Source organism: Bufo gargarizans, chromosome 10 (genome assembly GCF_014858855.1).
Source record: "Bufo gargarizans isolate SCDJY-AF-19 chromosome 10, ASM1485885v1, whole genome shotgun sequence".
NCBI lineage: Eukaryota > Metazoa > Chordata > Amphibia > Anura > Bufonidae > Bufo > Bufo gargarizans.
In genome coordinates this window covers 28,235,564-28,812,279 of record NC_058089.1, presented here as the reverse complement: position 1 = coordinate 28,812,279, position 576,716 = coordinate 28,235,564, and the positions used below count along the sequence as shown (strand labels likewise).

The following is a 576,716-nucleotide window of genomic DNA, read 5'->3' as shown; positions in this document are numbered from 1 at the left end:
ATATAACATTTAATATGAAGAAGGTGAGCATTATGGGACGGGGAAGTGGCCGTGATGCTGATGTTGCATGCAGAGGCCGCGGCTCTGTGCGCGTTGAAACTGTGCCTGCTGCCAAAGCACAAGAAAAACAATCATCCAAGATACATAGCTTCATGTCCCAATTTGTAGGGCAGCGCAGGACACCACTCTTGAAGTCAGCCCAGTGCAAGCAGGTGGTTTGTTGGATTGCAGAAGATAGTGCTTCCAGTCGGTTAAGCACCACCCTGTCCACCAAGTCCAGTCTCAGTAGCCAGAAGTCTGGTCTACACAATCCTCACCCTGATCCTCCTTCCACCCACCATTTACAGTCTGGCCAAACAAGTGATTCCATACTCGGATATTCTGAGGAGAGAACATTTTTGGAAGATGGAGAAGGAGTACATAGCAGACCATGTCAGCGTCCTAAATGATCCCTCATTGACTTACAACTACTGGGTGTCCACGCACATTGCTTATTCATCACATATAATGCCATTGCATATATGGCCTTCAAATATAATTTTTTAGAGGGTCCGCTCACCAGCAGGCCCTCACATATAATTTTTTGCAGGGTCCACTCACCAGCAGGCCCTCACATACAATTTTTTACAAAGTCCGCTCACCAACAGGCCCTTACACATAATTTTTTACAGGGTCCGCTCACCAGCAAGCCCTCGCTAAAAAAATTTATGAGGGTCCGCTAACCAGTAGGCCTGCAACTCAAATCTTTTACAGGGTCAGCTCACCTGCAGGCCTTCAACTCAAATCTTTTACAGGGTCAGCTCACCTGCAGGCTCAAACCTAAAATCTTTTACAGGGCCAGCTCACCTGCAGGCCCGCAACTCAAACTTTTTACAGGCTCAACTCACCTGCAGGGCAGCAACTCAATGTGAATGAGGCCCTCCTTTTATGTGATATACAGGTTGTATTGGAATGCCTCTTCCTTGAAATGTTATGGCAGCACTTGCATTTTTTTTATACAAGTAAATATACAGGAAAGAATGTTTTCAATACATTTTTCCTATAAAATCGATTTTTTACTTTGGTTTTGTGCGTAAAACCTTAATTAGATTGTGGGCCTGGTGATCAGTTTAAGGCCTTTTAAGCAGCATCAGCAGCAGCATGGTGATAAAAATTAGTGGCAAGGTGACATACTGTGGAGATGGCAGCATGAGGAGGCCATATTGGTGCACAATGACTGAGTCTGAATCAAAGACTAAGGCCACAGATTGTTTAGAAAGATGCAGATGGAAACAAATCTGTGGAGCTATATGACGGTCACTTGCAGATTAATGCAGCCATCAAAATCAAGTTGGGTTTGTTGGTTCCACGTCAGCTGACCAGCAGGCCCGCAACTCAAATCTTTTAAAGGGTCAGCTTTTGGCAGTGTTGGCAGCTACATTAAAAGCGCTAAATCTCCTGTATAACGTGTGAATCCTAAATATCAGTGACATTCATTTAGTGTAATTTTTACTTAGGTGGTGGTGGCAGCAACATTACAAGCGCTTTTGGCCAGGGATGCCAAATTTCCCTGATGGCACACTGGGTAATAGTGATGTTGCGAACATAAAATTTTCAGTTCTCGAACGGCGAACGCGAATTTCCACAAATGTTCGCGAACGTGCAAACCGGGCGAACCGCAATAGACTTCAATAGGAAGGCGAATTTGAAAACCCACAGGTACTCCTTGTGGCCACAATAGTGATGGAAAAGTTGTTTCAAGGGGACCAACACCTGGACTGTGTCATGCCGGAGGGGGATCCATGGCAAAACTCCCATGGAAAATTACGTAGTTGACGCAGAGTGTGGTAAGTTGAAATCGCAATGCGATTTATAGAACTTGAATTAATCGCATTGCGATTTCAACTTTCTCAAATCCGACAGTACATTCTAGCATTGAGTTGTTCCCATAGTGATGGGCACGCTCCATGAGCACGGAAGTCAGCAGAAGTTCTGTTGAAATTGCAATGCGATTTATAGAACTTGAATTAATCACATTGCAATTTCAACTTAGAGCTTCTGCCGACTTCCGTGCTCATGGGGCGTCCCCATCACCATGGGAACGGCTCCATGCTAGAATGTACTGTCGGATTTGAGAAAGTTGTAATCGCAATGCTATTAATGCAGGTTATATTAATCGCATTGCGAATTCAACTTAGAGCTGCTGGGTTCCTAATGGTTGTATTGCTAGAATATAACGAAGATTGAGAATATAGCGCTATATTCATTATATTCGTCAATTCTAGCCATACAACCATTAGGAACTTAGCTTGAATTCACAATGCGATTAATATAACCTGCATTATTCGCATTGTGATTACAACTTAGATCTGAGTTCCTAATGGTTGTATTGCTAGAATTGACAATGAATATAGCACTATATTCTCAATCTTCGTTATATTCTATCAATATAACCATTAGGAATCCAGCTCTAAGTTGTAATCGCAATGCGATTAATATAATCTGTATTAATCGCATTGCGATTACAACTTTGTGACACTGCAGCTTCAGAATAAATTTAAGATGGATGCTTTTTGATAGGCGGTGGGAGGGTCTGGGAGGGAGGGTCTGCTGCTGATTGGCTGGAATGTGTCTGCTGACTGTGAGGTACAGGGTCAAAGTTTGCTCAATGATGACGTATAGGAGGTGGACCGAACATCGCATATGTTCGCCCGCCGCGGCAAACGCGAACATGCGATATATTCGCCGGGAACTGTTCGCCGGCGAATAGTTCGGGACATCTCGACTGGGTAAATGTTATGAAGGCCGGGAGTGAGTCGTACCCTTGGATGGCACAGGTGCTACTGAGGCCAAGGATTGCGTGCCCTACTTCAATCAGGGTTTCCACCGCCACCTATGTTAGTGGCTGCAACCCTTCCTTCTGCTCCTCTGCCTACTCTTCCACTTCCACCTCTGAATTATCATCTTGAAGCACCAGTCAGCCATCGGTCAGTAGCTGGAAGCAGTGTAGCACTGCAGTGGGGAATCGGCAACAGGCAGTGCTTAAAGTTATTTGCTTAGGTGACAAACAGCACACCACCGCAAAGCTGTGGCAGGGGATAAGGAACCAGAGTGAGCTATGGCTCTTGCCCCCAAAATTTTTTTAAATGGTCAGCTTGGCAGCAAGCCCTCATCCACAAAATTTTTAAGATGGTCAGCTCGGCAGCAGGCCTTTGACCACCCTATTGTTTAAATGGTCAGCTTGACAGCAGGCCCTCATCCACAGAATTTTTAAGATGGTCAGCTCACCAGCAGGCCCTTGCATATCATTTATTAGAGGGTCAGCTCACCAGAAGGCCAGCAACTCTAATCTGTTACAAAGTCAAGTATTACACTTTTTGTGATATAAGGTGACAAAAAATGGCTTTTTTGACACACTTTTTATTTTATTTTTTTGTCATGTGATATTTTTATACATCAGGTTTTTACGGATGCGGAGATACCTAATGTTTATTTTTTTTATTTATTTAAGTTTTACATAATAACAGCATTTTTGAAACAAAAAATTTCTTGTTTTAGTTTCTCCATATTTTGAGATCCATAATTGTTTTATTTTTGGGGTGATTGTCCTAGGTAGGGTATAATTTTTTTTCGGGATGAGATGATGGTTTGATTGGCATGATTTTGGGGTGCGTATGAATTTTTGATTGCTTGCTAATACGCTTTTTGTGATGTAAAGTTTTTTTTACAGTTTTTATTTAATTTTTATGATGGTGTTCATCTGAGGGGTAAGTTCATGTGATATTTTTATACAGCAGGTCCCTACGGACGTGGCAATACCTAATATGTGTACTTTTTTTTTTTTACGTTTTACACAATAATATCTTTTGTGAAACCAAAAAAAATCATGTTTTAGTGTCTCCATAGTCTAAGAGCCATAGTTATTTTTTGTATTTTTTGGGCAATTGTCTTAGGTAGGGTGTCATTTTTTGCGGGATTACTTGACGGTTAGATTGCTACTATTACGGTGGGCATACGCCTGTTTGACGTTGGAGTTGCTTTATTTGTAATGCAAGGTGTTTGTTTTTTTTAGCACAGTTTTTATTTTATTTTTTGCCATTGTTCACCTGAGGGATTAGTTCATGTGATATTTTTATAGAGCCGATCGTATCGGACGTGCAAAACCTAATATGTCTACTTTTCTTTTTTTCTCTATTTTTTACAATTTTCTTTACTTTATTTAGGAAATTTTTTTTTTTTTTTTAACTTGAAACTTTAATTTTTTTTATTTTTATTTTTTAAAGTTTTTTTTCTCTTTATTTTTTGTCCTACTCAGCGACTTCAACTTTTGGGGTCTCTTCCCCTTTGCAATGCATCACAATACTGCTGTATTGTGATGCATTGGCTGTAAGTGTATTACAGACTGTAATACACTTACAGCCTGTTCCTATGATATCCAGGGGGCTGGATCTCACAGGCTGTCACGAAAGGCAGCCACGAAGGTTTGCCTTCCCTGCCATGGGGTCCCCGTCACAGCAGCGATGGGTGCTTCCTCCCTCTAAAGACATTGCGCGTGCTGCAGTCAGCGCTGACCACAGCACATCAAGAGTTAATGTGCTGGCATCTGTGTTTTCACCATTGCCGGCACATACAACAGGGGTCCGGCTATCAGTGACTTCCGGACCCCTGCCGCTAATCAGGTGGTTGCAGCCCCTGCACCTGCTCGATCAGCCTGCCGTACATGTACGGCGCTGGTCCTTAAGTCACAGACACCAGCACCATACATGTACGGCGGAGGTGCTTATGGGGTTAAAGCTGACCTACAGCAGTGGATAAAAATAGATGGATTGTTATGGAAACCTGGCGTAAAACTGTGTGTATGTGGAGAAATAAGGGATATGTGACCAGGCTTCTATAGGTTAATGAATTTTTTGGGAATATCTCACGCAGGGATGTACTTTTGAACAGCTCACTCTCAGACAGCCTCCCTTCCCCCCCTGCAGCTTACAGAAGTAGATTTTTACCTTCAGTGGGAGAGGGCGTGACCTAACCAGATCGGGCACATGGCTCAGTGTGACCTGGGGGCGGGGTTTAAAAGTCTGTCTTTTGAGGGTGGCCTGAACGGCTACCCTACCTGCCCCCTGAACTTTGACCTCCCCAGCATTCTGTTTCCCTTAACAGTGTCGAACTGCATGGACAAATGTCTTTTTTCGGCCTTATGTGCTATGTTACTATGTAGTGTCACCCTGCCCCTTTAAAGCTGACCTGCAGCAGTGAAGAAAAATGGCTGGGTTGTTATGGAAACCAGGTGTAAAACTGTGTATATGTGGATACTAAGGACCTGCGAGCTTCTATTGGCTTATAAGGGACATGTGACCAAGTGTATGGGAGTTGGAATATGAAGAGAAAAACCTGCAGGCTTCTATTGGCTAATGTACGTCATTTGATGTGCCATATTTGCATTTTTTGGGAATATCTCAGGAAGGGTACATGCTAGAGAGTTGAGACCCGGTCTAAAACCTTCCCGGACACCTATTTTACCTGTGTGCCAAATTTTCTGATTGTAAATGCGACGGTGCGGATTCCTTTAGCGGACATACATACACATACATACACTCAGCCTTATATATTAGACTAGCTGAAGGACCCGACTTCGCATGAGTATATTTAATCTATTTAATTTAATGTTTGTGTGTGTCCTTAAAAGATATCAGCACTATCCACTATAACAGTGACATCTACAGCTCCCCGTCCCTTAACAGTAGGAGACCTAGGGGCGGGGTTTGTCTTTAGAGGGTGGACACATTGTTGCAGTGGGCACCTTACTGGCTCATTTGCATACCAAATAAGCTGGATTTTCAGAGGATAAAAATATCTATTGATGGAACAAAGGCACATCTTGAAATAAGGTACCAAGTGCTATTAGGCCATGGCTTTACTTCAATAGTGATTATCCTGGTGAAAGATTTCCTTTAACCTGTTACGGACCAGATGCCCTGGTACTTAAGGACACAGGGTGTAACTGTACGTGCTGTGTAATTATTGAGCAGGCACTTTGGTACAATGCCCAGGGGGGTCCTGTGACCAACCCCCCGTCTCAGCAATTGCAGCAAACTGCAGGTCAATTCAGACCTGCGTTTTGCTGCGTTTCTGAGTTATTCGGGTCTCTGGTGACCCGATAACCCGGAATCGGATGGTGATTGTGGTGTTATAATAAACCACCAATCACCGTCCTTGGATCCTGAGAGGTGTCGTTCACGCCACCTCTCAGAATCGCTTCTGATTGGCCAGCTGGGCAGGTGGGCGGGCGCAGAGGCAGTTTTGAATTGCCGGAGCTCCTCCCCCTGCTCATACACGTCCGTGAAGCGGGAGAGAGAGGAGCTCAGCTGTAGTGTAAGTTTGTTTGTGCTATTAGGCACAAATCAGTGTATTTGGGTGAGGTAGGGAGAGGAAGATTTTTCTGTGATATAATCACATTTGCAAGCCCGTGTGTGTCAGGCCCACACAGACTGTATTGTGGCCACTGGCTAGTGGCTAGGCCTCCACTCATACCGTTACAGGGTGTCACTCACTCAAATACCTTGCAGATAAAAAAAAAATTGTGATATAATCACATTTGAAAGCCTGTGTGTGTCAGGCACACACAGACTGTACTGTGGCCACTGGCTAGTGGCTAGGCCTCCACTCATACCATTACAGGGTGTCATTCACCCAAATACCTTGCAGATTAAAAAAATTATATTTAAAAATTTTCTGAGATATAATCACATTTGCATGCCCGTGTGTGTCAGGCCCACACAGACTATATTGTGGCCACTGGCTAGGCCTCCACTTCCGCTAAGAACCTTGATGCACCATCCTCCTCCAGCTCAGCTTTGGTCACCTGCTCTCAAGTTACCACTCTCCCGCCCGCCGCCACCACCACCACTGCCACCACAGCCGCTTCACTTGATCCCTCAGAGGAGTTATTTACACATTATTGCCAGAGGATGTAGATAACAAGGATATGTCTCAGTCAGGCAGCATTACACACATGGACGTACAGTGTGATGATGATGATGTTGTACCCGCTGCTGCTCCTTTTGCTGAGGTGTCAGATACAAGTGAAGTGGTTGATGATGACAATGTGTCCGTGGATGCCACGTGGGTGCCTGCTCGAAGAGAAGAAGAAGAGGGGGAAAGTTCAGAAGGGGAGACAGAGAGAAGGAGGAGACGAGTTGAAAGCAGGGGGAGGTCGTCGCAAGGATCTAGTGGCACAGTCAGACAGCATGTATCGGCACCCGGGGTCAGCCAGACAGCACGCCAATCAATGCTAAAGAAGCTCTGGACAAAATGTTCCAATGCTTTGAGAAAATAAAGCATTGGAACTAGTGAGAGGGGTAGGGTTACCTCCTTGACCCCTAAACAGGAGTCCAGGGGGTCACGTATACCATTTGTCACCAAGTTCCATCCATGGGTTAACAAGTGTCGTTTTATTTTCTCTAAGCATTGGAACATTTTGTCCAGAGCTTATCCCTCTATTGAGGAATTTAAAAGTCCTCCATTATTGTGTTACAAACGTAATAAAAACATTCGCGATATGGTAGTGAGGGCAGATGTGGGCAGTGCTCAAACTGAGAAGCGCCAGAAGACTCTATCTACTCCTAGAAAGGGCACATTCCCTTGCCTAGGGTGTATACACTGTTCAAGTGTAATCAAAGGGGAATATTTTACGCATCCCCATACAGGCAAGCGCTTTCCAGTTCGAGGCCTCTTCACATGTAATAGCAGTTTCATCATATATTTACTCAAGTGCCCTTGTGGATTGTTATATATAGGTGAAACATCCATGCGAATGAAGGATCGCTTCTCCAAGCACAAGTCCACTATCAGAAAAAACAATTTACTCTTACCGGTCCCTTACCATTTTGATCGCTGTAAGCACAATATTGCGCAATTGCGCTTTCAAATTATTGAGCAGGTACAACAACCTCGAAGAGGTGGTAATCGATTGAAAATGCTAAAGAAGCGTGAATCCTATTGGATTCATACACTTCAGACACTGGAACCCATGGGGTTAAACCGGGAGTATGATCTCCATAGCTTCCTGTAAATGTTAATTTTTTTTTAAGTGTATGTTAAGCTTATACTTTGTTTTCTTGTATTTTTACAGAAAACGTGAGGAACTCCCCAACCGCATCATCTGAATTGCAAGCTACTACGATTATTTAGAGAATTTCATAAGAATCTATAATTGCTACCATTTTCATTGATGCTGTTGCGATTGGGCCGCTTCTCACGTGTATCTGATTATTTAAATTGTTACTTTGTTTTTTCTTTTTTTTTTCCTTTTGTTCCCTCCCCTTCTTGCTGTTTTTTTCTTTCTTAGTCCATTTGTTTGTCTAAATCACCATGACTACATGATGTCATTTCCGCTGTGGCGGTCTATTTAAATCACGTATACTGTTTGATTTTGTTATATGCCATTGGTTTGAGAAAGGCTCGCAGCAGAGCCGAAACGCGCGTCACTGAACATTTGATGTGTGGCGAATAAAGAGAAAAACTTTTGAAGAAAAAGTGAGTGCCGGTCTTTTCCTTTGCTTGTACCTGGACTTCGGCCCTGGACTCGTGCACCACGCCTACAAACGGAGTGCCGGCTGACCCTTGTTGAAATACTCATAAAGGGTGTCACAGCACATTGCTCAGTGCACGCGCAGTGCCCCAACTTGGGAGTAAGAGGACTGACCAAGCTGCTTTTTTCATCTCCCGGTTCCTAAAATCAATTCAGTTTGGTGTATCAGAGTTTGGTCTGTCACCGTGAAGGCAGTCGAAGGTACCCCGCCTAAATTTTTTTTCACAAAAGGCGATCCCTGATATGGGACGTAACAGGGATTAAACTGATGAGAATAGTACTACAGAAAATACCACTCATATCGGGTGTGACAGTAAATTGCACGGCACAGATGCAGTGACCGTGGAGTGGATTAAAACAAAGGGGAGGGAGCCAGCATTTTTTTAACCATCTCCCCGTTCGAAAAATCAATTCAGTTCACCTTTCGGGGACCCGTGTTATACGTGGCTGGCTGGAGGAAGAAACCTTCAATGACATCAACGGGACATGGCTAGCTTGGTATCCAACCTTGTGCAAATGGGAATTTTGCTGTTGGGCAAATGGACTGTTTGCGGTTGTTTGTGGTGCATTAAAAGGGGAGTTTGGTCTGTCAATGTCTGTGAAGCGGGCGTAACCCTTACACTACCAGATCGTTACGACATCATACCTGATCGTATTCACACACTGGATGTTTTAAACCACGTTGTTCAAAAACATTTAGGATTGTTAGGTGATTTATGTTCTTTATGGATTAAAATCCAACTCTGCGTCAACTATGTAATTTTCCATGGGAGTTTTGCCATGGACCCCCCTCCGGCATGCCACAGTCCAGGTGTTAGTCCCCTTGAAACAACTTTTCCATCACTACTGTGGCTAGAAAGAGTCCCTGTGGGTTTTAAAATTCACCTGCCTATTGAAGTCAATGGCGGTTCGCCCGGATCGCCCGTTCGCGAACATTTGCAGAAGCTCCCGTTCGCCGTTTCCAAACGGAAGATTTTATGTTCGCGACATCTCTACCTGTGATTCCTGATTTTGTTGGCCAACCAGAAATCCAGATTTTCATAGTGGGCTTCACTGAATATGACTATTTTAGTATTTTTTTTCAGTGAAGCCTACTTTGTGAATCTGATGGTGGAGTAAACGAACTTGTACGCCCAACAGTTCATTGCTCAACACCCGGGCTCCTTTTTGGCTAGGGCCGGTGGCTGGACTTCGGTCACTGCAGCTGAGATGAGGACATTTTGGGGCCTCATGCTGCACATGGGCCTAGTAAAAAAAAACTGTGTTGGGCATTACTGGTGTGGGGACGTCCTCTACCAGACCCCACTTTACAGTACAGCCATGACATGTACCCGGTTTGAGGCCATCCGGAAATGCCTGCATTATGCAGATAATGCAGCATGTCCCCCCCAAGGTGATCCTGCCTATGACCGCTTGTACAAAATCAGGCCGGTCATCGATCACTTTGGGGCCAAATTTTTGGAGACCTATGTACCTGGAAGGGAGGTCGTGGTTGATGAGTCTCTCAATGCTTTCAAGGGCAGACTCATTTTCCACCAGTATGTTCCCTCTAAGCGGGAAAGGTATGGCGTGAAGCTGTATAAACTTTGTGAGAGTACCTCAGGGTACAGTTACAAGTTTTGTGTGTACTAGGGGTGAGATTCCCGTATTCAACCCCCAGAATGTCCCCCCACTCTGGGTGTTAGCGGGAAACTTGTGTGGGACCATATGCACCCACTGCTAGATAAAGGTTACCACCTGTACGTGGATAGCTTTTATACTAGTATCCCCTTGTGGGACCGTGCAGAAAAATCTACGCGGCCTCCCTACCCAACCCCTCCAGGTACCTATCTCCAGTGCCCTTACCAGTGGAAACCTGTTGCTGGTCAGATATAAGGACAAGAGGGATGTCCTTGAACTGTCCACAATTCACGGTAATCCCTGTCCCTGTGCGAGGTACTGCGGCAACAAGGGAAAGCCCGATTGTTTTGTCGACTACAATCGATATATAGGAAGAGTTGATCTCTCTGATCAAGTCCTCAACCCATATAACGCCATGCGCAAAACCCGGACATGGTGCAAAAAATGTGTTGTCTACTTGGTACAGGTTGCCTTGTACAACTCTTATGTGCTGTCCTGGAGCGCTGGCAACACAGGGAAATTCATCCAGTTCAAGGCCCTGATCTTTTCTGACCAGGAAAGAGCAGGCCGGAGTACCTCGGGAACTGGAGGCGCCTGGATCATCCCTGACCAACACTTTCCAGGTGTGGACTCCCCCTCCCCCTTCATACTGGAAAGAAGGTACGGTCCCAAAAAGAAGTGCAGAGTGTGTCACAGGAGGGGGATACGGAGAGACACCACCACTCAGTGAGACACGTGCCCCGATCATCCGGGCCTCTGCATTAACAGTTGCTTCAGGGAGTACCACAATTCCATGGAGTACTAAATTTATAATCCCCTTCCCCAATTTGAATTCCATTTAGCCACTGACAATCGAAAAAAAAAAAAATATGGTTCTCAGACTTGAGACACTAAAACAAATTTTTTTTCTAAAATATTATTTTGTAAAACAAACAAAAAAGACATATTAAGTATCGCCGCATCTATAAGAATCTGCTCTATAAAAATACCCCATGACCTAACCCCTCAGATGAACAGGGTCAAAAAAATAAAACAAAAACGGTGCCAAAACAGCAATTTCTTTGCAAATTTTCAATTTTAATCAGTTTTTTCCAGTAACAAAGCAAGGGTTAACAGCCAAACAAAACTTAATATTTATTACGCTGATTCTGCAGTTTACATAAACACCCCATACGTGGTTGTAAACTGCTGTATTGTCAGAACCTCCCAGGGAGCCAGTAGTGGGATGAGGAACCCACTGGCAGTAAGCAGCTGACAGCCCAGAATGCGGTACAAGTTTAGGGATAATTCAAGAGGGGTAGTCAATGTCCAATCCGGGTCGAGGCAGGCAGCGAAGGTTCAAGGCGGAAGACAGTCCAGGGGTCAGTAGCCGGGAAGGATACAAAGAAACAACAGGCAATAGAAGGATCTGCAGGGAGGCTAGGTGTTCACCATAAGGTGGAATAACTCAGCAATGAACCAGAGCTCAGGCCAGGTCTTTATAGCCAGGGAAGGTAGGAACCACCCTCCCCAGGAACCAATGGCAGGCGAGGAAGGTGGAAGGTGTGTACTGGGAATCTCCCTCAGCAAGGCTCACACCTGACAGCCGGATAATGCAGGAACTCTATGCACCCGGAAATGTGCGAGCAGCCTGTGTACTGCGCACACGCCGTGCACCCGCACCTCGGGCACCAGGTGTTCTACCGAGCTGAAGGGGAACCCGTGCCCTGCGCCGTGCCCGTGGTCCCAGAGTAGGGGTAACACCCCCTGCTTCCTGACAGAGCCCCCCACCAAGGAGCGGCCTCCGGACGCGACCCTGGGAAGGCCTCTCGGGGTGAGCCCGATGGAACGCCCGCACCTTGGCGGCCGCATGGACATTCCCCAAGGGCTCCCAGGAACGCTCCTCGGGACCGTACCCCTTCCAGTGGATGAGATACTCCAGGACCCCACGCCGGCGGCGGGAGTCCAGGATCTCCTGGACTTCATACTCATCATCGTTATTCACCTGGATGGGAGGTGGTGGAGCAGGTGCCCGGTCCGGGAATGGGTTGGCACGGTGTGGTTTCAACAAGGACACGTGGAATACCGGGTGGATTCCCAGGGAAGTAGGCAACTGGAGCTTGGCTGCAACGTTGTTGACCATATTCACGATCTCAAAGGGACCAATGTAACGGGGTCCCAGTTTTCGGGAGGGACAGGACAGCTTGAGGTGCTGTGTGGAAAGCCACACCTTGTCCCCGTCTTTGTACCTGGGGAATTCTGTGCGTCTACGGTCTGCCTGCATCTTGTGCCGCTGCTGAGCGGCCTGGAGTTGTTGCGTTAGGGTCCGCCTCAGTTCTCGTAGGAGCCGGAGCCGTTGAGCCACTTCAGGCACTGGGACATCAAGGGGGAGATCCGGGAGAGTTGCGGGATGATAGCCATAGTTGGCATAGAATGGTGAGAGCCCGGTGGAGGAATGAAGCTGATTGTTGAAGGAAAATTCCGCGAAGGGGAGATGGCTCACCCAGTCGTCTTGTAGATGGGATGTGTAACAGCGAAGGAACTGTTCGAGAGTTTGGTTGGTCCTTTCGGTCTGCCCATTGGACTGGGGGTGATAGGCAGAAGACAGGCTGCGAGTGATATGAAGGCTACGGCAAAACTGGGTCCAAAAGCGGGAGGTGAATTGTGAGCCCCGGTCTGAGACGATGGAATCAGGGAGCCCGTGCAACCGGAACACGTGTTGGAGGAACAACTCTGAGGTTTTTTGGGCCGTCGGGAGACCGGAGGTCGGAATGAAGTGGGACATCTTGGTACATCTGTCCACCACCACCATGATGGTGGTACAGGCTTGTGAAGGCGGTAAGTCCACAATGAAATCCATGGCTATGTTGTGCCATGGAAGGGTTGGCACTGGCAGAGGCTGTAATAACCCAACAGGTTTTGAGGTGGGACGTTTGTAGAGTGCACACACGGAACAAGACTCTATGAAGGAGCGTACGTCGGCTGCCAAAGAGGGCCACCAAAACTGACGTAGGATGCATTCCATGGTGTTGCGCCTACCTCGGTGGCCTGCTGTGGGGTGGTCATGGTGATGCTGTAGTACAGGCAGTCGCTGGGAGACTGGGACGTAGATCCACTGTTGGTGGTAACAAAGCCCCTGCTTCATTGGCAGATGAGCTGCCTCCTCTGGAGCTGGCATGCTGGCCCGTCGGATCCTCTCGATCAAGGAGTGTTGGGTGGCTAGAAAGTATGCGGCTGGCAGGATCGGTTCCGGAGGTGCAGGATCGGCCTCGGAGGAGCACATACGGGACAAGGCATCAGCCTTGCCGTTCTTGGATCCCGGTCGATAGGTAATCTGGAGGCGAAAACGGGAGAAAAAGAGAGCCCACCTGGCTTGTCGAGGACGCAGTCGCTTGGCACTGCGGAGATATTCGAGGTTGCGATGGTCGGTGTACACCACCACAGGGTTTTCGGCTCCTTCCAGCAAATGTCTCCATTCCTCCAGGGCGTCCTTGATAGCGAGCAGCTCCCTCTCACCCACATCATAGTTGCGTTCGGCCCCGGTGAGTTTGCGGGAATAAAAGGCAACGGGATGGAGAAGCTGCTTCTCCCCTTGGACCTGGGAGAGAACAGCCCCGATAGCCCCCTCGGAGGCATCGGTCTCCAGAAAAAACGGGCAAGAGGCGTCCGGTTGTACTAGTATAGGTGCCTGTGTGAACAGCCTCTTAAGGTGCTGGAATGCCTGTTGGACCTTCGGGGTCCATTCAAACAGGGTGTTGCTCCTGGTCAGAGCAGTGACTGGGAGCGCAGATCGCTGAAAAGTTCCGAATGAATCGGCGGTAAAAATTGGCAAAACCAATGAACTGCTGCACCATCCGCCGATTGCGGGGGACAGGCCAATTCTGGACAGCCTGGATCTTCCTGGGGTCCATCTCCACTCGACCTGGGGATAGGATGTAGCCCAGGAACTCAATGGACGAAACTTCGAAGGTGCTTTTTTCAAGCTTGCCATAGAGACTGTGGGTCCGCAGACGCTGGAGCACCGATTTGACATGCCGTTCGTGTTGTGGCAGTGATCTGGAGAAGACAAGGATATCGTCCAGATATACCACAACATGGGTATCCAACAGGTCACGGAAGACGTCATTGATGAAGCACTGAAATGTGGCAGGGGCGTTACAGAGCCCGAAGGGCATGACAAGGTACTCGTAGTGCCCAAACCGTGAGCGGAATGCTGTCTTCCACTCATCCCCCTCCCTGACACGAATCAGATTGTAGGCCCCACGAAGGTCGATCTTGGTGAAGAAACGGGCATCCTTGACTCTGTCCAGCAAGTCGGGAATGAGAGGGAGTGGGTACCGGTTTTTCTTGGTGATGTCGTTCAGGGCCCGGTAATCGACACAGGGCCGGAGACCCCCATCTTTTTTCCCCACAAAGAAGATGCCGGCCCCAACTGGAGAGGTCGAGGGACGGATGAACCCCTTCGCTAGGCTCTCCTCTATGTAGTCCTTCAGGGCCCTGGTCTCGGGTTCGGACAGATTGTACAAGCGCCCGTACGGCAGTGGGGCTCCAGGGAGCAGGTCAATGGGGCAATCATAAGGCCTGTGTGGCGGCAAGGCGTCTGCTCCTTTTTTTTCAAAAACGTCTGCATAGTCCCGATATTTGTCAGGTAGTCTGTGTTCAACGGTGCCCAGAACCGCAGGAGGGCTTGGAGCCGGAGACGCGTGAACAGGAGAACCGGAGGGGGGCGTGAAGGTGATGGAGCCAGAGGTCCAGTTAATCGTGGGGTTGTGTCTCCTAAGCCAGGGGATGCCTAAAATGACTGGAAACAAGGGGGAAGGCACGATGTCCCACACGATCTTCTCGGAATGGTAAAGGCCGATGCGGAGGAACAAGGGATGTGATTCCATGGCGATAGGTCCCGTCTTTAGGGTGCTGCCATCCACCAGATGCAGCTGGGATGGGTTCTTCTTAGGGCGCAACGGGATGCCTAGTTGGGAAGCCAGATCCTTGTCCATAAAACAGCTGCTTGCGCCCGAATCAATGATGGCAGAGAGATCAATATTGTTGTTGCCCAGCTGCAGGGAAACAGGGATGGTGAGATGAGACGAGTTGTTATACATAGGTAGGTTAATGCATACCGTGGGTGTCTCCGGCCTACCTTCGGGAGGTTTGATGGGACAGTCCTTCAGGAAATGGCCCGGTTTTGCGCAATATAAACACAGATGCAAGGTTCTTCTCCTGGTTCTCTCCACTGTGGACAGGGGACCCCGAACAGCCCCGATCTGCATCGGCTCCTCCTGGTTACCGTCTGCTGCCACAGGAACAGGAAGCCTTAAGGGTTCCGACCGGCGCTCCGTTAGAGGCGGGGTCTGTTGTCGCTCCTGTCGTCTTTCCCGGAAGCGGCGATCCAGGTGGGTTACTGAGTCCATCAGGCCCCCCAAGGAGCCCGGCACCCCAATGCGGGCGAGCTCATCCTTGAGCTGCTCGGACAAACCGATGCGGAATTGGTCAATCAAGGCCACCTCGTTCAAGCCCGTATCCGGGGCTACCTCACGGAATTCCATGATGTAATCCTCCACTGGACGTCTGCCCTGGCGGAGGGTGCGCAAGGTACCCCTGGCGGTTGAAGAACGCAGGGGGTCATCATAAAGTCTTTGCATAGCTGCGGCAAAGGACTTCCAAGATGCCAGCACTGGGTCATCGGCTAGTAGGAGTTGGTGCGCCCAGGTCTGGGGAGGCCCTGAGAGCAAGGAAATTGCCGTGCGTACCTTGACGAAGTCCGTGGCATATGTACGTGGCTTCAGGGAAAACAACAGCTCGCAGGAGATGATGAAGGAGCGGTACTTCCTCCGATCTCCTGAAAACCGCTCAGGGAGGCTGACTGACGGCTCGCTAGAGACCACTTCCAGGGTGCGCGCCGGCGTAGGGGGAGGCGAGGGTGGTAGCGCGGTGCGCTCTGCGATGCGCTGCTCCTGTGTGGCAACCCTCTGCAGCAGGTGCTCATGACTCGCTTGCATCTCCTGAAAGGCCTGCGTCATGAGGTTAAGTTGCTGGGTCATGGCCGTCATGGGATCCACTGCTTTTGCGGGTTCCATGGTGAAGGCTGAGTTATTATGTCAGAACCTCCCAGGGAGCCAGTAGTGGGATGAGGAACCCACTGGCAGTAAGCAGCTGACAGCCCAGAATGCGGTACAAGTTTAGGGATAATCCAAGAGGGGTAGTCAATGTCCAATCCGGGTCGAGGCAGGCAGCGAAGGTTCAAGGCGGAAGACAGTCCAGGGGTCAGTAGCCGGGAAGGATACAAAGAAACAACAGGCAATAGAAGGATCTGCAGGGAGGCTAGGTGTTCACCATAAGGTGGAATAACTCAGCAATGAACCAGAGCTCAGGCCAGGTCTTTATAGCCAGGGAAGGTAGGAACCACCCTCCCCAGGAACCAATGGCAGGCGAGGAAGGTGGAAGGTGTGTACTGGGAATCTCCCTCAGCAAGGCTCACACCTGACAGCCGGATAATGCAGGAACTCTATGCACCCGGAAATGTGCGAGCAGCCTGTGTACTGCGCACACGCCGTGCACCCGCACCTCGGGCACCAGGTGTTCTACCGAGCTGAAGGGGAACCCGTGCCCTGCGCCGTGCCCGTGGTCCCAGAGTAGGGGTAACACCCCCTGCTTCCTGACATGTATGCAGGGCACAGAAGGAAAGGAACGCTGTACAGTTTCTGGAAGGCAGATTTTAATGGCATTTTTGTTTGGCACCATGTCCCACTTGAAGAACTCCTGATGCACCCCTAGAGTAGAAACTCCATAAAAGTGACCCCATCTAAGAAACTACCCCCCTCAAGGTATTCAAAGTTTACCTCCTGTTGCTTCCACCTCCTACTCCGCTTCCTCATCCTCTACCGGCTCCTCATCCGGTCAGCGTAACACCTTCACCACCAACTTCAGCACAGCAGGGGACAGCAGGGGGTAAACGACAGCAGGCAGTTTTAAAACGTATCTGTTTGGGGGACAAACCCCACACCACGCAGGAGTTGTGGGTGGGCCTTCAATAACAGACCGATGAGTGGTTGGTGCCAGTGAGCCTCAAGCCCGGCCTGGTGGTGTGCGATAATGGGCAAAATCTTATAGCAGCTCTGGGACTAGCCGGTTTGACGCACAGCCCTTGCCTGGTGCATGTGCTGAATTTGGTGGTGCAGAGGTCCCTTAAAAATTACCCCGATATGTCAGAGCTGCTGCATAAAGTAAGGGCTGCTGCTCGCCTGTCAGCGCTGAAGTGTAACTTCGCGTTCACCGCCTCATATGTGACGTGCCCACAAGGTGGAACTCCACCTTGCACATGCTGGCCAGACTGTGCGCTCAACAGTAGGCGATAGTGGAGTTTCAGCTGCAGTACGCATGGGTGAGTCGCTCTGCGGAACAGCACCACTTCCCCACCAATGACTGGGCCTCCATGACAGACCTGTACCACTTGTTGCGCTATTTCGAGTACTCCACCAACATGGCCAGTGCCGATAACGCCGTTCTCAGCGTTACTATCCCACTTCTATGCCTCCTTGAGAAAACGCTGCTTGCAATGATGGAAGAGGATGTGGCACAGGAGGGGGAGGAGGAGGGATCATTTCATAGGGTTTCCGGCCAGTCATTCACAAGTGGCTCCGAGGGTGGGTTCCTGCACACACAAACACCAGGTACACAATTGTCCAGCCAGGGCACAGTTCTGGAGGATGACGAGGTGGAGGATATGAAGGAGGAGATGGAGGAGGAGGAACCATGTTCACAGCAGTGTGGCACCCAGACCAGCTCATGGCCATCACTGGTGTATGGCTGGGGGAATACAGAGGGCACAGACGATACACCTCCCACAGAGGACAGATTTTCGTTGCCTCTGGGCAGCCTGGCACACATGAGCGATTACATGCTGCAGTGTCTCCGCAACAACTGCAGAGTTGCCCACATTCTAACTTGTGCTGATGGATCCCCGTTGCAAGGACAACATACCGTCCTTAATTCCCTCACTGGAGCGTGATCGTAAGATGCGCAAGTAGAATCATACGCTGGCAAACGCGCTGCTGGTGGCATTGCCACCTGACAGTGGGGGCACAGTGGAAACACAAGGCGAAGGCAGAGGAGGAGGAAGAGGTCGCCAACGAAGCTGGGGCACCGCCAGCACCTCAGAAGGCAGGGTTAGCAATGCCGAAATATGGAAAAGCTTTGTCAGCACGCCACGACAACCAGCACCACCAGGTGATATGGAACGTCTTAGCAGGAGGCAGTATTTCACCAACATGGTGGAGCAGTATGTGTGCACAGGCCTACACACACTGAATGACGGGTCTGCCCCCTTCAACTTCTGGGTCCCCAAATTAGGCACATGGCCTGAGCTTGCCCTTTACACCTTGGAGGTGCTGGCCTGCCCTGCAGCCAGTGTATTATCTGAACGTGTGTTTAGCACGGCAGGGAGCGTTATCACAGACAGGCGCAGCCGCCTGTCCACAGCCAATGTGGACAAGCTCACGTTTATTAAAATTAACCAGGCATGGATCCCACAGGACTTGTCCGTACCTTGTGCAGAATAGACATGTATACCGGCCTTAACCAGCCATTGTTATACTACAGTGCAATTGCTCATTCTTGTATTTTGGATATTTCATACTCTTTTGTAGTGTACCCTAATAAAAAATAAAATTAAAATTAAAACCAAAAACCAGTGTTGGCTACCTGATCCTCCTCCACCGCTGCTTCCACCTACACCGCTATGTCCACTGCCTCCTCACACTTCTACTCCATATAGACCTCCACCTCATAAATCAAGTTTTTTTTAATGTCATTTCACTAATTTGTCTGTTGAATTTTAGGGTGAAATTCAGCAATGTTTGGGTGTGATATACCACTGCTATACCTAGTAGACAGGTTAAAAAAATCATTACATTTCTGTTACAATTTTGGGTGAAATTCACCAATTTTGGGGTGTGATATATTATTGCTATATCTAGTAGACAGGTTTAAAAAATTAATACATTTTTCTGTTATATTTCTGGGTGAAATTCATTAATTTCTGGGTGTTATATACCACTGCTCTACTAGTACACAAGTTAAAAAAATTCACTAATTTGTCTGTTACATTTTCGGGTGAAATTCACCAATTTTTGGGTGTGCTAAACCACTGCTATACCTTTTAGACAGCAGGGCTGGCGCCAACACCCAGCAAACCCGTGCAAGTGCCGGGGCCCCCTGCTCATGGGGGGGCCCACTGTGCCCGCTCACTCCTGCAGCTGTGTCCTACCTCTTTTGAATTCTAGGGCAGCTTACCCCAGCAATGCAGACAATTTGCGGCATGTGCACTGCTGGGTTAAGCGGCCCCAGAACAGGGTAGATGATCTATCCTATGCTAGAATGTAGTTGTTAGAAGGAGGTCTGTGACATCACTGGTCACATGCTCCTTCATGGTCACATGACAAACCCTGATGGCAGCAGCAGCTTGTCGAAGGAGGAGGGGCTGTGTGTGCCTGCAAGATGCAGAGTAGGATGTGCAGAACTTCGTGAGGGGAAGCATATGGAACTCATATATGAGTGGGCAGGTGGAGCACTCAGGGGCAGTGGGGTTCGTGGAGTGGAATCTGGTGTAATTAAGGGGGTTATCATACAGATCTGGGTGTATTCTGAGGGCCATGATGTGTGTGTCTGTATGTCCCTGTGTGTGTGTCTGTCCCTGTGTGTGTGCCCGTCCCTGTGTCTATGGCCTCATGCACACCGGCCGTAGGCATCACGGATGCGGACTGTAGGCACGTGCGATGCCAGAAGATGTTAATGGGTACGCAATAGGAGGTGACCTGCTCCCTATTTCTGTTGTTCTGGCTGAGTACCCATTAACATCTTCTGGCATCGCACGGCTGAGGGTTTTCCCCATCCTCAGCCGTGACAATCATGGGGACGTGCGACATGGTGGGGCAGGATGTTTGGACACACCTACACGAACTGACTGATGGGTCTGCCCCCTGCAACTTCTGGGTTTCCAAATTGGGCACATGGCTTAATCTTGACATTTACACCTTGGAGGTGCTGGCCTGCCCTGCAGCCAGTGTATTGTCTGAACGTGTGTTTAGCACAACTGGAAGGGTTTATCACAGGTTATATTTCCCAATGTTTTGGGGTGTACCCTAATAAAAAAAATATATATACATTTAAAAAAAAAAGCAGTGTAGGCTACCTCCTCCTTCACCGCCGCTTCCACCTACACCGCCACATCCACCACCTCCTCAACCTCCTACTCCATAGGGACCTTGTCCTCCTAGATCAAGATTATTATTACTTATTTTTTAACATATTTTATGCTATTTAAAGTCATTTCCCTATCCACATTTTGATGCCATTTGCAGCCCTTACATGACATTTTTACAGCCATTTTAGTGCTCAAAAGTTCGGGTCCCCATTGACTTCAATGGGGTTCGGGGTCAAGTTCAGGTCAAGTTCAGGGCCCGAACTCGAACTGTTTTGTGAAGTTCGGCCAAACCTGTCGAACCCAAACATTCAGGTGTCCGCTCCACTCTAGTCAGCATACCTTAGAATAGCAGCCTTGTGCACTATGAGACATTCAAAACCAGCTCTCACCTGAGTGAGAGCCAGTAAGCCTCAAAGTTGCTTCATAACTGTTGGATGGCTTGGGTTTACCTGCGCACCTAGATCATTATCATTTGGGTGACAAAAAGTTTTCTGATTGTATTAACATAATATTCAATAACATTTTTATACATATGCAAATTAGCTGAATCTGCTTGTTTTTTTAGCTGAAACACCATTTGCATGGAAAATTTGCAATAAAAATTTGCGATTGGAATATTCACGATCGACACTACTCATGAACAGCGCCATTTATTGGATTCATAGTCTTATGAAAAGACTTTTTTTTAATATACATTTTATTAGGTTTTATTTAATTTGCACATTTACATTCAAAGGTACATATTGGATCAAATTACAGGTCATATATATTTTTTTTTTTACAGATATGTGCAATGAAAGCAAGTATAAAACACATAAACAGTGCATTAATCATTTCACTAAACATTTCCCCCCCCCCAACCCCCCCCCCCTTCTATACAGGTGATTTGGTTTAACGTCTTCTTTTATTATAGATATTCCTGGAGGCGTACAGTGTCTCATTTCGGAGTTCATGTGGATTATTTGTCGTGTAGTCTCATGGTAGTACGTCTTTATGTAAGGATTGATGATGCTTTATATGTTATTGGTTTCATAGTCTTATGACAAGACTACGAATCCAATAGATGGCGCTGTTCATGACTCATGAACAGCGCCATCTATTAGATTCATAGTCTTATCATAAGACTATGAATCTAATAGATGGCGCTGTTCATGAGTAGTGTAGATCGCTAATATTTTTATTGCAAATTTTCCATGCAAATGGTTTTTCAGCTAAAAAACAGGCAGATTCTGCATGTCTTTCCTATATGACCATGTTTATGCAAATGAGTTTATATGGCAAAACTGTATAGAAAGGTTATTGAATATTATGTTAAGACAATCAGAAAACTTTTTGTCACCCTAATGATAATTATCTAGGTGCGCAGGTCCACCCAAACCATCCAACAGATATGAAGCAACTTTGAGGCTTACTGGCTCTCAGTTTTGTCTCATAGTGCACAAGGCTGCCATTGTAAGGTGTGCTGACTGTATCTGTCTAATGGATAGATTGTTGGCTTGCACATACCCAGCTTTTTGAATATAGCCTTTGTGTAGTTGTCTGTTTTATGTCATTGGTAAGAGGAGTCCAAGGTGCATCCAGATGTTCTCCCCATGCTATTTCCAAACCATTTTGGTAGTGTTTCTATCAATTTCTAACCTTTTTCTCTTCAGAGCAGGGGGTGCCTGGTCTAATGCTCGGGTTTTCCCATTGACTTCTATTGTGCTCAGTAGAGCATCCGAGCATCCTGATGTGCTTGTCCCAAGCACTTTGGTGCTCGATCAACACTAGTAACTATAGCAAACTTTTAATATGTCATAGTGACATATCAATGGTTTTGATCAGTGGGGTCCAAGGGCTAAGAACTCAATAATCGCTATAACAAGAAGTAGGAAACATTCAGCTGAGTTATATGTCTCCTGATTAAAGAAGATGGAAATGAAGATTACCTCATAGACCTATTTAGGCTATATTCTATCTTACAAAATCATGGAAAATAATATACTAAACCAATAGACGCAAACATAAAATATGGACTAAGCTCTCACACTAATAATAAAATCTGAGACTCTCAGCCAATATATTTTGATCAAAACACATCTGTGCCGCCTACATGAGCCAAAGTGGTCTCAGTCAGGCTAGTTCTACTCTAAACCTACCTATGCCATTGGGTATCTACAGTCGTGGCGAAAAGTTTTGAGAATTACATAAATATTGGAAATTGGAAAAGTTGCTGCTTAAGTTTTTATAATAGCAATTTGAATATACTCCAGAATGTTATGAAGAGTGATCAGATGACTTGCATAGTCCTTCTTTGCCATGAAAATTAACTTAATCCCCAAAAAAACTTTCCACTGCATTTCATTGCTGTCATTAAAGGACCTGCTTAGATCATTTCAGTAATCGTCTTGTTAACTCAGGTGAGAATGTTGACGAGCACAAGGCTGGAGATCATTATGTCAGGCTGATTGGGTTAAAATGGCAGACTTGACCTGTTAAAAGGAGGGTGATGCTTGAAATCATTGTTCTTCCATTGTTAACCATGGTGACCTGCAAAGAAACGTGTGCAGCCATCATTGCGTTGCATAAAAATGGCTTCACAGGCAAGGATATTGTGGCTACTAAGAATGCACCTCAATCAACAATTTACAGGATCATCAAGAACTTCAAGAAGAGAGGTTAATTTCTTGTTAAGAAGGCTTCAGGGCGTCCAAGAAAGTCCAGCAAGCGCCAGGATCATCTCCTAAAGAGGATTCAGCTGCGGGATCGGAGTGCCACCAGTGCAGAGCTTGCTCAGGAATGGCAGCAGGCAGGTGTGAGCGCATCTGCACGCACAGTGAGGCGAAGACTTTTGGAAGATGGCCTGGTGTCAAGAAGGGCATCAAAGAAGCCACTTCTCCCCAAAAAAAACATCAGGGACAGATCTATCTTCTGCAGAAAATATGGTGAATGGACTTCTGAGGAATGGGACAAAGTCATATTCTCAGATGATGCCTCTTTCTGATTGTTTGGGGCATCAGGAAAAAGGCTTGTCCGGAGAAGAAAAGGTGAGCGCTACCATCAGTCCTGTGTCATGCCAACAGTAAAGCATCCTGAGACCATTCATGTGTGGGGTTGCTTCTCATCCAGGAGTGGACTCACTCACAATTTTGCCCCAAAACACAGCCATGAATAAAGAATGGTACCAAAACACCCTCCAACAGCAACTTCTTCCAACAATCGAACAACAGTTTGGTGAAGAACAATGCATTTTCCAGCACGATGGAGCACCGTGTCATAAGACAAAAGTGATAACTAAGTGGCTCGGGGACCAAAACATTTATATTTTGGTTCCATGGCCTGGAAACTCCCCAGATCTTAATCCCATTGAGAACTTGTGGTCAATCCTCAAGAGGCGGGTGGACAAACAAAAACCCACTAATTCTAACAAACTCCAAGAAGTGATTATGAAAGAATGGGTTGCTATCGGTCAGGAATTGGCCAAGAAGTTGATTGAGAGCTTGCCCAGTCGGATTGCAGAGGTCCTGAAAAAGAACGGCCAACACTGCAAATACTCACTCTTTGCATAAATGTAATGTAATTGTCGATAAAAGCCTTTGAAACGTATGAAGTGCATGTAATTATATTTCACTACATCACAGAAACAACTGAAACAAAGATTTAAAAGCAGTTTAGCAGCAAACTTTGTGAAAACTAATATTTGTGTTATTCTCAAAACTTTTGGCCACAACTGTATGTTCAGGAGTTCAGACCTTGTTTTAGCAATCAGTGGGGCTTCGGCATGCAAAAGTTGTTGTGACATAACTAAAGTATAGTTATGTTTCGATGTGGAATAAGAGGCCACGTTACTTAAAATGAATGATTTTATAGATATACACTCACCTAAAGAATTATTAGGAACACCTGTTCTATTTCTCATTAATGTGATTATCTAGTCAACCAATCACATGGCAGTTGCTTCAATGCATGTAGGGTTGTGGTCCTGGTCAAGACAATCTCCTGAACTCCAAACTGAATGTCAGAATGGGAAAGAAAGGTGATTTAAGCAATTTTGAGCGTGGCATGGTGCCAGACGGGCTGGTCTGAGTATTTCACAATCTGCTCAGTTGCTGGGATTTTCACGCACAACCATTTCTAGGGTTTACAAAGAATGGTGTGAAAAGGGAAAAACATCCAGTATGCGGCAGTCCTGTGGGCGAAAATGCCTTGTTGATGCCAGAGGTCAGAGGAGAATGGGCCGACTGATTCAAGCTGATAAAAGAGCAACGTTGACTGAAATAACCACTCGTTACAACCGAGGTATGCAGCAAAGCATTTGTGAAGCCACAACATGTACAACCTTGAGGCGGATGGGCTACAACAGCACAAGACCCCACCGGGTAACACTCATCTCCACTATAAATAGGAAAAAGAGGCTACAATTTGCAAGAGCTCATCAAAATTGGACTGTTGAAGACTGGAAAAATGTTGCCTGGTCTGATGAGTCTCGATTTCTGTTGATACATTCAAATGGTAGAGTCTGATTTTGGGGTAAACAGAATGAGAACATGTATCCATCATGCCTTGTTACCACTGTGCAGGCTGGTGGTGGTGGTGTAATGGTGTGGGGGATGTTTTCTGGGCACACTTTAGGCCCCTTAGTGCCAATTGGCCATCGTTTAAATGCCACGGGCTACCTGAGAATTGTTTCTGACCATGTCCATCCCTTCATGACCACCATGTACCCATCCTCTGATGGCTACTTCCAGCAGGATAATGCACCATGTCACAAAGCTCGAATCATTTCAAATTGGTTTCTTGAACATGACAATGAGTTCACTGTACTAAAATGGGCCCCTCAGTCACCAGATCTCAACCCAATAGAGCATCTTTGGGATGTGGTGGAACGGGAGCTTCGTGCCCTGGATGTGCATCCCTCAAATCTCCATCAACTGCAAGATGCTATCCTATCAATATGGGCCAACATTTCTAAAGAATGCTATCAGCACCTTGTTGAATCAATGCCACGTAGAATTAAGGCAGTTCTGAAGGCAAAAGGGGGTCCAACACCGTATTAGTATGGTGTTCCTAATAATTCTTTAGGTGACTGTATATAAATAAACATGTAGTGTGTTTTTATCTAAAGATAAAAAAATTCTATCTTTTAGATTACTTGACAATGTTTTTAACAATGTTTTTTGCCCATTGACAATAAACATCCTGGGTGGTTGGGTTCATCTCTGAATGGATGTTCTGAAACGTCCTTTCATAAATAGCAGCTGCACGTGCAGCTGCCGAGCTGGGGACTCGCTGTCAGTAACAGCAGGGCATCACAGAGAGAAGGCAGGTACTGTTCCTGGAGTTCCCTGCCTTCTAGATAGCTGTATACACAGCACTCAACGAGCGCTGTTTATACAGATCAGGAAGCGCTATGCCACTTCCTGACCCAGCCTGATGATCAGATGATGACCGGGGCCGGGGGAGTGCAGGAGCTGTCGGGTCTTCTATAGCCCACGATCAGCCTCTCTGGGGGTGTATTCCCCCTGTAACTGGGGCTACTATGTCAGCCCCAGTTACAGGAGAAAAACAATAATGAAAAAAGAAAAATGAAGTTAGATGCCCCCCACGAGGTCTTGTATGACCTTATAGGGGACACAAAGTATAAAATAAAAAAATAAAGTGTTTTAAAAAAAATAAAAAAATAAAAAGGTTTAACATTAAAAAAATCCGTTATTTAATAAATGTAAAAAATAGAAAAAAGAAACATATTTGGTATCACCGCACGTGCAACAACCTGCTCTATAATACTTTCATATGATTTACCCCATCAGGTGAACCTCCCAAAAAACATAATGTTAATCAAAAATTTGCATGTACTCCTAAATGTTAGCAAAAAAAAACTTCTTATCCCACAAGAAATGAGCCCCCACACTAGACTATAGCCAGAAAAATTAATAAAAATATGGGTCTATGAAAATTGCAACAGAAAAACATGATTTTTTTTCAAAAAATGCTCTAATTGTGTAAAATAAAAAATATATATATAAAAAATAGGCATGTTTGGTATCGCCGCATCTGTAACAATTGGCTCTACAAAAATATCACATGATCTTCTCCATCAAATGAACGGTGTAATAAAAAATTATAATACAAATTATGCCAAAACAGCTATTTTTATTCACCTTACCTCACAAAAAAACATAACATCAATCAAGCAAAAAGTTGTATTTACTCCAAAATGGTAGCAATAAAAATGCCACCTCGTTCTGCAAAAAAACAAGCACTCACACAATACTATAGCCAGAAAAATGAAAAACATATGGCTCTAAGAATATGGCAACACAAAACAATGATTTTTTTCTAAAAATATTTTTATTGTGTAAAAAGCAAAAAAATATATAAAAAAATTGACATATCTGGTATCGTTGCATCCATAATTACCGGATCTATAAAAAAAATCACATGATCTACCCCATGCAGTGAACAGTGTAAAATATTAGAAAAATGACAGAATTTTTGTGACTTCCCCTCCCAAAAAATTTGTTAAAAAGCAACCAGAAAGCCAAATGTACCCCAAAATGGTGCCAATAAAAACTACAGCTCGTCCCGCACAAAATAAGCCCTCACGCAGCTCATTCAACAAAAAATAAAAAAAGTTATCTCTTCTAAAAACCATGACAGAAAATTCTATGTTTGACAATCCAGATGCCGCTCCTTCCCTTCTGAGCCCTGGCGTATTCCCAAATAACAGTTTACCACCACAACTGGGGTGTTACTGTATTCAGGAGAAGAGAAAGTGGTTAGAAAATTGTGGGGGGATATTCCCCTGTTGTTGTTTGTGAAAAATAAAGTTTGGGCCTAAGGCATTTTCTCGTAAAAATAAATAAATATATTTTTCATTTTCACACCCAACTATTAAAAATTCTATAAAACACCTGTTGACTGAATTGCTCACTACACCCCTTAAACATTCCTTGGGTGGTGTAGCTTTGCAAAATTTGGTCACTTTTTGGGGCTTTTACTGTGGGGATACCACAGGGTCTCTTCAAATGCAACATGGTGCCCAAAGACCATTCCAGCTAAATCTGCCCTCCAAAAACCATATGGAGCTACTTGCCTTCTGTGCCCTGCCGTGTGCCCAAACAGCGGTATATGACCACATATGGGGTGTCTGCAAACTAGAGAATCAAGGTAATAAATATTGAGGTTTGTTTTGTTGTTAACCCAGGAAAAAAATTATTAAAATGTAAAATCTGCAAAAAAAGTGACATTTTGTAAACTTTTTGATATTTTTTTTTAAATAAAAGAAAAACATATCGACTCAAATTTACCATTAACATGAAGTACAATGTGTCACGAGAAAACAATTTTTGAATGGTTTGAAAGCGTAAAAATGTTAAAAAGTTATTACCACATAAAGTGACACATGTCATATTTGCAAAATTAGGCCTGGACAGGAAGGGGGTAAATGGCCCAGTCTGGAAGTGGTTAAAGGGATATGATGAGATAGCAATAAAAAATAAAATAAAAATTCTTATGAGTTAAATAGCAGAGGCTTTCAAGTAAGTCACAGTGACCAAACAAAAGATGTTAATGGTGCACTTAATGTGCATTCTACTTGAAAATTGTTCTATAAAGCTGCAATTGTTAACTATTGTGTCTTAACAATAGAAATTGTTACCAGTATTTACAAACGGCAGAGACTGTGACGGCCTGTGAAGAACACTGACCTTCAAAACTGTGCCAGTGCCTAGTTACTCTCTATATTATCTTCACAACAGATAATGTCTTCACATTAAAGTCTTTCATTATATCAGTTTTGGTGAATGTGGAATGTGTAAAATTTGTCTTGCTCATGCACACTGATTGTCGATAGTTCTAATTTATTGCTCTATATTTTTGGTTAAAGTGATATTTCGATTATTTAAATTTATTCACAGGATAGGTGATAACTGTTAGATAACTATTAGATAATTAAGGAACCTAATGCAGGGACTCCCATGGATAATGAGAACAGGTGCTTTCTACACCTCAGGGCCTTTAGTAATGAATGGAGCAGCTGGTCAGGCATGTACACTGCTGTTCCATTTACAGCTATGGAAACTGTCAAAAATAGCCGAGTGTTCTGGATAAAAGATAACTTTAAATAACTAGAACACCCCTTTAAGATCACTGTTAACTAAAACAAAGTGAATACAGTTTGCTATTTACCGGAGAGGGGAATTTACCAGTGATGATCGAGCACCAAAGTATTCGGCCCAAACACATTGCTATATTCCACTTAAAGAAGGGCATCATACACACCCTTGAAAAATTATGATTGATGGCCTGCTTGCTGATCTGACCATCTAAAACAGGGCTGGCCAACCTGCGGCTCTCATGCTGTTGTAAAACTACAACTCCCACCATTCCCTGCTGTAGGCTGATAGCTGTAGGCAGACTGGGCATGCTGGGAGTTGTAGTTTTGCAACAGCTGGAGAGCCGCAGGTTGGCCAACCCTGATCTAAAACATTAGGGGCGAGGGCCTGCTGCCTCATTGTTGTCTCTAGGTAACCTCTTGGCAATTGCACGTCCCCATGATGGCGACGATCCATTTGGATGTCTGCCCTATCAACTTTCAATGTTCTTTTCTGCACCTACCATGGTGATCACGTGTAACGGGGAATCAGGGTTCGATGCCGGAGAGGGAGCTTGAGAACGGCATGACACATTCAAGAAAGGTCAATGGCTGAAATCTGATTGGCTGTTGTTGCCTTGCCCCTTTTTTTTACTGATTGTGAACCACCCAGAGAGGGTGGGTCAAGTTATTAAAGCTCAAGCATCCAAGGAAGGCAGCGCGACAATTACCCATTCCCGACTCGGAGAGGTAGTGACGATAAATAACAATACAGGACTCTTAAGATGCCCTGTTATTGGAATGAGTAATAAAAAATTACATGGAATGTCACTGCAGTATTTTGGATAAGGAAACCTTATATAGGAGAGGCCCTGCTGCCGCTTTGTTGACTCTAGATAACTTCTGCCTGAAGCGTCTCCATGACGTCCATGCACCTAACATGGTGACCACTGGTAACTGGGAAACATTGCTTGGAGAGGGAGCCTGATAAATGGCTATGGCTACTACTTCAAAGCAAGGCAGCATGAGTTGCAGGCTTGCAGGTGAGCTGACCCAGTAAAATATTTTAGGTGCGGGCCTTCAGGTGAGCTGACCCTGTAAAACATTATATGCGAGGGCCTGCAGTTGAGCTGGCCCTGTAAAACATTATATGCGAGTGCCTTCTGGTGAGCTGATGCTCTAAAATTTTATATGCGAGGGCATGCTGGTGAGCTGACGCTCTAAAACATTATATGCCAGTGCCTGCTGGTGAGTTGATGTTCTAAAACATTATATGCTAATGCCTGCTCGTGAGCTGATGCTCTAAAACATTATATGCTGGTGCCTGCAAGCAAGCAGATGCTGTAAAACATATGTGAGTGCCTGCAGGTGAGCTGACGCTCTAAAACATTATATGCGAGTGCATGCTGTTCCGCTGACCCTACAAAAAAGTTTGAGCTGGGCACCTGCAGTTCAGCTGACCCTTTAAAAAAAATTAGAGTAGAGGGAATATATACAATCTGGATGAGGAGGAGGAGAAAACAAGATTTAACCACATTACTCTTTTTTTGTGGTGGAAAAGGTGCATGGGAATACATTACAGTAGATTGAGTACATTATAAAATATAGATTAAAATTGCATTTATGTTCATCATTAGTGATGAGCGGGAGGTGCCATATTCGATTTCACGATATTTCGCGAATATTCGAATGAATATTCGTGTTATATTCGTCGAAATCGAATATTCGTAATTATTCCAATTATCGCGATTAATATGCGATTTATTTTTCGCGTATTGCGATTATTTATCTTGATAGTATAAGGCAACGTCCCTATGCTAATTGACTATGGCTAGGCTAATATGTGTATTTTACGAAATTTCGTGATATTGCTCTAACTTCGTCTCTTAGAATATTACGAATATTCTAAAAGAAGAAGTTAGAGCAATATTACGAAATTTCGTAAAATACACATATAGATTGTAATTTAGCTAATATAGTGCTATAATCCCTTTTTTTCCTCAAATTTTTTTTTGCCTCTTCTGAACTTAAGTTTTGTAAAATATGTACACTATTAAAAAATATTACTATAGCAGTATATTAGCTTAAATACAATCTATGTGTATTTTACGAAATTTCGTAATATTGCTCTAACTTCGTCTTTTAGAATATTCGTAATATTCTAAAAGACGAAGTTAGAGCAATATTAAGAACATTTGCAAAAGCCGAAATTGCGATGCGAGTAATATAACACAAAATAATCGCATGAAGATTTCAACTTAGCACTTCTATATTCCATATTAGGCTAGAATATGGAGTATAGCAGTGCTAAGTTGAAATCTTCTTGCGATTATTTCGTGTTATATTACTCGCATCTCAATTTCGACTTTTGAAAATGTTCTTAATTTTGCTCTAACTTCGTCTTTTAGAATATTACGAATATTCTAAAAGACGAAGTTAGAGCAATATTACGAAATTTCGTAAAATACACATAGATTGTATTTAAGCTAATATACTGCTATAGTAATATTTTTTAATAGTGTACATATTTTACAAAACTTAAGTTCAGAAGAGGCAAAAAAAATTTTGAGGAAAAAAAAGGGATTATAGCACTATATTAGCTAAATTACAATCTATATGTGTATTTTACGAAATTTCGTAATATTGCTCTAAATTCGTCTTTTAGAATATTCGTAATATTGCTCTAACTTCGTCTTTCAGAATATTACGAATATTCTAAAAGACGAAGTTAGAGCAATATTAAGAACATTTGCAAAAGTCGAAATTGCGATGCGAGTAATATAACACGAAATAATCGCATGAAGATATCAACTTAGCACTGCTATATTCCATATTCTAGCCTAATATGGAATATAGCAGTGCTAACTTAGCACAGCTATATTCCATATTAGGCTAGAATATGGAATATAGCAGTGCTAAATTGAAATCTTCATGCGATTATTTCGTGTTATATTACTCGCATCGTAATTTCGACTATTGCGAAATTTCGTAAAATACACATATAGATTAGATTGTAATTTAGCTAATATGGAATAAAGCAGTAAGTTGAAAACGCCACTGACTGGAGCAGCCAGGAAGCCAGGAATCCAAAGGACAGGTAAGAACAACTTTAGGGAAGTGGGAAAAAAAAATATAATAATTAAAAAAAAAAAGAATATTCGATTTCGCGAATATATAGAACGATATTCTAAATATTCGCAAAATCTCGAAATTGCGATATTCGAGAAAAAAAATCGCAATTCGAATATTCGCGCTCAACACTATTCATCATCAGCTCAGATCGCTTTTGGTGGAATTGAGAAGTCAGGGGCAATCCAGGCCCTGTTCATTTTTATCTGAGTCAACCTGTCTGCATTGCCAGTGGATAAGCGGATATGCTTATCTGTTATAATGCCACCAACAACACTAAATACACGCTCAGACAAAATGCTGGTGGCAGGGCAGGCCAGCACCTCCACCTCCAAGTCGTAGAGCGCAAGTTCGTGCCACGTGTCAAGCTTGAACATTCAGTAGTTGTAAAGCACTGAGGAATCATTTTAGAAAGCTGAAACAGTCTACTATGTATTCCTTCAGCATCTTTCAAAACGTTTCCCTCCTTGTACCACTAGGCCGCGCTTCAGGGTGAGGTTGCTGGCGGGGTGTCATGAAAGTGTCCCATGCCTTGGAGCATGTTGCGCTGCCTTTGTTGGAACTGCTGTGTGTTCCCCTTCTCTCCCTTCCTCGTTTAACTAAGAAAGTACGGATTCTGCCTCCAGCGTTGTCAGATGGAAAATTTGGGAGCAATCTCTCAACAAGTACCTTCTGGTATTGCACCATTTATTCGTCCTCTCCACCACAAGAATTAGTTGAGAACTTCTCTTTGTAGTGGGGGTCGAGAAGGTTGAACACCCATGTTATCTAAAATGCGTATAACGCGAGGGTCGTGGGAAAGGCAGTCTAACATGAAGTCAGCCATGTGTGCCAGAGTACCAACAGGCAAGACATTGATGTTGACATCAGGATGACTCTCCATCTCCTTATCCTACTCCTTCTCTTCTGTCCATCCACGCTGAACAGATGGAATTAAAGTTCCATGGATACTACTCTCTGTAGCAGAAGCAACTGTCTCCAGCTCCTCCTCCTCTTCATGGTCCAATTTGCGCTGATAAGACGAACTGCGGGTGGCCTGGCTATCACCCTGTGTAATGTTCTCCCCCATTTCCTCATCTGCCACATTGAGCGTTGTCCTTAATTGTGAGCAGCGATCGTTTGAGTAGACACAGCAGTGGGATGGTTACGCTGATAATAGCGTTATCGCCACTAACCATCTGTGTGGATTCATCAAAGTTTTTTAAAACCTCGCACAGGTCTGACATCAATGCCCACTCCTCGCTTGTGAATAGTGGCAGTTGACTTGAAAGGGGACGACCATGCTGCAGCTGGTATTCAATAACTGCCCTCTGCTGCTCACAAAGCCTGTCCAAAATGTGGAACGTAGAGTTCCAGTGCGTGCTCATGTCGCACAACAGTCGGTGAGCTGGAAGCCGCAAACACTGCTGCAGCGTTGACAGGCCAGCTAAAGCTGTGGACGACTTGCGGAAATGGACACACACGCAGTGCGCCTTCACTAGTAGCTCTGGCAAATTGGGGTAGGTTTTGATAAACCACTGAACCACAAAGTTTAAGACGTGGGCTGGGCATGGGATGTGTGTCAGGTTGCCGAGCTCCAATGCCGCCACCAAGTTACGGACATTGTCAGACACAACCATGCCTGGTTGTAGGTTGAGTGGCGAGAGCCACAGCTCGGTCTGGTCCCTTATACCCTGCCACAGCTCTTCAGCGGTATGCTGTTTGTCTCCTAAACAGAATAATTTCAGCACGGCCTGCTGACGCTTACCCACAGTAGTGCTACACTGCTTCCAGTTAGCGACTGATGGCTGACTGCTGCTGGAGGTGGAAGTGGAGGAGGAGGCGGTGGAGGAGGAGAAGTGGGGATGGAGCCATTAACATAGCTGCTGGCAGAGACGCTGATGGACGTAGGGCCTGCAATCCTGGGCGTGGGTAACACCTGTGCCATCCCACAACATTCAGCCAGTGTGCAGTCAGGGAAATGTAGCATCCCTGGCCACCAGCACTTGTCCATGTGTCCGTGGTTAAGTGGACCTTACCAGTAACTGTGTTGGTCAGGGCATAGGTGATGTTCTGGGACACATTCTGGTGTAAGGTGGGCAGGGCACACTGTAAAAAATTGTGGCGGCTGGGGCCTGCGTACCGAGAGACGGCCACCGACATCATGCTGCGGAAGGCCTCAGTGTCCCCAAGTCTAAATGGCAACATTTCAAGGGCCAGTAATTTCGAAAGTTGCAATGAAATTTAGTGCTATGGCCTGTGGGTGGGAGGCTGGGTATTTGTGCTTGTGTTCGAATGACTGTGTTATAGACATTTGGACGCTGCACTGGGACAGGGAAGTGGATGTTGTTGCTGATGGTTCATTCGAAGGTCCAGGTGCAGGGCGAGGGGTATCCGGGCCTGCGTCTTCGACAGGGGATTGGCCAGCAGTGCGTAAGACAAGGGAAAAGGAGGCAGTGGTGTGACCCGCAGACCCAGAATTGTGGACCCAGGCATTCAGCCCACTTATTAGGGTGTTTGGATGACATGTGGCGGATTATTCTGGTGGTGGTGAGGTTGCTAATGTTCACGCCCTGGCTCATTTTGGTACTACACAGGTAGCAAACTACCACTCTTTTGTCATACTGCAGAACATAGATTTACGCATAGGGGTGCTCTGTGTAACGGTTGAGGGCCTGTTTGGTGAGGGTGGACTTCTCACTTTTGCAACCCCACTGCCTCTTCCAGGCTAATGCAGTGCTGCAGATCCCTCCCCCCTTTGTACTGCTGTCCTCACTCGGCTTTTCACCTTCCCATGTTGAGTCAGTGAACTCATTGTCAACCACATCCTCTTCCACTTCCTCACTCTGCTCATCCTCCTGACTTGACCTAACCACAACCTCAGTGATTGGTAACTATGTCTCATCATCATCGACCTCGTGAATGAATGATTGACGTTCACCACCGTCATCTTCTTGAGACAATATCTCAGGTCTCTCTTCACGCGTGCTGGGCGCAAGGGCCAAATGTAATAGTGGCACTGGAAAGAGCTCCTGGGAATATCCGAGTGTGAGATCCATCGTTTTGCAAGCCTCTCAATGGTGGGAGGAAGGATGATCAGAGAAAGGATTTGGTTGACCAGACTCTTGACTACAGAGACTGGACTTGGTGGAAGAGAGGGTGGTGCTTAACTGACTGGAAGTATTATCTTCAGCAATCCAACCGATCAACTGTTTGCACTGGTCAGACTTGGACAGTGTTGTCCTGCGCCGCCCAGCTAAGTTGGACATGAAGCTGAGTACGGTGAATGTTTTTTTTTTTCTGGTGCACTGACAGCAGACACAGTTTCATTGCGCCCAGGGCCACGGCCTCTGCGTGCACCATCAGCATCATGCCCACTTCCCCGTCCCTTAGTGCTCGCCTTGTTCATATTTATGGTTTCGTCACTAGATGTGACGCAGATTGTTTTATAATCCGCTAAAGACACAGTTTTCTGATGAAGAACATTATATGTAACAGAAACCCACAGAATATGGACACAATATTAGGCCCAGATTATTGGAATTTGTCCTAAAGAAACAGTTTTTGGATGGAGTAATGTATATGTCACAGAAAACAACACACTATGGACAGTAGATTAGGCCCAGATTTGGGGAATTTGCAATACAAACTCAGTTTTCGGATGCAGGACAGTATACAGTGGGATGCAAAAGTTTGGGCAACCTTGTTAATCGTCATAATTTTCCTGTATAAATCGTTGGTTGTTACGATAAAAAATGTCAGTTAAATATATCATATAGGAGACACACACAGTGATATTTGAGAAGTGAAATGAAGTTTATTGGATTTACAGAAAGTGTGTGATAATTGTTTAAACAAAATTAGGCAGGTGCATAAATTTGGGCACCACAAAAAAGAAATGAAATCAATATTTAGTAGATCCTCCTTTTGCAGAAATTACAGCCTCTAAACGCTTCCTGTAGGTTCCAATGAGAGTCTGGATTCTGGTTGAAGGTATTTTGGACCATTCCTCTTTACAAAACATCTTTAGTTCATTCAGGTTTGATGGCTTCCGAGCTTGGACAGCTCTCTTTAAGTCACACCACAGATTTTCAATTATATTCAGGTCTGGGGACTGAGATGGCCATTCCAGAACGTTGTACTTGTTCCTCTGCATAAATGCCTTAGTGGATTTTTGAGCAGTGTTTAGGGTCGTTGTCTTTTTGAAAGATCCAGCCCCGGCGCAGCTTCAGCTTTGTCACTGATCCCTGGACATTGGTCTCCAGAATCTGCTGATACTGAGTGGAATTCATGCGTCCCTCAACTTTGACGAGATTCCCAGTCCCTGCACTGGCCACACAGCCCCACAGCATGATGGAACCACCACCATATTTTACTGTAGGTAGCAGGTGTTTTTCTTGGAATGCTGTGTTCTTTTTCCTCCATGCATAATGCCCCTTATTATGGCCAAATACATTTTAGTTTCATCAGTCCACAGCACCTTATTCCAAAATGAAGCTGGCTTGTCCAAATGTGCTCTAGTCCACCTCAAGCGGCACTTTTTGTGCTGTGGGCGGAGAAAAGGCTTTCTCTGCATCACTCTCGCATACAGCATCTCCTTGTGTAAAGTGCGCCCAATGGTTGAACCATGCAGTGACTCAATCTGCAGCAAGATGATGTTGTAGGTCTTTGGTGCTGGTCTGTGGGTTGACTCTAACTGTTCTCACCATTCGTCGCTTCTGTCTATCCGAGATTTTTCTTGGTCTGCCACTTCGAGCCTTAACTTGAACTGAGCCTGTGGTCTTCAATTTCCTCCATATGTTCCTAACTGTGGAAACAGACAGCTGAAATCTCTGAGACAGCTTTCTGTATCCTTCCCCTAAACCCTGATGGTGAACAATCTTTGTCTTCAGGTCATTTGAGAGTTGTTTTGAGACCCCCATGTTGCTACTCTTCAGAGAAAATTAAAAGAGGAGGGAAACTTACAATTCCCCCCCTTAAATACTGTTTCTCATAATTGGATTCCCCTGTGTATGTAGGTCAGGGGTCACTACAAAGCCAATTTGAGTTCCAATAATTATTTCTAAAGGTTTTGCAATCAATAAAATGACAACAGTGCCCAAATTTATGCACCTGCCTTAATTTTGTTTAAACAATTATAGCACACTTTCTGTAAATCCAATAAACTTCATTTCACTTCTCAAATATCACTGTGTGTGTCTCCTATATGATATATTTAACTGACATTTTTTATCGTAACAACCAACGATTTATACAGGAATATCATGACGATTAACAAGGTTGCCCAAACTTTCGCATCCCACTGTATGTCACAGAAACCCACAGAATATGGACACTAGATTTAGGCCCAGATTATTGGAATCTGCCCTAAAAAAAAATGTTTTCGGATGGAGTACTGCATATGTCACAGAAAGCCACACACTATGGACGATAAATTAGGGCCAGATTTCTGGAATTTGCAATACAAACTCAATTTTCTGATGCAGGACAGTATGTGTCAGAGAAACACACAGAATATGGACACTATATTAGGCCCAGATTAGTTAAATTTGCCCTAAAGAAACAGTTTTCGGATGGCGTACTGTATACCTCACAGATGTGTATTACACGTACACACTACAGAGACAGTAGATGAGGTCTGGCCCCTGATTATTTTCATTTACGCTGAAGAAACAGTTTTCGGATGGTGTACTGTATATGTCTCCAGAACACCACAGAATATGGACACTATTTTAGGCCCAGATTATTGGAATCTGCAGTACAGACACTGTTTTCTGATGAAGTTTATATTTATATTTCCCCTATATCTGGGCCTGACAACCACACAGGGTGTTGAAGCGCAGATCACACAATTCACAGATTACACCGTTGACAGCAAAAATATGGATAGATTATGGTTGAAAAAATGTTTTCTGTATTTAAAATGTTTCCCTATATATGGGCCTGACAACCACACAAGGTATTGAAGCGCAGATCACACAATTCACGGATTACACTGTTGAGAGCAAAAATGTGGATAGATTATGGGAGAAAAAATAGTGTTTTCACTAATATTCTTCCTATCTCTGCCCCTGACACACAGAAGGTATTGCTGCACAGATGTCACAAGTCACTGCAGACACCTTCTATATAGAAAAAGAATCGCTATTTTGCAAAGTATCAAAAAAAAATAAACATTTTGTACAACTTTGCACAATTAAATTGCTGCCACCATACACAATAGTCCTTAAAAGGATTTTTGGGTCTTTCAAACGTTTTAAAATTGAATAAATTGCGATCACAAACTCCCTACACTATCTGTCCCTTCCCAAGCGCAGCTCTCTCTGACTATATAGCACCCGATGACGCGTTCTGGCCAGCCAATCACTGTAAGGCCAGTAGCCAACAGGGCTACTGGGATTACAGTGATGGCAGTACTTACCTGCACGTTTATTAGCAGCCGCGAAACGTGCGGGGAGGAGACTCGAGCATGGCGCTCGAGCACATGTGGTAATCGGCCGAGTACTGCCATGTGCCAAGCATAGCGATGCTCGAGCTGAACAGATATTTGGCCGAGCATGCTAGCTTATCACTAGAATTTACTAAGTAAAATACTGGTAGGAAATAATTCTGCCACCAATTGTGCTGAAAAAAAGTATGTGTATTTTTAGGTGTTTACACACTATTAAAATCTACTTTTACAATTGTGAAGAGTGCTAAGTTGAGAAGTGCATACAATTTATTAACTAAGTGTGCCAATGTTTGAGTAGAGATGACCGAATTTCTCAAAAATTTGATTCGGTCGGTTCACCGAATTTTCAAAAAAAGGTTCAATTTGATCCTAATCGTTACGATTTTGTTACAAAACAGCTTTTTCCTGGCTGCAGAGAGCCTGTATAGTGGTGTAGAACACTGTGTCTTGCAGTAACATGCATAGGGAGTCTGCTGTGGTAGTTAAACAACACCGTGAGTCAGTATGACATGCAGATGACAGGTGTGGCTCTTAGAATCACTTCACACTTCACTCATTTGGTCAATTATAAAGCCAAAACTGACTAAATAACTCAAGTGTGAACACAGCCTTACAGGTCAATGTTAGAGCCAGGTATAAAGAACCATGCAGAGGCCCAAGATCCTACTATAGCATGAAAGAGCACACACACCGTCGTCAGCTGATTCCACATAAATGTATACAGAACCTGTTCTATTAAACGCTTATACAAGTAGAGTCCCCCTGACAGAGTGGAGAGGGTGTCAGTAGTAAGTTTGTGTTGACGTCACTGATTATTTTGCCCTTCCTCTGATGCATCAGAACAATAACACCCAAAAAACAGATCCTGTCTGTTGAGCATCTGCCTTCACTCAGTCAGCATTTGGTCAGTGATCCATCAGTATTGTTAAAGCAAAAAAAAAACAGTAGTGGATCCAAAACATAGATGACACGTGAATGGAATATTTGCATGTCTTCTGTGTTTTGTACCCACTCCTGCTTTTGGCTACCAAATCATAAGCCAATTCTGATGCAAAATAGGGACCATGTCATACAGGGCTTACAGCTGCTACATAGACAGGATCCATGGTGCGGCTCATTTTAACTTCCTTCTGACAGATCAGAACAAGGGTCAAATAAATTATGATGTAAACCAGGCCAAAAAGGCAAAATAGTGGCCCAGTCATGGAGTGGGGAGGGTGGGAACAGGATGAAAGGTCCACAGAGTGGCCCCAGTGACAGAGTGGTGAGGTAACAGCAGCATAAGGAGACCACAGAGTGGCCAAATGATATAGTGCTGAGGTGACAGCAGCATGAGGAGACTACAGAATGGCCCAGTGACATAGTGATGAGGTGGAAGTGGCATAAGGAGACCACAGAGTGGTCCAGTGACCTAATGATAAGGTGGCAGCAGCATGTGGAGACCACATAGTGGTCAGATGGCAGCAGCATGAGGAGACCACAAAGTGGTGAGGTGGCAGCAGCATGAGGAGACCACAGAGTGGCCCGGTGACATAGTGGTGAGGTGGCAGCATCATGTAAAGACCACAGAGTGGTGAAGTGGCAGCAGCATATGGAGATCACAGAGTGGTGAGGTGACAGCATCATGAGGAGACCGCAGAGTGGTGATGTGGCAGCAGCATGAGGAGACCACAGAGTGGCCCAGTGACATAGTGGTGAGGTGACAGCAGCATGAGATGACCACAAAGTGGCCCAGTGAAATAGTAGTGAGGTGGGGGGTAATACCAGTACCACCTAAAAATGTTGGGTGGCAGTAGGAGCACCTGGCATCAGGTGTGGCATCAGGCGGGTGGCAGCATCAGAATAGTAGCTGAAGCAGGTAGTCAGAAGAAACAGGTTTCTTGTCAAAGTGTAGGTGTGGCACCATGGATGATCTAGTCTGATTCATCAGGCACTGGTGTTTGAAAATCCTGGTTAGTACACACCTGATTTATCTTCACAAAGGTCAGTTTCTCCACATTTTGGGTGGACAGGCGAGTTCTCCTTGGGGTAACGATGTCTCTCGCCACATTAAACAACCATTTTGATGCCACAATGCTGGCCAGGCAGGAAAGCTTGTCCAGGGCAAACTCGGCCAGTTGCAGCCACAAATCGAGTTTGGCTGCCCAGTAGTCCAGGGGATCTTCGATGTGGGGTGGCAGGGTGCACTCCAAGTATGCCACAACCTGCTGGTTCATGTTCTGCTCTATGTGTAGCTGCTGCTGGTGAATAGTTTCTTCAGTAGGCAGGTGAAGAAAACTGCTCATCAGCTACTCCAGACTAAAGTTGCAGCTGATGGAGCTGGTACTGCTCATGCCCCCCCCAACCTCCCCAGCAGCCATGGCAGTGGAACATGAGCACAGAGGGCCCCCCTGGTCAGACCTGCTTGAGGATGGGTGATGGCACACATAGGCAGTGGCCAAGTGACTACAAAGGATGTATTGATAGTAGCTCAGTTGGTCCTACCTCTCAGCGGGTGTCAAAAAGACTCCCATTTTGGATGAGGGTCTAACATGATGGAGAGCCAGTAGTCATCACTCTGCTGAATAGTGACAATTCAGCTGTCACTACGCAAGCAACTGAGCATGCATCGGACCTTTTGCGCAAGTGACTCGGAGAGACACCCTGCCTCCATCTCCACTGCATACTGCCACGGTGTGTCTTGGTCATCTGCCTCCTCTTCCTCATCACCCTGTAGCTCCTTTGGCTGCTCCTGCTCCTCCTGCTTCTCCTCTCTTCTCACCTGTGTAGAAAAACCAGCCATTTATCTACGTATTTGTCACAACCAGACAGCTGAGAAGCTCTGACAGAAGCCTTTCAGAACCTCCTCCTTGAGTTTTCTTTGTTGTGCTGTTCAGTTCCTCATCTCGTTAGCCTCTCTCAGCTGTCATGTAGTTGGACTGATTGCTTCCCTTTAAATTCCTCCCCATGATGCATTACTGGGCGGCTTATATTTCTTCCTGGAGTGTGTGTGCATGCGGATCCCATTTCCCAGTCTGCTACTAAAGTTAAGTGCTGTACTTTCATCTGTTATTTTCTGTTTGCTGGATCCCAGGTGACCCTGACTCCCTCCGTGTCTGGTGTAGGGAGCCGGTGGTCGTGTCCCTTCACTATTGTAGGGTGTTCAGGAGTTATATAGTCGAGGTACGTGGATATGCAACCATCCACCTCTGGGATCTTTGCATAGGCTAAGCAGCCAGGGAAAGTGCTAGGTCTTGTGCAGGGGTCTTCCCTTGGTTCCTTAGCTTTGGATCCAGTGAGTCATATATGCATGTTGCTTTGTCTTGTTTCCTGTACACCGTCTGTGACAGTATTGCTTGTGCTCGAATGTCCTCCTCCTCCTCTAGTTCAGCCCCCACAGGGCTCATGTGTCAATGAGATATAATCACCACGTCTCCTGCCCCCTGGCCAGCCAGATTTAGCAGCATCTGTTCCAGGACATGAATCAGAGGAATGACAATGTTCATCCAGTAGTCCTGAGGACTGACAAATAAAGTGGCCTCCTCAAAGGGCAAGAGCAAAAGGCAGGTGTCACGCAGGAGCTGCCCCTGGCTATTATCGAAATTGCACTGGGGAGTACCTCTGTCCGTCTGTATCATCAAAAAATCATTTATGGCCTTTCTCTGTTCATATAATCGGTCCAACATATGGAGGGTGTAATTCCAAAGGGTGGAAACACCGCATTTCAGCCTATGTTGGGGGACGCCATTCTGCCGCTCCAGCTCAAACAGAGTGTGCTTTGCGGTGGACAAGTGGCTGAAGTGCATGCAAATAGGGATGAGCGAACTCGAACTGTATAGTTCGGGTTCGTACCGAATTTTGGGGTGTCCGTGACACGGACCCGAACCCGGACATTTTCGTAAAAGTCCGGGTTCGGGTTCGGTGTTCGTCGCTTTCTTGGCGCTTTTGTGACGCTTTCTTGGCGCTTTTTGAAAGGCTGCAAAACAGCCAATCAACAAGCGTCATACTACTTGCCCCAAGAGGCCATCACAGCCATGCCTACTATTGGCATGGCTGTGATTGGCCAGAGCACCATGTGACCCAGCCTCTATTTAAGCTGGAGTCACATAGCGCCGCCCGTCAATCTGCTCTGATTAGCGTAGGGAGAGGTTGCGGCTGCGACAGTAGGGCGAGATTAGGCAGATTAACTCCTCCAAAGGACTTGATTAACTGATCGATCTGCAGCTGTGGATCATTGAGCTGCTGATCCTCAATTGCTCACTGTTTTTAGGCTGCCCAGACCGTTTGTCAGTCACATTTTTCTGGGGTGATCGGCGGCCATTTTGTGTCTTGTGGTGCGCCAGCACAAGCTGCGACCAAGTGCATTTAACCCTCAATGGTGTGGTTGTTTTTTGGCTAAAGCCTACATCAGGGTGAAGCTGTCACACCAAGTGCATTTAACCAGCAATAGTCTGTTTATTTTTTGGCCATATACTACATCAGGGGCAAGCTGCGCCTGTCACCAAGTGCATTTAACCCTCAATGGTGTGGTTGTTTTTTGGCTAAAGCCTACATCAGGGTGAAGCTGTCACACCAAGTGCATTTAACCAGCAATAAAGATAAAAAGAGGATCCCCCTGCGCTCCTATTAGATTGCTACGTGTCAGTCTACCTGTATAAGGAGAACCTGCTGCTAGGTGTCTGAGAGGGAGCTACCGTTCTCCCTAGTTTAATATATAAGAAGAAATTATATCACCAGTAGGTGATAAAAGACACAAGCGCTGGTGCACAGTAACAATCAGCTAGTCCTTTGAGTTTGCACTATTATCTGGTATCCGTCTGAATCACCAGGTAATGTGCTGCTACGATGGTAAAGGTAATAGTGGTAAAGGTGATTAATCAATGGTTAATGCTGCTGTGGTCCCTCCCCTCTGTACCTTGCTCGTTCTTCGAGCGAAGAACGAGCAAGGTACAGAGGGGAGGGACCACAGCAGCATTAACCATTGATTAATCACCTTTACCACTATTACCTTTACCATCGTAGCAGCACATTACCTGGTGATTCAGACGGATACCAGATAATAGTGCAAACTCAAAGGACTAGCTGATTGTTACTGTGCACCAGCGCTTGTGTCTTTTATCACCTACTGGTGATATAATTTCTTCTTATATTTAACCAGCAATAGTCTGTTCATTTTTTGGCCATATACTACATCAGGGGCAAGCTGCGCCCGTCACCAAGTGCATTTAATAGAGTTGAGCGAACACCTGGATGTTCGGGTTCGAGAAGTTCGGCCGAACATCCCGGAAATGTTCGGGTTCGGGATCCGAACCCGATCCGAACTTCGTCCCGAACCCGAACCCCATTGAAGTCAATGGGGACCCGAACTTTTCGGCACTAAAACGGCTGTAAAACAGCCCAGGAAAGGGCTAGAGGGCTGCAAAAGGCAGCAACATGTAGGTAAATCCCCTGCAAACAAATGTGGATAGGTAAATTAATTAAAATAAAAATTAAATAAATAAAAATTAACCAAAATCAATTGGAGAGAGGTTCCATAGCAGAGAATCTGGCTTCCCGTCACCCACCACTGGAACAGTCCATTCTCAGATATTTAGGCCCCGGCACCCAGGCAGAGGAGAGAGGTCCCGTAACAGAGAATCTGTCTTCATGTCAGCAGAGAATTAGTCTGCATGTCATAGCAGAGAATGAGGCTTCACGTCAGCCACCACTGCAACAGTCCATTGGCATATATTTAGGCCTAGCACACAGGCAGAGGAGAGAGGTCCCGTAACAGAGAATCTGGCTTCATGTCAGCAGAGAATCAGTCTGCATGTCATAGCAGAGAATGAGGCTTCACGTCAGCCACCACTGCAACAGTCCATTGGCATATATTTAGGCCCAGCACACACACAGGCAGAGGAGAGAGGTCCCGTAACAGAGAATCTGTCTTCATGTCAGCAGAGAATTAGTCTGCATGTCATAGCAGAGAATGAGGCTTCACGTCACCCACCACTGCAACAGTCCATTGGCATATATTTAGGCCTAGCACACAGGCAGAGCAGAGAGGTCCCGTAACAGACAATCTGGCTTCATGACAGCAGAGAATCAGTCTGCATGTCATAGCAGAGAATGAGGCTTCACGTCACCCACCACTGCAACAGTCCATTGGCATATATTTAGGCCTAGCACACAGGCAGAGGAGAGAGGTCCCGTAACAGAGAATCTGTCTTCATGTCAGCAGAGAATCAGTCTGCATGTCATAGCAGAGAATGAGGCTTCACGTCAGCCACCACTGCAACAGTCCATTGGCATATATTTAGGCCCAGCACCCAGGCAGAGGAGGGAGGTCCCGTAACAGAGAATCTGTCTTCATGTCAGCAGAGAATTAGTCTGCATGTCATAGCAGAGAATGAGGCTTCACGTCAGCCACCACTGCAACAGTCCATTGGCATATATTTAGGCCCAGCACACACACAGGCAGAGGAGAGAGGTCCCGTAACAGAGAATCTGGCTTCATGTCAGCAGAGAATCAGTCTGCATGTCATAGCAGAGAATGAGGCTTCACGTCAGCCACCACTGCAACAGTCCATTGGCATATATTTAGGCCCAGCACACACACAGGCAGAGGAGAGAGGTCCCGTAACAGAGAATCTGGCTTCATGTCAGCAGAGAATCAGTCTGCATGTCATAGCAGAGAATGAGGCTTCACGTCAGCCACCACTGCAACAGTCCATTGGCATATATTTAGGCCCAGCACCCAGGCAGAGGAGGGAGGTCCCGTAACAGAGAATCTGTCTTCATGTCAGCAGAGAATTAGTCTGCATGTCATAGCAGAGAATGAGGCTTCACGTCAGCCACCACTGCAACAGTCCATTGGCATATATTTAGGCCCAGCACACACACAGGCAGAGGAGAGAGGTCCCGTAACAGAGAATCTGGCTTCATGTCAGCAGAGAATCAGTCTGCATGTCATAGCAGAGAATGAGGCTTCACGTCAGCCACCACTGCAACAGTCCATTGGCATATATTTAGGCCCAGCACACACACAGGCAGAGGAGAGAGGTCCCGTAACAGAGAATCTGGCTTCATGTCAGCAGAGAATCAGTCTGCATGTCATAGCAGAGAATGAGGCTTCACGTCAGCCACCACTGCAACAGTCCATTGGCATATATTTAGGCCCAGCACACACACAGGCAGAGGAGAGAGGTCCCGTAACAGAGAATCTGGCTTCATGTCAGCAGAGAATCAGTCTGCATGTCATAGCAGAGAATGAGGCTTCACGTCAGCCACCACTGCAACAGTCCATTGGCATATATTTAGGCCCAGCACACACACAGGCAGAGGAGAGAGGTCCCGTAACAGAGAATCTGTCTTCATGTCAGCAGAGAATTAGTCTGCATGTCATAGCAGAGAATGAGGCTTCACGTCACCCACCACTGCAACAGTCCATTGGCATATATTTAGGCCTAGCACACAGGCAGAGCAGAGAGGTCCCGTAACAGACAATCTGGCTTCATGACAGCAGAGAATCAGTCTGCATGTCATAGCAGAGAATGAGGCTTCACGTCACCCACCACTGCAACAGTCCATTGGCATATATTTAGGCCTAGCACACAGGCAGAGCAGAGAGGTCCCGTAACAGACAATCTGGCTTCATGTCAGCAGAGAATCAGTCTGCATGTCATAGCAGAGAATGAGGCTTCACGTCACCCACCACTGCAACAGTCCATTGGCATATATTTAGGCCTAGCACACAGGCAGAGCAGAGAGGTCCCGTAACAGACAATCTGGCTTCATGACAGCAGAGAATCAGTCTGCATGTCATAGCAGAGAATGAGGCTTCACGTCACCCACCACTGCAACAGTCCATTGGCATATATTTAGGCCTAGCACACAGGCAGAGCAGAGAGGTCCCGTAACAGACAATCTGGCTTCATGTCAGCAGAGAATCAGTCTGCATGTCATAGCAGAGAATGAGGCTTCACGTCACCCACCACTGCAACAGTCCATTGGCATATATTTAGGCCTAGCACACAGGCAGAGCAGAGAGGTCCCGTAACAGACAATCTGGCTTCATGACAGCAGAGAATCAGTCTGCATGTCATAGCAGAGAATGAGGCTTCACGTCACCCACCACTGCAACAGTCCATTGGCATATATTTAGGCCTAGCACACAGGCAGAGCAGAGAGGTCCCGTAACAGACAATCTGGCTTCATGTCAGCAGAGAATCAGTCTGCATGTCATAGCAGAGAATGAGGCTTCACGTCACCCACCACTGCAACAGTCCATTGGCATATATTTAGGCCTAGCACACAGGCAGAGCAGAGAGGTCCCGTAACAGACGATCTGGCTTCATGTCAGCAGAGAATCAGTCTGCATGTCATAGCAGAGAATCAGGCTTCACGTCAGCCACCACTGCAACAGTCCATTGTCATAAATTTAGGCCCAGCACCCAGGCAGAGGAGAGAGGTCCCGTAACAGACAATCTGGCTTCATGTCAGCAGAGAATTAGTCTGCATGTCATAGCAGAGAATCAGGCTTCATGTCAGCCACCACTGCAACAGTCCATTGGCATATATTTAGGCCTAGCACACAGGCAGAGGAGAGGTTCATTCAACTTTGGGTAGCATCGCAATATAATGGTAAAATGAAAATAAAAATAGGATTGAATGAGGAAGTGCCCTGGAGTCCAATAATATATGGTTATGGGGAGGTAGTTAATGTCTAATCTGGACAAGGGACGGACAGGTCCTGTGGGATCCATGCCTGGTTCATTTTTATGAACGTCAGCTTGTCCACATTGGCTGTAGACAGGCGGCTGCGTTTGTCTGTAATGACGCCCCCTGCCGTGCTGAATACACGTTCAGACAAAACGCTGGCTGCCGGGCAGGCCAGCACCTCCAAGGCATAAAAGGCTAGCTCTGGCCACGTGGACAATTTAGAGACCCAGAAGTTGAATGGGGCCGAACCATCAGTCAGTACGTGGAGGGGTGTGCACACGTACTGTTCCACCATGTTAGTGAAATGTTGCCTCCTGCTAACACGTTGCGTATCAGGTGGTGGTGCAGTTAGCTGTGGCGTGTTGACAAAAGTTTTCCACATCTCTGCCATGCTAACCCTGCCCTCAGAGGAGCTGGCCGTGACACAGCTGCCTTGGCGACCTCTTGCTCCTCCTCTGCCTTGGCCTTGGGCTTCCACTTGTTCCCCTGTGACATTTGGGAATGCTCTCAGTAGCGCGTCTACCAACGTGAGCTTGTACTCGCGCATCTTCCTATCACGCTCCAGTGCAGGAAGTAAGGTGGGCACATTGTCTTTGTAGCGTGGATCCAGCAGGGTGGCAACCCAGTAGTCCGCACAGGTTAAAATGTGGGCAACTCTGCTGTCGTTGCGCAGGCACTGCAGCATGTAGTCGCTCATGTGTGCCAGGCTGCCCAGGGGTAAGGACAAGCTGTCCTCTGTGGGAGGCGTATCGTCATCGTCCTGCCTTTCCCCCCAGCCACGCACCAGTGATGGACCCGAGCTGCGTTGGGTGCCACCCCGCTGTGACCATGCTTCATCCTCATCCTCCTCCACCTCCTCCTCATCCTCGTCCTCCTCGTCCTCCAGTAGTGGGCCCTGGCTGGCCACATTTGTACCTGGCCTCTGCTGTTGCAAAAAACCTCCCTCTGAGTCACTTCGAAGAGACTGGCCTGAAAGTGCTAAAAATGACCCCTCTTCCTCATCCTCCTCCTCCTCCTCCTGGGCCACCTCCTGTTCCATCATCGCCCTAAGTGTTTTCTCAAGGAGACATAGAAGTGGTATTGTAACGCTGATAACGGTGTCATCGCCACTGGCCATGTTGGTGGAGTACTCGAAACAGCGCAACAGGGCACACAGGTCTCGCATGGAGGCCCAGTCATTGGTGGTGAAGTGGTGCTGTTCTGTAGTGCGACTGACCCGTGCGTGCTGCAGCTGAAACTCCACTATGGCCTGCTGCTGCTCGCACAGTCTGTCCAGCATGTGCAAGGTGGAGTTCCACCTGGTGGGCACGTCGCATATGAGGCGGTGAGCGGGAAGGCCGAAGTTACGCTGTAGCGCAGACAGGCGAGCAGCGGCAGGATGTGAACGCCGGAAGCGCGAACAGACGGCCCGCACTTTATGCAGCAGCTCTGACATGTCGGGGTAGTTGTGAATGAACTTCTGCACCACCAAATTCAGCACATGCGCCAAGCAAGGGATGTGCGTCAAATTGGCTAGTCCCAGAGCTGCAACGAGATTTCGCCCATTATCACACACCACCAGGCCGGGCTTGAGGCTCACCGGCAGCAACCACTCGTCGGTCTGTTGTTCAATACCCCGCCACAACTCCTGTGCGGTGTGGGGCCTGTCCCCCAAACATATGAGTTTCAGAATGGCCTGCTGACGTTTACCCCGGGCTGTGCTGAAGTTGGTGGTGAAGGTGTGTGGCTGACTGGATGAGCAGGTGGAAGAAGAGGAGGAGGAAGCCGAGAAGGAGGAGGTGGCAACAGGAGGCAAAGAATGTTGCCCTGCGATCCTTGGCGGCGGCAGGACGTGCGCCAAACAGCTCTCCGCCTGGGGCCCAGCTGCCACTACATTTACCCAGTGTGCAGTTAGGGAGATATAGCGTCCCTGGCCGTGCTTACTGGTCCACGTATCTGTGGTTAGGTGGACCTTGCTACAGATGGCGTTGCGCAGTGCACACTTGATTTTATCGGATACTTGGTTGTGCAGGGAAGGCACGGCTCTCTTGGAGAAGTAGTGCCGGCTGGGAACAACATACTGTGGGACAGCAAGCGACATGAGCTGTTTGAAGCTGTCTGTGTCCACCAGCCTAAATGACAGCATTTCATAGGCCAGTAGTTTAGAAATGCTGGCATTCAGGGCCAGGGATCGAGGGTGGCTAGGTGGGAATTTACGCTTTCTATCAAATGTTTGTGAGATGGAGAGCTGAACGCTGGCGTGTGACATGGTTGAGACGCTTGGTGACGGAGGTGGTGGTGGTGGTGTTGGTGGTACATCCCCTGTTTGCTGGGCGGCAGGTGCCAACGTTCCTCCAGAGGCGGAGGAAGAGGCCGAGGCGGCAGCAGCAGAATAGGCCGAGGCGGCAGCAGCAGAAGAGGTAGCAGGGGGAGCCTGAGTGACTTCCTTGGTTTTAAGGTGTTTACTCCACTGCAGTTCATGCTTTGCATGCAGGTGCCTGGTCATGCAGGTTGTGCTCAGGTTCAGAACGTTAATGCCTCGCTTCAGGCTCTGATGGCACAGCGTGCAAACCACTCGGGTCTTGTCGTCAGCACATTGTTTGAAGAAGTGCCATGCCAGGGAACTCCTTGAAGCTGCCTTTGGGGTGCTCGGTCCCAGATGGCGGCGGTCAGTAGCAGGCGGAGTCTCTTGGCGGCGGGTGTTCTGCTTTTGCCCACTGCTCCCTCTTTTGCTACGCTGTTGGCTCGGTCTCACCACTGCCTCTTCCTCCGAACTGTGAAAGTCAGTGGCACGACCTTCATTCCATGTGGGGTCTAGGACCTCATCGTCCCCTGCATCGTCTTCCACCCAGTCTTGATCCCTGACCTCCTGTTCAGTCTGCACACTGCAGAAAGACGCAGCAGTTGGCACCTGTGTTTCGTCATCATCAGAGACATGCTGAGGTGGTATTCCCATGTCCTCATCATCAGGAAACATAAGTGGTTGTGCGTCAGTGCATTCTATGTCTTTCACCGCTGGGGAAGGGCTAGGTGGATGCCCTTGGGAAACCCTGCCAGCGGAGTCTTCAAACAGCATAAGAGACTGCTGCATAACTTGAGGCTGAGACAGTTTCCCTGGTATGCATGGGGGTGATGTGACAGACTGATGGGGTTGGTTTTCAGGCGCCATCTGTGCGCTTTCTGCAGAAGACTGGGTGGGAGATAATGTGAACGTGCTGGATCCACTGTCGGCCACCCAATTGACTAATGCCTGTACCTGCTCAGGCCTTACCATCCTTAGAACGGCATTGGGCCCCACCATATATCGCTGTAAATTCTGGCGGCTACTGGGACCTGAGGTAGTTGGTACACTAGGACGTGTGGATGTGGCAGAACGGCCACGTCCTCTCCCAGCACCAGAGGGTCCACTAACACCACCACGACCATGTCCACGTCCGCGTCCCTTACTAGATGTTTTTCTCATTGTTATGGTTCACCACAACAACAAATATATTATTTGGCCCAATGTATTGTATTCAAATTCAGCGGGATATAAATTTGAGGCCTAGTATTTAGGCGCTGGGTGACCGGTATGGATTTAGTGACAGAATTAGACTTGGAAATGCACAGAAGCGTGTGTGTGAAGTTATTCTGAATGACCCAATGTGCACCTTGAATATTATATACCCTTTTTGGGATAGATTTCAAATAGCTCTGATATAGCAGGAACCACTAAATTATGAAATTGCTAAATTGGGAATTGTACTTCAACCCAGAACAAAAAATGTGCTTTGACGGGCACTAAATAACTTTCCCAGCTACAACAGTACAGCGGTAACGAGAGATTTAGAGGGATTTAAATTTGAGGCCTAGTATTTAGGCGCTGGGTGACAGGTATGGGTTTAGTGACAGAATTAGACTTGGAAATACACAGTAGCGGGTGTGTGTGAAGTTATTCTGAATGACCCAATGTGCACCTTCAATATTATATACCCTTTTTGGGATAGATTTCAAATAGCTCTGATATAGCAGGAACCACTAAATTATGAAATTGCTAAATTGGGAATTGTACTTCAACCCAGAACAAAAAATGTGCTTTGACGGACACTAAATATCTTGCCCAGCAACAACAGTACAGCGGTGGGTAACGAGAGATTTAGAGGGATTTAAATTTGAGGCCTAGTATTTAGGCGCTGGGTCACCGGTATGGATTTAGTGACAGAATTAGACTTGGAAATGCACAGAAGCGTGTGTGTGAAGTTATTCTGAATGACCCTATGTGCACCTTCAATATTATATACCCTTTTAGGGATAGATTTCAAATAGCTCTGATATAGCAGAAACCACTAAATTATGAAATTGCTAAATTGGGAATTGTACTTCAACCCAGAACAAAAAATGTGCTTTGACGGACACTAAATATCTTGCCCAGCAACAACAGTACAGCGGTGGGTAACGAGAGATTTAGAGGGATTTAAATTTGAGGCCTAGTATTTAGGCGCTGGGTGACAGGTATGGGTTTAGTGACAGAATTAGACTTGGAAATACACAGTAGCGGGTGTGTGTGAAGTTATTCTGAATGACCCAATGTGCACCTTCAATATTATATACCCTTTTAGGGATAGATTTCAAATAGCTCTGATATAGCAGGAACCACTAAATTATGAAATTGCTAAATTGGGAATTGTACTTCAACCCAGAACAAAAAATGTGCTTTGACGGACACTAAATATCTTGCCCAGCAACAACAGTACAGCGGTGGGTAACGAGAGATTTAGAGGGATTTAAATTTGAGGCCTAGTATTTAGGCGCTGGGTCACCGGTATGGATTTAGTGACAGAATTAGACTTGGAAATGCACAGTAGCGGTGTGTGTGAAGTTATTCTGAATGACCCTATGTGCACCTTCAATATTATATACCCTTTTAGGGATAGATTTCAAATAGCTCTGATATAGCAGAAACCACTAAATTATGAAATTGCTAAATTGGGAATTGTACTTCAACCCAGAACAAAAAATGTGCTTTGACGGACACTAAATATCTTGCCCAGCAACAACAGTACAGCGGTGGGTAACGAGAGATTTAGAGGGATTTAAATTTGAGGCCTAGTATTTAGGCGCTGGGTCACCGGTATGGATTTAGTGACAGAATTAGACTTGGAAATGCACAGTAAGCGGTGTGTGTGAAGTTATTCTGAATGACCCTATGTGCACCTTCAATATTATATACCCTTTTAGGGATAGATTTCAAATAGCTCTGATATAGCAGAAACCACTAAATTATGAAATTGCTAAATTGGGAATTGTACTTCAACCCAGAACAAAAAATGTGCTTTGACGGACACTAAATATCTTGCCCAGCAACAACAGTACAGCGGTGGGTAACGAGAGATTTAGAGGGATTTAAATTTGAGGCCTAGTATTTAGGCGCTGGGTCACCGGTATGGATTTAGTGACAGAATTAGACTTGGAAATGCACAGAAGCGGTGTGTGTGAAGTTATTCTGAATGACCCTATGTGCACCTTCAATATTATATACCCTTTTAGGGATAGATTTCAAATAGCTCTGATATAGCAGAAACCACTAAATTATGAAATTGCTAAATTGGGAATTGTACTTCAACCCAGAACAAAAAATGTGCTTTGACGGACACTAAATATCTTGCCCAGCAACAACAGTACAGTGGTGGGTAACGAGAGATTTAGAGGGATTTAAATTTGAGGCCTAGTATTTAGGCGCTGGGTCACCGGTATGGATTTAGTGACAGAATTAGACTTGGAAATACACAGTAGCGGTGTGTGTGAAGTTATTCTGAATGACCCTATGTGCACCTTCAATATTATATACCCTTTTAGGGATAGATTTCAAATAGCTCTGATATAGCAGAAACCACTAAATTATGAAATTGCTAAATTGGGAATTGTACTTCAACCCAGAACAAAAATGTGCTTTGACGGACACTAAATATCTTGCCCAGCAACAACAGTACAGCGGTGGGTAACGAGAGATTTAGAGGGATATTAAATTTGAGGCCTAGTATTTAGGCGCTGGGTGACAGGTATGGGTTTAGTGACAGAATTAGACTTGGAAATACACAGTAGCGGGTGTGTGTGAAGTTATTCTGAATGACCCAATGTGCACCTTCAATATTATATACCCTTTTTGGGATAGATTTCAAATAGCTCTGATATAGCAGGAACCACTAAATTATGAAATTGCTAAATTGGGAATTGTATTTCAACCCAGAACAAGAAATGTGCTTGAACGGACACTAAATAACTCGCCCAGCTACAGCACTAGGGACAGATTTAGCTGGATATAAATTTGAGGCCTAGTATTTAGGCGCTGGGTGACCGGTATGGATTTAGTGACAGAATTAGACTGGGATATGGCCAAAAAATGAACAGACTATTGCTGGTTAAATGCACTTGGTGTGACAGCTTCACCCTGATGTAGGCTTTAGCCAAAAAACAACCACACCATTGAGGGTTAAATGCACTTGGTGACAGGCGCAGCTTGCCCCTGATTTTGTATATGGCCAAAAAATGAACAGACTATTGCTGGTTAAATGCACTTGGTGTGACAGCTTCACCCTGATGTAGGCTTTAGCCAAAAAACAACCACACCATTGAGGGTTAAATGCACTTGGTGACAGGCGCAGCTTGCCCCTGATTTTGTATATGGCCAAAAAATGAACAGACTATTGCTGGTTAAATGCACTTGGTGTGACAGCTTCACCCTGATGTAGGCTTTAGCCAAAAAACAACCACACCATTGAGGGTTAAATGCACTTGGTGACAGGCGCAGCTTGCCCCTGATTTTGTATATGGCCAAAAAATGAACAGACTATTGCTGGTTAAATGCACTTGGTGTGACAGCTTCACCCTGATGTAGGCTTTAGCCAAAAAACAACCACACCATTGAGGGTTAAATGCACTTGGTCGCAGCTTGTGCTGGCGCACCACAAGACACAAAATGGCCGCCGATCACCCCAGAAAAATGAGACTGACAAACGGTCTGTGCAGCCTAAAAACAGTGAGCAATTGAGGATCAGCAGCTCAATGATCCACAGCTGCAGATCGATCAGTTAATCAAGTCCTTTGGAGGAGTTAATCTGCCTAATCTCGCCCTACTGTCGCAGCCGCAACCTCTCCCTACGCTAATCAGAGCAGAGTGACGGGCGGCGCTATGTGACTCCAGCTTAAATAGAGGCTGGGTCACATGGTGCTCTGGCCAATCACAGCCATGCCAATAGTAGGCATGGCTGTGATGGCCTCTTGGGGCAAGTAGTATGACGCTTGTTGATTGGCTGCTTTGCAGCCTTTCAAAAAGCGCCAAGAAAGCGTCACAAAAGCGCGAAGAAAGCGACGAACACCGAACCCGAACCCGGACTTTTACGAAAATGTCCGGGTTCGGGTCCGTGTCACGGACACCCCAAAATTCGGTACGAACCCGAACTATACAGTTCGAGTTCGCTCATCCCTAGCATTTAACCCTCAGTAGTGTGGTTGGTCAAGCTATCACACCAAGTGCATTTAACCAGCTATAGTCTGTTCATTTTTTGGCCATATACTAAATCAGGGGCAAGCTGCGCCCGTCACCAAGTGCATTTAACCAGCAATAGTCTGTTCATTTTTTGGCCATATACTACATCAGGGGCAAGCTGCGCCCGTCACCAAGTGCATTTAACCCTCAGTAGTGTGGTTGGTCAAGCTGTCACACCAAGTGCATTTAACCAGCAATAGTGTGGTTATTTTTTGGCCATATCCCAGTCTAATTCTGTCACTAAATCTATACCGGTCACCCAGCGCCTAAATACTAGGCCTCAAATTTATATCCCGCTAAATCTCTCGTTACCGCTGTCCTGTTGTGGCTGGGAAAGTTATTTAGTGTCCGTCAAAGCACATTTTTTGTTCTGGGTTGAAATACAATTCCCAATTTAGCAATTTCATAATTTAGTGGTTTCTGCTATATCAGAGCTATTTGAAATCTATCCCTAAAAGGGTATATAATATTCAAGGTGCACATAGGGTCATTCAGAATAACTTCACACACACGCTACTGTGCATTTCCAAGTCTAATTCTGTCACTAAATCCATACCGGTCACCCAGCGCCTAAATACTAGGCCTCAAATTTATATCCCGCTAAATCTCTCGTTACCGCTGTCCTGTTGTGGCTGGGAAAGTTATTTAGTGTCCGTCAAAGCACATTTTTTGTTCTGGGTTGAAATACAATTCCCAATTTAGCAATTTCATAATTTAGTGGTTTCTGCTATATCAGAGCTATTTGAAATCTATCCCTAAAAGGGTATATAATATTCAAGGTGCACATAGGGTCATTCAGAATAACTTCACACACACCCGCTACTGTGTATTTCCAAGTCTAATTCTGTCACTAAATCCATACCGGTCACCCAGCGCCTAAATACTAGGCCTCAAATTTATATCCCGCTAAATCTCTCGTTACCGCTGTCCTGTTGTGGCTGGGAAAGTTATTTAGTGTCCGTCAAAGCACATTTTTTGTTCTGGGTTGAAATACAATTCCCAATTTAGCAATTTCATAATTTAGTGGTTTCTGCTATATCAGAGCTATTTGAAATCTATCCCTAAAAGGGTATATAATATTCAAGGTGCACATAGGGTCATTCAGAATAACTTCACACACACGCTACTGTGCATTTCCAAGTCTAATTCTGTCACTAAATCCATACCGGTCACCCAGCGCCTAAATACTAGGCCTCAAATTTATATCCCGCTAAATCTCTCGTTACCGCTGTCCTGTTGTGCTGGGCAAGTTATTTAGTGTCCGTCAAAGCACATTTTTTGTTCTGGGTTGAAATACAATTCCCAATTTAGCAATTTCATAATTTAGTGGTTTCTGCTATATCAGAGCTATTTGAAATCTATCCCTAAAAGGGTATATAATATTCAAGGTGCACATAGGGTCATTCAGAATAACTTCACACACACCGCTACTGTGTATTTCCAAGTCTAATTCTGTCACTAAATCCATACCTGTCACCCAGCGCCTAAATACTAGGCCTCAAATTTATATCCCGCTAAATCTCTCGTTACCGCTGTCCTGTTGTGCTGGGCAAGTTATTTAGTGTCCGTCAAAGCACATTTTTTGTTCTGGGTTGAAATACAATTCCCAATTTAGCAATTTCATAATTTAGTGGTTTCTGCTATATCAGAGCTATTTGAAATCTATCCCTAAAAGGGTATATAATATTCAAGGTGCACATAGGGTCATTCAGAATAACTTCACACACACCGCTACTGTGCATTTCCAAGTCTAATTCTGTCACTAAATCCATACCTGTCACCCAGCGCCTAAATACTAGGCCTCAAATTTATATCCCGCTAAATCTCTCGTTACCGCTGTCCTGTTGTGCTGGGCAAGTTATTTAGTGTCCGTCAAAGCACATTTTTTGTTCTGGGTTGAAATACAATTCCCAATTTAGCAATTTCATAATTTAGTGGTTTCTGCTATATCAGAGCTATTTGAAATCTATCCCTAAAAGGGTATATAATATTCAAGGTGCACATAGGGTCATTCAGAATAACTTCACACACACCCGCTACTGTGCATTTCCAAGTCTAATTCTGTCACTAAACCCATACCTGTCACCCAGCGCCTAAATACTAGGCCTCAAATTTATATCCCGCTAAATCTCTCGTTACCGCTGTCCTGTTGTGGCTGGGAAAGTTATTTAGTGTCCGTCAAAGCACATTTTTTGTTCTGGGTTGAAATACAATTCCCAATTTAGCAATTTCATAATTTAGTGGTTTCTGCTATATCAGAGCTATTTGAAATCTATCCCTAAAAGGGTATATAATATTCAAGGTGCACATAGGGTCATTCAGAATAACTTCACACACACGCTTCTGTGCATTTCCAAGTCTAATTCTGTCACTAAATCCATACCGGTCACCCAGCGCCTAAATACTAGGCCTCAAATTTATATCCCGCTGAATTTGAATACAATACATTGGGCCAAATAATATATTTGTTGTTGTGGTGAACCATAACAATGAGAAAAACATCTAGTAAGGGACGCGGACGTGGACATGGTCGTGGTGGTGTTAGTGGACCCTCTGGTGCTGGGAGAGGACGTGGCCGTTCTGCCACATCCACACGTCCTAGTGTACCAACTACCTCAGGTCCCAGTAGCCGCCAGAATTTACAGCGATATATGGTGGGGCCCAATGCCGTTCTAAGGATGGTAAGGCCTGAGCAGGTACAGGCATTAGTCAATTGGGTGGCCGACAGTGGATCCAGCACGTTCACATTATCTCCCACCCAGTCTTCTGCAGAAAGCGCACAGATGGCGCCTGAAAACCAACCCCATCAGTCTGTCACATCACCCCCATGCATACCAGGGAAACTGTCTCAGCCTCAAGTTATGCAGCAGTCTCTTATGCTGTTTGAAGACTCCGCTGGCAGGGTTTCCCAAGGGCATCCACCTAGCCCTTCCCCAGCGGTGAAAGACATAGAATGCACTGACGCACAACCACTTATGTTTCCTGATGATGAGGACATGGGAATACCACCTCAGCATGTCTCTGATGATGACGAAACACAGGTGCCAACTGCTGCGTCTTTCTGCAGTGTGCAGACTGAACAGGAGGTCAGGGATCAAGACTGGGTGGAAGACGATGCAGGGGACGATGAGGTCCTAGACCCCACATGGAATGAAGGTCGTGCCACTGACTTTCACAGTTCGGAGGAAGAGGCAGTGGTGAGACCGAGCCAACAGCGTAGCAAAAGAGGGAGCAGTGGGCAAAAGCAGAACACCCGCCGCCAAGAGACTCCGCCTGCTACTGACCGCCGCCATCTGGGACCGAGCACCCCAAAGGCAGCTTCAAGGAGTTCCCTGGCATGGCACTTCTTCAAACAATGTGCTGACGACAAGACCCGAGTGGTTTGCACGCTGTGCCATCAGAGCCTGAAGCGAGGCATTAACGTTCTGAACCTGAGCACAACCTGCATGACCAGGCACCTGCATGCAAAGCATGAACTGCAGTGGAGTAAACACCTTAAAACCAAGGAAGTCACTCAGGCTCCCCCTGCTACCTCTTCTGCTGCTGCCGCCTCGGCCTATTCTGCTGCTGCCGCCTCGGCCTCTTCCTCCGCCTCTGGAGGAACGTTGGCACCTGCCGCCCAGCAAACAGGGGATGTACCACCAACACCACCACCACCACCTCCGTCACCAAGCGTCTCAACCATGTCACACGCCAGCGTTCAGCTCTCCATCTCACAAACATTTGATAGAAAGCGTAAATTCCCACCTAGCCACCCTCGATCCCTGGCCCTGAATGCCAGCATTTCTAAACTACTGGCCTATGAAATGCTGTCATTTAGGCTGGTGGACACAGACAGCTTCAAACAGCTCATGTCGCTTGCTGTCCCACAGTATGTTGTTCCCAGCCGGCACTACTTCTCCAAGAGAGCCGTGCCTTCCCTGCACAACCAAGTATCCGATAAAATCAAGTGTGCACTGCGCAACGCCATCTGTAGCAAGGTCCACCTAACCACAGATACGTGGACCAGTAAGCACGGCCAGGGACGCTATATCTCCCTAACTGCACACTGGGTAAATGTAGTGGCAGCTGGGCCCCAGGCGGAGAGCTGTTTGGCGCACGTCCTTCCGCCGCCAAGGATCGCAGGGCAACATTCTTTGCCTCCTGTTGCCACCTCCTCCTTCTCGGCTTCCTCCTCCTCTTCTTCCACCTGCTCATCCAGTCAGCCACACACCTTCACCACCAACTTCAGCACAGCCCGGGGTAAACGTCAGCAGGCCATTCTGAAACTCATATGTTTGGGGGACAGGCCCCACACCGCACAGGAGTTGTGGCGGGGTATAGAACAACAGACCGACGAGTGGTTGCTGCCGGTGAGCCTCAAGCCCGGCCTGGTGGTGTGTGATAATGGGCGAAATCTCGTTGCAGCTCTGGGACTAGCCAATTTGACGCACATCCCTTGCTTGGCGCATGTGCTGAATTTGGTGGTGCAGAAGTTCATTCACAACTACCCCGACATGTCAGAGCTGCTGCATAAAGTGCGGGCCGTCTGTTCGCGCTTCCGGCGTTCACATCCTGCTGCTGCTCGCCTGTCTGCGCTACAGCGTAACTTCGGCCTTCCCGCTCACCGCCTCATATGCGACGTGCCCACCAGGTGGAACTCCACCTTGCACATGCTGGACAGACTGTGCGAGCAGCAGCAGGCCATAGTGGAGTTTCAGCTGCAGCACGCACGGGTCAGTCGCACTACAGAACAGCACCACTTCACCACCAATGACTGGGCCTCCATGCGAGACCTGTGTGCCCTGTTGCGCTGTTTCGAGTACTCCACCAACATGGCCAGTGGCGATGACACCGTTATCAGCGTTACAATACCACTTCTATGTCTCCTTGAGAAAACACTTAGGGCGATGATGGAAGAGGAGGTGGCCCAGGAGGAGGAGGAGGAGGAGGAGGAAGAGGGGTCATTTTTAGCACTTTCAGGCCAGTCTCTTCGAAGTGACTCAGAGGGAGGTTTTTGGCAACAGCAGAGGCCAGGTACAAATGTGGCCAGCCAGGGCCCACTACTGGAGGACGAGGAGGACGAGGATGAGGAGGAGGTGGAGGAGGATGAGGATGAAGCATGGTCACAGCGGGGTGGCACCCAACGCAGCTCGGGTCCATCACTGGTGCGTGGCTGGGGGGAAAGGCAGGACGATGACGATACGCCTCCCACAGAGGACAGCTTGTCCTTACCCCTGGGCAGCCTGGCACACATGAGCGACTACATGCTGCAGTGCCTGCGCAACGACAGCAGAGTTGCCCACATTTTAACCTGTGCGGACTACTGGGTTGCCACCCTGCTGGATCCACGCTACAAAGACAATGTGCCCACCTTACTTCCTGCACTGGAGCGTGATAGGAAGATGCGCGAGTACAAGCGCACGTTGGTAGACGCGCTACTGAGAGCATTCCCAAATGTCACAGGGGAACAAGTGGAAGCCCAAGGCCAAGGCAGAGGAGGAGCAAGAGGTCGCCAAGGCAGCTGTGTCACGGCCAGCTCCTCTGAGGGCAGGGTTAGCATGGCAGAGATGTGGAAAACTTTTGTCAACACGCCACAGCTAACTGCACCACCACCTGATACGCAACGTGTTAGCAGGAGGCAACATTTCACTAACATGGTGGAACAGTACGTGTGCACACCCCTCCACGTACTGACTGATGGTTCGGCCCCATTCAACTTCTGGGTCTCTAAATTGTCCACGTGGCCAGAGCTAGCCTTTTATGCCTTGGAGGTGCTGGCCTGCCCGGCAGCCAGCGTTTTGTCTGAACGTGTATTCAGCACGGCAGGGGGCGTCATTACAGACAAACGCAGCCGCCTGTCTACAGCCAATGTGGACAAGCTGACGTTCATAAAAATGAACCAGGCATGGATCCCACAGGACCTGTCCGTCCCTTGTCCAGATTAGACATTAACTACCTCCCCATAACCATATATTATTGGACTCCAGGGCACTTCCTCATTCAATCCTATTTTTATTTTCATTTTACCATTATATTGCGATGCTACCCAAAGTTGAATGAACCTCTCCTCTGCCTGTGTGCTAGGCCTAAATATATGCCAATGGACTGTTGCAGTGGTGGCTGACATGAAGCCTGATTCTCTGCTATGACATGCAGACTAATTCTCTGCTGACATGAAGCCAGATTGTCTGTTACGGGACCTCTCTCCTCTGCCTGGGTGCTGGGCCTAAATTTATGACAATGGACTGTTGCAGTGGTGGCTGACGTGAAGCCTGATTCTCTGCTATGACATGCAGACTGATTCTCTGCTGACATGAAGCCAGATTGTCTGTTACGGGACCTCTCTCCTCTGCCTGTGTGCTAGGCCTAAATATATGCCAATGGACTGTTGCAGTGGTGGCTGACGTGAAGCCTCATTCTCTGCTATGACATGCAGACTGATTCTCTGCTGACATGAAGTCAGATCCTCTGTTACGGGACCTCTCTCCTCTGCCTGGGTGCTGGGCCTAAACTATATGAAAATGGACTCTTACAGTGGTGGGTGACGTGAAGCCTCATTCTCTGCTATGACATGCAGACTAATTCTCTGCTGACATGAAGCCAGATTGTCTGTTACAGGACCTCTCTCCTCTGCCTGGGCCTAAATTTATGACAATGGACTGTTGCAGTGGTGGGTGACGTGAAGCCTCATTCTCTGCTATGACATGCAGACTGATTCTCTGCTGACATGAAGCCAGATTGTCTGTTACGGGACCTCTCTCCTCTGCCTGTGTGCTGGGCCTAAATATATGCCAATGGACTGTTGCAGTGGTGGCTGACGTGAAGCCTCATTCTCTGCTATGACATGCAGACTAATTCTCTGCTGACATGAAGCCAGATTGTCTGTTACGGGACCTCTCTCCTCTGCCTGGGTGCTGGGCCTAAATTATATGACAATGGACTGTTGCAGTGGTGGGTGACGTGAAGCCTGATTCTCTGCTATGACATGCAGACTGATTCTCTGCTGACATGAAGCCAGATTGTCTGTTACGGGACCTCTCTCCTCTGCCTGTGTGCTGGGCCTAAATATATGCCAATGGACTGTTGCAGTGGTGGGTGACGTGAAGCCTGATTCTCTGCTATGACATGCAGACTGATTCTCTGCTGACATGAAGCCAGATTGTCTGTTACGGGACCTCTCTCCTCTGCCTGTGTGCTAGGCCTAAATATATGCCAATGGACTGTTGCAGTGGTGGCTGACGTGAAGCCTCATTCTCTGCTATGACATGCAGACTGAATTCTCTGCTGACATGAAGCCAGATTGTCTGTTACGGGACCTCTCTCCTCTGCCTGTGTGCTGGGCCTAAATATATGCCAATGGACTGTTGCAGTGGTGGCTGACGTGAAGCCTCATTCTCTGCTATGACATGCAGACTAATTCTCTGCTGACATGAAGCCAGATTGTCTGTTACGGGACCTCTCTCCTCTGCCTGTGTGCTAGGCCTAAATATATGCCAATGGACTGTTGCAGTGGTGGCTGACGTGAAGCCTCATTCTCTGCTATGACATGCAGACTAATTCTCTGCTGACATGAAGCCAGATTGTCTGTTACGGGACCTCTCTCCTCTGCCTGTGTGCTGGGCCTAAATATATGCCAATGGACTGTTGCAGTGGTGGCTGACGTGAAGCCTCATTCTCTGCTATGACATGCAGACTAATTCTCTGCTGACATGAAGCCAGATTGTCTGTTACGGGACCTCTCTCCTCTGCCTGTGTGCTGGGCCTAAATATATGCCAATGGACTGTTGCAGTGGTGGCTGACGTGAAGCCTCATTCTCTGCTATGACATGCAGACTAATTCTCTGCTGACATGAAGCCAGATTGTCTGTTACGGGACCTCTCTCCTCTGCCTGTGTGCTGGGCCTAAATATATGCCAATGGACTGTTGCAGTGGTGGCTGACGTGAAGCCTCATTCTCTGCTATGACATGCAGACTAATTCTCTGCTGACATGAAGCCAGATTGTCTGTTACGGGACCTCTCTCCTCTGCCTGTGTGCTGGGCCTAAATATATGCCAATGGACTGTTGCAGTGGTGGCTGACGTGAAGCCTCATTCTCTGCTATGACATGCAGACTAATTCTCTGCTGACATGAAGCCAGATTGTCTGTTACGGGACCTCTCTCCTCTGCCTGTGTGCTGGGCCTAAATATATGCCAATGGACTGTTGCAGTGGTGGCTGACGTGAAGCCTCATTCTCTGCTATGACATGCAGACTAATTCTCTGCTGACATGAAGCCAGATTGTCTGTTACGGGACCTCTCTCCTCTGCCTGTGTGCTGGGCCTAAATATATGCCAATGGACTGTTGCAGTGGTGGCTGACGTGAAGCCTCATTCTCTGCTATGACATGCAGACTAATTCTCTGCTGACATGAAGCCAGATTGTCTGTTACGGGACCTCTCTCCTCTGCCTGTGTGCTGGGCCTAAATATATGCCAATGGACTGTTGCAGTGGTGGGTGACGTGAAGCCTCATTCTCTGCTATGACATGCAGACTGATTCTCTGCTGACATGAAGCCAGATTGTCTGTTACGGGACCTCTCTCCTCTGCCTGTGTGCTGGGCCTAAATATTATGACAATGGACTGTTGCAGTGGTGGGTGACGTGAAGCCTGATTCTCTGCTATGACATGCAGACTGATTCTCTGCTGACATGAAGCCAGATTGTCTGTTACGGGACCTCTCTCCTCTGCCTGGGTGCTGGGCCTAAATATATGACAATGGACTGTTGCAGTGGTGGCTGACGTGAAGCCTCATTCTCTGCTATGACATGCAGACTGATTCTCTGCTGACATGAAGCCAGATTGTCTGTTACGGGACCTCTCTCCTCTGCCTGTGTGCTGGGCCTAAATATATGCCAATGGACTGTTGCAGTGGTGGCTGACGTGAAGCCTCATTCTCTGCTATGACATGCAGACTAATTCTCTGCTGACATGAAGCCAGATTGTCTGTTACGGGACCTCTCTCCTCTGCCTGTGTGCTAGGGCCTAAATATATGCCAATGGACTGTTGCAGTGGTGGCTGACGTGAAGCCTCATTCTCTGCTATGACATGCAGACTGATTCTCTGCTGACATGAAGCCAGATTCTCTGTTACGGGACCTCTCTCCTCTGCCTGTGTGTGTGCTGGGCCTAAATATATGCCAATGGACTGTTGCAGTGGTGGCTGACGTGAAGCCTATTCTCTGCTATGACATGCAGACTGAATTCTCTGCTGACATGAAGCCAGATTCTCTGTTACGGGACCTCTCTCCTCTGCCTGGGTGCTGGGCCTAAATATATGCCAATGGACTGTTGCAGTGGTGGCTGACGTGAAGCCTCATTCTCTGCTATGACATGCAGACTAATTCTCTGCTGACATGAAGACAGATTCTCTGTTACGGGACCTCTCTCCTCTGCCTGGGTGCCGGGGCCTAAATATCTGAGAATGGACTGTTCCAGTGGTGGGTGACGGGAAGCCAGATTCTCTGCTATGGAACCTCTCTCCAATTGATTTTGGTTAATTTTTATTTATTTAATTTTTATTTTAATTCATTTCCCTATCCACATTTGTTTGCAGGTGATTTACCTACATGTTGCTGCCTTTTGCAGCCCTCTAGCCCTTTCCTGGGCTGTTTTACAGCCGTTTTAGTGCCGAAAAGTTCGGGTCCCCATTGACTTCAATGGGGTTCGGGTTCGGAACGAAGTTCGGATCGGGTTCGGATCCCGAACCCGAACATTTCCGGGAAGTTCGGCCGAACTTCTCGAACCCGAACATCCAGGTGTTCGCTCAACTCTACATGCAAAGTTTCTTGGCCATTTTCAGGATGCATTGCAGATGGGCTGAAGACTTTAGGAACCGCTTTACCACCAGATTGAACACATGAATCATTCAGGGCGCATGACTCAGCCCTTCCTGAGTCAGCACCAACACCATGTTCTTTTCATTGTCGGAACCATGGTTCTGATTTTGAGTTGTTAAGGAGAAAGCAAGGATATGATTTCTCGATCAAGGACACAAAGCAGTTCCTCCCCTGTGTGACTCCATTCGTCCAGGCAAACTAGTTGCAGAACAGCATGATACTACCATGCCCTGCATATGTGGTATGCTGGAGGAGCATTGTGAATTGTCCCTGCAATAGAGGCTGAGGACAAGGTGGAGGATGAGAAGGCAGAGGCAGACATTGCCGAGGACCAAAGGCATGAGAACGTGTAGAAGAAAACTGCATCACCTGGCCAAGTTGCTGGCGTGGCTGGGCAGGAACCACATTTACCCAGTGGGCTGTAAAGGACATATATTGTCCTTGACCATAGTTACAGCTCCACATGTCGGCACTGCCATGCACTTTGGCAGACACCAACAGGCTCATGGACTAGCCCACCTATTCTACATACAGTACAGACCAAAAGTTTGGACACACCTTCTCATTCAAAGAGTTTTCTTTATTTTCATGACTATGAAAATTGTAGATTCACACTGAAGGCATCAAAACTATGAATTAAAACATGTGGAATTATATACATAACAAAAAAGTTTGAAACAACTGAAAATATGTCATATTCTAGGTTCTTCAAAGTAGCCACCTTTTGCTTTGATTACTGCTTTGCACACTCTTGGCATTCTCTTGATGAGCTTCAAGAGGTAGTCACCTGAAATGGTCTTCCAACAGTCTTGAAGGAGTTCCCAGAGATGCTTAGAACTTGTTGGCCCTTTTGCCTTCACTCTGCGGTCCAGCTCACCCCAAACCATCTCGATTGGGTTCAGGTCCGGTGACTGTGGAGGCCAGGTCATCTGGCACAGCACCCCATCACTCTCCTTCATGGTCAAATAGCCCTTACACAGCCTGGAGGTGTGTTTGGGGTCATTGTCCTGTTGAAAAATAAATGATGGTCCAACTAAACGCAAACCAGATGGAATAGCATGCCGCTACAAGATGCTGTGGTAGCCATGCTGGTTCAGTATGCCTTCAATTTTGAATAAATCCCCAACAGTGTCACCAGCAAAGCCCCCCTACACCATCACACCTCCTCCTCCATGCTTCACGGTGGGAATCAGGCATGTAGAGTCCATACGTTCACCATCGCACAAAGACACGGTGGTTGGAACCAAAGATATCAAATTTGGACTCATCAGACCAAAGAACAGATTTCCACTGGTCTAATGTCCATTCCTTGTGTTCTTTAGCCCAAACAAGTCTCTTCTGCTTGTTGCCTGTCCTTAGCAGTGGTTTCCTAGATATTCTACCATGAAGGCCTGATTCACACAGTCTCCTCTTAACAGTTGTTCTAGAGATGTGTCTGCTGCTAGAACTGTCTCTGGCATTGACCTGGTCTCTAATCTTAGCTGCTGTTAGCCTGCGATTTCTGAGGCTGGTGACTCGGATGAACTTATCCTCCGCAGCAGAGGTGACTCTTGGACTTCCTTTCCTGGGGCGGTCCGCATGTGAGCCAGTTTCTTTGTAGCGCTTAATGGTCTGCACTTGGGGACACTTTTAAAGTTTTCCAAATTTTTCGGACTGACTGACCTTCATTTCTTAAAGTAATGATGGCCACTCGTTTTTCTTTACTTAGCTGCTTTTTTCTTGCCATATCACAAATTCTAACAGTCTATTCTGTAGGACTATCAGCTGTGTATCCACCTGACTTCTCCACAACGCAACTGATGGTCCCAACCCCATTTATAAGGCAAGAAATCCCACTTATTAAACCTGACAGGGCACACCTGTGAAGTGAAAACCATTTCAGGTGACTACCTCTTGAAGCTTATTAAGAGAATGCCAAGAGTGTGCAAAGCAGTAATCAAAGCAAAAGGTGGCTACTTTGAAGAACCTAGAATATGACATTTTCAGTTGTTTCGCACTTTTTTGTTATGTATATAATTCCACATGTGTTAATTCATAGTTTTGATGCCTTCAGTGTGAATCTACAATTTTCATAGTCATGAAAATAAAGAAAACTCTTTGAATGAGAAGGTGTGTCCAAACTTTTGGTCTGTACTATATGTGTGCAAGGCTGGTATTGCCTTTTTCACAAAGAAATGACTGCTTGAGACTCTCCACTTTGGCTCGGCAAAAGCCATCAGTTCTCTGAAAGGGAGGGACTTGGAAATGGAGGGACTGCAGTACCAGTAACTTGACCAGGAGCACGTTCTGCTTCTGCGCTGTTGGATGAGTGCACAAATACTGATTTTTCTTGGCAATCACTTTGGTGATTGATTGCTGACGAAATGACTGATGAGGAGTAGGAGGATGAGGAGCAGGACCATAAGGACCAGCAAATGATGGGAAGGACAGATAGCTCCCTTTGGCTGAGATGGCGGAGCCTTGACTGCATGAAATTGGGTGCGTGCCACTGGGTGATGCAGCGGTTTCTGCGGAAGGCTGGACCACCACATTGGAGCCACGGTTCTCCCAGGCCACTTTATGGTGATGCTGCATGTGTTGACACATGGCTGTGGTGCCAACATTGGCACCCTGGCCACGCTTCAACTTCTGCCCACAAATTCACCAAATGGCCATGTTCACCTCCTCCGGCAGCCTAACAATAAATTGCCACACCGCTGAGTATAGCATTTTCCTCCAACACTCTGCGCTAACTGCCTGCTACTGCTGCCTCCGTGAACCCCTGCACCACTACTTTCTGGGCACGTCACTGACATCCCCCTCAATGGTCTCAGGGCCAGGAGCCTGCTCCCATGCAACTGTGATCATCACTACTTGCCCGCCTACTGTAGGAAGCAGCAAATGTCTCCTCCAGATCTTGACTCGGCAGTAGATGCTGACTAGTACTGTAGCTCGTCTTTGCTGAAAAGTGGTGTCGAGCCTATGGCATATAATACATTTTCGCGCTTAGGGAACTGAAAATGACAGAGGCAGGTTCAGGACAGGTGGGGGCACAAGGCCTGCTTCCAGGAGATGCCAACTAAGCATCCTGTCAGAGGAACCCAGACTCTTGGCTGGGGGTGTCTGATGTCACTTGCAATGAAGTTGAAGACCGAATCAACTATTCAAGCACCGCTGGGTTGCTGGTCAAGACACGACCACTAGATGACACCGGGAGTTCAGACACTGCCCATTCCCTTTGAAGGGCCTGTCACTAGTGATGAGCGGGCACCAAAGTGTTTGTGTGTTCAGTCCAAACACATCGCGATATTCGTGCGCTCGGCCGAGCACCCGAGTATAATAGAAGTCAATGGGAGGCGACCAGGCACGCCCTGCTCGGATGAGGTGAGGGTGCCTCGTTCATAGGAAAAGGTCTGAAAGTGATGGAAACACCTCTGAAATCAATCAGGAACAGCAGGGGGACCATGTCTGGATGCATCTTGGACACCAATGTCGATGCTGGGAACCATGTTGCCCAAGTTGTACGCCACTTTTACAGACTGACAAAACGCCCAAAACCCCGCCTCCACAAAAAAATAAAATAAAACATTTTTAGAGGAAAAATTGTTAGGAAACATTCTTTCCTGTAGATTCAATTGTATATAAAGTGTAAATGCTGCCAAAAATTACATGGGAAAAGAGATACAGTGTCTATATTACTTAAAGGAGGGCCTCATTCACATGGTGCTACAATTGTTCAGGTAGTGGGACTCCTACACTCATACAGCATATGCACTAAGTAAAAGGCCTGCCAGAAATTACTAGGAACAGGCACTCCAATGCACCTTTTATTACACATAAAGGAGGGCATCATACACACCCTTTAACAATTATTAATAATAGCCTGCTGCTTACCCTCAAAAAACATTATGAGCAAGGGCCTGCTGGTTACCCTCTGAAACATTACGGGTGAGGGCCTGCTGCTCAGCTGAGCCTCTTAAACATTATGGTTGAAGGCCTGCTGGTGAGCTGAACCTGGAAAACATTGGAGGTGAGGGCCTGAAGGTGAGCGAACCCCATAGAACATTCTAGTGAGGGCCTACAGGTGAGCAGACCGTATAAAACATTGGAGGTGAGGGCCTACAGCTGACCAGACCGTATGAAACATTGGAGGTGAGGGCCTACAGGTGAGCGAACCCCATAAAACATTGTAGTGAGGGCCTTATGGTGATAAAACCCCATAAAACATTGTAGTGAGGGCCTACAGCTGATCAGACCTTATGAAACATTGGACATGAGGTTCCTGAAGGTGAGCGAACCCCATAATACATTGTAGTGAGGGCCTACAGTTGAGCAGACCGTATAAAAATTGGAGGTGAGGGCCTACAGCGGAGCAAACCCCATAAAACACTGAAATGAGGGCCTACAGGTGAGCAGACCATATGAAACATTGCAGTAAGGGACTGAGGTTAAGCGAACCCCATAAAACATTGTAGTGAGGGCCTACAGTTGAGCGAACCCTATTAAACATTGTAGTGAGGGCCTACAGGTGAGCAAACCCCATATAACATTGTAGTGAGGGCCTACAGGTGAGCAGACCGTATGAAACATTGGAGGTGAGGGCATACAGCTGAGCAGACCGTATGAAACATTGGAGGTGAGGGCCTACAAGTGAGCAAAACCCATAAAACATTGTAGTGATGGCCTTATGGTGAGCAAACCCCATAAAACATTGTAGTGAGGGCCTACAGCTGAGCAGACCATATAAAACATTGGAGATGAGGGCCTGAAGGTAAGCAAGCCCCATAAAACATTGTAGTGAGGGCCTACAGGTGAGCAGACCATATGAAACATTGGAGGTGAAGGCCTACAGGTGAGCGAACCTCATAAAACATTGCAGTGAGGGCCTACAGCTGAGCAGACCATATGAAACATTGGAAGTGAGAGACTGAAGGTGAGCAAACCCCATCAAACATTGTAGTGAGGGCCTACAGATGAGCAGACTGTATGAAACATTGGAGGTGAGGGCCTACAGGTGAGCAGACGGTTTGAAACATTGTAGTGAGGGCCTACAGCTGAGCAGACCGCATGAAACATTGGAGGTGAGGACCTGAAGGTTAGCAAACCCCATAAAACATTGTAGTAAGGGCATACAGCTGAGCAGACCATATGAAACATTTGAGGTGAGGGCCTGAAGGTGAGCAAACCCCATAAAATATTGTAGTGAGGGCCTACAGGTGAGCAAACCCCATAAAACATTGTAGTGAGGGCCTGAAGGTGAGAAAACCCCATAAAACATTGTAGTGAGGGCCTGAAGGTGAGCGAACCCCATAAAACATTGTAGTGAGGACCTGAAGGTGAGCAAACCCCATCAAACATTGTAGTAAGGGCATACAGCTGAGCAGATCGTATGAAACATTTGAGGTTAGGGCCTGAAGGTGAGCAAACCCCATAAAACATTGTAGTGAGGGCCTACAGGTGAGCAGACCGTATGAAACATTGGAGATGAGGGCCTACAGGTGAGCAGACCGAATGAAACATTGGAGTGAGGGCCTACAGGTGAGCAGACCATATTAAACATTGTACTGAGGGCATATATACTGTATGGAACAGGAGGAGGAGGAGTAAACAAGATTCCTCTGGAGTGGAGAAGTCGGGGGAATCCAGGCCTTGTTCATTTTTATCTAAGTCAATCTGTCAGCATTGCCAGTGGAAAAGCTGATGCGCTTATCTGTTATGATGCCGCCAGCAGCACTAAATACATGCTCAGGCAAAACGCAGGCCAGCACCTCCAAGGCGTAGAGCGCACATTCGTGCCATGTGTCGAGCTTGGACACCCAGTAGTTGTAAGGCACTGAGGGATTATTTAAGATGCTGACACGGTCTGCTATGTATTCCTTCACCATTTTCCAAAACGTTTCCCTCCTTGTACCACTCGGCTGCGCTTCAGGGTGAGGTTGCTGGCGGGGTCTCATGAAAGTGTCCCATGCCTTGGAGAGTGTTGAACTGCCTTTGTTGGAACTGCTGTTTGTTCCCATTGTCTCCCTTCCCCGTTTGCCTAAGGAAGTACGGACTCTGCCGCCAGTATCGTCAGATGGAAAATTCCGGAGCAATCTCTCAACAAGTACCTTCTGGTATTGTACCGTTTTACTTGTAGGCCCTCACCTCCTCTCCACTAAAGGAATGAGAGATGAGAAGTTTTCTTTGTAGCAGGGGTCAAGAAGGGTGAACACCCAGTAATCTGTGTTATCTAAAATGCGTATAACGCGAGGGTCGCGGGTAAAGCAGCCTAACATGAATTCAGCCATGTGTGCCAACCGGCAAGATGTTGACATCAGGAAGACTCTCCATCTCCTCTTCTTCCTCCTCCTCCTCCTCCTCTTCGGCCCATCCACGCTGAACAGATGAAATTAAAGTTCAATAGGTACTAGCCTCAGTAGCAGAGGCAACAGTCTCCATCTCCTCCTCCTCCTCTGTACGGTCCAGCTCGTGCTGAGAAGACAAACTGTGGGTGGTCTGGGTATCACCCTGTGAGATGTCTTCCCCCAGTTCCTCGTATGCCACATTCAGAGCGTCGTCCTTAATTGTGAGTAGCGATCGTTTGAGTAGACACAGCAGTGGTATGGTTACGCTGATAATAGCGTTATTGCCACTAACTATCTGTGTGGATTCATCAAAGTTTTTTAAAACCTCACACAGGTCTGACATCAATGCCCACTCCTCACTTGTGAATAGTGGCAGTTGACTTGAAAGGCGATGACCATGTTGCAGCTGGTATTCAATAACTGCCCTCTGCTCCTCACAAAGCCTGGCCAACATATAGAACGTAGAGTTCCAGCGCGTGCTCACGTCGCACAACAGTCGGTGAGCTGGCAACAGCGTTGACAGGCCAGCTGCTGCAGCGTTAACAGGCCAGCCGAAGCTGTGGACGACTTGCGGAAATGGGCACACACGCAGCGCGCCTTCACTAGTAGCTCTGGCAAATTGTTGTAAGTTTTGATAAACCGCTGAACCACAAAGTTTAAGACGTGGGCTAGGCATGGGATTTGTGTCAGATTGCCAAGCTCCAAAGCTGCCAACAAGTAATGCCATTGTCAGACACAACCATGCCTGGTTTGTGTCTGACAATGGTTTTGGCACCAAAAAATTACAGAAATTAAATCGGGCCCAGCATGCATGTGGAACCTACACTTGCTGAATTATATGATAGCCGTTATGGCACATAACAGATAGAATTTAGTGTTAGGAACCTGTCTAACTAGAGATCGCCTTGACGTGCGGCAGATGGGCTCAAATAATTTTGTACAAAATGATTTGCCAAGCATCTCTAATTTATTTGTATAGCATTTGCAACTGTGATGCAATTTTGTACTTTATTTGGTTTGCAGTAAGCTGTTGCATTGTATATCTTGTTTAACAGTCTTGTTCTCAGCCATAGCAATGTGCTCCTGCGCTTTGAGATGTGCCATCCCAGGGTACGACTCACTCGCGGCCTCCACCACCTTCACCCAGTGTGCGGTCAGGGAAATGTGGCATCCCTGGCCACCAGAACTTGTCCATGTGTCCGTGGTTAAGTGGACCTTCCCAGTAACTGCGTTGGTCAGGGCACGGGTGATGTTCTGGGACACACGCTGGTGTAAGGCAGGCACGGCACACTGTGAAAAATAGTGGCGGCTGGGGACTGTGAACCGAGGGACCGCAGCCGACATCAGGCTGCAGAAGGCCTCAGTGTCCACAAGCCTAAATGGCAACCTTTCAAGGGCCAGTAATTTTGAAAGTTGGCAATTAAGTGCTATAGCCTGTGGGTGGGTGGGCATTTGAGCTTGCACTGGGACAGGGAAGTGGATGTTGTTGCTGCTGGTTCATTCGAAGGTCCAGGTGCAGGCGAGAGGCATCCAGGCCTGTGTCTTGGACAGGGGATTGGACAGCACGTAACACAGGTGAAGAGGAGGCAGTGGTGTGACCTGCAGACCCAGATTGTGGACCCAGGCGTTCGGCCCACTTAGTAGGGTGCTTGGATGCCATGTGGCGGATCATGCTGGAGGTGGTTATTGTTGCTAGTGCTCATGCCTCGGCTCATTTTGGTACTGCACAGGTTGCAAACTACCACTCTTTTGTCCTCTGCACTTTCCTAAAAAAAGTGCCATACTACGGAACACCTAGCCCTTGCTAAGGTTGATTTACGCATGGGGGTGATCAGTGTAACGGTTGCGGGCCTGTTTGTTGTGGGCCGACTTCTCACTTTTGCAACCCCACTGCCTTTTCCAGCCTGTTGCGGTGCTGTGGATCCCTCCCCCTCTGTACTGCTGTCCTCGCTCGGCTTTTCACGTTCCCATGTTGGGTCAATGACCTCATCGTCGAACACCTCCTCTTCCAGTTCCTCACTCTGATCATCCTCCTGTCTTGACCTAACCACAACCTCAGTGATTGACAACTGTGTCTCATCGTCATCTACCTCGTGAACTAATGATTGACGTTCACCACCGTCATCTTCTTAAGACTGTGAAGGCTCAAAAGGTTGGGAATCAGGGCACAATATCTCAGGTCCCTCTTCAAGCATGCTGGCCGCAATGTCCAGATGTAATAGTGGAGCTGAAAAGAGCTCCTGGGAATATCCGAGTGTGGGATCACTCGTTTGGCAAGCCTCTCCATGGTGGGAGGAAGGATGATCTGAGCGAGGAGTTGGCTGACCAGACTCTTGGCTAAAGAGACTAGACTTGGTGGAAGAGAGGGTGGTGCTTAGCCGACTGGAAGCATTATCATCAGCAAACCAACCGACCAACTGTTTGCACTGGTCTGACTTGGACAGTATTGTTGTGCGCCGCCTAGTTAAGTTGGACAAGAAGCTGGGTACGGTTTTATTACTTTTTTTGGTGCACTGGCAGCAGGCACAGTTTCATTGCGCCCAGGGCCACGATCTCTGCCTGAACCATCAGCATAACGCCCACTTCCCCGTCCCTTAGTGCTTGCCTTCTTCATATTTCTGGATTTTTTACTGGTTGTGATGCTGTTCTTTTTACTGTCCACAAAATACAATTTTCAGATGCAGGGCAGTACAGTCGTGGCCAAAAGTTTTGAGAATGACACAAATATTAGTTTTCACAAAGTTTGCTGCTAAACTGCTTTTAGATCTTTGTTTCAGTTGTTTCTGTGATGTAGTGAAATATAATTATGCGCACTTTATACGTTTCAAAGGCTTTTATCAACATTTACGCAAAGAGTCAGTATTTGCAATGTTGGCCCTTCTTTTTAAGGACCTCTGCAATTCGACTGGGTATGCTCTCAATCAACTTCTCGGCCAATTCCTGACTGATAGCAACCCATTCTTTCATAATCACTTCTTGGAGTTTGTCAGAATTAGTGGGTTTTTGTTTGTCCACCCGCCTCTTGAGGATTGACCACAAGTTCTCAATGGGATTAAGATCTGGGGAGTTTCTAGGCCATGGACCCAAAATGTCAACGTTTTGGTCCCCAAATCACTAAGTTATCACTTTTGCCTTATGGCACGGTGCTCCATCGTGCTGGAAAATGCATTGTTCTTCATCAAACTGTTGTTGGATTGTTGGAAGAAGTTGCTGTTGGAGGGTGTTTTGGTACCATTCTTTATTCATGGCTGTGTTTTAGGGGAAAATTGTGAGTGAGCCCACTCCCTTGGATGAGAAGCAACCCCACACGTGAATGGTCTCAGGATGCTTTACTGTTGGCATGACACAGGACTGATGGTAACACTCACCTTTTCTTCTCCGGACAAGCCTTTTTACGGATGCCCCAAACAATCAGAAAGAGGCTTCATCGGAGAATTTGACTTTGTCCCAGTCCTCAGCAGTCCATTCACCATATTTTCTGCAGAAGATCAATATTTCCCTGAGAGAAGTGGCTTCTTTGCTGCCCTTCTTGACACCAGGCCATCTTCCAAAAGTCTTCGCCTCAGTGTGCGTGCAGATGCGCTCACACCTGCCTGCTGCCATTCCTGAGCAAGCTCTGCACTGGTGGCACTCCAATCCCGCAGCTGAATCCTCTTTAGGAGACAATCCTGGTGCTTGCTGGACTTTCTTGGACGCCCTGAAGCCTTCTTAACAAGAATTGAACCTCTTTCCTTGAAGTTCTTGATGATCCTATAAATTGTTGATTGAGGTGCAATCTTAGTAGCCACAATATCCTTGCCTGTGAAACCTTTTTTATGCAACGCAATGATGGCTGCTCGCGTTTCTTTGCAGGTCACCATGGTTAACAATGGAAGAACAATGATTTCAAGCATCACCCTCCTTTTAACAGGTCAAGTCTGCCATTTTAACCCACTCAGCCTGACATAATGATCTCCAGCCTTGTGCTCGTCAACATTCTCACCTGAGTTATCTCAGCAGGTCCTTTAATGACAGCAATGAAATGCAGTGGAAAGTTTTTTTGGGGATTAAGTTAATTTTCATGGCAAAGAAGGACTATGCAATTCATCTGAACACTCTTCATAATATTCTGGAGTATATGCTAATTGATATTATAAAAACTTAAGCAGCAACTTTTCCAATTTCCAATATTTATGTAATTCTCAAAACTTTTGGCCACGACTGTATATGACACATAACAACACAGATTTTGGACAGTATTTTAGCCACAGATTATTGTAATCTGCAGTACAAACACTGTTTTATGATGTTGTTTATATTTGTATTCAGGTCGGCTTAAGATAAGTACGCCTACCTACCTACTTTGCTTAAGCAGTAGGGGTGTGCCGAGACTGCTGTGGGGAGGGTAGGCTAAAGGGGCCAAAAACAACAAAGCATTGAACATTTCACACTGCAGATTTGGTATATACCGTGCATAACAAGCTGAGTTCTACCTGCCCAACTTCTTGATAACATGCATCGGGACGTTGTGCTTGGAGGCGGCGGAAGCTGCTCCAATGCAAAATGAATGTCCTGTGATGGAACTGGGGCTGATACCAAAATTCCTTAATAATATGCAGATAAATTTGAGAAAGTTCTGACAACTCAAAGGCACAGAACCCAGCCTAAGCAGAGGAACATCCCCTGGGGTTGCTTCTATAAAGCACATTCATTCCTGCAATGCCATAACTGGGCACTATTTATTACCAGTGGGGAAGTATTTAACCTCTGTGAACTGACCCGCTTGGGCCGTCTTTGTAGACGTTAAAGTAAGAATGTAACATGACCCATCCCATGACAGCTGATTCTTCTTTATATAGTTCTTGCACGTTGTGGCGCAGGTGAACTCGCCTGGTCTGAGAAAGCCGTAGAAGGCTAGGTACATGGCTGTCTTGATCAATAAACTAGTGTGCTTACCGAAGGAGTTTTTGCGTAGTCTATCTGAAAGCAATCTGAACATTGACCCTGTAAATAGGTGTTGTGTAGGGCGGGCCGCAGCAGACTCCTTCTGGATACCCTTCAGTAACATTCTAATTGGATGGGCTGAAAACAAGGATGGTTCATTAGGATGCTGTAGATACAAATGATGTTGAATCTCAGCCAGGTACAACTTAATGGTGCTAAATGCTTCTGGTGAGAGTGGCAAAATGTGTCAAAGGCTAGTAGGTAAGAAATGTTGCCTATTCCTGCCGAAGAATGGGTTCTCTTAAAATTACAGAATGAGGTCCATGCCTTCTTATATATCCTCAGGGTGTTAGAGGATAGGGCTTTAGTCATAAAAAAATGCAGGCAAATTACTGAGCTTGCTTCTCCAGTCTCCTCCCTGGTAGAAGAAGGTTTCATGCTGAGTATAGGCCTGAGGTAGCTGTCTCCTAAACAGAATAATTTTATCACCACATTTTCCAGTTCACATTAGAAGATAAGGTAAATTTTAAGCAAACACTGGCACATTTTTCTTCAGGACCCCTAGCTCAGCAAAATGCTCCTGAAACACCCTGTTATCACTTTCATGAGGGCTCCCACCATCAAAACATCTTAGCCCTGAGCTGACTTAACCTCTTAAGGACACATGACGTACCGGTACGTCATGATGTCCTGGTACTTAAGGATACATGACGTACCGGTACGTCATGTATGGTTCCGATCACTGCCGCCGGACGGTGATCGGAACCCGGTGCCTGCTCAAATCATTGAGCAGGCACCTAGGCTAAATGCGCCGGGGGGTCCTGTGACCCCTCCCATGTCGGCAATCGCAGAAAACCGCAGGTCAATTCTGCGTATTTTTTCCAATAACCCGGAACACCCCACCAATCACCATCCAGCGATCCTGAGTGGTGATGGTGACATCACCACTCAGGATCACCTCTGATTGGTCTGTGGGCGGGATGGCGGCATATTCAAAATATGCAGGCACTCCTCTCCTCCTCCTTTTGTGTTCCGGAGCCGGAGGAGAGAGGAGCTGCCTGCACGTGTCGTCCGTCGGGGCCAGCATCACCCCATCTGTGCCCCCCAGGACCCGATCTGTGCCCCAGCACCCCCCATCTGAACTTCAGGTACACTACGTGCAGAATTATTAGGCAAATGAGTATTTTGACCACATCATCCTCTTTATGCATGTTGTCTTACTCCAAGCTGTATAGGCTCGAAAGCCTACTACCAATTAAGCATATTAGGTGATGTGCATCTCTGTAATGAGAAGGGGTGTGGTCTAATGACATCAACACCCTATATCAGGTGTGCATAATTATTAGGCAACTTCCTTTCCTTTGGCAAAATGGGTCAAAAGAAGGACTTGACAGGCTCAGAAAAGTCAAAAATAGTGAGATATCTTGCAGAGGGATGCAGCACTCTTAAAATTGCAAAGCTTCTGAAGCGTGATCATCGAACAATCAAGCGTTTCATTCAAAATAGTCAACAGGGTCGCAAGAAGCGTGTGGAAAAACCAAGGCGCAAAATAACTGCCCATGAACTGAGAAAAGTCAAGCTTGCAGCTGCCGAGATGCCACTTGCCACCAGTTTGGCCATATTTCAGAGCTGCAACATCACTGGAGTGCCCAAAAGCACAAGGTGTGCAATACTCAGAGACATGGCCAAGGTAAGAAAGGCTGAAAGACGACCACCACTGAACAAGACACACAAGCTAAAAAGTCAATACTGGGCCAAGAAATATCTCAAGACTGATTTTTCTAAGGTTTTATGGACTGATGAAATGAGAGTGAGTCTTGATGGGCCAGATGGCTGGATTGGTAAAGGGCAGAGAGCTCCCATCCGACTCAGACGCCAGCAAGGTGGAGGTGGAGTACTGGTTTGGGCTGGTATCATCAAAGATGAGCTTGTGGGGCCTTTTTGGGTTGAGGATGGAGTCAAGCTCAACTCCCAATGCTACTGCCAGTTTCTAGAAGACACCTTCTTCAAGCAGTGGTACAGGAAGAAGTCTGCAAGGTAAGAAAAACATGATTTTCATGCAGGACAATGCTCCATCACACGCGTCCAAGTACTCCACAACATGGCTGGCAAGAAAGGGTATAAAAGAAGAAAATCTAATGACATGGCCTCCTTGTTCACCTGATCTGAACCCCATTGAGAACCTGTGGTCCATCATCAAATGTGAGATTTGCAAGGAGGGAAAACAGTACACCTCTCTGAACAGTGTCTGGGAGGCTGTGGTTGCTGCTGCACGCAATGTTGATGGTGAACAGATCAAAACACTGACAGAATCCATGGATGGCAGGCTTTTGAGTGTCCTTGCAAAGAAAGGTGGCTATATTGGTCACTGATTTGTTTTTGTTTTGTTTTTGAATGTCAGAAATGTATATTTGTGAATGTTGAGATGTTATATTGGTTTCACTGGTAAAAATAAATCATTGAAATGGGTATATATTAGTTTTTTGTTAAGTTGCCTAATAATTATGCACAGTAATAGTCACCTGCACACACAGATATCCCCCTAAAATAGCTAAAACTAAAAACAAACTAAAAACTACTTCCAAAAATATTCAGCTTTGATATTAATGAGTTTTTTGGGTTCATTGAGAACATGGTTGTTGTTCAATAATAAAATTAATCCTCAAAAATACAACTTGCCTAATAATTCTGCACTCCCTGTACATAGGGAAAGCATAGGGAAAGTTTGGGTCAGGCAGGAAAAAAAAAGGGAAAGTTAGTTTGTTCAACTTTGATTGCATCACCCTAAGTTAGGGTGTCTGAGGTCCACAGCACAGCTGTGTGACCCTAGACCCCCAGGGGTGCTGCCTCTTGCCCCCCCTGCCCCCTCACACTTTTTTGGGGTGCAGGATTATTATTTTTTTTTGGTGTACGCTGACTGTGGCCGGCACTCTTAGCGTCCGGCCACTGTTAGCGCATCGCACACCCCACCGCTGATCAACTTCGGACGGTTGATCAGCGGTTTAGATTTTTTTTTTTCACATTTTTGGTCCTTTTTTTTTTGTTTTGTTTTTCTGTTAGTTTTAGGGTGAGTTTGTGAACACCCGTGCCCCCACACACACGCCAACAAAATAATGATTTCCACAAACGCACATACACACGCAGACACACACTCCCCTATGGCCCGCCGGACGTTCTCGGCCGAGGAGGCATACACCCAGCTTGCCTCTGACTCCGAGAGTCCCAGTGAGGACGAGGATGACCCCACATTCCTGTTGTCACCCGCGTCCTCCTCATCATCCAGCGATGATGATGAGCCCCCAAGGCGGCGGAGACGCCGCCAGGCGGAGCGATTGGATCGCCATGTTAGGGACCCTGTGGCCCAGCCTGGTACGAACAGCTCTGGGGCTCGTACTGGTTTCCGGGCCACCAGTTAAATCCACCGGAGTACCCTGCCGGTGGGAACTAGTCTGGTGTAACCCAGAGCGATATGAGCCTGTGATTTCTGATTTGGTAGGCCAATCAGGAATTAAGATTTCCACAGTGGGCTACACTAAATATGACTTTTTTGGTCATTTTTTCAGTGACCCACTGGTAAATCTGATGGTGGAGCAGACGAATCTGTATGCCCAACAGTTTGTTGCTCAACACCCGGGCTCCTTTTTGGCCAGGCCCGGTGGCTGGACGCCGGTCAGTGCAGCCGAAATGAGGACATTTTGGGACCTCGTGCTGCATATGGGCCTGGTCAAGAAACCCAGTGTCAGGCTGTACTGGAGTGGGTACGTCCTATACCAGACCCCAATTTACAGTACGACCAAGACACGCTCCCGGTTTGAGGCCATCTGGAAATGTTTGCATTATTCCGATAATGCAGCATGTCCCCCCCGAGGTGATCCTGCCCATGAGAGGTGATCCTGCCCATGACCGTCTGTATAAGATACAGCCGGTCATCGATCACTTTGGCTAGACTGCCTTTTTCAACAAGTAGATGTACATTGTGAGTAGCAGATATATATACACACATCATTGATTGAGGATAGGTTACCTCCCTGTGATGTCGACGCCCACAAGAGGCGGTACATTCATGGCAACATAGTAACAAAGAATCAATCAATCAAGAAGACGGCACAGGTGTCAGAACACATTAATGATTATGGTAAATAATAGATGGTAGGAACCAGCACAGCAGAGAAAATCCTTCATTAGGTGGTGGATGTCTGAAAAATAATGATATATAAATTAATATTTAGTGGTAAACAGAAAATGCACAGGCAAACAGAACCAGAACTCAGATATGCATAATTTAATAATCTCTGTTGAGACCCCTTGGATGTAGGGTATCTAGGGTATGGATCCAGTAGGCCTCCCGACACAGAAATCGTTTTTTAATGTCACCTCCCCGCCTGGGTCTGGTGACCTGCTCTATAACCTGAAACTTCAATTGAGCAATTGTGTGGTTATATTTCTCAAAATGCGAGGGGATTGGTAAAAGTAAATTCTTGGTCCTGATAGTTGACTTATGCTTTCCAATGCGATCTCTAATGCTCTGCAATTTTTCCCCAATATATAGCAACCCACATGGACATTTTATCAAATATATAACATTGGCTGATTCACATGTGAAGAAGCCATCCACTGGGTATGTGCGTCCAGTATGTGGGTGATAGATATTGGGCCCTTTGATTATGTTAGAGCACTGGATGCAATGCAGACACGGAAAAGTGCCCTTCCGCTGTGTAGCCAGTACACTCTGTTTGAGGGTACCACGAGTACTCCGAATGTCCACATGTACTAACTTGTCCCTATAACTTGGGTTTCTTTTATTGCAAATAAGGGGCGGATTTTTTAATTCATTAATCTGGGGGTATGCTTTTTCTAACAAATGCCAGTGTTTCCTTACAATATTATCCAATTTTTTGTTGAAAGGATGGTATTTGTGGATCAGTGCCACTCTTGGGGGTTTATCTTGTTCTTTGTCAGAACTACAAGGAGTTTTTAGTTCACTTAGGGTCTTTGTTAGAATTGATAGCGGGTACCCTCTTTCTTCAAACCTCGTGGTCATTTCTTCAATTCTCAGTTCCTGTATTGAGGGATTAGAGACGATCCGTCTAACTCTCTGATACTGGGACTTCGGAATTGCTCTTTTCAAAGAAGGTGGGTGGGCACTGGTAAAGTGGAGGATGCTATTCCTGTCTGTCTCTTTACAAAATAAATCAATGGAAAGGTTACCATTTGAATCCTTAATTACCCATGTATCCAAGAAACTGACTGTATGATTATCGCACGTGACTGTGAACTGTAAACCAATGCACGCATGGTTCAGATGTAGGATGAAAGACGCGAGGGTCTCATGTGGCCTCGCCCATATGGAGAAAATGTCATCAATGAATCTTTTCCACAATAGGATGTGGTTATGGTACCATTCAGTGTTGTATACAAACTCATCCTCAAATTTCGACATATATACATTTGCATAGGGCGGGGCCACGTTCGACCCCATCGCGGTCCCCTGTTTCTGCAAATAATAAGAGTCTTCAAACATGAAATAGTTTTCATATAAGACAAGGTGAAGAAGCTGTATAAAAAATTTGCGTTCAATAATGGAATAATGACTTCTTTCCAAAAATGAGTTAACAGCCTGTATACCTCCCCTGTGTTCAATGGAGGTATACAGGCTGACCACATCAATTGTCACCAACAAGCTGTCTGGCGGAACCGGACCTAATTGGGCAATAGTGCTGAGAAAATGTTGTGTATCTGCCAAGAAAGATGGGGTGTCCCTTATCAGGGGTGTAAGTATCTTCTCAAGCACTATTGCCAATGGAAATAAGATGGATCCCACTGAGGCCACTATCGGGCGACCTGGGGGGTCAATTAAGGTTTTATGGACCTTGGGGAGCACATAAAAAAAAAGGTGTTATTGGTGTTTGATTGATCAAGAAGGTGTACATATTATTGTCAAAAACGCCTAATGTAGCAAAGTGATCAACAATCTTCAGTATTTTTTCTTTAATACGAAAAACCGGATCTGCGGTCAAGAGTTCATATGTGTTATGATTAGTGTTGAGCGCGAATATTCGAGAAGCAAAAAATATCGTAACTTCGCAATTTCGCAAATATTTCGAATATAGTGCTATATATTTGTAAAAACGAATATTCATTTTTTGTTTTTTTCACAAAATTACAGTACACATATACAGTCCAAAAGCTCAGATTTTACTCACATTGCCGAGAAAGTGATTGAGGCGCGAATCTTCGTAATGCGATTATATTAGCGCACAGGCGAATATCGGCACTTGTACCAGAACGGAGAGGCAAAGGGCTTTGCATTCATATATTAGTGAATTGAGGTGCGAATCTTCGGAAGGCGATTATATTAGCGCACAGGCGAATATTGGCACTTGTCCCAGAACAGAGAGGCAAAGGGCTTTGCATTCATATAGTATAGCACCATATTCGCGAATATTTAGAACTTCGAAAAATTTGATTTACGAATATTCGTATTTTTTATTTTAGTTTCCACCGTACAGATTACATTGATCTGTACTCTGTAAACTTCTGTCATCACCCCCCACTGTATCTCGATTGATTCCCAAAAGTCCAAAAGCTCAGATCTTACTCACATTGCTGAGAAAGTGACTGAGGCGCGAAGTTTCGTAATGCGATTATATTAGCGCACATGCGAATATCGGCTCTTCGTGAGGACACTAATCCCTCCCTTATTTTAGATTGTGGGCCAATGAGAAGGAGTCCAACAGGTTAGCAACATCCCTAGCAACCAATCAGAAAGTTGCCCACCCCATTACTATATAAGATTTTGTCACGGCAGCCATTTTGTGCAGTTTCATGTGGTGGTGATTGAGAGAGGAGCTTGGAACTGTGCAGTGCTTTTCTTTTTTAAAAGCAAATTCTAAATCGAATTTATTATTGAATCTGATAGTTTTAGATAGGGTAGTTTAGTGTAGCTGATAGGCTAAAGATTAGGGTACTGTCACGACCATGTTTATGGCCGTGACTCCTTGGGAGCCGCATACAGTTGCCCGCGGTTTGGGTTGTAGTGTCAACCGCACCTGGAGGCATAATGTTGTTAGCCTCAAGTGTGGTTGCCGCGGACAACAGGTATGTGTGCGGTTCCCTTGGAGTTGTGTGCGGGTTTGTATGCACTCTTGTATGTCTGTGTGCACTCTGTTTTATGTTTGGTGTGCACTGACATCTTCCCTCCACTGTGGCTGCCCGTGGCAACATTTGGTTGTATTGTGTACATGTGGTGGCAGTGTCCCGGCCTTCGGGCTGACTCCCGCGACATGGTTGCCACCCATGTCGTTGCCTGCGGCAACAGCCACAGTGTGTTCCTGAGTTTGACACTTCCCCTTTAAGTTGTGTTTTCCCTTCTGTGGTATTGGAAGGGTTAACTCCCTTTCTGTTTGTGTGGAACTGTTTGGTTCACCTGTCTTATCCATAGTCCTGTTTATGTTCCCCATCTTCATGCTGCTTGGCCAGTGAGACTCCTGCTCCTCCGTGCCTAGGAGGAGTGGGTTGTCTTACTCTGTTCTCTAGTTCAGGGCCGACTTGAGGGCTTGTAGGCACTATAAGGTTCCAGCGTATGAGCCCTCCTACCACCAAGGTCGGCTCATACAGACAGGAGACAGGGTCAGCGTTAGGGACGCAATAGGAGGTGACCTGCTCCCTAATTCTGTGGTCCTGGCCGAGTAGCGTCTGGACATCCTCCATCACCGCACGGCTGAGGATTTCCCCCATCCTCAGCCGTGACAGGTACAGTGTTAGGAGAAATATAATCATTTATTTAGGATAAGTAATAGATTAGTTAGCTCATAGTTTCTAGTGCAGGGTGTAGTGTAGAGCATAGTTAGGAGAAATATAATAATTTATTTAGGTTAGGTAATAGATTAGTTAGCTGATAGTTTCTAGTGCAGGGTGTAGTGTAGAGCATAGTTAGGAGAAATATAATAATTTATTTAGGTTAGTGAATAGTGTAGCTGATAGTTTCTAGTAAAGGGTGTAGGTTAGTTATAGTGTAGCCTTTAGTTGTTTTTTTTAGTTTTCTAGTTTAGTGTCTGTAATAAAAAAAAAAGTTTATTAGTTTTTGTTTATTACTGTTTAGTTTGTGTCGTGTCAGTGTCTACGTCCTTTGTTAGTTTAAAAAATATATATATTTTCGTTGATTTATTATATATAAATTTTGTTTTATTTATTGTACCACAGTCCCCATCCCAATAAACTTTTTCCCAAATTCACGTTATATAATTTAATTTTTGTATAAATTCAAAAAAAAATGAGGTCTTCACGATCAAGCAGCAGGGGTAGGAGAGTAGTTGGTCCCAGTGCTGGACAGCTGCCAGCACAGGGCCGCTCCTCTACCCACCGAGGTGCGGATACAGGTGTCAGGGGCGTCCGCCTTATTCGCGATTTTTTGGGCACTGGCAGCAGGCGAATTACCTCACAGGATGCCGAGGAAGTTGTGTCTCTCGTGGCACAAGCCAGTGCCACAGAGTCCTCTGCCCCGGCTCCGAGCAGCAGCTGCAGTTCGTCTCCTGTAGGACCAACCCCCAGCCCCCAAGAATCGTCCCTGCTCCTGTTTGACAGTGACAGTGAGAGGGACACCTTGGGGGAGGTAATGCAGGAGGCTGACTTGCACTTCAGTCCTGAGGGTCAGGACCTTATGGAAGGGATGGAGGAGGAGATGGAGGGGGTACCACCTGTATGTACCCCAGTGACATCCCTTCCAACAGGTGCGGGCGGTTTCAGCCAGCGAAACCCCACACCTAGTCAGACCCAGGTGTCAGCAAGGGGGCAGAGGAGCCAGGTCAGGGGCCCCACTTCTGCTGTTCCCCTCAGTCCACCACTGGTTGGCCCTGTGTCTGACATATCGGGGGACGAAGAGGAGGGTGACAGAGAATGGGTGCCACCTCCCTTGTCAGGCATCAGCAGCACTGATGAGGAGGAAGGAGGGCACCAGAGGCAAATGGTGCGACAGGTTGCCAGTGAGCCCAGCGTCAGGGGCTCCACTGGTAATGGCAGTAGGAGGAGGCAGCAGCAGCCAGATCCACCTGTCCGCATCGAGCCCGAGCAGGCGCAAGTCAGCACCGCCCCATCTGACAGGAGGGTGGTGACTAAGTCGCCTGTTTGGGCTTACTTCACCCTGGCACCAGATGATGCCACAATTGGCATTTGTAATCTGTGCCATGCCAGGGTGAGGAGAGGGAGGTCTGCCCTCACCCAGCACATACGAGTCAACCACTGGCGGGTTGACTCCTGCCACTGTTCTGCAGCCACCCCAACCACTTCGAACAAGGCGTTCCCACTCCCACTCCCACTCTGCTGGTACTGGTACCGGCAGCCAGACCTCTGCCTCCACCGCACCCTCCTCTATTTCCTCCACTGCCGTCCGGCGCCAGCCCACGGTTGCTGACCTTTTTGAACGCACCGCGCCCTATGCCCCTGGGGACCGATGCGTCTGTTCACTCAATGGGCTCCTGGCAAGGGTTATTGCCCAACATCTGCTGCCCTTCAATCTTGTGGACAGCAATACATTCCGGCAGATGTTGGAGCAGGCACAACCCAGATGGCGTGTCTCTTTGCCAGGACTGGCGTCCTTGCCCTGCACCGGCACATTGTGCAGAATGTATCCCTGTCACTGGATCATGCTGTCAGTGACAGGGTGCATCTCACAATAGATGCTTGGACCAGCAGGCATGGGCAGGGATGCTATATCAGTTTTACTGCCCATTGGGTATCCCTCCAAGGTGAGTTTGTGGTGTCGCCCCGGGGTGTCCAGGGGAGAACTGCTGCTCTCCCCCCACAAGCCACTGTCTCCACCGCTGCTGAGCCCCCCAGCAAGCGTCCCCGTAGCTACGCAAGTGTGGTGCGCGTCCGCTGCCAGGCCCTGCTCCAGTTTGTGAGCTTAGGGGAACGGAGACACACTGGACCTGACGTTCTGGCCGCACTACAGGCTCAGGTCCAGAAGTGGCTGACACCCCGAAGGCTCTAGGCAGGTATGGTTGTCTGTGACAATCGCAGCAACCTACTCGCCGCCCTCCATGCTGGCAGTCTAACACACGTGCCCTGCATGGCACATGTCCTCAACCTAGTTGTGCAGAAATTCCTCCGAACATACGAAGGGTTGAGTGACATTGTGCCAAGGGTATGGAGGATTTCCAGCCACTTTAGACGCTCCCCAACTGCTGCCGCATCCCTGTCCAAACTGCAGCAGGACAACAGCCTGCCACCTCACAGGCTGATTGTGGACAGTGTGACGCGGTGGAACTCCACCCTCCACATGCTGGAGAGGTTGTGGGAGCAGCGAAGGGTGGTGAGGGAATACCTGCTGGACCAAGGCACTCCAGGGCCAGCACACCCACTCCCATACATCACTAATGCGGAGTGGGGGCAGATACAGCAGGTCTGCCACGTGTTGGCCCCATTTGAGCAGGCGACCAAGATGGTCAGTGGGGAGCAGGTCGGCCTCAATGACGTGCTCCCCTTAGTGTTCCTGCTGGACAGGACACTAGATCGCCTGCTCGAGGCTGGGGAGAGTGCCTTGTTGGAGCAAGAGGAGGCAGCAATGCTCTAACAAGACCAGGCCCAAAACGAGTAGGAGGAGGAAGAATTTGTAGACGTCCAGCAGTCTGGTCAGGAGGGAGAGACGGTGTTGGGGGCACAGTTAGTCCGGGGGTGGGGCAGCTCCGACCGGGAGCAGCAGCAACAGCAGCAGGAGGACCAAGAAGTCATGGTCCTGGGCAGCCATGAACAGTCACAGCGGGCTGTCCTCTTCCCTATGGCTGCCCACATGCTACGATGCCTCCAGAGGGACCCCCGGATCAAGAGAATCAAGGAGAGGGAAGATTATTGGTTGGCCACCCTTTTAGACCCTCGCTGCAAGGGGAAACTGGAGCAGTTCATCCCAGCCAGCTGTAGACAGGCCCGGATGGATCAACTGCGGGCCTGTCTGATCAAGCGGCTGGAGCAGGCCAACCCTCGGCCTCACGCTCCAGTTATCCCCGCCCATCTCACCCAGCAGGTGGCTGGCACTAGCAGCACCAGCCGAGCAGGTGACCTTATGGGTGATATGCGGTCGTTCTACCAGTCTGCGCGACCCAGTAGCAGCAGCAGCAGTCACCACCAGCGGCTGGCCCGCATGGTGGCAGACTACATGGGGTCTGTTGGTGCTTCAGACAGCATAAGCACCGACGACCCCGTGGTGTACTGGGTCGCCAGGCTGGACACCTGCCGTGAGCTTGCTCAGTATGCGCTGGAGTTACTACCTTGCCCCCCTCCAGTGTACTGTCTGAGCGGACATTTAGCGCTGCAGGTAGGGTGGTCACGGACAAGCGGACCCGTCTGTCCACAGACTCAGTGGACAGACTTACAGTCATTAAAATGAACGAGTCCTGGATCGGCAGTGACTTCTTGGCCCCCGCTGTCGGTTCAGGCCGTTGAAGGGTCCCTTGTCCATCCCTCTCCTTGTCTCTCCCTTCTAAACTACGTTGTTTTTTAATTTTTAAAAAATATTTATTTATATATTTACTTATTTATATATTAGAAATTTAGAATTATTAAATTTGGCTAATTTGTATTTATTGTTGTGTATGAATTTTGAATTATTAAATTATTGATGAATTATTAAATCTTATTATTGATGTATATATTACTTTTTAATTCAAGCTTTTATTTTAATATTATTTATTTTAATGATTTGATATATTATTAGATTAATTTATTTACTTAATGTAATTTGACTTAAATTGATTTTTACCAATCCAAAAATTATTGATAAATTAAGTAGACACGCCGCATGCATCGATAGTTAACAATTTATTCTTTAAAGCATATTGAGTCAGTATCAGAACACTGCGGCTACACAGACAGCCTAAACGTGTGATGATTCCTACACGCCAGAGGGCACTAGTAGTGGTGGTATTTATCAGCAGCTATCTCGTCCTCCTTTTGTCTGTAAGGAGTAATGGGTAAGGCCGTTACATACATAATCTTCACCGCACACACGCTGTGCTCCAGGCCCACGACTGGACCTATCCATTCTGTGCCTGTATGAGCACAGAAGGCACTGATGAGACAGCTCTCCTGGGCCAGGGTCTTGAAGTGTCCCCTGCTCATGCGCCTGGATTAGTTCACCTTCTCATCATCGAAGACTCAGCTGCGTTCCCCTGGCTGCTGTGGGTGTCACAGGCGTTTGGGTTCAATGCACATCCTTGATGAACTATTGAAAGTCATAGTGCAGAATAAGACTTTAAATGCAAAGCTTGTCTACAACCCGGGGAGGGGGGGGGGGGGGTTCAAACAGCCAGTGGCAGACAAATAAAGTTAGGCCTGTTTACCACTGTCGTGTCTGTGCCCCATTTTCCATATTGCTGAACGCATTTGCGGAACAGCAATACACGGCTGCCGTTCAGTGGTCATTCCGCATCATGGATGCGGACACATTAACTCAATGTGTCTTCAAATTTGCAGATGCAGAACAGAACCCTACGGAAGCACTATGGTATTTTTCCCTGTGTTTTCGTCCAGGAATTCCATTCTGCTAAAATATAGATCATGTGCTATTTTTTTGCGTAACGGCCGGATCGCGTACCGATTTAAGTGAATTGGTCTGCGATCCGCTGGGGCTGCCCCACGTACTGAGCTCGTGTAGTGCGGACTGCATTTTGTGGGCCGCAGCACGACAAGGGGGCACACACGCCCGTGGGAAAGAGGCGTTTAAGGTGATGACAGGGAAAGTGGGTCACCTTCTCTGTCATTCTGCAGAGTGCATTTTTGATTGTCATTAGAAGGAACAATGTTTAATAGAGTAACATAAAACTGCCGTTAAACTTACAGCGCATTAAGATTGAATTAATTTATCTTTTTTTTTTTTTTCGATTTAAATATCAATTATTATTCCTTTCCGCTCAAGATAAACATACATGAATCATGTCCTATTAAATTTTCAAGTATGGAGGAGTAGAATGATGCCGATCTTCCCTGTAGAGATGGGGTAGATAGAGATATGACGGTGGTCTGTACTGCTATAATATATTTCTCTAACCCATCTCTAAACAGAAGCCATCAAAATTTCTCCCCCTTGAGACATCAGCATTAGGCCGAATGCACACGGCCGTTTTTCACGGCCGTGAGCAGTCCGTTGAACCACGGGCTGGATTCCTGCTGAGAGCAGGAGCGCACGGCGTCATTGGTTGCTATGACGCCGTGCGCTTCCTGCTGCCGCCGCAATACAATAATACACTGGTATGATCTACACCAGTGTATTACTGTACTGTGGCGGCAGCAGGAAGCGCATGGCGTCATAGCAACCAATGACGTCGTGCGCTCCTGCTCTCAGCAGGAATCCAGCCCGTGGTTCCACGGACTGCTCACGGCCGTGAAAAACTGCCGTGTGCATTCGGCCTTATAGAGGACAAAATTAATGTATGTTTTTCTTGAACTGAAAGGAATAATAAGTTACAAAGAAATTAAGCACAGCTGTATTTGTAATGCGGTGAAAGTTTCATTGTAGTTCTATTTTACTCCATTAAACATAGTGCCTTTGCAAGAGACTCCAAAATGCACTCTGCCGAATGACAGAGAAGGTGCTCCACTTTGCCTGTCATCCCTTTAACTGTGAAGTTTGCCACTGGCTCTTAGAACTCACCTCCCCCTCCCCGGGTTGTAGACAAGCCTTGCATTATTCAGCACCATGACTTGCAATAGCTCATCAAGGATGCGCATTGAACCCAAACGCCTGTAACACCCACAGCAGCCAGGGGAACGCAGCTGAGTCTTCGATGATGAGAAGGTGAACTAATCCAGGCGCATGAGCAGGGGACACTTCAAGACCCTGGCCCCGGAGAGCTGCCTCATCAGTGCCTCATACGGGCACAGGATGGATAGGTCCAGTCGTGGGCCTGTAGCACAGCGTGTGTGCGGTGAAGATCATGTATGGGTGTAGAGAGCGGCCTTACCCATTACTCCTCACAGACAAAAGGAGGACGAGATAGCCGCTGATAAACACCACCACTACTAGTGCCCTCTGGCGTGTAGGAATCATCACATGTTTAGGCTGTCTGTTTAGCCGCAGTGTTCTGATACTGACTCAATATGCTTTAAAGAATAAATTGTTGACTACCGATGCATGCGTAGTGTCTACTTAATTTAACAATAATTTATGGTGTGGAAGCCAAATCTTAATATAATCAAAATAATCATTCTAGAATGCCAAATTTTTTAATTATTATGCATGTCATCAAATTTCCTCAGCACACTAAATACCTGCTACTGTCAGAGTTGCATTTTTTTTCAGTTATGGGCTTACGATGGCCTGTTGGTTTCCCATTCAGGAGTACACATGGCTGCTGCCAACTTTGAACGTGCTGCTGTCTGACATGTCATATTTCATTTATGGGCTTACCATGGCCTGTTGGTTTCCCATTCAGGAGTACACATTGCTGCTGCCAACTTTAAACATGCTGCTGTCTGACATGTCATATTTCATTTATGGGCTTACCATGGCCTGTTTGTTTCCCATTCAGGAGTACACATTGCTGCTGCCAACTTTGAACGTGCTGCTGACTGACATGTCATATTTTATTTATGGGCTTACCAGGGCCTGTTGGTTTCCCATTCAGGAGTACACATTGCTGCTGCCAACTTTGAACGTGCTGCTGTCTGACATGTCATATTTTATTTATGGGCTTACCAGGGCCTGTTGGTTTCCCATTCAGCAGTACACATTGCTGCTGCCAACTTTGAACGTGCTGCTGTCTGACATGTCATATTTCATTTATGGGCTTACCATGGCCTGTTGGTTTCCCATTCAGGAGTACACATTGCTGCTGCCAACTTTGAACGTGCTGCTGTCTGACATGTCATATTTTATTTATGGGCTTACCATGGCCTGTTGGTTTCCCATTCAGGAGTACACATTGCTGCTGCCAACTTTGAACGTGCTGCTGACTGACATGTCATATTTTATTTATGGGCTTACCATGGCCTGTTGGTTTCCCATTCAGGAGTACACATTGCTGCTGCCAACTTTGAATGTGCTGCTGTCTGTCCTGATAAGTTATTCAGAGCTATGTTTAGGCCTTTTACTAGACATTTTCCATCTTCCATCCTGTTGATGCTGCTATTGAATTTGCTGATCATGCTGATTTTTGTTTAGTCCTTACACTACATCATTATATTTAAATGTTGATTATGCATTTCCTACTGAGTTGTGCCAAGTTATGTGTAGATCCTTATGCTCAACCATTTCAAACTTCCATCCTGTTGATGCTGAATCTGTCTGTCCTGAACATGTAGTTATAATTACTCTTTATTCTCGAATTTTAACATTAAATTATGATGCTGCCTGTCCTGCAGGGTTAGGCGAACTTGGTGTAGACCTTTTACTATGGTGTTTACATTTACCTGCTTTTGTCTTCCCTGTTCCTGCAGAGTTTAGTTTAGCTATGTGTGGCCTTTAGACAACAGATTTTTCTATTTTAATGATAGTTTCAGTAGTTATCCTTTATTGTTTGGGCCTTTGATTTGTATGCCTTCTACTGTTGCGTTACTATTTTACTGCTACTGTCTGGCCTAGTAAATTATTAAAATATAACTGTGGAATTTTTTTGTCCAGATCATGCAAAGGAGAACCAGAATGGACCACTTATTAGCCCTTGTAATATGACAAGTATTGAGTATTATTATTTTCATAAAATGGTGTTCATGTAAAATATTTGCAAATGTGCACTATTCATCGTATATTGTCAAGAATTCGATTTGAATATATTTTGAATAAAAACGTTTTTGTTTAATACATTCATGAAGTTTTACGCTTTATTCACCAAAATAATTTATTTTGTTTTATTTTATTTTAAAAATTTGAATTTTGCTTTAATTGGGTTGTTGGCGTCCATGTTGTGGTTCTTACTTTAGCAAGGTGGGGACCGCATGCGGGCTTCCATTTTCAAAAGTTTTTGTGCACTTAACATTGTACAAGACTGATTGATAAACCTAATAAAAGTTTTTTATTTTATTTATTATTTTAATACGGACTTAGGTTCTAACATCGTGTTGTCGGTTGTCCTGGAAAGGATGCCTGACTTCCGTGTTGACCTCTCTACATGGTTGGGTGTTACTGGCGTTATACTCATCCGTGTGGTAATCTGGTTTTGGTAATGGAGTGCTATTGCCACATGTATATATAAATATATACATTTATATGTAATCTTACTTCTTGACAATTATATAATGATTATTTTCACATGCTAGTGTAATATAATACCAGATTTTAATCTTTCAAAATTAACTGCTGACAGTATAATAATCTCTAAGCCATGTCACCATTTTGTGAGTGATTCTACTCATTGCATCACATGTTGATGTCTTTATTGAAGAAGCTATGCTCCGACATGTCCAGTTTAACAAACAAACACTATCAGATTCATGCTAGTTATTTCTTTGCTGACTGATCAATTGTTTCCTTTTTTTTTTCCCAGACACATTTGATGTTTAAAATTTTTGGGCTGAATTTTCCATATTTTTCTCTTTGTAGTACGTATTGGAGGCGTGGCGATCTCCAAGCAGTCAAGCACACCTGTCCAGTTAATCTGCCCCCCTGGAGGCTGGTTTTAAAGTCAGTATAAAACTGAGTCTGCTTATATAGCACCTACCAGGCCATTGGGCTCCAGGAGAAGTATATAGTGGGTTCAGCATGCATGTGAGTACTTGCATCCCTGGATCCGATGAAAGCTGTAATGGCACCGGACGGGGTTAAAAGCAGAGTGTGCTTGGCGTGCATGCTGTACCTGCGCTCCCTGGACTTTATGTGGCTGTCATGGCCCATAAAAGGTAGGAACTAGTGTTAGGGACCACTCATGAAGGCGACCTTGACGTGGTGAGTGGCTTATTACGCTTTGGCCAAAATGTACACCAATGCCTTATTCAACATCCAGCATAAAGGCAGGGCAGAGTGCTGGTTGCAGTGTGCGATTGCATTTTGTGTTTTTACATTTATATCTCTATTTCGCCATAGCAATCTGCACCTGCTAGGGGTAGTGCGGGCTGAATTTTCCATATTTTTCTCTTTGTAGTACGTATTGGAGGCGTGGCGATCTCCAAGCAGTCAAGCACACCTGTCCAGTTAATCTGCCCCCCTGGAGGCTGGTTTTAAAGTCAGTATAAAACTGAGTCTGCTTATATAGCACCTACCAGGCCATTGGGCTCCAGGAGAAGTATATAGTGGGTTCAGCATGCATGTGAGTACTTGCATCCCTGGATCCGATGAAAGCTGTAATGGCACCGGACGGGGTTAAAAGCAGAGTGTGCTTGGCGTGCATGCTGTACCTGCGCTCCCTGGACTTTATGTGGCTGTCATGGCCCATAAAAGGTAGGAACTAGTGTTAGGGACCACTCATGAAGGCGACCTTGACGTGGTGAGTGGCTTATTACGCTTTGGCCAAAATGTACACCAATGCCTTATTCAACATCCAGCATAAAGGCAGGGCAGAGTGCTGGTTGCAGTGTGCGATTGCATTTTGTGTTGTTACTGGCGTTATACTCATCTGTGTGGTAATCTGGTTTTGGTAATGGAGTGCTATTGCCACATGTATATATAAATATATACATTTATATGTAATCTTACTTCTTGACAATTAAATAATGATTATTTTCACATGCTAGTGTAATATAATACCAGATTTTAATCTTTCAAAATTAACTGCTGACAGTATAATAATCTCTAAGCCATGTCACCATTTTGTGAGTGATTCTACTCATTGCATCACATGTTGATGTCTTTATTGAAGAAGCTATGCTCCGACATGTCCAGTTTAACAAACAAACACTATCAGATTCATGCTAGTTATTTCTTTGCTGACTCATCAATTGTTTCCTTTTTTTTTCCCAGACACATTTGATGTTTAAAATTTTTAAAAATAATGGAACTAATATAACTTAAGACAATTTTACTATGCAATATTGTCTTATTGAGGTTGAAATTTGGATCACAGTATGGATAGTTGGATACTTTTGTTTTTAATATAAGATACTTTTTTTAAAGTATCAATTTATTTTTTGTTAAAATTTGGTTGATACTCTATATATATTTATTATACATTTTGAATGTAGATTTGTATTTTGTAATCTAAAGCTTTGTTCAATAATACATTTGAAAGGTAATAGTGTGTTCACACAAAGGTTAATTAATGTGCATTAAACAATAATTTTCTATTATAAATTACGGTCTTTTTTTTAGATAAATGATTTATTGTACAATGTTATATTGGCCTTTTCAATAAAATATAATAATAATGAACTGTTATAATTTTTTGGATCTAAATAGTTTATTTTAGTTGGACTACAGTGTATATGTAAGCGATGAACACACATGCTGTAGTTGGGGGTTCAATCTTTTTTTTTTATACTTTTATAATCGGTCTTCCACAGCCCCATCTGTTACAAAATTTTGTCTGCTGCAATATAATAACTTGACACTCTCTATTACTGCTTAGTTATGCCAAACTTTGTGTAGTAATTAGAATACTACTTTAACTTACCAACTGCATGCTGATCTTGGCCTGATACTTCAGAATTCTGTGTAGTCATTATACGCCACCGTTAGCAATGACTGCTTCTATTGTCCTGATCATTGAGAGTTATGTGTAGGCCGTATAATCCACTGTTAATATCTACCTACTGCGGATTCTGCTGCTGTCTGTTCTGATCACGGCGAGTTAGCATTCAGCCTTTTGAGAATACACATTACCCGCTGCTGCCTGTCCTGCTGAGTTAGGATGAGATATGTTTAGGTCTTATACTCGACCGTTAATATCTACCAGCTGCAAATGCTGTCTGTCATGATCATACAGAGTTATGTCAAGCTATTTGTTTGTCCTTTGCAGCTATGTGAAGTCCTTATACAACACCGTCAGCTGTCCTGATAAAGTTGATTTTTCAATTTACTAATCAACCTAAAATGTTAACTTTGCCTACTGCTGCTGTCCAGATGAAGCTGACTTGTATGCTTCAGAAAATAACGTTAGCTCTACCTGCTGCTGCTGTCCTGATCAAGTTGATTTGTTATGTATATACCTCATAATAAAACACTATAAATACCTGCTGCTGCTGTACATTTAAAGGTGACTTGTAGCCCTCAGAATACGTTAGCTCTACCTGCTGCTGCTGTCTTGATCAAGTTGATTTGTTATGTATATGCCTCATAATACAACACTACCTGCTGCTGCTGTCATGAAAAAACGTATTTATGTGTAGGCCTTATACTACACTGTTAAGATGTACCTACTGCTGTTGTCTGTCCGAACCCTGCTGACTTTGAACGTGGACTAAAGGCTCCTTTACTGATAAGTCTGCAGTTAAAATTAGACAAAAACAAGTATGGAATCAATATAACTGAAGAAAAAAAATGTAATCAAAAAATAAATAAAATAAGTTTAAGGCAAGTTTTGCAGTTGTTCCTGCAAGCCTGTGAGTTCCTTCAGGTCCTCTTCATATTGGTCATGGAATTCCTGAAGCATCTTCTGGGATTTTCGGATGTGGGCTCGGAATTCCATGACTGTTTTCTGATGCCTCTCTTTCATTTTAGCAATTTTAGTTGCAATTTTCTTGATTACTGTTATGCAAACACAAAAAATAAATATATCAATTAACAATAAGAGTCATTTGTTGAATTTTGTGTAGTATGTAGTTAAGTGCAGAGAATTTGAGTGTGATTTTTAAAGTATACCATAACAAATGTAGTTATATATTAGATTATTTAGTGAAATTTTAGTAGTTTTAAATTAAATTTGTTGTGTTATATAATATTAGTTTATGTAGATTAAAGAGTTCTCATGCATGGCTGTTTGATATTACTGTGGTTTTTGTTGTCCCATTATCATTGTTACTTTTATAATCTCCATCACCTGCTATATAATTGTAGGGTGCAGTGTTTCATGACTTTCAAAATTGCTCCGTACTATTTTTGTGCCAAATACAAAATATTTGCCCTGGGGACAAAATGGCTCACTAACCGTGGTCTAATAGCTGATCTAGTAGTCCAGAGCAGCTAGCCAATTATATAAAATAAGGCCTATTCAAGTTTTTGGCAAACACCTGCTGTCTAGATCTCTCCTATTGGACGTATTACAAAGACATAAGCATTGCTGCTACGTAGCTGAAGGGGGGGGGGGGGTAAGTAGGTGTCATGTGGAGGTGACGAATGCTAAAAAAAACTGTACGACAGCACCTGTCTCCTTAGAGGTGAAGCAGGGGACACCAGTGTTTTGTTCCTCTGCAAGCGCTGATATTGGCTGTTACAACTCTACAGCCAATGAAATAAATTCACATATGTGGTGGTGTTCAGGTGAATTATAGGCGAAAAGTGGAACTAAATGTGGGGTGCATTTAGTCCTGTAACCACTTGTTTAATAAAAAACTGTGCGTAAATTCCTTTTTTTTTTTTTATTCAATTTGAACTGTTTTTTTAGAAGACAATTGTTGGCTCATTATGTAATATTGCGGATTTATCTAATTGCTTAGTAAATTCATTGAGGGGTGTAGTTTGCCTAATTGAGTCACTTTGTTTTGTTTTAAACTCTAGGGTCACATAAGGGTGTCTTCTCTTAACATGCAACATAGCTCCCAATTACCATTAATTTAAATCCTCTAGCCTAAAGCCATAGGCAGTCTGAAGCCTGCTGTGCGACCAAAGTTAAGGTGCACAACCGTTTGTAAATATACATATTCTGTGTAATACGTTTAAGATTTTTTTATGATTTAAACACTACAATTTTTTCAAATTAATTTGTAATTAGGGATGAGCGAACCCGAACTGTATAGTTCGGGTTCGTACCGAATTTTGGGGTGTCCGTGACACGGACCCGAACATTTTCGTAAAAGTCTGGGTTCGGTGTTCGGCGCTTTCTTGGTGCTTTTTGAAAGGCTGCAAAGCAGCCAATCAACAAGCGTCATACTACTTGCCCCAAGAGGCCGTCACAGCCATGCCTACTATTGGCATGGCTGTGATTGGCCAGAGCACCATGTGACCCAGCCTCTATTTAAGCTGGAGTCACGTAGCGCCGCACGTCACTCTGCTCTGATCAGCATAGGGAGAGGTTGCAGCCGCGATGTTAGGGCGAGATTAGGCAGTGATTAACTCCTCCAAAAGACTTCATTCAGAGATCGATCTGCAGCTGTGGATGATTGAACTGCTGCTATTGAATTGTTCACTGTTTTTAGGCTGCCCAGAGCGTTTTTCAGTCACTTTTTTCTGGGGTGATCGGCGGCCATTTTGTGTCTTGTGGTGCGCCAGCACAAGCTGCCACCAAGTGCATTTAACCCTCAATGGTGTGGTTGTTTTTTGGCTAAATCCTACATCAGGGTGAAGCTGTCACACCAAGTGCATTTAACCATCAATAGTCTGGTTATTTTTTGGCCATATACTACATCAGGGGCAAGCTGAGCCTGTCACCAAGTGCATTTAACCCTCAATGGTGTGGTTGTTTTTTTGGCTAAATCCTACATCAGGGTCAAGCTGTGTCACCAAGTGCATTTAACCATCAATAGTCTGGTTATTTTTTGGCCATATACTACATCAGGGGCAAGCTGTCACCAAGTGCATTTAACCCTCAATGCTGTGGTTGTTTTTTGGCTAAATCCTACATCAGGGTCAAGCTGTCACACCAAGTGCATTTACCCATCAATAGTCTGGTTATTTTTTGGCCATATACTACATCAGGGGCAAGCTGAGCCTGTCACCAAGTGCATTTAACCCTCAATAGTGTGGTTGTTTTTTGGCTAAATCCTACATCAGGGTCAAGCTGTCATACCAAGTGCATTTAACAATCAATAGTCTGGTTATTTTTTGGCCATATACTACATGAGGGGCAAGCTGAGCCTGTCACCAAGTGCATTTAACCCTCAATAGTGTGGTTGGTCAAGCTGTCACACCAAGTGCATTTAACCATCAATAGTGTGGTTATTTTTTGGCCATATCCCAGTCTAATTCTGTCAGTAAACGCATACCTGTCACCCAGCGTCTAAATACTAGGCCTAAAATTTATATCCAGCTAAATCTGTCGTTACTGCTGTGGCTGGTCAAGTTATTTAGTGTCCGTCAAAGCACAGTTTTTGTTCTGGGTTGAAATACAATTCCCAATTTAGCAATTTCTTAATTTAGTGGTTTCTGCTGTATCAGAGCTATTTTAAATCTATCCTAAAAGGGTATATCAGATTCAAGGTGCACATAGGGTCATTCTGAATAACTTCACACACACGCTACTGTGCATTTCTAAGTCTAATTCTGTCAGTAAACCTATACCTGTCACCCAGCGCCTAAATACTAGGCCTCAACTTTATATCCAGCTAAATCTGTCGTTACTGCTGTGGCTGGTCAAGTTTTTTAGTGTCCGTCAAAGCACAGTTTTTGTTCTGGGTTGAAATACAATTCCCAATTTAGCAATTTCTTAATTTAGTGGTTTCTGCTGCATCAGAGCTATTTTAAATCTATCCCTAAAAGGGTATATCAGATTCAAGGTGCACATAGGGTCAATCTGAATAATTTCACACACACGCTACTGTGCATTTCCAAGTCTAATTCTGTCAGTAAACCTATACCTGTCACCCAGCGCCTAACTAATAGGCCTCAAATTTATAGTCAGCTAAATCTGTGGTTACTGCCGTGCCTGTATTAGTGTAATACGGTACCTAAATAGATAGCCAGATAGTGTTAGTTGTCTCTAAAAAAAGGCCTGAATTTGAATTCAATACATTGGGTCAAATAATATTTTTTTTGTTGTGGTGAACGATAACAATGGGGAAAACATCTAGTAAAGGACGCGGACATGTTCGTGGTGGTGTTAGTGGACCCTCTGGTGCTGGGAGAGGACGTGGCCGTTCTGCCACAGCCACACGTCCTAGTGTACCAACTACCTCAGGTCCCAGTAGCCGCCATAATTTACAGCGATATTTGATGGGGCCAAATGCCGTTCTAAGGATGGTAAGGCCTGAGCAGGTACAGGCATTAGTCAATTGGGTGGCCGACAGTGGATCCAGCAAGTTCACATTTTCTCCCACCAAGTCTTCTGCAGAAAGCGCACAGATGGCGCCTGAAAACCAAGCCAATCAGTCGGTCACATCACCCCAATGCATACCAGGGAAACTGTCTGAGCCTGAAGTTATGCAGCAGTCTATTATGCTGTTTGAAGACTCCGCTGGCAGGGTTTCCCAAGGGAATCCACCCAGCCCTTCCCCAGCGGTGGAAGACATAGAATGCACTGACGCACAACCACTTATGTTTCCTGATGATGAGGACATGGGAATACCACCTCAGCATGTCTCTGATGACGAAATACAGGTGCCAACTGCTGCGTCTTTCTGCAGTGTGCAGACTGAACAGGAGGTCAGGGATCAAGACTGGGTGGAAGACGATGCAGGGGACGATGAGGTCCTAGACCTCACATGGAATGAAGGTCGTGCCACTGACTTTCACAGTTCGGAGGATGAGGCAGTGGTGAAACTGAGCCAACAGCGTAGCAAAAGAGGGAGCAGTGGGCAAAAGCAGAACACCCGCCGCCAAGAGACTGCCTGCTACTGACCGCCGCCATCTGGGACCGAGCACCCCAAAGGCAGCTTCAAGGAGTTCCCTGGCATGGCACTTCTTCAAACAATGTGCTGACGACAAGACCCGAGTGGTTTGCACGCTGTGCCATTAGAGCCTGAAGCGAGGCATTAACGTTCTGACCCTTAGCACAACCTGCATGACCAGGCACCTGCATGCAAAGCATGAACTGCAGTGGAGTAAACACCTTAAAAACAAGGAAGTCACTCAGGCTCCCCCTGCTACCTCTTTTGCTGCTGCCGCCTCGGCCTCTTCTGCTGCTGCCGCCTCGGCATCTTCCTCGGTCTCTGGAGGAACGCTGGCACCTGCCGCCCAGCAAACAGGGGATGTACCACCAACACCACAACCTCTGTCACCAAGCATCTCAACCATGTCACACAGCAGTGTTCAGCTCTCCATCTCACAAACATTTGAGAGAAAGCGTAAATTCCCACCTAGCCACCCTCGATCCCTGGCCCTGAATGCCAGCATTTCTAAACTACTGGCCTATGAAATGCTGTCATTTAGGCTGGTGGACACAGACAGCTTCAAACAGCTCATGTCGCTTGCTGTCCCACAGTATGTTTTTCCTAGCCGGCACTACTTCTCCAAGAGAGCCGTGCCTTCCCTGCACAACCAAGTATCCGATAAAATCAAGTGTGCACTGCGCAACGCCATCTGTGGCAAGGTTTTCCTAACCACAGATACGTGGACCAGTAAGCACGGCCAGGGACGCTATATCTCCCTAACTGCACACTGGGTAAATGTAGTGGCAGCTGGGCCCCAGGCGGAGAGCTGTTTGGCGCACGTCCTTCCGCCGCCAAGGATCGCAGGGCAACATTCTTTGCCTCCTGTTGCCACCTCCTCCTACTCGGCTTCCTCCTCCTCTTCCACCTGCTCATCCAGTCAGCCACACACCTTCACCACCAACTTCAGCACAGCCCGGGGTAAACGTCAGCAGGCCATTCTGAAACTCATGTTTGGGGGACAGGCCCTACACCGCACAGGAGTTGTGGCGGGGTATAGAACAACAGACCGACGAGTGGTTGTTGCCGGTGAGCCTCAAGCCCGGCCTGGTGGTGTGCGATAATAGGCGAAATCTCGTTGCAGCTCTGTGAATAGCCGGTTTGACGCACATCCCTTGCCTGGCGCATATGCTGAATTTGGTGGTGCAGAAGTTCATTCACAACTACCCCGACATGTCAGAGCTGCTGCATAAAGTGAGGGCCGTCTGTTCGCGCTTCCGGCGTTCACATCCTGCCGCTGCTCGCCTGTCTGCGCTACAGCGTAACTTCGGCCTTCCCGCTCACCGCCTCATATGCGACGTGCCCACCAGGTGGAACTCCACCTTGCACATGCTGGACAGACTGTGCGAGCAGCAGCAGGCCATAGTGGAGTTTCAGCTGCAGCACGCACGGGTCAGTCACACTACGGAACAGCACCACTTCACCACCAATGACTGGGCCTCCATGCGAGACCTGTGTGACCTGTTGCGCTGTTTCGAGTACTCCACCAACATGGCCAGTGGCGATGACGCCGTTATCAGCGTTACAATACCACTTCTATGTCTCCTTGAGAAAACACTTAGGGCGATGATGGAAGAGAAGGTGGCCCAGGAGGAGGAGGAAGAGGGGTAATTTTTAGCACTTTCAGGCTAGTCTCTTCGAAGTGACTCAGAGGGAGGTTTTTTGCAACAGCAGAGGCCAGGTACAAATGTGGCCAGCCAGGGCCCACTACTGGAGGACGAGGAGGACAAGGATGAGGAGGAGGTGGAGGAGGATGAAGCATAGTCACAGCGGGGTGGCACCCAATGCAGCTCGGGCCCATCACTGGTGCGTGGCTGGGGGGAAAGGCAGGATGATGACGATACGCCTCCCACAGAGGACAGCTTGTCCTTACCTCTGGGCAGCCTGGCACACATGAGCGACTACATGCTGCAGTGCCTGCGCAACGACAGCAGAGTTGCCCACATTTTAACGTGTGCGGACTACTGGGTTGCCACCCCGCTGGATCCACGCTACAAAGACAATGTGCCCACCTTACTTCCTTCAATGGAGCGTGATAGGAAGATGCGCGAGTACAAGCACACGTTGGTAGACGCGCTACTGAGCATTCCCAAATGTCACAGGGGAACAAGTGGAAGCCCAAGGGCAAGGCAGAGGAGGAGCAAGAGGTCGCCAAGGCAGCTGTGTCACGGCCAGCTCCTCTGAGGGCAGGGTTAGCATGGCAGAGATGTGGAAAAGTTTTGTCAACACGCCACAGCTAACTGCACCACCACCTGATACGCAACGTGTTAGCAGGAGGCAACATTTCACTAACATGGTGGAACAGTACGTGTGCACACCCCTCCACGTACTGACTGATGGTTCGGCCCCATTAATCTTCTGGGTCTCCAAATTGTCCACGTGGCCAGAGCTAGCCTTTTATGCCTTGGAGGTGCTGGCCTGCCCAGCGGCCAGCGTTTTGTCTGAACGTGTATTCAGCACGGCAGGGGGCGTCATTACAGACAAACGCAGCCGCCTGTCTACAGCCAATGTGGACAAGCTGACGTTCATATAAATGAACCAGGCATGGATCCCACAGGACCTGTCCATCCCTTGTGCAGATTAGACATTAACTACCTCCCCTTAACCATATATTATTGGACTCCAGGGCACTTCCTCATTCAATCCTCTTTTTATTTTCATTTTACCATTATATTGCGGGGCAACCCAAAGTTGAATGAACATCTCCTCTGCCTGGGTGCCTGGGCCTAAATATATGCCAATGGACTGTTGCAGTGGTGGCTGACGTGAAGCCTGATTCTCTTCTATGACATGCAGACTGATTCTCTGCTGACATGAAGCCAGATTCTCTGTTACTGGACCTCTCTCCTCTGGCTGGGTGCCTGGGCCTAAATATATGACAATGGACTGTTACAGTGGTGGCTGACGTGAAGCCTGATTCTCTGCTATGACATGCAGACTGATTCTCTGCTGACATGAAGCCAGATTCTCTGTTACGGGACCTCTCTCCTCTGGCTGGGTGCCTGGGCCTAAATATATGACAATGGACTGTTACAGTGGTGGCTGACGTGAAGCCTGATTCTCTGCTATGACATGCAGACTGATTCTCTGCTGACATAAAGCCAGATTCTCTGTTACGGGACCTCTCTCCTCTGCCTGGGTGCCTGGGCCTAAATATATGCCAATGTACTGTTGCAGTGGTGGCTGATGTGAAGCCTGATTCTTTGCTATGGGACCTCTCTCCAATTGATATTGGTTAATTTTTATTTATTTTATATTTATTTTTATCATTTCCCTGTCCACATTTGTTTGCAGGGGATTTACCTACATGTTGCTGCCTTTTGCAGCCTTCTAGCTCTTTCCTGGGCTGTTTTACAGCCTTTTTAGTGCCGAAAAGTTCGGGTCCCCATTGACTTCAATGGGGTTCGGGATGAAGTTCGGATCGGGTTCGGATCCCGAACCCGAACATTTCCGGGAAGTTCGGCCGAACTTCTCGAACCCGAACATCCAGGTGTCCGCTCAACTCTATTTGTAATTTATAATTTGTTCAAATTATTTTGATTTTTTTTAACATTTTAATAGATTACCATTGGACAATTAAATCGTTAACAGACTTTATAGAATAAATTTTAAATAAATAGAGGGTGTGTGGTTTCTGAAATGTGGTTATTTATTTGTCGCTGACACTATGTAGGCCACAAAAAGTGACTGCATAACCAAACTGTTATTAAATTATATTTCAGTTAATAAATGATCTAAACATGATATATGCATATGGCGATTGTAAACTTATAAAATTATTTAATCTCTATTAATCTATATTGTAGCATCAAGTGAAATTTTTATTTTGATTATATAATTTTATTTCTAATATTTTTTTAGATTAGTTAAATTTTGAATAAAGATGCCATTAAAATTTGGACTAAATTTTACCAGTGTCATGAAGTACAATGTGTAACAATAAGAGAGAACTATGCCCGTGAAAAGTAAACTCGTTTTAAAGTTATTAGCACAAAAATAGATACCTTTTAATATTTATGATTTTTCTTTAATTTGCGTTAAAGTAAAAATGGGCATGGGGTACTGAGGGTTAAGGTTTCTAAATATGTGATGTATACAAAATTACAATGATGTGTGCACATATTTACCCTCCTGGTGCGGGGTGGTAACTAACGCCTCATCCTCTTCATCAGGAGCTGGGGTGGGGATATCCTCCTCAGCAGGAGCTGGGCCAGATGTTTTCGGCCCTTCAGAGGGTCCGGGCTCGTCAGCTGCCACCTCCACAACATTCCCCACATCAGGTGGGTTGGTGGCACCTTTAAGACTGTGGGAGGGGCCCGCCTGCTCATCCTCCTCCTCTGTGGAGACCTCCACCACATCTAAATCTGCCGTGGTGATACGGCGGCGGACCGTTGACACTAATTACACAACGTTTGGATTTAGGCTCTATTTAAACGTCCGTAATGTGTTTTTCATATCCACCCACATAAAAAAAAAAAAAGGAGACCGGCAATGTGCGTGACGCATTTTGAAGACCACACGTCAACGGCAATAATATAATATGACTATTCTTGGCCTCAATTGAGGACAATAATACAAGGATTAATAATAAATATCATCCAAAACACAGCAAAAAGTATTTGTTAGAAGGTGGAAATATTATATTTAATGTTCACGTTATAAGATCGGATTATATTGCGATTGTATGTGTGTGGGGTCTGAGCAATCGGATATTGGCCAGCTGAGCTGAGATGTACCTGTCTAGTGAAGTGACGGTACGGTATGGGGTGTACATCTGGTTCGCCTCCCCGTGGTGCACCCTGGGTAATGCTAAATGAACCAGCAAATAATGGCAGGAAGACATTTTTCATTTTTCTCCAGACCAATAAGACATAAACTCTAATAAATAGACTATGTGTTTGTGTGTCGTATACAGTGTGTCATATACAGTGTGTCGCAGGAAAATGTATATGCAATGTGCATGTGCTTGGTATTTTTTTGCTGTCCATACATACATACTTGCTACAGAAAAAGTGCTGTGATGGCAAAACAATACTTATTACAACAATGATGAATATCTAATCAGACATTATAAAAGATGAAGTTATATTTAGTGCAAAAATATATTTGTTCATTTTTTTATTTAAGAACTGAAATGTGGACCCAGAAGTGCGGGTCCACTTTTCTGGAGACGGGCGCATGATGTGATGAATGGGTCCTCAAGTCAGTTTAGAAAAATAAATTATGAAATTGAGCACGTGTGAATGGGCCCTTAGAGAAACAACTCAGAACTAATAAGAAATGCTAAGTAAGGCTATTTTCACAATAGCAGCAGAGAGCTCTGGAACCTCGGATCCGTCCTGCTGCTAGTTTATGTGTGGCTCAGGAATACCGCTCAAAACCCATTGACTGTAGTGGGAACAGGTCGTCATACCAAGGCTGCAACGATAAACCATGCCGAGAGGTGCACAGAATAAAACTACAACATGTCGGCATGGTTTGCAGATGTTCATGCCCAGGAATAACGCCACGATCCCTTGAAAGTCAATGGTGATGGAGCTGTAGTATGAGGCCACACGTAAACTAGCGGCAGGACGGATCCGACAAGCTGTTCACATGGCGGAACAGCCTGGCGACGTCCATGCTGCTATTGTGAAACTAACCTAAGTGGGGGATGTATGTAATGTAATGATGAACGGGGACTTTTATTGTAAGGCTACTTTCACACTAGCGTTTAAATCCGGCGTTCAAGTCCGACACCGGAACTGCCCGCCGGATCCGGAAAAACGGATTATATTTGATCAGGATTTTGATCACAATGAAAAAATGCATTGGGAAAAACGGATCCGCCATTTATGGACTTTTTTTTCACATTTTTCGGGTTTAACATGCAAAAGCCGGATCCGGTTTGACTGAACACACGGTGCCGGATCCGGCATTAATGCAAGTCAATGGGAAAAAGGCCTGATCCGGCGTTCAGTCAAAGTGTTCAGGATTTTTGGCCAGAGGTAAAAATACAACATGCTACGGTTTTCTGAAAAGCCTGATCAGAATGTATGGGGATAAAAAAATGATCAGTTCTTTTCCGGATTTGAGCCCCTCGGATGAAAAAAAAAAAAACGCTAGTGTGAAAGTACCCTAAGGCTTCTTTCACACAAGCAAGTTTTCCGCACGGGTGCAATGCGTGACGTGAACGAATAGCACCCACACTAAATCCTGACCGATTCATTTCAATGGGTCTGTGTACATGAGCGTTGTTTTTCACGTATCAGTTCTGCGTTGCATGAAAATCGCAGCATGTTCTATATTCTGCGTTTTTCAAGCAGCCCTGGCCCCATAGAAGTGAATAGGGCTGCGTGAAAAACGCATTGCATCCACGTGTAAAAAAACTGAACGCAATCGCAGATAAAACGGAGTCAACTTTCTTGAAAAATAGTGCAAGTTTCACTGAACACACCCTGGATGTATCTGGACCTAATCCGTCCGTGTGAAAGGGGCCTAAGGGCTGTTTCACACGAGCGGATGCCGTGCGTGACATCCGCTCTGTGAATGACAGCCAAGACCCGATGCGGACAGCAGAAGCACGGAGCAGTAACATGACTGATAATGCTCCGGGCCTCTTTGTGACCTCTTTACTACGAAATCATAGTGAGATAAAGTTGTCACTGTGATTTCGTAGTAAAGAGATCACAGAGAGGCCCGGAGCATTATCAGTCATGTTACTGCTCCGTGCTTCTGCTGTCCGCATCGGGTCTTGGCTGTCATTCACAGAGCGGATGTCACGCACGGCATCCACTCGTGTGAAACAGCCCTAATACAGATTGATGATTGCTGTTTATCTAGATATACACACACACACACACATTTATTTATTATTAGGTGTGTGTGCAAAGTACAAAATCAGCCGGTTACATCATACATCACTACCGCGCTGTGTGGATATATATATATATATATATATATATATATATATATATATACTCACAGCGAGGGAGAGATTTATGAGGTAAATGGATGATTTGCTATGTTTCACAACAGGTATTAATCATTCCGAGCTGAACAGCATATAATCGTATAAACAATAAATGTTTTGAAAAGGAACATACATGCATATATATATATATATATATAATATGAAAATCTACCGGCAGCACCACTAGTGAAACAAAAAGCGGGTGCAGAGTCCGAGTACGGTAACTGGAGCTTACCCACTAATAGACAATGGAAAAAAACGGACAGCACTCCAGACGGTGATACCTCCACTGATTTAAAAACTAGACTCAACAACCACAGATTCACCATCAGAAAGGGTCGCACTGATCTACCTGTGCCGAGACATTTTTCCCAAAAAAAACATAACGAAAAGGATCTGAGATGCTGGATCATTGACCAGATACCAATGCCTCGTAGGGGGGGTGATCGTGTATCGCTGCTCAAAAAGAGAGAATTATATTGGATTCGTACTTTAAATAGTTTACAACCTAATGGCCTGAATATTGACTATAGGTATGGAGGTGGGATATGAGGTGGGAGGGGTGCCTTCTGAAGTGCTACCTTTGATGTGCTCAAATATTACCTCCTGTGAAGGACATGTTCATTGACAAAAATATCTTATAAAAAATTGTAAATTTTCAAAAAAACAGTAACAAAAATATAACAGAAAAGTGTAAAACAAGGTCATTATCAATTTTGAGTGTCACATATAACACTAATATTATGTATCATTTCAGACACATTGGAATTTCGGGGGAAGACAAGAAAGAATAAGGATGAACCGAGAAGGTGGATGAGGATCCCACTAAGTAATCGTTTGTTTTTGCAAACTTGTGTACAAGAATTATTTGTTTTTTCTTGTATAGCTTTTCTCTCTTATGGAGTGGTGTCACTGTCCCGTTGGCATATACAAGGGAATAATGGGGATTATATAGATATAGTGCTGATTACCTAACGCATAAATCTTTTGGTCTGATCCATTATTAGAGGAGAACCCTCTAGGTCATGAGATGCAGCGATGAATTGACCGAAGGTGCTGATGACACTAACGTGCTGACAGCATCGAGGCCATACATAGAGGATGGTCGCCTATCTTGGAAAAGTGGAGACCTTCATCTTAGCTGCGACTAGGTGGTTAATATCCACTGTGACCTAACATGGATTTCAGCCAAAAGATAGCCGTAAATGCGGCAGTTTAAAAATACATATGTTGGCCACATTCCCCTTAATAACATGGTGATCATAGGCATCAAATGTGGAATTGCGCATGCGCTTCCTTATCCCAACGGTAGCGCTTATGGAGAGTGAGAAACACTGGTGACGTGCCTGTGACATCATGTAGGAGCGACATCTCTAACAAACGTGGTGCCGCTCTGACGTAGTATATGCGACTGGAACATGCGCACTGACACCAGAGAGACGCGCTGAACGGCGCGATAGTATATGTGGGACGCATCTCTTTCTCCGGTAATCCTCACTAATATACCCCCTTTGCACATGTGCACCATTAATGTTTTTGAATAATCATGGTTTAATTATGAGCAGCTGATAATGCTTATGGATTTCAGACTGTAATATAAGACAGTCTGTTAGATCATAAACTTTATGCACTGTTAGCACTTGGCACTTTAATAATGATCACTAGGATGACTACTTTGTATCTGTATTTATATGTTTTTATACTGGTATCCATTAAGTATTAATCACATTGTTATATAATTGATGTAATTGGCTCATAGATATATGTATGCTTAGCACTTTTTGTCATTGCTTGAGAAAGGCTCATGTAGAGCCGAAACGTTGCTTTTTTGCTGCCACCACATGGGTGATTAAAGACACTTGCTTTACTGAAGAAACCGTCTGGAGTGCTGTCCGTTTTTTTCCATTGTATATATATATATATATATATATATATATATATATATATATACACACATACATATACACAAACAAATATATAAATATATATATATATATATATATTTTTTTTTTGCAACTCCAAGTGATTAAGGAAACCATCACCAAGGGAGGGAATTAGGAAGGGTGCTGTCGTGGGGTCTGGAAAATCCGATTACCGGTAAGTGTAATCATCATTTTTCCCCTCCCCCACGACAGCACCATAGAGAGAATTACAGAGGAAATAACCCTTCCTAGGGAGGGACCACCGCTTGCAAAACCTTACTACCAAAGGAAAGATCAGAGGAAGAGTGCAGATCCAAATGGTAGTGACGGAAAAAAGTAGAGGGAGAAGACCACGTGGCCGCCTCACAAATTTGCTCAATAGAAGCCCCCAACCTTTCCGCCCAGGAAGTGGAAACTGTGCGAGTAGAGTGAGCCCTCACCGAGACTGGAGGAGACAGGCCTTCCTCCAGGTAAGATTGTATAATACCCAGTCTAAGCCATCTAGACAGGGTACTTTTGGTAGCCTTCTTCCCTTTATTCGATCCTGAAAAGAGAACGAATAAAGCAGAAGTCTTTCTCCATTCTTCCGTAATTTTAAGATACTGAATTAAGCATCTCCGTACATCTAGGGTATGGAATGTCACTTCGCCAGCATTCTTGGGATGGTCACAAAAGGAAGGAAGAATAATCTCCTGGGACCTATGGAATTTAGATGACACTTTGGGTAAAAAGGCCGGATCAGGAAGAATAATTACTCTATCCTCCAGAATTGTAGTAAAAGGGGGGTTGATGGAAATGGCCTGCAACTCGCTTATGCTTCTAGCAGTAGTGAGGGCTACTAACAAAATGAGCTTGAAAGTAAGAAGCTTTATGCAAACAGAATCAATAGGCTCAAAGGGTGCTTTGGTTAATGAATTAAGTACGATGTTAAGATCCCACGGGGGAACTCTGGGGGATAAAACTGGCGTCATCCTATCTACCGCTTTAAAAAATCTGATAATCCATGGATTGGAGGCAAAGTTCTGCTCAAAAAGAGCTGACAGGGCAGAGACCTGTACCTTAAGAGTACTCTTAGCCAGACCTAATGAGAGACCCTTCTGTAAAAATTCCAGCACATGGGAGATAGGGACAGACAGAGGTAAATTGCCAAATTCAATAAACTTTTTCCACGTTCTAGCATAGATGGAGACAGTAACAGGCTTTCTGCTCTTGAGCAAGGTCGTGATGAGTTCCCGGGAGAAACCTTTTTTGATCAATAAGCGCCGCTCAAATTCCATGCAGTCAGATGGAGACCACTGACTGCCTGGTGAAAAACTGGACCCTGGGACAACAGATCCGGCAGGTCCGGCAGCATCCAGGGGTCTGAGATTAACATCGTTCGGAGCAGAGTGAACCATGCCCTCTTGGGCCAAAAGGGGGCAATGAGGATAACCCTTGCCCTGTCCTTCCTGATCTTCTTTAGAACTGCTGGGATCAGTTGGAAGGGGGGAAAGGCATATGCTAGGGGAAAGTCCCACTTCAGAAGAAAGGCATCCACCCCATAGGGGGATTCTCTTGGATTTAAGGAGCAAAAGACTTCCACTTTCTTGTTCTGGCTTGTGCTGAAGAGATCTATGACTGGCATGCCCCATGACTCGCTGATCTTGGAAAATACTGAGGTGTTGAGGGACCATTCTCCTTGCTTTAAAGGATGTCTTCTGAGAAAATCTGCATAAACATTCTCCTTCCCCTTTATGTGGAGGGCCGATACATGGCTGACCTGTTTCTCTAGCATAGTTAATAATTTTTCTGCTTCCCACCGTAAGGACACCGACCTTGTCCCCCCTTGGTGATTCACATAAGCCACCGTCGTCTGATTGTCCGAGAGAATCCTCACATGGCCTGTGCCCAGTAGTGGCAGAGAAGCTTTCACGACTAACCTTACCGCTGCCAACTCCTTCCGGTTGGAGGAGAATGATTTCTGGACTGGAGACCATAGATCCTGAAAATTGTATTGTTGAATGTGGGCACCCCACCCCCAAGGGCTCGCATCTGTGGTCAGAACAACAGGATCTGGGTAGGACCATGGAATTCCCTGAACTAGATTGTCCCTGTCCAGCCACCAAGATAGATTCCTCCTGGTTGCATCTGAAATTTTTATCCTGACATTCAACACCCCCTTGTGCTTTTTGAAGGCTGACAGGATTTCCGACTGTAGATGACGGGAATGAAGTTGGGCCCACTCCACTGCCGGGATACAAGAAGTAAGGGAACCTAGGACCGACATGGCCTTTCGAAGAGTCAGGGATGTGGAAGAGAGGGATTCGACTTGATTCCAGATTTTTGTAAGTTTTTCTTCTGGGAGGTACACTTTCTGAGTCTCTGAGTTCAAAACTAGGCCAAGGAACCGTTGAATCTTGACCGGTTTTAATTTGGATTTTTTGAAATTTACTATCCAACCTAGCTCCTGAAAGGTCTGAATAACAGTCTGAACGTTCCTTTCGCAATCTTGCCGAGAACTCGCAATGATCAGGAAGTCGTCCAGATATGGACCTATCAAAATGTTTTTGATCCTTATGAAAGATACCATCTCTGCTACCACTTTCGTAAATATCCTTGGGGCCATAGACAGGCCAAAGGGTAATGCCTGGAACTGATATTGTCGAATCTGACCCTCTATCGGAATCGCCACTCTCAGGAATTTCTGAAACCTCTGGTGCATTGGAATATGGAAGTAAGCGTCTTTTAAATCCAACACAGCCATGAAACAATGAGGAAAAAGAAGTTGGATCGTATTCCTCATTGTTTCCATCTTGAATTTTTTGAAAACCAGAAATTTGTTCAAATCCCTGAGATTGATGATAGTCCTGTGTGTACCATCTGGTTTTGGAACTAGAAACAGGTGGGAGAAAAACCCTTTGGATAGCTCCTTTGGAGGAACGGGAATTAAGACATTCTTCTTGATAAGGTCTAAAACTTCTTTTATTATAGGAAAACAGCCTCTTACACAAATGCTTTTTGTTATGTGTAAACCTTTGCGGAGGCAAAGAATGGAACTCTAGTTTTAGACCTGAGCAAATGATATCCAAGACCCAAGGCCCTGCAATCCTTCCCCAAGCTTCCTGGAAGAATTTTAGCCTTCCTCCCACCTCTAATCTGGCGTCATTGCTGGGGTTGTTTCTTATTAGCAGAGGGAGAGTTTCCAAATAGGAATCCTTTCCCCCCAAAATTTCTGGATCTGAATCTTTGATCCTTGTCCCTGTTTGGCCTTCTACCTGCATTATTTCTATAGGGACGAAAGGACTGCCTACTCCGGGAACCAAAGATAGCAGCAGGATTAGGGACCGGAAACCTTTTCTTCCTATCAGCTGCTTTTTCTAAAAGGTCGTCCAACTCTGGACCAAACAAAAATTCTCCCTGGCAGGGTATATTACATAGTCTCTGTTTGGAGGCTATATCACCCCCGCTCCAACTTTTTAACCAAAGAGCTCTGCGTGCAGAATTGGTGAGGGAGGCTGACTGTGCGCTGAGCTTAATAGAATCCACAGACGCATCTGTTAGAAAGTCAGCCGCTTTTTGCAAGGTTGGTAAGGAAGATAAAATCTGATCCCTAGGGGCTCTTTCTTTTAACTGTACTTCTAGCTGCTGTAACCAGAGGCCTAAAGTCCTGGCCGTGACTGTTGCCGCAACGGCAGGACAAAAGGATAAGGTAGAGGCCTCCCAGGCACCTTTAAGGAAGGTCTCCGCTTTTTTGTCTAAGGGCTCCTTCAGCATACCAGTGTCTTCAAAGGGAAGAGCGGATTTTTTAGACACTTTAGAGATGGCAACATCGATTTTTGGAGCTTTCCCCCAAGAGGAAGAGGCCGCTTCTTCAAATGGATATTTCCGTTTAAAGGCCCTAGAGGCAAATACCTTTTTTCCAGGCTTCCTCCATTCTCTCTGAATTAATGACATAATACTGCTATGTACGGGAAAACAACGACCCTTTCTTTCCTGCAACCCCGCAAACAAAGAGTCTGCTACAGATTTATCCTCTTTAACGTCCTCAATGTTCATAGTAGATCTTATAACTTTTAGTAGTTTGTCAGTATCTTCTGAAGGAAAAAAGGTGTTAGACATAGACTCATCCTCCGATGAGGAACCAGACGCGGACGACCCCGGTGGTGTGTCATTATCGTCTGATGAGGGGCCAAGAGATAAGCAAGATCCTGCGCCTTTATCCTTAACGGATGATTTAACCCTTTTTTCTGATTTAAGGGAGTTTTTAACCTCCGTCTTAATGAGTGATCTAATATTCTCCAGTAAGGAAGGTGATTCGTCTGAAATGGTCTTGTCAATGCATGCCTGGCATAATTTCTTTTCATAAGAAGAAGATAGAGAAGCTCTGCAGAGTGCACATTCCTTGTTTTTTCTTTTTGCCAGCATTTTCTTTGGTTTAGGCTGGAAAAGAGAGAGCACAAGGCGACATTTTTAAAGGGGTTTGTAAATTTAATTGAGCCACTTACCCCTTGAAGATCAAAGAGCTACCAGGATGGGAGTCACTTCACCCTCAGCAGCTTCTTGTCTTCTTTCTTCCTCCATTATATAATGGATGGAGGAGGTAGGGAGTCTATACACACTAAGGGAACAAAAAAGGGGGTATAATTAATCAAAGCCTAATTATAGAGCCTCCTGTACTACTCCCAGGAGGCTCCTACATGTCTCTAAATAAGCACAGACCGTCCTGTATAGCTCAAGGACCGGTCTGGCTTGCCTCCCTTAAATAGAGAACCCGGCTATCCGTTCTTCACACTATCCGGTCTCCGACCGGACGTGCTATGTGTTCCACGCCTCGATCTGGGGGAAAACGGAAGCCGCGTCCGTCCGAGCGAACCGGAAGTCACGTGTGCGTTCCACGCTGGAGGGAACCGGAAGTCGTCATACCCTCCGCACACGTGACCGGAAGCGCAACGCCGCTCCAGCCTGATTCCAAGTGGTAGAGCCCTGCGTTCAGGGATACCACCTCCGGCCGCCACATGTACTCCTCCATGGGGCAGAGCTCTCCCTGAGAGTTACCCACATGGCTGCCGCAAGATACGGAGGGCCCCTGGAGCACCTCCGTATCCTAGGGTCCTGTCAGCCTGCCCAGCAGCACGATGGACCCCGGCAGCTACCGCCAGCCCTCTAGGAACTCCTAGGAAGCCAAGACCGACGGTAAGCCTGAAATAAAACTGTAGGTCTCCCACTCCAGGAACAGGAAACCACTGAATGGGAGGAGAGGCTCTACCCTTTTATTTCTGTAGGTTTCCTGTCCCTGGGGGTGGATCCCTCTCTCTATGGTGCTGTCGTGGGGGAGGGGTAAATATTATATTTAATTTTCACGTTATAAGATCAAATTGTTTTCATGTCGTATGTGTGTGGGGTCTGATTTTTACGGATCCACGGATACATGGATCAGATCAGCAAAACACATACGGACGTCTGAATGGAGCCTTACAGGGGGGTGATCAATGACAGAGGGGTGATCACCCATATAGACTCCCTGATCACCCCCGTCATTGATCACCCCCCTGTAAGGCTCCATTCAGACGTCCGTATGATTTTTACGGATCCACGGATACATGGATCGGATCCGCAAAACACATACGGACGTCTGAATGGAGCCTTACAAGGGGGTGATCAATGACAGGGGGGTGATCACCTCATATACACTCCCTGATCACCCCCTTGTCATTGATCACCCCCCTGTCATTGATCACCCCCCTGTCATTGATCACCCCCCTGTAAGGCTCCATTCAGACGTCTGTATCATTTTTACGGATCCACGGATACATGGATCGGATCCGCAAAACACATACGGACGTCTGAATGGAGCCTTACAGGGGGGTGATCAATGACAGGGGGGTAATCAATGACAGGGGGGTGATCAGGGAGTGTATATGAGGTGATCACCCCCCTGTCATTGATCACCCCCTTGTAAGGCTCCATTCAGACGTCCGTATGTGTTTTGCGGATCCGATCCATGTATCCGTGGATCCATAAAAATCATACGGACGTCTGAATGGAGCCTTACAGGGGGGTGATCAATGACAGGGGGGTGATCAGGGAGTCTATATGGGTGATCACCCCCCTGTCATTGATCACCCCCCTGTCATTGATCACCCCCCCCCCCCCCCTGTAAGGCTCCATTCAGAAAAATTTTTGGCCTGCACGTCTGTTGTTCTGTCAGGCCTATTGGTTAATACTAAGTCCAGTATGGCCGTCCCTCTAGTCGGGTCCTGAACCAGTTGGGAGAGGTAATTGTCTTTGGTTATTGCCAAGAACCTGTTTCCTTTATGAGATATACAAGTTTCAGTTTCCCAGTCTATATCTGGGTAGTTGAAGTCCCCCATAATAACCACCTCATTATGATTTGCCGCCTCGTCTATCTCGTTTAGTAGTAAATTTTCTGTGGACTCTGGTATATTAGGTGGTTTATAGTAAACTCCTATTAGTAATTTATTATTGTTTTTAGCGCCATGTATCTCTACCCACAGTGACTCCACATGTTCATGTCCCTCATTTATATCTTACCGGAGTGTGGGCTTTAGACAGGACTTTACATAAAGGCAGACCCCTCCCCCTCTCCGGTTTTGACGATCCTTTCTAAACAGGCTGTAACCCTGTACATTAACTGCCCAGTCATAGCTATCATCCAGCCATGTCTCAGTTATTCCCACTATGTCATAGTCCTCCTCACACATCACTAATTCCAGTTCACCAGTTTTATTAGTCAGGCTTCTGGCATTAGTATACATACATTTGAGAGGTTTATGTATATTTTTTACTCTACACCTTTCCTTCTGAACTGGTCTAGTCCCTCCTTCCATTCCTCCCCCAGTCTCACTAACTTGGCCCCGGTCTCTATCTGCACTATCTTCCCATTCTATAACATAATTACCCTCCCCCCCAGTCCCTAGTTTAAACACTCCTCCAACCTTCTAGCCATCTTCTTCCCCAACACAGCTGCCCCTTCCCCATTGAGGTGCAGCCCGTCCCTACGATAGAGCCTGTAGCCGATAGAGAAGTCGGCCCAGTTCTCCAGGAACCCAAACCCCTCCTTCCTTCACCAGTTCTTAAGCCACTTGTTAATTTCCCTAATCTCCCGCTGCCTCTTGTGTGGCCCGTGGTATGGGTAGTATTTCGGAAAATACTACCTTTGAGGTCCTTGCCCTCAGCTTTTGACCTAAATCCCTGAAATCATTTTTAAGGACTCTCCACCTACCCCTAACTTTGTCATTGGTTCCGATATGGACCATGACCTCTGGATCTTCTCCAGCCCCTCCCAGTAATCTGTCAACCCGATCCACGATGTGTCGAACTCTAGCGCCAGGAAGACAGCACACTGTTCGGCAATCACGGTCTTTGTGACAGATTTCCCTATCTGTTCCCCTAATAATTGAGTCTCCCACTACCAGCACCTGTCTGGCCTGCCCTGCTCTCCTGGTCCCCTGCTTACCGGAGCTGGCATTCCCCTGACTGGCAGAGGAAGTGTCTGGCTGCAGCAGTGCCATCCCTGGACTGACATCCCCCTCATCTGCCAAACGTGCAAACTTGTTGGGGTGTGTCAGATCAGGGCTAGCCTCCCTGGCACTCTTCCCTCTACCCCGCTTTCTAACTGTTACCCAGCTAGCTACCTCACTTTCCTCAGCCTCCTCTCTGTCACCCTCCCCCTCATCTACCCCAAAGAGTGCTTGCTCGGTGAGAAGCAAACTCTTTTGCAAATTGTCAATGCCTCTCAGTGTTGCAACTTGCCCATTTAGAGACTCGATTAGCGATTCCAAACGGGTAATTTGCTCACATCTTGAACAAAGATATACGCCCTTAAACTCCTGTTCCAGGACTGCATACATCATGCAAGATGTGCACTGGACTGCGTTGTCAATTGTGCAACACATACTAAATGGGGATTACACCAGCAAAGTAAAAAATACAATATAATGTAGTACTAAGAAACTGGCTAATTACAGTCCCCCACTGAAGTCCCTGAATCTAAAGTCACTTAATCTTAAGTCACACACTTAATCAACCACACTTATCAACCACGCGTCACGGTCAAACTCACGTTATATATCTCCTTATATAAATAAATATAGATTCAGCTCACTACACCAGCCTGGTTTGTCTCCCCTCTGGATTTAAAGAGTCTGTGCTGCTCACACTGCTGAGTTTTTATAGTCTCCTAATTAGACAACCACACCCAAATTAGATAGCCACACCCTAATTACTCACCTGTGCAACCCCTGGAGAAGGAAAAAAAAAAAGTGTTATCACAGCATACAACACAGTCAAATACAGCCACTCAATGTCCACAAATAAATTAGCTCTCAGATACTCCCTCACTTAATCTTAAGTCACACACTTACGCAACCACACACTTAATCAACCACGCGTCGTTAGCAGGAGTTCATCCTCTTCGTCGTGGAATTTGCTGCCCACCATTTTCTCTTGTCAGGAAGATTGACTCTTAAAATGGAGCTGACGTACTCGCGATAAACCACACCTATGATGCACGCGCACGTGCGCGCGCACAATCGCATCACATTTATTAACTTAGGTGGTGTTATGTAGCGAATAAACGAATAAGCGAATAAGCGAATATATCGAATAGGCAAATTATCTAACAGCCAGCGATTAGGCGAATATTTGAAAAATGCTATTAACCCTGACGTACTCGCGATAAACCACGCGTTTAATGGGCGTGCACGTGCGCGCGCACAATCGCATCACACTATTATCTTAGGTGGTGTTATGTAACGAATAAACGAATAAGCGAATATAGCGAATAGGCGAATTATCTAACAGCTAGCGATTAGGGAAATATTTGAAAAATGCTATTAACCCTGCCGCAGTAGTTAAAATATACCATCGGAACTGAGTTTTCACGAACGTATGGAAAACTCAGATCCGATAGTATATTCTAACCACACAGTGAAGTGACGCTTGTCGGGTTGGAGTATGTTAAATGTATTGCATAATATGTATCATGCGATTCGAAAATTTTAATTATCGCATATGTGAAATAATAGCGAATTCGAATATTCGCAAATATTTTACGAATATTCTTTCGAATATTTGCGAAATATCGTGAATTTGAATATGGACATGCCACTCAACACTAGTTATGATCTGAAAGTTGTCGATTCACCTCTGCTACATATTTTGTCCTGTCCATAAGGACAATGGCGCCCCCTTTGTCTGCTGGCTTTAAAACAAAACTCTTATCTTCCATTAATGATTTAATTGCAGTCCTTTCTTGTGGTGTCACATTGTGTGCAAACCGCAGTTCGCCCTTTTTAATCTCGTCTATATGCTTCTTAATGTCCCTGTAGACTAGTTCTATATAAGTTTCAACCGGGTAAAAGAATTTAGGGGGCATAAATCTACTGGGGTTCTTCAGACCTAGATCTCTCAGGCGTAAGCCGCTAGGTCTCTCTCCATCATCTGGACCAGCAGTTCTGTTGCCATAATCCGAAAAATTAAAATTAGCTTTTAATCGCAATTTGCGAAAAAAAATATTTAAATCAATGTCATATTGAAAAGTGTCAAAATGAGTAGAAGGACTGAATGAAAGTCCCTTCTGGAGGGCCCACATTTGTATGGGACTCAGAATCTGTGAGGAGAGGTTAATCAGGAGCGACTGGTTCTTACCTGCGAGCGGGTTTGAATGTTTTGACTCGGTCCCGGCCTTGCTGCGGTAGCTGTGATGTTTGCGCCCTGCGCGCCTCCTCCTCCTCGTGGACGCCGGCTGCCTCTCCGAAAAAAAGAAGAAGAACGGGTATCTTGTAGTCCCATGGACTCGCTTCCGGAGCTGGAGGAAAAGGATCCGGGTCTTGTGGGCCTTCTGTAACCTGGCTTCTGATGCCATGCGGTATCTTGCCATTTGTAAACCCGATTTAAGTGGTAATCCTCGCTGTCACGCAAGAACTTGGACCTTTTATTTTCCTCTGTTTCTTTCCGGTATGTAGAAATATAATTATCCACGGACTCCTTTAATTTCCCGAATTCTTCTGAAGTTAGGGAGTCTCTCAGCTGTTGTTCGGTAACTGCGATCTGTGTCTGTAGTTCGGTTACCGCCGTATGTATGCATCTGATTGTTAGCAGGATAAGGTCATACAAACATTTAATAATAATTTTCTCAAAATCACTAGTGTACTCAGGATCATTGGGGAAAAAGGTAGGGCGTAAATGAACCATTAAGCCTCTAGGAATCCTTTTGACCTTAAAATTCTCTGCCAAGGTGGTCGCATGTAATTCATACGTGGTGAGTCTCCTACGTTCGCATTCCCAATGCCGCTTCTGGAATTCCCTTGTAGGGATGTTGAGGAATTCAGAGGTGGATGTCACTTGGGAGAGTATCCTCTCAGCATCGACATCTGCAAAACTCAGTGTTGAGGTATCAGAAGTCATCTGTAGATAGCGGTGCACGTTCCTGTAGACAAGTGTGAATATGAGTCGGCCAGCACTCGCTAAGATGCACGCCGCACGGGATAGGACCGGTTCCACGTGTAGTTGAATGGAAAATCCCAGCAGACGTGACTTGATTGCTCATATAATTTTATTGTCAAATAACAATATGTCCCATATTCTAGGATGCGTTTCGGCTAGACTGCCTTTTTCAACAATAAAAGAAACCCAAGTTATAGGGACAAGCTAGTACGTGCGGACATTGGGAGTACTTGTGGTACCCTCAAACAGAGTGTACTGGCTACACAGCGGAAGGGCACTTTTCCGTGTCTGCATTGCTTCCAGTGCTCTAACATAATCAAAGGACCCAATATCTATCACCCACATACTGGACGCACATACCCAGTGAATGGCTTCTTCACGTGTGAATCAGCCAATGTTATATATTTGATAAAATGTCCATGTGGGTTGCTATATACCCCCAGATTAATGAATTAAAAAATCCACCCCTTATTTGCAATAAAAGAAACCCAAGTTGTAGGGACAAGCTAGTACATGTGGACATTCGGAGTACTCATGGTACCCTCAAACAGAGTGTACTGGCTACACAGCGGAAGGGCACTTTTCCGTGTCTGCATTGCTTCCAGTGCTCTAACATAATCAAAGGGCCCAATATCTATCACCCACATACTGGACGCACATACCCAGTGGATGGCTTCTTCACATGTGAATCAGCCAATGTTATATATTTGATAAAATGTCCATGTGGGTTGCTATATATTGGGGAAACATTGCAGAGCATTAGAGATCGCATTGGAAAGCATAAGTCAACTATCAGGACCAAGAATTTACTTTTACCAATCCCTTCCCATTTTGAGAAATATAACCACACAATTGCTCAATTGAAGTTTCAGGTTATAGAGCAGGTCACCAGACCCAGGCGGGGAGGTGACATTAAAAAACGATTTCTGTGTCGGGAGGCCTACTGGATCCATACCCTAGATACCCTACATCCAAGGGGTCTCAACAGAGATTATTAAATTATGCATATCTGAGTTCTGGTTCTGTTTGCCTGTGCATTTTCTGTTTATCACTAAAAATTAATTTATATATCATTATTTTTTAGACATCCACCACCTAATGAAGGATTTTCTCTGCTGTGCTGGTTCCTACCATCTATTATTTACCATAATCATTAATATGTGTTCTGACACCTGTGCCATCTTCCTGATTGATTGATTCTTTGTTACTATGTTACCATGAATGTGCCGCTTCTTGTGGGCGTCGACGTCACAGGGAGGTATCCTCTCCTCAATCATTGATGTGTGTATATATATCTGCTACTCACAATGTACATCTACTTGTTGAAAAAGGCAGTCTAGCCGAAACGCGTCCTAGAATATGGGACATATTGTTATTTGACAATAAAATTATATGAGCATCCAAGTCACGTCTGCTGGGATTTTCCATTCAACTACACGTGGAACCGGTCCTATCTCGTGCAGGGTGCATCTTAGCAAGTGCTGGCCGACTCATCTTCACATCGATCACTTTGGGGCCAAATTAATGGAGGCCTATGTACCTGGAAGGGAGGTCACGGTTGATGAGTCTTTCATTGCGTTCAAGGGGAGACTAATTTTCCGCCAGTATGTGCCCTCCAAGCAGGCGAGGTATGGCGTGAAGCTATACAAAATTTGTGAGAGGGGCGAGATTCCCGGATTCAACGCCCAGAATGTCCCCCCACTCTGGGTGTTACCGGGAAACTTGTGTGGGACCTTATGTACCCACTGCTGGATAAGGGTTACCACCTGTACGTGGATAACTTTTATACCAGTATCCCCTTGTTCCAATACCTTGCCGCCAGATCCACGTCCGCTTGTGGGACCGTGTGGAAAAATCAACGCGGCCTCCCTGCCCTACCCCTCCAGATACCTATCCCCAGGGGTGAGACCCATGCCCTTACCACTGGAAACTGGTCAGGTATAAGGACAAGAGGGATGTCCTTATGCTGTCCACAATTCATGGTAACGGCATTACCCCTGTCCCTGTGCGAGGTACCGCGGCAACGTTCCTCAAGCCCGATTGTATCGTCGACTACAATCGGTATATGGGAGGAGTTGATCTCTCTGATCAAGTCCTCAAGCCATATAACGCCATGCGCAAAACCTGGGCATGGTACAAAAAAGTTGCGGTCTACTTGGTACAGGTTGCCATATAGAACTCTTTTGTACTATCCCGAAGCGCTGGCAGCACAGGGACATTCCTCCAGTTCTATGAGGCAGTCCTCAAGGCCCTGATCTTTTCGGACCAGGAAAGAGCAGGCCAGAGTACCTCGGGAACTGTAGGCGCCCGGATCGTCCCTGGCCAACACTTTCCAGGTGTGGTCCCCCATACTGGAAAGAAGGGACGAACACAAAAAAGGTGCAGAGTGTGTCACAGGTGGGGGATACGGAAGGACACCACAACTCAATGTGACACGTGCCCCGATCATCCGGGCCTCTGCATTATTGGTTGCTTCAGGGAGTACCACACTTCCATGGAGTACTAAATTTATATCCCAATTTAGCACTGACATCTGATAAAAAAAACTGGTTCTCAGACTTGAGACACCCAAAAAAACTAAAATAATGTATTAAAGTAGACATATTAGGTATTGCCGCATCGGTAATAATCTCCTCTATAAAAATATTCCATGACCTAACACCCCAGATTAACACAGTAAAAAAAAAACGGTGCCAAAAACGCTATTTTTAGCACTTTTCCATTTCAATCCGTTTTTTTACGGTAACAAAACAAGGGTTAACAACCAAGCAAAAGTTTATATTTATTACCCTGATACTGCAGTTTACAGAAATGCCACATTTGTGGTCGTAAACTGCTGTATCAGTAAAAGGGAGGCCGCAAAAGGAAAGGACCGACATGGTTTCTGGAAGGCCGATTTTGATGGCCTTTTTTATTGACACCATGTCCCTTTTGAAGCCCCCCTGATGCCCCCCTAGAGTAAAAACTCCCTAAAAGTGACCCCCATCTAAGAAACTACACCCCTCAAGGTATTCAAAACTGATTATACAATCTTTATTAACCCTATAGGTGTTCCTCAACAGTTAATGACAAATGGAGATGAAATTTCAGAATTTCAATTTTTGGTAACCTTGCCTTACAAAAATGCAATATAGAGCAACCAAAAATCATATGTACCCTAAAAATAGTCCTCTAAAAAATGCCACCTTATCCCGTAGTTTCCAAAATGGGGTCACTTTTAGGGAGTTTTTACTCCAGGGGTGCATCAGGGGGGATGAAACAGGACACAGTGTAAATAAACCGGTCCATAAAAATCAGCCCTCCAAATACCAAGCGGCGCACCTTTCACTCTACGCCCCGCTGTGTGGCCGTACAGTAGTTTACGGCCACATATTGGGTGTTTCTGTAAACGGCAGAGTCAGGGCAATAAAGATACAGTCTTGTTTGGATGTTAACCCTTGCTTTGTTAGTGGAAAAAATGGGTTAAAATGGAAAATAAGGCAAAAAAATGAAATTTAAAAATTACATCCCCATTTGCCAATAACTCTTGTGCAACACCTAAAGGGTTAACGACGTATGTAAAATCAGTTTTGAATACCTTCAGGGGTGTACTTTCTTAGATGGGGTCACTTTTAGGGAGTTTCTACTCCAGGGGTGCATCAGGGGGGTTTAAACAGGACACTGTGTAAATAAACCGGTCCATAAAAATCAGCCCTCCAAAAACCAAATGGCGCACCTTTCACTCTACGCCCCGCTGTGTGGCCGTACAGTAGTTTATGGCCACATATTGGGTGTTTCTGTAAACGGCAGAGTCAGGGCAATAAAGATACAGTCTTGTTTGGCTGTTAACCCTTGCTTTGTTAGTGGAAAAAATGGGTTAAAATGGAAAATTAGACAAAAAGATGAAATTCTCTAATTTCATCCCCATTTGCCAATAACTCTTGTGCAACACCTAAAGGGTTAACAACGTATGTAAAATCAGTGTAGTTTCTTAGATGGGGTCATTTTTGGGTGGTCTCTATTATGTAAGCCTCGCAAAGTGACTTCAGACCTGAACTGGTCCCTAAAAATTGTTTTTTTGTAAATTTCAGAAAAATTTCAAGATTTGCTTCGAAACTTCTAAGCCTTGTAACATCCCCGAAAAATAAAATATCATTCCCAAAATAATTCAAACTTGAAGTAGACATATGGGGAATGTAAAGTCATCACAATTTTTGGGGGTATTACTATGTATTACAGAAGTAGAGAAACTGAAACTTTGAAATTTGCAAATGTTTCAAAATTTTCGGTAAATTAGGTATTATTTTGTGCAAAAATTTTTAATTTTTGACTTCATTTTACCAGTGTCATGAAGTACAATATGTGACGAAAAAACTATCTCAGAACGGCCTGGATATGTCAAAGCGTTTTAAAGTTATCAGCACTTAAAGTGACACTGGTCAGATTTTTAAAAAATGGCCTGGTCCTTAAGGTGAAATAAGGCTGTGTCCCTATTGGGTTAAACAGCATAAGTCCTTGAACAAGGTCAAAACATTAAGGGCAGTGGACTTGGGTAATTATCAGTGTGGGGGTGGACCAGGTGTCTTTGCTGCCAAATTATTGTTTATAACATCACCAATTTCAGCTCTGTCACCCAAAACACATCTTTTGACATTACATTTTATCTTATTTGCAAAACAGGGTACATCATTTTATCTCATTCAGTGCAAATGTGGTATGTAATATGTAGTCTACACAACCCAGGAACTTCATAACCGAGTGAACCAGCATCTGCACAATATTAGAGGCTATGTAATGCAGAACATGGGATTGTGTCTCGGTCATCCCCATTGATCATGTACTGTACCTTCTGACACGTACAATCGATTTTAAGTCCTCCAGCGAAGAGAAATATACTGGATGTATAAGTTGGGATCCATTAGTAAAAATATAGTTGTTTTTTTTTGCTTTTTTTTTACTTTTATAGTTATTCTTTATCATTATAGACATTATGGGGGATCATTTAATATCCAGAAATACCTCTATATTAGGCATATTTCTGGCACAGATTGTGGCGCAAAGGTTATTTGCACCGCAATCTGCGTCTTTTGCCTTTTCACGCCAGGTCTAAAAGAGCGGGCATGGCGTGGGCAGGAAAGAGGACTGGCCAGCAGGCAGCCTCATTCATCATTTTCTGGACTGGGCTCTTCATAACTTTGGCAGATCTACTGCCATATATAAGGGTTATTAAAACTGGCATCTAAAACCCCAGTCTTAATAAATGACCTTAGCATTCATTCTTTTTCATTAACATGACTTCCCTGACCCCTTGTGGCCGCTTTCTAGAATAACTTTTTTTTTTTTGAGTATCATATAAAAAAAAAAGCGAATTAGTCAGCTACTTATGTACAGTGATCCCCCAAGATACAATGGCCTCAGGATACAATATTTTCAACATACAATGGTCTTTTCTGACCCATTGTACCGTAAGTTGAAACTAGACTCAACATACAATGCCTGAAACTCAGATCCAACCAATCAAGGCCACTTCTCTGGTAAAATGGCTGTATTAGTTGCTAGTTATCAGCCATTCCTGACTAATATATGGACATGTTTTATCTGTCTTAGTTATCTGCTTATTTTTCTTAAATCTTCATTTTCTCTTATCCTGGATGACATTTTGGGGCTTTGAAAATGATTACTCAACTTACAATGATTTCAACATACAATGGTTGTCCTGGAACCAATTAATATTGTAACTTGAGAGACCACTGTATTTTTATAATGTATTCCTAAATATTATTGTTATACTGTTCCAGTGTATTGATATTTTAGTACCATTATTTATATACCTACTGTAGATAATTATTTATTTCATGCATTTAATCAATTATTTATTTGTTTGTCTCCCTTTAGCATATCCCCTACCTGCTGCTTTCACCACCATATCGTACGTTCAAATTTTTACTTGAATGTAACAATGTTGTTTTGGTCTGACAAAGGAGCCAGTTCAGCCCTGAAACAAATTACCGGTAATAACTTTAAATAAATAAAATACTTTTAATCATACTAGTACATCTGTACTTACCTCAATTGCGTATATAATCCCCTCTCACTTCCTAGGACCCTGAATTTTTATGATTTTTGTACCCTCCCCCTTCCTCCATGATAGTAAGAAGGTGGCATTAGTGTCATGACGCAGGCCCTGGCAGCAGTCATACAGAATGTGATGGTAAACAGACAGTCAGCAATAGTGGCAAGAAAGGGCACCACCAGCAAGGCGAGATCTATTCATCGGAATCAGCTGGAGGAGTGTGAAAATCCATGCTTGGTTAATATTGACAAAAGTGATGTTTTGAACAACTTGGTCCGTTTGGATGTCACAGCGCCCTTCCCCCCGCGGCACTGAAAACCCTCTCCGAGATGAGACTGGAGGTTGGGCAAGAAAGAAGATAGATAGCGTGATGTGCCAGTTCGAGCCACTGTTCCAGTCTGCCAGCCCAAAAAACATGGGGTGAGGGAACAGGTTAGGCTAAAGAGACTGGCAATAGTTTAGGTAGGCCTGAACCTGGGTGTTGAGGCAAGAGCTGTTGGCTTGCTGACTGGACTCTGCCTGATGCAGTATATGGAAAAACTGCTCCATCATGTTGAGGAGACTGAAATGGTTGGTGCTGCGGCTTCTGTTTCTTATGGTGGCAGAAAGGGGTGACACTGTAGAGGATGGAGAGGGGTCATCTTTTCAGAAACTCTGGCGGCACATGCCTGCTTGCTGTAAGCTACATGGTGTTTTCTGGTAATAATGTAATTTGTCCACCCTTTCTGCAAGAGCAAGCCTTTCCCCAATTTTATGGCAAAAAACAAGGGGATCCGCTCACTTCTGTTTCCCTCAGGACAGGTGCTCCAATCCAAAAATGAGTCACCCCTCAAAATGGTAAGTAAATATGTAAAAAGGAAGGATTGGTCACTCTTATATGGAAATATAGGGTATTTGTTTTATTAATATTACTAATATAAGTTAAAATGCAAAAACAATAATATAAAATACATAAGATAGAACAATCTCCTATATCTATTCTCTATTTGTAATGTATATAACAAAGACGATAATAATTTCAATGCTGGACAGAAAACAGTGTCACAGTGTCTCCACCTGGATTTGATAGTCTGTTGTGTGGAAGACAAATTGATACAAATATTCGCCCAGTGATTTGGATACAGTTTCAGTTGAATAAATGAATCAGCTGTATAATGGTAGAGAATGAGTCTCTAATATTTGTGTCAAAGTCCATATATATGAACGTAATCCCACTCGTTGTTTCTGCTCCTTTTCTTGATGTTATAGTATATGGCACTAATAGTCCATGCAAAATGCTTTGAAACACAGTGAGTATAGACGAATTGGCCGCTATAGGCCGATGTTGCACCGTATGCGTCTGCTGACTGATGTACTATATTTATAAGAATTATCGCTGTATGTACAATTTCAGTCTTCACAGACAATGTATTTGATCGGTGTTAACTGGATGTTATACCCACTGGGATAGTGGGCTTACCTTAGTTGAAGCCGTCGGATAGAGGTAAGGGCTTGAATGCGAGACCCTGCTTAGCTGGATCAGCCGGCGTCCCGGCTGTAGGGCTGCTCGCGTCCCACGTGTTCTCCGCGGGAAATTTGAACCGGATATGCAAAGTCCTTCTCTCTCAGCGCTGGTAAATGACGTATTGCGATACGTCATTTACCAGCGCTGAGAGAGAAGGACTTTGCATATCCGGTTCAAATTTCCCGCGGAGAACACGTGGGACGCGAGCAGCCCTACAGCCGGGACGCCGGCTGATCCAGCTAAGCAGGGTCTCGCATTCAAGCCCTTACCTCTATCCGACGGCTTCAACTAAGGTAAGCCCACTATCCCAGTGGGTATAACATCCAGTTAACACCGATCAAATACATTGTCTGTGAAGACTGAAATTGTACATACAGCGATAATTCTTATAAATATAGTACATCAGTCAGCAGACGCATACGGTGCAACATCGGCCTATAGCGGCCAATTCGTCTATACTCACTGTGTTTCAAAGCATTTTGCATGGACTATTAGTGCCATATACTATAACATCAAGAAAAGGAGCAGAAACAAAGAGTGGGATTACGTTCATATATATGGACTTTGACACAAATATTAGAGACTCATTCTCTACCATTATACAGCTGATTCATTTATTCAACTGAAACTGTATCCAAATCACTGGGCGAATATTTGTATCAATTTGTCTTCCACACAACAGACTATCAAATCCAGGTGGAGACACTGTGACACTGTTTTCTGTCCAGCATTGAAATTATTATCGTCTTTGTTATATACATTACAAATAGAGAATAGATATAGGAGATTGTTCTATCTTATGTATTTTATATTATTGTTTTTGCATTTTAACTTATATTAGTAATATTAATAAAACAAATACCCTATATTTCCATATAAGAGTGACCAATCCTTCCTTTTTACATATTTACTTTCCCCAATTTTCCCTGATAGCGAGAATAGCTATCCAGCTTGGTATCAATGATACGAGGTCGCCATTCTGGCAAGTGTGCTCCTGGAGCCAGTTCTTTCCACCTCCGCCTCCCACTGAGACGATTGGGTGTCGTGGCAGGGTTTCACCATCATTATCATTATCCTCTTTCTCCTTCAACTCCTCTTCCTCCTTGTAAAGTGGCATGAGCATCAGCATCTCCTAAAAAATACATATGAGGTGGATGAGGGACAACTCCAGCATGAACGGTATGAGCTGCTACTGCCCAACCTGGAAACAACAATTGCTCCCTGTTAAGGCAGTCTGGTGGATGACCAAATTGTTCACGGTTTTTGACTACTCATACAGATGCTCAAGCATGTAGAATGCTGGATTCTGGTGAGTTGGAAAGTTGCAGATTAAACGTTATAGCTGCATACCATTCTGATACTGCAAGTCCAGGAGAACATACCTCACCATGAGAGAATGACTAAAAAAAAGGGACAGTCTCCTGAACATTGCCAGCACCTTGCAAGCCAGTGCATTATTTTAAAAGGCCAAGGAGGGAGCATGTGTTATTTCACCAAGGTTGAGGGCATCCAGGATGTTGTACCTATTGTCTCTGACTACCTTGCCCGTTAGAGTTGGCAAGGTGACACCCAGCAGGATGTTTGCCACTTGATGTACATGAGCAAATTATTGCCACAGTGTGGCAACGCTTGACTTGATAAGTGATAGGAAGGATAGGTAGTGTAAGTGACGCTGTGCCCTGCTGTTGTTGGGGATGGGAACGTGTCCATGGAAGAGGACGTGAAGGAGGTAGATAAGTTCCTGCTGTGGGAGCCAACCCCATGATATGGTGGGAGGGAGCCAAAAGGACCTGGCCATGTTGCTGGTATGCTGCGATTCCACTGTCGCAAAAAACATTGACCCAGTGGGCCGTGAAAGACATGTACTGTACTTGCCTGTAACAGCTGCACCAGGTGTCAAATGTGGAGTGCAGTTTGATTCACAGTGAGAATCGCAGGGAGAGGCCTGCATTCTTTGCTATGTGAAAGTACAAGACTCTACTACAATGGTACTTCAGCAACTGCACCGCCAGCCAACGCGGCCAGGAGGGGTTCAGCTTGTAGACAAGCTAAAATCTGGTGGAGAAAAGTTTTTCATGGCTAAATGTTTAGTTATAGATATCTCACGATGAAGCCAAGGACAAGGATAAGTCTTAGCAGGAGAAAAAGAAGTGATGATGATGGCAAGGATTCTGTATTGCTTGGGGATGCAGGTTAGCTGCAACAAAGAGGGCCAGAAGAAAAATGACAGACTTTTTCTGATTGGAAATACTGGCCAGTTGCATTTTACCACAGGATCTGGTGATGCTGACTCATGTGCTACAATAGACCTATGGCACCTATAATTGTGTTTGAGTGGCTACTGCTTATTTTAATTCTGCAGATCTTGCACAATGCTGTGATTTTGTGTGCCCGCCATGTGGAGAAAAAGCACCATACGGGATTACAGCAGCCAAGCTTGGATTACCTCTGGCACATATTGGGCCTAACCCACCCACAGCATCAGCGGCATCAACAGATCCCAAAGCAGATGTGTCCCTGGCCGTTCTTTGGGCGGTACGTTGCCTGTGCTCTTTATTGCTGCCGCCACCGCCCTTCTCCACTGAAGTTGCCTACTCCACAGCACTCAGATCCAGCTCCAAGGTCCTGTCCTCATCCTCTCTGCCACTTTGAGCAGACTTTTAGATATCATGATTAGTGTTGAGCGCGAATATTCGAATATCGAATTTTTTTCTCGAATATCGCAACTTTGAGATTTCGCAAATATTTCGAATATAGTTCTATATATTTGCGAAATCGAATATTCGTATATTTTTTGTTTTGTTTTGTTTTTCCCATCTGAAAATATATGATTCCTCTTTGCTTCTTGCTTGTGGGTCAATGAGTCATTGGCCCACAAGCAACTGAATTGAAGCTGGAAGGAATCACGTTTTCAGATGGATCAAATATGACGAATATTCGAAATAAAGAATATATTGCTGTATGTTCGTTTTTAGAATATTCGTCCTATTTTATTCTAAACCAATAATCATACATCAATAATTCATTTAGCGTTACCCAGGGTGCACCAAGGAGATGCAAATCAGCTGTACACCCAATACCGTACCGTCCCTTCACTAGACAAGTACAACGCAGCTTAGCCGGCCAATATCCAATTGCTCCCTCAGACCCCACACACATAGAATCGCATTACAATCCGATCTTATAACATTAACATTCAATCTAATATTTCCCCTTTAAAGACATAACTACTTTTTGCAGGTTTGTTGAGGACATATGTTTTAAAATTTTGAATGTAAAAAATTGGAATTATATGCTTGCATCTTTATATTGCAGCGTTTGTTGGTGAGGGGATGCGCCCTAACCAAGAAGAGAGTGGAGAAGCACGCCATTCTAAGGTCTCTACGTGCGGAGTTATTTATGAAGTTTTCTTTGTGGCACAAATATGTGGAACTGCAAAAGAAGTGGTGTGACATAAAGAGGTTTAGGCCCAAACTTGTAAAGGAGATGAGCGAAAGATTATGTCCAGGTACATATGTACATGACTTTTGTATCTCTCTTTACAACACTATGTAATGTACAGTACAGACCAAAAGTTTAGACACACCTTCTCATTCAAAGAGTCTTCTTTATTTTCATGACTATGAAAATTTTGATTCACACTGAAGGCATCAAAACTATGAATTAACACATGTTGAATTATATACATAACAAAAAAGTGTGAAACAACAAAAAAATGTCATATTCTAGGTTCTTCAAAGTAGCCACCTTTTGATTTGATTACTGCTTTGCACACTCTTGGCATTCTCTTGATGAACTTCAAGAGGCAGTCACCTGAAATGGTATTCACTTCACAGGTGTGCCCCGTCAGGTTTAATAAGTGGGATTTCTTGCCTTATAAATGGGGTTGGGACCATCAGTTGCGTTGTGGAGAAGTCAGGTGGATACACAGCTGATAGTCCTACTGAATAGACTGTTAGAATTTGTATTATGGCAAGAAAAAAGCAGCTAAGTAAAGAAAAACGAGTGGCCATCATTACTTTAAGAAATTAAGGTCAGTCAGTCCGAAAAATTGGAAAAACGTTGAAAGTGTCTCCAAGTGCAGTCACAAAAACAATCAAGCGCTACAAAGAAACTGGCTCACATACGGACCACCCCAGGAAAGGAAGACCAAGAGTCACCTCTGCTGCGGAGGATAAGTTCATCCGAGTCACCAGCCTCAGAAATCGCAGGTTAACAGCAGCTCAGATTAGAGACCAGGTCAATGCCACACAGAGTTCTAGCAGCAGACATATCTCTAGAACAACTGTTAAGAGGAGACTGTGTGAATCAGGCCTTTATGGTAGAATATCTGCTAGGAAACCACTGCTAAGGACAGGCAACAAGCAGAGGAAAAGAACACAAGGAATGGACATTAGACCAGTGGAAATATGTGCTTTGGTCTGATGAGTCCAAATTTGAGATCTTTGGTTCCAACCACCGTGTCTTTGTGCGACGCAGAAAAGGTGAACGGATGGACTCTACATGCCTGGTTCCCACTGTGAAGCATGGAGTAGGAGGTGTGATGGTGTGGTTGTGCTTTGCTGGTGACACTGTTGTGGATTTATTCAAAATTGAGAGCATACTGAACCAGCATGGCTACCACAGCATCTTGCAGCGGCATGCTATGCCATCAGGTTTGCGTTTTTGTTGGACCATCATTTATTTTTCAACAATACAATGACCCCAAACACACCTCCAGGCTGTGTAAGGGCTATTTGACCATGAAGGAGAGTGATGGGCTGCTGCGCCAGATGACCTGGCCTCCACAGTCACCGGACCTGAATCCAATCGAGATGGTTTGGGGTGAGCTGGACCGCAGAGTGAAGGCAAAAGGGCCAACATGTGCTAAGCATCTCTGGGAACTCCTTCAAGACTGTTGGAAGACCATTTCAGGTGACTACCTCTTGAAGCTTATCAAGAGAATGCCAAGAGTGTGCAAAGCAGTAATCAAAGCAAAAGGTGGTTACTTTGAAGAACCTACAATATGACATAATTTGTATATATATATATATATATATATATATATATATACACTGACCAAAAATATAAATGCAACACTTTCAGTTTTGCTCCCATTTTGCATGAGCTGAACTCAAAGATCCAAAACATTTTCTACATACACAAAAGACCCATTACTCTCAAATATTGTTCACAAATATGTCTAAATCTGTGTTATTGAGCACTTCTCCTTTGCCAAGATAATCCATCCCACCTCACAGGTGTGGCATATCAAGGTACTGATTAGACAGAATGAATATTGTACAGGTGTGCCTTAGACTGCCCACAATAAAAGACACTCTGAAATGTGCACAGATTTGCCTTACTGGGGGAGCAGTCAGAAAACCAGTCAGTATCTGGTTGGGCTACAATTTGCCTCACGAAGTGCAACACATCTCTGTCGCATAGAGTTGATCAGGTTGTTGATTGTGGCCTGTGGAATGTTGGTCCACTCCAGGGGCGTTCTTTAATAGCTGTGTGAAATGGCAGAACTGGAACACACTGTCGTATACGCTGATCCAGAGCATCCCAAACATGCTCAATGGGTGACATGTCCGGTGAGTATGCTGGCCATGCAAGAACTGGGATGTTTTCAGCTTCCAGGAAATGTTTATCGATCCTTGCAATATGGGGCGATGCATTATCATGCTGCAACATGAGGTGATGGTCGTGGATGAATGGCACAGCAATGGGCCTCAGGATCTCATCACGGTATATCTGTGCCATCAATAAAATGCACCTGTGTTCGTTGTCCATAACATGCGCCTGCCCATTCCATAACCCCACCGCCACCATGGGCCACTTGATCCAAATGTTGACGTCAGCAAACCGCTGACCCACAGGACACCACACGCGCTGTCTGCCATCTGCCCTGAACAGTGAAAACCGGACTCATCCATGAACAGAACGCCTGTCACGGACGGTGTACAGGAAACAAGACAAAGCAACATGCATATATGACTCACTGGATCCAAAGCTAAGGAACCAAAAGGGAGACCCGTGCACAAGACCTAGCCCTTTCCCTGGCTGCTCAGCCTATGCAAAGATCCCAAAGGTGTATGGTTGCATATCCACGTACCTCGACTATATAACCCCTGAACACCCTACAATAGTGAGGGGACACGACCACCGGCTCCCTACACCAGACACGGAGGGAGTCAGGGTCACCTGGGATCCAGAAAACAGAAAATAACAGATAAATGTACAGCACTCAACTTTGTAGCAGACTGGGAAACAGGATCAGCATGCACACACACTCCAGGAAGAAGTATAAGCCGCCCAGTAAAGCATTATGGAGAGGAATTTAAAGGGAAGCAATCAGTCTAACTACATGACAGCTGAGAGAGGCTGACGAGATGAGGAACTGAATACAACAACAAAGAAAACTCAAGGAGGAGGTTCTGAAAGGCCTCTGTCAGAGCTTCTCAGCTGTCTGGTTGTGACAGTACCCCTCCCTCTACGAGTGGACTCCGGACACTTAGAACCCACCTTCTCAGGATGGGACCTATGGAAAGCCCTGATGAGACGAGAGGCCTTAATGTCCGTCACTGGGACCCACATCCTCTCCTCAGGACCATAACCCTCCCAATGAACAAGGTACTGAAGAGAACCGCAGACAAGACGAGAATCCACAATCCTAGAGACCTGAAATTCAAGATTCCCATCAACCATAATTGGAGGAGGAGGCAAAGGCGAGGGTACAATGGGTTGAACATAAGGTTTCAATAAGGACTTATGAAAAACATTATGGATCTTCCAAGTCTGAGGAAGATCAAGACGGTAAGCAACAGGATTGATGACAGACAGGATTTTGTAAGGCCCAATAAAACTAGGACCCAACTTACAGGAGGGAACCTTCAATTTGATATTCTTGGTAGACAACCACACCAGATCACCAACATTCAGGTCCGGACCAAGCACACGTCTCTTATCTGCCACACGCTTATATCTCTCACTTATGCTCTTTAGATTATCCTGAATCTTTTGCCAAATAGATGACAAAGACGAGGAGAATCTGTCCTCATCAGGTAAACCAGAAGACCCCTCTCCCGAGAAAGTCCCAAACTGCGGATGAAACCCATATGCACCAAAAAATGGTGACTTATCAGAGGACTCCTGACGACGGTTATTTAAAGCAAACTCAGCAAGGGACAAAAAAGAACACCAATCCTCTTGATTCTCCGCCACAAAACAGCGCAGATATGTCTCCAGATTCTGATTGACGCGCTCTGTCTGGCCATTCGACTGCGGGTGGAAAGCAGAAGAGAATGACAACCGAACCCCCAAGCGAGAACAGAAAGCCTTCCAGAATCTGAAAACAAACTGCGTGCCCCTATCAGAGACTATGTCTGAAGGAATACCGTGCAATTTGACAATGTGATCAATAAATGCCTGCGCCAGCGTCTTAGTATTGGGCAAACCAGGAAAAGGGATGAAATGCACCATTTTGCTTAAACGGTCCACCACCACCAGAATCACAGTCTTCCCCGAGGAACGAGGCAGGTCCGTTATGAAGTCCATGGACAGATGTGTCCAAGGACGGGAAGGAATGGGTAAGGGAAGGAGAGGACCTGATGGCCGTGAATGAGGGACTTTGGCTCGAGCGCAAGTCTCGCAGGCTGCCACAAAACCCTCAACCGACTTACGAAGCGCAGGCCACCAGAATCTCCGAGCGATGAGATCCAGTGTGGCTCTTGCCCCCGGGTGCCCAGCAAGGACCGTATCGTGGTGTTCCTTAAAAATCTTGTGTCTTAAAGCGAGAGGCACAAACAACCTCCCAGGAGGACAAAGATCAGGAGCCTCTGACTGGGCTGCCTGCACCTCTGCCTCCAATTCAGGATAAAGAGCAGAGACCACCACACCTTCAGCCAAAATGGGACCCGGGTCTTCAAAATTCCCGCCTCCCGGAAAACAACGTGACAGGGCATCTGCCTTCACATTCTTAACTCCAGGGCGGAACGTGACAACAAAATTAAACCTAGAAAAGAACAAAGACCATCTAGCCTGTCTCGGGTTCAGACGCTTGGCTGACTCCAAGTAGGCCAGATTTTTATGGTCAGTAAATACGGTAATAGGGTGTCTGGCTCCCTCTAGCCAATGGCGCCATTCCTCAAAAGCCAACTTGATGGCCAACAATTCCCTATCTCCCACATCGTAATTTCTCTCTGCGGAGGAGAGTTTTTTCGAGAAAAAGGCACACGGTCGCCATTTGGCAGGAGAGGAACCCTGAGACAAGACCGCCCTCACACCCACCTCAGAAGCATCAACCTCAACTATGAAGGGTAAAGAAATATCAGGTTGCACCAAGATGGGAGCGGAAGCAAAACTCTCCTTGATATAAGAAAAAGCCTTACGCGCCTCTACTGACCAAGAAAAAAAATCTACCCCCTTTCTGGTCATATCAGTGAGTGGTTTAACAATAGAGGAATAATTCAAAATAAACTTCCTGTAATAATTGGCAAAGACGCCATCAGCGCCTTCTGATTCTCAGGAAGCTCCCACTCAAGCACAGTGCGGACCTTCTCGGGGTCCATGCGAAAACCAGAAGCGGAGAGAAGAAACCCCAGAAATTGAATTTCTGGAACCGCAAACACACATTTTTCCAGTTTCGCATATAATTTATTCTCCCGCAGGATGAGCAAGACCTGACGTAAATGTTCCTTATGAGTTTTGAAATCAGGAGAAAAAATCAAAATGTCATCCAAATACACTAATGCAAATTTTCCCATTAAATGATAAAAAATGCTGTTCACGAAATGCTGAAAAACGGCTGGGGCATTCATCAAACCAAAAGGCATAACCAAATTCTTAAAATGGCCCTCAGGGGTATTGAAGGCCGTCTTCCATTCGTCTCCTTCTCTGACCCTGACCAGGTTGTATGCCCCTCTTAGATCTAATTTGGAAAAGACTTTTGCCCCAACAACCTGGTTAAACAGGTCCGGGATCAGAGGAAGCGGATAAGGGTCACGAATTGTGATACTGTTCAGCTCCCTGAAATCCAGACAAGGTCTTAAAGAACCATCTTTTTTCTTAACAAAGAAAAAAACAGCGGCAACAGGTGACTTCGAGGGTCGTATGTGTCCTTTTCTCAAACTTTCAGAGATATAAGCACGCATAGCGATCCGCTCAGGTTGGGAAAGATTGTATAAACGAGATTTAGGCAGCTTGGCGCCTGGGATGAGATTAATAGGGCAATCGTACTCCCTGTGCGGGGGCAAATCCTGAACTCCACTCTCAGAGAAGACATCCGAAAATTCACAGAGAAAAGATGGTACAGTCTCAGTAGCAACCTCAGAAACAGATGTCGTGAGGCAATTCTCTCTGCAAAAGTCACTCCAACCATTTATTTGCCTCGCTTGCCAATCAATGGTGGGGTTATGTTCAGTGAGCCAGGGTAGCCCCAACACTAGAGGAGTAGGCAAACCGCTAAAGACGAAAAATGACACATCCTCAACATGAGCATCACTCACAATTAAACGGATATTGTGAACTATGCCCTTTAATGATTTCTGAGAAAGTGGAGCGGAATCAATAGCAAAAACAGGAATATCCTTTCCCAAAGTGTGCACCTGGAAACCATGAGTTATTGCAAATTGATTATCAATGAGATTGACAGCTGCTCCACTAACCACAAAAATCTCACAGAAAATGCTCTTGCTCTCTAGCGCCACCCTAGCAGGCAGGACAAAACGGGAACTACAAGCAAACGGAAAACCTTCAATTTCCGCCTCAACCCTGCCAATAGTAACAGATGGAACATTTTTAAAAGATTTTTTCCTGTTTGTTTCTTTATTACTCCCAGAAAACTGCCTGAATCTCCTAGAGGGACAAACATTTGCCAAATGATTTATACCTCCACAACAAAAACAAACCCTCCCATGCGAGCTGAATCTTCTATTGTCAGAAGCAATCAACCCCAGCTGCATGGGCTCCTGCTCAGAAGGGGCTAACAGCGACCGAGACCCCTGCGCACAGAATGAGACCGCTGCACTGTCCTGGGACTGAGTGTGACAGGAAGGAGATATCTCTCCTCTCTTTCTAAGACGCCTGTCAATACGAACGGCCTGAGACATAGCAGAGTCCAAGGAAATAGGCCTCTCATGAAAGGCAAATGCATCTTTCAATCCCTCTGAAAGACCATGGCAAAATTGACTTCGGAGTGCAGCATCATTCCAACCAGTATCAGCTGCCCATCTCCGAAATTCTGAGCAGTATATCTCTGCGGATTGTTTACCCTGGCATAATAGACGTAGTCTAGACTCAGCCAGAGCAATACGTTCCGGATCATCATATATCTGACCCAGGGCTAAAAAGAATTCATCCACTGAACGGAGAGGCCGTGCCCCCTCCGGCAGCGAAAAGGCCCAAGACTGAGCGTTACCCCTGAGCAGCGATATAATGATCCCCACCCTCCGTTCCTCATCACCAGAGGAATGGGGAAGAAGGCGAAAATGGAGTTTGCAAGCCTCTCTAAAACGCACAAAATTCTCACTACCCCCGGAGAACGTATCCGGGATCGAGATCTTAGGCTCAGAACAAACTCCATGAACGCAAGTTGAACCGGTCACTTGAAGCTGAGAAAAAGTCTTACGGAGATCAGCTACCTCCAATGAAAGACCCTGGAAGCGTTCCGCCAAAAGTAAAACCGGATCCATGCTTTAGACGGTTTTGGCGGCTTATAATGTCACGGACGGTGTACAGGAAACAAGACAAAGCAACATGCATATATGACTCACTGGATCCAAAGCTAAGGAACCAAAAGGGAGACCCCTGCACAAGACCTAGCACTTTCCCTGGCTGCTCAGCCTATGCAAAGATCCCAAAGGTGTATGGTTGCATATCCACGTACCTCGACTATATAACCCCTGGACACCCTACAATAGTGAGGGGACACGACCACCGGCTCCCTACACCAGACACGGAGGGAGTCGGGGTCACCTGGGATCTAGCAAACAGAAAATAACAGATAAATGTACAGCACTTAACTTTGTAGCAGACTGGGAAACAGGATCAGCATGCACACACAATCCAGGAAGAAGTATAAGCCGCCCAGTAAAGCATTATGGGGAGGAATTTAAAGGAAAGCAATCAGTCCAACTACATGACAGCTGAGAGAGGCTAACGAGATGAGGAACTGAATACCACAACAAAGAAAACTCAAGGAGGAGGTTCTGAAAGGCCTCTGTCAGAGCTTCTCAGCTGTCTGGTTGTGACAACGCCTTTCCAACGTACCAAACGCCATTGAACGTGAGCATTTGCACACTCAAGTCTTTACGATGATGAACTGCAGTGAGGTCCAGACCCCGATGAGGACAACGAGCATACAGATGAGCTTCCCTGAGACGGGTTTTTGACAGTTTGTGCAGAAATTCTTTGGTTATGCAAACCGGTTGTTGCTGCAGCTGTATAGGTGGCTGGTCTCAGATGATCATGGAGGTGAACATGCTGGATGTGGAGGTCCTGGGCTGGTGTGGTTACACGTGATCTGTGGTTGTGAGGCTGGTTGGATGTACTAGCAAATTCTCTGAAATGCCTTATGGTAGAGAAATGAAAATTTATTGCATGGGCAACAGCTCTGGTAGACATTCCTGCAGTCAGCATGCCAATTGCACGCTCCCTCAAATGTTGCAACATCTGTGGCATTGTGCTGTGTGATCAAACTGCACATTTCAGAGTGGTCTTTTATTGTGGGCAGTCTAAGGCACACCTGTGCAATATTCATGCTGTCTAATCAGCACCTTGATATGCCACACTTATGAGGTGGGATGGATTATCTCGGCAAAGGAGAAGTGCTCACTAACACTGATTTAGACAGATTTGTGAACAATATTTGAGAGTAATGGGTCTTTTGTGTATGTTTTGGATCTTTGAGTTCAGCTCATGCAAAATGGGAGCAAAACTGAAAGTGTTGCATTTATATTTTTGGTCAGTATATATATATCAGTCACGGAAAGTGATGTAAACAGATGAGTGAGCTCCACATTGACCAGCGCCCAACATGGCACTCAGCCGAAGCCCATTAGATACAGAGAGGGGATTGAAGCAAAAAACATTTTACCCTAATGATGTCTTCAATGGAGCTAAGCTCTTTGTTCCATGGTTAAGGGTTTTCTAGTTTCCTGGCAGCTCCTAGATCCAATTAAAGGTCAATACGCTTTAATTCATACTGCAGGAATGCAACCTGCTATCAGATGTCTGCAACAACATCATTCACTATATTACAGGGAATTAAAGGGGAAGGACCAATTAGAACCTTGCTACACATAGACTTGTATTGCGTTTCAGTTTTCAGTTTCTCCAGACATAAACAGGTCTTAAAACATAAACAACAAAGCTAAACCATATGGTCAAAGGACAGTGAGTAAATTTTCAGTGGTCAATTTGGGGTGGTCCCAATGCTACGCTGGGTCCCCTGGACACTGTCTAGGTGTCAGAATATGTTGCTGCTCTCCGGAAGGGATGATAATGCGTTGTGCACCCCAATGGGCATTAAGTCCAGCGAGTCAAGGTCTGCAGTAAACTAGTGTGCTTCTTTACTGGAGTAATTCAGGAGCAAAACAATACAGGTGAGGCATAGGGTTGGCTTCTCCTCCATGGTAGAAGAAGATTTTGATGCTGAGGAAAGAGCTGAGCTAGTTGTCCCTCTCTCTCTCAGAAGGCTGGTACCCTGGTCAAAGGCTGTAGGCCTGTAGATCAGCAGTCCGGGTGACTCCTTGGTCACATGGTTGGTGACCCATGGTCTGTGGCTCAGCATCCCCATCTCAGCATCTTCTTCTGGTCACTCATGCAGACTGGTGGAGTGTTCCCCACCATGCACTGGTGTGGCCGGCAGGTGGACCCACGAAGTGGCAGTCTCCACAAATCTCCACTATGAACTCATAAATGGGAGAGACTTTCCAGGTTTCCCTGCCCTATGGCTGGCTGTGAGAGTTAAGAATACCCCTGAGACATAAATAAGCCTAGGAGATTGGCCTTGTTCAGGGGGACAGCCAGAACCCTGGGAACCTGAGGCTGAAGGGCCAGAAGTAGGGATGAATGCCACTTTCATGGAAGAGGGGGAGACAATCTCACGTAGGGTACTGGTGGGAGACGTGGAGGAGTTGTCACCGGGTCCTGGGTTTGCAGACCTCATCGTCTTTGGGAGAATTTCGGTACAGCCCAATGCCGAAACCCAACCCTATCCTGGGCCTGGAAGAATGTGGTAATACTTGATGGTGTACCCCAACAACCTGGGGCCGGGTTGATGTTTCCCCATTTTGTGGCCCACCAGAATATGCTATTTCGGGTAAACCAGCTGTGGGATGAACCTGTTGAACAGTTGGTGGTGCCCCGGGGCCTATTGAAAACTTGTGCTAGAGTTAGCCCACCAACATGTTCTCACGGGTCATCTGGGACTGCAGAAGACACAGGATCAGATACTACAACGGTTTTACTTGCCCAGTGTCTTTAGAGAGGTGGATGACTTTTGTAAGTCTTGCCCGACCAACGAAACCACTAGCCGCCAGCACCTGTTCCGCAGTCCCTCAGTGCCCCTCCCGATTATCGAGGAACCATTTGAGAGAATCGCTATAAATCTCATAGACCCAGTACCAAAGTCCGCTAGGGAAAACCAACACATCTTGGTCATCCTGGACCACACCACTCGGTACCCGGAGGCGGTGCCACTGCGACATACATTGGCCAAACTCATAGCAAAAGAGTTGAAGATGTTTTCCTGAGTGGGAATACCCAAAGAGGTTCTGACTTACCAGGGGACTCCTTTTATGTCCAAGGTCATGCGGAAGCTCTGTAAGTTGATGAATATCAAACTGATATGGGCATATGTCTATAACCGGCAAACTGACGGCCTAGTAGAAAGGTTTAATTAAACGTTAAAAACGATGTTAAAACAAGTAGTAGTTAAGGATGGAAAGGACTGGGACCTCCTTCTGTCCCATCTTATGTTCGCAGTGCGAGAAGTGCCAAGATTGCTGACAGCCTCTCCTCTAAACAGACTCAGGAGGCCAGGAAGTTCATCAGCAGGAACACAGATGTGTTCTCAGACCTCCCTGGACACACTTCTATAATCCAGCATGACATTGTCACTGAGCCTCAGGCCAAAATCCGGTTGAAACCATACCAGGTATACGGCATACATATTAGGACATCGTCAGACATCATCCACAACTCCATCCTCCGTCAGGCAAAACTCCATCAGCCCTCAGACATCAGACAAAACTCCGTCCTCCGTCAGGCAAAACTCCATCAGACATCAGACAAAACTCCGTCTTCCGTCAGACAAAACTCCATCAGACCTCAGACATCAGACAAAACTCCGTCCTCCATCAGGCAAAACTCCATCAGACCTCAGACATCAGACACAACTCCGTCCTCCGTCACCCAAAACTCCATCAGACCTCAGACATCAGACAAAACTCCGTCCTCCGTCAGACAAAACTCCATCAGCCCTCAGACATCAGACAAAACTCCGTCCTCCGTCAGACAAAACTCCATCAGACCTCAGACATCAGACAAAACTCCGTCCTCCGTCAGACAAAACTCCATCAGACCTCAGACATCAGACAAAACTCCGTCCTCCATCAGGCAAAACTCCATCAGACATCAGACATCAGACAAAACTCCGTCCTCCGTCAGACAAAACTCCATCAGACCTCAGACATCAGACAAAACTCCGTCCTCCGTCAGGCAAAACTCCATCAGACCTCAGACTTCAGCTAAAACTCTGTCCTCCCTCAGACATCAGACAAAACTCCGTCCTCCCTAACTCAAAATACGCCCTACTACACACACTCTTCACCTGACGGAGCTGCTAGCTGCTGGAGAGGCAAAGGACCTGTGATGACATCATGACCATGTGACGAGTCACATGTGTGGGAGGGGTCAGATGTGCACAGAAGCTGGTAGAGTGTACAGAACAGTAGCCATCAAATAGAGCTCTGTACTAGAGATGTGTGTGTAACCTGCATGTAGCAGAGCTGTGTACTGTGTTACAGAGATGTGTGTGTAACCTGCATGTAGCAGAGCTGTGTACTGTGTTATAGAGATGTATGTGTAACCTGCATGTAGCAGAGCTGTGTACTGTGTTACAGAGATGTATGTGTAACCTGAATGTAGCAGAGCTGTGTACTGTGTTATAGAGATGTATGTGTAACCTGCATGTAGCAGAGCTGTGTACTGTGTAACAGAGATGTATGTGTAACCTGAATGTAGCAGAGCTGTGTACTGTGTTACAGAGATGTATGTGTAACCTGCAGGTAGCAGATCTGTGTACTGTGTTACAGAGATGTATGTGTAACCTGCATGTAGCAGAGCTGTGTACTGTGTTACAGAGATGTATGTGTAACCTGCATGTAGCAGAGCTGTGTACTGTGTTACAGAGATGTACGTGTAACCTGCAGGTAGCAGAGCTGTGTACTGTGTAGCAGATCTGTATGTGTAACCTGCATGTAGCAGAGCTGTGTACTGTGTAGCAGAGCTGTATGTGTAACCTGCATGTAGCAGAGCTGTGAACTGTGTAGCAGAGCTGTATGTGTAACCTGCATGTAGCAGTGCTGTGTACTGTGTATCTGAGCTGTATGTGTAACCTGCATGTAGCAGAGCTGTGTACTGTGTTACAGAGATGTATCTGCAACCTGCAGGTAGCAGAGCTGTGTACTGTGTAGCAGATCTGTATGTGTAACCTGCATGTAGCAGAGCTGTGTACTGTGTTACAGGGATGTATGTGCAACCTGCAGGTAGCAGTGTTGTGTACTGTGTAGCAGAGATGTGTACTGTGTTACAGAGATGTGTGTGTAGCCTGCATGTAGCAGAGCTGTGTACTGTGTATATAGAGCAGTGTGTGTAACAGCATGTAGCAGAGCTGTGTACTGTGTTACAGAGATGTGTGTGTAACCTGCATGTAGAAGTGCTGTGTACTGTGTAGCAGAGCTGTATGTGTAACCTGCATGTAGCAGAGCTGTGTACTGTGTTACAGAGATGTATGTGTAACCTGCACGTAGCAGAGCTGTGTACTGTGTTAAAGAGCTGTATGTGTAACCTGCATGTAGCAGGCTGCGTACTGTGTTACAGAGCTGTATGTGTAACCTGCATGTAGCAGAGCTGTGTACTGTGTATATAGAGCAGTGTGTGTAACAGCATGTAGCAGAGCTGTGTACTGTGTTACAGAGATGTGTGTGTAACCTGCATGTAGAAGTGCTGTGTACTGTGTAGCAGAGCTGTATGTGTAACCTGCATGTAGCAGAGCTGTGTACTGTGTTACAGGGATGTATGTGCAACCTGCAGGTAGCAGAGCTGTGTACTGTGTATATAGAGCAGTTTGTCTAACCGCATGTAGCAGAGCTGTGTACTGTGTTACAGAGATGTGTGTGTAACCTGGGAACTATAAAAAAGTGTAAAAAAAAAACATAAATATTCAGATCACCCCCCTTTTCCCAAAATTAAAATAAAAGACACATCATGGGTTTCGCAATGTGTAAAAACGCCCATTGTATAAAAATATATTCCCCATACGGCAGAGTCCAAATGTCCGATTCGCCGTTTTTGGTCACTTCATTTGCTACAAAAATGTAAATAAAAAGTGATCAAAAAGTCTTAAACACCCCAGAATGGTATCAGTAAAAAGTTTAGATTGCCCCGCAAAAAATGAGCCCCCATCCAGCTCTGTACACATAATTACAAAAAAGTTATGGGGCTCAAAATATGGCGACAAAAAAAATCGGATATTTTTATTTTTTTAACACTATTAAAACGCAAGAAAAACTATACATATAAGGTATTGCCGGATTCGATCTGACCTGTAGAATAAAAGTAACCAGTCAGTTTTATCGCACATCGAATGTCGTAAATAGAAATCACGTAAAACTGTGGTGGAATTGCTTTTTTTTTTCAACAGGAAGAATGGGCAGTTTTACCATCTGAGAAAATAAAGACCCTCATCCATAACTACCACAAAAGACTTCAAGCTGTCATTGATGCTAAAGGGGGCAATACATGGTATTAATAACTGGGGTGTGTAAACTTCTGACCAGGGTCATTTGGGGAGTTTGTGTTGTGATTATGATTTATAAAGAGTAAACACCGTTGTTTGACATAAATGGCTTCAGCCGACCACTAACCACGAGCGAGAGAGAAGTGTCTGTGGTATCAATCATATTCTCTGAACAATGGTTAAAGGGGTATTCTCATCTTAATGATCACTCTTAAATCTGTTAATGATTTGACAGTGATAATTTTTCTAAATACATTTTATTACCCAATTCCCATCCTTTTTTAGAAAATAAGTCCCCTCTTACCTGATCGTTGTCTTTGGTCTCCCCTGGTTACGGCCACCTCTCCTGTCGAATCCAGCCGGGCCACGCTTGCGCAGAAGACGGAAAATTCTCTCCCGGCTGGGCCGCGCAATGTCCTGAACGCGCATGCCGCTGCGCATGCGCCATGATGACTTCTTCCTGGCCAGTATAGTACAGAGCCGCGAATGCGCACGCCGACTCTGTACTATACAGGCCAGGAATAAGTCACCATGGCACATGCGCGGCGCTGTGCGCGTTCAGGACATTGCGCGGCCCGGCCGGGAGAGAATCTTCAGTCTTCTGCGCAAGCGCGGCCCGGCCGGGAGAAGAATACAGGAAGTGAACGTCACGCTCAAGGAAAGTAAGTATGAAAAAGGGAAGATGAGAATACCCCTTTAAGAAATCATAAATTCTGCAAGTGTATGTAAACTTATCAGCACAACTGTAAGTAGCTGTGTGATATAAATCTGTGGAATATGGGAAGCACAAGAGGATGTGCACCTTAAATCCCATCTTTGTAAGGCCTCTTGCACATGGTCGCTGTGTGCCTGTAGTTGTATTGTGGACCACATACGGCGGTTCCGCAATACACAGGGCACCAGCCGTGTGCATCCCGCATCCGTGATGTCGACCCATTCACTTGAACGGAACAGAAACACGGATCGGATCCCCACAGAAGCACTACAGAGTGCTTCCGTGGTGTTTCTGGCCGTGCCTCCGCACAGCAAAAAAGTAGAACATATTCACGGACCTATTCAAGTTGAATGGGTCTGGATCTGTCCCGGCTGCTGCACGCACGTTGCCCGTGCATTGGGGACTGCAAATTGCTGTCCCCAATGCACGGAATGGACCAACAACGTTCATGTGCAAGAGGCCTAACACTTGTGATCTGTGTGAAGCGGCATATATGCATTCATGTTGCATGTATTTATTAATTAGGGCGACCAATTCTGAGTAACTTGGAGTGACAGGAGATTTACAGAATCTGATTTTTTTTTTTTTGTCGTCATATTTTGAGCTCTATAACTTTTTTGTAATTATGTGTACGGCGCTGGGTGGGGGCTCATTTTTTGCGGGGCAATCTGAACTTTTCACTGATACCATTCTGGGGTGTTTAAGACTTTTTGATCGCTTTTTATTTACATTTTTGTAGCAAATGAAGCGACCAAAAACGGCGAATCGGACATTTGGACTCTTTTTTTTCTTCTGTTTTGCCGTTTGCCGTATGGGGAATATATTTTTATACAATGGGTGTTTTTACACATTGCGACACCCATGATGTGTATTTTTTTATTTTATTTTATTTTCATTTTGGGAAAAGGGGGGTGATCTGAATTTTTTTGTTTTATTTTACACTTTTTTATAGTTCCCAGGTTACACACACATCTCTGTTACACAGTAAAAAGCTCTGCTACATGCGGTTACACACACATCTCTGTAACACAGTACACAGCACTGCTACATGCAGGTTGCACATACATCCCTGTAACACAGTACACAGCCTGCTACATGCAGGTTACACATACAGCTCCGCTACACAGGACACAGCTCTGATACATGCAGATTACACATACAGCTCTGCTACACAGTACACAGCTCTGCTACATTCAGGTTACAAATACAGCTCTGCTACACAGTACACAGCACTGCTACATGCAGGTTACACATACAGCTCTGCTACACAGTACACAGCTCTGCTACATGCAGGTTACACATACAGCTCTGCTACACAGTACACAGCTCTGCTACCTGCAGGTTACACATACATCTCTGTAACACAGTACACAGCTCTGCTACATGCAGGTTACACATACAGCTCTGCTTCACAGTACACAGCTCTGCTACATGCAGGTTACACATACAGATCTGCTACACAGTACACAGCTCTGCTACCTGCAGGTTACACATACATCTCTGTAACACAGTACACAGCTCTGCTACATGCAGGTTACACATACAGCTCTGCTACACAGTACACAGCACTGCTACATGCAGGTTACACATACAGCTCTGCTACACAGTACACAGCACTGCTACATGCAGGTTACACATACAGCACTGCTACACAGTACACAGCTCTGCTACATGCAGGTTACACATACAGCTCTGCTACACAGTACACAGCTCTGCTACATGCAGGTTACACATACAGATCTGCTACACAGTACACAGCTCTGCTACCTGCAGGTTACACATACAGATCTGCTACACAGTACACAGCTCTGCTACCTGCAGGTTACACATACATCTCTGTAACACAGTACACAGATCTGCTACCTGCAGGTTACACATACATCTCTGTAACACAGTACACAGCTCTGCTACATTCAGGTTACACATACATCTCTGTAACACAGTACACAGCTCTGCTACATGCAGGTTACACATACATCTCTATAACACAGTACACAGCTCTGCTACATTCAGGTTACACATACATCTCTGTAACACAGTACACAGCTCTGCTACATGCAGGTTACACATACATCTCTATAACACAGTACACAGCTCTGCTACATGCAGGTTACACACACATCTCTGTAACACAGTACACAGCTCTGCTACATGCAGGTTACACACACATCTCTAGTACAGAGCTCTATTTGATGGCTACTGTTCTGTACACTCTACCAGCTTCTGTGCACATCTGACCCCTCCCACACATGTGACTCGTCACATGGTCATGATGTCATCACAGGTCCTTTGCCTCTCCAGCAGCTAGCAGCTCCGTCAGGTGAAGAGTGTGTGTAGTAGGGCGTATTTTGAGTTAGGGAGGACGGAGTTTTGTCTGATGTCTGAGGGAGGACAGAGTTTTAGCTGAAGTCTGAGGTCTGATGGAGTTTTGCCTGACGGAGGACGGAGTTTTGTCTGATGTCTGAGGTCTGATGGAGTTTTGTCTGACGGAGGACGGAGTTTTGTCTGATGTCTGAGGTCTGATGGAGTTTTGTCTGACGGAGGACGGAGTTTTGTCTGATGTCTGATGGAGTTTTGCCTGACGGAGGACGGAGTTTTGTCTGATGTCTGAGGGCTGATGGAGTTTTGCCTGACGGAGGATGGAGTTGTGGATGATGTCTGACGATGTCCTAATATGTATGCCGTAGCACGGAATGGACCAACAACGTTCATGTGCAAGAGGCCTAACACTTGTGATCTGTGTGAAGCGGCATATATGCATTCATGTTGCATGTATTTATTAATTAGGGCTACCAATTCTGAGTAACTCGAAGTGACAGGAGATTTACAGAATCAGATTTTTTTTCTTGTCGTCATATTTTGAGCTCTATAACTTTTTTGTAATTATGTGTACGGAGCTGGGTGGGGGCTCATTTTTTGCGGGGCAATCTGAACTTTTCACTGATACCATTCTGGGGTGTTTAAGACTTTTTGATTACTTTTTATTTACATTTTTGGAGCAAATGAAGCGACCAAAAACGGCGAATCGGACATTTGGACTCTTTTTTTTCTTCTGTTTTGACGTTTGCCGTATGGGGAATATATTTTTATACAATGGGTGTTTTTACACATTGCGACACCCATGATGTGTATTTTTTTAGTTCTTTTATTTTCATTTTGGGAAAAGGGGGGGTGATCTGAATTTTTATGTTTTATTTTACACTTTTTTATAGTTCCCAGGTTACACACACATCTCTGTTACACAGTAAAAAGCTCTGCTACATGCGGTTACACACACATCTCTGTAACACAGTACACAGCACTGCTACATGCAGGTTGCACATACATCCCTGTAACACAGTACACAGCCTGCTACATGCAGGTTACACATACAGCTCCGCTACACAGCACACAGCTCTGATACATGCAGATTACACATACAGCTCTGCTACACAGTACACAGCACTGCTACATTCAGGTTACAAATACAGCTCTGCTACACAGTACACAGCACTGCTACATGCAGGTTACACATACAGCTCTGCTACACAGTACACAGCTCTGCTACATGCAGGTTACACATACAGCTCTGCTACACAGTACACAGGTCTGCTACATGCAGGTTACACATACAGCACTGCTACACAGTACACAGCTGTGCTACATGCAGGTTACACATACAGCTCTGCTACACAGTACACAGCTCTGCTACATGCAGGTTACACATACAGATCTGCTACACAGTACACAGCTCTGCTACCTGCAGGTTACACATACATCTCTGTAACACAGTACACAGCTCTGCTACATGCAGGTTACACATACAGCTCTGCTACACAGTACACAGCTCTGCTACATGCAGGTTACACATACAGATCTGCTACACAGTACACAGCTCTGCTACCTGCAGGTTACACATACAGATCTGCTACACAGTACACAGCTCTGCTACCTGCAGGTTACACATACATCTCTGTAACACAGTACACAGCTCTGCTACATGCAGGTTACACATACAGATCTACTACACAGTACACAGCTCTGCTACCTGCAGGTTACACATACAGGTCTTCTACACAGTACACAGCTCTGCTACCTGCAGGTTACACATACAGATTTGCTACCTGCAGGTTACACATACATCTCTGTAACACAGTACACAGCTCTGCTACATGCAGGTTACACATACAGATCTGCTACCTGCAGGTTACACATACATCTCTGTAACACAGTACACAGCTCTGCTACCTGCAGGTTACACATACAGATATGCTACCTGCAGGTTACACATACATCTCTGTAACACAGTACACAGCTCTGCTACATGCAGGTTACACATACATCTCTGTAACACAGTACACAGCTCTGCTACCTGCAGGTTACACATACATCTCTGTAACACAGTACACAGCTCTGCTACCTGCAGGTTACACATACAGATCTGCTACCTGCAGGTTACACATACATCTCTCTAACACAGTACACAGCTCTGCTACATGCAGGTTACACACACATCTCTAGTACAGAGCTCTATTTGATGGCTACTGTTCTGTACACTCTACCAGCTGCTGTGCACATCTGACCCCTCCCACACACGTGACTCGTCACATGGTCATGACGTCATCACAGGTCCTTTGCCTCTCCAGCAGCTAGCAGCTCCGTCAGGTGAAGAGTGTGTGTAGTAGAGCGTATTTTGAGTTAGGGAGGACGGAGTTTTGGCTGATGCCTGATGGAGGACGGAGTTTTGGCTGATGTCTGAGGTCTGATGGAGTTTTACCTGACGGAGGACGGAGTTTTGTCTGATGTCTGAGGTCTGATGGAGTTTTGCCTGACGGAGGACGGAGTTTTGTCTGATGTCTGATGTCTGAGGTCTGATGGAGTTTTGCCTGACGGAGGACGGAGTTTTGTCTGATGTCTGAGGTCTGATGGAGTTTTGCCTGACGGAGGACGGAGTTTTGTCTGATGTCTGAGGTCTGATGGAGTTTTGCCTGATGGAGGACGGAGTTTTGTCTGATGTCTGAGGTCTGATGGAGGACGGAGTTTTGTCTGATGTCTGAGGGCTGATGGAGTTTTGGGTGACGGAGGACAGAGTTTTGTCTGAGGTCTGATGGAGTTTTGGGTGACGGAGGACGGAGTTTTGTCTGATGTCTGAGGGCTGATGGAGTTTTGCCTGACGGAGGATGGAGTTGTGGATGATGTCTGACGATGTCCTAATATGTATGCCGTAAGCCCGGTATTTTTCTGTTTTGGACCTCACCAAAGGGTACTGCGGGGTACCTTTAACGGAGGCTGCCAAAGAGAAAACAGCCTTTATCACATCGGAGGGGCTGTACCAGTATAAGGTGTTACCCTTCGGTCTGCATGGCACCCCCGCCACTTTCCAAAGGCTAATGGACATTGTGCTGCAACCACATCGTCGGTACGCTTTAGCTAATATGTATAAATATATCAGGGGTCAGTACAGAGATCTATCTTATCATCTATTTATCCCCAGGACTGTGACTGAGACGAGGGGACATCCTCTGCGTCTGGAGAAAAGAAGGTTTGTACACAAACATAGAAAAGGATTCTTTACGGTAAAAGCAGTGAGACTATGGAACTCTCTGCCTGAGGAGGTGGTGATGGTGAGTACAATAAAGGAATTCAAGAGGGGCCTGGATGTATTTCTGGAGCATAATAATATTACAGGCTATAGCTACTAGAGAGGGGTCGTTGATCCAGGGAGTTATTCTGATTGCCTGATTGGAGTCGGGAAGGAATTTTTATTCCCCTAAAGTGGGGAAAATTGGCTTCTATCACACAGGTCTTTTTTTTTTTTTGCCTTCCTCTGGATCAACTTGCAGGATAACAGTCCGAACTGGATGGACAAATGTCTTTTTTCGGCCTTATATATACTATGTTACTATGTTACTATGTGTGAATAAACACCGCTGGTTGATTCAAGGACTGTGTACTTTGCCTCTATACTGCATCCACTAGTCCTAACTACCAGAGCAAATCCCCACACTACATAGGATGTCTCTATAGTAGTTCAGTTCATCCTCCCTCTCAGCGGGTGTAAAAAAGGCCCCCATTTTGGACCGGTAGCAAGGGTCCAACAAGGTGGAGAGCCAGAAGTCATCCCTTTGCCGAATGGCAAAAATTCGGCTGTGACTGCGCAAGCAAGTGAGCATGCATCGGGCCATTTGTGCAGGTGACTCGGAGGGACTCTCTGCCTCCACTTCCTCATCGCCCTGTAGCTCCTCTGGCTGCTCCTGCTCCTCTCTCTGTCACCTGTGTATAAAAAAATACAAATTTTTCTACACATTGGAGCACAAGCAATGTCCTCCTCCTCCTCCTCTAGTTCAGCCCCTACAGGGCTCATGTGGCCTTGAGATCTAGGCGCCACGTCTCCAGTCCCCTGACCAGTGAGATTTACCAGCATCTGTTCCAGGATATGAAGCAGTGAAATTCACATTGTTCATCCTGTTGTCTCTTGGCAATCGCTTCGGTGATCATTTGCTGACTAATTGACTTACGAGGAGTAGGAGGGCGAGGAGCAGGAGCATTAGGACCAGTAGATGATGGGAAGGACAGATAGCTCCCTTCGGCTGAGGTAGTGGAGACTTGACTGCCTGAAATCAGGTGCGTGCTACTGGGTGATACAGCAGTTGCTGTGGCAGGCTGGACCACCACATCGGAGCCACGGTTCTCCCAGGCCACTTTATGTTGACCCTGCATATGTTGACACAAAGCCGTGGTTCCAACATTGGCAACCTGGACAAGCTTTACCTTATGTCCACAGATTCTACATATGGCCATGTTCACCTCCTCCGACAGCTTAAGAAAAAACAGCCACACTGCAGAGTAGGTGATTTTACCCACAACACTATGCACTGACTGAATGCTACCACCTCTGCCTCTGTGAACCTGTGCACCGCTACTTCCCAGGCAGGTAGGCTGCTGCGAAGTGGGTGGTCTACCTCGGTCACGTTTGGCTACCGACCTCCCGCTCCTGCCACCCTGCTGACTCCCGGCCATGCTAGCGACTTTTCCCGATGCTGATGAGGCCCCTTTGTCACCAGGCTCCCAAGTGCGATCAGCTGCATAATCACTATTGAGTACTGTCTGCTGTCATCCTCAACCGTCTCTGGGTCAGAAGCCTAATCACTCACAACACCAGCTCCCACGCCACTCTCCTTATCACTACTTGACAGCCTAGTGTAGGATGCGGCGGATGTCTCCTCCACATCTTGGCTTTCCAGTAGCTGCTGACTGTTTTCTAGTAGCTCGCCCTCACTGTATAGTGGAGCTGATCCCACAGCATACAATAATTCTTTGGCTGAGGGAACAGAAAAGGACAGAGGCAGGTTGAGGACAGGTGAGGACACAGGTCCTGCTCCCGGGCCATGCCAACTAATGGTTGTATCTGACGAACCCACTAACTCTTGGCTGGGGGTGTCTGATGTCACTTGGGACGAAGTCAAAGATCGAGTCAACCATTCAAGAACCGCTGGGTTGCCGGTCAAGACACAACCGCTAGCTGACACTGGGAGATCAGGCCTCTCGTAGTGACCCCTGCTGCCATGGCCCCTTACTCTGCTGTGACCTCTGCCTGCACCAGAAACATTTAGGCCTTTGCCTCGCCCCTGTGCAGGGCCTGGCGCTTCTCTGTCAGACATACTGTTTGATCAAATAAATAAAAAGGAAATTAAAACACCCAAAAAAAGGCTGTAATTTTCTCAATTCACCACACAACGGCTAATAAGCCATTTTTTCACACTAATACACACACAAAAGGGCTTTAGAACATATAACTGCACCGCTGAACGGCAAATATATTTTTATTTTGCCACTAATACACGCCACAAAAGGATTTAGGGTACTTTCACACTAGCATTATTATTTTTCAGCCTTGAGCTCCGTCCTAGGGGCTCAATACCGGAAAAGAACTGATCAGTTTTATCCTAATGCATTCTGAATGGAAAGCAATCCGTTCAGGATGCATCAGGATGTCTTCAGTTCAGTCTTTTTGCCTTTTTACGATGGAGATAGTATTGCAGCATGCTGCGGTTTTATCTCCGTCCAAAATTCCGGAACATATTAATCCACTTAATCAGTATTTTGTGGAAGCAGGTATATCAAACACGTTAATCAGTATTTGGTGGAAAAAGATATATCAAACCCCTTAGGCCTATTGCACACGGACGTTTTTTATTTTCCGTTTACTGGCCATTTTTTGCGTTCCGTATACGGTCCGTATACGGAACCATTCAATTCAATGGTTCCGCAAAAAAAACGGAATGTACTCCGTATGCATTCCGTTTCCGTATTTCAGTTTTTCCGTTCCGTTTTAACATAGAACATGTCCTATTATTGCCCGCAAATCACAGTCCGTGGCTCCATTCAAGTCAATGGATCCGCAAAAAAAACGGAACACATACGGAAATGCATCCGTATGTCTTCCGTTCCGTTTTTTCCTGAACCATCTATTGAAAATGTTATGCCCAGCCCAATTTTATCTATGTAATTACTGTATACTGTATATGCCATACGGAAAAACGGAACGGAAAAACGGAACAAAAACGGAAACACAACGGAAACAAAAAACGGAACAACGGATCCATGAAAAACGGACCGCAAAACACTGAAAAAGCCATACGGTCGCGTGCAATAGTGTCATGGTCTTACCTTCTTGCTGTTCTCCTTCGTTTGACATGTGCTGGCGGCCATCTTGGTTTCTGGGTTTCTTGTAGCCTCCCACCCTGCGGCTTCTCCTTCCCACTGGGAGGAGCTGGATGCCTAGCTCATATATATAGGAGGTCTGTGGCTTCAGTTCCTTGCTTGGTCCTCCTGTGTGCACATGCTTCTAAGACTGCTGCTGCTTCTGGTTCCTGATCCTGGCCTCGTCTGACTACCCCGCTGGTTCCTGATCCTGGCTTCGGCTGACTACCCTTCTGGTTCCTGATCCTGGCTTCGCAAGACCCTGCTCCGGTTTAGCCATCCGTTTGGACTTTTGCTTACAGCTTGATTTGCAATAAAGCCTTCTTATTTCCACGTATCTCTTGTTGTACGTCTGGTTCATGGTTCCTTGACAAATAGGCCTTAATCTGTATTTTCTGGAAGCAGGTACATCAAACCCCTCAATTTGTATTTTGTGGAAGCAGGTATATAAAACCTCTTAATCAATATTTGGTGGAAGCAGGTATATTGCACCTCTCAATCTATATTTTGTTCAAGCAGGTATGTCAAACCCCTTTATCAGTATTTTGTAGAAGCAGGTATATTTCACCCCTCATTCAGTATTTTGTGGAAACAAGTATATCAATCCCCTTAATCAGTATTTTGTAGAGGCAGGTGTATCATAGGCCTCAATCAATATTCGGTTGAAGCAGGTATATCAATCCCCGTAATCAGTGTTTTGTGGAAGCAGGTTTTTCAAACCGCTTAATCAGTATTTTGTGGAAGCAGGTATATTGCACCCCTCAATCAGTATTTTGTGGAAGCAGGTTTATAAAAAACCCTTAATCAGTATTTGGTGGAACCAGGTATATTGCACCCCTAAATCAGTTTTTTGTGGAAGTTGGTATATAGAACCCCTTAATATTTTGTGGAAGCAGGTATATCACACCCCTAAATCAGTATTTGATGGAAGCAGGTATATTAAACCCCTTAATCAGTATTTGGTGGAAGCAGGCATATCAAACCCCATAATCAGTATTTTGTGGAAGCAGGTATATCAAACCCCTAAATCGGTTTTTGTGGAAGCTGGTATATAGAACCCCTTAATATTTTGTGGAAGCAGGTACAGTACAGACCAAAAGTTTGGACACATCTTCTCATTCTAAGAGTTTTCTTTATTTTCAGGACTATGAAAATTCTAGATTCACACTGAAGGCATCAAAACTATGAATAACACATGTGGAATTATATACATAACAAAAAAGTGTGAAACACCTTAAAATATGTCATATTCTAGGTTCTTCAAAGTAGCCACCTTTTGCTTTGATTACTGCTTTGCACACTGTTGATGAGCTTCAAGAGGTAGTCACCTGAAATGGTCTTCCAACAGTCTTGAAGGAGTTCCCAGAGATGCTTAGAACTTGTTGGCCCTTTTGCCTTCACTCTGCGGTCCAGCTCACCCCAAACCATCTCGATTGGGTTCAGGTCAGGTGACTGTGGATGCCAGGTCATCTGGAACAGCACCCCATCACTCTCCTTCATTGTCAAATAGCCCTTACACAGCCTGGAGGTGTGTTTTGGGGTCATTGTCCTGTTGAAAAATAAATGATGGTCCAACTAAACGCAAACCGGATGGAATAGCATGCCGCTGCAAGATGCTGTGGTAGACATGCTGGTTCAGTATGCCTTCAATTTTGAATAAATCCCCAACAGTGTCACCAGCAAAGCACCCCCACACCATCACACCTCCTTCTCCATGCTTCACGGTGGGAACCAGGCACGTAGAGTCCATCCGTTCAGCTTTTCTGCGTCGCACAAAGACACGGTGGTTGGAACCAAAGATCTCAAATTTGGACTCATCAGACCAAAGCATAGATTTCCACTGGTCTAATGTCCATTCCTTGTGTTCTTTAGCCCAAACAAGTCTCTTCTGCTTGTTGCCTGTCCTGAGCAGTGGTTTCCTAGCAGATATTCTACCTTGAAGGCCTGATTCACACAGTCTCCTCTTAACAGTTGTTCTAGAGATGTGTCTGCTGCTAGAACTCTGTGTGGCATTGACCTGGTCTCTAATCTGTGCTGCTGTTAATCTGCGATTTCTGAGGCTGGTGACTCAGATGAACTTATCCTCCGCAGCAGAGGTGACTCTTGGTCTTCCTTTCCTGGGGCGGTCCGCATGTGAGCCAGTTTCTTTGTAGCGCTTGATGGTTTTTGTGACTCTACTTGGGGACACTTTCAAAGTTTTCCCAATTTTTCGGACTGACTGACCTTCATTTCTTAAAGTAATGATGGCCACTCGTTTTTATTTGCCTAGATGCTTTTTTCTTGCCATAATACAAATTTTAACAGTCTATTCAGTAGGACTATCAGCTGTGTATCCACCTGACTTCTCCACAACGCAACTGATGGTCCCAACCCCATTTATAAGGCAAGAAATCCCACTTATTAAACCTGACAGGGCACACCTGTGAAGTGAAAACCATTTCAGGTGATTACCTCTTGAAGCTCAACAAGAGAATGCCAAGAGTGTGCAAAGCAGTAATCAAAGCAAAAGGTGGCTACTTTGAAGAACCTAGAAAATTACATATTTTCAGTTGTTTCACACTTTTTTGATAAGTATATAATTCCATTTGTGTTAATTCATAGTTTTGATGCCTTCAGTGTGAATCTACAATTTTCATAGTCATGAAAATAAAGAAAACTCTTTGAATGAGAAGGTGTGTCCAAACTTTTGGTCTGTACTGTATATCATACCCCTAAATCAGTATTTGATGGAAGCAGGTATATTAAACCCCTTAATCAGTATTTGGTGGAAGCAGGCATATAAAACCCTTTAATCAGTATTTTGTGGAAGCAGGTATATCAAACACCTTAATCAGTATTTTGTGCAAGCAGGTATATCGCACCCCTCAATCAGTATTTTGTGGAAGCAGGTTTATAAAAAAGAAACTTAATCAGTATTTGGTGGAACCAGGCATATTGCACCCCTAAATCAGTATTTTGTGAAAGCTGGTATATAGAACCCCTAATATTTTGTGGAAGCAGGTATATCACACCCCTAAATCAGTATTTAGTGGAATCAGATATATCAAACGCCTTAATCAGTATTTGGTGGAAGCAGGAATATCAAACCCCTTAATCAGTATTTTGTGGAAGCAGGTATATCACACCACTCAATCTGTGTTTTGTAGAAGCAGGTATATAAAAAACCCTTAATCATTTTTTGGGGGAAGCAGGTATATCGCACCTCTCAATCTGTATTTTGTGGAAGCAGGTATATAGAACCCCTTAATCAGTATTTTGTGGAAGCAGGTGTATTGCAGGCCTCCATCAATATTTGGTGGAAGCAGGTATATCGCACCCCTCAATCAATATTTTGTGGAAGCAGGTATATTAATTCCCTTAATCAGTATTTTGTGTTGGCAGGTATTTAAAAAAACACTTAATCTGTATTTTGTGGAAGCAGGTATATCGCACCCCTCAATCTATATTTTGTTGAAGCGGTTATATCAAACCCCTTAATCAGTAGTTTTTTGAAAACGGGTATATCAATCCCCTTAATCAGTATTTTGTGGAAGCAGGTGTATTGCAGGCCTCAATCAATATTTGGTTGAAGCAGGTACATCAATCCCCTTAATCAGTATTTGGTGGAGGCAGGTTTTTAAAACCCCTTAATCATTATTTTATGTAAGCAGGTATATCGCACCCATAAATCAGCATTTGGTGGAAGCAGGTATGTTAAACCCCTTAATCAGTATTTGGTGGAAGCAGGCATATCAAACCCCTTAATCAGTATTTTGTGGAAGCAGGTATATCAAACCCCTTAATCAGTATTTTGTGGAATCAGGTATATTGCACCCCTCAATCAGTATTTTGTGGAAGCAGGTTTATAAAAAAAACGTAATCAGTATTTGGTGGAAGCAGGTATATTGCACCCCTAAATCAATATTTTGTGAAAGCTGGTATATAGAACCCCTTAATATTTTGTGGAAGCAGGTATGTCACACCCCTAAATCAGTATTTAGTGGAAGCAGGAATATCAAACCCCTTATTCAGTATTTTGTGGAAGCAGATATATTGCACCACTCAATCTGTGTTTTGTAGAAGCAGGTATATAAAAAACCCTTAATCATTTTTTTGTGGAAGCAGGTATATCGCACCCCTCAATCTGTATTTTGTGGAAGCAGGTATATAGAACCCCTTAATCAGTATTTTGTGGAAGCAGGTGTATTGCAGGCCTCCATCAATATTTGGTGGAAGCAGGCATATCGCACCCCTCAATCAATATTTTGTGGAAGCAGGTATATCAATTCCCTTAATCAGTATTTTTGTGTTAGCAGGTATTTAAAAAACCCTTAATCAGTATTTTGTGGAAGCAGGTATATCGCACCCCTCAATCTATATTTAGTTGAAGCGGGTATATCAAACTCCTTAATCAGTATTTTGTAAAAGCAGGTATATTTCACCCCTCAATCAGTATTTTGTGGAAACAGGCATATCAATCCCCTTAATCAGTATTTTGTAGAGGCAGGTGTATCATAGGCCTCAATCAATATTTGGTTGAAGCAGGTATATCAATCCCCGTAATCAGTGTTTTGTGGAAGCAGGTTTTTCAAACCCCTTAATCAGTATTTTGTGGAAGCAGGTATATTGCACCCCTCAATCAGCATTTTGTGGAAGCAGGTTTATAAAAAACCCTTAATCAGTTTTTGGTGGAACCAGGTATATTGCACCCCTAAATCAGTTTTTTGTGGAAGTTGGTATATAGAACCCCTTAATATTTTGTGGAAGCAGGTATATCATACCCCTAAATCAGTATTTGATGGAAGCAGGTATATTAAACCCCTTAATCAGTATTTGGTGGAAGCAGGCATATCAAACCCCTTAATCAGTATTTTATGGAAGCAGGTATATCAAACCCCTTAATCAGTATTTTGTGGAAGCAGGTATATCGCACCCCTCAATTAGTATTTTGTGGAAGCAGGTTTATAAAAAAAAAAACGTAATCAGTATTTGGTGGAACCAGGCATATTGCACCCCTAAATCAGTATTTTGTGAAAGTTGGTATATAGAACCCCTTAATATTTTGTGGAAGCAGGTATATCACACCCCTAAATCAGTATTTGGTGGAAGCAGGTATATCAAACCCCTTAATCAGTATTTGGTGGAAGCAGGAATATCAAACCCCTTAATCAGTATTTTGTGGAAGCAGGAATATCAAACCCCTTAATCAGTATTTTGTGGAAGCAGGTATATCGCACCCCTCAATCTGTATTTTGTGGAAGCAGGTATATAGAACCCCTTAATCAGTATTTTGTGGAAGCAGGTGTATTGCAGGCCTCCATCAATATTTGATGGAAGGAGGTATATCGCACCCCTCAATCAATATTTTGTGGAAGCAGGTATATCAATTCCCTTAATCAGTATTTTGTGTTAGAAGGTATTTAAAAAACCCTTAATCGGTATTTTGTGGAAGCAGGTATATCGCACCCCTCAATCTATATTTTGTTGAAGCGGGTATATCAAACCCCTTAATCAGTATTTTATGGAAACGGGTATATCAATCCCCTTAATCAGTATTTTGTGGAAACAGGTGTATCGCAGGCCTCAATCAATATTTGGTTGAAGCAGGTACAACTATCCCCTTAATCAGTATTTGGTGGAAGCAGGTTTTTCAAACCCCATAATCATTATTTTGTGGAAGCAGGCATATCGCACCCTTCAATCAGTATTTTGTGAAAGCAGGTTTATAAGAAAAAACTTAATCAGTATTTGGTGGAACCAGGTGTATTGCACCCCTAAATCGTTTATTTTGTAGAAGCAAGTATATTGAACACCTTAAAAATTTTGGGAAGCAGGTATATTGCAACCCTAAATCTGTATTTGGTCAAAGCAGGTATATCAAACCCCTTAATCAGTATTTGGTGGAAGCAGGAATATCAAACCACTTAATCAGTATTTTGTGGAAGCAGGCATATCAAACCCCTTAATCAGTATTTGGTAGAAGCAGGTATATCAAACCCCTAATCAGTATTTTTTGGAAGTAGGTATATTGCACCCCTCAATCAGTATTATGTGGAAGCAGGTATATAAAACCCCTTAATCAATATTTGGTAGAAGAAGGTATATCGCACCCCTCAATCTATATTTTGTTGAAGCAGGTTTATAAAAAAAAACTTAATCAGTATTTTGTGGAAGCAGGTGTATCACACCCCTAAATCAGTATTTGGTGGAAGCAGGTATATCAAACCCCTTAATCAGTATTTGGTGGAAGCATGAATATCAAATCCCTTTATCAGTATGTTGTGGAAGCAGGTATATCGCACCACTCAATCTGTTTATTGTGGAAGCAGGTATATAGAACCCCTTAATCAGTATTTTGTGGAAGCAGGTGTTTCACAGGCCTCCATCAATATTTGGTGGAAGCAGGTATATCGCACTCCTCAATCAGTATTTTGTGGAAGCAGGTGTATCGCAGGCCTCAATCAATATTTGGTTGAAGAAGTTATATCAATCCACTTAATCAGTATTTCGTGGAAGCAGGTTTTTCAAACCCCTTAATCATTATTTTGTGGAAGCAGGTATATCGCACCCCTCAATCAGTATTTTGTGAAGATTTATAAAAAAAAAAATTAATCAGTATTTGGTGGAACCAGGTATATTGCAACCCTAAATCAGTATTTTGTGGAAGCAGTTGTATAGAACCCCTTAATATTTTGTGGAAGCAGATATCACACCCCTAAATCAGTATTTGGTGGAAGCAGGTATATCAAACCCCTTAATAAGTATTTGGTTGAAACAGGAATTTCAAACCCCTTAATCAGTATTTTGTGGAAGCAGGTATATCACACCACTCAATCTGTGTTTTGTAGAAGCAGGTATATAAAAAAAAACCTTAATCATTTTTTGTGGAAGCAGGTATATTGCACCCCTTAATCTGTATTTTGTGGAAGCAGGTATATAGAACCCCTTAATCAGTATTTTGTGGAAGCAGGTGTATTGCAGGCCTCCATCAATATTTGATGGAAGCAGGTATATCGCACCCCTCAATCAATATTTTGTGGAAGCAGGTATATCAATTCCCTTAATCAGTATTTTGTGTTAGAAGGTATTTAAAAAACCCTTAATCTGTATTTTGTGGAAGCAGGTATATCGCACCCCTCAATCTATATTTTGTTGAAGCGGGTATATCAAACCCCTTAATCAGTATTTTATGGAAACGGGTATATCAATCCCCTTAATCAGTATTTTGTGGAAACAGGTGTATCGCAGGCCTCAATCAATATTTGGTTGAAGCAGGTACAACAATCCCCTTAATCAGTATTTGGTGGAAGCAGGTTTTTCAAACCCCTTAATCATTATTTTGTGGAAGCAGGCATATCGCACCCCTCAATCAGTATTTTGTGGAAGCAGGTTTATAAGAAAAAACTTAATCAGTATTTGGTGGAACCAGGTGTATTGCACCCCTAAATCGTTTATTTTGTAGAAGCAAGTATATTGAACACCTTAAAAATTTTGGGAAGCAGGTATATTGCAACCCTAAATCTGTATTTGGTCAAAGCAGGTATATCAAACCCCTTAATCAGTATTTGGTGGAAGCAGGAATATCAAACCACTTAATCAGTATTTTGTGGAAGCAGGCATATCAAACCCCTTAATCAGTATTTGGTAGAAGCAGGTATATCAAACCCCTTAATCAGTATTTTGTGGAAGTAGGTATATTGCACCCCTCAATCAGTATTATGTGGAAGCAGGTATATAAAACCCCTTAATCAATATTTGGTAGAAGAAGGTATATCGCACCCCTCAATCTATATTTTGTTGAAGCAGGTTTATAAAAAAAAAACTTAATCAGTATTTGGTGGAAGCAGGTATATCAAACCCCTTAATCAGTATTTGGTGGAAGCATGAATATCAAATCCCTTTATCAGTATTTTGTGGAAGCAGGTATATCGCACCACTCAATCTGTTTATTGTGGAAGCAGGTATATAGAACCCCTTAATCAGTATTTTGTGGAAGCAGGTGTTTCACAGGCCTCCATCAATATTTGGTGGAAGCAGGTATATCGCACCCCTCAATCAGTATTTTGTGGAAGCAGGTGTATCGCAGGCCTCAATCAATATTTGGTTGAAGAAGTTATATCAATCCACTTAATCAGTATTTCGTGGAAGCAGGTTTTTCAAACCCCTTAATCATTATTTTGTGGAAGCAGGTATATCGCACCCCTCAATCAGTATTTTGTGAAGATTTATAAAAAAAAAACTTAATCAGTATTTGGTGGAACCAGGTATATTGCAACCCTAAATCAGTATTTTGTGGAAGCAGTTGTATAGAACCCCTTAATATTTTGTGGAAGCAGATATCACACCCCTAAATCAGTATTTGGTGGAAGCAGGTATATCAAACCCCTTAATAAGTATTTGGTTGAAACAGGAATTTCAAACCCCTTAATCAGTATTTTGTGGAAGCAGGTATATCACACCACTCAATCTGTGTTTTGTAAAAGCAGGTATATAAAAAAAACCCTTAATCATTTTTTGTGGAAGCAGGTATATTGCACCCCTTAATCTGTATTTTGTGGAAGCAGGTATATAGAACCCCTTAATCAGTATTTTGTGGAAGCAGGTGTATTGCAGGCCTCCATCGATATTTGGTGGAAGCAGGTATATCGCACCCCTCATTCAGTATTTTATGGAAGCAGGTATATCAATTCCCTTAATCAGTATTTTGTGTTAGCAGGTATTTAAAAATCCCTTAATAGGTATTTTGTGGAAGCAGGTATATCGCACCTCTCAATCTATATTTGGTGGAAGCAGGTATATCGCACCCCTCAATCAGTATTTTGTGAAAACGGTTATATCGCAGGCCTCTATCAATATTTGGTGGAAGCAGGTATATCGCACCCCTCAATCAGTATTTTATGGAAGCAAGTATATTTTACCCCTCAATGAGTTTTTTGGGAGGCAACAGGTATCTCACACATGTTGCAAATAGTTGTTCCAATAGCGCTTGTCCCTCTATATACCTGCGGTATCGCAGCAGAACCGTATACAACTGCTGCACAATACAAATGCACTATATACTTTTTGGGGGCAACAGGTGTATTACACCAGTTGCAATTAGTTACTCCAATAGTGTTTGTCCCTCTATATAGCTGCGGTATTGCAGCAGAACCTCACACAACTGCTGCACAATACAAATGCACTATAATATACTTTCTACAAAGCAACCTCTTCCTACACTGGCAAAACACAGAATGTAAAATAGCTGCCAGATTGGGTTCTGTTATAGTGTGGGGGTGTGTCCATGTGCTGAAATGTCTTGATTGTCTCTCCTGTCCCACCTGATGAGTGTGTCATGGGTCAAAGTTGGGCGCAATGCAAAAGAATATGGCGCCGGCGGACATCACCATATGTTTGCATGTTCGGTAAATCGCAAAAGTGCAAATTTCGTCGTAAAACGACCGCCAGGCGAACAACAAGGCCATCTCTTATTTCCAGTCAGTGAAGCAAGGTGTAATAGGGTTGTTCCTAGTACCCATGCTGCAACCTCCCCTACTGAACCGTGTTCAACATAAATGCTGTGGAATGATTTCTCCCTATCTTTTCCCTACACCTTGAATAATCGTTCCCTGTACTTGTAAATAATTTTTGTAGCACAATGAAGTCTTTCCTAGCACTGTCCCTAGTGTCTGCTGACATCTCTCCATGCCCTAAGTACACTGGAAAATGGCAGAATTCAAGATGGCTAATGCTATTTATAGGGCTGTGAAATCACAGGACTGGCTGGCTGCTGATTGGATGCAGGCATGGCATTATGGGTGATCCTGTCTTCCCAGAGTTCAATTTCCTCACATGTGCAGCAGCCATTTTAGGAAAAAATTTGATTTGTTACCACGAATCATGAGGAAATTCGGATTCGGTGCGAATCAAATTTTTCCTGAAATTCGGATTGAATTCCACTTTGTCAACTTTGATTCACTTATCTCTAGTCATATTTCTTTCCTGGGCTTCTTACTTTCATTTTGCAACTCGTGAAGAAACCATTTTACAAAAAAAATACAATTCGTTACTACGAAGCGCATGAAAATTCGCCTTTGCAGCAAATAGAATTTTTCCTATACTTCAGATAAAATTTAGCTTTGGATGCTTCGATTTGCTCAACACTAATGATAATGTTGCACCTTTCCAAAGCAAGGTAGAATTGCATCCTACTACTACTACTACTATTACTTCTTATTCTGGCTGGATAGCTGGTTCTGCTACTACTCACATTCTGGCTCTGGAAGGACAAGGCCCGTCCCTTGGTTTTTCGTTTGCAACCTTTCTATATTCCAGACGTTTGGCCGAATGTACACACAAATTATGGAACTGGTTGCAAGTCTGTTTTTTGGAACTTAACGACAGAATGTCCTTCCCTTTCTACAAACATACTGAAGTCCCTTTCTACAAACATACTGAAGTCACTGCTATTGACAATTTTATCTGGAAATAATGCAGTATCGGCGCTAGAAACAGATTTGGGCCTAATGTCTTATGTGCATTCAAATATGTAGATTCAGAAAAAAAGCTCTCTCTCCTATAAAACAATATGTCAAACTACTATGAGATTATATCCCCCCACACCAACACATAAACTGTCGGGAGATACCCTGTAAATGATTTGGGGCTACACTATGAAATACGTTTACATAGAGCTTTAAAACAGTACTCTCTGGATTGTAAAACATGCATTGCACACATGTATTGCAATTATTCCCCCCACACACTTGATCTGTGCAGGGAAATCGGTTTGCTCATTCTTAATCTTCAATTTATGGTTCTCATTTCCTCCTCAGGCAATTTTGTCCCTTCATATATTTTATTTTAGGATAGTACATATACAGTAGGTGCACACAGCTATTAGGCAAGCACAATATAGGAGGTTTATTAGATACGCCAGAATTCAGTTTCAAAATTGTATGCAAAAACTGGGGTACATGCCTTCCATCACATTTACTTTGCATTTTAGACACATAAGGCCACATATGTCTATGACTTGGAGGAACAGAAGAGCGAATTACAAGAAAGGGGAGAATGTCATATGCAACAGCATTTGGGAAATTTCACCCAAAACTGCTGTAAAATAAGCCAGCTATTAGGCAATCTAAAGTTACAAAAAAAAAATTCTAACATGTCTAACAACTTTATCATCTAGCATGAGACTTTGTGATAAATGTGGTGCATCTTTAGACTGCCTTGTCTAAAGGCCACTTTACACTGACGGATGAGGCTGACAATTGTCGGGAAGGAAGCGTTCCATACTGACAATCGCTTGCTCGTCAGTGGAGGAGACTGCTACATTTACATGCAGCCATCTTCTCCACATTATGGTTGCTGGCAGCAGAAGGTGTTTAGATGCCACAATCTGCTGCCGGCAAACAATGATTTTGATGTCTGCACAAACTATCCTACTACCCGATGAATGAGGGTTTCGCTCATTCATCAGATAATTAGCAGCACCTTTACACCAGTAGATCATTGCTAATGAACGTTCATACAAACAATAATCTAATGATAATCTGTCTGAATATCGGGCAGTATAAAGGGACATTTTTCAGCCTTATAAACGGAGTCGGGAAGGAATTTTTTTCTTCTAAATTGAGGAAAATTGGCCTCTACCACAGTTGTTTTTTTTTTTGCCTTTCTCTGGATCAACTTGCAGGATAACAGGCTGAACTGGATGGTCAGATGTCTTTTTCAGCCTTATAAACTATTCTACTATGTTACTATAAACTAGTACACGCTACTGAAATATTAAACAGGATTAGTACATCTGTCCCAATGGGATAATTACATTTCCTATAAATTACCGGACAGTTTAACGTTTAGCAGCAGTCAGTTTTATTGAGTATTGTAAAATCAACAAAAGTTCAAATCAGATGAGCATCAATTTTATAATAATTTGCATGCAAGTTAGATATTGATTTATCACAGTAATGAACAAAATGAATGTTTTTAAAATACATATATCTAGCAGTCTGTATCATAGGTTCTCCTGGGCCTTGGTGGTTGAGTTTTTTTTTTTTTTTTTTTTTCATATAGAGTAATATGTGATTTTACATGGGGGAGATACTGTATTATTTAGAAATCACAATTCACAAATAAATTACCATACATATCAGTATGTACCAACACTGGTACATGCTTAGGGTTCTATCCAACGACATATTTTGATATCTTTTGGCTTCCCACCACAACATCTGCACCTCCTATAGTTTTGGGTTTGATATATTATACAGATATCATACTAATGTCAAATAATTTTTATTTTTGCTTCTTCTTTACTCCTTGCTGATAAATATAAGGAGGTAAACAAGGTAGCTCACATATGTCCAACCAACTTTTCTGTAAAATGTAATCCTTTGGCCTCAATAATTTGATATGATGTATTGTTAATTATATGTATTCTTCAATAAATGACATATGTTTATATATTGAGTATTTTCTATTTTATGGGATTATTGGCTTTCTTTTATAAGTTTAAAATGTAATCGTTTACCAGAGTATTTAATTTATTGTATCTAAATTATTTCATTAATTCAAACTCATAGTTCTTTCATTTGCAAATTGCAACATTTATTTTTATTTTTTTAAACCCTGAACACTATTTCTTTATCAGATATATCCTCAAGATATTATTATGCATACTGCAATTGTCCTGTTAGGACTTAAAATTAAATTGTGAGAGATAGAACTTAAACCATGAGTTAGCGATGAGACATAATTATTGTACATCATAACCTCACTTTTTGTCACATAGTTATGAATTAATATGTTTGGCAGGGCAGGGCAGGTTAGGAATATGTAATAGGACTTGGTAGAATGTACACATTTTTCTATATTTGCTAATTAATCTATAGAAATGATAAGATATGAAATTAGTAAATGATGTTAATGGATAAGAATTAAAATATAAATTTATGAAGATGAGCAGAACTGTATGAGAATGCTAGAAATATAGTACGCATAAGGCTTCATTTGGAAGAACATACAAAAGTAGTTGCTAGTGTACAGAGTTAAACACATGCAAGAGTGCTGCAGCCACACTTTTCAATGTGGTCATATGTATAAGAAATATCGGTTCCATTGTTACATTTTGCATTCACTGTTTTTTTGCTTGAGCTGAGACTTGTGCAGCACTTGCATTCAGGTGTCATTGTTATCATCCTATTGGGGGGAAAAAAGCATGTTAGTTAAATAGAATTTCAACACGTTTCATACTTTCTCCTTGCCTTCTTTTTAAAAGCACAGGGTTTCAAATGAATTGGTACTCAAGGTATGGATTGTACAGTCATTTTTTATTTGGTAAACCTGAAACCTAAAATTTCTGGTAGTTTGGGTTGGAGCAGGAGTTGCTGGAAGTAGTGTAGGGAAGTGTACCTATAATTAAAGTTTTTTTTTAAGGCATCTTTACACTATTTTTGTTACTGTTTATTTGCTTTTTGCATTAACCCCTTCAAGACCCTGGACAAGTCTATGCGGTTAAATAAAAAATAAACCCCCAAGAAGAGAGCCAATTTTAGAAATCAGAACTCACACAAAATTTACCAAGGGATGTAGTGAGCATTGTGACCCCATAGGTGTTTTGCAAAAAATAATTCACAGAAGATGGTGCAGAGTGAAAATTGACATTTTTACATGGATATGCAAATTCAGTGCCCAATATGTTGTCACCAATGTATGCCAGTGTAAAAAGTAATCTGACTTATTATTATGTTGTGCTTCCTGGTTTTAAAAACACCCTACATGTGACCCTAATATTTTGCCTGGACATACAGTGGGCTAGGGAGTAAAAGAGCACCAAGCTCATTTTAAGGCCTATTGCAGTGATTTAAGCATTTTGTGCTGCCAACTGTAAATGTTCTGGGGTGAAATAATACATGAAAAACTACACCCCTCAAGGTACTGTATTTAATAAGGGGTGAAGTGAGCATTTTGACACACAGACTGTGCAAAATTAAAATTGCCCTTTTTGCAGGCATTTCAGTGCCCAATATGTTTTGCCCAGTTCATGCCACCTAATACACACCATGCCCTTTAAATTGGTAAGTGGGTTCTACTGAGTACTGAAATGGCAAAAATCTGGACATAAACTGCTTTTCAGGTATGCTGAAGGGTTCAAAAGGGAAATTTCACCATTTGGCTTCTGTAGCGCAGATTTTGATGGATTGGTTTTTCGGGCACCGCGCTTCCTTCCAAACAGTTTCTGGGCTAACAGTACAGACGTTTTCTTAGAATTAAATGTTTATTTTTATCTCGCTGGAGGTGTGTCAGCACTTACTTTTTGCAGGATCAGTTGCCATTAATATTGGTTTTATTTTGAGGAACATACAACTTTTTGATCACTTTATATTTGCTTAGAAGCGGGATAAAGAAAAGACAGCAATTCTGTCAATGTTTTTTTAGGTTTTGGCATTGCACCGTACACCTTGCAGGAAAAATGACATGTTACCTTTATTCTGCTGGTCACTATGATTACAGTGATACCAATTTAATATAGTTGTTGTTTTTTTTTTGTTTTGTTTTTTTACCACTTTTGCACAAAGCATTTTGAAAGAAATCATGTTTTTGAATTGCCATTTTCTGAAAACCATATTTTTAATTTTTTATGTTGATGGACTTATGTGGGAGCAAATTTTTTGTGGGATGAGGTGACTTTTTATTTGTACCACTTTGGTATACATAAAACTTTTTGATCACTTGTTATTATGCTTTTAGTGACTAGGTGACCAAAATAATGTCACCTTTATTTAATTTTTGCAGAATATTTCATGGCGATACCTTTTGTATATGTTTTTTATTTTTGTTTGGTTTTCTACAATATTTATTTTGCTGGAGATTGTTTTGTGTGGGCTCCTTTTTTGCGTTGATGAGTTGTTTTCATTGATATTATTTTGTGGTACATAGCACTTTTTAATCACTTGATATTACACTTTTTGTGAGATAAGGTGAATTAAAAATGGTTGTTTTCACATTGTTATTATTAATTTATTTTTTGTGTGATGAAGGGAAAGGGCACTTTTTTATTTTTATTTTTATAATGCACCCTTTTTTACAGTTTTTTTTATTTATTATTATTGTACTGCATTGAACGATCAGTATTACACTGGCAGTTTGCCTATGAGACCTAACCTGGGGGCTTCCCAGTATTACACTGCCATGGGAACCATTCGCCCACTGTCATTGCAGCCAAAGGGGATGATGAAGAGAGATTGAGCCCTAACCTCTGCAAACCCCTTAGATGTCACGGTCAGCATTGACCATGGGATATAAAGGGTTAATCTGCCATCATCGGAGCTTTTAGCAATACCGGTGGATACAGCAGGGTCCCAGCCGTCAGTAACAGCCAGGCCCCTATACTGATTTATTGACCTCCGCTCCTACACTTGGTGTAGGTTGGGAACTCACTTTCCATTGCAGTATAATAGTATAATGGAGGTCTGGAAAAGTTTAAGGGGTTGTCCAGCTTTGCAGACTTCTTGAAAGACACATGCTCAGCTGCGGCCAATGCAGCTGTGATATTTTCCCAAATGGTATGTGACACAGCAATAACATGCGTTGGCTGCATTGATGTACTGACCCAGTCCATGCATATATATACAGGATGACAACTGGAAGATCTCTAAAGGGAGCCAGAGACTAAGGGAGCCATAAGAGAGCTGCTCTGCAGGCTCGGACTGGCCCACAGGAGAACAGGTGAATCCTCTGGTGGGTCCATGAGCAAGGTCGGCCCCTAGCCCCCTACCCCCCTGCTCAAGTGGCACATAGCACAATAGACTGACATATATATAGGCTGGCTAAGATGCTATACAGTACATTGCCTATGTATATATAAAACAATGGGCAATGTGGGCAGGTAATATATGCATGTAGCTTTACAGTGGGCCCCCATGTTATTTTGAAATACTTACGATGTAGGATATGAGCAGGATCCAGTACAGTATGGAATAGTTATATTGAGTTGACAATCCCCACTAAGAAGAGACACGGGCCCAACTTGAAGTGTGCAATTCTTTGGAGCTAAAAGGAAAAGAAAAAGGAAAAGAAAATACATTAGTTCTTCTACATTGGAGTAGCCAGTTAAAATCTTTAAAGAGGCTGTACAGAAAGTATTTTTTAAAACCCACCACCAGGCAATATGTGAGAGAAAACCAATACTTAACTGCTCCACTTTGTTTTAGCACTCTGACACCTGAGCTGCCTTCACTAAATTTCAGGTCCACATAATAATCCCTATATCTGGTGGTGGATCCATTGAAGTTACGAAAAGGTGCATCCAGCGCCAGTGTAAATGTAAGACGGCTTCATAGCTGGCTATACATTTAAACCACTTTCTACTCCTAAAACAGGTGTAGAAAATGATGAATGAGCCGGACGGTCCCCTTCCACGCCCACTCCCACTTTTTTAGACCTGGCGTGAGTGCGGAAAAGTCACAAACTGGCCCAGACATGCGCCTATTAGGCGTATTTCAGGATAATAAATGACGCCCATAAAAATATTTTTTCATTCAGGATTTTAACCTGAATAGTAATCAGAAGTGTTGGATGCTTTCAGATATAGCTTTTTGGGCATTTTCCAGTTTTTTTTCTTTATTTTGCACCTGCACTTTTTGCCATATTTTTGCAGTAAAAAATCCAATTCCAGATGATGCTTAGGCTTTAAGAAATGTGACATGCAGGGCACACAAGTGCTGTATTTTTTTTGGCTGCAGGAGTTTTTGTTCATTAGGTGGCATTTATTTTCTTTCTGCTTTTCAAAAAGGCAGCATGTAATTAATATATAATAAATGTGTGTAAGGCGTCAGGACCCTTTGGGTAGGTTCACACAAAGGTTTTTGCTGGAATTTTCGTCACTTTTGCATTTTTTGGACGTGCTTTTTTGGCTGATTTTTGTGGTAAAAAGGCTAGCTCCAGTTAGCTGAAGGTCCATTGGGAATATGAAATGCGCGCAACACAAGCTCCTTGTGTTTTTGTTAATTAGGTGGCATTTTTGTGTTTCTGACTTCTTTTCAAACAAGCCTCATACTATTTTGACATTGCTTTCTCTCTAGGGGGAAACACTATTTTCACATTCTACTAGACAAATTAAATGCTTAGAAAAACGGTTGTCCTAAAAGCATACATGCAGTTATTCTGCTGCTTTTTTAGTGTAAAAACAGACAGTCATGTGTGTAGGGACCCTAGTTTGTTACAAATACAACAGTGCCAACCCTTCAGAATATTCTATATTTTTGCATACATTTTTACACAATCTTTTAAAGGTACATAAAAGATAAACAAATCATACATAGAAGTAAAAAATATAAGGACAGGGCATTTATTTATTAAGTAAAATGATCAAATATCCCAGGTCTGCGAGTGGAAAAAGTAAAGTAGGTTAACCTTTAGTATTAGCAAATTTGAAGGAGTCAGGCATTTTCAATCAGTGGGATGACAATCACATGTGAGTATGAAACCTATTTTACATAAAGAACAGTGATCTATCAAGATCCTGGATTCTACCAATCCACAGTCAGACAGAGCACTGGTGTACATTTGAAGATTATTTTTTTTATGTTGATCTATTGCATACAGCAGGCATGCTCAACCTGTGGCCCTCCAGCTGTTGTAAAATTACAACTCCCAGCATGCCCGAACAGCTTATAGCTATGAGCCTACAGCAGGGCATGGTGGGAGTTGTAGTTTTACAACAGCTGGAGGGCTGCAGGTTGAGCATCCCTGGTATACAATGTAGAGGGAAGCTGGAAATCAAATTCTGAATGTGGTGGAATAGGAGAAAAAACTAAATTCTGCTACAGTTTTATAGGCTTTGTTTTTATGGCATTCCCCAATGTGGTAAAGCTGAACTGTTGCCTTCATTCTCTGGGTAAGTACAATTACAGAAAAACCACATTTGTATAGTTTTTCTTGTTTTTGATACTTAAAAAAAAAATGGAATTTTAGTTTATTTTCATCACCATATACTGATCCCCATTACATTTATTTTTATTTTTGTGTATGAAGCTGTGTAATAGCTCTTTTTTTTTTTTTTTTTTTAGTAATTAGCAGTTTTCACTGCCACCATTTAGGGGTGTGTATGACTTTATATAACATTTTATTCTAATTTTTGGGTGGTGATGAGTAAAAAAAATAGCAAATTGGCCATTGTAATTATTTTTGCAGGTACGCCATTCGCTGTACAGAATAATTACATTTATATTTTAATCTATACATTTTGGGATGTGGCAATTCCTATGATCTTTATTTTTTTAAATAGTTTATTTTCATTATGAGGAAAGGGTGTGTTCCACAGGAACTGCAACTGAAATACCATGGATTTCTTCAGACTGACACAGGATATTAGAAACAATCAATGGCGTCTAATCTCACACATGCGGCAGCAGGGTCCAGCAGCCTGTTCCGGTGGAGGAATAGCTTTCCAGATCCATGCTAACGCTAGCCCATCGTGCCGCTGGAAGTCAGCTTCGGCCCCATTCACTATAATGGGGACATGCCTGAGTTCTGGCCACAGCTCGGCAAATATGCCGAGAGCCAGACAGACAAAATCTACAGCACACTGCGTTTTTTGTCCGGCTGCCTCTCAGCTTGTTTCACGTGCTGCGGCCGTACCTCCTGTCCGCCCCCATTATAGTGAATGGGGCAAGAGGGGACTTCCATGGTGGGCTACTGTTAGCACAGATCTGGCAGGCTGTTCCCCTGCTGGAACAGCCTGCCCGGCCCTGCTGGCGCAAGGGTGAAAGTATTCTAAGAGGTTAAATGACTGAAATCTGCATTATTTCCGATAGCAGACATTACCCTCAGTGTCTGCAGAGTGAAATAGCAGAAACCTGGGGGCTATGATGCTCACTATGCTCCGGAGCGGGCACCATCTTTAACACCTTCCCAACATCCGTCATACAAGTACGGAGAATGTCGTGTCTTTAAAGATGGCACCCAGCGGTGTGAGCGCTATAGCTAGCGGGTACGTGCTGTTTTATATAGCAGACACCAAAAAAAAAGGCTTTAAATTTTTTTTTTTACAAAATGTAATCCCCCTTTTTCTCCAAAATAAAAATACCTAAACAATAGAAAAATCTACATCTTGGGAATTGCTGCATGTGAAAACACCCATACTATTAAAATATAAAAAACGTATCCCATACAGTGATTAATGTAACTGATAAAACATAGCCAATTTGCTGTTCTTTCATCACTTTACCTCCCCAAAAAATAGATTAAAAAGTCATCAAAAAGTTATACACACACAATAGAGTTGAAGCTGTTTTGTAAGGAGGAATATACTTAAATTCCTCAAAGCCGATGTGAAGGACTAATTAACAATTGCCAGAAATTTTTTGTTGAAAATCACACCAGATACTGAAAGCAAAGGTTCCCAGTGCTTTTGCCACTCACTGATATGTGATATTGGGTCATTTTCCTCAATAAATCAATGAACAAGTCTCTTTTTTTTTTTACTCTTTATCTAATTTTGTAGGAAAAGATTAAGCAGAATTTTGCTTATTCTGGCTAATGGTCCAATAAGCAATCTTACTGATTGACAGCCTTCCTTGTACAACAGTGCATATTAACATAGCCTCTAATTAGTGAGGTAGTCCACCCACACCAACTCATAAGATTGGATTCCCTTTACACAGTAAAACTATCTTACCCTTGCATTTTGAACAACAGCCATCTGGGCTCACTTCAATAATGCCCTGTTGAGAAGAAAGACAAATGAATATCATACATTAATGAAATAATCAAATAGAAAGACAAATCTGAATTAAAGACTTGGAACTGAGAAAAAGGCCTAAATATGAGATACGGTACTTGGCCTTTTCTACAACTACTGTCAAAGACAACTTCCTAAATCCTATAACGCTGATATACGGTAATACCATTATATCTTACATTTTATTTATTCTACCATCTGCAGGAATTACGATGGATTCATGTTGTTAATTAGTGCCTAGCCACAGAGGTGAACAGAAGGACAAGTCATGGACAAGTGACTAGAGTTGAGCGGACACCTGGATGTTCGGGTTCGACGGGTTCGGCTGAACTTCACAAAAAAGTTTGAGTTCAGGACCCGAACTGGACCCCGAACCCCATTGAAGTCAAAAGGGACCCAAACTTTTGAGCCCTAAAATGGCTGTGAAAATGTCATGGAAAGGGCTAGAGGGCTACAAATGGCATCACAAAGTGGTTAAGAGCATGGCAAGTGCTCTGCAAACAAATGTGGATAGGGAAATTACTTAAAATAACCTAAAATACGTAAAAATAAATTATAATTTTGATCTAAGAGGACAAGATCCATATGGAGTAAGAGGTTGAGGAGGCAGTGGATGTGGCGGTGTAGGTGGAAGCGGCGGTGGAGGAGGAAGCCTACACTGCTTTTTGGTTTTTAATTTATTTATATTTTTTTTAATTAGGGTACACCCCATAACATTGGGAAATATAACCTGTGAAAATCCCCTCCAGTCGTGCTAAAAACACATTCAGACAATACACTAGCTGCAGGGCAGGCCAGCACCTCCAAGGGGTAAAGGGCAAGCTCAGGCCATGTGCCCAATTTACAGACCCGGAAGGTGCAGGGGGCTGATACCAGGCAGTCAGTTTGTGTAGGCGTGTGCACACATACTGATCCACCATGTCGCACATCCCCATGATGTTCACGATCCAACTTGATCTGTTCTATCAACTTTCAATGCTCTTTTCTGCGCCTACCATGGTGATTATGGGTGACGGGAAATCAGGGTTCCAGGCCGGAGAGGGAGCCTGAGAAAGGGATACCACATCCAAGGGAGGTCAATGGATGAAATTAAATTAATTAATTGAGCGGAAATGTGGGAAAAAGTATTGAAGCATAAGCTTCCAAGTTAAGGAGGGGGCACGCGGCAATTGCGCACTCCCGACTCGGGGAGGTAGTGACGATTAATAACAATACAGGACTCTTAAGATGCCCTGTTATTGGAATGATTAATAAAAAAATATAGGGAATGTCACTGGGGTATTTAGGATTTGGAAACTTTAGCCAGGAGAGGCCCTGCTGCCGCTTTGTTGACTCTAGATAACTTCTGCCTGAATTAAACAGACAAATTAGTGAATTATTTTTACCTGTCTACTAGGTATAGCAGTGGTACATCACACCCAAAAATTGTTGAATTTAACCCAAAAATTTTACAGACAAATTAGTGAAATTACATAAAATAAAATGCGTAATAAAAAACAAAACAAAAAACAAAAAAACTTGATTTATGAGGTGGAGGTCCATATGGAGTAGGAGTTTGAGGAGGCGGTGGAAGTAGCGGTGTAGGTGGATGCAGCGGTGTAGGAGGACGAGGTAGCCAACACTGGTTTTCATTTATTTTTTTTTTTAATTAGGGTACACTCCAAAAGAGTGTGAAATATCCAATATACAAGAATGAAAATTGTGCTGTAGTATAACAATGGCTGGTTAAGGTCGGTATACATGTCTATTCTGCACAAGGTACGGACAAGTCCTGTGGGATCCATGCCTGGTTCATTTTAATGAACGTGAGCTTGTCCACATTGGCTGTGGACAGACGGCTGTGCTTGTTTGTGATAACGCCCCCTGCCGTGCTAAACACACATTCAGATAATACACTGGTTGCAGGGCAGGCCAGCACCTCCAAGGCGTAAAGGGTAAGCTCAGGCCATGTGCCCAATTTGGAGACCCAGAAGTTGAAGGGGGCAGACCCGTCATTCAGTTTGTGTAGGCGTGTGCACACATACTGCTCCACCATGTTGGTGAAATGCTGCCTCCTGCTAAGACGTTCCATATCAGCTGGTGGTGCTGGTTGTTGTGGCGTGCTGACAAAGCTTTTCCACATTTCGGCCATGCTAACCCTGCCTTCTGAGGTGCTGGAGGTGCCCCAGCTGCTTTGGCAACCTCTTCCTCCTCCTCTGCTTTCGCCTTGTGCTTCCACTGTGTTCCCGCTGTCAGGTGGGGATTCCACCAGCAGCACGTCTACCATCATGCACATGTACTCGCGCATCTTACGATCACGCTCCAGTGAGTGAATTAAGGACGGTACGTTGTCCTTGTAACGGGGATCCAGCAGCGTGGCCACCCAGTAATCAGCACAAGTTAGAATGTGGGCAACTCTGCAGTTGTTGCGGAGACACTGCAGCATGTAATCGCTCACGTGTGCCAGGCTGCCCAGAGGCAACGAAAAGCTGTCCTCTGTGGGAGGTGTATTGTCTGTGTCCTCTGTATTCCCCCAGCCACGCACCAGTGATGGCCATGAGCTGGTCTGGGTGCCACCCTGCTGTGAACATGGTTCCTCCTCCTCCTCCATCTCCTCCTCCTCCACCTCGTCATGCTCCAGAACTGTGCCCTGGCTGGACAATTGTGTACCTGGCGTTTGTGGGTGCAGGATTCCACTCTCTGAGCCACTTGTGAATGACTGGCCGGAAATACTATGAAATTATCACTTTTCCTCCTCCTTCTCCTGTGCTACATCCTCTTCCATCATCATCAGTAGCGTTTTTAAGGAGGCATAGAGATTGGATAGTAACGCTAAGAACGGCGTTATCGGCACTGGCCATGTTGGTGGAGTACTCGAAACAGCGCAACAAGGAACACAGGTCTCGCATGGAGGCCCAGTCATTGGTGGTGAAGTGGTGCTGTTCCGCAGAGCAACTCACCCATGAGTGCTGCAGCTGAAACTTCACTATCACCTGCTCGCACAGTCTAGCCAGTATGTGCAAGGTGGAGTCCCACCTTGTGGGCACATCGTACATGAGGCGGTGAGCGGAAAGGCCGAAGTTCCGGAGCAGTGCTGACAGGCGAGCAGCAGCAGGGTGAGAATGCCAAAAGCACGCACAGATGGCCCGCACGCACTTTATGCAGCAGCTCTGACATATCAGGGTAATTTTTAAGGACTCTCTGCACCACCAAATTCAGCACATGCGCCAGGCAAGGGATGTGCGTCAAAACGGCTAGTCCCAGAGCTGCTACGAGATTTCGCCCATTATCGCACACCACCAGGCGGGGCTTGAGGCTCATTGGCACCAACCACTCATCGGTCTGTTGTTCAAGCTCCTTCCAGAGCTCCTACGCGGTGTGGGGTTTGTCCCCCAAACAGATACGTTTTAAAACTGCCTGCTGTCGTTTACCCCTGGCTGTGCTGAAGTTTCTGTTGAAGGTGCTACGCTGACCGGATGAGGAGGCGGTAGCGGATGAGGAAGCACAGTAGGAGGAGGAAGCAACAGGAGGCAAACTAAAGTGCCCTGCAATCCTCGGTGGTAGAAGGACATGCGCCAAACTGCTGTCTGCCTCAGGCCCAGCCGCCACTGCATTTACCAAGTGTGCTGTTATGGAGCTATAACGTCCCTGACCGTGCTTACTGGTCCACGTAGCCGTAGTGAGGTGCACCTTGCCACAGATGGCGTTGCGCAGTGCACACCTGATTTTGTCCCCCACTTGGTTGTGCAGGGAAGGGATGGCACACCTGGAAAAGTAGTGGCGGCTGGGTGGGTAGGGGGGTAATTCTTCTTCCGCTCCAGTGTTTGGGATATGGATGCTTCCTTGGGACATTGTGGAGATGCTTGGTAACCCAGATGGTGGTGTTGCCGGCAGATCCTCTGTTTGCGGGGTGGCAGGTGGCACTGTCACTCCAGATGTGGATGAAGAGGCCGAGAATGCAGCAAAAGAGGAAGCAGGAGGAGCAAGAGACCTTTCTTTTGAGGCGTCTACTCCACTGCAGCTCGTGCTTTGCACTTAGATGCCTGGTCATGCAGGTTGTGCTCAGGTTGAGAACATTTATGCCTCACTTCAGGCTCTGATTGCACAGCGTGCAAACCACTCGTGTATTGTCATCAGCACAATGTCTGAAGAACTGCTACGCCAGGGAACTCCTTGGAGCTAGCTTTGGTGTGCTCGGTCCCTTGCTGCAGTGGGCAGTAGCAGGCGTACTGTCTAAGGGATGGCCGATCCACTTTTGCACCCTGCTCCCTCTTCTGCTGTGCTGGTGGCTCTGTGCGACCACCGCCTCTTCCTCTGAACTACTCAGGTCATTCGCATGACCTTGATTCCATGTGGGGTCGAGGTCCTCATCGTCCTCCACATCATCTTCCACCCAGTCTTCACCCCTGCCCTCCTTGTCGGCCAGCACCACAGGAAAGGGAAAACACCAACTAAAAGGAACCGTGTCCAAACACAACAAACACACTGTGGTTGTTACCGCTGGCAATGACATGGGTGGCAACCGTGTCCTGAGAGTCAGCCCAAAGGCCGGGACACTGCCACCACATGTACACAATCAACCAAACATTGCCACGGACAGCCACAGTGAAGGAACGGATGTCAGTGCACACCACACACAACACAGAGTGCACACAGACAAACTACAAGTGCTTACAAAGACGCACACAACTCCAAGAGAACCGCACACATAGCTGTTGTCCGCGGCAACTTGAGGCTAACAACATGACGCCTCAAGCTGCGGCTGAAACAACAACCTAAAAACCGTGGGCAACAGTATGCGGCTCCCAAGGAGTCACAGCCATAACCGTGGCCGTGACAACTATGTAAAGGGTGTATCTCACAATAACAGATGCAGCAAAGGCTGCAATATTAAGTATTTTGCCCAAAAAGGATATGACATCAGTATATAATGCTTGAATTTTACACGTGCAGATGTAGCAAGGGCTGTAAAACTGTGTATTTTGCCCAAAAAGGGTGTTTTTTAAAACCCAGAAAATTTTAGCTCTATTTATAGCTTAAATTGCACACTGACTAATGCTGCAAAGGCACCAGATGTAGGATAGTGCCAAAAAAAGGGTGTTTTTTAAAACCAGATTATTATTGCAGTATTTCAAGCTTGGATTTGAATGTCACAAAAGCACATATGCAGTGCTGGTGCACTGAGCTTGTATAAAATGGCTGCCGCCACCTACCTAACTGGCGGATAAAAGTTATTTTTCTCTGCCACTGGGATCAGGGATCAGCGCTACGTGACTCCAGCTTATATAGAGGCTGGGTCACATGCTGCACTGGCCAATCACAGCCATGCCTTTAGTAGGCATGGCTGTGATGGCTTCTAAGGGCACAGAGTTAAACGCTTGTTGATCGGCTGCTCTGCAGCCTTTCAAAAATCGCCAAGAAATGGGGGTGGAGCTAGCTGCGTCAGGAGATGGCTGCTTGATTGGAGTGCTCCTGATCCCAGCACACACCATAGCTTGATTCCGTTTTCCCACAACTCTCGAATATATGGGGAAACCAACAAAAGATAAAGCCAAAGAGTCCCAGGGGACTCCCAGACACAGCAGGGGACAATCGGGCATGGATAAATATCTAAAAAAGAAGATGTCCTCTTTGGGGTGCAGATTCAAGATGGCGCCGGATACCGTCACTGCGCAGAGCTACACAGAAGACTCAAGATGAAGATGAAGGCTCCTGCGCCATGTCAGAAGCGCATAGTAAGCAAGACTCGATGCCTATCACCAGGGCTTTCCTCAAAGAGACGCTGGCCCTTGCTTTCGAGCCAGTTACGAAAGAACTGTCCGCAATAAAAGCAGATATTAAGCTAAGAGGACACCATGTTGCGGCTCTAGAAGAGACACAAGCGGCGATTACCAAGCAAAGCGGTGCCCTGCAAACTAACATCGAGGAAATGCAAGAGCAGTTAAACACAGCTTTTCTACACCTCGAGGATCAAGAAAACAGGAGCCGGATGAAAAAGCCTCAACCAGAGGCCCCACCACGTGACATTATTTGCGGACTGCTCAGCTATATTGATACAGCTACCATACTGAATGCCGCCAGAGATAAAGGAGAAAAACTCCTTGACAACAACAAAATCCAGATTTTTCAAGATCTGGCGGCAAGTACGCTGGCCAAACACAGAGCACTGAAACCGCTAACAGACCTACTTAGAGCGAAAAAATACCCTCTGCACTGGCTCTACCCATTCGGACTGTATACATCTATTAATGGCAAGCAAGTCATAATTTGGCATCCAACCAATCTTACCAAGGTGTGGAACATCTTGAAAATGGAGCCTGTTATGCTCGATTATGCTGTAGCATGGGATATTGCTAGAGTCCATGTCTCACTGTCTCCAAGTGGCTCTCCTAATTGCACTTAACTAATTTTCATAAGCTGTTATTAGAATTGATTTGGGAGTTGGAGCGTGTTGTCGGCGCTGTGTGATGAGCAAACATCAGCGTTTATCTTGCAATATACATCTTAGTGTCCAGACATGAGTGGTTCATGCATGCTTCATAACGCTATTGCATCTGGGTACATAAGGGTTTGCTTTTCGCATTGTGCTGTTTTATGGTTCATACCCTTTCCCCCGTGACACCCCTGAGCGTTTATGCTTATAACTTACATAATCATCTTTAAGAGAACATATGAGGAGGTGCTGGGTGGGGAGATTGAGGTAATTTAAGTCTACAGATGAGAAAACTTCCAGCTCTCCTCAGGGCCGGCGCTACCATAAGGCAGACCAAGCGGCTGCCTTAGGGCGCGCCCTGCGCAGGGCGGAAGAATGAATGGATTCTTTTTTTTTTTTTTCACTTACTTGAACCCGCCCTGCGTGTGCTGGCTGGTGGCCGCAGCGCTCGTCGGACTCTTAGTCAGGGCAACAGAGCAACAGATCATTGGATTATGAATACCACCAGACCTGCCTACGGCCCGCCCCCAGCCGGCTGTGCCGGTGTTCCGGAATTTACTGCTACCCGGAAAATTTTGCTACCCACGTCACTTCCGGTAGTGACGTGGAAGGTGTGTCACCTACCTCGGCTCCTCATTGGCTCTGCCGGGGGTTGGTGGCGCAGGCGCAGAGGATTCCCAAGTAGCGTGAACGCGCCGAAGGTAGCAGAAAATTCCGGGCCACTGCGCATGCGCGAAAAAGACGGCCGAACGTAGCAGAAAATTCCGGCTTCGCGCGTGCGCAGTGGGCCGGAATTTTCTGCTACCTTCGGCTCCTACTGCGCCTGCGCCGAGCCGTCTTGTTTAGCAAGCAGAAGGTAGCAGAAGATTCCGGTCTACTGCGCATGCACGAAGCCGGAATTTTCAGCTACCTTCGACACCTACTGCGCCTGCGCCCAGGACCAATAACATTTGAACTACTTTAGGCGTGCATGCGCCGTGGCCTGTCATTTTAACCTCAGTACAGAAAGCGAGCCGTCGTAGTCAGGGCAACAGTAGTGTAGTAGTACACAACAGAATAAAGTTTCAAAGATAGGTGAGATAGGGCATAGGCAGATTCATTAGGCTCAGCCCGCCGCTCAGGCTGCCTCAAGTCACCTGGCTGCACAGGGGGAGTGACTGACTTGTGGTGTCACTGGTGTGTGAGAGCGGCGGCGGGTAGTGCAGTGGCAGCCCCAGGTACCATAGGCGAGGCTCGAGCTGACTGATTGTGTTTGATTCAGACACAGGCAGCCGAGCCCGCCAGTAAGATTAGATCAGAATCTGATTTGATTCAGTCATTCAGATCAGAGTTAGACCGTAGACGCACACGCACTTTGGCAGCCAGCAACAGCAGGAGACGTGGTCAGGACTGGTCAGGACTTGTTAGGGTAGGTCCCAATAGAATTTTGAATGCTATTTTATAATAATTAATTTAATATGATCATTTGATTTAATAGTAATTTAATATGATGAGATGAGCGCCCATGAGCGCAAAGCGCTAGGCTACCTAGCGCACACACTGACTAGCGCCAGAGCAGAGGCGCTCAGGCTTAGCACGGCATCAATGACGTGTTTAAAAAAATTAATTACAAGACAACAATCATTAATATTGATGCCATGCTAAGCCTGAGCGCCTCTGCTCTGGCGCTAGTTTGTGTGACGGTGACATGATGGAGCCTGGAGGGAGGGCCGGCGGGACAATGTAAATGTCTGTACTGTGAGTATATCACTGAATGTGACATGGGAATGGGGCCAGGCCGCCAGGAAGAATCGGCCGGGGGGGGAATGATGTGCCATGAGGCCTGGGGGGGTAAAATGTGACACAATAGGGGGTAATGATGTAAACATGGATGTGGCCAGGGCCGTCGGGGGGTAATGATGTGATCATGGATGGGGCCAGGGCCGTCGGGGGGGGGGGGGGGGGCGGCAAAATGTAGCTTCGCTTGTGTTGGCAAAAATCCTTGCACCGGCCCTGGCTCTCCTCGACCAGCACAGCCATATTTAAACTGCGCTGTGTGACTGCACATAGGCTTTGTGTAACACACAGTTTCTCCTCCCTCCCTCCCTCCCCTCCTTCTCTCTACTCACCCTTATACTCTTCTCACTCATTTACATTACCTCTTAACTATATCTAACCCCCCCTCCCTTAAACTACCCACTTTTCACCCTTGATCAAATCATTGGTTAAGGTATACCATTGATAGCGAAACGATCCTATTAAGTGGTAATGTCAGTTTATATTGCCATTAGTTTCACTCTTTGGTTGTTTATACTGTATATTAGTTTTATAATTGGGTCTTATACAAGGTTCTACCAGGTGGTACGAGTAAAAATCGCACAACATCAACTTTTCTTATGACACAATGGGCTCTCTAAAAGTAGTCTCATTTAATGTCAAGGGGCTCAACATCCCCCAAAAGAGGAGCCAAGTTTTCCATATACTTAAAAAATAAAAAGCAGATCTTCTGTTTCTACAAGAGACTCATTTTAAACATAACCATGTTCCTGCATTATTCACCAGACGTTATAAAAAAAATTGTACCACAGCACGCATTCCTCGGCTTCCAGAGGGGTTTCTATAGGAATAGGAACCAATGTTCCCTTCAAAGCACAAGCTCATTATTGCAAGAGTATTGTTACCCTCACACCAGAACTTGTTCTGCTATGGAGGTCCCAGAAGGATTTTAAACCCAATGCTAATAACCTAGTTACACATGTGATAACTGCAGCAAAATATATCATTCCCACCAAATGGCGGGATACAGAGCCACCAACCAACAAAGAGTGGTTAGATAAAGTCCATCAAATCTGCCTTATGGAAGAAATGGTGGGATGGGATAGAGGGAGTAGGGATGCTTTTCTTACAATCTGGCAACCCTGGTTGTACTTTCTTAGAACCGCAACTTGGACTTAGGGTTGTATTCGAAAATATGTAAGGGACAGAATTATCTCTGCCCTCTTTCCATGCTTATTACATCTTAACACTTCTTACCTTGCTTAGTCATATGCCTCTTGGCATTGTTCAGACTTACTTAAGCATTTAACAACAATTACGGCCTTATCGCTCATGCACTTCACTGAGAAGTACTCTTGTACCAACACAATATGACTACCGTTTCCTGGTCAATGACAACTTTTAAATTGTCTCATCAGGGAAGAGGTTCCAAGAATCTAGTACAGACCCTTGTTCTTTACCATTCTGTTTCTACATGTTTTGTTTTTTACATGTTTCTACGGTACATGATGCTTATCTTGATCTCATGTCATAACCCAATTACAAAAATAGTATACATTCTGAGACATCCGCTATTTACCTATTGCTGATTGATACTTTGTCTACAAGTACAGTGTTATAATTTGCAACTTACTAACTTTTGCTTACGGAAACCCTGTCTATTACTTAAATGTGGAAAGATTAATCTTTGTATGCACAGTTGACAGACGTTCTGTAAAACTCTATGTGTGATGCTGTACATGTATCTATTCAATGACGAGTTCATGTGCTCATTATTTCATGTACCATTGTACTCTTATTTTTGAAAATTCTCCTAAAATAAAGAGGAAATGTTCGGGTTCAGGGTCCAAAAATCCTAAAGTTCGGTACAAACCCAAACTTTGCAGTTCGGGTTTGCTCAACCCTACAAGTGACTGGAAGTAGTCCAAAGGATCTCACATGGAAGGATGGAGACATGCACAGTGTCAAGGTACTGTCTGTGACAGAGGTTAGAAGATCGGATAGACTGACTGCACGTGAGGTTAACTGACAGTCTCTTGATGCTCAGTGTTGTGGTTTGGTAATGACCACCCCTCTTGTCAGGTGCAGCCCATGGTCATTACTGCATTCCCTACTTAGTTTGGTCTCACACTTCATACCATGCGGTTGATATTCACTGTTTGGATTTTGAAGAGTTGGTGTGTGGACCTTACCTGTGTTCCTGCTCATCCATTTTTTCTATAAGATAAGTTGTACTGCTTTTTGTATTTGGTTTTTCCCATGTTCTTGTTGTTACTAGGCCTCAGGGAGACGCTGGTTTGTTCACCTGGGAAGGAACCAGTAGTATCATTCCCTGCAACTACCTAGGGCATTTCAGGGCTCCTAGGGTCTAGGTTACGGCGTATGTATTTTCCCACCTTGAGGGTCTATACATACTGACAGGAGTCAGGGCCAGGTTTAGGGGCTTCCTAGGAGGTGACCCTTTTCCTCTCCCTAGCCTTGAGGCCACAGACTGCCTGCTGCATACATGGACTATTGTTATGCAACCGTCAAGGTGTTATCTACGGCACTTCCAAAGAATAGAATAGAGCAGCGGTGTTCATTTTCGACCAGCTACTCCATCTATTTCAGGTGGGCTCTACAAGAGATGGTGATTGGTGGTGGTCCCTGTGGATAAGGGATAATGTGTTCTGACAGGCATACCCCTTTAATGTGAACCTTGTGAAATGCAAACAAATTTCAGAAGATATGTTACAGAGATGCTTAAAGGTAGAAAAGGCTACTAAAGCATTGCTAAAGATCTGGAAGCACATCAGAAATGCAGCTCTGGAGGGGAATAAACTATAATACATGTTGAATCGGTATACAGAAAGTAAAGATCAATGTTTCATTATGTTGTCATATTTAGCCAACAGTACCTGATACCGCTAGGGATTTAATATTCAACTTGCTTAAATGCATTTCTAATGTTTCCTTCCTTCAGGTCACATAACTTACTGTTTCACAGTCTTCTGAATTCACAGATTCACACGTTTTATTATTTAAAACAGACAGGAACGTTCCATTGGATTTCAAGCAATCATAAGATACACATTTGTCTGTCGATGATTGCCACGATTCCCCTGGCTTATAAAGAATAGAAGAAAGCAAGTATAAATGACTGATAAACCTTATATACATGAATAAAAGGAAATATATGCTTCAAATAAAGTGGTCCCACAGTTTATATTGGCCTCAGAATATATTGCTGTATCCTCAACATACAGTGGTCTTTCCTTGTCCATTGCAACGTGAAATCACATTCCACGTAGGAGGATCCAGACAATCAGCCTAGGTTTTTCACTGGAAGAACGTCTGCATTGACTTTTGACATGCACGGATTGACTGTGTATGTCACCTCTTACAGTACAGCACAGTACTATGTATCTTGTACTACTCTTTACCAGGTGATGATAGCTTCATTATATTGGTACACTACGTATAGTGTACAGGACCTTAAGGAATCTCTAGTCCTTTCTGCTGGAAGCTGTATCTCTGCACAGCAATCTTCACAATTATCTGTAAATCACAGCTATAGCCATGGTTTTGTACTCAAGTTTTCCAAGAATTTTTTTCTTTTAAATATCTTAAATAATCTTGCCTACATTTTTTTCCCACCTATGAGTAGTCAGTGAATGTCAGTCATCAATAGGTCAGTATTTTTTATACCTTCAAAACTGTACTTGTTCCATTTGACATCACAATGCTGCATGCTGACGGGATACAGTCACCGCAGCACTCGTTACTGGGAGCTTTATACACCTCGCCCTGTATTTGAGGTAAATAGAGTTCAAGGTTAATACTTAAGAGCTGCTATGAGTGACTTAAATACTTAAATATATCATTAACTTTAGCATTTTAATCCAGTTTTATGTAAAAAAAAAAAAAAGAAAAAAAAAGCTTAATCACTGCACAATGCCAAGTTAGGCTGAGTTGACATCACTGTTTAGCTTTCCATTCTGCTAACCGGTCGGAAGAAGAGATAAAGAAAAACAAAATCAGGATCCTGTAAAAAAAAAAAAAAAGAATCCTGTGGCATCAGTTGTCATCCGTTTGAGCCATTTCCGCCTGAGATCTGGTTTTTATACGTGACAAAAAAAGTGCAGCATGCAGTATTTTTTTCCCCATCTAAGGCTACTTTCACACTAGTGTTCAGAGCGGATCCGTCTAAGACGGATCCGCTCATATAATGCAGACGGTGGCTCCGTTCAGAACGGATCCGTCTGCATTATATTGTATAAAATTTTCTAAGTGTGAAAGTAGCCTGAGCGGATCCGTCCAGACTTTTACATTGAAAGTCAATGGTGGACGGATCCGTTTGAAGATTGAGCCATAGTGTGTCATCTTCAAACGGATCCGTCCCTATTGACTTACATTGTAAGTCTGGACGGATCCGCACGGCCAGGCGGACACCCGACTGATGCATTCTGAGCGGATCCGCGTCCACTCAGATTGCATTAGTGCTGGACGGAAGCGTTCGGGTCCGCTTGTGAGCCCCTTCAAACGGAGCTCACAAGCGGACAGCCGAACGCTAGTGTGAAAGTAGCCTAAAAATCGGATCTAAGGCGGAAATGGCTCGAACGGATGACAACTGATGCAACAAGATCCGCTTTTTTTTTTTTTTTTTTACAGAATCTAAGAAAGAAATCTATTAAGCGGGCTTGTAAGCTGCTCCACCCATGGTGGGTGCTGGCTATGTAATACAGCGGACTCTCACGGACAATAACCTGACGTGATCATTTAAAACCTCAGATACCATGCTCAGCAGTGACATGGGCATCTGAAAGATTAGTCAGCAGAAGAGGGCTCACTCTAATTTCCAAATGTAACTCCGGCTGTAAACTTGCGTGGATGCATTTACTTGCTATGGCAGCATGGGGTCATGTGAAGGACCCCAAGATTGTCATAGCAAAATGCCTGTTAAACCCTGTCTGAGGCAGTACTTAGTAATTGGAGGGGTTTTTCTATCTGGCCACCTACTTGAACCCCCAAGGGGAAAATCATGTTCCGATTGGTTGTGATGGCAGCATGTGACCTTATCAAGGCTCACAGGCCTATCATTGCTAGCTTCCTACATACAGAGAGTCCCATAGACTGCAATAGTAAATCACTTCAGTCTAAGGTGTAACAGCGCTGTTCCCACAGTCCCGGGCCCGTGTGATCTGCTGCCATGCTTCCCATTCACAGCTGCAGTCCTGGGTTCTGTCTGTGTAGGTACTGTTGTTCTGGGATCCGCTCCACAGTTTCTTCTCAGCCCTGGCCACATCATGCTTGCTGCTGGTTTCCTGCAGCACTTCCTTAAGGGCAGGCATGCATTACTCCCTATGTTTTGTGGGTTAGGTCATGTGACCTCACTGACCAATCCTAGCCCTCCTGCACATATATAAATGGCTCAGCCCCCTTCCCAGATGCCTCAGTGTCTAGGTCCTTGTGTCTTGCTAAGGTTCCTGATATCCGCTTGTGTTACTGACTCATACTTGCATTCCTGGTCTCTGCTACCTGTTTGATCCCTGCCTGTTGCTGACCCAGATTGCCTGACCTGTACCGCCTGTCTGACTTCGCCTCTGCCTCATCCTTCAGTCCTGCACGGTTGCTCCTGGCTACGACTCAGCCTGCTAACAATGCCTGCACCTCTGCTACCTTTCTCAGGTACCTCCTGGTCCGCCTGGACCAGCTACCTCGTGTGCTTATCTTCCTCAAGAGGTAACGACCTGGTGTTCCCCTCGGGAAAGTCTATCCCCACCATCAGAAGTACTGTGAAGATCGAGGGGTTAACTTAGACAACGCCCTTAGTAGGACATGTGGCACAGTGGGTTCACACCCACTGGTTTGTGACATATGGTATAAGTGATCAAATGATCGCATGTTCAATTCACCTAATGGGAGTATTTTCCTTTTTGCATCTTTGAATTGTCCTCCCATTCCAATAGGCATAACATTTTACATTTTTCATTCACATAGCCATATGAGGACGTTTTTTGAATTGTCCTCCTATTCCAATAGGCATAACTAAATTCTACAGAACCACTGAGACGGCACTTCTACAATTGATTACCGCGGATCCCTGACCCTACCTCCTGGAAGTTATATCGCAGCCTGTAAGCGCATCACACGTGGGACGCCACGTTAAATCGCAGCACAGCCAGCACAGACCTACCGAACTGTAAGTAACACTAGTGCCGAACGAGCGTATACACAGGCAGAGCGATCTGTTGCATTGTCAACTCACAGTAAAAGAAACCGGAGTGATCGAACTATAAATCCTCACTCTGACTCTATTGAAATCAATCTGTGAACTTTGGTATTTAAAACCTGATTATACCAAGTGTACTGGACACTTTATTAATAGTAAGGAACAAAAACTTGACCATCAGGACACCTTTCCTTTAGGATCATATATGTGATTTTAAATTTTAGCGTTATCCATTTTAGAGTAATTATAAGTCTATATAGCATACCATTTATGTTTAATAATATTTTCTGTATTTTCTGTATTTTTTATTTGGTATAAATAAATTAAATTACTGTCTACATTACTCTCCTGTGTGACCTTAACTGTAGGTGTGCCCTACTACATTTTCTATCCAACATTTCCTCTGAAGATTGGGTGTAATCTTCTTGCAGGTGCACCCACTCAATTTTTTGCCTAGGAGGTGAGCCTTCTCTAAGTATTTTTTCTTATACACAAAAGAACATATGTTTTTTTTTTTTTTTTTTTTTCTGTTGTACAGGCCTAAGCCATTATTCAATATGGTAAAACGGGATCCCATTGTTATTTTTACAATGGAAGTCAATAGCAGATAAAGGTGTATGGATACTCAGTTGTTAACTTTTGCTTAGTGTACTATTAGATTAGTCTATAGTCAAAATGCAAGTGTTCAGTCAGTATAGGGTTCTACCCTTTTTTTCTTTTATTTCTACATAAAAGCAACTTGTAGCTGATCCATATTAAACAAAAAACAGTATGGGGCACATTCATTAAGACTGGCACTTTATGTCCCAGTAGAAAAGTCATATATATATATTGTTTCGTCCAGGGTAGCTTGATTTTAAATATGGTAACTAGAAATATGTGCATCATGCAAGCAAATTTAGGACTAGTGCATATTATGGAGTTTCCTTTATTTATATTTTTATGACAACCCCTTTCAAAATGTCCTATTAGGGAATGTGCACATTGCAAAGGGAAAGTCTGCCACTCTGACCGCCCTCTATGAGCCATTAACAGGCACCAGCTCTCACTTGGGACTGATGTATTCAAGTGCAATATTGCATACAGTGTATGACCTTTTACTTGAATGTCCCCGTGTTATATATTTCCCCTAGAGAGGTCACTATAGGGAAAATGAGTGGTACATACTGTATGACTTCATAGGCAAAATCAACTTTTTGCCAGTGTTATCGGGAGCCTGACCCAAGGCATTCTACTGATTAGTACAGATGCTCTTATAGGGATTATTTGTTAGCAAAAAAGTAACATTTTCATTTTACAATAAGGTATTAAAAGCAACATTATTAAATGTAACATTTAATTGAAGATTCATTAAACATACCACCAGGCAATCCTGAGCACTCTCGTATTTACATGCCTTCTTTTCCGCTTCAGTAAAAAGCTGATTATTTACACTTATACAAGTATAGACTATACACACATTATCGGGGTCAATCAAAGATTGTCCAGGCTGTGGGAAAAAATTATAAAAAAGTCATTAATAAACCTATCTATATTATGCTCTGCCTATGCATTTCTATTATGTACAGTATTATTATTATTATTAGTTATTATTAAAGTGCCATTCATTCCATAGCGCTGTACATGTGATAAGGGGTGCACATACATAATACAGACAATTGCACTAAATCATAGACAAGATGAGTTACAAACTGGTACAGAAGGAGAGAGGGCCCTGCCCGTGAGGGCTTACAATCTACATGGTATGGGAGAAGGACACAGTAGGTGCGGGTTAAGTTGGTCATGGCGGTATAGAGGCAGCAGGGTCACTGGTTGTAGGCTTGTCTGAAGAGGTGGGATGTCAGGTTTCTTTTGAAGGATTCCACTGTAGGTGAGAGTCTGATATGTTGGGGTAGCGAGTTCCAGAGTGTGGGGGATGCACAGGAGAAATCTTGGAGTCGATTGTGGGAAGAGGCAATAAGAGGAGAGAAGGAGGTCTTGTGAGGATCGGAGAGTGCGTGTGGGGATGTATCGGGAAAGTAGCTCAGAGATGTAGGGAGGGGACAGGTTATGGACGGCCTTGTATGTATTTGTTAGTACTTTGAAGTGAATTTGTTGTATGTACAGTGCTGCCCATAATTATTTATACCCCTGGCAAATTTTGACTTAGTTACTTTTTTGATGGGAAATAACATAGGTGTCTCCCAAAAGATAATAAGATGATGTACAAGAGGCATTATTTTTCGAAATGCAAAAAAAAAATCAAGATGTTCCGCACTGTGGAAAATCTCAGAGGACGTGGTCGGAAGCCAAAAGTGACACCTGTACTGGCCAGGAGGATAGTTAGAGAGGTGAAAAAGAATCCAAGGATCACCACCAAGGCCATCCTGGTGAATCTGGGCTCTGCTGGTGGCAATGTCTCAAGGCAGACAATCCAAAGGACACTGCACACTGCAGACCAAGGAGGACGCCACTTCTCCAGATAAGACACACAAAAGCTTGCTTGGCCTTTGCAAAAGCTCATCTGGACAAAGAAGAAGACTTCCGGTCTTCTGTGTTATGGTCAGATGAAACAAAAATTGAATTATTTGGTCACAATGATGTTTCCTTCATTTGGCGTAAAAAAGGAGAAGCCTTCAACCCAAAGAACACCATCCACACTGTCAAACATGGTGGTGGGAACCTAATGCTTTGGTGGTGTTTTTCATCCAATGGACCAGGGAACCTAATCACAGTAAATGGCACCATGAAAAAAGAGCAATACATGAGGATTCTCAAAGACAACATCAGGCAGTCTGCAGAGAAACTTGGCCTTGGGTACCAGTGGACATTTCAGCATGACAATGACCCAAAACACACAGCAAAAGTGGTGAAGAAATGGTTAGCAGACAACAACATTAACGTTTTGGAGTGGCCCAGCCATTGAGTCCATACTTGAATCCAATTGAGAATCTGTGGAGGGAGCTAAATATCAGGGTGATGGCAAGAAGACCCTCCAACCTGAAAGATTTGGAGCTCATTGCTAAAGATGAATGGGCAAAAATACCTATGGAGACATACAAAAAGCTGGTCTGCAATTATAGGAAGCGTTTGATTGCGTTGATAGCCAATAAAGGCTTTTCTATTGATTATTGGGAAGGGTATGAATAATTTTGCACTGGACACTTTTTGCTCAAATGTAAATAAAAGCTGAGAAATGTTTTTTCTCCACAATAATGCCTCTTGTACATTGTCTTATTATCTTTTGGGAAACACCTATGTCATTTCCCGTCAAAAAATTACTTGCTGGTTGAATAAAAGTAACTTTAAGTCAAAATTTGCCCGTGGTATGAATAATTATGGGCAGCACTGTATATATATATATATATATATATATATATATATATATATATTTATTTAGAAATACATAAAAATCCAGCATATAATAATCAAACCCAGAAGCACATTCAACGTAAATTCACTGTGTTCATCATATATTCCAATACATTTTTCAAACACTGGATGCCATATTTGTTGCGAGTACAGTAGTGAATTCCCACTGCATTACTATCTCCATATTTTAAAAAAATTTAAAAATCGGAATCCAAAGTGGGCTTTCGTACTGGCTGGCACCGATACCAAAGCCCAGTTCGGATTCCTATTTTAAAATGCTTTTAAATGCAGATACAAATGCAGTAGGAATTCAACAAAGTCTTGTGCGACTTCGGCCGACACAAACTTGCCTGCACAGAGCAATACATTTTAAGGGTTTATGGAAACAGCATTAAAAACAAAGTTTTTGGTGTTCCTTTTACATACTTCACCACCCTCACTGAGTGAATAATTATATTCATTCCAAGGCTCTGAGACTAATAATGACCCCACAGACATACTTTCTGAATTTGACCCAAATTCACAGAGTTTAACTATATAATTTACCTGTAATTGGATAATAGGTTTTCCGCACTCTAGATATAACCTGGTTTATTCATATCTTCTACCCCTTCCCATTACCCTCTCAAAGTTCTCCTTGTTACCCTCCCCCCCATTGTCCTCTTGCCAACTGACGTTATCGGTTAACTAGTTAATTTACTGGAATACATTTACCACCTAGATTGACTTTAAATCATTTACATTAAACAACACTTTATCTCCTTTAGCGCAGGCAGATTTCATCCGTTAATATTCATAGTGTAAGAACTCTAACTCTTAGAGGCTCCATGTTTGAGTCTTTGGTTTCCACTAATATCGCATCCACAGATGGTGGCGCTCATCTATGACTCTGTCATAATTTTGTACAATGTATGTTACAACCTTGATTCTGGACTGCTTTGTTTTAAACTTGGTTGCACATGCCTGCATGAATCTGTCCCAGTGTATTGTAACATCTATGGAGCATTGTCCATACAGTTGGTCTTGTAGTCCATGTTTTATAATACACCCTTTTTATGTTTTAAAATACAATAAACAGATTTTAAAAAGATAAAACAGTTTTTGAACGAATCGACTTCAGATCTATGGCCAGAAGCTCAATTTGCTCAAGCCTAGTGTCTCTCTGAAATAAATTGTAAGAAAATCCTGTCTTTTTAGGCTACATGCCCTCCAGCCTCCCAGCATACCAGCTGTGCTTCCTACAGGGCCCCCCTCTGTCTGAGTTCATCATACATACGGACAAGAGGTACATATCTGTATACACAGCACCATCAAGTATGCTAAGGAGCTAAGTACCATCTCATCCTTCTAAGCCCAATTTTTTATATATAAAAAAAATTTTGCTTACTTTATTCCCTACGTTGACTACACTGTCATCACCTCCTGATGAGCTGCTGTATGCAGCCAAAACGCGTTGGGGTTGTGTCTTTTTATTATTTACATTAGACTTATTCTTTTTGTTTAGTTTCACTGGATTAATATTTCCCGATCCAGCTTTGCTAAGTAGGGCATCACTAGGGCCACATCTAGGCTTAGGTACGGGGGCAGGGTGTCTCCACCATTAGGGGACATCCCTGTGCTTCAGGACATAGTTCCGTAGGGTCGTCTAGGGAGAGAATTTTTCCCACAGACTTACCCACAACCATCCCCGTTCCTATAGTGATTTATTATTGTACCACTTATCTATAATAGGAGGTTCATTGTTTGCCTTTTTATATCAGAGCATCTGAGTATATTGATCACTCTTGCTCATACCCACTTATTAATAAAGGTATCAAGTTTCTTAATTAAGCACGTCAATTCTCAATTTTCTACATGCACTCAACCTTATCCTTTTTGCGCTGACGAAACCACAGATCCACAAAATACAAATATCACCCGTGTGCAATCAACAGTCCCATTATAGAAATTGCTATGTCCTTCTTTCAGACAGACATAGCCCACCATAGAGATGTGCAATTCCATGTGTAAGAAAAGAAAAAAAAGAGATAGAGAGAAAGCAAACCTGTGAAAAACTCACATGGTTCAGCTTTCCTTCCAAAAAGTATACATAGTAGCACTTCAAACGTCAGATAAATATAGTCTATTTAATCATCCATAGTTTAATAAGCAAAGATTTAGCACAACATCTTCTCAATGCCCTATGGTTGAGATAACAATGGACAGACTTGATTCCCATAGTAGTTCCCTTCATCCAACTAAACTACTTCACACTGAAATCCTTGTTGTTCCACCTTTAGAATTTTGATGTACTTCTAACACCCACCATAAATATATTTGAAATGTAAAGCTTATCTTTGAAACATACCTGTAAAGTTGTAGTTTTATTCAAAGATGTCAAAAACACACATGATATTTGGACACATTTTCCACAGCATACTTTTTTGTCAGTAATTTCATAAGTTTCACCCTAGATACAGAAAATGAGATTCACAGTTTAAATTGATTTGTTCTTTTGTTGTAACCTAGAAATGCCCCTAAAACAAGGTGATATGGAAAGTCAGTTCTGGATTCCCTTAAAGGACCACAAGGTTGACATGGATGGGCCCTGAGGGGATCATCTATATAACTAAAATACCAGTGGATTTCGAGCAACAGAAGACAGTAACATGTAAATATCTCAACAGTTAGTGACATTTTTACACATATTATGCATAAAAGTACAAAAAATAAAAAATAAAAAAAATAACACACCTAGATAGAAATGTCAAATTGCTGCAAAACTCAGCATGCAGTTATGTCTCAAGCAGATACTGTATGTAAATCATTACACGGTTGGTCTAATTAGGCTGAGTTCACACTTCAGTTACTTGATCAGTTATTTCCATCAGTTATTGTGAGCCAAAATCAGGTGTGGGTAAAAAATACAGAACAGGTGGAAATCTTTCCATTATTTGGAGAAAGGGCATGTCCCCTGAGTTGCCAGCCTGAAGAACATCTAGCAAAGCAATAAGAGCAATGAATGGGGAAAGCTGTGGCTCTATGGCTAGAGCTTAGCAAGAAAAAGATTGTCCTGTACTTTATGATTTTTTTTTACATTCATTGTAGGGTAGACCCTTAAACATTTCTCTAAGCATTATGACTATGTAGCATTTAAATTTTGATCACAGAGAAGATTCCATTATAGGAACACACACTTTCTTCCAGCTAGTATTTTCCATATCTGCATTATGGCACTGTTTCTCTTGAAAAATCTCAGTTATATGGAGATCTACATTAAGGTCAGTAGAAGTGTGAGGTCTGCCTCTTGTGGCTAAAATGTAAAAGCATACCTAACCTTTCAGCAAATGTTGTATTAATCGATAGTATAGTATATTTTACATGAGGAGTCCGACTATTTCTGGTCATTATGTCACATGTATCACATGCATATTATAGCAAATTTCTTATATGTATGCCAGATCTTCAATTTGCAGTTCTCCAAGAGTTGCTGCATGGACAGTGTCTCCCATCCTCTGCACACAGAATGTAGAGCAGATTCTGCTTCTTATTTTTCTGTCATTCGCTCAGAAGCACACACAGGATTATGGAGGACATTGCCGATAGCTACTGACCTGTATACATGTTAATAAAATACTTTGGTTGAGACAGAAGTGTCTCTTTGATTCTCCTGTCTCTCTGAGCTCCTGCTTACTCCTCCTCCTCTCCATATACTGATTTGTACTCTGATACTGTTACAGCAGTGGGTAAGATATGACTTTGTCTACCAACAGATTTGACTTTGGGCTACTCCTAAAGTCATTATCCTGGCAGCCCCTGTTATCTACCCTATTCAGGGATCTGGATTTTGCTGCAGGTGAACCACCAGACCGCTACTTTCTGGAGTAATCTGTATTATTGACACCTGACCCACTAAGGTCAGAGACGCCGGTTCACAGCACTGATGGAACAGGCAAAACGATAGTCAGAGACAGGCTAAGGTCAGAGCAGGCAGAGTACAAGCAATCTGATAAACAGTCCAAGATCAAGGCAGGTGTCAGAAATGATAAGTCAGTACAGAAGTCAGGCACAGATCAGATCAGGTAGCAGAGGGTCAATATCCAGAAAATTAGCAGAAATCGGTATACAGGAAGACAAATGAATACAGCACACCTTAGAAGGGAACTAGCAAGATAGACAACCTATTGCTAAACCACCTTCCCATAGGGGAAGGTGTCTTGAGTACACAAAAATGGCTAGCCATTGGCTGGTATGAATTAGGCTGCACGCTCTGGCCCTCTAGGAACCAGGAGGAAAAGGGCATGCCTGTCCTACTGAGAGAGTGGAGAGGCCATGCCGACATGAAGAAGGCTGTGGCCTGCAAGGAAGAGCAGGCCGGTGTTTCTGGTGGGCACATCCTCCAAAATGAAGCAGAGGAAGGTGTAGTATCAGAAGAAGGGTGATAGCAGGATAGCAGGACAGTGGTAGGGACGAGCAACCAATATAACAGTTACTTCTTTGAGATGCTTATTATGGAGATGTATTCAAGAGAAGTTTTAAAGAGAAAAATGTATAGCAAGCAGGGGGAGAAAGAAAAACAACAGAACAACAAGACATTTTTCACAAGATATATTACTGAATCTCTTATGGTAGCTTGTACCATTGATATGTGCAAAAAGTTAGTAACCATTTAAATGAATCCAGCTAATTTATGAAAAACAAAACTATAATATTAATATTCACTGTAACTTACCGGACCACAGTCAGAATCGCAAATCTTTGTTGAAGAAAGTGCCATAAGTTGATTATTTATATTAACACACTGATATGTTGTACACGGTCCATCCATGAATACTTCACTTTCCTTTTAAACAAAAGAAAAAAAGAGATTCATTTTAATTGTTGGATGCAATCAGATTAAAACAGTTTTAGTGCTCAATGTTCATTATGCTGAAAAAAAGTTTCAAGACCATTGTTAATTCCAACTTCAGTGCTGATTGATTTCTTAAATTGAAAGAAACAATGATCAAAACTTTGCCTTCCCAAGTTCTACTAAAGATGTATTATCATTTTAGACATGTATAGCATATATGTCTAATACTGTAGCTGCAGCAGACACATCTGGGACCCACCTCCATCTGTAGAACGGGGTTCAATGACTCTATCACACTTGGTGAGGTAGCTGTTTCCATGCAATATTATATAAACAGAAAAACTGGCAAAGGATGGGACGCTATGATTTACCACTCTTTAATAAATAAAATTTATAAAACATACACAGTATCTTAAAAACAAAGTGAATGGGTCTATTGCAACGTGTTTCGCGAAATGAACCTTCGACTTACTCAGACTTTGTTTTTGAGATATGCTTTATATATTTTATTTATTAAAGTGTGGTAAATATTAACACCCCATCCTTTGCCAGTTTTTATGTTTATCTAATATCGCACATATTTTTCGAGAAACGGCATTGGACACCAGTGGCTTAAGGGAGCTGTTCTGAAACCACAATCCATTGTGGCATTGTTTTATAGCATTGTGCCTGGTTCAGCACTCAATCTGGTGAGTTGCAATCCCCGGTATCAGGGGGAAACTCTACATCACAGTTCACACACAGGGGGCACTCCTTACAGGAGTGAAAGGATAGAGGTGGAGAGTGGAGTGCAAATACATGGCCACATTTCCAGTCATTCTCCTTTGCCAGGTGGGACAATGGACCACCATTTTGAAGATTGGTGTGGGTTCCTGTGGTGTACACACTTTTAGACCAAACCAATCTAACTAAAGTAATAAAACACTAACAGTTGTAGCATTCATGTCCATTAAAATCTCAATTTTTTTCTCATCGCTCCATAGATATTTTTTTCAGAAGCATTGTGAAACATACAACTGGACTTGGGCAAAATGGTTTACACTAGCCAATTTTTCATGATAAGGAAAGACTTTTCAGTAACTAGTCTTTGTGTGCCTTTACTGGGCAAAGCGCCTGTGAAAACCACACTTCCAATCTCAGCTTCTTAATCTTTTGCCTACTGTATTGACTTTTGAAAACGTCATTAACAGAGAGGTTTGCTTACGTTTTCCCTCTGCGGTGTGGATGTTTACTCAGTGTGGGCAATAAGATATATGATCAGTACAACTGTTTTGTGTGTTATTAGTGTAGTTACATTGAGTTTAACGTCCAGAGAGTTCACTTACTTTTTTTGTGCAACTGTACTGTACATGAAATCAGGTGAAGGTTTGGTGGCCAGAGCTGTGTTTTTCTAATAAAAAACGCCAACATCCGGGTAGACTTGCAAAATAATGAACTTCTACCTTCCTGCAGTACCCATTAATGGGAGCTAACTTTTGCTAAGTTCATTGTATAAACATAATGCAATAAGTCTGAGTTTGCATCTTTGTCAGGCTTCATTAGCCATCCAAAATATTGGACAAAATAGCCTTGAATGCAGAACTTTTTTGTCTGATAAAACTCCAGACTCCCAAAAAGATACCTGGCAGACCCCATCATAGATAATTGGGTCTGTCTGGCACCACTCTGCTAGATCCAGCATTTATGCTATTTTCATTGCTCTGATCCTATAATGAAGCAGAACAAATTAATTAAATAGTGCTAATGTTAAAGTAGCCTAAGCTTACAAGTTTGAGACGAAGTCACATGCAATGTCAGTTTCCACATGGATCACAGGTAGTTACAGACAACTTGGAACATTTGTAAGATCTCTGATCATGTTATTATAATTCTTGAGACTGTCTCTCAACTTTCTGCTTAATAGGCAAAATATAAGGACACTCAACCCTAGGTAATGCTAAGATATTAATATAATTTTCAAAAATTACCATGGGATTCAATAAATGCTACATATTTATCCTTCCATCTCTACAAAGAATAACGCATACAAGTTTTATTTTTTTTAATCCTTGAAGAGCACAGTTAATTTTGGCTCTAAATAAGCTGCCCCATTTTCAAAATATGATATGTGTCACGTACTTTAGGCGGTGATTAATTTACTGTACTCATTTAACCACTTAAGGACCACAGGTTTATACCCCCCTAGTGACCAGGCCCTTTTTTACAAATCGGCACTCCACAACTTTAACGGTTTATTTATAACTACCCCACAAGTGACCCCATTTTGGAAAGAAGACACCCTAAGGTATTTCGTGATGGGCATAGTGAGTTCATGGAAGGTTTTATTTTTTGTCACAAGTTAGTGGAATATGAGACTGTAAGAAAAAAAAAAAAATCATTTTCCGCTAACTTGTGACAAAAAATAAAAAATTCTAGGAACTCTCCATGCCCCTCACGGAATACCTTGGGGTGTCTTCTTTCCAAAATGGGGTCACTTGTGGGGTAGTTATACTGCCCTGGCAATTTAGGGGCCCTAATGTGTGCAAAGTTGTTTGAAATCAAAATGTGTAAAAAATGACCTGTGAAATCCTAAAGGTGCTCTTTGGAATGTGGGCCCCTTTGCCCACCTAGGCTGCAAAAAAGTGTCACACATCTGGTATCGCCGTACTCAGGAGAAGTTGGGCAATGTGTTTTGGGGAGTCATTTTACATATACCCATGCTGGGTGAGAGAAATATCTCGGCAAAAGACAACTTTTCCCATTTTTTTTAAACAAAGTTGGCATTTGACCAAGATATTTATCTCACCCAGCACGGGTATATGTAAAATGACACCCCAAAACACATTCCCCAACTTCTCACGAGTACGGCGATACCAGATGTGTGACACTTTTTTGCAGCCTAAATGCGCAAAGGGGCCCAAATTCCTTTTAGAAGGGCATTTTTAGACATTTGGATCCCAGACTTCTTCTCACGCTTTCGGGCCCCTAAAATGCCAGGGCACTATAAATACCCCACATGTGACCCCATTTTGGAAAGAAGACACCCCAAGGTATTCAATGAGGGGCATGGCGAGTTCATAGAATTATTTTTTTTTGGGCACAAGTTAGCGGAAATTGATTTTTTTAGTTTTTTCTCACAAAGTCTCCCTTTCCGTTAACTTGAAACAAAAATTTCAATCTTTCATGGACTCAATATGCCCCTCAGCGAATACCTTGGGTTGTCTTCTTTCCGAAATAGGGTCACATGTGGGGTATTTATACTGCCCTGGCATTTTAGGGGCCCTAAAGCATGAGAAGAAGTCTGGAATATAAATGTCTAAAAAAATTACGGAATATGAGACTTTGTAAGAAAAAACAAAAAACAAGAAAAAAATTCCCGCTAACTTGGGCCAAAAAAATGTCTGAATGGAGCCTTACAGGGGGGTGATCAATGACAGGGGGGTTATCAGGGAGTTTTTATGGGGTGATCACCCCCCTGTCATTGATTACCCCCCCTGAAAGGCTCCATTCAGATGTCCATATGTTTTTTACGGATCCACGGATACATGGATCGGATCCGCAAAACACATACGGCCCTCTGAATAGAGCCTTACAAGGGGGTGATCAATGACAGGGGGGTGATCAGGGAGTCTATATGGGGTGATCACCCCCCTGTCATTGATCACCCCCCTTTAAGGCTCCATTCAGACGTCCGTATGTGTTTTGCAGACCCGAATTGTGGATCCGCAAAACACATACGGCCCTCTGAATAGAGCCAGCCTTACAAGGGGGTGATCAATGACAGGGGGGTGATCAGGGAGTCTATATGGGGTGATCACCCCCCTGTCATTGATCACCCCCCTTTAAGGCTCCATTCAGACGTCCGTATGTGTTTTGCAGACCCGAATTGTGGATCCGCAAAACACATACGGCCCTCTGAATAGAGCCAGCCTTACAAGGGGGTGATCAATGACAGGGGGGTGATCAGGGAGTCTATATGTGGTGATCAGGGGTTAATAAGGGGTTAATAAGTGACGGGGGATGTAGTGTAGTGTAGTGGTGTTTGGTGCTACTTTACAGAGCTGCCTGTGTCCTCTGGTGGTCGATCCAAGCAAAAGGGACCACCAGAGGACCAGGTAGCAGGTATATTAGACGCTGTTATCAAAACAGCGTCTAATATACCTGTTAGGGGTTAAAAAAAAAAAATGCATCTACAGCCTGCCAGCGAACGGTCGCCGCTGGCAGGCTGGAGATCCACTCGCTTACCTTCCGATCCTGTAAACGCGCGCCTGTGAGGTACAGAGGTGGGACCCTCCCACTATAAGCCACTTAGATGCCGCAGTCACTATTTAATGTGGCTTTTAAGAGTTTAAACAGGCAGAAAAAGTCCTTGCTCCAATCTTGGCTATTGCGACAGAGTGTCAGCAGTATGCTACGGCCATGCTGTACATTTATGCCATGGTGTGGGAAGGGGTAAGACAAGTGTTTTAAAATAGAATTTAACAGTCAGTCATAGTCTAATAAAAGTATTTGGATTATTTAAACTCTGGATTGTTTTACTAGCTTTTTCAGTATTTTGGTACTAATTGACATATTTATGTATTTTTTTTCTGTTACTATTTATTTCTTAGATCAATAAAAATAAAGGTTAAAAAAGGCATGGCCAAGAACCCTTAACATTGCAAAACAAAATCAACTTTCTCACAAGATGTAATAATTCTCCTAATTTGTATACCGGTAATTTGTGCAATTTATGAAGCAGAAAAATGTCTCTTCTGTTTAGAGGAAATTTTTATATTTTCACTACATAAAATAAATAAATAATAGATGTCCACCTACATTAAGAAGCTTAGTAACCCCGGCCTGTGTTGTAAGAACACAATATTTTTGGACACATTGTCCGCAGCACTGGTTGGTAGGTGGCACATACTCCTCACCCTAAATAGAAAAGTCATAATTAATAATGAAAAAAATAATTCAACATAAACATTTTACTGAACAGGTCCATTACTCACATATTTACAGTCACTTGAGCTGTTATATTGGCAGGTCTCTTTTTCTGTAACTGTAAAAAGTTGTCCACCTGACTTCACACATTTATAGGTTGTACAGTTGTCTCCCGGGGATGAAAAAGATTCTCCTTCCTATAAAGCAGAATGAGCAGTCTGTTAAGAAAAAATTTATTCTGTTGACTTTTCTGTTCTCTAATATAGGCCAATGGCAGAAGGGCACGATTCAGTCAAATAAAAATAAAAAAGCTGCATGCCCCTACTCTTCTGCCTTGTTCTGCCCACATATTTGGCAAGCTTCAAGCTACTTGTCCATACTAAAAATATCTAGTATGGCAAGTTATTGCTGGCAGTTCATAAACATGGTCTGGTTGGGGACTGTTGGAGCTTTGTTTCTAACTTGGTGGTGGTGGAGGGTTGAAGAGGTGAGTACAGTTTTTTTTCCAAATTTTCAGGTGACTACCTCTTAAAGCTCATCAAGAGAATGCCAAGAGTGTGCAAAGCAGTAATCAAAGCAAAGGGTGGCTACTTTGAAGAACCTAGAATATGACATATTTTCAGTTGTTTCACACTTTTTTTGTTATGTATATAATTCCACATGTGTCAATTCATAGTTTTGATGCCTTCAGTGTGAATCTACAATTTTCATAGTCATGAAAATAAAGAAAACTCTTTGAATGAGAAGGTGCGTCCAAACTTTTGGTCTGTACTGTATATATATATATATATATATATATATATATATATATATATATTAGATGTGGGCACCCAGTGGTTTTGCTTCATGAAAATTAAAGTTTTTTTTACCAAGTTCGACCTAATATAATGGTGGATGCAACTGTATGTCAGGAAATAATATATTAGAATATTCTTACATTTTTCAGACCTTTGAATCAGTCCCTGGGATCTTAGAAAACAAGACAACAATGCTGAACACCCCAAAGTCAAATGCCTCACCTACATATTCTCAGTGAATCCTAAGATTGGACAATTTTTAAGACCAAAAAAAAAAGTGCTTACATTCTATATAGCAGATCATTGAACAGCAGACTATAAACAGCTCTATGCGCAGAGGTGACTGTGAGTGATTCCAATCCTTAAAGGGGTTGTACTATGAAAAATAATTACAGTTTTCAAACCAGCACCTGGATCTGAATACTTCTGTAATTGCATGTCAATACAAATTTAGTATAGCCACTGAGCTATTCATTGAACTCTCTGTATAGCACCACCTACTGTTTGCACTTTTTCTAATTTCTCTGTCCACCTCACTGAGGTAGACGCACATGCTCAGTTCTATCCTTCAACTGCTATTAGCTGCAGAAACCAGGACATGCCCTCTGAGAAAGGACATGTCCCCTGAGCCAACATCTTGAGATAAATCTGGCAGAGCAATTTGAGAAATGAATGGGGAGATCTCTGGACCCATATGAGGTATCTGGCCAGTCATAGCTTTGTTAGAAAGAGGATTTCATGTTCTATATGATGTGTGATTTTCATTTATAATATTGAAGGATAACTCCTTTAATATAATAAGATACTCAAGCACCTAAAATATAATGTCAATATTTGTTCATAAGTTGTCAACCTACATTCAGAGGCTTAAAGTCTCCGCTCGGAGTGATAAAAACACATGATTTTTTGACACACTGTCCACAGCACTGGTTGGTAGGTGGCACATACTCTTCATCCTGAATAGAAAAGTTATAATTAATAAAGAAATCAATCAACATAAGCATTTTTTGACTTAACAGGTCCATTGACCATTAAAATATATAAAATATATACGCACTGCACTATTGCAGTTATTTCTGTTAAAAGCTTATAGGGACGTATTTCAGTAAAAAAAGAAAAATATATACACACTGCCATGTTGCAGTTTTTTCTGTTAAAAGCGTATAGGGGCGTATTTCTGTACAGCAAGAAATATATATATATACGCACTTCACTGTTTAATTTTTTTTCTGGTCAAAGAGTATAATGGCCAATTTCAGTGCAACAAGAAATATATATTCTAAGTTTACTGCTGCAGGTATTTCTGGTGAAAGCGTATAGGGGCGTATTTCAATACTGCAAAAAATAGATATTCTCACTTCACTGTTGCAGTTATAGCTGGTACAGCCTTTACTGGTGTATTACAGCAGAAAAAGAAATATATATTCTCCATTCGCTGGTGCACTTACATGTAGAAAAAACCTTTTTTGACGTATATCATTAGAAAAAGAAATATACATTTGCCATTCGTTCCTGCACTTATATCTTGAAAAACCTTTAGTGAGGTATATCAGTAGAAAAATTAATATACATTCACCATTCGCTGCTGCACTTATATCTTGAAAAACCTTTTTTGACGTATATCAGTAGAAAAATAAAAATATATTCAGCGTTCACTGTTGCAGTTATATGTGGTAAAGCCTTTAGTGGTGTATTTCAGTTGAAAAATAGATATATTCCGCAATCAGAGCTGCAGTTATATGTGGAAAAGTCCTTTTTGCAGTATGGAGTGAATTACGTTGTGGTGAAATTTTGTATTTACGTTTCACACACTGCGCGCTTATGTGACGACATCCATAAGAGCGGCGCACCAATATAGGTGAATACACTATGCACTAACCCTGCACAAAAATGCGAACTAATTCACACCTGCCCGCATCTATCCGTGGTATTGCTTACTGGACACTACGGGGACTTCTATGCAGCACAGAAACCGCAGGAGGACCGCGTATCGCTCTTCCAGCACGGACCTACTTTCTCCTCTATGTCCTGTTCACTTCGGATCACTGCATCTCAGGCGCCGCTGTTTTTTTTTTAAACTGAAAGCCTATAACCCTTTGTTGAAAAGCCTTTAGTGGCGTATATACGTGGAAAAATAAAAATATACTCTGCGTTCACTGTTCCAGTTATATGTGGTAAAGCCTTTAGTGGCGTATATCAGTAGAAAAAGAAGATATTCGGTGTTCAGCGCGGCAGTTATAAGCGGTAAAATCTTTTTGAATTATTTCAGTGGAAAAAAAATCTTGCATTCAGCTTTAAGCGCTGCACTTATATGTGGTAAAATCTTTTTTGAATTATTTTGGTGGAAATACAAATTTCCACCTCCTCCATTAACTTCCTCATCTCTTCATTAGCATCAGACAAACTAGCTTTACACCCTTACCAGCTTTATATACAAGTGGTGCAGGCACCACCTAGGGGTGAATAAAGGTAAATGACACTGTCAGCCAGTTAAAGAGAATTACAGCATGATACCACAATACATTTGATATGACATTTAGCAAAAGTTTAAAGTGCCCACATGTAGCACATAGTGGGACATTGCATCAAAAAGAATGAGGCGTGGATCAGCCAGGATTTCCACACACCAATGCCTGATGCATCAGACTAGATAGATCATCCATGGTGCCACACCAACAATTTGACAAAAGAGATTCTGGCTACCTGCCTCAGCTACTATTCTGATGCTGTTACCCGCCTGATGCCACACATCTGAAGCCAAGTGCTCCTTCTTTCACCCACCATCTTTAGCGGGTACTGATATTGCCACCCACCTCCACAGTATGTCACCTTGTCACTCTGTGTCCTGATGCTGCCGCCACCTCCAGACCCTGTCATTGGGACACTCTGTGGTCTACTCACGCTGCTTTCACCTCACTACTATGTCATAGGTTCACTCTGTGGACTTCTCATGCTGTTCCCACCCTCCCAACTTCATGACTGGTCCACTATTTTGGCTTTCGGCTTGGCTGACATCATTTATTTGACACTTCTTCGGATATGTCAGAAAGAAGGAAAAACGAGACGCACAACGTATCCTGTCTGTGTAGCAGCTTTAAGGCCTGTATGTACAATGTATGTATCAATATTGGTTTATGATTTGATAGCCAAAAGCAGGAGTGGGTGAAAAACACAGAAGACATGCAAATATTCCATTCACATGTCATCTCTGTTTTAGATCCACATATTTTTTTTTTTCGCCTTTAGCAATACCGATGGACTATTGCGCAAATGCTGACCCAGTGAAGGCGTATGCTCCACAGACAGGATCCGTTTTTTCTGGGTAATTGTTCGGACGGATCAGAGAATGGGGAAAATGAATCAGTGACGTCAACACAAACTTACTGCGGTCACCCTCTCCACCCTGTCGGGGGCTCTACTTGTATAAGCGTTTAATAGAACAGGTTCTGTAGACATCTATGTGGAATCAGCTGACGAGGGTGTAAAAGGAGTGCAATTCTTCTTGACGCTAACATCTACCTGTAAGGCTGAGTTGATACTTGAGTTACGGTATTTGGTCAGTCTTGGCGCCGTAACTGCCCAAAAAAGTGAAGCATGCTGTGATTCTAAGTGCGACGCAGTGATATTTCACTACCAAAGCAGACTCCCTATGTGTCTTACTACAAGGCACAGTGTTCTACAGGGTGGGCCATTTATATGGATACACCTTAATAAAATGGGAATGGTTGGTGATATTAACTTCCTGTTTGTGTAACATTAGTATATGTGAGGGGGGAAACTTTTCAAGATGGGTGGTGACCATGGCGGCCATTTTGAAGTTGGCCATTTTGAATCAAACTTCTGTTTTTTCAATAGGAAGAGGGTCATGTAAAACATCAAACTTATTGGTAATTTCACAAGAAAAACAATGGTGTGCTTGGTTTTAACGTAACTTTATTCTTTCATGAGTTATTTACAAGTTTCTGACCACTTATAAAATGTGTTCAATGTGTTGCCTATTGTGTTGGATTGTCAATGCAACCCTCTTCTCCCACTCTTCACACACTGATAGCAACACCGCAGGAGAAATGCTAGCTCAGGCTTCCAGTATCCGTAGTTTCAGGTGCTGCACATCTCGTATCTTCACAGAAGATGCTGTGAAGATATGAGATATGCAGCACCTGAAAATACGGATACTGGAAGCCTGTGCTAGCATTTCTCCTGCGGTGTTGCTATCAGTGTGTGAAGAGTGGGAGAAGAGGGTTGTATTGACAATCCAACACAATAGGCAACACATTGAACACATTTTATAAGTGGTCAGAAACTTGTAAATAACTCATGAAAGAATAAATTTACGTTAAAACCAAGCACACCATTGTTTTTCTTGTGAAATTCCCAAAAAGTTTGATGTGTCACATGACCCTCTTCCTATTGAAAAAACTAAAGTTGGATTCAAAATGGCCAACTTCAAAATGGCCGCCATGGTCACCACCCATCTTGAAAAGTTTCCCCCCTCACATATACTAATGTGCCACAAACAGGAAGTTAATATCACCAACCATTCCCATTTTATTAAGGTGTATCCATATACATGGCCCACCCTGTACGCTACTATAGAGGCTCTCAGCAGCCAGGAAATAGTCGTTTTTTAATGTAATTTGCATCAAATTTATTTGGATCAAACCAAATCTTTCACGAAAAAAATTTGGCGCACCGGCAAATCGAATTTCTGAAAAAAATCACTTATCTCTAGTACTGCTCACAAAAAATAATAAGACTGCCAGATTTGCATATATATATTTTTTTTTTTTTTTTCAATTCCGCTTAATTTGGAAATGTTTTCCATTTTACACTGTAAAACTTATCTGGGCTATGTTAATGAAAAAATAAAAACTAATATAGCGCTGGGAAAGCACGGAGTAAAAACAGAAAAAAGGGGTTCATTACTTACATATTTACAGTCCTTTGAGCTGCTATATTGGCAGGTCTCTTTTTCTGTAACAGTAACAAGTTGTCCGCTTGACTTCACACATTTATAGGTTGTACATTTGTCATCAGGGGAAGAAAGAGATTTTCCTTCCTGTAAAGCAGAATAAACAGACTTTAACTGTTCTTCATTCTCAATATAACCTAACTACAAAAAGGGTACAAGCCATATTTTTGCTATTTTACAGTATGTACTGTCTATATTTTTTTTCTAGTATTTGGACTTTATTCAATCTACTTTAACCAATTCATGATCAGGATAATTTTAGTCTATAAGATCAAAGTTTAGAATTGTTGTGCACAGTTTATAGGCTATAACATTATTTGTTTGGAAGGTGACATGGTTTTTGCAGCTTTTTTTTTTTTTGGGGGGGGGGGGGGATAAGGTTGATTTCCTTGCATACAGTTTCTTATGCTCATAATTTATGTTTTTTCAGAGTTTTTACGTTTATAGTTTGAAAAACTATACTTTTTAACATTAAAAGGTCCTCTGTCAGTAGATTTGTACCTATGACACTGGCTGACCTGTACATGTGCACTTAGCAGCTAAAGGCCTCTGTGTTAGTCCCATGTTCATATGTGCCCTCATTGAGAAAAATGATGTTTTAATATATACAAATGAGCCTCAAGAAACAATAGGGGCGTTTCCATTACACCTAGATGCTCAGCTCTCTCTGCAACTGCCGCACCCTCTCCACTTTGACTTGGTCATGCAGTGAAAACATCATAACGCCTGCTTGACCGTGTCAATCAAAGTCCAGAGGGTGCGGAAGTTGCAGACAGAGCAAAACCTCTAGGTGTAATGGCAATGTCCCCATTGCTCCTACAGGCTCATTTGCATACATTAAAACTTCAGTTTTCTCAGCAACACAGGCACATATGAACATGGGACCAACACAGATGCCTTCAGCTGCCAAGTGCACATAAAACAGGTCAGCCAGTTGCATAGGTACACATCTGCTGACAGATGCCCTTTCCTATAATTAATAAAAATTAAAATCAGACATCATACAGCACATGACAATCTTTTTCTAACAAAGCTAGAACTAGCCCTGTACCTCACATGGATCCAGAGAGCTCCTTATTCATTGTTCCAAATGCTATGCTAATTTTACATCAAGCGGACAGCTCAGGGCCATGTCCTTTCTGCTGCAGCTAAGAGGGCATGTCTTTTCTGCTGCAGTTCTCTCCCTATCACAGCTCAGGAGGAATTTGAAGAATAGAAATGAGCATGTGTGTCCACCTCAGCGACATGGACAGAGAAACAAGAAGAAAAATCAGCAGGTGGCGCTATAGAGATACATTTTGGGTAACAACTTAATGGCTATGCTAAAGTTTTAATTACAGGCATTTACAAACGTAGTCAGATCCAGGTGCTCGTTTGGTTATAGAATGTTTTCCGTGGGACAACCCGTTAAACCTAAAATAGTTTTTTTTAATAGAATTTTGTATTATCTACCTGTCACCGCCAGACATCTGAGAAGCTCTGACAGACGTTCTTCAGAACCTCCTGCTTGAGGTTCTTTTGTTTTGCTTTTGTTTTGTCATCTCGTTTCCCTCTCTCAGCTGTCATCTAGTTGCACTGATTGCATCCCTTTAAATCCCCTCCCATACTGCATCACTTTGCGGTTTATACAACTTCCTGGAGTGTGTACATGCTGGATGCTACAACTGATGCTTCTACAGATAAGTCTGTTCATTGATTTGTGTTTTCCTGTTTGCTTGATCCTAGGTGACCCTGACTCCCTCCGTATTAAGTGTAGGGAGCCGGTGGTCGTGTCCCCTTACTATTATAGGGAGTTAAGGTGTCATACAGTCGAGGCACGAGGGCATGCAATTTTCTATCATAGAGGTCTTTGCATGGGCTGAGAAGACAGGGAGAGTTTCAGGGCTTAAATAGGGGTCACCCTTTTGTTCCTTAGTTTCGGATCGAGCCAGTCGGATCCTTATTTGTAACTTCTTGTTTTCTGTTACAACATCCGTGACACTACCATAGATTTTGATATATTATGTGTCCAATTTTGTGAAGCATTAAGATAAAGATTGTTGTGGGGATAGTTATTATAGGGGGTGGGTTATTTTTGTGAATATTTTTTATACTCACTATATTTAAAAATTAATTATATATATTTTATACTTTATGACATGTCACTCAAAGGTCAGAAAAGACCATTGGGGAGGTTTATTATTGTTTTTACGCTATATAGTTCCACTGTAACTGGCGGAATATGTGCATTTGCAGTCACAGTTTTAAGTGACTCCCATATCCAGGACTTTACAGTGCTGCTCATCTTCTTACAGAGCTTTCATCAATACACACGACTATCGTCCAGCATATAAAGCTTTTGGAGGGCAATATCTTTAATGCAATCTAATACATTACTTAGCTCATATATCAGTATGAACATTTTCTATCCTATTGCTCTCTGTGCTTCCTCCTTGCCCTACAATATCTCCTCCCAGAGTACTTCTGATCACTGATAATCTCGATGGGCGACTGGTCCACACAATTTACTCTGCACGTATTTCTAAATATTATGTGAATCTTGTTTGTTAAATACTGTCTTGTTCAGTAGTACAACCAATAACCATATTCTCATTGTATCATCTCTCTTCCTTAGATTGTGGAATCCTATTACTTTATGTTTACATTTTACCATTGTACTTAACTGTAATTGTATGTCACTATATCCTGTAATATTTTGTACAGCACTTCAGAATATGCAAGCGCTTAGAAATGAAAATAATATTACAGAATGGATGGGTTCTTCCTTTCCTCTTGGATCAACATATCTCGAGATGTGTGGATCAATATTACTGGCTTTTTTCAAAATTCATAATTGAGCACCAAAACTATGACCTCAACATACGTTCAGAAGTATAGCAGTTCCATTGGTTGTAGTAACGACACAGGATTTTTGGACACACTGTCCGCAGCACTGGTTGGTAGGTGGCACATACTCCTCACCCTAAATAGAAAAGTCATAATTAATATTGAAATCCTTCAACATAAGCATTTTCACTGCACAAGTCCATTAACTCTCTCTGGACATCCTCCGTACATGTACAGCATAAGTCCAGTCTTTAAAAATGGCACTTTTGTAAGCGTAGCAGGTTCCATAGCTACTGGGTTTCTGCTGTTCCATACAGCCAGACACATGGGGTTAATGTCTGCTATCAGTGATAACTTCAATCACAGACATTTAACCCCTCAGATGATATAGTCAAAGGGGACCACAGCATCAGAGAATTAGAAAACCTATGAGTGATGCGTTCCTGAGACTTGAACAGCTCCCCCATGCTGCAATCGGGAGAGCTTTTGGTTATATCTGTAAGGCCTAGCTTCTGTAAATATATAATTTCTTTGAAATCATACTGATGCAGAGATTGAAGGTCAGGGGTCAGTTTTGCAGCACAGGTTTGTTTTAAATCCATTAAAAAAAACAACAATAAAAATTGTGAGGTTTATGTTTTTCAATTCAACCCCATTTGAATTTTGTTTTCAATTTTACACTACGTAGTATGTAATATTAATTGGTGCAATTAGAAAGTACAATTTGTTCAGCAAAAAATAAGCCTTCATATGTGGGCTATGTAAAATAAAAAAAATAAAAATAAAAGCTATGGCTTTGGGGAGGCAGGGAGTAAAAAATTTCATAGAAAAAGCAGATAATTGGTGTCACGGATTAGCTGATGTGAACCCACTGTGCCACTGACTGGCTATACTCTGGAGGGTGTGTCTGAGCAACTACCTGGTCTTCACTAGAGTGGTGAGGATAGGCTTGAGCCATTAGGGTAGTTGCCAGGGGCTACTCCAGAGCGTAAACCAAGTCAGTGGCAGCTGGTCCAGGCAGCCCAGAGGATACCTGGGTAGGTACCGCAAGTACAACCGTAGTCAGACGGAAGAGGCGTTACCAGGAGCGACGATGCAGAACTGAAGGATAAGGTATAGATGAAGTCAGACAGGCAGAGGATCAGGGCAGGCGACACAGGAGCAGGTCAGGCAATCTGGGTCGGCAACAGGAGAGACGATTTAAACAGGCAGGAATCAGATGATAAGCGAAGTCCAGAACTAAAGTACAAGTCAGGAGCACCAGTGGTTGTCAGGATCTCTAGCAAAAGACAAGGAACTTAACACTGAGACATCTGGGAGAAGGGCTGAACCACTTAAATTCCTGCAGGAGAGCTAGGGTTGGTCAGCGAGGTCACCTGACCTAACCCAGTCCACCCAGGGAGTGATGCGTGCTGCCCTTTGAGCAGGGTAACATGACACCATCCGAACTCAGGCTGTGTCCAGGGCTAAATAGACACTGTAAAGCGGAATCCTCAGAAGCAATATCACTTATACAAACAGTGTCCCGGACTGCAGCGGTAATCGGGGGAACAGCGGTGCACCGCAGCCTCTGTTACAATCAGAAAGTGCTGAAGGGGCTCAATACTTACATATTTACAGTCCTTTGAACTGCTATATTGGCAGGTCTCTTTTTCTGTAACTGTAACCAGTTGTCCGCTTGACTTCACACATTTATAAGTTGTACATTTGTCATCAGGGGAATCAAAGGACTCTCCTTCCTGTAAAGCAGAATGAGCAGACTTTTACTGTTCTTCATTGTCAATATAACCTAACTACAAAGGGTACAAGCCAGTAGCAAGAAACTAAAAAGCAGCATGCCCCTACTAAACAAGCTTCGGTACATGTCCATACTTTTATGTGTGGCACAAAATCACTGGGAGCTTCTAAAAACTACGACTCGAGGGGCAAATTTGGAGCTTCTGTGTCAGATTTGTGTTGGTTGTCGTGTTGGGTTGATGAGCTGAATACCTTTTTTTTTTTTTTGAACAGCTACTTTAACCGATTTGGTCTTCAGGACCAAATTTTAGAAATGTTTTACACTCTTTAGTTTAATGGCTATAACTTTGTTTCCTGGGCTAGCGACATGATTTTTGCAGCTCTTTTTTGGTGAATAAGACAACTTACCTTGCATACAGTTTTTATATCTGTAATTTATAGAGGGGGGGTCAGAATTTTTAAGCCTATAGTTTAAATTTTTTTTATTTTTTTATTACTTTAACTATTTGTTTTTCTACTAATAGAATAACATTAACCTAAAAATGATTTTGTAAGTTGCATTGGTCATTGTCTACCATAGATTTTGATATTTTATACTTATGTCTAATATCTGCTAAACAGTACCATAATAAATAGTACTCAAATAGTTATTTTGGAGGGGGGGGGGGTATTTTTGTTTATATATTTTTTATCATTGTTATACTAGAAAATTAATTATATAATTTTATACTTTATTTTATGTCCATGAAAGGAAAGAAAATAATATTTAAATATCAGGTCCTGTGTCAGATTCTAAAAACGGAACCTTTCACATTAAACATGGGGCCAAATTTATCATTACTCTGACAGCTGACACCACTTTCACATATGGCTAAAGTCAGTTTTAGCCAAGTCAGATTTATGATCGGCCCTTTAAGACGGCAATAAATGTAGTTTGGCGGTAGCAGTTTATCCGTCAGTAAGCAGCTTTACAAAAGTCGCACATCTTTATGAAAAAGTCGCATGTTCTATTAAAAAGTCTCATAAGATAAGCAAGGTCCTCACTGGAGTGAAATTGCGCATTTTTTTGGCGACTTTTTTGCGACTTTTTAAATAGTCACAATAGTAAATCTGTCTAGAGATTAATTTACATAAGAAAACATGCCCACTTTCAGAAAACTGGCGAGCATAGTGCAGAACAAAAAAAAAATGTTGCGCAGTTTTAGTGTTTGCACAAAAATTTGCTACTTTCACTGCATTATTCTGACTTGAGCTAATGATAAATCTGGCCCATGGTGTTTAAGCTACAGGCATCATATTGCAGAGCAGAAGTAGTTGACCAGATAGATATATACTTTTACAGAAAAGATTCAGCATAACTTATATTTAAGTCCCTATGTTCTCTATAGAAAATACTTGTATAATAGAAGATACACAGCACTGTGCACAGGTGACTGTGATTCCCAGCCCTTAAAGAGGTTGGCACACCCAAAAAATATTCTACAGTTTTCAAACCAGCAACTTGATCAAAATACTTCTGTATTGCATGTAAGAAAAACATTTGTATAGCTTTTGAGCTATTTAATGAACTATCAGTTTTGCACCACCTTCTGTTTGCTCTTTTTCTAATTCCTCTGTCCACCTCACTGAGGTGGATGCACATGCTCAGCTGACACCAGATTCAGCAAACAGGACATGCCCCCTGAGAAAGGACACCACCTCCCTTAGCTGACAGCTTAGAATAAATCTAGCAGAGCAATTGGAGCAATAAATGGGCAGATTTGTGGATCCATAGGAGGTGCAGGGCTGTTTCTAGTTTTGTTGAAAGAGGTTGTTATGTACTATTTGATGTCTGATTTTCATTATTTACATTAATTATGGGATAACCACTTTACTATAATATGATAATTATGCACCTAAACTATGATGTCAACATATGTTCAGAAGTTTCCTAACTAGTGTTGATCGAGCACCAAAGTGCTCGGGTGCTCTGGCCGAACACATCGGGATACTCGAGTGTTCTACCGAGCACCCGCGTATAATGGAAGTCAATGGAAGAACCCGAGCACTAAACCAGGCACCCCCTGCAGGGGAAGGGAGGGTGCCTGGTTCATAGGAAAAGGTCAGAAATTGATGGAAACGCCACCGAAATGATTCGGGAACAGCATGGAGAGGATGTCTCGATGCATCTTGGACTCCCAGGTCGCTGCTGGGAACCATGTTGTCTGAGTAAAATATTTCAGAAACCCTTTAGACCCAGGAGATCCAAAAATTTATATAATTCAAATAGTCTAGTTTCCTAGACTAATAGGCTCCCGTTTCTGGTCAATTTAAGACATAACATTTATTTAATTTATTAAGAATAATATAAAACGGGAGAAAAAAGAAAGCTTTAAAATTCCAGGTGTAGTAGGACTCTATAGGCAGAGATAGGGGTTACTTCACCCATATATTCTGCTCCCATAGCATACATCCATCTATCTTCTACTTGGTATTTTGGTGACACACTTTTTTCGCCTTGATGGAGTTTGATGTAAGGAGGACACCTATTCAATCATTTTTTGTCATTGATATTCAATTTATATCTGGTTTTCACATGACTCTCCACCACTGTAGTCAAGGTTTAGAGGAGTCTGCAGTTACTCCTCGCCGTGACGCTAGTCCTACCTAACCTAATCTAAAATCTTAAGGTTAGAGCTCCCCCAACATGTTTCACCACTATACGTGGCTTCTTCAGGGGAATGGAGCTACTATCAACTATGTTGTCTGGAGCTACTAACTACTATGTTGTCTGAGTAGTACGCCACAATTTTAGAGGAAAAATTGTTAAGAAACATTCTTTCCTGTATATTACTTGTATATAAAGTGCAAGTGCTGCCAAAATTTACAAGGAAGAGGTACTCCGTTACAACTTGTATATTACATAATGGTACAATAGTTCAGGTAGTGGGACTCCTACAAAAACAATTGGAGCAAGGGCCTGCTGATCTGACCATCTAAAACATTAAGGGCGAGGGCCTGCTGGCGCATTGGTGACTCTAGAAAACCTCTGGGTGATTGCACATCCCCGTGACAGCGACGATCCATACGGATGTCTGCCCTATCAACTTTCGATGTTCTTTTCTGCTCCTACCATGGTGATCACGGGTAACGGGGAATCAGGGTTCGATGCCTGAGAGGGAGCCTGAGAAAGGCATACCACATCCAAGGGAGGTCAATGGCTGAAATCTGATTGGCTGTTGTTGCCTTGCCCCTTTTTGTTCCTAATTGTGAACCACCCAGAGAGGGTGGGTCAAGTTATTAAAGCACAAGCGCCCAAGGAAGGCAGCAGTCGTGCGGCAATTACCCACTCTCAACTTGGGGAGGTAGTGATGATAAATACCAATACAGAACTCTTAGGAGTCCCTGTTATTGGAATGAGTAAACTTTCCGTTAACGAGGATCTATTGGAGGGCAAGTCAGGTGCCAGCAGCCAACTTGCTCCCGGCCTCTACAACGTTCACCCAGTGTGCCATCATGGTGAGGATTGTGTTGACCAGACTCTTGGCTATTGAGACTGGACTTGTAGGTGAGGGCCTGCTGCTGTGATGGCAACGATCCATTTGCATGTCTGCCCTATCAACTTTGGAGCATTTTTTTCAACAAGGACCTTCTGGTATAGCACCGTTTTGCTTGTCCTCTCCACCAAAGGAATGAGAGATGAGAAGTTCTCTTTGTAGCAGGGGTCAAGAAGGGTGAACAACCAGTAATCTGTGTTGTCTAAAATGCGTATAACGCGCGGGTCGTGAGAAAGGCAGCCTACCATGAAGTCAGCCATGTGTGCCAGAGTACCAACAGGCAAAACTTCGCTGTTGTCATCAGAAGGTGAGCTGACCCTGTAAAAGATTGTAGGTTAGGGCCTGCAGGTGAACTGACCCTGTAAAACTTTATATGCGAGGGCCTTCTGGTGAGCTGACCCTGTAAAAAATTACATGCGAGGGCCTGTAGTTGAGCTGACCCTGTAAAACATTATATGCAAGGGCCTGTAGGTGACCTCACCCTGTAAAACATTATATGCGACAAATAAGCATGTTGATATGATGGAAGAGGAGGAGGAGGAGGAGGAGGAGAAAAGGATGATTTAACCATATACCCTTTTTTGTGGTGGAAGGGGTGCATGGAAATACAGTGTTTTGAGTACATTAAACAAAACATTTAAAGTCCCTTTGTTCATCTGCTTTTCTCTGGTGGAGTCGAAGTCTGGGCAAATCCAGGCCTTGTTCACTTTTATAAGAGTCAACCTGTTAGCATTTTCAATTGACAGGTGGATACGCTTAGCTCTTATAATGCCACCAGCAGCACTAAATACCCGCTCAGACAAAACGCTGGCGGCAGGGCAGGCCAGCACCTCCAAGGCATAGAGAGCCAGTTCGTGCCACGTGTCTAGCTTGGACAGCCAGTAGTTGTAAGGCACTGAGGGATCAGTGAGGACACTGACACGATCTGCTATGTACTCCTTCACTATCTTCCAAAACATTTCCCTCCTTGTGACGGCAGGCCGCGCATCAGGGAAAGGGGGCTGGAGGGGTGTCATTAAAGTGCCCAGGCCTTGGAGAGTGTTGCCCTGCTTCTGTTGGAACTGCTGTTTGTTCCCCTTGTCTCCCCCCCTCAGTTTACCAAGGAAGTACGGACTCTGCCGCCAGCGTTGCCAGATGGAAATTTTTAGAGCAATTTTTTCAACAAGGACCTTCTGGTATTGCACCATTTTGCTCGTCCTCTCCACCTGAGAATTGAGAGATGAGAAGATCTCTTTGGAGCGGAGGTCGAGAAGGGTGAACACCCAGTAATCCGTGTTGTCTAAAATGTGTATAATGGACAGGTTGCGGGAAAGGTAGTCTAACATGAAGTCAGCCATGTGTGCCAGAGCACCAACAAGCAAACACTTTGCTGTCATCAGGAGGATAACTCAATCTCCTCATCCTCTTCCTCCTCTTCTGCCCACCCACGCTGAACAGATGGAATTAAATTTCCATGGGTACTACCCTCTGTAGAGGAGGAAACTGTCTCCTTCTCCTCTTCATCGTCCAATTTGCGCCGAGAAGACGGACTGAGGGTGGTCTGGCTATCACCCTGTGTAATGTCTTCCTCCCCCAATTCCACCTCTTCCACATGCAAAGTGTTGTCCTTAATTGTGAGCAGCGAGTGTTTGAGTAGACACAGAAGTGGGATGGTTACGCTGATAATAGCATTATCGCCACTCACCGTCTGTGTTGATTCCTTGAAGTTTGATAAAACCTCACAGAGGTCAGACATCAATGCCCTTTCCTTGCTTCTGATTAGCAGAAACTGACTGGAAAGGCGACGATCATGTTGCAGCTGCTATTCTACTACTGTCCTCTGCTGCTCACAAAGCCTGGCCAACATGTAGAACGTGGATTTCCAGCGGTGGCTCATGTTGCACAACAGCCAGTGAACTGGCAATTTGAAGTGCTGCTGCAGCATTGATAGACCGGCTGAAGCTGTCGGTGACTTGCGGAAATGTGCACACACGCGGCGCACCTTCACTAGTAGCTCAGGCAAATTGAGGTAGGTTTTGAGAAACCGCTGAACCACAAGGTTGAACACCGGGGTTAGGCATGGGATGTGACTGAGCTTGCCGACCTCCAAAGCCGCCAACAAGTTACGCCCATTATCAGACACAACCATGCCTGGTTGTAGGTCGAGTTGAAAGAGCCCCAGCTCAGTCTGGTCTCTTATCCCCTGCCACAGCTCTGCGACGGTGTGCTGTTTGTCCTCTAAGCATATCAGCTTTAGCACAGCCTGTTGACGCTTCCCTACAGCAGTCCTACACTGCTGCAAGCTACCGGCTGATGGCTGACTGGTGCTGCACGCGGATAATTTGGAGGTGGAAGTGGAGGAAGAGGTGAAGGAGGAGAAGTGGGGGTTGGAGCAACTAACGTAGGTGCTGGCGGAAACCCTGATGTAATTAGGGCCCGCAATCCTCGGCGTCGGTAGCACCTGTGCCATCCCAGGGTACGACTTGCTCCCAGCCTCCACAATGTTCACCCAGTGTGCCATCAGGGAAATGTAGCATCCCTAGCCAAATGCACTTGTCCATGTGTCGGTGGTTAAGTGGACCTTTCCAGTAACTGCGTTGGTCAGAGCACTTGTGACGTTTAGGGACACATGTTGGTGTAAGGTGGGCACGGCACACATTGAAAAATAGTGGCGTCTGGGGACAGAGTACCGCGGGATGGCCGCTGACATTAGGCTGCAGAAGGCCTCAGTGTCCACAAGTCCAAATGGCAACATTTCCAGGGCCAGTAATTTTGAAAGGTGCTCATTTAGTGCTATGACCTGTGGGGGGTGCCTGGGTATTTGCGCTTGCGTTCAAATGCCTGGGGTAATGACATTTGGATGCTGCGCTGGGACAGGGAAGTGGATGTGGTCACTGATGGTGGTTGCGAAGGTCCAGGTGCAGGACGGGAGGCATCCTCGTCTGTGCCTTCAACAGTCGATTGGCCAGCACATACCATAGGGGAAGAGGAGGCAGTGGTGTGACCCGCAGACACAGATTGTGGACCCAGGCATTTGGCCCACTTTTTAAGGTGCTTGGATGCCATGTGCCATCATGCTGGTGGTGGTGAGGTTGCTAGTGTTCACGCCCCGGATCATTTTGGTGTGGCACAGGTTGCAAACTGCTATTCTTTTGTCATCTGCACTTTCCTCAAAAAAGTGCCACACTGCGGAACACCTACCCCTTGGCAAGGGAGATTTCCGCAAGTAGGGGGCTCCTTGGAACAGTTGCGGGCCTATTTGGTGTGGTCCACCTTCTCCCTTTTGCCACCCCACTGCCTCTTCCAGTCTGTTGCGGTGCTGTAGATCCTTCCCCCTCTGCTGTCCTTGCTCGGCTTTCAACCTTCCCAGGTCGGGTCAGTGACATCATCATCCACCACCTCCTCTTCCACTTCCTCACTCTAATCATCCTCTTGATTTGTTGACCTAACCACAACTTCAGTGATTGACAACTGTGTCTCATCCTCTTAATCAACCTCTTGAGACAGTAATTGCGTTTGACTCATTGGCAACTGTGTCTCATCATCATCCACCTTATTAAACACTAATTGCCATTCCCCACCATCATTTTCTTGTGACTGTGGATGCTCGAGAGGTTGGGAATCAGGGCACAATATCTCATGTCCCTCTTCAAGCGTGCTTGGCGAGAGGGCCAAATCAAGTAATGCCGATTAAAAGAGCTCCTCGGAATTTCAGAGTGTGGGATCACTTGTTTGGCCAGACTCTCCATGGTAGGAGGAAGGAGGATCAGGGAGAAGATTCTGTTGACCAGACTCTTGGCTACTGAGACTGGACTTGGTGGAAGACAGGGTGCTGCTTAACTGACTGCAAGCATTATCTGCTGCAATCCAACCAACCACCTGGTCGAACTGGTCTGACTTCAAGTGTTTTGTCCTGCGACACCCTGCAAACTGGGACATGAAGCTAGGTATCGTGGATGATTGTTTTTCTTGTGCTCTGGCAGCAGGCACAGTTTGAACACGCCCAGGGACACGGCCTCTGCGTGAACTATCAGCATCACGGCCACATCCTTGTCCCTTACTGCTTGCCTTCTTCATAGCAAGCACAGTATATGGAAAAAGTATGGAAAAGTATGGAAAAAGGAAATAAGATTTCACTTTTATTTTTCCTATCTCTGGCCCTAACACACAGAAGGTATTGTACAGATGTCACAAGTCACTGCAAACACCCTCTATAGAAAAAGTATTGAAAATGATGGAAAAAATATACTAGTTTTCACTTATATTTGTCCTCTTTCTGGCCCTGACACACAGAAGGTATTGGACAGATGTCACAAGTCACTGCAGACACCCTCTATAGAAAAAGTATTTAAAATGATGGGAAAAAAATGATGGCTATATTATATTGCTGCCAGCCTGCCATATAGTCTTTAAAAGGACTTTTGGGTCTTTGAAACGTATTTCAACTAAATAGATTGCGATCACACTCCCTACACTATCTGTCCCTTCCTAAGCGCAGCTCTCCCTGACTACAAATGAGCCGAACATGCGTCATCAGGTGCTATATAGCACCCGATGATGTGTTCTGGCCAGCCAATCACTGTAATGGCAGTAGCCAGCATGGCTACTGGCATTACAGTGAGAGCAGTACTTACCTGCACGCTTATTGGCTGCATAGCAGCCGCAAACGTACGGGGAGGAGACTCGAGCAAGGCGCTCGAGCACATGCGGTACTCGGCCGAGTACCGCCATGTGACGAGCATAGCGATGCTCGAGACGAAGAGCAGTTTGGCCGAGCATGCTCACTCAATACTATTCCTAACCTATGTGTTATCAGTAAATTCTTAGATTGTATAATTTATCCAAATCAAAACTGGTGGCTATGCTCTAAATCGTTTTATAAAAGAGCATAGAAATAATGGTATGTGCAGAGGTGACTGAGTGATTTCTAGTCCTTAATATAATATGATTCGATAATTGAGCAGCAAAACTATGACGTCAACATACGTTCAGAAGTATAGCAGTTCCATTTGTTGTAGTAACGACACAGGATTTTTTGACACACTGTCCACAGCACTGGTTGGTAGGTGGCACATACTCCTCATCCTAAATATAAAAGTCATAATTAATAATGAAATCATTCAACATAAACATTTTCACTGAACAGTTCCACTGAACTCTTTTCAGATCTCTGCCATACATGTACGGCAAAAATACGTTCTTTAAAAATGGCGGCGTAGCGGAGGTCATAGCCTTTGGGTTTCTGCTGTTTCATACAGCAGACACCCAGGGCTAAAGTGTATGATTGGCGATAATGCAATCGCAGAAATTCAACCCCTCAGATGCTGTGATCAAATGTAACAATGGCATCTGAAAACAAAAAAAAAACAAGAGCAATGCATCCCAGGGTTTGAACATCTTCCACTTGTGGTGATCGGGCGAGCTGTTGGTTGAATCTGAAAGGCCTTGTCTCTTTGAAGAAACAATGGTTTTCAGAGCTATAGTTCCTTTGGAGCCCTGCAGGTGGTTGGGTTTCACATGAACATAGCGATCTTGAAATGAATTACAATAGCAGTTCAATCCAATGCATTGTAAAAGCAATCTAATGATTCCTTATAGTCAAAAAAGCAAAGAAGAAGCAAAAAAACAAACAAATGTTATATATATATATATATATATATATATAAAAGAATGACACCGCAGCACATCCGTATAGTGAAAAAAGTGGGACCCTTTATTCACCTATGCGACGTTTCGGTCCGCTTGCTGGGACCATTATCAAGCAATACAACATTGTGAAGACTGTGGGTATTTATGCAGTCATGACTAATTATCTTGCATAAGTGACAATTATTGAAACATTCAAAAAACAAAATATACAGTACATATCATCAAATAAAAAATGTGACCAGTCTGGAGGGTAACAAAAAGTGAAACCGTAATCGGTATATACAAAACCCCCAGATATACATATTCATTGTTATTACAATCAAAATACATAAGTGACAATAAACTGTGAATCATCATCACCTGTATGTGTAAAAAGTTAACAGGACCGGGCGTGGAATCAGGCGTGCTCAATCCTGGGAGGATACAATGTAGCGAGTTGCGTCGCATGGATCCGGCGTCCCGGAACTGCAGATGCGCATGACCGTGACGTCACTATGGGTGATTCACGTGACCACTCAGCGGAACGTCACATGGTAGACAATGTAACACTTCGCTGTCATAGAAATAAGTGTACATACAAGCGTACCTTACAGGAGAATCATACAGTAGTTCGAGGATAAGACACCCGGGTTATATGGGCGGATGACGTGCAATTATACAAAGCACCGTCACTCGACATCTGCGTACAGAAAAAAGGGGGAGGGGACGGCATCAGTCGTCACCCTCCCACTATGTTCGTCACAGTTTAACCCCTTGTCGGGTGGAAATCCTCCACAGTAATTATATAAATACGCTTGTGACAGTAATAAATGTGTAATGTAATCCGCAGTAATCCAGGGATAGGCCGTACATGACCAGAATGAGCATCTCGCCTCCCTTTGAGCAAAGCCCTTCCAACAGCAGGTCCTGAAAGTGAAACAGTAAAAGAAATATATTATCCAAATATATTCATTAAAAACAACAATTTTTTCAACACATACATCGGCAGGAAACAGAATTGGAGGGAATCATATGAAAAGCCAAGGCCTATATTCTACGTTCAAACCCATCGGTCGAATGGTTTGTAACTTAAAAATCCATTTGGACTCACGTTTTTTAAGCATCCTTATGCGGTCACCTCCAGTCCGCGGTAACGGAACATGATCAAGGATCATAAACTTAAGATCTCCTTCGACATGATCCATATCCGCAAAGTGGTGTGAGACAGGCAGGTCCATACGTTTTTTCCGTATAGAGAACCGATGTTGGTTAAACCGGGATTTAAAGTCACATGCCGCATAAGGATGCTTAAATGCCGAATGGATTTTTAAGTTACAAACCGTTCGACCGATGGGTTTGAACGTAGAATATAGGCCTTGGCTTTTCATATGATTCCCTCCAATTCTGTTTCCTGCCAATGTATGTTTTGAAAAAATTGTTGTTTTTAATGAATATATTTGGATAATATATTTCTTTTACTGTTTCACTTTCAGGACCTGCTGTTGGAAGGGCTTTGCTCAAAGGGAGGCGAGATGCTCATTCTGGTCATGTACGGCCTATCCCTGGATTACTGCGGATTACATTACACATTTATTACTGTCACAAGCGTATTTATATAATTACTGTGGAGGATTTCCACCTGACAAGGGGTTAAACTGTGACGAACATAGTGGGAGGGTGACGACTGATGCCGTCCCCTCCCCCTCTTTTCTGTACGCAGATGTCGAGTGACGGTGCTTTGTATAATTGCACGTCATCCGCCCATATAACCCGGGTGTCTTATCATCAAACTACTGTATGATTCTCCTGTAAGGTACGCTTGTATGTACACTTATTTCTATGACAGCGAAGTGTTACATTGTCTACCATGTGACGTTCCGCTGAGTGGTCACGTGAATCACCCATAGTGACGTCACGGTCATGCGCATCTGCAGTTCCGGGACGCCGGATCCATGCGACGCAACTCGCTACATTGTATCCTCCCAGGATTGAGCACGCCTGATTCCACGCCCGGTCCTGTTAACTTTTTACACATACAGGTGATGATGATTCACAGTTTATTGTCACTTATGTATTTTGATTGTAATAACAATGAATATGTATATCTGGGGGTTTTGTATATACCGATTACGGTTTCACTTTTTGTTACCCTCCAGACTGGTCACATTTTTTATTTGATGATATGTACTGTATATTTTGTTTTTTGAATGTTTCAATAATTGTCACTTATGCAAGATAATTAGTCATGACTGCATAAATACCCACAGTCTTCACAATGTTGTATTGCTTGATAATGGTCCCAGCAAGCGGACCGAAACGTCGCATAGGTGAATAAAGGGTCCCACTTTTTTCACTATACGGATGTGCTGCGGTGTCATTCTTTTTTCTATATGATACACCTTGGCAAGGTGACTCCACCGCTGGCACCCACACAATTTACTATCAGGAGTGCTGCCTTGAATTTCGGATTCTATATATATATATATATATATATATATTCAGTACAGACCAAAAGTTTGGACACACCTTCTCATTCAAAGAGTTTTCTTTATTTTCATGACTATGAAAATTGTAGATTCACACTGAAGGCATCAAAACTATGAATTAACACATGTGGAATTATATATATATATATATAACAAAAAAGTGTGAAACAATAGAAAATATGTCATATTCTAGGTTCTTCAAAGTAGCCACCTTTTGCTTTGTTTACTGCTTTGCACACTCTTGGCATTCTCTTGATGAGCTTCAAGAGGTAGTCACCTGAAATGGTCTTCCAACAGTCTTGAAGGAGTTCCCAGAGATGCTTAGCACTTGTTGTCCCTTTTGCCTTCACTCTGCAGTCCAGCTCACCCCAAACCATCTCGATTGGATTCAGGTCTGGTGACTGTGGAGGCCAGGTCATCTGGCGCAGCACCCAATCACTCTCCTTCATGGTCAAATAGCCCTTACACAGCCTGGAGGTGTGTTTGGGGTCATTGGTTTCCTAGCAGATATTCTACCATGAAGGCCTGATTCACACAGTCTCCTCTTAACAGCTGTTCTAGAGATGTGTCTGCTGCTAGAACTCTGTGTGGCATTGACCTGGGCTCTAATCTGAGCTGCTGTTAACCTGCGATTTCTGAGGCTGGTGACTCGGATGAACTTATCCTCCACAGCAGAGGTGACTCTTTGTCTTCCTTTCCTGGGGCGGTCCGCATGTGAGCCAGTTTCTTTGTAGCGCTTGATGGTTTTTGTGACTGCACTTGGGGACACTTTCAAAGTTTTCCCAATTTTTCGGACTGACTGACCTTCATTTCTTAAAGTAATGATGGCCACTCGTTTTTCTTTACTTAGCTGCTTTTTTCTTGCCATAATACAAATTATAACAGTCTATTCAGTAGGACTATCAGCTGTGTATCCACCTGACTTCTCCACAACGCAACTGATGGTCTAAACCCCATTTACAAGGCAAGAAATCCCACTTATTAAACATGTGAAGTGAAAACCATTTCAGGTGACTACCTCTTGAAGCTCATCAAGAGAATGCCAAGAGTGTGCAAAGCAGTAATCAAAGCAAAAGGTGGCTACATTGAAGAACCTAGAATATGACATATTTTCAGTTGTTTCACACTTTTTTGTTATGTATATAATTCCACATGTGTTAATTCATAGTTTTGATGCCTTCAGTGTGAATCTACAATTTTCATAGTCATGAAAATAAAGAAAACTCTTTGAATGAGAAGGTGTGTCCAAACTTTTGGTCTGTACTGTATATATACACACACACACACATACAGTACAGACCAAAAGTTTGGACACACCTTCTCATTCAAAGAGTTTTCTTTATTTCCATGACTATGAAAATTGTAGATTCACACTGAAGGCATCAAAACTATGAATTAACACATGTGGAATTATATACATAACAAAAAAGTATGAAACAACTGAAAATATGTCATATTCTAGGTTCTTCAAAGTAGCCACCTTTTGCTTTGATTACTGCTTTGCACACTCTTGGCATTCTCTTGATGAGCTTCAAGAGGTAGTCACCTGAAATGGTCTTCACTTCACAGGTGTGCCCTGTCAGGTTTAATAAGTGGGATTTCTTGCCTTATAAATGGGGTTGGGACCATCAGTTGCGTTGTGGAGAAGTCAGGTGGATGCACAGCTGATAGTCCTACTGAATAGACTGTTAGAATTTGTATTATGGCAGGAAAAAAACAGCTAAGGCTACTTTCACACCTGCATTCAGGTGTCCGCTCGTGAGCTCTGTTTGAAGGGGCTCACAAGCGGCCCTGAACGGCCCTAATGCATTCTCAGTGGAGGCGGATCCACTGAGAATGCATCCGTCTGCCAGCGCTCAGCCTCCGCTCTGCTCAGTGAGCGGACACCTGAACGCTGCAAGCAGTGTTCGGGTGTCCGCCTGGCCGTGCGGAGGCGAGCGGATCCGTCCAGACTTATAATGGAAGTCAATGGTGACGGATCCGCTTGAAGATGACACCATATGGCTCAATCTTCAAATGGATCCGTCCCCCATTGACTTTCAATGTAAAGTCTGAACAGATCCGCTCAGGCTACTTTCACACTTAGAAATTTTTCTAAGTTATAATGCAGACGGATCCGTTCTGAGCGGATGCAAACGTCTGCATTATAGGAGCGGATCCATCTGATGAAACATCAGACGGACCCGCTCCGAACGTTAGTGTGAAAGTAGCCTAAGTAAAGAAAAACTAATGGCCATCATTACTTTAAGAAATGAAGTTCAGTCAGTCCGAAAAAAAATGGGAAAACTTTGAAAGTGTCCCCAAGTGCAGTCACAAAAACCATCAAGCGCTACAAAGAAACTGGCTCACATGCGGACCGCCCCAGGAAAGGAAGACCAAGAGTCACCTCTGCTGCGGAGGATGAGCTCATCCGAGTCACCAGGCTCAGAAATCGCAGGTTAACAGCAGCTCAGATTAGAGACCAAGTCAATGCCACACAGAGTTCTAGCAGCAGACACATCTCTAGAACAACTGTTAGGAGAAGACTGTGTGAATCAGGCCTTTATGGTAGATTATCTGCTGGGAAACCACTGCTAAGGACAGGCAACAAGCAGAAGAGACTTGTTTGGGCTAAAGAACACAAGGAATGGACATTAGCCCAGTGGAAATCTGTGCTTTGGTCTGATGAGTCCAAATTTGAGATCTTTGGTTCCAACCACCGTGTCTTTGTGCGACGCAGAAAAGGTGAACGGATGGACTCTACATGCCTGGTTCCCACCATGAAGCATGGAGGAGGAGGTGTGATGGTGTGGGGGTGCTTTGCTGGTGACACTGTTGGGGATTTATTCAAAATTGAAGGCATACTGAACCAGCATGGCTACCACAGCATCTTGCAGCGGCATGCTATTCCATCCAGTTTGCGTTTAGTTGGACCATCTTTTATTTTTCAACAGGACAATGATCCCAAACACACCTCCAGGCTGTGTAAGGGCTATTTGACCATGGAGAGTGATTGGGTGCTGCGCCAGATGACCTGGCCTCCACAGTCACCGGACCTGAACCCAATCAAGATGGTTTGGGGTGAGCTGGACCGCAGAGTGAAGGCAAAAGGGCCAACAAGTGCTAAGCATCTCTGGGAACTCCTTCAAGACTGTTGGTAGACCATTTCAGGTGACTACCTCTTGAAGCTCATCAAGAGAATGCCAAGAGTGTGCAAAGCAGTAATCAAAGCAAAAAGTCGCTACTTTCAAGCACCTAGAATATGACATATTTTCAGTTGTTTCACACTTTTTTGTTATGTATATAATTCCACATGTGTTCATTCATAGTTTTGATGCCTTCAGTGTGAATCTACAATTTTCATAGTCATGAAAATAAAGAAAACTCTTTGAATGAGAAGGTGTGTCCAAACTTTTGGTCTGTACTGTATATATTCAAATCACCACCCTTTTCCCATAATTAAAATAAAAATAAACAATAATTACAAACATCATAGGCATCGCCACATCCCAATATGCCCCCGGAGTATTAAAATATAAAAACATTCATCTTATATGGTGAACTTATTAATGGGGAAAAAAAATGGCCAATATTTTTTTTCTGTTTTAAAACACAAGAAAAATTATATAAATATATATATATATATATATATATATATATATATATATATATTTTATATATTTTTTTTATTACATATTATAGCTATGGTATGGAAAAATAAAAAAGTTTTGACTGCAGGTAGTAAAAAACAAAAATGCAAAAATTTAAAATGTTAAGGTGCTGAAGAGGTTATTACTTACATATTTACAGTCCTTTGAGCTGCTATATTGGCAGGTCTCTTTTTCTATAACTGTAACAAGTTGTCCACTTAACTTCACACATTTATAAGTTGTACATTTGTCATCAGGGGAAGAAAAAGATTTTCCTTCCTGCAAAGCAGAATAAGCAGACTTTAACTGTTCTTCATTCTCAATATAACCTAACTACAAAAAGGATACAAGCCCGTGGTAAGAAACTGCATGCCCCTACTGTGCTCCCCTACTCTACCATGTACTAATCTTGGCAAATTTCAAGCTATGGAACATGTCCATACTACAAATATCCAGTATGGCACATTATCACTAGGAGCTTGTAAACTAAGACAGCAGAGTTGGAGATTCTGCGTAGGATTTGTGACTGAACCATTATGTTGACTCTTCATGCTATTGCCACCCCCACCACTCTTTTTCAGGGCCACCTTTATGACTGTTCATGTGGTTGCCACCCTCATCACTCTGTTCTAAGGCCACAAGTGTCCCTGTTTGGTCTTCGTTAAATCACTGTTTATTTTACCTTTTTTCTGATCCATCAAAAGAATCCAAAAATTTAAATCACAACGGATCCTGCTTTTGGAGCATCCACAAGGCCTCAATCACACGGTCAGTATTTTGTATCAGGATTTCATTATGATTTGGAAGCCAAAATCAGGAGTGGGTCCAAAACACAGAAGACATGCAAATTTTCTCACATGCCATCTCTGATTTGGACCAACCCTGTTTTTTTACTTAAAAATACTGATCAATTACTGACCAAGGACTGACTGTGAGGAGGCGGTTTCTCAAAAGACAGGTTCATTTTATTGTGGGTTGTTCTTCAGACGGATCAGAAGAAGGGAAAAATAATCAGGAGCCAATCAGGAGCCAGGTAAGGTATCATGAAAAGATCTGCACCTGTTCTGTGTTTTTGACCCATAACTGACCAAATAAGTGAAGTGCGAACTGAGCCTAATGGTGACGTACAGTAATTCTACAGCTAACAGAAGTGATTCAAAAGCATGGCTTAAAAGCAGCTTTTTTTCCTCCACTATTGGTACTGCCTCTATGTCCCTCTTTTGTTCCACTAAAGACTCATTGGGACACAGCTCTTGTTTTCCTTTACTAAATAATGCTGTATGCTTTTCTTTTGGTTTAGCTAGGGGTTAGCTAGTACTGTTGGTGGCCTGCACAACGATGTGTGCATCCATATACTGTATGAGATCTCCCTGTCATACTGACCCACAATAACTGTTTCACTACCAGAAAGGATTAGCCATGTACAGTATTTTACTGCAATGCACAGTGATGTACATGGAGATACACTCTCTCTGCAGGCCGGGATAGAGCTCATTTAATGTGCTTTGTTACGAATTAATTCAGTATTAAGAAAATTTCTTGATACAATTTGGCAAAGAGTCTGAATCAAATTTTTAAAAATTTCGCTAGTGGCAAGACATCCCACTGCATGTTTAACATCATGTGACTGGGGGTTAGAAAAGGTAGTTGGAGGCTGAACCACTAAGGCTTACTTCATTTAGCTTTCCGTTCTTCTGATCTGTCATAAAAAGAGAGAGAAAATAAAAAAGAAGGATCCTGTAAAAAAAATGGATCCTGTTGCATCAGTATTGTCTGTATTATGTATGTATACCCCTTTTCATATGTACAGCACCATGGAATGAATGGCGCTTTATTAATAAAAAATAATAATCAGTTCTGATCTGTTTGAGCCATTTCCATCTGAGATTGTTTAGGCGGAAAAAAGTTAAAAAAAACAGATCTCACATGAAAATGGCTCAAACGGATAACAACTGGTGCAACAGGATCTGTTTTTTTTATTTTTTTAAACAGGATCCTGTAAAAAAAAAATGGATAAGGGCTCATGCACACAAATGTATTTTATTTAATTTTTTTCCGTTCCGTTTTTTTTACAGGTCCCTATGCGGAACCATTCATTTTAATGGGTCTGCAAAAAAAAAAATGAAATTACTCTGTGTGCTTTCCTTTTTTGTATGGTCCGCATGTCTTTTCCGCCAAAAAAATAGAACATGTCCTATTCTTGTCCATTTTGTGGACAAGGACTGGCATTGTTACAAAGGATCCATAAAAAAACGTATGCAATACGGATGTCATACTTTTTTTTGGGCGGTACCGTGTTTTGTGGACTGCAAAAAACATATGGTCGTGTGCATGAACCCTAACTGCTGCAATAGGATCCGATTTTTTTTTATTTTATAGGATCCTGTTTTTTTTTTTCTCTTCTTCTGACGGATCAGAAGAACGGAAAGTTAAACAGTGATGTGAACTCAGCCTAACACTTTATTATTGGTAAGTGAATTATATTGCTCAAGCTTGTAAACTATGATGTCATTATATGCTTATAAGTTATCAACATACATTCAGAAGCATAAGGTCTCCGCTTGGTGTCATGAAAACACAAGATTTTTGGACACACTGTCCGCAACACTGGTTCGTAGGTGGCAAATACTCCTCACCCTAAATAGAGAAGTCATAATTAATAATGAAATCATTCAACAGGAGAATTTTCACTAAACAAATGCATTGATTACTTACATATTTACAGTCCTTTGAGCTTCTATATTGGCAGGTCTCTTTTTCTGTAACTGTAACAAGTTGTCCGCTTGACTTCACACATTTATAAGTTAAACATTTGTCATCAGGGGAAGAAATAGATTCTCCTTCCTGTAAAGCAGAATGAGCAGACTTTAACTGTTCTTCATTCTCAATATAACCTAACTACAAAAAGGATACAAGCCCGTGGTAAGAAACTAAAAAGTTGCATGCCCCTACTGTGCTCCCCTACTCTACCATGTACTAATCTTGGCAAATTTCAAGCTATGGAACATGTCCATACTTCAAATATCCAGTATGGCACATTATCACTAGGAGCTTGTAAACTAAGACAGCAGAGTTGGAGATTCTGCGTAGGATTTGTGACTGAACCATTATGTTGACTCTTCATGCTGTTGCCACCCCCACCACTCTGTTTCAGGGCCACCTTTATGACTGTTCATGTGGTTGCCACCCTCACCACTCTGTTCTAAGTGTCCCTGTTTGGACTTCGTTAAATCACTGTTTATTTTACCTTTTTTCTGATCCATCAGAAGAATCCCAAAATTGTAATCACAATGGATCCTGCTTTTGGAGCATCCACAAGGCCTCAATCACACGGTCAGTATTTTGTATCAGGATTTCATCATGATTTGGAAGCCAAAAGCAGGAGTGGGTCCAAAACACAGAAGACATGCACATTTTCTCACATGCCATCTCTGTTTTGGACCAACCCTGTTTTTTTTTTACTTAAAAATATTGATCAATTACTGACCAAGGACTGACTGTGAGGAGGCGGATGCTCAAAAGACAGGTTTTTTTTATTGTGGGTTGTTCTTCTGATGGATCAGAAGGGAAATATAATCAGGAGCCAATCCTACTCTCAGGTAAGGTATCATGAAAAGATCTGCACCTGTTCTGTGTTTTTGACCCATAACTGAACAAATAAGTGAAGTGTTAACTGAGCTTAATGGTGACGCACAGTCATTCTACAGCTAACAGAAGTGATTCAAAAGCATGGCTTAAAAGGACCTTTTTTTCCTCCACTATTGGTACTGGCTCTATGTCCCTCTTTTGTTCCACTAAAGAGTCATTGGGACACAGCTCTTGCAGGGGCGCAAAGTGTTTGTGTTTTCCTTTACTAAATAATGCTGTATGATGCTTTCTTTTGGTTTAGCTAGGGGTTAACTCGTACTATTGGTGGCCTGCACAACGATGTGTGCATCCATATACTGTATGAGATCTCCCTGTCATATTGACAAACAGTAACTGTTTCCCTACCAGAAAGGATTAGCCATGTACAGTATTTTACTGCAATCTACAGTGATGTATATGGAGATACACTCTCCCTGCAGGCCGGGATATAGCTCCTTTAATGCGCTTTGTTACAAATTAATTCAGAACTAAGAAAATTTCTTGATGAAATTTGGCGAAGCGTCTGAATCAAATTTGAAAATTTTTTGCTAGTGGCAAGACATCCCACTGCATGTTTAACATCATGTAACTGGGCGTTAGAAAAGGTAGTTGGAGGCTGAACCACTAAGGCTGAGTTCATTTAGCTTTCCGTTCTTCTGAAAATAAAAATGAAGGATCCTGTAAAAAAACGGATCCTGTTGCATCAGTATTGTCTGTATTATGTATGTATACCTCTTTTCATACGTACAGCGCCATGGAATGAATGGCGCTTTAATAATAATAATAATAATAATAATAATAATCAGTTGTGATCTGTTTGAGCCATTTTCATCTGAGATTGTTTAGGCGGAAAAAAAAAGTGAAAAAAAACAGATCTCACATGAAAATGGCTCAAACGGATAACAACTGGTGCAACAGGATCCGTTTTTTCTTTTTAACAGGTTCCTGTAAAAAAAAAATGGATAAGGGCTCATGCACACAAATGTATATATTTTTTTCCTTTTCCGTTCCTTTTTTTTACAGGTCCCTATGCGGAACCATTCATTTCAACGGGTCCGCAAAAAAAAATATGAAATGACTCTGTGTGCTTTCCGTTTTCGTATGGTCTGCATGTCCGTTCCGCAAAAAAAAATAGAACATGTCCTATTCTTGTCCATTTTGTGGACAAGGACCGGCATTGTTATAAAGGATCCATAAAAAAAAGTATGCAATACGGATGTCATACTTTTTTTTTGCGGAACCGTGTTTTGTGGACTGCAAAAAAACATATGGTCGTGTGCATGAGCCCTAACTGCTGCAATACGATCCGATTTTTTTTTTTTATTGGATCCTGTTTTCATTTTTTTTCTCTTCTTCTGATGGATCAGAAGAAGGGAAAGTTAAACGGTGATGTGAACTTAGCCTAACACTTTATTATTGGTAAGTGAATTATATTACAGTATAATTATATAAATATCACTGCATAACACCTTTAATATAAATAGAACATGCTCAAGCTCCTAAACTATGATGTCATTATATGCTTATAAGTTATCAACATACATTCAGAAGCATAAGGTCTCCGCTTGGTGTCATAAAAACACAAGATTTTTGGACACACTGTCCGCAACACTGGTTCGTAGGTGGCAAATACTCCTCACCCTAAATAGAGAAGTCATAATTAATAATAAAATCATTCTACAGGAGCATTTTCACTAAACAAATGCATTGATTACTTACATATTTACAGTCCTTTGAGCTGCTATATTGGCAGGTCTCTTTTTCTGTAACAGTAACAAGTTGTCCGCTTGAATTCACACATTTATAAGTTGTACATTTGTCATCAGGGGAAGAAAGAGATTTTCCTTCCTGTAAAGCAGAATGAGCAGACTTTAACTGTTCTTCATTCTCAATAAAACCTAACTACCAGAAGGGTAAAGCTGCATGCCCCCTACTGTGCAGTGTGCTCCCCTGCTCCGCCAAGTACTAATCTAGGCAAACTTCAAGCTATGGTACATGTCCAGTTATCACTGGGAGCTTGTAAACTAAGACTGGGCAGAGTTGAAGATCCTGCGTAAGATTTGTGGTTGTTGTGGTGTGGGTTGATGAGCTAAATACTTTTGTATTGTTTTGCTATTTTACAGTATGTACTGCTTCTATTTTTTTAAGTAGTTGAACATCTGCTGTACTTTAACCAATTCAGGTCATTTCAGTCTACAAGTCCACAGTTTAGAATTTTTTTGCTCAGTTCAGTTAACAGTTATAGTGTTATTTGCTGGGTTAGTGATGTGATTTTTGCAACTTTTTTTCATTTATTTTTTGGGAGGGGGGATAAGGCAAGATTCCTTGCATACAGATTTTAGACCGGTAGTTTCAATTTTTTTCAAAATTTTTAAGCTTATAGTTTGAAAAAATTGTCCTTTTTTTCTTATATATCAGTATGAATACTTTCTGCCCTACAGCTCTCTGTGCTTGTTCCTTGTCTTACAATATCTAACTTCTGATGCTAGATAACCTCACTGACAACTGGTCCACACAATTTAATCTGTGCTTATTAATAAATATTATATGAATCTTGTCACTATTGTCATGTTCAATAGTATAACCGATAATTGTATTCTAATTGTATCACCTCTATTCCTTGTAGATTGTGCAACCCTCTCGGTTTATGTTTATATTTTAACATTGTACTTGGCTGCAATTGTATGCTACTATATCCTGTAATATATTGTACAGCACTGCAGAATTTGCAAGCACTTAAAATAATTATTATTACAGAACGGATGTGTTTTTATTTTCTACTTGGCTCAACATCTTGAGATATGTGACTTGAGTTTACTGGCTTTTTTAAAAATCTGATTATTTTTCGGTATTATGTAATGAGATGTCTTTGGTTATGTGTCTACATGTGGGCACGCAGTGGTTATGTTACCCTCTATGAAGGGTTTTGCTAAAATCTTAAAATATTTTGTTGAGTTAACTATGACGTTGACATACGCTCAGAAGTATAGCAGTTCCATTTGCTGTAATGACAACACAGGATTTTTGGACACACTGCCCGCAGCACTGGTTGGTAGGTGGCACATACTCCTCACCCTATATAAAAAAAAAAAAAAAAAATCATAATGAAACCACTCAACATGAGAATTTTCACTGAACAAGTCTATTAATTACTTACATATTTGCAGTCACTTGAGCTGTAATGTTCGCAAATCTGCTTAATTGTAACTGTAACAAGTTGTTCATCTGACATCTCGCACTTATAATATGTGCAATCGTCATTGGGGTCAAAAACAGATTGTCCTTCCTGAAAACCAGAATGAGTAAATTGTTAAAATGACCTATTGTTTAATTCATGTTTAACATATTTTTATATAACTTTTGGTGATGTCATTTTTAATTTTCCATGTCAATATCTATATTAAAAAACAAACAAACATAAAAATCCATCAGTTTTCCCACTGGTCTCTAGGAAAAATAATAGGTGCCACTCCTTGGTCTGCACAGATCACTTTACTTCAGTTATCTGCTTATCTGTCATTCCAATCCTGCCTGTAATGATATCACCTCTGTGTATAGATGAGGAAGGATCCACCATTCACAATAAGTGATTGTCAGAGCTTATCTATTCTTTCTTTGTGCAATGACTTCTGCACAGGTCACAGGGCATGCCTAGAAAACTCTCCCATAGAAGTCAATGAATTATTCACCATAAGAGTTTTTTCATAATATTGACCGTCCATGTGTAGACTTACCGTGTACTGTAAATTGTTAATAATGCACACTCCTTTGGAAAAAAATAAAAAATAAATAAGTTATATTTACAGTCCAAAAATCTAATATCCATCCATGCAAGATATATGCAATGCAGGTCTTAAAATCTAAACCAAGTGATCTGGGCCTTATAACAGAGAGACTGATTTACAGTCTGATTGCTGAGTCACAACAATAGAAAAGTGTAGTATAAGTAAACTAATAACACACAAACAACTGCACTAGTCATGTTTTTTTTTTGTAGATTAGGCAAACATCCACAGTGCACAAAGAAAGGGTAAGGGTAGGTTCACATCTCCGCTAAGGTACTCAGGTAGTCTGTCCTGACAGAGGAACAGACTACCAGAGTTACTGCATTTAGCATCGCCGAACACCGTCACGTACCGTCGGATACCAATTTACCACCAGAAGGTATTTAGGCCAGAAAGCCACTAAATCTTATTATAGCAAATTGGGATCCAGGGATGCAGTGGTTTCTGGCTATCCTAGATATGGAAACTCTGGTAGTCTGTTCCTCTGCCAGAACAGATCACCGGATTACCTTAGCAGGAATGTGAACCTACCCTAACGCTGGGTTCACACCTGAGCGTTCTGAAAGGAGCACTCTGTATGAGCGATTGTACCGGCGCTTGCAATCGCGCATACAGAGACAAGCGAACGCCCATTGTCGCGCGTTCCCGAAAGTCTATGTACGGGAACGCGCGACAAGACACCCCAAAGAAGCTCATGTACTTCTTGGGGCGTCGGGCGTTTTACAGCGCAATCGTACGCGCTGTAAAACGCCCAGGTGAGAACCATTCCCATAGGGAAGCATTGGTTTCTCCTTGTTGGGCATTTTACAGCGCGTGTGAACCCAGCCTAAGTGAACCTCTGTTTTAATGACTTCAAGAGTAAATAGTATGTCACTTAAAGAGAACCTCAAAAATAGTAAAACTGCAGCACTTCTCCATTCAAAGTATTATGATTATTTATTCAGTCCTGAGTCTTTTTCAAGTCGAAACTTTGCCTTGTGTTGATGCCTTCTGAATAAATAATCACAATGCTTTTAATTGGAGGAGTGCTGCAGTTTTACTATTTTTGAGCATTATTGTCTGGGACCACAGGCCTGGATCCGACACTGCTTGCACCCATCTTTCCCTGGAGGATTACCACCTGGACAACACCTCTCGAGGCATACGTAGTGCTGCTCTCCCCTGGACTTCTTTTAAAGAGAACCTACCACCACAAAATGCAGTGTATTCTGTAGGCAGAACTTTACAGAGCAGAAGGATTTGAGCAGATTGATATATAGTTTTGTGGGAAAACTGGTTAGATGTTGTCTTTTTTTTATTCCTGCACCTACTGGATCAAGTGACCAGGCTGAGAGCTGGCTTTCATCCCAGCTGTTGCAGGATGGTGTCAGCTCTAAGTATGTTATCACGCTTGGCAGCAGCAGAACTTATCTACTCTGAATGTTGATAAGGAGTAAACTTTTTTTAAGGGCATACAGAACTCTGCATATAACCATTTTTATTTAGTTAGGCAGCATGGGCGACTCTAGCTTTGTTACCAAGCAGCCAGCATCAGCAGCGAACGATGTTTATGCCTTGCCATACCATGCTGATCTGATACTTGTCAAGTGTATGAGTTGTTAGTACTAATGCTGTACACTGCCCCAGACAGGCCTTCTGATGTCTGTTGATGAGATGTATTGACAATTCCTGCCATATTGCTATGTTTTTGCACACAACTGCAGTGGGATTATTTTGGTGTAATAAAGAACCAACTTCTATGGCTAACCAGCCTGGGTTGTCTAAGAAAGGTAAGCTCAGAGTAAAGGAAAGTCTCTGGAAAAGGTAGTTGTCCGTTATGCATGAGTTATCATTCACTGATTAAAGGAATAAACAATTTACACATTTAGAATCAGATTGATTCATGCAACAATATTTGTCTGACCGAATCCCAACATATTGGCTGGGCAGCGGCCAGATCTCCGCCAGACCCCCGTTAGAGTCAATAGGGCCGGTTGTAATTCTGGTAACACCTGGTAATGCTGGATCCATATACCTCCAGCAGGCTTTTCTCTAACCTGCTGGAACGATTCCGACAATATGAAACTAGACTTAGATTGTAACTTTCATTAGATTATACCAGTAAACACATAAACCCAACGTATGCAAAGCAGTTACACACACCATCAAAAACGATGCCAAGACATATGTCAAATTGATGCTTTTCTTTTGGCATACTGTACATCTGCCGGGCAGAACTTTAACACCATGCTTTTCAATGTATTTATACCAAACTGGTAGAAATACAGTACATTCTCTCACACAGCTATTTGTCTCCTGCTTCCCACAAAGTACATGATAAAACTGTCTGCGAGCAACCACCACTATAGTGGGTTGCCGGAAAATGTTGTAAATTTCAGTTGGGAACAGAGGAAGAAGTGCAGTGCTGGGTCCGGCTCCTGACCCCAGGCCCCATAGCAGTCACATGTTCTGCTTCCATAACAATGACTCTACTGCAAATAAACTTGAAGATGTAGAGGTAGGGTCTTGTAAAATGGTTATAAATTTAATCACATACCTGCACTTGGACGGCTGGCCACAGAGGTGGTTATTGTGAAGTCAGGCTCTGGAACTACAATTAAATAATAATTTAGGTTCTCACGGGTTATAAAATGTGTTTTACAATAGAGTGTTATCATAGCACAGAAGTATCTATTTTTAATTGCCTTGCCCAGCTATGGGATGCACCTTTGTTTTGATGATGCTAGAGCTTTCTGGGTGTGGGTGTGCAGTAGCTATCGCTCATTCTCATTCTAAATAATTGGCTGCTCTTCGGAGCATGTAAATTAAGCATTAAAGTTTCTAAATAATTTGTACAGACAAGAAAAGACCTTTGAACAATATCCAATCTTTTTTTTTTTTTTTTTTTGTGATAAGCTCAGTGAAAGCATCAGATATCACTTTTTGTTCCAACTGGGAAAGTGGCATTTTTGTGCTCTGTAGGAAATGTTCTTTGGCCATTTTGGTCTCCCATGCAGAGACCAAATAGGAAAAGCCATAAGATTGCCATTAAAAATAGTTTCATTCTAGCATTTGAGAGGTCCAGCAGGTTGTTCTGGCAGGGAATAACCTGCCAAAGCTCTCTTTATCAGCAATTTCTGGAAGCTGCTGGAATGCTTGCCGACTCCATTAACTATAATGAGGACCTAACCCTGCAAATATGCTGAGAATCGGCCGGATTAAAGCCTAAGGGCAAGGCCACATCCACAGAGCTCCGGCAGGCTATACCCTGCTGGAACAGCCTGTTGGAGCTCTCAGATGCTAGTGTGAAACTAGCCTTACTAATTTTGGCCAGTTCATGGGGATGAAGTGGTCTTTGTAGTTGTATCATTTTGTCCCATTGTAATGAATAGGATAAGCAGCTCTAATTAAACTGCACGGATGATACAGGAGCAGGCATGCAGATAAACTTTAAAGGGATTCTGCAAAAATGGGGGAGTGTGTCCAGGATCTGCAATGAGAAGATTACTTACCTGCTTCACGGTGCTGGCTCCATGCTTCTTTTTCTCCCGGCCTGTGATGCTCTGTTGGGCTCCATCGAGTTTGACATCGCGCAGCAAATCACAGGCTGCGGTGGTGTCAAGCTCTCCTTGCGTCATGACAAATGATGACATGATCTCAAGGGGAGCCTGACACCACCACGGCCTGTGTTTCGCTGCGGAGATGTCAAATCGGATGTTGACATCACTAGAACCCAGTGGAGCATTGCAGGCCTGGACAAGAAAGCTGGAGCAGTGAAGCAGATAAGTAATCCTCCCTTGGACAACCCCTTTAAAGAGAACACAGTGCTCGCACGAGAGCTGTAACACCTCCAAACAGCTGATAGGCACAGTGTTAGTTGTCAGAACCCCACCGATACTTATAGGATAGGTCAGGAATATTACACCACTGCATAACCCATTTAACTTCAATGTCCTAATATGCATAGAAAACAAGCAATTGTTAGCAGATACTTTTTTATTAGAATATTAAGAGGCAGCTAGTATAAGGTGTTTTCACATATTTAACATGGTAGTAACTTACCACAAGTAACTCTCACACAGCAGCCAGTCAGCGAGAAAATAGGCTTATAACCGCTTGAGCACGAGCTTAGTAGTGGACCGCATAAACTTACATTGCACACTAGGAAGAAAAAAATGTATTCAATGTATTACCTTGAAAATCTTTGCCCCATAAAGTCAGGGACCGTTGCCAAGTTGTGGACCACCATTTAGGGCAGATTGTGTAAGTATGTAGGTGCAGTGGGGAGGGCAGAGTACAGGGCTGCACTGTTCCCAACCTTTCATAACAGATTTAATGAGGTGACCTCATCCGCCATTGATGCTTGTTACCAGGGGTGCACCTAGTCTTTCTGCTGCCTGAGGCAAAAACTGAGACGGGCCCCCCATGCTAATTTCTTAACCTAACCCCTTTGCCACAACGAAAGCGTTCATTGCCCATGGCCCTTCTGCTGCCGCCCTCTTGCCCCTACCTGGTGCTGCCTGAGGCGATCGCCTCACCTGGCCTCATTGGTGGTGCACCCCTGCTTGTTACAGTGGTCAGCAGATTACTAAGGTTAACAGGAGCTGATCAAAACTATTAACCTCCTCTACACAAAACTTCCAAAGTTAGTGACCATGACCTCTCCACTGCATTTAAACACCAGGGAAGGTTTACTAATTAGATTTATTTTTATTTTTTTCAATTTTCTGTTTTTTTAATCCTGAGGTACCTCTTATAGTTTGGTATTTCCTAATGTCCGATGGTCTGAAAAATGCAGCATTGGGAAATGGGAAAAGGAGGATGATTTTACTATGTATTTTTACATTTTTAACTTGAAACACATGTTTGATCTGTTATGCATCACTTAGCCACTGTTTCAGTTGTCGCCAAATGTATCACCTGGCATGCAAATTTGTTAAATCAGCCCACCCACAACCCAGACACCATTCATGGAATGCATTAAAATGAAAAACTGGCATGATAAGTTTGGTAAATATGTTAAACAATTATGTATTGTGGAGGGTTAGCTCTACTCTGGGGGTCATTCACACATGTATCTTTGCCAGACACCAAGTTTCATGTCCAAACTTCGCTTTATTTGGCACCTCAGCAAAACAAACATAAATGATACAAAATAAACACCTGCCCGGCTGGGCTCTTACTAAACATAGCATAACCTGACTCACCTAAAGCACCATTCACACACGGTCATAACATGTGGCTTTCCCAGCCCAATGTCTATCAGCCTCCTGGCTGTACAGAGCACTGTTCACACACGGTCTAAAGTCCAGTGCCTTTATGGGGGAGCGTGGCCCAGTAGTCCTCCCAACTCCGGCCTTGTGACCACTTGCGCCCAAGCGTCACGGCATCCCCCAACAGTCCGGCTAGCATCTAGCCCCATGGCCCCTCAGCCAGTCCAGCTGAGACCACTCTTCCAGAGCCTCCAGCAGGACTGTGTTTCACAAAAACTCTGTCTCCTTCCCCAGACTGGGAGCCACACCCAAGTCCAGAAACAGGATTAAATACCATCCCTGGACATGGGCATATTCCAAAATCCTGAACTGGAGCATGGGGAACAGGCACCAACCCAACACATTGCCTGTTCCCAGTAAAAGCCTGCCTCGTAATAGCTGGAGCCAGCTAAGCTAACTGTCTTGGTGTCCACCAACTAACTTGGTGGCCACCTATATCTAGGGCCTTTACTCCACCCAGGCCGGGACCCTTGGTGACACACTCCTGGTGCGAACACCCCTTTTTCATGCTTCCCCGGGACTTTACTGCACCCATCACTATTCACATTGCCAACAGTATATAAATTATTTATATTAACTAATAATAATAATATTATAATAATAAATTATGTATAATAAATTATCCACTAAATGTGTAAAACCACTCTGAGGGGGTAATGTATGAAGTGCGCTGCAGCAGAGGTTGGAGTGTTTTAGCTGTTTGTTGTGCATTTTTTAGTTGGATTGATTTTGTTAATTGGGTTTCAGTTTTAGGTCTCTTGCACAAGACTGTATTTGTTTTGTGGTCCACAAATCGCGGATCTGCAACATACAGATGTGTTCTGTGTGAATCTGATACTTTTCAAAGGCCAAATTGTAGAAGTACTTATTCTTGTCAGCAAAATGGACAAGAATAGGACATGTTTAATAATTTGTGTCAAAGCCACACAGATGCGGAAAGCACCCAGATGACATGATCCAAGATGGGATTTTGTGCGATTGTTGTGTCACAGCATGTCGCAGTGCAACACCATAGTCTAGGATTATAAAATATGTTGTGTGACATTGGTGCAACATGAATGTCGCAAGAAACAAGTTGCAGTGCAGTTGTAACCTATATGTCACATGTCAACCGTGTAGCCCTGGATTTAAGGTGCACTGACAGTTCCATTCATTTGAATGGGGCAGCAAATACATGGATTTCTGCAAGCCTCATTCAGTTGAATGGAACAAATTTTCTATAGCATAAATTTTTGCAACAAAATCCGCATCACACGAGTGCACCTTTACGCGCAAAACTGTGTGGCCATCAATAATCAATTTGCAATTTGCTGTTTGTTCTTATTCTTATTTCTTTGTCCTGCTCACTGAGATTTCTACACATGCTCAGTTTCATCCTTCAACTGCCTCCTGAACTGTGATAAGGAGAGAGCTCCAGCAGAATGGACAAGCCCCTTTCTCTGCAGCAGAAAAGACACTTCTCTTGCGCTGCTAGCTTAGTATAAATCTATCAGAGCAATGAATGGGGAGATCTCTGGATCCATGTGAGGTACAGGGCTGGTTCTAGCTTTGTTAGAAAGAAGGTGTCATGTATTATATGATTAGAGATGTCGCGAACATAAAATTTTCTGTTCGCGAATGCAAATTTCTGCAAATGTTCGCGAACGGGCAAACCACCATTGACTTCAATAGGCAGGCGAATTTTAAAACCCACAGGGACTCTTTCTAGCCACAGTAGTGATGGAAAAGTTGTTTCAAGGGGACTAACACCTGGACTGTGGCATGCCGGAGGGGGATCCATGGCAAAACTCCCATGGAAAATTACATAGTTGACGCAGAGTTGGATTTTAATCCATAAAGGGCATAAATCACCTAACAATCCTAAATGTTTTTGAACAACGTGGTTTAAAACATCCAGTGTGTGTATACGATCAGGTATGATGTTGTATCAATCAGGCAGTGTAAGGGTTACGCCCGCTTCACAGATATTGACAGACCAAACTCCCCTTTTAATGCACCGCAAACAACTGCAAGCAGTTCATTTGCCCAACCGCAAACTTCCCATTTGCACAAGGTTGGATACCAAGCTAGCCATGTCCCGTTGATGTCATTGAAGGTTTCTTCATCCACCCAGCCACGTACAACACCAAGAGTCCCCGAAAGGTGAATTGAATAGATTTTTCGAACGGGGAGATGGTTAAAAAAACGCTGGTTTGCTCCCCTTTGTTTGAATCCACGGTCATTGCGTCTGCGCCGTGCAATTTACTGTCACACCCGATATGAGTGCCATTTTCTGTAATACTATTCTCATCAGTTTAATCCCTGTTACGTCCCATATCAGGGAATGTCTTTTGTGAAAAAAAATGTAGGCCGGGTACCTTCGACTGCCTTCACAGTGACAGACCAAACTCTGATACACCAAACTGAATTGATTTTAGGAACCGGGAGATGGAAAAAGCATCTTGGTCGGTCCTCTTACTCCCAAGTTGGGGCAATGTGCTGTGACACCCACTATATGAGTGGTGTCTTAACTAGTATTATTCCTATCAGTTTAATCCCTGTTACGTCCCCTATCCGGGGACGTGTGTCGAATTGATTAATCATTGTCGAATAAACGACATCCTGAAGTAATTTTGTTCTGAGCTCTGTACTTGCTTTGTATTGGAATTGATGGGGATTTTTTTTAATTGTCTGCATTATTTCTAATAAACTATTAAGAGACTTTATTATGATTTTTTTATTTTATGTATTAAAACCCATACAACAAAAAAAAAAAAAAAGTTTTTTCTATGAAAAATTATCCAGCCGATCACTTTTAGTCTGATCATAATGAAGCAAGGGCCTTATCTGGGGATGGCAACATTGCCAACACACTCATAGAGGTGATGATGCTTCATTGTGATACGCAAGCCCCTTCACCACAACAAGGTACCGACCACGAAGGGGAATTGACACATGTATGTGCCTTTTTTTAGTTTTGTTTTTGAAGCCACAGTGCAGCACTAGAGGCCAGAAAAATTAGGCATGTACACATGCCTGAAAAATTAGGCATTGTTGCAGCCGCTGCTGTAGCAGCGGCCGGAAAAATTTATGTTTTCCAGGCAGAAAGGCGACTAAAACATTGCGGCTTGAACCCTAGTTGGTGGCGGAGAATTCACAAAAGTCATCCGGTATGCAGACATTAAATACAGCAGCGTGGGGACCATTTTGAGGCCAAGGCATGTCATCAAGCCTTTTGTTAGTCAAACGTATCCCCCACTGTCAGTCCCTTCGGGATCCATGCCTCATTCATCTTAATGAAGGTGAGGTAATCAACACTTTTTTGACCGAGGTGACTTTTTTTTGTCAGTGGCAATGCCTCCTGCTGCACTGACGGTCCTTTCTGACAGGATACTTGAAGCGGGGCAGGCCAGAAGTTCTATCGCAAACTGGGAAAGTTCAGGCCACAGGTCAAGCCTCCACACCCAGTAGTCAAGGGGTTCATCGCTCCTCAGAGTGTCGATATCTGCAGTTAAGGCGAGGTAGTCTGCTACCTGTCGGTCGAGTCATTCTCTTAGGCTACTTTCACACTTGCGGCAGTGTGATCCGGCGGGCAGTTCCGTCGTCGGAACTGGCCGCCGGATCCGCCGATCTGCTGCTGCCTGAAAGCATTTGTGAGACGGATCCGGATGTGGATCCGTCTCACAAATGCATTGCAAGGACGGATCCGTCTCTCCGCTTGTCATGCGGACCGACAGATCCGTCTTGTACATTTTCCGCATTTTTACCGATCTGCGCATGCGCATGCCGGAACGACGGATCCGGCATTCCGGTATTCTGAATGCCGGATCCGGCGCTAATACATTCCTATGGGAAAAAATGCCGGATCCGGCGTTCAGGCATGTCTTCAGTTTTTTCCGCCGGAGAAAAAAAACCGTAGCATGCTACGGTTTTCTCTTTTGCCTGATCAGTCAAAACGACTGAACTGAAGACATCCTGATGCAAACTGAACGGATTACTCTCCATTCAGAATGCATGGGGATATGCCTGATCATTTCTTTTCCGGTATAGAGCCCCTAGGACGGAACTCTATGCCGGAAAAGAAAAACGCTAGTGTGAAAGTACCCTAAGGCTGGATCCCGAAGGTCTGTGGCGATGTGTAGGACTGAAAAAGCTCTGCATGTCCTCCATCAACAACACATCTGTAAAGTGTCCTGTCCTTGCCGCCGTGATCGTGGTAGGAGGAGGATTACTTTCACCTCTTCCCCTGTTAGATTCCCATTGTGCTGTGACATCCCCCTTATAAGCTGTGTAAAGCATATTTTTTAGTTTGGTTTTAAACTGCTGCATCCTTTCTGACTTTCGGTAATTTGGTAGCATTTCCGCCACTTTCTGCTTATACCGGGGGGTCTAGTAGCGTGGCCACCCAGTACAGGTCGTTCTCCTTCATGCTTTTTATACGAGGGTCCCTCAACGGACATGACAGCATGAAAGACCCCATTTGCACAAGGTTGGATGCCGAGCTACTCATTTCCCGTTCCTCGTCCTCACTGATGTCATTGACAGTCTGTTCTTCCCCTCAGCCACGTACAACACCACGGGTCCCAGATAGGTGACAACAACGAGCACCCTGGGATGCCTGCTGTGGTTGGTCTTCCTCCTCTTCAAAGCCACATTCCTCCTCTGACTCCTCTTCCTCATACTCCTCTTCCAGCGTTGCCGCAGGTCCGGCAAGCGATGATGACAAGGCTGTTTCTGGTGGTGATGGTGACCACAACTCTTCCCTTCCTCTTCACGCTCATCTACAGCCTGACCCAGCACTCCTCGCAGGGCACGCTCCAGAGAGAAAACAAATGGGATGAGGTCGCTGATGGTCACCTCCTCAAAAGGACGCATGAGTCTACAGGCATTGCGCATGAGCGTCCAGTAACGTGGCAAAAAAATTCCAAGCTCCACAGAGGCTGTCCTAGCACCGCGGTCATACAAATACTCGTTGACGGCTTTTTCTTGTTGGAGCAGGCGAACATTAGGAGTGTTGAATTCCAACGTGTCGGGCTGTCGCAAATCAAGCGCCTCACTGGCATGTTGTTTCGGCGCTGAATGTCTGAAAAGTGCGCCATGGCCGTGTAGGAACGCCTGAAATGGCCACACACCTTCCTGGCCTGCTTGAGGACGTCCTGTAAGCCTGGCTACTTAGACACAAAGCGTTGTACGATGAGATTCAACACATGTGCCATGCACGGCACATGTGACAACTTGCCCAAATTCAATGCCGCCAACAAAGTGCTTACATTGTCACACACCACTTTGCCGATCTCCAGTTGGTGAGGGGTCAGCCACTGATCCACCTGTGCATTCAGGGCGGACAGGAGTGCTGGTCCGGTGTGGCTCTCTGCTTTCAGGCAAGTCAACCCCAAGACAGTGTGACACTGTCAGTATCCGGGATGTGGAATAGCCCCTGGGGAGCTGGGGGGATTCAGTTGATGTGCAGCCAGACGCTGCAGCAGAAGAGGACTCAGCCGAGGAGGTTATGGAAGAGGATGGAGTAGGAGGAGTAGAAGAGGTGGCAGTAGGCCTGCCTGCAAGTCGTGGCGGTGTCACCAACTCTGCTGCAGAGCCACGCATTCCATAATTGGCAGCTGTCAGCAGGTTGACCCAATGCGCAGTGTAGGTGATATACCTGCCCTGACCGTGCTTTGCAGACCAGGTATCAGTGGTCAGATGGACCCTTGCCCCAACACTGTATGCCAGAGATGCCATGACTTCCTTTTCAATCACTGAGTAGAGGTTTGGGATTGCCTTATTTGAAAAAAAAAAAATTGTCCGGGTACCTTCCACTGTGGTGTCCCAATAGCGACAAATTTTCTGAAGGCCTCAGACTCCATCAGCTGGTATGGTAAAAGCTGGCGGGCTAAGAGTTCCGTCTTACGCTCAAACATTTCCTTTACAGACACCTGACTGTGGGCAGATGAGATGGAACTGCTGAAGGTGAGAGGCGGAGTGGCGGGTGGTTGAGAGAGGACAGCAGTGGTTGACGTGGCTGAAGATGCTGGACCAGGAGGAGGATGGTGGCTTTGAGCTTGTGTGCTGCTTCTACTCGTCATCATGTGTTGATCCCATAGGCGTTTGTGATGTGAGATCATGTGCCTTCGCAAAGAAGTTGTACCTAGTTGGTTGTTGGATTTCCCACGGCTCAGTTTCTTTTGACACAGGTTGCAAATGACATCGCTGTTGTCAGAGGCAGACACACAAAAAAAATGCCACACTGCTGAACTTTGCAATGACGGCATTCTGGTGGTGGCAACAGCATGCATTGATTGGCGTGCTGTCTCGCTGACCTCGGCTGCCGATACATGCTGTCTGACTGTGCCACTAGTTCCTTGCGACGACCTCCCCTGCTTCCAACTCGTCTCCTCCCTCTCTGTCTCACCTTCTGAACTTTCCCCCTCTTCTTCTCTTCGAGCAGGCACCCACGGACACATCGTCATCATCAACCACTTCACTTGTATCTGACACCTCAGCAACGGAAGCAGCAGCAGGTACAACATCATCATCACACTGTACTTTCATGTGTGTAATGCTGCCTGACTGAGACATATCCCTATTATCTACATCCTCTGGCAATAATGGTTGCGCATTACTAATTTCATCCAACTGATGTGTAAATAACTCCTCTGAGGGGTCAAGTGAAGCGGCTTTGGTGGCTGTGGTGGTAGTGGTGGCGGCGAGCGGGAGAGTGGTAACTTGAGAGCAGGTGACCAAAGCTGAGCTGGAGGAGGATGGTGCGTCAAGGTTCTTAGCGGAAGCTGTTGAAGATTGGGTGTCCTGTGTAAGCCAGTCAACTATTTTCTCCGAATTTTTGGGGTTCAGGGTACGTGGCCTCTGAACACTCTGCATTATTCCAGGGCCAGTAGAAATCACAGCACCACGACCACAACGGCCCCTTCAGGGTGGCCTCTCTCTGCCTGTCATTTTTTTTTAGATAAAGGGTACTATGCGTGCAAGGTACTTTGCCACCCTATATATGTGGTGGGCAGTGGGCACAGTACAGTCTGTGTGGGCCTGACACACACGGGCTTGCAACTGTGATATCACAGAAAAATTGTAAATATATATTTTTTTATCTGCAAGGTATTTGAGTGAATGACACCCTGTAACGTTATGAGTGGAGGCCTAGCCAGTGACCACAGTACAGTCTGTGTGGGCCTGACACACACACGGGCTTACAAATGTGATTATATCACAGAAAAATTTTAAATATAATTTTTTTTATCTGCAAGGTATTTGAGTGAATGACACCCTGTAATGGTATGAGTGGAGGCCTAGCCACTAGCCAGTGGCCACAGTACAGTCTGTGTGGGCCTGACACACACGGGCTTGCAAATGTGATTATATCACAGAAAAATTTTAAATATATATTTTTTTTATCTGCGAGGTATTTTCTGTCACACCCTGTATGAATGGTGTGCATGTGCTGTCTGTGACTGAGCCTGCAGCCTCTGACACATGGGCAGCCAGGCAATTGCAATATATTATATATAAAAAAAAAAAAAGCACACTGATGTACCAGCTCTGAAAAGGGCATTTTGGGGTGCTGTCAGGACGCTGTCCTTACAGCAGATGAGTCTGTGGACACAGAACAATGCCCTACCTAACGCTTTCCCTATTGAATCAGCAGCTGCAGCACTGTCCCTCCTCTCACTGAGAATGCAGCTTCCGAATGAATCTAAAATGGATGCTGTCCAGGAGGTGGGAGGGAGGGTCTGCTGCTGATTGGCTGGAATGTGTCTGCTGACTGTGAGGTACAAGGTCAAAGTTTTCTCAATGATGATGTATAGGGGGCGGACCGAACATCACATATGTTCGCCCGCCGCGGCGAACAAGCTATGTTCGCCGGGAACTGTTCGCCGGCGAATAGTTCGGGACATCACTATATATGATATATGATTTTTCATTTTTTATATTATTCATGGGATAACCCCTTTAATCTGTGACTCTGCTACAGAGCCATGAGTGCCATGAGACACACTGCAAAATTGCATATACTGTTATATTTGTCAGTGGAGTAGAGATGGGACATGTAACCTGCTGTGACTGAAAAACAACCATCGCAAAAATCCAATGCTGTTGGATTTTTGGTTGCAGGTCCTAATTTGCGTGTAACTTTGCCACCATTGCAGATACTGCAAGTTGCAAACGATGTTACCTGTCTGCAATTGCACAGACTTTTTACAACCAAAACACAGCCCTAAAATAGTCCCAGAAAGCAAGTTACAGACAAGTTGCACAAATGTTTTTGGTTCCTCAACATTTCTGAGACTTGTAGTCACATAACTCGTCACCCCTGCCTTGGATGGGTTGTTGTAAAGCAAGTTTTTTAAATTAGTTCTTCCCCTTTAACTTCATGAAGTTACCGTATTTAGTGATGTCTATACCTGGCCACATTTCTGCAGTATGAGGTAACTGTACATGCGTACTAATCTTTAGGTGGGGCTAGGAGAGCAGAAAACACTTAGCTATGGAACAAAGACATCATCAGAGTAAGATGTCTTACTATCATCACCTCTCTTTGTATCATATGAGCGTCGGCCTAGTGCCATGTTGGGCTCTGGTCGATGGAGCCTACCCATTTGTCTGTACTACTCTCTGTGACTGTTACTTTACTTTATCTTTGTATAACTTTTTGTACATATATCTTTTATCATAGTTTAGTAAACTCTTTATGCACCCAAGTCTATTTTTTCCTTAACTTCCGATCTCACAATAAGGGCTCATGGACACGAACGTATTTTCTTTCTGTGTCCGTTTTTTTTGTTTTTTTTTTGCGGGAACGTATTCAGAACCATTCATTTCAATGGGTCCGCAAAAAAATTGTTACTCTGTGTGCATTACATTTGCGTATGTCCGTATTTTCATTCTGCAAAAAAAATAGAACATGTCCTATTATTGTCTGCATTACGGACAAGGATAGTACTGTTCTTTTAGGGGCCAGCTGTTCCGTTCCACAAAATACATACGGTCATGTGCATGAAATCTAATACAGTTGTACAGAATTAAAGAGAGAGGCCTGCATCACACCGATATGTGTGATGCTGTATGTATGGTATTGCAGCTCAGCAACATTGCTTTCTATCGCCCATGGACATGTGTGGTTGTCTTTTTAGAAGAAAGCAGACATATTTTTAAAATCCTGCACAATATCTTGTTAACAATAGGAGAAGGCCAGCATTTCATTTTGATTGATATACGTACCGCACTGGTTTATGATACAGCAAGGATTATCTGGATTTTCAACCCTCTTGAGCTGATATCCTGGTTGATTGCATGTTAGTGGTATGACATCAGGACAAGGGACCATCTGACAGTTAGTTTCACCGTCTAGGCAAGTGCAATTCTGGCAACCCTGAATCCATGCGCTACCAGGCTAAAAGATAAAAAAAAATACTGATGTCTTTTTGTCTTTTGTGATAGAGGGGCATCTGGGGCCCCTTAGGTGTCAGGACAAAGATGTGATTGCTACCTCTTCATCCCATCTAGTTGTTCCCCTGTGATAAGGTCAGCACAGTTTGTAATACAAAGAACACTCTGGATGGGTAAGAATATAATCTATAATCTAATAAATTACACATTTAAAGGGGTTTTCTAAGAACTTTACACTGATGACCTATCTTTTGGAAAGGCCAACAGTATCTGATCGGTGGAGGTCCCGGATACCAAACCCCCACTTATTAGATACTAATGACCTATCGAGAGGATAGGTCATCCGTAGAGATGAGCGAATTTAAGTTAACGAAGCGGAATTCGATCCGAATTTCTGGAAAAAACTCGATTCGCACCGAATCCGAATTTCCTCATGCTTTATGGTAACAAATCACATTTTTTCCTAAAATTGCTGCTGCACGTGTGCGGACATGGAGCAAGGAACTCTGGTAAGGGGGGATCACCCATAATGCCATGCATGCATCCAATCAGCAGCCAGCCCTGTGATGTCACAGCCCTATAAATAGCCTCAGTCATCTCTGATTCTGCCATTTCCCAGTGTACTTAGTGCAAGGAGAGATGTCAGAAGGCGCTAGGAACAGTGCTACAAAAAACTTGATTGTGCTAAAAAAAGATTGTGCAGGTAAAGATTATTCAAGGTGTAGGGAAAGGATAGGGAGGAATCATTTCACAGCCTTTATTTTGAACAGGGTTCAGTAGGGGAGGTTACAGCCTGGGTAATAGGAACAATCCTATTACACCTTTCTGCACTGACTGGGGATTTAAATTACAATTATACAGCTCTGTAATTCCAGCAAACCGTTATTGTTATTAGGGTGCAAGTGGTGTTCGATATAGCCATTAACAGGGTTTATTACAAGGAAATATTTCTATGTCTTATTTGCCCTTGTGCGGTGCAGTTGAATGTTCTAAAGCATTTTTTTGCTTATATTAGTGGGAAAAAGTGCTTATTAGCCGTTGTGTGGTGAAGTGTGAAAATTACAGCCATTTTTGTTGTGTATTAGTGGCAAAAGAAAAATATATTTGCCGTTCAGCGGTGAAATGATATGTTCTAAAGTCTTTTGTGGCGTGTATAAGTGGAAAACAAAATGGGATTATATGGCGTTCAGCGGTGCAGTTGAATGTTCCAAAGCATTTTTTGGCTTGTATTCGTGGGGAAAAAGGGCTTATTAGCCGTTGTGCAGTGAAGTGCGAAAATTACAGCCATTTTTGTTGTGTATTAGTGGCCAAAGTAAAATATATTTGCCGTTCAGCGGTGCAGTTATATGTTCTAAATCCCTTTTTTGTCATGCATTAGTGTCAAAAGAAAAATATATTTGTCCTTCAGCAGTGCAGTTACAGTCTGGTCCAAATTAAAGATGACAGTCTGCAGTTAAAGCACATCTTGTTTGTTTAATTTCAAATCCATTGTGATGGTATATAGAGCCAAAAATGTTAGAATTGTGTCATTGTCCCAATATTTATGGACCTGACCGTATATGTTCTAAAGCTCTTTCTGTCATGTATTAGTGGCAAAAGAAAAATATATTTGCCATTTAGCGGTGAAGTTATATGTTCTAAAGCCTTTTTTGGCGTGTATAAGTGGAAAGAAATAAGAGACTATATGCCGTTCAGAGGTGCAGTTATATGTTCTAAAGCCCTTTTTGTTGTGTATTAGTGCAAAAGAAAAATATATTTGTCGTTCAGCTGTGCAGTTATATGTTATAAAGCCTTTTGTGGAGTATATAAGTGGTAAAAAGAAATATATATTTGCCGTTCAGCGGTGCAGTTATATGTTCTAAAGCCTTCTGTGACGTGTATAAGTGGAAAAAAATAAGGGCCTTTTTGCCATTCAGCGGTGCAGTTATATGTTCTAAAGCCCCTTTGTCGTGTAATAGTGGCAAAATAAAAATATATTTGTCATTCAGGGGTGCAGTTAAATGTTCTATAGCCCTTTTTGTCGTGTATTAGTGGCAAAAGAAATGTATTTGCCGTTCAGCGGTGCAGTTATATGTTCTAAAGGCCTTTTTGGTGTGTATTAGTGGCAAAAGTAAAATATATTCAGCGGTGCAGTTAAATGTTCTAAAGCCCTTTTTGTCGTGTATTAGTGGTTAAAGTAAAATGCACTGAGCAAAAATATAAACGCAATACTTTCGGTTTTGCTCCCATTTTGAACTCAAAGATCTGAAACATTTTCTACATACACAAAAGTCCCATTACTCTCAAATATTGTTCACAAATCTTTCTAAATCTGTGTTAGTGAGCACTTCTCTTAATCCATCCCACCTCACAGGTGTAGCATATCAAGGTGCTGATTAGACAGCATGAATATTGAACAGGTGTGTCTTAGACTGTCCACAATAAAAGATCACTCTGAAATGTGCAGTTTGATCACACAGTACAATGCCACAGATGTTGCAACATTTGAGGGAGCGTGCAATTGGCATGCTGACTGCAGGAATGTCTACCAGACCTGTTGCCCATGCAATAAATGTTCATTTCTCTACCAATAAGGCATTTCAGAGAATTTGGCAGTACATCCAACCAGCCTCACAACCACAGATCACGTGTAACCACACCAGCCCAGGACCTCCACATCCAGCATGTTCACCTCCATGATCATCTGAGACCAGCCACCTGTACAGCTGCAGCAACAATCGGTTTGCATAACCAAATAATTTCTGCACAAACAGTCAGAAACCGTCTCAGGGAAGCTCATCTACATGCTCCTCATCCTCATTAGGGTCTGGACCTGATTGCAGTTCGTCATCATGACTGACTTGAGTGGGCAAATGCTCACATTCAATGGCGTCTGACAAGTTGGAGAGGTGTTCTGTTCACGGATGAGTCCCGGTTGTCACTGTTCAAGGCAGATGGCAGACAGCGTGTGTGGCGTTGTGTGGGTGAGCGGTTTGCTGATGTCAATGTTGTGGATCGAGTGGCCCATGGTGGCAATGGGGTTATGGTATGGGCAGGCGTATGTTATGGACAACAAACACAGGTGCATTTTATTGATGGCATTTTGAATGCACAGAGATACCGTGACAAGATGTTGAGGCCCATTGTTGTGCCATTCATCCACAACCATCACCTCATGTTGCAGCATGATGATGCACAGCCCCTTATTGCAAGGATCTATACACAATTCCTGGAAGCTGAAAACATCCCAGTTCTTACATGGCCAGCATACTCACCGGACATGTCACCCATTGAGCATGTTTGGGATGCTCTGGATTGGCTTATATAACAGCATGTTCCAGTTCCTGACAATATTTTGCAACTTCGCACAGGTACTGAAGAAGAGTGAAACAACATTCCACAGGCCACAATCAACAACCTGATCAGTTCTATGTGACGGAGATGTGTTGCATTGCATAAGAAAAATGGTGGCCACACCAGATACTGACTAGTTTTCTGACCCCCCCCCCCCCCCAGTAAGACAAAACTGTGCACATTTCAGAGTGGCTTTTTATTGTGGGCATACCTGTCTTCATACTGTCTAATCATGCTGTCTTCATGCTGTCAAATCAGCACCTTGATATGCCACACCTGTGAGGTGGGATGGATTATCGTGGCAAAGGAGAAGTGCTCACTAACACAGATTTAGACAGATTTGTGAACAATATTTGAGAGTAATGAGTTCAGCTCATGCAAAATGGGAGCAAAACCGAAAGTGTTGTGTTTATATTTTTGCTCAGTGTATACGGATGTAGCAGGGTTAACGAACATGCTTTATGAGACATGTTATCTAAACTAAATGCAACTAAATGCGTTAAGCAATTTCTTTTCAATGGCTTTTGTTTCAAGATAACGCGATGAGTTAAGAAATTTGAGTTAAGAGTGTGTGTGTTACCCCTGCTACATCTGTATTTGCCGTTCAGTGGTGTAGTTATATGTTTAGTGACATCAACACAAACTTACTGCTGACACCCTTTCCACTCTAAAAGTAAATTGGTTGGGTTGCACTCGTGCTTCAGTGGAGTGGATGTAATCCAGCTTTACAATAGTAAGAGAGATACCACCGCACACTCAGGGTTACTATGCAAATAAAATGCTTTTATTGTGACATATCCTTCAATGAGTACATAGGTAATTGTGGAAGAATGTCTATTTTGTGACTCCAAATCTTGACGTTTCAGTCATTTCAGACCTTGAAGTCACAAGACAAGGGTAAATGGTGGTTTCAGGAGGACCCCCATGGTACAGCGGGGGGAGGGTGTCAGGGGGCTTTACTTGTATAAGCTTTTAATAGAACAGTTTCTGTAGACATCTTTGTGGAATCAGCTGACAATCGTGTAAAAGGAGTGCGCTTCTCCTTGGCGCTAACATCGACCTGTAGGGCTGAGTTCATACTTGAGTTATTTGGTCAGTTTTGGCCCATTGACTGCCCAATGCCCAAATAAGTGAAGTGTGCAGTGATTCTGAGAGCGACGCCTGTCATCTGCATGTCATACTGACTCACAGTATTATTTCACTACCACAGCAGACTCCCTATGCATGTTACTACAAGGCACAGTGTTCTCCACCACTATAAAGGCTCTCTGCAGCTAGGAAATAGACATATTTTAACGTGATTCACCGCAAATAAATTCGGATCGAACCAAATTCGGCGAAACAACCACATTTTTGAAAAATTCGCTCATCTCTAGTCATCAGTATATAAGTCTCAAAAAACCCTTTGAAAGGGGCTGTCCGCTTAGTACTATTGATGAACTATCCTCAGGATAGGTCATCAATATCAGATCTAACTCCTAGCACCCCCACTTATCAGCTGTTTGAAGAGAAAGCAGCACTTGTAGCAGCACTGCCTTCTCTCCTCTGTTCACCCGATTGCCACAGCAATTGCGGTGTTGAGTAGGTGTAATTAGACATATGGCATCCCCATTCACTTCTATGGGATGGCTCCTTCCTGTTCAGGTGAATACTACGGAGCCGGCCCATAGGAGTGAATCGGAACACCATACTTGTAAGGCTCCTTTCACACCTGCGTTCAGGTGTCCGCTCGTGAGCTCCGTTTGAAGGGGCTCACGAGCGGCCCTGAACGCAGCCGTCTGGCCCTAATGCATTCTCAGTGGAGGCGGATCCACTGAGAATGCATCCGCTCCAGTGAGCGTTCGGGTGTCCGCCTGGCCGTGCGGAGGCGAGCGGATCCGTTCCGACTTACAATGTAAGTCAATGGGGATGGATCCGCTTGAAGATGACACCATATGGCTCAATCTTCAAGCGGATCCGTCCCCCATTGACTTTCAATGTAAAGTCGGAACGGATCCGCTCAGGCTACTTTCAGACTTAGAAAATTTTTCTAAGTTCTAATGCAGACGGATCCGTTCTGAACGGAGCCACCGTCTGCATTAATATGAGCGGATCCGATCGAACGCAGGTGTGAAAGTAGCCTAATTACACCTGCTCACCACTGCAATTACTGCGGCAGATAAACAGGTGAGAAAGGGCAGCGATCATATGAGCGTTGCCTTCTCTTTAAACAGCTGATCGGCGAGATTGCTGGTAGTCAGACTCCCACTGATTTGATATTGATGATCTATCCTGAAGATAGGTCATCAATAGTAAAAAGCTGACAACCCCTTTAAGTCCTTGCAAATATTTTCTCTTTTTCCTCAGTTCTTACAACATAGCAAATCCTGGAGGAAGCAAAAGTAAAGGAATAAAATAATTCTGTGAACATATTGATGTTTATTACATACATGATCATCATCCCATAGCTGCAAATGGTTATAGGTAGAAAGGAATAGTAGCTGAGTTTGGCACTAAACCCGATGATCCTATACCCAATGAGTTGACCTTATACAAGGGGCATAAGCACTTCAAGTGAACCTGTCACACTCTTTGATCCCCATAAGTTAATTGTATTGTCACTTACTTACAATGTACTGTTCAGTTAAAGGTAACCATTTTTAAAGGATGTCTTCGTACCTGTAAAATTTTCCTGCTCGTTATGTAAATAAGGAAAGATAAGTCCGATAGGCACTGCCAACGTAAAGGTGAGGAGTCCGACTTCTTCAAGCTCATTATGCTAATCTCCTCCCCTCTCTGTTGAATGACAGCTCTATCGTACTTTCAATTCACGCCAAAATCCCGCACCTGAGCATTCTGATTTAATCTTGCGCCTCAATAAAATATGACCTCAATATTATATTGATCATGTATGCGCTGTTATTCGAAGCAAAAGTAGTGCATTAAAGACCCAATAGTGTGATTTGGAATGCAGTGGATAGAAAATGTGGCGAGATGACATGGGAAAGCTCATTATAATGAACAGCAGGGAAAGAGTTTCGCTGTGTAATAGAGGTAAAGCACAGCAAATAAAAATAAATAAAAAATAGGGTGTCCGAAAGATAATGCGAATGGGAATTATATAGAATGTCCAGTTTATGTGGTCACATGTGGGTGACAGGTTCACTTTAAGTTGGGAGCATAAATGCAAAGCCATTCTTTTTAACTAAGGGAACAAAAATGCATTGGTACCTCTTATCCTGACACAATGGGGGAGAAAGGCCCCAACAAGAAAGGGCAACTCATTTTGATTTGGCGATATGTCCCCACTTCTCTATGAACTTCATTGTCTATAATCATGAATACATTCTAAAACTATTCTAAATGAATGTATAAAACACAAAATGTACCCGATAATTGGTTCCATCAGCCGCCAAACAGACTACAGGGGAAAAAAAATAATATCGTTATATAAATGCACGGTTTTCATTTTAGCAGTATATGCATTAACAAATCTATCAACCCATTCAGTAAAAAATAAAATAATATGGGGAACATTTTCTAAAGTGTTTGTGCCTGTTTTTAGTCTAAAAAATGCAAATTTTTTAAAGTTCTGTTTACCGCTGAAATTGCTTCGGTTTTGCACCTCACTCAACTATTATTTTATTTTTTCAGAAGTTTTCTGAAGTTGTCACAAAAACAGTCTAATTTCTACTCCACTCCAGGGATGGTGTATTGTTCTTTGTCAGTTTTCAGTCCTGAAATGCTACTTTTTTTGCATTAAAAGTCACAGTTTCGTGAACACATGTGACTTTTCTCCTCAAAGATGCGACTTTTTTCATGTGCAAATTAATTAGACCAGTGTAAGGCTACTGTCACACCTGCTTTAGGTGCGGATCCGTCTGGTATCTGCACAGACGGATCCGCACCTATAATGCAAACGCTTGTATCCGTTCAGAACGGATCCGTTTGCATTATTCTGTCAAAAAAAAAGTCAAAACGGATCCGTCCTGACTTACATTGAAAGTCAATGGGGGACGGATCCGTTTTCAATTGCACCATATTGTGTCAGTGAAAACAGATCCGCCCCTATAGATTTACATTGTAAGTCAGGACGGATCCGTATCGCCAGGCGGAAACCAAGCATCATTTTAGTGTCCGCATCCAGAGAGGAATGGAGGCGGAACGGAGCCAAACTGATGCATTCTGAACGGATCCTTATCCATTCAGAATGCATTGGGCCTGAACTGATCCGTTTTGATCGTTTGTGAGATCGTTATGGATTCAGAATGCATTGGGGCACATTTATTAACAGGCAAGGTTAATAAATGTGCCCCAATGGGAGAGATTAATTAAGGTAAATGTGCCAAAATTCTGTATATATTGCACATGCTTTGCATCACTTTTATTATATGTTTGGCATACCTTTTGCACCTTGCTCATCAAGGGGTATGGAATAGCAGGAAAGGAGTATGGCTTCAGGGTCACAAACGTGCACCAAATTTGCATCAACATTTTGGTGCAAAACTGTTGGTACACATTAAAGCCAACCAATAGGTGGTGTAAAGGTAGACAAAAATGTATAAGTATCTGGGGCAAAATGCCTAATCTTGTCTGATATTTAGACAGTGTAAACTTAGAGGGTAATATAACAGGAGTGCTGCGCCAGAAAAGTGGAGTGATTGTGCCCGTTTTGTCAGCAGAGTAGACATTTGTGCCACATGTACAACATATTTGTGCCATATTTACTGTGGTTTGTGCCATGCCATGCCTGCCTAGAGGTGGGACCCGCACCTATCTGACATTGGTGGCATATCCTAGCGATATGCCACCAATTTCTAAGATGAGACAACTCCTTTAAGACTGAAAAATCCATAGGCATTTTCTGCAACAAATTTAACAAAAAGTGTGCTACATTTTGTAAATTTGACACAAAAAAAACAGCCCATGAAAGACACTCTGACCGAAACATTATTGTTAGTCACCACCACATCCCCCCATCTAACTAGAAATCTGCCAGTTGTTAGAAGCGTAAGGGTTCGGCTACATGGCGATCTTGGTGGCGCGACAGCGGTCACACCCAAAGATCGTAGTGTAGCAGGACTAGCATGAAAATGAATGGGGTCACAGAACGACTCACATGTTTGCCACGGCCCCAGCAGTCTTGGGTTCTTCGCGATTCTGCAGTCGCGGTGCCACTGCAACCCCGTTCATTTCTATGCAAGCACCACTACACATCCATTGCACAACCAAGATAACCATTTAGAAAAACCTTACTATAGCGGAAAAAAAAGAGCCACAACTGCAATAACAAGCAAACAGCAAAAACTGTTTAGAGATTATTGTTTTGTGTGATTGAACATCTTTTGAATGAACATGACTCTCCAAATTGTCGCTTGTCACTTGCAAATGATAAAGTACCTTACCGCCTAATAGAACCCTTGGGGGGGTAATGTGTTAACAAGAAACTTTATGCTCTCTTTTTTGGAGAGTCACATTTTAGCTTTCTTGCAACAATTTTGCCAAATGGCGCACACTGGGGGCCACTTAACATTGTTGTTTGGTTTGCACCTTTTTTTTGTCTAATTTTTAGTAGCGTTTACTCTTTGTTTTGCACCTCTTTATTTGTCCCTTTTTACTGGTTTGATAGTTTTTTTTTGCTTTTGACTGATATTGGGGATGTGGTTTAGTTGGCGTGTATTTAGGCTGATTCATGCAAGTGCACCTTTTTTCCACCGGAATTATCTGCAAATTTGGTCCGTGCAGCTAAGTTTGGCCGTGCAACAATTGTATTTACATAGAAACATCAGCAGGTTGACGTCTTTTCATAAACATGAATATATGGCTGCGACTTTTTATATCTGAGGGCTGTTTCACACGAGCGGATGCCGTGCGTGACATCCGCTGCGTGAATGACAGCCAAGACCCGATGCGGACAGCAGAAGCACAGAGCATTAACATGATTGATAATGCTCCGTGCCTCTCTGTGACCTCTTTACTACGAAATCACAGTGAGATAAAGTTGTCACTGTGATTTCGTAGTAAAGAGGTCACAGAGAGGCCCGGAGCATTATGAATTATGTTAATGCTCCGTGCTTCTGCTGTCTGCATCGGGTCTTGGCTGTCATTCACGCAGCGGATGTCACGCATGGCATCCGCTCGTGTGAAACAGCCCTAATATGGGACTTTTTATCGAATATTGGAATTTTTTTCTAATATGCAACTTTTTTTGCTGCACTTTAGCACCTCATTTCTGAGCTGACCAACGGAAAGTCTAATTGCACACGATCCATGTGTGCCCTGATAAATACAAAGACGCATCGCCTCATTCATTACCTGCTGTGTGACTCTTTTTAAATACTATGCAAAATAGTGACAGGCTAATCCACTACTATGGTCTAATGCTAGACAGATGAGCATGATAAATGATCCCCACTATTTAATTCTGAAGTCTAACCTTCTTTATAATAGTGATTTCCAACAGTTTGTACTCCATTAGGGGATTGGAGTACTCTTCCGACTTTGAGGTAAGTTGTGACTTTTTTTTGCAAAAAGTTGCCATGAGAAATACAGATAAAACTGATGCTATACCAACAAAACATCTGGTCACCAACTTAATAAATGCAATTTGCCAGGCATGGAGCAAAACCCCTAATACTGGCACAAATACATCACTCAGGCAGTCAGATACACCAAATTTATTACTGCAGTGATATTGGATAACAAATATGGTGTAGCTTTAGACCATTTAGCTTAAAGAAGACCTTGCATGGATCCAAATATTGTAAACTATCAGGATATGTAGCGCGGCGCCCAGGGATCTCACTGCACTTACTATTATTCCTGGGCGCCGCTCCGTTCCCCCGCTGTGGCCCCAGGTATAGTCTCCTGCTCTGTATGCTAATTGCTAGCATCGGAGCAATGGGGAGTCCTCCTCATCATATGCATAAGCACGAGAGTCCTTTCAATGCATTTGGGTTATTGCAGCATAGTGTCAGAATGCAAGAGATTATGAAAATAAAAATTACATAACCAGACTCAGCACCACTTACACTATACACAGCTTACTATAGCTTGGGGGTGTTTTTGGAACTGACAGATTCCCTTTAAGGTTATGATTTTTAGGTCAGTTTTATGTGATAATTTCCAAGTGATGTAAATCTACCATTCCAATAGGAAAGGTTTACTGTTGCTGGCAGAATTTTGGCACAAAAGAGTTTAAACAAATTTATTATTGACTTGTGCCAAAAAGAACAGATGTTTGCACCTTGCTGGAAAGTAAAAACGTTTCTTTAGTGCAAAACACTACAGTGTAAAGTATACCACCGACCAGTATATAAAGTATTTACAAAATTGGAAGAGTTATGATATAAATAAATTCATATGTACTTACATGGACAGATATAAGTAAAGCAACAGCGCTTTGAATCATATAATCGTTTTAACGGTATATTGCAAATGGGGCGTATCTCATTTATACAGTCTAGGCTACTGATATTGAACATTGAACCTTCTGGACAACTCACAGCTTCACATGGACTTGGAGTCTATAAAAAAAAAAAAAAAAAAAGCGGTCAATAAATAAAACCTAGCTTTTTAGGGCAGTTTTTCACATGGTTAAAAAAAAAAAACATTAACAAGCTTTTTGATGGAGTTTTTTCAGCCAAAGCCAGAAATGGATCCAGCAAGTTGAGATGTAAAACCCCTTCCTTTTTATGTTTCCTGTGCCTTTAGACTCCACCTCTGGGTTTAGCTCAAAAAGCTGCATGAAAAACTTTTTTTTTTTTTAAAGCCATAAGTGAAATTACCCCTAGGGTAAGTTCATAAGGCAAAAAATTCATGGGAAGCCATCAATGGTATTTTTCATGTGGGTTATGCAGCAGAAAATGAATGTTTGAACGCCCATTATAACACACTCTTGGCTGTGGCTAAAAGAAAGTGCATCAAAAACTGTCACAAAAAGCTGTGTGTGGTACCACCCTTTGGCCTCATTTGCATTTGCATGTCTGTTTCACATCCGTGAAAAAATCCGTTCCTGTAACATGTGAAAATGTCTGTGATACATCCTTGTTTGGTCCGTGTGGAGGGATGAGCAACCCGGACCACCAAGTTCAGGACATCGAAGTTCAGTGTACCTATATCGAACCCAAACCCGGATTTTGACGCCAAAGTCTGTGTCTGGTTCATTGTTAATACCGCAGGCAATCAACAAGCAATCAAGCTGTGGGTGCTTGGAAGCCTTCACAGTCATGGCTAGTACTGGCATGGCTGTGATTGGCCAGTGCACCATGTGACCATGCATGCATAAATTCTGTATCACATGGTGCAGAAGAAATCCAAAATAAAACTGCAGCACTCTCCCGAGAGTGATATCAAAGAAGCGCTAGTGTGCATGTATCATCAGCGCAATACATTAATGCAGCAGTGCTGAATTCTCCCACATAGTGGGGCAGATATAACAATATATAACACTGCAGTAAACCCTCTTTAGAATTTTCATAGGCTCCCAGACGGATAGATAGGATTAACCATTATCAAAAGGAAGACACCATTCAGGATATTGTGCAATACAGTAATTAAGATCCTTTTTAGATTAAGAGGGATCAAAGTCATAGTATAACGACAATTTTCTGCTGAGACCCAGATCTATAGGCAGCGTTCACACATGACTAAGATGGGGGGCATATCTCGCACTTTGGTGGAGAAATGTCCCCAGCTGTCTAATTCAGACAATCTATTTGCACACCCAAAAAAGGGGGGCGTGACCCTGAGTTTTTGAGGGGAACACTGCCATTAATTAGGTGTACACACTCATTCAGTGGAAACATCATCCCACTCCCTTGGGGAAACGCTTACCATATCTTGAACGTTCATACTGGAGTGAAATCCAGGATTAGGTGATAAATCAATCGACCACCCCTCCTCAAGACAGTCCAACCAGTATAGCCCTTTAAAGAGCAGTCTCAGCAACAATTCATTTTCAGAACTAACCACCCACCTCAAGCTAAACTAGTGGTTGGGCCTTACAGAAAGATAAGGTGGATAGAGGGTTGAGGGATGTTTTTCTCTATTTACTGGAGATACTGTAGTACTCACATGCAACTATTTCTTTTTTGAAGATATTTATCATGTGCAGCAATGGGGGACCGCAATGGGGTCCAATGTGTCCCCGACATATGCAAACATATATATGACTCACTTTTAAGAAATGTCGGTGTACACATCCAGTCATTTTGCATTTGTGAAGGGCTGGATGAGGTACATTGACGATATTTTCTTCATTTGGACAGACACAGTAGAAACAATGATGGATTTTCACCGATACATGAATTCAGTACATCAGGAACTCCAATTTACCTTGGAACACTTATAAACAGAGCTACAATGTCTTGACACAACAGTGTACACAGAAAAGGGGACCCTGCGGACGGACCTATATGTAAAACCAACTGACAGAAACAATATGCTTAGTTAGTGCCCATCCTAAAACAAAAATGGACACTGCCATAAAGCCAATTTTTTTAAGTAAAACACATAGTGACTGATGAGACTAAGCTAGAAGGTAAACTTGATGAAATGTTCCACCAACCAGACTACCGCAAGAGTTTGGTGGGACGACATAGACAAATAGTACAGGGATTAAACCGCAGGGAACGCCTACATACCTACATAAAAATTAAGAAGAAACAAGTGTAAATAGGAGGATAGTATTTGTGTCCACTTAATGTACATTCAGTAAACGAATAATGAACATATAGAAAACTAACTGGCATATACTGACTGACTCATTCCCGGACATTTAGGAGTTTCAATTACCTCCTCTTATGTCTTATAGAAGAGCTAAAAATTTGGGCGACAGACTTGTGCAGGCGGACACTAAACAGAAAAATGATCAATTTATCTAAAGGAAGTGTTGTTACTCTTGCCTGGGATATTGTAATTGTAATGGCATGCTTAAAGGACATAGTTTCTCGCATCCACGTATCGGTAAGAAGTACCTCATTAGAGAATTTTTTACATGTAAGTCGGACTATGTGATTTATCTCCTACAGTGTCCCTGTGGCCGCCTGTATGTGGGTGACACCACACAAGAATTTAAAAATCATCTTAACCAGCATAGGTACCAGATACGCAAATTTCTCTCAGGAGACACACAAACTGAACTGCAAAAAACAGAACTACCAGTACCAGAACATTTTTTTTTTAATTTTGGTCACAATATATCCCAATTGAGATTCAGAATCATTGATGGGTTCTCCCCCCAAAGTAGGGGAGGATATAGTGAACATGCTTTAAATAGATTGTAGCTAAAATGAATTTTTGAACTTGAACTATTAGAACCAAAAGGTCTGAATAGAGAGTTCAAAATAGGGTCACTCTATTGAACCATTCTGGGCCGAAAACCACTTTTTCACTGTATGAATACTACTGAGTAACGATATTGTTACGGTTTTATTAAGTTTGATACCCAACCTGTTGGTTGTGATTTTCTGATATGTTTTTATCTCTCTTTTTAGGTAACACTTTGGGTGCAACTTTAGGTGCAACTGGTGGACATAACTGGGAATCACTTCACCAAGGGACTATAGAGTCTACCAAGTAAGATGGTAGGTCCGAAAGATGGGAGGTATTTTTTATTGTTGTCTTATAGGGATACACCAGCATAGGTAACTCATGGAACTTTTTCCACTGGTTTAGCTTGAGGCGGGTGGTTAGTTCTGAAACTGCATTGTTGCTGAGACCTCTATTTAAAGGGCTATACTGGTTGGACTGTCTTGAGGAGGGGTGGTCAGTCGATTGATTTATCACCTGATCCTGGATTTCCATCCAGCATGAACGTTCAAGATATGGTAAGTGTTTCTCCACGGGAGTGGGATGATGTTTCCACTGAATGAGTGGGGGTACACCTTATTAGTGGCAGTGTTCTCCTCATAAACTCAGGGTTACGCCCTCTTTTTTGGGTATGCACATAGATTGTCTGAATTAGACAGCTGGGGACATTTCTCCACCAAAGTGCGAGATATGCCCCCATCTCAGTCATGTGTGAACGCTGCCTAAAGATCTGGGTCTCAGCAGCAAACTGTCTTTATACTATGACTTTGATCCCCCTCAATCTAAAACAGATCTTAATTACTGTATTGCACAATATCCTGAATGGTGTCCTTCTTTTTGATAATGGTTAATCCTATCTATCTATCTATCTTGGAGCCTATGAAAATTCTAAAGCGGGTTTACTGCAGCCACTATTTGGGAGAATTTAGCACTGATGCGTTAATGTATTGCGCTGATGGTACATGAGCACTAGCGCTTCTTGATATCACACTCGGGAGACAAGAAGGGCCGAGTGAACTGTTGTGCAGGCGCAGTGGCGCGCCGGTCACGCCGAGTCTGCAGTATTCCAATACATGTGCACTTTGTTCTATTGAGCACACTGTCTGCCATTTAGTGAAGTGATTGCTTGAGAGGATATGTCCTCAGGAGCATCATGTCTGTAAGTTTATATTATGTACATTTATAATAATGTCCAGAGGAGCATCATATAAGTTTAGATTATGTATATCAATTATCACTGATGAATTGGGATATGGAATAACACTGAGGATTAATATCATGTGCACTGTGTATTACCTGATTTATAGGTTAAAGGGTAATGATTGATCATGGATTTGCATAGTGATCATGCAACCAATTTGCATGATGATCATGTGACTAGTTTGCATAGTGGTCATGTGGCCAATTTGCATAATGATGATGTGATCATTGGTCGTGATCGCATTGACTATGTGACCATTTGCATGGTGATCATTTGGTCAATTTGCATAATGTTTATGTGACCATTTAGGATGGTATATGTATTTGTGTATACACACACATTTGTTTGCTTGAGAAAGACCGAGAGGTCGAAGTGTCGCAATTTTTGGTGAATAAACCAGCATGAATTGAAGACCAGTTTTATTTTTGTTTTATTCTCGAAGATTTGGGGATGCTAGAGACAGGTATCCAACACTGCGAGCACCACCACCATAGAGACATTTTGCCATAGATTCATAAGTGCTGCAACTTTTTTTCTTTTTTGAGCAAGGATCACATGGTGCGCCGCTATTCTTCTCTGACTTGTGTAGGGACAGGATGTTTCTGCAGGCAGGGAGAGTGTTAGGCCTTTGTTTATTTTTTTAAAATAAATCTGAGGGTGACCTTTACGCATTATTGAGTGGTGCAATAAAGCTCCTTTGCACCATTGAGACAGAAATACCATTCTAAGGGTGACGTGTTTGGCATATTTTTTTTGGTGCAATCCAACTCCTTTGCACCAGTAACAGAAATATATAATAGTGCTAAATGTGTGGGTGAGACATACCTATTGCTCTAGTGAAATAACCTTTACTTGCAAATGTCAAAGGGATATATAAAAGTTATTCAGACAGTTAATAAAGTCAGTGTGAACTAACTATATTTAGGGTTGAAAATACACTGTACTTGTCACCGTCAAACGGAATATATAATAGTTATTAAGCTGGTTAATTTGGTTGGTGTTACTACCTATATTTTTTCTTGGTTTAAAATACACTGTACTTGCCACTATATTTAGGGTTGAAAATACACTGTACTTGCCACCGTCAAAGGGAATAAATAATAGTTATTCAGCAGGTTAATAAAGTCAGTGTGAACTAACTATATTTAGGGTTGAAAATACACTGTACTTGTCACCGTCAAACGGAATATATAATAGTTATTAAGCTGGTTAATTTGGTTGGTGTTACTACCTATATTTTTTCTTGGTTTAAAATACACTGTACTTGCCACCGTCAAAGGGAATATATAACAGTTATTCAGCTAGTTAATTGGCTCGGTGTGTCATACCTTTTCTTTTAAAATACATTGTACCTGCCCACATCTAACGGAATGTATAAGTTATTAAGCCGGTAAATTGGGTTGGTGTGACCTAGATATATTTTTGGGGTTCAAAATACACTGTACTTGCCACAGTCAAGGGCAATATATAATAGTTATTCAGTCGGTTAATAGAATTGGTGTGCCCTACCTTTTATTTTGTTGTAAAATATACTGTACTTGCCAACGTCAAAGGGAATATATAATAGTTATTCAGCCGGTTAAGGCTGGGTTCACACGGGCGTGACGGATTGGTTCAGGATGCGTTCAGGGTGCGTTCAGTGAAACTCGCACTATTTTGCAAGCAAGTTCAGTCAGTTTTGTCTGCGATTGCGTTTAGTTGTTAATTTTTTTCCGTGCGGGTGCAATGCGTTTTGATGCGTTTTTCACGCGCGTGATAAAAAACTGAAGGTTTACAAACAACATCTCTTAGCAACCATCAGTGAAAAACGCATCACACCCGCACTTGCTTGCGTTTTTAACGCAGCCCCATTCACTTCTATGGGGCCTGTCCCGCGTTACAAACGCAGAATATAGAACATGCTGCAATTTTAAAGCATTGCAGAAGTGATGCGTGAAAAAAAATGCTCATGTGCCGGATTTAGTGCGGGTGCAATACGTTCACCTACCCCATTGCATCCACGCGGAAATCTCGCTCGTGTGAACTCAGCCTAATTGAGTCGGTGTGACCTACCTATATTTGAGGTTGAAAATGCACTGTACTTACCACCATCAAAAGAAACATATAACAGTTATTCAGCAGGTTAATTGGGTCGGTGTTACCTACCTATATTATTTTGGTTAAAAATACACTGTACTTGCTGTGGCAAACCTAGCCACTTCTGGACTATAATGTAAGAAGGTTGTCCGTACGTTGAATGCAATATTTGGGAATGTAGTATTTTATATTGCTACTACTGCCCCTTTATGACTGGGTAGCAGATTGCATTCAGGCTGTCTTACAGATTATGTATGTTATTATGTGTTCGGTTACATTGTATATGTGTATGCCAGGGTTCAAGTTAGTCCATTACGTTTGGTAATTGTATTTTGTGGATTACGTCTCAGACAATGCTTATTGTGTTGGTTAATTACGTCTCAGACAATGCTCATTTGGTTTTGTTTATTGTGCTACAGACAGAGGGAAGGGGATTTTGTGTACAATGGCATGGGGAACTGTATAAATATACAAGCTTGTGAATAAAGCGTGTTGTTGACTCCTAGACTGTGTTTCGTCCGGTTATTGGGAGGATTGGGAATATTGCCGTACTGTTCAGCGCTGACTGTGGATTTACCTGTTATACCAGCGGAGAGCGTGGATTCTAATATTGCACTCCGCCACAATCGGTGGCAAGCGACGGGATCCAACCTTACAGCCGGAAAGCGGTGTTCGTGTAAATTGAAACTACCGAACATGGAAAGTGAAGGACAATTCGTATGGAACAAAGGAACGAACAACGAGGTGAATGGAGATTGATTATGCTGCTTTGAAACGGCAGACATTGAAAGAGCTATTGGAAGCCAGGGGTAAAGTAGCCAGCAACAAACCCAAGGATGTACTAATTGTCGAGCTGATGGAGGGAGACAGAGCCCGCAGCGCTACACCCCCAGCAGCCATAGAGGAGACACTCTACCAGAGGGAAATGAGAACCAGGCTGGAATTTCTGCCACAGCCTATATCCGAGGCCATGATGCAAATGGTAATGGCAAATGTGCAGGAGTACGTGATGGCACACAGCCCACAGCATGCACCGTCCCGAGCGGAATCCACGACTGGGTCACTCTACAGCCAGGTAAAACCCCAAATTCCCTATTATGCCTTTAAAGTATTTTGCGAGGAGAAGGATGAGATTGATGGGTTTTTACAGGATTTTGAAAGGCTGTGTGATTTACATGACTTGGAACGGGCAGTATGGGTCCCCTTGCTGGCAGGCAAGCTAGCAGGGCGGGCAGCAGAAGCATATCGCGCTGTACCCAGCGAGGACAGCAGAGATTATGAAAAAGTGAAGCGAGCGATATTCGAGAGGTATGCCATTACCCCAGAAGCATACCGGCGAAAATTTTGAAACCTGCGAAAACCAGAGAAAGATTCTCATGCTGAGTGGGCACACAAGCTGGACCAAGCATCACAAGGGTGGATACAAGCCAGCCAAGCCACTACTATGGAAGAATTGCGACAGTTAATGCTGTTGGAGCAATTCTTCAACGGTTTGTCTCCAGAGACACAAGAATGGGTGCAGGACAGGAAGCCTCTCACCCTAACAGAAGCGGCACGCTTAGCCGATCAGCATTTTGATGCGAGAAGGCATCAGGTAACCCTCCCCAAGAGTTACCCGCGACCCACGGGGTCACCCAGCATTCCACCCCCCCACGCTCCCACTGCATATCCTCTTCGCCCGTCCCCAGGGAACCTACCACCACCCTCCAGGTATAATGGACGTGCCAATATCCAGTGCCACACCTGCAAACAGTGGGGGCATATGGCCCGTGAGTGCACCCAAAATCAAGGCAGACCCGCCTGGAACCAAGCTCGACCAAATCCGGCACCAAGGGCTGCTGCCCACCATTATCAGCGGGAGCCAGCTGCCCAAGAGATGTGGAGTGTGAAAGCCGAGGAACCTCTAGGGGTATTACACGAGGTGATGTCCGTTCGAGCCACCGACAACAGGCAGCACCATCGCCAGCTGTTGACACTGGAAGGGAAGGAAGTACAAGGGCTCCGAGATTCCGGAGCCACGCTCACCTTGATCGCACCCCATCTGGTTCCAGGTTCCGCTCACACTGGCGGATCAGTGGCCGTAAGGGTGGCAGGGGGAGCAGTGTACTGACTACCCACTGCTAAAGTGCATTTGGATTGGGGTGCGGGAGAGGGGGTTGTGGAAGTGGGCCTCATGCAAAATCTACCAGCAGATGTTGTACTGGGGAATGACTTGGGCCAGATGACCTTTGCTTTTGTACCCCAGGCTCCACACCAGGAAGCTCATCCAGTGACCAACACGGCAGCAGGCTCGCATCACGGCTCCACTAGCACACTCTGAGGCTCAGGTAAAAGACCATGACCCCCACACGACACGTATGTCCTGGGATACCCCAACTACATTTGAGGCAGAGGTAAAGTCAGACCCCACGCTACAGATATATAGGGACAGAGTACACACTGACCAGGCTGGGTTAGAGGGGGAGTGGTACACGTGGGAGAAGGGGCTACTGTACCGTATTGCTGAAAGAGGAGTGGGAGGGTCAGTCACAGTGACCACCAAACAGTTAGTGGTTCCCCAGAAATATCGGCAAGAGCTACTTAGGATTGCGCACGATATTCCCTTGTCTGGGCATCTAGGGATGACCCGTACCCGATATAGGTTAACCCATGCATTTTTCTGGCCAGGGATTTCTAAAGATGTGAGGCAGTACTGCACATCCTGTGATATGTGCCAGCGAGTAGGCAATTGAGGTGACCGCCCCAAAGCTAAATTATGTCCCCTCCCTATTATTGCAGAACCTTTCAGTAGGGTGGCCATCGACATAGTAGGGCCCCTACCCAAACCCAGCCCCTCTGGGAAAAGGTTTATCTTAACAGTAGTGGACTATGCCACACGATACCCTGAGGCCGTAGCCCTCACTAATATCCATGCTGAAACGGTGGCTGAGGCTTTAATGAAGATATTTTCCCGGGTAGGGTTTCCCCAAGAAATAATATCCGATAGGGGCACCCAATTCACTGCCGAGGTCACCCAACAACTGTGGAAGATATGTGGCATTAAGCCAATAATAAATTGTGCCTACCACCCCCAGTCCAATGGGCTATGCGAAAGATTTAATGGTACGCTGAAACAAATGCTCCGTACGTTTTGAGAAGCGCACAAAGACTGGGAACGGTTTTTACCCCACCTGCTCTTCGCATACAGGGAGGTACCCCAAGAATCGACAGGGTTTTCTCCTTTTGAATTACTGTTTGGAAGGAGGGTACGAGGGCCGTTAGACCTAATTAGGGAGCATTGGGAGGGTGAGAGTAGCCCAGATGGAACCCCTATCGTATCTTACGTACTGGAGTTCCGGGACCGTCTGGAGGCGCTGACTCAGACTGTGCGCACCAACCTCCGGGCGGCCTCAGCAGCGCCAGCCCCGATGGTACGATAGGGGAGCCAGAGACCGCAGCTTTCAAGTGGGGCAGAAGGTTTTGATTTTAAAACCCGTCCGCACAGACAAGCTGCAGGCCATCTGGCAAGGCCCATACCAGGTGGTGGAACAGAGATGTGACACCACCTATGTGATTGGCCCCTGCTCAGGGGTAGGGAAGAGACGCATGCTCCATATAAACTTGCTCAAACCCTACCATGAGAGGATAGAGGACGTGGCGGCGATATGCGCCTCAGCATCTGAGGATCAGGAGAATCTGCCCCTACCTGACCTATTAGAACAGGAAGAACAGACAGAGCCCTCCAAGGGGGTTCGGCTGGGGGAGCGGCTAAGCCCTCAGGAGCGTGCCCAGGTACAAGAGCTGATTGTAGCTAAAGGGGCTACCTTCTCCAATTTGCCTGGGTACACTCCGCTGGCCACCCACCGAGTCGAAACCCCGGGACAGCTACCTATGCGGCAGACTCCATATCGCGTCCCTGAAGCAGTCAGAACACATATGAAAACTGAAATTGACGAGATGTTGCAGCTGGGGGTTATCGAACCTTCCGATAGCCCCTGGGCATCGCCGGTAGTGCTGGTACCCAAGAAGGACGGCACGACACGTTTCTGTGTCGACTACCGGAGGCTAAATGACAAAACGGTGTCTGATGCCTATCCGATGCCTCGGATAGACGAGCTGCTGGATAAGATGGCACGGGGCCAGTATCTCACTACCATAGATCTATGTAAGGGATACTGGCAGATTCCACTAGCCGAGGATGCCATCCCCAAGTCGGCATTTGTCACCTCGTTTAGCCTGTATCAATTTCGGGTCATGCCATTCGGGATGAAAAACGCTCCGGCAACTTTTCAGCGGATGGTCGATTGGTTACTGGACGGATTCCAGGAATACGCCTGTGCCTACTTGGATGACATCGCTATATTCAGCCAGACCTGGGCAGAGCACCTACAACACATAGGGGCCATCCTAGATCGTATTGGAGAGGCAGGATTAACGCTGAAACCCAGCAAGTGTCATATAGGGATGGCCGAAGTGCAGTACTTGGGCCACCGGGTGGGGAGCGGGCAACAGAAACCGGAACCAGCTAAAGTGGAAGCTGTAGCTAAATGGCCCACTCCTAGGACAAAAACCCAAGTGCTAGCGTTTCTGGGTACCGCAGGGTACTAAAGAAAATTCGTGCCCAATTATAGCGCCCTGGCCAAACCCCTGACTGACCTGACACGTAAGAATCTTCCTCGACAGGTTGTCTGGGCCCCAGAGTGTGATCAGGCATTCCAACAACTGAAGACTGCTCTAACTAATGCTCCCGTACTTGCTGCTCCTGATCCAACTAAAAGATTTCTTGTTCACACAGACGCTTCAATGTTTGGATTGGGAGCAGTGCTGAGCCAAGTTGGAGCCGATGGCGGAGAACACACCGTAGCTTACTTGAGCCGAAAGTTATTGCCACGAGAAGTAAGCTACGCCGCCATTGAGAAGGAGTGCCTGGCCGTGGTGTGGGCCCTCAAAAAGTTACAGCCGTACTTATATGGACAACCTTTTTCCTTACTCACAGATCACAACCCGTTGGTGTGGCTAAACCGTGTGGCTGGAGACAATGCCAGGCTGCTGCGCTGGAGTCTGGCGCTGCAGCCGTATGACTTTACCATCCACTACCGCCCAGAGAAACAAAACGGTAACGCCGACGGGTTATCCAGACAAACTGAACTTGAAAAGTGATCTGTGAGTACTCTCCCGGACATCCCCAAGCCGATCCGTTGGGATCAGACTGAGTATGCCGGCTTGGTTCTGGGGGAGTATTGTGGCAAACCTAGCCACTTCTGGACTATAATGTAAGAAAGGTTGTCCGTACGTCTGAATGCAATATTTGGGCATGTGGTATTTTATATTGCTACTACTGCCCCTTTAAGACTGGGTAGCAGATTGCATTCAGGCTGTCTTAAAGATTATGTATGTTATTATGTGTTCGGTTAAATTGTATATGTGTATGCCAGGGTTCAAGTTAGTCCATTACATTTGGTAATTGTATTTTGTGGATTACGTCTCAGACAATGCTTATTGTGTTGGTTAATTACGTCTCAGACAATGCTCATTTGGTTTTGTTTATTGTGCTACAGACAGAGGGAAGGGGATTTTGTGTACAATGGCATGGGGAACTGTATAAATATACAAGCTTGTGAATAAAGCGTGTTGTTGACTCCCAGACTGTGTTTCGTCCGGTTATTGGGAGGATTGGGAATATTGCCGTACTGTTCAGCGCTGACTGTGGATTTACCTGTTATACCAGCGGAGAGCGTGGATTCTAATATTGCACTCCGCTACACTTGCTATAGTCAAGAGGAATATATAATAGGTATTCCGCCAGTTAATTGGGTCAGTGTGACCTACCTATGTCTTTTTTGTTTAAAATACACTGTACTTGCCACCATCAAAGGGAATATATAACCGCTATTTAACCGGCTAATTGGGTCGGTGTGACCTACCTATATTTTTTTGTTTAAAATACACAGTTTTTGCCACCGTCAAAGGGAATATATAATAGTTATTCAGCCGATTAATAGAGTCAGTGCGTCCTATCTTTTATTTTGTTTTAAAATACACTGTACCTGCCAACTTCAAAAGGAATATATAATAGTTATTCAGCCGGTCAATTGAGTCGGTGTTACCTACCTATATTTTTTTTTAATTAAAAATACACTGTGCTTGACAACGTCAAAAGAAATATATAATAGTTATTCAGCTGATTTATTAGGTTGGTGTGACCTACATATATTTTTATGGTTTAAAATACACTGTACTTGCTACCGTCAAAGGGAATATATAATAGTTATTAAGCCGGTTAAGGCTCCATTCACACGTCCTAAAATGGGTCCGCATCCATTCCACAATTTTGCGGAACAGGTGCGGACCCATTCATTCTCTATGGGGACAGAAAAGATGCGGACAGCTTCGGCCCCGAACTTCCGGTAAAGCAATTCTATTGGGGTGGTGGATGGGTGTATTGCGGACGTGTGAATGGACCCTTATAGAGTCGGTGTGTCTAACCTTTTTTTTATATTTTTAAATTACACTGTACTTGCCAACGTGAAATAGTTATTCAGCCAGTTTATTGGGTCGTTGTGGACTACTTATATTTTTTTAGAAAAAAAACTTTACTTGCCATCGTCAAAAGGAATATATAATAGTTATTTAGCAGGTTAATTGGGTCGGTGTGACCTACCTATATTTGTTTGGTTTAAAATACACTGTACTTGCCATCGTCAATGGGAATATATAATAGATATTCAGCCAGTAAATTGGGTTGGTGTGACCTACCTATATTTTTTTTGTTTAAAATACACTGTACTTGCCACTGTCAAAAGGAATATATAATAGTTATTCAGCTGGTTAATAGAGTCAGTGTGTCCTACCTATTCTTTTATTTTAAAATACACTGTACTTGACACCATCAAAGGGAATATATAATAGTTATTCAGCTGGTTAATTGGGTCAGTGTGATCTACCTATATATTTTTTCAGTTCAAAATACACTGTACTTTCCAACATCAAAGGGAATATATAATATTTATTCAGCCAGTTAATAAAGTTGGTGTGACCTACCTATATTTTTTGGTTTAAAATACACTGTACTTTCCATCGTCAAGGGGAATATATTTTTGCTGTTCATCTGGTTAATTGGGTTGATGTGACCTACCTATACTACTTGCCACAATCAAATATATAATAGTTATTCAGCCGTTTAATAGAGTCGGTATGTCCTACCTTTTCTTTGGCTTTAAATGCACTGTACCTGCCAACGTCAAACTGAATATTTAATAGTTATTCAGCCGGTTAATGGAGTCAGTGTGTCCCATTATTTTTTTTTACGTTCAAAATTGACTGTACTTTCCAACGTCAAGGGGAATATATAATAGTTATTCAGCCAGTTAATTAGGTTGGTGTGATCTACCTATATTTATTGGTTTAAAATACACTGTACTTACCACCATAAAGGGGAATATATTTTTGTTGTTCATCCGGTTAAGGCTACTTTCACACTTGCGTTCAGAGCTGTGGTGTCTGCACAGACGGATCCACTCCTATAATGCAGACGATGGGATCCGTTCAGAACGGATCAGTCTGCATTATATTTCAGACAAGTTTCTAAGTGTGAAAGTTAGTCAGACGGATCCGTTCAGACGTTACATTGAAAGTCAAGGGGGGATGGATCCGTTTGAAATTGAGCCATATTGTGTCAACTTCAAACGGATCCGTCCCCGTTGACTTACATTGTAAGTCTGGACGGATACGTTTGGCTCCGCTGCAAGCAGCGTTTGGGTGTCCGCCTGCTGAGCGGAGCGGAGGCCAGACGGTGCCAGACTGACGCATTCTGAGCGGATCCGCATCCACTCAGAATGCATTGGGGCTGTACGGATCCGTTCGGGGACGCTTGTGAGAGCCTTCAAACGGAACTCACAAGCGGAGCCCCGAACGCTAATGTGAAAGTAGCCTAATTAGGTTGGTGAGACCTACCTATATTTTTTTGTTCTAAAATATACTGTACTTGCCACCATCAAATATATAATAGTTATTCAGACGGTTAATAGAGTCAATGTGTTCTACCTTTACTTTTGTTTTAAATACACTGTACCTGCCAACATTAAACGGACTATATAATAGTTATTCAGCAGGTTAATTGGGTTGGTGTGACCTACCTATATTTTTTTCATTAAAAATACACTGTACTTGCCACCATCAAAGGGAATATATAACAGTTATTCAGCCAGCTAATTGGGTCGGTTTGACCTACCTATATTTGGGGTTGAAAATACACTGTACTTGGTACCGTCAAAGGAAATATGTAATAGTTATTCATCCTGTTAATTGGGTCGGTGTGACCTACCTATATTTTTTTCAGTAAAAATACACTGTATTCGCCACCGTCAAAGGGAATATATAATAGTTTTTCAGCTGGTTAATTGGGTCCGTGTGACTTACCTATATGTTTTTGGTTCAAAATACACTGTACTTGCCACCGTCAAGGGGAATATATAATAGTTATTTAGCCAGTTAATTTGGTCGGTGTGACCTACCTATAATTTTTGGGTTTAAAATATACTTTACTTGCCACTGTCAAAGGGAATATATAATAGTTGTTCAGCCGGTTAATAGAGTCAGAGCGTCCTACCTTTTCTTTTGTTTTAAAATACACTGTACATGCCAATGTCAAAGGGAATATATAATAGTTATTCTGCTGGTTAATTGGGTCGGTGCGTCCTGCCAATTTTTTTTTTCCCCCAAACACTTCTTTTGAATCCATGACACAGATACACAATTATTCATCTGTCAGGCAATTTTGTGGGTGACTGTAACAAAATGAGGAGCGCATCAATTAGGGGATGTGGCCATGGTAGTGGTGTAGCTGGTTTTGGTGGTGGTAGTGGATACCCTGCTGCAGAGAGAGGACGTTATTGATCCGTGCCAGCTATGCACCCAAATGAAACACCTTCCTCTGGTGCATGTAGGCAACAAGACATTATGCAACATTTTGTAGTCCCAAATACCGCTCTAAGAATGGTGAGGCCAGAACAAGTACAGGTGGTGGAAGATTGGATGGCTGACAGTGCCTCCAGTTCCTTCACAATGTCTTCTACCCGGTCCATTGCTAAAAGCTCAAAATTGGCACCGGCGGCCTACGGGCATCCATCTTTCACCTCAACCCCTAGCACATCAGACAAGCAGTCTGAGCCCCAAGTCATGCAGCAGTCACTTATGCTTTTTGATAACTCTGCTGGTGGGACCTGGACCATCCACCTAGCCCTGCCCCAGAAGTGAAAGAAATTGAGTGCACTGATGCCCAACCACTTATGTTTGAGGATGAGGATGAACCACCGCAGCACATCTCTGATGACAAAATACAGGTGTCAACTGCTGGGGCTTTCTGAAGTGTGCAGACCGGTCAGGAGGGCAGGGGTGAGGAGTGGGTGGAAGATGATGATAAGGTCCTACACCTTACCTGGCATCCAGGTCATGCCAGTGACGCATGGAGTTCGGAGGAAGAGGAGAGGGTCACGCAGCGCCAGCTTCACATTAAAGGGGGAGCAGGGTGCAAAAGCAGAGTGGTCGGCCCCTATCCAGTACGCCTGCTACTGCCCAACGTGCCAAGAGACATAACGCACAAAAGCAAAGGAGAGGGAGCAGGAGAAGACTCTGGCGTGGCAGTTCTTTAGGCATTGTGCTGACGACAGAACACGGGTGGTGTGTAAGCTGTGCAGTCAGAACCTGAAGCGAGGCATAAATGTTTTCAACCTGAGCACCGCCTACATGATCCAACTTCTAACTGCAAAGCACAAGCTGCAGTGGGGTAAACACCTAAAAAAACATAAAAACTCAGATGCTCCTCCTGCTCCCTCTTCTGCTGCAGTCTTGGCCTCTATCTCCCCCTCTGGAGACACAGGGGCACCTGCCACCCACAAACAGCCACACCAACACCACCATCACCCAGCATGTCCACACTGTCCCATGGAAGCATTCAGCTGTCCATCCCACAAATCCTGGAGAGAAAGTACCCCCCTACCCACACATGAGCCCTAGCCCTGAATGCCAGCATTTCAAAACTGCTGGCCTTTGACATGCTGTTATTCCGTCAGGTGGATTTTTACAAATGTAATGACGACAGCTGTCCCACGATAAGTGGTTCCCAGTCATCACTACTTTTCCAGCTGGGCCATCCCTGCCCGAACAAGTGACAATTAGTGGCAAGGTCCACATAACCACCAACATGTGGACCAGTAAGTACAAGCAGGGACATTATATCTCCCTAACTGCCTACTGGTTAAATGTAGTGGTGGCAGAGCCTGAGGTGGACAGCAGTTTGGCGCATGTCCAACCACCACCGAGAATTGCTGGATGTTTCTCGTGCCACCTGTTGCCTCCTCCTACTCCGCTTCCTCACCATGTCAGCGGAATACCTGCACGACCAACTTCAGCACAGCCCGGGGAAATCGACAGCAGGCTGTTCTGAAACTCATATGTTTGGGGGAAAGACCCCACATTGCGCAGGAGCTTTGGGCAGGCATGAAAGAACAGATCGATGAGGGGTTGGTACCGCTGAGCCTCAAGCCAGGCCTGGCGATGTGCGACAATGGGTGAAACCTCGTAGCAGCTCTGGGAATAGCCAGTTTGACGCACATCTCTTGCCTGGGGCATGTGCTGAACTTGCTGGTGCAGAGGTTCCTCAATAATTACCCAGATATGTCAGAGCTGCTGCAGAAAGTGAGGACCGTCGGTGCATGCTTTTGGCATTCTCACCCTGCTGCTGCTCGTCTGTTTGCTATGCATAGTAACTTTGGCCCTCCCGCTCACCGCCTCATATGAGACGTACCCACAAGATGGAACTACTTCTTGAACATGCTGGAGAGACTGTGCAAGCAGCAGGCGATAGTGGAGCTGCAGCAGCACGGCTGAGTCGCTCTGCGGAACAGCAACATTTCACCACTAATTAGTGGGCCTACATGCAGGTCTTGTTTGCCGTGTTGCGCTGCTTCGAATACTCCACCAACATAGCCAGCGGTGATGCATGAGGATGTGACACAGGAGGAAGAGGAGGAGGAACAGGGATCATTCCAACTGTTATCAGGACAGTCGTTCACAGGTGGCTCCGAGGGCGGTATCTGCACCAACAGTGGCCGTGTCATACAACTGTCCAGCCATGAAACAGTTTTAAAAGATGAGGAAGATAATGATGAGGAGGAGGAGGATCACAGCAGGGTGGAACCCAAATCTGCTCATGGCCATCAATGGAGCGTGGATGGGGGGATACAGAGGACACAGATGATACACCTGCCACCGAGAACAGCTTGTAGTTGCCTCTGGGAAGCCTGGCACACATGAGCGACTCCATGCTGCAGTGCCTGCGCAACGACAGCCGAGTTTCCCACATTCTAACCGGTGCTGATTATTGGGTGGCCACTCTGATGGTTCCCCAATACAAGGACAATGTGCTGTCCTTACTTCCGTCACTGGAGCATGAACGGAAGATGCACGAGTACAAGCAAATGCTGGTAGAGGAGCTACTGATGGTGTTTCCACCTGACAGCGGGGGCTCAGTGGAAGCACGAGGCGGAGATGGCGGAGAAGGAGGAAGTCGCCAACGCAGCAGGCACACCACCAGCACCTCAGAAGGGAGGGTTAGCATGGCCGAAATGTGGAAAAGCTTTTTCTGCACGCCACAATATCAAGCACCACCATCTGATACTGACCGTCTTAGCAGGAGGCAGCGCTTTAGCAACATGGTGGAACAGTACGTGTCCACACATCTGCACGTAGTCTGCCCAGTTTAACTTCTGGGTCTCTAAATTGGGCACATGACTTGAGCTTGCGCTTTACTCCTTGGAGGTGCTGGTCTGCCTTGCGGCAAGTGTCTTGTCCGAATGTGTGTTTAGTATGGCGGGGAGGGGGGGGGGGGTGATCACAGACAGGCACATCCGCCTGTCCACAGCCAACGTGGACAAGCTCACATTCATTAAAATGAACCAGGCATGGATCCCACAGGACTTGACTGTACCTTGGCCAGAGTAGAGAGGTATACCAGGCGCACCTAGCCATTGTTGTACTCCGGAGCAGTTTGTGAGTTCTCTTTGCTATTTCCCATTGATTTGGGGGCCTCTGTGTCATGATTTTTTATTTTTATTTAGGAACACCCCCTTTATTCGTTTTAGCTGTTGTAGGAGAGAAAATTATTCTGTGGAGCGTGTCTGTGAAAGTCATGAATTTTGTTTTAAAAATGAGGAACACCCCCCTTTATCCGTCTAACTGCTGTAGTAGAGTAAATTCCTCTGTGGAGTGTGTCTGTGGCAATGGCAATTTTTTATTTATTTGGAACACCCCTTTGGCATCCATCTTACTGTAGTAGGAGAAAGATTATTTTAATATATAGTCCTCAGATAGGGGACATGTGAGATCTATAACGGAGACAACTTTTTTTTACCCAGTTTTAACCCAAGACATACAAGTACCAAACTGTCACCCTGTGGCCCTTAGCAACCTAATACAGAATTGACAGACACATGGGAAAAAAACTAACAGAAAGAGTGTTGGCTTAATTGCCCACCTCCGCTGCCTCTTCCTCCTACACTGCCATTTACACAGCCTCCTCAACTTCTTACTCTCTTTGGACCTCCGCCTCTTAGTTTATGATTGTAATGTTTTAATTTGTATGTATTTTATGTCATTTTACGTCACTTCCCTATCCACTTTTGTTTGCAGGGCAATTGTACTGCTTTTACGTACACTTTGGAGCCTTTTGCAGCCCTCGTGCCCTTTTTATTACTTTTTTAGAGCCATTTTAGTGCCCCAAAGTTCAGGTCCCCATTGACTTCAATGGGGTTTGTTGTTCGGGGTCAAGTTTGGAACCCGAATCAAACTTTGAAACGAAGTTCGGCCGAACCCTCAAACCCAGACATCTAGCGGTCCGCTCATCCCTATCCATGTGTCCATTTTCTACCCTCTGTGTGTCATCCATGTTCCATGGATGCTGCTCAGCTGAAAATTTATTTTCAGAGCGTCTCCTATCAGTTGTTAGTGAAAAATTAATGCAACACGGATACCATCCGTGTTGTGACCATGTTATTCATGGACCCATAGACTTTAATGGGTGTTTTTAGTCTGCATCATGGACCAAAGTAGTGCATGTCTATGTGATTTTGTCACTAACCCATGGTCAGTAAAAAAGTACTGATGCAAGAACTAGCATATTAAAATCAATGGGTCCGAGGCCTTAGGCTGCTTTCAATCAGTGTTTAGTCAGTAATTGATCAGTAATTCCCATCAGTGATTGTGATCCCAAGCCATGAGCACATGCTTGATGGGTTTGACCTACACCTGGTTTTGGCTCACAATGACTGATGAAAATCATTGACAAAAACTAACCAAAACATCAGCAGTTTCATCAATTTTTTTTTTCCATGGACTATTGGTAGGAGATGCTCTGGAAATGAATTTTCAGCTGAACAGTGTCTGTGGAATAAAAATGACACATTGAGGGCCAATAACAGACACACGGACCAAACACGGACTCACCTTTGCTTTAAAGAAAAGCCCGCAATGGTCACTGAAATAACTTGACAAGTGATTTATGAACTGAAATAAATGGTCACTGAAATAAACGGACAAAAGTAAAAATAAATAAAAATTTTACGGAAGATCAACTAATGAAAATCAGACGTTGGTTTTGAATTGTGGTTCAACAGAATAATTTATAAAACAAACTAATGAAACTGGCCTGGACAAAAATGATGGTACCCGTAACTTAATATTTTGTTGCACAACTTTTTGAGGCAATCACTGCAATCAAGCGATTTCTGTAACTCTCATAAAACTCCTGCACCTGTCCACAGGTATTTAGACCCACTCCTTGTGAGCAAACTGTTCCAGCTGTCACAGGTTTGAAGGGGGCCTTCTCTAGACTGCATATTTCAGCTCCTTCCACAGATGTTCAATAGGATTTAGATCAGGACTCATAGAAGGCCACTTCAGAATAGTCCAATGCTTTGCACCTAGCCCTTCTTGGATGTTTTGAGCTGTGTGTTTTGCGTCATTATTCTGTTGGAGGACCCATGACCTGTGACTGAGACCAAGCTTCTGACACTGGGCAGCACATTTCACACCATAATGTCTTGATAGTAGTCTTTATATTTTGTTGTGCCCTGCACAGATTCAACACAACCTATGCCATATGCAGCAAAACAGCCCCAAAACATAACTGAGCTTCCTCCATGTTTCAAGTACAATGTTCTTTTCTGATATGCTTCATTTTTGCATCTGTGAACATAGACCTGATGTGACTTGTCAAAAAGCTAAATTTTTGTCTCATCTGTCCAAGGGACAGTCTCTCAAATGCTTTGTGGCTTGTCGATATGCATTTTGGCAAGTTTCAGTCTTGCTTTTTTATGATTTGCTTTCAACAGTCTTCGGTCATCTTCCATTAAAGGGGTTGTCCACTACACTGAGTGCAGTGTAATGAACAGGAAGCAGCACTCGCATGGAGTGCCACCTCCTCTTCAAACAGCTAACTGGCTGGGTTGCCAGGAGTCGAACCCCTGCCGCTCAGATATTGATGACCTATCCTAATGATTTAAGTCTGCTTTGGCTAAGACATTGACAGATGTTGTGATCTGACACTAATGTACCTTGACCTTGGAGTTCACATCTAATCTTTGGAAGTTGTTCTGGGATTTTTGGTTACTATTTGTATTATTCATCTCTTCAATTTGTCATCAATTTTCCTCTAGCAGGCACATCCAATTATATGTGCAACTGTAGTAACAGGAACAGCATGCTGTTTGAAGATGGTCTTATGGCCTATACATTTAAAATGCTTTTCTATACTTTTCTTTCTAATCTCCTAAGATAACTCTCTCCTTAGCATTCTTTTTTTTAATGATCAGAATTAGGGATGAGCAAATAGACTTCGGATGAAACATCTGAAGTTGATTTGCATAAAACTTTGTTTCAATACTGTATGGAGCGAACCATGCAATGAACACAAAAAACACACCCTAATTGAAAAACACACCACTGCGAAAAGCGCAAGTGTATCCAGTGTTTGTAAAATCCCCATATCCTTTCAACTAACATCTGAAATTGATGGTTTTTTTCATAAAAACACATAAAAGGCATGTACTAAAACCAAATGAAACAGTAAAACACCATAAAAACTGTGTGAGAATCCATACTTTCCCTACAACCTTCCTTACCAGATATAAATTTGACATAAGGCAAATAAAACAAGGTCATATTTTACAATAAAATGCAACTAACCCATAAAACTACAGTAGCTCTGCTCTGGCACCCAACATTACCCTGCAGCAATAAAATGCAGACCTTCTTACCCTCCACAAAGTCCTATTTTTCCCAACAGTACATACAGAATGGGATTGTCCAGCGGACAACCTCTTTACAAAGGATGAACGACAAAAGGAAAATAATTACATTATCAATTTATTTGTGCTGGCTGCTCAAAAATTAAACCAGATAAACTATTAGCATGTCCTACCAATAAAAATGTTTTACCATTAGTTGCTGATAAGCTACTTCATAGATAACAACCAATATACACTTCCTATTGTCACTTTTACTAAAATGACCATGGACATACTAGTGAATAGTGTTGAGCGTGAATATTCGAATCGCTAATTTTAATCGCGAATATCGCCACTTTGAGAATTCGCAAATATTTAGAATAAAGTGATATATATTCGTATTCGCTAAGTGTTGAATATTCTAATCGCGAATTTATCGCAACTTTATCGTGAATTTATCACAAATATATTACAATGCCGATTTTCACAATCCAGTAAACAATGACTGGAGATCACGAATTTTCAAATTTGTGAATTTATGGAGAATATTCGGCCAAAAATTCGTGAAATATTGCCAATTCAAATATTGCCTATGCCGCTCATCGCTACTAGTGAAGGAAAACCAGATGCAAATGAAAATAAAGGGCTACACATTAATGCCTAAAATACAATTGTTACAAAAAATATGGGATGACATTGAGGGCACACAACCGTAATTTATACAAGTAATATTAACTTTATTACATGACAAAGACCAGACTTAAAAAAAACATACCAAACCTAAAAACCATCTGCCATTCCATTTTAAGGATCCCTGCTCAATAGCTATCCACCACTGTGCATTGACACATTGCATTGAAGTGTGAAGTGTGAAGTACAATCCCTCACAGATAAACAACTTCATGCAATGATTAACTTACCTATATATCAAAATAAATATGTATAAGCAGAATTTTCTAACACGTATAACTTCAGTGCACAGTGCCATAGAAGTCAATGCTTAGTAACAGCAACTATAGTAAAGCAATTGAAAACAAATAAAAAAGAGCAAAAGAAAACTACTAAATGTGGTATAAAATTTTAAACTAATCAGTATCAGGACTGCAAATGTGCAAAGGAGGCTTCAAAATGCAAATACATCTAAAATAAATTCATTTAGGTTCAAATAAAAAAGGATGGAAGACCGTATATGATCATATGGAGAAGAGGCATGTCAACAAAGATGGCAGCCACAGCAAAAAAGAAAATGACAATATCTGTGTGTGTGTGTGTGTGTATATATATATATATATATATATATATATATATATATACGGTATATATATAAATCCTCTTTAACTGGAATGCTGCCTAGAAAACTATGAAAGTACAGGAGGTCTACCTGAAGCCTCCTACCATATGCGTTTTGCGGTCTGCAAATTGCAGATGCACAAAATACTTATGGGGTCCATGTGCATCCCACAGTTTTTGCAGGACCCACTCAAACAGTCCATTCTTGTCCTCAAAATGGACAAGAATAGGACAGGTTCTATAATTTGTGGCCCAACTGCACGGATATGGACGGCACACAGATGACATCTGTGTGCTGTCCATTTTCTGTGCTTTTTTGGGCATACCCATAGAAGTGATTGGTAATACATTATGTGCATGAAGCCTAACAGTGTGGAACACATCTAGCTATCGCAACAGAAAAACTCAGACTTTTCATCTTATTTGTCACAACTATGATATGAAGAAAAACACCAATAGACAGTTACTTACAGTTTCAGGGTACGTTAAAGCAGTGGGTTCGTTTACAGATGGAGAAACTGCGGCAGAGGGTTAACATACAGAATTTATTATAATTTGTACTTAAGGCTCTTTACAAAGTAATATTTTTCATAACTTTAAAAATGAAAGCATTCAAAAACACCATGTCGACAAAATCACTAATGTGATCAGTTTTCACTTCCTACTGGAAGAGCCTGCCGGATCTCCCGAATGCTAGAGTGAAACTAGCCTTACATGTAGCAATGTGCAGCAAAACTGTCCTAACATTTTGCTACAAAATGTTGGCGCAAAGTAAGACAACCAAAAGTTGCTGTAAAGAAAGATGAAAGTGTCTAGCCAGGCGCCAAATTTGTCATCCAGTAAGAGCCACTGTTATTTTGCCACATCTTACGACTCTTTGTGGACTCTTCAATTTAAACAGAAGTAATCCTGCCCCTTTGTAGTTCAAGTCAAACATTGCTCCTGCAGCAGGAGAAATGTAGTGTTAGGTCTTAAGCCTCATTCACACATCAGTAATTTGGTCAGCGATTTCCATCAGCGATTGTGAGCCAAAACCAGGATTGGAGCCTCCACAGCCACAAGGTATAATGGAAAGATCTGCAACTGATCTGTGTTTAGAGCTACACCTAGTTTTGGCTCACAATCACTGACCAAAACACTGACGCATGAATGAGGCATTATTCACACATCAATGAATCATGGATGTTTGCTGTCCGTGTTCTCCAGAGAAAGATCATGTATTCATTGATTGTAGTGTGTTTATTCATACCTCCTTGTTTCGTCACTGACTGTGGGTCAGGGGAAAAATTATGGAGACATCTACTACTTTGGTCTGTATTGTGGATCAAACAAGCTCAGAGAAGTTTTTGAAAACCTCAGATGTTCTGGAAAAAAACATTTTCATCCCAGATGTGCACGTGGAATATGGATTACAACCAGAGGGCAAAAACAGAAGGACCAACTATGGAACTTTCATGGGCATTTTCACATCTTGTCATGGATGTCATCACGAACATGGAGCTATGAATATGTTCTAACATAGTATCCACTAGAACTAATGTTCAGTGAGGCAGTATGGAGCCTCTTCATTTGTTATACAAAGCCTTATCATTTTTCTTTTAAAAAATTAAAAAGCAGAGCCGAAGCTAGACTTTCCTTTACCCAGGCAAAGGTTCAGTTCACTCCTCTCACCCACTATCTACAGTAAATACACTGGCCCAGGCAAAGTGGCTTGTTGACACCTTTCCTTACAGCCAACACCTGGACCACATGTCACAGTTGCCCCACCACTTCAGATATACCCCTGGAAAAAGTAACATTTCATTGTAGAAATGTTGCTTTTCTGATTTAGTAAGAGCCAGATAATAGCTTTGTGTGGTAGTTTGAAGAAATCACTTACCACAAAGAGATGCGATTGGCAGATCATGGTGTGATTTTAATGGTATCGTGATGCAACAAAAAATCTACGTTCTAGATTTTGTACTACATTGCAATTGCTAACTTGCCATACACTTACAATAAATTTTGGCTGAATATTTGTTTGGCCAACAGCTGTTCCTCTGGGCTCCGTCATGTGAATGCCCCTTTGTCTATGTATATGTGCTCGCTGACTTCTAGTTAACATCTGTGCATGAACAATGAATTAATCATACACATTAGATAACTGTTGGCCTACATCTAATCCTTCCAACTCTCTGCTTGGCAAGCGCCTGTTCGTCAGTGAAGGAGACCACTACATTTACATGCAGTGATCTCCTCCACAGTACAGAGCAGAGCGATCGCTAATGCCTTCGCTCGTCCCGATTCAGAATCGTTTGCCAGCGGCAGGAGCTGTTTAGACACTACGATCTGCTGCCAGCAAACGATGATTTAGGTGACCGAATTAAAAATCCAATTACCGGATGAACGAGCGTTTCGCTCATTTATGGGGAAATCAACGGCACCTTTACACAAGCAAATTTTGGCAAATGAGTGTCCCTACAAACACTTGTTGGCGATGTTCTGCTCGATACTGAGTCACTAGATCATAGTGTGATTTCAACATTATTATTATAATACAACAAATAAATCAGCATGCTATTTAGGTTTTGTATCCCATAAATTTACAATAGCTGTTGGCTGAACGTTTATTAATTGCGAAAAGACAGCAGCACCTCAGACAGCAGCTTAATTCCCATAGGTACAGAGAAAAGCACAGGCTGAGACCCAGCATGCCCAATTCTCCTTTCTAACAACATCTAGAATGTGTTTGGGCACCTTTAGATGACAATAAGGACCCCCTGTTGCATTAATGATTTTACCCAAAACCTCTGGTGACTCTATGTTTCTAGCTAGCCTTAAAGGTGTTTTCTTCAGTGCATCAACATCCTTTAAAATAATCATTTAGCTGTGATTTTGTAATGTATTTATTTTACCTTTTTGCTTATATGCTCTGTTCTGGGCTGTGGTCACATGTCCATGTCAATGCTGCTCTTTCTTATTTCCTGTAATATTATGTCCATGGTACAGCCACATGGTCGGGTTTCCTGATGCAGTTATGGAAGCCAAAATCAGCAATAAATCAGAAAAAGAGAGAAAATGTAGGACAGGTACGACGTCTCCTCTTTTTAAAAGCCACTCCTGCCTTTGGCTTCCAAAATTATATCACAGAATCTGACTGTGTGGCCATACCCTAAGGTGTGCATTGACATTACAGAAAAGTCGGATTGGCTGACTGAACTATAGTTTGCTAATATCTCGGTCTTCAATTAGTATGTAGTGGAAAATCAGATAGGCATGATAGGCCCGGGGCTGTCTACCCAACTTGGGCCCCTCCTTCCATTTTAGTTTAGTTATTTTTCTGTATGAAGACGCTGCAGTGCTTCCCGAGTGCCACAGTTTCTTCCTACTCCATATGACATCACAATCATCGTTCACATGGCCTAGAGCCAGCTTGGTCCCATCCGAATGATTGGGGCTGAGTTGCAATACCAAGCACAGTGCTATCAAATGGACAGCGCTGTGCTTGGCAAGGAGCAAAGAGGTTGAGGCGCTCACTGGAACATCGCAGTCTCCTCAAACAGCTGATTGGCGGGGGTGCCAGGAGTGGGACCCCCATCAATCTCATATTGATGACCTATCCTGAGGATAAACCATCCATATGTAAATCCCAGAGAACCCTTTTACCTTATGTCACCTGTAGTGTTACATAGGACTGCAGGTACCATCTACGACATTATCTGCACACAGAAAGCTGTTACTGTTATACGGGGTGTTACACATTATTTGTACTCAGAGTCTCTATGTAACACCACAGATAGCACAGTGATAGCTCTCTGAGTAAATATAATGCAATAGATGTTAACTGCAGTCCTATGTAACACTTTACATAACACAGTGAATTAGTGTGTTATGTGGGGTGTTACATAGGACTGCAGGGAACATCTACTACATTATCTGTACCCAGAAAGTTATCACTGTGTTATGTGGGGTGTTACAAAGGACTGCAGGGAATATCTACCACATTATCTTTACTACGAGATTCTGAGTACAAATAATGTAGTAGATGTCACCCCCAGTCCTATATAACACCCCAGATAACAGTGATAACTTTCTGTGTGCAGATAATGTAGTAGATGGTACCTGCAGTCCCATGTAACACTACATGTTACCTGCATGTTGCGCTGCTGAAAGCTGGATCGCCCTCGTTGTTCTTGCCACGGGGCTCTCCAACCTTTTCCGGCTAGGACAAAGCAGCACACAGTGCTCCACTCAAAAAAAAAATACCCAGGAGCCATTGACTCCTAAACTGAAAAATTTAGCAGCCAAATTTAATTTTTTGTCGCCAAATTTAAAATACACATAATTATAATAAAAAAGACTGAGGTGAAGATGAGACGCAGGTCACAATAGTGAGCCAGCACTACATATAGGAGAATACAGCACCACATACCTCTTACATCCAGTGACATCTCCTGTAATGTAGACATTTTCTTTCCTCTTCTCCTCCACTTGACCCAGACCGCTATGACTAATTCTTTCAGCCGTCTCTCGTCTCTACAGAGTTTGTTATACAGACACGTTAGATTTCTAAATTTTTCCATCAACCTCCCCATTCTGGTGTCCTGACAATGTCATCTTGCTGCCACTCCCAATACTGTCCCCCTTGTGCTCCCCAATGCCTTAGTACTATACTGCTGAAAAAATTGTGACCCCCAGTAAACATAATTGGGGTAATTTATCAAACTGGTGTAAACTAGAACTGTTTTAGTTGTCCATAGCAACCAATCAGATTCCACCTTTAAAATGTCCCTATAGTGTCTACAGCAATTGTAATGTCCCCTAGAGTGCCCACAGTAATAATAATAACACCCTATATTGTGCTCCAGCTAATAATGCCTATATAGTGTCCCTGTAATAAAAATGCCCCTATAGTGCCTCCCCAATAGCAAAGTCCCCCACATTGCACCCACACTGCCCAAAATTTAGTAATTTTCCCCCACTGTCCCTTTAGTAATACAGTATGTCCTCCTGTGCCCCACAGTAATGTCCCACAAAGTTGGCACACACACATAAAAAACCTAAAAGCTAATACTTACCTGTGTCCAGGTTCTCACACGCAGATGGTACAGGCTGGGATGGTGAGGTAGACCTGCACTCGTAACTGTGCCGCGTCCCGGCACAGGTGCGCAGTGACGTCATCACGCCCCCTGGGCCGGTATTTTGCTACTGCATAGGTCTCAGGCCTACTAGGCCTGAAGCCAATGGCGGTGATGGGCAGCAGAGCATGGAACTATGTGCTCCCGTGCCCCGCCACAGTATGTGACTATTTGGGTAAGTGTTGGGCCCCCCAGTGATGCCAGACCAGGGGCTGCCAACCCAAACACCCCTATTATAATCCTATGGGAAATACACAAGGAGCGCACACAAAGCAAAACCTCCATGAACATGGAGTGGGGGGTGGCACCACTCACCTTATTTAGTTGTGCTTTTAGAACAACATCCCAAAGTGCCAGAAGTACTAAAAGTGGGAAGCTGCTGCCTCATTGTCCAGCCAAAGATGATATACTGTACAGAGTACGAAGTCAAGAAGGAGACCTAGTTTTCCCTAGTCTCTTTATGACATTATACAGTGACTGATTTTTTACGTCAAAGGTAAATATAGTCACAGAATTGTTAAACTTTTCTTCAGAATCTATCACCAAGGATATATGGATTGTGTCGCAAGGTGGCCCAGTGTTTGAAGGGGTTGTCCCGATTCAGACAAATATGGCTGCTTTTCTCTGAAAACAACAGCATACCTGTCCACAGGTTGTGTGTGGTATTTCAAAGGAGCTGAGCAGCAAAACCAGATACAAACCATGGACAGGTGTGGTTCTATTTCTGGAAGAAAGTAGCGATGTTTTTTATAATCCCAGACAGCCTTTCCAAACACCTAAGGATTTGCCAAACAATTCACATAACCGATGAAATAGTTACTGAATCGGTGGCTACAGTATATTCACTTATGTATATCCAATTAACATAAAAAATTAGTCAATGGCTGCAGGAGCATTGCCTCACCTACTACCGTATACAGTGTCTTCAAGAGACCAGGGGAAACTATCTAAAAAGAACCAACATACAGGGCTTACATGCTGGCATTTCAGTCATCTCCATTTCTTCTTTTCATGTCTGGCATTCTTTCACTCTATTGTATCTTACGTCTTAAAAGGGAAAAAAAATATAAAGTTAATTCTCTTCTTAAAAAGGTCCTCCAGAAATTAAGAAAATAAAAATACTTAAATATTTTGTTATTATAAATATATTCCCAAATACCTTTCATTAGTATAATGTCTCATTTTGTCTAGGGAGCAATCATTAGGAGAAATAAAATGGCAGCCATCCTATTAGTACACACAAAACCTGTCCTAATCACACAATTAAAAAGTCTCTGATACATTGCCTGTCACTTTTGCGCTGCAGAGCCTAAAGTGAAGTGGGTAAAATTCACACAGTCAGTCTTAGCGTTTATAGGTCCGCGCTGCTTTAAATCCTCAGAAAGTGTTCCTTTTTAGGTTAGGGCCATATGCACCTTCAGACATAGAAAAATATCAATAGCTACACCAATTGCCCTCCTTCTCAGTGAGCCACTCTGTGAATCATCAAAGAGGTCACACAGATAGTAAAGTACCATCGACAAGGGTTAAATGGTAAAAGATTTATTATACTCACAGACGTGATCAAGTTTAAAACATATCATAAAAAACTGGATAACCCTTGTGTTCCTGCCCGACCCGGGTTTCCCTCATGCTTCGTCAGGGGCGAACACTCCACCCACTTTCGGGTTATCTTATAAATCCACATAAATCCCTCCTCCCCACCTTAGTCACACAAATTATCATATAGTTCATTATAATAAAACCTATATATACCCTATAAAATCTTGATATAGATAACTTTCCATTCCTCTGAGTTCATAATCCATATTTATTTTCACCAGTAATATACTAAAAATGTATTCCTATCCACCATACACAGGATATCATGCCCCAGCTGTTACTACTTGTAACGGCATACAAGGGAATGCTCCAAACTCCGAACGGAACCTCACGAATAGCTGCTAGCAGACGAATAGGAAACGCACCCAAGCGGCTTACACTCTTAGCAATCAGTCTCTAACAGCATACAGTGAATCCCCCCAAGAACGAGACGAGGCTCTGTGTTGAGGGTCAAGCAGTCGACAGTCAGAGCTGTGTGTTTATTGTTTTTATATAACATTGTTACACACTAGTACCACCCACAGGGTTTTGTAAAAACAACCAGTAACCCTGTACAATACGGTAAAACACTACCACAAAAAATCCTCCCATCCGCCTGTGATACAATTACCTTACACAATGGGTTGATATAATTATCACAGGCAGGAGAATACACAATGTTTTCTGTCCTGGAGACAACCGAGGAGTAATTCAATTATCTCTCAGGACAAAGGGAAATCGCCAATACACACGTGGAGACAATAGGACAGACATCACTACTCAAATATACAATGCCACAACCATTACAGTAAACATAGACATTTAACATATCCCCAGATGGCTTGCATTTGAGCGCTCAATATATCCGAACAGCGCTCAGATGCCACAAAATCAGTCAAATCGCCATGGGGTTTAAGTTTAGCATGGGCTGATGAGAACAACTACGCACCAAATGGTTGTGTATATTTGGGGCTTTCTTATATGTTATGTCCGATTGGTCAGGGATCACCTTTCTCAAAACTAGATTGTTTTTTAGAACAGCCCACTAGTTTTTTTTATAGCATTTTTCATACATCCAGCATTTGCATTGTACTGCATAAAGAAGGTAAAACGAAAATCCTTTTCTTTCTTAACAACTTTTGTCCCCTCCTTATTATCACTCCCTTTTACATCCCTACTACATCTAATAAGTTCCTCTCTCAAATAGCGCTTTTCTATAAAACAATTTTGAAAAAGTTGACTTTGTTCTTTATAGACCTCAATATCCATGCAGTTTCGATATACCCTTTTAAATAGCCCCTTTGGTATATTTTTCAAACAAGGGCCACTGGTAGTTTCTATATAGGCATTCACATCAGTTTTCATTAAATAGGTTTTTGTTTCAAAGATGTTAGCCTTAATATATATCGTGAGATCTAAAAAATTTATAGAGGTCGCACTGATACTGCTGGTAAATTTTTAAATTCCAATCATTCTCATTTAACTTATTTATAAGATCTTCCAGACCCTGTTTCTCTCCCTTTGAAATTAGCAGGCAGTCGTGTATATACAGTCTCCATACGATTAATTCACCATTTTGTGTTCTTTTAGATAGAATTGGTTTAATATTCTCCCAAAGGGCCATAAAAAGTTTAGCAAAACTTTGGGCGACTTTTACCCCTATCGCCGTCCCAGTTTGCTGCAGATAGGTATTATTAAACCAAAAGTAGTTATGACTGAGGCAAAAATCCACGCTATCTAAAATACATTTCCCTTGCTGGCTAGACATTGGGGGGTCATTATCTAGTTCTTCTTTAATTTCTCTGTCCCAATTCTTTTGGAATAATCGTATACAAGGACGTCACATCTACCGTGGTAAGCCATGTATTTTCCTGGCTCATACCTAAATCCTTGATTAATTTAATGACACTCCCAGTGTCCTTCAAGTACAAGGATAAAAAAGTCTACGTATTCTGTAAGTCTACTTGTGAGTGAATTAATTCCAGAGACTATAGGTTTCCCAGGGGGGTTTGTCAAGCTTTTCTGAATCTTGGGCAGATGGTATATAACTGATGTGACTGGGTATTTCACTGTCAGGTAATCAAATTCCTTTTTATTAATAATCCCATTATTGTAACCCTCTTGCAGCAATTTATCTATTTTACTTTTGTATTCAAATGTGGGATTTTTTTTTTCTTCAAGACTAAATAAGTTTCATTATCTGACAGTAATCTCTGCAATTCTTTCTCATATTTATCAACTTCCATCACAACAATCCCCCCCCCCTCTCTTCTTATCTGCCGGCTTGATAACAATATTGGGATTCGATTCAAGGCTCTTTAAAGGGATTCTGTCACCTCTTTTTACCCTATAGAGATGCGGACATGCACGACTAGATTGTGGCTAGCATGTCTGCAATATACCTGTCCCATAGCTCTGTGTGGTTTTAATGAGTGTAAAAAAAGATTTTATATATATGTAAATCAGCCTGGTAAGGAGCCCAATGGGCTGCACTAACCATTCTGGAGCCCAGCCACTGTGAATAAGCCCAGCACCGCCTGTATCCAGGGATCTCCTGCTTGCTCAGAAAGTCAGATCGCCGTAATCTCGCGACGAGAAGTGTCGGTGTTCCGTGATATTTCCCCTACCCGTGAGATTTCCCTACCCTCGTCACTTCCTGTTGTGAAGCAGCCGCATCGGACATGACATTCCAGTTTTGGAAGGAGGTGTGCTGTGCCGTGCAGGCGCACAATGACGGGGTAGGTAAATTTCACACCAGAGTTGGGGAGAAGAGGCCACCTAATGCGCTTGCGCCTTACTTCTCAGCTGGACACCGGCCGACACTGTGCATGCGCCGGGATCCTCACCAGCGGTTTGAGGGTAGGGAAAAATTACGGGCCAGTGAGCACTGTAAGAGATCAACCAAGAACCAGCGCAGATGAGACTAGCTCCAGCAAAGGCTGGAGATGAGACTAGCTCCAACTAGCTCCAGCAAAAGCAAAACGGTCAGAGAGTAGTTAGCCGTGCTTTCGCACTGGCCCGTAATTTTTCCCTACCCTCTAGGTAGGGTCCAGCTGAGACCTGTCGGCCTGTGTCCAGCTGAGAGGTAAGGCACAAGCAAATTAGGTTGCCCCTTTTCCCCAACTCTGGTGTGAATCTTCCCAATCCCGTCATTGTGCGCCTGCACGGCGTGGCACACCTCCTTCCAAAGCTGGAACGTCATGTTCGGTGCAGCCGCATCACAACAGGAAGTGACGAGGGTAGGGAAATCTCACGGGTAGGGGAAATATCACGGAACACCAGCATAGTGTTCCTTCCCTGTGCTGGCATCATCAACAGTGAAGGAACTGTGATGCGCGAGGTCGCACATCACAAGATTACGGCGATCTGACTTTGTGAGCAAGGAAGAGATTTGTGGATACAGGAGGTGCTGGGCTCTTCATAGGGGGCGTGGCTGGGCTAAAGAACGGTTAGTGCAGCCCCTTGGGCTCCTAACCAGGCTGATTTACATATATATATAAAATCATTTTTTCATTTTTTACTCTCAATAAAACCACACAGAGCTATGGTACAGGTATATTGCGGACATGCTAGCGGCGATCTAGCCGTGCATGTCCGCATCTCTATAGGGTAAAAAGAGGTGACAGAATCCCTTTAAAGCTATTTTTTCCTCAGATGTTAAATTGTGATGTTTGGGTTTGGTATCCATCTTGTCTAATTCCTTTAATAACCCCCCATTTTAAATGCCTCAATACAATCATTTTAGTTGTTTTTAGGAAAGAATGTGGATTTTTCTCGTAACTGGGTATAAATCATTCCATTCTCCATCCCCTCATTTTTAAGAAGGGGTGCCTGATTATTTATGCAATACTTGGCAATATTTAACTTTCTTATATATTTATGCACGTCTAAAAAAGCCTCAAATTTATTAGGTCTATTAGTTGGAGCAAAGTTCAGTCCCTTCCCCAACACACTTTTTTCTTGTTCAGAAAGGGTATGGGAGCTGAGGTTGAAAATCCCCCTCAGTTCTCCCTGCTCTTTTTGGGCTTTGGGCTATTAGAAATTAGGACTATGACACAAATAAGTATGTGAAGACTATGACACAAATAAGGTATATAGATGGAAAAACAACATTAACCCCTTAAGGACTCAGCCCTATTTCACCTTAAGGACTTGGCCATTTTTTGCAAATCTGACCAGTGTCACTTTAAGTGCTGATAACTTTAAAACAATTTGACTTATCCAGGCCATTCTGAGATTGTTTTTTCATCACATATTGTACTTCATGACACTGGTAAAATGAAGTCAAAAAAATAAATTTTTTTGCATAATAAAATACCTAATTTACCCAAAATTTTGAAAAATTAGCAAATTTCAAAGTTTCAGTTTCTCTACTTCTGTAATACATAGTAATACCCCCCAAAATTGTGATGACTTAACATTCCCCATATGTCTAATTCATGTTTAAATTATTTTGGGAATGATATTTTATTTTTGGGGATGTTACAAGGCTTAGAAGTTTAGAAGCAAATCTTGAAATTTTTCAGAAATTTACAAAAACCCAATTTTTAGGGGCCACTACAGGTCTGAAGTCACTTTGCGAGGCTTACATAATAGAAACCTCCCAAAAATGACCCATTGTATAAACTACACCCCTCAAGGTATTACAAACTTCATTAACCCTTTAGGTGTTGCACAAGAGTTATTGGCAAATGGGGGTGAAATTTGAGAATTAAATTTTTTTGCCTAATTTTCCATTTTAACCCATTTTTTCCACTAACAAAGCAAGGGTTAACAGCCAAACAAGACTGTATCTTTATTGCCCTGACTCTCCCGTTTACAGAAACACCCCATATGTGGCCGTAAACTACTGTACAGCCACAAAGCGGGGCGTAGAGTCAATGGTGCGCCGTATGGTTTTTGGAAGCCAGATTTTGCTGGACTGTTTTTTTGACACCATGTCCCATTTGAAGCCCCCGTATGCACCACTCCAAAAAAGTGACCCCATTTTAGAAAGTACGGAATAGGGTGGCAGTATTGTTGGTACTATTTTAGGGTACATATGATTTTTGGTTGCTCTATATTACACTTTTTGTGCGGCAAGGATACAAGAAATAGCTTTTTTGGCACTTTTTTTTTTGTTATTTACAACATTCATCTGACAGGTTAGATCATGTGGTAATTCTTTAGAGAAAGTTGTCACGGACGCAGCGATACCTAATATGTATACAATTTTTTTTATTTATGTAAGTTTTATACAATAACTTCATTTTTAAAACCCCAAAAATGTTTTAGTGTCTCCATAGTCTAAGAGCCATAGTTTTTTTCAGTTTTTGGGCGATTATCTTAAGTAGGGTCTCATTTTTTGCAGGATGAGATGACGGTTTGATTGGCACTATTTTGGGGTGAATATGACTTTTTGATCGCTTGCTATTACACTTTTTGTGACGTAAGATGACAAAAAATTGCTTTTTTTACACCGTTTTTTTTTTACGGTGGTAACCTGAGGGATTAGGTCATGTGATATTTTTATAGAGCAGGTCGATACAGACACGGCGATACCTAATATGTATACTTTATTTTTATTTATGTAAGTTTTACACAATTATTTCATTTTTGAAACAAAAAAAATAATGTTTTAGAGTTTCCATAGTCTAAGAGCCATATTTTTTTTAGTTTTTGGGCTATTATCTTGAGTAGGATCTAATTTTTTGCGGAATGAGATGACGGTTTGATTGGTACTATTTTGGCGTACATGCAACTTTTTTGATCACTTTTATTACCTTTTTTGGGAAGTAAGGTGGGCAAAATTTCAATTTTCTCATAGTTTTTATTATTTTATTTTTATGGCGTTCACCGTGCGGGGAAAGTAACATGACCGTTTTATAGATCAGGCCATTACGGACGCGGCGATATCTAATATGTGTAGTGTATTTTTTTGTTTTAATTTTTATTCAGTGATAAATGTATTTTTTTTTATCTTCACTTTTTCCACTTTTTTTTTACATTTTTTTGACCCAGACCCACTTGGTTCTTGAAGATCCAGTGGGTCTGATGTCTGTATAATACAGTACAGTACAATATATATTGTACTGTACTGTATTTTACTTACACTTTGTCTGAACAGATCTATGCCTTTAGCATAGATCTGTTCAGCACCATGGACAGCAGGACGCCTGAGAAGGCGTCCTGTTGCCATAGCAACCTTCCCCGTCTGCCACAACTTCGCAGATGGGGAAGGGTAAGCACAGGGCTGCGGGGGGCTGTCGGGGGGCTCTCTCCCTGTCCATCGGGGGGCTGCAAAGGCACAGCAGCCCCCCGATGGGATAGGGAGCCCATTGACCCTGACAGTTAACCTCCGTACAGACCGCGGTATGGAAAGGGTTAAACGGCTGACATCTGCACAGATGTCAGCCGTTTATACCAGGGTGTCAGCAATGTGCTGACACCCTGGTATACCCACTAGAAGCCAACGAATTTTCAAGGGGAGGCGGGCGGTGCGGCAGGCGGGATCACATCCCCCGCAACACCCCCACCGCCTGCGACACCCCCCCCCCCCACACCACCCGCCGGCAGAAAATTGTGCAGGGGTGCAGGGGGGAGTGAAAAATCTTTATTTTAGGCACTCAAAAGTTTCTGATCAGAAACTGCAAAAAGCGCAGCAAACCGCAGGTCTGAATTGACCTGCGGTTTGCTGCGATCGCCGACACGGAGGGTCACATGACCCCCCCTGGCGTTTTGACAGGATGCCGGCTGAATGATTTCAGCCGGCATCCTGTTCAGATTAACCCCTGGGGCGCCGGAATGCCTATTTAAAGTTAGGACGTACCGGTACGCCCTGAGTCCTTAAGGACTCGGGAAATAGGGCTTACCGGTACGCCCTGCGTCCTTAAGGGGTTAAGGAAGTGTCACATAGTGTCTCCCTCCATTTTAAAAAAGTGCACCAGAAAAATCCAAAAGGTTTGATATTCACCGGTGTTGAAACCGCACTGGGGGGTGGGGACCCTATTGCTAAAATAAACCGCTGTGAAGTTGAATGGATATATAAACTGGAGACACTGCAATCACAGCGGTTAAATGTAGAATTTGATCTCAAGCCATGCTTGATGTGACGGAATTGTTCCTTATTTTAACTATAGTAGCACCAGAGAAATAGTAATGTAGATGGGAACGTGTACTAACTATATATAAGGACGGTTATAATATAGTATATGATAATTTGTCTGACTAAGGTGGGGAGGAGAGATTTATGTGGATTTAGAAGACAACCCGAAAGTGGGTGGAGGGTTCGCCCCTGACGAAGTGTGAGCAAAACCCGGGTTGGGCAGGAACACAAGGGTTATCCAGTGTTTTATGATATGTATTAAACTTGATCACGTCTGTGAGTATAATAAATCTTTTACCATTTGACCCTTGTTGATGGTACTTCACTCTCTGTGCGACCTCTTTGATGATTCACATAGTGGCTCACTCAGAAGGAGGGCGACTGGTGTGGATATCGATGTTTTCCTATGTCTGAAGGTGCATATGGCACTAACCTAAAAAGAAGCACTTTCTGAGGATTTAAAGCAGCGTGGTACAATAGACACACAGCAGGACAAGTTACTGCAGACAAGTTACTGTCTCATCCTCCTCTCTGCTCTGATAACACAGCTGATAAGATCCTTAGCTGAATATTTGTAGGAATAAAGTTTATGAGGGAACATGAATTACGGACAGGGCAGTCTGGGGTAATGTGAGGCTGTGTTAATGAAGACTGCATACAAGTGCTGCACCCCCACTTCCTCTCTGTACTTCATGTCTCCTCATGTCCAACAAAGATTCAGCTGAAGATCTTATCAGCTGTATTCAGGATCATAATCTGTGACAAGTAGGAGAGGAGGATGAGGCAGCTATTTAGCTCAGTGTTCTGAAATAACTTGTCCTGCTTTGTGATTAGGACAGACTTTGTGTGTACTAATCAGATGGCAGTCATTTCATTTCTCCTAATAATTGTTCGCTAGACAAAACGAGCCATTATAACTAATAAAGGTATTGGAATTATATTTATAATAAAGCAATATTTAAATATTTTCGGTAATTTCATTTTCTTAATTCCCGGAGAACCCCTTTAAACATGGATTTATCATAATGGAACCACAAATCTCTAGGCCATGATGTTTTTCCAACATTCTGCAAATTGGTCCGCTCCAAATGTAATGTATGCATCTTAAATTCCAAGTTCTATACAAATATTAAAACTATATTCATTCCATTAAATCATAGCATGTTGGACGAATTAGAATTCTCAATTTGATCAAGATGTTTGCGTTCTCCCTGTTAACGCTCAATGGCAGACACCTGGGGGATATTGGACCCTTTTTTTTCACCGGAGATAAGAAGACTATGGTAACAGATATCTTATCAGTTGCCATTGCTTGATCGAGTATGCATGTCAATGGAGAATGTTGGAAAGAAAAGATTCCAACCAATTAAACATTAAGCCAACAGCTATTGTAAGAGATAGGCACATTTAGTCAAAAGCTAACACAAGTTGTCATTTAAAATTAAAGTTACAACAATACTGCTAAATTATTATCATTGCATTGTTCATAGCAACAAGACAGGGTCATCAAGTCATCCTCAAAATACAGGACTCTTCCACAATAAAGATTCCACAAAAAAATAAATTTTCTTCCTCCTTTTAAAACTTACCTAATGTGGAAGTTGATGAAAAAGTAGAACTTACAGAACTAGCACTTAAAGAAAATGGTGGAGAAGTTGATGTTTTAGTAGTTTCAGTGGTAGTAAAAGGACTAGAAGTTTTTGAACTTGTAATTTCTGTAGTTGGTAAAGATGATGTGGCACTGCTACTGGTTGTTGATGCAGTAGATGATTTTGTGCTTAAAGTAGTGGTAGAAGATTGAGTGGTAGTGGTTGCTGATCTGGTACTACTTGCTGTAAATGAAGAAGTACTGGATGGTGTTGTTGTTGCAGAAGCTGATGTGCTTTTAGTTGGTGTAACAGTTGTAGAGGTTTTAGTTGAAGTAGGGTATGTAGTTTTACTTGTAGTAGTCACAGTGCTTGTTGGTGGTTTAACACTTGTGGGGGTTGTGGCACTAGTACTGGTTGTTAATGTAGTAGATGGTTTTGTGCTTACAGAAGTGGTAGAAGATTGAGTGGTAGTGGATGCTGATGTGGTGCTGGTTGCTGTAACTTTAGAAGTACTGGACGGTGTTGTAGTTGCAGAAGCTGATGTGCTTTTAGTTGGTGTAACAGTTGTAGAGGTTTTAGTTGAAGTAGGGTATGTAGTTATACTTGTAGTGGTCACAGTGCTTGTTGGTGGTCTAACACTTGTGGGAGTTGTGGCACGACTACTGGTTGTTGATGTAGTAGATGGTTTTGTGCTTACAGAAGTGGTAGAAGATTGAGTGGTAGTGGATGCAGATGTGGCACTGCTTGCTGTAACTTTAGAAGTACTGGATGGTGTTGTAGTTGCTGAAGCTGATGTGCTTTTAGTTGGTGTAACAGTTGTAGAGATTATAGCTGAAGTAGGGTATGTAGATGTACTTGTAGTCACAGTGCTTGCTGGTGTTCTAAGACTTGTGGAGGTTGTGGCACTACTACTGGTTGTTGATGTAGTAGATGGTTTTGTGCTTACAGAAGTGGTAGATGATTGAGTGGTAGTGGATGCTGATGTGGTACTGCTTGCTGTAACTTTAGAAGTACTGGATGGTGTTGTAGTTGCAGAAGCTGATGTGCTTTTAGTTGGTGTAACAGTTGTAGAGGTTTTAGTTGAAGTAGGGTATGTAGTTTTACTTGTAGTAGTCACAGTGCTTGTTGGTGTTCTAGCACTTGTGGAGGTTGTGGCACTACTACTGATTGTTGATGTAGTAGATGGTTTTGTGCTTACAGAAGTGGTAGAAGATTGAGTGGTAGTGGATGCTGATGTGGTACTACTTGCTGTAACTTTAGAAGTACTGGATGGTGTTGTAGTTGCAGAAGCTGATGTGCTTTTAGTTGGTGTAACAGTTGTAGAGGTTTTAGTTGAAGTAGGGTATGTAGTTTTACTTGTAGTAGTCACAGTGCTTGTTGGTGTTCTAGCACTTGTGGAGGTTGTGGCACTACTACTGATTGTTGATGTAGTAGATGGTTTTGTGCTTACAGAAGTGGTAGAAGATTGAGTGGTAGTGGATGCAGATGTGGTACTGCTTGCTGTAACTTTAGAAGTACTGGATGGTGTTGTAGTTGCAGAAGCTGATGTGCTTTTAGTAGGTGTAACAGTTGTAGAGGTTTTAGTTGAAGTAGGGTATGTAGTTGTACTTGTAGTCACAGTGCTTGCTGGTGTTCTAAGACTTGTGGAGGTTGTGGCACTACTACTGGTTGTTGATGTAGTAGATGGTTTTGTGCTTACAGAAGTGGTAGAAGATTGCGTGGTAGTGGATGCTGATGTGGTACTGCTTGCTGTAACTTTAGAAGTACTGGATGGTGTTGTAGTTGCAGAAGCTGATGTGCTTTTAGTTGGTGTAACAGTTGTAGAGGTTTTAGTTGAAGTAGGGTATGTAGTTTTACTTGTAGTAGTCACAGTGCTTGTTGGTGTTCTAGCACTTGTGGAGGTTGTGGCACTACTACTGATTGTTGATGTAGTAGATGGTTTTGTGCTTACAGAAGTGGTAGAAGATTGAGTGGTAGTGGATGCTGATGTGGTACTGCTTGCTGTAACTTTAGAAGTACTGGTTGGTGTTGTAGTTGTAGAAATCAATGTGCTTTTAGTCTGTGTAACAGTTGTAGAGATTATAGCTGAAGTAGGGTATGTAGTTGTACTTCTCGTCACAGTGCTTGTTGGTGTTCTAACACTTGTGGAGGTTGTGGCACTACTACTGGTTGTTGATGTAGTAGATGGTTTTGTGCTTACAGAAGTGGTAGAAGATTGAGTGGTAGTGGATGCAGATGTGGCACTGCTTGCTGTAACTTTAGAAGTACTGGATGGTGTTGTAGTTGCAGAAGCTGATGTGCTTTTAGTTGGTGTAACAGTTGTAGAGGTTTTAGTTGAAGTAGGGTATGTAGTTGTACTTGTAGTCACAGTGCTTGCTGGTGTTCTAACACTTGTGGAGGTTGTGGCACTACTACTGGTTGTTGATGTAGTAGATGGTTTTGTGCTTACAGAAGTGGTAGAAGATTGCGTGGTAGTGGATGCTGATGTGGTACTGCTTGCTGTAACTTTAGAAGTACTGGATGGTGTTGTAGTTGCTGAAGCTGATGTGCTTTTAGTTGGTGTAACAGTTGTAGAGGTTTTAGATGAAGTAGGGTATGTAGTTGTACTTATAGTGGTCACAGTACTTGTTGGTGTTCTAACACTTGTGAAGGTTGCGGCACTAGTACTAGTTGTTGATGTAGTAGATGGTTTTGTGCTTACAGAAGTGGTAGAAGATTGAGTTGTAGTGGATGCTGATGTGGTAATACTTGCTGTAACTTTAGAAGTACTGAATGGTGTTGTAGTTGCAGAAGCTGATGTGCTTTTAGTTGGTGTAACAGTTGTAGAGGTTTTAGTTGAAGTAGGGTATGAAGTTGTACTTGTAGTAGTCACAGTGCTTGCTGGTGTTCTAACACTTGTGGAGGTTGTGGCACTACTACTGGTTGTTGATGTAGTAGATGGTTTTGTGCTTACAGAAGTGGTAGAAGATTGCGTGGTAGTGGATGCTGATGTGGTACTGCTTGCTGTAACTTTAGAAGTACTGGATGGTGTTGTAGTTGCAGAAGCTGATGTGCTTTTAGTTGGTGTAACAGTTGTAGAGGTTTTAGTTGAAGTAGGGTATGAAGTTGTACTTGTAGTAGTCACAGTGCTTGCTGGTGTTCTAACACTTGTGAAGGTTGCGGCACTAGTACTGGTTGTTGATGTAGTAGATGGTTTTGTGCTTACAGAAGTGGTAGAAGATTGAGTTGTAGTAGATGCTGATGTGGTACTGCTTGCTGTAACTTTAGAAGTACTGGATGGTGTTGTAGTTGCAGAAGCTGACGTGCTAGTAGTTGGTGTAACAGTTGGAGAGGTTTTAGTTGAAGTAGGGTATGTAGTTGTACTTGTAGTAGTCACAGTGCTTGCTGGTGTTCTAACACTTGTGGAGGTTGTGGCACTACTACTGGTTGTTGATGTAGTAGATGGTTTTGTGCTTACAGAAGTGGTAGAATATTGTGTGGTAGTGGATGCTGATGTGGTACTGCTTGCTGTAACTTTAGAAGTACTGGATGGTGTTGTAGTTGCAGAAGCTGATGTGCTTTTAGTGGGTGTAACAGTTGTAGAGGTTTTAGTTGAAGTAGGGTATGTAGTTGTACTTGTAGTAGTCACAGTGCTTGCTGGTGTTCTAACACTTGTGGAGGTTGTGGCACTACTACTGGTTGTTGATGTAGTAGATGGTTTTGTGCTTACAGAAGTGGTAGAAGATTGCGTGGTAGTGGATGCTGATGTGGTACTGCTTGCTGTAACTTTAGAAGTACTGGATGGTGTTGTAGTTGCAGAAGCTGACGTGCTAGTAGTTGGTGTAACAGTTGTAGAGGTTTTAGTTGAAGTAGGGTATGTAGTTGTACTTGTAGTAGTCACAGTGCTTGCTGTTGTTCTAACACTTGTGGGAGTTGTGGCACTACTACTGGTTGTTAATGTAGTAGATGGTTTTGTGCTTACAGAAGTGGTAGAAGATTGCGTGGTAGTGGATACTGATGTGGTACTGCTTGCTGTAACTTTAGAAGTACTGGATGGTGTTGTAGTTGCAGAAGCTGATGTGCTTTTAGTGGGTGTAACAGTTGTAGAGGTTTTAGTTGAAGTAGGGTATGTAGTTGTACTTGTAGTAGTCACAGTGCTTGCTGGTGTTCTAACACTTGTGGAGGTTGTGGCACTACTACTGGTTGTTGATGTAGTAGATGGTTTTGTGCTTACAGAAGTGGTAGAAGATTGCGTGGTAGTGGATGCTGATGTGGTACTGCTTGCTGTAACTTTAGAAGTACTGGATGGTGTTGTAGTTGCAGAAGCTGACGTGCTAGTAGTTGGTGTAACAGTTGTAGAGGTTTTAGTTGAAGTAGGGTATGTAGTTGTACTTGTAGTAGTCACAGTGCTTGCTGGTGTTCTAACACTTGTGGAGGTTGTGGCACTACTACTGGTTGTTGATGTAGTAGATGGTTTTGTGCTTACAGAAGTGGTAGAATATTGTGTGGTAGTGGATGCTGATGTGGTACTGCTTGCTGTAACTTTAGAAGTACTGGATGGTGTTGTAGTTGCTGAAGCTGATGTGCTTTTAGTTGGTGTAACAGTTGTAGAGGTTTTAGATGAAGTAGGGTATGTAGTTGTACTTGTAGTAGTCACAGTGCTTGCTGGTGTTCTAACACTTGTGGAGGTTGTGGCACTACTACTGGTTGTTGATGTAGTAGATGGTTTTGTGCTTACAGAAGTGGTAGAAGATTGCGTGGTAGTGGATGCTGATGTGGTACTGCTTGCTGTAACTTTAGAAGTACTGGATGGTGTTGTAGTTGCAGAAGCTGATGTGCTTTTAGTGGGTGTAACAGTTGTAGAGGTTTTAGTTGAAGTAGGGTATGAAGTTGTACTTGTAGTAGTCACAGTGCTTGTTGGTGTTCTAGCACTTGTGGAGGTTGTGGCACTACTGCTGGTTGTTGTCGTAGTAGATGGTTTTGTGCTTACAGAAGTGGTAGAAGATTGCGTGGTAGTGGATGCTGATGTGGTACTGCTTGCTGTAACTTTAGAAGTACTGGATGGTGTTGTAGTTGCAGAAGCTGACGTGCTAGTAGTTGGTGTAACAGTTGTAGAGGTTTTAGTTGAAGTAGGGTATGTAGTTGTACTTGTAGTAGTCACAGTGCTTGCTGTTGTTCTAACACTTGTGGGAGTTGTGGCACTACTACTGGTTGTTAATGTAGTAGATGGTTTTGTGCTTACTGAAGTGGTAGAAGATTGCGTGGTAGTGGATACTGATGTGGTACTGCTTGCTGTAACTTTAGAAGTACTGGATGGTGTTGTAGTTGCTGAAGCTGATGTGCTTTTAGTTGGTGTAACAGTTGTAGAGGTTTTAGTTGAAGTAGGGTATGTAGTTGTACTTGCAGTAGTCACAGTGCTTGTTGGTGTTCTAACACTTGTGGAGGTTGTGGCACTACTGCTGGTTGTTGTCGTAGTAGATGGTTTTGTGCTTACAGAAGTGGTAGAAGATTGAGTGGTAGTGGATGCTGATGTGGTACTACTTGCTGTAACTTTAGAAGTACTGGATGGTGTTGTAGTTGCAGAAGCTGATGTGCTTTTAGTTGGTGTAACAGTTGTAGAGGTTTTAGTTGAAGTAGGGTATGTAGTTGTACTTGTAGTCACAGTGCTTGCTGGTGTTCTAACACTTGTGGAGGTTGTTGCACTACTACTGGTTGTTGATGTAGTAGATGGTTTTGTGCTTACAGAAGTGGTAGAAGATTGCGTGGTAGTGGATGCTGATGTGGTACTGCTTGCTGTAACTTTAGAAGTACTGGATGGTGTTGTAGTTGCAGAAGCTGATGTGCTTTTAGTTGGTGTAACAATTGTAGAGGTTTTACTTACAGTAGGGAATGTAGTTGTTCTTGTAGTGGACACAGTGCTTGTTGGTGTTGTTGTTTCAGTACTAGCTGTAGATGAAATAGATGTCTTTGTGGTTGATGCAGTACTACTTGTAACAAGTTTAGTAGTAGTTGTTGCTGGTGTTGTTGTTGCAGTGGATGTGCTTTTACTGGTGGAGGCAGTTAATGTACTACTAGTTGTACTTTGGAAAGTGGTGGTTGGTGTTATACTGATGGATGTTGAAGCTGTTGTGGCTGGTGTAGTGGTAACTGTTGTCAAACTAGATAAAGGTGTTGTAGCACTTGATGAAACAGTAGTGATTCTTTTTGTGGTGCTGGTTAATTGTGTTGTACATGGCAATGGCTCTGATTTTATTCTGCAAAATGTATCACATATAACTTTAGTTCCACACGCGTTTATGTTGTCATAGGTTATATATATTATTGTATCTGTAAAAAGAAAATAGAGATATGATTAGGTTAATCACGGTATGAAATATAATTAAAAAAAAAGACACATATTAAAAAATAAAATGCATATTTGAAATGTCTGTTCCTCTTCTACACGTCATTTTGTATAATGCAAAAACAATGAATCTTCTGGATGTTGTTATTTGAGCTGTTCCCCTCCAGATTAAGCTGGAAAGAATTCAACTTGACTGAACACAACTGCAGATACAGTGGTTCAAAAGATTAAAGGGAATGCGTCATCAGAAAATGAACTATTGTTTAAATCACATATTTATTCTAATATATATGCGTTGTCTTCACTAGCGGTACTTCCGCAAATTTATCTCTACATTGCGCTTGGTCTCCCTTCATCACCAGCGGCATTAGTCTGAAGAAGGCCACATGGCCGAAACGTAACATTTAGAGCCGCAATAACCATAAAATAAAAAGAAATCAAGATTATCCAAATTACGCTGGAGTCTTTTTCTTCATTCCTATATATATATATATATATATATATATATATATTATTATTTTTTTTCATGACACTATGTATATTTTAAAAAACTTACTGTATAGTGTTGAGCGAACCTGAACTGCAAAGTTCTGGTCCGTACCGAACTTTGCGAGTTCGGGGACCCGCACCCGAACCGAACTTTGCAGCAAAAGTTCGGGTTCGAGTTCGGGCATTTAGTAAAGCTTAGAAAGAAAAATAAAAAGTCTCTGATACGTTGCCTGGACTCTTCGTGCTGCAGATCCTAATATAGTGATGTGGGTCAAGTTCACTTAAAGTCCAATCTGTACGAAATAGGAATTGTGCTGCAATATTTCTTAAGTCCTCTTTCACACCATGCAGTTATACATCATCAGATCCAAGCATGGGACATAATGCAAGTACACATGAATATTCCTCCCCTCATCCAAAACCTATGAAACCTAAGGGGTCTCAGAATAGTGAAACACTTTTACATATATGTTAGATTTGTGACATGCTGATTACAAGTCTAACTTTGTGAGTATAATAAACCTTTTTACGGGACATATACAGGTGAAACTCGAAAAATTAGAATTAGGGATGAGCGAACTCGAACTGTATAGTTCGGGTTCGTACCGAATTTTGGGGTGTCCGTGACACGGACCCGAACCCGGACATTTTCGTAAAAGTCCGGGTTCGGGTTCGGTGTTCGTCGCTTTCTTGGCGCTTTTGTGACGCTTTCTTGGCGCTTTTTGAAAGGCTGCAAAGCAGCCAATCAACAAGCGTCATACTACTTGCCCCAAGAGGCCATCACAGCCATGCCTACTATTGGCATGGCTGTGATTGGCCAGAGCACCATGTGACCCAGCCTCTATTTAAGCTGGAGTCACATAGCGCCGCCCGTCACTCTGCTCTGATTAGCGTAGGGAGAGGTTGCGGCTGCGACAGTAGGGCGAGATTAGGCAGATTAACTCCTCCAAAGGACTTGATTAACTGATCGATCTGCAGCTGTGGATCATTGAGCTGCTGATCCTCAATTGCTCACTGTTTTTAGGCTGCACAGACCGTTTGTCAGTCTCATTTTTCTGGGGTGATCGGCGGCCATTTTGTGTCTTGTGGTGCGCCAGCACAAGCTGCGACCAAGTGCATTTAACCCTCAATGGTGTGGTTGTTTTTTGGCTAAAGCCTACATCAGGGTGAAGCTGTCACACCAAGTGCATTTAACCAGCAATAGTCTGTTCATTTTTTGGCCATATACAAAATCAGGGGCAAGCTGCGCCTGTCACCAAGTGCATTTAACCCTCAATGGTGTGGTTGTTTTTTGGCTAAAGCCTACATCAGGGTGAAGCTGTGACACCAAGTGCATTTAACCAGCAATAGTCTGTTCATTTTTTGGCCATATACAAAATCAGGGGCAAGCTGCGCCTGTCACCAAGTGCATTTAACCCTCAATGGTGTGGTTGTTTTTTGGCTAAAGCCTACATCAGGGTGAAGCTGTCACACCAAGTGCATTTAACCAGCAATAGTCTGTTCATTTTTTGGCCATATACAAAATCAGGGGCAAGCTGCGCCTGTCACCAAGTGCATTTAACCCTCAATGGTGTGGTTGTTTTTTGGCTAAAGCCTACATCAGGGTGAAGCTGTCACACCAAGTGCATTTAACCAGCAATAGTCTGTTTATTTTTTGGCCATATCCCAGTCTAATTCTGTCACTAAATCCATACCGGTCACCCAGCGCCTAAATACTAGGCCTCAAATTTATATCCAGCTAAATCTGTCCCTAGTGCTGTAGCTGGGCGAGTTATTTAGTGTCCGTTCAAGCACATTTCTTGTTCTGGGTTGAAATACAATTCCCAATTTAGCAATTTCATAATTTAGTGGTTCCTGCTATATCAGAGCTATTTGAAATCTATCCCAAAAAGGGTATATAATATTGAAGGTGCACATTGGGTCATTCAGAATAACTTCACACACACCCGCTACTGTGTATTTCCAAGTCTAATTCTGTCACTAAACCCATACCTGTCACCCAGCGCCTAAATACTAGGCCTCAAATTTAAATCCCTCTAAATCTCTCGTTACCGCTGTACTGTTGTTGCTGGGCAAGATATTTAGTGTCCGTCAAAGCACATTTTTTGTTCTGGGTTGAAGTACAATTCCCAATTTAGCAATTTCATAATTTAGTGGTTTCTGCTATATCAGAGCTATTTGAAATCTATCCCTAAAAGGGTATATAATATTGAAGGTGCACATAGGGTCATTCAGAATAACTTCACACACACGCTTCTGTGCATTTCCAAGTCTAATTCTGTCACTAAATCCATACCGGTGACCCAGCGCCTAAATACTAGGCCTCAAATTTAAATCCCTCTAAATCTCTCGTTACCCACCGCTGTACTGTTGTTGCTGGGCAAGATATTTAGTGTCCGTCAAAGCACATTTTTTGTTCTGGGTTGAAGTACAATTCCCAATTTAGCAATTTCATAATTTAGTGGTTTCTGCTATATCAGAGCTATTTGAAATCTATCCCTAAAAGGGTATATAATATTGAAGGTGCACATAGGGTCATTCAGAATAACTTCACACACACGCTTCTGTGCATTTCCAAGTCTAATTCTGTCACTAAATCCATACCGGTGACCCAGCGCCTAAATACTAGGCCTCAAATTTAAATCCCTCTAAATCTCTCGTTACCCACCGCTGTACTGTTGTTGCTGGGCAAGATATTTAGTGTCCGTCAAAGCACATTTTTTGTTCTGGGTTGAAGTACAATTCCCAATTTAGCAATTTCATAATTTAGTGGTTTCTGCTATATCAGAGCTATTTGAAATCTATCCCTAAAAGGGTATATAATATTGAAGGTGCACATAGGGTCATTCAGAATAACTTCACACACACGCTTCTGTGCATTTCCAAGTCTAATTCTGTCACTAAATCCATACCGGTGACCCAGCGCCTAAATACTAGGCCTCAAATTTAAATCCCTCTAAATCTCTCGTTACCCACCGCTGTACTGTTGTTGCTGGGCAAGATATTTAGTGTCCGTCAAAGCACATTTTTTGTTCTGGGTTGAAGTACAATTCCCAATTTAGCAATTTCATAATTTAGTGGTTTCTGCTATATCAGAGCTATTTGAAATCTATCCCTAAAAGGGTATATAATATTGAAGGTGCACATAGGGTCATTCAGAATAACTTCACACACACGCTTCTGTGCATTTCCAAGTCTAATTCTGTCACTAAATCCATACCGGTCACCCAGCGCCTAAATACTAGGCCTCAAACGCAGCCGCCTGTCTACAGCCAATGTGGACAAGCTGACGTTCATAAAAATGAACCAGGCATGGATCCCACAGGATCTGTCCGTCCCTTGTCCAGATTAGACATTAACTACCTCCCCTTAACCATATATTATTGGACTCCAGGGCACTTCCTCATTCAATCCTATTTTTATTTTCATTTTACCATTATATTGCGAGGCTACCCAAAGTTGAATGAACCTCTCCTCTGTCTGGGTGCCGGGGCCTAAATATATGCCAATGGACTGTTCCAATGTTGGGTGACGTGAAGCCTGATTCTCTGCTATGACATGCAGACTGATTCTCTGCTGACATGAAGCCAGATCCTCTGTTACGGGACCTCTCTCCTCTGCCTGTGTGCTGGGCCTAAATTTATGAAAATGGACTCTTACAGTGGTGGGTGACGTGAAGCCTGATTCTCTGCTATGATATGAAGACTGATTCTCTGCTGACATGAAGCCAGATTGTCTGTTACGGGACCTCTCTCCTCTGCCTGGGTGCTGGGCCTAAATATATGCCAATGGACTGTTGCAGTGGTGGCTGACGTGAAGCCTCATTCTCTGCTATGACATGCAGACTGATTCTCTGCTGACATGAAGCCAGATTGTCTGTTACGGGACCTCTCTCCTCTGCCTGGGTGCTGGGTAGTGTTGAGCGCGAATATTCGAAAAGCAAATTTTTTTCGCGAATATCGCAACTTCGCGATTTCGCGAATATTTCGAATATAGTGCTATATATTCGTAAAAACGAATATTCGTTTTTTGTTTTTTTCCCCCCCCCCACAAAATTACAGTACACATATAATTGATTGTTTCCCAAAGGTCCAACAGCTCAGATCTTACTCACATTGCCTAGAAAGTGATTGAGGCGCGAATCTTCGTAAGGCGATGTTATTAGCGCACATGCGAATATCGGCACGTCCCAGAACAGAGGCAAAGGGCTTTGCATTCATACATTAGTGAATTGAGTTGCGAATCTTCGTAAGGCGATTTTATTAGCGCACATGCGAATATCGGCACGTCCCAGAACAGAGGCAAAGGGCTTTGCATTCATACATTAGTGAATTGAGTTGCGAATCTTCGTAAGGCGATTTTATTAGCGCACATGCGAATATCTACACTTGTCCCAGAACAGAGGCAAAGGGCTTTGCATTCATACATTAGTGATTGAATTGAGCTGCGAATCTTCGTAAGGCGATTTTATTAACGCAAATGCAAATATCTACACTTGTCCCCAGAACAGAGAGGCAAAGGCCTGTGCATTCATATAGTATAGCACCATATTCGCGAATACGTAGAACTTCGTAAAATTCGATTTACGAATATTCGTATTTTTTATTTTACTTTCCACCTTACAGATTACATTGATCTGTACTCTGTCAACTACTGTCATCACCCCCCACTGTATCTCGATTGATTCCCAAAAGTCTCACATTCCCTAGAAAGTGATTGAGGTGCGAATCTTCGTAAGGCGATTTTATTAGCGCACATGCGAATATCTACACTTGTCCCAGAACAGAGGCAAAGGGCATTGCATTCATACATTAGTGATTGAATTGAGTTGCGAATCTTCGTAAGGCGATTTCATTAGCGCACATGTGAATTTTGCATAGCATATGTATTATGCGATGCGAAAATTCGAATTATCGCATATGCGAAATAATAACGAATTTGAATAATCGCGAATATTTTACGAATATTCTTTCGAATATTCACAAAATTTCGCGAATTCGAATATGGGACATGCCGCTCAACACTAGTGCTGGGCCTAAATTTATGACAATGGACTGTTGCAGTGGTGGCTGACGTGAAGCCTCATTCTCTGCTATGACATGCAGACTGATTCTCTGCTGACATGAAGCCAGATTCTCTGTTACGGGACCTCTCTCCTCTGCCTGTGTGTGTGCTGGGCCTAAATATATGCCAATGGACTGTTGCAGTGGTGGCTGACGTGAAGCCTCATTCTCTGCTATGACATGCAGACTGATTCTCTGCTGACATGAAGCCAGATTCTCTGTTACGGGACCTCTCTCCTCTGCCTGTGTGTGTGCTGGGCCTAAATATATGCCAATGGACTGTTGCAGTGGTGGCTGACGTGAAGCCTCATTCTCTGCTATGACATGCAGACTAATTCTCTGCTGACATGAAGACAGATTCTCTGTTACGGGACCTCCCTCCTCTGCCTGGGTGCTGGGCCTAAATATATGCCAATGGACTGTTGCAGTGGTGGGTGACGTGAAGCCTGATTCTCTGCTATGACATGCAGACTAATTCTCTGCTGACATGAAGACAGATTCTCTGTTACGGGACCTCTCTCCTCTGCCTGTGTGTGTGCTGGGCCTAAATATATGCCAATGGACTGTTGCAGTGGTGGCTGACGTGAAGCCTCATTCTCTGCTATGACATGCAGACTAATTCTCTGCTGACATGAAGCCAGATTGTCTGTTACGGGACCTCTCTCCTCTGCCTGTGTGTGTGCTGGGCCTAAATATATGCCAATGGACTGTTGCAGTGGTGGCTGACGTGAAGCCTCATTCTCTGCTATGACATGCAGACTAATTCTCTGCTGACATGAAGCCAGATTGTCTGTTACGGGACCTCTCTCCTCTGCCTGTGTGTGTGCTGGGCCTAAATATATGCCAATGGACTGTTGCAGTGGTGGCTGACGTGAAGCCTCATTCTCTGCTATGACATGCAGACTAATTCTCTGCTGACATGAAGCCAGATTGTCTGTTACGGGACCTCTCTCCTCTGCCTGTGTGTGTGCTGGGCCTAAATATATGCCAATGGACTGTTGCAGTGGTGGCTGACGTGAAGCCTCATTCTCTGCTATGACATGCAGACTGATTCTCTGCTGACATGAAGCCAGATTCTCTGTTACGGGACCTCTCTCCTCTGCCTGTGTGTGTGCTGGGCCTAAATATATGCCAATGGACTGTTGCAGTGGTGGCTGACGTGAAGCCTCATTCTCTGCTATGACATGCAGACTGATTCTCTGCTGACATGAAGCCAGATTGTCTGTTACGGGACCTCTCTCCTCTGCCTGTGTGTGTGCTGGGCCTAAATATATGCCAATGGACTGTTGCAGTGGTGGCTGACGTGAAGCCTCATTCTCTGCTATGACATGCAGACTAATTCTCTGCTGACATGAAGCCAGATTGTCTGTTACGGGACCTCTCTCCTCTGCCTGTGTGTGTGCTGGGCCTAAATATATGCCAATGGACTGTTGCAGTGGTGGCTGACGTGAAGCCTCATTCTCTGCTATGACATGCAGACTAATTCTCTGCTGACATGAAGCCAGATTGTCTGTTACGGGACCTCTCTCCTCTGCCTGTGTGTGTGCTGGGCCTAAATATATGCCAATGGACTGTTGCAGTGGTGGCTGACGTGAAGCCTCATTCTCTGCTATGACATGCAGACTGATTCTCTGCTGACATGAAGCCAGATTCTCTGTTACGGGACCTCTCTCCTCTGCCTGTGTGTGTGCTGGGCCTAAATATATGCCAATGGACTGTTGCAGTGGTGGCTGACGTGAAGCCTCATTCTCTGCTATGACATGCAGACTGATTCTCTGCTGACATGAAGCCAGATTCTCTGTTACGGGACCTCTCTCCTCTGCCTGTGTGTGTGCTGGGCCTAAATATATGCCAATGGACTGTTGCAGTGGTGGCTGACGTGAAGCCTCATTCTCTGCTATGACATGCAGACTAATTCTCTGCTGACATGAAGACAGATTCTCTGTTACGGGACCTCTCTCCTCTGCCTGGGTGCCGGGGCCTAAATATCTGAGAATGGACTGTTCCAGTGGTGGGTGACGGGAAGCCAGATTCTCTGCTATGGAACCTCTCTCCAATTGATTTTGGTTAATTTTTATTTATTTAATTTTTATTTTAATTCATTTCCCTATCCACATTTGTTTGCAGGGGATTTACCTACATGTTGCTGCCTTTTGCAGCCCTCTAGCTCTTTCCTGGGCTGTTTTACAGCCTTTTTAGTGCCGAAAAGTTCGGGTCCCCATTGACTTCAATGGGGTTCGGGTTCGGGACGAAGTTCGGATCGGGTTCGGATCCCGAACCCGAACATTTCCGGGATGTTCGGCCGAACTTCTCGAACCCGAACATCCAGGTGTTCGCTCAACTCTAATTAGAATGTTGTGCAAAGTTCATTTATCTCAGTAATGCAAGTTGAAACTAACATGTGAGATAGACTCATTACAAGCAAAGCGAGATATTTCAAGCCTTTATTTGTTATCATTTGGATGATTATGGCTTACAGCTTATGAAACTCCAAAGTCTCAATTTTGAGGTACGCTTTGCTCAGGGGGTATGGATTAATTAGCTGACTAGAGTGTGACACTTTGAGCCTAGAATATTGAACCTTTTCAGAAAATTCTATTTTTAAGCTGCATTAATGCAATTCCTTTTAATTTGCATTACTGAAATAAATGGACTTTTGCACAATATTCAAATTTTTCGAGTTTCACCTGTATGTGAAAGTGCTTTACTATTCTGTGACCCCTTGACTTTTATAGGTTTGGGATGAGGGGAGGATTATTCATGTGTGCTTGCATTCTGTCCCATGCTTGGATCTGATGATGTATAACCCGCATGGTGTGAAAGAGGACTTCAGGAATATTTGCAGCGCAATCCCATTTAATAAAGCTTTTGAAAGGCGACAGAGCATTCTGCATTATTTTGTAGGCCCGAGTACCGGTATACGAATAGTGAGGCCAGAACAAGTAGAGGCGGTAGTAGATTAGGTGGCAGTCTGAGCCCCAAGTCATGCAGCACTCTCTTATGCTTTTTGATGACTCTGCTGGCAGGGTTTCCGTGGGCCATCCACCTAGCCCTGCCCCAGAAGTGGAAGAGATTGAGTGCACTGATGCCCAACCACTTATGTTTTAGGATGTGGACATGGAAGAACCACCGCAGCACGTCTATGATGATGACGAAACACAGGTGCCAACTGCTGCGGCAGTGTGCAGACTGGCAAGGAGTGCAGGGGTGAAGAGTGGGTGGAAGATGATGTGGAGGATGATGAGGTCCTAGACCGCACATAGAATCAAGGTCATGCACGTGATGTGTGCAGTTGAGAGAAAGAGATGGTGGTCACACAGCGCCAGCCGCACAGCAAAAGAGGGAGCAGGGTGCAAAAGCAGAGTGGCCATCCCCTAGCCAGTACGCCTGCTACTTCCCACGGCACTAAGCAACTCAGCATTTTTGTGTACCTTAGGGAGATAGTATATTATTGGAGTTCTTGGATGAGCATGCTTGAGGTATTGAAATTCTTTCTTATTTAAGACCCCTTGTGCAAAGCCCCTATCAAGAAGGACCTTAAGTTCCCTTTTGTATTTGACGACCGGATCTGTTCTTAATCTCTTATATGTATTGTCATCACTGAGAATTCTAAGCATTTCCGTATTGTAGTCCACTTTATCTAAAATTACGACCCCCCCCCCTTATCAGCTGGTTTCACCACCACTAGTTCGTTTTTTTTCCAAGCCCCTTAAAGCCTCCTTCTCTTTCTTACTCAAATTATCCATTACTCTGTCTTCATATTTGATTTCATCTTATCCTTTTAAAACGCTCCGTTTGAAAGCCTCTGTACATTCATTGTCCTTATTTACAGGATAGAAAGTGGATTTGTTCCTCAAGTCTGTGTAGATCCCACTATTGTCTGTTTGTGTGGTCTGTATGGGTTTTTTCATCAGATATTTACAAATATTCAATTTCCTAATGAAACGATGTACATCTAAATAGGTCTCAAATCTATTCCCTTTATATGTGGGAGCAAACTTCAGACCCTTATTCAGGACCATCGTCTCTTCCTTAGTAAGGATATGGGAACTGAGATTGTAAATACCTACTGGTTCACCCGACCTTTTTTCGCGGATGGACTGGTTGTGTCTCTTACCTCCACTTCTCCCCCTATATCCCTTTTTTTCTTTCTCGGTGTTTCTACTTTTCTTTGTGGCATTGGGCTGGTCCTGCCTTTTGTCATCTGGTGGGGAAAATTTTCACTATGGATCATGTTTCTCCTCTCGTCATTAATGATATACTGTAAACCAACCTCATTTCTTTCTCCTATGGTGATTGTATTGTCAACACTTTCCCGTCTGTGCTTATTATATTCATTGCCTCGCATATCGTTTCTATATTGGTTTTAAACTACTTGTGCACCACCTCCTAACCTACCGGCGTGGCTCTGGTCTCTGTTATAATAATTTTGTCCATATGTCTGCTGTCCATGTGAAGGACGGTACTGCTGACTATATGTTCCTTGTGGTCTATTGTTATAGTGAGGGCGATACTGGTGTCTAGGTCTGTATGGGGGTCTATAATCCTGGGGTTCTCTATAGTAATGATCATTTTGATGATATTGCTGGGACTCTCTATAGTAATGATCACTATGTTGATACTGTTGGTCCGATCTATAGCCATTATAAAATGGTCTCGAACCCCACTTAGAATTGTAATTGCTGTTGTGTTCTCGCCTATGACCCCCCCCCCCCCCATACCTCCCCTGTTCGATTCTCCCTGATTTGGGAAAGGTATTTGTGACACTGATCGATTCGTGTGCTGTATCTATTATTACCTCTTTCTTTTCTCTCCATTTATAAACCAAATTCTTTTGATAATCTTCTACAACCTTCAAATATTTTTTCTTTTTTTTTTCTTTTTTACTTCTTGTTCTACTTTGAACACCTCTTTCTGGCATTTCTGAGATAATTGCTGATATTCCGGAATTTCCTTGAATGGGGTTGGTTGTGTTTTGATATCTTCTATCTTATTGTAGAGGGAAGTAAGTTTCCTTTTTCTTCTCTCTATTATGAATCTTATAGCGTTTAATCCACATGAATTCATAAACTCCTCCCATTCATTAAGTTCCTCCTCATTATCTGAATTAAATGGGAGTTGCCACCTAAGGCCCTCAGGAATTTTTTCCTCAACCAGAAATTTTTCAAGGGATATAACATCCCAGATGGCTCTAATTTCTTTCACTATCAAAGATTCCAGACTCATAAACACTATCTCAATATCATTGCTGGAATGTGTTTCTAATTGGTCACTAAACACTTAATTTACATTCAAATGCATATTAGCTCTAAAATCAAATATATCCATATCCGTGAGTGTGCACCAATGAACCTATACGTAAAGATAGAAAAAAACGGGGGGCTAGATGCACAGTCACAAATAAGCAGCGGAACCCTTATCCAGGAGTAGGTTCAGTCTCCTTAAAACAGTCAAATCCACAAGTAGTTGCAGGGACCGCGCTGATACCAGCAGTAATAGACACAATGCTGACTTCAATACACGCTCCAGCAGGCAGCTGTTATAAATCCACTCCTATGGACGTCTCCTGCAGCGTCTTGATACCAACCGAAAACTTCAATGTACGGCACCAATTCCTTCACAAGACAAAGAGACACATAGCGCAATACCCAAGTGGTAAAAGTAAGTATCCAATTTATTGTACTTACAAAGTCCATGTGATAAAAGACATTTTATAAAATCACACCCGACCCGGGTTTCGCCTTAGGCTTCGTCAGGGGTTGAGGAATTGAATTGCCTCAGACTCAGTGTTAAATATCCTTCCTAAATTGCTCTAGGGCCACACCCAACTTCCAATTTTTCTGGAGGGCGGGTGACATGCATTAAATACAAACAGCAATAAAAACATCCATAATACAAAAATCAATCATACACAATATCAGATAAAAAACAAATTGCAAACATTATCCACATGCGCTTCGCATGGGCAATACAAAAAAGTTAAAATATGACAGAGTTTAGACAAAATGTGCAGCCTGTGATTATAACCTGCAAGCTGCCTTAATATCCCATTCTATGTTAAGGCCGTGTGGTAGGAGGGGGCCCATCTCATATATCCACTCTGCTTCTCTTTTGTTTATCTGTTTACCAGGGTCTCCCCCTCTCCAGTGTCTCCGCACCAGTTCAACGGCACAGAATCTTAAACCGCTCAGATTTTTCTAGTGCACTTTTTTGTAATGCGCTGAAATACTGTGGGTCTCCAGACCCTTCTTAATGTTTCGGACATGGTCAGCAATTTTTTAATTTTTTTTAATTTTCTTAGAGTACGACCTATATATTGTGTCTTGCAGGGGCATTCTAACAAGTAGATTTCCCTCCGCTGTTTCACATGACAAATTCCCTTTTATTTTGCACTCCTTATGTTTTGATGTTGACGTCACCATACTCGTATTAATGTTTTTCTTGTCTTCCTTGGCCCTATTTTTACATCCTATGCAAAAGCCGCACCATGTGAACACATCTCGATGGATGCAGGATCCCTTTTCTTTATTAGGGCATCCATGTACGATCTTATTCCTAACAGTTGGAGCCCTTCTGAATATGAGGAGGGGTTTGTGTGGAATCAGATCCCCTATTACACCATCGTTCTTAAGGACGTTCCGATTTTTGTTATTAATATCCCTAAATGGGGGCAGAAGACAGAGTAAGTGGTGGAAAAAGCAAACCTATCCGATCACTGTAATCTTTCTTTTTAAAATGATCACAGTTTTTTTCATCTTTACTTGTTACACTGACATCTCTTACTTCCTCCCTTTGTTTAAACAGCAGATCCTTTGCATATCCTTTCTCCCTAAACCTTTCGAGGATTATGTCACTTTGTGATTCAAAATCATCAGCCTCAGAGCAGTTGCGTTTAATGCGCTGTAATCGCCCTTTAGGCACATTTTGGATCCATTGTCTATAATGGCAACTGCTCCTGTCAATGTAACCATTGCAATCTGTAGGTTTAAAATAGATTTTTGTTTTTATCCTCCCTTGTTCGACCGCAATTTCCAGATCCAAGAAATGGACCATCCTCTTGCTAATATTCTCAGTGAATACAATATTCTAGGGGTTATCATTGATCTATACAATAAACTCTTTAAGCGCGGTCTCTGTGCCATGCCAAATACAGATACAGTCGTCGATATACCTTTTCCATAATTGCAGACAGCCGGCTTCATTCTCCACACGCACCAGTGGGTCAATATAAAAATGTTCCCAGTTTGCATAAAAATATTCGCTAAACTAGGTGCGAATTTCGCACCCATTGCAACACTTGATACTTGCAAATAAAAATTATCCTCATACCAAAAATAATTATGGGTGAGGCAGTATTTAATGCAATCCACAATAAATGTTTTATGCTCCTCACTCATCTTTTCATCCTGGTCCATATAAAAACGTACACCCTTTAGTCCGTATTAGGGATATTATTAACAAAAATCGGAACGTCCTTAAGAACGATGGTGTAATAGGGGATCTGATTCCACACAAACCCCCCCTCATATTCAGAAGGGCTCCAACTGTTAGGAATAAGATCGTACATGGATGCCCTAATAAAGAAAAGGGATCCTTCATCCATCGGGATGTGTTCACATGGTGCGGCTTTTGCATAGGATGTAAAAATAGGGCCAAGGAAGACAATAAAAACATTAATACGAGTATGGTGACGTCAACATCAAAACATAAGGAGTGCAAAAAAAAGGGAATTTGTCATGTGAAACAGCGGAGGGAAATCTACTTGTTAGAATGCCCCTGCAAGACACAATATATAGGTCGTACTCTAAGAAAATTAAAAACCTGCATTGCTGAACATGTCCGAAACATTAAGAAGGGTCTGGAGACCCACAGTGTTTCGGCGCATTACAAAAAAGTGCACCAGAAAAATCTGAGCGGTTTAAGATTCTGTGCCGCTGAACTGGTGCGGAGACACTGGAGAGGGGGAGACCCTGGTAAACAGATAAACAAAAGAGAAGCAGAGTGGATGTACGAGATGGGCCCCCTCCTACCACACGGCCTTAACATAGAATGGGATATTAAGGCAGCTTGCATGTCATAATCGCAGGCTGCACAGTTTGTGTAAACTCTGTCATATTTTAACTTTTTTGTATTGCCCATGCGAAGCGCATGTGGATAATGTTTGCAATTTGTTTTTTATCTGATATTGTGCATGATTGATTTTTGTATTATGGATGTTTTTAGTGTTGTTTGTATTTAATGCATGTCACCCGCCCTCCGGACAAATTGGAAGTTGGGTGTGGCCCTAGAGCAATTTAGGAAGGATATTTAACACTGAGTCTGAGGCAATTCAGTTCCTCAACCCCTGATGAAGCCTAAGGCGAAACCCGGGTTGGGTGTGATTTTATGAAATGTCTTTTATCACATGGACTCTGTAAGTACAATAAATTAGATACTTACTTTTACCACTTGGGTATTGCGCTATGTGTCTCTTTGTCTTGTGAAGGAATTGGTGCCGTACATTGAAGTTTTCGGTTGGTATCAAGACGCTGCAGGAGACGTCCATAGGAGTGGATTTATAACAGCTGCCTGCTGGAGCGTGTGTTGAAGTCAGCATTGTGTCTATTACTGCTGGAATCAGCGCGGTTCCTGCAACTACTTGTGGATTTGACTGTTTTAAAGGGAACCTGTCACCGGGATTTTGGGTATAGAGCAGAGGACATGGGTTGCTAGTTGGCCACTAGAACATCCGCAATACCCAGTCCCCATAGCTCTGTGTGCTTTTATTGTTTAAAAAAAACGATTTGATACATATGCAAATTAAAATAAAAGAGTCATATCTTGCTTGTGTGACTAGAGAAGAGTCATATTTTCAAGCTCTGACTCATCTCAGGTTAATTTGCATATGTATCAAATTGTTTTATACACAATAAAAGCACACAGAGCTATGGGGACTGGGTATTGCGGATGTGCTAGCGGCCATCTAGAAACCCATGTCCTTAGCTCTATACCCAAAATCCCGGTGACAAGTTCCCTTTAAGGAGACTGAACCTACTCCTGGATAAGGGTTCCGCTGCTTATTTGTGACTGCATCTAGCCCCCCGTTTTTTTCTATCTTTACGTATAGGTTCATTGGTGCACACTCACGGATATAGATATATTTGATTTTAGAGCTAATATGCATTTGAATGTAAATGAAGTGTTTAGTGACCAATTAGAAACACATTCCAGCAATGATATTGAGATAGTGTTTATGAGTCTGGAATCTTTGATAGTGAAAGAAATTAGAGCCATCTGGGATGTTATATCCCTTGAAAAATTTCTGGTTGAGGAAAAAATTCCTGAGGGCCTTAGATGGCAACTCCCATTTAATTCAGATAATGAGGAGGAACTTAATGAATGGGAGGAGTTTATGAATTCATGTGGATTAAACGCTATAAGATTCATAATAGAGAGAAGAAAAAGGAAACTTACTTCCCTCTGCAATAAGATAGAAGATATTAAAACACAACTAACCCCATTCAAGGAAATTCCGGAATATCAGGAATTATCTCAGAAATGCCAGAAAGAGGTGTTGAAAGTAGAACAAGAAGTAAAAAAGAAAAAACTTAAAAAACACTTGAAGGTTGTAGAAGATTATCAAAAGAATTTGGTTTATAAATGGAGAGAAAAAAAGAGGTAATAATAGATACAGCACACGAATTGATCAGTGTCACAAATACCTTTCCCAAATCAGGGAGAATCGAACAGGGGAGGTATGGGGGGGGCGGGGTCTCATAGGAGAGAACACAACGGCAATTACAATTCTAAGTGGGGTTCGAGACCATTTTATAATGGCTATAGATCGGACCAACAGTATCAACATAGTGATCATTACTATAGAGAGTCCCAGCAATATCATCAAAATGATCATTACTATAGAGAACCCCAGGATTATAGACCCCCCATACAGACCTAGACACCAGTATCGCCCTCACTATAACAATAGACCACAAGGAACATATAGTCAGCAGTACCGTCCTTCACATGGACAGCAGACATATGGACAAAATTATTATAACAGAGACCAGAGCCACGCCGGTAGGTTAGGAGGTGGTGCACAAGTAGATCGAAACCAATATAGAAATGATATGCGAGGCAATGAATATAGTAAGCACAGACGGGAAAGTGTTGACAATACAATCACCATAGGAGAAAGAAATGAGGTTGGTTTACAGGATAGCAATAATGACGAGAGGAGAAACATGATCCATAGTGAAAATTTTCCCCACCAGATGACAAAAGGCAGGACCAGCCCAATGCCACAAAGAAAAGTAGAAACACCGAGAAAGAAAAAAAGGGATATAGGGGGAGAAGGGGAGGTAAGAGACACAACCAGTCCATCCGCGAAAAAAGGTCGGGTGAACCAGTAGGTATTTACAATCTCAGTTCCCATATCCTTACTAAGGAAGAGACGATGGTCCTGAATAAGGGTCTGAAGTTTGCTCCCACATATAAAGGGAATAGATTTGAGACCTATTTAGATGTACATCGTTTCATTAGGAAATTGAATATTTGTAAATATCTCATGAAAAACCACATACAGACCACACAAACAGACAATAGTGGGATCTACACAGACTTGAGGAACAAATCCACTTTCTATCCAGTAAATAAGGACAATGAATGTATAGAGGCTTTCAAACGGAGCGTTTTAAAAGGATTAGATTAAATCAAATATGAAGACAGAGTAATGGATAATTTGAGTAAGAAAGAGAAGGAGGCTTTAAGGGGCTTGGAAAAAAACAAACTAGTGGTGGTGAAACCAGCTGATAAGGGGGGGGGGTCGTAATTTTAGATAAAGTGGACTACAATACGGAAATGCTTAGAATTCTCAGTGATGACAATACATATAAGAGATTAAGAACAGATCCGGTCGTCAAATACAAAAGTGAACTTAAGGTCCTTCTTGATAGGGGCTTTGCACAAGGGGTCTTAAATAAGAAAGAATTGCAATACCTCAACCATGCTCACCGAGAACTCCAATAATATACTATCTCCCTAAGGTACACAAAAATTCTGAAAAGCCGCCAGGGAGGCCCATAATCTCAGGGCTGGACTCCTTAACTAGTAGGGTCTCAGAATATATTGACATATTCCTACAGAAATATGTGCCTACGAGCCCTTCCTACCTTAGAGATACGGGACAGATCGTGGAAATCCTTAGGGGGTTTAGTGCACTTCCAGACAATACGTATATGGTGACACTTGATGTTACTTCCTTATACACCATAATACCCAATGAAATAGGACTAAAGGGTGTACGTTTTTATATGGACCAGGATGAAAAGATGAGTGAGGAGCATAAAACATTTATTGTGGATTGCATTAAATACTGCCTCACCCATAATTATTTTTGGTATGAGGACAATTTTTATTTGCAAGTATCGGGTGTTGCAATGGGTGCAAAATTCGCACCTAGTTTTGCGAATATTTTTATGTCATACTGGGAACATTTTTATATTGACCCACTGGTGCGTGTGGAGATTGAAGCTGGCTGTCTGCAATTATGGAAAAGGTATATCGACGACTGTATCTGTATTTGGCATGGCACAGAGACCGCGCTTAAAGAGTTTATTGTATATATCAATGATAACCCCTAGAATATTGTATTCACTGAGAATATTAGCAAGAGGATGGATCCATTTCTTGGATCTGGAAATTGCGGTCGAACAAGGGAGGATAAAAACTAAAATCTATTTTAAACCTACAGATCGCAATGGTTACATTGACAGGAGCAGTTGCCATTATAGACCATGGATCCAAAATGTGCCTAAAGGGCAATTACAGCGCATTAAACGCAACTGCACTGAGGCTGATGATTTTGAATCACAAAGTGACATAATCCTCGAAAGGTTTAGGGAGAAAGGATATGCAAAGGATCTGCTGTTTAAACAAAGGGAGGAAGTAAGAGATGTCAGTGTAACAAGTAAAGATGAAAAAAACAGTGATCATTTTAAAAAGAAAGATTACAGTGATCGGTATAGGTTTGCTTTTTCCACCACTTACTCTGTCCACTGCCCCGCATTAGGGATATTAATAACAAAAATTGGAACGTCCTTAAGAACGATAGTGTAATAGGGGATCTGATTCCACACAAACTCCCCCTCATATTCAGAAGGGCTCCAACCGTTAGGAATAAGATCGTACATGGATGTCCTAATAAAGAAAAGGGATCCTGCATCCATCGGGATGTGTTCACATGGTGCGGCTTTTGTATAGGATGTAAAAATAGGGCCAAGAAAGATAAGAGAAACATCAATACAAGTATGGTGAGGTCAACATCAAAACATAAGGAGTGCAAAATAAAAGGGAATCTGTCATATGAAACAGCGGGGGTAATCTACCTGTTAGAGTGCCCCTGCAAGACACAATATATAGGTCGTACTCTAAGAAAATTAAAAACCCGCATTGCTGAACATGTCTGAAACATCAAGAAGTGTCTGGAGATCCACAGTGTTTTGGCACATTTCAAAAAAGTGCACCAGAAAAATCTGAGCGGTTTAAGATTCTGTGCCGTTGAACTGGTGCGGAGACACTGGAGAGGGGGAGACCCTGGTAAACAGATAAACAAAAGAGAAGCAGAGTGGATATATGAGATGGGCCCCCTCCTACCACACGGCCTTAACATAGAATGGGATATTAAGGCAGCTTGCATGTCATAATCGCAGGCTGCACAGTTTGTGTAAACTATTTTAACTTTTTTGTATTGCCCATGCAAAGCGCATGTGGATAATGTTTGCAATTTTTTTTTATCTGATATTGTGTATGATTGATTTTTGTATTATGGATGTTTTTAGTGTTGTTTGTATTTAATGCATGTCACCCGCCATTCGGACAAATTGGAAGTTGGGTGTGGCCCTAGAGCAATTTTGGAAGGATATTTAACACTGAGTCTGAGGGAATTCAGTTCCTCAACCCCTGACAAAGCCTAAGGCGAAACCCGGGGTCGGGTGTGATTTTATTAAATGTCTTTTATCACATGGACTTTATAAGTACAATAAATTGGATATTTACTTTTACCACTTGGGTATTGCGCTATGTGTCTCTTTGTCTTGTGAAGGAATTGGTGCCGTACATTGAAGTTTTCGGTTGGTATCAAGACGCTGCAGGAGACGTCCATAGGAGTGGATTTATAACAGCTGCCTGCTGGAGCGTGTGTTGAAGTCAGCATTGTGTCTATTACTGCTGGTATCAGCGCGGTCCCTGCAACTACTTGTGGATTTGTCCCATGGAAGCGTTCAGCTGTCCATCCCCCAAAGACTGGCGAGAAAGAGGAAGTACCCCTCTACCCACCAGCGATTCCTGGACTTGAATGCCAGCATTTCAAAATCCCTGGCCTTTGAAATGCTGTCATTTCGTCTGGTGGAGACGGAGACTTTTAAAAACCTTATGGTGGTGTCTGTCCCACAGTACATGGTTCCCAGCCGCCACTACTTTTCCAGGCGAGTCATCCCTTCCCTGCACAACCAAGTGGCGGATATAATCAGGTGTGCACTGCGCAACAGCATCTGTGGCAATGTCCACAAAACCATGGACAAGTAAGCACGCGCAGGAACGTTATATCTCCCTAACTGCACCCTGGGTAAATGCAGTGGCGTAAGGGCCTGAGGCAGATAGCAGTTTGGCGCATGTGCTTCCACCACCGAGGATTGCAGGACGTTTCTCTTTGCCTCTTGTTGCCTCCTACTCTGCTTCCTCCTCTACCGCCTCCTCATCCGGTCAGCGTAACACCTGCACCACCAATTTAAGCACAGCCAAAGGGAAACGACAGTAGGATGTTTTAAAACTCATCTGTTTGGGGGGAAAAACCCACACCTCGCAGGAGCTGTGGACCGGCATGGAACAACAGACTGATGAGTGGTTGGTGCCACTGAGCCTCAAGCCCGGCCAGGTGGTGTGTGATAATGGGCGCGATCTTATAGCAGCTCTGGGCCAAGCCGGCTTCATGAACCTCCCTTGCCTGGCGCGATATGTCAGATCTGCTGCAGAAAATGGGGGGCTGTCTGTGTGCGCTTTTGGTGTTCTCACCCTGCTGCTGCTCGTCTGTCTGCGCTGCAGCGTAACTTCGGCCTTCCCGCACACCGCCTCATATACGACGTACCCACAAGATGAAACTCCACCTTGCACATGCTGGAGAGACTGTGTGAGCAGCAGCCGGCGATAGTGGAGTTTCAGCTGCAGCACGTACTGGTGAGTCGCTCTGTGGAACAGTACCAATTCACAACCAATGAGTGGGCCTCCATGCGGGATGTGTGTGCCGTGTTGCACTGTTTCGAGTACTCCACCAACATGGCCAGTGCCGACGATGCCGTCCTCAGCGTTACTATTCCACTTCTATGTCTCCTTGAAAAAAATGCTTTGGGCGATGATAGAAAAGGATATGGCACAGGAAGAAGAGGAGGAGGAAGAGGGATCATTTCCACCATTATCAGGCCAGTTATTCACAAGTGGCTCGGAGGCTGGGTTCCTGCACAAACAGAGGCCAGGTACACAACTGTCCAGCCAGGACACAGTTCTGGAGGATGAGGAGGAGGAGGATGATGATGATGACTATTGGGACTATTTAAAAAGTTGCAAAAAAGTTGCAAAAAAGTTGCAAAAAAGTAGCAATTTCACTCCAGAGAGGACCATGCTTATCTTATGAGACTTTTTAATAGAACATGCGACTTTTTCATAAAAACGTGTGACTTTTTCGTAAAGATATGCGATTTTTGTAAAGCTGCTTACTGACGGATAAACTGCTACCGTCAAACCACATTTATTACAGTCTTAAAGGGCCGATCATAAATCTGACTTGGCTAAAACTGACTTTAGCCATATGTGAAAGTGGAGTCAGCTGTCAGAGTCGTGATAAATCTGGCCCTATGTGTGCACACGCCTACATGTACTGACTGATGGGTCTGCCCCATTTAACCAGGCATGAATCCCACAGGACTTGTCCGTACCTTGTGCTGAATATACAAGTATACTGGTCACACCCAGCCATTGTTATACTCCAGCGCACTTTCACTTTTCGTTCTCTTTTCCATTTCCTAATATTTTGGGGCCTTCCCAAATTTATTTAAAAAAAAATAAAAAAATAAAGGAAAAACAAAAACATTTTCACACGAGAGAGTTTTCCACGTAGGGGCAATACGTGACATGAACACATAGCACCCGCACTGAATCCTGACCCATTCATTTCAATGGATCTGTGTATATGAGCGTTTTTTTTTTTCACGCATCAGTTATGCATTGCATAAAGAATGGAGCATGTTCTATATTCAGCATTTTTTATGTAGCCCTGGCCCCATAGAATTGAATGGGGCCTCAGTGAAAAACGTATTGCATTTTTCACTGATGGTTGCTAGGAGATGTTGTTTGTAAACCTTCAGTTTTTCTTCCTGCGCGTGAAAAACGCATCAAAACACATTGCACTCGCGTAGAAAAAACTTAACGCAATCGCAGACAAAACTTGCGACAGACTGAACCATCAATAGGGCTGATGGGGAAGCCTGAGGGTTAGCCTCTTTCCTATGGACTATGGACCGAGAACCATGAAGACCCTTCTCAGACCTCTTGGGGTTACAAGGAACTATTAACCCTGATTTATGTGTGCAGTTATAGGCCACATCTTTCCTATTGACCATTAAAGTTGCAGGGTGTGAATCCCGCAACACAAAAAGGGTTAACTCTGCACTGAGACTCCCAATGAATGTGTTAGTTTATTTGTACCTTTATTCTATTGTGTTAGTGATGGGATTAAGATAGCTGACTCTAGGAGTTGCTGACTCCGGTGTAAAGGAGTTGATCACCCTATGATACACTCAGGAGATAATCCCATCACATGTGTCTCCTCTCTCCCTATTATTTCATTAAGACACTGGGGAGGGGATTTCTGTTTGCATGCTGTTTATGTTTGATTGAGTTATGTTGTTAGACTTCTTGAACTGTATATATACTGAGTTGGACTTCAGTAACAAGAGTTCTTGATTTCTTTCACCCTCAACATACAGGGAGTGCAGAATTATTAGGCAAATTAGTATTTTGACCACATCATCCTCTTTATGCATGTTGTCTTACTCCAAGCTGTATAGGCTCGAAAGCCTACTACCAATTAAGCATATTAGGTGATGTGCATCTCTGTAATGAGAAGGGGTGTGGTCTAATGACATCAACACCCTATATCAGGTGTGCATAATTAGTAGGCAACTTCCTTTCCTTTGGCAAAATGGGTCAAAAGAAGGACTTGACAGGCTCAGAAAAGTCAAAAATAGTGAGATATCTTGCAGAGGGATGCAGCACTCTTAAAATTGCAAAGCTTCTGAAGCGTGATCATCAAACAATCAAGCGTTTTATTCAAAATAGTCAACAGGGTCGCAAGAAGCGTGTAGAAAAACCAAGGCGCAAAATAACTGCCCATGAACTGAGAAAAGTCAAGCGTGCAGCTGCCAAGATGCCACTTGCCACCAGTTTGGCCATATTTCATCACTGGAGTGCCCAAAAGCACAAGGTGTGCAATACTCAGAGACATGGCCAAGGTAAGAAAGGCTGAAAGACGACCACCACTGAACAAGACACACAAGCTGAAACGTCAAGACTGGGCTAAGAAATATCTCAAGACTGATTTTTCTAAGGTTTTATGGACTGATGAAATGAGAGTGAGTCTTGATGGGCCAGATGGATGGGCCCGTGGCTGGATTGGTAAAGGGCAGAGAGCTCCAGTCCGACTCAGACGCCAGCAAGGTGGAGGTGGAGTACTGGTTTGGGCTGGTATCATCAAAGATGAGCTTGTGGGGCCTTTTCGGGTTGAGGATGGAGTCAAGCTCAACTCCCAGTCCTACTGCCAGTTTCTGGAAGACACCTTCTTCAAGCAGTGGTACAGGAAGAAGTCTGCATCCTTCAAGAAAAACATGATTTTCATGCAGGACAATGCTCCATCACACGCGTCCAAGTACTCCACAGCGTGGCTGGCAAGAAAGGGTATAAAAGAAGAAAATCTAATGACATGGCCTCCTTGTTCACCTGATCTGAACCCCATTGAGAACCTGTGGTCCATCATCAAATGTGAGATTTACAAGGAGGGAAAACAGTACACCTCTCTGAACAGTGTCTGGGAGGCTGTGGTTGCTGCTGCACGCAATGTTGATGGTGAACAGATCAAAACACTGACAGAATCCATGGATGGCAGGCTTTTGAGTGTCCTTGCAAAGAAAGGTGGCTATATTGGTCACTGATTTGTTTTTGTTTTGTTTTTGAATGTCAGAAATGTATATTTGTGAATGTTGAGATGTTATATTGGTTTCACTGGTAAAAATAAAAAAATTGAAATGGGTATATATTTGCTTTTTGTTAAGTTGCCTAATAATTATGCACAGTAATAGTCACCTGCACACACAGATATCCCCCTAAAATAGCTAAAACTAAAAACAAACTAAAAACTACTTCCAAAAATATTCAGCTTTGATATTAATGAGTTTTTTGGGTTCATTGAGAACATGGTTGTTGTTCAATAATAAAATTAATCCTCATGTAGAGTCTCATCTCATGTGTGGGGGGAACAGCTATATTTACTCTGGGGATTGCTATTGGTATTATACTCCCCTGGGATTACAACACGGTTCTACCCACTGGAAGCTGGATCCTGGTCTTGGGCCCAGGGCGGATGCAGGACAGCTAGACCCTAGCAAAGATCTAACGCTGGAAGTGGGGACTACAGTGCTGATGGTGTCCGGTGGAGTGCTTGGAAGTACTCAGTGAGCACTAGGAAGAATTAATTGGCGGAGGCACCCAGTTGGGGTGCCAAGCAGTTTGTCACAAAACTGATTGAACTTGCTTGCAAAATGATGCGAGTTTCACTGAACGCACCCTGAACGTATCAGGATCTAATCTGTCATGCTCGTGAGAAAGAGGCCTAAGGACATAAATTACTGGAATCATGTCCTGTGGTCTGATGAGACTAAGATAAACTTATTTGGTTCAGGTGGTGTCAAGTGTGAGTGCCGGCAACCAGGTGAGGAGTACAAAGACAAGTATATCTTGCTTACAGTCAAGCATGGTGGTGAGAGTGTCATGGTTTGGGTTTGCATAAGTGCTGACGGCTGTGGGAAGTTACAGTTCATTGAGGGAACCATAAATGCCAACATGTACTGTGACATACTGAAGCAGAGAATGATCCCCTAGCTTCAGAAACCAAGCTGCTGGGCATTATTGCAACATAATGACCCCAAACACACCTTCAAGACAACCACTGCCTTGATAAAGAAAATAAGGGGAAAGGTGCTGGACTGGCCAAACATGTTTTGGAGATGAGCGAATCAAAGCTGACAAAGTGGAATTCGATCCAAATTTCAGGGAAAAGTCGATTCGCAACAAATGTAAATTTCCTCGCGCTTCATGGTAACGAATCTCAATTTTCTTAAGATGGCGGCTACACGTGTGAGGACTGAGGACATGGGGCAAGGAACTCTGTGAAGGCGGGATCACCAAGATTGACATGCCTGCATGCAGCCAATCAGCAGCCAGCCAGCCCTGTGATGTCACAGCCCTATAAATACGGCAGCCATTTTAGATTATGCCATTTTACAGCTTTCAGAGTGCAGGGGCAGACGTGTGAAGGCACTAGGTACAGCAAGTGGAAAAAAAGAAAAGAAAAAATGATTTATAAGTGCAGGAAAAGGATATGAATCATTTCACAGCATCTTAGCGCAGGCAGAGATGTCAGAAAGCGCTAGAAACATTAATAGGAAAGTGATTTACAAGTGCAGGGAACAATTATTTGGGGATCCAAATAGTCATTAGACAGCTCTTTCATTGCAGCTTTTTGTTATTGGGCTGCAAGTGTTATGTTGAAAAGATTTTAGTGGCTTATATCTTAGTATTCAGTGAAAGCGTATAGGGATGCTTTTCAGTACAACAAGAAAAATATATACGCACTGCACTGTCGCAGTTATTTCTGGTGAAAGCTTATAGGGGTGTATTTCAGTAAAAAATAATATATATATATATATATATACGCAGTACAACAAGAAATTTAAATACAAACTGTACTGTTGCAGTTATTTCTGGTGAAAGCGTAGAGGGGCGTATTTCAGTAAAAAAAGAAATATATATTTACGCTCTGCACTGTTGCAGTTATTTCTGGTGAAAGCGTATAGGGGTGTATTTTAGTAAAAAAAGGAAAATATATACGCACTGCACTGTTGCAGTTATTTCTGGTGAAAGTGTATAGTGCAGTATTTCAGTAAAATAAAGAAAATATATATGCACTGCACTGTTGCAGTTATTTCTGATGAAAGCATTTAAGGGCGTATTTCAGTAAAAAAAAAATATATATTTACGCACTGCACTGTTGCAGTTTTTTTCTGGTGAAGGCGTATAGGGGTCGTATTTCAGTAAAAAAAGAATTATATATATACGCACTGCACTGTTGCAGTTATTTCATGTGAAAGCATATAGGGGTGTATTTCAGTAAAAAAAGAAAATGTATATGCACTGCACTGTTGCAGTTATTTCTGGTAAAAGCATATAGGGCCGTATTTCAGTAAAAAAGGAAAATATATACGCACTGTGCTGTTGCAGTAATTTCCGGTGAAAGCGTATAGGGGCATATTTTAGTAAAAAATAAAATATATACAGTACAGACCAAAAGTTTGGACACACCTTCTCATTCAAAGAGTTTTCTTTATTTTCATGACTATGAAAATTGTAGATTCACACTGAAGGCATCAAAACTATGAATTAACACATGTGGAATTATAATACTTATCAAAAATGTATGAAACAACTGAAAATATGTCATATTCTAGGTTCTTCAAAGTAGCCAGCTATTGCTTTGTTTACTGCTTTGCACACTCTTGGCATTCTCTTGATGAGCTTCAAGAGGTAGTCACCTAAAATGGTCTTCCAATAGTCTTGAAGGAGTTCCCAGAGATGCTGAGCACTTGTTGGCCCTTTTGCCTTCACTCTGCGGTCCAGCTCACCCCAAACCATCTCGATTGGGTTCAAGTCTGGTGACTGAGGAGGCCATGTCATCTGGCGCAGCACCCCATAATTCTCCTTAATGGTCAAATGGCCCTTACACAGCCTGGAGAAGTGTTTGGGGTCATTGTCCTGTTGAAAAAATAAATGATGGTCCAACTAAACGCAAACCGGATAGAATAGCATGCCGCTGCAAGATGCTGTGGTAGCCATGCTGGTTCAATATGCCTTCAATTTTGAATAAATCCCCAACAGTGTCACCAGCAAAGCACCCCCACACCATCACACCTACTCCTCCATGCTTCACGGTGGGAACCAGGCATGTAGAGTCCATCCGTTCACCTTTTCTGCGTCGCACAAAGACACGGTGGTTGGAACCAAAGATCTAAAATTTGGACTCATCAGACCAAAGCACAGATTTCCACTGGTCTAATGTCCATTCCTTGTGTTCTTTAGCCCAAACAAGTCTCTTCTGCTTGTTGCCTGTCCTTAGCAGTGGTTTCCTAGCAGATATTCTACCATGAAGGCCTGATTCACACAGTCTCCTCTTAACAGTTGTTCTAGAGATGTGTCTGCTGCTAGAACTCTGTGTGGCATTGACCTGGTCTCTAATCTGAGATGCTGTTAACCTGCGATTTCTGAGGCTGGTGACTCGGAAGAACTTATCCTACGCAGCAGAGGTGACTCTTGGTCTTCCTTTCCTGGGCCGGTCCGCATGTGAGCCAGTTTCTTTGTAGTGCTAGATGGTTTTTGTGACTGCACTTGGGGACATTTTCAAAGTTTTCTAAATTTTTCGGACTGACTGACCTTCATTTTCTAAAGTAATGATGGCCACTCATTTTTCTTTACTTAGCTGCTTTTTTTTTATTGCCATAATACAAATTCTAACAGTCTATTCAGTAGGACTATCAGCTGTGTATCCACCTGACTTCTCCACAACGCAACTGATGGTCCCAACCCCATTTATAAGGCAAGAAATCCCACTTATTAAACCTGACAGGGCCCACCTGTGAAGTGAAAACGATTTCAGGTGACTACCTCTTGAAGCTCATCAAAAGAATGCCAAGAGTGTGCAAAGCAGTAATCAAAGCAAAAGGTAGATACTTTGAAGAACCTAGAATATGACATATTTTCAGTTGTTTCACACTTTTTTGTTATGTATATAATTCCACATGTGTTAATTCATAGTTTTGATGCCTTCAGTGTGAATCTACAATTTTCATAGTCATGAAAATAAAGAAAACTCTTTGAATAAGAAGGTGTGTCCAAACTTTTGGTCTGTACTGTACGCACTGTTGCAGTTATTTCTGGTGTAAGCGTATAGGAGCGTATTTCACAAATAAATAAATATATATACGCACTGCACTGTTGCAGTTATTTCTGGTAAAAGTGTATAGGGGTGTATTTCAGTAAAAAAAAGAAAAATATATACGCACTGCACTGTTGCAGTTATTTTTGGTGAAAGCATATAGGGGTGTATTTCAGTAAAAAAAGGAAAATATATACGCACTACACTGTTGCAGTTATTTCCGGTGAAAACATATAAGGGCGTATTTCAGTAAAATTATATATATATATACGCACTGCACTGTTGCAGTTGTTTTCCTGTGAAAGCTTATAGGGGTGTATTCAAGTAAAAAATATAAAAATATATGTGCACTGCACTGTTACAGGTATTCCTGGTGAAAGTATATAGGGCCTTATTTCAGTAAAAAAATTAAAATATATGCACTGCACTGTTGCATTTTTTTTTCTGGTGAAAGCGTATAGAGGTGTATTTCAGTAAAACAAAAAGGAAAAAATATACGCACTGCACTGTTGCAGTTATTTCTGGTGAAAGCGCATAGGGGTGTATTTCAGTAAAAAAATATATATATACGAACTGCACTGTTGCAGCTATTTTTGGTGAAAGTGCATAGGGGTGTATTTCAGTTAAAAAAGGAAAATATATACGCACTGCACTGTTGCAGTTATTTTTTGTGAAAGTGTATAGGGTAGTATTTCAGTAAAATAAAGAAAAATATATACGCACTGCATTGTTGCAGTTGTTTCCGGTGAAAGCGTGTAGGGGCGCATTTCAGTAAAAAATATTCCCACTGCACTGTTGCAGTTATTTCTGGTGAAAGTGTATAGGGGCGTATTTCAGTACAACAAGAAAATTAAATACAAACTGCACTGTTGCAGTTATTTCTGGTGAAATCGTATAGGGGCGTATTTTAGTACAGCAAGAAAAATATATATGCACCGCACTGCTGCAGTAATTTCTGGTGAAAGCGTATAGGGGCGTATTTCAGTAAAAAAAGGAAAAATATTTATGCACTGCACTGTTGCAGTTATTTCCGGTGAAAGCGTATAGGGGTGTATTTCAGTAAAAAAAAGGAAAATATATACGCACTGCACTGTCACAGTTATTTCTTCTGAAAGTGTATAGGGCAGTATTTCATTAAAATAAAGAAAAATATATACACACTGCACTATTGCAGTTATTTACGGTGAAAGCATTTAAGGGCGTATTTCAGTAAAAAAAGAAAAATATTTACGCACTGCACTGTTGCAGTTATTTCTGGTGAAAGAGTATAGGGGTGTATTTAAGTAAAAAAAGAAATATATATATGCACTGCACTGTTGCAGTTATTTCTGGTGAAAGTGTATAGGGGTCATATTTTCAGTAAAAAAAAAAAGGAAAAATATACACACTGCACTGTTGCAGTTATTTCTGGGAAAAGCGTATAGGGGCGTATTTCAGTAAAAAAAAGGAAAATATATACGCACCGTGCTGTTGCAGTTATTTCTGGTGAAAGCATTTAGGAGCGCATTTCAGTAAAAAAAGTAAAATATATACGCGCTGCATTGTTGCAGTTATTTCCGGTAAAAGCGTATAGGGCGCATTTCAGTAAAAATAAAGGAAAATATATACGCACTGCACTGTTGCAGTTATTTCTGGTGAAAGCATATAAGGGCATATTTCAGTAAAAAAAATAAAAAATATACGCACTGCACTGTTGCAGTTATTTTTGGTGAAAGTGTATAGGGGCATATTTCGGTAAAAAAAATATATATATATGCGCACTGCACTGTTGTAGTTATTTCAGGTGAAAGCATTTAGGGCTGTATTTCAGTAAAAAAATATATATATATGCACTGCACTGTTGCAATTATTTCTGTTAAAAGTGTATAGGGGCGTATTTCAGTAAAAAAAGGAAAATATATATGCACTGTACTGTTGCAGTTATTTCTTGTAAAAGTGTATAGGGCAGTATTTCTGTAAAATAAAGAAAAATATATACGCACTGCACTGTTGCAGTTGTTTCCGGTGAAAGCGTATAGGGGCGCATGTCATTAAAAAAAGGAAAAAATATTCGCACTGCACTGTTGCAGTTATTTCTGGTGAAAGGGTATAGGGGCGTATTTCAGTACAACGAGAAAATTAAATACAAACTGCAATATATTCTGCGCTTTTAGTGGTGATTTAATTTCCATTTAACTTGTGTGGTTCAGCTACAAGTATGTCAGGCAGAGAAGTGCCAGGCCATGCATAGAGGAGTGGCAGAGGCCTGAATGTTTCGGGCGCAAGCAGAGGACGTAGCAGAGTAAGGGGGCATGGCAGCAGGAGTTGCTTCGAGAGACCGGAGCTTCCGGTATCATCTAGCGGTCATGTCTTGACCAGCAACCCAGCGGTTCTTGATTGGTTAACTTGGTCATCCACGTCATCCCAAGTGATATCAGACACTCCCAGCTAACAGTCGGTGTGTTCGTCAGACACAACCCATAGTTGGCATGGCCTGGGAGCAGGCCATGTGCCCTCACCTGTCCTCAACCTGCCTCTGTCCTTTGCTGTTCCCTCAGCCACAGAAGTATTGTATGCTGTGGGGTCAGCTCCAATATACAGCAAGGACAAGCTGCTAGGGGACAATCAGCAGCTACTGCCCAGCCAAGATCTGGAGAAGAACTAGGCGGGCAAGTAGTGATGAGAAGAGTGACGCAGGAGCTTGTGTTGCGAGCAGTCAGGCTCCTGACCCAGAGACCGTTGAGGTGGACATCAGTGACGTGCAGATACTACTTGATGATGATAAAGCCGATCGCACTTGGGAGCCACACATCTGATGACAAGTGCTTCTTATTTTACCCACCTTCGTCAGCGGGTACTGGTATTGCCACGAGGGTGGCCATCATGATGGAGCCGCGCTGCTTTGATAGTTCTCAGATTATTACATCTACCATTTCTGCCTTTACGCACTATATATACCCCTGTTTTATTGTTATTAATCACCTCCTGACAAAGCCGTGGGTGGCAAAACACGTGTTGAGGTGTCTGTGCCGGGGGCAGCTTTCCAACTGCAGTAGACTATATCTCTGGGTAGGTTCTGGCAGTTATCTCTTGTGGCTATTCCTACTGTGGTTACTTTTACTGCTTGATTGACCATTATTGAAGCATGTATGTTGTTCTATATACTTTATATTATTTATGATCACTTATTATGTCAATAGTGCATGCTTTAGTTTAAATGGCTCAAGATGGGGTGCCTTATGATTGTAACCTTGGTATCAACCTTTATGAGGTGGATGATATTACCTTATAGAGTGTAACCTACACCACACTATTTTTAACATACTCTATATGCTATTGGGTGATGTGCCCCCTGTAGATCTTCTGTATTTGATTTCCATCTTGTTGTTTTCTCTCTGGTGATTAATTTATTCCTATATTTGAATTAATAAAGTTTTGGATTTATATATTTTTATATAATATGGCCGTATGGATTTCTTTAGTGTGATGTCTAATATCCATGGGCAAAAAGTTTATTTTTTTGAGGTTGTTGTAGGTTTTCATAACCCACTGCCCTACTCTGTTACCGGGTCACTTTGTGGTCTCCTGATGCAGCTGCTGCTGCCATCTCCAAACTATGTCACCTTGCCACTCTGTGGTCTCCTGGTGCTGCTGCCACCTTCAAACTATGTCACCTTGACACTATGTGGTCTCCTCATGCTGCTGCCATATCCACACTAGGTCACCTTACCACTCTGTGGTATCCTGCTGCTGCTGCCATCTCCACATTATGTCACCTTGCCACTCTGAGGTCTCCTCATGCTGCTGCCAACTCCATACTATGTCACCTTGCCACTCTGTGGTAACCTCCTGCTACTGCTATCTACACGCTATGGCACCTTGCCACTCTGTGGTCTCATCATGCTACTGCCATCTCCACATTATGGCACCTTGCAACTCTGTGGTATCCTGATGCTGCTGCCATCTCCACACTATGTCACCTTGCCACTCTGTGGCCTCCTCATGCTGCTGCTACTGCCATCTCCACATTTTGCACTTTGCAACTCTGTGGTATCCTGATGCTGCTGCCATCTCCACACTATGTCACCTTGCCACTCTGTGGCCTCCTGATGCTGCCGCCACCTCCAAACTAAGTCACCTTGCTACTCTGTGGTCTCCTCATGCTGCTGCCATCTCCACACTATGTCACCTTGTCACTTTGTGGTATCCTCCTGATGCTGCTACTGCCATCTTCACATTATGTCAACTTGCCACTCAGTGGTATCCTCCTGATGCTGCTACTGCCATCTACACATTATGTCATCTTGCTACTATGAGATCACCTGATGCTGCTTTCATCTCCACACTATTTCACCTTGACACTTTGTGGTCTCCTCATGCTGCTGCCATATCCACACAATGTCACCTTGCCACTCTGTGGTATCCTGATGCTGCTGCTACTGCCATCTCCACATTATGTCATTTTGCCACTCCGTTGCCTCCTGATACTGCTGCTGCTACTTCCATCTCCACACTATGTCACCTTGCCACTCTGTGGCCTCCTGATACTGCTGCCACCTCCAAACTATGTCACCTTGCCACTCTGTGGTCTCCTCATGCTGCTGCCATATCCACACTGTGTCACATTGCCATGCTGTAGTAGCCTCCTGATGCTGCTCCTGCTGCTACTGCCATCTCCACATTATGTCACCTTGCCACTCTGTGGTCTCCTGATGCTGCTGCTGCTACTGCCATCTCCACACTATGTCACCTTGCCACTCTGTGGTCTCTGGATGCTACCGCCACCTCCAAACTATGTCACCTTGCCACTCTGTGGTCTCTGGATGCTACCACCACCTCCAAAATATGTCACCTTGCCTCTGTGGTCTCCTCGTGCTGCTGCTATCTCCACACTATGTCATTTTGCCACTCTGTGGTATCCTCCTGATGCTTTTACTGTTGCCACCTCCAGACTCGGTCATTGTGCCACTCTGTGGCCCTCTGATGCTGCCGCCACCTTCAGACTCTATCATTGTGCTATTCTGTGGCCTCCTCATGCTACTCCCACCTCACCACTATGTCATAGGGCCACTCTGTGGGCTTCTCATGTTGTTTCCACCCTCCCCACTTTATGACTAGCCTACTATTTTGCCTGGCTGACATAATGATTTATTTGACCTTTCTTCTGATCTGTCAGAAGGAAGGAAAAATGAGACACACAATGAATCCTGTCTGTATAGCAGCTGTAAGGCCTGTATGGTCCCATCAGAATTGGTTTATGATTTTGTAGCCAAAGGTAGGAGTGGGTACAAAACACAGAAGACATGCAAATATTCCATTGACGTGTTATCTCTGTTTTACATCCACTCCTGTTTTTCTTTTTGGCATTACCTATACTGATGGATTATTGAGAAAATGCTGACCGAGTGAAGGCGTATGCTCCACAGACAGGATCTGTTTTTTGTGGGTTATTGTTCTGACGGATCAGAGGAAAGGAAAATTAATCAGTGAGGTCAACACAAACTTACTTCAGAGACCCTTCCGCTTTGTCCGGGGGCTCTACTTGTATAAACGTTTAATAGAATAGTTTCTGTAGACATCTATGTGGAAAGGAGTGCGCTTCTTCTTGACGCTAACATCGACCTGTAAGGCTGAAGTCATACTTGAGTTATTTGGTCTGTGTTGGACCCGTGACTGCCCAAATAAGTGAAGTGTGCAGTGATTCTAAGAGCAACACCTGTCATCTACATGTTATACTGACTTACAGTACTTTACTACCAAAGCAGACTCCCTATGTGTGTTACTGAAAGGCATAGTGTTCTACACCCCTTTAAAGGCTTTATGCAGCCCGGAAATAGCCATTTTTTAACAAGATTCACTGCAAATAAATTTGGATCAAAGCTAATTTTTCAGAAAAATGTGACGAACTTGCCGAATCGAATTTTTGAAAAATTTGCTCATCATTACCTACTGTATTGATCATCTGATGGGCATTCTCAAACGAAAGGTGGAGGAGCGCAAGGTCTGTAACATCCACCAGCTCCGTGATGTCATCATAGAGAAGTGGAAAAGGATTCCAGTGGCAACTTGTAAAAGCTCTAGTGAACGCCATGCCCAAGAGTGTTAAGGCAGTGCATGAAAATAATCAGGACCACACAAAATATTGACACTTTGAGCCCAATTTGGCCAATTTCACTAAGGGGGGTGTACTCACTTTTGTTGCCAGTGGTAAAGACATTAATGGCTGTATGTTGAGTAATTTGAGGGTACACCAAATTTACACTGTTATACCAGCTGTACACCTACTATTTTACATTGTATAAAAGTGTCATATCTTCAGAGTTGTCCCATGAAAAGATATAATAAAATATTTACAAAAATGTGAGGGGTGTACTCACTTTTGTGAGATACTGTATATATATAAAAAGCAAAAATCTGGCAGCACTACGTCCAACTTAATCAAAATAGGAGTCAGCATACACCTGTCATCATTTAAAGTGCCTCTGATGAACCCCAAATAAAGTTCATCTGCTCTAGTTGGTCTTTCCTGAAATTTTCTTAGTCGCATCCCACAGCAAAAGCCATGGTCCACAGAGAGCTTTTAAAGCATCAGAGGGATCTCATTGTTAAAAGGTATCAGTCAGGAGAAGGGTACAAAAGAATTTCCAAGGCATAAGATATATCATGGAACACAGTGAAGACAGTCCTCAAGTGGAGAAAATATGGCACAACAGTAACATAAACAAGAACTGGACGTCCCTCCAAAATTGCTGACAAAATGAGAAGAAATCTTATCTGGGAGGCTACCAAGAGGCCTACAGCAACATTAAAGGAGCTGTAGGAATATCTGGCAAGTACTGACTGTGTGGTAAATGTGACAACAATCTCCCGTATTCTTCATATATCTGGGCCATGGGGTAGAGTGGCAAGGCGAAAACCTTTTCTTACGAAGAAAAACATCCAAGTCAGGCTACATTTTGCAAAAACACATCTGAAGTCTCCCAAAAGCATGTGGGAAAAGGTGTTATGGTCTGATGAAACCAAGCTTGAACTTTTTGGCCATATTTCCAAAAGATATGTTTGGCGCAAAAACAACACTGCACATAACCAAAAGAACACCATACCAACAGTGAAGCAGGGTGGTGGCAGCATCATGCTTTGGAGCTGTTTTTCTTCAGCTGGAACTGGGGCCTTAGTTAAGCTAGAGGGAATTATGAACAGTTCAAAATACGAGTCAATATTGGCACAAAACCTTCAGACTTCTGCTAGAAAGCTGAACATGAAGAGGAACTTTATCTTTCAGCATGACAACGACCCAAAACATACATCCAAATAAACAAAGTAATGGCTTCACCAGAAGAAGATTAAAGTTTTGGAATGGCCCAGACAGAGCCCAAACCTTAATCCGATTGAAAATCTATGAGGTAATCTGAAGAGAGCTGTGCATAGGAGATGCCCTAGCAATCTGACAGATTTGGAGTGTTTTTGCAATGAAGAATGGGCAAATCTTGCCAAGTCAAAATGTGCCATGCTGATAGACTCACACCCAAAAAGACTGAGTGCTGTAATAAAATCAAAAAATGCTTCAACAAAGTATTAGTTTAAGGGTGTGCACACTTATGCAACCATATTATTTTATTTTTATATATTTTCTTCCCTTTACCTAAAAGATTTGTTTGTTTGTTTTTCAATTGAGTTGTACAGTTTATAGGTCACATTAAAGGTAGAAAAAGTTCTGAAATGATTTATCTTTGTCTCATTTTTTTACATTGCAGAATCCTGACATTTTAACAGGGGTGTGTAGACTTTTTATATCCACTGTATGTGAACAGATCAAATATATATATATATATATATATATATATATATGTATATATATATATATATATATATATATATACAGTAAAGACAAAAAGTTTGGACACACCTTCTCATTCAAAAAGTTTTCTTTATTTTCATGACTATGAAAATTGTAGATTCACACTGAAGGCATCAAAACTATGAATTAACACATGTTGAATTATATACATTAAAAAAGTGTGAAACAACTGAAAATATGTCATATTCTAGGTTCTTCAAAGTAGCCACCTTTTGCTTTGATTACTGCTTTGCACACTCTTGGCATTCTCTTGATGAGCTTCAAGAGGTAGTCACCTGAAATCGTTTTCACTTCACAGGTGTGCCCTGTCAGGTTTAATAAGTGGGATTTCTTGCCTTATAAATGGGGTTGGGACCAACAGTTGCGTTGTGGAGAAGTCAGGTGGATACACAGCTGATAGTCCAACTGAATAAACTGTTAGAATTTGTATTACGGCAAGAAAAAAGCAAAAAAGTAAAGAAAAACGAGTGGCCATCATTACTTTGAGAAATGAAGGTCAGTCCAAAAAATTGGGAAAACTTTGAAAGTGTCCCCAAGTGCAGTCACAAAAACCATCAAACGCTACAAAGAAACTGGCTCACATGCGGACTGCCCCAGGAAAGGATGACCAAGAGTCACCTCTGCTGCGGAGGATAAGTTCACCCGAGTCACCAGCCTCAGAAATCGCAGGTTAACAGCAGCTCAGATTAGAGACCAGGTCAATGCCACACAGAGTTCTAGCAGCAGACACATCTCTAGAACAACTGTTAAGAGGAGACTGTGTGAATCAAGCCTTCATGGTAGAATATCTGCTAGGAAACCACTGCTAAGGACAGGCAACAAGCAGAAGAGACTTGTTTGGGCTAAAGAACACAAGGAATGAACATTAGACCAGTGGAAATCTGTGCTTTGGTCTGATGAGTCCTAATTTGAGATCTTTGGTTCCAACCACTGTGTCTTTGTGAGAGCACAGAAATGGTGAACGGATGGACTCTACATGCCTGGTTCCCACCGTGAAGCATGGAGGAGGAGGTGTGATGGTGTGGGGGTGCTTTGCTGGTGACACTGTTGGGGATTTATTCAAAATTGAAGGCATACTGAACCAGCATGGCTACCACAGCATCTTGCAGCGGCATGCTATTCCATCTGGTTTTATTTTTCAACAGGACAATGACCCCAAACACACCTCCAGGCTGTGTAAGGGCTATTTGACCATGAAGGAGAGTGATGGGGTGCTACGCCAGATGACCTGGCCTCCACAGTCACCGGACCTGAACCCAATCGAGATGGTTTGGGGTGAGCTGGACCGCAGAGTGAAGCCAAAAGGGCCAACAAGTGCTAAGCATCTCTGGGAACTCCTTCAAGACTGTTGGAAGACCATTTCAGGTGACTACCTCTTGAAGCTCATCAAGAGAATGCCAAGAGTGTGCAAAGCAGTAATCAAAGCAAAAGGTGGCTACTTTGAAGAACCTAGAATATGACATATTTTCTGTTGTTTCACACTTTTTTGTTATGTATATAATTCCACATGTGTTAATTCATCAATTTGATGCCTTCAGTGTGAATCTACAATTTTCATAGTCATGAAAATAAAGAAAACTCTTTGAATGAGGTGTGTCCAAACTTTTGGTCTGTACTGTACATAATTAAACATAGAAAACAAAAAAAAAATGCTTAAAGTGCCAAAGTGCATAATGTCATAGTACATCAAAATGTATTCATACAATTGTGCACATAATTATCGTATCTCTATACATAATACAGTGAGTACACCAAATCACATAATACTGTGAGTAATATGCATTACAAAACATGATTACACCTGTATACTTCACATGCAAATGATTATTCAATGAATAGATCAAAAGATTAGACTCACCAGGGGACAAACAACATGTGTGCGCCGATGTCGGCGTTCACCTAGCACCAATGCGCATGTCAATGAAAAACAGAGGAGGCGGAGGAGAGCCAAAAGTGTATTGAGAATGTCTGATATGTACTCTGCCACTCTGGACTGTGCGGCAGCTATCTTGGAAAAGGGAAAACAAGAGGGCAAAATTCTCTATAGCAGGGATGCCCAACCTGTGGCCCTCCAGCTGTTGCAGCCTACAGTAGGGCATGGTGGGAGTTGTAGTTTTACAACAGCTGGAGGGCCGCAGGTTGAGCATTCCTGCTCTATAGTATTCAGCATGTCTGACATGCACACTGCCACTCTGGAATAGGCAGCAGCCATCTTAAAAAAGGGAATTCAGAAGGGCAAAGTGTCCTATAGTCAGTAACAACTGACAAGCTTTAGCAATGGTGCTACTATTGAAAAAGTAAAAACATGCTTGTAGAGCAATTACAGAGTGCTGGCATATATTAAATTAGACTACATATAGGAAAAAAAACAAGTATAAAGAAAATAATACTGGATACTTAGGGTCTTAAGTCAACCAGAAACAGAGTGGTCTCCTCATTAAAATGGTAACGGTGTTTAAATAATGTGGCATTACTAGGAAGTGAAGAAAGGGGTCATCACTCCAAAACTGGAGAGACTTAGATTAAACACATTGAAACCCATGGGACTCTAAGTAGATTTTAAATTGAACACAATAATACGCTGATCTCCTTCAATGTAAACGTACTGTGCATGGCTTGCCCCCCACTGCTGTTGCTCTCTCAATCAGCACTAATGTGATAGCAAGTTTTTGAAGTATATCTATTATAATTTTAAGTTAAGTTTATTGTCTTTTTCTTTCATATATTCATGATTAATAATAATTATTTCTTTTCTTTTTTTTCCATCTTTTTTAGACAACATTTGACTCGCCGGGGGACGGACATAATTTTTATTTTTATATTTAATGTTTTTTATTTTTTTGAGGTGACAGAGCAAATGTCCATTTCTTGTCTGTAATGCATGAGGCGGGATATATATATACATGTATTTTGTCTATGAGTGATGTTACATTGTGGTGAGAGCTAGATATAAGTGTCAACTGGGGGTAGAGATGAGTGAATTTCATATTTTGAAATTTGTTCACACTTAGTTTGGTGGTAAAAGCAGAATTGCGTCATGGATTCTGTTACCACGGGCCATAACGCAATTCTATGCCTTTAGAGGCATTCCTTTATTCATTCCATCATAATAGAAGTCTATGGGCTTCAAAACGGACTCGTCCCATTTCCGTAATGCAGGGAAGTCCTGCTGCCCATTCCAAAGTGGCAGTGCACACATGTTGTATGTCCCCTGGTGAGCCTAATCGTTTGATCTATTCATTGAATAGTGATTTGCATATGGAGTATACAGGTATAATCAGGTTTTGTAATGCATATTACTTATGGTATTATGTGATTTGGTGTACTCACTGTATTATGTATAGGGATATGATAATTATGTGCACAATTGCATGAACACATTATGATGTGCTATGGCACTGTGCACTTTTTTTGGCACTTTAAGCACTTTCATTTAGTTCTTTATATTTAAGTATGTATATTGATTAATTGCGCTTGCACTATATATTTTATATGTTCACATGTATAACTGCTTGAGAAAGGCTCCAGTGTTAAGCCAAAAATAAAAGCATTATCATTAATTTTTTATTGATTTTGGAGTGCTGACTTTTTGCTAATATATATATATATATTTATTTATTTCCATTGGTATGGACAATATTTTTATCGCAATCCCCAAAAGGATTAACGGTGTTCTGCCAGATGCCATAATTTACAGTATATTTCTGCCAGGGATAAATGGAGATAAATTGATAAACTAACAATTTTTCCAAAAGCCAACCAGAATGTTTCCTTTTCAAACCAATTCAAGAGGTCTAGTTTAGACTACAATTTCCATGGTACGTTCAAGTGAAGTGAAAACCTAGAACAGCTACATCACTTTTTTATGGTATTCATTTTACTCAGTCAGAGCAGGAGTGAGTTTTGGAATATACTTTTGCCTCCAACAAAATCGGCACCATTTTGCTTTGAAACTTCTCTTCTTCCATTCCATGAGGCCTGCCTGAGAAGTACAACTGTTGAGATTCACAGAAAAGTTTCTGAAAGTCTATGCTACTGAATTTTCCTTGAAACACTGCCCTAAAGACTCCTTATCAGTTGTATCTCTGCAAGAAGAATAAAAACCTTCTAAGATTCTAATTAGGCCCCTTGCACACAAAAGTATGCCTTCCGAGACATATGGTCCATGAGCGGGCCATATGTCCCTGAGCAGCATTGATCTAATAGTCCCGCAGGCGGCCCGATGTCCACAGCATCATGTAATCTATGATGCTGCGTGCTCCCGTGGGCACGACCAATGCCGCTTCGGGACATATGGCCCAATCACGGACTGTATATCTCGGAGGGTATATGGTTGTGTGCAAGAGGCCTTATAGAACCACCCCATTAATTGGAAGATTGTAGGTAGACACAGTTCAGATTGACAAATCTTACCTGGATCATATGTCCTGTTCTTGAATATGCAAAAACATTTTGTTGTCATTGATGTAAATTCAGTTGTGACTTTCTTAGAAGTAATAGTTACTGTTGATGTTTTAGTTGCTCTGGTTGATGTTGTTCCACAAGGAACATAGTATTTAGTTGTTGTACCATTGATGCCACATACAAGGACAATGCAAATTCCTTTGCCAATATCTTTAACATAGATTGTTTCATTGTAGGCATAAATGTATCCATGGTATTCACAGTAGCAGGCTGTAGAGGGATAAGATAACAGTGTGACAACATGTAGACTGCAGGGAAGACGCCTGTAGATCAATCCAGATTTTCCCTAATACCTTGTAACATAAAACCATAATGTAGCAAACTGATGACTGCATGATAAATAAAAGACACAAGACAATATTATCAGATTTTAAGTGGAAGGCCCCAACTTCATTAATACTTGACTATTAACAAACAGCAACTACTTGCCCAGCTAGCAAGGGCAGCCTTACTGTATATCATTGACATACTTGGACATCCTTGGTTGAACCACCTGCTGGGCACTAACATACCCTCCAGCTGCGTACATTTCCAAGACACAAAATCATCCCAACAAATGCATGCACATACAACATAAAACTCCAGTCTGAACTGATACAAAAAAAAAAAATCCTAACCAAAGCCCTCCCCACACACACACACACACATTAAAGCCCTGCAAGAAAAGAGGCAGGAGAAAGGGTGGCTGGAGAATGCAGCTGGTCCAAAACACAAAATGTAGGGATACCATTCTATCTCTTTTCCTGCTGTTAGATTCCTGACAAAAAACACTTAGGGCTCAAGCACACGACTGTATGTATTTTGCAGTCCGCAAAACAAAGATCTGCAAAAAATACGGATGAAGTCCGTGTGATATCCATGTTGCAATAGTTTTTTTTTATGGATCCATTGTCCGCAAAACGGACAAGAATAGAACATGTTCTATTTATCTATTTTTTGCGCAATGGACTTGCGGAAACAAAATGCACACAGTAATTTTCATTTTTTTGGAAGGGACAAGGACAAAAGATATGTTTGTGTGCATGAGCCCTTAATAATAGGTAGGAGCTTACATCACCATTCCCTCTATCCCCACTGCACCTTCCCTGCAGCCCTTGGAACTTTTATTATTAATATGAATAGTTATAGAGCTTTCCAACATAAAACTGGTCAAATCCACTTGTGGTCAGTTATAGGAAACTTTCCTGTTTGCATACAGATACTAAAACGTCTTCTTTCAGTCCAACCGATACAAGTACATGGCTCGTTAAAAGAGAGAGAGCTCATCTCTTTGCAGCTTTGTGCGACATCATGTGCATTCACTTCCAGCCTGGTCCTTTGGTCTCTGCTGTGCCCTGTAGTTGCAACACTCATCTAATAGGCAGAAAGAAGGCATCTCTTCTGCCTGCTCAGTAGTGAAGTGGCACACTTTCAGCAAATGTGCAGATGCTTTTGTGGCCAACAGGTCTACTTCCCTACAATGTCTACGAGTGAAGTGCATGCACCAGAAGTTTGCTGCCTTGCTGTTGAGGATGCAAAGGGTCGTAGGGCCTCTCTTTTTCCCTACCCATGCTAATTAGATGGGCATTCATACTAAAGGACACTGCAGAGACTGGAAGACCAGGCTGGATGCGCCTGGACATGACATCAAAGGAGATTGCAGAGACAAGATCTGACAGGGTCATGTGATTGCATTTTGGACAGGGTTATAGTGTCGTTTGAAACAGCATTAGACTCAGATAATATTAAAGGGGGTTTACCAGTTTCCATCAACTCTTTTCATTTAGAGTCCATTCAGACGCTGTGTGCACTCCCTTTGCAGATGCAGACTCATTGACCTGAATAGGTCCGCAATCTGCAAGATACATAAACAGATAGGACTTGTCCTATCTTTTGCGGAAAGGAGGCAGGGATCGGAGGCCCATGGAAGCACTTCTATGGGTTTTTGGGTCTGTGCCTCCACACTGCAAAAGATAGGACATGTTCTATCTTTTTTCTGAATATTGCGTAACACAGACCCATTCGAGTCAATGGGTCCACATCGGCAAATGGAGTGCACATGGCTGGTGCCTGTGCATTGCAAAGTAAAATTTGGCACGGAGTACTTTTGTTCTTCTGAAAGAACCTTAAATGAAAGGAGTTGATGGAAACTGGAAAACCCCTTTAATGTTATCTGATTTTTGATGCTGTTTCAAATACTTTGGTTTGAAACGGATACAGCATGTGACTGCATTCTGGATCAGGCGATAGAATGGATTCGGGTAATTATTTCAATGCATTACAAAGTGAAAGATGGGCAAACATTGGATTAAATGATCGGGGGTTGATGGAAAATGGAAAACTCGCTTAAAGGATATCTGTCGACAGATTTGTTCCTATGAAACTGGTTGACCTGTTACATGTGCACTTGGCAGGTGAAGGTATCTGTGTTGGTCCCATGTTCATATGTGTCTGCATTGCTGAGAAAAAAAGTTTTAATATATGAAAATGAGCCTCTAGGAGCAATGGGGGCGTTACCATTACACCTAGAGGCTCTGTCCTCCTGGTAACTGCGGCTCCCTCCATACTTTGAGTGACAGGTCTAGACAGTGAAAACACCATCACTTCTGGCCCTGACTTCTCCTAAAGTCTCCTAAACCCTTACAACATCATTTTTCTCAGCAATGCGGACACATAAGAACATGGGACCAACACAGATGTCTTCAGCTGCCAAGCGCACATGTAACAGGTCAGCCAGTGTCATAGGTACAAATCTGCTGACAGAGGACCATTAAGGTCATATTTTCCATTTATAATAAACCTATGAGTCCTAGGGTCCTGCACCCTGCACTGTCCTGTGTAGCTCTGTCGCTGAATGTTGGGGTGCAGGACTCCCACTCATCAGCTACTGATAGACTATTCTGAGGATAGGCCATCGGTTATAAACTACTGGACAACCCCTTTAAGGAGGACCCGTCAGATCTCCTGACATGTCTGTTTTAATAACGTCTTGCATCCCTCATGCAACAGCTACTCTGTGTTGTTGCAATCTTCCAATATTTCTACTAGAATTTTATGAATAAATTGCCAACAGTCTGGAATAAAGTTCCAACTGGGTGTTACCATTTGTGGTTAGGTGCCTCCATAGCCTGCCATTAGCGGTACTGATTGGATAGTGTCAAACGTGCACAGACACGTTTCCTACTGCAGACTTCATTTAATTCTCAAACTTCTAGTACAAATAATTGAGGAATTTTACAACATAGATGTATATTAAAAATGCTCCACAATTGTTACTGCATGGTGTTGTTACAATGGTTACTAATCATGGTAGATTTTAAAATGAATATATATATATATATATATATATATATATATACAGTACAGACCAAAAGTTTGGACACACCTTCTAATTCAAAGAGTTTTCTTTGTTTTCATGACTATGAAAATTGTAGATTCAGACTGAAGGCATCAAAACTATGAATTAACACATGTGGAATTATATACATAACAAAAAAGTGTGAAACAACTGAAAATATGTCATATTCTAGGTTCTTCAAAGTAGCCACCTTTTGCTTTGATTACTGCTTTGCACACTCTTGGCATTCTCTTGATGAGCTTCAAGAGGTAGTCACCTGAAATGGTTTTCCCTTCACAGGTGTGCCCTGTCAGGTTTAATAAGTGGGATTTCTTGCCTTATAAATGGGGTTGGGACCATCAGTTGCGTTGAGGAGAAGTCAAGTGGATACACAGCTGATAGTCCTACTGAATAGACTGTTAGAATTTGTATCATGGCAAGAAAAAAGCAGCTAAGTAAAGAAAAACGAGTAGCCATCATTACTTTAAGAAATGAAGGTCAGTCAGTCAGCTGAAAAATTGGGAAAACTTTGAAAGTAAGGGCTATTTGACCATGAAGGAGAGTGATGGGGTGCTGCGCCAGATGACCTGGCCTCCACAGTCACCGGACCTGAACCCAATCGAGATGGTTTGGGGTGAGCTGGACCACAGAATGAAGGCAAAAGGGCCAACAAGTGCTAAACATCTCTGGGAACTCCTTCAAGACTGTTGGAAGACCATTTCAGGTGACTACCTCTTGAAGCTCATCAAGAGAATGCCAAGAGTGTGCAAAGCAGTAATCAAAGCAAAAGGTGGCAACTTTGAAGAACCTAGAATATGATATATTTTCAGTTGTTTCACACTTTTTTGTTATGTATATAATTCTACATGTGTTAATTCATAGTTTTGATGCCTTCAGTGTGAATCTTCAATTTTCATAGTCATGAAAATAAAGAAAACTCTTTGAATGAGAAGGTGTGTCCAAACTTTTGGTCTGTACTGTATATATATATATATATATATATATATATATAAATATATATATATATATATATATATATATACACACACTGGATGGATGGACAAATGTCTTTTTTCGGCCTTATATACTATGTTACTATGTTATACACATGACTGTCTTACCGTACTTATCGTATTTGCATTGGATGCCATTGGTTGTGCAGTTGCTGAAAAAAAAAATATTTATGAGGATCATATTACCAGAAAAATTATACAAAAGTCATACAAATGTGTATAAAATGCCAAACTGAAATACTGGGGGCAGATTTACTATTCCTTGGACACACACCAAACTTATCACAGTGGCTCAGGCTGATTGATAATTTGGTACATGGCTAGTCCCCTTTTTTTTTTAACTCTCTTGTGTTTAGATATGAAAAAAAATAAAAAGGTTTTTGCTGTCCTATTCTGATCCCTATAACTTTTTTGTAGTTATGTGTGCGGAGCTGTATAAGGGGTCATTTTTGGGAGGAGCTGTACTTTTCACTGATACTGGGGTGTGTACAGCTTTTTGACAACTTTTTATTTCATTTCTTGTGCGAGTAGAAGCAGCTAAAAGATGGCAAATCGGCCATTTTGACCCTTGTTTTGTTTTGCCTCTTCCCGTATGGCATTAATATTATTTTCATTCCGTGAGTGTACTTTTTTTTTTTTGTGGACTGAATAAGGAACCATTCATTTGAATGGGTCCGTAAAAAAAATGGAAGTTACTCTGTGTGCATTCCCTTTCCGTATGTCTGTATTTCCATTCCGCAAAAAATAGAACATGTCCTATTATTGTCCCCATTACGGACAAAAATAGTACTGTTCTATTAGGGGCTAGTTGTAATATACCGCAAAATACGGAATGCACACAGACATCATCTGTATTATTTGCGGATCTGTTTTTTGCGGACTGCAAAAATCACATTGTCATGTGCATGAGGTCTTAGTGTCTCTAGAAACAAACCATTCTCCACAACTAATATACCCTCTAGCCTGACTAGTTAGATGTATGATTGAGCCTTTGAGCTTATTTTAATAAGCAAACACAATAAAGATTATTTTATTTTTTGCGTTCCATTCAGGCATGATATTTAGTTTCCTACTTAGGGACGTGTACTTTAGGTATCCCGTCAATTGGGGTAGTTTTAAAATTTACTAAATCATTCCATGTTGTTCTAACATGACCACCTCTTCGAAGGGCTGCTTTGCTCATTATCATTAATGCCAGTGTGCACATGCCAGAATGAAGTGCGTTCCTGTGAAGGTGGTGCATATGTAACCAAGGCTTTCCATCAGCCTAGCCTAAATTGATGGAAGGCGGAAGCTTTATCTGGATGTGTGTAAACTTGATTATGTGCAATTTGTGTCACGCCAATTGTAGGTGCACTGACTAGTAAATGTTGGCCACTGTGTATGAGATATAAGAATCCAGCCAGCTCATCTTGTTTGCAAAACGTCCTTCCCATATGTGTGCACCGCAAGGCCCAGAAAACAATAGGTAGATTCACGGAAAAACCAGCACCACTCGAGGTCCAGTGTTTTTGGCATGATTAAGTGATCCATGTTTCGTACAAAAGGTCCCATAAAAACAGCTATGACGTTTTGATCAATCCTTGATCTTAGTCTTGGCATATGTTTTTTGTTGGCTCTTTTGTACGAGACATGGATCATTGAATAAAACTGAAAACATTGGCCCTTGAGTGGTGCAGGCTTTCCTGTGCATCTATGGTACTTTATATTTTATGATAACTCACCAGGTTTCACAGTTATTACAGGATATGATTTTGTCCCCTAGCTTATAGTATTTTCCCATCTGATCATAGCAGCCGCACTGATTTACACACTGCATACCAAGTTCTTCAAAGAAGGGCTTATCATCAGGGCACTTAGGATAACAGCCTAAAGAAAGGTACACATAAGACATGTGGAAGCAAATAAAATATCTTCAAGAATTGTTAATGATAATAATAATGATGGCAAATTATTATAAAACTGGACCTATTATAAAGAGGCTCTGATACTTTTTTTACTGACATGTCTATTTAAGGGAGTAATATCATTGCTCATAATATAATAGTTCAGAAGAATCTTTTTCTAGGGTTCTACATTACACCATTCCTTTGTTATTACTACTAGACATCTATTATTAAAATTACATTGGGCTTTTACCCGTAACAGAGGGTACGGCCCACTGGGTTGGCTGGCTGTATGCGGTACAAATACACCCAAAGGATGAACAGTTTACCATAAAATCGTTCAGTCAAGGGCTGCCACAGGTGGCTGTGGCTTGGCCACATGTGGCTAGATGTACTGTGGGGTCATACATTAATACACTGCCCTAACCTGTAAAACTCAATAGCCAATTTATTAATGCATTTCTAGTAGGAATACCACTGTTGAATCAGTGCTGATAGTGTCAGGGATATGCCATTGGGGCAAGGTTAATGGTAACATTCAGTTGTCAATTATTATCAGGTATCCGCTGCTCTAATGACAATGCCATTGTTCAATGGTAAAGGTTGGATACCACCTTTGCAGCTGGGGACACTTTATGAGAATTGACATAAAGATGTTCAGGTCTCTCGAACGCCTCTTTTATTAGGTTGAAAAGAGACTGAATTCTGGGATCGCTATGATACAAGGAATAAAATGTACGGTAAATTTAGGTTTTACATCAACCAGGACATATCCAGATACTTCAAAGGAGTCTTGGTCAAAGGAAGCATCCATCAAGGAGGAGATAGCGAAATACCTGGCTAAAGTGAGCTTACGAATGAAAGAACAATGAACAAGAAATAATTGAAAGCCATTGGGCCTCACTGTTTAACAGAAAGATAGACCCTTTAATAAAGAACTAATCTCATCCTCACCTAGAACATGGTTTGAGTGATTTACATTTTTTATTGTTTTGTTTTTCTTTGGTAGAGTCGTCGGCGCAGACTTGCCTGCTTCTACCTCCCAGCATCATCTAGTTTTATTTTTCTTTTTAGAGTTTTTTTTTAGGAACCATAGGTCCATTACTGGAAAAAACTGGGTTATCTTCTGGCATCTTGGATTGTGAGGGTGTCTGTCAATATGGTAGTAGCCTGCAGTAATGGAAGGCCCGGAGGATTAGTGAGTTGCGAGAGAAGCCCTAAAAAAAGACCCTGTAGAATATTAGGAGGATGAAGAAGGATCTTTTACCATGGCTTGCTTCTCCAAAGACGCCATAGTGGGAGTGGAGCTTGGTGGCCAAGCTAAAAAAGGCTCCACTTGAGCGAAACTGGTACCAGAATGAGAAGCTTTAGGAACATGAGTTTCATAATAGGTGGAAATTTAAGACAAAGGAAGAAGTTCTGTGGAGACATGAACAGCCAAGATTTGATTTTCAATGGATGTAATATCAACCAAAATGGTCTCCAGATGTTGAAAAACCAATGGAAATTCTGATGACTTGGAAGCATCTATAGGGATGGAGCCTAATGGGGCTCATTGGCACCATTCTCTGATACAGGTTACTCTGGTTGGGAACCTCTACTATTGACGGGCTAGCCACCAAAAAACAGAGGGGGATGGAGTCACCTTAGTAGAATTCTTACCCACAAATGGTTTATAGGATTTAGGATGTTAACCAGATTAGCTTCTTTTGTTTACACCATTACCTTTGGGAACTTGGGAAGGGAGTTTCAAATTCTTTATCTGGGGTGGGAGTGAGGAGGAGGCTGCTAGATTCAACAGACATTTTAACAGCAGGGTCTATACTTCAGACATTTTTAGAATTTTTAGACCTAGCAATTTCTAAAGATCCAACTGTCATGGTAAGCATCCAGCAACACACAATCACCTTGATAAAAAACCAACTAGGTACTGTAGTCAGCATTGACTGCAACATCTGATAAGAGTTAACGTCAATCTTGGTAATTGCAGTAGGTTGTGAGATGTATGATACAGCTGACACTCTAGTATACACTTGTATAGCATGGTTTGTCATTATAGATATTATTATGAAAAGTCTGAATCTAAAGCCACTGGTGATATACTTACCTTCCATTTTAGTTGGTTCAGATGAACAATTTCCAGATGGATTTCTACAGGTCTTCATGCAGTTGGCTCCACATGCTTTATAATGCCACTCACAACTACCTTCATTGTTATAATAGTCACAGAACACAGCTGCACGAAAAGACAACAAGCACATACCACATGAATAACTATAAGATATTACTAAAAAGTTAATGATTGTCTAGCGGTCAGAATTCTTCTAAGAAGGATAAAGTTCTTTATCGGTGATACTTACGACAACGGTTTGGAGTTCTCCAGTCAATACAAATACAATGGGCAAGGCATGCCTGGGCATACACTGCAATAGCTGTACAATAGCAATCACAATCCCCTCCTTCATCACAAGCACAGGAATCTTTCACACATGCATGATAATAGCTAGTAGGATCGACCTGTAACAATAGTAGCATACAATCACTGTAATGTCATATGTAAAGGTATGTACCTTCACATAGTAAATTGTGAAAAATGAATGGGTATATCTGTAAAGAATAAATCAAGGCAACTGGACGTACTGTAGATTTCTTGAAAACTTTTCACTCGTTCTTCCAACGAGCTTTCTCAATTCTGAGTGACTGTACAAGAGTTCTCTGGGAATAAATATGTAAATGAATCAACATCTGGTAATTATACCCAGCATGGGGTCAGAGGTCATTATACCCAGCATGGGGTCAAAGCTGTTCGATGCCATTATCCTAATTGGAGTCAGTAGGTGATAATGACCTCCCAGAAAAAGGTGTCAAGACAGCATTTTAAATAAACATCACATCCCTGTCTGCTTTAAACCCAGCAACTGAGGCAACACTGAGGCAACAACTGGTTCACCCAAAAGACCCAACGCTTAAACACAAGATGGACAACATTGTGTACGCAGTCCAGCGCAATGAGGAATGCTCAGAACTGTATATCGGCGGAACAAAACAACAACTACATCAGCATATGGCATAGAAGACCCAAAACCTCTGGTCAAGATTCAGCCATTTACTTACATTTAAAACAAACAGGTCACACCTTTGAAGACAGTCAAGTACATGTTTTGGATAAGGAAGCCGATTGGTAAAAACGATGTGTGAAGGAGGCCATCTACATAAAAATGAGGAAGCCAAGCTTGAATAGAGCCTGGGGGGGTTAGACATCTATTGTCTGCCACATACAATGCTGTCTTGACACCTTTTTCTGGGAGGTCATTATCACTAGTGTTGAGCGCGAATATTCGAATATCAAATTTTTTTCGCGAATATCGGCACTTCGCTAATTCGCGAATATTTCAAATATAGTGATATAAATTCGATATTTTGAATATATTTTTTTTTTATTGTTATTTTTTTTTCTTTCCCACTTCCCTAAAGTTGTTCTTACCTGTCCTTTGGATTCCTGGCTTCCTGGCTGCTCCAGTCAGTGCCCGTTGCCGCTTCTGCCGACTTCCGTGCTCATGGAGCGTCCCCATCACCATGGGAACGTCTCCATATACTAGAATGTACTGTCGGATTTGAGAATTACGTTGAAATCGCAATTCGATTATTTCAAGTTATAATAATCGAATTTCGATTTTAACTTAAAGGCTACTCTCCTATTGAAATAGCAATGCGAGTAATTCAAGTTAAAATAATCGAATTTCGATTTTAACTTAGCACTGCTATATTCCATATTCGTTAATTCTAGCCTAATATGGAATATAGCAGTGCTAAGTTAAAATCGAAATTCGATTATTATAACTTGAATTAATCGAATTGCGATTTCAACTTGGACCTGGTTTACTATGGTTGGCTTGGTAGAATTAGCGAATATGACGTATGATGTATTCGTCATATTCCACAAAACGAATATAAGAAATGTATTCGTCATATTCCACAAAACGAAGATAACGAAGTATTCTGCATCTTCGTTTTAGCTACCTATTCATCAACTTCGCTAATTCTAGCAATCATATAGGAAAGTTTACTATAGAGACAGCTAAGTTTAATTCGCTATGCGATTATATTACTTAGCTTTTTTTTAATAAATAGAATAATTATAATTATTATCAGGTATTATAATTATTCTATTTTTATTTTTTTTAAAAGCAGTCATATAATTGCATAGCGAATTAAACTTAGCTGTCTCTATAGTAAACTTTCCTATATGATTGCTAGAATTAGCGAAGTTGACGAATAGGTAGCTAAAACGAAGATGCTGAATACTTCGTTATCTTCGTTTTGTGGAATATGACGAATATATTCATCATATTCGCTAATTCTACCAAGCCAACCATAGTAAACCAGGTCCAAGTTGAAATCGCAATGCGATTAATATAACTCGAAGTAATCGCATGGCGATTTCAACATCCGTCTCCCATTGACTTTCAGTCCCCTATTAATATACCATCAGATCGGAGTTTTCTCCAATCCAATGGTATATTTTAACTTGAAGCGTCCCCATCACCATAGGAACGCCTCTATGTTAGAATATCCCATCGGATTTGAGTTACATTGTGAAACTCAGATCCGCCAGTATATTCTAACACAGAGGCGTTCCTATGGTGATGGGGACGCTTCAAGTTAGAATATACTGAGAACTGTGTACATGACTGCCCCCCCCCTGTATTTAACTCATTGGTGGCCAGTGCGGCCCCCTCCCTCGCTCCCCAGTATTAAATGTGACCAGTGCGGCCGACCTCCCTCTATATTTATTGGTGGCCAGTGGGGAACCCCCTCCCTCCCCAGTATTAAATGTGACCAGTGCAGCCCCCCTCCCTCCCCAGTATTAAATGTGACCAGTGCAGCCCCCCTCCCTCTATATTTATTGGTGGCCATTGCGGATTCCCAGTATTAAATTAGACCAGTGCGGCCTCCCCTCTTCCCCCCCCTAATTAAAATCATCCCCCCCATCATTGGTGGCAGCGGAGAGTTCCGATTGGAGTCCCAGTTTAATCGCTGGGGCTCCGATCGGTTACCATGGCAGCCAAGACGCTATTGCAGTCTTGGCTGCCATGGTTACGTAGCAATAAATAGAAGCATTATACTTACCTGCGAGCTGCGATGTCTGTGACCGGCCGGGAGCTCCTCCTACTGGTAAGTGACAGGTCTGTGCTATAGGCAATGCGCCGCACAGACCTGTCACTTACCAGTAGGGGAGCTCCCGGCCGGTCACAGACATCGCAGCTCGCAGGTAAGTATAATGCTTTTATTTATTGGTACGTAACCATGGCAGCCAAGACTGCAATAGCGTCTTGGCTGCCATGGTAACCGATCAGAGCCCCAGCGTTTAAACTGGGACTCCGATCGGAACTCTCCACTGCCACCAATGATGGGGGGGATGATTTTAATTGGGGGGAGGGGGGAAGAGGGGAGGCCGCACTGGTCTAATTTAATACTGGGAATCCGCACTGGCCACCAATGAATATAGAGGGAGGGGGGCTGCACTGGTCACATTTAATACTGGGGAGGGAGGGGGGCCGAACTGTCCACCAATGAATATAGAGGAAGGGGGGCTGCACTGGTCACATTCAATACTGGGGAGGGAGGGAGGGGGGCCGCACTGGCCACCAATGAATATAGAGGGAGGGGGGCTGCACTGGTCACATTTAATACTGGGCAGGGAGGGAGGGGGGCTGCACTGGCCACCAATGAATATAAAGGGAGGGGGGCAGCACTGGCCACCAATGAGTTAAATACAGGAGGGGAGGGGGGGGTCTGCAGTTCTCAGTATAGTCTAACTTGAAGCATCCCCATCACCATGGGAATGCCTCTGTGTTAGAATATACTGTCGGATCTGAGTTTCACGATGTAACTCAAATCCGATGGTATATTCTAACATAGAAGCGTTCCCATGGTGATGGGGACGCTTCAAGTTAAAATATACCATTGGATTAGAGAAAACTCCGATCTGATGGTATATTAATAGGGGACTGAAAGTCAATGGGAGACGGATGTTGAAATCGCCATGCGATTACTTCGAGTTATATTAATCGCATTGCGATTTCAACCTGGACCTGGTTTACTATGGTTGGCTTGGTAGAATTAGCGAATATGACGAATATATTTGTTATATTCCACAAAACGAAGATAACAAAGTATTCTCCATCTTCGTTTTAGCTACCTATTCGTCAACTTCGCTAATTCTAGCAATCATATAGGAAAGTTTACTATAGAGACAGCTAAGTTTAAGTCGCTATGCGATTATATGACTGCTTTAAAAAAAAAATATAGAGAATAATTATAATACCTGAGAATTATTATAATTATTCTATTTATAAAAAAAAGCAAAGTAATATAATCGCATAGCGAATTAAACTTAGCTGTCTCTATAGTAAACTTTCTTATATGATTGCTAGAATTAGCGAAGTTGATGAATAGGTAGCTAAAATGAAGATGGAGAATACTTTGTTATATTCGTTTTGTGGAATATGACAAATACATTCGTCATATTCGCTAATTCTACCAAGCCAACCATAGTAAACCAGGTCCAAGTTGAAATCGCAATTCGATTAATTCAAGTTATAATAATTGAATTTCGATTTCAGCTTAGCACTGCTATATTCCATATTAGGCTAGAATTAACGAATATGGAATATAGCAGTGCTAAGTTCAAATCGAAATTTGATTATTATAACTTGAATTAATCGCATTGCTATTTCAATAGGAGAGTAGCCTTTAAGTTAAAATCGTAATACGCGATTATTTAAATCGCATATTAATCGCGATAACAAGAATAATGACGAATATTCGATTTCAACAAATATAAAACAAATATTCTATCGAATATTCGCGAATTTCGTCGAAATCGAATATGGCACCTGTCGCTCATGACTAATTATCACCTACTGACTCCAATTAGGATAATGGGATCCAACACATGACCTCTGACCCCATGCTGGGTATAATTACCAGATTTTGATTCAGTTACATATTTATTCCCAGAGAATTCTTGTACAGTCACTCAGAATTGAGAAAGCTCGTTGGAAGAACGAGTGAAACGTTTTCAAGAAATCTACAGTACGTCCAGTTGCCTTGATTTATTCTTTACAGATATACCATAACCTGGATAAATGAGAACCTTCACAGACAAAAATGAATGGGGTACTGTAAATGAGTAGGAGTCGCATTACCTGCCAATTTTGAGACTGTAAACTGTATGTTTTATAATGTGCTTAGAAGAATGCTGTGGTTGAAAGTTGCAGTAATAAACTTATCAAGATAGGTCATCAATACTTGATCGGTGGGGGTCCAACACCTGTTACCACCGTAGATCAGCTGTTGGAAGAGGCCGGTGTGTGCAGCGGCCTCCTCACAGCATACCAAGAACAGTGTTGTACATTTTAAAGTGGCGTGCTTGGTACTAGTTACACCCCATGCCTATTCACTTGATGAACGTGACATCACTGGCCTAGGAAAAGACTGCAGTGCTCACTAATCACAGATAATCAGCAACGAAAGACAGAAATATTGCATGTTTGTCATGAGATATAGTAAATGAAATAAGTAAATTACACTGTCAAGAAAACCCTACCTGACATCATCAGTTGAATTATATTTACATCAAATTTGACTCTGTGGTCCTGATAACTAAGAGAACTGAAAAAAAAAAAGAGTACAGAGCTACCTACAAGGGTGAGGGAACAGGGCCTCACTACACACTACGTTGTTTTACAATAGACAGTTAAGTTGTGATCCTGCCTATGATATGCCATCATGGCTGAGCAGCCTGACAGGAATGCTCAGCAATGTGTAGTATTCATTGTATTTATCTGTCCCCCTTTTGATTTAAGTCCCCCTTAAATCTCAGACCAAGCTCAGTTCAAACAGTTTAAGTTCACATACCACTTTAGCATATGTAGTGACATGACAAGCTTGATGGTTACACAGTGAGCCCCTGAGGAGCCAGAGCAGAGGATGGGAGTGATAGTGGCCCTGATGATGATGTGTCAGTGTACTCCCTCTGGCCATCACTCCATGAGGTTAGTTCAGTGAATGAGGGGCACCCTTTATTCCTTCAGTGCACTCCATGTAGCTAGGGATCGTCCCTGATGGTAGTTTAGTGTGCCCTTAATATTAAATGTCTGTGTGCAAGGCGGGCATTGAAATGGTGAAATGGCCAGCATGTGGTGTTAGGAGAGGCATAGGAGAGTCAGTAACCAGGTCAGATTAACCAAATGAAAGTCTCTATTGTGTACAAAATCGAAGTTGTAGTACATCCAGCAATTATCTGCATACAGTGCAAATTCTCCCCAGATGTCCAAGCATGAGCTAAGTAAGTAGTAGTAGTAGCAATGGGCCTCTGATTACTCTTTCTCTTGCTAAAATCTCTGGGACTGGGATCTCTGACTAAGAACCGCAATCTGGCAACCATGGCTGTGGTACCCATTAATCTTAGGTGTATAGGGTATCCTAACAGATTACCCCTATACAGAAGTAGGGTCTGAAATGATTTATGCTGGCTTACCTTGCTGACTCTCACACTGTAGCGATGCTAATCCCCCTTCAAATCTTCCTCTCTTTCATCCCCTGAAGCTCATTGAAGAACTGAAGGCTCCTGAAATTGAAGCTGGAGTCTGAGGGAGAGGAGCACATGGAGACTGCTTCCAACTTCCTTCCTCTCTATAGCTAAAAAACTGTGGAACTAGAAGGTAGAGCCAGCCCACACCCTAAGCTCCAGAGCTCCAAGGTTTATTGAGAGACAACGCGTTTCGGGTGCGCATGACCTCTTTATCAAGTCTGGTGTGCTGCAGCTGCAGGTGCAGCTGGATGTTTACTGTTCGATTAATACTCCTCGGTCGCTTTTACTGACAATGTAGTGCAATGCTTTGCCAGAGATGAATTAGATATGGCTGAAGTGCTGTGGCTTTGCTATTATACTTGGTCAGGCAATGCTGTTGTGGTGGTGAGACTGATGTAGCTGGGGTATTCTGGCCCGGCTACTACACGTGGTGCGTGCTGTAAGGACACAGGGAACTACTCCCTGTGTCCTTACAGCATGCACCATGTGCAGTAGCCGGGCCAGAATACCCCAGCTGCAGCACACCAGACTTGATAAAGGGGTCATGCGCACCCCGAAACACGTTTTCTCTCAATAAACCCGTTCCTGTCAAATCAGGTTGTGATTTGTGCCTCACGTCCACCAGCTCGCCAGACCACAAAAGTCATGACGGGCACCGTCAGTATTTCTAGTAATTAATGAAGTGGCGACTTAGCCCCCGCCCTTGGTTATTTTGGACACGGCAGCTCCAACCTGATACCTAGTTAATCCAGCGGACCTTCCTCACGGTTGCACCCAATTTGGTGCAACCTAAACAGGTGAGCAACACATATTCACCTTAAATTGAAGAACGCTGTTTCATCTTTACTTATTGTCACCGCCAGTTCTGTGAGAAGGTCTGGCAGACGTTCTTCTCTACCTCTTGTTTGATGTTCTTTGTTTTGGTTTCACTTTGTCATCTCCTTTCCTTCTGCCAGGTGTCACTTATTTAGACTAATCGTCTTCCTTTATATTCCCTCCCATACTGCCTCACTTTGCTGTTTATACTACTTCCTGGATGAAGTGTTCACTGCTGGAGACTGCTGCTGTTTGCTCAGTTAAGTCTGTTACTTTATTAAGTGCATGGAGCCGGTGGTCGTGTCCCCTCACTATTATAGGGTTTTCAGCTGTCACACAGTCTTAGGTATGTGGGCATGCAATCGTCTACCATTGAGACCCTTGCATGTGCATAGCAGTCAGGGAGAGCTCTTAGGGTTTTTTAGGGCTCACCTATATGCTCCTTAGTTTGGGATCAAGCCAGTCGATCCTTTATTTATAAGTTCCAGCTATCTGCAACTTCACCCGTGACACCTATTCATCCTATGAGCGCCCTTCTCATCCTGTGGCCACATATTTTATCATGCTTAGACATACTAGGTATACTGTACATTACATTAGCATTACAAACAGTTCAAACATTACAAACCAAATTACAGACACCCCCTTGCACAGGGGTTCTGCAGTAACAGCACTCAGAAGAGGGACAAAATCTTAACAGTTACAATAATATAACAGTCAATGAACACAAATTAAACTAAACAGAACCTAATAATTATAGAGTGTGTCACTCTCTAACTTCGGTCTCTGTTAACACCACAAGATCATTACCCTCAAGAGCCCTTACCATATCACCCCTTTCAATAACAACTCTGGCCTAAGCTAAAAACTCCCAGGGGAACAAACTTAACACTGCTCCCCCCACCCCCTTGGCTTCCTCTTGCTGGGGTTCTGTTTGCAGTCCCCTGCTGATTCTCCCAGAGCTAACCCTACTCAGGCTGAAAATACAAGTATTAGTATCAGACTCCTTCTCAGCCTATACTTATGTTCACACTTTCCCCTGTAGATGGTAGTGGAGAAGACTGTAATTCCAACAGCTAGCTACAGTAATATTGCTCAGTGGCACCGCTGAGTATTGCAAGCCACAATCCAGATGACTATCAACACAACGGCATTGTATACACACAATAACACAATCTACTGTATGCATATCTTGTCCATTTAAATTTCAAAGGTCACATCTCTAGTCCTCTACGGAGAGCATAAGGTTTACTTGCCTTATATGCATACATAGACCTTTGCCACCTAAAAATACCACCCAGGTTTTGGGTCTACTTGGCCGTGGAACATATTACAACAACAAAAGGCTTGCAATGCATCCAAACATACATAAAAAGTGTGTGTATGGCTTTCAGGGATGACTTCACAGTGAGTGTGATTTGCCAATTAGGTCTGGGAGCCCCAGCCTATGACGCGGTGTATCTGCAAATGTTAAACCTTATAATCTTTTGATTATGATGATTATTTTTAGCCTATTGTTGTTGCTCCATGGGCTGTTACTAAAATTACCTCAGAATGGCAGGTTTTGAATGTGTCACTCAGGATAATGCCACACTGTCTTTGAGACCATGACTTTCGGTGGGGATTAATCTCACAGGGTTCTATCATTATTTCAGTTTCTGGACATGATGGTGATAGTTTCCAGGTATCACCAAATTCTATTCCGTCTTGTACAACAAGGTGACCTCTTGTAGTAAAATCATTGTTTGAATTGCCATCGTAATTTCCGCAGAGTCCACAGACATTTTGCTGTTAGATATAAAAATAAAAGTAAATACATATTATAACACAAAAATTTGATAGTTGCTTTAAAGTGAATGTCCACTATTAGGACGATGTGGCATTTAAGTAAGGATTATTAAATATCAAGCTAGTTATTTTGACTCTTCACAGATGTCAGGTCCAAACTGCCAGGTTGTTCGATCCCAGCACGCACAGGACTTCCTCATTTCCTTATACTGACAGAATGTGAGAATTTGCTAGCTATGACGAGACCTCTCAGCTTTTTGGTCCGACAGTCTGCGCTGATTCTAGTTCATACTTCAGTAATTTTGGTCAGTGATTTCCATCAGTGATTGTGAGCCAAAACTGGGTGCAGGTCAAAAACACAGATCAGACGCAGATCTTTCCATTATATTTTATCTCAGTGTAGGCTCCACTACTGGTTTTGGCTCATGATCACTGATGGAAATCACTGACCAAATTGCTGAAATGTGAAGTAGTCCTTAGAACATTTCCATTTTTCACTGATGTGTGCTATTCAGACTTTACATGGACAGCACAAGTACCCATTAATTTTAAAGCAGACCAAACACACCCACTGAAGTGTACAGGTCCATGAAAAATCCCTGACACAACACAGATGGCATAGAGGTGGGTCTCAGAGTTAGGACCCACACCTATCTGACATTGATGGCATATCCTAGCAATATGCTAGCAATATGCCATCAATGTCCCAGATCGGCCAACTCCTTTTACTTTATTTTTCAGTCCATCGGTGTAGCCAGGGATCAATGTGTCTCAATTAGAGCATCACACATTACACAAATCGATGTTATGCTCTTCTGTGGGTGTCTTTAGCTAGGTCTATTATGAGAGCAAAAGAGCTGTCATACTGATATCCTAATTCTACATGTACTATTATCATGAGGTATACTATTATCATGAGGTTTACCTTCCCCTTCACAACAGCAGTAAACTGAAAATGGATTACCTATCTATCAGTGATGAGCAGCAGGAGCAATATTCGAATTTGCGATATTTTGCTAATATTTTGGCGAATATTCGTGATATATTTGCGATTTCGAGAATTCTTGATCTCGTCATTTTCTTGATTGCAAAAATCGAAAAATTGGAAAATTTGCGATAAAAATTTGCGATACGAAAATTCGCAATCAACACTACTCCTAAAGTCAAAGATATTGAAGCCTTATCATTCATTGGCCCACAAGCATGAAGCAGAGAGGGATCATGAGTACTGATGAAAAAAAATCTAGAATTTTCGCAATTTAGGAAGATATAGCACTATATTCAAGATATTTGCAAATTCTTGAAGTGCCAACATTCGCAATAAAAATTTACGATTAGAATATTTGCGATCAACACTACAATCTATATAGTAGGTATTTTCTTTTGTGTTGACTGCTACTGAAGGACAATATTGTATTTTGAATTTTTTATGGCATAGCTCTTCCGAAAAAGCAAAACAGCCGAAAACTGAAAAACTATTTGTTTCCTATGAATATTGAGTTAAAAAAATCTTTCTGATCGATCTTCCTTTTTAAGAAATCAGTAAATTTAAAGAATACTTACTTGAAAATGTTCTGTGAGCTTGATAGTGAGACTTGTTTTTTTATCCCAAACCAGAACTAGTCCATTGCTTGCAGTAATGATCAGATAAAGGCTGGTGTCCCGTATCTTAAAGGGTGACTCAGACACTTCTCCCTCACTGGATAAATCTGCTTTGCCATGTGATAAAAGAAGAATGTACTCCTAGGAATAGAGCAGATTACTGTTAGGAGAATTTTAAGAAATATTGTTCCATATTAATTTGTCTTACAGTAGATACATGTAATGTACAGCAATGTGCAGGGGCCAAAAGTAACAGAGAAATATTATGTTCTCTTCATGCTATGAACATGAAAAGGTTATCCACAAGCATTGTCAGTATGCTTGGGGACACCCTGTGTGCTTAAGTCTAATTTAGCTTCTATTTTTTAAAGGTTTCTGTGGGGATTCGAACTCAGAACAATCTACATTAAATGCAAGACCCTTAACCACTTAATGCAAAACTATTGCTGAATACCTCAAAGAAGTTTCTCTTGCATTAGGTATTCATATACAGCAGAAGTATTTTTTATTTTTTTTTAGTAATTGTAAAAAAATATATGGCACAAAATAAATATGTAATTACAAATAAATATATAAAATGATACTTCCGATATATATAAATGCATAATATGTGGGAAACTACTATGAAGGTTTTTAGCCATAATATAGTTATAGTAATATAACATAAAGCTTTATAGCTCAATGGTTAAGGTACCTTCCTTTACTGTAGATGAGTTCAAATCACCACAGAAGCATTTAAAAAAAAGAGGCTAAATAAAGTTAGAATTTATTGAAAAAAAAAATATGGAGCAAAATGTAAAATAATATCAAATAACACCCGTATTAATCCATGCCAATCTTTTTAACTTTAACCAGTATTTTTTGTTTGGAAAGGTGGCAACCCTAGCAGCACCCCTGCTCAGGACCTCTATAGGCTCACTCACTCCAGCAAGCCCACCCTCAGTAAGCCTCATCAGGATTCACTTTGTCAAAAATATTTTTTTCTTATCATTGCGGTATTCTGACCCTCATAACTTTGATATAGTTATGTCTATAGTTATGTCTATGGAGATGTCATTTTTTGCGGGACAATCTGTCGTTTTTGACAATACCTTTTTGGGGTGTGTATGATTATCGCTTTTCATTAAATTTTTTGGGCAGATAAAGTTATGAAAAAATGGAGAATCAGCCTTTTTTATTTTTCTGTGTTACACCATTCACCATAAGGGCTAACTTTTTCTTATATTTTAATAGTACGGGCGTTTTTGCATGCGGCGATGCCCATAATGTTATTTTCTTCTTTGTGAAAATTGCTCCATTATTCTGTATAGAAATCACTATATCACCGTTCAGTGCTGCCATTTAGTGGCCTGAACTGGAATATACTAACAATGAGGGTGCGGCTCCTTTTTAGAACAGTGTGCGTTCCCTGATCTCCGCTGGGGGAAAGTGTGTCTGAACACTCTCAGATGCCGTGAGGGAAGGGAACTCATTGCTGTGAGGGGAGGGGGCATGTGACATAATTTGGGGCCATGACGGTGCAGATCTGTGTAAGGAGCTTTATGGGGTGTAAATCTTCGAGGGGGGCCGTAATCAACAGAATGTAACTGTGTTGTTAGTCCATTATTACAAGATCTGGGGCACCACTTTTGATTTTGCCCAGGGTCACATTTTGTCTAAAACTGGCCCTGATCAAGTGACAGTTCTAACCTTTAAACATTTCATCCAACAAGGAAACATGGATTTGTGAAAGGGGCTGTAACTTTTCACACAATATGCACATGTGCCCTTCTTCCACCTCTAGATACGTAGGCCTAAAAATGTCAATTTTATTTAACCATGCCCAGAACAGAATCCCAAAACTTTTTGGGCTTATTTATATGGTTTTCAGCACATTGGAGGTGACTTTTCTTCTGCTTTTGGGTCATTAGAGGTGTACATTCTTGGGAGTTCAGGGATGAAGATCTTCAGTGTGCCTTACTGGGTAAATTGAATCTTCATTGCCTGCTGCCATCAAATCTTGCTGAAGGTCTTTTGCAGTCACTTAAGAGTTTTTGACCTCCCTTCCTCAGCAGGAATCTGGTGGCAGCTGGTGATAATGTCCACTCTTTATAGTATGAAGCATTTTAGTCACCTGTAGCAATTACAAGTCCACACTGGGAGCTTTTCTTAACCAAGCACTGACAGTCTTGTGCTGATTGTGCCAATATTGTATGTGAGCAAGAAACTGAAGTCACACTCACAAGTCGCTGGTACAAAAAAATAAAAAGGTGACTCGCATACAATATTGGCACAATGAGCTAAAAAGAACACACAAGTCTGCAAATTTGAAAGAACGTCCTCTCTTTGACATTTGTATGACCAGTGTTACTTTAACTTTCAACTTCTGAAATATGCTTCCAACTGTATCTCAATGAACACTCAATGTCTTTGCCATCTTTTTGTACCCTTGTTTGAGCAAGACAATGTCATCTTCTCTTAACTTTTTGAACCACACCCTAGACTTGAGACCCCTTTACACTGCCCGATATTGAGGCAGATTATCGCAAACGAGCATTTGTACAAACACATGTTAGTGATAATCAGCCTGTTTAAAGAAAATGAACAAGAAAATGGTAGTTCATCGGGTAATAGATTGTTGGTGTGGACAGCTAAACTATCACTTCTAGGCAGCAGATTGTGCTATCTAAACAGAACTCTGCTGCACAGAAACAATGCAGTAGCATTGTTTGGGGACGAGCAATCGCTACTCTCCATACTGAGGAGGGAATCGCTTTCGAGTCCGTGCCTCTGCACCGCAATTTTTTTTTAACATGTTCTATCTTTGCCCATATCTTTAACATCAATCCAAGTCAATATGGATTGCACATAGCCGGTGCCTGTACCTTGCCCTGGTCGTGTGCATGAGCCCTTATTTAGGAAAAAGTTGTCAATCATCTGCAGAAGGGTTGGGGGGGGGGGGATACCATCTCATAGAGATTTGGACTACTCTCTGACAACTGGGCCAAAAAAGTTAGTGCCCAAGTGTTTCAACCAGGGTCACTGTTATAGGTTTATACTGCCCTCAGATAGGGCTGCAATAAAAATGGTTACAGGTTTCCTTCTAAAAATCTTGTTTGACCATCCCATTTTCCTGCTCAGCATGCTTCGTATTTAACATCATGATTATTACAGATACACGTTACACATCTATCCTTGCTTGTATGCAAGGACCCCACTGCTGCTTGTGCCGTCCATATCAGGGTTTTTAACAACGGCGACTATTTCACCTGCTCTTCTCCTGAGCGGGTGCTATCTTTAAAGACCCGACGTTTCCTGTACATGTACAATGTAGGTTGGAAAGAGGTTAAGATTATATAAATGATAAAAAAAATAACATTTCTTAGTAGTTCTATTTTACAGTGACAAAACATTTAAGGGATGTATCCCAGGAATTTAAACATCTTTTTTTACCAACTTATCTTCTTATCTGGAGGACTTTGCTCCCTTTCTGTGGGTGGGCAGGAGCGAGACAACCAAGCACCTACACCTCTCAGAGGAAGCTACTGATCATGTTAGTGAAGGAGAATGGGGGTATATAGCTAGGATATGCCCCGATTGTCTGATAGGTGAGGGTCCCACCACTGGAACGGAGCCCCAAAAGTTGTGGAGAGCATACTGTGCATGCGCAGCCGCCCTCCATTCATTTCTATGGGGCCGCCGAAAATAGCCGATAAAAATGAATGGGAGCAGTGGCTGCGCAAGCGAGGTGCGCTCCCATTCTGAGAGGGCTTCGTGGTGGCCAGACCTCTGGAATCCCGGGGTCCTCCATCCACCACCTTCCCCGCTCCGTTCTCGATGTAGGTGCGGGTCCCAGAGATAGGACCCGCACCTATCAGACAATGGGGGTATATCCTATAGATATGCCCCCATTGTCTGAGATGGGAATACCTCTTTAATTTACAATGACCTGTTCTTTGCATAGTAATATGTTTTATGAGATAACCCCGTTAAAGATTTTCTGAAAATTTTTACATGTTTATAGACTGAATGACAAGAAAAAAAAGTCAGAAAGGGTATGTTGAGGAAGAGAGTTTTTGCATAATGTTACAGTGGTGCCATAGAGATGTTTTAGTGTTTTTTTTTTTTTTTCTGTTAACAATACATTTTGCAATTAATACTTTGCCAGTAGTTATTAACTATTAACTCACATTTAAAAACACTTTGATGGTCTTTGAACAGGTTAAACCAGTATCGCTGCACCTGGTGTTTTCAGAAATGATGCTAAATGTTCCATTTTTTACACTTCTACCACAGAAATCCTGAAATCACACATTTGAATAAACACAATATGAGCAGCACAGACAATAAAAATGAAAATCATAGTCTCAGAATAGTTTCCATATTAATTTATTTATACCATAGAAACTGTATTGTTTGACATCCATGTGTTGGATGGGAGAAAATGTACCTTTTTTTATTCTACTGCATATCCTTGCCATGTTTATTTGATTAATTTTTGTTTGTGGTTTGGCATTGATCATCCCAGGGGTTTTCAGGGAGAATCTGTAGTTTTTTTTTCTCAAAAGGTTGAAATATAAAAAAAGGACATTAACTCACCTACATTGCTTCTCAGCCCCTGATATTCCAACACTACTCCAATCCCCACTGCTATTCAGTTTCCGTTCCTGCCTCAATATGCCAAACTTGCCAGAAGAGGCCCGCAATCACTGAGTACAGCAATAAGGATGATTTTTAACCTTTTTTGAACTGTATTCTTATAAATTCTCCCTGGAGAACCCTCTTAATGACCCAACCAGTTTTAGTCTACAAGACCCCAAAATTTTGGAGGTCATTTATTAGAAAATTTTAATAATATATATTTTAAATATATATATATATATATATATATATTAGGCACATTTCAGGAACAGATTGCGGCACAACCGTTAGTTGCACCGCAATCTATGCCTTTTTCCTGCTCACCCCAGGTCTCAAAATGTGGCATGGGCGGGGAAGGGCACGGGCCGGCAGGCCTGCCTCAATTATCATTTTCTATGTCTGTTTTAGGCGTAGAAAATTGTCTAAATGTAAGCCAGCAAGGAGGCCAGCGCCTCTACATAACTTCGGCAATGCACCGCCAGCGCTTTATTAAAACATCGGTCTTAATAAATTACCCTCTTTGTTTTTTAAGTCCCCATATTCTAACAGTTAGAAAGTTCAAAGTTTTTTACTTCAACATGACAGAAAGAGACCTTTATTTTCTGCACCATCGTGGAGTTCATCTACTTAGCATTTAATTTTTAATAATTCATACAATAGTAATAATGAAGATATAAAATACAACTACGGAACCATAGTTTTTTTTTATGCAGTTCACTACTCATAAATAATTTTATAAATATCATTATGGTTATGAGGGTACCAAAAGTATCAATACTGGAGTCGTTGAACATATAGTAGATAAAATGTTTTATTGTAAAGTATACTGTATTTATCACTGAATCTCCTAAATGTGTCCTTTGTTGTAGAAGTCCCTAATATTACTAATAACAATCTATGCCTGAATAGAACATAAAAAAAAATAAAACAATAAATAGTTATTTAATATGTTTATTAAAACAAAGAAGCAAGGAGCTCACTTATAACACCTAATCAGGGTGACAAGTATTACCTTAGAGGGGGGTGGAATTTAAATGATGGAGGCCATCTCTTAAGATTGATGAAAGAGAACAGGGCACTATACACACACCCCTATTTGAAAGGCCTTACAATTGAGATGTGGCAGAAATATATCTACTCTAATGGCACTCTTCTCAGAAAAACTCAGCACAACTGTACGGTGCTGTGCTGAGGAATATCCTCAGGAATATTCTCCTTTGTTTTAATAAACATTAAACAAAGATATACTGTATTTATGTTTATGATATTTATGTTTTGTTTGTTGTTTTTTGCCTTTATTTTGCATGGACACAGGGTCCTCAAAATATATAACTGAAAGACTGCAATTTGATGTTCATATATTACAACAGCACTTTGCAAGAACGAATAAATTTTGTCAGCTATGGCTGCAGTCACATCAACAATAACAATTTCCTTTTTGCTGCTCCATTAAGCACTAGACAATTAGTTATTTTTGCATTTTTTTATTTTTTTTTTGTCTCCCCATATTCCAAGTGACACAACTTTTAAAATGTTCTATTCATATAGTCAAATGAGGGCTTATTGTTTGCGGGACAAGTTGTATTTTTTAATGCCACCATTTCATTCACAATATCCTGCATTGGAAACAGGTGAATAAAAGGCTTTGGGAAAAAATTTAACTTTCTTTGCAACAACATATACTTCCCCATATTCTTACCAATACATTTTTATCTACAGAGCAGTGTGAGGTCTTGTATTTTGTGGGGGCAAGTTGCAGATTGTATGGGTACCATTTCTGGGCACATATAACATTTTGTGCACATTTCCAAATTTTTTTTGGAGGGGCAAAGTGACCACAAGTTGGGAAATAGAATACACCACATGGGAAAAAAATGTTTATGTATGTTTTACTGTTATTTTTATCCTCCTTAGGGGACTTGAATATAAGATCTTCTGATTGCTTGTACCATAGACTGCAATAGAAGACTATTGCAGTCTATGGGATTTTAATAGGCTGCACGGGTTTGCAGGTAGCTTACTTTGACAGGCCTTGGAACCTTCACAAGGCCTCAAGCTGTCAAAGCAATTGATCAGAACCCTGCATTTTTGCTGCAGGGCCTCCAACTGGAGCCCCCTATGTCAGTTTACTTAAATACCACGGCTTCTGAGGTGTTAAATGACTAGATTAAAGTTCTCTGTTCCTGGTCATTGAGGCCTGGTGTCTGCTGTATTATACAGCTGGCGCCCACCATGTTTTGATTGGCTCAGCTCATGAGAACTCTCCATACACCTCCTGCATGCTAATGTATGGCATTATGCACTAAGGGGTTAAAGAAAGTAACAAATTTGGGACATAACTGACACTAATAGTGCCGGATGGACCCCACTGACTGTGACGGAATTTATTGTGTTTCTTTTAGGGAGTTTGCCATTTTACCAGATAAAATAGTCCATCATGCATGGAGTGCATCCCTAATTGGGCCCCTGAGGCAGATACAAAATCAGCCTAATACCCTTTTGCTTAGATGTGATTATCCTGAAAAGCATCACATTCTTGGGTAGTTACATGAAAGATTACTCAGTAAGGATCTATGTAAATAGTAGAGCGACGTACCTGAACCAAAGTATATTCACACTGTCCACTGTATCGATAATGCTTTTTGTCAAATGTTATGTAATTTCCTTGGCCATAAACCAAGCACTCAGCTAGCGTTCCGCCTTGATCACAGACCCATTTACGATTAATACAGGTACTTGAAGAAAAAACATTATTATAAACAGTCGGAACAAATCCTGATCAAACACATATATAGTCACAGATGCCATAGTATAGTGTAGCACTTAAAGGCTATGTACATCTTCGAAGGCAATTTTTGTTTATGATTGCATTTTATTAATTTTTGGCTAAAAAACATATTTTTAATTGGCATTTACAAAAAAATATTGAGCCATTCTGTCACCAATGGTTAACTGTTTTTCTAACTCTGTGACTGGCACTTTCACTTTCCCTTTGTGCCTGTCATCAGAAACCTCTAAACTACTCAGAGGTCATAAACACTTATTTAAGCCACATTCTTATCAGTAAGATAAGAGCTGACCTATAATGAGTGTTTTTAAGGTCAGAGGGCAGAGATAAGGAGCCAACTGATGTAAAAGAAAGAAAACCCAGAGGGTGCTACTAGAGCATCTCAGGTATGTATATGTGCCAGTACAAAAATACCCTCTTTTAATGTGTGCCAATACAAAAACCTCTCATAATGGGTGCCAGTACAAAACATACCCCACTTATATTGTCGGTCAGTACTGAAAATGCCCCCTTATAATGTGCACTAGTACAAAAAGCACCCCTTTATGTGGTGCGCCACTACAAAAAATATCCCTCCTATGATGTGCCCCAGTACAAAAATATCCTCTTGTAATGTGTGCCACTACAAAAAAATCCCTGTTAGGCTACATGCACACGACCGCTAAACACACAACGGTCATGTGCATGTAGCCTAACAGGGATTTTTTTGTAGTGGCACACATTACAAGAGGACATTTTTGTACTGGCATACATCATAAAAGAAGGATATTTTGTACTGGCGTACATTGCAAAGGGGTAATTTTTTGAACTGGCACACTTTATGAGGGGTAATTGTACTAACGCATATTAAAAGGAGGTATTTTTGTAGTGGCACATATTATGAGGGCACTTTTTTGTACTGGCACACATTATAAAGAGGCAATTTTCAACTGACACATTATAAGGATGCATATTTGTACTGACTCACATTACAAGGGGTCATTTTCTCTACTAGCACACAGTAAATAGAAGCAAGGTGGTAATTTTTCAACTAGCACACATTATAAGGGGTCATTTTTTGTACTGGCACACATAATAATGGGTCATTTTATGTACTAGCACACATTATAAGGGGCATTTTTTTTTACTGGCACACATAATAAGGGCATTTTTTTGTACTGACACATTATAAGGGGGCATATTTATACTGGCACACATAATAATAGGTGATTTTTTTCTGCTAACACACATTATAAGAGGGCATGTTCTAATGGCATACATTTTCTGTAGTGGCATACATTATAAGAGGGACATTTTTTGTACTGGCATACATTATAAAAGAAGGATATTTTGTACTGGCGTACATTGCAAAGGGGTAATTTTTGCACTGATGTACATTATAAGGGGGCATTTTTTGAACTGGCACACTTTATGAGGGGTATTTGTACTAACGCATATTAAAAGGAGGTATTTTTGTAGTGGCACATATTATAAGGGCACTTTTTTGTACTGGCACACATTATAAAGAGGCAATTTTCAACTGACACATTATAAGGATGCATATTTGTACTGACTCACATTACAAGGGGTCATTTTCTCTACTAGCACACAGTAAATAGAAGCATTTTTTTTTACTAGCACACAGAATAGGAGAGAATTTTTTCCCACTGGAACACAATATAAGGGGGCATTTTTTCTACTGGCCACATGTTATAATGGAGAATTTTTTTAATGGCGGACATTATAAAACTATTTATTGTACCGGCACACGTTATAAGCAGGACATTTGTTCTGTCCATCCCCCCCAAAAAGTCGCCACCAAAAATATTTTGTTAGACCGCATTTAGCTTTGATTACGGCACGCATTCGCTGTGGCATTGTTTCGATAAGCTTCTGCAATGTCTCAAGATTTATTTCCATCCATGGTTGCATAAATTTTTCACCAAGATCTTGCATTGAAGATGGTAGAGTCTGACTGCTGCGTAAAGCCTTGTCCAGCACATCCCAAAGATTCTCAATGGGGTTAAGGTCTGGACTCTGTGGTGGCCAATCCATGTGTGAAAATGATGTCTCATGCTCCCTAAACCACTCTTTCACAATTTGAGCCTGATGAATCCTGGCATTGTCATCTTGGAATATGCCCATGCCATCAGGGAAGAAAAAATCCATTGATGAAATTACCTGGTCATTCAGTATGTTCAGGTAGTCCGCTGACCTCATTCTTGGAGCACATACTGTTGCTGAACCTAGACCTGACCAAATGTAGCAAGCCCAGATCATAGCACTGCCCCCACAGGCTTGTACAGTAGGCACTAGGCATAATGGGTGCAAAAAATGTGGCTCAGATGCGGACCACAAAAACAGTCTTGTGCATGAGGCCTTAAACATAGCCCTGAGTTCTACTGATGTTTGTTCTTTGTTTTTTTCACCAAATGTTTAAGTGATCGCCGATCACGATCATTCAGGATTTTTTTCCGGCCACATTTCTTCCTCGAATGCGATGGGTCCCTACTATCCTTCCAGTTTTTTATAATGCGTTGGACAGTTCTTAACCCAATTTTAGTAGTTTATGAAATCTCCTTAGATGTTTTCTCTGCTTGATGCATGCCAATGATTTGACCCTTCTCAAACAGACTAACATCTTTTCCACGACCACGAGATGTGTCTTTCAACATGGTTATTTAAGAAATTAGAAGCAACTCATTGCACCAGTTGGGGTTAAATAACTTGTTGCCAGCTGAAAGATAATCGCCCATGCAGTAATTATCCAATAGGAGGCTCATAACTATTTGCTTAGTAAAATCCATGTGGCAACTTTTTTTGAACAGGCAGTGTATTATAAAAGAGGTTTTTATAGCACACATTAAAAGGGGGTATTTCTGTACTGACACGTTATAAGGAGGCATTTTTTGTACTGGCACACGTTATAAGGAGGTATTTCTGTACTATACTGTATTATAAGAGAAATTTTGTACTGGCACACATTATAATGGGGATTTTATTTTGTACTGACACATTATAAGGGGGTGTATTTGTATTAGCATACATTACAAGGGGGCTTTTTTTTCATTGGCACACATTATAAGAGGGCATTTTCTCTACTAGCACATAGCATAAGTGTCATTTTTTTCTATTGGCACATATTATAAGGGGGCATTTGTTCTACTGGCACACGTTATAATAAAACCTTTTTTTACTAGCACACATTATAAGGGGGCATTTTTGTATTGCCACTAGTGATGATTGAGCATGCTCGGCCGAACACCTGTTCGGCTCGAGCATCTCGATGCTCGGCACCGGGCGGTATTCGGTAGTCTCCGCCCTGCACGTTTTTTGGCTGCTATATAGCACCCGATAACGCATGTTCCGCTCATTCTTCGTCAGGGAGAGTTGTGCTGAGGAAGGGACAGACAGTGTAGGGAGTGAGGGAAAAAGAAATAGGACTATTGTGTGTGGCAACAGCAATATATATTTTTAGCGCAACCTGTGCTAAATTGCTAAAACTTAACAGACCCAAAAGTCCTTTTAAGGACTATTGTGTGCGGCAGCAGCAATATCTTTTTTTAGCGCAAACTGCGCTAAATTGCTAAAAATTTACAGACCAAAAAGTCATTCTAAGGACTATTGTGTGTGGCAGCAATATCTATTTTTAGTGCATCCTGCGCTAAATAGTGTACAATAGTTAGCGCCACCTCTCCAGTGCAAAGTATGCGCATCCCCCAAAAAATCAGTGACATCCAGTATACTTTTTCCGTAGACGGTGTCCGCTGCGGACAGTGAGATTAGCTGCGCCACATCTCCAGTGTAAATTGTGCACATCCAAAAAATATCTGTGCCATCCAGTGTACTTTTTCCGTAGACAATGTCCGCTGCGGACAGTGACATTAGCTGCGCCACATCTGCAGTGTAAAGTGTGCACATCCCAAAAAATATCTGACATCCAGTGTACTTTTTCCGTAGACGGTTTCCGCTGCGGACAGTGACATTAGCTGCGCCACATCTCCAGTGTAAAGTATGCGCATCCCAAAAATATCTGTGCCATCTAGTGTACTTTTTCCATAGACGGTGTCCGCAGCGGACAGTGACATTAGCTGCACCACATCTCCAGTGTAAAATGTGCGCATCCCAAAAAATATCTGACATCCAGTGTAATTTTTCCATAGACTGTGTCCGCTGCGGACAGTGACATTAGCTGCGCCACATCTCCAGTGTAAAGTATGCGCATCCCAAAAATATCTGTGCCATCTAGTGTACTTTTTCCGTAGACGGTGTCCGCAGCGGACAGTGACATTAGCTGCACCACATCTCCAGTGTAAAATGTGCGCATCCCAAAAAATATCTGACATCCAGTGTAATTTTTCCATAGACTGTGTCCGCTGCGGACAGTGACATTAGCTGCGCCACATCTCCAGTGTAAAATGTGCGCATCCCAAAAATATCTGTGACATCCAGTGTACTTTTTCCATAGACCGTGTCCGCTGCAGAAAGTGAAATTAGCTGCTCCACATCTCCAGTGTAAAGTGTGCGCATCAAAAATAATATCTGTGACATACAGTGTACTTTTTCAATAGACAGTGTCCGCTTCTGACAGTGACATACATAACCAGACCCACAACCAGTGCCACATCTGCAGTGTAATGGTGTGTGCTGAATTTTTTTTATCTGTGACATACAGTGTACTTTTTCCGTATACGGTGTCTGCTGCGGACAGTGACATTACCAGGGCCACATCTAAAGTGTAACGTGTGTTCCAAAAATGTATCTGTGACATACAGTGTACTTTTTTGCATAGACTCTGCGGACAGTGATATTACCGGTGGTACCTCTCCTGTATAAGGTTTCCTCATCCTAAATACCTGTGACATTCCCTGTTTTCATTAGCCGCTGGTGACAGCATTGACATTATCTGCGGGATATCTCCTGTGTGACGTTTCCACATCCCAAATACCTTTTTAAATTTAATTGCACATAAACTTCCAAATCCTACGCTACTGTATGTGTGACAGACTTTCAATCACATATACCATTTAATATGAAAAAGTCGAGCAGAAAGGGCCGGGAAAGTGGCCGTGATGCTGATGGTGCACGCAGAGGCCGTGGCCCTGGGCGCGGTGAAACTGTGCCTGCTGCCAGAGCACAAGAAAAACTATCATCCACAAAACCTAGCTTCATGTCCCAGTTTGCAGGACGGTGCAGGACACCACTCTTGAAGTCATACCAGTGCAACCAGGTGTTCGATTGGATTGCAGCAGATAATGCTTCCAGTCTCTTAGGCACCATCCTGTCTTCCACCAACTCTAGTCTCAGTAGCCAAGAGTCTGCTCAACCCAATCCTCACCCTGATCCTCCTTCCTCCTACCATGGAGAGTCTGTGCAAACAAGTGATCCCACACTCGGATATTCCGAGGAGTTATTTTCAGCACCATTCCTTGATTTGGCCCTCTCGCCAAGCACACTTGAAGAAGGACAGATCTTGTGCCCTGATTCCCAAACTCTTGAGCATCCACAATCAAAGAAGATGATGGTGGGTAATGGCAATTAGTGTTTAAGAAGTGGAGGATGATGAGACACAGTTGCCAATAACTCAATGGCAATTGCTGTCTCAAGAGGTTGATGAAGAGGATGAGACACAGTTCTTAATCACTGAGGTAGTGGGTAGGTCAACATGTCAGGGGGATGAGCAGAGTGAGGAAGTGGAAGAGGAGGTGGTGGACAATTAGGTCACTGACCCAACCTGGGAAGGTGGAAAGCCGAGCGAGGACAGCAGTACAGAGGGGGAGGGATCTTCTGCACTGCAACAGGCTGGAAGAGGCAGTGGGGTGGCAAAAGGGAAAAGGCAAGCCACACCAAACCAGCCCGCAACTGTTCCCCGAAGCACCTCCTTGCGGAAATCTCCCTTGACAAGGGGTAGGTATTCTGCAGTCTGGCGCTTTTTTCAGTAAAGTGCGGATGACTAAAGGATTGTAATTTGCATGCAACCTGTTCCATACAAAAATGAGCAGGGGCATGAACACTAGCAACCTCACCACCACCAGCATGATCCAACACATGGCATGAAAGCACCGTAATAGGTCGGCCAAATGCCTGGGTCCACAATCTGTGTCTGTAGGTCACACCACTGCCTCATCTTCCTCTGTGTTACGTGCTGGCCAACCCCCTGTCCAAGTCGCAGGCCCGGATGCCTCGTTCACTGCACCTGGACCTTCGCAAGCACCATCAGCGACCACATCAACTTCTGTGTCCCAGCTCAGTGTACAAATGTCCATACCCCGGGCATTTGAACGCAAGCGCAAATACCCAGCCACCCATTCACAGGCCATAGCACTAAATGTGCAGCTTTCCAAATTACTGGCCCTGGAAGTGTTGCCATTTAGGCTTGTTAACACTGAGGCCTTCCGCAGCCTGATGTCGGCAGCCGTCCCGGGTTTACGCAGTCCACAGCAGCCACTATTTTTCAAGGTGTGCCGTGCCCGCCTTACACCAACATGTGTCCCGTTACATCACACATGCCCTGACTAATGCAGTTACTGGGAAGGTCTACTTAACCACTGACACATGGACAAGTGCATTCGGCCAGGGACGCTACATTTCCCTAACGGGACACTGGGTGAATTTTGTGGAGGGCGGGAGCGAGTAATACTCTGGGATGGCACAGGTGCTATCAAAGCCAAGGATTGAGGGCCCTACGTCAATCAGGGTTTCCGCCAGCACCTACATTAGTGGCTCTGACCCCCACTTCTCCTCCTCCACTTCCACCTCCGAATTATCCGCGTGCAGCACCGGTCAGTCATCAGTTGGTAGCTGGAAGAAGTGTTGCACTTCTAGATGTGGTAGGCAATAACAAGTGCTCGGAGGCACCAAATGAGTAATCATATGTCCTACCACAAACCGGGGGGGTTCCAGTGCACATCCAAGAATCCAGGAAGGAAAGCAAAAAACATCTATCCCTGGGCTAGATGATGATGTGGTATTGAAGGACAGGGTGGGCAAAGAACTGTCTCTAATATTGCCCTACAGGGGGGTGCAATTCTGGCCCTGGTAGCCTAACCACAGACCACCAGCCCTGATAAGAGCGACCCCGTCTGAAACCTTACCCTATATAAAAAAGGGTCCTAGTAAGGCCCTAGGCCCTAGGCCCCTGACTTCCAGGTGATCACTATATAGATCTGTGTGTTTTTGACTCATTATAAAAGTATATTATAAGTATACTATATATGATCTAACTAACTATCTAATGTAATGACACAGCAAAGCACAGAACACAGCAATAACACTGCTGTCTCTCTCAGAACTGCTGGCTGCTGGTGAGGTTCTTATATAGTAAAGGGGTAGGCAACTTTCCTATTGGTTGTTAGGAATGTTGCTAAGCTCAGACGAAGATATTACAGCCTTCTCATTGGCCCACAAGTAAGAAGCAGGGAGGGATCATGGGTTCAGATGAAAAAAATCTAGAATATTTGGGAATACGAATATAAAGCACTACATTCTACATCTTTGCGAATTCTCGAAGTGGCGATATTCGCGATTAAAATTCACAATTTGAATATTCACGATCAACACTAATTATAAGGGGTCAGTTTTTGTACTAGCAGACATTATAAAAGGATATATTTTATACTGGCACACATAATAAAGGAATTTTTGGAATGGCACACATTACAAGGGGGCATTTTTTTGTACTGGTACAACATAATAAGGGAACATTTTTTGAACTAGTATACATTACAATGGGGTACTTTAGTACTGGAACACTTATAGCGAGATATCTTTGTACTGGCACACTTTAAGGCTACTTTCACACTAGCGTTCGATCGGATCCGTTCTGAACGCTCATATTAATGCAGACGGTGGCTCCGTTCAGAACGGATCCGTTTGCATTACCATGAACAAAAAAATAAAAAAATTTTTTTTTTGTTCATGATAGTGCAAACGGATCTGTTTTGACTTTACATTGAAAGTCAATGGGGGACAGATCCGTTTGAAAATTGAGCCATACTGTGTCAACTTCAAACGGATCCGTCCCCATTGACTTACATTGTAAGTCTGGACGGATCCGTTTGCCTCCGCACGGCCAGGCGGACACCCGAACGTCTCCGTTCGGAGACGCTTGTGAGAGCCTTTAAACGGAACTCACAAGCGGAGCCCCGAACGCAAGTGTGAAAGTAGCCTAAAGGAGTTTTTTTTTGTACTAGCACTGATTTAAAAGGGGCATGTTTACTACTAGTACACATCATAAGGGGATATTTTTTTTTTCTACTGGCACATAATAAGGGGATATGTTTTGTTCTGGCCCACATTATGGGGAGGGGGGGTTGTACTGGCAAGCATTATAAGATGAGCCTTTTTTGTACTAGCACACATTACAAGGGGGTATTTTTGTACTGGCACACATTAAAAGAGGGTAAAGGGGTGGTCTTGTAACGGGACACATTATAAGGAGAATTATTTCTACTGGGGACACTATAGGGGACACTTCTAAGGCACATTGGGGGATATTATTACCATTGAGAGCATTAGTACCAGAGGATTAGTACCATTGGTGGGACTTTTGGAAGCACTGTTACTGTGGAGACACCTTGGCACAGTATTACCTTAGAATAATTATTTTGTGGGACAATATATTTGTGGCACTATTACTAGTGCTGATTAGTGATGAGCGGCAGGGGTCATATTCGAATTTGCAATATTTCACGAATATTTTGTAGAATATTCGTCGAATAGATTCACAAATTAGAATATTCGTTATATTCTACGATTTTTTTACTCGAAAAATCGACAAGGTAATGATCGTGTAATATGCAAATTTTCGTAATGCGAAATTTTAGTAATGCTAATTTTTATTGCAAATTTTTCAACTCACAACTATTAGACAAAGAAGATTATAGCACTATATTAGCTCAATTGCTCTATATTCATTTTTTTCCCAAATATTCGCTATATTGCTATAACTTAGTTTTTTCGAATATTCGTAATATTCTAAAACAAGAATATATAGCAATATAGCGAATATTCGAAAAAACAAATATAAAGCAATGTAGCTAATATAGTGCTATAATCTTCTTTGTCTAATAGTTGTAATTTTTCTCCAATCTGAACTTGAGATGAGAAAAAAATTACAACTATTAGACAAAGAAAATTATAAAAATAGCAACTATAAAAAAAATTATTATAGCACTATATTAGCTAAATTGCTCTATATTTGTTTGTTTGTTTTTTTTTTCGAATATTCGCTATAGTGCTATATATTCTTGTTTTAGAATATTACGAATATTCAAAAAAACTAAGTTATAGCAATATAGCGAATATTTGGAAAAAAAGGAATATAGAGCAATTTAGCTAATATAGTGCTATAATCATTTTTATTAATAGTTGTAATTTTTTTCTCATCTGAAGTTCAGATTGGAAAAAAATTACAACTATAAAAAAAAGATTATAGCACTATATTAGCTAAATTGCTCTATATTCTTTTTTTTTTGAATATTCGCTATATTGCTATATATTCTTGTTTTAGAATATTACGAATATTCGAAAAAACAAAGTTATAGCAATATAGCGAATATTTGGTAAAAAAGGAATATAGAGCAATTTAGCTAATATAGTGCTATAATCTTCTTTGTCTAATAGTTGTAAGTTGAAAAATTTGCAATAAAAATTTGCATTGCTAAAATTTGCATTGCGGAAATTTGCATATTACACGATCATTACCTTGCCGATTTTTTGAGAAAAAAAATCGTAGAATATAACGTATATTCTAATTTGCGAATATATTTAACGAATATTCTTCAAAATATTCGCGAAATATCGCAAATTCGAATATGACCCCTGCCGCTCATCACTAACTATTACTGTAAGATTTGTTGGGCACACTTATTTTTCACAGCACCATGTGTCAATAGTTATTAAGACACTATCTGTTTCTGCAGTATAGTATTGGGAGCACAGTGGGCACAGTATTAAGGGTGGCAGGATGGGTTGTTCAGAAGGTGGCGGTGATTGAAAAGTAGGAAATTAAGATGTCTGTGTGTCAAACTATGCAGAGACAAGACATGACTGAAATAAGTCATTAAGGTGTTCTGCTATGAATGGAGAAGATGAGGAAAGAATACAGTACATCTACATCAGAGGAGACATCACTGGGTGTAAGTATGTGGTGTTGTATTCTCCTGTATGTTTGGCAGTGTGGAATGTAATTTCATCCATCATGGGTCCTAATGTGCTGCATGCTTTACTGATCTCTCTTTCAAATCTAAAGGAACTGCTGACAGAAGCTTAGAATAGAAGCTGACAACAGGTGACAATAGCATTTTTGTCATAGGTTGTCACTCAGCTTTCTCAGTTCTTGAGGTGCATTATACGTGTCAGAAAGCTTTTTCAACCATTGGGAGAACATTAAAGCTTGTATTTTTCCCAGTTTTTGAAGGGGAGCTCATATCTAGTGTGTGGTCCCCTCCAACAGTGTGTCACATTATTCTAATATATTGGGTGAAATTATGAAATTCGTACACTGGCTTTCTATGTGCCGGTGGGGGGCACTTTTTTGATGTTCGCCCTGTTGGCCCATATTTCCTAGAAACTGCCCTGTATCTCTTATTCTCACTCTCTCTCATCTCAATATCATCTTCAGAATATCTGACCATGTATCACAAGCTACATACCAGTTCCTGCAGCCAATCTTGGTTTTTTCATTATGATTATATATCTTGTCATTATAAAAACAGGTACATCGATTACTAGGCACGCATCCTCCTTTGCCATCAGCGAGTGTATTTCGAGGACATACACAACCGGAGACACACTCATTGCTGTACTGTGAGATAAAATAACAAATAATATTGAGCTATACTACAAATATAAACCCAATACATATATAAACCTCTGTTTATTAAGTGCGTTACTGTTAAAAGGGTTACGCCATAAACTACTTTTTACTTTATCATTTACTCTACCTCCCATTCCTCATTTGCACTTTTATCTATCATGCTTAAATCCTACTTCATGGTTTGTCATGTGTTTGTCATGCCTTAGAACAGCGGGATGTGTCCTGCTGATGCAGTATCCCAGAGTAGGGTACTTTCAAATTGTTATTGTTACTTAATTTTATTTAATGTTTTGTAATGTTTCACCATAGTTATGTATAGATCTGTCAGGGTTAATTATCCTGGCTCTGATCCCTGCAGGATGTTAGATATTTATCTAGGTCTTCCTCTAGTCCAGGCATGTCCAAACTGCGGCCCTCCAGCTGTTGCAAAACTACAACTCCCAGCATGCCTGGATAGCTTACAGCTATTAGGGCATGCTGGAAGTTGTAGTTTTGCAACAGCTGGAGGGCCGCAGGTTGGACATGCCTGCTCTAGTCTGTTTTTCAGTAGAGGAAGAGAGAGCTGTGAAATGTACTGCACATCTCACAGGACTAGACCGAAGTTCCAGAGAATCACCATCTCGGATGATTATGTGCTCAGAGAAAGACTTCACTATTTTTACAGTATTCCAGGAAAATAGAAAGATTCAAGAAGGTCCAGAATCTGCAAGGCTGAGCATTGGCTTTAGTCAGTAAGGTATTTGCTGTTTAAGCCTAATGGAGACTTGCCAAAACACCCTTCACACTTCACACTTGGACATAGCCTGGACAGTTCATATATATTTTCTGGATTTATATATATATATATATATATATATATATATATATGAACTGTCCAGGCTATGTCCAAGTGTGAAGTGTGAAGGGTGTTTTGGCAAGTCTCCATTAGGCTTAAACAGCAAATACCTTACTGACTAAAGCCAATGCTCAGCCTTGCAGATTCTGGACCTTCTTGAATCTTTCTATTTTCCTGGAATACTGTAAAAATAGTGAAGTCTTTCTCTGAGCACATAATCATCCGAGATGGTGATTCTCTGGAACTTCGGTATAGTGAATATAAAAAGTCTACACACCCCTGTAAAAATGTCAGGTTTCTGTGCTGTAAATCATTTCAGAACTTTTTCCACCTTTAATGTGACCTATACACTGTACCACTCAATTGAAAAACAAACTTAAATCTTTTAGGTGGAGGGAAGAAAACAAAAACAAAACATAAAATAATGTGGTTGCATAAGTGTGCACACCCTCTTATAACTGGGGATGTAGCTGTGTTCAGAATTAAGCAATCACATTCAAAATCGTGTTAAATAGGAGTCAGCATACACCTTCCATCATTTAAAGTGCCTCTGATAAACACCAAATAAAGTTCAGCTGCTCTAGTTGATCTTTCCTGAAACATTCTTAGTTGCATCCCACAGCAAAAGCCATGGTCCACAGAGAGCTTGCAAAGCATCAGAGGGATCTCATTGCTAAAAGGTTTCAGTCAGGAGATGGGTACAAAAGAATTTCCAAGGCATTAGATATACCATGGAACGCAGTGAAGACAGTCATCATCAAGTGGAGAACATATGGTACAACAGTGACATTACCAAGAACTGAACGTCCCTCCAAAATTGATGAAAAGACGAGAAGAAAACTGGACTGGGAGGCTACCAAGGGGCCTACAGCAACATTAAAGGAGCTGCAGAAATATCTGGCAAGTACTGGCTGTGTGGTACATGTGACAACAATCTCCCGTATTCTTCATATGTCTGGGCTATGGGGTAAAGTGGCAAGACGAAAGCCTTTTCTTTCAAAGAAAAACATCGAAGCCAGGCTAAATTTTGCAAAAACACATCTGAAGTCTCCCAAAAGCATGTGGGAAAAGGTGTTATGGTCTGATAAAACCAAGGTTGAACTTTTTGGCCAAATTCCAAAAGATATGTTTGGCAAAAAAACAACACTGCACATCAGCAAAAGAACACCATACCCGCAGTGAAGCATGGTGGTGGCAGCATCATGCTTTGGGGCTGTTTTTTCTTCAGCTGGAAGTCAGGCCTTAGTTAAGCTAGAGGGAATTATGAACAGTTCCAAATGCCAGTCAATATCGGCACAAAACCTTCAGGCTTCTGTTAGAAAGCTGAACATGAAGAGGAACTTCATCTTTCAGCATGACAACGACCCAAAGCATACATCAAAATCAAGAAAGTAATGGTTTCACCAGAAGAAGATTAAAGTTTTGGAATGGCCCAGTCAGAGCCCAGACCTGAATCCGATTGAAAATCTGTGGGGTGATCTGAAGAGGGCTGTGCACAGGAGATGCCCTCACAATCTTACAGATTTGGAGTGTTTTTGCCAAGAAGAGTGGGCAAATCTTGCCAAGTCAAAATATGCCCAAAAAGAGTGCTCTAATAAAATCAAAAGGTGCTTCAACAAAGTATTTGTTTAAGGGTGTGCATATTATTTATTTAACATATTATTTAATTTTTATATTTTTTTCTACCTAAAAGATTTCAGTTTGTTTTTCAATTGAGTGCTACAGTTTATAGGTCACATTAAAGGTGGAAAAAGTTCTGAAATGATTTATCTTTGTCTAATTTTTTTACATTACAGAAACCTGACATTTTAACAAGGGTGTGTAGACTTTTTATATCTACTGTATATACGGATCTAGCAGGTTTAACACACATGCTTTATGAGATATGTTATCTAAACTAAATGCAACTAAATGTGTTAAGCAATTGCTTTTCAATGACTTTTGTTTCAAGATAACGCGATGAGTTAAGAAATTTGAGTTAAGAGTGTGTGTGTTACCCCTGCTACATCTGTATATATATATATATATATATATATATATATATATATGCGTTGTTAAATGAGTTGTAGGGCACCTGTGTCCAGAGCTCAAGGAGCTTGTGTCCACTCCAATATGCCATGAAAAGGTGACTCATAGACAGACACCACTCCCTGGAAAGAGGAATTGATGAACGCAGTACCAATAGTGAACTATCATGGACAGATAACGGTCTGGTGTAAAAGGATAAAATCGGTGGTGGTGAAGGGGCACCACATTCCTGTAGGGTGGAAAATACAGGGCCAAGGGTGTGGCCCAAAGGAGAGGGTAGAAAGCACAAAATAGTGAATGATGCTGGTAACAATAAATTGTTACAATTGTGTTAATAATGGAACCAATAATACAATTAATAGAACTCACTTTACTAGGGAGGATGTCTGGAGGATAAAGCTCAAGACACCTTCAGACAGAGCCCCCTGGCTGGATTCGCTTTTAGAATGATAGGAATGATGGCAGCAGGAGGTCCAGCTTCTGATCGATATTCCTTTACTCAATAAACACACGTGTGATAGTTCACTATTGGTACTGATTTTATCATTTCCCCTTTTCAGGGAGTGGTGCCTGTCTGTGTTGCCTACCCATTTATATTCCTTCCATTCCAACTCATCTTTCTCTGGAGAACACTTTTTACCTTCCTAGCGTCAAGCCTGTTTTTTTTGTTTTTTTGCTACATTATATATTCTGGGTAGCCACCCAAAATATATTTTGAATAATCCTCTTTTTTTTTTTGTATTTTCTCCTATTTTAGGGCACCTGACAGAGACCTGTCTCCTTTTGCCCACACCCTGCCCACTTTTGCACTTGTGGCAAAATTGGTGTAGAGCTGTGTTGTAAATGTGCAACGACACATTTGAATGGCCTCCAATGTTTTATTTTTTATGTTGAGTTTTAAAATGTGTTTTATTGCATATCGTTTGATTGCAGAACATGTATACACTGGCATTTATTGGGAACAAACGTTCATACAAAAGTTTGATTGGTGAACATTGCCTCATGTACAGTAAGTGGCCCTAAGTGTGACTAAGGGCTCTTTCACACCTGCGTTCTTTTCTTCCGGCATAGAGTTCCGTCGTCGGGGCTCTATGCCGGAAGAATCCTGATCAGTTTTATCCTAATGCATTCTGAATGGAGAGAAATCCATTCAGGATGCATCAGGGTGTCTTCAGTTCAGGACCGGAACGTTTTTTGGCAGGAGAAAATACCGCAGCATGCTGCGCTTTTTGCTCCGGCCAAAAATCCTGAACACTTGCCGCAAGGCCGGATCCGGAATTAATGCCCATTGAAAGGCATTAATCCGGATCCGGCCTTAAGCTAAACGTCGTTTCGGTGCATTGCCGGATCCGACGTTTAGCTTTTTCTGAATGGTTACCATGGCTGCCGGGACGCTAAAGTCCTGGCAGCCATGGTAAAGTGTAGGGGGGAGCAGTATACTTACCGTCCGTGCGGCTCCCGGGGCGCTCCAGAGTGACGTCAGGGCGCCCAACGCGCATGGATGACGTGATCACATGGCACGTCATCCATGCGCATGGGGCGCTCTGACGTCATTCTGGAGCGCCCCGGGAGCCGCACGGACGGTAAGTATACCGCCCCCCCGCTCCCCACTACTACTATGGCAACCAGGACTTTAATAGCGTCCTGGCTGCCATAGTAACACTGAAAGCATTTTGAAGACGGATCCGTCTTCAAATGCTTTCAGTTCACTTGCGTTTTTCCAGATCCGGCGTGTAATTCCGGCAAATGGAGTACACGCCGGATCCGGACAACGCAAGTGTGAAAGAGCCCTTAGCACATAGTTCCATGCTTATGGAGTCTTGTTGACGTTGTGTTTTAGAGCATTGAAATGCTGTGGTCAGCTTCATAAAAAATGAATTAACTCTCATGGATAACATTGCCAACATTTGTGGGGAATTTATCAAGCCCTGCACTCCAGAATTTTGTTTTCAAAAAGTTACAAAATAGGGCTTTGTGACTTTTTGTGTTCATTTTTACACCACTCACTCCAGTCGTGTGCCAGTTGTGAAAGTAGTTATGATTAGCTATGTTAATGAGTTTCATTCACTGGGACTTTTAGAAAAAGTCGTAATTTGCACACATTCATGCATGAGCCCTTAAAGAGGTTTTCTGTGATTTTGAAACTGATGAGCTAACCTCAGGACAGGTCATCAGTATTTGATCAATAGCGGTCTTACACCCCCCAATCAGCTATTTGAGAAGGCATCTGAGTTCCTGTGAGCTCCACAGCCTTCTCTGTGCTTACCAAGGGAGGATAGGTCATCAGTAGCTAAATGCCTGAAAACTCCTTTAACCCTTTCATTCTCAGTGTTTACACCATTCTCAAGTGTTTACACCTTTCTTACCAGGCCAATGTTTCAATTGTAGCAATGGGACTATCTAGCTGCAAATAACGATTTAATTTCTGAACCTACATGTATTTAATATTATTTTTTGCAGGACACATTAGGATACTTTCACACTAGTGTTATTGCTGGATCTGTTACTAATAATACAACCATCTGCATCCGTTATGAACGGATCCGGTTGTATTATCTTTAACAGAGCCAAGACGAATCTGTCAGGAAATCCACTATTGTGTCAGAGAAAACGGATCCATCCCCATTGACTTGCATTGTGGATCCGTTTTGCTCTGCATCCCAGGACGGAAAGGAAACCGCAGCATGCTGCAGTTTGTTCTCTGGTTTGAGAACAGAACGGAATAAATTTTGAAGCATTCCATTCTGTTCAGTTACGTTTTGTCCCCATTGACAATGAATGGGGACAAAACGGAAGCATTTTCTTTCCCGGTATTGAGACCCCATGACGGTTCTCAATACCGGAAAATAGAAAAGCTAGTGTGAAAGTAGCTTAAGACTTTTCTTTTGTGCTATAATATAATATTAAAAAAAAAATTAAGGAAAACTGAAAATTATGAAAAAAAATATTTACAAAAAATTTCTGAAACCATTACTGTATGTTAGTACTGTGAAAATTGATGCTACTTGTGTACAGATGGTGTACAGTGCCAAAACATTAGAAGCGCCTTCAAAGTAACTATTTTTATTTATTGTTGCTCCCTCCTAAGGAATTAATCTTGGAGAAATTTGGAAATTTTAAGCTTTTGGCTTTTTTTATTGCTTTGTAAATAAAAAAAATGCTTTTTATATTAACGTAGTCTGCTATACTACTGCTAAAACAAATAACTCTAGGTATAACTTAAAAAAATATATTTGACTTTTTTATTTTTATTTATTTTTTTAGTTCTTTTAGGAAAAAAGTGAATTAGCATCTTCCTGCCACAGTCAGGGCCGGACAGGGTTAATTCACAGACAGCAGGATCACAGCTAATTTTAAAATACGCAGGGGTTGCATTCACATCATGGATCTTAGCTAAGCATGCCCTGCTTTTCATATTGGCTGGTCACCGGGGTCATTACTGTGATTTCAACTGTCTAATTACAGTGCGGTGACATCAATCTGCAGTGGCAATGGGAGCCAACAGATCATAATGTAACCTGTCGTTTTTATACAGTGGGTTACAGTTAACGGTTTAGCACTCCGACCTATAAAGTCATACGGTGGAAAACAAGTGGTTAAAGATGCACCGAATGAAATAATGTATGATGTTTGATAAACTTGGCACAATGTATGCCAACATAGGATTAAAAACAATTGACCATTGTGTAAAATTGTAGAAGGCAGCTACTGAGAACTGATGTTGCACATATAAAGTAGATGGGGAAGATTTACTGATATGATCCAAAAGATTGTCAACTTTAAATGGATCTGTGCCAAATTTATCACAGGGGCTTGTGCTGGATGATAAATGTGTTGCATATTTAGACCATCTAGTTTGACTTTACATCAACAGTTTTTTGGCTTAGTTGACTATGAAAAATGTGCCAAGTCTTTGGTCATTTTAAGTGCATTGTGTCACATTCAAGGCCATGCCCCTTTTCTGTGAAGCCACATCCCCTTTTTGGATGAGGTAGAAAGGTTGTCTAAAAGTGTCTAAAACAATAAACAATTTTGAAAAGTAGATCTGCCCCAGAGTGTCATAACTTCAAGCTCCCAGGCCCCTACACAACAAGATACAGCGATGAGCGAATTTCTGGAAATTCTATTCAACTTAGATACCTGATTCAGTAGAACCCAATTCAATTCTAAACTCCCTCTATTTTTCACTTTCTCTCTACTTCCAAGTAATGCTGGAACCCTTTATAGTTACCATCTGGAGATATATGTATGTTTCTTACACAACATTATATTTAAATGACATTTTATATTTAATATATACTCACACAGTCTACATTTAAATTATGACAGCTCTGTAAACACTCGATTCCTGTAGCGTCCAAGGGTTCCCGAGAACAATTAAAGTAGACCATGGGTTGTGTACAATCTAAAATGTAATAGGAATACATGAGAATATTTGATTTTATAAATTATTGTCATAATCCTTAATGTTAAGTCACAAACCTTTTTTTCATTTTCATCTCTCTTACTAGAAATTCTCATACAAGAAATTCTTACTTACTGTACCTGGCCCTGCTTACTTTCTCATCAAGTTCATTAAAATGTCAGCACCCAGCCTAGAGTGGTGTCATGACCCTGTTTTTTCGCTATAAAGTAATACTCCCTTTATAACATATTACAGAATACATCAGAAGTTTATTTTTAAAGTGTACCTGGGTTTTTTCAGATTATTATCTAAAATGGTCTAAAATTATGTTAAGTAACACCATAATATACTTGTATAGGGTTCAGGGCTTGTTTTTGGTGACAGAGCTTTGTACCTATTTAGATTTTAAAAAAATTTAATCTTATGAATTCCAATCCCCATACAGGAGTGTAGATAGGGTTTTTCTTATAGGAAGCTTTTGGAAAGCCATTGGTAGGTGGAAAGTTCATTTTAAAATGCAGTTACATGTATAGTTTTATGTGTTCAATATGCAGGTCTCAATAAAATCACTTTTTCCCAGTAAGTTTTAGTAATATACCAAAGGGTTTGAAATACTCTACGCTCAAGAAAATTCTGACTTTGTTATCATGAGCCTGACGATATGTTTAAGACCACTTGAAAAATGACAAAAAACTCATATTTTACATTCTTGGATCTTAACAAGGTTCCAAGTAGAGCTTCAAGATGTAACAAGAAGTAATGAGAGTGAGACAAAACATTTTTTGAGCATTCAATTAATTGAAAATAATGATTAAACTGAAACAGGCTGTTTGTCAGCTGATCCAAATTTTAGGACCACATGCCTTTAAAAGGCCAAATCTGTGCAAAGATGTGGATTCATTGTCATTTTCTGTCAGGTAGTCACACGTGATGGCAAAGGCAAAAAACCTCTCCCTTTTTGAACGTGGTCGGGTTGTTGAACTGCATAAGCAGGGTCTCTCACAGAGCACCGTCGCTGCTGAGGTGGGACGCAGTAAGACAGTCATTTGGAATTTCTTAAATGACCTGAGGGTTATGGAACAAAAAAGTCAAGTGGAAGACCCAACAAAAATGTAATCAGTACTGAGCCGGAGGATCCAATTGACTGTCCGTCAAGACACTGGACGATCCTCGACCCAAATTAAGGCCCTTACTGGTGCTGACTGCAGCCCCATAACCATCAGACGGCATCTGAGACTAAAGGGCTTCAAAAACAAAAAACCTCTTCAAAGACCTCATCTCCTTGAACGCCACAGAACTGCTCATTTGGACTTTGCAAGAGAGCACCAAACATGGGACATTCAAAGGTAGAAGAAAGTTTTATTCTCTGATGAGAAAATATGTAACCTTGATGGTCCTGATGGTTTCCAACATTACTGGCATGACAAGCAGATCCCACCTGAGATGTTTTCTACGCACCACAGTGGAGGAGGCGCCATAATGGTCTGGGGTGCTTTTTCCTTCAGGGGAACAATAGAGCTTCAGGAAGTGCAGTGGCATCAAACGGCCGCTGGCTATGTCCAGATGTTGCAGAGAGCATTCCTCATGACTGAGGGCCCTCGTCTGTGTGGTAACGACTGTGTTTTTCAAAAGGACAACGCTACAGTACACAATTCCCGCAGGACAAGGGACTTCTTTCAGGAGAATAACATCACTCTTTTGGCCCATCCTGCGTGTTCCCCTGATATAAATCCAATTGAGAACCTTTGGGGGTGGATGGCAAGGGAAGTTTACAAAAATGGACAACAGTTCCAGACAGTAGATGGCCTTCGTGCGTCCGTCTTCACCACTTGGAGAAATGTTCCCACTCACTTCATGGAAACGCTTGCATCCAAACATGCCGAAACAAATTTTGGAAGTGATAAACAATAACGGCAGAGCTACTCATTACTGAGTTCATGTTTGGAAGTTGGATTTCTGTTTTGGGGGGGTTTAGTTTTTTTTTGGAGGTGTGGTCCTAAACTTTTGATCAGCTGAAAAACAGCCTGTTTCAGTATATTTGTTGTTTTCATTAAATCGAATGCTCAAAAAATGTTTTTGTCTCACTCTCATTTCTTCTTGTTGCATGTTGAAGCTCTACTTGGAACCCTGTTAAGATCCAGACATGCTAAATATGATTTTTTGCCATTTTTCAAGTGGTCTTAAACTTTTGATCAGGACTGTATTACATATACATTAGTGGTCAAAGGAGTTTCCCAAAACCCCCAACATTTAAATAAAAGCAGGGATTGTTATAAAATAACAAAAGAAAACCTACTCACTTGTCCACTTCCCTTCCATTACATCATTTCACAAAAGTCTGTTTTCAGTGCTAGAGTGATGATGTCTCAAACTACCCCAGACAGTCACACACCTTAAATGGGTTGTCCGAGTTATGAAAAAAAATAATATAGCACTGAAAATCTGATATATAACTGAGCTAAGCAAGTTTTATGCAAAAAACATATATATTTTTCCTCATTTCCCTGGTTCTTTTCTGGGCCTTTGTTTACACGCAGTAAAAACAATCTCTGCCCCTCCCCCTGCACTGTTAAGAGAGTGAATACAAGAGCTGCCCTGAGTGACATGTCTGCCTGCTGGGAGACTCTGCAGCATGTTGTATGTGTAGGACTGCAAGTCCCAGCTGTATAATGACACTGCTAAGGGAGTGGATACAAGAGCTGCCCTGAGTGCTGGAAGACTCTGCAGCATGTTGCATGTGTAGGACTACATGTCCCACCTGTATAATGACACTGCTAATACACACAGGATCTTCCCCCTACCTTTTTGTGTAATGCTCTCTCTAAGATAACAGCTCCAGTGCCCAGAATTGTCCCTGCCTGCAGAGCTGTGCAGCTGAAGGGGTTAAGAATCCTAGCAAAGAGTAGACGGCAGTGAAGGGGGCGTGGCCAGCACAGTGACGTCTCGTTTACAGGCTTGTAAACAACCTTTATCAGAGCAGGGAGAGAAGCTGACATCACAGGTCATGTGACCCTCAGTGAAATCTGAGAAACCAGCCACAGGAGATAAAGTGATTGAATTGGAAAGCTGTTACATTTGCTTAGGTAGGAACATAGAAAGAGCAAAAAAATAACTCGGATAACCCCTTTAATGGTCACGTGCAGTTATCAGGAATGTAATTGTGGCAACTCTCCTCCAGCTAAAGAGATGATTTCCCTGACTATGTAAAACCCAATCCATAGTATCAACAGTTTTAGCTGGACAGACCAGCAATTATAACAGAAGTTATAATTAGACACAGCCCTGCAGCCGCACACATACACATAGCAAGGTGAGAAGGTGAGTGTTGCTTATGGCAAAAATTAAAGCAGTTGTACTGTATTTCAGTGAATAATGTTCATAATAGAAGTAGCAGAACAGCTAAGGACGCTATGACAGATGCATTTTTAAATGGATCCCATTGACATACAGTCAGATTTCTTTTGGGGTTATGATGATGTTTCCCTGGTCTGAACCTCCAGGTCTGGAGGTGACAGCCTAGGTAATAGGAATTTGTTATGCATTTCAGGACAAATTCGTTTTGCACCGAATGTGAATTTCCTCGCGCTTCATGGTAATGAAATGCATTTTTCCTAAAATGGCTGCTGCACGTGTTAGGACATAAAGAAAGGAACTCTGGAAAGGTGGGATCACCCATACTGACATGCATGCAGCCAATTAGCAGCCAGCCAGCCTTGTGATGTCACAGCCCTATAAATACGGCAGCCATATTAGAGTCTGCCATTCACCAGCGTACATAATGCAGGGAGAGACGTGTCTGCAGGCGTTAGGGACAGTGGTGGAAAAAATGTCATTGTGCAACAAAAAAAACACGATTTACAAGTGCACGGAAAGATTATTCAAGGTGTAGGGAAAAGATAGGGAGGATTCAATCCACAGCATTTCTGTTGAACAGGGTTTATTCATGGAGGTGACAGCCTGGGTAATAGAAATATATTCGGTTTTCATCGTTGCACTTATCTGTTGCAAAGCCTTTTTTGTGAAAAAAAAATAAAAAATTGGATCTAATTGCCGTTTAGCAGTGCAGTGAGATATTTTACAGCCCAGTTTGCCGTGTATTACTGGTTAAATACAAATATATTTGCTGTTAATGGTTGCACTTATTTGTGAAAGAGCCTTTTGTGTAAAAATAGAAAAAGATTTGGGCCTAATTGCCGTTCAGCGGTGCAGTGAGATATTTTACAGCCCAGTTTGCCATGTATTACTGGCGAAATACAAATATATTCGGTTTTCATCGTTGCACTTACCGTATTTTTCGCCCCATAAGACGCACTTTTTCTTCCCCCAAACGGGGGAGAAATGCCCCTGCGTCTTATGGGGCGAATGCTTGCCGTTTTACATCGCAAGCTGCGATGTAGATGCGAGCGGGGACTCGGGGAGGGACTGGGAGGAGGAGCTGGGGCCGGCAAAAGCGGCGGGGCGGTGCAGTCAGTGTAGTATCCCCGCCCCGCCGCTCCGGTATAGTAATATAAGATGTCATAATCATTTATTGGTTATTAAACATGCCCCCTCAGTCGTATTACTACCTTATATCCTAATCGCATCTGTAGAATTCATGCAGGCCGGGCGGGCAGCAGCAAGTCTTGTCATGTGCCTGCGCCGCCTACTTTATGAATGAAGCAGGCGGCGCAGGCAAGTGACGTCACTGAGGGACGCGCCGGCCGCCCGCCTGGCCTGCATGAATTCTACAGATGCGATTAGGATATAAGGTAGTAATAGGACTGAGGGGGCATGTTTAATAACCAATAAATGAATATAACATCTTATATTTGTATACTGGCGGCGGCGGCGCCGGGGGGGGGCGGTCGCTGCGATCTGTGGATGGCACAGTTATGGGCTGGGGGGGTCTGTGGATGTCACTGTTATGGGCTGGGGGGGTCTGTGGATGGCACATATATAACAGTGCCACCCACAGATCCCCCCAGCCCATAACAGTGCCAGCCACAGATCCCCCCCCTGTAACAGTGCCAGCCACAGATCCCCCTGTAACAGTGTCCGTCATCCACAGATCCCCCTGTAACAGTGTCCGTCATCCACAGATCCCCCTGTAACAGTGTCCGTCATCCACAGATCCCCCTGTAACAGTGTCCGTCATCCACAGATCCCCCTGTAACAGTGTCCGTCATCCACAGATCCCCCCGTAACAGTGTCCGTCATCCACAGATCCCCCCCATAACAGTGTCCGTCATCCACAGTTCCCCCCCATAACAGTGTCCGTCATCCACAGATCCCCCCCATAACAGTGTCCGTCATCCACAGATCCCCCCCATAACAGTGTCCGTCATCCACAGATCCCCCCCATGACAGTGTCCGTCATCCACAGATCCCCCCCATAACAGTGTCCGTCATCCACAGATCCCCCCCATAACAGTGTCAGTCATCCACAGATCCCCAGTAATAGTGCCATCCACAGACCACCATTAGTTCCAAACCCACCAAACACACAGCACACCTTTTTGGTTAAAAAAATTTTTTTTCTTATTTTCCTCCCCAAAAACCAAGGTGCGTCTTATGGGCCGGTGCGTCTTATAGGGCGAAAAATACGGTATCTGTTGCAAAGCCTTTTTTGTAAAAATAAAAAAAAATTGGATCTACAGGGAGTGCAGAATTATTAGGCAAGTTGTATTTTTGAGGATTAATTTTATTATTGAACAACAACCATGTTCTCAATGAACCCAAAAAACTCATTAATATCAAAGCTGAATATTTTTGGAAGTAGTTTTTAGTTTGTTTTTAGTTTTAGCTATTTTAGGGAGATATCTGTGTGTGCAGGTGACTATTACTGTGCATAATTATTAGGCAACTTAACAAAAAACAAATATATACCCATTTCAATTATTTATTTTTACCAGTGAAACCAATATAACATCTGAACATTCACAAATATACATTTCTGACATTCAAAAACAAAACAAAAACAAATCAGTGACCAATATAGCCACCTTTCTTTGCAAGGACACTCAAAAGCCTGCCATCCATGGATTCTGTCAGTGTTTTGATCTGTTCACCATCAACATTGCGTGCAGCAGCAACCACAGCCTCCCAGACACTGTTCAGAGAGGTGTACTGTTTTCCCTCCTTGTAAATCTCACATTTGATGATGGACCACAGGTTCTCAATGGGGTTCAGATCAGGTGAACAAGGAGGCCATGTCATTAGATTTTCTTCTTTTATACCCTTTCTTGCCAGCCACGTTGTGGAGTACTTGGACGCGTGTGATGGAGCATTGTCCTGCATGAAAATCATGTTTTTCTTACCTTGCAGACTTCTTCTTGTACCACTGCTTAAAGAAGGTGTCTTCCAGAAACTGGCAGTAGGACTGGGAGTTGAGCTTGACTCCATCCTCAACCCAAAAAGGCCCCACAAGCTCCTCTTTGATGATACCAGCCCAAACCAGTACTCCACCTCCACCTTGCTGTCGTCTGAGTCGGACTGGAGCTCTCTGCCCTTTACCAATCCAGCCATCTGGCCCATCAAGACTCACTCTCATTTCATCAGTCCATAAAACCTTAGAAAAACCAGTCTTGAGATATTTCTTGGCCCAGTCTTGACGTTTCAGCTTGTGTGTCTTGTTCAGTGGTGGTCGTCTTTCAGCCTTTCTTACCTTGGCCATGTCTCTGAGTATTGCACACCTTGTGCTTTTGGGCACTCCAGTGATGTTGCAGCTATGAAATATGGCCAAACTGGTGGCAAGTGGCATCTTGGCAGCTGCACGCTTGACTTTTCTCAGTTCATGGGCAGTTATTTTGCGCCTTGGTTTTTCCACACGCTTCTTGCAACCCTGTTGACTATTTTGAATGAAACGCTTGATTGTTCGATGATCACGCTTCAGAAGCTTTGCAATTTTAAGAGTGCTGCATCCCTCTGCAAGATATCTCACTATTTTTGACTTTTCTGAGCCTGTCAAGTCCTTCTTTTGACCCATTTTGCCAAAGGAAAGGAAGTTGCCTAATAATTATGCACACCTGATATAGGGTGTTGATGTCATTAGACCACACTCCTTCTCATTACAGAGATGCACATCACCTAATATGCTTAATTGGTAGTAGGCTTTTGAGCCTATACAGCTTGGAGTAAGACAACATGCATAAAGAGGATGATGTGGTCAAAATACTCATTTGCTTAATAATTCTGCACGTAGTGTAATTGCCGTTTAGCAGTGCAGTGAGATATTTTACAGCCCAGTTTGCCGTGTATTACTGGTTAAATACAAATATATTTGCTGTTAATGGTTGCAGTTATTTGTGAAAGAGCCTTTTGTGTAAAAATAGAAAAAGATTTGGGCCTAATTGCCGTTCAGCGGTGCAGTGAGATATTTTACAGCCCAGTTTGCCATGTATTACTGGCGAAATACAAATATATTAACCTTTCATGGTTGCACTTATCTGTTGAAAAGCCTTTTGTGAAAAAATAGAAAAAAATGAGGGATTCTTTGCTGATTAGCAGTGCAGTGATATATTCTAAAGCCCTGTTTGCTGTGTATTAGTGGCAAAGTAAAAAATATATCTAACATTTGGTTATTTGATCTAGCAATTTGTCAGGCAGAGAAATGCCATGCCCTGCACAGGGAAGTGGCAGAGGCCTAAATGTTTCTGGCGCAGACAGAGGTCGCAGAAGAGTAAGGGGAGGTGGCAGCAGGAGTCGCAGTGAGAGGCGTGAGCTGCCAGTGTCAGCTAGCGGTCTTGCCGTGGCCAACAACCTAGTGGTTCTTGAATAGTTGACTTGATCTGCGACTTTGTTGCAACTTAAATCAGACACACCCAGCCAAGAGTCTGTGGGTTTGTCAGACAGAACCCTTAGTTGGCATGGCCCAGGAGCAGGCTCTATGCCCTCACCTGACCTCAACCTGCCTCTGTCCTTTTTCTGTTCCCTCGACGCGAGAAGTATAATATGCTGTAAGAGGTACTAGAGGACAGTCAGCAGCTACTGGCCAGCCAAGATGTGCCGGAGACATCCGTCGCTTCCTATGCTAGGCGGGCAAGTAGTGATGAGGAGAGTGGTGTGGGAGCTGGTGTTAAGAGCGGTCAGGCTCCTGACCTAGAGACAGCTTCATCATCATCGGGAGAAGAGGGTGTCAGCTTGCCTGTGAGCCAGCGGCGGAGCCAGCAAGTCGCTAGCGTGGCTGGGAGTCAGCAGGGTGGCAGCAGTGGGAGGTCGGGAGCCAAAAGCGCCCGAGGTAGACTGCCTGCCCGGGAAGTAGTGTTGCAGGGGCTCAAGGAGGCAGCGGCGGTACCAGTCAGTCAGTGCATAGTGTTAAGGGTAAAATCACCTACTCGGCGGTGTGGCAATTTTTTTTAAAGCCGCCGGAGGAGGTGAACATGGCCGTATGTAGAATCTATGGGCAGAAGGTGAAGCGTGGCCAGGGTGCCAATGTTGTGGCCTGGTACAACCGTGGCTCATGATGTGGTGGCCCAGCTTGCCGCAGCAATTGCTGCATCACCCACTGGCACGCACCCAGTTTCTGGCAGTCAAGGCTCCACCACCTCAGCCGAAGAGAGCTGTCTGTCCTTCCCATCATCTGCCGGTCCTGATGCTCCTGCTCCTCCTTCTCCTACTCCTCATCAGTCATTCCATCAGCAATTGATCAACAAAGCGATTGCCAAGAGACAACAGTATGCGTGCACTCATCCAACAGCGCAGAAGCTGAATGTGCTCCTGTCCAAGTTGCTGGTGCTGTAGTCCCTCCCTTTCCAAGTGGTGGACTCTGCACCTTTCCGAGAACTGATGGCTTGTGCCGAGCTATGGTGGAGAGTCCCAAGCCGTCATTTCTTTGCCAAAAAGACAATACCAGCCCTGCACACACATGTAGAACAAAATGTGGGCCAGTCCTTGAGCCTGTCAGTGTCTGCCAAAGTGCACGGCAGCGCCGATGTGTGGAGCTGTAACTACGGTCAGGGACAATACATGTCCTTTATGGCCCACTGGGTGAATGTGGTTCCTGCATGGCCACACCAGCAACTTGGCCAGGTTACGACTCTTCCGCCTCCACATTGCCACGCAGGTGGTCCAGCGACAATGTCTGCCTCTGCCTCCTCATCCTCCACCGTGTCCTCAGCCTCCACTGCAGGGGCAATGTGCAGTGCCCCGCCAGCATACCACATGTGCAGGGCATGGCGGTGTCTCTCTGTTCTGCACCTCATTTGCCTGGGTGAACAGAGTCACACAGGTGAGGAACTGCTCCATGTCCTTCAGCAAGAAATCAAATCCTTGCTTTCTCCGCGAGAACTGAAAATCGGAACCATGGTGACTGACAACAGGAAGAACATTGTGTCGGCGCTGCGTCAGGGAGGGCTGAACCATGCGCCTTGCATGGCACACGTGTTTAATCTGGTTGTCAAGCGGTTCCTGAAGTCTTCCACCCATCTGCAAGACATCCTAAAAATGGACAGAGAACTTTGCATGCAATTCAGCCACTCGTACACCGCAAAGCACACTCTCATTGAGCTGCAGCGGCAGAACGGCATCCCCCAACATATGCTGATATGCCCGTTGGAATTCCGCCCTCCATATGTTGGACAGACTGTACGAACAGAGAAAGGCCATCAACGATTTCCTGATGATCCAAGCGGACAGGAGAACTCCCCTGTCTAACTTCGATGTCAGCCAGTGGCAGCTTATTCGTGACACCTGCCATTTGTTCAGGCCCTTTGAGGAGGTTATGGTATGTGTCAGTTACCAGGACTATGGGATGAATGATGTAATTCCACTGCTTCATGTCCTTGAACAGATGCTGGAAAATATGGCTGGTCAGGGGACTGGAGACGTGGTGCCTACATCTTACGGCCACATGAACCCTATGGGGGCTGGACTGGAGGAGGAAGAGGACATTGGAGCACAAGCTAGCAAAATGGGTGGTTTTGCTACACAGGTGACAGGAGAGGAGAAGCAGGATGAGCAAGAGTAAGATGAGGAAGACGAGGCAAATGACCCAAACACATTGTGGCAGTATGCAGTGGAGATGGAGGCTGGGGGTCCGTCCGAGTCACTTGCGCAAATGGCCCACTGCATGCTCACTTGGTTTTGCTACACAGGGCAGCCAAACTGGATTTGTGGCTGCAACTGGCCGAGTTTGCCCTGAAAAAGCTGTCCTGCCCAGCCAGTAGTGTGGCATCAGAGCGGGTGTTTAGTGCGGCGAGGACCATAGTTACCCCAAGAAGAACTCGCCTGTACACCCAAAATGTGGAGAGACTGACCTTTGTCAAGATGAATCAGGCATGGATCAGCCAGGATTTCGACCCACCAATTCTTGATGCAGCAGACTAGATCATCCATGGTGCCACACCAACACCTTGACAAAAGAGACGGGTTTCTTCTGGCTACCTGCCGCAGCTACTATTCTGATGCTGCCACCTGCCTGATTCCACACATCTGATGCCAAGTGCTCCTTCTTACACCCACTGTCTTCAGCAGGTACTGGTATTGCCACCCACCTACACACTATGTCACCTTGCCACTCTGTGGTCTCCTCCAGTGATGGCCAGTTTGCCGCGTTCGCCTGCGAACACATGCCGGCTGCCATTTTGACTCACCCGCCCGGCGATGCACAGGTAAGCCCTTACCTGTCCCTGCGCCGCGAGCCGGTCTGAATCAAATGCAGTCACTGGGAGCATTGGGCTGTTCTCGGAACTACCTGCTCCCGGTGACCGCATTTGATTTCAGACCGGCTCACGGCACAGGCAGGGGCTTACCTGTGCCTTTCCGGACTTGTGAGTTCAGATGGCAGCCCGCATATGTTCGCGAGCGAACACGGCATACTGGCCATCACTGGTCTCCTCATGCTGCTACTACCTCCACTCTGTGTCACCATGACACTCTGTGACCTCCTGATGCTGCCGCCTCCTCCACACTCTGTCATTGTGCCACTCTGCGGCCTACTGATGCTGTCTCCACCTCCACACTCTGTAATTGTGCCACTCTGTGGCCTCCTGATGCTGCCGCTACCTCCACACTATGTCACCTAGCCACTCTGTGGCCTCCTGATGCTGCCACCTACAGACTCTGTGATTGGCCCTCTCTGTGGTCTCCTCATGTTGCTTTCACCTCACCACTATGTCACCTTGCCACTCTGTGGTCTTCTCATGCTGCTGCCACCTCCACACTCTGTCATTGTGCCACTCTGTAGCCTCCAGATGCTGCCACTACCTACAGACTTTGTAATTGGGCCACTCTGTGGTCTCCTCATGCTGCTTTTGCCTCAGCACTATGTTGCCTTTCCACTCTGTTGTCTTCTCATGCTGCCGCCACCTACACACTCTGTAATTGTGCCACTCTGTGGCCTTCAGATGCTGCCGCCACCACCACACTAGATCATCTAGCCACTCTGTTGTCTTCTCATGTTGCCACCACCTCCACACTCTGTCATTGTGCCACTCTGCAGCCTCCTGGTGCTGCTGTCACCTACGAACTCTGTCCTTGGGCCACCCTGTGGTCTCCTCATGCTGCTTTCACCTCACCACAATGTCATAGGGCCACTCTGTGGACTTGCCAAGCTTTTCCCACTTATCCTAGTTCATTGCTGGGCCACTATTTAGCCTTTTTGGCTTGGCTGACATTATCATTTATTTGACCCTTCCTCTGATCTGTCGGGAGGAAGGTAAAATGAGATGCACAATGGATCCTGTCTGTGTAGCAGCTGTGAGGCCTGTATGGTCCCATCAGAATTGGCTTGTGATTTGGTAGCCAAAAGCAGGAGTGGGTACAAAACACAGAAGAATATTCCGTTCACGTGTCATCTTTGTTTTGGATCCACTCCTGTTTTTTTGGCATTAGCAATACTGATGGATTACTGCCTAAATGCTGACCGAGTGAAGGCGGATGCTCCACAAACAGGATCCGTTTTTTGTGGGTTGTTGTTCTGATGGATCAGAGGAAGGGCAAAATATTCAGTAACGTCCACACACACTTACTGCTGACACCCTCTCCTCTCTGTCAGGGAGCTCTACTTGTATAAGCGTTTAATAGAACAGGTTCTGTAGACATCTATGTGGAATCAGCTGACGACGGCGTAAAAGGAGTTTGCTTCTTCTTGGCGTTAACATCGACCTGTAAGGCTGAGTTCATACTTAAGTTATGTGGTCAGATTTGGCCTTGTGACTGCCGAAATAAGTGAAGTGTGCAGTGATTCTATGTGCGACACCTGTCATCTGCATGTCATACGGACTCACAGTATTATTTTACTGCCAAAGCAGACTCCCTATGCCTGTTACTGCAAACCACTATAAAGGCTCTGTGCAGCCAGGAAATAGCAGTTTTTTTTACGTTATTCGCCGCAAATTTATTCAGATTGAACCAAATTATTATTATTTTTTATCAGCGAACTGGCGAATCTAATTTTTTAAAAATTTGCTCTTGTATAACTGCAATTGAATCCCAGGCCTAAACAGTTAACAAGGGAGTAGGGGTAGGGAAAAAGCCTAAGGTTCTTTTTAAATTGTATCTTGTTGGCCCAAGCAGCCTGCCCTAAGGATTCTCCTATTAAGGGACTCCAACCCACAAATGTTGAAGTGTTTTGCAATGTTCAAGTCCCCATAACCAGGGATTGGACTTATGCTGTTAAACCCATTATGTCTTAACTTTTGCTTCTTAACTTTATGGACTAGTCATGGACTATTTATTTTTATACTGTGTATGGACTTTGCCCTTTGTTACAATTTTTTCTGATGCCATTAGCCCAGATCCCTCCTGTTATGAGTAAATGCATATGCCTGATTTATTTGCACTGTGAATTTACATATCCCTTAAAGGGGTTGTGTCTCTTCAGGAAGTGGCATTTATCATGTAGAGAAAGTTAATAAAACCTACTTACTGTGTTTGTCCATATTGCTTCCTTTGCTGGCTCAATTCATTTTTCCATCACATTATACACTGCTCATTTCCATGGTTACAGCTACCCTGCAATCTATTAGTGGTGGCTGTGCTTGCACAGTGTAGAAAAAAACACCATCCTATGTGCATTCCTTCGATCATGGCCACCAGAGAGGCCAGCACTTTTTCCTACAGTGTGCAAGCACGGCCACTGCTGATGGATTGCAGGGTACTCGTAACCTTGGAGACGAGCAGTGTATAATGTGATGGAAATATGAAACCAGCCAGCAAATGAAGCAATATTGATAATAACAATATGTTAGTAAGTCGCTTGTACTAACCTTCTCAACATGATAAACACCACTTGCTAAAGTGAGACAACACCTTTAACTTAACTTCTTACAGGAAGAAGAAAGAAGAAAAAGAACCAAATCTGTGTTCTGTGCATATGTCACTGTTTGTTTTGAAGGTTGCAGAAGATCTACGTGGCAAGACACCAGGGTCGGTTTGTGTTAAAATAGGGGGGAATGCAGTGACCCAGTGGAATACCGGTAAAGAGTTAATTTACTGCTAAGAAAGGTTAATATATTTTCACTGCTGTTCTATGTGATTACAACAGCTGAACATGGGAAATCAGCTTAGTGATCTGGTCCTACTCAGCAGGAGTAGGGCTGATTATTTCCCGATTAACGAGCATTTCGCTCATTTATCAGGTAATCTTCAGCACCTTTACACCAACAGATCATCGCTAACGAGCATTCCTGCAGGCGCTTGTTAGCAATTATCTGCCCAATGCATGGCCAGTGTAAAGGGGCATTAAGACTGAATGCACAGGTAACAATGTTTTAAAATTTAATAGGAAGCCTTCCCAGAAAAATGGGGGCTGTTGGGGGTGGTTGGGGGTTCAATTCCAAAGTATTGTCTATCGCTTTGAAAGGAGACGTTTAATAAAAATATATAGTTCAGGTAATCAGATAGCGACATACTTTTGCATGTAGTACACCAATTGTATGTTATTGATTATTGTTCTTACTTGTTTTTTGCAGGTGGCTGTAGTCACAGTATAGCTTCCCATTGCGGCAGACACTGTAAATGAAGCAGCATCAATAATTGCTTACACATTTTCCCAGTAAATAAACACAAAATGTTAAGAAAATTTTTGCTTATAAGCTCTGTTTACGCTGGTGTCATGGCAATATGCTGTATGCTGCACTTTTTTAGCCATGAAAGAGCAACCAAAACCATACATAAAAGAGAAAACAGAAGGATATAGACTGAAGATTTAAGCTCCAGAGCTGTAGTCAACCAGGTCTTTTACAGACTCAAATTTATCAGCTTAGCCACAAGGCTCTATAGTTAATTAAAATGAGACCCTCTTTTGGTGCTGGGTAACATTTCTAAAACCCCATGGCCTACAAGCTGAATTGGAAGGATACCTAAATCCTCACAACTCTATCCCTGAACCTTCTCACTTCACCCTCGTTCTGTGGAGGCACTGGTCAAGCATGCAGGCGCTCTAGTGTGTGCCTGGTGACACAACCCTAATAAGCTCTCTCATCTAGCCCACGAGCCAGCAAGTGGTCTTCACCACCGCGTGGGATATCGGCAAATGGCTAGCACTCTGCTGATTTCCATACCTTCTGCAAGTGTATAGAACGTACTACATTAACATTATAGTATTAACTAAGTTCCATGTTAACAGAGTAGCCTGCACACAGGTCAAGATGATGAGTGATACATCTGTAGGTTTGACATTGTCAAACTGATATTTATACAGTGGCCTGGGATAACCACTATAAGTTGAATCTACTTAGGACATAATTCTATTGAAAACTAGTAATTAGTTCAGAAGCCCCCAAAATTTCAACCCAAAAGTCTACAAAATGAAGATAAAACAGAATTAAGCAGATACACTAACTGATACCAATAAAGCAGAACCTTACATATAAAACTCAAAAGGAGCTGTAAAACTGTAAATCACTGTCTACGATGAGGACAAAAACTTCTTTAAAGGGGTTATCCAAGACTTTAACAGACAACCCATGGTGGCTGTCTGTTACCGGGTCCCCGCCTCTGGATTCAGTCTGCATTGCTCCACGGCTGGTGCTTCTCCTCAGGGTACTTTCACTCTTGCGGCAGAGGATTCCGGCAGGCAGTTCCGTCTCCGGAACCGTCTGCCAGATCTGGCAATCCGGATGCAAACTGATGGCATTTGTCAGACGGATCCAGATGCAAATCCGTCTGAAAAATGCATTGAAATACCGGATCCGTCTCTCCAGTGTCATCAGGAAAAACGGATCTGGTATTAATCTGCATGCGCAGTTTTGCTGGAACACTTAATGCCGGATCTAGCACTAATACACTTCAATGTAAATTAATGCCAGATCCAGCATCCGGCTATTTTTGTCTGGAGAGAATACTGCAGCATGTTGCGGTATTTTCCCCTTCAAAAAAATGTAAGATGGACTGAACTGATGCATCCTGAACAGAATGCTATCCATTCAGAATGCATTAGGATAAAACTGATCAGTTTTTTTCTGGTATTGAGCCCCTAGGATGGAACTCAATACCAGAAAACAAAAACGCTAGTATGAAAGTACCATTACTGTGCTGAATCGGTATCCTGTTGATGGGGGGTATGTGACCTCAGAAACCACTTGCTGGCCACAGCAGTGATCTACTCCCCTTGTGTCACACCTGTTTCAAAAGGGGAGCAGGTAACCCCTGCAGCTAGTAATTGACTGCAACAATCATGTGCTCCACGTTCCCCCCTCAACAGGATGTTGATTTCAGCACAGCTGGGAGAAGAAGATGCCGCTGGGGAGTGATGGAGATCCACCCAGTGCAAAGCAATATACCTGAAAATAACATGGAGCCACCCAAATTTATTGCCAAGGGAGCAGTTCATCCTGGCACAGGTAAAAAACAGCACAGAACATGTAGAATGTGCTCTACTGACGGGCACTACTAGACAGGTAACCACCTCAGTAATACAGTGAAAATGTCCATGTTGATTGGCTGGATCTTTCAGTCATTCACATGTGCCACAGATTGGCAGTGAGTGGGGCATTGTATGTTAAACGTGGCTTCAGGTTAAAGTGGCCCTTAAAGACCATTATATGCTGAAAATATTACAATCTAAGACCATTGTAACTTGAGAGATCACTTTAAATAGCTAAACTAATGTATATCACACCACTGTTTGGAGGTTCCATCAGGGTTTCCTTCAAGCTGTCAGTGGCCATCAAACCAGAACTTTAGAAGAAATCAAACAGATTCTATAAAAGTCATTGGGGTCTGTCAGTATTAGTTTGGATCTGTCAAAAAATGTATCCTTCACAGTGTCATGACTTATTTATTAAGGGGAGCTATGCAGGGGCAGACTGGCCATATCTCCCGGTGGCAGGTGCCATGGGGGCCGCCTGAGCTCATCTCATGGTTGCCAGCTAGATACCTAACAATCTGATGCTCTCAGTAGTTATTAAAGAAGTTATCCAACCCCTATAAAGACCTCTCCTAATGCCCTGGGTCCCTCATATAGTTTATATTTACCCCGCTCCCCAGCACTTCTGATCCCCGCATGGTCGCCACTGCATCTCATCATAGTAGGCCACGATGGGGGCGAGCCTCCCTAGTGTTGCCCGCAATGGTGCGATGCAGCGATCAAAAGCCACGCGGTTGCCGGGGAGCGGGATAAATATGAGGGTCCCAGGCATTAGAGGGGTCATTTTAGGAGTTGGATAACTTCTTTAAAGCTGAGCATCAGGTACTTATGCGCCTGGCAGGTGGCTGCAGTTGCCCTTCTGAATTGAGCTATATTGATGTCCTCAGGATAGCGATACATCTGAATACTGCAGTGGGGGGGGGGGGTGTATTTTGTGCTGGGTTCACAGTTTGTGCTGCACTATGATATTGATGGTCCCGACCACTTCCGTTGTCTCTGCCTATTTGTGTTGTCTCTGCCTAGTTGCGTTGCCCTTTCTGTCATTTTGGACCCTCCTATAATATGGGGTTTAATTTGAATTTTTTTCGAGGACCACTTTAAGCTTCCAGTTCACCCCTGGCGCCATGACACTAGTGTAAACAGTAGCTAATGTATATTTAACATATATTTATGTACGATTACAAGTCATACCATATCAATGCACAAATATTACACTGCATAGTAAGGCAATGCACAGGGCAGTCCGTATTTCGGTCTACAAAACAACAGATCTGAAAAATACGGATACCGTCCATGTGAATTCTGAAGTTTACTTGTCCACAATAAAGACAAGAATATTACCTGATCTATAATTTGCAGAACAGACACACAAATCCGCAAAACATATCCATAGAAATGAATGAGTCAGTGTGCTAGTTACAAAAAATGTAGATAGCACATGGATGAAAAATACGGTTGTGTGCACGAGAACTTATAGTGAGGCCCATAGCATACAGTGTATAGGAATGCTGAACAAGCATAATGCTTTATAGAACGTGGACCTTTGGAAGTTATTAGGAAACCATGGTATCCATAGTATGCAGATGACTGACAATTCAATAATACATACCACTCAATGCCATTTCTGTAAAGTTTTTCTCCAGGTCTATGATATGTTCCCAAGTGGTAACAATAACATTGACTCTGTGGAACACATTGACCGTATTGTGTCAAGTACAATCCCTTCTTACAGACGCAGCCATCAATGGGAGTAAAGTCCATGGTGCATGATCTATCTGCCACACTCAAAGATTTGCAAGTAGTTTGGCATGTCTCGACATTATTTTTATAAACCAGTGGAGGCAGGCAGTCTTTAATATATTTGTCTAAAATAAAAAGAAAATAAAAAATTATATATATACAGTATATATATATATATATTTTTTTTTTTTTATTTCTGTAATATGTCTAGATAAATCAGAGGTAAAGCCTTTTCTATCCCCTAAAACTCATGTCCACGCTCAAAATGTAAAAAAAAAATAATCTATGATATACTACTATTTTAGCATTCCAGTGCCCACCCATAGATCTAGGCAGCAGGATCACATGCCATACATCTATATGACCCCAGCAGACAAATACAAGCCTCAGCAGTCTTATGCCAAACATGCTAATTGCTCCTTACAGGTGGAACTGTGTCCCTTTAAACAGGAATGGATTGGTCAGCAGTGTGTTGTCTGGGTAATAAGGGTGGGAAGAAGTCACTGACGCTAACTATGGCAGTTTCTGTCAAGGTTCGGCCACACGGTCAGTTTTCTGCATTCTATTATGGAAGCCAAAATCAGGAGTAGGTCGTAAAAGAAGAGAAAGTAGAAAGGACAGGTATGGCTTCTCCTCTTCTTTGAATTAACTCCTGGTTTTGGATTCCAAAACTGCAGGCAGAACCTTCTCAGAGATGCTAGAGTCAGGATGTAGTACAAAAGACTAAAGCACAGAATTTGTGTCTGTACTGAGGAAGGTTTCAAGTTGAAGAATAGAGTAGCTCTGTGATGGCTATCCTTCGGCACTCCAACTGTGGTAAAACTACGACTCCCAAGATGTACACTTGTTTGGCTGTCATCGAAATGAATGGAGCATGCTGGGAGTCGTAGTTTCACCACAGCTGGAGTGTCGGAGGTTAGCCATCACTGGAGTAGATCATGATAAAAGCAGATGGGACAGCAAGTGTTCAGTCAGTAACTATTTTCTTCCCATTTTATTGTTTCTCCCAGAATGGATGGCATTAAATAATTTGAGGACTGTATCATTCTCCCACACCAGATTTCTGGTGTAAAAAAACTGAAAACCTCGTATTTTCAACTTTTTAACGGCCATTGCGTCTAACTGTAGGCACAAGTGGCAGTTCTACACTGCCCTACCTATTGCCTCGAAAAGGGGGCATTGCAAGGGTGGAAGGGGTCGGGGCCAACAGACCTGGGTCATTTATCTTCTTTTAGGCCATTTATTTATTTATTTTTACATTAAAAAAAAAGTTTGGGAATTCTATGACAGCTAGGAGCTGATGTAGATTTCAGTCTACGGTCACGGTCTGTCAAAACACCTCGTCATAAATTAGGCGCATGCTCCAGCAGCACAGGGGATATCATAGACCAGCGTAAAACATTGCATGTATCATGTACTGTGTGTCTGAAGAAAAAATCTCAAAATTGCCCTCACCTAAATTTAATTTGCAAAAATGGTTAAATCCCACTACTCACCGCACATTTTTATCCTCCAGTTCGCAATTATGACACCGCGCTCAGTGCAAGCTCGGACATAACTTGAAAGGGCTGCACACATACAATTCTCAGAATTTTTGCACAAACAAGTGTCATACAAGCATTTCTATAATGGAAAGAAATTGCATCTCACTGTTAAAGTATAACTTAAAGGGAACCTGTCATGTGGATATTTGATTATAATCTAACTAATTATATACAATCATTAACTACTAAAAAGTGCCTTAGACGTATTCACTTACTGGTGTGACAGATGGTTACCTCATAATATACACACAAAGATGCCGCATGCCACATGCTAATGAGCTGATTTGAGTCCAGCGTGATGTCAGTGAGTCCAGCATTTATTTAATTCAGAGCTATAGCCACTCCCCTGTCCACCTGCTGCTGATTCCTATGGAAAATAACTGTCAATCAGCAGCAGGTGGGCGGGGAGAGTCAGGAGCTCATGAATATTCATGACTCATCATTATCAGCTGGAGCTTTTCAATACAAGATGTTGGCAGATTGACTGGGTCAATTAAAGAAAGTGACCCAGCATTTTGCTAAGAGAACCAGTCACTTATTTATGTTGCCCTTAGTTAGGACACCATAAAACTGGTGACAGGTTCCCTTTAAAAGGGATTTATCATAAGACTAATGGTGTCATTTAACAAACTGATGTAAAGTAGAGCTGGCTTAGTTGCCCATAGCAACCAATCAGATTCCACCTTTTATTTTGGACAGCTCCTTTGGAAAATGAAAGGTGAAATCTGATTGTTTGCTATGGGCAACTAAGCCAGTTCTACTTTACACCAGTTTGATAAATGACCACATAAATTTTTAGTCAGTTTTCAAAGGAGTCTGCGTTGCCATAATTTGCACTAAATGTATCAAATGTCGTGATCCCCTGCCACACATTGCTCTGTTTGGAGCATGAAGGTGTGACTTCAGTCTAGGTTTTATATAATGCAATAGGTCTGTGATGGCTAACCAATGGCACTCCAGCTGTGGTAAAACTACAACTCCCAAGATGCCCCCTTGCTTGGCTGTTCTCAGAACTTCATAGAAATGAATGGAGCATGCTGGGGGTTGTAGTTTCACCACAGCTGAAGTCCCGGAGGTTAGCCATCACTGGTAGGTGCTACTTAAAAGAACTATGAGTAGGAGTATGTCAGGAAGCCTATCCACTGAAGAAAAAATTCAGGGTGATTTCGAAACGCGTTTGGAGGCTTCTGTTTAGTAGTCATCTTGAAGCAGCGACCATCAATTTAACTCTATAAGACTACCTGCACTGGATTTGAAACTCTATAAATGCGGCATCACTCTGGTAATACAGCGCACGGCGTCCAGGCCCTGACATTGCGCAGATGCTGGCGACAGGAAGTGCAACTGGTGGCGAGCGACGGCTGGATGTATGAGTACACTGCGCTATGGAACAGAGGAAGCTCCCTGGACATTCGTGAGTTCACAGCACAAATGATATGCCTAATAACAATTATTCTGAGGAGAGACATTGTAGTATGTTATATATACAGCAGACACATTACTATGGAGTCTGGCAATCGGTAGCCCTTCTGTTCTAACCAGTAGAATTACCACCTCCAGATATTGGATTTTTGGATAAAACATCATTGGTGAATAAAGCCTATGGGTGATGGTTCACTGTATGCAAGACAACTGGAGCAACATTGTACTAGTTGTATCATTATTCATCTGATGAATAGTGCTTATTTTAAACGAAATATGTCATCAGAAAATGACCTTTGAATCACGTTTCTATGTTCAGGGCCGTCTTTAATATTGATTGGACCCTGGGCAAAAATTTACTTGGGCCCCCTGGATCCCGCCTTCCCACACCTTAGCAGGCAATCACGCCTTCCACCACAACACACCCACAAAAAATCCACACATCTGGTAGAGAACAGTGAATTACTGTAAATACTTCCAGTTCTGAAGACTCCAGCGGCTCAGGATCAGTGTTCTGGGCAGTTAGGCTCAGGCTGGAAGTGGGCACCGCTCTGCAGGAAGGAGAGCAGGGCTCGGCTCACCCTAGTGTTCCAGTGCACCCCAGCACCCCACAGTATGCAGTATAGCACCCTATAGTATACAGCACCACACAGTATGCAGTATAGCACCCCACACTATACAGTACCCCACAGTATATAGTAGAGCAGTATAGCAGCCCACAGTATACAGCACCCCACAGTAAACAACACCTCACAGTATACAACACCTCACTGTATACAGCAGCCCAAACTATACACGATACAGCCCCCCCACACTATACAGTACAGCAGTATAGCACTCCACACTATACCGCACCCACAGTATACAGACCCCACAGTATACAGTACAGCAGTATAGCACTCCACAATATACATCCCCCACACTATACAGCCCCCCCCACACTATACAGGCCCCCCACACTATACAGACCCCCCCACAGTATACAGCCCCCCACAGTATACAGGCCCCCACACAATATACAGACCCCCACACAGTATACAGCCCCCCACAGTATACAGACCCCCACACAGTATACACTCCCCCACACAGTATACAGCCCCCCACACAGTATACAGCCCCTCACACAGTATACAGCCCCCCCACACAGTATACAGCCCACCACAGTATACAGGCCCCCACACAGTATACAGCCCACCACACAGTATACAGGCCCCCACACAGTAATACAGCCCCCACACAGTATACAGCCCCAACACAGTATACAGCCCCCCACAGTATACAGTACAGCAGTATAGCACTCCACAATATACATCCCCCCACACTATACAGGCCCCCACAATATACAGTACAGCAGTATAGCACTCCATAATATACAGCCCCCACACTATACAGCCCCCCCCACACTATACAGGCCCCCCACACTATACAGGCCCCCCCCCCACAGTATACAGCCCCCCATAGTATACAGGCCCCCCCACAGTATACACTCCCCCACACAGTATACAGACCCCCACACAGTATACAGCCCCTCACACAGTATACAGCCCCCCCACACAGTATACAGGCCCCCCACACAGTATACAGCCCACCACAGTATACAGGCCCCCACACAGTATACAGCCCACCACACAGTATACAGGCCCCCACACAGTATACAGTCCCCACACAGTATACAGCCCCCCCACACAGTATACAGCCCACCACACAGTATAAGGCCCCCCACAATATACAGACCCCCACACAGTATACAGCCCACCACACAGTATAAAGCCCACCACACAGTATACAGGCCCCCACACAGTATACAGCCCCCCCACACGGTATACATCCCCCCACACAGTATACAGCTCCCCCACACAGTAAACAGCCCCCACACAGTATACAGGCCCCCACACAGTATACAGCCCCCCACACAGTATACAGCCCACCACACAGTATACAGCCCACCACACAGTATACAGGCCCCCACAGTATACAGGCCCCCCACAGTATACAGCCCCACACAGTATACAGCCCACCACACAGTATACAGCCCCACATAATATACAGCTCCCCACAGTATACAGTCCCACAATAGTCCATGTGGACTGTCTCAGGACAAGACACAGTTCTGATAACTGTACTGTAACTATAATGAGCACCTGTGTGACCATCACATGTCCAAGGCTGATTCATTAGAAGTAAACACAAAAGGTTGCTGAAAAAATATTGTCCTGTTTGGCCAATACAACCCATCATAAAATACAGCAAATATATGGTGCTGTCACATACCATTCTGTGGTATGTAAAAAAATGCAAGGAAATATATATATTTTTACAAGAATTTATAGTTTCTTTTTAGCCACACATTCATTAAGACAGATACAGTAGAGTAGATAGATAGATAGATAGATAGATATAAACTGATCTATCGAACATGACTGGATACTTTACCTGATAGAAGGGAGCTGGATTGATAACATGGTGACACACAGCAAAAACTGAATCTTTGGAATTTAACTTGGAGCACCACAGTGAGGCATATGACTCTATAATAAAAATAGCATTATATCATTAAAGACTGAACTGATTGAAAGACTATGCTCAGCTCATCTTTAGATTGGATAATTTCCAATTGTCTGACTCTGAAGATACTCTTTTCATTACCCTCAATGTAACAGCTTTATACAGTAATATTAAACATAATTTAGGATTATATAGCCTTAAATAATATTTGGACATCGATTCTGCCATGAGAAAAAAAAAGAAAGGAAGCTGGTTTCATCCTTACTGGAATGACCTTCATTTCAGAGAACAATGATTTCACCTTTAAAGATCAAATCTATCTTTAGTTAAAAAAAGGGACCACAATGGGCACGAAAGTGGCACTAAACTATGTTAATCTCTTCATGAGTCATTTTGAGATATCCTACATCTGGAATCACTCTTACACTATGCATATATTATATGTGTATATACATATACATATTTTGCTATAAAGAAGATACATTGATGATCTTTTTATTCTTTGAAAAGGTGACCCTGACATTAAAATTAAGAGACTCACATATTTTGGTGGCTATATCAGAGTCACCTTTTCAAAGAATAAAAAGATCATCAATGTATAGACCCAGGGTCTATCTTTCACCAGTACCATCAACAAAGATGGAGCAATCTTTCTTGATATTATAGTGTAACGCAATGAGAGTCGTATCATCATTTGTATCCACTTTAAGAAACTGGATAGTAAGTAGTTACCTGGATTTTTCAGTAGGACACTACAAAAAAAATCAATACTTTTAAGCCAGTACAAAAGGATTGTAATGCACAATGGACTTTGACAAACAAGATTAAATGATTCACAGTAGGTTTAAAAACGAATGATATCCAAGATCACTGGAAACTCATGCAAAAAAAAAGGTTGGTCTGTCTCACAACTTAATCAAATTATCTGAACCACAGTTAAAATATGAGTTTTGATATTAATACATGTTGCCTGTGCAGAAGACCTACTTCAAGGAACCAACCAACTACAATTACCCCCAGAGAGAGAAAGAAGAACAGAATGTATAGGCTGTGTTGGACAAAAGTGAAAGATTGGTGCAAAGGAGAGATAGTAAGGGCAATCACTCTGGTATAGCAACAGACCTTACTACTAGTAGAAAGGGTACATTGCCTGAGGCACCCAAATTTTTACCATAGATTAGATACCCTTTTAAGGAACTACACCGGGCTTTGGGAAGTAGATATTGGGACATTCTGTACCCCTGTGGTTGATTTGGAAAGTAGTCTGGATATGATAGAGAGAAACTCAGAGTCAGCCGTCTCACTGCCAGTTATCCTATGTTTAGCTTAGGAATTATTGTATATGTATCCTGGAACAACTGAACTGAATACTATCATTGCCTTGCTTTTGCAGTACCCCGGTACAGGGGTATCTGCAAGTGTTATTTACTATTATGCATTCTAATGTAAGGTCATTTTATTGTATGCAACATGGTGTATACTAAGTATGTCTGAGCATGGGGCAGGCACAGCCAGGGTTAATTATGTTGGCTCAGCCCTCTTAAGGGGGCTAAGTGGTGTCTGGCTCCTTTAGAGCCCTAGAGAGTTCTAGGCAAGGAGAGCTTGAAGGTGGTCAGGCCTCCAGCTTTAAAATCCAGAGACTAACACCAGGCAGGAGTCCTAGCACTCAGTGTGTGCCCTCCATGTGATGCACTACCCAAGGAGAACTAGAGTGAAGACTGCCGCCGTCAACTGGGAAGTACTACTACCACCATCATAGCCACTACCACTCCTCCCCTCTGGGTCACAGCAACATCAAAGAGAAGTACATAATGTGAGCACCAAATAATTCAGTAACTATAGTAAAAGGAATAATAAGGAGATACTGTATACTACGCTAAATGTGTCAGAATTCAATCTGAGCCAAAGAAAAGATGTGTGTACATGCATTGAGCCATATTTCTTAGGTGTTTTAAAAACTTTCTGTGCTCTATTTGACAGTTCTGAAAAGTGTCTAAAAAAGGATGGCTTTAAGGAGTCTTAAAACAGGCCAGATTGCACCCAAATATTGGTGCAAGATATTGGTCTAAGGTAAACCAATCAAGAGATGGTGTAAGGAAAAGTATCTAACATGTTAAACAATATGCGCCAAATCTATAACACAGCGTGTGCCACTGTGATAAAAGTGTGCATCTTCCTGCCTGGTACTAAGCTAAATTTAAGATAATAATATTAATAAAACTGCCCCAATTGAATTTCACTAGAATTTATATACATGATAATCCAGTAGTCTTACCTGATATTTTCTGGAAAAAGTTAGATCATACCAACCAGCATTAAAGTCATTCCTGGTGCATTATAACACTAGCTTATCTTGCTGGCTTAGTTTAACTACTGTATGTGCAAAGCTTCTAAAGCCTAAAGTTTGTAACAAGTTACACTGTGGGGGTGGCATGCTAACGCACAGATTTTGGTCCTTGCTACATCTGTATGTGACATAGCAAGTTGTGTATACATCTTTACCTGTATATGACATTTACTCACCTTTTTGAATGTTAATGGAACATGGATCAATAACTTCAGTTGAGGCTTTTAAGCAAGTTTGTTCACTTCGCCATGAATGTGCGAAAGTATCCAGATCTTGCACTGACATTCCATTTGGTATAACAAAGTCATCAAATTGCTTATCATTGAAGTTTCCACATAGACCTGAAGGATATAAATAGGTAACCAGTCAATGAAACTGTGAAAAAGTCTACACACCCCTGTTAAAATGTCAAGTTTCTGTGATGTAAAAAAAAATGAGACAAAGATAAATCATTTCAGAACTTTTTCCACCTTTAATGTGACCTATAAACAGTACAACTCAATTGAAAAACAAACTGAAATATTTTAGGTAGAGGGAAGTAAAAATATAAAAATAAAATAATATGGTTGCATAAGTCTGCACACCCTTAAACTAATACTTTGTTGAAGCACCTTTTGATTTTATTACAGCATTCAGTCTTTTTGGGTATGAGTCTATCAGTATGGCACATTTTGACTTGGCAAGATTTGCCCACTCTTCTTTGCAAAAACACTCCAAATCTGTCAGATTGCGAGGGCATCTCCTGTGTAAAGCCTTCTTCAGATAACCCCACAGATTTTAGTATGTACGGGTGACTTGCATTATTCCTTCCCATATGCATTACTTTACATTTGTCAGTGTTAAACCTTATCTGCCACTTATCTGCCCAAGCCTCCAATCTATCCAGATACCTCTGTAGTAGTATACTGTCCTCTTCAGTGTTAATTACTTTACACAGTTTAGTGTCATCTGCAAAAATTGACATTTTACTATGCAAGCCTTTTGCAAGATCATTAATAAATATATTTAAGAGAATCTGACCCAATCTGAGTGTGTACCGTTAATAACCACCCTCTGTTTTCTATCATTGAGCCGGTTACTTACCCACATACAGACGTTTTTATCCCAGTCCGAACATTTTCATTTTATATACTAACCTTTTATATATGACATCCATTGATTCGCCGCTGTCAAGTCTAGAACCTCCTCATAGAAACTGATTAAATTAGTTTGTAATGACCGATCCGTCATGAAGCCATGCTAGTATGGCGTTATTTTCTTATTTCCGTTAAGATGCTCTAAGATAGCATCTCTTAGAAAACCTTCAAACAGTTTACCCACAACAGATGTTAAACTTACCGGCCTATAGTTTCCAGGCTCTGTTTTTGGACCCTTTTTGAATATTGGCACCACATTTGCCATGTGCCAATCCTGTGGGACATTCCCTGTCAGTATAGAATCTGCAAATATCAGAAATGAGGGTCTGGCTATGACATTACTTAATTCCCTTAGGATACAGGGGTGTATGCCACGTGGCCCTGGTGATTTGTCTATTTTAATCTTTTTAAGTCGCTGTTGCACTTCTTCCTGGGTCAGAGAGGACACTTTTAATGGGGAATCTATTTTTACATTCTGCATGTCATTTGACAGTTTATTTTCCTCAGTGAATACATTGGGAAAAAAAATAGATTTGCTTTCTCCTTATCGCCGACACCTTCAAATTTATACTTTTTAACATTTATATAATTGAAGAACATTTTAGGGTTAGTTTTACTCTCTTTGGCAATTAATCTCTCGGTCTCTAGTTTGGCCGCTTTTATTTGTTTTTTACATATTCTATTTTTTTCCTTATAGTTTTCAGTGCTTCCGTGCTACACTCCTGTTTTAGTGATGTGTTGCTTTCTTTTTGTCATTTATTGCTTTCTTTAGAGTTCTATTTATCCACATTGGTTTCTTTTTGTTCCTTAACCTTTTATTCCCATACGGTACGTACCTCTTACAATGAGATTTTAGGATGCTTTTAAAGATATCCCATTTTGTGACTGTATTTTTATTTTTGAGGACTTTGTTCTAGTTAGTTAGGCCTATGGCCTCTCTTAGTTGGCTAAATTTAGCTTTTTTGAAGTTTGGTATTTTTGTTACTCCCTTTAGAAACACTCTTTTGAATGATAATTGGAAGGTTATTACTTTATGGTCACTATTTTCCAAGTGTCCGCCAACCTACACGTCTGTTGTTCTGTCAGGCCTATTGGGTAATACTAAGTCGAGTATGGCCGTCCCTCTAGTCAGGTCCTGAACCAGTTGGGAGAGGTAATTGTCTTTGGTTATTGCCAAGAACCTGTTTCCTTTTATGAGATATACAAGTTTCAGTTTCCCAGTCTATCTCTGGGTAGTTGAAGTCCCCCATAATAACCACCTCATTATGATTTGCCGCCTTGTCTATCTCGTTTAGTAGTAGATTTTCTGTGGACTCTGGTATATTAGGTGGTTTATAGTAAACTCCTATTAGTAATTTATTATTGTTTTTAGTTCCATGTATCTCTACCCACAGTGACTCCACATGTTCATGGCCCTCACTTATATATTCCCAGAGTGTGGGCTTTAGACAAGACTTTACATAAAGGCAACCCCCCCCCCCCTCCCCCCCCTCCCCCCCCCCCCCCCCTCTCCGGTTTTGACAATCCTTTCTAAACAGACTGTAACCCTGTACATTAACTGCCCAGTCATAGCTATCATACAGCCATGTCTCAGTTATTCCCACAATGTCATAGTTCTCCTCACACATGACTAATTCCAGCTCCCCAGTTTTATTAGTCAGGCTTCTGGCAATAGTATACATACATTTGAGAGGTTTATGTATATTTTTTACCCTACACCTTTGCTTCTGAACTGTTCTAGTCCCTCCTTCCATTCCTCCCCCAGTCCCACTACCTTGCCCCCGGTCTCTCTCTGCACTATCTTCCCCTCCTATAATGTAATTTCCCTCCCCACCAGTCCCTAGTTTAAACACTCCTCCAACCTTCTATCCATCTTTCTCCCCAACACAGCTGCCCCTTCCCCATTGAGGTGCAGCCCGTCCCTACGATAGAGCCTGTAGCCGATAGAGAAGTCGGCCCAGTTCTCCAGGAACCCAAACCTCTCTTTCCTACACCAGTTCTTGAGCCACTTGTTAATCTCCCTAATCTCCTGCTGCCTTTTTGTGTGGCCTGTGGTACAGGCAGTATTTCAGAAAATACTACCTTTGAGGTCCTTGCCCTAAGCTTTTGACCTAAATCCCTGAAATCATTTTTAAGGACTCTCCACCTACCTCTAACTTTGTCATTGGTTCCGATATAGACCATGACTTCTGGATCTTCTCTAGCCCCTCCCAGTAATCTGTCAACCCGATCTGCAATGTGTCAAACTCTAGTGCCAGGAAGACAGCACACTGTTCGGCGATCACGGTCTTTGTGACAGATTGCCCTATCTGTTCCCCTAATAATGGAGTCTTCCACTACCAGCACCTGTCTGGCCTGCCCTTCTCTCCTGGTTCCCTGCTTACTGGAGCAGACATTCCCCTGACTGGCAGAGGAAGTGTCCGGCTGCAGCAGTGCTGTCCCTGGACGGACATCCCCCTCATCTGCCAAACGTGCAAATTTGTTTGGGTGTGTCACATCAGGGCTAGCTTCTCTGGCACTCTTCCCTCTACCCCGCTTTCTAACTCTTACCCAGCTAGGTACCTCACTTTCCTCAGCCTCCTCTCTGTCACCTTCCCCGTCATCTACCCCAAAAAGTGCTTGCTCGGTGAGAAGCAAACTCTTTTGCAAATTATCAATGCCTCTCAGTGTTGCAACTTGCCCGTTTAGAGACTCAATTTGCGATTCCAAATGGGTAATTTGCTCACATCTTGAACAAAGATGTACACTCTCGAAACGGCTGTTCCAGGACTGCATACATCCTGCAAGATGTGCACTGGACTGCGTTGTCAATTGTGCAACACATACTAAATGGGGATTACAACAGTAAAAAAGTAAAACCGTAAATATGATTTTGAATTAAACCCTGTCTTCTGTAGTTGAAGGACTACCTAGAATTAAGCCAACAACACACAAGGAAATTATATCCAACCTTAGTTTCCTGCTCCTTGTCTTAAACCCATTTTCTTTAACTCCCCTTAATAAGAAGCCCACTTAGTACAGCAAGCCTCAGGAAGAGGCTTGCTGTCTTCACTGTGTTCTATGGTATATCTAATGCCTTGGAAATTCTTTTGTACCTTTCTCCTGACTGATACCTTTTAACAATTAGATCCCTCTGATGTTTTGGAAGATTTTTTTTTCCGTGTCCGTACCATCATATTCTCCATGTGCATTCCGTGTCTGTATGTCCACATGACCGTTCCGCAAAATTATAGAACATGTCCTATTATTGTCGGTATTGCAGACAAGCAGGGGCATACATAGAATTCATGATCCTTTCCAAGCCCCGCTGACTACCCATCCCTGGTCTCTCCAACCTTCTACCCCAGCCCCTCCCCTCCCTCACCCATGAACTGTAGGTACATTGGTGCTACATTACTACTGTTTTTGATAACCTGGGGGGTGCTTATGAAACAACATGTACACAAGTGGTGACATTAGTAGGTATAATGTAGCACTACCATCCAAGCCCGCGTTCACATTACTGTTAGTTTTCCGTTCTTCTGATCAGTCAGAAGAAAAAAAAAAAGCAATAAAACAGATCCTATATTTTATGCACCCATCATGCTCATGTATGCATATTTTGCATCAATTTTAGCCATTTCCATCTGAGATACGTTATTTTAGATGGTAAGAAAGAAAATACTTTGTGTAGAACTTTTTTTTTATGTTAAAAAACAGATATCAGACAGAAATGGCTAAAGAGGATTCAAAATGTGCGTAACCGAGCAAATTGATGCTTAAAATACAGGATCTGACTATGGCAGACTACCAGCAGGGTTTTGGCCTGACAAAAACTGTTCTACTAGTGAAGGGCAGAAACCAGCAGTGGTGGATGAACTCTGGCAGGATGTTCTACACCACAGAGATCAGCACCCTTCGGCATTCCAGCTGTTGCAAAACTACAACTCCTACTCACTTCTATGGGAGTTCTGAGAACAGCCAAGCAAGTGTGCATGCTGGGAGTTGCAGTTTCACCACACCTGTAGTGCCGAAGGTTGCTGACCCCTGCTCTACCAAATGCCGATTACCAGAGATGTGAACGAAGACTAATACGGCATCAAAGTGCAGAGATCAGATTTATTTTGTCAGGAATCAGAGCTGAACCCTGGACATATCCCCTTCTTCCCCCACTCAGCCCCTGTGACATGAGCATTGGAGCAGTTCTCTTGCCCTGCGCTGAATCTGGAGAATTTTTCTGGAGATTCGGTGACGTCACAGGATCTGCAGAAAAAGCCCTTGCCCTGCACATAGATCATATATAGCACACACCAATCACCCGTAGGAAACATGCAATGCACACACCAAGACATGTGTGCCCAACCCTATAAAGTGTAGCACACTTAAAGGGGTTGTCTCACTTGACTTTTATCATGCAGAGAAAGTTAATACAAGGCATTTACTAATGTATTGTGATTGTCCATATTGGCTCTTTTCCATCACATTATACATAGCTCGTATCCATGGTTTTGCCCACTTTGCAATCCAGCAGTGGTGGTCATGCTTGCACACTATAGGTAAAGGTGTTGGTCTATGCGCACTTCCAGCCTTTCCCTATAGTGTGTAAGCACGGCCACCACTGCTGGTCGTAACCACGGATATGTGCTGTGTATAATGTGATGGAAAGGAGGCAATATGGAGAATCACAATACATTAGTAAGTGCCTTATATTAACTGCATGATAAATGCCATTTACTGAAGTGAGAAAACCCGTTTAACCTCTTTATGCATAAATATCTGGCATTACATTTATCACATTTTAACCTCCTCAGATTGCACATAACCTATCGCCTATCTACAGGATAGGTGATAAATATCCGATTGCTGGGGTCTGACTGCTGGAACATCCACTGATCATAAAAAAGGGGTCCTGAGACATTCAATTACATTACCGCCAATCTATGTACACAAGGGTCTTAAGACCACATTCCCTTGATCATTGGGGTCCCAGCAGTCAGACCACCATCAATCAGACACTTATCACCTGTGGTGTCATAGCTGTTGGACCTTTTCACATTCCCTATCCTTAAAGGTTTTCTTTGGGTGTAAAAAAAGAAAAAATAAGAATTAAAAATCTAGCCCAAAATATGTGTCAAACTAAAATAGAAATGCTCGCCTGTTAAAGGGACTGTGTCCACTTTTCTAGTTATCCTGTATCCACAGGATCGGGGATAACTAAGTGATCGTTGGGGGGTTTGAACGCTGGAGCCCCCACTGATCCACCTTCTTGACTGAGTGGCAAGTCGAGCGTATGCCCTGCCTCTCTATTCATTCTCTATGGGGTTGATGGAGATGGCAGAGTACAGTGCTGGCTATTTCCAGTAGTCCCAAAGAGAATGAATGGGGCAGCAGGGCGTATGTGTAGCCTGTCACACCATAAAAAAAGGGATCAGGACCCGTTCCTGGGATCAGTGGGGGTCGCAGAATCGGACCCCACTAATCATATAGTTATGTCCTATGGAGTGGAGAGGATAACTTGAAAACTTGGACAACCCCTTTAAATCCTCCACCACTAGTATCTCTTTATATGACAACAGTGATGCCTATAAATACGGAATATCATCACTGCCGCCATGTGAACCATATGTGTCAATACTGGAGAATTTGATGCACTGTGCAGAATTTTTCAGGCATAAGTCCAACCCCCTTTGCAGGTCACAACCTTTAATAAAGCCCAAACAAATGCGCTAGAGGAGCAACGTGAGCAATGGGCACAAACGGAGGGTCATAACTCAAGCAGAGGCATTAGGGTCACCTGAGGCAGGTAGGTAGCAGGGATCCTGGAGCAGGGGTAACTGGAGAAGAGGCAATATTAGTGGTACATTTAGAGTGGGGGAATCTGGAGCTGGGGTACTTATGGGGTGCACCTAGAGCAGAGGCATTACAGTCACCTGAGACAGGGTAATAGTGGGGATCCTGGAGCAGGGATATTAGGGGGGCAACTGGAGAAGAGGCAATACTAGGGGTGCATTTAGAGTGGGAGCATTACTGGGCATCTAGAGCTGGGGCCTTTATGGGGCTGCGCCTAAAGCAGAAGCATTGGGGGGTCCCCCCAATGCCACTCTGAACTCTGCAGAAAGCAGCATACATACACACATCTGAGTCTATTATAAACAAATCCCCTATTTCCCCCTTACAGTCTCCTACAGCTCACTACTGTCACACACCTCAGAAATCAGCCCAGCACCGCAGAGGAGTCCTTCTCTCCAGAAGCCACAGTTTTCTGATAGCAGGGAGGGCAGAAGGATGGCCAGACATGTTCTCTCATCCTTCACTGCCAGCAGCCTGGGAGGTTTAGAAGATACTGCAGGGCCTCCTGTACAATTTACACCAGTAGGAGGTTGCATCACTGTGCGATACTGCCACCTAGTTGCTACAATAATTATCTCTCCTGAGAAAGGAGAAATAATTACTCCTCCATCTTATATCCAGGCGCAGGAGACTGGGGGCCCACCGAGGAAACCCCCACTTTCCTGGTGGGGCCATTCGAGCCTGTGTACACTACTAATAAAAAGTTAGGGATATTTGGCTTTCAGGTGAAATTCATGGAAAACGTAAAAAGTTCACTCTACAGTGATATTATACCATGAAAGTACTGCATTAAAGTACAAGCGTGCAATGGACATTAACTCATCTCAAACAGTTTATTGAAACAAAAGCCAACAAAAGTGGTGGGTATACCCCTACAAAAAATGTCAATGCCTAAATAACTTGTCATGTGGTCTTGAGCATCATTTACAGCTTGACAACGACATCTCATGCTGTTCACAAGTCGACTTATTCTCTGCTGAGGCGTGGCAACCAACTCTTCTTAAAGGGTCACTGAGGTTCTCGGGTACAGAAATACGAACCTCTACATGGCAACTCAGCTGATTCCATAGGTTTTTAATGGGATTCAGGTCTGGGGAAAGTGTAGGCCACCCCATTTGAGGTACCCCAGTCTCCAGCAGCCGTTCCCTAATGATACAACCTCGATGAGCTGGTGCTTGTTGTCCATGAAGATCAAATTAGGCCTGTGTTGTTCATGCAGAGGCACAATGAATGGATTAATGATGTTATTCAAGTAGTATGGGCTTGTCACTGTATAATTCACAAAGTGTAGGGCAGTTCTGTATTGACTAGACACACCTACCCACACTGTACCACCACCACCATCAAAGGCTCATCTGGTGACAACAGTAGCTGAGGCATAGCATCTCTAACATCGCTAGCAGCCATAATTTCTGCTCAGCATGAATTGACTTTCATCAGTGATCATTACTGAAGCTCCCTGGCCCATGCAAGATGATGACGCCTGTGGTCAGGTACCCTTGCAGTTCGTCTAGCACGCAGACTACGCTGATGTAAATTGTTTAGAATAGTTTGACATGACACTTGGGTGCCTCTCACCTCCCTGTCCCTTATATGTGCCAGGAGTTATGTGACATTCATAATCTGGTTCCGCAGGGCATTGTTCACAATGAAGTGGTCATTAGTGTGGGTGTGGCCAAAGGACATCCACTTCTATGCCTTTCTTCCAGTTTCTCTGTATCTCTGTTGAAACCTGCTGATGACACTCTATGCTCTGTGGCCACTTCCTTCTGAGAAGATAATGCTTGAAGACTCACAATGATGAGGTACTGTTGTTAGGTGTCATCTTGGTCTCATGATGTCAAAATATGAACAGCATGATGAGGAGGACTATTTAAATACCAATTCCAATTTAACACTGACATTTATTGGACGATTTATGGATTAAACACTGTTGTGAATTTTGCCATTAAGCTCCTTTTTAGAAAATAGCCAGTTGTGCAAAAAATACTGAAACACTGAACAGTTGAACATGTGCATTAAAAAGTTTAGAGAAGGTTACATTAAGTTCACCTGTAAAGGTTAGAGTGCATTTTCGGTTCAAAGTCTCCACAGTAAAGCTCTAAATGAGTATTGCTAAGAAGAGGCCATCTGTAGTCTTCACCTCTACTGAGCAATGAAGGCATCTGTGAGTACCATACGGAGGCTTCCAGGGTGTCACTACCTCAGTCCTTGACTATGTACATGTGCCCTATCACTGCCCATTACCTTGCCCATAAAAAATGCAGGTCATATACGGACCGAAAATATGGTTGTATGTATGAGGCCTTATGCATACGGTCGTATGCATGAGCTCTGACAACAGACTTTACAATAATTAGAAATTTTTTAATTGAAATCACAACTAAAGCGTTTGGAAGAACAAAATCCATAATGATACTACTATTCAACATCCTGGTGCTCAAGTCAGGGGTTTAAGAATTGTTCCACTACCCCTGGTGCCTAAAGTACAGCATTATAGCTGGTGTATAGATGATCATTCTTTTCTTTACTCCACCATACTTCCCTTCACCCCCTCTTCCCACCACACACACACAATGACATCCTACCATCTGGGGCAGGCATTGTCACTGTACTTCATGCCGGGCCCCATCAGAGTACTCAAGTCACCTGCATCACATGCAGGCCCCAGCACTGCCCTACTAGAGATATTCACAAATTAAATGGGTGGGCAGAGGCTGACTAACATAGGTTAGGCTCCACCCACCCGCTTAATTTGTGAAGACTAGAGGCAGTGGGGGACACTACTATGGGCAAAGGGGAACACTACTATGGGCAGTGGGGAACATAACTAGGGGTCAGTGGGGGACTTTACTGGGGGCAGTAGGGAAACATTAGTGGGGCAGTGGAGGACTTTACTGGGGGCAGTGGGAGACATTACTGGGGGGCAGTGCGGTGAGGAAAAACATGAAGAATTGGCTGAATAACCATTCATACTTGGTGCCAGTTTAAGCGGGGGCATATTGGGGAATGACTGTCTGGTGCCTTCAGCTTTTTAAAAACAAGAAATATGTATTTACATATAAAAGTATTGTTTGATGTATTAATTAATATTGAGAAATTACAAATAGGTCCAGTAAGGGTGGGAAAATAAGTTGGTTGGGAGGGAAGGGTAGTATGGATAAACTACCTAAACTATGTTTTTTGTACTGAGTTAATGTTTTTAAAATAATAATGTGGGATAAAATTGTTAGTAAATTATAAAAAAAAAAACATGTATCTTTTGTAGCATACTGCAGCTCCCCTCCTGGCTCCAGACACTAGCCAATCACTATATAAATTTCTACCACTCACTTTCCCTTTAATAAGCATCTCCCGTCTACAGGAGGTCACCTGTCACACAACAAAAGTCTTAAGCCTCATTCACACCTCAATGTTTTGGTCAGAGATTTCCATCAGTGATTGTGAGCCAAAACTAAGATTGGAGCCTTAACAGACATAAGGTATAGGGGAAAGATCTGTACCTGTTCTGTGTTTAGAGCCACACCTAGTTTTGGCTCAAACTCACTGATGGAAACCATTGATCGAAATACTGACACGTGAATGAAGCATTACCCTGTGTTAAAGAAACTAGAGAAGACCACATTGTATCCCGGCACTTAGTGTTATCAGAAGTTAGGACACAGTGTACAACTGATTGTACAAAGACATTTTCCAGTGAATGGTGGCCTATGTGGCCAAAAATGTTTCTGTTTCCTGGGTTTGTTCTGTCTCCTTCTATTCTGTACCTCAAATATATTAGTCAAGTAAACATGCTCTCATATAAACAAGTTATTACAGGGCATCAATTTTTCTACAAACTTACCACAGGTAAGGCCAAAGTAAGAATTATCTAAATATATATAAACTTGCATTATAGGAACAAGCTGAATATCCAGTCGAAGACCAAAGTTGGTATTTACAATTATGTAATATGAAGTAGGCTCAAAAACAGTCAGGTTTCCTGGTGACACACAAACATATAATTAATACATAGATATACTATAACGTTTGATAAGTGTTTATCTTGACATGTTCTAAACCATAATACATTTGTGGATTTTTATTCATTTTTTAATTTATTTTTTTATAATCTCTATTTGCATTAGGTCAACTACAATGAATCCAGAAAGTCTTCAGACCCTTTCACTTTTTTCACTTTTTTTTATGTTGCAGCTTTGTGCCAAAAAAAAAATCTAAAAAAATCAAGAGTTTCCCCAATTATTCTGCACTCAGTACTCCATAATAAGAATATGAAAACAGAATGTTAGAAATCTTTGCTAATTTATTGAGAAGGAAAAATGTTAATCTTGCATTGGCATAAGTATTCAGACCCTTTACTCAGTACCTAGTTGAAGCACCTATGGCAGTGATCACTGCCCCCAGTCTTTTTTGATATGATGCCACAAGATTTGCATACCTGTATTTTGTGATTTCAATGCCATTTTTCTCTCTAGATCCTCTCAAGCTCTGTCTGGTTGGATGAAGACCTTCGGTAGACATCCATTTTCCAGTCTTTTCAGAGAAGTTCAATTAGGTTCAAGTCAGGGCTCTGGTGGGGCCACTCAAGGACATTCACAGAGTTTTCCCTAAGCCACTCCTATGTTGTCTTAGCGATGTGCTTAGGGTCATTGTCTTGTTGGAAGGTGAACCTTCCAACCATTCTAAGGTTCAAAGTACTCTGGATCAGTTTTTCATTAAGAATATATCTTCATTTAGTTTTTTATTCAGCTTCCCCTCAACACTGACCAGTCTTTCTGTCCCAGCCACTGAAAAATACCCCCAGAGCATGATGCTGCCACCACCATGCTTCACTATAAAGATGTTATTGGGCAGGTGATGACCAGGGCCTAGTTTACTCCAAACAAGATGCTTAGAATTGAAGCCAAAAAGTTCAATCTTGGTTTCATCAGAACAGCACATCTTTTTATCTCATTCCTCATCATGCCTTGGTTTTTGCTCTGATATGTATTGTCAGCTGTGAGACCTTATATAGACAGGGCTGTGTGTATCTTCCCAAATCATGTCCAATCAACTGAATGTACCACAAATGGACTCCGATAAAGGTAAAGAAACATCTCAAAGATTATCAAGAGTCATGGGAAGCCCAAAGAGCTAAATTACAATTACAAGTGTCAAAGGTTCTGAATACTTTTGTCCATACAAAATCTTAGCTTCTCCTTTTTAATACATTTGCAAAAATTTCTAAAATTCTGTTTTCAATTTCTCATTATAGGGTATTGTAGGCCAATAGTTGGGGAAACCTTGAGTGTTTTAAATTTTATTTTAGCACAAGACTGCATGATAACAAAATGTGAAAAAAGGCATTCCAAATGCATTGTATTTGCTATTGGCTCTTTGAAATCTAACTAAGGAATAAGTCTTAAAAGGGTTGCACACAATCAGAAAAATATGTCTCCTTTCTTCTAAAACAGTGCCAAACCTTTCCACGGGTTTTATGTGGTATGGCTACTCTGCCCAATACACTTCAGTGGAACTGAGCTGCAGTGGCCGACACAACTCATGGATAGGTGTTGCTCTGTTTGTATGATAAAGCAGCCATGTCTTTATATTCTCCTGGGCAATCTCTTTAATGATGTACCATAAAGACAGTGCACATTTAAGGTAAGCTGCAGGTGAAACACTGAAACTGCATATGCATTTCTATCACCTTGTGCATAAGGCAACAAAAGGACTTCCTGTGGCTGGGTAATGTGGAGCTGTACATACTAATGTACTACATGTGCTGCCATGTAGAGCAACTCATTTTTAGATATTCTCCCCTAGAAGCAATGCTTCTGTGTTAGATAGCGCATACTAGAATTTTTGGAGAATTCATATAGACTTCTAGATGTCTATAGAGTGCCATATAATAGCCTAGTACTATGTGATGAGGCCTAATAAATTGTACCTTGTATAGCTGCACAATGAAATTATGGATTTTTAAAGGTGTTCTCACCATAGGTCATCACTATCTGGTCAGTGGGGGTCTGACAACCACACCTCCGATGATCAGCTGTTTTGTAGTAACTTATGTACCAGAACTACCCAGCTCCATCCCATAATAGTGAATGGGAGTAGTGTTTCAGTAACCAGCTCCGTCCACTTTAAAATAACAGAGCTGTGTACTTCCAATGCCGACTTCCAGTGCTGGAGCAAATGCAGAGCCGTTGATCAGTGGTGGTGTAGGTTGTCGAACCTTCATTGATCAGAAAATGATGGCCTAACCTGAGAATAGACCATTACTTGTAAAGGAGCAGAAAATCATTTAAAGTTTGCTACAGTTTCTCACCATTATCATACGGTAAATAAATGGTCATAGAGTTTACTGAAACTTTTCCAGTGTTTGTGATGACTAGTCTCTAAAACAAAGAAGAGAACAGACATGATCCACAAGCTCCACCTTCAGCATGCATACAGATAAATTAATACATTTTTATTTTACTAAATATAATTAAAATTACTCTTTCAAAGCACACTGAGTCCTTCTTAGGTGTTGCCCTCACAAGCCATGCAGTGCCTATGTAGAAACCGCCTCCCATTGCTTTCAATAAGAGTGCGTGCTGCCATTCATGCCACCACAGTTTATTTCTGCTCGGTTTTCCAAATCACATTAAAAATGGACCAGTAGAGACTGGCAGGAGACTGTGAAATGTTGAAACAAGAAAGCTGGGGGATCATAAGTTGAGTATTATCTTATTTTTTTAGATCACACCATGAAGAGCCTTTTGGGGGTATATACATATGGATAGTTCAGATGGATTTATACAGCTCTCTTAAAACTCATCTGAAGCAGTTCAGTGGTGGTACATCTCTCAGCATGAATCTCATACCACTGGCATGGTCTGCCTCGGTGGTAGGTTTACCAGTGCTCTGCTTATTTTAACATGTTTGATCCCTTTTCCCTGTATATAAGCTGTTTCAGAGGAGCATTGGTTTTTCTACGTAATTGGCATGCAGATTTACTGTTTAGAATTGTGAGACTGCCAGTAGGTTTTGAACACTTGCAATGCTATTGTCGCACAGCTTGCAGAAGCTCAGGTACTACTGCCAATGACAAACATTTGTAATTCACTTTTCTCACAAGGAATTAAAGTGCCGGGATAGTGGTGTCACTGGGGCAACTCCCTGAGAAGTCAGTGGCTGCCATATAGGTGCTTGACTCCAACATACACTTGCCTATCTATGGAATGTAAAATAGCTAGAGAGAGAAGGTGCTCATAGGGTTAATAGGTAAGACATCTCAATCCCTGGAGGGATGTGCATGTACTCACCTGTATTAGAGTGGTGAGTACATTAAAGATGTAGGGTTTGTACGTGGAAATGATGAGAATGATGAGGTCACTGCAGCCAGTGCCAATACATTTGGATGGAATCATCCAGACAAAGTCGCCAAACCGCCGGAGGAATATCACAAGAATAGAAGTGTGAATAGGGGAGGTATACCCGTTGGGTTCCGCCCAGCTCAGCTGGTTGAGATAGGCACAAGGGATGACCAGCAGATGAATAAAAGGAGCTTTATTGGTGGGTAAAAAAACAGACAACACATATCAAGGTTCTAGAACCGCTTTATTAAGTCTTTTTCGCTGAATGGATAAGGTAGGCGCTAGTATCGCACTCAGCAATAATTGTACTGTTCCTTATTATGAGGTGACCAGTGGTAATAGCTTCTGTCCACGCTGCAGGGCATTGTGGGGGGCAGTACAGCTACTGGGTGCAGAGCTATGGAGGTAGAGCTACACAGCAAGCCAGAGCTGTATTTATTATGGTCCGATAGAAATAGACGGAGGGGGTGCCAACTATTCAGGTGGACTCTTCCTGATGCTGACCATTATTGTTGGGAGGTAAGGGTCACATCCTGGCATCAAGCTGCAGGTGAACTGTTCTACTGCATATTTTGCAGCATGGTGGCTCTGTGGTTAGTACTGGAAACTTGTTATGCTGGGGTCCTGGGTTCAAATCTGAGCAGAGACAACATCTGCATGGAGTTTGTATGTTCTTGTGTGTGAGTTCTCTATGGTTTCCTCATATACACAGACACACACTAGAAGGGTGAGTAGGGGAGGTATACCCGTTGGGTTCTGCCCAACTCAACTGTCATGGCTGAGGATGGGGAAAACCCTCAGCCGTGCGATGCCAGACAAGGAAAGTGCACACATATAAATACACGTTGCCAAGTACAACCGCATGCACAACATAGCAAGCTGCCTCGCAACAGCTCAGGCTGCTATGCTGCCACATAAATAATGTTGCCAGCGGCAACCACAGGTGAGGCAACATACTACAGCCCTCACCTGTGATTGACAACCATACCTAGGCCGCAGGCAACTGCTTGCGGTTACAGGAGTCATGACCATGGTCGTGACATCAACTGGTTGAGGCAGTCACAGGGGACAACCAGAAGATTAATAAATGGAGCTTTTTGTTGGTGGGTAAAAAACAAACAACACATTTCGAGGTTTTAGGACGCCTTTATCAAGTCTTTTTCGAAGATTAGATAAGGTAGGCGCTAGTATCGCACTCAGCAATCAATGTACTGTTCCCTATTACGAGGTGAACAGTGGTAATGGCTCCTGTGCACACTGCAGAGCGTGGTGGGAGGCAGTGAAGCTACTGGGTGCAGTCATAAGGAGCCTGTTTGTTACCACTTGTGTCATCCGTCGACCTCCCTCACTACATGGCTTAGCTCTGGCTGAAACAGAGGTCATTGTTTCCACTGTGCATGTGAAATATGAGTACAAAAACACAGTACAAGCTTTTAAAAATCCAGGTTTTGCAGAGTGTAAATTTATGGATAGTAGGCATTCATGATGGAGTGGCAGTAACTAATATAAAACATAACTTTTAATAAATCAAGTTTAGAAAACGACCCCTAGCAAATACAGACAAAAAAAAAAACACACAACAAAAAGACCTTGCACAGGGCTCGAGAGCCAAATACAGGGCCCAAGCCAGAATTGCATAGAAGCTCCGTTGATGGGACAAAGTAAACATAACCATAAGCAAAGCCAATATTTGAGACTGGTAAAAATGGGTAGATCTTACCTGTCCAGTTGGATATCGTCAGGTAGATGTAAATGAGGTGCCAGTTCAATAAAAACAGCTCCAAGGTACTAAAAGTCAGATAACGAGTCTGGATGTGAAGCCGGGGTAAGCGATCTGATACTGTCCCTAGCGCACCCTACTTGGACTGGTGTTCCCTAATGACCTCCTAATACGAAATCATCGCCCCGAAAGGGGCGGCCCCGTCCGGAACCTCACACTAATCTAATGTCCCTAGAAAGCTCTAATCCCATTTACATCAGGAGGGCTTCAAGGGACCATGATCGGATGTTCCAAAGTACACCTTGAGATAGTATTGTTTCTCTTATATATCAAAGGATTCACATGCTGAAGAAACTATGTTCTGCCGCGTTTCATCGATTAAAGGGTCAGCCTCACGAATCATCAGGGGACACGGGGCTGAGGCTATCAGAATAGTGTGAAGAGGTGTGTATGGCAAAACTTAAAGGGTTTCTACAATGTTCAGGAGACAAGCTTATGGCTGAGCTCCTGGTTGCAGGGACACTAAACGTTGCATATATTAGCAACACGGGAACACTGCAACGTTTAGTGTCCCTGCATCCAGGAGCTCAGCCATACGCTTGTCTCTCGAACATTGTAGAAACCCTTTGAATATTGACATACGCACCTCTTCACACTATTCTGATAGCTTCAGCCCCATGTCGCACAGACTGGCCAGCATGTGTAAGGTGGAGTTCCACCTTGTAGGCACGTCGCATATGAGGCGGTGAGCGGGAAGGCCGAAATTACGCTGCAGCGCTGACAGGCGAGCAGCAGCAGGGTGAGAAAGCCGAAAGTGCGCACAGACAGCACGCACTTTATGCAGCAGCTCTGACATATCAGGGTAATTTTTAAGGAATCTCTGCACCACCAAATTGAGCACATGCACCAGGCAAGGGATGTGAGTCAAACCGGATAGTCCCAGAGCTGCTATGAGATTTCGCCCATTATCGCACACCAAGGCCCTTCCATAGCTCCTGCGCGGTGTGAGGTTTGTCCCCCAAACAGATAAGTTTTAAAACTGCCTGCTGTCGTTTACCCCTGGCTGTGCTGAAGTTGGTGGTGAAGGTGTTACGCTGACCGGATGAGGAGCCGGTAGAGGATGAGGAAGCGGAGTAGGAGGAGGAAGCAACAGGCAAACTGAAGCGCCCTGCAATCCTCGGTGGTGGAAGTACATGCGCCAAGCTGCTATCTGCCTCAGGCCCAGCCGCCACTGCATTTACCCAGTGTGCTGTTATAGAGATATAACGTCCCTGACCGTGGTTACTGGTCCAAGTATCCGTAGTGAGGTGCACCTTGCCACAGATGGCGTTGCGCACTGCACACCTGATTTTGTCCCCCACTTGGTTGTGCAGGGAAGGGATGGCTCACCTGGAAAAGTAGTGGCGGCTGGGCACGACATACTGTGGGACAGCCACAGCCACAGCCTTTAAAATTTTCCATCTCCACCAGATGGAATGACAGCATTTCAAAGGCCAGTAATTTTGAAATGCTGGCATTCAGGGCCAGGGATCGTGGGTGGGTAGGGGGTACTTCATCTTCCACTCCAGTGTTTGGGAGATGGAGTGCTGAATGCTTTCGTGGGACATTGTGGAGATGCTTGGTGACCCGGATGGTGGTATTGCTGGAAGATCCTCTGTTTGCGGGGTGGCAGGTGGCACTGTCACTCCAGAGGTGAATGAAGAGGCCGAGACTGCAGCAGAAGAGGAAGCAGGAGGAGCCAGAGACCTTTCTTGGTTTTTGAGGTGTCTACTTCACTGCAGCTCAAGCTTTGCACTTAGATGCCTGGTCATGCAGGTTGTGCTCAGGTTCAGAACGTTTATGCCTCACTTTAGGCTCTGATTGCACAGCGTGCAAACCACTCGTGTCTTGTCGTCAGCACTTTGTCTGAAGAACTGCCATGCCAGGGAACTCCTTGAAGCTGGCTTTGGTGTGCTCGGTCCCTTGCTGCATTGGTCAGTAGCAGGTATACTGTCTAGGGGACAGCCGCTCCGCTTTTGCACCCTGCTCCCTCTTCTGCTGTGCTGGTGCCTCTTCCTCCAAACTATACAGGTCACTCGCATGACCTTGACTCCATGTGGGGTCAAGAACCTCATCGTCCTCCACATCATCTTCCACCCAGTCTTCACCCCTTCTCTCCTTGTCGGTCTGCACACTTTTGAAAGCTCCAGCTGGCAACTGTGTTTCAGCATCATCTGAGACGTGCTGCGATGGTCCTCCCAAGTATTCATCTTGAAACATAAGTGGTTAGGCATCTCTTCCAGTTCTGGTACCGGGCTAGGTGGACGGCCCTGGGAAACCCTGCTAACAGAGTCATCAAAAAGCAGAAAAGACTGCTGCATGACTTGGGGCTCAGACTGCTTTGCTGATTTGCAAGAGGGTGAGGAGAAAGACTGATGCACATCGGCTGCAGGTGCCAAATCTGTTCTTTCAGCAGGAGACTGGGTGGGAGACAATGTGAAGGAACTGGAGGCACTGTCAGCAACCCAATCTACTATCGCCTGTACTTGTTCTGACCTCACCATTCATAGAGCCACATTAGTCCTGACCAAATACCGCTGCAGGTTCTGTCGCCTACTCGCAGCTGAGGAAGGGGTTTCACTTGTGCGTGTAGCTGGCACAGATCGACCACGTACTCTCCCTGAAACAGGAGCTCCACCAGCGGCAACACAACCTGAGCCACATCCTTTATTTAACGTTCTACTCATATTTCTCAAATTTAGGATCGTTCCCTAAATGGGTGCTTTATTAATAGCAGAATAGAACAACAGTATCTAAAGTGTGTATCTGACATGAACAGATGACTAGGCCGCAATTTAATTTTTTTGCCCAAAATGGGTGTTTTTTATAATAACAGAATATGACACGTGCAGATGCAGCAAGGGCTGTAAAAATTTGTATTTTGCCAAACACAGAAAATTATAGCTGTATTTCTAGCTTAAATTGCACACTGACTAATCCTGCAAAGGCACCAGATGTTTGATATTGCCAAAAATTGTTGTTTTTTCAAAGCCAGAAAATTATTGAATTTTTTAAAACTTGTTTTTAACAATCATAAGTGCAGCAGGGGCTGCAATATTAAGTATTTTGCAAAAAAAAGTATGTTTTTTTACTAAGAATATGAAAGCTGTATATAACGCTTGAATTTCACACGTGCAGATGCAGCAAGGGCTGTAAAATTGTGTATTTTGCAAAAAAAAAGGGTGTTTTTAAAAACCCAGAAAATTATGGCTGTATTTCTAGCTTAAATTGCACACTGACTAATCCTGCCAAGGCACCAGATGTTTGATATTACCAGAAATGGTTGTTTTTTCAAAGCCCAAAAATTATTTAATTGTTTTAAAACTTGTTTTTAACAATCACAGATGCAGCAAGTGCTGCAATATTAAGCGTGAAGGATCTACTGGCACCTCTACTGGGTACCTCCGTTGATGGATGCTCCTAGTGCTTCCCGAGGGCTCCAAGCACTCTGCTCGACACCGTAACCACCACAGGAACAAGGAACAGGAACAGCTCTTACAAGAGCTAGGGGTTATAGCCAGGGGAGTATACAGTGTATAGTAATCCCCACACACATGAGACGAGGCTCTATGTTGATGGCCAAAACAGGAACTCACTTTATTGAAGATCAACTCAGTATATATACAGTTCAAGAATTCTAACAACATAAATCAATCAACCATGAACAACATGCAAACAGACATCTTCACCCCCTCCATAATGAATGAATAGGGAGAGAGGAGACACATGTGATGGGATTATCATAGGGTGATCTACTCATCTTGGAGTCGGCTGCTCCTAGAGTCAGCTATCTTAATCCTATCACTAACACAATCAGTGGGAGTCTCAGTGCAGAGTTAAACCCCTTTTTGTGTTGCTGAATTCACACCCTGCACCTTTAATCGGCAATAGGAAATATGTGTCATATAAATTCCACACATGAATCAGGGTTCATAGTTCCTTATAACCCCAAAAGGTCTGATGGGGTCTCCATAGTTCTGGGTCCATAGTCCGTAGGAAGGAGGCTAGGCCTCAGGACGGTTCAGTCCATCACATTAAGTATTTCGCAAAAAAAAGGGTGTTTTTTTTTACTAACAGAATATGAAAGCTGAATTTCACACGTGCAGATGCAGCAAGGGCTGTAAAATTGTGTATTTGCCAAAAAAGGGTGTTTTTAAAAACCCAGAAAATTATAGCTGTATTTCTAGCTTAAATTGCACACTGGCTAATCCTGCAAATGCACCAGATGTTTGCTATTGCCAAAAAATTGTGTTTTTTCAAAGCCAGAAAATTATTACATTTTTTAAAACTTGTTTTTATAATCACAGATGCAACAAGGGCTGCAATATTAAGTATTTTGCAAAAAAGGGTGTTTTTTTAAAACCATATTATTATTGCAGTATTTCAAGCTTGGATTTGAGTGTCACAAAAGCACAGGTGCACTGAGCTTGCATATAATGGCCGCCGCCGCCCACCTAACTAACAGATGGATAAAAGTAATTTTTCTCTGTCACTGGGCTCAGGGCAGGGTTAAAAAAATTGTGCACTGCACCCACACAACTAAATGTATGTAGATCGCTGAGTTCAATTGGAGTTCTGATAACAGATTCTGTCCTATTCTCTCCCTCACAGCAGCATCATCCTCTCCCTACACTAAGCACAGCAGAGTGACGTGCAGCTCTACGTGACTCGAGCTTAGAGGCTGGGTCACATGCTGCACTGGCCAACCACAGCCATGCCATTAGTAGACAGTTAAACGCTTGTTGATTGGCTGCCCTGCAGCCTTTCAAAAAGCACCAAAAAGCGCCAAACACTGAATCTGAAACTGAACGTTTACTGAAATGTTCGGGTTCGGGTCCTGGGTCCAAAAATAGTAAAGTTCAGTACGAACCCGAACTTTACAGTTCAGGTTCGCTCAACCCTAGTTATGGTTACTTTGTCCCGTCAACGGAGCTTCTATGCAATTCTGGCTTGGGCCCTGTATTTGGCTCTTGATTATTATCTCAAGCCCCATGCAAGGTCTTTTTGTTGTGTGTGTTTTTTTTTTTGTCTGTATTTGTTAGGGGCCGTTTTCTAAATTTGATTTATTAAAAGTTATGTTTTATATACGTTACTGCCCCCTTCCTCCCCCGTTTAATTTGAATTTCCAATCTGTGCAGTATTGTTGGAGAGGTACCAACGTACATCTCTCTCGGATAGGCGATCCTTTTTCATTTATTCATGATATAGTCTTAAAAGTACATATACTGTACATATCTGCAGATGCCTCTGTGGAGGATGGGTCAGCTCACAAATATTGGACCTTTAAGATCATTCTGTGACAAGGAAGTACAGTATGTGCACCCCAGGACAGGGTGTGTGTGGGGGGAGTTCATTGGATCAGGTTTGTTGGTACGCCCTCCCTGCTTGTGGCCCAAGCGCCCCCTCCCCCTATACAGCTCTCTTTGCTTCCAAAACCCGAGGAATGCACTTGGCAGCTGTAAGGTTCACCTGTAAGGACAGTCACAGATGGCTTTGGTCTGAGACTGTGTCATTTATGTGCTTTCACTGGTAGACAGCAGGCACAGAACCTCTTTTTGTTCCTCAGTAATTCTGCTGCAACTTTAGCCCATGCTCCAACAAAAACAGACTCCAGATTTACTAGGGAATACAGAGGCAGGGGAGGAAGTTTGGAAAGAAAAAAAATCTGTAAATCCTGTATACAGTAGCCAACTCCTCTGCAAGGTCCAGCCCTAGGTACTTGACCTCCAGTGCCTAGTGTCAAATACTGCCTTTTGGACACACTACAGTATCCCTCACAGCAGATGACACGGTTACTGCTGTTTAGGGGAAAGACTGTCTCCTTTTATGCTAAGGAACAGTAGAGGTACCAGAGGTTGTGCATAGTGATATGCCATGAGTTTTAAAAATGTGAATATCCCTTTAAGATTATCAAAAATGTATATAAGGATACTTACTGTCTTAGAATTCCTAATAATCAGAACGATTTTTGATAGACAAGTCTCAAACTCATTCAGATTGCATGACTTGATTTCTCCATGGACAGTAAATAAGGATACTGAACACAGCTGAAAGAAAACAATCGAATGTCAATAGACAAAAAATGACAAGTGACATGATTTGTTTGTATGTTAGTAATGAGAGGATCACAGTTTTCTTGCTTTATACTGCTTTTAGTACAGTCCCTCACATATTGGCATATATACACACACACACACATACACTACTCAAAAAAAAGTTAGGTATCTTTGGCTTTAGGGTGACATTTATGGAAAACATAAAAAGTTTGTGTTACATTGATATTATATAATGAAAGTAGGGCATTTAAGTAGAAACATGCAATGGTAATTTCCTCATCTCAAACGATTTATTTATTTGTTAGAGAACAGCAATTTGTGCAAAAAGTACTAAAACATTGAACAGTTGGACATGTGCATTCAAAAGTTTAGAGAAGGTCACATTAGTTCATCTGTAAAGGTTAAAGTGCATTTTAGGTTCATCCTGAAATTTTACCCACTAATGTTTTGTGAGTATTGTATATACAGTGATCCCTCAAGTTACAATGTCCTCAGGATGCAATATTTTCAATATGCAATAGTCTTTTCCAGGCCATCATAAGTTAGACTAGACTCAACATAGACTCAACATGCAATGCCTCAGACTCAGGTCCAACCAATCTACATGGCCATTTCACTGGTAAAACATATTTAGTTGTTGTCTAGTAGCTCCTCCTCAGTACTAAATGTTCTGTACAGCGCACTGTCTGTGCCAGGTTGAGCTGCTTCTTTGGACACCAGTTGAGCAGCGACTCAATTAAATTTTTTGGGTACATCTATGTACTATGCAAGACCCTGAGAAAGTTCCTGCCCTCACCACAGATTTACAGCTTCCAGCATCTATTATTGACAGATTTTCTTAATGTCTTGGTTATTTGCTTATTTTTCTTAAATCTTCCCTTTTTCTAGCGTTATGGACTCAAGTTACAATGGTTTCAACTTACAATGGTCATCCCGGAATCAATTAATATTGTAACTTGACGGACCACTGTATATATTTTGAAATATAGATAGTGACATGCATGGACGTAGATATAGCTATAGCAAAGGAAAATGCCTGAGGGCCACAAAGCAGGAGAAGGCTATAAGAACATAGCAAAATATTTTTAGGTTGCCACTTCCTCAGTTGGAAATGTAATCAAGAAAAGGTTAAGATCTGGAAAATGTTTAGAGACATGTGCTTGTAGGACTGCTAGAAAGGCGAATCAGAAACCCAACATCACTGCAAAAGACCTTCAGGAAGATTTAGCAGACTCTGGAGTGATATATTGTTCTACTGTTTAGCGACACCTGCACAAATATGACAAGATAAAAACACAGAAATATAGTGGCAAATCTGGGGGAGCTGCTCAACCCCATCTGGGGGAGCTGCACAAATATGACCTTCATGGAAGAGTCATCAGAAGAAAACCTCTCCTGCATCCCCACCGTAAAATTCTGTGTCAGAAGTTTGCAAAAGAACATCTAAACGAGCCTGATGCATTTTGGAAACAAGTCCTGTGGACCGATGAGGTTAAAATTCTTTTGCCTCAATGAGCAAAGGTATATTTGGAGGAAAAAAGGACACATAATTTTTGTGAAAAGAACACCTCTTCAACCATTAAGCATAGGGGTGGAACATTTATGCTGTGCTGAAGCCAATGGCACAGGAAACATTTCATGGGTAGTGGAAAGAACGGCTTCAATGAAATTCCAGAAAATTCTAAACGAAAATATAACACCAACTATAAAAAAGCTGAAGTAAAAAAGAGGATGGCTTTAAAAATGGATAATGATCCTAAACACATCTCAGAATCCACAATAGATGACCTTAAAAGGCAGAAGCTGTTTTACCATGGCCGCCTCAGTCCCATGATCTGAACATCATTGAAATTCTGTGGATAGACCTCAAAAGAGCAGTACATGCAACACAGCCCAGGAAGAATGGAAGAAGATCCCTCAAACAAGAATTAAAAAACTTTTGGCTGGCTACAAAAACAAGACTTTGTGTAACTCACCTGTAAAATCTGCTTCTCGCTTGATTCATTGGGGGACACAGACCATGGGTATAGCTGCTTGCTGCCACTAGGAGGTGACATTAGGCTGAAAACTGTTAGCTCCTCCCCCGCCAGCTATACCCCCTCCGGCCAGGAGAGAGCCCTCAGTTTGTGCAAAAAGCAGTAGGAGAAGCAGAAGGGTATAACAACATCAACAAACTCTACGGTCAACAGACCCAAACGGGGGGGTGTGCTGTGTCCCCCAATGAATCAAGCGAGAAACAGATTTTACAGGTAAGTTTCCCAAAATCTCATTTACTCGCTTATATCATTGGGGGACACAGACCATGGGATGTCCCAAAGCATTCTCTGGGGAGGGAACACAAAACAGAGTAAAGAAGGTAGAGAACCTTGTGACAGTCATCACACTGCGGCCTGCAAGACCAGGTGGCCCAGAGCGGCGTCCGCAGAAGCGAGAGTGTGAACCCTGTAAAACTTTGTAAAAGTGTGGCGGGAAGACCAGGTCACAGCTTTACACAACTGAGCCGCCGACACCTAGTAGAAGTGAGCCCAGGAGGATCCAAGTGCCCTGGTAGAGTGGGCCGTGATCCCTGGAGGGGGAGTCCTGTCCCGAACATGGTAACATTCCAAAATAGTGGAGCGAATCCACCTTGAGATCGTCACCTTCGAAGCTGCCAATCCCTTCCTAGAACCCTCCGGAAGGACGAACAAGGTGTCCGAGCGCCGAAAGGGGGCCACGGCAGAAAGGTAAATCCGCAGAGCCTGTTTCACATTTAAACAGTGTAACAACACCTTTCTCAGATGGGAGGGCCCAGGACAAAAGGACGGCAGGACAATGTCCTCATTGACGTGAAAAGCCGACACTACCTTGGGTAAAAAGGAAGGGACCGGACAGAGGACCACCTTGTCCTGATGAAAGACTAGGAATGGTTCACGGCATGACAGAGCTGCCAGCTCTGAAATTCTTTGTATGGATGTGATGGCCACTAGGAAGGCCACCTTCCAGGACAGCAGGCGGAGGGAAGCCTCCCGCAGGGGTAAGAAGAGAGAAGCTTGAAGAACCCCCAATACCAACTTGAGGTCCCACGGATGTAGCGGGGGACGGCAGGGTGTGTGCAACGCCCAGAAGGAAGGTCCCGCCAAAGATCGCTGATAGAAAATAGAAAGGACCGACACCTCGCCCTTCAAGAAACTGAGCGCCATGCCCAGTTCCAGTCCAGACTGAAGGAAGGCCAGACCGGCAGGGAGAAGGATCTGGAAGACAGGTCCCGCTCTTCACAGAACCAAAGGAAGGACTTCCAGGTTCTATAATAGATCCTGGAAGAGGTAGGTTTCCTGGCTCAAAGGAGCGTCTGAACCACCGCATCGGAAAAACCCCTCTGCTTTAAAAGGAAGGTTTCAAGAGCCACGCCGTCAAACGTACAGTATCTAAACTCGGGTGGAAGACGGGCCCTTGCGACAGAAGATCGGGTCCGAGAGGGAGCGGGTACGGAGCGTACCCTAGTAGGAGGACAAGATCCGAAAACCATGCTCGGCGCGGCCGGTCAGCAGGGTCTGAACGCCCTCTCACTTGATCCTGCGGAGAATCCGAGGCAGGAGGAAGAACGGCGGAAAGACATAGAGGAACGTGAACCCATCCCATGGTGCAACAAAAGCGTCCACCCTGCAAGCTGCGAGATTCCTTGCACGGGCCAAGTAGCACGGAAGCTTGTGATTGAGGAGGGAGGTCATCAGATCCATGTCCGGCCATCCCCAGCGACGACAGAGGGCGTTGAATACTTCCGGGTGGAGAGATCATTCCCCAGGGACTATCGTCGTCCGGCTCAGGAAGTCTGCCGTCCAATTGACAACGCCAGGAATGTGGACCGCCGACAGAGCCGAGCTGAGGATCCTTGCCGCTTCCGACATGACGGTCGAGCTGCGAGTCCCTCCCTGATGGTTGACATACGCCACAGCTGTGGCATTGTGGCATTGTCTGACTGGACCTGGACATGAAGGCCCCGCAGGAGGGGAGACCAATGGCGCAGTGAGAGGAAAAGTGCACGAAGCTCCAAGCTATTGATGGACAGTCTGGACTCCGACGGAGACCATACGCCCTGGACTGTCCGAGTGCCGAAGACCCCTCCCCAACCCTGAAGACTGGCATCGGTCGTAATGACCGTCCACCTGATCGGAAGGAAGGACCTCCCCACCTCCAGGTGATGAGTTGGGGAGAGCAACCAATGGAGGTCCGACCGAACCTGTTGAGGAAGGGAAAACCGACGATCCAAGAACTCCTGGGACTTGTCCCAGGCCAAGAGGATCGCTCGCTGAAAGGACCGGGTGTAAAATTGAGCGAATGGCACCGTCTAGAACGAGGCCACCATAAGACCCAACACCCGCATACAAGCCCGGATGGAATCAACCAGAGCACCGCACTGCGAAGGTCCTTCACCTTGTCTGCTGGAAGACGCACCTGGGCTGCCCCGGAGTCCAGAATCATACCGAGGAACCGAATCCGAGTGGACGGGACCAGGGAGGACTTTCGAAGGTTCACTATCAACCCAAAGCGGGCGAGAGCATCCAAGGTGATCTGCAGACTCTCCTCATACTCCTGGAACGACAACGCTTTGATGAGAATGTCGTCCAGGTACGGAAGCAAGGTGATGCCTCTGGAGCAAAGACGGCCCATAAACGGAGGGGAGCGCCTTGGTAAACACCCTCGGCGCAGTCGTCAGACCGAACGGCAGGGTGAATAACTGGTAGTGGTCTGAGTGGACCGCGAAGCGCAAAAAACGCTGGTGGGCGACTGCGATGGGGACGTGTAGGTAGGCGTCCTGGATAGCCACGAAAGTCAGCCATTTCCTTTGTGCCAAGGAAGCTATCACGGACTGAGGAGACTCCATGCAAAAATGGCTCACTCGAAGGTAACGGTTTACCATCTTGAGGTCCAACACCGGGCGGACCGCTCCCTTCTTCTCGGGCACAATAAAGAGGTTGGAGTAAAAACTTGAAAACGGCTCCCTCACCAGAACCGGGGAGATAACTCCCCTGACCAGCAGATCATTAACTGCCTGAAAGAAGGCCCCCGCCCGAGATGGCTCCCTGGGGGGACGGGACAGAAAAAAACGGTTTGGAGGCATGGATTTGAACTCCAATTTGTAGCCCGAAGTGAACATCTCGAGCGCCCAGGCGTCTGAGATGTGGGCCTGCCAAACCTCCTGAAAATGAAGGAGCCGACCCCCCACCCAGGAAGGTGGGGGCTCACCTTCATGCCAGGGATGGCTTGCCAGAGGAAGAGCGCTGAGGCTGCGCTCGGGAACGCCAGGCAGGCTGTGGCTTGAACTAAGGCTTCCACCTTTGTTCCTGGGTAGGCTGCCTCATGGTCAAGGGAGCTGTCGGGCGGGTGTCCGAGAAGTGTCGAAAGGACTGGCGTTGCGCAAAAGGACATGGTTGAGAAGAACGCTTGGGTTTGGGCTGTGTAAGATGGGTGCTTTTGCCACCCGTGGCCTCAGAAATGATTTCGTCAAGTTTGGGCCCAAAGAGATGAGAGCCAACGAAAGGAAGGGATAGAAGGGAATCGGCCTGTCAGGCCTTTAGCCAGAGTTCCCGCCGAACGGTGACGGCAAAGGCGGAAGACCGTGCGACCATATAGCCCGCGTCCAGAGCCGCCTTGCAAAAGGTACTTCCCCACCCGGAATATCTGGACTGCCAGAGCCTGGAGTTCTGTGCGGGAAAGCTCTGAGTCTAAGTCCTGATGTAAGTGCAGGACCCATTCAGAAACCGCCTTACCCATCAGCGCTGGAGCGAAAATGGGACGTGGGAGTGCTGAACCGATGGCTGAAAAGACCGACTTTGCAAGCAATTTAACCCCTCGGTCCACCGGGTCCTGCAGAAAGGAGCCGTCCGCAACCGGAATAGTGGTATTCTTGGCCAGGCGAGCCACTGACGGGTCGACCTTTGAAGGGGAAGACCACTTACTCACCCAATCCAGGGGGAACGGATAAAGAAGATCCAGCTGCTTGGGGATCAGGAAACGTGAACCTGGCTGTCCCCATGCTTTAGTGGTGAGAATGGAAAAGTCGTCGTGGACCGGGAAAGATTTTGGAGTCTGCTTGGTATGCAGGAAATAAACTCCCTGGTGACTGGAGGCCAGGTCCTCTTCTTGAAGTTGGAAGGTGTCCCGGATTGCCGAGACTAGACTGTCCACTAAGGCAGCCATCTGGGACGAGCGGTCTGGATCCAGATCCGTATCCGTATGCGAGTTCCACTTCGGACGAAGGGTCCCCAACTAACAAGGACGCTTTGGACAGCGAACTGGGGGGAGGAGGCAAAGGCGATGCATACGAGAAGGAGAGGCGTTCCTGCCTGGGACGCTTGCTGGGGTGTCTGCTCCTGGACGGTACGCCCTGAAAGAGAGCAGGTTGCGCAGGTGACGACGTCTCTACCAAGCGACCCATTAAGGAAAGGGTGGATTGGGAGATCTTGGATAGGTCATTCACCGCCCGGAACAGGGATTTGGCCCATTCCGGTTCCATACTTCCAGCAGAAGGGTGCACGTAACTTCACATTACATGAAGTGCAGGCATAATGGGTAGCCCTACCGAGGACCTGGGGCGTGGGATCCGCTGGGTCCGACATGACAGGAGTCAGGGAGACAGAGATGATACAGAGCAGGGGAGCAGCGCTGGTCCTACCTAAGTGGAGCAGAGTTAACCCTTGCTGGATGTGTCCCCAGGAGCAGGATGCAGCAGGTTGAGGTGATCTGCGGCGAGTTGGACAGTGTGGAGAGGAGGGCTTTACACAACTGAGCCGCCAGGAAGATGTCCCCTTAGGCTGGGAAACCGCATGCACGGCCCGGTACTTCCGGATAGAGAGCAGGCAGGAAGGGAATCGCCGAGGCCGTTAAGGAAAACCCCCGCAACCCTGTGACGGCGGTGCCGTGCAGACAGGTCCCCTCAAAGAGTAGAGAGTCCAGCCCCTTGGCCCTGATCTTGACACAGAGAACACAGACAGACATACTCACCTGCCTTCATCTGTGCTCTTCACCCTTCTAACATGGACCAGCATAGCCACCTCTTCAGTCCCTGGCACAAGTGACAGGGACCTTGTTGAAGGGCAGAAACAGGTGGCCCCATGGCTTGGGGGAGCAGGAAAAAAATAATCACAGTGAAAAAATAATTATTTCTCTGTGATATAATCGCAGTTGCAAGCCAGTGAGTGACTGTCGGGCCCACAGACTGTACTGTGTGCGCAGCATTCATACAGGGTGTCACAGACAATACCTTGCAGGCAACTGCAATATATATATATATTTTTATATATATATATATATACATATATATATATATATATATATATATATATTTATAAAATGAAAAAAAGCTGCCTGATGTACCAGCCCTAAAAAGGGCTTTTTGGGGTGCTGTCAGGACGCTGTCCTTACAGCAGATGAGTCTGTGGACACAGAACAATGCCCTAGCTAACGCTTTCCCTATTGAATCAGCAGCAGCAGCACTCTCCCTCCTCTCTCTGTGAATGCAGATTCTGACTGAATCTAAAATGGATGCTGTCCAGGAGGTGGGAGGGTCTGGGAGGGAGGGTCTGCTGCTAATTGGCTGGAATGTGTCTGCTGACTGGGAGGTACAAGGTCAAAGTTTGCTCAATGATGATGTATAGGGGGCGGACCAAACATCGCATATGTTCACCCGCTGCGGCGAACGCGAACAAGCCATGTTCGCCGTGAACTGTTCGACGGCGAATAGTTCGGGACATCACTAGTTACTGACAGTCCAGGCAGTGCAGTTGTGTGGACACAGCATGTACTATCTGTGTGTTATCTGCTCACTGAACTCTCACATCTTACACATATATATTTATGTATTTATGTAAAGTGTGACTGTTCGTTGTGCAAATAATACACACAATGGTACACACAGCAGAGTAAATGTGGGGGTGTCTGCCCTGGCTGGGACTTTGTAGCCATGTTCTCCTCTTTGCTGTGCACTGGACAGATCCATGCCAGTAACTCCAGACTACTACTGCTTCTGACTGGCATAGTCAAGGGACAATGTGATGAGGCACTGTGGCTGGCATAGTCAATGGGCAATATGATGAGGCACTGTGGCTGGCAATGTGATAAGGCATTGTCTTTTGTGTTGTGTCTGTACCATATCAACTGTATATCACCCATAAGATGTACACAGTAAAAATTGTATTTTGTATTTTTATGCTTCTAATAGTGACTACATACTATGATCCACTGCATCTTATATTCTGAAAAAATTGATCATTAGAAGGTTATGTGTACCTCTAAAAGGAGTAATTAAAATCTACAACTTGTCTTTCATAAGGGTACTTTGACCAAAAAAAAAAGCAATGAAAAAATAAAAAAAATAAATGGAAAAAAAAATTAGGTAACTAAGGCCCAAAACAGGCTGGTCACTAAGGGGTTAAAATGCAGCACTTTCCACTTAAAATATTATTATTTTTTATCTTAACCACTGTCTAGACGGATAGCCAGCCACCAGCTAGAGCACTCACTTAGTCCTGGTTTCGATATCTGGTAAGCCGCTACTGCTTTATATTTTTAAATGTCTCCACTTACTGGCGCTATAAATCCAAATGCACTTATGTAAGGTGTATATGGATGTTGTTTTATATTTGACTGCATGCTGCAGCTATACTATCTTTGTCTGTTGCAGTAAATTGTAGGACTGTTACCTGAGTGAGGATATAGCAACAGTCCCCATGAAAGTTGTAACCTCTCTGATCAAAAGTTGTGATATGTGATCCACCTTCTACTGCACAGGAGCCTTGACAAGGTTTACGAGTACATCTCCACATTCCCTTAAAGCAGGTGCTGTTACGGAGAAAAAACAGAGAAGAAACTTGAGTGCATTGATAATAAAGGGCCATTGCATTTCAGAGGAAAAAAAACATTATTTGTATAATGCATGTTATACAATTTCCAAATATACAGTACAGTTTTTATCAAATCCTTAAAGGGGTTGGCCACTTTCTGGTTATTGTTGACCAACATGTTTGTGAGATGATTTTATGGCACTTACTAATATAGCCTTTGTTGAAATTCTGCAGCATTTTCTATATTTCATATGCTATGCTCCCTTGTTTACAAAGTCTTTTGTGCTGTCCACACAGAGGTCCTGTCCATAAAATGGCTGCAGATGGAGGGTCATGTGATCAGATCACCTCCATGTGATGCCTACTCCATTCTAACACACTACACCTGCCATCTGCACTTGTTCTATTGGGAGTGAGATGGGCAAATTTTTAAAAAATTCGATTCGCCGGTTTGCCAACATTTTTGGGAAAAATTTTGTTAGATCCAACTATGTTCGCAGCGAATTATGTTATAAAAACGACTATTTCCTGGCTGCAGAGAGCCTTTATATTGGTGTAGAACACTGTGCCTTGCAGTAACACACATAGGGAGTCTGCTTTGGAAGTGAAATAATACTGTGAGTCCGTATGACATGCAGATGACAGGCGTTGCTCTTAGAATATAGAAATAAAAAGAGCCCCCCCCCCAATCATGTGCCAGTAAAAGTATTGTACATAAATAAAAAAAAAATGTTATACTTACATACTTACCTCCAAGTCAGCGATGTAATGCAGGCCTCTTCCAGCCTGTGTCCTGCGCTGTACTGCTCAGGCTGCGCGATGATGTCATTGCGCCGCCTGCACCGCCCTCTAATAGGTTTGGCTGCCCAGTACTCCAGCGGATCTTCAATGTGGGTTGGCAGGGTGCTGTCCAAGTATGCCACTACCTGCTGGTTCAGGTCCTGCTCCAGGTCTACCTGCTGCTGCTGGTGAGTAGTTTCTTCACTATGCGTGTGAAGAAAGCTACTCATCAGCGACTGTAGACTCAGGCTGCTGCTGATGGAGCTGATGCTGCTCCTGCCACCCCTACCCTCCCGAGCAGACATGGTGTGGAACGTGAGCACAGAGGACCTCCCCCAGTCAGACCTGCGAGAGGATGGACGATGGTGCAGATAGGCAGCGGCCAACTGACTACATAGAATGTCTCTGTAGAGTTCCGTTTGTCCTCCCTCTCAGTGGGTGTAAAAAAGGCCCCCATTCTGGACCGGTAGCGAGGGTCCAACAAGGTAGAGGGCCAGAAGTCATCCCTCTGCCAAATGGTGACAATTTGGCTGTCACTATGCAAGCAAGTAAGCATGTATCGGGCCATTTGTGCAAGTGACTCAGAGGGACTCCCTGCCTCCATCTCTACTGCATGCTGCCACAATGTGTCTGGGTCATCTGTCTCGTCTTCCTCATTGGCCTGTAGCTCCTCTGGCTTCTCCTGCTCCTCCTTTCCTGTCACCTGAGTAGACAAACCACCCATTTTGCTACACATTGCTTGTGCTCCAATGTCCTCCTCCACGCCGTGAGATTTAGGCGCCACGTCTCCAGTCCCCTGACCAGCCATTGTTACCACCATCTGTTCTAGGACATAAAGCAGTGGAATGACATTGTTCAGCCCATAGTCCTGGCGACTGACAAATAATGTGACATCCTCAAAGGGCCTGAGCAAACAGCAGTTGTCACGCAAAAGCTGCCACTGGCTGACATCAAAGTTACACAGGGGAGTACTCCTATCCGCTTGCATCATATAGTCCGTCCAACATATGGAGGGTGGAATTCCAATGGGTGGAAACGTTGCATATCATCCTATGTTGGGGGATGCCGTTCTGCCGCTGCAGCTCAAGAAGGGTGTGCTTTGGGGTGTACGAGTAGCTGAAGTGCATGCAAAGTTTCCTGACCATTTTTAGGATGTCTTGCAGATGGGTGGAAGACTTCAGGAACCGCTTGACAACTAGATTAAACAAGTGTGAAATGCAGGTTGCATGGCTCAGCCCTCCTTGACGCAGTGCTGGCACAATGTTCTTCCCATTGTCGGTCACCATGGTTCCGATTTTAAGTTGTTGGGGAGAAAGCCAGGATTAGATTTCTTGACGAAGGACACAGAGCAATTCCTCCCCTGTGTTACTCAGTTCGCACAGGAAAATGAGGTGCAGAACAGCGTGACACCGCCGTGCCCTGCATATGTATTATGCTAGAGGGGCACTATGACTTGTTCCTGCAATTGAGGCTGAGGACGTTGTGGAGGATGAGGCGGCAGAGAAGGACATTGTCGCAGGACCAACAGCGTGACAACCTGGAGGCGGAAGCGGATTGACCTGGCCAAGTTACTGGTGTGGCTGTGCAGAAACCACATTCACCCAGTGGGCCGTAAAGGACATGTAATGTCCCTGACGGTAGTTACAGCTCCACACGTCAGCGCTGCCGTGCACTTTGGCAGACACCCATAGGCTCAAGGACTAGTCTGCCTTCTGTTCTACATATTTGTGCAGTGATGTTACTGCCTTTTTCGCAAAGAAATGACAGCTTGGGACTCTCCACCTCAGCTTGGAGTCCACCACTTGGAAAGGGAGGGACTGCAGCACCAGCAACTTGGACAAGAGCACTTTCAGCTTCTGCGCCATTAAATGCGTGTACGCATACTGTTGTCTCTTGGCAATAGCTTTGGTGATTGATTGCTGATGGAGTGACTGACGAGAGGAGTAGGAGGAGCAGGAGCATCTGGACCAGCAGAATATGGGAATGACAGACAGCTACCTTCGGCTGAGATAGTGGAGCCTTGACTGACTGAAACCGGGTGCATGCTACTGGGTGATGTAGCGGTAGCTGCGGCAGGCTGAACCACCATATCGGAGCCAAGGTTCTTATAAGCCACTTTATGGTGATGCTGCATATGTTGATGCAGGGCTGTGGTGCCAACATTGGCACCCTGGCCACGCTTCACCTTCTGCCCACATATTCTACATATGGCCATGTTAACCTCCTCCGGCGGCTTAACCAAAAACTGCCACTTTGCTGAGTAGGTGATTTCCCCCCAAACAGTCCGCACTGACTGACTGCTACTGCCACTGCCTCCGTGAACCCCTGCACCATGAGTTTCCAGGCCGGTAGGCTGCTGCTAAGCAGGTGGTCTACCCCGAGCATGTTTGGCTCCTGACCTCCCACTGCTGCCACCCTGCTGACTCCCAGCAATGCTATCACCATGCTGGCTCAGCTGCTGCCTCACAGGCGAGCTGCCACCCTCTTCTCCTGATGATGATGAAGCCCCTTCTGCACACTGCTCCCAAGTGCGATCGGCTTCATCATCATCAAGTAGTGTCTGCACGTCACTGATGTTCACCTCAATGGTCTCTCGGTCGGGAGCCTGACCGTTCGCAACACAAGCTCCTGCACTACTCTCCTCATCACTACGTGCCCGCCTAGCGGAGGAAGCGGTGGATGTCTCCTCCAGATCTTAGCTTGGCAGCACCTGCTGATTGTGCTCTAGCAGATTGTCCTCGCTGTATATTGGAGCTGAGCCCACAGCATACAATACTTCTGTGGCTGAGGGAACAGCAAAGGACAGAGGAGGGTTGAGGACAGGTGAGGGCACAGGGCCTGCTCCTGGGCCATGCCAACTAAGGATTATGTCTGACGAACCCACCGACTGTTGGCTGGGGGTGTCTGATGTCACTTAGGATGAAGTGGATGATCGAGTTAACCAATCAAGAACCGCTGGGTTGCTAGTCAAGACATGACCGCTAGATCACACCGGGAGGTCAGGACTCTCGCTGGGACTCCTGCTGCCACGCCCCCTTACTCTGCTGCGACCTCTGCCTGCACCAAAAACATTTAGGCCTCTGCCAATCCTCTGTGCATGGCCTGGCACTTCTCTGTCTGACATACTTTTAGCTGAACTAAATAAATTAAAAGCAAATTAAAACACCCCTAAAAGCGATGAAAATATTGTTCTTTTTGTACTGAAATAGGCCACTAAACGCATTCACCACAAATAACAGCAACAGTCAAGTGCGTATATATTTTTCTTTTTGTACTGAAATAGGCCACTAAATGCATTCACCACAAATAACAGCAACAGTGAAGTGCATATATATATTTCTTTTTGTACTGAAATAGGCCACAAAACGCATTCACCGCAAATAACAGCAACAGTGAAGTGCGTATATATCTTTCTTTTTGTACTGAAATAGGCCACTAGACACTTTCAACACATATTACTGCAGAAGTGAAATGCGTATATATATTTTTTCTGTACTGAAATAGGCCACTAAAGGCTTTTCAACAGAGCACTTGCACCCCAAAGGAATGACAGAGCTGTATAATGGCTAATTGGATCCCCAAATAATCTTTCCCTGCACTTGTAATTCACTTTTCTAGCACTGTCCCTAGCGCCTTTTCAAGTCTCTCCCTGCACAAAGATGCTGTGAAATGATTCCTCTCAATGCTTTCCCTTCACTTGTAAATTGCTTTTCTAGCACTGTCCCTAGTGCCTTCTGATGTCTCTCCCTGCACTAAGATGCTGTGAAATGATTCCTCCCTATCCTTTCCCCGCACTTATAAATCGTTTTTTCTTTTTTTTTTTTCACAATACGGTTTTTCCAATTGCTGTCCCTAGCACCTTCTTACGTCTGTCCCTGCACTCAGAATGCTGGAAAATGTCTCAATCTCAGATGGCCGCCGTATTTATAGGGCTGTGACATCACAGGGCTAGCTGCTGATTGGCTGCATGCATGTCAGTCTGTGTGATCCCGCCTTCCTAGACTTCCTTTCTCCATGTCCTCACACGTGCAGCAGCCATTTTAGGAGAAATGCGATTCGTTACCATGAAGTGTGAGGAAATTAGCATTCATTGAATTCCACCTCGTCAGCTTCGATTCGCTCATCTCTAAATGGTAGTTTAGTGCAGGTGAAGTGTGTTTGAATGGAGGAGACAGCATATGGAGGTGATTTGCCTAGTCACATGACCTTCCATCAGCAACCATTTTATGGACAGGTCCTCTGTGTGGACAGCATAAAAGTCTTTGTGAACAAGGGGGCATGCTTTATGTTGCAGAATTTCAACAAAGGCTATATTAGTAAGTGCCATATAATCATCTCACAAACACATTAGTAAGCAATAACCAGAATATAGCCAACCTCTTTAAGGATTTGATTAAGATCATACTGCATTTTATTGCATTTTACTTATTTTGGGCAAAATTTTTTTTTTTCAATAGGTTTTTATTAACAAAATTTAGCCTATCTGTCACAAAGGGTTTTCATGTTGTGTAGTTCATCTAATAAACCTTATTTCTAAATTAATAAAAGGTCATAAACACTTATTTAAGCCACATTCTTATCAGTAAGATTAGGATTGAGCTACTGTATGATGCGTGTTTATCATGTCAAAGAACCAGGAAAAGGAGACGGAACACAGTAAAAACACAGAGCCTGCTTCAAGAGAATCTCAAGGCTGTACAGAGAAAGGGATTCAACAGTTATAATAACCAATTAAGGCTACTTTCACACCTGCGTTAGGTGCAGATCCGTCTGGTATCTTCACAGACGGATCCGCACCTATAATAAAAACGCTTGTATCCGTTCAGAACGGATCCGTTTGCATTATTCTTAAAAAAAAAAAGTCTAAGTCAAAACGGATCCGTCCTGACTTATATTGAAAGTCAATGGGGGAAGGATCTGTTTTCAACTGCACCCTATTGTGTCAGTAAAAACGGATCAGTCCCCATTGACTTACATTGTAAGTCAGGACGGATCCGTTTAGCTCCACATCGCCAGGCGAACAACAAAACGCTGCAAGCTGCGTTTTGGTGTCCGCATCCAGAGCGGAATGGAGGCGGAACAGAGCCAAACTGATGCATTCGGAATGGATCCTTATCCATTCAGAATGCATTGGGGCTGAACTGATCCGTTTCAAAACGCCAGTGTGAAAGTAGCCTAAAAAATAATTTTTGCTCAAAATGAGTACAATGCAATAATAAAGAAAATTGACCCAAAGGTGTACATAGCCATTAAATTAACCGAAAGATATCTAATATTAAAATAAGTGTCAGGGAAATTATTTTGCAGCACAGCTAGGCCTTACCAATAACTGGGGGTGCCTCACCATGGAAGCTCTTCTCACAGTTTGAGGAGCACTTCATGTGAGAGTCTAAAAAACTCCACAATCAAAATTGTAATAGGTAAGGCTCAGTGGCATAACTAGAAATGACTGGGCCCCACAGCAAATTTTTGAACGGGCCCCACCCCGGTAATTTCTTCATAACCTCCAACTCCTGTGCAACCCCCACTCCTGTGGCTAGTTAAGATCGCGCTCTCAGATGAGGCCTAGTAGCCGCTACATCCGTTTCCTATAGTGTCACTGTATATAATGCCATTGTATAATACTTTTGAGGGGGCTCTGACAATAAAATCATTTATGGGCCCCTTCTGAGTTTGGGACTCATAGCAGCTGCTACCCCTGCTTCTCCCATAGTTATACCCCTGGTTCGGGTATCCCTTCAGAGGCGTAACTTGAAGCTCATGGACCCCAAAACAAAATATATAACAGGGCCCTCCACCTATCATGTGACATTTATAATAATGGTGGCCATCTTATGTGGCGTAGAGGATTTAGCTCCCTCAGGACGGTGCAACTACTAGACCTGTAACATACGTGATGCCAGTGTGGGTGTTTCTCATGAGGTTCGATAAAGCAAAGACTGTTTTCAGCTTATTTACTGCTTGGTACCCGACACTAATGCTGAGGGACTATATCTCCAAAAATCTCTACATTAGGAAGTTAATGAACAGAGCCTCTTACATCTTGCCCTGATTTTGTAAGGCAAACAAAACCTGTGACATTGCAGAGCACTACTAGCTGGTGAGAGATGTGTGCCAGTGGGGAAAGGGGAACCACTGTGGGGAGACTCCATATCTACAGGAGTGCCATCAGTGTGTATCGTTTTGGGCCTCATAGAACCATGTAACATGCTTGAAGAGATTTGTTGCCCTTAGCAACCAATTACAGCACAGCTTTCAATTTTGAACAGCAGAATAAGGAATGAAAGCTGTGCTGCTATTGGCTTTTGGCTTATGCACGATGGGCACGCTCCCCTACCTTTTTCTCCCTGTACTCTCACTAGTGACACAAAAAAGCCAAAAAGTGACAAAAAGCCCTGGTGCAAAAAACATGCAGAAAAACAGCACTAAAAACCAACAGCTGCCTGATGTTAATATAGGTACACAGCAGCCTGTCAAATACCCTGAGAAAGGTGGGGAGCACTCCTCTCATGGTTTTTGTTTTTAATGTCATTTGGGCTAAAAGGAGACCGTACCTGACCCTGTAATATGAGGCCGTTACAAAAGGTAGTCATTCAGTTGAGAAGTTCTGCCTTAAAACAGGGAGCAACAAAATGACTGCATCTTGCTGGGTTGTATAGAAGTTGCCAAAATTAAGTCGCCTTCTCTAGTCTCACTTTGGCAGCAAAATACAGAACACTGGGCTATGAAAATTGTTACAACAGCCCCAGGCGCATTCTTTCTGAAACATGTACTTTCTAAAGTTTTTATTTTTTTATTTATTATTGAGACACATGAAAACGGACTCAGAAAATGAAGGCATAGATCAGTTTTACTGCATAGGGAACGCCGTAAAAACAAAACCCATAAAACTGTGGCAGAATATTTTTTTTTTTTCTAATTCCTCCCCATTTGGATTTTTATTTCCAGCTTGCCACTACATCATATGCAATTTTGAATGGTGCCATTAGAAAGAACAACTTGTTTTGCAAAAATAAAGCCTTGATATGGCTATGTGAATCGAAAAACCAAAAAGCTATAGCTCCGACAGGGAGAAAAAAAAAATAATGGTATTTGCAAGATCCTTAAGGGGTGAATAGGCAACAGTGACGTAAGACGTTATGATTACAGGATGAGTTCACACAGGAAAATATGGATTTTCCCTTTTTAGGTACACCACAAAAGAGGACCACAAAAGGATATCCATGGCATACCAAAACGTAAGTGCATTTTGTCGTTAAGGCCTCTTTCACACGACCTTTTTTATTTTTATTTTCATTTACGTGCCGTTTTTTGTGTTCCGTACATGGTTTGTATACGTAAACATTCATTTCAATAGCTCCGCAAAAAAAACGGACTGTACTCCGTATGCATTCCGTTTATGTATTTCCGTTTTTCCGTTCTGTTGAAAGATAGAACATGTCCTATTATTTCCTGCAAATCACGTTCCGTGGCTCCATTCAAGTCAATGGGTCCGCAAAAAAAACGTAACAGATACGGAAATGCATCCGTATGTCTTCCGTATCCGTTCCGTATTTTGAGAAACCATCTATTGAAAATGTTATGCCCAGCCTAAATTTTTTTCTATGTAATTACTGTATACTGTATATGCCATACGGAAAAACGGAACGGAAAAACGGAACCGAAACAGGAACACAACGGAAACAAAAAACAGAACAACAGATCCGGAAAAAACGGCCGGCAAGACACTGAAAAAGCCATACGGTCGTGTGAAAGAAGCCTTAATATGCATTTGGACCCTGATCTTGAGGTGGAGGTGAGGGGTAGGGTGTGAACAGGGTCTTGCAAAATACCCTCTCTACTTCATTATGTCACTTTTTTAGATATTAAATTCATATATGTTTACCAGTTTTCACATGGAAGATCCAATATTTCCCCTGAACGATAGATGTCTCCTGAGTACTTGCAAAAACATTCAGATGGTGGAATACATCCTTTATCTCTGATGTCATCAAACACAGTGCCTGGATATAAAAAGAAGACATGTTGGATGCTTCACTTGAACTTTAAGAGGTTTTCCGAGATCTTGATACTGATGACCTATCCTTAATGTCTAATCAGTGGGGGTCCTATAACCGGGAACCCAGCCGAACAGCTGTTTGAGAAGGTACAGGCACTCCTATGAGTACTGCGGCCTTCTCGCAGCTCACCAAGCACAGTGCCTTACATTTTATAATGGCTGTGCTTGGTATCACGCTCAGTACCATTGAATTGAATGGGGCTGAGTCACGATACCAAGCACAGCCGCTATACTGTACAATGTACGGCACTGTGCTTGGTGAGCACTGAGAAGATCGTGGTGCTCACAGGAGCATCGGTGCCTTCTCAAACAACTGATCGTAGTGGTTCCGAGTGTGGGACCCCCACCGATCAGATACTGATGACCTTTCCTGCCCTTTTATTTTCCAAAGGTGCTCTAAAAAATGAAAGGTGGAATCTGATTGGTTGCTGTGAGCAACTAACCCAGTATTCCTTTACACCAAGTTTGATAAATCTCCTCCAATCAGTTACCACTGCGTGGCCAAGCCCAAACAGGCTGCAGTATCTCAAGTCCTACTCTGCCCTATATTAAAATTAATGATATTTGCAAACAGCAAGTGAATAAAGATAATAATTTTCTTGGGCAGCAGATCATGCTTTGTGAACTGTGTTCTGCTGCCCAGAAACAATAAATCTGTATGAAGCAAGTGACTGCAGTAGACCTCTTTCATTCCCATACAGCAGAGGTGATCTCTGCATGTAAAGAAAGCTCTTTCCTTCACTGATGAGCAGGCAGTTATCAGAATGGAACAGTCTCTTTCCGATAATTAATTGCCTGCTCGGTTGGGTAGTGTTAATGTAGCAATAGAGTAGTGGTTTAATAAAGGAAAACTCTAGCTATTGAAGAAAAAATTTAATAAACACCTACCATTCGGACAAAAGCAACCAGTAACACATATTTTTATACAAGCCCCCGGCTCTTGATTGCTGCAGGTCTTCTCACAAGCTGAACCGCATTCTTTATATACCATGGTTCGTGGGCATTTTAGTCCTAAAGCAGGAAACAACAGTATAACTTTACAAACTCTTTGTGCTGTATGTAAACGAACAAAACTACTACTATTATTATTATTATTATTATTAAATATTATGGGACAATTTATTCAATGGAGCTGTACATATGGAAAAAGGATGTACAAACAAGTACAATAAACATGAACAAGATCATTTACAAACTGGTACAGAAGGAGAGAGGACCCTGCCTGCAAGGTCTTACAATCTACAAAGGAAGAGGGAAGCATACAGTAGGTGAGGTTAGAAGCTGCTCATATGGCAGTACAGTGGCATTTTCAGGTTTCTTTTGAGGGTTTCCACTATAGCTATTAACCTGATGTGTAGAGGGTTCCAGAGTATGCGGATACTCAGCAGAAATATTGGAGGTTATTGTGAAGACGTGGGTTTTTCAAGTTTATTTTGAAGGATTCCACTGTAGGTGAAGTCTGATATGTTTGGGTCGAAAGTTCAAGAGTATGGCAGATGCCCAGAAGAAATATTTGAGGTGATTGTGGGAAGAGCATATAAGAGTAGAGTAGAGAAGGAGGTCTTGTGAGGATCGGAAATTGTGTGTGGGAAGGACTCTGGAGATTAGGTCACGGATGTATGGAGGTTGTGAACAGTCTTTAATGTCATACTTAGTGTTTTGTTGTGAGATGGGAAAACAGCTCTCATTGTCTGAACACTGTATAGATTAAATTAAATAATTTGGACTGACATTCGTGACACTCGTACTGTCTAGTCATGACAGATCATTTCACAAAGTATGCAGTGGCTGTACCTACCAGAGACCAGACGGCATAGTCGGCTGCTGAAGCGGTCTGCAAACACTTTATTAAGGTGTTTGGGTGTCTACTGAGGATACATTCAGACCAGGGAGCATGTTTTCAGGGTACTCTACTGAATGAGCTGTACCAACTGTATGGGATCGAACAGTCCCACACCACCCGGTATCACCCACAGGGAAACGGGGCGTGCGAGCAGTTCAACTGCACCTTCCTCCAGATGCTGCGGACTCTGGAGGACAGCCAAAAGGCTTGGTGGCCCGAGTACCTACCTGAACTGACGTGGGCCTATAAAAACCGGGTACAAAGTACCACCAGATACTCCCCACATATGCTCATGTTTGGGAGAGCCAGACAGGAGATTGAAGATCTCCAAATACCCGATCCGATGGAGCCACCACCGAGAAATGCCACCGCATGGGTGCAAGAGCACAGCCGGCTGAGAGCAATCCACAAGGTTGTGGGGGAGCGCCTGGAAAAAGTGGTAAACCCTAAACCAAGATAAGTGCAGAGGGATGGGTATGCCCTGGGTGATCGAGTGATGGGCAAAGCCAAGCTGCCGTCTGGGAAGTTGGATGGGTGGTGGGAGGCGGTCCCATACACGGTGAAGAGGAGGGTAGACCCTGCAATCCCTGTCTATGAGGTAGAGCCAATAGAGACTGGGGGCCCTCACAAAACTTGCACCGTAACATGTTAAGGTGTTGTAATTTTGATGAGCCAGTGTGCATGGAGGAGATGCCTCCTCCTGCTCAGAGTTCAGAGAAAATACTGTTAGAGAAGAAGGAGGGGAAATGGTGGGTTGTCCCTGCCCCGGTACCCACAGAAGTTCCGGCCGTAGACGTTTTCCTGCCAGGAAAAGTGTTAAGCAGACAGCAGCTCTTCCCCCATTAGATATGCCTGATGTCCCCAGTGCTTCTGAGCCTATGACTCTGCAAAGGTCAACGAGGCCCAATGCTGGTGTCCCCTCACAGCGCTATGCCCAGGATGAGTTTGTATGGGGAGGGTTTCTGAATACTCTAGTGGGGTGGCATGTGAGATAGGGAAACAGCTCTCATTGTCTGAACACTGTTTGAATAGATTAAATCAAATGATCTAGATTGACATTCTGCTGTTTGGCCACAAGATGCTGCTGTTTCCTAAACACAGCTGACAGGCTGCATATAGAAACATAGAATGCCCAATATACCATCTAGTCTGCCCAATATACTGAATACTATGAATAGCCTCTGGCCCTATCTTATATGGAGGATGGCCTTATGCCTATCCCATGCATGCTTAAACTCCACTGTATTTGCAGCTACCACTTCTGCAGGAAGGCTATTTCATGCATCCACTACTCTCTTAGTAAAGTAATACTTCCTGATATTACTTTTATACCTTTGCCCCTCTAATTTAAAACTATGTCCTATTGTAGCAGTTTGTAGTAGTTTTTCTTCTTTTAAATATTCTCTCCTCTTTTACCTTGTTGATTCCCTTTATGTATTTAAACATTTCTATCAAATCCCCTCTGCCTCGTCTTTCTTCCAAGCTATACATGTTAAGGTCCTTTAACCTTTCCTGGTAAGCTTTATCCTGCAATCCATGTACTAGTTTAGTAGCTCTTTTCTGAATTCCCTCCAAAGTATCAATATCCTTCTGGAGATATGATCTCACTAGTGCTCTATAGAGCGGCATGAGCACCTCCCTCTTTCTACTGTTAATACCTCCCCTAATACATCCAAGCATTCTGCTAGCATTTTCTGCTGCTCTATGTCATTATATTGCACTTATCAACATAAAATTTTAGTTGCCAGATTTTTGACCATTCCTCTAGTTTTCCTAAATCCTTTTTCCATATATTTCCATATTTATGAGATGGAGTTTCAGAGCCTGGAGAAGAAAAGGAAGCAGCCACCTTAAAGGAAGCTGAGACTGAGGAACTGTGTCAGCAGAGCATCCGACGGCATCCAGGTGTGGAAGCATACCTCAGTGACCAAAGCTGCAGCTAAATGAAGCTGATCATGTCCAAGACCCTGATCCTGTCCAGAGGAATGGGGATTGCTTCCAGGAACGCAGAGCAGAACCCGGGTCGGTAAGATCGTGCACACACCTCATTACAGTGTTGGTGCCTACAGACTGAGACCAGGCCTGTAGTTAGTTAGTTAGGGTCTCTGTTTGTGTCAGGCCACAAGTGTTACTACTGTTCATTGCAAGGACTCCATAACTTAAAGTAACATTTCACATTGGAGAGCTGATAAACTTCCCACAAGCTCAAGCCAGGCAGGTGTTTTGCTCAGGAGGAATGCTCAGGCACATTCTATAAGACTAGTTATGGGAGGTGGAATACTGTAGAGCGTTGTAAGATTGTAAGCTGTTGTGCTGCACCGCAGGCTAGCCTGTACCACACACCCAAACAGTTCTTGTTTTTTAGGGTAATAACAGATAAGGTGTGGAGGTTTAGTCATGTCCGCCAGTAGGTAAATTGCCACACTTTCCTCCTGTATCCATCGGAGAGGCCAGTGTTGTGCAGCACAAGGGTCTCAGCCTTCGGGCTGGGTGTATGTAAATTTATGTTAAAAATTATTATAGTAGTGTGACCCGCATACACTAGTTGTGGACCCAGGTGTTCGGCCCACCTATTAGGGTGCTTTGATGCCATGTGGTGGATCATGCTGGTGGTGTTGCAGTTGTTAGTATTCATGCCCCTGCTCATTTTGGTATGGCAAATGACAATTCTTTTATCGTCCAAACTTTCCTTAAAAAAGCGCCAGACTGCCGAACACCTACCTCTTGGCAAGGGAGATTTCCACAAGGGGGTGCTCCGGGAAACAGTTGGTGTGGCCCGCCTTCTCAGTTTTGCCACCCCACTCCCTCTTCCAGCCTGTTGCAGTGTTGCAGATCCCTACCCCTCTGTACTGCTGTCCTCGCTCGGCTTGCCACCTTCCCAGATTGGGTCAGTGATTTAATTGGTCACCACCTCCTCTTCCACTTTCTCACTCTGGTTATCCTCCTGACTTGTTGACCTAACAAGAACCTCACTTATTGACAACTGTGTCTCATCCTCATCATTTTGAGATACTAATTGCGTTTGACTTATTGGCAACTGTGTCTCATCATCATCATCATCCACCTCATGAAGGACTAATTGCTGTTCCCCACCGTTATCTTTTTCTGACTGTGGATGCTCAAGAGTTTGTGAATCAATGCATGTCCCTCTTCAAGCGGGCTTGGCGAGAGGGCCAAATCAAGGAATGGCGCTGAAAAGAGCTCCTCAGAATATCCGAGTGTGTGATCACTTGTTTGCCAAGACTCTCCATGGTGGGAGGAAGGAGGATTAAGGTGAGCATTCTGTTGACCAGACTCTTGGCTACTGAGACTGGACTTTGTGGAAGACAGGGTGGTGCTTAACCGACTGGAAGCATTATCTGCTGCAATCCAGTTGCACTGGTGTGAATTGAAGAGTGGTCTCCTGTGCCGCTCTGCAAACTGGGACATGAAGCTAGGTATCGTAGATGAGTGCGTTTCTTGTCCTCTGGCAGCAGAGGACCCCGCCATGGCCACGGCCTCTGCATGCACCATCAGCAGCCGGGCCACTTCCTCGTCCCTTACTGCTCGCCTTGAGCAGCAAATTAAATGGTTTATGCTTGCAAGTATGTCACACGTACAGTAGCGCAGGTTTTGTAAGTGTATGTGCAAATATATTAAACTGAATGTCACAGATATTTAGGATGCACAAATGTTATACAGGTAATGTAGCGCAGGTAATGTCACTGTCACCAGCAGCCATAAAATTAAACTGAATGTCACAGATATTTAGGATGCACAAATGTTATACAGGTAATGTAGCGCAGGTAATGTCACTGTCACCAGCATCCATAAAATTAAACTGAATGTCACAGATATTTAGGATGGGCAAACGTTATACAGGAGATGTAGCGCAGGTAATGTTGCCAGCGGCGAAAAAATTACACTAAATATCACTGATATTTCGGATGCGCTAACGTTATACTGGAGATCTAGCGCAGGTAATGTCGCTGTCACCAGCGGCCAAACAATTCCACTTAATTTCCCAGCGCAAATGTAACACAACCGATGTAGCAGAGGTTGTGTCACTGTCAGCAGCGGCCAAACAATTGCACTCAATTTAGCGCAGGTTGCGCTAATTATATATATGTCCTTAAAAGGAATTTTGGGTTTCTATCACCTTTCACCAGTAAACCCTGTCTAAAAAAAACAACTATTCCTGTCCCTACACTATCTGTCCCTTCTGCTGCAGCTCTCCCTGACTAAGACTGAGCCAAACTACGTGTCATTGGTTGCTATATAGCACCTGATGACACGTTCCGGCCAGCCAATCACTGTAATGCCAGTAACCAACATGGCTACGGCATTGCAGTGAGTGCCAGTACCTCTGTGCATGTTTATTGGCTGTGTAGCAGCCAACAAACGTGCGGGGAGGAGATTCGAGCATCACGCTCGAGCACATTCAGTGTTCGGCAGAACACTGCGATGTGCCGAGCATCGTGATTGCTCGAGTAAAAAACTGTTCAGCCGAGCATGCTCGCCCAACAGGATTGTTTAAGGTCTACAGCAGGGATCAGCAATCTCCAGCATTCCAGATGGTCTAAAACTACAAGTCCTAGAATCCTCCTTTCATTTCTATGGGAAATACAAGAACAGCCAATTATTTGTGCATGCATGAGTTGTAGTTTCAAAGCAGCTGGAGAGCCGAAGGTTGCTGATCTCTGCCAACAGTTTTAGGATATTCATAGATCCTTAGGATGACCTAGTTTCAAAGAGGAGGTGGATAGCATTGACACTCTTTAGCTAAGTAAAATCAAATAAATGGGTCTACAGCACAGTGGTTAGCACTGGTTAGTCCTGGGCTTTAATCTGATCTATGGCAACTTCTGTTTGATCTTTGTCTGTTTTTCTGATCCTAACATGTTAATTGGCCTCTTAGGAAAGTGACCCTAATGTGTCTGAATGGCCTTTGACACAGACCGATAATCAGCTGATAGAGCACTCATTTTTTTAAAGTTATTCCTGACTATTACCCCTTGTATAAGTACAGAAGGACAGTATGAAAAAAGGATTTGCGTGTTACTCATCTTGTTGAAGGTAAGTATTGCCAGTTCATTTCCAAAAAGGACTTCTTAATTAAGATGATAAATGACACGTTTCAGGCCCGATCTGGCCCCTTCATCAGAGACATGGAAATATCACATAAGGACATTTAAAACACAAGAATGTGCCAAAAATTGTAATTCCCTTTCTATCTTGCATTACCTCATGTAAATAACCTGCCATCAGCTGATAAATAAGCAGGATCTTTTACGCAGGCATAAAAATGTTCGTTTGTCTGCAGCATATCTCTAGGATGTGCTGCTGACAATATTGTCAATGATCGTTGATACGAGCGATCATATATAGTGAATGAATGTTCGTATGGCTGCTTGGTGCTTGCTCTGGGCAGAAGTCTGCCCATGTAAAGGGACCCTTAGATTTGGGGATTTGATTGTGAGCTTCACTGGAGAGAGAAATCAATGTGAGTGAATATATTCTGTGTCCAGCAATGCTGAATTTGTAAGCACTATATGAGCTATGGAACATGTAAGTCATCGTATTTCAGGTACTTACCACAGATTTGTGGGCTCCTCCAGTTTTCTGGCTTTCCATTAGCATTGGCGCACTGTTTGGAGAATTCAGACAAGGTGCTACAGATGCAAAACAAAGCCTGACTCTCACTACTGTTACAAGCACAGCTGTCACTTTCACAGATCTGTAGGTAGGGATTTATATCGTAGTGTGCAGCACAGTTAGACAGTTCAGGACTGTGCAGTATTGCACATGCTTTATGCTGAAAAATAGGGAGAAACACATTTTGGTAATTTTCATCTGTCACTTTACTATGATGTCATAAAATATACAGTCTTTCTCCCCGTTCCAGATATTACCTATTTCTATACATTCCAGCAGCCCATGTATTTATGCAAACAGTCCGTTAGGATGGTCGCTGGTAACAGATTCCCTATAAGCCATATGTTTATCAGTTTGATAAGAATTTAGCTTAAATGAGTGTTTATGAGCTACGCCACCCTGAGAAAGAGGAGGAGCGAAACGTGCGTCGGGGTGCGCTCTTTGCCAGACCTGGGTTTGTTCCATCTGTGCCTCCTATCAACTCTAGGTAATAAGTTATATTATATTATTTTCTTATTCAATGTTTATTACTACTATTGTTGTCCCTCCATACTGCTTATGGGCTAGCTATAGGTGCTGTTATTTCACCCTATTTTCTGGCTCCTATTTTGCAGTTGTTGTATGTTTATCTGTGGGGGTTGGAGGCTTGTACGTCTATTGGGGGTAGGGTTTATATTGCCTGCTCAGTGCAGCATACACTGTTTCCCTATTCCCCTTTGGATTTTTGGATTCATTTACCCAGAGTCAGGCGGCTGAGCTGCTTATCGCAGTGCTTGTCTGCACTGCTGCTTCTCATTTTCTCATTGCCTATGGTCTGTTGTTATATTTATTATTTAATAAAATATTTGTGTTATAATTGTACATGTGTGTCTTTTGTTTCAATTGGTTGTGCTATTTGTATACATGCCAGCAGCCCATGTATTTATGCAAACAGTTCGATAGGATGGTCGCTGGTAACAGATTCCCTATAAGCCATATGTTTATCAGTTTGATAAGAATTTAGCTTAAATGAGTGTTTATGAGCTATCAGAAGTTCAGAGATAAGAGCTACACATTGAGCCATCAGAACAGCTCCATGATCCGGTTAAAATAGAAAACAATATTCTGCAAATACACTGAAAGTGAAGGCTGTAGAACAAAAACGGTTGAAAATATTTATCAAAGACCATTTTGAAAAATGTTTTTGGGCTCCAAAAGGATAGTGTTGATCGAGCGCCATAGTGCTTGGGGGCTCGGGACGAACACATCGGGATATAATGGAAGTCAATGGGAGAACCCGAGCATTAAACCAGGCACCCCCTGCTCTGAAGAGGGTGCCTGGTGCATAGCAAAAGGTCAGAAATTGATGGAAACATCTGCAAAATGGTTCGGAAATAGCATGGTGAGGATGTCTGGATGCATCTTGGACTCCCAGGTCGCTGCTGGGAACGATGTTGTCCGAGTAGTACGCCACTTTTACAGACTGACAATAATATGCACAAAACCTAAGATAAAATCGATTTTAGATGAAAAATTGTTAGGAAACATTCTTTCATGAACATTTACTTGTATATAAAGTGCAAGCGCTGCCAAAAATTGCAAGGAAGAGGCACTCGGATACAACCTGTATATCACATAAAGGAGGGCCTCATTCACATTGTTGTACAATTGTTCATGTAGTAGGACTCCTACACTCATAAAGCCTATGCATCAAGTGAAAAGGCTGCCAAAAATTACAAGGAACTGGCACTCCAATAATCCCTTTGTTACACATAAAGGAGGGCATCATACACAACCTTTAAAAATTATGATTGATGGACTGCTGGTGACCCTCAAAAATATTTGGAGCAAGGGCCTGCTGATCTGACCATCTAAAACATTATGGGTGAGGGCCTGGTGCCACTTTAGAGACTCTAGATAACCTGGGGCTGATCGCACGTCCCTGTGATGGCGAGATGATCCATTCGGATGTTTGGCCTATCAACTTTCGATGTTATTGTCAGCGCAAACCATGGTGACTACGGGTAACGGGGAATCATGGTTCGATTCCGGAGAGGGAGCCTGAGAAACAGCTACAGCTACCACATCCAAGCAAGGCACCATGCGTGCAAATTACCTATTAGGTATAATTAGGTGAGGGACTACAGGTGATCTGACCCTGTAAAAGATTTTAGGTGCGGGCCTGCTGGTGAGCTGACCCTGTAAAAGATTTTAGGTGCAGGCTTGCTGCTAAGCTGACACTGTAAAACATTGTAGGTGAAGGCCTGCTGAGGAGCTGACCCTGTAAAAAATGATATGCAAGGGCCTGCTGGTGAGCTGACCCTGTAAAACATTATATGCGAGGGCCTGCTGGTGATCTGACCCTCTAAAAAATTATATGTGTGGGCCTGCTGGTGAGCTGACCCTGTAAAACATTATATGCGAGGGCATGCAGCTGAGCTGACCCTGTAAAGGGCATTATATGTGGCGAATGAGCATGTGTTGATATGATGGAAGAGGAGAAGGAGGATGAGAAAAGGAAGATTCAACCATATACCCTTGTTTGTGGTGGAAGGGGTGCATGGGAATACAGTGTATTCAGTACATTATAAACAACACATTTTAAGCGCCTTTATGTTCATCAGCTTTCCTCTGGTGGAGTCGAGAAGTCATGGTCAATCCAGTCCTTGTCAGCATTTTCAGTTGACAGATACGCTTTTCTGGTATAATGCCACCAGCAGCTCTAAATACCCGCTCAGACAAAACACTGGTGGCAGGGCAGGCCAGCTCCTCCAAGGCATAGAGCGCCAGTTCGTGCCACGCGTCCAGCTTAGACATCCAGTAGTTGTAAGGCACTGAGGGATCATTGAGGACGCTGACACGGTCTGCTATGTACTTCTTCACCATCTTCCAAAATGTTTCCCTCCTTGTGACACTAGGCCATGCATCAGGGTGAGGGTGCTGGCGGGTTGTCATGAAACTGTCCCAGGCTTTGGAGAGTGTTGCCCTGCCTCTGTTGGAACTGCTGTGTGTTCCCCTTGTCTCACCTCCTCGGTTGGCCAAGAAGCTATGGACTCTGCCTCCACCGTTGTCAGATGGAAATTTGTGGAGCAATTTTTCAACAAGGATCTTCAGGTAATGCACCTTTTTGCTCTTCCCCTCCACCAGAGGAAAGAGAGATGAGAAGTTCTCCTTGTAGCGGGGGTCGAGGAGGGTGAACAACTAGTAATCCGGGTACAACTAGTGAACATCCAGTAATCCCGATAGCGGGAAATCAGCCTAACATGAAGTCAGCCATGTGCACCAGAGTACCAACAAGCAAGACTTCGCTGGCGTCATCAGGAGGATCACTCTCAATCTCCTTATCCTCTTCCTCCTCTTCTGCCCATCCATGCTGAACAGATGGAATTAAACTTCCATGGGTACTACCCTCTGTAGCAGAGGCAACCGTCTCCTGCTCCTCCTCCTCCTCTACATCGTCCAGTTTGTGCTGAGAAGACGTACTGAGGGTGGTCTGGCTATCTCCCTGTGTAATGTCTTCCCCCATTTACACCTCTTTCACATGCAAAGCATCATCCTTAATTGTGAGCAGCGAGCGTTTGAATAGACACAGAAGTTGGATGGTTACGCTGATAATAGCGTTTTCGCCGCTCAACATCTGTGTTGATTCCTCAAAGTTTCTTAAAACCCCAGAGAGGTCAAACATCCATGCCCACTCCTCACTTGTGAATCGTTCCAATGTGTACTCACGTCGCATAACAGCCGGTGAACTGGCTATTTCAAGCGTTGCTGCAGCATTGACAGACCACCTGAAGCTGTTGATGACTTGTGGAAATGTGCACACACATGGCGCACCTTCACCAGTAGCTCAGGCAAATTGAGGTAGGTTTTGAGAAACCACTGAACCACAAGGTTGAACACATGAGCTAGGCATGGGATGTGTCTGAGTTTGCCGAGCTCCAAAGCCGCCAACAAGTTACGGCCATTATCAGACACATTCACGCCTGGTTCTAGGTTGAGTGGTGAGAGCCACAGCTTATTCTGGTCTCTTATCCCTTGCCACAGCTATGTGGCGATGTGCTGTTTGTCCCCTAAGCATATCAGCTTTAGCATGGCCTGTTGCCGCTTCCCCACTGCAGTGCTACATTGCTTCCAGCTACCGACTGATGACTGACTGGTGCTGCACGCAGATAAATTGGAGGTGGAAGTGGAGGAGGAGAAGAAGTGGAGTTTGGAGCCACAAATGTAGGTGCTGGCGGAAACCCTGATCGATGTAGGGCCCATGATCCTTGGCGTCAGTAGCACCTGGGCCATCGCAGGGTATGACTCACTCCCGACCTCCACAACATTCACCCAGTGTGCCGTCAGGGAAATGCAGCGTCCCTGGCCGAATGCACTTGTCCATGTGTCCGTGGTTAAGTAGACCTTCCCAGTAACTGCGTTGGTCAGGGCACGTGTGATGTTGCAGGACACATGTTGGTGTAAGGCGGGCACGGCACACCTTGAAAAATAGTGGCAGATGGGGACTGCGTAACACATGACGGCCCCCGACATCAGGCTGCGGAAGGCCTCAGAGTCCACAAGCCTAAATGGCAACATTTCCAGGGCCAGTAATTTGGAAAGCTGTGCATTTATTGCTATAGCCTGTGAGTGAGTGGCTGGGTATTTTCACTTGCGTTCAAAGGCCTGGGGTGAGGACATTTGGACACTGCGCTTGGACATGGAAGTGGATGTGGTTGCTGATGGTGCTTGCGAAGTTCCAGGTGCATGGCGGGTGGCATCCGGTCCTGCGCCTTCAACAGAGGATTGGCCAGCAGGTAACATAGGGGTAGAGAAGGCAGTGGTGTGACCCGCAGACACAGATTGTGGACCCAGGCGTTCGTCCCACTTATTACGGTGCAGATGCCATGTGGCAGATCATGCTGGTGGTACTTTTCTTTTGTCGCACGCACTTTCCTCATAAAAGCGCCATAATGTGAAACATCTACCCCTTGGCAAGGGAGATTTCTGCAAGGGGGTGCTCCGTGGAACAGTTGCGGGCCTGTTTGGTGTGGCCCACCTTCTGCGTTTTGCCACCCATTGCCTCTTCCAGCCTGTTGTGGTGCTGCAGATCCTTCCACCTCTGTACTGCTGTTCTCACTCAGCTTTCCACCTTCCCAGGTTGGGTCAGTGACCTCATCGTCCACCACTTCCTCTTCTACTTCTTCACTCTGATCATTCTCATAATTTGTTGACCTAACCACAACCTCAGTGATTGACAATTGTGTCTCATCCTCTTCATCAACCTCTTGAGACAGTATTTGCGGTTGACTCATTGGCAACTGTGTATTATCATCATCCACCTCATTAAACACTAATTGCCATTCCCCACCGTCATGTTCTTTCGACTGTGGATGCTCAAAAAGTTAGGAATCAGGGCACTAGATCTCATGTCCCTCTTCAAGCGTGCTTGGCGAGAGGGCCAAATTAAGTAATGGTGATGAAAAGAGGTCCTCGGAATATCCGAGTGTGGGATCATTTGTTTGGCCAGACTGTACATGGTGGGAGGAAGTAGAATCAGGGTGAGGATTGTGTTGACCAGACTCCTGGCTACTGAGACTTGAATTGGTGGAAGAGAGGGTGGTTATGCAGGACAGGTACCATAGGTAATGTCACTGTTCGCAGTGTCTATGGAAAAAAGTAGGCTGGATGTCACTGATATTTTGGGGATGCACACACTTTAAACAGGAGATGTGGCACTGATAATTTAACGGTCCGCAGCGGAAACCGTCTACGTAAAAAGTGCACTGGATGTCACTGATATTTTAGGGATGCGCACAGTTTAAACAGGAGATGTGGCGCGGATAATTTAACTGTCCACAGCGGCCTATTACATGGTATTTAGTTTAGGATGACCTAAAAATATATATTGCTGCTGTCACACACAATAGTCCTTACAAGGACTTTTGGGTCTCTGAAACATGCTCTTCCTATGCTCAGCTCTCCCTGACTGCGAATGAGCCGATCATGCGTCATTGGGTTCTATATAGCACCCGATGAAGCGTTCCGGGCAGCCAATCACTGTAATGCCAGTAGCCAACATGGCTACTGGCATTACAGTGAAGAATGTACTTACCTGCACGTTTATTCGCTGCGTATCAGCCAAGAAATGTGTGGGGAGGAGACTCAAGCTGAGTACCGTGATGTGCCGAGCATCGAGATGCTCGAGCCGAACAGGTGTTCAGCCGAGCATGCTCGATCATCACTACAAAAGGAGTAAAAAAGAATGATAGAAAATAATTGATCCAAAGGTGTTCATAGCCTTTAAAGAACAATTTTGCCAAGGACATTTAAAAGCTAAGTGCATCAGTTACCAGCCTTGATTTCTTATCCAACAACCCGTTCACTGAAATATATCCAGCTTTGCTCAGCTCATTCTGTACCTCCCATAAAATATAATGGATTGGAGTTATAGTACAGTGTTAATCTCTTAGCAGCTTCCACAACATTGATGCATAGTAGTTGGTTACCCCTTCTACTCTAATGAATATGAGGCTAGAGAAGATAGTGGTACTATTAATATTTGTGACTCTGGACCTGGAAAAATGTTGGCATGAGAATCTACTGAAGTCAATACTCCACTTAAGTACTACAGTATACGCAAATCATACCTTGGTCAACGAAAGTTGTACCAATCATTTAGTGTTTGCATGCAAAATAATAATAAAATCATAATTGGAGAGATTTTCTGTACTAATCAAAATGTGTCAGTATTCTGGTGCAAATTTGGACCATACATACTTTGCACCACAATGTTTCAGTCTACTTTCACATCTGCATTTTCCTTTCCTGTATTGAGATCCGTCATAGGATGCCAATACTGGAGGAAAACACTTCAGTTTTGTCCCCATTCATTGTCAATGGGGAGAAAACTGAACTGAACAGAACGGAGTGCACCAGAATGCATTCTGTTCTGTTTGGCTGCATTCCCCAGACAGCCAGAAAAACTCTGCAAGCAGTGTTTTTCAGTGCATTATGGGATGTGGAGCAAGACGGATCCGGCATGAAATACATTGTAAGTCAATGTTGCCGAACCTGTTTTCGGACACAAAAGAAAACAGATCCGACACCCATTAACTTACAATAGCTATTTCAGATATAATACAACTGAATGTGTTCATAACGGATGCAGCCGGTTGTATTATTATGATGGAAGCATTTTTGCTGATCCATGATGCATCCAGCAAAAACGCAGATGTAAAAGTAGCCTTAGACACTCTTTGTGACTCGCTTGACATGAGAATGCGGTTTCTCTAGAAATAGCTGTGGCTTCTCTGGAAAGTCATTTTGCACTCGAAAATTCACCCAAAAACTTTTTGGGGAGGAATAAGTGGTGTAAACTTAGTGGATACTATAAGAAAGGTTTTGTAACCATAAAAATGTTTTGGCTCTTTTGTTGGTGTAGTAGATTTTGTGACAAATTTAAGACACATTTGGGACATTTTTTACTGTGTTATACGCATTTTGTATTTACAAATGGGCAAGCATATTTTTGGGTGGAATTACATTTTTAGCCCGATTTATGTATTGGAACTTTTTTTAAAAGTTGCATAAAAAAGTTGCAATTTAATGAATGGCATGTCACATTTGGTAATTTTGTCATATAAAAATGCTATTAAAAAACAGGCACTCCAAAAACGTGGCTTCGAAATATTATGCTCATAATTAGCGTTGAGCGAATCAAAGTATCCGAAGTGGACAATCTGAATTTCAGGAAATATTTGATTCACCGCAAAGCCAAATTTCCTCACTCTTTGTGGTTTTGTGGTAAGTTTTCCTGAAATTGAGGTAAAAACGTACTCACTTCGCTATTTTAATTGCAGAAACCGTGCAAAATCTTGTGCAGGGCTGACGCACGCGTCACCACACTGGCCGGGCATGGTGACATCATCAGTGATGATGTCATCGTTCCAGCCAGAGTGATGACGTCATGAGATTTTGTGCAATATCTTCAATCAAGATTGCCTCTCTGTGATCAAATGGATAAGGTGAGTATGATTTTTTTAAACCGGATAAGCCCCTGAAGGGCCTTAATTTTAATCTCAGATGCCGAGATCAACAATGATCGCTGCATCTGAGAGGTTCAATGACGGGATTGCGCCCGCTACATACAAAGGAATGCGATTTGCGACAAAGTAATTTGTCACAAATTGAATTTCTTTTTGAAATTTGGCAAAGCAATTGAATAAAATTTTTCATAACGTCGCTCATCTCTACTCATAATACATTACCCCTAAGTTTACACTGTGCTACTTTTAAACAGTATTAGTAAATCTCCCCATTGTATTCGTTAATAACATATACATGTGTTTGCAACTTACAGCATTTTTGCAGTTTGGTAAAATTGGGGAGCTGCTTTGCTCACAAGCTTCTCCAGGAATTTCTACAGAGTTTTTGGCCAAAAAGTCTTCTATACTTTCCTGGTCCTCTGTGAAACAGACATATATATTAGTAATTATAAAATCATGAAAAATATTAGCTCCAACCTTGTCCAATACTAAAGTCTAGTAATAAAAAATTAAAAATAAGTGGTTGTTTATGTTGCGCTCTGTGCATCCCTGGGGAAAATAGACATGAAAAATTCTGAAGAATCAGAGTGCTGTGAAACGTGTCCCCCCTTTCCTAATTTATATATACAACTCTTTAGGGGGAGGGAAAATTTGATTGCAGGCACTGTTACTTCTACGAGTGGAACATTTGGTCAACAGAAAATGTTATGTGACTGCCATAGACTGCAGGAAAACGGGGCATTGCAGATAAACAATTACTAGTGATAACGTAATTTTTCCTATCATTTATTGATGAAAACTGCAAAACCAGAATACCTCTTTTAAGGGAACCTGTCACCAGGATTTTGGGTATAGAGCTGAGGACATGGATTGCTAGATGGCCACTAGCACATCTGCAATACCCAGTCCCCATAGCTCTGTGTGCTTTTATTGTGTAAAAAAACTGATTTGATACATATGCAAATTAGCCTGAGATGAGTCAGAGCTTGAAAATATGACTCTTCTCTGGTCACACAAGTAAGATATGACTCTTTTATGTTAATTTGCATAAAAGGCAGGAAGTAAAAAAATGAATAATACTTATTGAATTTGTCTGCAAATGAAATTAAAAGTGTAATTTATATGTTTAGGGTAACACAATGAACATTTAGAAACGCTCAGTGAGGGTACCACAGTAGAGGTGACAGGTTTCCTTTAATCTCGGGACTGTGGAAAGACTAGCAAGCTAGTAGAGCATCATTTATGACTACCTGATGTTTATATATGCATCAATCAGTCATAACGTTTAGGCAGCGCTTCCAAAAGGCCCACAACAAATTTGCGAGTTAATGGAGGTATTACCTTTAAATTCTAGCAGCCATTGACTGTCATGGGTGGACAGGGTTTCGTAAACCTAGCTTCAAACCTTTGACAGGTAAAAAACAATTTTTTCATGCTGAGTTACATTAAAATAACATTTAATGGTGGTACAATCCTTTTAAGTGTTTGTAGGAGATCTCCTATATATTTTTCATTTTTCTTCATTAGGTACTTCTATATAGATGTGTAGATGAGCTAAAGCAATGTCATTTTGACTTTATGATCATCATCACTGAACTGAAAGGACTTTTCTTTCAGTTTAGGGGTGTGCAGAGAGTGAGCACGAATTGGGATTTGAACACCTTCCCGACTGCCAAATGGCTATATACGTGCTAACTGCACATACCCAGTGCAGCTAGCACGTGAATAGACGTCATGGCAGCTCTTTAATCCAAGCGCTGCAAAACGCTTGGATTAAAGCTTCTGTCCCTGCACTGCTGCTGTCATGGACAGCATACAGTCCAGTAATGCCGGCAAGGCACCAATCAGAGTGGTCCCTTTCCTGAAATTGATCCGATTGGTTAGTAAGCAATCGGATCGCGGCAGTGTTAAAATGCCAGTTTCATGCTCTGATCTGCTCTCTGCAGATCAGAGCCTGAAATTAGGCGCTGGCTGCTGTGTGCCCCCCGATATGTGCCCCCCAATCTGTGCCCCTGATGTCTACCCTGGTGTCCATCTGCCCCTTTATGTCTTCCCTGCTTGCTGTTTCCTCCATGCTCTGCTCTCATCTTTGCCGGCCCTGCCCCCATTTTGACCCTGCGCTCCCCCCCTGTGGGTCCCCCTGCTCCGCCCCCCTGCTCCATGCCCCTGCTACTTGTTATGGCGGCGGCTCTGTTCCTGAGCCGCCTCCATCAACAGAGAGTGTCAGCTGTATGCTGACACTCTGCTGTAACCCCTTAGATGCTGCTCTCAGCGGCATCCAGGGGGTAAACAGAGGGAGGGGGCTCCCTCTCTCAACCACCGGGCTGCAGCGCTGCGATGGCAGCGCCTGATGGTTGCCATGGCATAAAGTGTAATAATAAATGATCAAAAAAATCATATGTGCCCAAAAATGGTACCAATAAAAACATCAACTCTTTCTGCTAAAAACGAGCCCCTGCACAAGACAATCGGCAGAAAAAATAATAATAATAAAGCGTTCAGAAAATGGAGACACAAAAACATAACTTTTTTTTCCAAAAATGCTTTATTATGTATAACTGAAACAAACAAAGAAAGAAAACATATTTGGTATCATTGTGTCTGTAACAACCTGCTCTATAAAAATAGCACACAATTTACCCTGTCAGATGAATGCTGTAAAAAAAAATCTAAATGGTGCCAAAACAGCCATTTTTTGGTTACCTCGCCTCAAAAAAAAGTAATATAGAGCAATTAAAAATCATATGTACCCCAAAATAGTACCAATAAATCTGGCACCTTATCCCCTAGTTTTCAAAATAGGGTCACTTTTTGGGAGTTTCTACTGTAAGGATACATCAGGGGGGCTTTAAATGGGACATGGCATCTAAAAACCAGTCCAGCAAAATCTGCCTTCCAAAAACCATCTGGCGCTCCTTTTCTTCTGTGCCCTGCCGTTTGCCCGTACAGCAGTTTACAACTACATTGGGATGTTTTTTGTAAACTGCAGAATCGGGTTAATAAATATTGAATTTAGTTTGGCTGTTAGCCATCAATGTGTTAAAGAAAAAAATGTATTAAACAGGAAAATCTGACAAAAAAGTGAAATTTCATCTCCATTTTCCTTTAATTCTTGTGGAACACCTAAAGGGTTAACAAAGTTTATAAAATCAGTTTTGAGTAACTTGAAGGGTGTAGTTTCTGAAATGGGGTAATTTATGCGGGGTTTCCACTATGTAAGCCCCACAAACTGACTTCAGACCTGAACTGGTCCTTAAAAAGTGGGTTTGGGAAATTTTCTTAAAAATTTTAAGAATGTCTTTTAAACGTCTAAGCCTTCTAACGTCCTAAAAAAAATTAATGACATTTGCAAAATGATGCTAACATAAAGTAGACATATGGGGAATGTTAAGTAATAAATATATTTTATGAGGTATCACTTTCTGTTTTAAAAGCAGAGAAATTGAAATTTAGAAAATTGTGAATTTTTCTAAATGTTTGGTAAATTTGGGATTTTTCATAAACAAAGTTGAAATATATTGACTCAAATTTATGACTATCATGAAGTAAAATGTGTCACGAGAAAAAAAAACTCAGAATGGTTTGGATAAGTAAAAGTGTTTCAAAGTTATTACCACATAAAGTAACACATGTCAGATTTGCAAAATTAGACGTGGTCACAGGGGTATCAATGACCCTTGGTCATAAAGGGTTAATGTTGATAAATTTGTGCTAAGGTGTTAGTGCCCATTTCCTGTCAGTGCCCATTTCCATTAATAAAATATTTGCTTAATTTGAAATACTTACCATCTTTGAAACCCTCATTGTAATTTTTAAAGCCATTATAGTCTCCACATAAGCCACATGTTTCATTTTTGTATCTGTCAGGTAACGCCACCTAATAAAAGAAAAACATGGTTTGATTTGCTTATAAAATCAGATACGAAAAGCACTGGTCCTGTCCAATAATCTTTGCATGTGCATTAGAGTGGATGAGAAATTGTACTTAGTATCTTCTAAAATGTTTAATCCTTTGCAGAGTATTGGTTACATGTATTTACATTTCTACAGTGTATTTCTGCCATGCCACCTGACATGGCAAAGTGATGACTTAAAGGGATTGTCCACTCCTTTTATATTTATGGCCAATCCTCTGATCGGCACCCTGCACCTTCGCTGATTAACATTGCTGGAGCTGCACAGCTCTGACTGTTTTGTAGCAGATGGAGCAAAGGGGAGTAGTACAGGAACCGAGTTCAGCTACCCTGTAGCAGATGAAAGGTCGGAGACCCGCTAATCAGATATAGATGACCTTTCTTAAGGATAGGCCATCAATACAAAAGGCATGGAAATCCCTTTAAAGCTCATCTCTAATTATTATTTGTCCCTGAGTTAGTGGGTAGAGGCTAGCTGCTATGGTGTTTCCATACAATACAGAAAGAGATAAAGATCCTGCTCATTAACTCTCAGGGTATGTCTACAGGGAGTATTACGCGCTTAAAAAAACTGATGCGGAATCTACATTTACATTTTTTATGCATTTTTTTCCTGGCATGTTTTTAAATGCGTTTTTTTGTGTGGATTTTATTTCCTGCCTTTTTTCAAAAGGAATTCTGGATGCAAATATCACATCAAAAACAGAGAGGGCACTTTAAACCACAAGCTGAAAAAAATTTCAGTCAATGGGGAAGATCTGCATGTGTTTTTGGCACAGTATCCACAACAAAATCCATGCCAAAAATGTATTGCATGGGTATACCCTCATTCACTAACAAGCATCATATAAGGCATGATGCTCAATCCTCCTCCCACTCCAATCTCCATAGATTTCTATGGACAACTGTAATTTGACCATTCAGGAAGCTGACAATCCACCTTGGTCTCTCAAGATAGACATTCTCTCCTCTTTTACTGTGTTGATTCCCTTTATGTATTTAAAGGTTTCTATCATATCCCCTCTGTCTCGTCTTTCTTCCAAGCTATACAAGTTACGGTCCTTTAATCTTTCCTGGTAAGTTTTATCCTGCAATCCATGTACCAGTTTAGTAGCTCATCTCTGAACTCTCTCCAAAGTATCAATATCCTTCTGGAGATATGGTCTCCAGTACTGCGCACAATACTCCAAATTAAGTCTCACTAGAGCTCTGTAGAGCGGCATGAGCACCTCCCTCTTTCTACTGGTAATGCCTCTCCCTATACACCCAAGCATTCTGCTAACATTTCCTGCTGCTCTATGACATTGTCTGCCTACCTTTAAGTCTTCTGAAACAATGACCCCTAAATCCCTTTCCTCAGATACTAAGGTTAGGACTGTATCACTGATTTCATATTCTGCTCTTTGGTTTTTATGCCCCAGGTGAATTATCTTCCACTTCTCAATATTACATTTTAGTTGCCAGATATTTGACCATTCCTCTAGTTTTCCTAAATCCTTTTCCATTTGGTGTATCCCTCCAGGAACATCAATCCTGTTACAAATCTTTGCGTCATGAGCAAAAAGACACACCTTACCATTGAGACAATTTACACTAATCACAGTACCGTAAAGTATCTCTCATAGTGTACCCAAAGATGTATTCATATCTTCTTTCTGCGTTGTGCTGTCTCATAAAATCGACTTATAAAACTGTGTTTGGCACCTTTTCGAAGTCATGCTAAAGTCACGGGGGCAGCGTCCTCCTTGACTCAACCGTCGTATAAGCCTGCCCCTATGCCGCTCCTCCGCATATTGATGGACATTTTTCCCTGTAGCCAGGACCGCGCTCTTCTCGCGCATGCGTCGTGCGTGTCCTGCCACAGCATGATCCCGGCAACGGATCCCTCCCTCCCTGGCATCTTCTTGTTCACTGCGCCTGTGCCGTTCCTATACAGCGCGCTCGCGCCCATCGCTTCTCCCCTGTGGCGTGAGCGCAATCACTGTCTGCTTCCACTGCAGCGCAGGCACAGTGAATATGCAGATGCCAGGGAGGGAGGGAGCCGTAGCCGGGTTCATGCTGCGGCAGGACGCGCACGGTGCACGCGCGAGAAGAGCGTGGTCGCGGCTACAGGGAAAAATGTCCATCAATATGCGGAGGAGCGGCATAGGGGCGGGCTTATCCGACGGTTGAGTCAAGGAGGCCGCTGCCCCCGTGACTTCAGCACGACTTCAAAAAGGTGCCAAACACAGTTTTATAAGTCGATTTTATGAGACAGCACAACGCAGAAAGAAGATATGAATACATCTTTGGGCACACTATGAGAGATACTTTAAGGTACTGTGATTAGTGTAAATTGTCTTTTCCAGGTGACAGGTTCCCTTTAAAGAGGACATTTCCTTACAATAAAAAATCTAAACTGTGTATGCTGACAAGGAGAGCGGCGCCCAGGGATCTCCCTGCACTTACTATTATCCCCGGGGGTCGCTCCGTTCTCCCGGTATAGGCTCTGGTATCTTCAGATTTTCGGCTCAACTTGGGGGAGCCTACACTTGTTCTCCTGGGCGTCTCCTGCTCCCAGGCTGGAGTGCTGGCCAATCGCAGCACTCAGCTCATAGCCTGGAAGAAAAAAAAACTCTCAGGCTATGAGCTGAGTGCTGCGATTGGCCAGCGCTACAGCCTGGGAGAAGGAGACGCCCAGGAAAACAAGAGCAGGCTCCTCCCAGTTGAACTGAAAATCTGAAGATACTAGAGCATATACCGGGAGAACAGAGCGGCGCCCCGGGGATAATATTAAGTGCAGGTGATCCCTGGGTGCTGCGCTACATGTCTGTATACTTAGTTTATATTTTTTATCGTAATGAAAGGTCCTCTTTAAGTATGGTTTCCATTAATTTCCCCACTATTGATGTCAGACTTACTAGCCTATAGTTGCCCGGTTTCTAACAGTCCTAATTAAAGCTAAACAGTTGACAAAATATGGTATAGTCACAGACGTTTTAATATCTTTAAAAATAAAATTGTATTAACCACTTCCCATCTGGGCCATTTGCCCCCTTCCTGACGAGGCCTAATTTTGCAAAACTGACATATCTCACTTTATGTGGTAATAACTTTGGAACGCCTTTATTTATCCAAGTCATTCAGAGATTGTTTTCTCGTGACACATTGTACTTCATAGTCAAAATATTTCACCTTTATTTATGAAAAAATCCCAAATTTACCCAAAAATTTGAAAAATTCGCAATTTTCTAAATTTCAATTTCTCTGTTTTTAAAACAGAAAGTGATACCTCATAAAATATTTATTACTTAACATTCCCCCATATGTCTACTTTATGTTGGCATCATTTTGGAATTGTCATTTTATTTTTTTAGGACGTTAGAAGGCTTAGAAGTTTAGAAGAAATTCTTCAAATTTTTAAGAAAATTGCCAAAACCCACTTTATAAGGACTATTTCAGGTCTGAAGTCACTTTGTGGGGCCTACATAGTGGATACCCCCATAAATGACCCCATTGTAGAAACTACACCCCTCAAGGTATTCAAAACCGATTTTACTAACTTTGTTAACCCTTTAGGCGTTCCACAAGAATTAAAGGAAAATGGAGATCAAATTTTAAAATTTCACTTTTTTGGCAGATTTTCCATTTTAATCCAATTTTTTCTTTAACACATCGATGGTTAACAGCCAAACAAAACTCAATATTTATTACCCAGATTCTGCGGTTTACAGAAACACCCCACATGTAGTTATAAACTGCTGTATGGGCACATGGCAGGGCGCAGAAGAAAAGGAACTCCACATGGTTTTTAGATGCCATGTCCCATTTGAAGCCCCCTGATGCACCCTTACAGTAGAAACTCCCAAGAAGTGACCCCATTTTGGAAACTAGGGGATAATGTGCCAGTTTTATTAGTACTATTTTTGGGTACATATGATTTTTTGATCATTCATTATAACACTTTATGGGGCAAGGTGACCAAAAAATTGGTTGTTTTAGCACAGTTTCTATTTATTTATTTTTACAGCGTTCACCTGAGGGGTTCAGTCAAGTGACATTTTTATAGAGCAGATAGTTACGGACGTGGCGATACCTAATATGTATACTTTTTCTCATTTATAAAAGTTTTACACAATAATAGCATTTTTGAAACAAAAAAATAATGTTTTAATGTGTCCATGTTCTGAGAGCTATAGTTTTTTTTATTTTTTGAGAGATTTTCTTATGTAGGTGACGGTTTTATTGGTACCATTTTGTGGGACATACGCGTTTTTGATCACTTGGTGTTGCACCTTTTGTGATGCAAGGTGACAAAAATTGCTTGTTTTGACACAGTTTTTTTTATTTATTTTTTTACGGTGTTCATCTGAGGGGTTAGCTCATGTGATATTTTTATAGAGCTGGTTTTTACGGACGCGGCAATATCTAATATGTATACTTTTTTTTATTTGTTTCACTTTAACACAATAATAGCATTTTTGAAACCAAAAAATGATGTTTTAGTGTCTCCATGTTCTAAGAGCTATAGTTTTTTTATTTTTTGAGAGATTTTCTTAAGTAGGGGCTCATTTTTTGCAGGATGAGGTGACGGTTTTATTAGTACCATTTTGTGGGCCATACCCGTTTTTGATCACTTGGTGTTGCACCTTTTGTGATGCAAAGTGACAAAAATTGCTTGTTTTGACACAGTTTTTTTTTTTTTTACGGTGTTCATCTGAGGGGTTAGCTCATGTAATATTTTTATAGAGCTGGTTTTTACGGACGCGGCAATACCTAATATGTATACTTTTTTTTATTTGTTTCACTTTAACACAATAATAGCATTTTTGAAACCAAAAAATGATGTTTTAGTGTCTCCATGTTCTAAGAGCTATAGTTTTTTTATTTTTTGAGAGATTTTCTTATGTAGGGGCTCATTTTTTGCAGGATGAGGTGACGGTTTTATTGGTACCATTTTGTGGGACATACGCGTTTTTGATCACTTGGTGTTGCACCTTTTGTGATGCAAAGTGACAAAAATTGCTTGTTTTGACACAGTTTTTTTTTTTTTACGGTGTTCATCTGAGGGGTTAGCTCATGTGATATTTTTATAGAGCTGGTTTTTACGGACGCGGCAATACCTAATATGTATACTTTTTTTTATTTGTTTCACTTTAACACAATAATAGCATTTTTGAAACCAAAAAATGATGTTTTAGTGTCTCCATGTTCTAATTGCTATAGTTTTTTTATTTTTTGAGAGATTTTCTTATGTAGGGGCTCATTTTTTGCGGGATGAGGTGACGGTTTTATTGGTACCATTTTGTGGGACATACGCGTTTTTGATCACTTGGTGTTGCACCTTTTGTGATGCAAGGTGACAAAAATTGCTTGTTTTGACACAGTTTTTTTTTTTTTTTTTTTACGGTGTTTACCCGAGGGGTTAGGTCATGTGATATTTTTATAGAGCTGGATTTTACGGACGCGGCAATACCAAATATGTCTATTTTATTTTATTTTTTCTATTTTTAATTTTTTTATTTTTATTCCTTACTTGGGGACCTTTTTTTTTTACATGTGAAACTTTTTTTATTTTATTTTTTCAACCCTTTATTTTACACTTTTCGTCCCCCATAAGGTCATTCAAGACCTCTGGGGGACATTTGCTTCACTTTTTCATTTTTTTTTCACTGTAACTGGGGCTGACATAGTAGCCCCAGTTACAGAAGAAATGCACCCCCCAGAGAGGCTGTATAGCATGATTCTGCGCTGTACAGCCTCAGAGCAGGGCTGATCGAGGTCTGTGAAAGACCTCACACAGCTCCTGCACTCTCCAGTCCCTGCTCTGCATACACAGCGCTCGGTGAGCGCTGTGTCTGCAGCGATCCGGAAGGCAGGGACACCTGGGAACTGTCCCTGCCTTATCTCTGGGTTGCCCTGCTGTCACTGACAGCGGGCAACCCGATTAGCAGCTGCACGATTAGCGTGCAGCTGCTGTTTCTGAAAGGACGTTTTAAAATGTGCTTTCAGAAATAGAGGTCCACCCATAGGACGTTTATATCCTATGGGCGGACGTAAAGTGGTTAAGGTTCTATCAATCTCTTTTATCAAGGCTATTAAAAGCCTATTAAAGCCCTGTGAATCTTATGAAGCTATTAAAATCCTATGATGCTATTGAAATCTTATAAATCTTGTGTTCATCTTTTAATAGCTATTTATATTTATCTAGCGATCCACCTATCTACCACATATCTATTTATCTATCTGGATATCTATCTATGCGTATATCTATCTATCTATCTGGATATCTATCTATTTATCTATTTCCTAATATCTATCTAGCTATCACATATCTATCTATCATTCTATCAATCTATCTATCAATCTATCTATCAATCTATCTATCTATCAAGCTATTTAGCCATCTATCAACCTATCATATATTTATTTTTTCAATCTTCTAATATATATTTATCTGTCTATCTATCTATCTTCTTATATGCTATATATCTATCAATTTGTACAAACACTTACCAAATGTTGAATACCTAACCAGACCACCCCCACACTGTTTGGACATGTGCTCTGACACGTCAAAAGCAAAAAGAGCCAGAATAACAGTACTAATTAAAGCTAAACAGTTGTCAACGCATACCAGGACACGTCCTAATATGATATAGTCAGAACACATATTTTAATATCTTTAAAAATAAAATGATATTAAGGTTCTATCAAGCTCTTTTATCAAACCCCTTTTTGTATCGTTTTGCATTTTATTTTAGCATTTAAATATTAGCATTTGATTAATTTTAATGTAGCGCTATTTTTTCAATATTTTTGCACTTGAAAAATTATGGAATTCTAGCTATAACCGAAAGCAAGGCCCCTAACCCAATATCACGGTGTGACTAGGCAGATTTACTGACCCCCAAAACCACCATATGAAAAATAACCCAAGATATATAAGCACTGAAGATACATGACATGTACAGTAGTAAAGATCATTGGGGAGTACAGAGGTTTCAGCAAACCTGTAATGTATTGGGTGAAGGGCCTTGCTTTTGGTTGTAGCTAGAATTCTATAATTTTTTAAGTGCAAAAATAATTAAAAATAAGACTACAATAAAATTAGTCTAATGCTAAAATAAAAATGGTAATATTAAAATGTAAAAAAAAAGATATAAAAATGAAAATGTAAAAAATATTGAAGATTTGTTCTACAATATGAATAGTCTAATGCTATGGTAAATAAAAATGCAAAAATATTGAAAAATAGCGCTACAATAAAATGAATCTAATGTTAAAATTAAAATGCTAAAATAAGGCTACTTTTACACTCGCGTTTTGGCTTTCCGTTTGTGAGATCCGTCATAGGCTCTCACAAGTGGTCCAAAATAGATCACTTTTGCCCTAATGCATTCTGAATGGAAAAGGATACACTCAGATTGCATCAGTTTGCCTCCAATCAGTCTCCATTCTGCTCTGGAAGCGGACACCAAAACGCTGCCTGCTGTCCGCTTGACGAAACTGAGCCAAACGGATCTGTCCTGGCACACAATGTAAGTGAATGGGGATGGATCAGTTTTCTCTGACACAATCTGGCACAATGGAGTTCATGATGGATCCATCTTGGCTATGTTAAAGATAATACAAACTGATCCGTTCAGGACGGATGCATGCGGTTGTATTATTGTAACGGATCCTCCCAAAACGCGAGTGTGAAAGTAGCCTAAAATGTAAAAAGATATAAAAAGGGGTTTAATAGTGTTTTAATAGTCTGATAAAAGAGCTTGATAGAACCTTAATATCATTTTATTTTTAAAGATATTAAAATATGTGTTCTGACTATATCATTTTAGCACGTGTCCTGGCATGCCTTGACAACTGCTTTAATTAGGACTGTTATTCTGGCTCTTTTGGCTTTTGGTGCATCAGAACACATGTCCAAACAGTGTGGGGGTGGTCTGGTTAAGCCTTCTACATTTGGTTAGTGTTTGTACAAATTGATAGATATATAGCATATTAGAAGATAGATATTAGAAAATAAATAGATAGAGAAACAGATGATAGGTAGATAAATGGCTAAATAGCTTAATAGATACATAGATGATGCGGCCGTGTGGGGAGGACGACAGATGACGCACGTCGCGGCGCATGCGCCTGGCAGACGGGGAGACGCTGAAGCAGGCACACTTGGCTACTCCATGACGGTTGGTCTCATCAGTTTTTAATAACATGATACAGCTGTATAATTAATTGTTGTTTTTAACTCTTTACGGTTAGTACACTTTTGATCACTTAGGTTATAGTGGATACTGGATGTAATATTTTGAGTACTGATTAGGGATGAGCGAACTCGAACTGTATAGTTCGGGTTCGTACCGAATTTTGGGGTGTCCGTGACACGGACCCGAACCCGGACATTTTCGTAAAAGTCCGGGTTCGGGTTCGGTGTTCGTCGCTTTCTTCGCGCTTTTGTGACGCTTTCTTGGCGCTTTTTGAAAGGCTGCAAAGCAGCCAATCAACAAGCGTCATACTACTTGCCCCAAGAGGCCATCACAGCCATGCCTACTATTGGCATGGCTGTGATTGGCCAGAGCACCATGTGACCCAGCCTCTATTTAAGCTGGAGTCACATAGCGCCGCCCGTCACTCTGCTCTGATTAGCGTAGGGAGAGGTTGCGGCTGCGACAGTAGGGCGAGATTAGGCAGATTAACTCCTCCAAAGGACTTGATTAACTGATCGATCTGCAGCTGTGGATCATTGAGCTGCTGATCCTCAATTGCTCACTGTTTTTAGGCTGCCCAGACCGTTTGTCAGTCACATTTTTCTGGGGTGATCGGCGGCCATTTTGTGTCTTGTGGTGCGCCAGCACAAGCTGCGACCAAGTGCATTTAACCCTCAATGGTGTGGTTGTTTTTTGGCTAAAGCCTACATCAGGGTGAAGCTGTCACACCAAGTGCATTTAACCAGCAATAGTCTGTTCATTTTTTGGCCATATACAAAATCAGGGGCAAGCTGCGCCTGTCACCAAGTGCATTTAACCCTCAATGGTGTGGTTGTTTTTTGGCTAAAGCCTACATCAGGGTGAAGCTGTCACACCAAGTGCATTTAACCAGCAATAGTCTGTTCATTTTTTGGCCATATACTAAATCAGGGGCAAGCTGCGCCTGTCACCAAGTGCATTTAACCCTCAATGGTGTGGTTGTTTTTGGGCTAAAGCCTACATCAGGGTGAAGCTGTCACACCAAGTGCATTTAATCAGCAATAGTCTGTTTATTTTTTGGCCATATCCCAGTCTAATTCTGTCACTAAATCCATACCGGTCACCCAGCGCCTAAATACTAGGCCTCAAATTTATATCCCGCTAAATCTGTCCTTAGTGCTGTAGCTGGGCGAGTTATTTAGTGTCCGTTCAAGCACATTTCTTGTTCTGGGTTGAAATACAATTCCCAATTTAGCAATTTCATAATTTAGTGGTTTCTGCTATATCAGAGCTATTTGAAATCTATCCCTAAAAGGGTATATAATATTCAAGGTGCACATTGGGTCATTCAGAATAACTTCACACACACCCGCTACTGTGTATTTCCAAGTCTAATTCTGGCACTAAACCCATACCTGTCACCCAGCGCCTAAATACTAGGCCTCAAATTTATATCCCGCTAAATCTGTCCTTAGTGCTGTAGCTGGGCGAGTTATTTAGTGTCCGTTCAAGCACATTTCTTGTTCTGGGTTGAAATACAATTCCCAATTTAGCAATTTCATAATTTAGTGGTTTCTGCTATATCAGAGCTATTTGAAATCTATCCCTAAAAGGGTATATAATATTCAAGGTGCACATTGGGTCATTCAGAATAACTTCACACACACCCGCTACTGTGTATTTCCAAGTCTAACTCTGGCACTAAACCCATACCTGTCACCCAGCGCCTAAATACTAGGCCTCAAATTTATATCCCGCTAAATCTGTCCCTAGTGCTGTAGCTGGGCGAGTTATTTAGTGTCCGTTCAAGCACATTTCTTGTTCTGGGTTGAAATACAATTCCCAATTTAGCAATTTCATAATTTAGTGGTTTCTGCTATATCAGAGCTATTTGAAATCTATCCCTAAAAGGGTATATAATATTCAAGGTGCACATTGGGTCATTCAGAATAACTTCACACACACCCGCTACTGTGTATTTCCAAGTCTAATTCTGGCACTAAACCCATACCTGTCACCCAGCGCCTAAATACTAGGCCTCAAATTTATATCCCGCTAAATCTGTCCTTAGTGCTGTAGCTGGGCGAGTTATTTAGTGTCCGTTCAAGCACATTTCTTGTTCTGGGTTGAAATACAATTCCCAATTTAGCAATTTCATAATTTAGTGGTTTCTGCTATATCAGAGCTATTTGAAATCTATCCCTAAAAGGGTATATAATATTCAAGGTGCACATTGGGTCATTCAGAATAACTTCACACACACCCGCTACTGTGTATTTCCAAGTCTAATTCTGGCACTAAACCCATACCTGTCACCCAGCGCCTAAATACTAGGCCTCAAATTTATATCCCGCTAAATCTGTCCCTAGTGCTGTAGCTGGGCGAGTTATTTAGTGTCCGTTCAAGCACATTTCTTGTTCTGGGTTGAAATACAATTCCCAATTTAGCAATTTCATAATTTAGTGGTTTCTGCTATATCAGAGCTATTTGAAATCTATCCCTAAAAGGGTATATAATATTCAAGGTGCACATAGGGTCATTCAGAATAACTTCACACACCCGCTACTGTGCATTTCCAAATCTAATTCTGTCACTAAACCCATACCTGTCACCCAGCGCCTAAATACTAGGCCTCAAATTTATATCCCGCTAAATCTCTCGTTACCGCTGTCCTGTTGTGGCTGGGAAAGTTATTTAGTGTCCGTCAAAGCACATTTTTTGTTCTGGGTTGAAATACAATTCCCAATTTAGCAATTTCATAATTTAGTCGTTTCTGCTATATCAGAGCTATTTGAAATCTATCCCTAAAAGGGTAGATCATATTGAAGGTGCACATAGGGTCATTCAGAATAACTTCACACACACGCTTCTGTGCATTTCCAAGTCTAATTCTGTCACTAAATCCATACCGGTCACCCAGTGCCTAAATACTAGGCCTCAAACGCAGCCGCCTGTCTACAGCCAATGTGGACAAGCTGACGTTCATAAAAATGAACCAGGCATGGATCCCACAGGATCTGTCCGTCCCTTGTCCAGATTAGACATTAACTACCTCCCCTTAACCATATATTATTGGACTCCAGGGCACTTCCTCATTCAATCCTATTTTTATTTTCATTTTACCATTATATTGCGAGGCTACCCAAAGTTGAATGAACCTCTCCTCTGTCTGGGTGCCGGGGCCTAAATATATGCCAATGGACTGTTCCAATGTTGGGTGACGTGAAGCCTGATTCTCTGCTATGACATGCAGACTGATTCTCTGCTGACATGAAGCCAGATCCTCTGTTACGGGACCTCTCTCCTCTGCCTGTGTGCTGGGCCTAAATTTATGAAAATGGACTCTTACAGTGGTGGGTGACGTGAAGCCTGATTCTCTGCTATGATATGAAGACTGATTCTCTGCTGACATGAAGCCAGATTGTCTGTTACGGGACCTCTCTCCTCTGCCTGGGTGCTGGGCCTAAATATATGCCAATGGACTGTTGCAGTGGTGGCTGACGTGAAGCCTCATTCTCTGCTATGACATGCAGACTGATTCTCTGCTGACATGAAGCCAGATTGTCTGTTACGGGACCTCTCTCCTCTGCCTGGGTGCTGGGTAGTGTTGAGCGCGAATATTCGAAAAGCAAATTTTTTTCGCGAATATCGCAACTTCGCGATTTCGCGAATATTTCGAATATAGTGCTATATATTCGTAAAAACGAATATTCGTTTTTTGTTTTTTCCCCCCCCCCACAAAATTACAGTACACATATAATTGATTGTTTCCCAAAGGTCCAACAGCTCAGATCTTACTCACATTGCCTAGAAAGTGATTGAGGCGCGAATCTTCGTAAGGCGATGTTATTAGCGCACATGCGAATATCGGCACGTCCCAGAACAGAGGCAAAGGGCTTTGCATTCATACATTAGTGAATTGAGTTGCGAATCTTCGTAAGGCGATTTTATTAGCGCACATGCGAATATCGGCACGTCCCAGAACAGAGGCAAAGGGCTTTGCATTCATACATTAGTGAATTGAGTTGCGAATCTTCGTAAGGCGATTTTATTAGCGCACATGCGAATATCGGCACGTCCCAGAACAGAGGCAAAGGGCTTTGCATTCATACATTAGTGAATTGAGTTGCGAATCTTCGTAAGGCGATTTTATTAGCGCACATGCGAATATCTACACTTGTCCCAGAACAGAGGCAAAGGGCTTTGCATTCATACATTAGTGATTGAATTGAGCTGCGAATCTTCGTAAGGCGATTTTATTAACGCAAATGCAAATATCTACACTTGTCCCCAGAACAGAGAGGCAAAGGCCTGTGCATTCATATAGTATAGCACCATATTCGCGAATACGTAGAACTTCGTAAAATTCGATTTACGAATATTCGTATTTTTTATTTTACTTTCCACCTTACAGATTACATTGATCTGTACTCTGTCAACTACTGTCATCACCCCCCACTGTATCTCGATTGATTCCCAAAAGTCTCACATTCCCTAGAAAGTGATTGAGGTGCGAATCTTCGTAAGGCGATTTTATTAGCGCACATGCGAATATCTACACTTGTCCCAGAACAGAGGCAAAGGGCATTGCATTCATACATTAGTGATTGAATTGAGTTGCGAATCTTCGTAAGGCGATTTCATTAGCGCACATGTGAATTTTGCATAGCATATGTATTATGCGATGCGAAAATTCGAATTATCGCATATGCGAAATAATAACGAATTTGAATAATCGCGAATATTTTACGAATATTCTTTCGAATATTCACAAAATTTCGCGAATTCGAATATGGGACATGCCGCTCAACACTAGTGCTGGGCCTAAATTTATGACAATGGACTGTTGCAGTGGTGGCTGACGTGAAGCCTCATTCTCTGCTATGACATGCAGACTGATTCTCTGCTGACATGAAGCCAGATTCTCTGTTACGGGACCTCTCTCCTCTGCCTGTGTGTGTGCTGGGCCTAAATATATGCCAATGGACTGTTGCAGTGGTGGCTGACGTGAAGCCTCATTCTCTGCTATGACATGCAGACTGATTCTCTGCTGACATGAAGCCAGATTCTCTGTTACGGGACCTCTCTCCTCTGCCTGTGTGTGTGCTGGGCCTAAATATATGCCAATGGACTGTTGCAGTGGTGGCTGACGTGAAGCCTCATTCTCTGCTATGACATGCAGACTAATTCTCTGCTGACATGAAGCCAGATTCTCTGTTACGGGACCTCTCTCCTCTGCCTGGGTTCCGGGGCCTAAATATCTGAGAATGGACTGTTCCAGTGGTGGGTGACGGGAAGCCAGATTCTCTGCTATGGAACCTCTCTCCAATTGATTTTGGTTAATTTTTATTTATTTAATTTTTATTTTAATTCATTTCCCTATCCACATTTGTTTGCAGGGGATTTACCTACATGTTGCTGCCTTTTGCAGCCCTCTAGCTCTTTCCTGGGCTGTTTTACAGCCTTTTTAGTGCCGAAAAGTTCGGGTCCCCATTGACTTCAATGGGGTTCGGGTTCGGGACGAAGTTCGGATCGGGTTCGGATCCCGAACCCGAACATTTCCGGGATGTTCGGCCGAACTTCTCGAACCCGAACATCCAGGTGTTCGCTCAACTCTAGTACTGATATCTGTACATCATATACATGATATGTGACACTTATGATGTAAGATCCACACTGTGTATTTATGCAACATGATGTTTTATGATGGTTTTATTATGTGATATAAATAAGATATGCACTTATATAGTCATGTGACAGTATAACGTTGGATGGTCATGTGACTTAATTGCTTACACTGGATTTCACTAATTGCACTGATTTTGTAATGAATTGTGGGTATATAGAGCCCACATTTTAGCATTGTTGTAGCTTGACAAAGGCCTCAGTGAGAAGGCCGAAACATTGCTGGGAATAAAGTTTGGGGTCGTCACCCTGTCACCAATAACTGGAAGTGCTGCCTCTTCATTCGGTGAATATATATAAATATATATATATAAATATATATATATATATATATATGTATATATGTGATAGCTAGATGGATATTAGGTAATATATAGATAGATAGATAAACTCCCTAAACTCCCATGTAAGCAACAGTGCGGTAGACTATGCCATCACAGATATGGACCCCAAAAATGCTGGTGGCTTCATAGTCACCCCACAGACACATCTGTCAGACCACAACCAACTGCTCCTATACATTAAATCCACAAGTAAACTACTGGCACAAACATCTCAGCAGACCAGCCTCTTTAACCTACCTCCATTATTTAAATGGTCCAAGATGTCAACCCAAAGTATAAGGAGACCATAAACAGCGCAGAGATCCAGGAGATGCTCCATGACTACCATAGGAAAGTGTATGAGCTGAATCCAGAAGGAGTAAATCTCGCAGTAAGGGACTTTAATAATATACTTCGCACCATGGCGTAAATGTCTGACCTCAAAAGATGCAACAAAAGGCCAAAAAAGCAACAACTCAACAGTTGGTTCGACCGGGAGTGTAAAGATATAAGGAAGGCGCTAAGAATGGCCTCAAATAGGAAACACCAACATCCGAACAACCCCAGTCTGAGGGAAGCCTACAACAACATTCAAAGACAATACAAAAACAAAACCAGCAAAAACACCAACCTCCACATCCAAAATGGCAACATCTGGCTCCAGAACTTCAAGGATCTTTACAAAGCCATCTTGAGGGAGGACCAAAGCCCAGAACAAAAAGAAATCACGCAAAAGCTGAAGGATATGGAGGAAAAAATGAAAGATTTCCAAAACCCTTTAGACACACCGATCACGCTGCAGGAGATAACAGAGAGGATCTCAACGATAAAGAGTAAAAAAGCCAGTGGCCCAGATGGGATCCTTTCATAAATGATCAAATACAGCCCACCAGGTATCCAGGCCGCATTAGTAAAAATCTACAATGTTGTGCTGAGTGATGGCTACTTCCCCCAGAGCTGTAACCAGGGCATCATTACCCCCATACACAAGGGCGGAGACAGGTACAACCCAGCCAACTATAGAGGAATATGCGTCAGCAGCAACCTGGGAAAACTCCTCAGCAGTATCCTGAATAAGAGGATCCTCAGCTTTCTTACCCAGCACAACATCCTCAGCAGAAGCCAAGCAGGCTTCATACCAAACCACCACACCACGGACCACATCTGCACCCTGCAGAGCCTCATCAAGAGCCATGTCCACAACACAAAGCATGGAAAGATCTATAGAAAATATAAATAATGTGGAGCACAGGAGGAACCAGAGATCATATGAGGTGCTCTCAGTATAATAGGTTATCCCTATCTACTCAATTAAATAGCAATAAGAACATAATGAACTGGGCACTCTCAGATATCTCGACCAATACTGAATTTATTATAAGATATATACAGTTGCAAGAAAAAGTATGTGAACCCTTTGGAATGATATGGATTTATGCACAAATTGGTCATAAAATGTGATCTGATCTTCATCTAAGTCACAACAATAGACAATCACATTCTGCTTAAACTAATAACACACAAAGAATAAAATGTTACCATGTTTTTATTGAACACACCATGTAAACATTCGAAGTGCAGGTGGAAAAAGTATGTGAATCCTTGGATTTAATAACTGGTTGAACCTCCTTTGGCAGCAATAACTTCAACCAAACGTTTCCTGTAATTGCAGATGAGACTTACTCCGGTCAGGAGTAATTCTTGACCATTCCTCTTTACTGAACTGTTTCAGTTCAGCAATATTCTTGGGATGTCTGGTGTGAATTGCTTTCTTGAGGTCATGCCACAGCATCTCAATCGGATTGAGGTCAGGACTCTGACTTGGCCACTCCAGAAGGCGTATTTTCTTCTGTTTAAGCCATTCTGTTTTTGATTTACTTCTATGCTTTGGGTCGTTGTCCTGTTGCAACACCTAACTTCTATTGAGCTTCAGCTGGTGGACAGATGGCCCTAAGTTCGCCTGCAAAATGTCTTAATAAACTTGGGAATTCATTTTTCCTTTGATGATAGCAATCCGTCCAGGCCCTGATGCAGCAAAGCAGCCCCAAACCATGATGCCCCCACCAACATACTTCACAGTTGGGATGAGGTTTTGATGTTGGTGTGCTGTGCCTCTTTTTCTCCACACATAGTGTTGTGTGTTTCTTCCAAACATCTCAACTTTGGTTTCATCTGTCCACAGAATATTTTGCCAGTACTGCTGTGGAACATCCAGGTGCTCTTGTGCAAACTGTAAAGGTGCAGCAATGGTTTTTTTTGGACAGCAGTGGCTTCCTCTGTGGTATCCTCCCATGAAATCCATTCTTGTTTAGTGTTTTACGTATCATAGATTCGCTAACAGGGATATTAGCATATGCCAGAGACTTTTGTAAGTCTTTAGCTTACACTCTAGGATTCTTCTTCACCCCATTGAGCAGTCTGCGCTGTGCTCTTTCAGTCATCTTTACAGGACGGCCACTCCTAGGGAGAGTAGCAGCAGTGCTGAACTTTCTCCTTTTATAGACAATTTGTCTTACCGTGGACTGATGAACAGCAAGGCTTTTGGAGATACTTTTATAACCCTTTCCAGCTTTATGCAAGTCAACAATTCTGAATCGTAGGTCTTCTGAGGGCTCTTTTGTGCGAGGCATCATTGACATCATGTAACGCTTCTTGTGAAAAGCAAACCCAGAACTGGTGTGTGTTTTTTATAGGGCAGCTGTAACCAACACCTCTAATCTCATCTCATTGATTGGACTCCATTTGGCTGACACCTCACTCCAATTAGCTCTTGGTCTAGGGGTTCACACACTTTTTCCACCTGCACTGTGAATGTTTACATGGTGTGTTCAATAAAAACATGGTAACATCTTTGTGCGTTATTAGTTTAAGCAGACTATGATTGTCTATTGTTGTGACTTAGATGAAGATCAGATCACATTTTATGACCAATTTGTGCAGAAATCCATATCATTCCAAAGGGTTCACATACTTTTTATTGCAACTGTATACACTATTGGGTAGTACTAGGTTTATCTTATAATAAATTCAGTATTGGCCGAGATATCTGAGAGTGCCCAGTTCATTCTGTTCTTATGGAAAGATCTATGCCTGCTTTGTGAACTTTAATAAGGCCTTTGATTCAGTGTGGCATCCGGGCCTATTCCTGAAACTTCTTGAAAGCGGAATAGGAGAAAAAACATATGATGTCATCAGAAGTTCCTACACTGAGAACAGATGCAGCGTGAAGGTAAATGGGAGGAGAACGGCTTATTTCCAGCAGAGCCGAGGAGTCAGACAGGACTGCAGCCTCAGTCCAACCCTGTTTATCTACATCAATGAGCTGCCAGTGGCTCTGGAGTCCTCCACAGCACCTGGTCTTACCCGACATGACACCGAGGTGAAATTTCTCCTTTGTGCAGATGATCTTCTGCTACTATCGCCAAATAAGAAAGGTCTCCAGGATAGCCTGAAATTCCTGGAGAAGTTCAGTAACATGTGGGCACTGCCCATCAATCCAAAGAAAACCAACATCATGGTATTCCAGAGAAGAAACCGAAAAGCAGCCGAGCGTCCTCCCTTCCTGCTAAACAACTGTCCACTTTCAGAAACCGACAACTACACCTATCTCGGCCTAGAAATCAGCCAATCAGGGAGTTTTAAGAAAGCTATGGAAACACTGAAAGACAAGGTGAGAAAAACCTTCTATGCCATCAGAAGACGCCTGTATCACCTTAAAGTACCAGTGACCATCTGGCTTAAAATCCTTTACACCATCATCGCCCAATCCTCCTATATGGCAGCAAAGTCTGGGGCCCAAACATATACCCAGACCGGGCAAAGTGGGACTCTGGGCCAACATAACTATTCCACCTAGAACGCTGCAAACACTTTCTCCAGGTACACAGGAGCACCTCAAACAGTGCCTGTCGTGCAGAACTGGGCAGATTCTCACTCTACTTTGCTGTCCAGAAGAGGGCGCTATCATTCAGAGCCCATCTTCATAGCAGCAGTCCCAGCTCCTGCCACAAGTCACCAAACCCAGCCTGCCCAAGCCACCAACCAATATAGCCTGACAAAGTGCGAAATCCAGAGGACCATACACAAGTACAAAAAGGAGTATATTAGCGTCTGGAGGAACGACATAAGAACATCCCAGAAGCTGACAGTATAGCAGAGCCTGCAGAGGGAGTACAAACTGGCCCCATATCCGGAGAAACTCCCCAATCCAAAAGACCGACAGATCGTGAGTCGGTACAGACTGAGCACCCACAGCCTGCTCATTGAATCCGGGCATCACCGACAGAGGTAAATGCACAGGGAGAGCAGACTGTGCCAGCAGTGCGACCAGGAAGCCATGGAGGATGAGGCTCATTTCCTGCTGCTGTGCCCCAAATATTCAGCAGTGAGAAACACCCACTTCAGGAGACTGTCTGATCTCTGCCCAGACTTCATCTCATGGAGGAGGAAGAGAGACTCTCCATACTGCTGGGGGAAGAGGAGACCACAGCGGCCACAGCAGCACAATATATTACTGCCTGTCATAGACTGAGAGGAGCCTGATATACAATCGACTCCTACACATATAGCATCAATAACGCTCCCTTCAGACTCGCGTGAGCTCATACGGATATCTAATTTCATTAACAAACCTGAAGCGCGTAAATAGTGAGAAAATTCAGGGTGCAATTTAGGTTTGTGAACACCAGATGGCGCATGGAACTACATGGGTAACCCTTCTAGCGCACCCTGCTGCTGGCATATAGATGAGATTATAAAAAAAAGTGTACCATTTATTAATATATAAACACAGTCATAAAAATTTGTTATACAGTCCTGATCAAAAGTTTAAGACCACTTGAAAAATGGCAAAAAATCTTATTTAGCATGGCTGGATCTTAACAAGGTTCCAAGTAGAGCTTCAACATGCAACAAGAAGAAATGGGAGTGAGGCAAAACTTTTTTTGAGCATTCAATTAATTGAAAATAACGATTAAACTGAAATAGGCAGTTTTTCAGCTGATCCAAATTTTAGGACCACATGCCTTTAAAAGGCCAAATATGTTCAAAGATGTGGATTCATTGTCATTTTCTGTCAAGTAGTCACACATTGTGATGGCAAAGGCAAAAAACTCTCCCTTCTTGAACGTGGTCGGGTTGTTGAACTGCATAATGAAAACAACAAAAAATCTGAAACAGGCTGTTTCAGCTGATCAAAAGTTTTGGACCACACCTCCAAAAAAAAAACTAAACCCCCCCCCAAAAACAGAAATCCAACTTCCAAACATGAACTCAGTAATGAGTAGCTCGGCCGTTATTGTTTATCACTTCAAAAATTTGTTTCAGGTGAGTGGGAACATTTCTCCAAGTGCTGAAGACGGCCGCACGAAGGCCATCTACTGTCTGGAACTGTTGTCCATTTTTGTAAACTACCCTTGCCATCCATCCCCGAAGGTTCTCAATTGTATTTAGATCAGGGGAAAACGCAGGATGGGCCAAAAAAGTGATGTTATTCTCCTGGAAGAAGTCCCTTGTCCTGCGGGCATTGTGTACTGTAGCATTGGCCTGTTGAAAAACCCAGTCGTTACCACACAGACGAGAGCCCTCAGTCATGAGGAATGCTCTCTGCAACATCTGGACATAGCCAGCAGCTGTTTGACGCCCCTGCACTTCCTGAAGCTCCATTGTTCCACTAAAGGAAAAAGCACCCCAGACCATTATGGGGCCCCCTTCACTGTGGCGCGTAGAAAACATCTCAGGTGGGATCTGCTTGTCATGCCAGTAACGTTGGAAACCATCAGGCCCATCAGGGTTAAATTTTTTCTCATCAGAGAATAAAACTTTCTTCCACCTTTGAATGTCCCATGTTTGGTGCTCTCTTGCGAAGTCCAAACGAGCAGTTCTGTGGCGTTCAAGGAGACGAGGACTTTGAAGGCGTTTTTTGTTTTTGAAGCCTTTCAGTCTCAGATGCCGTCTGATGGTTATGGGGCTGCAGTCAGCACCAGTAAGGGCCTTTATTTGGGTCCAGGATCGTCCAGTGTCTTGACGGACAGCCAATTGGATCCTCTGGCTCAGGGCTGATGACATTTTTTTGGGTCTTCCACTTAACTTTTTTGTTCCATAACCCTCAGGAAATTCCAAATGACTGTCTTACTGCGTCCCACCTCAGCAGCGATGGCGCGCTGTGAGAGATTCTGCTTATGCAGTTCAACAACCCGACCACGTTCAAGAAGGGAGAGTTTTTTTGCCTTTGCCATCACAATGTGTGACTACCTGACAGAAAATGACAATAAATCCACATCTTTGCACATATTTGACCTTTTAAAGGCATGTGGTCCTAAAATTTGGATAAGCTGAAAAACAGCCTGTTTCTGTTTAATCGTTATTTTAAATTAATTGAATGCTCAAAAAAATTTTGAGTCTCACTCTCATTTCTTCTTGTTGCATGTTGAAGCTCTATTTGGAACCTTGTTAAGATTCAACAATGTAAAATATGATTTTTTGTTATTTTTTAAGTGGTCTTAAACTTTTGATCAGGACTGTATAATAAAAGACCATTAATAAAAGAAAGATTTAAAAAGTTGTATTCAATAATCCTTATTAAGTATAAGATCTACTTATACTTAATAAGGTGTAGATATTAATATATTTTTGCTACACATTTGAGTTCCCTTCAAATATATATATAGTTATTTGATATATGTAATCACAGCCATATATCTGTATGTCCCGGTATATATCATCAATCTCTATATATCCTAATGTTCCATATATAGTTGTGAATTTCTCCACTGAGCCAGAGTATTAGTCTCTCCGATCCTTAGTCCGGTAATATAGTCTCCCTAGCTTTAGTGTAGATATCCACAATATCTTAATTATGTGATAGAGAGAAGATCTATATCTTAATTGCAGGGATATCTACACTAAATCTGCGGAGAGAAGGTGTACTATATATACATAGATATGCATAGGTAACGAAAAGTGCGATTAGGCAGCAGAAGGAGCGCGGTCCCGCGGTGTGTTTATAATAATATTAATAAATGGTACTTTGTTTAATAGTCAATTCAGCTAAGAAGGAGTTAACATTGTTACTCTGGATCTTGGGAGATGGTGCTATGGTGGGTTCAGGTGGGGAGAGATTTTGATGGGGACTTTAGATGGTAATGCTGCCAGAGAGTGCAATCCTAACTACATAGCAGGATCACACTGAGCACCTGTTGTATGTGTGCTGCGGCAATGATTAACAGAAGAAAATGCTACATGTGGTAAGAAAGTGTCTAGTGTAGGGGGGCAAAAGTTATTAATTAGTACATATTTTTCTACATATATATCCACTCTGTAATATTTTTTACTTTATTAATTAATGATGAATTTTATACATCGATTTTTTGTAATCAATAAAATATTGCTATAACAAGCAGGTGTGCACATGCCATGCTGGGGGCTCCAATGCTGCAGTGGAAGGGGGAGGGGACAACCCTATACCACCACATACATATCTGGGGATCGCGGACTCACTGAAAGTAAAGTATCCATCTTTTATTGTACAGTATGTTGGCACTATTAATAGGGACAAAACACATTAAACAAGAAAGTACCGTGTCTACCCTTTTGTATATATGTAAATATATGCAATATAAATATTGTAAATATACAATAATATACAGTGCATAAAAACACAAAAACCCATGTTATTACTACCATAAAATAGTACTGTAGTGAGCAGATAACCACTATTCAAGATACACGATTGTTCACCACAAAACGGCTATCTATTAAATTATATGAATGGGCGAACTTGAGACAATCCTACATATATATACTGTAGATATGCGCGTTATATTATATTTATAAATGCACAGAATTGTCCACTACAAAAAAGGCTACCTACTAAATTGCATGAATGGCATATAACCCTTGTGGTTTATAGTGGTGGAACTACAAGTGCTGTGGAGAGGTCAGTCTCCTCTGTGTAGACTGGTATAACTAGTAGCGATATATGTTGTGTGCAAACTAATATAACTAGTGGTCAACGCTTCCATCAATGCTTACTGTATATATATATATATATGTGCACTATATCATTATATTATAAGTGTATGCACACTACTGTATGTCATTAGCACAGGTTTGTCCCCTACAAGAACGGGTATCTGCCAAATTGAAGGAAGGGTTATATGCCATTCATGTACTTTGGCAGTTAGCCTTTTTTGTAGTGCACAATTCTGTGCAGTTAATAATATAATACAAACCGGATTCCCAAAAAGTTGGGACCCTAAACAAATTGTGAATAAAAACTAAATGCAATGATGTGGAGATGGCAAATGTCAATATTTTATTTGTAATAGAACGTAGATGACAGATCAAACGTTTAATCCGAGTAAATGTATCATTTTAAAGGAAAAATACGTTGATTCAAATTTTCACGGTGTCAACAAATCCCAAAAAGTTGGGACAAGTAGCAATAAGAGGCTGGAAAAAGTAAATTTGAGCATAACGAAGAGCTGGAAGATCAATTAACACTAATTAGGTCAATTGGCAACATAATTGGATATAAAAAGAGCTTCTTAGAGTGGCAGTGTTTCTCAGAAGCCAAGATGGGTAGAGGATCACGAATCCCACAATGTTGCGCAGAAAGATAGTGGAGCAATATCAGAAAGGTGTTACCCAGCGAAAAATTGCAAAGACTTTGCATCTATCATCATCAACTGTGCATAACATCACCTGAAGATTCAGAGAATCTGGAACAATCTCTGTGTGTAAGGGTCAAGGCCGTAAAACCATACTGGATGCCCGTGATCTCCGGGCCCTTAAACGACACTGCACCACAAACAGGAATGCTACTGTAAAGGAAATCACAGAATGGGCTCAGGAATACTTCCAGAAACCATTGTCAGTGAACACAATCCACCGTGCCATCCGCCGTTGCCAGCTGAAACTCTACAGTGCAAAGAAGAAGCCATTTCTAAGCAAGATCCACAAGCTCAGGCGTTTTCAATGGGCCAGGGATCATTTAAAATGGAGTGTGGCAAAATGGAAGACTGTTCTGTGGTCAGACGAGTCACGATTCAAAGTTATTTTTGGAAATCTGGGACGCCATGTCATCCGGACCAAAGAGGACAAGGACAACCCAAGTTGTTATCAACGCTCAGTTCAGAAGCCTGCATCTCTGATAGTATGGGGTTGCATGAGTGCGTGTGGCATGAGCAGCTTGCATGTCTGGAAAGGCACCATCAATGCAGAAAAATATATTCAGGTTCTAGAACAACATATGCTCCCATCCAGACGTCATCTCTTTCAGGGAAGACCCTGCATTTTTCAACAAGATAATGCCAGACCACCTTCTGCATCAATCACAACATCATGGCTGCGTAGGAGAAGGATCCGGGTACTGAAAATGGCCAGTCTGCAGTCCAGATCTTTCACCTATAGAGAACATTTGGCGCATCATAAAGAGGAAGGTGCAACAAAGAAGGCCCAAGACGATTGAACAGTTAGAGGCCTGTATTAGACAAGAATGGGAGAGCATTCCTATTTCTAAACTTGAGAAACTGGTCTCCTCGGTCCCCAGACTTCTGTTGAGTGTTGTAAGAAGAAGGGGAGATGCCACACAGTGGTGAAAATGGCCTTGTCCCAACTTTTTGTAGATTTGTTGACACCATGAAATTCTGATTCAACATATTTTTCCCTTAAAATGGTACATTTTCTCAGTTTAAACTTTTGTTTATGTTCTATTCTGAATAAAATATTAGAAGTTGGCACCTCCACATCATTGCATTCAGTTTTTATTCACGATTTGTATAGTGTCCCAACTTTTTTGGAATCCGGTTTGTATAATGCGCATATCTACGGTATATATATATACCGTCATGTGAAAAAATTAGGACACCCTTTGAAAGCATGTGGTTTTTTGTAACATTTTTAATAAAAGGTTATTTCATCTCCGTTTCAACAATACAGAGAGATTAAAGTAATCCAACTAAACAAAGAAAACTGAAGAAAAGTCTTTTCAAGATCTTCTGTAAATGTCATTCTACAAAAATGCCTATTCTAACTGAGGAAAAAGATAGGACACCCTCACATGTATTCCCTCTTAAATTGGCTCAGATCTCACACAGGTATATCACACCAGGTGCACATAATTAGTAGATCGTTACTCTGCATGTTGAATGAGGCTTGCCCTATTTAAACCTCAGACATTTAGTTTGGTGTGCTCCTGACTGTTGAAGTGAGAGTGAGCACCATGGTGAGAGCAAAAGAGCTGTCAGAGGACTTCAGAAAAAAGATTGTAGCAGCCTATGAGTCTGGGAAGGGATTTAAAAAGATTTTGAAATCAGCCATTCCACTGTCCGGAAGATAGTCTACAAGTGGAGGGCTTTCAAAACAACTGCCAACATGCCCAGGACTGGTCGCCCCAGCAAGTTCACCCCAAGAGCAGACCGCAAGATGCTAAAAGAGGTCTCCAAAAACCCTAAAGTGTCATCTCGAGAACTACAGCAGGCTCTGGCTACTGTTGATGTAGAAGTACATGCCTCTACAATCAGAAAGAGACTGTACAAGTTTAACTTGCATGGGAGGTGTGCAAGGAGGAAACCTTTGCTTTCCAAGAGAAACATCGAGGCCAGACTGACATTTGCCAGAGATAAAGTTGACAAAGACCAGGACTTCTGGAATAATGTTCTTTGGACAGATGAGTCCAAAATTGAATTATTTGGACACAACAGCAGAGGACATGTTTGGCGTAAACCAAACACAGCATTCCAAGAAAAGAACCTCATACCAACTGTGAAGCATGGAGGTGGAAGTGTCATGGTTTGGGGCTGCTTTGCTGCAGCAGGACCTGGTCAGCTCACCATCATAGAATCCACGATGAATTCTACTGTGTATCAGAAGGTGCTTGAAGAACATGTGAGACCATCAGTTAGAAAATTAAAGCTGAAGCGGAACTGGACCATGCAACATGACAATGACCCAAAACATACTAGTAAATCAACCAAAGATTGGCTGATAAAGAAGAAATGGAGAGTCCTGGAATGGCCAAGTCAAAGTCCAGATTTGAATCCCATTGAGATGCTGTGGGGTGACTTGAAAAGGGCTGTACGTGCAAGAAACCCCTCAAACATCTCACAGCTGAAAAAGTTCTGCATTGAGGAGTGGGGTAAAATTTCCTCAGACCGATGTCGAAGACTGGTAGATGGCTACAAGAACCGTCTCACTGCAGTTATTTCAGCCAAAGGAGGTAACACTCGCTATTAGGGGCAAGGGTGTCCTATCTTTTTCCTCAGTTAGAATAGGCATTTTTGTAGAATGACATTTACAGAAGATCTTGAAAAGACTTTTCTTCAGTTTTCTTTGTTTAGTCGGATTACTTTAATCTCTCTGTATTGTTGAAACGGAGATGAAATAACCTTTTATTAAAAATGTTACAAAAAACCACATGCTTTCAAAGGGTGTCCTAATTTTTTCACATGACTGTATATATATATATATACATGTGGGAATGGCTCAAGTTCGGCCATTCATATAATTTCACAGATAGACGTTCTTGTGGTGGACAAATCTGTGCACTTAATGTAATGTCCACATATAAATATTGGAATGGCTTAGGTTCAGAGTAGAGTTGAGCGGACACCTGGATGTTCGGGTTCGACGTGTTCGGCCGAACTTCAGAAAAAAGTTTGAGTGTGGGACCCGAACTTGACCCGAACTTGACCCCGAACCCAAATGAAGTCAATGGGCACCCGAGCTTTTGAGCACTAAAATGGCTGTAAAAATGTTATGGAAAGGGCTGGAGGGCTGCAAACGGCATCAAAATGTGGTTAAGAGCATGACAAGTGCTCTGGAAACAAATGTGGATAGGGAAATGACTTTAAATAACATAAAATTGGTAAAAATAAAAAATATAATCTTGATCTAGGAGGACGAGGTCCATATGGAGTAGGAGGTTGAGGAGGCGGTGGATGTGGCGGTGTAGGTGGATGTGGCGGTGTAGGTGGAAGTGGCGGTGGAGGAGGACGAGGTAGCCTACACTTCTTTTTGGTTTAAATTTTTTTTTTATTATTAGGGTACATTAATTAGGGTACATTGGGAAATATAACCTGTGATAACCCCCTCCAGTCATGCTAAACACACGTTTAGACAATACACTGGCTGCAGGGTAGGCCAGCACCTCCAAGGGGTAAAGGGCAAGCTCAGGCCATGTGCCCAATTTGGAGACCCAGAAGTTGCAGGGGCTGACCCCTGTCAGTTAGTTTGTGTAGGCGTGTGCACATATACTGCCCCACCATGTTGCACGTCTCCGTGATGTTCACGATCCAATTTGATATCTGCTCTATCAACTTTCGGTGTTCTTTTATGCGCCTACCACGGTGATCATGGGTGGCGGGGAATCAGGGTTCCAGGCCAGAGAGAGCGAGTGAGAAAGAGAGACCACATCCAAGTGAGGATTCATTTTTTCAAATGTAAAATTATAGAGTTAAAATATGGGAGAAATTATTAAAGCGTAAAAGTGTAACAACTTTTCAAAGTTTAAGCATTGAATGAAAAGATGTGGCGCGCATTAATTACTGAATAATATATTACATTTTATTCCCTGTCACCTATGCATAGCAGGTGTTTATTCACGTCTAAAATTGTATAATGTCAACCCAAGAATGTAACAGAAAAATTATTGAAATTTATTAAGCTGTCAACTAGGTAGAGGAGGGTGAAAAAAATTGGTAAATTTCAACAAAAAATGTAACTGACAATTTTTTTTTTTAAACCTGTCTACTAGGTATAGCAGTGGTACATCACACCCAAAAATTGGTGACTTTCACCGGAAAATGTAACTGACTTTTTATTTATTTATTTTAACCGGTCTACTAGGTATTGCAGTGGTACTAAACACACCAAAATTGGTGAATTTCTCCTGAAAATGTAAATGACAATTATTTTTTTTTTTTTAACCGGCATACTAGGTATAGCAGTGGACTATACACCCAAAAATTAGCGAATTTCACCTGAAAATGAAAATGACAATAATTTTTTTTTTAACTGGCCTACTAGGTATAACAGTGGTACTATAGACACAAAAATTGGTGAATTTCACCCCGAAAATTTAAATGACAAAGTAGTGAAATGATATAAAATAAAATACATACAAAAAAAAATTAGATTTATGAGGTGGAGTTCCATATGGAGTAGGAGTTTGAGGAGGCGGTGGACGCAGCGGTGTAGGTGGAAGCGGCGGTGGAGGAGGGCGAGGTAGCCAACACAGGTTTTTGGTGTTAATTTAATTTTTTTTAAATTAGGGTACACTCTAAAAGAGTGTGAAATATCCAAAATACAAGAATGAACAATATCGCTGCAGTATAACAATGGCTGGTTAGTGCCGGTATACGTGTCTATTCTGCACAAGGTACAGATAAGTCCAGAGGGATCATGCCTGGTTCATTTTAATGACGCCCCCTGCCGTGCTAAACACACATTCAGATAATACACTGGCTGCAGGGCAGGCCAGCACCTCCAAGGCGTAAAGGGCAAGCTCAGGCAATGTGCTCAATTTGGAGACCCAGAAGTTGAAGGGGGCAAACTCGTCATTTAGTACGTGTAGGCGTATGCACACATACTGCTACACCATGTTGGTGAAAGGCTGACTCCTGCTAAGACGTTCCATATCAGCTGAAGTTGCTGGTTGTTGTGGCGTGTTGACAAAGCTTTTCCACATTTTGGCCATGCTAACCCTATCTTCTGAGGTGCTGGTGGTGCCCCAGCTGCATTGGCGACCTCCTCCGCTGCCTTCGCCTTGTGCTTTCACTGTGCCCCTGCTGTCAGGTGGGAATGCCACCAGCAGCGCGTCTACCAGTGTGCGCTTGTACTCGCGCATCTTACGATCACTCTCCAGTGAGGGAATTAAGGACGGTACGTTGTCCATATAATGGGGATCCAGCAGCGTGGCCACCCAGTAATCAGCACAAGTTAGAATGTGGGCAACTTGGCGGTCATTTCAGAAACACTGCAGCATGTAATCGCTCATGTGTGCCAGGCTGGCCAGAGACAACGAAAAGCTGTCCTGTGGGAGGTGTATCGTCTGTGTTCTCTGCTTCCCCCCAGCCATGCACCAGTGATGGCCATGAGCTGGTCTGGGTGCCACTCTGCAGTGTACATGGTTCCTCCTCCTCCATCTCCTCCTCATCCTCCACCTCATCATCCTCCAGAACTGTGCCCTGGCTGGAGAATTGTGTACCTGGCGTTTGTGGGTGCAGGAACCCACTCTCGGAGCCACTTGTGAATGACTGGCCGGAAACCCTATGAAATGATTCCTCTTTCTCCTCCTCCTCATGTACCACATCCTCTTCCATCATTGCCAGCAGCGATTTTTCAAGGAGGCATAGAAGTGGGATAGTAATGCTGAGAACGGCGTTATCGGCACTGGCCATGTAGGTGGAGTACTCGAAACAGCGCAACAAGGAACACAGGTCTCGCATGGAGGCCTAGTCAATGGTGGTGAAGTGGTGCTGTTCTGCAGAGCGACTCACTCGTGCATGCTGCAGCTGAAACTCCACTATCGCCTGCTGCTGCTCGCACAGTCTGGCCAGCATGTGCAAGGTGGAGTTCCACCTTGTGGGCACATCCCACGTGAGGCGGTGAGCGGGAAGGTCAAAGTTACTCTGCAGCGCTGACAGGCAAGCAGCAGCAGGGTGAGAACGCCGAAAGCATGCACAGACGGCCCGCACTTCATACAGCAGCTCTGACATATCAGGTTAATTTTTAAGCAATCTGCACCACCAAATTGAGCACATGCGCCAGGCAAGGAATGTGCATCAAACCAGCTAGTTCCAGAGCTGCTACGAGATTTCGCCCATTATAGCACACCACCAGGCCGGGCTTGAGGCTCACTGGCACCAACCACTCATCGGTCTGTTGTTCAAGGCCTGTCCACAGGTCCTGCGCGGTGTGGGGTTTGTCCCCAAACAGATAAGTTTTAAAACTGCCTGCTGTCGTTTACCCCTGGCTGTGCTTAAGTTGGTGGTGATGGTGTTACGCTGACCGGATGAGGAAGCGGAGAAAGTGGAGGAAGCAACAGGAGGCAAACTAAAGCGCCCTGCAATCGTCGGTGGTATAAGAACATGCTCCAAACTGCTATCTGCCTTAGGCCCAGCCGCCACTGCATTTACCCAGTGTGCTGTTATGGAGGTATAACGTCCCTGACCGTGCTTACTGGTCCACGTATCCGTAATGAGGTGCACCTTGCCACAGATATTTTTGCGCACTGATTTTGTCCCCCACTTGGTTGTGCAGGGAAGGGACGGCATGCCTGGAAAAGTAGTGGCGGCTGGGCACGACGTACTGTGGGACAGCCACCGCCATAAGGCTTTTAAAACTCTCTGTTTCTACCAGATGGAATGACAGCATTTCAAAGGCCAGTAATTTTGAAATGCTGGCATTCAGGGCCAGGGATCGCGGGTGGGTAGGGGGTACTTCATCTTCCTGAACACTTCCGTGGGACATTGTGGAGATGCTTGGTGACCCAGATGGCAGATCCTCTGTTTGCGAGGTGGCAGATGGCACTGTCACTCCAGAGGTGGATAAAGAGGCCGAGACTGCAGCAGAAGAGGAAGCAGGAGGAGCCAGAGACCTTTCTTGGTTTTTGAGGTGTCTACTCCACTGCAGCTCGTGCTTTGCACTTAAATGCCTGGTCATGCAGGTTGTGCTCAGGTTCAGAACGCTCATGCCTCGCTTCAGGCTCTGATTGCACAGCGTGCAAGCCACTCGTGTCTTGTCGTCAGCACATTGTCTGAAGAACAGCCATGCCAGGGAACTCCTTGGAGCTGGATTTGGTGTGCTCGGTCCCTTGCTGCGGTGGGCAGTAGCAGGTGTACTGTCTAGAGGACGGCCGCTCCGCTTTTGTACCCTGCTCCCTCAACTGCTGTGCTGGTGGCTCTGTGTGACCTCTTCCTCTGAACTACACAGGTCACTCGCATGACCTTGATTCCATGTGGGGTCGAGGACCTCATCGCCCTCTACATCATCTTCCACCCAGTCTTCACACCTGCCCTCCTTGTCAGTCTGCACATTTTCGAAAGCCACAGCAGTTGGCAACTGTGTTTCATCATCATCCGAGACGTGCTGCGATGGTCCTCCCATGTACTCATCTTAAAAGATAAGTGGTTGGGCATCGGTGCACTCAATCTCTTCCACTTCTGGGGCAGGGCTAGGTGGATGGCCCTGGGAAACTCTGCTAACAGAGTCATCAAAAAGCAGAAGAGACTGCTGCATGACTTGGGGCTCAGACTGTTTGGCTGATTTGGGGGTGAGGTGATAGACTGATGGACATCGGCTGCAGGTGCCAACTGTGGTCTTTCAGAATGAGACTGAGTGGGAGACAATGTGAAGGAACTGGAGGCACTGTCACCAACCCAATCTACTATCGCCTGTACTTGTTCTGGCCTCACCATTCGTAGAGCCGTATTAGGCCCGACCAAATACCGCTGAAGGTTCTGTCGCCTAATTGAACCTTAAGAAGGTGTTTCACTTGTGCCTGTAGCTGGCACAGATCGACCATGTCCTCTCCCTGCAACAGGAGCTCCACCAGCAGCACCGCGAACCCAAACTTTTACTGAAATGTTCGGGTTCGATTCCTGGGTCCAAAAATTCTAAAGTTCGGTGCAAACCTAAACTTTACAGTTCGGGTTCACTCAACCCTAGTCATAAATAAAGATATTTTGCTTAAATCACGTATGCCTTTGATTTTTATTAAACATAATTTTATAACGAAGCAAATTTCCTAATGAGACAAAATGATTTTGCGACTCTTAAACAGTGTCTTAGGACATGTCCGAACATGCCTTCATCATGTCCGAACATACCCTGACATGCTTCGCAAAATGGGCGCCATATTTCACAAAATGGACGAATATAGCTTCAACGTGTTATCGGCACCCGGGAAAGTTGTGCGCTTTGTAAAATGGGTGCCGTATTTCACAAAATGGACTCTGTGGGCAAAAAATAAGGACTATTATGGCTTCAACGTGTTATCGGCACCCAGGGGTCATCGGCACCTGTGAAAGTTGGGTGCCGCAATTAGCTATTGTTAATATTTATAAATGATATATATTTGTGCTTTGATCAAATATTTTGCTTAAATCACGTACGCCTTTGATTTTATTAAACACACTTGTATATAGTTAAAGCAAATTTCCAACATCACAGGTCCTGTAGGCTCTAACAAAGGGACTGCACCAGTTACCTTCCAGGACCTGTGGTGACATCATCAAAGCTTTTTTAGCTTTAGGAAGATAGACGGATCAATTAGCCATTGTCAATATTTATATTAGCTTAGTATGCCAATATAAGACAAATTATCACGACCGGCGTGTCGATCACATACGTGACGCAAAGGGAGGAAAAAGGAAGGCTCTGTCCAAGGGAGAGGGAAAAGATGGTGACCCCTAACTCACTTTGAGGCTGGCACCTGACTGCCCTGACGTCCCACATCCCTAGACGGGTTTCTCACCCGTACGCCGATCACGTGCCTAAACCCTAGCTTTACCTAAGATGAGCCCTACGTAGTGAATAGGGCGGTGGGTAAACACGAGTCCGCACCACTAACACTAAAGGGAAACACTAGGGAGAGGACAGACAATTCTGACAAAACATATAGTCCCAGGTGGGCGACAACAAACAACTAACAGGGATCCGGAGGGTAATGCTCTGGTACGAGAACCAGGGATAACAGCAACTCAGGTCCAGTGGGTCAGTATAGATGTCCAGGCAGGAAGCTCTATATCTGGCAATTAGAGAAGTGGGAGAGTGGAATATAAGGAGGTTGGGAGTGCCGGACAAGAAACAGCTGAGGAGAAGAAGCTATGGATCTCTGAGTGAGACAAAAAGGATTGCAAGGCAAACACAGAAAGCTAACATTAAGTAACAGCGCTATCTTTCGACAAAGAGCACGCAGCCACCCGCTGCGACTTCCTGACCCTGGGTATAACGGAGTCAGACGTGGCTCTTGAAGCCCTCGTGACACAAATACAAATACAAGCTTAATATCATTTTATTTTTAAAGATATTAAAACTTAATTGACTTACTGACACAATATCAGATCTAACAGACTAAGGGGCGTCGAATGGGCGGTATTTAGATGTGGTTTGGGGCTGCGATGGGCGGCACTTTGGGATGAACTGGGCGGGGTTGTGGGCGGAATGGGTGGGGTTATGGGTGGGGCAAGGGGACGTATCTACCTGTCACTTTTAGTTTGGCCATACAATTCCGGATGTAAACAGCGTGGGGACCGCAACATGAAGAAGGCAGAAACATAGAGATGAGGGAACTTTTAAAAAATTTGATTCGGCTGCATCTCTGAATTTCACAAATAAATTAGCTTCATGGCAAATTACTTTATCACAAAGCAAATTTTGTCTTGAGTAGGAGCCACAATTGCACCGTTCCGCGTTATTGAACCCCTTAGATGTTGTGTTCTTTGCTGATTACGGATTTTACGGTATAATTGGTAAAGAAATGATAACTAATACTCAACTTATGCATTTCAGTGAGAAGAGGGCGCCGCGGCCAACTTGTGAAATCTTGCGCAAAGACTTCATGTGGGATCTTCCATCAAGATGGCCGCTTTTGCTTCTTCACGCTCAAATGGATGAGGTGAGTATGTTTTTTTACCACCATTTCAGGGAAAATTTATTTTTTACCATGAAGCACAAGGAAATTCGTCTTTGCGGCGAATCGAATGCTGCCTACATTTTTTATCAAAGTCCACTTCGCTCAACACTACCAAAGCAGCTAGGAGGACCGGAGGGGTAACTATAAATCTATTTCAAGGAACTTGCTTAAAAATCAATATTACAAGAAAACCCCTTTAACCGCCTCCGGACCATGTAACGCACGGATGCGTCCGGGAGGCGGTCGATTGATTCCTCCTGGACGCATCCATGCGTCATCTCACGAGACGCAAGATTTCCTGTGAACGCGCGCACACAGGCGCGTTTACAGGATCGGAAGGTAAGCGAGTGGATCTCCAGCCTGCCAGCGGCGATCGTTCACTGGCAGGCTGGAGATGCGATTTTTTTAACCCCTAACAGGTATATTAGACGCTGTTTTGATAACAGCGTCTAATATACCTGCTACCTGGTCCTCTGGTGGTCCCTTTTGCTTGGATCGACCACCAGAGGACACAGGCAGCTCAGTAATAAGTAGCACCAAACACCACTACACTACACCCCCCCTGTCACTTATTAACCCCATATTAACCCCTGATCACCCCATATAGACTCCCTGATCACCCCCCGGGCATTGATCACCCCCCTGTCATTGATCACCCCCCTGTAAGGCTCCATTCAGACGTCCGTATGATTTTTACGGATCCACGGATACATGGATCGGATCCGCAAAGTACATACGGACGTCTGAATGGAGCCTTACAGGGGGGTGATCAATGACAGAGGGGTGATCACCTATATAGACTCCCTGATCACCCCCCTGTCATTGATCACCTCCCTGTCATTGATCACCATGCTGTAAGGCTCCATTCAGACGTCCATATGTTTTTTTACGGATCCACGGATACATGGATCGGATCCGCAAAACACATATGGACGTCTGAATGGAGCCTTACAGGGGGGTGATCAATGACAGGGGGGTGATCACCCATATAGACTCCCTGATCACCCCCCTGTCATTGATCACCCCCCTGTCATTGATCACCACCCTGTAAGGCTCCATTCAGACGTCCGTATGATTTTTACGGATCCACGGATACATGGATCGGATCCGCAAAACACATACGGACATCTGAATGGAGCCTTACAGGGGGGTGATCAATGACAGGGGGGTGATCACCCATATAGACTCCCTGATCACCCCCCTGTCATTGATCACCCCCCTGTAAGGCTCCATTCAGACATTTTTTGGGCCCAAGTTAGCGGAAATTATTTTATTTAATTTTTTCTTGCAAAGTCTCATATTCCACTAACTTGTGTCAAAAAATTAAATCTCACATGAACTCACCATACTCCTCACGGAATCCAAATGCGTAAAATTTTTTAGACATTTATATTACAGACTTCTCACGCTTTAGGGCCCCTAAAATGCCAGGCAGTATAAATACCCCACATGTGACCCCATTTCAGAATGAAGACACCCCAAGGTATTCCGTGAGGGGCATATTGAGTCCATAAAAGATTGAAATTTTTGTCCCAAGTTAGTGGAATGGGAGACTTTGTGAGAAAATAAAAAATAAAAAAAAATTCCGCTAACTTGTGCCCCAAAAAAAAAAATTCTATGAACTCGCCATGCCCCTCATTGAATACCTTGTGGTGTCTTCTTTCCAAAATGGGGTCACATGTGGGGTATTTATACTGCCCTGGCATTTTAGGGGCCCGAAAGCGTGAGAAGAAGTCTGGGATCCAAATGTCTAAAAATGCCCTCCTAAAAGGAATTTGGGCCGCTTTGCGCATCTAGGCTGCAAAAAAGTGTCACACATGTGGTATCGCTGTACACAGGAGAAGTTGGGGAATGTGTTTTGGGGTGCCATTTTACATATACCCATGCTGGGTGAGATAAATATACAAATGCCAACTTTGTATAAAAAAAAATGGGAAAAGTTGTCTTTTGCCAAGATATTTCTCTCACCCAGCATGGGTATATGTAAAATGACACCCCAAAACACATTGCCCAACTTCTCCTGAGTACGGCGATACCAGATGTGTGACACTTTTTTGCAGTCTAGGTGGGCAAAGGGGCCCACATTTCAAATAGCACCTTTAGGATTTCACAGGTCATTTTTTACACATTTTGATTTCAAACTACTTACCACACATTAGGGCCCCTAGAATGCCAGGGCAGTATAACTACCCCACAAGTGACCCCATTTTGGAAAGAAGACACCCCAAGGTATTCCGTGAAGGGCATGGCGAGTTCCTAGAATTTTAAATTTTTTGTCACAAGTTAGCGGAAAATGATGATTTAAAAAAAAAATAATTTTCTTACTAAGTCTCATATTCCACTAACTTGTGACAAAAAATAAAAAATTCTAGGAACTCGCCATGCCCCTTACGGAATACCTTGGGGTGTCTTCTTTCCAAAATGGGGTCACTTGTGGGGTAGTTATACTGCCCTGGCAATTTAGGGGCCCAAATGTGTGCGAAGTAGTTTGAAATCAAAATCTGTAAAAAATGGCCGGTGAAATCCTAAAGGTGCTCTTTGGAATGTAGGCCCCTTTGCCCACCTAGGCTGCAAAAAAGTGTCACACATCGGGTATCGCCGTACTCAGGAGGAGTTGGGCAATGTGTTTTGGGGTGTCATTTTATATATACCCATGCTGGGTGAGAGAAATATCCTGGTCAAATGCCAACTTTGTATAAAAAAATGGGAAAAGTTGTCTTTTACCAAGATATTTCTCTCACCCAGCATGGGTATATGTAAAATGACACCCCAAAACACATTCCACAACTTCTCCTGAGTACGGCAATACCAGATGTGTGACACTTTTTTGCAGCCTAGGTGGGCAAAGGGGCACACATTCCAAAGAGCACCTTTCGGATTTCACCGGTCATTTTTTACAGATTTTGATTTCAAACTACTTTGCACACATTTGGGCCCCTAAAATGCCAGGGCAGTATAACTACCCCACAAGTGACCCCATTTTGGAAAGAAGACACCCCAAGGTATTTCGTGATGGGCATAGTGAGTTCATGGAAGTTTTTATTTTTTGTCACAAGTTAGTGGAATATGAGACTTTGTAAGAAAAATAAAATAAATAAATCATTTTCCGCTAACTTGTGACAAAAAATAAAAAGTTCTATGAATTCACTATGCCCATCAGCGAATACCTTAGGGTGTCTACTTTCCAAAATGGGGTCATTTGTGGGGTGTTTGTACTGTCTGGCCATTGTAGAACCTCAGGAAACATGACAGGTGCTCAAAAATTCAGAGCTGCTTCAAAAAGCGGAAATTCACATTTTTGTACCATAGTTTGTAAACGCTATAACTTTTACCCAAACCATTTTTTTTATCAAAGACATGTAGAACAATAAATTTAGAGAAAAATTTATATATGGATGTCGTTTTTTAAAAAAAAAATTACAACTGAAAGTGAAAAATGTCTTTTTTTGCAAAAAAATCTTTACATTTCGATTAATAACAAAAAAAGTAAAAATGTCAGCAGCAATGAAATACCACCATATGAAAGCTCTATTAGTGAGAAGAAAAGGAGGTAAAATTTATTTGGGTGGTAAGTTGCATGACCGAGCAATAAACGGTGAAAGTAGTGTAGTGCAGAAGTGTAAAAAGTGGCCTGGTCATTAGGGGTGTTTCAGCTAGGGGGGTTGTGGTTAAGGCCTATAGATAGCCAAACAAATCCAACAAGGCAGATAACAATTTGAATGGATTATCTATCGTTGAACATTCATATTTGAAAAAAAAAACTGTAATTGAGCAACAATGCCTCTGCATTATTCTTATACTATAGAAGAAAGTGTTGGAAATGTATTAAACTTATGCCTAGTTATTTTGTTTCAATAACCCTTATGAAGGAGAATATGACCTAACTCATTATCTCTTTAGACCCATTAGGCTGGGTCCACAAGTTGTGGAATTGCTGTGGATTCTGTACCGCAAATCTACAGCAATATATAATACAATTCACTTTGCTGGGGTTTTCAAAACCCAGTGCTCATTTAGCAGAAAAATGCTCTTATATCTAGAACAAGCTCATTAATGTTTACATTTTCACTGCTGATCTATTTCACCCTTTGCGATGCCTAGAAAATTTTTAGCCAGATTTTCACTTAGATTGCAACATTTTGTGCTAAAATCACAGATGGATTTATCAGTATCCCTTTGAACAAAAGCAATAAAACAGATAAAAATGGATCAATGAGTGAATTACAGATATTATAGATTACTCATAAAATAGCATTTTATTGTTACCTGGAAAGAATCCAGTGTGTTCCACCTCACTTTTATGTCACTACTGGAAAACACTATATCCACACCTTCGCTGCCAATGTTCAAATCTGAGCTTTTATATGGAACATCCACTCTGTAATAAATGAAGGAAGACACACAGGATAATAGATCTATAGCTATGCTCATTGTAGGTTATACAGTTTTATTGTACATAAATAATCCATAATGGCTTAAAATTCTTAAAAGAAATCTCATTTATCCCATTTCAACCACTGAACAAGTATTGTGTTGCTATTGGGCAATCCCTTTAAAGGGAACCTTTTAGCAACCTTATGCTCCCTGGAGCAGCATGAAATAGTGAAAGAGGAGCTGATTTTAGCGGTGTGTCTCTCATGAACTAAAAGTGAGTGCTGAGAACCAGCATTATAAGCATCGCAGCCTGGAAAAGGGTCACGGTGGCCTGAGAAGAGTCATGGTTATTCATGAGCTCCTGCTTTCCCCACCCACCTGCTGATGATTGGCAGTTCTCTTCTCGGGAGAAAACTAAGGAGATAACTGCCAGTCATCAGCAGGTGAGCGGGGACAGCACGAGGGCATTAATTATCATGACTCTTTTAAGTAAGCCGTGACACTTTTTCAGACCTGGGATGCAATGATAATAAAGCTAGTTCTCGGAAAACACTTACTGTCAGTTCAAGAATGACATTACCGACACTGATGGGCGGGCTTTAACGCTACCCTAGTCTTTTACAGACTAGGGACGCACTGAAGCCCGCCCATTAGTGCTGGTGACATCACTGGCAAGACTGCTAGGAGAAAGCCTCTGCATAGCTTTACCTATGGAGAGCCCAGTACGTCACCGGATCCCCCCAAAAAGCCTTTGCCTTGCGCTATTCAGCACAGGCCAAAGGAGAGCATCAGAGCATGAAAAGGGATATGTCCGGGTTCAGCAATTTTTTTTTTCCGTCCCTCTTGTCAATTTTTGCAAAAATAGCTTCTGTAACTAAGTAGAAAGATGCCAGTATCTCAAAAACAGATTAAAGGGATTTTCCCAATTTTTTTTACTGATAAATAGGCATGAGTGAACTTATGTTTCAAGTTTGGCGTACAAGGTTCAGGTTATCTAAGAATTCAGTTATGGATTCCATTACCAACATAACGGAATTCTTAGATAACCCAAACCTTGTACGCCGAAACTGAAACACAAGTTCGCTCAACACTACTGATGACCTATCCTCTTAATACCCGGAACCACCACTGATCAGTTATTTGAGATGGCATTGCTGCTCGCTGTAGCGCCACGGCCTTCTCACAGATTTTCCTAGATGATGGTTCCATATGATGTCATGTTCATCTTCGCATTGCCTAGACACAGCTCAGTCTCATTGACGTGAATAGGGTTAAGCTGCAGTACAATGTATGTCCCTGTGCTTGGTAAGCTGAGATAAGGCCGCAGCGCTCACAGGAACCTACTCAATCTGCTGATCCTGGGTGTCAGACCCCACCAATCAGATACTAATGACTAGAGTTGAGCGGACACCTGGATGTTCGGGTTCGAGAAGTTCGGCCGAACTTCCCGAAAATGTTCGGGTTCGGGATCCGAACCCGATCCAAACTTCGTCCCGAACCCGAACCCCATTGAAGTCAATGGGGAACCAAACTTTTCGGCACTAAAAAGGCTGTAAAACAGCCCAGGAAAGGGCTAGAGGGCTGCAAAAGGCAGCAACATGTAGGTAAATCCCCTGCAAACAAATGTGGATAGGGAAATGAATTAAAATAAAAATTAAATAAATAAAAATTAACCAAAATCAATTGGAGAGAGGTCCCATAGCAGAGAATCTGGCTTCACGTCACCCACCACTGGAACAGTCCATTCTCAGATATTTAGGCCCCGGCACCCAGGCAGAGGAGAGAGGTCCCGTAACAGAGAATCTGGCTTCATGTCAGCAGAGAATCAGTCTTCATGTCATAGCAGAGAATCAGGCTTCACGTCAGCCACCAATGCAACAGTCCATTGTCAGATATTTAGGCCCAGCACCCAGGCAGAGGAGAGAGGTCCCATAACAGAGAATCTGGCTTCATGTCAGCAGAGAATCAGTCTTCATGTCATAGCAGAGAATCAGGCTTCACGTCACCCACCACTGCAACAGTCCATTTTCATAAATTTAGGCTCAGTACCCAGGCAGAGGAGAGAGGTCCCGTAACAGACAATCTGGCTTCATGTCAGCAGAGAATCAGTCTTCATATCATAGCAGAGAATCAGGATTCACGTCACCCACCACTGCAACAGTCCATTTTCATAAATTTAGGCCCAGCACCCAGGCAGAGGAGAGAGGTCCCGTAACAGACAATCTGGCTTCATGTCAGCAGAGAATCAGTCTTCATATCATAGCAGAGAATCAGGTTTCACGTCAGCCACCAATGCAACAGTCCATTGTCAGATATTTAGGCCCAGCACCCAGGCAGAGGAGAGAGGTCCCGTAACAGACAATCTGGCTTCATGTCAGCAGAGAATCAGTCTTCATGTCATAGCAGAGAATCAGGCTTCATGTCACCCACCACTGCAACAGTCCATTTTCATAAATTTAGGCCCAGCACCCAGACAGAGGAGAGAGGTCCCGTAACAGACAATCTGGCTTCATGTCAGCAGAGAATCAGTCTTCATATCATAGCAGAGAATCAGGCTTCACGTCACCCACCACTGCAACAGTCCATTTTCATAAATTTAGGCCCAGCACCCAGGCAGGGGAGAGAGGTCCCGTAACAGACAATCTGGCTTCATGTCAGCAGAGAATCAGTCTTCATATCATAGCAGAGAATCAGGCTTCACGTCAGCCACCAATGCAACAGTCCATTGTCAGATATTTAGGCCAAGCACCCAGGCAGAGGAGAGAGGTCCCGTAACAGACAATCTGGCTTCATGTCAGCAGAGAATCAGTCTTCATGTCATAGCAGAGAATCAGGCTTAACGTCACCCACCACTGCAACAGTCAATTTAAATAAATTTAGGCCCAGCACCCAGACAAAGGAGAGAGGTCCCGTAACAGACAATCTGGCTTCATGTCAGCAGAGAATCAGTCTTCATATCATAGCAGAGAATCAGGCTTCACGTCAGCCACCACTGCAACAGTCCATTTTCATAAATTTAGGCCCAGCACCCAGGCAGGGGAGAGAGGTCCCGTAACAGACAATCTGGCTTCATGTCAGCAGAGAATCAGTCTTCATGTCATAGCAGAGAATCAGGCTTCACGTCAGCCACCAATGCAACAGTCCATTGTCAGATATTTAGGCCCAGCACCCAGGCAGAGGAGAGAGGTCCCGTAACAGACAATCTGGCTTCATGTCATCAGAGAATCAGTTTTCATATCATAGCAGAGAATCAGGCTTCACGTCAGCCACCAATGCAACAGTCCATTTTCATAAATTTAGGCCCAGCACCCAGGCAGAGGAGAGAGGTCCCGTAACAGAGGATCTGGCTTCATGTCAGCAGAGAATTAGTCTGCATGTCATAGCAGAGAATCAGGCTTCACGTGACCCAACATTGGAACAGTCCATTGGCATATATTTAGGCCCCGGCACCCAGACAGAGGAGAGGTTCATTCAACTTTGGGTAGCCACGCAATATAATGGTAAAATGAAAATAAAAATAGGATTGAATGAGGAAGTGCCCTGGAGTACAATAATATATGGTTAAGGGGAGGTAGTTAATGTCTAATCTGGATAAGGGACGGACAGGTCCTGTGGGATCCATGCCTGGTTCATTTTTATGAACGTCAGCTTGTCCACATTGGCTGTAGACAGGCGGCTGCGTTTGTCTGTAATGACGCCCCCTGCCGTGCTGAATACACGTTCAGACAAAACGCTGGCCGCCGGGCAGGCCAGCACCTCCAAGGCATAAAAGGCTAGCTCTGGCCACGTGGACAATTTTGAGACCCAGAAGTTGAATGGGGCCGAACCATCAGTCAGTACGTGGAGGGGCGTGCACACGTACTGTTGCAATATGTTAGTGAAATGTTGCCTCCTGCTAACACGTTGCGTATTAGGTGGTGGTGCAGTTAGCTGTGGCGTGTTGACAAAAGTTTTCCACATCTCTGCCATGCTAACCCTGCCCTCAGAGGAGCTGGCCGTGACACAGCTGCCTTGGCGACCTCTTGCTCCTCCTCTGCCTTGGCCTTGGGCTTCCATTTGTTCCCCTGTGACATTTGGGAATGCTCTAAGTAGCGCGTCTACCAACGTGCGCTTGTACTCGCGCATCTTCCTATCATGCTCCAGTGCAGGAAGTAAGGTGGGCACATTGTCTTTGTAGCGTGGATCCAGCAGGGTGGCAACCCAGTAGTCCGCACAGGTTAAAATGTGGGCAACTCTGCTGTCGTTGCGCAGGCACTGCAGCATGTAGTCGCTCATGTGTGCCAGGCTGCCCAGGGGTAAGGACAAGCTGTCCTCTGTGGGAGGCGTATCGTCATCGTCCTGCCTTTCCCCCCAGCCACGCACCAGTGATGGGCCCGAGCTGCGTTGGGTGCCACCTCGCTGTGACCATGCTTCATCCTCATCCTCCTCCACCTCCTCCTCATCCTCGTCCTCCAGTAGTGGGCCCTGGCTGGCCACATTTGTACCTGGCCTCTGCTGTTGCAAAAAACCTCCCTCTGAGTCACTTCGAAGAGACTGGCCTGAAAGTGCTAAAAATGACCCCTCTTCCTCCTCCTCCTCCTCCTCCTCCTCCTGGGCCACCTCCTCTTGCATCATCGCCCTAAGTGTTTTCTCAAGGAGACATAGAAGTGGTATTGTAACGCTGATAATGGCGTCATCGCCACTGGCCATGTTGGTGGAGTACTCGAAACAGCGCAACAGGGCACACAGGTCTCGCATGGAGGCCCAGTCATTGGTGGTGAAGTGGTGCTGTTCCGTAGTGCGACTGACCCGTGCGTGCTGCAGCTGAAACTTCACTATGGCCTGCTGCTGCTCGCACAGTCTGTCCAGCATGTGCAAGGTGGAGTTCCACCTGGTGGGCACGTCGCATATGAGGCGGTGAGCGGGAAGGCCGAAGTTACGCTGTAGCGCAGACAGGCGAGCAGCGGCAGGATGTGAACGCCGGAACCGCGAACAGACGGCCCGCACTTTATGCAGCAGCTCTGACATGTCGGGGTAGTTGTGAATGAACTTCTGCACCACCAAATTCAGCACATGCGCCAAGCAAGGGATGTGCGTCAAACCGGCTAGTCCCAGAGCTGCAACGAGATTTCGCCCATTATCACACACCACCAGGCCGGGCTTGAGGTTCACCGGCAGCAACCACTCGTCGGTCTGTTGTTCTATACCCCGCCACAACTCCTGTGCGGTGTGGGGCCTGTCCCCCAAACATATGAGTTTCAGAATGGCCTGCTGACGTTTACCCCGGGCTGTGCTGAAGTTGGTGGTGAAGGTGTGTGGCTGACTGGATGAGCAGGTGGAAGAAGAGGAGGAGGAAGCCGAGAAGGAGGAGGTGGCAACAGGAGGCAAAGAATGTTGCCCTGTGATCCCTGGCGGCGGAAGGACGTGCGCCAAACAGCTCTCCGCCTGGGGCCCAGCTGCCACTACTTTTACCCAGTGTGCAGTTAGGGAGATATAGCGTCCCTGGCCGTGCTTACTGGTCCACGTATCTGTGGTTAGGTGGACCTTGCCACAGATGGCGTTGCGCAGTGCACACTTGATTTTATCGGATACTTGGTTGTGCAGGGAATGCACGGCTCTCTTGGAGAAGTAGTGCCGGCTAGGAACAACATACTGTGGGACAGCAAGCGACATGAGCTGTTTGAAGCTGTCTGTGTCCACCAGCCTAAATGACAGCATTTCATAGGCCAGTAGTTTAGAAATGCTGGCATTCAGGGCCAGGGATCGAGGGTGGCTAGGTGGGAATTTACGCTTTCTCTCAAATGTTTGTGAGATGGAGAGCTGAACGCTGCCGTGTGACATGGTTGAGATGCTTGGTGACGGAGGTGGTGGTGGTGTTGGTGGTACATCCCGTGTTTGCTGGGCGGCAGGTGCCAACGTTCCTTCAGAGGCGGAGGAAGAGGCCGAGGCAGCAGCAGCAGAAGAGGTAGCAGGGGGAGCCTGAGCGACTTCCTTGTTTTTAAGGTGTTTACTCCACTGCAGTTCATGCTTTGCATGCAGGTGCCTGGTCATGCAGGTTGTGCTCAGGTTCAGAACGTTAATGCCTCGCTTCAGGCTCTGATGGCACAGCGTGCAAACCACTCGGGTCTTGTCGTCAGCACATTATTTGAAGAAGTGCCATGCCAGGGAACTCCTTGAAGCTGCCTTTGGGGTGCTCGGTCCAAGATGGCGGCGGTCAGTAGCAGGCGGAGTCTCTTGGCGGCGGGTGTTCTGCTTTTGCCCACTGCTCCCTCTTTTGCTACGCTGTTGGCTCGGTCTCACCACTGCCTCTTCCTCCGAACTGTGAAAGTCAGTGGCACGACCTTCATTCCATGTGGGGTCTAGGACCTCATCGTCCCCTGCATCGTCTTCCACCCAGTCTTGATCCCTGACCTCCTGTTCAGTCTGCACACTGCAGAAAGACGCAGCAGTTGGCACCTGTGTTTCGTCATCATCAGAGACATGCTGAGGTGGTATTCCCATGTCCTCATCATCAGGAAACATAAGTGGTTGTGCGTCGGTGCATTCTATGTCTTTCACCGCTGGGGAAGGGCTAGGTGGATGCCCTTGGGAAACCCTGCCAGCGGAGTCTTCAAACAGCATAAGAGACTGCTGCATAACTTGAGGCGCCATCTGTGCGCTTTCTGCAGAAGACTGGGTGGGAGATAATGTGAACGTGCTGGATCCACTGTCGGACACCCAATTGACTAATGCCTGTACCTGCTTAGGCCTTACCATCCTTAGAACGGCATTGGGCCCCACCATATATCGCTGTAAATTCTGGCGGCTACTGGGACCTGAGGTAGTTGGTACACTAGGACGTGTGGATGTGGCAGAACGGCCACGTCCTCTCCCAGCACCAGAGGGTCCACTAACACCACCACGACCATGTCCACGTCCGCGTCCCTTACTAGATGTTTTCCTCATTGTTATCGTTCACCATAACAACAAAAATATTATTTGGCCCAATGTATTGTATTCAAGTTCAGCTGAATATAAATTTGAAGCCTAGTATTTAGGCGCTGGGTGACAGGTATATGTTTACTGACGGAATTAGACTTGGAAATGCACAGTAGCGTGTGTGTGAAGTTATTCTGAATGACCCTATGTGCACCTTGAATATTATATACCCTTTTAGGGATAGATTTAAAATAGCTCTGAGTGGCCCACAATATAAGAATTGTGGGGAAATATCCTTATTTAAAAATTAGCTTTTATACGATATACATTAAAATATACACCTAAGGATGTATCACAAAACAAAACATGTAATCAAGGGGTTCTATGGTGTCGACCCCACTGCTGGCAGAAAAGAAAAGGTACTCGTTTACACTAATGCACCTGTGGGTGCACTAAAGTGTTACCCAGCTAACACACACAAACGACAATGTATTGAGGTTCAATGGTAGGTACCCCACTTCTGGTTGAACAAGAATAAATGTTACTGCTGCGCCACTAAGGACGCAAGCAGTCTTACCTTACCCACCAGGTAACAAGGATCAGCGCAGTAATGGATCAGGCCTGATGGAGGGGAGTGTAGACAGGAGATGTAGTCATGAAAATATAGGTTCTGTGCCCTATAACACCCTATATTCTTGGTAGGAGTGGGGGCCTATTTTCATGCTACCTGTCTATACAGAGCACTCGCCCTGAGAAGGGCGACCCCGTCCGGATGCCTGTCCCTAGTTCGGACCTGAACCCTATAATACAAAACAAAACAAAAATAGATACTGTAGTGACTACAAGCCTCCCGACGTGGCACGTTTCTGTCGTGTCGACTCCTCAGGGGGATTTAGAACATGTAGAGACAAAAAAGCAAAAACCGGGCTATGACCACAGGTAAGAGGTGAGTATACACTGCGGTTATGCGGTTATATGAAGTACTAGACTAACACAATATTGATAGAGGTCAAAGTCTAGGGGCAGGCATCCGTGGTGCTGGATCGCCATGCTGCAGAGGAATAGATGCTTCTCCGCTTCCTAGTGTGAGAGGATATGGTGGTCCTCAGTATGGTGGTGTCCCTATCGTTAAGGGGGTTCCTCAACCTATACCAGCCACCCTGACACATACCTTAGTGGGATTTAAATACATCCCCAGCGCGCCTCTTCTTGTGAGACCGCCCTGTCAGCACCTGCGTCGGCGTGTGACGTCACGCGCATGCGCCACGACGCACAACACGCCGCTGCCTGTGCCACATGATTACGGCGGCCAATCAGATCCGGAGGCGGAACGGGATGGCGGTTACCTAGGAGAGTATGTCAACAGGAAGTAACCTCACAGTACGTCCCCTGATGGAGGCGTCCGTGACAGCGCTGCGATATAAAGTCGCAACCAAGTAAGACCGATATTTCTTGCATAATAACAGCGACATAAATACAACATAGAGAACTGGACACGAAACAAGGCATTTTATAAGTATTTTGGAGTGGAAAGACGTCTCATATATTAGCATATTATCCAAGGGGAGAAAATGCCATCATTAATGTAGGCACAGACTCCAGTGGAGGAGAATATAGATTGCCATCACCACTGTGGGAATAATCACTATTGTTGAGGAGAATATTCCACCCATTTATATGAAGCACCCAAAATCCAGCCTTTCATTTAGGCCTAAGGGTGCAGATGTTTTGAGTAGGAAAATCCATCGAGATTCCTGTTGCAGCAGGCACCTGTCCCAATTGCCCCCTCTCACAGGCGGTTTGACCAGGTCAAAACCCAAAAATTTCAAGGAGGCTTTACCATTGTGTACAGTATGTACATGTTTCAAGATTGGGGTATCTCGTTTATGAGAGATATCCCCCAAATGCTCCCCTATCCGCCTCCTGAATTCACGTATTGTTTTACCAACATATTCAATCCCACATTCACATCGGATCCGATAGATGACCCCTCTAGATTTGCAATTAATGAAATGTGGGATTGAATATGTTTTGTTGGTGACATTGCTCACAAACGTCTTGGTGACGTCTATACGTTTGCATGCAATACAGTTTCCACATCTATAGCATCCCACACTCCTAGATCGCAACCAGGTGGTATTGGTGCGACCCGGTGTGTAGTGACTATGTACTAACTTATCGCGTATGTTCGATCCTCTACGGTAAGTGATTTGTGGTTGGTCACCCAGAACGTCTTGTAGGTCAGGATCCATTTTGAGAATTTGCCAATGGCGTCCTAAAATCTGTCTCACTTGTTTGGACCCCCTATCGAAATTGGCAATCATTCTCATGACCCTAGTTGGTGGAACAGAGGTTTGATTAGGAGTGAGCAATGGGCCTCTTGGTCGGGACAGGGCTGTCTGATATGCCGATCTCAAAACATGGTCAGGGTATCCCCTGGACAAGAATCTACTCCTCATATCCGCTGCTTGAATGACAAAATCACGTTTATCAGAGCAATTTCGTCTAAGACGCAGGTATTGGCCTCTAGGAATTCCTGTCCTGAGTGGGAGAGGGTGGTTGCTCTCCCATCTCAGGAGGGAATTCGTAGAGGTGGCCTTCCTGTAAATAGAGGTGTCTAGCTCCCCCCTCTCGTTCTTAGAGATTTTTATATCAAGGAATGGTAGAGTGGTGGGGTGGGACTCACTAGTGAAGCACATACCAATATTGTTACGATTGAGATGCTGGACAAAGGCTTCAAAAGTCCCCCGATCGCCATTCCAAAGAATGAAAATGTCGTCGATGTATCGCGCCCACAGACCAATCTCGTAGGTGTCCAGAGCTTCATCCTCCTTAAATACGATGGTCTCCTCCCACCAGCCCAGGAATAGGTTAGCATACGATGGGGCACAAGGGCTCCCCATCGCTGTACCCCTGAGCTGGTGGTAGGTCCTCCCATCGAAGGTGAAAAAATTACGTGTGAGCGTAAACTCAAGTAGACGCAGGACAAATTGGCTGTGGGCGCGATACTGACAACCCCGTGATCGGAGAAAGTATTCAACTGCGCTGAGACCCAAATTGTGTGGTATAGATGAATAGAGGGCCTCAACGTCAATACTGGACAAGAGACATGTCTCCTCCAATGTCAGCCCCTCAATACGCTTGAGAAGATCAGTGGTATCTCTAACATGGGAGGGGAGAGCCGTGACAAACGGTGCCAATACCCGGTCAATATAAATTCCCAGATTCTGGTTAAGGTTGTCCACCCCCGATACAATGGGTCTCCCCTTTAGGGGACTAACCCCCTTATGCACCTTGGGGAGACTATAGAAGGTGGATTTCCGAGGATGCAGAGGGAAAAGAAAGGCAAATTCCTCAGCGGAAATGATATTATTGGTTTTCGCTTCATCCAAAATATTTTTAAGTTCACGCCTATAACCCTCAGTGGGGTCACTATATAGTACTTCATACGTTCCTGAGTCAGATAGTATATTCCTACACATATTCACATACTGTTCCGAGTCCATGACCACGACATTCCCCCCCTTGTCAGCGGGTTTGATGACGATTTGGTGGTCGTCGGCTAGTGATGAAATAGCAGTGGTCACCGACTCGGCGCAGTTGGAATGATGTGTGGACACCTGGAGATCCTCCAGGTCCTTAGTGACCATATTAAGGAATACATCTAAGCATGAAAGTTCATTCGCAGTGGGTGGCATCTTTGTACTCTTTACTTTTAAGTTTGTAAAGGGACCGTTACCCTGAGGGTTGTCCCTATTGGAATCTAGGGACTGCAGAAGTTCTACATCCCTAAGTAGTTCAATCGGGATCCCTAACTCAAGGCATTGGCGACGGTCCATCAGTCTAAAGTGTTTGTGCCACCTTAATTTGCGAATAAATAGATTGACGTCTTTAACAGACGAAAATCTATCAAATTTTGGGGTAGGCACAAAGCTCAGACCTAATTCAAGAGCTTTAATCTCATCAGTGTTGAGGACACGTGAGGACAGATTTAGGATTTGTGGTCCCAAGACTAATTCGGAGGTTTCTGTATGCGATTGCGTAGTGGATATTCCACGTTCTGGTTGAACTGGCCTAAAAAACGATTATCCTGGCCTCTATAAGCGCCCCGACCTCTACCCCTCCTATACCTACCCCTGTTGGGGTGTTGACTCGTTTTAGGGGCAGTTTCTCTCTCAGAATCGGATAAATCAGTTTCAGTAGAAGATCTCTCAGAATTGCTTGGTACAGTGTCTCTTCTGGTGTTACCAAGAGAGGAATATATACGGTTTTCTTTGAAGTCTGAGAGATCTCTAATAAACTGTCGATGTTTCCTTTCTTTAAGGTGGTATTGGTATTTTTCTAAAGTGAGATGGAGCTGCTTTTCTTTGTTCTGAAATTCCGCTTCTTGTGAAAAAGTCTGCACTACCTCTGTGTGTTCTGTGAGTTTCTGACTAAGGGTAGCTAGGTTAGCTCTCTCTTCATCCAACAGAAGCCTCATCAACCTGAGGGAACTACTAGTGGCTTGAGTTAGGGATCCCGATTAGGGATGCCTTGAGTTAGGGATCCCGATTGAACTACTTAGGGATGTAGAACTTCTGCAGTCCCTAGATTCCAATAGGGACAACCCTCAGGGTAACGGTCCCTTTACAAACTTAAAAGTAAAGAGTACAAAGATGCCACCCACTGCGAATGAACTTTCATGCTTAGATGTATTCCTTAATATGGTCACTAAGGACCTGGAGGATCTCCAGGTGTCCACACATCATTCCAACTGCGCCGAGTCGGTGACCACTGCTATTTCATCACTAGCCGACGACCACCAAATCGTCATCAAACCCGCTGACAAGGGGGGGAATGTCGTGGTCATGGACTCGGAACAGTATGTGAATATGTGTAGGAATATACTATCTGACTCAGGAACGTATGAAGTACTATATAGTGACCCCACTGAGGGTTATAGGCGTGAACTTAAAAATATTTTGGAAGAAGCGAAAACCAATAATATCATTTCCGCTGAGGAATTTGCCTTTCTTTTCCCTCTGCATCCTCGGAAATCCACCTTCTATAGTCTCCCCAAGGTGCATAAGGGGGTTAGTCCCCTAAAGGGGAGACCCATTGTATCGGGGGTGGACAACCTTAACCAGAATCTGGGAATTTATATTGACCGGGTATTGGCACCGTTTGTCACGGCTCTCCCCTCCCATGTTAGAGATACCACTGATCTTCTCAAGCGTATTGAGGGGCTGACATTGGAGGAGACATGTCTCTTGTCCAGTATTGACGTTGAGGCCCTCTATTCATCTATACCACACAATTTGGGTCTCAGCGCAGTTGAATACTTTCTCCGATCACGGGGTTGTCAGTATCGCGCCCACAGCCAATTTGTCCTGCGTCTACTTGAGTTTACGCTCACACGTAATTTTTTCACCTTCGATGGGAGGACCTACCACCAGCTCAGGGGTACAGCGATGGGGAGCCCTTGTGCCCCATCGTATGCTAACCTATTCCTGGGCTGGTGGGAGGAGACCATCGTATTTAAGGAGGATGAAGCTCTGGACACCTACGAGATTGGTCTGTGGGCGCGATACATCGACGACATTTTCATTCTTTGGAATGGCGATCGGGGGACTTTTGAAGCCTTTGTCCAGCATCTCAATCGTAACAATATTGGTATGTGCTTCACTAGTGAGTCCCACCCCACCACTCTACCATTCCTTGATATAAAAATCTCTAAGAACGAGAGGGGGGAGCTAGACACCTCTATTTACAGGAAGGCCACCTCTACGAATTCCCTCCTGAGATGGGAGAGCAACCACCCTCTCCCACTCAGGACAGGAATTCCTAGAGGCCAATACCTGCGTCTTAGACGAAATTGCTCTGATAAACGTGATTTTGTCATTCAAGCAGCGGATATGAGGAGTAGATTCTTGTCCAGGGGATACCCTGACCATGTTTTGAGATCGGCATATCAGACAGCCCTGTCCCGACCAAGAGGCCCATTGCTCACTCCTAATCAAACCTCTGTTCCACCAACTAGGGTCATGAGAATGATTGCCAATTTCGATAGGGGGTCCAAACAAGTGAGACAGATTTTAGGACGCCATTGGCAAATTCTCAAAATGGATCCTGACCTACAAGACGTTCTGGGTGACCAACCACAAATCACTTACCGTAGAGGATCGAACATACGCGATAAGTTAGTACATAGTCACTACACACCGGGTCGCACCAATACCACCTGGTTGCGATCTAGGAGTGTGGGATGCTATAGATGTGGAAACTGTATTGCATGCAAACGTATAGACGTCACCAAGACGTTTGTGAGCAATGTCACCAACAAAACATATTCAATCCCACATTTCATTAATTGCAAATCTAGAGGGGTCATCTATCGGATCCGATGTGAATGTGGGATTGAATATGTTGGTAAAACAATACGTGAATTCAGGAGGCGGATAGGGGAGCATTTGGGGGATATCTCTCATAAACGAGATACCCCAATCTCGAAACATGTACATACTGTACACAATGGTAAAGCCTCCTTGAAATTTTTGGGTTTTGACCTGGTCAAACCGCCTGTGAGAGGGGGCAATTGGGACAGGTGCCTGCTGCAACAGGAATCTCGATGGATTTTCCTACTCAAAACATCTGCACCCTTAGGCCTAAATGAAAGGCTGGATTTTGGGTGCTTCATATAAATGGGTGGAATATTCTCCTCAACAATAGTGATTATTCCCACAGAGGTGATGGCAATCTATATTCTCCTCCACTGGAGTCTGTGCCTACATCATTGATGGCATTTTCTCCCCTTGGATAATATGCTAATATATGAGACGTCTTTCCACTCCAAAATACTTATAAAATGCCTTGTTTCGTGTCCAGTTCTCTATGTTGTATTTATGTCGCTGTTATTATGCAAGAAATATCGGTCTTACTTGGTTGCGACTTTATATCGCAGCGCTGTCACGGACGCCTCCATCAGGGGACGTACTGTGAGGTTACTTCCTGTTGACATACTCTCCTAGGTAACCGCCATCCCGTTCCGCCTCCGGATCTGATTGGCCGCCGTAATCATGTGGCACAGGCAGCGGCGTGTTGTGCGTCGTGGCGCATGCGCGTGACGTCACACGCCGACGCAGGTGCTGACAGGGCGGTCTCACAAGAAGAGGCGCGCTGGGGATGTATTTAAATCCCACTAAGGTATTTGTCAGGGTGGCTGGTATAGGTTGAGGAACCCCCTTAACGATAGGGACACCACCATACTGAGGACCACCATATCCTCTCACACTAGGAAGCGGAGAAGCATCTATTCCTCTGCAGCATGGCGATCCAGCACCACGGATGCCTGCCCCTAGACTTTGACCTCTATCAATATTGTGTTAGTCTAGTACTTCATATAACCGCATAACCGCAGTGTATACTCACCTCTTACCTGTGGTCATAGCCCGGTTTTTGCTTTTTTGTCTCTACATGTTCTAAATCCCCCTGAGGAGTCGACACGACAGAAACGTGCCACGTCGGGAGGCTTGTAGTCACTACAGTATCTATTTTTGTTTTGTTTTGTATTATAGGGTTCAGGTCCGAACTAGGGACAGGCATCCGGACGGGGTCGCCCTTCTCAGGGCGAGTGCTCTGTATAGACAGGTAGCATGAAAATAGGCCCCCACTCCTACCAAGAATATAGGGTGTTATAGGGCACAGAACCTATATTTTCATGACTACATCTCCTGTCTACACTCCCCTCCATCAGGCCTGATCCATTACTGCGCTGATCCTTGTTACCTGGTGGGTAAGGTAAGACTGCTTGCGTCCTTAGTGGCGCAGCAGTAACATTTATTCTTGTTCAACCAGAAGTGGGGTACCTACCATTGAACCTCAATACATTGTCGTTTGTGTGTGTTAGCTGGGTAACACTTTAGTGCACCCACAGGTGCATTAGTGTAAACGAGTACCTTTTCTTTTCTGCCAGCAGTGGGGTCGACACCATAGAACCCCTTGATTACATGTTTTGTTTTGTGATACATCCTTAGGTGTATATTTTAATGTATATCGTATAAAAGCTAATTTTTAAATAAGGATATTTCCCCACAATTCTTATATTGTGGGCCACTCAGAGCTTTGTTAACCTTGAAATATCAGTGGGACTGTTTCCACCAATAGTCTCAATCAGATATCATAGATTTAAAATAGCTCTGATACAGCAGAAACCACTAAATTAGGAAATTGCTAAATTGGGAATTGTATTTCAACCCAGAACAAAAAATGTGCTTTGACGGACACTAAATAACTTGCCCAGCCAGAACAGTATAGCAGTAACGACAGATTTAGCGGGATATAAATTTGAGGCCTAGTATTTAGGCGCTGGGTGACAGGTATAGATTTACTGAGGGAATTAGACTTGGAAATGCACAGTAGCGTGTGTGTGAAGTTATTCTGAATGACCCTATGTGCACCTTGAATATTATATACCCTTTTAGGGATAGATTTCAAATAGCTCTGATACAGCAGAAACCACTAAATTAGGAAATTGCTAAATTGGGAATTGTATTTCAACCCAGAACAAAAAATGTGCTTTGACGGACACTAAAAAACTTGCCCAGCCAGAACAGTACACCAGTAACGACAGATTTAGCGGGATATAAATTTGAGGCCTAGTATTTAGGCGCTGGGTGACAGGTATAGATTTACTGACGGAATTAGACTTGGAAATGCACAGTAGCGTGTGTGTGAAGTTATTCTGAATGACCCTATGTGCACCTTGAATATTATATACCCTTTTAGGGATAGATTTCAAATAGCTCTGATACAGCAGAAACCACTAAATTAGGAAATTGCTAAATTGGGAATTGTATTTCAACCCAGAACAAAAAATGTGCTTTGACGGACACTAAAAAACTAGCCCAGCCAGAACAGTACACCAGTAACGACAGATTTAGCGGGATATAAATTTGAGGCCTAGTATTTAGGCGCTGGGTGACAGGTATAGATTTACTGACGGAATTAGACTTGGAAATGCACAGTAGCGTGTGTGTGAAGTTATTCTGAATGACCCTATGTGCACCTTGACTATTATATACCCTTTTAGGGATAGATTTCAAATAGCTCTGATACAGCAGAAACCACTAAATTAGGAAATTGCTAAATTGGGAATTGTATTTCAACCCAGAACAAAAAATGTGCTTTGACGGACACTAAATAACTTGCCCAGCCAGAAAAGTACACCAGTAACGACAGATTTAGCGGGATATAAATTTGAGGCCTAGTATTTAGGCGCTGGGTGACAGGTATAGATTTACTGACGGAATTAGACTTGGAAATGCACAGTAGCGTGTGTGTGAAGTTATTCTGAATGACCCTATGTGCACCTTGAATATTATATACCCTTTTAGGGATAGATTTAAAATAGCTCTGATACAACAGAAACCACTAAATTCGGAAATTGCTAAATTGGGAATTGTATTTCAACCCAGAACAAAAAATGTGCTTTGACGCACGCTAAATAACTTGCCCAGCCAGAATAGTACAGCAGTAACAACAGATTTAGCGGGATATAAATTTGAAGCCTAGTATTTAGGCGCTGGGTGACAGGTATAGATTTACTGACAGAATTAGACTGGGATATGGCCAAAAAATAACCACACTATTGCTGGTTAAATGCACTTGGTGTGACAGCTTGACCAACCACACTACTGAGGGTTAAATGCACTTGGTGACAGGCGCAGCTTGCCCCTGATGTAGTATATGGCCAAAAAATAAACAGACTATTGCTAGTTAAATGCACTTGGTGTGACAGCTTCACCCTGATGTAGGCTTTAGCCAAAAAACAACCACACCATTGAGGGTTAAATGCACTTGGTGACGGGCGCAGCTTGCCTCTGATGTAGTATATGGCCAAAAAATAAACAGACTATTGCTGGTTAAATGCACTTGGTGTGACAGCTTCACCCTGATGTAGGCTTTAGCCAAAAAACAACCACACCATTGAGGGTTAAATGCACTTGGTGACAGGCGCAGCTTGCCCCTGATGTAGTATATGGCCAAAAAATAAACAGACTATTGCTAGTTAAATGCACTTGGTGTGACAGCTTCACCCTGATGTAGGCTTTAGCCAAAAAACAACCACACCATTGAGGGTTAAATGCACTTGGTGACGGGCGCAGCTTGCCTCTGATGTAGTATATGGCCAAAAAATAAACAGACTATTGCTGGTTAAATGCACTTGGTGTGACAGCTTCACCCTGATGTAGGCTTTAGCCAAAAAACAACCACACCATTGAGGGTTAAATGCACTTGGTCGCAGCTTGTGCTGGCGCACCACAAGACACAAAATGGCCGCCGATCACCCCAGAAAAAAGTGACTGGCAAACGGTCTGGGCAGCCTAAAAACAGTGAGCAATTGAGTATCAGCAGCTCAATGACCCACAGCTGCAGATCGATCAATAATCAAGTCCTTTGGAGGAGTTAATCTGCCTAATCTCGCCCTACTGTCGCAGCCGCAACCTCTCCCTACGCTAATCAGAGCAGAGTGACGGGCGGCGCTATGTGACTCCAGCTTAAATAGAGGCTGGGTCACATGGTGCTCTGGCCAATCACAGCCATGCCAATAGTAGGCATGGCTGTGATGGCCTCTTGGGGCAAGTAGTACGACGCTTGTTGATTGGCTGCTTTGCAGCCTTTCAAAAAGCGCCAAGAAAGCGACGAACACCGAACCCGAACCCGGACTTTTTACGGGTTCGGGTCCGTGTCACGGACACCCCAAAATTCGGTACGAACCCGAACTATACAGTTCGAGTTCGCTCATCCCTACTAATGACCGATCCAGAGGATAGTTGAAAAATCTCAGAAAACATCTTTAAATCTTGGCTATTGCTCTCATTTCTGATTTGTCAACATATCACATACAGTATGTAATTCTCACATATTTGGTATACATTTTCTTGAAAGAAGTTACATGTTAAGTTAAGAAAGTGGTGTTTTTATACAGGATTTTTAGATATGTGATTTATGTACATCAATACGATTACTCATCTATTAGATAGATATATTGTTTTGATAGGCTGCTGAAATATCATTACTGGATACAGCAGCAGATCGAAACATTCTGAAATTTTTTGGGGCCCCAGGATTATGAAACAGGTGTGATATCAATGATATTCAGTACATTATATTTCTTTATTATGCAATATTGATTTCCATGTATTCATTTTTATTTTTAATGATATATTGACATACACAGCAACAAATCATGATTTATTGATTATATATTCATTGTACCATTGACATAAGCTGCTGATTGGACAAATGATCGCATTTTTGAACGATAATTCCCTATCATTGCTCAGTAGCTAGCCAAAAATCCAGTACATAATTATCATTGACCGAATCTTTTATGTGGGTATAAAAATCATTGGTTGTCAGCAGCAGATCTCAGCAGATCACCTCATATAAAAAGGTGTGTGCTTTTCAAAGTAATAAAACTGCATGTGACTAAAGGGTCGTATTAACGATATAATAAAGTTAAGTTTTCAATGTAAATGGAGTGAAAAGGCACCAATCGACTTACTATCTTGTCGATAGGTACGAAGCAGAAAGTCTATGATTGTAAATGAGCCTTTAAATGGGCTCTATGGTGATAGTATTAGTTAACAATTGTATGGCGGTATTATTTTGGTCAGCAGAAATTGAATAGCCTTTGCCCCTGGGCTTTAAAGATGCCCATGCTGATGTTATAGTCTAAAAAATAAATACATTAATATGCAAATGAATAAATTATTGCATAAAAGTGTGAAATACACAAGAGATGTATAGAAATTTAAAACTAATACTTACTGTTTCCCATTCACATATATACCCGTGTTGTTGGCTTCAATGATATTGTATAAAAGCTTCATAAATATATTTTGTATTTCAGGTTCCTCTTGTTGTGTGTTACGTTTAATAAGTATATTAAAATCTTCATTCGGTGTATGACAGTGCTGAGTAAAAATGTATGTGCAGTTTCCTTTACCATTATAATAATACCCGTCAAATGTATTAAAGTATCCATTACCCCAGGTACTGCAGACATACTCATTATTCGTCACCACTGCAAGAGAAAACACCTGTTATGGAAAATGTTTCACTTGGTATGGTAAAACAAATGTAAAAAAAAGGCTAGGTTTCTAAGTAGCTCAGGAATTTGCAGATCAACAGAAGTATTACCTTCACAATCATGTGGCATTTGCTGCTCTGGGTAGACATGGCGACTATACACAAACAATAGATTTTTGTAAATTATATCATATTTTACAAAAGCACTACGAGGTACAACTCCCACCTCTGTTGGCATGTTGTCCTTGTTTACTGTGCAGTGAGAAACAAATAAGTTGGGAAAATTACCTGGCATATACCCAGATTTTTTCATAGATTTCAATAGCCTACTGTAGCAAGCATTTTGTGCATGTTGTGTTGCAAGGCTGTTTTTAGTTATATTTGTTAGTGTTAGCTAGTGTGCAGGTACAAAGTCCTATTGCATACTACGCACTGGAGATCTTTTAGGAGGGGTCACTAGAAGGTATAAAGGATAAATGCATGTAACAGAGCTTTAAGCTCCAAGGAAGATGTTGGTGACCACATTTATTTGTATTCACCTTTGAGTGTCAGCCAAAGCGGGCCTGGCCGATCAAAAGCTTCCCCATTAAATAAAGGTTAAGTGATTGTTCTTTTTTTACTCTGTACTTGATCTGTCTGTATATGTCATTTATCATTGTGCAGTAAACTTTATATTCACTTAGCCTTTGATAATCCTATCTTTTCTGTATCTTAGAATCCACTGCAAAACATGTGTACACTGTTTAAAGAGGTTGGCCTATCTGGGACATTGATGGCATATGGTTTAGATATGCTCTCAATGTCAGATAAGTGTGTATGCCACCTGTGGTACCCACTCCTATCTCTGGAACGGAGAGCAGTAATGCGTTCAAGTCATTACTGCAGGGGTTCCAAAAATAGCTAGCTGAGGGATGCTTGGCTGTTTCTGGCAGTCCTATAGGGGTGAACACCGGTGTGGTACGTTCTCCATTCACCTCTGTTGGACTTCAAAAATAGCCGGCCATGCTCACTCCACTATTCTCGGAACTGCCATAGCAATAAATGGAGAGCATGCATGGCATGCTCTCCTTAACATCAAGGACCCACTATCTGACATTGATGGCATATTTCTAGGATAGAAGATAACGCAATGAATTTAATAAATTTGAGTTAAGAGTATGTGTATTACCCCTGCTACAGCTGTACCTTCAATGTCCCAGATGGGCCAACCTCTTTAAGGAAACCAAATATTATTTTGTATCAGACAACCAAATATGAGCATATGCTTGCAAATCTGGTAAGCTAATTTCCATGAAGGCATTATATCTGCAAATATTAATACTTTTTTATGGGGGCTATATTAACCTTTTTTTCCCTGTATGAGTGATACCCCTTCTTAAAAAAAGCTAAGAACTTTTATTAATATGACAAGGCATTTTCAAAATCATTCCCTTTTACTGAAATAGCCATGGAAGCCAGTTTTGAGCTTTTTCTGTGTATGTGTTTTGCTGGTGGGTCCACAGAGCAATTGTATACATCTTCTTTTTTATGCCCTGAAAGCTCACTATTGGATCACCTCAAAGAGTGCGATCCTCATAATCCGTTTATTAAGTGGACTTCTATGCCTAGAAACATTTAACCACAAACATTGAGGCCTATTTAAGACTTGTGTAATGAATTTCCTCTAGATTACCACTAGCACTGTACGATAGGTTTAACTATATGAACTACTGTCTCTTTTCAACCTCACTAATTATGTACTATCAACAAGGGTCCAAGTAATCAATGTGTATTTTTGTTTAATCTTAATTTTGTTATATTTTGTTAAATGAAAATTCTCTAAGTCATGTACAGTATCATACCAAAATCGCTCTTTGAGAGTCTTAAGTTGTTCATTTCTAGCTTGAATTTGTCATTCTGGTAACAATGATCACCAATAACTGTTAAAAAAAAAAAAAAAGAACAGTTTTAACATTTTATTAATACACATTTTTTTTCCACATCATTCCATATTATAGTTCTCAATTTAAAATTTTCTACAATCAAAAATAAATTGATGGCATTTTACAGTGGCATTGGTTCTAGCATTGACTAGGGGATCAATATTTCTGAAATAAGTTGGCACACAAAACAGCCCATGGGATCACTGTATCAACTTGCATATGAGGTCAAGGTATGCAATGAATCATGTTTTTATTTTTCCAGGATCTCACTTGGGACCTGGATAGCACATTTGCTTTTGAACAAGTATTTTGGTTTGGAGGGAGGATTTTGTCATTTCAGAAATTGGGGTTAATCACAGTTTTTTTTAGCCTCATTCACAATTGGATAAAGCTTTTGTTGACTTCAGTTGTTAGCATGGTGGCAGGTGAATGTACACTTGCAATGCTTTTCCACCATGCAATACCATAAGGGAGGCATCTGAATGGCTCCAAAGTTATTCTGCAGCAGGACATCAACAAAAAACTTATAGCCAATGGCATTAAGAGCTCTCTCCAGTGTATAGAAGAACAAGGAGTTCTGGAAGATATGACATGGTCCCCAAAGTGCCCCGATCTCAACATCATCATCCATTCTTTCTGGGATTACATTAAGACAGGATGATTTGAGCAAGCCTATATCCACAGAAGATTTCTGGTTAGTTCTCCAAGATGTCTGGAACAATCTTCCTGCTAAATTCCTGCGGCAATGAAAAAAAAAGATAAAAAAAAGTTTGTTCCTTAAGGCCTAAAATAGGAAGCAGCTTAGCATATTAGTATTCAGGCATTTGTAGGAACCAGGGCATATTTTTTTGGCTTCATGACTCATTTTGAGTTATATAGGACTATCAGTCAACTCTGATAAAAGCTGAATGAGCAAATCAATTCTACACATATCAAATTCATTATGAATCTGCCAACGAGTCAGAAACCGGGATTCGTCCTACAGAGAATTTTGGGATTTGTCCCAAATTAATCTCCAAATGGCAGTTGCCATTTTATAGATCAATAGACAGAGAAGATGAAAAAGGATGACATGACATTGGCAGCAGTTCAGCAAGCTTGCTCATAATGCTGAATCCCATAACTTTTGTTATTTTTCTTTCCACAGAGCTGTGTCAGGGCTTGATTTTTTGCAGGACAACTTATATTTTGATTGCTTTCATTTTGGAGTTCAGAACACTTTTTTTATTGCTTTTTATTTTTTTATTTTTGTGACAAATATGCAAAAAGCAGCAATTCTGGCATTGTTTTTTATTTTCATTTTTTATGGCATTCACCATACAGGATAAATTACATGATAATTGAGTTATGTGGGTGGTTATGCCACGACAATACCAAATATATGGAGTAGTTTATTTTTTTGTGCTTTTCCATTGATTTAATAAAACATTTACATTCACTTGTACAACATTGGAGTGCAGGGGATGTATGGAGCGGGCTCATGTGCTGAACTTGGTTGTATAGTACTGCAGTACTGATCTTTAGATGCTGCTGTCAATACCAACCATGGTATCTATGGGGCTAGACAGAGGGAGGGGCTCCCTCTGTCCTCCAGTGGAGCCTCCATGGTGAAATCTCAGGGTTCTGATTGGTTGCTCTGACAGCCTGGGGCCTTGGGAAGGTTTCCAGGCCTATCATAGCAAACTGCCTGCTAAGCTATTTCTGAGGCACAGCTCGGCAGGCAGCCTGTCAGAATCCTATATGGTATTCTATTCTAATTCTATTGGTAATATAAACAATCAGAAAACCACATGTATAAGTCCCCTAAGAGGAGTAAAAATTACAGTAAAGAATATTTTTTACGTTTTTTGAAAAACAATATAAGAAAATAAGTAAAAAAAACAAACAAATATAAAAAAATGAAAAGACCCGATTTCCTATTTATACATAAAAAATAAATAAATAAATAAAATAAGCATAACAGGTATCATCGCCTCCAAAAATGCCCAAACTATTAAAATATTTTCAAATGTCATAACAGAAATAAAATTAAATGCCCCATTATCAATTTTATTTTGTTACCTTGTCCCCACAACAAAATTGGATAAACAGTAATCAAAAAGTTGTATGTACGGGGGGGCGGAGCCTAGCCGGCTCTGCAGATGGCTGTGTGAGACCTCGGCTCCTCCACACTCAAGCGTTTAAAACCATTTATTCAGCAGTGACCTACTCCAAAATGGTCGAATATGGGAGAGATAGGAGTTCTGACACTCCTGACACCCCAAGAACACAAAAAAGCCAGCAAGCGTGAGCTCTAAGATGGCAGCGACAGCAGCAAGCGCTGAAGAAGGAGAGGACTCAGACGCAGACAGCACACAGGAAGCCGCAGCAGACTCCAGAGACCCCTCACCTATCTCGAAGTCCTTTCTTACTAAGGTACTGGGGCAAGCATTAGAAAAAGCAATAAAGCCAGTACTGTCGGAACTTTCCGACATAAAATCAGAGATTACTCAGGTGGGGAATAGAGTCGAGCTTCTAGAAACGGCCGCGCAAGAGCTTGTGTCGCATGCTACGGGAGTTGAGGAGCACCTCAACTTCCATACTACTGAACTGAACAAGGCAATGCTAATGCTGGAGGATCAAGAAAATAGAAGTAGAAGACGGAACATCCGTCTCAAGGGCCTCCCTGAATCATGGGCCGCCGAAGTGCTGAATAAAGTGGCTATGGAGATCTTCGCCGACCTGTTGGGCCAAGAATCGGCTGCCTCGGTAATTATTGAGAGGATACACAGGGCCTTAAGACCAGCTCTGAGGCCAAACGAGAGACCCCGGGACGTCGTTTGCGGCCTACTGTCCTTTGTAGACACCGCACGTATACTAGCTGCTGCTAGAGAAAAACAGCAAATTTCTTACGACGGGGTGGACATTGCCCTCTATCAAGATATTGCGCCATCCACCCTAGCGAAACGGCGCATCATGAAGCCCCTGCTGGATGCACTCAGAGCCCAGAAGATCCAATATGCCTGGCTATACCCGTTCGGTATTGCGATCCTTAAAAACGGAAAGCGCATAGCAATCCTTACCCCAGACGACCTGTAAAGAGCCTGGGAAACCATAGGTATCCACCCGTTGGAGCTGCCATTTTGGATGCCAATCGCCTACCTTGCGGACCTACCCCGCCTCACGCAGATTGAAACCTGGAAGAAGGTGTCCAAGGGGAAGTGCAGGGGAAACAGAGCGGCAGCAGAGATCCGATCCCCTCCACCTTGAAACCGCGACCAGGAGCCATGGAAGTTCGGCCACTACGGGTTACCTGCAAAGAACTGCTCCGATATTGTTACGACCACTGTTCGACTTTCGGGACTCAGGTCATGTAATGTTTCCCTCCTGCCCTACACCGCAACTCCAGGGGAAACCCTGACGAGAACCGCCAGGGCCTTAGTTCGTCTATAATAACGAACACCTATGTTCTTACCATGTTCTCGTTTAGTTCAAATCCGGATATGCCTTAGACCTAAGCAAGGTCTCATGTTATTGATTAATCATTGCATCTTTCTCCCCTATTTATGACCCAATCTTTGGTAATGGTGATATCGTCTCTCCCCTCCCCCCCTCCCCCCCCCCCCTCATTCCTCACCATCTTCAACCATTCCTTTACTCATCTCTCCAATCACAATGGAAAGTAAAGGGTAAAGATGCGATCAGGTTACTCACCACAGCGTTTCTTCTTTCCTATAGTCTTTTCCAGTGGGTGGAGTGCCCTCCCTGCTGTCTTTAGACAGCCCCTCATCCTTAGCATTACCCCCCAATAATGCAGCACTTCTCTAGGTATCCTTCCCCTTCCCCCCCCTCCTATTCCCCAACCCCCCGCAATATCACGAAAAAAAAAAAAAGAATCATATAAGACGATGAGCCTAGAACAAAGCAACTGGGTCACCAACCAGTCACTTTCTCACAATCTGGTTTGCGACCTTGGGTGTGTAGGCCACACCACTCCCATTTCCTTAACGCCCACACCCTCACCCTCCAACCCCTCTACCCCCCCCCTTATTTGCCCTTGACTGGTACGATTCAAGTAAAAATCATTAGCAGGCTGAGCTACTGTTATACTACGTGTTAAGTGTATTCTATTTGTGTTTTTCATCTATTTTCCCTTTCTATATACCTTCCCTTCTTCCTTCTGACCTCTCTCTTTCCCCGCCTCCCCTACCTCTTCCTTTTCCACCTGAACAGGTTGTGAACCTCTAACTCCAGTAAGAAAAGTAGAAGATCCAAACTAAGAGGAGTATGGCAGAGATCAAGGTGACCACCTTCAATATCAAGGGCCTCAACTCACCCCAGAAAAGAGGTCAGCTGTTGCTAGCCCTGAGAAAAATGGGCTCACATATAGTTTTCTTACAGGAGACACATCTGCGCCAGAAAAAGTTGCCAAAACTGCCCTCCCGACCATACAACCAGTGGTTTCATAGTACCCACCCTACCTCAGCCTCAAATGGCGTCTTCATAGCCATTCATCAGTCCATACCTTTCTCACTCTCTCATCAACTTTCTGATGAGGAAGGGAGACTCTTGATAATAAAAGGGGAAATTGCATCAAGGAAATATACTCTAGCTAACTTTTATGCTCCAAACACAGCCACGGTACAATGGCTTCTTAAAGCTCTAGACACTCTCAAGCATTTTGCTGAAGGACAAGTGATTCTGGGGGCGGACCTTAACCTGGTGCTAAACCAAATCCTTGATTCCTCCAAATCTAAGTCCCATATTGCACAGAAACATATCAGTAGATTACATAGAAAGCTCCATGACCTCAAACTGATAGATGTTTGGAGAAACAGCAACCCAACTGTCAAGGACTACTCCTTCTTCTCTAACCCACATGGCTCATACCAGAGACTTGATCACATCTTAACCTCCTCTTCTCTCTTGCCTGTTTCCAGCAACGCCGAAATCGGGAGCATCACCATTTCCGACCACGCACCATGTCATCTGACCCTCGCCCTGGCCTCCCTACCAAGGAGGGAATGGACGTGGAGACTCAGTGAATCTCTGCTGAACAACAAACTACATCGGGAACAGGTCAGATCTCACTTGGAGTTGTATTTCGGTATCAATTCCCCTGCACACGGCACCTCACCTATGGAATGGGAAGCACACAAGGCGTACGTGAGGGGATGCTTTATCTCAATTGGTACAAAAGTAAAAAGGGAACACCAGAAAAAAGTGGATTCCATATTAACTCAGATAGTGTCCCTAGAGAAAATAGACAAACTATCCACTTGCAAACAGAAGCAGGGGGAGTTAACAGACCTTAGATTCCAACTTAAAAATCTCTTAGTACAGAAAGTGAAAAAGCAAATGCTAAACTTTCAGCATAAAGTATATGCACATGGGGACAAGGGGGGCAAGCTGATGACCTCTCTTCTAAAAAAGACAAAAAATGTAACCTATATCCCCAAAATAAAACACCCCAATGGAGAGCTAACCCAAGATACGCCAGAAATAGCAAAAGCTTTTCAGCAATTTTATGAGGGTTTATATAATCTAAACAAGTTAATATCCCGGGCCAATCTGACGCCAGACAGTCACATACCAGAGAATTCCTAAACTCCCTCAAACTCCCAACAGTTCAACAAGCGGACAGGGACCTCCTAACTGCTCCAATCACTCTAGAGGAAGTAGCCACCATCATACGCAGTTTCCCCCCGGGAAAGAGCCCGGGACCAGATGGATTTCCTTTACTCTATTATAGAAGCTTCCAAGACATCCTAACCCCCCGACTTACGGACGTATGTAACGCACTTCTGCAAGGAGGGTCATTGCCCAGACAGACGCAGGAGTCGCATGTAACATTAATCCCTAAAGAGGGCAAGGACCCCCAGAACTGTAGAAGTTATAGGCCAATTTCCCTCCTGAATTTGGACTTGAAAATTTGGGCCAAAATCCTCGCCACCAGACTAAACAGATTATTGCCTAACTTGATTGGCTCAGAACAATCGGGGTTCATAAGTGGCAGAGAGGGAAGAGACAACACGCACAGGATCTTACATGCGATCCAGGAAGCCAGGACCGCGGGATCCCCGTTGAGCCTCTTGAGCATTGATGCCGAAAAGGCGTTTGACAGGGTCAACTGGGATTTCATGAGGCTAACGCTAGAGAGATTTGCCATCCCAGATCCCTTCATACACTCAGTATTCACACTTTATAGACAACCGCATGCTAGACTGAAAGTAAATGGAACACTATCCCCAGTCTTTGAGATTTCCAATGGAACAAGACAAGGATGTCTGCTGTCCCCCTCATTATTTATTCTGGTAGTAGAGACACTTATCCAGCTAGTTAGACAGACCCGAGAAATTGAAGGAGTGAAACATAACAGGGAAGAGCTCAAATGCACTGCTTTTGCAGATGACCTTCTCTTCCTGGTGACCAATCCGGAAAAAGGACTAGACCAGTTAGCCCAAAAGATCGAGATATTTAGCCAAATATCAGACTTTAAGGTAAATTACTCTAAGTCTAAAATATTTAACATCTCGCTCTCAGAGTCTAAAGCTTCCTCTCTGCAGAAACGCCTCCCTTTCCACTGGACCAAGGGCCCAATAAAATATTTAGGAATAAAGATTCCGAGGAATCTGGACGATCGGTTCAATTGCAATTATGCTCCCCTTAAAAAGGATATAACACAGCTTCTACTGAAATACAACTTGCCTTACCTATCTTGGATGGGCAGGAAAAATGTGATTAAGGCCTACGTCTTTCCCAAGATCCTCTACGTCATGCAACTGGTCCCGATACACCTACCAAAAACGTTCTTCCAAGAAATCAGAAAACTCTTCCAGAAGTTCCTATGGAATAGGAAGAAACCTAGACTAGCACATGACCTCTTGGTTAGGAATAAAAAGAGCGGCGGATTGGGATTCCCAGATGTCCCGAGATATTATCAGGCAATACAGCTAAATAGATGGCTGGAGTCGGTAGACCCCCAGAGACAACCTGACGTAGCAAATCTTATGCGACACAGTGTAGGGCCTACGCTCCAACAGCTTCTTTGGTTGACTGACTTCAGTCACTCCAGGGACAAGACGGGTGACCCCCTATTGAAAGGGATAAGAGAGACTTGGAAAGTATTGAGCAAAAAACTAGCACCAGAGCCGTCCCCCCTTCTGCCTGCAAATCTTATTACGGACCTCCTAGGGAAAAATGGGGACATACACCAGGAAGTGTGGTCATCATTAGCCCAAGCCAGACTAGGGAAGCTAGCTCCGGACGCAGAAACATCTATTATAAATAGATTGCCGGATAGAATTAAAAAAAAAACCTAGCTTCTTTCTGACAAGGGCTTACATAGGTGCTGTGTGCAGTGAGTTGAGAGAGAAGTCTAATCTGGCGAGACAACTGACAGAGTTTGAAAAAACTCTTCTGTCCCCACTCCGTAAACAGAGGAAAATTTCGGCATTGTACTCTTTGGTGGGAGCTGAGAGTGAGGCCGGAAAACCTCTATATATCAGAGACTGGGAGAGGGAGCTTGACATGGTTTTCCCGGATCAGGACCCCAAAAAGCTATTGGCCTTCTCACATGGGCCATCTCCTTGTATACGGCTACAGGAAAATCATTTTAAGCTCCTCACCAGATGGTATAGAACCCCAGAGTTCTTACACAAATGCGGTCTGTCTCCAGATCGGCTTTGCTGGAGATGTGGCGTTGGAGAGGGGTCTCTGTCCCATATTTGGTGGACATGCCCTCTGATCGTCCCATTTTGGGAAAACGTCAACAAGACAATCAACAAAGTCCTGGCCAACGACCAAAAGATCACCATGGAAATGGTGCTCTTTTCACTCCCCTCTGACCTTTACAGACCGTCAAAGCATAACTTGGTGACTAGAGTTGAGCGAACACCTGGATGTTCGGGTTCGAGAAGTTCGGCCGAACATCCCGGAAATGTTCGGGTTCGGGATCCGAACCCGACCCGAACTTCGTCCCGAACCCGAACCCCATTGAAGTCAATGGGGACCCGAACTTTTCGGCACTAAAAAGGCTGTAAAACAGCCCAGGAAAGAGCTAGAGGGCTGCAAAAGGCAGCAACATGTAGGTAAATCCCCTGCAAACAAATGTGGATAGGGAAATGAATTAAAATAAAAATTAAATAAATAAAAATTAACCAAAATCAATTGGAGAGAGGTTCCATAGCAGAGAATCTGGCTTCCCGTCACCCACCACTGGAACAGTCCATTCTCAGATATTTAGGCCCCGGCACCCAGGCAGAGGAGAGAGGTCCCGTAACAGACAATCTGGCTTCATGTCAGCAGAGAATCAGTCTGCATGTCATAGCAGAGAATGAGGCTTCACGTCAGCCACCACTGCAACAGTCCATTGGCATATATTTAGGCCTAGCACACAGGCAGAGCAGAGAGGTCCCGTAACAGACAATCTGGCTTCATGACAGCAGAGAATCAGTCTGCATGTCATAGCAGAGAATGAGGCTTCACGTCAGCCACCACTGCAACAGTCCATTGGCATATATTTAGGCCTAGCACACAGGCAGAGCAGAGAGGTCCCGTAACAGACAATCTGGCTTCATGTCAGCAGAGAATCAGTCTGCATGTCATAGCAGAGAATCAGGCTTCACGTCAGCCACCACTGCAACAGTCCATTGTCATAAATTTAGGCCCAGCACCCAGGCAGAGGAGAGAGGTCCCGTAACAGACAATCTGGCTTCATGTCAGCAGAGAATTAGTCTGCATGTCATAGCAGAGAATCAGGCTTCATGTCAGCCACCACTGCAACAGTCCATTGGCATATATTTAGGCCTAGCACACAGGCAGAGGAGAGGTTCATTCAACTTTGGGTAGCCTCGCAATATAATGGTAAAATGAAAATAAAAATAGGATTGAATGAGGAAGTGCCCTGGAGTCCAATAATATATGGTTATGGGGAGGTAGTTAATGTCTAATCTGGACAAGGGACGGACAGGTCCTGTGGGATCCATGCCTGGTTCATTTTTATGAACGTCAGCTTGTCCACATTGGCTGTAGACAGGCGGCTGCGTTTGTCTGTAATGACGCCCCCTGCCGTGCTGAATACACGTTCAGACAAAACGCTGGCTGCCGGGCAGGCCAGCACCTCCAAGGCATAAAAGGCTAGCTCTGGCCACGTGGACAATTTAGAGACCCAGAAGTTGAATGGGGCCGAACCATCAGTCAGTACGTGGAGGGGTGTGCACACGTACTGTTCCACCATGTTAGTGAAATGTTGCCTCCTGCTAACACGTTGCGTATCAGGTGGTGGTGCAGTTAGCTGTGGCGTGTTGACAAAAGTTTTCCACATCTCTGCCATGCTAACCCTGCCCTCAGAGGAGCTGGCCGTGACACAGCTGCCTTGGCGACCTCTTGCTCCTCCTCTGCCTTGGCCTTGGGCTTCCACTTGTTCCCCTGTGACATTTGGGAATGCTCTCAGTAGCGCGTCTACCAACGTGCGCTTGTACTCGCGCATCTTCCTATCACGCTCCAGTGCAGGAAGTAAAGTGGGCACATTGTCTTTGTAGCGTGGATCCAGCAGGGTGGCAACCCAGTAGTCCGCACAGGTTAAAATGTGGGCAACTCTGCTGTCGTTGCGCAGGCACTGCAGCATGTAGTCGCTCATGTGTGCCAGGCTGCCCAGGGATAAGGACAAGCTGTCCTCTGTGGGAGGCGTATCGTCATCGTCCTGCCTTTCCCCCCAGCCACGCACCAGTGATGGACCCGAGCTGCGTTGGGTGCCACCCCGCTGTGACCATGCTTCATCCTCATCCTCCTCCACCTCCTCCTCATCCTCGTCCTCCTCGTCCTCCAGTAGTGGGCCCTGGCTGGCCACATTTGTACCTGGCCTCTGCTGTTGCCAAAAACCTCCCTCTGAGTCACTTCGAAGAGACTGGCCTGAAAGTGCTAAAAATGACCCCTCTTCCTCCTCCTCCTCCTCCTCCTCCTGGGCCACCTCCTCTTCCATCATCGCCCTAAGTGTTTTCTCAAGGAGACATAGAAGTGGTATTGTAACGCTGATAACGGTGTCATCGCCACTGGCCATGTTGGTGGAGTACTCGAAACAGCGCAACAGGGCACACAGGTCTCGCATGGAGGCCCAGTCATTGGTGGTGAAGTGGTGCTGTTCTGTAGTGCGACTGACCCGTGCGTGCTGCAGCTGAAACTCCACTATGGCCTGCTGCTGCTCGCACAGTCTGTCCAGCATGTGCAAGGTGGAGTTCCACCTGGTGGGCACGTCGCATATGAGTAGGGATGAGCGAACTCGAACTGTATAGTTCGGGTTCGTACCGAATTTTGGGGTGTCCGTGACACGGACCCGAACCCGGACATTTTCGTAAAAGTCCGGGTTCGGGTTCGGTGTTCGTCGCTTTCTTCGCGCTTTTGTGACGCTTTCTTGGCGCTTTTTGAAAGGCTGCAAAGCAGCCAATCAACAAGCGTCATACTACTTGCCCCAAGAGGCCATCACAGCCATGCCTACTATTGGCATGGCTGTGATTGGCCAGAGCACCATGTGACCCAGCCTCTATTTAAGCTGGAGTCACATAGCGCCGCCCGTCACTCTGCTCTGATTAGCGTAGGGAGAGGTTGCGGCTGCGACAGTAGGGCGAGATTAGGCAGATTAACTCCTCCAAAGGACTTGATTAACTGATCGATCTGCAGCTGTGGATCATTGAGCTGCTGATCCTCAATTGCTCACTGTTTTTAGGCTGCACAGACCGTTTGTCAGTCACATTTTTCTGGGGTGATCGGCGGCCATTTTGTGTCTTGTGGTGCGCCAGCACAAGCTGCGACCAAGTGCATTTAACCCTCAATGGTGTGGTTGTTTTTTGGCTAAAGCCTACATCAGGGTGAAGCTGTCACACCAAGTGCATTTAACCAGCAATAGTCTGTTAATTTTTTGGCCATATACTAAATCAGGGGCAAGCTGCGCCTGTCACCAAGTGCATTTAACCCTCAATGGTGTGGTTGTTTTTTGGCTAAAGCCTACATCAGGGTGAAGCTGTCACACCAAGTGCATTTAACCAGCAATAGTCTGTTTATTTTTTGGCCATATCCCAGTCTAATTCTGTCACTAAATCCATACCGGTCACCCAGCGCCTAAATACTAGGCCTCAAATTTATATCCCGCTAAATCTGTCCTTAGTGCTGTAGCTGGGCGAGTTATTTAGTGTCCGTTCAAGCACATTTCTTGTTCTGGGTTGAAATACAATTCCCAATTTAGCAATTTCATAATTTAGTGGTTTCTGCTATATCAGAGCTATTTGAAATCTATCCCTAAAAGGGTATATAATATTCAAGGTGCACATTGGGTCATTCAGAATAACTTCACACACACCCGCTACTGTGTATTTCCAAGTCTAATTCTGTCACTAAACCCATACCTGTCACCCAGCGCCTAAATACTAGGCCTCAAATTTATATCCAGCTAAATCTGTCCTTAGTGCTGTAGCTGGGCGAGTTATTTAGTGTCCGTTCAAGCACATTTCTTGTTCTGGGTTGAAATACAATTCCCAATTTAGCAATTTCATAATTTAGTGGTTTCTGCTATATCAGAGCTATTTGAAATCTATCCCTAAAAGGGTATATAATATTCAAGGTGCACATTGGGTCATTCAGAATAACTTCACACACACCCGCTACTGTGTATTTCCAAGTCTAATTCTGTCACTAAACCCATACCTGTCACGCAGCGCCTAAATACTAGGCCTCAAATTTATATCCAGCTAAATCTGTCCCTAGTGCTGTAGCTGGGCGAGTTATTTAGTGTCCGTTCAAGCACATTTCTTGTTCTGGGTTGAAATACAATTCCCAATTTAGCAATTTCATAATTTAGTGGTTTCTGCTATATCAGAGCTATTTGAAATCTATCCCTAAAAGGGTATATAATATTCAAGGTGCACATTGGGTCATTCAGAATAACTTCACACACACCCGCTACTGTGTATTTCCAAGTCTAATTCTGTCACTAAACCCATACCTGTCACCCAGCGCCTAAATACTAGGCCTCAAATTTATATCCAGCTAAATCTGTCCTTAGTGCTGTAGCTGGGCGAGTTATTTAGTGTCCGTTCAAGCACATTTCTTGTTCTGGGTTGAAATACAATTCCCAATTTAGCAATTTCATAATTTAGTGGTTTCTGCTATATCAGAGCTATTTGAAATCTATCCCTAAAAGGGTATATAATATTCAAGGTGCACATTGGGTCATTCAGAATAACTTCACACACACCCGCTACTGTGTATTTCCAAGTCTAATTCTGTCACTAAACCCATACCTGTCACCCAGCGCCTAAATACTAGGCCTCAAATTTATATCCAGCTAAATCTGTCCTTAGTGCTGTAGCTGGGCGAGTTATTTAGTGTCCGTTCAAGCACATTTCTTGTTCTGGGTTGAAATACAATTCCCAATTTAGCAATTTCATAATTTAGTGGTTTCTGCTATATCAGAGCTATTTGAAATCTATCCCTAAAAGGGTATATAATATTCAAGGTGCACATTGGGTCATTCAGAATAACTTCACACACACCCGCTACTGTGTACTTCCAAGTCTAATTCTGTCACTAAACCCATACCTGTCACGCAGCGCCTAAATACTAGGCCTCAAATTTATATCCAGCTAAATCTGTCCCTAGTGCTGTAGCTGGGCGAGTTATTTAGTGTCCGTTCAAGCACATTTCTTGTTCTGGGTTGAAATACAATTCCCAATTTAGCAATTTCATAATTTAGTGGTTTCTGCTATATCAGAGCTATTTGAAATCTATCCCTAAAAGGGTATATAATATTCAAGGTGCACATTGGGTCATTCAGAATAACTTCACACACACCCGCTACTGTGTATTTCCAAGTCTAATTCTGTCACTAAACCCATACCTGTCACCCAGCGCCTAAATACTAGGCCTCAAATTTATATCCAGCTAAATCTGTCCTTAGTGCTGTAGCTGGGCGAGTTATTTAGTGTCCGTTCAAGCACATTTCTTGTTCTGGGTTGAAATACAATTCCCAATTTAGCAATTTCATAATTTAGTGGTTTCTGCTATATCAGAGCTATTTGAAATCTATCCCTAAAAGGGTATATAATATTCAAGGTGCACATTGGGTCATTCAGAATAACTTCACACACACCCGCTACTGTGTATTTCCAAGTCTAATTCTGTCACTAAACCCATACCTGTCACCCAGCGCCTAAATACTAGGCCTCAAATTTATATCCAGCTAAATCTGTCCCTAGTGCTGTAGCTGGGCGAGTTATTTAGTGTCCGTTCAAGCACATTTCTTGTTCTGGGTTGAAATACAATTCCCAATTTAGCAATTTCATAATTTAGTGGTTTCTGCTATATCAGAGCTATTTGAAATCTATCCCTAAAAGGGTATATAATATTCAAGGTGCACATTGGGTCATTCAGAATAACTTCACACACACCCGCTACTGTGTATTTCCAAGTCTAATTCTGTCACTAAACCCATACCTGTCACCCAGCGCCTAAATACTAGGCCTCAAATTTATATCCAGCTAAGTCTGTCCCTAGTGCTGTAGCTGGGCGAGTTATTTAGTGTCCGTTCAAGCACATTTCTTGTTCTGGGTTGAAATACAATTCCCAATTTAGCAATTTCATAATTTAGTGGTTTCTGCTATATCAGAGCTATTTGAAATCTATCCCTAAAAGGGTATATAATATTCAAGGTGCACATTGGGTCATTCAGAATAACTTCACACACACCCGCTACTGTGTATTTCCAAGTCTAATTCTGTCACTAAACCCATACCTGTCACCCAGCGCCTAAATACTAGGCCTCAAATTTATATCCAGCTAAATCTGTCCCTAGTGCTGTAGCTGGGCGAGTTATTTAGTGTCCGTTCAAGCACATTTCTTGTTCTGGGTTGAAATACAATTCCCAATTTAGCAATTTCATAATTTAGTGGTTTCTGCTATATCAGAGCTATTTGAAATCTATCCCTAAAAGGGTATATAATATTCAAGGTGCACATTGGGTCATTCAGAATAACTTCACACACACCCGCTACTGTGTATTTCCAAGTCTAATTCTGTCACTAAACCCATACCTGTCACGCAGCGCCTAAATACTAGGCCTCAAATTTATATCCAGCTAAATCTGTCCCTAGTGCTGTAGCTGGGCGAGTTATTTAGTGTCCGTTCAAGCACATTTCTTGTTCTGGGTTGAAATACAATTCCCAATTTAGCAATTTCATAATTTAGTGGTTTCTGCTATATCAGAGCTATTTGAAATCTATCCCTAAAAGGGTATATAATATTCAAGGTGCACATTGGGTCATTCAGAATAACTTCACACACACCCGCTACTGTGTATTTCCAAGTCTAATTCTGTCACTAAACCCATACCTGTCACCCAGCGCCTAAATACTAGGCCTCAAATTTATATCCAGCTAAATCTGTCCTTAGTGCTGTAGCTGGGCGAGTTATTTAGTGTCCGTTCAAGCACATTTCTTGTTCTGGGTTGAAATACAATTCCCAATTTAGCAATTTCATAATTTAGTGGTTTCTGCTATATCAGAGCTATTTGAAATCTATCCCTAAAAGGGTATATAATATTCAAGGTGCACATTGGGTCATTCAGAATAACTTCACACACACCCGCTACTGTGTATTTCCAAGTCTAATTCTGTCACTAAATCCATACCTGTCACCCAGCGCCTAAATACTAGGCCTCAAATTTATATCCCGCTAAATCTGTCCTTAGTGCTGTAGCTGGGCGAGTTATTTAGTGTCCGTTCAAGCACATTTCTTGTTCTGGGTTGAAATACAATTCCCAATTTAGCAATTTCATAATTTAGTGGTTTCTGCTATATCAGAGCTATTTGAAATCTATCCCTAAAAGGGTATATAATATTCAAGGTGCACATAGGGTCATTCAGAATAACTTCACACACACGCTTCTGTGCATTTCCAAGTCTAATTCTGTCACTAAATCCATACCGGTCACCCAGCGCCTAAATACTAGGCCTCAAATTTATATCCCGCTGAATTTGAATACAATACATTGGGCCAAATAATATATTTGTTGTTGTGGTGAACCATAACAATGAGAAAAACATCTAGTAAGGGACGCGGACGTGGACATGGTCGTGGTGGTGTTAGTGGACCCTCTGGTGCTGGGAGAGGACGTGGCCGTTCTGCCACATCCACACGTCCTAGTGTACCAACTACCTCAGGTCCCAGTAGCCGCCAGAATTTACAGCGATATATGGTGGGGCCCAATGCCGTTCTAAGGATGGTAAGGCCTGAGCAGGTACAGGCATTAGTCAATTGGGTGGCCGACAGTGGATCCAGCACGTTCACATTATCTCCCACCCAGTCTTCTGCAGAAAGCGCACAGATGGCGCCTGAAAACCAACCCCATCAGTCTGTCACATCACCCCCATGCATACCAGGGAAACTGTCTCAGCCTCAAGTTATGCAGCAGTCTCTTATGCTGTTTGAAGACTCCGCTGGCAGGGTTTCCCAAGGGCATCCACCTAGCCCTTCCCCAGCGGTGAAAGACATAGAATGCACTGACGCACAACCACTTATGTTTCCTGATGATGAGGACATGGGAATACCACCTCAGCATGTCTCTGATGATGACGAAACACAGGTGCCAACTGCTGCGTCTTTCTGCAGTGTGCAGACTGAACAGGAGGTCAGGGATCAAGACTGGGTGGAAGACGATGCAGGGGACGATGAGGTCCTAGACCCCACATGGAATGAAGGTCGTGCCACTGACTTTCACAGTTCGGAGGAAGAGGCAGTGGTGAGACCGAGCCAACAGCGTAGCAAAAGAGGGAGCAGTGGGCAAAAGCAGAACACCCGCCGCCAAGAGACTCCGCCTGCTACTGACCGCCGCCATCTGGGACCGAGCACCCCAAAGGCAGCTTCAAGGAGTTCCCTGGCATGGCACTTCTTCAAACAATGTGCTGACGACAAGACCCGAGTGGTTTGCACGCTGTGCCATCAGAGCCTGAAGCGAGGCATTAACGTTCTGAACCTGAGCACAACCTGCATGACCAGGCACCTGCATGCAAAGCATGAACTGCAGTGGAGTAAACACCTTAAAACCAAGGAAGTCACTCAGGCTCCCCCTGCTACCTCTTCTGCTGCTGCCGCCTCGGCCTATTCTGCTGCTGCCGCCTCGGCCTCTTCCTCCGCCTCTGGAGGAACGTTGGCACCTGCCGCCCAGCAAACAGGGGATGTACCACCAACACCACCACCACCACCTCCGTCACCAAGCGTCTCAACCATGTCACACGCCAGCGTTCAGCTCTCCATCTCACAAACATTTGATAGAAAGCGTAAATTCCCACCTAGCCACCCTCGATCCCTGGCCCTGAATGCCAGCATTTCTAAACTACTGGCCTATGAAATGCTGTCATTTAGGCTGGTGGACACAGACAGCTTCAAACAGCTCATGTCGCTTGCTGTCCCACAGTATGTTGTTCCCAGCCGGCACTACTTCTCCAAGAGAGCCGTGCCTTCCCTGCACAACCAAGTATCCGATAAAATCAAGTGTGCACTGCGCAACGCCATCTGTGGCAAGGTCCACCTAACCACAGATACGTGGACCAGTAAGCACGGCCAGGGACGCTATATCTCCCTAACTGCACACTGGGTAAATGTAGTGGCAGCTGGGCCCCAGGCGGAGAGCTGTTTGGCGCACGTCCTTCCGCCGCCAAGGATCGCAGGGCAACATTCTTTGCCTCCTGTTGCCACCTCCTCCTTCTCGGCTTCCTCCTCCTCTTCTTCCACCTGCTCATCCAGTCAGCCACACACCTTCACCACCAACTTCAGCACAGCCCGGGGTAAACGTCAGCAGGCCATTCTGAAACTCATATGTTTGGGGGACAGGCCCCACACCGCACAGGAGTTGTGGCGGGGTATAGAACAACAGACCGACGAGTGGTTGCTGCCGGTGAGCCTCAAGCCCGGCCTGGTGGTGTGTGATAATGGGCGAAATCTCGTTGCAGCTCTGGGACTAGCCAATTTGACGCACATCCCTTGCTTGGCGCATGTGCTGAATTTGGTGGTGCAGAAGTTCATTCACAACTACCCCGACATGTCAGAGCTGCTGCATAAAGTGCGGGCCGTCTGTTCGCGCTTCCGGCGTTCACATCCTGCTGCTGCTCGCCTGTCTGCGCTACAGCGTAACTTCGGCCTTCCCGCTCACCGCCTCATATGCGACGTGCCCACCAGGTGGAACTCCACCTTGCACATGCTGGACAGACTGTGCGAGCAGCAGCAGGCCATAGTGGAGTTTCAGCTGCAGCACGCACGGGTCAGTCGCACTACAGAACAGCACCACTTCACCACCAATGACTGGGCCTCCATGCGAGACCTGTGTGCCCTGTTGCGCTGTTTCGAGTACTCCACCAACATGGCCAGTGGCGATGACACCGTTATCAGCGTTACAATACCACTTCTATGTCTCCTTGAGAAAACACTTAGGGCGATGATGGAAGAGGAGGTGGCCCAGGAGGAGGAGGAGGAGGAGGAGGAGGAAGAGGGGTCATTTTTAGCACTTTCAGGCCAGTCTCTTCGAAGTGACTCAGAGGGAGGTTTTTGGCAACAGCAGAGGCCAGGTACAAATGTGGCCAGCCAGGGCCCACTACTGGAGGACGAGGAGGACGAGGATGAGGAGGAGGTGGAGGAGGATGAGGATGAAGCATGGTCACAGCGGGGTGGCACCCAACGCAGCTCGGGTCCATCACTGGTGCGTGGCTGGGGGGAAAGGCAGGACGATGACGATACGCCTCCCACAGAGGACAGCTTGTCCTTATCCCTGGGCAGCCTGGCACACATGAGCGACTACATGCTGCAGTGCCTGCGCAACGACAGCAGAGTTGCCCACATTTTAACCTGTGCGGACTACTGGGTTGCCACCCTGCTGGATCCACGCTACAAAGACAATGTGCCCACCTTACTTCCTGCACTGGAGCGTGATAGGAAGATGCGCGAGTACAAGCGCACGTTGGTAGACGCGCTACTGAGAGCATTCCCAAATGTCACAGGGGAACAAGTGGAAGCCCAAGGCCAAGGCAGAGGAGGGGCAAGAGGTCGCCAAGGCAGCTGTGTCACGGCCAGCTCCTCTGAGGGCAGGGTTAGCATGGCAGAGATGTGGAAAACTTTTGTCAACACGCCACAGCTAACTGCACCACCACCTGATACGCAACGTGTTAGCAGGAGGCAACATTTCACTAACATGGTGGAACAGTACGTGTGCACACCCCTCCACGTACTGACTGATGGTTCGGCCCCATTCAACTTCTGGGTCTCTAAATTGTCCACGTGGCCAGAGCTAGCCTTTTATGCCTTGGAGGTGCTGGCCTGCCCGGCAGCCAGCGTTTTGTCTGAACGTGTATTCAGCACGGCAGGGGGCGTCATTACAGACAAACGCAGCCGCCTGTCTACAGCCAATGTGGACAAGCTGACGTTCATAAAAATGAACCAGGCATGGATCCCACAGGACCTGTCCGTCCCTTGTCCAGATTAGACATTAACTACCTCCCCATAACCATATATTATTGGACTCCAGGGCACTTCCTCATTCAATCCTATTTTTATTTTCATTTTACCATTATATTGCGAGGCTACCCAAAGTTGAATGAACCTCTCCTCTGCCTGTGTGCTAGGCCTAAATATATGCCAATGGACTGTTGCAGTGGTGGCTGACATGAAGCCTGATTCTCTGCTATGACATGCAGACTAATTCTCTGCTGACATGAAGCCAGATTGTCTGTTACGGGACCTCTCTCCTCTGCCTGGGTGCTGGGCCTAAATTTATGACAATGGACTGTTGCAGTGGTGGCTGACGTGAAGCCTGATTCTCTGCTATGACATGCAGACTGATTCTCTGCTGACATGAAGCCAGATTGTCTGTTACGGGACCTCTCTGCTCTGCCTGTGTGCTAGGCCTAAATATATGCCAATGGACTGTTGCAGTGGTGGCTGACGTGAAGCCTCATTCTCTGCTATGACATGCAGACTGATTCTCTGCTGACATGAAGCCAGATCCTCTGTTACGGGACCTCTCTCCTCTGCCTGGGTGCTGGGCCTAAATTTATGACAATGGACTGTTGCAGTGGTGGCTGACGTGAAGCCTCATTCTCTGCTATGACATGCAGACTGATTCTCTGCTGACATGAAGCCAGATCCTCTGTTACGGGACCTCTCTCCTCTGCCTGGGTGCTGGGCCTAAATTTATGACAATGGACTGTTGCAGTGGTGGCTGACGTGAAGCCTCATTCTCTGCTATGACATGCAGACTGATTCTCTGCTGACATGAAGCCAGATCCTCTTTTACGGGACCTCTCTCCTCTGCCTGGGTGCTGGGCCTAAATTTATGACAATGGACTGTTGCAGTGGTGGCTGACGTGAAGCCTCATTCTCTGCTATGACATGCAGACTGATTCTCTGCTGACATGAAGCCAGATCCTCTGTTACGGGACCTCTCTCCTCTGCCTGGGTGCTGGGCCTAAATTTATGACAATGGACTGTTGCAGTGGTGGCTGACGTGAAGCCTGATTCTCTGCTATGACATGCAGACTGATTCTCTGCTGTCATGAAGCCAGATTGTCTGTTACGGGACCTCTCTGCTCTGCCTGTGTGCTAGGCCTAAATATATGCCAATGGACTGTTGCAGTGGTGGGTGACGTGAAGCCTGATTCTCTGCTATGATATGAAGACTGATTCTCTGCTGACATGAAGCCAGATTGTCTGTTACGGGACCTTTCTCCTCTGCCTGGGTTCTGGGCCTAAATTTATGAAAATTGACTCTTACAGTGGTGGGTGACGTGAAGCCTGATTCTCTGCTATGATATGAAGACTGATTCTCTGCTGACATGAAGCCAGATTCTCTGTTACGGGACCTCTCTCCTCTGCCTGGGTGCTGGGCCTAAATTTATGACAATGGACTGTTGCAGTGGTGGCTGACGTGAAGCCTGATTCTCTGCTATGACATGCAGACTGATTCTCTGCTGACATGAAGCCAGATCCTCTGTTACGGGACCTCTCTCCTCTGCCTGTGTGTGTGCTGGGCCTAAATATATGCCAATGGACTGTTGCAGTGGTGGCTGACGTGAAGCCTCATTCTCTGCTATGACATGCAGACTGATTCTCTGCTGACATGAAGCCAGATTCTCTGTTACGGGACCTCTCTCCTCTGCCTGTGTGTGTGCTGGGCCTAAATATATGCCAATGGACTGTTGCAGTGGTGGCTGACGTGAAGCCTCATTCTCTGCTATGACATGCAGACTAATTCTCTGCTGACATGAAGACAGATTCTCTGTTACGGGACCTCCCTCCTCTGCCTGGGTGCTGGGCCTAAATATATGCCAATGGACTGTTGCAGTGGTGGCTGACGTGAAGCCTCATTCTCTGCTATGACATGCAGACTGATTCTCTGCTGACATGAAGCCAGATTCTCTGTTACGGGACCTCTCTCCTCTGCCTGTGTGTGTGCTGGGCCTAAATATATGCCAATGGACTGTTGCAGTGGTGGCTGACGTGAAGCCTCATTCTCTGCTATGACATGCAGACTAATTCTCTGCTGACATGAAGCCAGATTCTCTGTTACGGGACCTCTCTCCTCTGCCTGTGTGTGTGCTGGGCCTAAATATATGCCAATGGACTGTTGCAGTGGTGGCTGACGTGAAGCCTCATTCTCTGCTATGACATGCAGACTAATTCTCTGCTGACATGAAGACAGATTCTCTGTTACGGGACCTCCCTCCTCTGCCTGGGTGCTGGGCCTAAATATATGCCAATGGACTGTTGCAGTGGTGGCTGACGTGAAGCCTCATTCTCTGCTATGACATGCAGACTGATTCTCTGCTGACATGAAGCCAGATTGTCTGTTACGGGACCTCTCTCCTCTGCCTGGGTGCTGGGTAGTGTTGAGCGCGAATATTCGAAAAGCAATTTTTTTTCGCGAATATCGCAACTTCGCGATTTCGCGAATATTTCGAATATAGTGCTATATATTCGTAAAAACGAATATTCGTTTTTTGTTTTTTTTCCCCTCCCACAAAATTACAGTACACATATAATTGATTGTTTCCCAAAGGTCCAACAGCTCAGATCTTACTCACATTGCCTAGAAAGTGATTGAGGCGCGAATCTTCGTAAGGCGATTTTATTAGCGCACATGCGAATATCGGCACGTCCCAGAACAGAGGCAAAGGGCTTTGCATTCATACATTAGTGAATTGAGTTGCGAATCTTCGTAAGGCGATTTTATTAGCGCACATGCGAATATCTACACTTGTCCCAGAACAGAGGCAAAGGGCTTTGCATTCATACATTAGTGATTGAATTGAGCTGCGAATCTTCGTAAGGCGATTTTATTAACGCAAATGCAAATATCTACACTTGTCCCCAGAACAGAGAGGCAAAGGCCTGTGCATTCATATAGGATAGCACCATATTCGCGAATACGTAGAACTTCGTAAAATTCGATTAACGAAAATTCGTATTTTTTATTTTACTTTCCACCTTACAGATTACATTGATCTGTACTCTGTCAACTACTGTCATCACCCCCCACTGTATCTCGATTGATTCCCAAAAGTCTCACATTCCCTAGAAAGTGATTGAGGTGCGAATCTTCGTAAGGCGATTTTATTAGCGCACATGCGAATATCTACACTTGTCCCAGAACAGAGGCAAAGGGCATTGCATTCATACATTAGTGATTGAATTGAGTTGCGAATCTTCGTAAGGCGATTTCATTAGCGCACATGTGAATTTTGCATAGCATATGTATTATGCGATGCGAAAATTCGAATTATCGCATATGCGAAATAATAACGAATTTGAATAATCGCGAATATTTTACGAATATTCTTTCGAATATTCACAAAATTTCGCGAATTCGAATATGGGACATGCCGCTCAACACTAGTGCTGGGCCTAAATTTATGACAATGGACTGTTGCAGTGGTGGGTGACGTGAAGCCTGATTCTCTGCTATGACATGCAGACTGATTCTCTGCTGACATGAAGCCAGATTGTCTGTTACGGGACCTCTCTCCTCTGCCTGGGTGCTGGGCCTAAATATATGCCAATGGACTGTTGCAGTGGTGGCTGACGTGAAGCCTCATTCTCTGCTATGACATGCAGACTAATTCTCTGCTGACATGAAGACAGATTCTCTGTTACGGGACCTCTCTCCTCTGCCTGGGTGCCGGGGCCTAAATATCTGAGAATGGACTGTTCCAGTGGTGGGTGACGGGAAGCCAGATTCTCTGCTATGGAACCTCTCTCCAATTGATTTTGGTTAATTTTTATTTATTTAATTTTTATTTTAATTCATTTCCCTATCCACATTTGTTTGCAGGGGATTTACCTACATGTTGCTGCCTTTTGCAGCCCTCTAGCTCTTTCCTGGGCTGTTTTACAGCCTTTTTAGTGCCGAAAAGTTCGGGTCCCCATTGACTTCAATGGGGTTCGGGTTCGGGACGAAGTTCGGATCGGGTTCGGATCCCGAACCCGAACATTTCCGGGATGTTCGGCCGAACTTCTCGAACCCGAACATCCAGGTGTTCGCTCAACTCTACATATGAGGCGGTGAGCGGGAAGGCCGAAGTTACGCTGTAGCGCAGACAGGCGAGCAGCAGCAGGATGTGAACGCCGGAAGCGCGAACAGACGGCCCGCACTTTATGCAGCAGCTCTGACATGTCGGGGTAGTTGTGAATGAACTTCTGCACCACCAAATTCAGCACATGCGCCAAGCAAGGGATGTGCGTCAAATTGGCTAGTCCCAGAGCTGCAACGAGATTTCGCCCATTATCACACACCACCAGGCCGGGCTTGAGGCTCACCGGCAGCAACCACTCGTCGGTCTGTTGTTCTATACCCCGCCACAACTCCTGTGCGGTGTGGGGCCTGTCCCCCAAACATATGAGTTTCAGAATGGCCTGCTGACGTTTACCCCGGGCTGTGCTGAAGTTGGTGGTGAAGGTGTGTGGCTGACTGGATGAGCAGGTGGAAGAAGAGGAGGAGGAAGCCGAGAAGGAGGAGGTGGCAACAGGAGGCAAAGAATGTTGCCCTGCGATCCTTGGCGGCGGAAGGACGTGCGCCAAACAGCTCTCCGCCTGGGGCCCAGCTGCCACTACATTTACCCAGTGTGCAGTTAGGGAGATATAGCGTCCCTGGCCGTGCTTACTGGTCCACGTATCTGTGGTTAGGTGGACCTTGCCACAGATGGCGTTGCGCAGTGCACACTTGATTTTATCGGATACTTGGTTGTGCAGGGAAGGCACGGCTCTCTTGGAGAAGTAGTGCCGGCTGGGAACAACATACTGTGGGACAGCAAGCGACATGAGCTGTTTGAAGCTGTCTGTGTCCACCAGCCTAAATGACAGCATTTCATAGGCCAGTAGTTTAGAAATGCTGGCATTCAGGGCCAGGGATCGAGGGTGGCTAGGTGGGAATTTACGCTTTCTATCAAATGTTTGTGAGATGGAGAGCTGAACGCTGGCGTGTGACATGGTTGAGACGCTTGGTGACGGAGGTGGTGGTGGTGGTGTTGGTGGTACATCCCCTGTTTGCTGGGCGGCAGGTGCCAACGTTCCTCCAGAGGCGGAGGAAGAGGCCGAGGCGGCAGCAGCAGAATAGGCCGAGGCGGCAGCAGCAGAAGAGGTAGCAGGGGGAGCCTGAGTGACTTCCTTGGTTTTAAGGTGTTTACTCCACTGCAGTTCATGCTTTGCATGCAGGTGCCTGGTCATGCAGGTTGTGCTCAGGTTCAGAACGTTAATGCCTCGCTTCAGGCTCTGATGGCACAGCGTGCAAACCACTCGGGTCTTGTCGTCAGCACATTGTTTGAAGAAGTGCCATGCCAGGGAACTCCTTGAAGCTGCCTTTGGGGTGCTCGGTCCCAGATGGCGGCGGTCAGTAGCAGGCGGAGTCTCTTGGCGGCGGGTGTTCTGCTTTTGCCCACTGCTCCCTCTTTTGCTACGCTGTTGGCTCGGTCTCACCACTGCCTCTTCCTCCGAACTGTGAAAGTCAGTGGCACGACCTTCATTCCATGTGGGGTCTAGGACCTCATCGTCCCCTGCATCGTCTTCCACCCAGTCTTGATCCCTGACCTCCTGTTCAGTCTGCACACTGCAGAAAGACGCAGCAGTTGGCACCTGTGTTTCGTCATCATCAGAGACATGCTGAGGTGGTATTCCCATGTCCTCATCATCAGGAAACATAAGTGGTTGTGCGTCAGTGCATTCTATGTCTTTCACCGCTGGGGAAGGGCTAGGTGGATGCCCTTGGGAAACCCTGCCAGCGGAGTCTTCAAACAGCATAAGAGACTGCTGCATAACTTGAGGCTGAGACAGTTTCCCTGGTATGCATGGGGGTGATGTGACAGACTGATGGGGTTGGTTTTCAGGCGCCATCTGTGCGCTTTCTGCAGAAGACTGGGTGGGAGATAATGTGAACGTGCTGGATCCACTGTCGGCCACCCAATTGACTAATGCCTGTACCTGCTCAGGCCTTACCATCCTTAGAACGGCATTGGGCCCCACCATATATCGCTGTAAATTCTGGCGGCTACTGGGACCTGAGGTAGTTGGTACACTAGGACGTGTGGATGTGGCAGAACGGCCACGTCCTCTCCCAGCACCAGAGGGTCCACTAACACCACCACGACCATGTCCACGTCCGCGTCCCTTACTAGATGTTTTTCTCATTGTTATGGTTCACCACAACAACAAATATATTATTTGGCCCAATGTATTGTATTCAAATTCAGCGGGATATAAATTTGAGGCCTAGTATTTAGGCGCTGGGTGACCGGTATGGATTTAGTGACAGAATTAGACTTGGAAATGCACAGAAGCGTGTGTGTGAAGTTATTCTGAATGACCCTATGTGCACCTTGAATATTATATACCCTTTTAGGGATAGATTTCAAATAGCTCTGATATAGCAGAAACCACTAAATTATGAAATTGCTAAATTGGGAATTGTATTTCAACCCAGAACAAGAAATGTGCTTGAACGGACACTAAATAACTCGCCCAGCTACAGCACTAGGGACAGATTTAGCTGGATATAAATTTGAGGCCTAGTATTTAGGCGCTGCGTGACAGGTATGGGTTTAGTGACAGAATTAGACTTGGAAATACACAGTAGCGGGTGTGTGTGAAGTTATTCTGAATGACCCAATGTGCACCTTGAATATTATATACCCTTTTAGGGATAGATTTCAAATAGCTCTGATATAGCAGAAACCACTAAATTATGAAATTGCTAAATTGGGAATTGTATTTCAACCCAGAACAAGAAATGTGCTTGAACGGACACTAAATAACTCGCCCAGCTACAGCACTAGGGACAGATTTAGCTGGATATAAATTTGAGGCCTAGTATTTAGGCGCTGGGTGACAGGTATGGGTTTAGTGACAGAATTAGACTTGGAAATACACAGTAGCGGGTGTGTGTGAAGTTATTCTGAATGACCCAATGTGCACCTTGAATATTATATACCCTTTTAGGGATAGATTTCAAATAGCTCTGATATAGCAGAAACCACTAAATTATGAAATTGCTAAATTGGGAATTGTATTTCAACCCAGAACAAGAAATGTGCTTGAACGGACACTAAATAACTCGCCCAGCTACAGCACTAGGGACAGATTTAGCTGGATATAAATTTGAGGCCTAGTATTTAGGCGCTGGGTGACAGGTATGGGTTTAGTGACAGAATTAGACTTGGAAATACACAGTAGCGGGTGTGTGTGAAGTTATTCTGAATGACCCAATGTGCACCTTGAATATTATATACCCTTTTAGGGATAGATTTCAAATAGCTCTGATATAGCAGAAACCACTAAATTATGAAATTGCTAAATTGGGAATTGTATTTCAACCCAGAACAAGAAATGTGCTTGAACGGACACTAAATAACTCGCCCAGCTACAGCACTAAGGACAGATTTAGCTGGATATAAATTTGAGGCCTAGTATTTAGGCGCTGGGTGACAGGTATGGGTTTAGTGACAGAATTAGACTTGGAAATACACAGTAGCGGGTGTGTGTGAAGTTATTCTGAATGACCCAATGTGCACCTTGAATATTATATACCCTTTTAGGGATAGATTTCAAATAGCTCTGATATAGCAGAAACCACTAAATTATGAAATTGCTAAATTGGGAATTGTATTTCAACCCAGAACAAGAAATGTGCTTGAACGGACACTAAATAACTCGCCCAGCTACAGCACTAAGGACAGATTTAGCGGGATATAAATTTGAGGCCTAGTATTTAGGCGCTGGGTGACCGGTATGGATTTAGTGACAGAATTAGACTGGGATATGGCCAAAAAATAAACAGACTATTGCTGGTTAAATGCACTTGGTGTGACAGCTTCACCCTGATGTAGGCTTTAGCCAAAAAACAACCACACCATTGAGGGTTAAATGCACTTGGTGACAGGCGCAGCTTGCCCCTGATTTAGTATATGGCCAAAAAATTAACAGACTATTGCTGGTTAAATGCACTTGGTGTGACAGCTTCACCCTGATGTAGGCTTTAGCCAAAAAACAACCACACCATTGAGGGTTAAATGCACTTGGTCGCAGCTTGTGCTGGCGCACCACAAGACACAAAATGGCCGCCGATCACCCCAGAAAAATGTGACTGACAAACGGTCTGGGCAGCCTAAAAACAGTGAGCAATTGAGGATCAGCAGCTCAATGATCCACAGCTGCAGATCGATCAGTTAATCAAGTCCTTTGGAGGAGTTAATCTGCCTAATCTCGCCCTACTGTCGCAGCCGCAACCTCTCCCTACGCTAATCAGAGCAGAGTGACGGGCGGCGCTATGTGACTCCAGCTTAAATAGAGGCTGGGTCACATGGTGCTCTGGCCAATCACAGCCATGCCAATAGTAGGCATGGCTGTGATGGCCTCTTGGGGCAAGTAGTATGACGCTTGTTGATTGGCTGCTTTGCAGCCTTTCAAAAAGCGCCAAGAAAGCGTCACAAAAGCGCGAAGAAAGCGACGAACACCGAACCCGAACCCGGACTTTTACGAAAATGTCCGGGTTCGGGTCCGTGTCACGGACACCCCAAAATTCGGTACGAACCCGAACTATACAGTTCGAGTTCGCTCATCCCTATTGGTGACCCATCTGATAGCAGCAGCCAAGTCTATCATTCCTCTCCACTGGAGAGACACCCAGGCCCCCTCACTGAACGAGTGGATAGCCAAAGTGAACCAAATATGTAATTTTGAGGAAATGTCAAGCTGGATCAAAAGGAGTCACTACAAGTACCTGAAAACTTGGTGCCCCTGGAGGCTATGGATAGGGACGTAGGGATAAGTAACATATATGCAACCACATGAAGTTACTAGGCGTAGATGGCCTTACGCAACCTGGAGGTTACCTTCTCTTGGTCCTACCTCTCTGACATACCTCGTCATCTCATATTTCAGTTGCAACGAGAGTCGAGGCGACTCAACCTGTCTTCCCCCCCCCTTTTCCCTCCCTTCTTTCCTCTCTCTTTTCCTTCTTCCTCTTCTCCCCCTTCTTTCTCTCTTTTCTCTCTTTATCTTTCTCCTTTTCCTCTGTGTTATACATAAATGGTATATGTTCTAATTTGCCACTGTCTTCCACTGCTTTCGATGCCACTTAGGAGACGGTGGCTCTCTCGCGCCATGAGTTAGTGGGCATGGACTAGACATAGCGCGTCCTCCACCTGTTAAATGATGTGTCCATGATCTGTGACATTCTCAATGTATACCTATGATCTCTGGTCAATTGACCAATGTTTGTTCATTTTTGATGAACAAATCTTGAAAATAAAGAATTTATAAAAAAAAAAAAAAAAAGTTGTATGTACTCCAAAAAGATACAAATAAAAACTACAGTTCACCCTGCAAAAAAAAAGTCCTCACACAAGAAAATATAAAAAACATTATGGGTGTCATAAAATGGCGATACAAAGGCAATTTTATTTTTTTAAAAGCAGTACAATATAATAAAAACTATAAAAATTTGGTATCGCCATAATTTTATTGACCTACAGAATAGGTCATCATGTTGTTTTTAGTGAACGGAACAAATAATCTTTTTCCCATTTTGCAATAGATAATATGGTAAATTAAGTGGGGCCATTACAAAATAGAAATTGTCCTTAACAAGCAACATAGTTATGTGAATGAAAACTATGAAAAGTTGTGGCTTTTGAAAGGTAGAAAGGAAAAAAAAAGAAACCGCAAAATACAAAAATTGTTGCAGTCCTTAAGGGGTTAAATATGCTGTTTTTTACCACCAGCTGCCATCTGTTCATATAACTCATATAATTGCGGCAAATCTGACTCAATAGAATTGGAAATGAAACAATTTTTGGGAATTTCATTCATCTAGCTCCACCGAATGGATCTAGCATTAATATTTATTGTGTAATGGCTCTGCTCTTCTCTGTGAATTCTAGAAAAATGATTCTTGAGCTTTGCTTTTATTCATCTCTCTATTACATATATTCAGACTTTCCTCTCTACTGTAAATTTTAAATTTGTATTCATATTGTGCAAATACTATTAATTGGCGCCTTTTGCCAAGATTTGAACAGTCACCACGACCTCTAATGATAATAATACAAATAGTTAGAAACAATGCTATCTGATAATACACGTAATTTATGCTCTGGCTACAGCCATTTTACTCTGGGTGAAAGATCCTTATAAAACAGGGAATCATGCTTTCCAATTGGCCCCAGTAAGCAAGTCATTCTGAAGGTGACCTCTAATGAAAGGGATTTGGGTGTTTCAATCCTTCATAAGGCAGAGATTTGTATTTCTCTTTCTGACTTTAAAAGACTTTTACATTGACAATACTAAAGAAAGATACCATCTACATCTCAACTAACACTGTATCTCTTACAGAATTATTACATACAGAATAGCAATAGTTTAACGTGCAAGTAATAGAATATTAAATGGATTGTCCCATGAAAAATATTCTACAGTTTTCAAACCAGCTCCTGGATAAACACTTTTATAATTGCATGTAATTAAAAATGTATTGTAGCTACTGAGTTATTCAATAAAATAGATCTGTATATCACCACCTGCTGTTTACTCTTTTTCAAATTTCTCTGTTCTGCAGACCAAGATGGTAGCACATGTAGTGTTACATCCTTCAACTACCACTAGTTGCAGCAGAAGGAACAGACTCTTGAGAAAGGACATACCACTCGAGCTGACAGCTTGTAATAAATCTAGTGGAACATTTGGAGCAATAATTGTGGAGATCTCTTGATCCACGTGAGGTACAGGGCTGGTTCTAGCTTTGTTAGAAAGAGGTTGTCATGTACTAGATAACGTTAAATTACATTTTTTACATTATTTGTGTATTTGAGCTGGAATATTATTTGCACTGCTAAGAGTGTCAGAGTTATGCAGTTCATCTTTTTAGTGGTCAGTGCTCAAAGTATTCATGGAGAATTCATGGATAAACATGTTGCTTAAAAGATTTGTCCCACGGAAAATATTCAACATTTTTCAAACCAGCACTTGGATCGGAATGTTTTTATAATTGCATGTCTTTAAAAAATTAGTATAGCCACTGAGTTATTAAATAAAATCTATCTGTATAGTGCTGCTTGCTGTTTGTTTTTTTCCATATTTCTCTAGCCACCTGACTGAGGTGGTCGCACATGCTCAGTTCCATCCTTCAACTACCACCAGCTATATCTACTGTTAGAAGCTATGACAGCTACAGGAAGAGAGCTGCAACAGAAAGGAAAACCCCCGAGAAATTTCAAGCTCCTTGAGCTGCCAGCTTGAAATAAAACTAGCAAGGCAACTGAATCAATGAACGGAAAGATCACTGGATCCATGTGAGGTACGGGGCAGGTTCTAGCTTTGTTAGAAATAGATTGTCATGTACTATATGATGTCTGGTTTACATTTTTGTACATTAATCATGGGATAACTGCTTTAAAGGGGTTTTATCTTCAGGATAGGTCATCAATAGGGGTCCACCTGACAGCTCCCCTGCCAATCAGTTATTTGAGGAGGCCACAGTGCTGTGATGCTCCCGTCTGTTCACCAAGCACAGCACCGTCTATTTTACAGCGGCTGTGCTTGGTATTGCAGCTCAGATCAACTCTGGCTGCCCCTAAGCCATATGACCGATGAACGTGACGTCACTGGCAGGGTCAACAAACAGCTGATTGGCGGGGGTGCTGTGTGGCGGAACTCCACCAATCAAATACTGATGACCTATCCTGAAGACAGGTCATAAGTATTAACTACGTGGACATCCCCTTTAACTTAGCCCCTGTTCATGTGGCCGCTTATCTCCATTCTGTAGAATTTCCATTATTTGTATGTTTGTTTTTATGGCAAGTAAACCAAAGACTGATGGTTAAACCTGATGAAGGCTATATTGAATTGCCTTTTATAATTAACTGTTATCCACCACATTAGTATCATGAAGCCATGGCACAAATGTGAACAGAGTCTTAAGCTTAGAACATTTCAGTTTGTAACAGATTTTCTACCAGTTGCCCATCTAACACATAACTCTGTTATTACTAAAAATATTACAGATAACATGACATTATATTTTCCTTTGCCATCAAATAGTAAGAAAATCATATACAATTAAAATGTTACCTCGACATCTACAAATGTAGAAGAAAACGAATGTTACTTACCAACACCAATAAAAACAGCTATGTTAAGAACAATCTGTATTGCCTTGGCCACTTTCATTCTGTCTATTGTGGTTACCTAATCCCCAGCTGAATTGCTGAGGAAGAACAAAATTCTTGTTTGGAGCAGTCTTATATGGCTGCCATGGTAGGCGGGTCTTCTGTGTGTGACAAATGTCTTCAATGGAGTCAGTCCAAATTTACAAGGTAGATTTGACTTTAGTCGCCAATTTTTCTTATGTGCCTTGACATTTAGACATCACGGTTGAGTGCATTGTTTGATTATCAGAGACAGTCATCTTGCACATTGTTTTAGGATCTCTTAACACTGGCGGTGTAAATCTATTGCCATTTACAATGAAGTATTTTCTTTTTAAGTTTCTATGTAAAACTTTCTGTGGCATTAACCTATAGCGATAGGCAATATCCTTTTTATTTAGCTGCTCTTCTCCTTTCTACCATTAGTTTTATCAACAGCAAAAACATAATTACCCCATAAAACATAACCTTTAATTGTTGTTATAAAACTCCTAAAATGAAAAAAATCCCAGTAAAACACCCTACAGTATTCCTACTCTCTCCCTGCCTAGGTGTGAAACTGCCGCCCTGATAAAGACAATGCCAATGTCTTTCTTGTTCTCTCTGTATTACCCTGATCTTACTGGGGGTATCCAGGAAGAAGATATGGTGTCGTCTGCAGGTTCAGGGAATGGTAGAAAAAAAATCAGACTGTGATTCTCATACACAGTAGTTCAGTCAGTCACTATCAATACAGTAGAGGTTAGGTCAATGAGACACTGCAGGAGATACTGAGATACCGTCTAACATTAAATCAGTCATGTGAACTCCAGATCCTTTTTATTGGTCAATGAGGACACTGTAGGAAATATAAGACACTGTTAGGCTACTTTCACACTAGCATTTTGGCTTTCCTTTTGTGAGATCCGTTCAGGGCTCTTAAAAACGGTCCATTTTTGCCCTAATGCATTCTGAATGGAAAAAGATCCACTCAGAAAGGATCAGTTTGCCTCCGTTCAGTCACCATTCTGCTCTAGAGGCGGACACCAAAACGCTGCCTGCAGCCTTATGTTGTCCGCCTGACGAAGCTGAGCCAAATGGATCCGTCCCCTATTGACTTTCAATAGATTTCAAGATGGATCCGTCATGGCTATAGAATACATATTTCAACCGGATCCGTTCATCACGGATGCATGCGGTTGTATTATTGTAACGGAAGCATTTTTGCAGATCCATGACGTATCCACAAAAAACGCTAGTGTGAAAGTAGCCTTACATCAGTCATGAGAACCATCAAGTCCAATGCATTTCCCCCAGACTGTCAGTCTTCTTGGGTTTATCAGGGACTCATCAATACACAAACAAATGGAAGATACTAGAGTTACTAGTGGGCTAGATGAGCCCTTCCATATCTCTCAGGGTGTAGAGTCAGAGTACTACCAATAAGTAGGATGTGGAATGGAAGGCTGCAGTGCACACAGATAAATGTTATCACTCCTGAGTAGTGATGAGCAGCAGGGGCAATATTCGAATTTGAGGAGGACTTTAAACTTTTTTGGGATCCCTGGTGTTGTCCGTGGCTGGGGGGAGGAGATCGAGAATGAAATTCTCCTGGGCGATGAGCAGGAGCCAGGGCGCTCCATTGCTTCCAATTTAGTGCAAATGGGGGCCTTCATGCTCCAGTGTTTAAAGAGGGACCCCCGTATAAAAAGCATAAAGGGCAAGGACTAGTACTAGGTGGCAACGTACTTAGACCTCCGATACAAACACAAAATGGCGGACATGTTACCAACATCACAGAGGGCTGTCAGAATGCAGCATTTCTAGGCCTTGCTGCGAGAGATGCTGCATTCTGCTGTTGAGGGTGCTGGCAGAGGAATTTCCACCCACAGCGAATAAGGTCTGGGAACCAATCCTACCGCGCCTGCAAGAATAGGGAAGTTTGAAGATATGTTGATGACGTCGGATATGAGATCATTCTTGCAGCCAACCCAACGACAGACGCCCTCCAGATCCAGCCTCAGGAAACGCCTAGACAGACAGGTGTCCGACTTCATCGGGTTAACGGCCAATGTGGAGACTGAGATGTGAGGAACCCCTGGACTATTGGGTGTGCAGGCTTGACCTGTGGCCAGAGCTGGCACAATTTGCCATGGAACTCTTGGCTTGCTCCTCGTCGAGTGTCCTGTCCGAAAGGACGTTCAGCGCAGCAGGGGGGATTGGGACCGATAAGCGCACTCGGCTAGCTCACGACAGTGTCGACTACCTCACATTTTTTAAAATGAATGAGGCATGGATCTCGGAGGAATTCAACACCTGTGATGACCACGTTTAATTGAATTTCCTCATGCCAGACCACACATATCCTCCACCACACAGAACAAATAATGGTCCCTGTCTTATGTAAATACAGCGGCATAAAAGGCTTTTTCTATCCAGTTAATGCCTAATATTTGGGGCCTGTGATGACCACGTTTTATCAAATTTCAACTATTATTATTAGTTTTTTTTTCAAGAGGGGGGATTTTGTTAGCCATGTTTTTAATCCAATTTTATATTTTTAGTTCTTTTAAACATATGTATTTGACATGTATTTGTACTGGCCTACAGAAAAATTGATATCCAATGACCGTCTAAAATACCTCCAGCGACATAATCACTTGTTCTTTTCTGTACGGTGAATGAATAACTTTTGGGGCCTGTAAGCTAACTGGCCAACAGTAAAATTGTTATACGGTGACCGCCTAATGTACTTCCAGCCACATTATCAATTGTTTTTTTCTGTACGGTGAATGAATTATTTTTGAGGCCTGTAGTCCACTGGCCTGCAGTAGAAATTGATATCCATTGACCTTCTAATATACCTCCAGCAACATAATCACTTGATGTTTTCTGTCCGGTGAATGCCTAATGTTTGAGGCCTGTAGTCCACTGGCCTGCAGTAAAATTAAGAACCATTGACCATCTAATAATCACTTGATCTTTTCTGTACAGTGAATGCACAATTTTTGGGGCCTGTAATCTAACTGGCCAACAGTAAAATTGTTATATGGTGACCGCCTAATGTACCTCCAGCCACATTATCAATTGTTCATTTCTGTACGGTGAATGAATAATTCTGGCTGCAAATATGACCTGAAGGATTTTCAGGTTCGCCTGACATTAAAGTGAATGGGGCCCGCCGCGAACTTGCGGTTCACGAACATTTAATCACGTTCACGCAATCATGTTCGCAAATCTTCCCATCCGATGTTCGTCCATCACTACTGGCCACATTTGCACAGTATCCAGGGAGGACAGGAAAGGAGACAGCTGTGTGTGTGGTGTCTTGTTGTATTTCTATCTTCATGTAATGTCCTTTGCTTTGTCACTTTTTCACCATTATATTATCAGTAAAGTATCTTTTATATAGAAGTATCTGCGAGGGTTGTATGCTACTTCTGGTGTGTATGAAGCACTGGAGGGCGTGTATATTATACACAAAATAAGCGGGTTATATAGGAACGGAAGAAAAGGGAGAGAATATGGCGATAGAAATAAATCTCCTATTTCTAAGATTCAAATTCACTTTTTTTGTCATAAAACTGCACAATATATTGTGATTATGTTTAAAGGACAGTAGTTTGTTTTCTTTGCCCAGGGCAACTAGTATTTCTTAACATGAAAATCGCAATGTCAAATGACTGTCAAAGTCATCGTGTTGCAACCCCCAACTTCAACAATGGCAAAAAATTCAACAGGGTATGGTCCCGGGTTGTAATTCAGACACAAATTTGCCATCACAGACTACAATGCAAGCCGTGTTTCTTTTACAGCTAAAAATAATCTGCTGCACAAAATTTTTTGGTTGTGCAACTTTTCTGAGATATCACCACTGTGTAGTCCAAGCCTAACAATCAGTGCATTTACCAGTTTACCAATATGAAGTTACAACTTCAGTTAGTTTATTGTATCAATGTGGAATATTATAATAATTACAGTATTACTGCATTTTTCACTTTATAAGACTTGCCTGATCATAAGACACACCTAGTTTTTAGAGGAGGAAAGTAAGACAAAAATATTTTTCATCAGACCCCCACTCTTTATCAGACCTCAAATTAGACCCCCAATCAGACCTTTAATCTTCATTAGAACCCCTAAACAGACCCCAAATCTTAATCAGATGTCAGATTAAACCCCCCAGTCAGACCTCAGATCATAGCTTCCAATTACTCCTGCGATCACACTTTCAATCTTCATCAAACCCCCAAATCAGACCCCCAAACTTTATCAGACCTCAGATCAGAGCCGCCAATCAGACCCCCATTCTTTATTAGACCTCAGACAGTAAAATAAATAAAACAACTCACTTCTACTTCTCCAGACAGTGTCACCACTCTGCAGATCCAGTGCATTCCTCCTGCACTCACTGCTGCCTGGTCTTCTGCTTGCGCACTGTGACCTGATGTTACCCAGCATCAAGTCATGTTGCACGCCAACATGCACTACGTCCTGATACTATATCCAGTCAGAACACAGCTTAGAGCAGAGCCAGGAAAAAGTCCAGAGAGCGATGAGTACAGCCTGCTTCAGCAGCGCTACACTCACCACTTCCCAAGGTTCCTACATACTAATGATGCTTCCATAATGAAAGCACTCATTAGTATTCACTTTATAAAAACACACTTCCATTTTTCCTCTACTTTTGGGAGAAAAAAGTACATTTTATAAAGTGAAACATATGTAACTAACTGCAAATTTTGGCTCATAAAAAGACAAATGCTGAGACATAGTAGTTATTATTACATTGTATCATTTTAAAGGGAATGTGTTATAACAAAATGACTGTTAAAATCATGGGAAATTAAAGGGGTTGTCTCACTTCAGCAAATAGCATGTATCATGTAGACAAAGTTAAAGGGTTTCTGTCATCAGAAATAACGTTATGTAGCTGACTGACATTAGCGATGTGCTAATGTTAGCAGTACATAACAGTATGCTTTATAACTCCCTGCCTGCCGCCGTTCTCTTAAAATACTTTTACAATATGCTAATGAGCCTCAAGAGGCTCGGTCTACGCACCCTTTGGCACCCCCAGGTCCAGTTGATTGACTCGCGAGTTCTCCTCTTCGTCCAGTAAATCCCACGCCTGCGCCGTCCCATTTAGTATTCGGCGCAGGCGCAGAGAGTGAAGGACGCGCGATGAACTCCTGGAGCACGTCCTTCACTCACTGCACCTGCGCCGAATACTAAACGGGACGGCGCAGGCGTAGGATTTAATGGATGAAGCTGAGAACTTGCCAGTCAATCAACTGGACCTGGGGGTGCCAAAAGGTGCGTAGACCGAGCCTCTAGGTGCTGAAGCAACGCCCTAATAGCACCTACAGCAGGCATCCTCAAACTGCGGCCCTCCAGCTGTTGCAAAACTACAACTCCCAGCATGCCCGCACAGCCTACAGGTATCAGCCTACAGCAGGGCATTGTGGGAGTTGTAGTTTTACAACAGCTGGAGGGCTGCAGTTTGAGGATGCCTAACTTAGAGGCTCATTAGCATATTTTAAAAGTCTTTATTTTAAGAGAATGGCGGCAGGCAGGGAGTTATAAAGCATACTGTTATGTACTGCTAACATTAGCACATCGCTAATGTCAGTCAGCTACATAACGTTATTTCTGATGACAGAAACCCTTTAATACAAAGGCACTTACCAATGTATTGTGATTGTCCATATTTTCTACTTTTCGGGCTTGATTCATTTTTCCGTATTATACACTGTTCACATCCACGGATACACTGTTCACATCCACGTTCACAGCCATTAAAGACGCCAGCATTGTTTCCTCTAGTGTGCAGGCACGGCCACTCCTGCTGGATTGCAGGGCGGTCGTAAGCCTTGGATAGAAGAAGGGTATAATACGACTGAAAAAAGGAATGAAGCCAGCAAAGGAGGCAATATTGACAATCACAATACATTAGTAAGTGCCTTGTATTATTTTTCTCTACACGTTAAATGTAGGGATGAGCGAACCCAAACATTTTCGTAAAAGTCCGGATTCGGTGTTCGTCGCTTTCTTGGCGCTTTTTGAAAGGCTGCAAAGCAGCCAATCAACAAGCGTCAAACTACTTGCCCCAAGAGTCCATCACAGCCATGCCTACTATTGGCATGGCTGTGATTGGCCAGAGCACCATGTGACCCAGCCTCTATTTAAGCTGGAGTCACGTAGCGCCGCACGTCACTCTGCTCTGATCATTGTAGGGAGAGGATGCAGCTGCTGTTAGGGCGAGATTAGGCACTAGACAGGGATTTACTCAGCAAAAACACTTAATGAAGTGATCGATCTACAGCTGTGAATCATTCATCTTCTGCTATTCAATTGCTCACTGTTTTTAGGCTGCCCAGAGCGTTTTTCAGTCACTTTTTTCTGGGGTCATCGGCCGCCATTTTGTGTCTTGTGGTGCGCCAGCACAAGCTGCCACCAAGTCCATTTAACCATCAATAGTGTTTTTTTTTTTTTGTTTTTTTTTGCTATATCCTACATCAGGGGCTTGGCTGTGCTTGCTATTTTATTGAGGGGTGAAATACAATTGCCAAAATAGAAGTACCCTAAATCTGGTGTTTCAGCTGTGGCTAGCCAATTGTAATACTGTCTGCTGTCTGGCAAAGGATATATTCTTGTTCTGGGTTGAAATACAATTCCCAACTTAGCAATTCCCTAAATCAGTGGTTTCTGCTGTATCAGCCCAAGTTTAAATCGATCCATAAAAGGGTATATTAGATTGAAGGTGCTGATAGGGTCATCCTCAATAACTTCACACGCTACCGTGCATTCCCAAGTCTAATTCTGTCCGTAAACGTATACCTGTCATTCAGGGCCTAAATACTAGGCCTACAATTTATATTCAGCTAAATCTGTCATTATTGCTGTGGCTGGTCAAGTTATTTGTTGTCCGTTAAAGCACAGTTTTTGTTCTGGGTTGAAATACAATTCCCAACTTAGCAATTCCCTAAATTAGTGGTTTCTGCTGTATCAGGCCGACTTTAAATCTATCCATAAAAGGGTATATTAGATTGAAGGTGCGGATAGTGTCATCCTCAATAACTTCACACTCTACCGTGCATTTCCAAGTCTAATTCTGTCCGTAAACGTATACCTGTCATCCAGCGCCTAAATACTAGGCCTACAATTTATATTCAGCTTAATCTGTCGTTACTTCTGTGCCTGTATTAGTGTAATACGGTACCTAAATAGATAGCCAGATAGTGTTAGGTGTCTGTAAAAAAAGGCCTGAATTTGAATACAATACATTGGGCCAAATAATTTTTTTCTTATTGTGGTGAACAGTAACAATGAGGAAAACATCTATTAAGGGACGCGGACGCGGACATGGTCGTGGTGGTGTTAGTGGACCCTCTGGTGCTGGGAGAGGACGTAACCGTTCTGCCACAGCCACATGTCGTAGTGAACCAACTACCTCAGGTCCCAGTAGCCGCCAGAATTTACAGCGATATTTGGTGCGGCCCAATGCCGTTCTAAGGATGGTAAGGCCTGAGCAGGTACAGGCGTTAGTCAATTGGGTGGCCGACAGTGGATCCAGCACGTTCACATTATCTCCCACCCAGTCTTCTGCAGAAAGCGCACAGATGGCGCCTGAAAACCAAGCCCATCAGTCTGTCACATCACCCCCATGCATATCAGGGAAACTGTCTGAGCCTCAAGTTATGCAGCAGTCTCTTATGCTGTTTGAAGACTCTGCTGGCAGGGCTTCCCAAGGGCATCCACCTAGCCCTTCCCCAGCGGTGGAAGACATAGAATGCACTGACGCACAACCACTTATGTTTCCTGATGATGAGGACATGGGAATACCACCTCAGCACGTCTCTGATGATGACGAAACACAGGTGCCAACTGCTGCGTCTTTCTGCAGTGTGCAGACTGAACAGGAGGTCAGGGAGGAAGACTGGGTGGAAGACGATGCAGGAGACGATGAGGTCCTAGACCCCACATGGAATGAAGGTCATGCCACTGACTTTCACAGTTCGGAGGAAGAGGCAGTGTTGAGACCGAGCCAACAGCGTAGCAAAAGAGGGAGCAGTGGGCAAAAGAAGAACACCCGCCGCCAAGAGACTCAGCCTGCTACTGACCGCCGCCATCTGGGACCGAGCGCCCCAAAGGCAGCTTCAAGGAGTTCCCTGGCATGGCACTTCTTCAAACAATGTGCTGACGACAAGACCCGAGTGGTTTGCACGCTGTGCCATCAGAGCCTGACGCGAGGCATTAACGTTCTGAACCTTAGCACAACCTGCATGACCAGGCACCTGCATGCAAAGCATGAACTGCAGTGGAGTAAACACCTTAAAATCAAGGAACTCACTCAGGCTCCCCCTGCTACCTCTTCTGCTGCTGCCGCCTCGGCCTCTTCTGCTGCTGCCGCCTCGGCTTCTTTTGCTGCTGCCGCCTCGGCCTCTTCCTCCGCCTCTGGGGGAACGTTGGCACCTGCCGCCCAGCAAACAGGGGATGTACCACCAACACCACCACCTCCGTCACCAAGCATCTCAACCATGTCACATGGCAGCGTTCAGCTCTCCATCTCACAAACATTTGAGAGAAAGCGTAAATTCCCCCCTAGCCACCCTCGATCCCTGGCCCTGAATGCCAGCATTTATAAACTACTGGCCTATGAAATGCTGTCATTCAGGCTGCTGGACACAGACGGCTTCAAACAGCTCATGTCGCTTGCTGTCCCACAGTATGTTGTTCCCAGCCGCCACTACTTCTCCAAGAGAGCCGTGCCTTCCCTGCCCAACCAAGTATCTGATAAAATCAAGTGTGCACTGCGCAACGCCATCTTTGGCAAGGTCCACCTAACCACAGATACGTGGACCAGTAAGCACGGCCAGGGACGCTATATCTCCCTAACTGCAAACTGGGTAAATGTAGTGGCGGCTGGGCCCCAGGCGGAGAGCTGTTTGGCGCACGTCCTTCCGCCGCCAAGGATCGCAGGGCAACATTCTTTGCCTCCTGTTGCCTCCTCCTCCTACTCGGCTTCCTCCTCCTCTTCTTCCACCTGCTCATCCAGTCAGCCACACACCTTCACCACCAACTTCAGCACAGCCCGGGGTAAACGTCAGCAGGCCATTCTGAAACTCATATGTTTGGGGGACAGGCCCCACACCGCACAGGAGTTGTGGCGGGGTATAGAACAACAGACCAACGAGTGGTTACTGCCGGTGAGCCTCAAGCCTGGCCTGGTGGTGTGCGATAATGGGCGAAATCTCGTTGCAGCTCTGGGACTAGCCAGTTTGACGCACATCTCTTGCCTGGCGCATTTGCTGAATTTGGTGGTGCAGAAGTTCATTCACAACTACCCCGACATATCAGAGCTGCTGCATAAAGTGCGGGCCGTCTGTTCGCGCTTCCGATGTTCACATCCTGCCGCTGCTCGCCTGTCAACGCTACAGCGTAACTTCGGCCTTAACGCTCACCGCCTCATATGCGACGTGCCCACCAGGTGGAACTCCACCTTGCACATGCTGGACAGACTGTGCGAGCAGCAGCAGGCCATAGTGGAGTTTCAGCTGCAGCACGCACGGGTCAGTCGCACTGCAGAATAGCACTACTTCACCACCAATGACTGGGCCTCCATGCGAGACCTGTGTGCCCTGTTGCGCTGTTTCGAGTACTCCACCAACATGGCCAGTGGCGATGACGCCGTTATCAGCGTTACAATACCACTTCTATGTCTCCTTGAGAAAACACTTAGGGCGATGATGGAAGAGGAGGTGGCCCAGGAGGAGGAGGAGGAGGAGGAAGAGGGGTCATTTTTAGCACTTTCAGGCCAGTCTCTTCGAAGTGACTCAGAGGGAGGATTTTTGCAACAGCAGAGGCCAGGTACAAATGTGGCCAGCCAGGGCCCACTACTGGAGGACGAGGAGGACGAGGATGAGGAGGAGGTGGAGGAGGATGAGGATGAAGCATGTTCACAGCGGGGTGGCACTCAACGCAGCTCGGGCCCATCACTGGTGCGTGGCTGGGGGGAAACGCAGGACGATGACGATACGCCTCCCACAGAGGACAGCTTGTCCTTACCTCTGGGCAGCCTGGCACACATGAGCGACTACATGCTGCAGTGCCTGCGCAATGACAGCAGAGTTGCCCACATTTTAACGTGTGCGGACTACTGGGTTGCCACCCTGTTGGATCCCCTGTACAAAGACAATGTGCCCACCTTACTTCCTGCACTGGAGCGTGATAGGAAGATGCGCGAGTACTAGCGCACATTGGTAGACGCGCTACTGAGAGCATTCCCAAATGTCACAGGGGAACAAGTGGAAGCCCAAGGCGAAGGCAGAGGAGGAGCAAGAGGTCGCCAACGCAGCTGTGTCACGGCCAGCTCCTCTGAGGGCAGGGTTAGCATGGCAGAGATGTGGAAAAGTTTTGTCAACACGCCACAGCTAACTGCACCACCACCTGATACGGAACGTATTAGCAGGAGGCAACATTTCACTAACATGGTGGAACAGTACGTGTGCACACCCCTCCAAGTACTGACTGATGGTTCGGCCCCATTCAACTTCTGGGTCTCCAAATTGTCCACGTGGCCAGAGCTAGCCTTTTATGCCTTGGAGGTGCTGGCCTGCCCCTGGGTGCCGGGGCCTAAAAATATCTGACAGTGGCCTGTTCCAGTGTTGGATGACGTGAAGCATGATTCTCTGCTATGACATGAAGCCTGAATCTCTGCTATGGGACCTCTCTCCTCTGTCTGGGTGCCAGGGCCTAAATATTTGACAATGGACTGTTCGAGTTTTGGGTGACGTATAGCCTGATTCTCTGCTATGACATGAAGCCTGATTCTCTGCTAACATGAAGCCTGAATCTCTGCAATGGGACCTCTCTCCTCTGTCTGAGTGCCGGGGCCTAAATATCTGACAATGGACTGTTCCAGTTTTGGCTCACCTGAAGCCTGATTCTCTGCTCTGACATGAAGCCTGATTCTCTGCTGACATGAAGCCTGAATCTCTGCTATGGGACCTCTCTCCTCTGTCTGGGTGCCGGGGCCTAAATATCTGACAATGGACTGTTCCAGCTTTGGCTGACGTGAAGCCTGATTCTCTGCTATGACATGAAGCCTGATTCTCTGCTATGGGACCTCTCTCCTCTGTCTGGGTGCCGGGGCCTAAAAATATCTGACAATGGCCTGTTCCAGTTTTGGGTGACATGAAGCATGATTCTCTGCAATGACATGAAGCCTGATTCTCTGCTATGGGACCTCTCTCCTCTGTCTGGGTGCCAGGGCCAAAATATCTGACTATGGCCTGTTCCAGTTTTGGGTGACGTGAAGCCTGATTCTCTGCTATGACATGAAGCCTGATTCTCTGCAATGGGACCTCCCTCCTCTGTCTGGGTGCCGGGGCCTAAATATCTGACAATGGCCTGTTCCAGTGGTGGGTGATGTGAAGCATGATTCTCTGCTATGACATGAAGCCTTATTCTCTGCAATGGGACCTCTCTCCTCTGTCTGGGTGCCAGGGCCAAATTATCTGACAATGGCCTGTTCCAGTGGTGGGTGACGTGAAGCCTGATTCTCTGCTATGACATGAAGCCTGATTCTCTGCTATGACATGAAGCCTGATTCTCTGCTATGGGACCTCTCTCCTCTGTCTGGGTGCCAGGGCAAAAATATCTGACTATGGCCTGTTCCAGTTTTGGGTGACGTGACGCCTGATTCTCTGCTATGACATGAAGCCTGATTCTCTGCAATGGGACCTCCCTCCTCTGTCTGGGTGCCGGGGCCTAAATATCTGACAATGGCCTGTTCCAGTGGTGGGTGACGTGAAGCCTGATTCTCTGCTATGACATGAAGCCTGATTCTCTGCTATGACATGAAGCCTGATTCTCTGTTATGACATGAAGCCTGAATCTCTGCAATGGGACCTCTCTCCTCTGTCTGGGTGCCGGGGTCTAAATATCTGACAGTGGCCTGTTCCAGTGGTGGGTGACATGAAGCCTGATTCTCTGCTATGGGACCTCTCTCCAATTGATATTGGTTAATTTTTATTTATTTTATTTTTATTTTTATTCATTTCCCTTATCCACATTTGTTTGCAGGGGATTTAACTACATTTTGCTGCCTTTTGCAGTCCTCTAGCCCTTTCCTGGGCGGTTTTACAGCCTTTTTAGTGCCGAAAAGTTTAGGTCCCCATTGACTTCAATGGGGTTCCGGTTCGGGACGGAGTTCGGGTCCGGTCCGGATCCCAAACCCGAACATTTTCGGGAAGTTCGGCCGAACTTCTCGAACCCGAACATCCAGATGTTCGCTCAACTCTAGTTAAATGCCTTTTGCTGAAGTGAGACAACTCCTTTAAAAAGAAAATAACTTGATTCAAACAATAGGTCATTTTACTATGACACAGTGCCTTTAAGGGCTTATGCATACAGTCGCTGCCGTTTTTGCAGTCCGCAAATTGCAGATCCACAAAACAAGGATACCGGACAGTATGAGTTCTGCATTTTGTGGAATGGAACATCCAGCCCATAATAGAACTGTCCTATCCTGGTCCGTAATATGGACAAATATAGGGCATTTTCTATTTTTTTTTGTGAGTGCCGCGGAATGGACATATATCTTTTGCGGCTCCATTGAAGTGAATGGGTCCACATCTGACCCGCAAAAAATGCAGACTAAAACAACGATCGTATGCCTTAGCCCTGAGTATGCAGTCTCAAGTTTCATTCCATGCTAATATTAATTAATGCATGTACAAGACTTTTTTTTCAAGACTGGGTTCTCTACACCCCATTGATCAGTCTATACTGATGACTAAGTTCTAAATACTGGTAGACTTAAAGAACCGAGCTACAGGTTGCCAACAATAAGCCCCCGCCATAGGACAGCAAGGATCACAAAGCAATGGAGTTCAGTCCGTCCTGACTGCTAAAAGGTCAATATGCAGCCTTGAGAACAATAGCACTATGCACAGCCAGCTGAACCTATTGTTACAATCAGGATGGATCTGAAAAGAGTGTCCTGTACATACATCTAATGTGTCAGACAGAACATGTTGACAGGAAATATATCACTTAATAGCGTATTAACTGTTTTTGCACTGTAAACTTTTCAATATCTTTACAATGACAAGTTGTACAGTGCCTTGCAAAAGTATTCACCCCCTTGACTTTTTTTTGTATTTTGGTGCCTTACAACCTGGAATTAACATGGATTGTTTGAGGATTTGCATAATTTAATTTACAGAACATGCCCACAACTTTGAAGATGTATTTTTATTTTATTTATTGTGAAGCAAACAACAAATAGGACAAAATAACAGAAAAAGTCAATGTGCATAACTATTCACCCCCCCTAAAGTCAATACTGGGGGCCACATTGCCAGACTAAACCAATGATGAGGGCCGCAATTAAAATTTAAAGGTGTATTAACAACTGAAATATTGTACTTATGGCATATTGAACACACATTATATACCATTAATGTCTAGTTACACTTCTAGGACTCCCATCTAATGGGAGAAATACATGAAAACTACATGTGAGCAGCCACAAGACATAGGCATACATGTCTGTTACCAGATGGTTGGGGGCCGCACAGAATGGCATCAAGGGCCGCATGTGGCCCCCGGGCCGCAGGTTGTGCACCCCTGCTGTAGAGCCACCTTTTGCGGCAATCACAGCTCAAGGTTGTTTTGGATAAGTCTCTATGAGCTTGCCACATCCTACCATTGGGATTTTTGCCCATTCCTCCTTGAAAAAATGCTTCAGCTCCTTCAGGTTGGATGGTTTGCGCTTGTGAACAGCAATCTTTAAGTCTGACCACAGATTTTCTATTGGATTAAGATCTGGGCTTTGACTAGGCCAATCAGGCCATTCCAACACATTTACATGTTTCCCCTTAAACCACTCAAGTGTTGCTTTAGCAGTGTGTTTGGGGTCATTGTCCTGCTGGAAGGTGATCCTACGTCCTAGCCTCAAATCACGCACAGAGGTTTCGTTCAAGAATATCCTTATATTTAGCACCATCCATCTTTCCCTCAACTCTGACCAGTTTCCCAGTCCTGACTGCTGAAAAACATCCCCACACCATGATGCTGCCACCACCATGCTTCACTGTGGGGATGGTGTTCTTTGGGTGATGTGATGTGTTGGGTTTGCGCATTCTGAGATTGTTTTCTCGTCACATATTGTACTTGATGACAGTGGTAAATTTGAGTCAAAATATTCCACTTTTATTTATAAAAAAAATACCAAAGTTACCAAGAATTAGCAAAAATTCACAATTTTCAAAATTTCAATGTCTCTGCTTTAAAAACAGATAGTGATATCTCCTAAAATAGTTATTACTTGGAAACGCCTGATCGGGAACTCCAAAGAGAACACAGAATTAGGGACTTCTTGGATTCTCTCCACCTCCTGGTCATTACACCGGCAGAATCTTCGTACCTCACTAGACCGATAATGACTGAAGAATTAGTCAGCACTCTTAAAAGCTTCCTACCTCGCAAGAGTACAGGACCAGACGGCCTGTCCTTGTGATATTATAAAAAGTTTCAGGATATCCTCATCCCCAGGTTTACAGAAGTCTGCAATGCCTTACTACAAGGTGACTCCTTGCCCAAACAGACACTAGAATCTTATGTCACCCTAATCCCTAAGGAAGGAAAAGACCCCCAAAACCGTGGGAGCTATCGTCCGATTTCCCACCTGAACCTGAACTTAGAGCTTTGGGCCAAGATCTTGGCATGCAGATTGGGCACGTTCTTGCCAGCTCTGATAGGACATGAGCAATCAGGTTTTGTCCAGGGTCGGGAGGGGAAAGATAATTCTCACACAATATTCCACGCCATACATATGGCACATAAAAAGAACCTCCCCCTAGCTTTACTCAGCATCGATGCCGAAAAGGCGTTTGATAGGGTCAATTGAGTGTTTATGAAGTTGACCCTGCAACGCTTTGCCTTTCCAGACGCTTTTACACAGGCAATCTTTACTCTCTACCAGAATCCCCATGCCAGATTGAAAGTCAATGGCATGCTCTCGACGACTTTTGATATTACCAACGGGACCAGGCAGGGGTGCCCCCTGTCCTCCTCTTTATTTATCTTAGTAGTAGAGACACTCTTACAATTAGTCAGCCAATTGCCAGATATCCTGGGAGTTAAATACGGCCAGAGAGAATTAAAATGCACTGCATTTGCAGATGGCTTACTGTTTTCAGTAATGGATCCTGAGAAAGGTCTAGACCCCTTGGTGAATAGTATAGACATATATAGCTCACTCCAAGACTTTAAGGTGAATCATACCAAATCCGAGCTACTAAATATCTCTCTACCGAAATCCAAAGTAGCCGCTTTACGCGCCCACCTTCCATTACATTGGACTAAAGGGCCAATTAAATACCTGGGGATCCAAATCCCCAGGGACACTAATGACTTATACCAGCACAACTACGCCCCCCTTCTAGGAGAGATACAACATCTGCTTGAAACTTACAATCTACCCTACCTCTTCTGGATGGGATGGAAAAAACATTCTAAAGGCCTACGTGATGCCCAAAATTCTGTACATCATGCAATTAGTTCTGATATGGCTCCCTAAATACTTTCTCTCGAATGTGCGGGGTATGTTCTATAAATTCCTATGGAATGGCAGGAAACCCCGGATCTCTCACGAAATCCTAGTCAGGTGTAAGGGGCGAGGAGGTCTGGGAGTACCTGATGTTTCTAGATATTATAGAGCGATACAGCTCAATAGATGGCTGGAAATAGTAGACCCCAAAAGACAACCAGACTTACACGCCATTTGTAGACATAGTGCAGGTCGAAAATTCCAGAAACAGCTATGGCTTCCGGATAAGACTATACATTGCGATGTGACTGTAGACCCTATGCTTCGAGGGCTCGGAAAAGTAACGGAGAGACATGAGTAAAATCTTGACCCCTATCCCATCTCCTCTGATGCCGGTGAGCCTTATTCCGGACCTCCTAAATCGAGCCAGCCTGGATAAGCCGCAGTTGTGGACCTCCCTGACATCGATCAGAATTAGTGAAGTCACTCCTGACGTGGAGTCCTCCATTCTCGGATTGCTTCTACGTTCTATTATTGACTCCCCAGGGTTTTTTCTCATGAAACCCCATATCAGGGCTGTGTGCGGAGAGTTGAAGGAGCGATACTCCCTCCAAAGGTCTTTAACCAAATTCGAGAAATTGGTCTCCTCACCACTTCCTGCTGCTAGGAAAGTAGCAAAGCTCTACCCACTAGTAGGAGGCTGGGGTGAACCTCTGAAACCTCTGTACCTCAGAGAATGGGAATTAAATAGGGTTTTGGATGATGCAGAGGTCAAACGGGTGCTGACACACTCACATGGGTTCTCTACCTGTATCCGTCTACAGGAGAACCATTTCAAACTACTTTCAAGGTGGTACAAAACACCTGACTTTCTCTTCAAGAGAGGTCTATCTGCTACAAGAGAGTGTTGGAGGTGTGGGGGCAGAGTAGGTTCTCTGTCGCATATTTGGTGGGACTGCCCTCGGATTAAGTCCCTTTGGGGAGAAGTGCAGGCGTTGATCCAGAAACTCACAACCCCAGATTTCAGACTTACACTAGAGATGGTAGTTCTAGCTCTCCCTACCCCCTAATATTCCCCATCCAAACGGAATCTAATATCACACCTTCTAGCAGCCACCAAAATGGTAATTCCCCTGCATTGGCTAGACACAAACACTCCCTCCATACAAGAATAGAAGGCTAAGGTCAATCAAATCTGTCGGTTCGAAAAGATGACTGGGTGGATTACCAGGACTCGTGATAAGTTCTTGAAGTTGTGGAGCTCTTGGAGGTGCCTGGCGGAGGTGACTCCTGATTAAATTGCTACACCAGCATACAGATAGGAGGCATCATTTGTCTGTGTCTTTCCCTCCCCCCCCTTCCCCCATCCCTGCTTTCTCTAGGCCGTTTCTTTCCTCTCTAACCTTTTCTTCTCATCTTTACCTCTCTTTACTTTTATTTCTGTCTCCCTTAAATACCCCAAACTTAAAACCTCAGGGATGAGAGTCAGAATTGATGATTTTTTTCCCCCTCTCTCATAGTACCTTCCATTTTAGGGGGACCTGAACAATAATAACAATAATAATAAAAATCCATGTATGTATAAGGATGGATGAATATGCTTATCATTGTATAGTAAGACATTGGATTATTATTGTAAGACATTGGATACAAATACTACATGGCTATACCTGTATCTGTCATGTTCTTCTGATTTTGTTATTTGAAAATTGAAAAATAAAGAATTTATAAAGAAAATAGTTATTACTTTACATTTTCCATATTTCTACTTTGTGTTTTGATCATTTTGTACATTACATTTTCTTTTTTTGGGACGTTAGAAGGCTTAGAAGTTTAGAAGCAAATCTTAAAATATTTAAGAACATTTTCAAAACCCTATTTTTAAGGACCAGTTCAGGTCTGAAGTCACTTTGAGGTGCTTACATAATAGAAACCACCCATAAATGGCCACAGTTTAAAAACTACACCCCTCAAGGTATTCAAAACTGATTTTGCAAACTTTGTTAACCCTTTAGGTGTTCCACAAGAATTAAAGAAAAATGTAGACGGAATTTCAATTTTTTGGAAGATTTTCCATTTTAATCCATCTTTTTCTTGTAACAAAGCAAGGGTTAACAGCCAAACA

At 43.5% G+C, this 576,716-nt stretch overlaps 1 protein-coding gene across 1 annotated transcript; it reads right to left on the bottom strand.

The window, feature by feature from the left end:
• Positions 1–163,996: 163,996 nt before the first annotated feature.
• LOC122920024 (mucin-2-like) lies at positions 163,997–518,835 on the bottom strand. The gene is made up of 58 exons (XM_044269233.1): positions 518,490–518,835; positions 517,848–518,019; positions 507,351–507,462; positions 470,144–470,234; positions 466,670–466,776; positions 458,292–458,511; positions 451,763–451,885; positions 450,701–450,818; positions 441,895–442,033; positions 433,097–433,207; positions 424,369–424,438; positions 421,903–422,040; positions 411,270–411,434; positions 408,675–408,769; positions 404,772–404,898; positions 403,145–403,400; positions 399,625–399,677; positions 385,648–385,748; positions 378,317–378,468; positions 367,491–367,629; positions 364,444–364,554; positions 360,236–360,415; positions 358,433–358,672; positions 349,830–349,986; positions 349,577–349,705; positions 347,308–347,452; positions 345,692–345,735; positions 341,204–341,464; positions 295,791–302,096; positions 280,891–280,937; positions 257,654–257,807; positions 253,671–253,702; positions 246,802–246,973; positions 236,381–236,479; positions 234,876–234,929; positions 232,289–232,320; positions 231,712–231,840; positions 231,531–231,629; positions 230,274–230,402; positions 230,097–230,195; positions 227,643–227,771; positions 227,466–227,564; positions 225,078–225,206; positions 218,171–218,269; positions 209,543–209,671; positions 207,970–208,068; positions 205,065–205,193; positions 200,992–201,090; positions 199,406–199,534; positions 199,230–199,328; positions 194,313–194,423; positions 191,949–192,050; positions 187,611–187,739; positions 183,727–183,825; positions 183,016–183,144; positions 171,810–171,855; positions 168,073–168,181; positions 163,997–165,328 (listed from the first exon to the last, which is right to left on the bottom strand). Exons 1-58 carry the CDS (start codon positions 518,833–518,835, stop codon positions 165,178–165,180), a joined length of 13,470 nt encoding a protein of 4,489 aa, XP_044125168.1. The 3' UTR covers positions 163,997–165,177.
• Positions 518,836–576,716: the final 57,881 nt, after the last annotated feature.

What these genes read in the sequence shown, in the direction of transcription:
- LOC122920024 (XM_044269233.1), bottom strand. Translation starts at nt 518,835, where the DNA reads ATGAGGCTTCTGTTGGATGAAGAGAGAGCTAACCTAGCTACCCTTAGT. An exon ending in GAGAACTCCAAACCGTTGTC is followed by an intron (nt 349,706 to 349,829) that starts GTAAGTATCACC and finishes CTTTTCGTGCAG; the next exon opens with CTGTGTTCTGTGACTATTAT. An exon ending in GAACAAGTACAGTTTTGAAG is followed by an intron (nt 183,145 to 183,726) that starts GTATAAAAAATA and finishes ATTCTTTATAAG; the next exon opens with CCAGGGGAATCGTGGCAATC.